Source organism: Lissotriton helveticus, chromosome 3_1 (genome assembly GCF_964261635.1).
Source record: "Lissotriton helveticus chromosome 3_1, aLisHel1.1, whole genome shotgun sequence".
Classification (NCBI taxonomy): domain Eukaryota; kingdom Metazoa; phylum Chordata; class Amphibia; order Caudata; family Salamandridae; genus Lissotriton; species Lissotriton helveticus.
Genome location: NC_136061.1, coordinates 856,276,956 through 856,853,671, shown reverse-complemented (window position 1 = coordinate 856,853,671; position 576,716 = coordinate 856,276,956). Strand labels below are relative to the sequence as shown.

General features: G+C 45.5%; 1 protein-coding gene across 3 annotated transcripts; it reads right to left on the bottom strand.

Annotated features, from left to right (window-relative positions):
- Window positions 1-140,859: 140,859 nt before the first annotated feature.
- SH3D21 (SH3 domain containing 21) lies at window positions 140,860-427,813 on the bottom strand. 3 transcript variants are annotated; one of them, XM_078681198.1, is made up of 20 exons: window positions 427,701-427,813; window positions 340,135-340,295; window positions 293,669-293,735; window positions 246,873-246,976; window positions 244,765-244,855; window positions 243,467-243,549; window positions 242,278-242,320; window positions 240,697-240,797; window positions 237,438-237,536; window positions 236,274-236,319; window positions 219,180-219,260; window positions 215,840-215,920; window positions 210,738-210,818; window positions 202,317-202,434; window positions 199,271-199,332; window positions 189,743-189,858; window positions 186,812-186,889; window positions 183,560-183,804; window positions 153,412-153,475; window positions 140,860-143,617 (listed from the first exon to the last, which is right to left on the bottom strand). In XM_078681198.1, coding segments are annotated over exons 1-20 (1,761 nt in total). In that variant the 5' UTR covers window positions 427,702-427,813; the 3' UTR covers window positions 140,860-143,578. The 3 variants fall into 3 exon arrangements, with proteins under 3 accessions (XP_078537324.1, XP_078537323.1, XP_078537325.1); XM_078681197.1 differs by lacking the exon at window positions 427,701-427,813 and adding an exon at window positions 349,155-349,399; XM_078681199.1 differs by lacking the exon at window positions 427,701-427,813 and adding an exon at window positions 348,456-348,531.
- Window positions 427,814-576,716: the final 148,903 nt, after the last annotated feature.

Genomic DNA, 576,716 nt, shown 5'->3' with positions numbered 1-576,716 from the left:
GAACTCAAAAATTACCGCCCCATCTCGCTCCTTCCTTTCCCGGCCAAAGTCATCGAGAAAGCTGTCAACAACCAGCTCGCCGCCTTCCTCGAAGCCAACAAATCCCTCGACTCCTCACAGTCCGGCTTCCGAGCAAAACACAGCACTGAGACCGCCCTCATCGCAGCAACAGACGACATTCGAACTCTACTGGACAATGGAGACACAGTCGCCCTCATCCTCCTCGACCTCTCAGCAGCCTTCGACACAGTCTGTCATAGCACCCTTCTACAGCGCCTCAGAAACATCGGAATCCAAGGAAAAGCTCTGGAATGGATCACCTCGTTCCTCACCGGAAGAACCCAGAGAGTCCGCCTTCCACCATTCAAGTCAGTGGCCACTGAAGTCATCTGCGGCTTACCACAAGGATCCTCACTCAGCCCCACCCTTTTCAACGTATACATGAGCCCCCTCGCGGCCATCGCCCGCCAACACAACCTCAACATCATCTCCTACGCGGATGACACTCAACTGATCCTATCACTCACCAATGACCCTAGCACCGCCAAAACGAACCTACACGAAGGAATGAAAGAAGTAGCCGAATGGATGAAACACAGCCGTCTGAAACTGAACTCAGATAAAACAGAAGTCCTCATCTTAGGTACCTCCCCCTCCGCATGGGACGACTCTTGGTGGCCAGAAGCCCTTGGAAAAGCACCCATCCCGACAGACCATGCACGGAACCTGGGCGTCATCCTGGATTCCTCACTTTCAATGAACAGACAAGTCAACGCCGTCTCCTCATCCTGCTTCAACATTCTTCGCATGCTCAAAAAAACATTTCGTTGGATCCCCACCGAAACTAGGAAAACGGTCACCCACGCTCTGGTCACGAGCCGACTGGACTATGGAAACACCCTCTACGCCGGGACTACCGCTAAACTCCAGAAAAAACTCCAACGAATCCAAAACGCCTCAGCCAGGCTCATATTAGACATCCCGCGTAAAGAACATATCTCTGGTCACCTGAAAAACCTCCACTGGCTTCCCGTCAATAAGAGAATCACTTTCCGGCTCCTTACCCACGCACACAAAGCACTCTACGAAATCGGACCAGAATGCCTCAACACACGACTGTCCTTCTACGCCCCCTCCCGCCAGCTTCGATCTTCCAACCAAGCCCTTGCCAATGTACCTTGCATCAACAAGACCACCATGGGAGGTAGATCCTTCTCCTACCTGGCAGCTAAAACCTGGAACTCACTTCCCACCTACCTTCGCCTTACCCAGAACCACCTAGCATTCAGAAAGCAACTTAAAACGTGGATATTTGACAAGTGATTCCCTACCCCTCCTTAAGCGCCTTGAGACCCTCTGGGTATGTAGTGCGCTATATAAATTCTCTGACTTGACTTGACTTGACTTGAGTTGCCTATCTGTTTCCTGTACCATGCTATTGATCTCTGAGTTTGTTTCATTAGAATGATGTGTTGAAGATGTCTTCTTGTGTGTGTTCAAGTTTAGCACTGGAAAGTAAATCGGAAAAGAGGTTTTTGCGCTGATTTACGTCACTTACTTAATGCCAACACAATGTAAAATCTTAGTAAATCTGCCACCCCTCCCCCCGATTCATGCAGGAGACTCCTGATTTTCTAAACTAGAAGTAGCTTAATTTTAGCTGCGACCCACCTGATTTTGCCTCTGTTTCAATAGAAGTCAATGAGGAAAATGCATTCTACTGATTTTTTTTAATCTTCCACTTTCCTACTCTAAAATGTTGGTATTTGTGCAAAATCCATGTTAGTTTACAACTAAAAAGCAAAAACTCTTAATTGCAGTTATTTTTCAGCTCTGATAAATACCAGTTGGTGTTTATCACGACTGAAAAAAAATGATGTGTGTTTGGGAGGGGGCGGGTGGGCGGGTCTGGTCTAGTCCAGGGGAGGAGTTGCTTACCCACTGCTGACAGCGTTGACTATTTGGTCGGCCGTCTGGGACTGACCAAACATGTCATGAGCATTCTGCCTTTTCTCAAATGGCCTACCCATAGATGCCTGGCTGGTCGGCGTCCCGACCAATCACAACGCTGCCATTGCAGCATTGTGATTGGCTTAGGGGAGGGAAGGGAGGCAGCCTGCTTCCTGTTCAGGAAAGGAGCAGAGAAGCAGAGACGATGCGAGACCGGGCCGGTGAAGGTAAGTTAGCTTTTTCTTTTTTTTAATTAAACCTACCCCTGCACAACCCCTGCTACGCTCGACCCCCCCAGGAACCCACCTGCGAGTCATGCCAGCTGCGACTGCTCAGAGTCCTTTCTATACAACATCATACTCTATTCACTTTGTAAAGATGTTGGAGGATGGTGCTGACCTTAGTGAATAAATGCTAATCCCTGATTCCTCATGGGTGAGTAGACACTGGGCGGTGTCTACAGAATATGGTGTCAGATCACAGGCTGAGCCAAACTCCACTTACGCTATAGTTCACCTCTAATAACTCCCTCCCTCCCTCCCTCCTGCCCAATGCGTATTTCATAGTAGCCCTTGGGCTTCACTGTGGACTGTTCATAGTCAACTTTGGCACAGCCAATAGGGACAGAAGGCAGGGAGGCCATAGAGGTCAGAAAGCAAAAGCTTCTTTGAGGCAGTAGGGCATTGAGGGTCTTCCTGATTGAAATAAGGTTTGAGTTGCCTCCAGCCTCTTCAGTAGTAGAGAAAAGCCTCCTGGAACTCGATGAAGTGAAACTTTTTTTAAATCAAGATTTGAAAGACACTGACACTTGCAAATTACGAGACAGACTCTAAGGTGTGAGACACACCCATTGAGAGACACCCAACGTGTTGGAAGATGGCACTGGATAACTGCAGCCAAGTTTCATAAACTGGACTTGTCGGATTACGAGACGCTCCCTGCTTCCCTCCTGCTTGTTTACAGAAGATCTACAAGTCATCCGTGATGCACGCCTGGGGAGGATATCTCAGGTGCACAGCACAGAAGGTGCTTCTAGAACGTCTCACTGGCTCCAAGGAATGCTCGGTTTTAATCCAACCACAGATCAGTTAAGAACAGCAACACATTCCCAGCTACATGTTGCCTGCTCTCTGCATGCCAGAGTCAGAACGTGCCTCTGTTTCAGTGCTTAATTTGTTAAAAAATAAGGTCCATGGCTCTCGTCAGGAAGCCACTGCAGCTTGCACCACATCTTGACCCTGCTATGCTGCCAATGATAGTAACAACACAACTACTAACCTTCACACACCTACAAGCAAAACCATTCGTACTATTCCAGGCCCCAAAGCTATAAAAATGGCTTGGGCAGCAACTAATAGTAATTTTTAATGTATATTGAATTAATAATTAAATGTTGTTGTGGTCACCTCTGAATTCGCCAGACAGCACCACCTTGTGGCAGACTGTCAAAAGCGCCACAGATGACAATTGAGTGCCGGTGCAGAGCACCAGAAATCGCTGGCTCAAATTCAGCACTGCTCTGTTTCGATCACTTAGGAAGGCGCTGCAACCACCAGTGTGAAGAGTTGCAACACACAGTGTGAGGAGGAGCTGCAACACACAGTGTGAGGAGTTGCAACTCACAGTTTGAGGCGCTGCAACACACAGTGTGAGGAGCTGCAATACACAGTGTGAGGAGGAGCTGCAACACACAGTGTGAGCAGTTGCAACACACGGTTTGAGGCGCTGCAACACACAGTGTGAGGAGCTGCAACACACAGTGTGCGGAGGAGCTGCAACACACAGTGTGAGGAGTTGCAACCCACAGTTTGAGGCGCTGCAACACACAGTGTGAGGAGCTGCAACACACAGTGTGAGGAGGAGCTGCAACACACATTGTGAGCAGTTGCAACACACAGTTTGAGGCGCTGCAACACACAGTGTGAGGAGCTGCAATACAATGTGAGGGGCAGCAACACATTGAGAGGAGTTGCATTACACAGTTTGAGAAGCTGCAACACACTGTGAGGAGCTGCAGCATACAGTGTGAGGAGCTGTAACACACAGTATGAGGAGCTGCAGCACACCATTGATGAGCTGCAGCACACAGTGTGAGGAGCTGCAACACACAGTGTGTGGAGCTGCAGCACACAGTGTGAGGAACTGCAACGCACAGTGTGAGGAACGGCAACACTCAGTGTGAGCAGCTGCAATTCAGTATGAGAAACGGAAACACATTGTGAGGAGCTGCATTACACAGTGTGAGAAGCTGCAACACACTGTGAGGAGCTGTAGCCCACAGTAGCTGTTGGTGGGGGGAGTAGCTCCCGGGCGGTGACGTGGGGGAGGGGAAGGGTAGGATGGGGGTAGTAAACTATGGATTACGGCCGATTACAGGTAAGTAAATATATAAATAAATAAAACGAATTTCGTTGCACGCACGGCATTGCATTTGGGGATGCAGTGCACGCAACAAAATTCGTTTTATTTATTTATATGTTTACTTACCTGTAATCGCGCATAATCCATAGTTTACTACCCCCCACCCTGTCCCTCCCCCTCCCCACATCACCCCCCGGCAGCTACTCCCACCACCGACCGTTACTGGTAGCACTCAGTGTGAGGAGCTGCAACACACAGTTTGAGGAGCTGCAACACACATTGTGAGGAGCTGCAGCACATAGTCTGAGGAGCTGCAAGACACTGTGTGAGGAGCTGCAGCACACCGTTGGTGAGCTGCAGCACACAGTTGAGGAGCTGCAACACACAGTGTGAGGAGCTGCAACACTCCGTTGATGAACTGCAGCACACCGTTGATGAGCTGCTGCACACAGTTGAGGAGCTGCAACACACAGTGTGAGGAGCTGCAGCACACCGTTTATGAGCTGCAGCACACAGTTGAGGAGCTGCAACACACAGTGTGAGGAGCTGCTACACACAGTGTGAGGAGCTGCTACACACCATTGATGAGCTGCAGCACACAGTATGAGGAGCTGCAACACACAGTGTGAGGAGCTGCAGCACACAGTGTGAGGAGCTGCAGCACACAGTGTGAGGAGCTGCAGCACACCGTTTATGAGCTGCAGCACACAGTTGAGGAGCTGCAACACACAGTGTGAGGAGCTGCTACACACAGTGTGAGGAGCTGCTATACACCGTTGATGAGCTGCAGCACACAGTATGAGGAGCTGCAACACACAGTGTGAGGAGCTGCAGCACACCGTTTATGAGCTGCAGCACACAGTTGAGGAGCTGCAACACATAGTGTGAGGAGTTGCAAACACAGTGTGAGGAGTTGCAAACACAGTGTGAGGAGCTGCAACACACAGTGTGCGGAGCTGAAACACAGTGTGAGGAGCGGCAACACACAATGTGAGGAGATGCAACATACAGTGTGAAGAGCTGCAAAACACAGTGTGTGGAACTGCAACACAGTGTGAGGAGCAGCAACACACAGTTTGTTGAACTGCAACACACTGTGAGAAGCTGCAGCACACAGTGTGAGAAGTTGCAACACAGTGTGAGGAGCAACAACACAGTGTGAGGGGCTGCAACACACAGTGTGAGGAGTTGCAACACCGTGTGAAGAACTGCAACACACAATGTGAGGAGCTGCAACACAGTGTGAGGAGCGGCAACACACAGTGTGAGGAACTGCAACACAGTGCGTGAGAAGCTGTAACACAGTGTGAGGAGCTGCAGAACACAGTGTGAGGAACTGCAACACACAGTGTGAGGAACAGCAATGCACAGTGTGAGGAGCTGCAACACACAGTTTGAGGAGTTGCAACACACAATGTGAGGAACTGCAATACACAGTGTGAGGAGCTGCAATACAGTGTAATGAGCTGCAACACAGTCTGAGGAGCTGCAACACAGTGTGGGGTGCTGCAACACACAGTGTGAGGAGCAGTAACACACAGCATGAGGAGCTGCAACACAGTGCGAGGAGCTGCTGCAACACAGTCTGAGGAGCTGCAACACACAGCATGAGGAGCTACAACACACAGCGTGAGGAGCTGCAACACACAGCGTGAGGAGCAGCAACACACAGTGTGAGGAGTTGAACTATATTGTGTGAGGTGCCTCAACACACAGTGTGAGGAACTGCAACACAGAGTGTGGGGAGCGGCAACACACAGTGTGAGGAGCTGCAACACAGTGCGAGAAGCTGCACCAAGCTCGGATACGGGGGAACATGGTGGCCGCCAGTTAGCTTCGGTCGCGAGCTCTCCTTGCCTGGCGGTATCGGAACAATTCATGAACTTACTTGTGCCCTATTGAAGACTTTTGGAAATGTGAGGTGTGCATAGTAGGGGTGACACGGGGGCTGGGCGCCGAAACTCCTCTTTTGGGGTTTCTAAATCGGCAGTTTCTGCGGTTTCGGTTGCCCGACTTGGAGGATGGCACAGGGGAACACTGGGAGGAGTGTGGGCGGAGGCTGCAGCGTGGCTCAGCTGGAGCCACCGAGCAGCTAAAAGGATCGGTTTCCCGGCGAGCGGTATCAGTAAGTGTCAACTCTCTGGCATTACTGTTGTGGGGAAATTCATTACTGAAACTTCCCTTGTAAAACAGCAGGAGCCAGGAGATGTTTCAAGTACAAGGATATCTCTATAAACGTTGACAGCAATCAGGAAGAGATTAAGAAGCTTAAGAACAGCGAAAATGACCTTAGAGATAAGCTAGAATCCCTTGAAAACAACGCAAGAAGGAACAATGTTAGAATTCTAAATGTTCCAGAGGGCCTTGAAGGGGGGGGCATTAAGGCCTTTGTAATTACCCTTCTAAAGGAATATAGTATGGATGTTGATCAAACTACTTTAGAAGAAGATATACAAAGAGTCCATCGTGATCCTTTTGTGAATCGTACAGGCAGAAAAACGGCAAGAAGGATTCTAGTGTATTTTAAAACATACTCTTTGAAAGAAAGAATCCTTTCTCGAGCTTTAAAAGCTGGATCGTATTAAAAAAATTATTGGTTGTTTCGTATCAGGTCCGATATCTCTCGCACTACTCTGGACAGGCAGGAGGAGCTTTGTAGGTTTATCCAGGAACTAAGAGACTTGGGTGCCACTGCGAATATAAGATTTACGGCATCTCTGAGTGTCATGAGGAACAACAAAATGTATAACTTCAGTGATCTAAATGAGGTGAGGGACTTTATAGAGCAGATCAAGGTACAATCGGTATAATATCTACCTACAATCGACCGCCATGCTGGGGGAGAGTTCATATGAGCTATTCATAATATACCTCTAGATAGTAGGGAGGGTTCCCCTGGGTGGGTGGGGAGGGTCACTTGTAAAAAATGCAATCCTAAAAAAAAATAGCATCACATTGAGTGGGGGAGCATGTGGGAACAAATAATAATCAAGTCCTCTTTTGTCGATATTTTCCTTTTTTTGTGTTTGGCTTGCTATGTCTTCATGACTGCCTCAGTTACCCTGGTCTTTCTTATTACATCAATTCTTTTTATGGGTGGCCCGGATAAACCTAGGCCTCTAAAGATATTAACGTAGAATGTAAACTGACTCAGGGTATCTTTGAGAAGGAGGAGGATCTTAGAATAGTGGAAGCTGAGTGATTTTGAGGTTTTTCTCATTCAGGAATCCCATCTTCTTAAAGAAGAGTGGTCTGAAATTCTAAAAAGTCAACAATTGATTGACCATTGTATATGTACTACGCAATCTGGCACAGTTAAAGGTATGGCTGTTTTATTTTTAAAATCCTCTCAAGCCTTATTAGGAGATATCGTGGTAGACCCCTTAGGCAGATGGGTAATCGTTAAGGCAAAAATTCATGATGTATGACTCGCCTTTGTAGGATACTATGGCCCAAATTTGGATGATCCTACCCCTTTAAGCCCCTTATTCTTGCACTTAGTAGACTTAAATAAACCTATTATTTTGGGAGGTGACTTTAATGTCTTTTTAGATTTAGTACAGGATACAACCTCTAAGAGGGCATCTGTAGCTGCACCCAAAATGAGGAAAGCTTTGAAACACTTAATCCAAGATGTAGGCCTCATTGACATCTGGAAATGTATGGGCCCTGAGAGAGGAACAGAGGGGGTAACATTCACTTCTCATAATAAAAAACATGGACATCGATCCAGGATCGATTTTTTCATGGTAGATCCTGCTATTAGCAACAATATCAAGAAAGTTACTCATATTCCAGAACATTTATCCGATCATTCTGTATCCTCACTTGAGATTCTGTTCAAAGATACGGTGCCAGTACGGCGCTGGACTTTGAATCAAACTTTACTTTCAGATATTTCCCTAGTTGATAATCTGAAAAAAGCAACAAATTCGTTTTTTTCTTTTAACCTCAACTCTGCTCCCTTAAACAAGGTGTGGGATACATACAAAGCATATCTCAGAGGTATTCTTTCCAGTTTAAGTGTATCACAAAACAAAAAGGTTAAGGAGAAAATAAATTCCTTAGAAGTCGCAATCAAAACATTACAAGGCAACATAGTGTCTTCCTCAAACACAACCATTAAATCAAGGATAGAAGGCGAGCTGATAAAGGCAAAGGCGAATCTAGCAGTTTATCTGGAAGCCAAGGTAAAACGTAAGTGAAAAGCCAGCAGACTTGCCAACTATGAATACGGGGAAGGGTGTGGCAAACTATTGACTTGGAAGATTAAAGCTAACCAGACTAGAAATGTTATCAAAGAGTTAAAGTGCCAAGTCACTGGGAATAATATCTCAGAGGATGGGGAGATTGAACATGCATTTGTCCAGTTTTCCAGGACTTATATACAGAAGATATAGCACCTAGTAAGGATCAGATAGAAGTGTTCTTTCGGGATTTAGACCTTCCTTTACTTAATGAAGGAACTAAAAGTGACTTAAATGCCCCTATTACACTAGCAGAAGTCTATAACATAATAAACAGCTTAAAAAAATGGAAGGCTGCAGGGCCAGACGCCCTCCTCAATGAAATCTATACGTTACTAAAAGAAGAATTGGCTTCAATTTTGCTTAAGTTTTTTAACTCAGTTTTTACTCTAAATCATGACCTTCCTCCTTCTTGAGACATTGCCACTGTAATAATTCTTCTTAAACCTAATGAGAACCGGAGGGTCTGCGAATCGTTTGGGCCGAACTCACTCCTTAACAGTGATTATAAGGTATATACGCAGATTCTCCCTAAAAGGTTAGATCAGCTGGTAGGCCCCTTGATACACAGTGACCAAAAGGGCTTCATGAAGGGGAGGCAATTACAGGACCTGACGCATGAGTTACTTGGTACAATAAATTTGGCCACAGAATATGGCAAACCCTTGAAGGTTATGACATGGGATGCTGCTAAAGCCTTTGATAGGGTCAGCTGGTATTTTCTCCAAGAGGTGATTCAGCGTTTTAATCTGGGACAAACTTTTGTATCAGCAATAAGGCTCTCTATAAAAACCCAATGGCTAGAGTGCTGGTCAATGGGAACCTCTCTAAACAACTAAATATTGGTAGGGGTACTAGGCAGGGATGCCCTCTTTCTCCACTGCTTTTCAATCTTTACATTGAATCATTGGCTATAAAATTAAGAGCATGCAGTGACATACTCCCTTTTTCATGTAATGGTTGGGAAAAGAAGGTTGGGCTTTACGCTGATGAGTTTTACGGGCCACCTACACTTGTCGTTACCCGCTATTTGGGAAACTTTAGAGAGCTTTGGCAAAATATCTGGTTACGCTGTTAACCAACAGAAAACCGAGATCATGGAATGGAACACAAATTACCAGATTTTTCTAATTAGACAAAACATCAGATATTTAGGGATTCAAGTTGTCCAAAACCTGGAGACACTAGCAAAAGCCAATTTTGATTTGGTCACTCCTAAAGTAAAGAAACAACTTCAAATCTGGGATTCCTTACCCCTATCCTTTTTAGCTAAATCAAACCTTTTAAAGATGGTTATTCTCCCTAAATATACTTTCTTATTTAATACTATCCCTTTAGAATTTAAGAAGGTGTGGATAAAGAAAGCACAAGGCCTCTTTCCCAGCTTTATATGGGGGAATAAAAGACCCAGAATAGCATGGAAAAAACTTAGGGAGAAAATGGAAAATGGCGGCATAGAAAGCCCAGACCTCCTCCAATATCAAAGAGCGTTTAACTTAAAGATTTTCAGGCATTTGTTGAAGGATACTCCTGACCTTTCTCCACTTTTTCGTACACATACGTTTGGCCCACCAGATCTATCTAGTTTTTTCTTTTCAAGAAAGTGCGACTAAAGATCCTTCAGGGGGCATACAAAATATGGCATCAAATAAGAGTGCTGCTACAGATACCGTACTATAGCCAGTATGCGCCTATATGAAAATCACCTGGTACACCAGTCTGTCTATAAGATGCTCTTGCAGCGCCTATGAATAAAAGAGGAATTCTTAGATGGGGTCAACTTTTTGAAGATGCAGAACTAATTTCTTTGCAAAGAATGCAGGAGATCTCAGAGACATCTGTCTCGGAATTTAAGTATTATCAATTACTAAGTTGGGCCAAAATTCCAAGAAAAAGGGGAATGGGCAATTTGTTCTGGGAATCCAACATTTTAGTGCGCCTCTTACATGAAAAAAGGTATCAGAATGGTACTGGATACTGATACAGTCCATGAAGACACACGTCTTATTAAAAGCGATCTGGATGAAGGCACTGCCGGTGTACGACCTTGACGTATTATGGCAAGTATCTTTATCCTTCCTATGGTCTTGTGTGAAATCTGCCCCACTAAGAAAACAATCATCTTTTCACCATCCACAAGGCCTATTGGACACCTCGGAGATTGGCAAAAATGGGGCCCCAAGATGTGAAGAACTGGTCAAAGTGCGGAGAAGTAAACGCAGATGAAGCACATATGTTCTGGCAGTGTACTACGCTTTCAGGAATTGAGGGCCAAGATTGATTATTTATGCGGTAATACCGGTGGAGGAAGGTAATAGGATATTGTCTAAAGCTTATAAAGCGCTTAGAGAGCTGTGTATTAAATGGATTTTACCTATCCCCCTCTCGAAAGAGAGTGGGTAAGCTCGGGACAAAGAATAGCTAAATTGGATTGACCGACTCAAAACACGAAAAAAAACAAAGGGGCATATTATCAAGGGGGTTTATCTCCACTTTTTTGGCTTTAAAAGCCAAGAAAGCGGAGATAAAATTATCTCCCTATTACCTAGCTGTCGCTAACACCAGTTAGCGACAGCTAGTAGGAGATAGCGACCATCTTGGGCCCCGCTTTGCATGTCAGTGAAATTATCACTAATGACATGCAAAGTGGGCGTGCCAAGATGTTAGCGACTGGGAAACAGTCGCTAACATCGCTATCTCCTATTACCAACTTTTGAAGATATTCGCGCTAAGCGCGAATATCTTCAAAAGCTAACACCTGCCCCTGAGCAGTTCTTAGCCATGTTATCCAATGGTAGGTGGATAACATGGCTAAGAGCATTAGCTCGGTAATGCATGAATATCGCTGACTTTTCAGCGATATTCATGCATTTCGGACGATTTTTATCGCTTAGGAGATAAACCTTGATAATAGCAAGGTTCCTAAGCGATAAAAATCGCCGCAGCTCGGCGATAAAAATATTGCCGCTAAGCCAACATAGCGATAATTGTCGCTAGTTGTTGGTAATATGCCCCAAAATTTTGGAGCTTGTGGGATAATTGGTATAAGATAGCCTACCCCTAACTTAGTTGCCTCTTTATATTCCCTCTTTTTTTATGCGGTTCTCTCGTGTTAAAGGTGTAAAACTTGTATTGTAATTTTTTGTCAATCTGTTTTATTATGGTTTAATGCTTATCAATCAGAAATACAGGTTTTTTGCGATTACAGGCAATTGCTAAAGAATGAAGGCATCCTTCCTGGGGCATAATCTGTAAGTACCTGTATAACTGGAGTAAAATGCTGGGCGACAAGGTATTGGGAATCTGGGATGTGATCCATCCCCTCCTTTTAAGGAGTGACCGGTTACCTCCCTTTATTGAATCGAGACAGTGCGAATCCTTTTTTTTCTATCTTAAATATTGCTTTGACAAATGAGGACAAAACAAGTGAAGCTGCACCGCAGTTTGAGAAGCTGCAACACAGTGTGAGGAGCTGCAGAACACAGTGTTAGGAACTGCAACACCCAGTGTGAGGACCAGCAACACAGTGTGAGGAACTAAACACACAGTGGGAGGAGCTGCAACACACAGTGTAGGGAGTTGCAACACACAGTGTGAGGAGCTGCAACACATAGTGAGAGGAGCTGCTACACATAGTGAGAGGAGCTGCTAAAAATCAGTGAGAGGAGCTGCAACATGCAGTGTGATGAGTTGGCTGCTCTTGGATAAACAGTGCAAGTACCTAAAGTCACCTAAGCAGACAACATGAGGAATGGGGAGCCCAGGAAAAGGCACTTGATGAGCTCTTGACACAAGTTCAGGAGGCACAATGAACTTTAAGAAAACGAACAGGGAGTTTAAGAAGCTTGAAGTACACAACGGTGAGGAGCTTGATGCGCATGAACTGACATTAAGGCGAGCTGAGGCACATAAATAGAGAGAGTGAGGCGCTTAGAGCAAGGGTGATCATCACCCTCCTTTTCATTACAGAGACTGTTTCCAGTCCTTGACATTTATGTCATAGCCAAATGTTTTGTGGGTGATGTAGTCTTGTTTCACTACCATTGCACTTATCACACAAACGTGAAAGCAATGATTTTCGGTGAAAGGCACATGACTGGAGACAATGTCTGTAATGACTTGCAGTGAGGGTGTCACCTGACTGGAAGTACAAGAACTGACAGTGTGAGGAGAATGAGGCCCATGCACAAACAGTGTGAGGAGAATGAGGCCCATACTCAGACAATGTCAGGATGTCTAGGCACATGGAAAGTGGAAGGAGCTTGAGATACACAGTGTGAGGAGGTCTGGAGCACACAAAGAGTGAGGAGACTTGATGTTTATGAGTGGACAGAGGGTACAATATGGCCGTGGAGAGATGTACACTATGTTGTGTAGCGAGGACGTTGGCACTGATGTGGAGGATTCCAGACCCCAGAGCTCATTATCCAACCCTTGAGTGTGGCACCAATTCCGCCCCCTAAATTCAGCATGCAGGTTGGTAAAGGTTAGAGGAGTTAAATGCTGCTGATTCAAGTAAAACACAAATTGTCACATATTGTTTAGTTAATATAGAGGGCCACCTACTGCATTTCGGGTTCAGGTTTAGGGCGACAGGCACGCTGTTTGGAGGGTAGGCCGTAGCCTTCTGCAGGGGTGAAGGGTGGGATGGGTCTTCTATGATGTTTTTTTTTTTGTTTTGTTTTTTTCCTCAGTTCTATGGCCCTTTTGTGTCTCTTTATTGGAGTGCTGCGTCTGTCCTGCCTTCCGGGGCGTGATTGGGGTGGGGTCTGTCCTATCGCTGTTCTTCTTCTTATAATTGCTGCTTTCTGTCGCGACTCCCGTACCTCCCTCGTTACTAATATTCTTGCTCTCTTCTGTCTTCCTCGCTACAGGATGCTTTTTCTGCGCGGCACTCCTTCTTTCGTCTGTGTTTTTCTTTCCCTTTCTTCCTTCCCTTTCCCCCCCTTCCCTCCCCCCCCCCTTCTTTTCTTCCAAGGTTAGTATGATGGGCTAGGTTTGGTGAAGTCGCTCCTCCGGCCCCTCTGTCCTGGTTCCGATGTGCTTCTGAGTGGTGGGCCGACGAAGTTGTTAATAATCGCATTTTGATTGTATTTACTGCACCTGTTTTTCATACCGATGTATACAGTGCAGACACTCCTGTATTATGGCCCTTTCCCCTCTTTGTTGCCAATGGTTTATCTGGGAACTCCGGATTCTTCTATGTTGTCACTAAGCCTGTCATACCCCTTATCCCTATATTATAAAATTAACCTTCTTTGCTCCTGTTTGCTGGCCGTCTGGTTCTTCTTTTCTCCTTCCCCCTTTTTAAGATTGTGTTGCTCATGCTCCTTTATGATTGATTCTGTACTGTTCTCTCTGGAGTTTTCGTCTGCTTTTCGTATTTTGGCCGGCCAGCTTGGTTGTAGGCCCTGATCTGTATATCCTTTTTGTACAAATAAAGGTTTTAAAAAAAAAAAATTTTTTTTAAAATAAAGAGGGCCACATGCCTCTGGGCACTGTGAGCAGAACAGTATCTCCGGGGGAACTGCTGCTCCTCCTTATCACAAGTGGCCCCGTGTTCCAGCAACCAGATTTTCCAGGTGGGGGAGTATCAGGCTCAGTTTTACAGGTCTTAACGTCTGGCTGATAAAATCACACGTGGATAGAACAAGCTCTGCGAGCACTAGCACTGCCTGCAGTGCTTAATTTGAGCCAGGGATTTCCGGTGCTCAGCCCTGGTACTTAATTATCAGCACAGGTGCTTGTGACAGTCTGCCACAAGGTGGCACTGTTTGGCCAATGTAGAGATGACCACAACATCAGTTAAGTATTAATTCAAAATACATAAAAAATTACCATTACCTGCCGCCAAGACATTCTTATAGCTTTGGAAACCTGGAATAGTCTAAATTGTCACACTTGTAGGTGTGATGGTTAGTAGTTGTGTTGTTACCATCCTTGGCAGCGCTGGCAGGGACAATCTGTGGTGAAAGCTAAAGTAGCCTCCTGATGAGAGCCGTGGTGCTTAAAATTTTACACATTAAGCACTGGATGTCTGGTTCCTGCCCCCATCCTCCCCTACGGCAATAAAGACCATGAAACGACCATCTACTGCCAGCCTGCACTGCCCCATATACCTTTCCCACCCCATCCCTGCATTTGGGCACCCTGCTGCCATTTAACACCTGCTCAGGTCTGCAATGTTGGGGCTCAATTGGACATGCAGAGGAAGCAGGCTGGCTTGTGTTTTGTCAGATGCAACTGTGTTCAACTGCATTGGGTTTGGCTTGCCTGTGCTGCGTTTATTGGGAGGTAACAGTATGGGGCTGTGCTGGGCAGATTTTAAGTTGGACTTTGCTCTGCTGGACTGTGTTTTGCTGAGTTGGATAGATCTGTGGTCTACCTAGTGAAGTCATGCCTGGCTGGGTGTTTAGGTTACATTGCTGTGGGACATATTAAGTTGATCTAATCTGGTTACATCTTCCTGTCCTGGATATATTACACTAGGTCTGAATTGAGTTTTTTTGGTTTGGCTAGAATGATGCGGGTTTTGCTGGATTGGGCGGAGTAAGACTTATTTGATCTAAGGCAGGTGGAGTTAAGTGGATTAGGTTTTTGTGGACTGCTAAGAGTTTGATTCTTTCAATTTGTTTGAGTTGGGTTAGATTACGGTTGACTACAACAGTCTGCTTTGAGTTATGCTAAGTGGTGCTGTGTCTGGCAGAACTTACATTGGATTTGGCTGGCTGTGTCTGAAATTTGTTGGGTTTTCCTTGACTGAGTTGTCTTAGGTTATGTTGTGTTAGGCTGCGCTCATTTGAGGTGGTCCGCAATTAACTGAGGTGCTGTGAGTTAAATTGGCTTCGATTGGCATCATTTTTGCTGGATTGGCATGGTTCTTGTTGTTACTTTGTTAGCACGGTCAGTATTATATTAACTATACTAGTTTTAGATGTGCTGTGTGTGTTGGTCTGAACTGGGCTTGGTTTGTGGATTTAGACTAGCTTGCACTGTGCCTTGCTGATTTGTTCAATGTGGTTTGGGTTTCCCTTGATTTGGCTTGAACTGGTTTAGTTTGTGCTGGTTTTGAGAGATTCAGCCTGGTTGTAGTTGGACAATGATGAGTTTGGTCTGACGTCATTCTCGCCATTCTTGCGTTCTAGTAGCCACTTGTGTAAGCACAAAGTCTACCCAAGTATTGGTAAAAAAAAATCAAGTATATGAAAAGCGTATGCAAGCCATAACTCAGCATAAAACCAATAAAAGCAGAACTTGATGGCTTCCTTATATGGATTTTATAACAGCCGCGCATATATTTCTTCCCAGTGCGAGTACAGTTTGGGGGAGCCGCATTCCGCCTTATGATATCCATCTCTGTGAGACACGTCCCCACATCCCATAAAACTGGAATGAGAAACAGCACTCGAGCTAAAATTAGCCCTGTGTTGATTCCTTGCAGCGCACTACCCTTTAACCTCTGCCTTGCTCGAACTTCCGGCCTGCGTGCGTCTGTTTCCAAGCGCGCGGAAAGAAATCCTTTCCTGCGGGGACACGGGGCACGAATAATCCAATTATTCTTATCGAGTCAGATCAGAAAATATTTGCCTCTCTGTTCCCACCACCGCCCCTGCTGCACAAAAGTGTGAACTAATGAACCAAGAGCAGTGGATTTAGTGCCGTTGGCTGATGGCAATCTTAAGGAAAAAGTTTTCCCAGGAGTTTTGGCCTCAGGGCAGAGAAGTGGAGCTCGCTACCCTGCTACGTGCTCCGGTGTCAATTCTAGTTGACCATTTACAAATAATCCTGCTGACTCCATTAATGGCATTTAGGAAACAGAGATTATGGGCCTCATTTATTCGTTTTTGCCATAGGGCAGCAACGCAGGCCGTCCTGCTGCGCTGCCCTACAGCAAAAGAAAAGCAGGAATACGCCTTATTTATCAAATACGGCGCATTCCTGCCCTTTTCCCCTGCGCCGGCACACATTGGGCTGCCATACTTCTGCCATACGCCAACGCAGGCACTTTTGCACCATGGTGGAAGTTTGCCTGCAATGAGGGAATGATTGTCTTTGTGCATGTAGTCCCTTCCTCCACAAAAACAATCACAAGAGGCTTGTTCCTCTTTGTATGGAAAAAGGAAAAAAGAGGAGAAATAAAGATATTTTTCCTCGTAGTGCCTCCCTTCTGCCTCCCTTCCGCCTCCCATGGGAAGGTGTAAGTTTTTTGAGCTGCTTCAGCTTTATGATTTCTCATAAATCTGGGGCAGTGTCAAAAAGCCATGGATGTTGCTGGGAACGCCCCCAGCAACACCCATTGCACGGCCCTTTAATGCAGAAAACTGTGTTAAAGGGAACAATATTTATCAGGCAGCATTAAGTAAAAAATAAAGTGGCTTAGTGCTGCCTGATAAATATTGTGCAGGCTCCTGCTCCATGGAACGTCACAAAAAATGATGTTCAGGAAGCGCAAGGGGCCTCATAAATGAGGCCCTATGTGTCCATATTGTATGTCAGAATATATATGGCCCAGGAGGCGCTGCTGTCCCATAGTTGGCCACCATCGACAACTCGCCATGCCTGCCCGGCAACTGGCTCACAAATACCAGGCCTGCATCCAACATCTTGGATGAGAGACCATACGTTCCCTTGGCCTTATATTTATTTTTAAACACAAAAAAACATTTTTTATCAGACATCAGCATTTGCAAGTAGCCCTTTTATTTACATATTGCATACAAGTGAGAACCTAACCATAACAGAGACTCTAGTACAAGAGAGTCATCCAACCATAGCTAGTTTTGTTCCTGTGCAACCACAGCAACATAACTGTTCCTGAGTGAGATCAGGACTGGTTCCGTGACCCTTCCTGTTAAAATCACCATCCAGAATATTTGACCCTTTTTATGGGAGGTCCCAACCTTCCCTCTCCCCACGGGGAGCTCTTGTGCAAGAGGGCCGGTGCCCTTAGGATACCTACCTCGGGCGCACCCTGCACCCAAAGTCCTTCGCCCTCCAAAGGCCTGTGCTAGTTCGCACCAACTGTGCCTGCGCAGGTGATGGACAGGTAAGACCACGTGTCAGCAATCGCTCCCAACCCCCCGCGCCACTGCAAACTCCTTCCGACTTGCTGCCAGCACCCCTTTGAGGGTCCAGTGATGCTAATGTTGTTTATTGGTATAGGAATGCCGTAGAGACCCTGAAGTGTCCCCAAGAATCACGACCTCACCCACCGACCTACATAAATATGACAATTATAAACCCAAAACATACTTCAAAGCTGCAAAGGAAAAAATTGTTAGCAAAGAAATTCACCAACAATGCAAACTTAGTGACCATCCTGAGTTCCTGCAATCAAAGACATCAAACAGTTGACCACATTTAAAACCTCCTACGGCTTGTGCACTGTCAATGTCCCTTTTCCTGGAGATGGTGCGTGGGTAAACAAGTACACAGCCTGGAGGGGCCTAGGCGGAGGGTCTGTCAGCAGCACTGCAGCCTCCAGGTGACCGGTGCAGCTCCAGGCATCCTCGAGAAATGCGGGCCGGCATCGGACACGCCGAAAGTATGGCGGTCGTGCCGGCCCCTGACGGCTCGCCTCAGCTGTGATTGGTTGTGGGTCCTGAACGTGACCTGGAAGTGATTATAATCACTTCCGGGTCACGCGTTGGGCTAGCGCCAGGCCGATTCGAACCGGCCTGGCTGAAAGGGGCCATAAAAAGCTGGGGAGCATAGGAGTTGGCGTCTTTGCTTCCCCCCTCATCCAAAACTCTTCTCATGTTATTATCTGGGTCTTGACATGGGAGGAGGGGGTGTAGGTAGTACCTGGCCATATACAAAAATAGCCCGGTCGGGGAGCGATCCATCTCGTGCTGCGAGATGGAAACAAAGATACCTGCTCACCACACAATGCTTATTTTAAGGAGTAGGACTCTGTGCCCCCCTCAACCCAGCAGCACCCTCGGTTGTTGCACATGCTGGAGAAGCGGCCACACCGGTACCTGTCCCGCAAAGACTAGGCCTAAAATCAACATCTTGGATTAAAGACCATAGGATCTCTTGGCCGTATTTATTTTTACACACTAAAACAGTTGTTATCAGACATCAAAATTTGCACAGAAACCCCATGTGCATCTGGACCGAAAAATCAACTTGTTTCAGAATTCTTTTGAAAACAGTATGCGCAGCAGTACGATGGAGCTCCAAGGGGAGGGGATTTAGATTCTGGAAGCACAACCAGAAAGGGACTGGGGTAATCTTGCTTGAATCCTGGAGATGATAGACTTAGATTTTCAATACTGCCTGGGAGTCATGACCACCAGAGATTGCCCCCCTTTCAATAAGATATAGAGGAGACAGGATGCTTTGCAGCATGTGTTGGCTTGAAAATACATCTGTCATTGATAGGAAGCATTGTAAACAGGTTAGGGCTATGTAATTTCGCTGAAGCACCTTGCATCAGAGCAGACATCAGAAGTTTTTGCCTGGCCCAGATCAAAAACATCTTGCTGGACCCCACATGTCACAAGCACCTAGTTCTAAGTTAAAAAATCATGGGGCAGATTTACAAGAAAGTGACGCATCTGTGAAGATGCGTCACTTTCCCTGCTCCACTTTGAGAAATCATTGCGCTACTATGGATGCACCGTATTTACAAAACGGCGCACATGGCGCAAGGATTGACAGATGCAACAGAAATTCTGATGCATCTGTTGACGCAAAAGTCATGCATTGCTGGAGTCATGTCGCAAGCACAACGCAACTCTAGCAATGCAGGGGGATGTCTATCCTCAATGTGCTACATCACTCCTTAAGCCTGCTTCAAGCAGGTGTAAGAATTTGACGCAGTGGCGTCCTAGAAATGGCACAGTGGGATCTTGTAGATTTCACTGCGTCACTTCTATGAGGCTTTTTGCATTGGAATGCCCACCCTGCATACAATATACCTGACGCAGGTATAATGTTACGCAGGGCTTTACAACGAGACGCATCTTCCTAGATGCATCACGTTGTAAATGGGACGCATTTTTACGCTGCTGCTGCATCACAAAAAGTAATGCAACTGAAGCGCAAAAATTACGGAAGGGGCTTTTAAATCTACCCCCATGTACCTCGCAAAAAAGAAATGGGGCAGGTGCACCACCTGGCGCCATTTGGGGGCTGATTTTCAACCCCCTTGCGTCATTTTTGCGCCACTTTTTCATCACTTTTTGTGACGCAGCAGCAGTGTAACAATGCGGCCCATATACAACGTGACCATCTAGGGAGATGCGTCACGTTGTAAAGCCCTGCGTGACATTATACTTGCGTCAGGTATAATGTATGCAGGGTGGGCGTTCAACGCAAAAAAGCCTCGTAGAAGTGATGCAGTGAAATCTACAAGATCTCACTGCGCCACTTCTAGGACGCCACTGCGTCAAATTCTTACGCCTGCTTGAAGCAGGCGTAAGAGGTGAAGCAGCGTAATGAGGATAGGCACCCCCCTGCATTGCTGGAGTTGCGTCATGCTTGCGACACGACTCCAGCAATGCGTTACTTGTGTGTCGACAGATGCGTCAGAATTTCTGATGCATCTGTCAATCCTTGCGCCAAGGTGCGCCGTATTGTAAATACGGCGCATCCGTTAGTGGCACAAGGATTTCTCAAAGTGGAGCAGGTGCGCATCTTCACAGATGCGTCACTTTCTTGTAAATCTGCCAGTTTGCGGGGTTTTTTTGGCAATGTTAGATGCCTTACCAATAATAACTAGAGCAGGCTTGCCTCAGGATCTACAGACACATTTTGCAGCTCCAGCCCATGGAAAAGAGCTTGCCTGGAGAATAATACCACCTCTGCCCCCTTGTCCCTCTGACACCTTGTGCCAGAGCTAGGAAGGCTGCTGCGTGGAGGGTTTCCTTTAGGGGGCAGTGAGACTGTGGGTGTTCTAGGGTGCGAACTAAATAGAATGTTCTTGTATCCAATATATAAACATTTATTAAATGAAATGAATGCCACTCATTCTAACGCCCTCGCAAAAATCGAAAACTGAGTCAATATGTTCACCCTCACGCAGCAAGCAGTGTTTAAGAATTCTGGAGCACATACATTAGCCCGCCGAGCTACCTTAAATTATGGCCCTGTCTCTTTACAGTGTTTGCCACTTAGCCACAGGCCTGTTATGGAACCAAGCACTTTTGACAACACATTATCATCTTCCGTGACTTCTTTGCATTATAATACTCCAAGAAACGCGGCTTCTAGGTTGGCTGCTCACCAAGAATCGAATTTGTCCACGACGCATGGCAGGTGGCTGTTGTTCTGGAGGAGACAGCGGTCCTGGCCGTGCGTGTGTGGCGCGTGCTAATTCCAGCGCAGCTGCCTGCTTTTGGCACCGCGCGCAGCCATGATTATGGCTGGTCAGTTGTCGGCTAACCGCAGGTGCGCAGCACATGGGAGAGGACTCCTGGGAAGAGGCATATAATGTGTTTTTGTTTAAAAAAAGAAAATAAACAAACCGTTTAGAATTCCAGGAAATAATCCAGGCACCATGGGAGCAAAAAAACTGACCAGGAAAGAAACGTCCCTTTCATTTAAAAAAGGCACCGTCTATTAGAAGTGGTCTGGATTTTTTGAAAACATGGCAAGAGCGCTGGGCAAGCAGGTTGGGCAGGGCCAGAAGAATCAGGATTTCTCACTAAGCCTCTCAAGGCTTCGCTTTGGTTATCACTTTACAAAGCGATTGGACCACACTTGGAAATTGCACATTTTTCATTAGTACAAGGTATTTTCATGGCTGGTTGAAGCATTCACAGTAAATGCCAAAAGCAGTGAATGGCAGCAGGTTGTGACATCTGTGGCAAAAGCAGGGATGCAACCAGTGCTTGAAATGGAAAAATACCAGAGTACCTACTTGTTTCTGAGAAATCCCGGGACTTCCAATTAAAAGAGTTACGTGTCCCTTGAGAAGTGCTGGTCAGGGGTAGTAATCGGTATGAAAATGCAATTACAACACAATACAATACTCTACCTCTCTAAATGAAAAAGTGCTGGTACTCCATACCAGACAGTCCGGCACATTTAAAGCACGATAACTATAAATGATTAAAGTACCAAACTGCACCATAACGTCTCATATAAGAAGCATTGGCAGGCCAATAGCAAGATGTCTGGCTAAAGGGATCTCCATACCCCAGGTCCGGCACATCCTAAAGGTAGGTGCCCTGGAGTTCACCCAGGGCGCCCAATATGTACTCATTGGGAGCCGTGGGGGGAGCCCTAAGGTCCCCGCTGCCCCAGACAGCTCCCCGCATGCAGAGGGAGCCGGCATTGCTCCCACTTTGGAGGAGCAGCTACTAATGCTGCTCCCTCTGGGCGGGAGCAATATTTTGGCCTGTTTCCCTGCCCTCATCGGTGCCTGCAGGGAAAGAAATCAAGTGTGCTTCCAGATGGAGGGATTATATTTAAAGCTCCTGTCCGCTGGGAGCAGACTCTGGGGTATATTTACAAGCCTCTAGCACCACAGGAATGTCACTTTTATCAATGTTCCTGTGGTGATAGGGGCTTTGCCTTATTTACAAGGCAGCGTTAAGCCACGTAACATGGTTTAATGCCGCCTTGTAAATGAGGCACCCTTTCACACTATACTCGGTGTGAAAGGGGTGGGCAATGGGTGTTGCGGTGGGCGTTGTGCTGGAACACCCATTGATTTTGACACTGGTCATATTTAAAAGGGTGGCGTAAATATGGGGCAGCGCCAAAATTAGGAGCAGGGAAAAGGCGCTAAAATTCACTGCCTAGTGCCGACGCAGGCACCCAGTGTTGTGGGAAATTATCATGTATGTGCAGGAAGGTCTCCCTTTCTGCACATAATCAATAATTGTAAAAATTAGGAGTTGCAACTTCTGTGTGTGCCGCACACACACTTCTAAAGTGACGGAGCGCAATATTAGCCTTCTTGCCTTAATGCTGCGCTCTGCCACTTTAATTGTAAATATACCCTTCTGTGTTTGCTCCCACTCAGTGGGAGATTAAAAATGCAATAACAACAAAACTTCAAAGAAAGGGGTCTGAGGGAAAATTTAGAGACCAGCACGGATTCATTCCCCACATACAGCATTGAAATAAACCACAGAGAATCCGCGGGTCTGACTCAACTTGACAAACTCAGGAGCGCAAACAGTAAAAGTTTTCAAGAACCTCCTAAATCTAGGGGAAGTCCTTTATAAAGGACGGAATCCTATCACCCTCCGAAGAGGCATGCTTCATCATCTGGGACCTACTCTTAGTTGTAAAACCTAGTGCAACCAAGGGCTACAAGCCGCTCCCTGGGAGGGAGGAGCTCAGGGATGTTTTAGGTGATCAAAGCTGGGATTTACTAAATCCACTCGAAGTGAAGTAATATAGATGTTTTAGGTGATGGTTGCAATGCGTGCAGTGATAAAGTTAATACTGATTTTAAATTGGCTACTAGGAAGAAAACACCTTTATTCTGATCTAACCTGGTGTCAAAACTAAAAACAGTACATATGCAGCTTAACTTACACATATATTGTACATATATTTTCTTTTTGCAGTCGTGATATACTATCTAGGTCCTGAGGAATGCCGAGATCACATTTTGATCACTAAGGCTGAAACATGTAGACCTGTTTTTTTCGGACTAATGCAGTTATTTGGTTTAAGCTGCATACGCACTGGTTTTAGTTTTGACACCAGGTTAGATCAGAATAAAGGTGTTTTTCTTCCTGGTAAATCACAATTCACTGCAACCATCACCTAAAACATCTATATTGCTTCACTTCGAGTGGATTTAGTAAATCCCAGCTTTGATCACCTAAAACATCCCTGAGAATCTCCCTCCCAGGAAGGGGGTTGTAGCCCTTTGGGTGCATTAGGTTTTGCAACTAAGAGGAGGTCCCAGATGATGAAGCATGCCTCTTCGGAGGGTGATGGGATTCCGTCCTCTATAAAGGACTCCCCTTAGATTTAGGAGGTTCTTGAAAACTTTTACTGTTGGCGCTCCTGAGCTTGTCAAGCCGAGTCAGACCCACGGATTCTCTGTGGTTATTACAAGATTAGAAAATGCTCCCGCCAACTGGGAGCAAACACAGGTTTCCCTGACCGCACCGGGGCGGGCAGAAAATCCGATTTGTCCTAGGGAGGGCTACAACGGACATAACTAGTGAACCGGCCCTGGGGGATGGGGCCCCAAGGTGATTTATGGCTCTTGGAGGGTAGGCCATACAGCCCCTCTCCCCTTTTTGAATAATTTAGAACCCTGGGGCCAGCTCTGCGGAACTTGTAATGGCTCGGGGAGGGGCAGGGTGACTCCCCTCCTCATTTTATATACTTTCGGTCCCGGGTGGACTCTCTGGGGCCTGTCATGGCTTGGGAAAGAGGGGCATGCAACCCCGCTCCCTTTTATTATTAGTAAAATTGTCCCTGGAGGATGGGGTCCTTGGGGGCTCTGGAGTCTCAGGGATGGGGTGGCTGCAAGTTTCCACCCTTGGTGGGCTACCCAGGGCCTTTTATGGCATGAGGAGGGGGACAACGCAGCCCCCCCTCCCCTCATTGAATACAGCCCCATGGCCTAAACGTAATCATTTTGGGATTTTTTCTGATCTTACAGGAGTTTGCAGATCTTTTTTTGTTTTTGGCCTGGGGGATCCCTCTTGGTCTCATCCATGACACCTAAAGGGTCAGGGTATCCCACCCTGCCCCCCTATATTGCTTTTAATGTTTTGATTCAGGACAGGGGACTAAGTCCCTGAATCCTGCAGTGGCTACCAGAAACACAGTTTTGATGTTGCTGGCAGCCAATCAGAGTGCTCGCTCCAGCGGGAGTTTGACTCCCATGGGAGCTAGCTGGCCCAAGAGAAATAAAGCTCCCTGGGCCAATCGGAATGCGCTATTTTTCAATTGGGGATTCCCTCAAGAGTTTTTTGAGCCTCTTGTGGTCCCAACCGTCCAGATATACAATTATTTTTTAACCTTCATTTCTCAAAAAATACAGAATGAATTTACATTAAATCACAACAAGCACAGTTTGCGGAGCAAGATCTAGCTTCCTGCCAAATTTGGTGTAATTCCGTTCAGCAGTTTTTTGCAGTAGCCCTTCCTAAATAAGTCTATGAAAAGTGCATGGGGATTTTGTGTTTTGGAAGACCGCTCCCCTTTTCTCATGGCCCCCACTTGATGGATCACTTGAAAACTTTCCAGGCACAAACTAATCAAAAAGTAGCATCTTTTTGGAAAGTTTCGTGGAGATTCGTCAAATGGTGCCAGTTATTAGCAATAAAAACCCCATTTCTTACAGAACAGTTGAACTAACTATAACTACCCAGTGACGGCCACATTCATTGGAATGTGAGTTTGTTACATGTGAAAAGTGCAATGAGCCATCATGCTGTTGGCCGCATTCTGATATTTATTTCCTATTTGCATTCTATATAGAAATTAACCCTTTCTGCCACCTTTTCGCCAGCATTGGCAAAGACAGCAGGGCAGGCTTTACTATGATAAACCACTTTTGTGCATGCAACACACGTAAACAGCATATATGAATGGTTGTGTTGCATACATTGTCACTCTAAACCTTACCTATTGGCTTTGCCAAGCGTGTAAATTCATTAATTGTTTTGATAACGAGGCTGGCAAGACAGCTAACACCACCTCTAGGCCAGACCTTAAACAGGCGCTTCATAAGTCCTGTTCATATTCTTTGAGCTGCAGAAGCGGAGTTTCTTCATTGCTTCTCAGTTTTAACTAATTTGTTAGGTTTTGCCTTAATGGCACAATTTATTCACACCACTAACACGTTGTTGTGCTGTGGACTTTGCTGCAGTGCTGCTGGAGTGAGGTACTTCCAGTCCCAGATAGCAGTGCCCTTGGTGAGGGGCCAATACCCGCTCTTAACCCCGCGAGGACTCCTGCGGTGCGGTACGCGTTGCTGTGCTGTGGACTTTGCCGCCTTGCCACTGGAGTGAGGGACTTCCAGTCCCAGATAGCTGTCCCTAGGAGAGGGGCCAATACCCACTCTTAACCCCGTGAACACTCCTGCAGCATGGGCCATGTGCGGGTCTGTCTGCGCCCGTCAGAGCCCCGAAGAGGCTGGGCCAGGCCACCCCTCTTGGCCCCCATTTGAGATCTGAGGTTGGATCTGGTGTGCTGGGAGTGCTTCCGTGTATTGTTCCTGGTGGAGATCTGGCAAGTGGTAGCTGCACGCCTATGACTCCGTGGGACCTCTTTAACACTTCCCAGCGTAAGCAGGTAGGAGGAGGACTCCTGCTTGCGCGGGTGTTTCAGGAGGGTACCAGTCCTGTTAGAACTTTTATGCTATTGAGCTAGCCTGCTAATTCCTCTGCGTCCATTTCTCCGCTGAAATCCCTTTCACCCCATAAAATCTAATGGGAACACGTAAGGGACAGGCCAGAGGTGCACCGGTGCCCCCAGCGTCTACGATGGACTAATTTCTTTTAAGAATGGCAGGGGTCATTGATAAGAAGATTGGTCCAGTGGCCCATTGGCTCTCTCGTTCCCCTGACTCATGCCCCCAACCTAGCTCCTCGAGCATGTCTAGGGTCAGAAAAGACCAGCCTGAAGAGCATGTTAGACCCAACTACACAGACACAGATTTAAACCCAGGTCCCTCAACTCCATGTGCAAGACGTATCTGCCAGGGGGCAGATGTAGGATCTGGCCTTGGCTTGGATGGTGAACCAGTCCCATCCTTGGAACCGGATTTATATGTGTGCTCGATTACTCATGGGAAGGGCATGGAGCCAATCTCTCAGACCAGGAGGACACATGAGGGGTCAGAGACTGGGACAGGAGCAGGCATGGGAGTCAAAAGTAAAGATACGCTGACCGTGAGCAAAGTAAAACGTCCAAGGGCGGAGGGGGCAGGGAGACTTGGCGGTAATGATGGAAGGATGGCTGGAATCACTACTGGCTAGCATGGACCTCAAACTAGACCCCATCAGGCAACGCCTAACCACTATAGAATTGGAGCTCCCGGAGATAGGTCAGCACTTTCAAATGGATGACCGAGAAATACAGAGTAGGTATGAGGGAGCATCTTCCCCCAACTGGGTATAGCCAGTGTACATTATCATGGAACCTATGAGCAGATGTCCTCATCCTCCCCAACTGCTGTGTACGGCTGCAGATCCCTTTCCTCCTGATTACAGGCGGATCTAAACACTCTGACATTAGACTGTCCGGTTGTAACAGCGGTACTGGAAAGCCAGCGCTTCAAAGATCGTACTTGCCCCGGGTCAGCTAACATCAAACCGGGGGAGTCGCTGAGGGGTGGGGGTGGCCGGTTTGGAGAGTCGGTCAGTAGATACCATGGGACAAAGCCAGATGCAGAGGTTACCTGTTCTACACCTCCCCCTGAAGGTCACCCCGTATGTAGTGGTTCTTGGAAATGTCCCGGTGCTTCCTCCTGGTGGCATTGAAATCTTTAACCAATTAAAGAACAAGGGGTGTCATTATGATGGTGGAAGGCCCGCCACTGCCAGCCGTGCGGTGGCGGGACTTCCGCCATCTGACCGCGATTTTCTCCCACCACACTACGATGGCGGGGGGATCCAGACTGCGACAGAGGCGTCAGCGACGGAACCGTCACTGGCAATCGTTCCGATTGCCTGGCGGAGCGCTCTGCATCCATAAAATGGTGGCAGTGCCTACCAGGCACTGTCTGCCAAATTAGGATGCTGGCTTCAGCCAGTCTTTCCGTGGTGGGTAAACAGCCATTGAAAGGCTAGCGGGGATTGTTTTTGGAGGCCCATTGCAGGCCCCCTTGTGTTTGGGGGTGGTGTTTGTGCTCCTACATTTCACTGCACCAAGTGATAGCTACTGTGTTGTGCCTGCCACGGAGTGCAGTGAAATGCACAACATGCATTTTTTAAATTGCGGCGGGTGCTCCAGTCAGTTAAATAATGCGACCACAATGGTGACGGTCGCATCCTAATTGGGTGTGCGGGACCTCCGCATGCATGGTGGGTGGTCCCAATTCCCATCACAATGGCGTGTGGACTCAGGTCCGCCCGCCATCGTAATGACCCCCAAAGTTCTACACAGGCTGAATTGAAACACAACCCTGGGTCTTAGGATGGGGAGGTTTATCAACATGGTACATAGAGTCTCCTGGATTGGAAGGACCAGTCTCCTGTATTGGAAGGACCAGAAAATATGTGGAAGGAGACTGTGTTGCAATTAACTTTAATAGACAACACCTGGCAGACAGGGTCCTGCACTCAGTTAGCCAGATTAAGGGTCCGATTCTGATGCGGGTTGGAAAGCTTCCCGACCAAATCGGTTTGGAAATGGTTTCCAACCCACTCGGATCGGAAGAGTCCGAACGACCGAGTACGATGCATCCAGATGCTTCCAGATACGATTTGGTTGAACTCCCATTGACTTCAATGGGAGCATATGTTCCTAACCACATCATAATTGGGCCCTGGGTCGGGAAGACACCTTCCCGATCCAATTTGGATGGAGCAAATGCCATTAGGAGGCCATCCTAACCGCATCGGAATCAGGCCCTAGGGAGATATGCTTTCCGAACCGCATCAGAATCAGGCCCTTAATCTCGTGGCCCTGTTTCGCCCATAGTAGCCCTCCCTTTGGGACACTTTTTTATATCCCTCCGAGTAGTGTAAAGTTTCAAGGGGAGGTGATCAACTGGAGCTCCCTATTTTTCCGGTGCGCCCCCATCGACCTAGGCAGCTGGTAACTTCTGATACCCCCCTTTCTAACAGATTTGTTCCCCTGGAAACACTGGACTCCTGTAACTGACTCATTGAGAATGAAACCATCATCACCTCATTCAGCTCTGGATAAGGCAAGGCCTGTAAACTTGTGTCGTGCAATATTGCTGGGTTAGCAAGGGTTCACTGATAAAATATCAACTCCCAAAATTTCCCCATACACAAATATCAAGTCATAAATATCGATGTCAAAAATATCGACACACAATACCGTTGCTGTCATATGCGGACGACACAGTTTTAATGGCTTTAACCGCTAATAGCCTACAGAACACATTCACAGATTTTATGCAAGCTCTAGATTTAAAGGTTAATTTTTACTAAATCCAATGTCATGGTCTGTGGACCAAGTCATACCAAATCTAGAAAGTTCATGGTAAAGGGGAAGACAATTGACAAAGTCTCAAATTTTAATTACTTAGGAAATATTTTTAATAATAAATTGACCTGGGAACACCTCATTATATCCAAAGCACAGAACACTAGCCGTGCAGTGGAAGGTCTTTTCCGCTTTGCGTGCAAGTTGGGCCATAAGCCCGTAGCGGAACTATTAACCTTATATACATCGAAATGCTTGTCTACTGCCACATATGGGGCAGGAGTATGGGGACATCAAAAAAGTCTGAAACTCCAAACTCTAGAGAATAATTTTCTAAAGAGATTGTGATGATCCCAAAAAGCGTCCCTACAGCATTCTGCCACTCTGAGGTAGGGTTTGATTTTATTTCTGATCGAATAAATATTGCCCCATTGATACTCTGCGCAAAAGTCTGGCTGTCGGAAGAGTTAAAGCTCACAAAATAAATTATTAAGGATTACATGTCACTAGATAATGCCGAGGCATTGCTTTGCTATGTGAAAGGAAAATGTAATGAAATTGGCCCAGGGCATTTTTTTGATAATCCTAATAGTATAGCACGAACTTGACTATGAAAAATGCATATCGTGTTGAGCTTGACAATGGTCGGCGACTACCTCATACTGATCAGCCTCTTTTATGTCAGCAATTTTATCTGACTTTTACCAGGAACGTACAATTCAGATTTCTGTTGACCAGATTTAGGCTCTGCACATTGCACTTTTTAGGGGCCTTTCCTAAACAGGTCGGATGGTGCAATAATCTTACACCTAGCCCTTGTGACAACCTGTCCCAACAAAGCACCCTGCACTTTACCCTTTTTTGTACCCTCTACAAGGTCCCAAGAGTTCGGTTCGTTATACCAGTCTTAAAAGACATCAGACAATGTCATTTTCAGGAGGGTTTTAACTTTTTATTATCCTTGTCTACTGAAATAACCTGCATGGCAGTTTTAGATTTTATTAGGATGGTGTTATCAATAAGGAAACAATATGAAATATAATTAAAATCTGGCATCCCTTTTTAGAAGCCCGATTTTTAAACCTGTTTGTATCTTTTATGTAATGTTTTATGTGTTTTTTATGAATGTCATACTTTTATGGTTAATTCAAACCAAATAAAGTTATTCTTGACTTGACATCCTATATTTATAATGGAAAGTATAAAAATATCAAAAAAAAAATACATAAAGGGGTCGATTCCGATTCGGTAAAATCCCCTACGAATAGCCGTACGGAGCATTCTTCCCGTACGAATCATACACCTTCAACGTCCCCGTACGTACGATGAAGTACAATCCAAACCCCAAGCAGATCTCCATATGAATCATACGAAAGACCATACGACTCAAAAATACGTACAAATCGCATTCGGAACACGCAGTATGCGACGTCCGTACGGATCGAAGCAGCTTTTTCCTGACCCAGCAAGTACGATTCGTTACGACAACACTTCGTATGACTCTTTTTCTACGGGAGTATAAAACGTCTGTAAAAGCAGATTTGGATTGGAACCGCGTCCGAAACGCCCCCCCCCCGGGTACGCGAGTACACCTCATGATTGCAGGGATACGGTGCTTAGGGGTACGGTGCATCGGGGTACGGTGCATCGGTGTACGGTGCATAGGTGTACGGTGCATCGGTGTACGGTGCATAGGTGTACTGTGCATATGTGTACGGTGCGTAGGGGTACATAGCGTAGGGGTACGGTGCGTACCGCCATGATTGCAGGGGTACGGTGCGTATGTGAATGTGTGGCTCTCCGTACGAATTGCTCATACGACGTTTCCCGTACGAGTCGCATTCTCGGTCCCCGGTCCGGATCGTACTTGTCGGGTCGTACAGCATGTTTACGATTCGTACGGTTCACCGTGAGGGTCCTGTGTCGTACGGATTTTCCCTTGGTTTTTGTACGGTTCGCAAAGATTCGGACGTAAAAAATGCAAAATGTAATTAAAATCGAATTAATAACTTCTAAAAATGTTACACATATATTAAAAAACAAAAGCAATTCTTACACAATAAAAGATCACATACTTTTAAAATACATACTAAAATACATAACATTAATTAAAACATCAATATTTTAAACAACTATATACTTGCAAACTATATTAATAACTTTGATATTTCCAAAAACAATATTTCCTACCTGCAAGTCGATCTTCTTGACCACGATATTCTTGCTGTCCATATTTCTGTATCACAATATTTCCAACTCGATATTTGTGTTTGTCGACATTTAAAACTCGATATTCTGTCTGTGCACCGTTAGCAAGCAAGTTTGCTTACCCTATCTGGGGTACATTCATAAAAGACTTTAATGTGATATGCCTACAGGAGACATGGTACACCACAAACAGCTTTTTTCTTGAGAGTTTTAAGACTTTTTGTTGTGCCTGCCATTCTTCAAGGGTGGGAAGAACTAGCAGCCTGATTCATCAAGCTGATTTGCGCTCGCAAAGGGCCAGATTCTGAGAATCTGGCCCTTTGCGAGTGCGATTTTTGAATTTGGGATTCATCATCCCAAATGCAAAAATCACTATTACCGAAATCGCATATTTGCGAGGAATTGGATTTAAGGAATCTCTAATAGAGATTCCTTAAATGCAATTCATCAACCAATTAGAAATAGCATAATCGCAATATTTGGTCTCAATTTACCACCAAGTCTGACTTGGTGGTAAATTGCGAAAATAGTGTAAAAAGCACTTTAGTGCATTTTTTTCTTTTGCATGTTACACACACACATGTCCTTTGGACATGTGTGTGCGCAACACCTGTTCAAATGTGCATTTAAGGGGTGCTACAGGGTGTCCTTTGGACACCCCTGGCACCCTTAAAATCGCTATCTTATTTGCGAGTAGCAAATTGCTACTCGCAAATAAGGGATACTCCCCATTCATTCCTATGGGCCTTTTGGCCCATAGGAATGAATGGGGAGTTATTCCTTATCTGCGAGTAGCAAATTGTTACTCGCAAATAAGGAATGTGTAGGAATCGCTATTTATTTAGCAATTCCTACATGAATACCGTTTTGCGAGTCCTCAATAGCGATTCGCTATGAATCGCTATTAGGGGCTCGCAAAACGGCCCGTTGATGAATCAGGCTGTAAGGGCCTCATTAGGATGACGGGCAGACTTAGCCCGCCCGTCATCTTCATCGTAAATCGGGACCGCCTGCCATAAGGGCGGGGGTCCCGGGGGTGCTATTACGATGTGCCCGCCGCAGTGGCGGGCACATCCTGTATTTTCAGCATTGTGGCCGGCGGTGCTCTCTGCACCGCCCGCCACAATGCTGAAAATGCACTTTCACATTGTCATTTACAAAGCGGCAGGCACCGCGCGGTGCCTGCGCTTTGTAAATGACAATGAAGGGGGGTACCACAGGTACCCCCCATGTGCACCCCCCACCTGTACTACACTCGGGGGGCCCGCAGGGGGCCCCCAGAGTGAAGACCGCATGCCTTTCCGTGGCGGCATCGTCGCCGCGGAAAGGCCCTGACAACCACACATCATAATATATCTGGCGGTGTCTATTAGACACCGCCACCATATTATTCCTTTTCCGCCCCTGCCGCAAGGCGACTGGGGTGGAAAAGCGGCGGGCGGTCTTTCCGTCCGCCGTGGTCCCCCCACGCCATCCTAATTTGGCGGGGGGGGAAATCTGGTTATGATATCGGGCGGATTGCCTCCGCCAGGCTGGCGGTGGCTACCGCCAGCCTAGCGGAGGCAATCCGCCCGATATCATAATGGACCCCTAAGGGTGGTGGGCTGGTAATCTTTGTCTCCCTAGCAGTTAGTTGTCCTTTGAAGGTGCTGCCAACTGACAACCCTTGTTTGCAGTCTTTGTTATTTAGTCAGGGATCTGTAAACTTGTTGTTACTGAACTTCTATAATGCCATTGCCGGTGCTCCAGATGTGTGTAACATTTCTAGGTTAGGATCTTTTCTTAGAAGCCTGACCCCGAAGATTAATCATAATGGATTTCTCATGATTGTAGTAGACTTTAATTTTCACCTATTTGGGGACCCAACTGTGTCAAACCCCCCTGGTATTGGCTGTCTGCCCTTGACGGGCATGCAAGTAGAGCATAACAAGCAGGAAGAGAAACGCAACTTCTTAGCTTAGGAGATCGATCTGACCATGGCAATGTGCCGGTTGGATGGAAGTGGGAGAATTATTGCGCCCTCTTTCTCAGGGCGGGGGTGTGCCTCCTTTATTGATTTTATTTATGTCTCAAACCCTTTTTATCCCTTCTTGATGAATTTTTCAATTGAGGAGAGCATCTATAGTGACCACAATCATCTATGCACAACAATTAGCTGGTTACAGTTATGGAAATCTAGGACGAAAGGAGCCAGGGGGATATTCAAGGTAACAGATCATGGTAGAAGGTTAAGGTGGGCAAAGATCATACCGGACATTTTCCATGAGTGTCTCATGGCCAGGTGCAAAGGGGAACTAGATATTTGCACAAAATGGCATGCAGCTCCTGGGACCATTCTGGACTCTTTTTCAGTCATCTTGAGTTCCATTGGGGATCTTTTAAGGGCACCATCTAGGTATCCGTCCACGATGATTAGACCAAAATTGCTCTAGAGCAGCTAGGAAATTGAGTGGAACTTTAGGCACTAAACCCAGGGATCCTGCCCTAGTAAAAGCCTGAAGACGTCAATATAATGGGGAACTAGCAAGGCGAAAGGCCGAGTTGAGGGACGTAGGCTCTCTGAGGTCAGTCCCCTAAAAAATAGTGAAACGTTTTGGAGCATTGTTAATAGTCCTTTCCTGGTAGGTGATGGTGATGCTGGGCAGGCCTTAGATGCAAACAATACAGAGGATGAATAGGTCGGAGGTCATGTTTAGCAGCCCAATAGTAGCCAGCTTAGCATGCTGCATGGGGGCAGGAAAGTCAGCTCTTGTCGTCCATGCCGGTGAGGTCAGAGAAGGTATTGAGGGATTGTCCAGAAATAAGGGTCCCTGACCCCATGGCATACCCCTGATCTTTTTATCTCCAATCCTCAGCTCTGAGTGCCTGTTCTTACTGCAATTATCAATGCAGCCATAAGAGGCGTTCCCCCGAGTACCTGGGCCATATCTATTATCGTTCCAATCTTTAAAAAAGACAATAGGGATAGCCCCCTTTGCTATAGGCCCATTTAGTTGTTGGATTCTACAGTAAAGGTGGTGGGAGGTATTCTACTGGATAGGGCTGATGACAATAACATCGTAGCAGATATCCAATTAGTTTTTTTCCCGGAGAGGTCAACAGTGCACCAATGCCTGAATCTTTATTTGATCCTAAATAAATACACAGTTGCGCGTCCATGCACGATTTATCTGGCCTTCATGGACCTGTCCTCAGCATTCGATCGGGTGAATAGAAGAAAGTTATAGGAAACCCTATTGCGCAAGGGAGTAGCCAAAACATTGTCCTTTTCTCACAAGAACTCCAGAGGGATACGAAAGTGGTGGTTCTCTAAACCAACGATTGTGAGATGACCCGTCAGTTCCCAATTCAGAGAGGGGTATGCAGAGATGTATATTGGCCCAGTTTCTATTTAATTTATATATCAATAACCTAGAGAAGGAATTGACAGCCACGCAGGTGGGTTTTCCCCAGGTGGGTCGGCTCGGTCAGCCGGTATTACTGTATGCGGATGACACAGTCCTTATGGCTCGGACTGCAGGCGGGTTGCAAACTTGACCTACCTCCTTCGTGACATTTATGGAAGATAGGGACCTGTCAGTGAATAACTCTTACGTGATGCAGATAGGCCACAGCTCAAAAAAAATAATAGGTTGGGTCCACCCCAGTACCTAAGACTAATGTCTTTTCTTATTTAGGAGTTATGTTGGACGCCAAGTTAAATTGGGGCCCTCTGAAAAAAGATAACGGGGGATTTCTAGGCACTAATGCAGCCATCTTTAACTTTGATTCTCGTTTGGCAAAAAAACAATAGGTGTTCTCCTGCAGATATATAGATCTAAGTGCTTATCTCAGGTGGTGTATGGCAGTGAGATTTGGGGTTATGCCTCTCATGATGAACTTCAAATAGCTGAAAATAGATTTATGGGATGGTTGTTATGTGTACCACAAGGTACTGCTACTTTTCTTGTTCAGGAAGAATTGGGTGCACCCTATTTGTCAGATTTGTTGTCCTTTCGCCCCTTACTTTGCTGTTTTAAAGTATGGCTGAGTAAAGGGCTTGCCTTAAATAACAAGATCCTAAGAGATTGTCTTGCACTAGACTGTGCACATCACATACCCTGGTTTAAATATCTATGGGAAGAATTTAGGAAATTAGGAAGATTGGATATCTTTTGTATCTCAGACACAATTAGAAGGAAAGACATGTCTTGGACAAAGGAGTCCTGTTTTAGACAGCGAGGGACAGGCAGGGATGAATGTGAATCAAGGAAGCCCAGTGTACGTAGATTCATCCCCCTGAAAATTGTTTTATCTACGGAACAATATCTTCTAGGGCTTCCTAGATCACATGATCGTTTTATATTGACTAGATTTCGCCTGGATTTGTTCCATCTTCTTTTTGCTCACCCTCGAGGGAGCAAGAAAGGTGCGGCCTTGCTGCCCTTTGGCTGCAACGGCATGTCTCCACAGGACATGCTTCATTTTTTAATGTTTCGCAGTTATTATGAGGTGCCAAGGAAGACCTTTTTAATCCCAATTTTAAAAAAAAGTAAATTTAAACAAGTGCGTCTTGCTTTTACTTTTTTATTAATGCTATCAGGGAGCACAGTATGGTACGTTCTTAGATTTTTAAAGGCGGCAGTAAAGCCTAGCTCGACCTGTGACTAGCCATTGTGGGTGGGAGTAGACGAGAAATGAAGTCATCTTGTGCCCTTTTAGAATTCATTTTATCTATATTTTTATCATGTGCATTTGTGATGTAATTTTGACTTTTATGTTTTTTTTTACAAAAGCCGTATAAAGTTTTGTTGTTGTTGACACCACTAAGGCTAAACATTATTCTGTATCTTCCCTGAAATGACTGATGGTAAACCCCTCAGCTTTTTAACACATAGGTACAGAGGGGCACATTAGGATAACGGGCGGATTGCCACTGCCCGTATGGCGGTGGCGATTCGCCCGCCAAAAACCTCCGCCGCTACTAATCTCCCCCGCCACATTACCATGGCGGGGGGGACCCTGGCGAACGAGAAGACCGTCCGCCGGTTTTCGCTGGTAGGCAATCCACCCGATTGCCTACCGGGCGGAAAAGCAGTTTATATGGTGGCGGTGTCTGGTAGACAACGCCATCCATATTACTATACAGGCGGGGACGTGCCATTCCGTGGCGTTACTATGCAGGGGTGTTTGACATTGGGGGCCTGTTGCGGTCCCCCAGGGACTCTGGGGGATGGGGGTTGCACATGGGGGGTACCTATGGTACCCCCCAGCAGTTCCATGCACAACATGGCAGGCACCGCGCGGTGCCTGGCATGTTGTGCATGGAAGTGCACGACATGCCTTCCTGGCATTGTGGCAGGCAGTGCTGAGTGCACCGCCCGCCACAATGTTAGGAATGCAGGATGCGCCCGCCACTATTGCAGTCACGTCCTAATACCATGAACGGGACACCCGCACCGATGGCGGGCGGTCCCATTTCCCACTGGTATGGCGGGCGGACTCTACTAATGTGCCCCAGAGTGAGGGAAACATTACTATATTGGATTCTGAGGAGACTGCCAACAAAAAATGTCTCACCACTGACACTTTAATTTAGAAGGAGTGCTGTTGAGGTCAGGAGGTTTCAATTGAAAATAATTTAAATTATTTTTCAGGTTTAAAAGTGAATGTGCTTTTTTCAGAATTAAATGAATTGGTATCAAAAACGTTTTGATCAACGTGTTTCATGGCTAAGAAATCAATTACTGTTTGTCTCTTCTTCAGGGCCAACCCGTAACTCATTTAGACTTAACTAATAAGTGTATACATATGAATACAGTCAACCAAAAGTTACACCACAAAGGGTAGGGTTATAAAGAAGAGCAATAACAGAGCAAACTATTTTAGAACAAGACAAGTAGGAATATACATTTTCTCCCGCAGGGTTTATTTACTGGCTGCAGTAAATAACACCTATCACAAGTTTTTGGGGAATAACATGCAACAAAATCTTACTGCACCAAAATCGAAAATCGAAATGGGACGGGAAGTCCCATATACTTTTCCCCTGTTAATTTCCGGCAGCTTTGAACTGCCGAAATTTCACTAAGTGTAAGATATTTAATACACCCTGTAATTACTGGTTACATTACATAACATCCCGCTCATAATTCCCACCCCTGCGCAAACAGGTGTTTACGCAAGGGTCGAAAATACAGACCCACTCATAATCTCCGCATACGTTTGTAACTCAATATATAGGAAATGTTGCATAAGACAATAAGAAATACAATCTGTAGAAGTCACGTGTCATCCATATTGGTAGGCGCTATATTTTAAGAGTGCTTGGTTTAAAGAAGCACACATTTGTGGTTTAATATGTAACTCATGGTTGTGGTTGGCTTTACTACTAAGAATTTATTTCTACCCAAACATACCCTTTTTAGCAAAAAAAGAATGTGAAAAATCATAAGGTTCTAAACCTATACATTGCAACCTATCATCTATAGGTATACCATTGCTCTGGGTCACGCAACACCAATCTCACCACACTCTCTATGGCAAGGGTCTAGTGCCCCAGCACTGCTGCCTTCACACTAGACATGTCTAAAACCTATCTCACGGGTCACTGGCTGTTCTCCCTCTGGAGGTTACTGAACTCAGTGCTCTCTCTCATCCTGTTCTCTACATCCTAAAGATGCAGACTCTTTTCACCCTCACCCATAGTACTTATAGCTGCCACCACCTTTGGCAGTCTTCCCTAAAAAGCGAAAAGCCCACTCACAACACTTGGTAATCGGCTGACAGAGAAGCACCCCATGGCCCTTCACTGGGACATCAGAATCCAGTCCATGACTCACCACCACACTGGCAATGTCTGGAAGGCTGAGATCACTCCATTGGACAAACTTACAGCACACCTAGGTAGCTTCACACGCAAACCATCTCGAGAACCCAGAACTCCCTCCATCATGAGTACAGGCCCTATTCACCCAATCTGACAAACTCCCAACTCTGCTCATCTAGGGGTCTCAAGCCCTACCTTCCCTAGGAATTTGCCAATTCCTCAGGGTTACTTAGGAGAGCCTATGGGCCTCGGTTCAGCTTCACCCACACCCACTCTCTTTAGGCAACGCCTCGACCTCCCAGAAGTCCAGCTGGAGACCAACTAGGGACCCTAAGAATCCCTTCCGTGGAATTGGGCATGCGTAAGTGTAAGCACATGCTGACGCCTTTAACCTAAAGGCATCTGCCCCATACTTGGTACTTCTACCATACACCCTTCAGAAGTGTGCCGGGTATAGACCTCTGCAGCCAGTCTCACTGGCAGCTCAGAGTAACAGTCCTGGACAGAAGTCACTGCACCAACCCAACCTGAGGCATAGCGTCCCTTCACTCACGATTGGCCCCACCTGACCCCCCCCCCCTGTTGTGCTACTGCAGGCACACCAGCCTCCTTTACCACCCTGCTGAGGGAAGCACCCACCAGCTAAGCCACTTCAAGGGGCCCCACGGACACACCCCAAGACTGGCACACCTGATGTGCACCAGGCAGGAGTCCGCTAAGGCAGAGTCTCTGCAGCCCCCCTCTTTAACAGCTCAAAGCACAATTCCTAATAGACCAGGCTTCCTGCACCCCTGCCCTGGGGCCTGACCACAAACTACCTGGTTGGTTTCTTGGCTGGGCATCGCCCCAGCCGCCACCTCAGGCTGAAAACAAACAACACTCTAGAAAGACATCCTTTACTCTCCTTGGGCAGTCACCTATCCTACCCTGACACCCGATTGTCTACTACTAGCCCCTCGCCAGAATGAAGGGAGTCCACCGCCATCTCCTCTGGGTCAGTCACTTAGCCCACCTAGGGAACCAAAGGGGGACTAATACACCACCTACCTACCTTGGGAACCATCCCCCTCTCAGGCCACCCACCACTATGGGCCACCCTTGGAGAGTTCACCCTTCCCATCAGGTAATCTATGGGACTGTGGGAACTACAACTTTCTCACAAATGCTAGCAACCCCACCGCTGGACACCAATGTAAGGAAGCAGCCTATTATTTGTATGGCCTGCTCACAGTAACATTCACCCCTTCGCTGAGAACCAAACACTGCATTATAGTGCTTGAATCTCTAAGGGTAGCAAAGCAGAGCAGTCCAAGGCCTACTCAAGGGAGGTGGTGTGGGCTAGTAATCACCATTCACTGAAACACAATAATAACACCCAATAAAAGTTTGTCCAGCCTGTAATTTTTCCTTATTACACATACAATAAGTAATATTATGCAGTAAATTACAAATATACATATGTCTGGTGTAAATACCTTTTGCAACATTACATTTGACCTCTAAAAGGTCAACACACCAACAATCACAGTCCCCCCACCCCTATATACAATGCAGCACATAACCATAAAGGGGGTGGCACTTTATGTCAGGTCAGTGTTACCACACTTAAAGACCAGAGGCACATGTCAAAATACCTCATTCCAACACTGATTCCAGTTACCATAATGCGGCTGCAATCATTATAAGTAATAAAGCCTTTCGGGAATAACCATTACTATTAGCAAAATTACACCTTTCAAGAAAGCATTCTGCATAACACCTTTGAATTAAACATTATCAGTAACACATTTAAATAAAGCATTGTTTAAAACTGTGTACAACCCTAAACCATGTGTCTGTATCTTTCTTAACAATGTTCCAGTCACACAAATTGCAGTCACAAAGTCAACTCCTAGAGAGTGCTGCACTCCCAGCTGTAGAACAAAATCTCTAGCCTTAAAAGTACATAAAAACCCATGGAAATCCTAAGGTGGGCATCCTGTCATAGACCTTGTAAACATAGGGTCTGTACTTTTGTAAACTTCTTTTGGTGGAGCTGCTACACTCCTGCAGAACCCCCATGCTCTCTTTTTAGTGTTGGTGTTTCCCCTGCCATCCTGGGGCCACCCACTATGAGATAACTTTAAGATGGGCAAAGACCCACAGGCCATTATGGGGCACTGCCTCCCAGGAGTGTGAATATTTAATTAGAGGCTTGGCTGCATCCCTTTCTGCTGCTGTGCAGCTTTCCATTTCCACTGCTGCTCGTCTTTCCTGTTTTTTGGGGTATATTATCAAGTGGCAGCGATAATTATGGCTGGTCGCTCTTAGCGTGAGTATTGATATCGCCGGCTATTGCTGGAAGTAATCGCCATGCTAGCGCTGTATCAACAACGCATAGCGCAATGGCGATAATTATTCCAGTGATAGCGGTGTTTTCCATGGAACATCGCTGGTTTTCCACCGATGTTCCATGGAAAATGGCGATATCCTTGATGATAGGGCCTGTGGCCTTAGCCACAAAATCCACCCGCCATGTTAGGTATGCCTTAGTCAGGAATTTAACAGATGTTAAATTCCTGCGTTAAGGCATACTTAACGTTATTTCAAATATCGCTACCCCTCGTGGATGATATCGCGAAGCTGGGTTTGCGATATTTTCCCATGGGGTTTTGTCATGCATGCCTCCTTTGCATCTCATTAACGATATGCTGTGAGGCGTGCTGACAACGGGCTCTAAGGCAGGGAAACATGCGCCAGCGTGTCCTTGCTGATAATGCGATATCATCGCCACATTTCGCCCGAAAACGGGCTCTAAAGCGGCTATAATATTATCGACGCCCCTTGATAGTATGTCCCCTGGTTCTGTTCCTTGGGGGTGCCCAGTTTCACCCAGGCACTCCACATGCTTCCATTGTTGGAGGGCAGCCAGGGAGCCCACCCCTGGCTGTCCCAGCTGGCTCCCCGCCTCGCCAGCCGTCTCCTTTGCAGCTGGCGGGGGAGCCAGCAGTTCCTCTCCCTTGCCCGCTCCTGCAGGCAGGGAGGCTTCTTCTGTGGTGGCAGCCCTGCTCCCTCCAGACACTGGCTCAGGAACCAGAAGACAGGCTCTCCACCATCGGGGGAGCACAGCAATGCTCCCCTTGCTTGATCTTGGTGACAGTGCCTGGAGCTGGGATCCAGGGCCCATTTTCTTCCTATCAGGGGAGCACAATGGTGCTGCCTCATTCTCTGCAGCATTGGGAGTCCAGAGTTGAGTTGCCGGGCCCCTTCCTTTGCTTTTTGGGGGGCACATCTGTGCTCCCTGAATCCGCCTTGTAGCAGGGGCCCCGGAGATGGGACCGGGGCCTCCGATGAAAAAGCTGGCCCAGGGGTTGGGATCCCCAGGCCTTGTGAACTTTAGGGAGGGGTTCCCCGCATGCCCCCTCCCAGGGATCTAACTTTGAAATGCTCCCTGCGTCAATCTCCGGGCCCTGACCGACCCCGGGGGGTTTCCAAGGCTCAGCAACAGAGCTCCACATGCTCCGTGTCCCTGCTAGGGGATCAAACCCTTTATCCTCGCATATCTCAGGCCCAGGTGGGCTGTTTTGCTTGATCTTTGGCTAATTTCGCTCCTGGTAGTGAACCATAGCCACCTAAACCATTTTCCTCAAGACTCTAAGGTGGCACACTTTGCAGGAATCTGGTTCCACTGGTTCCACTGGCTCCCTGTGCCAGCCATCCTCTTTTTTCTTCTCAGGTGCTTCTCTCCATCTGTTGACGTCCAGTTCCCTCTTCAACTAATTCTTTGGGGGTGCAAGTGGACAGCTTCTTTGGTCCTGGAGAAAGACTTGCTGGTCCTGGGGTCTACTGTAGGCAGATTCCTTAGTCCAGGGGGGCATCAGGGATGGATGCAGATTTTTCTTCCCACCCATTTCCCATCAGGAACTTAGTGAAGCACTGTTAATGACTCCCTTTGTGCGGGGAGGACTTTGTTCCTGCTGCTGGAGAGCAATGCAGTTAACTTGGCCCAGCAGGGTGACAAAAGGCCTGGGCTCTGATCTCAGCCAGAGAAATCTGACAATTCTGGATGACCCATACCTGAATGAGACATCTTCTTGAAACTCACAGACTTGATCTTGGTGCACATGTTCCACCCCATTTGGATGTATCACTGGATTTTGTAGGGCAAAGGCAAGAGCAAATGCACTCCAGGGCAGATTTCTTTCTATGTGTATAATAAAGTGTCACTGCAGGCAAGACAGTAAACACCACTGACTTTCCCTATGTGTCCACAAATATTATAAGTCCTACCCTAGGTCAATATCTACCCTTGCAGAGTTACCTCTGTGCCAGGCTACCTGTGCGCAGTTACCCGGCTACGCACAACAGTAGTATCACACGCACAACCCTTACTCATGTGCACAGGTGTGTGCACACCTGTTCACATGAACCAGCCAAGTGCTACTTACCCTTGCTGTGTTGCAGCAGCCTTATGTTAAAAGGCGCACACTGGCAGAAAACATGCACAGTCCATTTACCAGGTGTTTACCGTGGGTGGGTTGTCAGTTGTGAGGCTCACCCACAGTAAGGCGGCCAAAAAACAAGCGATAAAAAGGCAAAAAATCTGGGCGGTTTACATGGGTAGAACACATTTATTTACAAGCAGTCGCCAAAAGTTGAGGGGTTGAGATGGGCCCATTAGCTTAGTCTAATGAAACAAATAGATGACTTATAACACTAGGCTTCACTTTATATTTTATTTTTTGGGAGCATCAATGTAACCAAAATTAATATCTTGCCTCGAGTTCTGTACTTATTCCAGTCCCTTCCAATAACCATCACAATACAGGATAGCCTAGCACTGCAAAGCAGGAACCTGTTGGTTGAATGGGAAGGAAAGAAAGCCCATATTTAAAAGAGAATATTTCTATCCCTGATGGGTTGAGAGCTTGACCTGCCCAGATGTGGTGAAGTGTTATAGGGCAGCCCACCTGGATGTATTAGTGGAATGTGAGATTACAGAGTCAGAGGAAAATGGCTATTGATGGATATGGCAGCGACTGGACGCCCCCTGTGGGACCTGAACCGGTTAACAAAAGCGAAATACCTAGGTAACATTAATGAAGCCTTCCAGTTGAAGCAACACTGAATATGTGGGACCCAATTACTGTTAAAGATAGGGTTGATTACTTTCCCCTCTCCTTACCCGCCCATTTTCTACACCATTTTTCATGCCTACGGTGAACCTAAAAACTTTACAAAAATGTTGTAAAGGAAAATGCAGAACAAGCAAAAGTAGGGATTTCCACAACTGTAAAGCACAATATCACCTCACAGTACAGGAATGGTTACAATACTACTAGATTAGACTCCGGGCCCTCCACCCTGTAAATCAAACCACCACCACATGTGAACAAACTCCTTTTGAAAAAGCAATCCATGAACTGGTGTAGGGTATGGATCTCACCTGTTCCTTATACAACATCCTTCAGGAGAGCAAATGTCAACATCATTGGGCCTATCAGGATAGATGAGAAGAAGACACAGGCAGGGAAATATCCGACAGGTAATGGGAGACCCTTAGGAAAGTTAGCTTAAGAATTAAAAAAAAGAAATGATTCCAAGGGAAACACAGTCAAACTCATGTACCAGTGGAACATGTCCTGAGCGAGGTTTCACAAGGTATTCCCAACTTTGTAGAGTGCTCTTGGAAATACGGAAAGCAGGAAGAGTCCTTCATTCACATCTAGTTGGACTGCTCGCAATACTAACCTTTTGGAAGGAGAAACTCCATCATATTAAAGACACAATGACATCCCATACCAGCCGGCCAGTCTATATGCATCCTGGGATGCCCGTCTATATGCAGCCTGGGACTAAGGCTACGAGGGATAGAAGCCATTTAATACTTGAAATGGGCCCTGATTTCCCACATGGTGGGGGCAGCATGTCAGCCCGTAGCCCTCTTTTGGAAAGGGTCTCAATATCCTCACACATCACTCCGTTTCATTGGGCTGTGGCAGGTTCTGGCACTGGAGAAAACAGCAAGCTCTGTCAAAGGCACAGAGAAGCTCGTAAAACAATGGGCTCTGCGGGGGCCTCATTAACAAGCCCATTGCGCCGCCGGTGCATCACTTTTCTAAGACGCAACACAGAGCGCCTTCCCATATTTACAAAGCCACATAAAGTCACTTTTCATGGCCTTGTAAATATGGAGCCCTTTTGCACATTACTCTGTGTGAAAGGAGCATTCCATGGGTGTTGCTGTGGGTGTTCTCGTGCAATATCCATGGAACCTGGCCCATTCCCAGATTTACAAAGTGTTGTAAACCTGGGAATGCGTCAGAATTCTACACCTCCCCAGTGGAGGCGTAGGAGTGGGGCAACGGCTTGGTGTTTTGCTGCTCTTTATATGTGTGCTGCATTCTGCAGCACAGATAGAAGGAGTACATCACCTTTAATGAGTGTTTATGTGCAGGAAGGTGGTCCTTTCTGCATATAAACAATCATCCCTGCAATGCAGGCACATGGCACAAGGGTGTCTGCGTTGGCACACAACTGCTGTTTGTGCACCCACACAGGGGAGAAGGACAGGAATACAAGGTATCTTGTAGTTGTGGTGCATTCCTGCCCTTTTATTTAGCTGCAGAGCAGCATAACAGGAAGGCTTCTTGTGCTGCCTTCCGTCAAAATATAGTAAATGAGGCCCCAGGTGCATCATTTTTTTCAAGAATGGACGTTTGTAGGCTGATGCCCTAAGGCTCAGGGCGTTGCAGTTGTTTGCCTATTATCCTGCATACACAGATCAGAGGGTGGGTGGATTTGCGAGGGGGTGTGGGCGGTGATGCACCCTTAAAGAGGAACTTGAGTGGAAATAAGAACATCCACTGGGCCCAAAAAACTGCTCCAAAGAGTTGAAACTCATACGAAAATGGACAGAAATGGCCATTCAAAGCAGTGCTATGAACATTTTTTGGGGGAAAGGGGTGTAATGTAGGGAGTAATCTAAGTTAAAAAACTGTCACTTCCAATTGTAAGCAAACAAAATGTCCCTGTCATACGTGGGACTGGATTACTAAGAAGCAGACATACAAGCCAAGCAAAATAAGTGATTTATGTGGCACACAAATGCCTAATAAATAGAATTTTGCAAAAATAACCCATACATTACAAAATGAAGAGGGCCGATGCGCCTAGCAGACATTAATAACCAGCCCTGATATTCACTCTTAGCAAAGGTAGTGAGATGGTTTTAAATGATGGACTCTCCCAGATAAGGAACCTGTGTGGCAAGGAATGGAGAGAGCTCATTGATATACTCCACACTCTAGGTCCATTTCTGGAATATTGATTTGATTGAAGTGCACTATCTAGTTGTGACTCGGCAGGAATGGAGGGAGGTTGATGTGATTCAGGTGAATGACATAATGCCAGAGAGTCACCACTTCTATCCTTCTCAATCAGGGTTTCTGCCTTTATATTGCACCAAAACTATTTCAGTGGCTGTCACTGATCACATTAGATGTGCTTTAGACACTAACAAACCCATTATGTTGGTATTGCCTCATTTATCCGCAGCCTATCACACTCTCGCCTGCAGCAGAGGCTTAGGGAGTGTGGCATTTGTGGTTCAGCTCTGGTATGGGTCAAGGACTCCCTTACTAATAGAACTCAGACCATTACCATTTTTTTTTTAGATCAGGCATTGTACCGTTGGGCAAGGGTGTGCCTCAGAGCTCTTGTTTGAGTCCTACGTTTTTTAATATCTATGTGGCAACCCTGGCCAGGATAGTGAAATCATATGGATTGGATTTGCATTCTTATGCGCATGACACACAGTTTTTGATTTCTTTTGACTGTGAGTGCAGCATAGTAAAATAACTTTTTGCAGCTGGTCTGGATGACAGAGAATTGTGTTCGGCTGAATGCGGGTAAAACTGAAATTATGCTATGTGGAAAGGCCCTTAACATATGGGCTACTGATTGGTGGCCAGATGAACAACTTGGTATAGCTTCAGCCCCTAAAACAGCTGTTAAAAATCTTCAAACTTGAAATATACTGAGACCAATCTGTCAATGGAAGATCAGGTCCTTAACACTGTGGGGCTCTGTTTCCATATGTTATACCTGCTAAGAAGGACTTTTCCGATTCTTCCTCCGTCAACAAGGATGATAGTAGTCCAAGCCTTAGTGTTGAGTCGCTTGGATTACGGAAATGCTTTATTTGCCTCCATTAACGAGTCCATGTTGAAGAGACTAAAGGTGGTGCAAAATACGGCAGCTCGCCATATTTATAATGCTCCAGCAAGGCCTCCATCTGCTCCTCTTCTGCACTCTTTATATTAGTTAATAGTCTGAAAGAGGATTGTCTTCAAAAGTCGTTGTATGAATAAAGCCTGAATGGGGAAGAGTCCTCAATATTTAACCTTGAAGCTCATGCTTTACAGTCCTGAAAAGGCTCTACAATCTTGAGACAAAAGTTTGTTCACAATCCCTCAGATTAAAAAGTCTCCTTCAGGGTGTAGAGCGTACTCCTAGCCGGCCCATTTCTACTGGAATGCCCTCCCAATTCACACATGTTACTGCCTGGATCATGTTAAATTTAAGAAATTACTCAAAACTGAACTGTTTTATGGGTTTTTTCTGTGACGGCTGCCTTTTGTCGGAAGGCTTCTGCGCCGAGATACCCCTTTAAGAGTTCTGTGCAATATAAATAACCGAACATAACATAAGGCTTGTCTTTTGTGCAATTACAGTGTAAGACAGGACTATCTAATATTGCATTTTACTCATTTCTGAAACTAAAATGGTAATATCAAGATTGTCACTTTCTCCTTCTGTGTTGGAGAACTGTTTTAAGGTCAATTTCGCCTGGTCTCCCAAATGTACATAGGTTTCGACAGATAAAATATATCACTGGAGTCCCTGATTAGGAAGAAATGGATGATGAAGAAGGGAGGGGGAGTGTGGGGACTTAGAAAGATGTATGGCCTACTATTTGTGAATCTGTGAAGGCAAAAAATACTAGTATGTTCATTCAATCCATGTTCTTTCCTATACATAAATGCCCTTCAACACCCTTTGACCTGTCCAAGTGTTTGTTGACAGATTCCGATGTACTCTGGAATTGTGTCAAGGACCAGGGTACTCAGCTGCATGCGCTCCTTGTCTGAGGTCAATATTATTAGCCTCACGTTACGGAAGATATAAATGGCATATTTGCTATATGATTAATGCTTAATCTGATCTGTTGCTATCTGGGTATTTATTCTAATCCCAAATACATGACTTTATGTAAAGATGACATGCGACTGCTAGATCTGCTCATTTGCACAGATGTGGTGTCAGTGATGTGAAACTGTAAAACACATTCCTTTTTTCTCATCCCACATGGTGGGAGAGGCTATGGGTATTCCACGTTCGTAGATGTGGTGGTCAGGGCAGCAGGTTGTTCAATGAGAACACTGACACAGAAGCAGTCCATGGTATAGACTAGATACCTAAAGATTCAGCCCCTCTGACTGGTCTCAACAAGGACCCAATTAATTTGACATATGTATGTGTAATAACGACATCAGGCGAAGTAAATACTTTTAGGTTTATTTCATATAAGAAGTTCCCACAGGCGAGATTTAGCGTGCGTGCAAGCACCACGGAATCCTGCGTGCCAACGTGCAGCGCGAGTCAGGGCAAACCACACTGTCCCCAGCACTGAGATGCGCGAGGAGAAAACACTACAACTACATATCTCATTTCCTATAAAGAGAAAAGTAGAAAAGAGAAAAGAGGAAAGAGAGACCAAAAGACAACTAGAGATAGAAGAGAGAGATCAATATATATATTATAGAGAGAGAGAGAGAGAGAGAGAGAGAGAGAAAGAAAAAGAAAGACAGAGTAAGAGGAACAAAATATTACCACGAATCAAAACCTTAAATAGGGTTAAAAAAAGGTTCAACAGTATCTGGCTGGTAACCTTGTCACTCGACTACTTCTCCTAGAATCAAACATGGTGCGTTGAGGAGATTCTACATCAAGGTTTTTTGATACACAAGCACGTTTCAAGTCCTTTTCGAAGTTCGCACTATGTTTTAAACCAAATTTCTCATTTACTTTTACAACCTTATTCATGTTTCACCAGCTGCCACCATTGACACGTACAGCACTCCCACATATTTTGTAAATGACAACTGGTTCACTGTATTTAGGCATTCCTTTTTTTTACAGAACTTTGTTTCTTTATTTTCACTACGTCACCTACTGCCAAACTCTGTAAAGAAACATGTTTTCTTTATTCAAAATACATTTTTTGCTTGTTTTGCAACTCATGGACTCTCGTTTCTAACCCTTGTATCCAACTCTTGGAGTGATTCTTTGTTTTTAAACCATTTTGACATCCATGCAGGGGTGAATTCAGTGGAAGGTTTCCTGCCTCTTAGTATTTCAAACGGTGATGACCCAGTGGATGAGTGTTGAGTTGTTCTATAAAACCACAACATGCTTCTCACCGCTGCAGGTATGTCTTTCTTATCTTGTATTGCCCACCTTATACAATCCCCAATGACTCTATTGAGTCTTTCCACCAGACCATTTGTCTGGGGATGTTATAGAGAGCTTTTAAGACGCGAAATAGAAGAATCCCTTAGAAATTCTTCTACGTCAGATGACAGAAATTGTACACCATTGTCAGAAATGATAGTCTTAGGGAAACCCTCTCTCATGAAAATCTCTTTCATGAAATCAATTATCTCTTTAGAGTCAGCTTTGGTCACAAATCTGACCTCAGGCCATTTAGAGTAATATTCTATAAGCACAATAGCGAATTTGGTTTGTTGACCCAAAATGTTAAAAGGTCCAAGAACATCAACACCCAACTTCTCCCAAGGTCTTTCAGGAAAGGAAATGAGAGTGAGAGGGGGATTAGCAGTGCGGAGACCTATGTCGCTGCTGGCACATATTGCACATTCAAGTACAATATCATCTATGTCTCTATCCATTTTTGGCCACCAGAAGTACTCTCTAACTCTTCTTTTAGTGAGAGTGGATCCCAAATGTCCCTCATGGGCCTTGGTCAAAAGTGTTTTTCTGACACTTTTCGTGCGAACAATTTTGTCACACCTGAAAATAAGCCCATCTTCTAAAGATAGTTCATCCCATATCTTTACAAACAGTTGAAGATCATCACTTACGCTGTTTTCTTTCGGCCACCCTTTTGTAATGTGAAACACCATCCATTTTTCTAGTATTTTCCACACCACAGTTTGGTTTTAACTGGTGTGCAAGTCTTTTCCACAGCTACTTTCTATACCTAGCTGCAATAGTCTTCTGTCTCACCTATTCTCTTGTTGTGATTTTTTGTAAATGTTCTTTTTTTCACCGTTCTTTATATTCCTCTTACTTTTTACTTTGTTTATATAAACATGCTTTCTGGTATCATTACTTGGTGTAGCATATCCTGGAAGCATCATAAGTGGACAGTGCTTTACTCAGACGTGTGTATGGTAGTCACAATGGCATTGTATATTGTCTTTTATTTCAATAAAATGTTTGACAAAAAATACTGTATTGTTTAAAACAATTCAGGTTGCACAGGGTCACGATTTAGTTGATGATCGCAGTATTCAGGTCTTTAAACAGATGGCAATTTTTTGATTTGACGTGGTTGGCACTAGCATTCTAGGAGAACAAAATGTATTATTTACGTAGTTTAAGGGGCATTGGGTCAGCCTCCGTCAGTCATTGGCTTCTTCTACCATGGAACCTTCAGCCATTGGCTTGTGACATTGTTCCTCACGTATTCGATCACCCACAGAAGTATTTTGGTTTCACTACAATTCCATTAGTTGTTTTTGTGTGTTCTTCCACTTCTACCGCAATGAATGATGAAGGTTGTTGGTCAATGCGGAAGTAGAATTGGTGGGATGAATTACATTAATCGTAGTGGCTTTGGGTGCTATTTCACAACTAAACAAATGCAGCATCACTTGCCCTTCCTGTGAAGGGCTATATGGGGTAAAATTACATATTCCAGTGGCATGTCTGACGACCTGGAATAAGGCACTTGTCTTTGCCACACATTCAAATCCCGTCTAAGTACACCTCTATTATTTCTGTACCTGCAGTCCATGCTATGACCGTCCCAGCAGCTATTTCATATCAGAGATAAGTATAGAATAGGCAGAATTGTAATTTGTTGAAATAATGTTTATGGTGCATGGTACTATTTTGTATGGAAATATGGATGTTCCTATCTTCCATTCCTTTGGATGCTGAAATGCCATCCAAAGGAATTTACCTCAGAACCAGGAGTTGTTGTTGGGCCACGTCTTTAACTGTTGTTTTGAAAGTTCTATAGTGCATTCAGTGCTGTTGCCTTTGAGGATCTATTGTTTCTAAAAAAAAAAACCACTAAAAAGGGGCTTTTAGCCCATCCATTGATTACCATTGGTTGGCATCATTTTCACTCTTATTTTCTTCTTTTGCATTGGTGAGCATATATCTGCACATTATTTCTTCATTTTGTCTCTGTGTGTTTTTTCCCCTGGAGTATGGACCATGCATTGACTGATTCCTTGATTAGTGTTCTTCCACACTGCTTGCGCTCACATAGTGGTACTTTTTTTGTGAGTGTGCATTGCTGGTTTGAATATTGTTTTTGCACACTCTTATGTCATTCTGTCTCATTTTTTTTGCAGTTTTTTGCCCCTTCATTCTTGTTTTATTACTTTGGACCTTTCTCACCTACTGTTTGCTTTCCAGATTTTTCAGAACTTCACTATCCAGTGAGCGTTTCTCCAACCAGTCTTTCCCGAGCCGCAATTTATAAAATTTAATAATGTTACATGTTGCAGTATTCACTGAAGGTGCATTTGCTTATGACTAGTCCTACTTTTGGTTGCATTCCGTATAATGCTGCCTTTCTACCCAATTTGGAAAGCTAAAGTCAGTTATATGCTTTTAAATTGTACCAACTGGTGATTTTGGCGCCTGCCTAAATACATGTGTATGTGTATTGTTAGCAGTACAAAGACTGAACCTCAATAACATGCCATACAATCCTCATCACATAATAATCTGTACAATAATAGCCCATAACATACCATATCATAAAAAAGCAAATTGTACTATACCATACAATAACAGGTCATAATATACCATACCATACAATACAATACAATGACATTCCATGCAATATCATACCATATTATACCATACTATACAATAACAGCTCATATCATACCATACTATAAAATAACAGAGAGTACCATGCAATGCTGTACAAGGATGGGCTGTTCCCTTATCATACTATCCAATCAAGTCACCCTCACCTCCCTTTTCCTCTGCCCACGCCTGAATCCTCAAGTCACCACCACCTCTTTTTACTCCTACGCAACCCTGCACACGCAAGTCACCCTCACCCTCCCTTTTCCTCTGCCCACGCCTGAATCCTCAAGTCACCACCACCTCTTTTTACTCCTACGCAACCCTGCACACGCAAGTCACCCTCACCCTCCCTTTTCCTCTAGCCACCCCAGATATCACATATTACTCTCCCCTCTCTTTACCTCTACCCACCGAGTCCTCAAGTCACCCTCTTCTCCCTTTACTCTACCCACCCTTCAACCCTCAATTCACCCTACCTCCTTTTACCTCTACCCATCCCATAACCTTCTATTTAGAATAACATAAAAAGGATGTTATTTAAAAGAAATACTTATCTGTGTGGTAAACTACTGCTTGGTAAGTGTCCAAATACTTATCTGCGTGGTAAGGACCTGTGGTAAAGGCTGCGAGGTAAAGGCTGTTCCCCCACCTGCCCCCCCCACCCCCCCCCCCCCCGGTCAGACTCCTCAGAACATCAGCTAATCATATGCCTTGGATAAAACCACTGGAACTCCGACAAATCCCAGGAAGCCGTCCTAAACATTTTGGTATCAATGATCCATAACCTAAGGCGAAGCCTCAGACTTCCTCATGCTGGTAGTCAACTTCTACGCGCAATCTCCACCTAGATGGAAAATAGCCGAAAGTAGTGGAGGGATATCCTCCATCTAACATCTGGAAATGGACAAACGAAAAGGAAGGCGTGGTCATTCAGAAAGATTGGAGAGCCACCTGACACAAGTGAGACATGGGGTTCTAGCAGCTCATGAGCCCCGGGGAGGCTTGTGCCGTAGAGCTCAGAGTAGAGAACAAACAAGAAGTTTCCTTTCCTAAATCGCGGTCACAATTTGCGATTTCTACAGTGTGACAAACATGAAACCAAGGCCCAGATTCACAAAGACATTTAGCATTTCATAAAGGGTTGAATCGCTATTTTGGCCAGTTAAGAAATGCTAAATGGCCTCTATAGATGTACAAAGAGTCAAAACTGGTTACAATTTGTGATTTCTAGAAATCGCAAATTGTGACCGCGATTTAGGAATCACAAATAGGAATTACCTATTTGCAATTCCTAAAGCACATTGGGCATTTAGGAAATGCAATTACAAAACACTTCAATTCGAAGGTAACCATGTGCAAAATAAAAGAATGCATTAAAAATTCATTTTTTATTGTGGCATTTAGCGGACATAAGCTCCTAGGGCATATGTGCACTTACATGTGCACTAGGAAATTTGGGGTGCCTCCAGGGGGACCTTAAGCCAAGAGGCACCCTTGGCTTTTCATTTCTTAAATTGTGATTTCCTATTAGCAAATCACAATTTAGGAAATGCAAACCATTTCCTGTTTCGCTCATAGGCGAGAATTCAATGGCATTTCATATTTGCGATTCCATAAGAGCGATTCCTAATTTGTAGGAATCGCTATTAGGGAATCACAAATTCTGTCCACATACGTTTGCATTTCTTAAATAGTGATTACTATGGAGTCACTATTTAAGAAATGTAAACCTTAGTACAACTGACCCCAAGTGTCGCCTTCACCTTCACTTCTGGTATCTTCAGTCTTATTCAGAATGGTGTGTCAAGCTCAGGTGCAGGAAGCCCAGACATAGGCAGGAAGCAAGCACCTCTTGAGTAGGGAGTGTGTTTTTCATAGTGTGGAAGAGGCTTTGTGGGTAGGTCTTGAAACATTCTTCTAGACTGGGTAAATCTTTCATTTAAAGTCACATGTATTCTCTAACCCACCAACTTTGATTCCATGCTCTCTAGTGTGGTAACGGTAAAAAAAGGGGGTGGTGATGGACGGAGCATCTGAACCAATCAAACACTCACAGCCAGTCAACAGATCTGGGTTTAATCTATCACCGTTCTTTAGCCCACTCTGCCACCCCAGAGGCACAGGGTCAGACTGATTTGCATATGGCCATGTCTGAACTGGGGTGGCAGAGTGGGCTAAAGAACGGTGATGGATTAAACCCAGATCTTTTGACTGGGTGTGAGTGTTTGATTGGTTCAGATGCTCCGTCCATCACCACCCCCTTTTGTACCGCTTTGTTCGCCATAAGTTGGCAGGGTATGCTCAGACGTGAGTCCCTTGCTCACTTTGCCACTGGATTCAAGCAAGCTTGGCTGAAGCTGGCTGAAATGCCAGAAACCGGTCCTAGGAAGCTTGTTTCCGGTCCAGGGAAGGCATGGCTTGGCAGTTCGGGCTTGACTGTTCCCATGAGGCACAGGGTCAGACTGATTTGCATATGGCCATGTCTGAACTGGGGCGGCAGAGTGGGCTAAAGAACGGTGATGCTCCGTCCATCACCACCCACTTTTGTACCGCTCTAGTGTGGTAGGGCTCTCAATTTCCGCTGCTGAGGAAAAAGCAGCAAACTGACTGGATGACAGCCCATGTTTTTGAATAGGAAACATGAGTGGAGGGGTGTCCGGTCTCAGGGACAAAATGTCCATGGTTAACAAAAATAAATGACCTGAGTGATACACCAAGCCTGAGCGAAACAAAATCTTTGCTGATTCACAGAAACTTATAACAAAACGTGACTCATCAGATTAAACTCAACAGCAAAAAAATCAAACTAAAAGTTGAGACACAATGAATTAAATGTTTCCATTTTACAGATAATGTGATATATTTTCATTGGAATCGCTTATTTTGAAATCCAAAATCAGCCATACAATAGTTTTGGGAATTCTGCTTAATGAAAAATGATAACAGATTAATTGATTATATAATTGTATTCAATTAGGTTGTCCATTTTACAGTTAATTTGATATATATTTATGTAATAAGTGACTGTGCCAAGTTCAAAAGTAGGTTCTTGTGAAAAACAAACAAAAGTTATGTATTTTACAGAGAGATCTATACAAGTGGTGAGAGATGGGGTATGTACAAGGATTCACTAATTTTTGGTGCAAGAGACAATTAATTGTTGGGACAGCACTACTCCACTTGTTTTTGTTGATGTTTCAACCTTATAAAATTAATCCTTACGTCTTCATCAGAACTTGGTTAGTCAAAAATAACAATCTGCGGGAGGACAGAAGTGCCCCTAAAAGGAATAAAAAAGACATGATATCCTGAGATTTGATGGATACGTTTAATCCCACAACTATGAATAAGGCTAAGAGCCTGATTTCGAGTTTGGCGGACCCGGTTACTCCACCCCAAACATGACAGATATCCTGTCTGCCGTATTACGAGTCCATTATATCCTATGACACTTATAATACAGTGACGGGATATGGAGTAACCCATCCACCGAACTCTAAATCAGGCCCAAAGTCCACACATATGCCAGAGAATTGCCAAATTGGGCAAAATATGCATTTTCCTTGCATCTATTGCTCTGCTCTGGTGCCAAGGGCCCACAGTTAAGCAGGTCAGTACAGATGGGCGAGTTGAGACTTGGTGCCAACAGACAATAGAACATTTGTGTGTTGCCCCGTCACAGATGTTCCTGGTAGGGGCGGGCCATCAGAGTTCAGGACTAGACTGCCAAATGTTGACATGCACTCTTCTTCCACATCAACCCTCTCTCGGCTGCTTATTTTATTGCATTTCATGGAATAAAACGCTGCAAGGAATCTATTCAAAATTGATTTTATACCTGGCCTAAAGTGTTAATGTTTAAGACTGATTGTACTTAGATATGACACTCAATACTAGCTATCCAGATGATTAGTAACTCTGTCTCAGGACACAGACATCTAACTCTTTATAGGAGAAATAAACATCTTGAAGGAACTTTGCTACCTTATCAGACAAAGAGATGATCACCAAACGATTCCATGCTCCATCTAGAGGACAGTGACTGCTAACACAACTCGCTCTTTACCACTCCACTCTTCCGCCTCAATGCATGACGGTAATAACTGCGGCTCCACCCACTGATGATACTGTTCTGAGGCCAACGCACCTTCAGGTGATAAGATATTGCTTGGGTTTATTTGATCCCTCCAAGGGCAGGATAGGCACAGGTGCAGGGATGGTTTCTGGGAGGCTAACATCAGCCAGATTCATGCATGTCGGGTCTGGTGGCTCAGTGGACTAATGCATCCACTTTAGGGGCCTGTGCTCGACCTCATGGTCACAGGTTCTAATCCTGGCGGGTCCACTCAGCCTTTCATCCATCTGAGATCGATAAAATGAGTACCATTGAGTTGGGTAACAATAAACATCTGTTATTCTGCACCATGATGCCAGTCAGGGGTGAACGTGCGCTTTACAAGTGCACATGTTATGCATTTTGTAAAATCTCAAAGCCCTGCCTTAGATGCATGTATTCCAATATTCTGGGCGCAGTTTGGGAGTGTTGCCTTTTCCAGCACCACTGGACTGTACATGTAGAGAGGAATTTAAGTGAATCTGTGAGACAGTTCTCTCCCACGTCCTCTTCTCATACTAACCCTAGGAAGTAGCTAAAATGGCGACTCTTTTCAATGCATCCATTTTGTGATTTGCTGGCTCTAAGCCGACCCATTTGTAACCATTTTCCTGAGGATGAATAAGGTGACTCATGACCAGCTCTCCTCCCAGGCAGCTGTTTAACTCCAGAAACAGAAGAAGAGGAAGTGGCTCATGGTACTAGTAAAGTGCTTAGATCTGCATTGGAGTGTCACGCCCTTTTTTTGTCTTTATTAAAAAAACAGCGAAAAAAACAACCAGTGCTCTGCTGTGATGTTCCTCCATATTCATCAAGTCCAGTGTATTTGAATGAAAAGTTCAGTCTGAACTATCATTTCAGTGTCTGAATATTCTCATTGCAGCCCTGAAAAACTGAGAGCCATGTAAATTTTACATTCCATCCATACATCCATCCATCCATCCATACATTCATCCATCCATCCACCCTCCCACCCATCCATGTTGAGTGGAGCCACTCTGATAGCACAGTGCAATGGGTCTGGATACAGTGAAGCACCTCAGCACCTAAGGGTATTGGAGGGGGAACAGCGTTTACAACGCAACTTTTACAACGAAGTACCTTTACGACGCAACCATTACAACGCAATTTTTACAACGACTTGCGCTGGGGGGCGCTCTAGGATAGGGAATAGTTTTAATTCACTATCCAACACCTTCCCTACTATCCACGGGGACTGGAGTTGGAATAGTAAATTCAACTATTAACTATCCAGCGACCCCCAACGCAAGTCGTTGTAACGACTTGCGTTGTAAAACTTGCGTCATAAAGGCATGCGTTGTAAAAGCATGCGTTGTAGCGACGTACATCCGTATTGGAGTGGTGTCCTGTGATAGTCAACCCTCAAGAAACAGTTGAATGGGGTTAGAGCCCTAGGTGCCCTGGGAGTGCCAGTTTTTGGTGCTATCACTGGGCTGCACATTGGCACAGAGATTGCTCCTAGAAGGCTGTTCTCTAAATGGGGCTGTGGTGCAGAGTCTTGGCATCCGGTGTGCCAGTGTGCAATCCTCCTAAGTAGGATGCCTGCTCTCAGGAGCCCATTACCCTCCAGGATCCGTGGAGGCTGGAGGGCCGCACCCCTGAAGTCGCTGTGTACTAGGATCTGTGATTTCACTGCCCAGAGTGCCAGGATTGATAGCTAAGTGAAATGTGGACTGTGTGAGGCCCATGCATCTACCCATCGAATTTGGAACAACCCCAGATTAACTGAAATCAGTAAACCTGGGATTGTGCCAAAATGGTCTGTAACCCCGGTAAAATGATGAAATATCTTTAGTTCTCCTTGTTGCTTCGGGCCAGATTTACAAACCTTTTGCACTGGGTTTGCATCACAAAAGTGACGCAAACCAGTGCAAAACGTTTTATTGGCTTTGCTTTCCAGCACAAAACTTGTTTTGCAGTGGAAGGTTGCCTACAAGTAAGGCAAAGCATTCTGTTACTCTGCATCAGAGGGGCATTACATTGGGGGTACATGAGCTTTCCCATGCTACCATCCATGCATTTTAACACAAAACTCTGCCTGCTAACAATAGTAGACAGAGTTTTGAGCCAAACAATGACACCACTTTGCAGCAGGTACTAAAAGAAGAAATACTTTTATTTCTCCTTTCTTTTCCTGTTTCATGTGTGCTGCACTGAACAGTACACATACAAAGAGGAAAGAGTTTGACATTTTTCTAGACATTGGGCCTCATTTATGAAAAGTGATGCATCGCTGCGTGAAAACAGTGATGCGTCACTTTTCATTTGCGCCCTCCTTACGACATGCTGAATGCGTCATGTAAGGAGGTACAGATACGTCAGTATTTCTTATGTATCCGTAGGCGCAAAAAGGACGCATCGCTGGAGTGTGTCACAAAAGTGACGCAACTTCAGCAATGCGTCATTTAACATGGGCAAGTCCTATTTCAATGTGCCTGCATCAGTCTTACGCCTGATGTGAGGCAGGCGTTCGATATTGACGCATTTGCACCCTAGAAGTGGCACAGTGAAATCTCATAGATTTCACTGCGTCACTTCTACGAGGCTTACTTGCGTCAGAACGCCCACCCTGCATACATTATACCAGGCACAGGTGTAATGTGGTGTAGGGGTTTACAAAGAGACACATCTACCTAAATGCGTCACTTTGTAAATATGACGCAACATGGTGCATTTTTTACGCCGCTGGTGCATCACAGAATGTGACTCACCAGCAGCGCAAAAGTGACGCACGGGCTCATAAATTAGCCCCTACACATTTTGTACTGCAAGGACACTCTTCCAGTACAAAACCTATGCTAGACTCATGCAGACACCCTTGTGCTATGGTGCAGAGGGTGTGTGTGGCTCTCAGCAGCCGGATTGTGCCCCAGCTCTAGTGAGAGGGAAGGAAAGTGCCATATCTCTGTAGATATGGTGCTTCCCTCCTCTTACCCTGTCACGCAGTGCAGTACCTTTGGGTGCTGCACTGCATTGTGTACAGGGTGATGAATCTGTCCCTTTCTCTTTCTATGTGGGATGCATTTCGCCTCACACATAGGAAGAGGAAATAGCATTTTAGGATAGTTCTTGTGCAGGAAGCTTTCCTTGCCAAAACAAAACAATCCTGCCTGTAACGCAGGCACTCTTGCACCGCAGTGAAAGGGTGCCTGCATTGGCGCTATGCAACCTCAACTGCGCCAGCGCATGTAGAAAACGGAAGAGCATGGTATCTTTGTAGATAAGGCGCTGTTCAGCTATCTCCCGTTCGCGCAGAGCAGTGTAGAAACTCTGCCTGCTGCCTTGTGTTGCATGAACCTTTGGTGAGTATTCCCTAAGGGGCTTGTTTATGAGAGCCCTGCATCCATTTTGCTCCACATAAAGTGGTACACAGGTGACGCAGGGCTCCCAATCTGATTTATGAAGCCTCACACAGTCATCTCTGCATGGCTTTGAGTGGCTTCATTAATCTTGAGTAAGGAAACTCGGCGCAAATCACTGCGTTGCCTTACTTTGCACCCGGGAGGCGTTCCATGGGTGTTTTGCTGTGGGTTTTCCCACGCAACACGCATGGATTTTGATGCTGCCCCAGATTTGCTAAATCATGTAAACCTGGAAAGGTGCCTAATCTATACGCCTCCCGAGGTGAGGCTTAACGAGGAGAAATATATTTATTTCTCCTTCTTTTTTCCTCTTTTTACGTGTGCTGCAGATTACTGTTAGGATTAGTTTTTTGAAGGAAGGTGCCCCTCCCTGCACAAAAACAATCCTACCTGCAACGGAGGCATCCTTGCACCATGGGCAAGGGTGCCTATGTTGGTGCCAGGCTACCGAAATGGCGCCAGCACAAGGAGAAAGGACAGGATGTATACGGTGCATTCTTGTCCTTTCACTTTCGCATAGGGCAACCCAGTAAAGCACCATGCTGCGCTGCTCAACGCCAAAATCCCATAACTGAGACCCCACGACTTTAACCTCACTCCCACTGTCGGTCTTTCGCCGGAATAACTGAGGGGGGCCTTTTGTGCCTCAACTCCCAGTTACTTTATTGGCCAATGGCAGCATGTCCTGCTTCCCAGACGTGAGTCCCTTGCTCACTTTGCCACTGGATTCAAGCAAGCCGGGCTGAAGACGGCTGTAATGCCAGAAACCGGTCCTCGGAAGCTTGTTTCCGGTCCAGGGAAGGCATGGCTTGGCAGTTCGGGCTGGACTGTTCCCATGAGGGACAGGGTCAGACTGATTTGCATATAGCCATGTCTGAACTGGGGTGGCAGAGTGGGCTAAAGAACGGAGATGGATCAAACCCAGATCTTTTGACTGGGTGTGAGTGTTTGATTGGTTCAGATGCTCTGTCCATCACCACCCCCTTTTGTACTGCTTCCCATAATGGGCATGGTGTCACATGACGGCACTTGACAGAGCACCTAAATATATCAAAAAGTATATTAATAAAATACATACATACATTGAGAACCAACCCAACACCCCTCCATCTCCCCCGCCCCCCGTTCCCAAAGATGAGTGACGTGACAGTCCTGGGAAAAGAACACATATATTGCAAGTATTGGAACCATTAAGCTGGATTCTTAATATCAACAAATCCATCAAGACTCTGGGAAGAATGAAAAACCCAAGCCTTGGTTTCCTCCCACGGCTGCTTTCCTGTGCAGGAAGCAGGAATGCGGAGCGAAAGAACTCCAAAAACCCACACTGCCAGTTTAGCAATAGCTTAGTGTTTTTTCACTTTTCCCTCTTCTGTCCGTTTCCCTCATGGGGAATAAAACTATTTGGGAAATTACTCAAAGTGCATCCACATTGAGAAAGAAACGAGGCCCTGTGGGGTGGCATCGCCAGCTTGGCCTTGGCTGGTGGGATGGTGCTGACTTTATGAGATGCCCACTACAAGCCAGCAACCCCCCACCACGTGTGCCCCCCAGTCTGCTTTTAAAATGATCTGAACTGACCACTGGCTGCCGAGTTCCACTTGGCCGACTGTCACAGGCCTGCTGCATTCTTGGCAAGCAGTCTGGGCTGGGGGCTGCGGGAAAGCATCTGGGCCACAGCTGGTTCCAGTTACTGGCCCTTCAGAAGAAGAAGTGCCCTGGGAAGGAGCTATTTTTGCAAACCGCTGACGGGTCTTAAGATGATGATTCTTAATTTGGGTCACATTTTTTTCTGAAACACTAGATATGAAACCAACAAACAAGGAGTACAAAACTCCCACATGTCATTGGGTTCAGTGGTTTGTCCCAGTTCCAGATGTCAGGCCCGGGTGCTGGAGATCGCCTGCCTGGTTTCAGAATGTATCCCTCTCTTCCTTGGTCACTTTAGAGGTTCGAACCTTAGGGGCACTGGGAGAAACATAGGGGCAGATTCCAAAAGAATTGGCGTAGAGCAGTGCCGCAAGTCATCTTGCTGTGCTCCCCTATGCCAATTCGGAAGGACAGGATTGCACCCAATTTACAAGATACAGTGCATTCCTGTCCTTTCAGCCACCTCTGGCGCATAATTAGCAGCCGTGCACCAATGCAGGCAGGCCCCCTTGCACCATGGTCCAATGGTGTATGTGTTGTTGGCACAATTGTTTTTACGCAGGAAGGGGCACCATCCTGCACAAAAACAACCACAAGAGATATTTTACTCGATCCATGTGTGCTGCAGAATGCAGTACATGTGGAAAGAGGTAAAAACTTGTTACGACTGCTCTGGGGAGGCGCCAGGTTTTGGCGCTGCCCCAGGTTTATGAGATGTTGTAAATCTGGAGCAGTGTCAAATTCCGTGGGTGTTGAGTGGTAACACCCACAGCAACATCCATTCAACGCCTCTTTCACGCAGAGTAAGGCAAGGCAGTGATGTGTGCCGCTTTGCCTCCCTCCAAATCTACAAGGCAATAAAAAGCCATGCATGGTGGCATTACGTAGCCTTGTAGAAATGGGTAACCCCAGTGCGCCATTGGAACATCACAAAAACTGACTTTACAGTGGCGCACAGGGCCTGTAAATATGCCCTGTAATATAGATGTCAAGATTTGGGGGCATATTTATGAGGAACCTGCACAGCCATTGCGCTACTTATTGCAGACCCATATTTACGAACCCTAGCTATGGGTAACTTTATGTGGCTTTTCATGGCCTTGTAGATGTGGAATGAGGCAAAGCAAAGCAAGTTGCTGCGTTACCTTACTCTGCGTCAAAGAGGTGTTCCATGGGCGTTGCAGTAGGTGATCCCAATCAACACCCATGGATTTTTTCCACATTCCCAGATTTACAAGGCTTGCAAACCTGGAAATGTGTCAAAAGCCTATGCCACACTGTGGGGCATATTTACAAGCCACTATCGCCACCACAACATCACTTTCAGTGATGTTGTGATGGCGAAAGCGGCCTTTCCCTATTTACAAGGCAGCGTTAAGCCACTTAACGTGGCTTAACGCTGCCTTGTAAATAAGGCACCCTTTCACAGTGTATTTAGCATGAAAGGGGAGTGCACTGGATGTTGTGGTGGGCGTTCCACTACAACACCTGCTCATTTTGACACTGCCCCCTATTTACAAGGCAAGCATAAATAGGAGGCAGCACCAAAATTAAGAACATGGAAAACCTGGTCTTAAACAGGCAAAACTAGGAGAAATGCTTTATTTCTTCTCATTTTGCTGTTTTCATGTGGGCTGCCTCGTGCAGCACACATAGAAACAGCAAATTGCCTATGATTCTTTATGTGCAGGAAGGCACTCCTTCCTGCACATAAACAATCATTTTAAAAAAAAAATGCCGTTTGCAACTTCTATGTGTGCTGCATTAAGCAGCACACATAGAAGTTATAAAACAGCATTTAAAGATTGTTTATGTGCAGGAAGGGGAACCTTATGCCTCATGGTCGCTGCAAATGATCCTTGATTTTGCAATGCTTTGAAGCAGCCCATGTGCACACCTTTGTTTTCAATGGTGTTAGAAGTGGTACTGTAGACAGTTTGCTTTATTTTTCTGCTGGCATGATATTAATCGATGCACCACTGTATATAATAAAAGTTGTAGGACAGCCATTTACCTTTAGCATAAATTGGGGCACTAGACTCGGGTAGAAGCGCACCCGCTGATACCTACTACATCGACCATTATGCTCTGGGGTCACACGCTGATGGTACGAGCAGTGTGCGACCTCATTTGGAAGCACTGGACAAATGAGTTTGGTTGCTTCACGTGGCGATCTCTCTTTGACTTTTATTCTTTCTTGCAAGCAGTCAATCCTGCATGTGCATGTCTTTCTGTGGTTGACATCACCATTGCAAATCCATCATCTTCACTGTCTCCCTATGATGACGCTGAAGAGCTCTTGGAAGATGAACTTGGTGATGATCGACTTTAGTCTCTACGTGCCTCAGTTGATGTTGCCGTTTATCCTTGTGATCGTGGCTAGACTGCTTCTGGAACTTTCTGGCACCCATTTTCTCTTCTTGTCGTGATGCCTTTGCAAATCTGTCAAATGGTGTTCATGTAGAAAACAGAAGCCACTCCGGAAACACAATTTTTTCTTCTTCATAGACATCGTCTTATAGGTCTCCACTTTGTGTTTCTGCTTACTTTTCATGATTAATGCTGATTCGGTCTGGGTTGTCCAGCTTCCATATCATCAGCCTGTGGATCTGTACGTTCCTCAGCTCTCACAGCCATCAGTACCTTTACTAGACTGAGTTCCTTATTTACAACTAAGTGACTCAGCATAGTGCCACAAGTCGTCACTTACAAAGCACAGGGATGCGTCATATCTTCAATGATATGAAGGATCCCTTTGCTCCCCCCTGTGCTGGCGCACATTTGGCTGCCATGCGCCAACGCAGACTCCTCTGCACCATGGTGCAAGGGTGCCACCTGCATTGCAGGAAAATTATTTTTGTGCAGGAAGGGGCACCTTCCTGCACAAAAACAATCATGAGAGGTGATTTCCTCTTTCTATGCTTTCTGTAGAATGGTTTGTCTGTCATATTTATTTGTTACTGCCTTCAGCTTTGTGCATCATACCTGTTTTTTGTTGTCTTTAGCATTTCTGCTTTGTTTCTAAAATGGGCCTGTGTTACGCTGTGTCATTGTTTGTCTTCTTTTGGACTTACCAGTAAGTTTCTGGCAGGTTTTCTGGCTGTGCTCCTCTGTAGGGCCTTCATCTCCTATGCGGGACTTGTACCAGCTAGACGGCACTTTGACTTCACATTTGCCAACCGTAGCTTGCTTCTTAGGGCGCATCTGGCATGCACGAGCAGTTTGCTGAACCTCGACAAATTCTCACGGAGAACAGTCTTGTTTCTGTGGGGTATGAATACTCTACCCAGCGCCAGTTGTAACATCCACCCCAACTCTGGAGCACGCAAATGACTAAACTATACACAGAGCTCTGGAATACATCTTTATTCTTCAACATGCAGCCGTCAACTGAACTCATTGAGTCATAGACTTTATTGACCAATCCCGGACACCCCCCAAATACCTCCCAACTGATTACTTAACTTTGTAAGACCACAAGTAGGACCACAATGGTCCTTTGTGGTGTTGTGTGATTATGTGCAGTAGGACCACAAGGGTCCTACTGCACATAATCACACAGCACCACAATGCTATATTGTGCTATTTTGTTCCATCAGGGCAGCTGACCTATCGACTTACCACCAGCTGGTGCTTATGGGTTCCATGGAGTTTCCTGGTGACTTCAGCACTAGTTACTACTAGCTGATCTGAAGTCACCGGTGAGCCTGTTTGGCATTTCCTTCTCTACTCAGACTTTCATGTTGTTATTCATATGTGTTAATCATCTTAGTGCTATCTGTTGTTACAAGGTCTTATCGCCCGACCCTAAAGGTACCTTCTATGGCACCATCCACTCAGTATGTGCTGAAATGGTCTCCAGTAGTGTTTCCCAGCAGAAGTAGAGTATTCCAGCTCTCACCTTTCCTGTATCCCAAGCCCTTTTTTCAACTTCGGGGACTTATGCGGTATGTTGTTTCACCTGTATCTCTCGAAACGTCCTTACGGGAAGTTTGATGGATTATCATCTGAATCCAGTGCCCTGCTGTCTTTGGTTGGAATGGGTGTATTCCTGACAGAACCTAAGCCTGAGTGCATGCCTGTACTTCTAGAAGCTCCTGAAGAGAATTTTCCAGCTGCTGTTTAGCCGTAATCCCACTGTAAGGAGGGGAGTGACTGAGTAGTACTGAAAAGAGACCTGCATTTCGCTTCCGGTCAGACTCCTACTGCTCAAGAATCATCCTCTGCTACCATTGTGGTAGTGAAACGAGGGGAGTGGAGGGGATAAGTTACAGAACTGAATGTATGTTCCTGGTCCTGAGAGTGTGGACTCCAAGTTATACATTTGCTGCAAGGATGCCACATTGAAACAGATCTTTAAGAAAATGCTAAGTGAGGAAATTTGTGAAACATGTTTGAAAAGGTCTATTTAAACTAAAAGGGAGATCATCTTTGCAGACATGGCCTGCATTGTCCCAGCCTGACTTAAACGGAGATAACTGGGTTATTGGTGAGTTCCCTAGTTTCAAGAACAGTCCATGAGTAGGATGCTCTGGATAAACCAGACACCCTCATACATGTTAAATGTATCCGGTCCAGTCCATGGAAGGATGAGAGGATCTGTACATTGTCGAAATCAGGCTTGTGCACACTGAGGCATGTTAGGTACTAGTCTTAAGGCTTAGTATTAGGGCCAGGTTTAGAGTAAAGGTTAGAATTAAAGTTACAGGTAGGATTAGAACATGGTACAGAGATAGAGTTATCATTGCTTTATGTTTAAAGGTAGGTTTAGTGTGAGGGTTACACTGTGCAGTGAGAAACATCTATGGGATAAAATGTGCTATAAGGATATTGTAAGTTACTGAGGGGTTCCATGACCGGTCAGAGAAATGATGCTGTATCTTTTTTAATATACAACAGAGGGTATTTCATTCTGTATAATACATGGTCACATCATCAGCCTTCACTCAAACAGCTGAAATCTTAGATGTCTTGCTCTAGTATGGTTGCAGAATTTGCAGTGCAAAATTAAACATACCAAAAACCTATTTTTAATTTGTTGCAAAAAAAAATATTAGAAGCAGTTTAACCAGTGGTGGGCGGTGAATGTCAACAATGGAGGGGCGTAGAGGGGACAAAGATGCAAACCCAGTTGGAGTAAAAAAGATAATTTAAAAAAAAGAAAAATTTACTTTCCAGCGTTTTGCTCTCCTCCGTGTTTTTATCTTTCTTTGTTAGTTATCTTTCTTTGTTAGCGTGACGGCACCTCATGAAACCTCAGGCAATCCCCGTCTGCCAATCCTGACTCTGCTCTAATGCTGCAGATGAGCAGTATGAGAGCAGCGTCAGGATTGACTGGATCTGGCTGCCTCAACGCTCCAGCAGGCACAGGAGGCCTGTGCATGTTCTCCACCCAGCTATCTGCCAGTCAGCAGCAATGCCCCCAAGCACTGCTTGGGCTGGCAGCAGTGAAAAATAAAAAGGAAATTCATTTTATACCTGTTTTATTTTCACTTTTGCTGCACTGGCAGCAGGGTGGGCAACGTTCTGACACCCTAATGGGGGGGGGGGGGCACCGCGGAGTTTAACCTAAGTCATACTAAGCATTGCTGTAACTTAGAATGGGTTGAAAGATGCAGTGACAAACTATTTTTGCTGTAGTCCCCAATAGCGTGCAAAGAATATATATGTTGCCATAAATGTAGCATTTCTTCTGATCACTGTTTGTTTTGGAAAAACACATCTCAAGAGTGGCAACCAGGTTCTCATTTTTGTTCTTTAAACTGCACCTGTACCAATGCTCTTTGACTTGCCTTTTGGTTGCTGGCTCTGCTTCAAGCATTAGGATGCCACAACTAAATGGTAATAAGTATTGCAATGGAGCAACTACTTCATTTTCTTATTACAGGTCACTAGATATGTTGCAACTTGACTATAATGGAATGGATAAAGGAACCCCTGACGTACATTCTAAAGATATTGCAAGTCTCTGAGGAGTTCTGTGACCAAATATAAGGTCATAGAACTCAGAGGCTGGGAGTATTTTAGTCTTTATAATACATGGTCACACTAAATCTTAGATCAGGGAGGATCAGTGGCAGTGATTCTCCTTGACCTTAGTGCGGCCTTCGATACGGTCAGCCATGTCACCCTGCTGGACCGTTTGGCCCAGGTCGGGATTAAGGGTAAAGCGTGGACCTGGTTCCGGTCTTTCCTGGAAGACAGATCTTTCCAGGTGTTTGATGGTGACTCAGTCTCCACCAGCATCTCTCTGAACTGCGGCGTCCCCCAAGGATCCTCTCTGAGCCCGGCACTTTTTAACCTGTACATGAGACCACTAGCTGATGTCGTTCGTCCGTTTGGGATCAAGATCATTTCCTACGCGGACGACACGCAGCTGGTGGTCTCCCTGACACAGGAATCCAATCTTCCTGTGCAGAGCGGACTCAGAGAGTGCCTAGAGGAGGTAAAATCCTGGATGTCCCAATCATCCTTAAAATTAAACGGAGATAAAACCGAGCTCATGGTCCTCGGCAACTCGGTCCCCAGCCTCCCGCCCACCCTTTGGCCACTCAGTTTGGGCCCCCTACCTACCCCCAAAAATAGCATAAAAAGCCTGGGAATATGGATGGACAAATCTCTCTCCTTTGACGTACAAGCCACCAAACTTTCGGCTACCTGCTTCGGCATCATGAAGATGCTTAGGAAAATTCTCCCCCTCCTTCCCATGGAAGCCAAGCAAGCAGCGGTACAAGGCCTGATTCAATCTCGTCTTGATTTTAATAACGTCCTTTATCTTGGCGCCCCGGAATCCACCTTGAGGAGGCTACAGATTGTGCAGAACTGCGCCGCACGTCTGCTACTTGACATCCCTCGCAGACAGTCAGTTAGGTCTGGGCTGGTCTCTCTTCACTGGCTACCAGTACGCCAAAGGGTTTTTTTCAAAGCCATGTGCATAGCCCACCAGTCCTTCTGGAATTCTGGCCTCATGATCACACAGGACCTAATCCATCATTATAGGCCCAATAAGAATCTAAGATCCAACCAATCCTTCTTGGCAGTCACTCCGAGAGTAAGGAGATCCAGATCTGGAGGTAGGTCTTTCGCCTACAACGCGGCGAGGGCCTGGAACTCCCTCCCATTGCACCTAAGATCCAACTCTAATCTCACGACTTTCCGCAAACAATTGAAAACTTTCCTATTCCATCCAGTCTAATTCCTCCTCCCTCTGTTGTTTATCTGGTCGGTCCTGGTATTTTCAGCGCTTGGACGCCCCCGGGCAACAATTCGCGCTTTATAAATCAACATCCTATCCTATCCTATCCTATCAGCTTTACCACAAACTGTTTAAATCCTTGGGCCCTCATTTACAAGAAACTGACGAATCAAATGGAGAGGACGTGAATATACCATTGTTACTTAAAATGGCTCATTTCTGCTCCCCTTCTGCACTGGCACACTTGTAGCTGCCAAGCAACAATGCAGGCACCTTGCACCATGATGCAAGGGTGCCTGCGTTACTGGTAGGATTGCTTTTGTGACGTAAAAATAAACATATTTCTACCTGTTATGACGCCCTGGGGAAAGTGTACCATTTTGACGCATTCCTAGGTTTACTACTGATAGTAAACCTGAGAATGCGTCAAAAACCATGGGTGGATGCATGAGAACAACTATGCTCCACCCATGGATCACCTTCCAAGGGCAGAGAAATGCAAGGCAGTGACTTGCGTTGCTTTGCGTTACTTCATATTTGCTAGGCCACACAGAGCCACGCAAGGTGCCCTTGCATGGATGTATGACGTTACAACGCGTACATTTACATTGCGGTACATTACATCGCGTTTTTACAACGCAAGTCGTTACAACGACTTGCGTTGGAGGGCGCTGGATTTAGGAGTAGTATAATTTACTATTCCAACTCCATTCTACGTACAGTAGGGAAGGTGTTGGATAGTAAATTAAACTATTCCTTGTCCTAGAGCGCCATCTAGCGCAAGTCGTTGTAACGACTTACGTTGTGAAAACCGAGATGTAATAGCATCGCGATGTAATACCTGCGTTGTAAACAATGTTTTCCCCTTGCATTACCTTGTGTGACGCAAGGGCAACACAAGCCCTTGATAAATTTGGCCCCAAGTTTTTCCTGCCCCCATGTACCTCATGGAGAAGGAAAAACAAGCATTGGCATAGCCAATCGGTCTCGCCTTTGTGATCTTATAAGTGTTTAGCTTGAGCTATTGGCTTAGTCAATATGTTAAAGCTATGTTGTAGAGCAGTGTGGCTGCTGACAATTTTTTCAACATCTTGAAATGAGAGACAAATAAAGAAGTTGTGTGTGTTTTTGTTGTTGAAAGTGAGATAATGTAAGCAAGTGCGAGAATTCGTGAAAGTAAAAGAGGGAGACTAGTTAGGGTTTGTTATATGGAAAGTCAATGTAGGAGATATTAAAATAGAGCTATTGAAATAGAGGATGGGTGTGTGGGTAAATATGAGATACAGAAAGAGAGAAGGTCGAAGAGTAGAGACTGAGAGAAAAAAAAGTAGCATACCGGAAAAATAAAAGTTGAAAATATCCCAATTAGAGGCCTATATAAAAAAAACTAGATACAGCTTTTAATTGTTGTGCCTCATTACAGCAGGACTGTCTCCATCCTGTAGCTCAGAGAAAACATGTAAAAGAAGTGTAAACAACTGACATTGAAGTGAGATAAAGAGACAAAATAAATCTTACTGATGTGCAAAGGTTAACTGAAACCTGTGTCTCCACAAATGTAATCCAATAACTTTTTGTTTTAATATACGTAATAATTTTTCTCCCTAAAACAAAAATCCTTTAGACTTTGCTTTTTGGGGGAGTCTTTTTATAACGCAAACTGAAGCCAAAGGAATCAGCACACTTTTCAGGAGCACCAGTTACATTACACACAAAAACATTTATTTTTACGAAGGGGGAGATTAAGTAATTTGCCCAAAAGCACAACATATGGAGCCTCCTGTCACGATTTAAAGATGGGTTCCCAGGTTAAAATTCAGCTGCTCTGTTCGTAATATCCCCCTACAATTATGTCCAAAAGGTAAGAATTTCCACGTTACTGCATTAGATATACTGTAAGGGCTGCAACAGTGTCAATAGCACAGCAAGTTCAGTTTCCTGGCAGTCAAGTGGCCCTTTTTCATTTTGTTGGTAACATTTATTTAAAAACGTAAATTTCCAGATAAAACTTGTTTGCCTGCACGCATAAACTGAATGCTCCTGAACTGTGTGAATCAAAACAGTTAAAATAGGTAAACAAGTTAGGTTTACGCATGTCTAGCCTAAGCAACTACAAGTACCTTCAAGTGCTGTAAAAAACTCTGCCAAAATGAATGTACATAGCTGTCTTGTCTCGCGCCCGCCGTGTATTACTTATGTAATGCCCCAAAAAAAAACGCAATCTGGCGTGTGCTCAAATAGTTGGCAGCAATAGAGATAGAGGTAGAACTATTATATGGTCTATACCCGAGTTACAAAGCAGTCACCATTACAGTCTGGCAATGTTGAGTAGTTGCTCGGGTTAGGGAAAACCACATTAATAGATTATACAAACATTCATTAAAAGAAAATTGGTGATCAGTCACAGCTTGCTGAGCTTTGCAACGTTTTATAACAATTGTAAACAAATTTAAAGTTGCTTCAACCAAGTTAAATGCTGTTCGAAAACTGGAGCAAAGCGACTGAAAATATGTGCGCTGGTGTTAAGGCAGATACATGCCGATCCTAAACAAAGCACAAAATGCCAAATGCGGATACGAAACAAAATAAAAACATGAAACCGATTTAAAAAAGAAAAAAAAAGGTTCTCAGAAGCATAGTGCATAACAATTGTATACCGATTTAAACAATGCTTAAACCAAATTAAATGCCGAACGAACGTCAAAGCATGAAAAAGCTGGTGTTATGTCTAGCAACTAACGCAGACCAGTTCGTGCTCGCGCTGCAAATTAAAACAAGCCCGGGACGGAGGCAGAGGGAAAAGCACGGGAAATAAAAACAAGCAACTTAATGACTCTTGACGGAGGAGACAGATGGCGGCTGCGCGCGTGCATGCGCACGTGCATGCAAGCTTGAGGCCAGCAAAAGCCTCTGGTAGCCCTTTTTTTGACCCCTTTACTAAAAGTCGAGCAAGCAGCGCATGCGCTGCTCTAGGCTCGACCTAAAAAGGAATGAGGGGGGAAATCAACCATGAATTACTCACTGGCATCTGCAAACTAAGGATAAGGGGCACTTATGACAGCTGCCACATGGTGGCGCTGTTTGTGCAATTAAAAGCTGGGCAGAACAATAGTAGTTTATTAAGTCAATGTACATTAACAACAGCTAATACCTGCCACCCAAGCCATTGGGCCTTGAATAGTCTGAAATGTCACACTTGTTGGAGAGTGACGATTGTTAGTTGGTAGGTACTGTCATGGGCAGCGCTGGCAGTGGCAAACAGTGGTGCAAGCTGTGGTGGTCTCCTCACAAGGGCCTTGGCACTTATGTTTTTTACAAATTAAGCACTGCTCAAAAAGTCTGCTGACAAGGTCCCTCAAAATCATATGGGATAGAAAGTTAAAAAAATGAAGAGATAAAAGAAATGTTTGTCAAGTTACTCTGGCCCAGCAGGGTCCACATAGCGGCTTCTATGGAAGAACACACAAAAAATAAGATCATCTTGGGGTCTCTGTTCCCATTATGGCCCTCGTGAGAAGAGTCTAAATGGGAGGGGCCAAAAGAGAGTAGAAGGAGAACAGTTTCTGGTTTGTTAGGTCAGGCTGTGTCTGTGAAGAGAGGGACACCTCAATTAGAGATACTGGGATGAGGAGCTTGTGAATGCCGTATAAGCAAATCTTAGCTACCAGCTCAAATCAGTTCAAACTAGTGCGTTTACATAATTAATTGTCCTCCGTACACACCATTCAAAATTATTAAGATATAATACACTTTTGACTTGTTTACCCTGGTTATTGATATCAGATGCAGCAGGATTGGCTACGTTGCTCACAGATGTTGAGTTAGGATAAAGTGCCTGTTCTATCCAGAAGCACTTACCAAAGCAGCCTACACTACCCTGTCAAGAAAAACAGCAGGCAAAGAAGAAAGGTGACATGATGCAAAGCAACATAAAGCAGTGCAAGGTATTTACTATCCAGGGCAAAAGACGTTTTGAGCTGGAAAGGTGACCTTTTGACAGGGCAAATGCACTTTTGCTCCACTTCGTGCCAAGGGGCACTGCAGGATATGACATCAAAATAGTGTGATCTGGCTTTGCCCCAAATGTTAATGCCAAAAAAGCAGGTGCAATCGAGGGGACACGCAGCACATCGCCTGATATACTTCACGTAATGTCTGCTTTAACCTACAAAGAGAAAGAGAGAGGAAAGAAAGAGACGCAGGAGAGTGAAGGAGGTATTAAGATGCCCTGCAGCCTCATGCAGAGATGTTTCTGGAAATTATGCTTGCATGCAGTGCTTAATTTGAGCCAGTGCTTTCCGGTGCTCAGCACCGGTACTCAGGGTCGGACTGGGATCATAATTTGGCCCGGGCACTGACGAAAAAAGTTGCCCACATTCGTGGGGCGTGGCACACATTCACGGGGCGTGTCCCACATTCGCGGGGCGTGGCCCACATTCACGGGCGTGCCCTTTCATGAAACACACAAGGAATGTAAGTGGGAGGATATTGTTCTTGATAAGGACACAGGGCCAAGATGACAATGTCCTACAAGCAGAGCACCTGCAAAACAGCCAGGCCCCTTTCTATTACCAAATTATTCCCAGCCCTCCAGTGCAGGAGCACCTGAAAAACAGCGAGGCCCATTTCTCTTAAAAAATTATTCCCCAGCCCTCCAGCGCAGGAGCATCTGAAAACAGCGAGGCCCCTTTCTCTTAAAAATGCATTCCTCAGCCCTCCGGCGCAGGAGCACCTGAAAAACAGCGAGGCCCATTTCTCTTAAAAAATTATTCCCCAGCCCTCCAGCGCAGGAGCATCTGTAAACAGTGAGGCCCCTTTCTAATAAAAAATTGTTCCCCAGCCCTCCAGCGCAGGAGCATCTGAAAACAGCGAGGCCTCTTTCTATTAAAAAATTATTCCCCAGCCCTCCAGCGCAGGAGAACCTGAAAACAGCGAGGCTCCTTTCTATTAAAAAATGTTCCCCAGCTAAATAAGATTTTGAGTGAAAGAGCGGGCACATGGATTAACAAATATAAAGCCATTAACTTGTGCTCAGCCAACAAAGCAGGGAAAGCGCTAGCAACCTATCTAAAAGCGAAACAGAGACAACACTATATAGCAGCAATCACAGACAAGACAAACAAGACACATACATCGAACAAACAAATACTCGAGGTGTTCAAAGACTTTTACAAAGAACTCTACACATCCGACAAAGGCCTAGCAACAGACGGGGGAGCGGTTCTACTAGAGAAACTCAACCTCCCTAGACTCACGGACCAACAGAGGGTATCCCTGGAGGGGGACATAACTGTAGCAGAGATAGAGATGGCGGTCACCTCCCTAACACCGAACAAAGCGCCTGGCCCAGAAGGGTACACAGCCGCTTTCTATAAACAATTTCTTCACCAACTGAAACATACCATGGTAGAGCTTTTCTCACACTGCATATAGAAGGGCAGCACGACGAACTCAATGGCCAGGGCAAACATCATAGTTATCCCCAAAGAAGGCAAAGACCCACAACATCCACAAAACTACCGCCCGATATCACTCATCAACGTCGACTGTAAAATGTATGCGAAAATAATGGCAACACGACTAAACTCCTACCTCCCCCTTCTCATCCACAACTCACAGGTGGGGTACCTTAAGAGTAGACTATCCCAAGACAACACTAGACTTCTATGCCACCTCATACATCAAACAGCCAACAGCCAAGAGAAAGCGGTCATGATTGCGCTAGACGCGGAGAAAGCCTTCGACAGGGTCTCATGGCCCTTCCTAGACCAATGTATGGGGAAGTTTGGACTGGGTACAAAATATAGGAACATGGTAATGGCACTGTATAGCAAACCCCGGGCCAAAGTAGCAGTCAATGGGGGATCATCCAAAACTTTCACCTTAGAGAGGGGTACGAGGCAGGGATGTCCACTCTCCCCCGTGCTTTTCCTACTAGCAGTGGAGCCACTCCTAGCGATGATCAGACAAAACCCGAGCATAACAGGGGTTAAGGTCGGAGACAAAACAGTTAAGTTAGCAGCATATGCAGACGACATCCTAATTACAACCAACAACCCAAGCACCTCCATAGCAGCCCTGATGCAGACCATTGAGGAATACGCGTCAGGCTACAAGTTAAATAGAGATAAGTCTGAATGCAAACCCTTGAACTGCCATACAACTAGCACCATCCTGGGCACATCAGGACTAACTTGGCAAAAGAAACCCCTAAAATACCTGGGCCTCCTTTTTGGTAGAGATCTAAGATCCACTCTTGACCATAATGAAGAAGTAATGCTTAAAAAAATCAAAACTAAACTAGAGTCCTGGAGCCCCAAATTCATCAGCTGGTGGGGGAGAGTAGAAACAATCAAGATGATGATAGCCCCCATGCTCAACTATCTGCTAAGAATGCTGCCGCTAATCCTAACTGTGGACTTCCATAAGAAACTAGACAAAGCAATCAACAATTTCCTGTGGAGCGGGAAGAAAGCCAGGATAAGCTTGCGGAAACTAAGATTACGGAAGGAACTGGGTGGTCTAAAATCCCGAATTTCAAAACTTTCCAAACAGCGTGCCTAGCGAAACAGGGAATGCAGTGGCTAACCCCCTCCCCAGACTATGAGCCAGTATGGCTTGAAGTAGAGAAACAGATCCTAGGAGGCGCCAACCCCGTAGCCATCCTCACGGCCAATAAGCACCCCGAGGCAAAAAGCGCAGTGTTCAAAAACACGAAGACAGAACTGCTGCAGGTAGACAAACAGATGGAACACAGCATTAAAGGGTCAAGGTGGGAATCCATATGGTTCAACTCGAGAATAACATATAGAGGCAGAACACTAGCCAACAAAGAGTGGTATAGCAGAGGAATCACCACACCGGCCCAGCTAGAGAAAGACAAGACACCGCTCTCATTCGCTACGCTGGAAGCTACACACAAACTACCCAAAGTCGAACTATACGAATTCCTTAAAATCAAAGTAGCGATAACTAAAGCAAACCTCTCCAAAGATATACCCTCAATCATAGAATACACGCGGAACCTGAATAAGATAGGCCACCAAACAGCCCATATATACAAACTACTATGCCCAAGCACAACATCACTGAACAACAAAACTATCATTCTGGGAAACATATCACAACAGACCCCTATGCGAGGTAGACAAGTCCAAACTCTGGGTATCAGCATCCAGGAACAAAGTCTCTGCACAACTAGCACAGACGAAGTTCTGGCTATTACACAGACTGTTTTGGACGCCAGCGAAGCTAGCGGCAACAGGAGCCACTGAATCTGACAGGTGCTGGAACTGCCACAAAGAGAGAGGAGATCTAGCCCACCTCATTTATGAGTGCCCCAAGGTCAGGAACTTCTGGAACAAAGTACACAACTTCATCAACACGGTTGTGGGAGGGGACGCACAACAGAGCCTAGGGGGGATAACCACCGCATTCATGGACCCAGAGTTAACATGCAAGGGAGACAGAGACCTAATTGACCTCCTTCTCACTGCCGCAGTCAAGACAATCCTAGCAAATTGGAAAACTACAGGCAAGGCAACGTTCAAGAGGTGGTTCAATTGGGTAATCTTCCTGAGAGGCGCAGACAACATCACTGTAAAACACTCAACCATGCATATAGCCAGAGCGGAAATGTGGACCGCCCTAGACTCTCACCTTGAGACACACAGACCCCCGTAAACCCATAACAGGCCGGAAGCCACGCTGCAGATCCTACCTGAAACCCCCCCCTTCTTTCTTCTTCTTCTTCCTTCTCTCTTTCACACTCGCCGTGAGACCGCCGGGTCCAACAGACCCGCCGGCGATGAAGTACAGCAAGCAAACCAAATGTCATTGTATACAACGCGTAACCCTTTCACTGTCTGAAAATGCCCAAATAGTTACTGTACTGTACTGTATTGTATTATACCTTTTTCAATAAAAAAAATTTGAAATAAAAAAAAAAATGATTCCCCAGCCCTCCAGGGCAGGAGCACCTGAAAAACAGCAATGCCCCAGCTATTTGTAAATTACTCAGCCCTCCCCTGCCCTTCAGTGCCTCAGGCCAATGGCGTGGCAGGAGTGGGGCTAAAGCAAAAACACAGCTTCTGGGCCATCCATGGGATGGGGGGGCAAAGGTGAAGATGGTGCGAGTTCCCACATCACCTGGCCCCCATAGTGAGACCCATTCTTCCTCGCCCACTATGCCTTGAAAGAGAAGGGCTGTGGGCGAGGACTAATGCAAACACTGTTTCTGGGCTACGTGGGCCCCAGGGGGACCGATGTGAAAATGGCTCATAGGCCTGAGCAACACCTGGCCCCCAGGGAGGCCGATTCTGGCAAACAATCACCCCTCCACTGCCCACCATCAGCATGATTGCTTGGCAGGGCAGGGGTCAAGGAGAAGCCACAGCTGAACATTATTGAACAGCCGGACAGCAAGCTGCTTTCCTCTCCCTGTCAGTGCTCTCTGTGGACTGGTAAAGGGGGAAAAAACCAGCCCACAAAGTGCACTGGGACACCGGCCCTTCGGCCCATGCCTGAGTGCCCGCAGTGCCAATCCGCCCCTGCCGGTACTTAATTAGTTTCCAGTGCGCACTGGTAATTGGTTTCCAGTGCTCGGCACCTAATTGTCAACACCTTATTTAGAACAGTCTACCACATGGTGGCGCTGCCCATCTAATTTAGAGATGACCAGCACAACAGTTGTTTAGGAATACAAAATACATTCAAATTGCTCATACCTGCCTCCCCAGCCATTCCTTTAGCTTTGGGGAACTGGAAAAATCTGAACTGTCGCATTCACATACGAGAGAAACGGTTACTAGTTGTTTTGGAGCGATAACAACTGCGATGGGTGGTGCAAGCTGCAGTGGCCTCCTGTTCAGAGCCCTGGCCCTTATTATTTTACAAATTAAGCACTGTTTGCACAACATGCGTCTTGTCATGAACAACATGACACATCAACTCCCTCCCGACCTCATTCAGTGGAGCGAGCACCATGTTTTCATCCCCAACCAAAAAAGTAAACCTGGGGGCAGATGTATAAGAAACTAACGCAGTGCAGTGCTGCAAGTCATTTTGCTGTGTCGTGCTGCGTAAGTTTTGAAGCACAGGGATGCAACACATTTACAACAACAGGTTGCATCTCTGTGCTTCCCCATGTGCTTCTCCCTAGGCACAAACTGCTGCCATGCGCCGGCACCCTTGCACTATGGTGCAAGGATGCCTGCGTTATGGGGAGAAAGTAAAAACAATCAATTAAGGTGATTTCCTCTTCTAATGCATGCTGTAGAATGCAGCACACATTGAAATAGGCAAAAAACTAGGAGAAACTAAAACATTTCTCCTTGTTGCACCTCGCTACACCACCCTCAGGGGGCGTAGCATTCTGACGCATTTCCAGATTTACGATTGCTCGTAAATCTGGAAATGCATCAGTGGACATGGGTGTTGCGTGGGAACACCCACAGCAACACCCATGTCACGCCCCTAACACGCAAACGTGAAAAGGGGCGATATTTACAAGCACAGGTAAAGTCACGCAGGGTGGCTTAACTTGTGCTTGTAAATATCACTCAGCAGGTTGCGCCGCCGGTGCGTCTCACATGATATCTTTAATGGATCTCGGCTGGAACCTATGCGAATTCGTAGGTAATGACCTGCACAATTCATGGTATAGTGTACATGGGTAAATCAAATCCTGTGCATGGAGTGCCTAAATATTAATGAGGTAAAATATATGAGGGCAGTTTTATAAGCCCCTTGCTCCACTTTTGCGTCACTTTTAACATGGGAAAAAAGGCGTACGGTAAATAAGTCCCATGGTACACACAGTGGAGCCCTGGTGGCGCCAAATCTGCTGATGTGCGCCACGTCACTCTCCTACTGGAATGAGTGGCTCTTTACCAATGGCGCCATCTTCCATCTGGGAGGGAAAGTCCTGACCTTTCCCACTCGTAAAGCTGTTTTGAACATGTTTACTTTCAGGCTACGAGTTGCGCTCAAAACCTGATCTGCTACCAGCAAAGACATTTTGGAATTTACAGTTTTATGTCTTTTTTCCACAAGCGGAAACGTGGCCCCAGAATACACTGGGATAGTAGTTATAAAGACACAACAGCTCTTCCCAAGCCCACTCCTGAGGCCGAGCATCTGTTTTTCTGACCCGATAATTGCCGGTTGTGTGGATGAGGTTTCTCCCTGTTATCTTTCTGCTTTTGCGAAAGCATTAATCATTGCATTCAATAATTCGTCAGGAAACAGTAACCGAAAACCCAAAATTGACTCTGCTTGAAGAATGACCTGGGAGCCATCTGGTAGGGAGAATGCGGGCTATGCGTCCATGCCGGTGTGTCTGTCAGTCGGCCGTGTGCCTTTCCCAGAGACTGAGCCCGCATGCTTAGAGACGATTTGTAGCGCCTTGTTTATCACCGGCCGCCTGTAATGTTGGCTTTGCAGAGATTTGCAAACCCAGGTCGAATTTAGCACGGGCTTTGACAGGGCTGCATGCAGTGATTGAAGAACCATTCATTTTTTCCTGAGAAGTTTTGCGAAATTAAAAACCTCTGGACCCAGCCTCCACCTGTGAACAAAAATATTTCCCAAAACTTTTTGAGGTACGATTTTCGTGCAAAACTATTTTTCTGCGAGAGATTTCTCTCGCCAAAAGTATTTTTTTTTGCAAATATTCGCTTTCTGAAAACGCTTCTTTTGCAGGTTTGTTTTCTCGCAATTTCTCTATTTAAACATTGAAACCAAGTAGGACATGTGTGCAGTCAATTGCCCCCAACACGTGCAGGAAGCCAGCTAAGGCGTAGAAGTCTTGCTGGGTTTCCAGCTATTGCTGCGCAGTGTGGGGGAAGTGAAGGTGCTGGGTTACCAAGCTGATGATGGCATCCAAGTCAGTTGTGATGAACTTAAGAAAGGGCTGGTTGTGAGACTCCTCTGACTCTGGCGGCTGTTGGTTGGAAGGCACCAGAGGCCAACAGGTGCAGCACAGCCAGCAGCTTTACCTGCGGAGGGATGCTGGCTGTCCGCTGTGTTGGTACCGTCAGCCTGTGGGCAATGTGTGTCAAGATGCAAAGGATGGTTGTCCTTCTAGGCCTGTAGTGGACAATGACTTCCTCTGGCGTTAAGTCTGTGACGCTGGTGCGTTTTCAGAAGGACCGCTGTTTTATTCTGCGCTGCCACAGTGGTAGTTCGGGGGGGGGGTTGATCTGCGGGGGGAGGGTTCCGGGGAGGAGGGGCCTGGGGAGGGTAGCGGTGGGTGTTGTGGGCCTCTTGGGTCTCCGAGCTGCATGATCAGTAGCTCCATGACATGTGTTGGTCTGCCGATGTGGCTCTGGGCTGGGCTCCCTTTTATACTGCAGGTTGTCATTCTGCTTAACACCAGTAAAAGGAAGGTGTTCATTCCCTGCTGCTAACTCGCCTTATCGCCTGTTTTTGGATCGCTTCGCCGATTTTGCTGTTCGTTGAGAATATCGCAAAGTGGCGTTTTCGTGTGTTTTCGCACGGGAACGCCTACTCTGCATACCATTAGCGTTAATTGTCGCTCTCATCCGTGGCAATGTTTTTTGCGGAAGCTATCGCTGGAAATCTGGCAATTTCGGCAGTTTGCACTAGCTTGAGAATGGGACGATGAATATTTCGCCACTTTTGCTGCGCTAAAGTACTGATTACTCGCCAATAAGTCCTTCAGAATATTCCCCTGTAACTTAGAATACTCGTAGGAGCATTTGCATGAGCCCCGTTGTGTCGCTCTTGCACCATGCAACATAGTCCAAGAGTGACGCAGCTCAAAAATTACATTCATGAAGCCAATCGAGGCAACCTTGCATGGCGCTGACTGGCTTCATAAATCTCGAGTAAAGCAATGCAGAGCAAATTGCTGCATTGCCTTACTCTGCACTAGGGAGACATTCCATGGGTGTTGCATGGATGTTCCCACGCAACATCTATGAACTTTGATGCATTCCCAGATTTACCGAAAATGGTAGACCGTGTAATGCAGCAAATACCTACACCTCTCCAGGTGAGGTGTAACAAGGAGAAATATGTTTATTTCTCCTCATGTTTTCCTCTTTCTGAGAGTGCTGCATCATGCAGCACACTTATAAAGAGGAAAATGCCTCAGGGGATTGTTTTCGATCAGGAAGGTGTGCTTTCCTGCACAAAAACAGTCCACCTTACAACGCAGGCATCCTTGTGCCAAAGTACAAGGGTGCCTGCCTTAGCGCTAGGCACCCAAAATGCCACCAGCACTGGGAAAAGGCAAGAATGCGCCATATTCTTTTAAATACAGAGGGGAAATGTGTCTGCTGCAAAGCATGTGTGCCATGCGCATCACAGAATTGTTTATGTAGATAACTCTGCGGTTTACTACTATTGTCGCAGAGATACTTTTGTTACACCCAGTTCAGAACTCACAATCCTAGTATAGCACAGTGTTCTATGAACTAGCATCAAAGAGCTGCATGCAAAATGCAAGACATAGGTTAGAAACCTATGCTTGTTCCCCAGTCTTACATTATCCTACGATGGCTAAAGAGGGTTCATTTGAGTTGGAACACATTCTTATTAGTAAAACAACCTCAACCACTGCGTTATATTTTCAGTCTGTTTTGCTTCTCCAAACTAAGCACTCTTAAAATATAATGCCTACCACTATGGATGACACGACTCCTACATGTTGTAGTCCTCATTGTCTTATGTAGCATTTCCTAAGCACTGATTTACAGATATATGATTAATTGTCTCTGTATAATATTTGTGTGATGTAAAGCGCTCTGACTCTGGTACATTAGTATGAGTAGCATATATGCTGACATGCTAGAACAAGAAAATGGGAGATTTTGGAAAAAATAAGGGAATGTGTATTCCCCATTGACTTCTGCTCAAGCAGAGGCAATTTCAGTTTGGAGGCCATTTTTGGCTGCAAAAATCTGAAGTCTTTTGCCTGAATCAGGTCTATCATCATGTATGTAGTAGCTTTATAAGAGAAATAAAACATGTGAGAGAAGGGCTATGGAAAGATAAGAAGCACCATTGGAGGGTAGTAGCAAGGCAATCCGTGGAGAAAGTCACTGAGTTGGGGCACCGAAAAGATTGTCACACTGGGCACCACTAGCGCAAAAGCCAGCACTGGCCTCAAACTGTTAATACCGTTACACAGAGATTAGATGTTTACCCTGTGAAGTAAATACCTCCATGTCCATACCTTTCACTTGGAAATGAGGCATAGAATGCTGAATCCATTTGGAAAGCACTGAATGAACAGTTTTGCCTTTTACTGGGCCTTTTTCCTGCATGGTAGATTTGACCTGCCAAAATATGTCAAGTGGAACCAGCAGAGGATGTAACAATACAGGGGCCTATTTATAAGCCTCTTGCGCCGCCGGTGCATCACTCTTTGTGACGCTCCGGTGGCACAGGAGCCTGCTCCATATTTATCAGGCAGCACTAAGCCACTTTTTTGGCTTAATGATGCCTTGTGAATATCGTCCCCTTTAACGCAGTTTTCTGCGTTAAAGGGGTGTTCCCAGCAACATCCATGGCTTTTTAGCACTGCCCCAGATTTACAACAAATCGTAACTCTGAGGCAGCTCCATAAACTTACGCCTCCAGGGGAGGCGAAAGGGAGGCACAATGAGGAGAAATGTCTTTATTTCTCCTAGTTTTTCCTTTTTCTATGTGTGCTGCATTTTGCAGCACACATAAAAAGAGGAAAAAGCCTCTTGTGATTGTTTTGGTGCAGGAAGGTTTTCCGTCTGACACAAAAATAATAATCCCTGCAAAGCATGCACCCTTGTACCGTGGTGCAAAGGTGCCTGCACGGGGGCATGGCAGCCCATTGTGCACCAGCACAGAAATGTGCAGAATCTGATAGATATGGCGCATTCCTGCCCTTTTCTCTTGCCGTAGGGCAGTGCAGCAGGAAGGCCTGCAGCGGTGCTCTATGGCAAAAATGTATACATGAGGCCCACAGTATGGAATGCCAATGCTTGGGCAAGCTCCAGTTTGTGCTGGGACCACCGTTTAACCAGCAGCTTGTTGTTACGGTCTAAACCAAGGAAAAAAAGCTTTGTGGGTCAAACTTTTGTGATTTGGATCCTGCAAGTTTGTGATGCCAAGACAAAAAAACATTGGTTGGGAAACCCCTAGACTTCATATTGCTTAAGATTAAGTAGGGCTTAACAGGAACATCTCCAAAGATGGTTTGTCAGAGGGTGAATTGTTGAGTATTCTTCTGTTTACATATTCTTCTATGCCACAATCTTTTATCAAAACCTCATCGAAGATGTCAACATTTCAGTCTTGCAAGAGCCTAATAATGCTGTGGTTCTGGAAAAATGGCCTGAGTGGAGGATGCAGTCAGACCTATTAAGTGAGCTAGTATTCTGAGCGACAAAGCAGACATCCTTCGAACTTGATATATTTGATATATTTCCTTTTTCATCATTGTCGCCTTGTCCAGACTTAACTGTAGAATGGTCTTGTTTGAATCAATCAAAAACCCTAAAATCTCCATGTGATTTTCCGGAGTTCAAAAAGATTTTTCTTGTTTTACCAGAAATCCTAGGGTCCGATTCACAGAACTAACTTAAGACAAAATCGTACACTTACTACCATTTTGGTATTCACAGAAGGCACTTACTCATTTTGTTATTCACAGAAGGCGCTTACTCATTGATGAGTAAGTGCCTTATGTGAATACCAAAATGAGTAAGTGCACTTACTCATTTTGGTATTCACAGAAGGCCCTTACTCATCAATGAGTAAGTGCCTTCTGTGAATACCAAAATGAGTAAATTGTCGTAAGTTTAGGATTTTGTCTTAAATTAGTTCTGTGAATCGGGCCCCTAGACTTGTAAATCGTCCTAGTAGACTATTTGTATAATTCCCCGCGTTCTTAAATGCGCTCCGACAAGTTTCAAAACTTTTGCGAAGCCCACTGGTGCTGACAAAAAGCTGAAAGAAAGAGACTGGACTCAAGAAAATATGACTTTCCATTAATAATGGAGGACTTTTTATGCATGATTTGTGAATGGGAAATTAAGCTATGCATGCTAAAGGTCCAATCTGATAATCTACTTGCAATTACTAAAGTGCCACTTAGATCAAAAATCATTTGCATTTTGAAGTGATGGTATGTTATAAAATTGTTGAACAACTTTAAGTCTTCTTTTTCTTCTTAATTAATAAGATTGTGCTTAAAAAAACAGAGGGTTTGAAAGAGGTGATCTCTTTTGTTCAGAAGTGAGTTTACTTCCTTAGAGACTAAGGAGCAGATTTACTAAGATTTTACACCAGGTTTGCGTCACAAAATGGATGCCACTCAGTGCAAAATCTTCTTTTCCAATTTACTTTCCAGGCTAAACTTGTTTAGCGTTGGAAATAATGTGAAAGTAACATAAAGCAGCACATTGCTCTGCTTTGCATTACTTAGCGCCAAGGGGGGCATACTATGGGTGGTGCATGGACATTCCCATGCAACAACCCAAGCTTTCTGCAGCTAAACATAATTTACTCAAAAAAGTAGACAGGGATTAGCGTCAGAAAATAGCGCACACTTGAATCAGGCATTATGAAGGTGAAGTGCTATTTTTCTCCTTTTATTTTCCGGCTTTGCATATTTGCTGCACTGTACAGCACACATACAAAGTGGGTAAATGTTTAAAATTAGTCTAAGCTTAATATTTTGTAGTGGAAGGGTATCCTTAAAGTACAAAACCTATGCTTGACTCACGGAGACACCCTTACCCAGTGGCGCAAAGGTGTCTTCATGGCGCACGGCACCTGATTTCAGCGCCGGTGCTAGGGAAGGAGGAGGAGAGTGCCATATTTGTGTAAATATGGCACTCTCCTGGTCTCCCCTTCTCACGCAGCGCAGCATTTGTGGCTGCTACACTGCGCTGTGTGAGATACTGGTAAATCTGGCCCTAAATGTTCTTGGTTCTTTGACTTGGTAGAGAATGAGGAAAAAAGTTTAAAATGGCTGATCATACAGAACTATACAGTACCCTTGAACTGTTTTCAGGACATCAGGGTCTGCAGTTATACTTCGCCAAGGGGGAAAGAAAAAAGCCAAGCAACCTCCAACAGGAAGATGATAACAAATTTGCAGACTTACCAACGGTTTGTGCTCCTCTTTTTAAACATATTTGTTGTATAAAACCCCTGTACCTTTGGGGATAGAACTAAGGCCTGTAGTCTTGTTTTTGATTATAGGATCCCCTGAAGTAATTATTTCCACTTGAGGAAAATCAGCAGACGAAGTGGCACCTGCCTTTGTCAGCTCCTGCCTTTGTCGGCTCTGCCAAAAAACATGTGATCCAAAAGATTTTCTCAGTGGAAACCGAGTTTTGTCAATTGAAGAAAACATGGATACATATTTGCTCTTTTTCTTAAGGAATGAGTCACCGTTAGCTTGATGGCTTTCCTCTTTATGTGCCAAACTTCCTAATTTTGGATCAATCTTCAACAATAGACTTTCTGTCTTCCCTGTGCCATAGCTGAATTAGCATTACCACGTTAGCAGATGATTCATTGTGCCCATTTGAATAAAATAGAGGGATCAACTTGGGTGCCTTCTAGTCTAGCCTCCTTTGCTAAATCTATCATTCTAATCAGTGGGCCAGCCAAATCCAAAAGTCTGCCCTGACAATTCGTCCAGTTTGATCTACACTCTTTTTCAGGTCTTAACGAAACTTTGTGAAAAACAGAAACATGTTGGGATCTGTCCTAAAAGTTACTGCAATATTGCTAGTTAAGGCAGGTTGTGGACATTCAGAATGTTGGGGCATATTTACAAGCCCCTATCGCCACCACAACATCACTTTTTAGGACGTTGCGGTGGCGATAAGGGCTTTGCCTTATTTACAAGGCAGCATTAAGCTACTTAACAGGGCTTAACACTGCCTTGTAAATAAGGCACCCATTCATGCTATACTTAGCGTGAAATGGGCGGGCAAAGAGTGTTGTGGTCGGCGTGCCAAAGCAACACCCATTGATTTTGAGGATGCCCCATATTTACAAGGGTGGCATAAATATGGGGCAAAACCAAAGGGGTTGATGGATGGAGTGTTGAACATTGCAAGCAATCACCCGCAGTCAACTGATCTAGGTTTAATCCATCATCATTCTTTAGCTCACTCCGCCACCCCGCCACCCCAGTTCAGACATGGCAATATGCAAATCAGTCTGACCCTGTGCCTCATGGGAACAGTCCAGCCCGAACTGCCAAGCCATGTCTTCCCTGGACCGGAAACAAGCATCCTTGGACTGGTTTCTGGCTAATCAGCCGTCATCAGCCAGGCTAGCTTGAATCCAGTGGCAAAGTGAGCAAGGGACCCACGTCTGGGCATACCCTGCCCAGACGTGGGTCCCGTGCTCTCCATGCCACTGGAGTCAAGCTATCCTGGCTGATGAGGGCTGAAAGCCCGAAACCGGTCCTAGGATGCTTGTTTCCAGTCCAGAAAGGACCTAGCCTGGCAATTCGGGCTGGACTGTTCCCATTGGGCGCAGGGTCAAGACTGATTAGCGTATGGCTGTGTCCAAACTGGAATGGCATGGTGAGCAGAAAAACGACGGATTATGCCCAGATCTCTGTACTGGGGTGAATGTGTGACATTATTCTGCATTCTGTCCATCATTTGTTCTTTTTGCATTTGTCACCCCGAGTGGGACAGGTATGCCCAGACGTGGGTCCCGTGCTCTCCATGCCAACGGAGTCAAGCTATCCTGGTTGATGAGGGCTGAAAGCCCGAAACCGGTCCTACGATGCTTGTTTCCAGTCCAGGGAGGACCTAGCCTGGCAGATCGGGCTGGACTGTTCCCATTGGGTGCAGGGTCAAGACTGATTTGCATATGCATATTTGTAAATAAGGGGCAGCGTCAAAATTAAGACCAGGTAAAACCTGGTTTTTCCCTGGCGCAACAAGGAGAAATTTTTAATTTTGCCTCATTTTTGCTGTTTCCACATAGAAAGAGCAAAACGCCATTCATTGTTTATGTGCAGTAAGGTGTCCCTTCTTGCACATAAACAATCATAAAAAATCATTAAGCAGCACACATTGAAGTTACAAAACACGATTTCAGATGGTTTATGTTCAGGAAGGGACACCTTTCTGACAATAAACAATCTTCCCCTGCAATGCAGGCTCCCCTGGAGGGGGAAAAGCAGGGCTGCACCGTATCCTTGTATATAAGGTGCATCCCTGCGTTTCATAAGTGGCGGAGTGCTGCTTTAAGTCAAAGAGGCTAACGCATCGCTCTGCCACTTCAACGTAAATAAGCCCCATAGTCTATCCATCTCAACCTACCTAGAGGTTGTCTCAATCTTGTAGAAACATATTGAGCTACATGTTCAGCAGGAAACCATTCTGTTAAATTTGGATGATGTATTAAGGAGGGATCGAATATAGATTTCCCAGTAAAATCTAAAACATTCTTGTTTCAAGAGGAACCCCCACCTCTTTAGAAGAATGTGTACACCTCTTCTGCTGAGGCCCAAGCTGGGTATCAACATCTGAATCTGTGCCATCCATATCAATTTGTCATATGAATCTGTTTCAAAGGGTCCATATCATATTCATCATCAGTATCTAAAATATGTGTAACTTGGATTGGGTTTTGAATACCTTGTGGTGAATTTGCATTCTTCCAGTAAGAAGATCCAGCCATTAGATGTCTGATTTTCTATTATCTAAATTGTATAGGAGTTTTTAGTCTTTTTCATACTTTTCATAACCAAAGGTTTCTGTGAAAGACTTTTTTGTACAGATGCCTCTATATTTATTGTAATACCTGACATGGAGTTCACCACTGCCTGAAGGACAGAATCTTTAATAAAGTTTTTTTGGATTGGGTTTCCGCAGAAGTCCATGAGAGAGGGAGAGGTTCTGAGGTACTTTGGGGGGTTGTTCCAGGTTTTGGCTGTGAGGTATGAGAAGGAGCCTCCTCCGCTTCTGGTCTTCTTGATGCAAGGGAGGTGTGCTCCTGCCAGTGACTCAGATCAAAGGTGTCTGGTGGGTTGGTAGAAGTTGAGGCGGTGGTTGAGGTAAGCTGGACCGGTGCTATGGAGAGCATTGCAGGCACAGGTGAGTTGCTTGAACTTACATCTTTCCTGTACTGGGAGCCAGTGGAGATTGTTGAGGTGTGGAGAAATCTGGTTATTTTGTGGGATGTTCAGGATCAGTCTGGTGGCGGCGTTTTGGGTGGTTTGGAGTTGGCATAGGACATAAGCTGGGATTCCAATGTGGAGGGTATTTCTGTAATCAAGTCTACTTGTGATAAGAGTCTGGGTGACTTTTTGTCTGGTATTTAGTGGGATCCAATTGAAAATCTTGCATAGCATTTGAAGGATGTGAAAGCATGATGAGGAGAGGGCATTGATCCATCTGCTTATGTAGAAGTTGGTGTCCAGGACGATTCAGAGGTTCTTGGCATGGTCTGTAAGGATGGGTGGGGGGCCAAGTTCAGGGGGCCACCAAGAGGCATCCCTGGGTAGTGGTTGGTGCCAAAGATTAGGACTTTGGTTTTGTCTCTATTGAGTTAGACGCATTTATTTTCATCCAAGCAGCAACGTTGCTCATGCAGTTGGTGAAGTTTCCTTTAGCGGTGCTGGTTGAGTTAGTTTCGGAGAGGATGAGCTGTGTAGGCATTATGAAAAAAGACAAGTATTTTATTTCTACTGCCACATACACATATTATTATGTTTCTTATATAGCGCCTGAATCGACCCCCGAAGGGGTATCTACGCGCTTGCCTTGGGAACCCGTCCTGGCTTTTCCCTGTGAGATAGACCCTACAGGGCATCCCCAAGGTGAAAGCCAGGCATCCCGCCGCAGGGGGGCCGTTGTGGAGATTAAGCAAGCTTAATGCCCAGAGTTGCAGAGTGTGAACCCATGATTAGGTCAGGCACCGAAGCGAGACTTATCGAGTCCATGGACATTTGAGCTCAAGACCCTGCCGCGTCGGGAATTGAACCCTGGTCCCGGGTCTGACCTCTGCTTCAGGGTCTGCCTGCTCTAACCAGTGAGCCACACTTCTCCACTTTAGGAAAAATATGATATTTTTAAACAATAACACAATTCCCCTTGAGGTTGGGGCTCTAGTGTTTTAATGGCAATTCCATGTCCCACTCCCTCCTCGTGATAGTCGTTGTTCTCCATTCACTGTTTGCAACATCCAGGGAAACAAAGGCCAACAGCAATGGTTGTGAACAACGGCTGTGGACTAGATAATGAGTGTGAATGCAGATGACTTGCTCAAAGATTCATGCTGGTGGAGCCAAGAGAGGCTTCTAGGAAAAAACATAATTTGCAGATTTCATAAAAAACATTGGGGCATATTATCAAGGAGGGGCGATACATTATCGCCGCTTTTAACGGCAGGAAACTGCAGATAAAACGGTGATAATGGGCTTGATAATATGCTCCATAGAATTCTTATCGAAGCCCATGTTAGATGTGAAGACATCTAACATGGGCTTCGATAGGAATTCTATATAGCATATTATCAAGCCCATTATCGCCGTTTTATCGGCAGTTTCCTGCCGATAAAAGCGGCGATAATGTATCGCCCATCCTTGATAATATGCCCCATTGTTTTTTATCTCAAATGATGAAAATATTCATGCCAGAAAATGTGCAGCATAATTTGTGATTTTGCCACATAATTTACATTCGCTTACCACAAATTTTGATCCTCCATAAATCTTAGTAGCCCTCCCAATGTTAAAGCCTGCAAATTGGTTTCAGGGCTGTCATTTGATGCTACAACCCATATTTTCCTGCATTTCAAATATGAATGTTATCATTATAATGGCAGCCCCCAAACCACTCTGCAGAGGTTTACCATTGTCAGAAGTACTAGGATTATTTTACATGAAGGACCTAACTATGCTGCAAGAATTTCTAAAAAACAATGCAAATTATGCAGCACGATTTCACTGCATTACTTTGTCTTCTACCTGTGTTTCTTCTAGCTCAACCAGGGCCTTTTCTGTTCTCATGTCTATTGCAATGTTCAATAAATCCACTATAGGGCTGATGGAAAGTGTCAATGCAGTAATAAAATAAGGCAACCTTCCACCTAGTTATGGATGATATTGGTTCAGCTCAGTGGTGTCATGGGAAACCAACGAGGGTATTTAATGATGTTGACGAGATACTAACCATGCAGTACTTGGACAGTCAGAAACACATTGAACTTGCCTTGGAACCAGTGGCAGCAAAATGTGATGTCTTCCCAATGTCCTACAGTTGATTTACTGCATTTATAAAGGACATCTTTTCCCTACAGGTATTTAAAATGGAACCCTACATGGAAAGTTTTACTCTTAAGAGAAACTGAGGCTCTGAGAAACTGTGTCAATGACACAGAAAGGATAACCCTGAAACATGGTAATCCATAAGCACAGAGTTTATTCTTGTAATATGAAAGGGTCGTAGTACATGACCGTAAGGGTGATTAAGGGATTGAAAGTAAACGTTTGCATCGGGATAATTACAGGATAGAGCTCTTTATTTGACTGATTTGGGCATCTGTGAATACAGGCAATAATCCATTTAAGGCACACATATTGCTGGCCGATTTTGATGCAAACCGTTCCCTACTCAAGGCTTGATTTTGTCAATTCCACGTTGACCATATAGTTTGACCACATGTACCCAGCTCCAGCCAGCCTTTGGAAGAGCAGTGAAAAGAAAACAGACAAAAGATTGTTAAGAAGATCCATGTCACCAACTAAGTCATAAACTGGCAGACAATTTGAACCTGTAAAACGAGGATTAGCAATTACAGAAGAATCAGCTTTCAAACAAGTGTTATGTTATGTTATATTTAATTTGTACAGCGCACGGCTACTCGAAATGTCCTGGCACTTGCTCCAGAAAGTTAATCCACACTCAGATCAAAAGCTAAAACAGCAGCATTTTTAGTTTTTTCTTGAAAAGCAAAGGGTCTTGGATACTCCGAAGAGCCAGCGGTAGCATATTCCAAGCCAAGCCTGTTTTACGAACAAAAGAGCTCCCACCATGCCTTTGGCGATTAAACCGAGGAGTCTGTATTAGTAGCTGATCAGACGATCGAAGTTGTCTAGTGGGTTTATAAAAGGCAAATCTCTTCTGTATATAAATAGGGCCTAGCCCATGTAGGGCCCGATGTGGAATGGACAGCATTTTAAATTTTACTCGAGATTCGACTGGAAGCCAGTGCAAGTTACATAGATGGTTACGGACACTCTGTCGGGATGAGAGTCCCGGTAGCAGTCTGACTGCCGAATTTTGGACTACTTGCAGTTTCCAAACCAGATATTCTGGGCTGCCAACCAAGAGAGTATTGGCGTAGTCTAATCGGGACATGATCAGGGCCCAGACCACAGTCCCTTTGGTGCTAGCTGGCAAGAGAGGAAGAAATGTTCACAAGATTTTCAGGATGCCAAAGCAGGTCCCTGTCTGCTTCTTCACCTGTTTTGAGAAGTTCAGGTTTTCATCGAACCAAACCCCATTATTTTTAGCGGTGCCCTTACCTGCGGTGGGGCGGGGGAAATCAGGAGGCCACATCTCTGAAATCCATTGGGAACGAGCCATACAGGAGCACTTCAGATTTTTCTTCATTGCACTTCAACTGTGCGTTCGCCAACCAGTGGAACACAGAGGACAAACAATGCTGCGCTGCACCGACAGAGTCATCACCCCTCTTCCAGGAAAACAGGAGCTACGTGTCATCCGCATAGGCCATCACCTTAGCCCCCAGTAACTCCGTAAGAAAAACCAGCGGAGTCAAATAGATATTAAAAAGAAGAGGGCTAAGCGATGACCCCGGCGGAACACCAGTTGACAGCTGCGTGACCTATCCTCCAACAAGGACCTAATCCATCTCCTTGCTGAGCCCGAAATACCAATTTCCGCTAGGCGATCAAGGAGTAGAGAATGAGCCACTGTGTCGAATGCCGCTGAGAGATCAAGCATAACTAAAGCTGCTCTCCCGCCGGCATCCAGACATTCCCGGATGGCCTCTGCCATCTCCAATGGAGCTGACTCCGTACTATAAGAGGCATGGAACCCGAATTGCGCTGGATGCAGCAAATCAGACATCTCTACAAAGTTGGCAAGGTGAGACGTCACAACCTTCTCACAAACTTTAGCCAAGCTTGGCAAGGGCGAGATGGGCCAGTAATTGACAGGAAGTAGAGGATCAAGAGACGGCAGGATCAATGCATGCTTCCATGACAGCGGAACACATGCCTCGCGTAGCGACTGATTGACCACTAGATTTTCTTCAGTATTAATCATGTCTGCCACTTCCGCTAGAAGCCTAGCCGCACATGGGTCATTAGGCGAACCAGATTTAAGTGCTTTAAGAATTCTAAGTGAAGTAGGCAGATCCACCGGGCTAAAAGCAGAGAGGGATCAACCCTTTTTTTTTCCCTGTATCCCCAGCGGAGCGGCCATGGCCCTCCTGGATACGTTTGAAAAAGAATCCTGTATACTGACAATTATTTCCCTAAATAATTTTGCCAAGGTGTTACAGCAGGTATCTGAGGTGGGTATCCCCGCAACCTGGGCGCTGTGAGCCACGAAGCTCTGCACAATAGCGAATATTTATTTAGAATTATTATTAGCCCGGTCAATGCGAGCAGAGAAATATCGGCCCTTGGCCATCCAAATGGCTGAGTAATAGAGTTTCTGTTTGGCTCTAAGGGCCTGTTTAGCAATGGAACAGTAACCACTAGAGCGCCAAGCTCTCTCCAGAACCTTACAGGCATGTTTCAGCATCTTCAGCTCCGAAGTAAACCATGGCTTAGAAGGAGACTCTCTCCTAAGCTTAAAGTGACCTGGAGCAGAGAGAGCACTGACAGAATCAGTGATCCAATCAGCGAACCTGGACACATTATCCTCCAGGACCCTGAAAAGGGGAGGATGCGATGCTGCAAGATGACAACTAAGTTGCCTGGCATCCAATTTCCTGGAAGTGGGAGGACGATGGAGACTAGCTGATCGAGGCGGACGCTTAACAGCTCAGGAGAAGAATATGGGAAAGTGGTCCGACCAAGTGACAGGTCGTTGCTTCACCACTAATATAGGGAAATTGGCACAGATGGGGTCAAGAGTGTGTCCACCTTGATGGGTCAAATCCTTGACCCATAGAGAGAGCTGGGCCAGCTGGAGAATGTCCAGAAAAGCAGCTGAATCCGCCGCCTCTATAACATCCAGATGGATATTAAGTTTCCCAAGAAGCAAATAGTTCGAGAACGTAATGATCTGTCTGCCAGAGCGTCCCCACAGGTTTCCAAAAATGCACTAGCTGGCCCCGGTGGTCGATACAATAAAGACCCGCCCAGTGTAAAATGTGCCGATAGTTGTAGACTGAAATCCAGGGTCTCGCAATCCCCCCCAAATAGTGGATGTTTCACTATGCAGGGACCAACAGCCTCTATATAGGATAGCCAGACCCCCACCACTGCCAACTGGGCGGTCCAACCAATGAATTTTGTAGCCAGCAGGGGTGGCCAACGCCACGATAGGGTTGGAAAACGTGTCAAGCCAGGTCTCAGTGATAAACAATAGATCTAACTGATTATCGGAGTCCAAGTCTGCAATATCAACATAATGCTTCCTCATATTCTTGCATTAATGAGGCAGGCGTTAATGCTACCCTGTGTGCATTAGGCAGCAGTCATGGTAGATAACTTTGGAGTGGGAGAAAACCCACAGACCACACAGACAGTGACACTAGCGGCCCCTACCTGGTTAACACTGGGAGATGGACATAGTGGAGTTCTGAAAGACTTTAAGAACGAACTCGAATACTGGATGGTGTTTGCGTTGCTGTTATAAAGGTCAAAACAGACCGAGTGGCTCGCCCTGAGCATTGCCTTAGGGCCGACGGGCGCAGATGGGCTTGCATGTTCTACCAAGGCCCATTTAAATAGGGTTTGGCTAGTGCTGGTATTCTGCATGCAACGAGTGGACCACTGACCGCGGGAGACGCGTGTCACGTCCAAAATGGCCACTACCCGGCCGTGACTGTTACAAAATATACTGCAGTGGCATGGAGTCTAACACACTCCGAGTGCCGTGCAAGAGGATGCCACAGAAAATAACACGATAAACTGTTATTAAAATGCTAAACGTGCCAGCGTTAGACCACGATTAAAAACATTCCCCCCTATTCCCCATTCAAACACAAGCTTTGCTATTTTTGTATTAGCGCTAAGATCGAGTGCAAAAAAGACCTTTCTCAAGCACCGCAGGGCCGGAATGAGCCTACTTAAATACAATTTTTCCCAGTGCCGGTATGCTGCGTGCAACGAGTGGACCACTGACCATGGGAGACGCATGTCATGTCCAAAATGGCCGCTACCCGGCCGTGACTGTTACAAAATATGCTGCAGTGGCGTGGAGTCTAAAAACACTCTGAGTGCCGTGCAAGAGGATGCCACAGAAAATAACACGATAATCAGTTATTAAAATGCTAAATGTGCCAGCGTTAGAACACAATTAAAAACATTCCCCCCAATTCCCCATTCAAACACAAGCTGTGCTATTTTTGTATTCGCGCTAAGATCAAGGGCAAAAAAGACCTTTCTCAAGCACCACACGGCCGGAATGAGCCTTCTTAAATAGTAATTTGCCCAGTGCCGGTATGCTGCGTGCGGGAGACGCGTGTCACATCCAAAATGGCCGCTACCCAGCCGTGACTGTTTCTACCTAGCCTTGAAAAAGTCGCATCTACAACTATACTGAGGCGACGAAACACGTATTGGCTTGGAATCGATTCACAAAGAAAAGCACGAAGAAAGAATAAAAAGGCAAAGAAATAACTTGGATTGATTCATTTGAAATTGTGTGTGACTAACGAATGCTACTGCTGTCATTTATATATTACGTGTGCTGGGGATTAGTAATTACGTTGAGTGTTACCTAGGCCACAGAGTCTGGAGAGGCTGGTGTTTCTCTCCACCCTACAACACCGTAGCAACTCTAATAACAAATATAATATTAAGTGGAATTACCCTTTTAGGCGCCCATTCACAATCAACTATACTGCCATTCCTTCCAGTACCGAATAAATTCAATTGCCAATAAAAAGAATGCAAAAGAGGGCCTAACTCAAGGGAGAACGTTTAGAGGAAGTGAAAGCCTGGGGCACAAGAAGAACTGCAAATTATAAGTCAATGTTCTCAGATGTCTGGCTCGTTGTATGAATAAATACCGCTGTGCTCCCCCGGCCTGATAAGTGGCAGAGGGAGTTTATGTGGAGCTTACAAATTAAAGCATTTCCAGGAAGACTATAATCCACAGTGGAAGAACATGAACAAAATCATCAGTTGCGTCATTTTTTTAAATGGAATTCGTTTTAAGGTGCGTGGCTAATGCTATAGTTAAAAGCAGAAAACCAATGGAGAAAGCAGGGAGCAGCGGCTCCTCCGCTAAGGTGGAGCATTGTCGCCCCACTGCCAAGAGCAGCAAAGAAAGGAAAAAATAAAATGTTATGGGAATGTTATTATCATTTTATTTTTCCCCCTGCTGCAATAGTGTATGAGTGGGTGGGTCGGACCTGCAGGTGAGGAGTAGTAGACACTCTTGTGCGCAGTGACCCTCTGGGCCCCCCAAAATGGTCATGCGCACTCCCCTGTTCTCTATGCAGGCTGCATTACGGCCTGAATGGAGAACATACAAACCCCTACAGCCCTTAGCTGATCGTGATGCCACGGTGCTCAGACCAATCACAATGCTCCAATGGAGCATTGTGATTGGCTATGGGATAGGAGGCTGGCTCCCTGCTTCCTGTTCCGACCTGGAGTCAAACACAGGCGAGCAGGAGAGAAGACGTGGGACCCGGCAACGGTGCCAAGGTAAGTTTTTTTTTTTGCCAACAGTGACACGGGGTTTTGCCGGATCAAATGTCTATATCGTATGTCTTTGGGGTCTTTGACATCTAAATCCGTCTTGGTTTTGGCTATTCCGCTGGTAGAGATGAAGATTGTTTCCTGTGCTTTTGATGTTAGTAGTGTTTTTGCGTGTTTTTTTCTTTCAATTTCGTCCTTGTCTGTTGTTGGTGGTAGTATCTGTAGTGCCATGGGAGAAGGAAGGGCTGGTGAAGCAAGTGACAGTATTCGAGGCTTGTAATGAGAGGGGGCAGAGGATTCTTTGGGGTGCAGGGAATGGATGAATGACACAACTACTTAAGACGAACGTGCATGTGTTAGAATTTTAACAGAACAGGTGCAAATAAATAAGTCCCAATATATGATGAGAAGAGCATGAATATGCAGTGTAATTGGTCTATAACATTTGGACAGACATAGTAGTGTAAAAGTTACACGTGTACTATTCGGCTAGTGAAAAACGGCCTTTTTTTCGGTGTAAAGAGTCCACTCAGACCTGAACTCTAAACAAAAACTCACCTGGCTTTCCTTTCACCCCTGTTCTAACTTGCACAAAACTTCCCGAATTATTCGCGGAATAGTTTTGTGGGTTGGCTTTTTCACCAGGGGCGGCCGGCATGGCTCGTGCCTGCGCCCCCCACACGGGAGCCATGCCGTCCGCCCCTGAATGCAGGTGGGCGATTGTCACCACCACTGTTGTAATAATGTTGAGGCAGTGAGGGACCTGTTCAGAGCAGGTGCTGATCAGCTGAAATCTCAGGAGTTGATCCCTAATTAGTCTTCAGTCAGGGATTACAGCTCTCTCAATGGTAACAGTGCTTCATTGTTTCTAGTGTGAGGGGTTATCTCCAGGCCCCTTGCATGGACATCAATTAGGGGCCACCAGGGGTCGCAGCTGCAACCCCTGGCTTGTCCCTTGCAACCCTTGGCACTGCATTTGCACCCCCTGGCCTAAGAGGCAGAATAATCAGGGGCAGTTTGTCCTTCTGGACATTGGTTCGGGCTCCAATCTCCTTGTTTTTTTCCATTTTTTTATTACACTTAAAGTGAATAATAGTATATTATTCATTATTAGTATAATACAAAATGGTCTACAGATAGCTGGACTATGACCCTCTTTGCCAGTATAGGTAAGTAAAAAATGTGTTTAACCGCATGCGCGCTAGCGGTTTTCCTGCTGCGCGCTGCGTTTTTTAAAAACACGCGTTACATGACGAGCTCAGCTCGTCATCAGCGTACGACAGGCGTCGCTGATGACGAGCTGAGCTCGTCATCAGCGTCGAAGGGGTTAAATGTGTGTCGTGTGCATGCAAGAGTAGGTTTATGTGAGAGCGAAAGAGTGTGTGTCCATGTGTGATTCTGTGTGCATGTGTGTGTGAGAACGTACAGGTCAAATTGCGTATGATGTCACTTCCGCTACCCCTGGTCTTTTGGTGAATTGACGTTCATACCCCCTCATGTCCCTTCCACCCTCAGCAGCACTCATATCCTTCAATGATATCACTCATGTCAACCTGCAGACTTACAGCACTCAGGGAGGAGTTACTGCCTGGTCTTACCATTCTGCAATGATTAGCCTGTTTGGTGGTACCAGCTCAGAGGAAGCCACAAGCTTCTTTTTGGGAATCCAGTGAGCACCTTGGTCCTTCCTCCGTCGGTAGAGTTTCTTCATTTAGCCAATGCTTGATCCGATTAATTTGAGGATATTTGGATCCCAAACTACTCTCAGTTCTGCTTCTGGAATTGGCAGGTATGATGGTGTTAGAAATGGGGGTCTCTAGTTGGCATTGATTTGCACCTTTGTCCAAGTACCCTTCTTCCTAGTCAGAGTAAGGGGGATGCACTTCTAAAATACCCCTGCTCACCCCCTTAGTGGCTTGGCACAAGCAGACAGGCTTATCTCAGAGGCAGTGTGTAAAGCATTTTTGCACACATAGGGGTATATTCTCAATGACTTATCACTGAGTTAATAGCACTTTTTCGCAGCCAAAGTAGCAATAAAGATATTGCCCCATTCTCAAGCTGGTGCTAACAGCCCATATCAGCAGTTTACCTGCGATAGCAGCCACAAAAAACATCGCCACAGATGACCCCCCGCAACTATCGCTAATGAGATGCAGAGTAGGCATTCCCGTGCTAAAAGGCATGACAACACCACTCCAAAACATTCTGAACGACCAGCCAGATAGACGATAAGAACCCGAAAAATGCAATAAGGCGCGTTAGCAGCAGGAAATTAACACCTGCTCTGACCTGGTGTAAAGTCGACAACAGCCTACACCACAAAAGGGAGCCCAGTCCAGAGCCATCCCTGAAGGGCAACAGATGCCATGGAGCCACCGATCATGCAGCACGGAGCCCCAACAGGGCCACAACACCCACAGCCACCCCCCAATCCCCTCCCCCCTGGACCAACACTGAGGCAGCACAGACAAAGACAGGAACCCTCAGAAAATATACCAACCTCACAGACCCAACACCAGAGAATGTCATTGGCCACTACATGCTCAAAGGGACAACCATCCTCCGCATCCTGACCACCATTGTCCACAGGCTGACGGTACCAACACAGCGGACAACCAACATCCCACCTCAGACAAAGCTGCTGGCTGTGCTGCACGTGTTAGCCCCTGATACCCTCCAACCAACAACCGCCTGAGTCGGAGGAGTCACAGAACCAGCCCAATCCAAGTCCCTCACAACGGTCATGGACGTCACCATCAGCTTGCTACCCCACTATCTATACTTCCCCCACACTGCGCAGGAACAGCCGGAGACCAAGCAAGCCATCTTCACCACAGCTGGCTTCCGGCACCTCTCATGTGGCAAATGACTGCACACATGTCCTACTTGTGCACCCTGCTGACACTGCACACAATTACCGCAACAGAAACCACACGCATTCCTTCAATGTCCAGGCAATATTGGACCAATGGGGAATCACCATCAACGTCGTCGCCAACCACCCAGGCAGTGTGCATGATCCCTACATCTTCCGACAGTCCATCATAAACCTGCGCTACCAGGATGGCACTCACGGAAATGCACTGCTCGTTGGAAAATACCAAATGAACACAAAACACACCTCAACTCCACAATCATGCAACTCACAACACTGGAAATGCACACATAACAAGCTTACATACAACATGCCAAACAACATGCAAACCCACCAGACACGACAGCACAACTTACTGTGGGAACCTGGGCCAGCCATGTACATTATCCATCAACGGCATGGCACCTAAGCCACACAATAGCAGAATGTGGGAAGAGGTGGAGATCAGGCATGTGCGAAGAAGGCAAGCGACCCATGAATGAGAATGCACACAATGCCAAGTGTGGCGTGGATGTGTTGGCCAGACAGCAGCATGCAGATCACACACATATCCATGTCAACACATACCGCTGGTGTTTGGAGTGTAGTGGACAGCGGACGCAACCAGGTCACGTGGGGAAGATCACGGAAATGTAGCTTGTTACATCCCCCCGCATAAGCGTGAGTGGAGTGGGCTGGCCTGGCGTATGCCAGGCCAGCGTAGGGGTGTGAATAAAAGGCATGTAACTCTGGGCATGGTCCTCTCTGCCCAACGTCTCTGCCAGGGTGGCACCTCTCACCCCGCCATGAGGCCGTCACCGTGAGCGGTGTTGCCTGCGATTCTGTGCACCTGCTGCACCCCGGGCTGCTGGTCCACAGACCAGTCTTCCTCGCCCCTGCGCACCCAGGCCTCAAGGCCCACCTGCCTATACCAGCGTGTGTCGAATGGGGCCCACCAAGGAAAGGCCGGTGCAATCTCCAAGCCCAGGGCCCGCAACCTTGGCATCCTCCTCTGACCATCACGGGCTCCACCACACAGGCCCGTACTCCCTTCTCGCTGACGTACTCTATCGGCAGAAACAGCGGACTAGTAGGTCACACATTTGGAACTGAGTCTTGACTACACTATGACAGTGAACAATATTTATGGCAGATTTTATGTCACTATACTCCCTTCGATGTGGTGCCACCAAGTCCGTGCATAGCATTACAACCACACGTGTCTGTGGGCCCACGCGGACTACTGCCCTCGGGCCTCACTAAGCTTGAGTAGATCACACATTTGGAACTGAGTATTGATTTTTCAATGGCAGAGTACATATCACTGCACGCAAGGAGAGGTGTACGAGGCAGACGCGTTGCAGTCATGAGGACAAAAGGATCACCGTTACGGAAGTAATCAAACATTACCAACAACTGCCCTGGTTTCACTGACTCTGTGCATCGTGAGCCAATGACACGTGGCTGTGGGCCACTGCTGACCGCTGCCTCGGGCCTACACTGCGGTCGAGTAGGTCACACATTTGGGACTGAGTCTTGATTTAGCAATGGCCGAGTCCATATCAGTGTACCGGCATCATCTCAGACTGCATCCCCTCTCAGCCCCGTGCCACTAGGTCTGTTACCCGACAATCATGGACACTCTCTGGTTGCACTTAGGTGGCGTCTGAGTCTATGGACTGGGGGTTGTCTTCTTCGTCATGCAGCTGATACCGAATTGGTGGTGGAAACGAAGCTGTAGCATTCCACTACTCAATTTGCCGCTTCTGAACGACTTCTGCCCTCTGCATCATGTTGCCCTGGAGGACACCTTCCACTGTTCCCCGCAACCCTCCGCCACATTCTCCTCAGACATCCATGAGGACCCGCTCAGTCCGCGTGGCCCTACCTCAGTTCACAGCAAGTCACCGTCCTGTGGTGGTGTGCCTGTGCTGGTCGCAGTGCATCCGGGGCCACTAACTCTGTGCTGGTAAAGTCAAGGACCCTGTCTTCTGAGATATTGGATGTCCTCTGAGACGATGCCCTTGGGGTCATCGACACCATGTGTCTGTGGCCCTGCGTTGTCCGCTGCCTCCGGCGTCGGTGTCGAAGGTGTGATGGTCCTCTCTGGCATTACTGATGAGTAGTCTGCTCTGCTCTGCTACAGGTGTTGCGTGTCCCTCTGCAATGTGAAGGGGAGATGCATATTGACATTGTGTTGACATGGATGTTGGCGCATGGTTCTTGTTTACATGCAGACTGTATTACAATGTAGATTGTAACTGTTTAAGAGGTGCTGGATTTAGATGCGGGACAGTAGACATTTAGGCTACATGATGGATGTGAGGTTGTACGCGTACATTTCCATCTCAAAGTTTCCAGCTCTGTCACATGTGTTTGGCCTGTTTATGTGCATGTGCGGAGCCAGTTGTGTCCTCTGTTCGGCAGTGTCGGGGATGCACATTGTACCACATTGTCGTCAATGTGGATATGCTGTTATTGCTATGTGTGTGTGCTGCAGTGAGCCACTGGGATCAAGGACATGATCCAGGGTCATTGTGGGTGTGCAGTGTGCTACACATCATTGTGCATGTGTGCTATTGTGCCCAACTCCCCCTGTCCCCTCAGGCCCTGGTCGTTACTCACGCTGTTGATGTTGTGTCAGGTCTTCCCGAGCTGTGCCCGGACTCCTGACTCCTTGCACCGTCTCCACACTGATGACTGTGGCCTCCGTTTCCTCCAGCTCCTCTTGTGGCACAGGACTCTCACCTCTTGTCACCATTGCTGCCTTCCTGTTGGCAGCAACTTTGTGCCTGGTTTAGATTTTCACATCATGCCAGCGCCTCTTGGCTTCCTCAACACTCAGACTGGATTCACGTTAGTCTGATTGTGGGTCATTTGATGGTAGTGTTCTGTCACCTCCGTGACGCTGATCTGGTTTTCCTGCGGACTGCACCCAGTCTTCCTCTTCCTCTTCTCCTTGGCCTTCCCGACCCCGTTGTTCCTTGCTGGTGGTCTGTGGGTCTTGTGGGGTACGCGTTGGCCTCTGTTCTTGGTCAGGGTGCATCCATGTTGCTACGCACTTTGGATTGTTTTGGGTGTGTTGTTTTGTGGCTTTTATAGTGCATTTTCCTGCCAGATGCGTGGGAATTACAGGTCTGTCACTGGTTTTCGCTGCTTTTTGTATCACGATTGGCCTCATTGCAACTTTTTTTGCGTTCATGTTTTGCATTTTTGCGGCGTTGTGTTGATTTTAATGCAGTCATTTGACGAGTTATCTGGAGACTATTGCATGGTACCACCATGTTGTGAATACTTGGTTAACACGGCGCAATTTTCCCGCATAAGACTGCGGTGTTCAAAGTTGTGTTAAGTTGCTTTTGCGATGGTTAGCACACGTTCTTGAGAATATACCCCATACAGTAATACAGGGAAAACACTGCAAATGGACACCACATCAGTTCAGAAAAATAGGTAATCTTTATCTAAACCAAACAAGACCAAAATGACACAAATCCACAATACAGTTATCAACATATGACTTTCGGGTCATTGAGGGTGGGGGCGTATGGTGGGCGTGGTGACGGCTAACTGCATGCAGTGGTGGTCGATCCAGAGTATTCGTTGGTGTGGCTGTAGGAGATTTTCCAGCTGGCGGAGAAGACGGGGTCATGCATTTGTCTGTCTGCATGAGTTGGAGAGGTAACTAGCTGCTTGAGTCTGATGTTGGTGTGGTTCTCCAGAAGAGGTGCAGTGTTCTGGTCACTGGGGTTGTCCAGGTGAAAATTGAAGTCGCCAAGTACGATGTCATCTGTGGATGTGAGAGGCTGGGGTGTGTTAGGGACAACCATGGCGTCGGTGAAGGGCGGGTGAGCCACCAGGCCTGTAGACAAGGGTGCCATGGAGGGTGGTGTTGGGGTTGGTCTGGATCTGGAAGTGGAAGTGGAGGTGTTCCATGATTGTTATTGGGTCACCCGAGTGGGTGGTCAGGCGGAGGGTGATCTTGTGAACTATGGCAATGCCTCCTCCTGGTCAGTCGGCACGGTCATTGTGGGTGATTTTTTTAGCCTTCAAGGGTGGTGATGGCGATGTCCAGGCCAGAGCTGGGGTTAGTCCAGGTTTCAGTGAGGACTGCGATGTCATGGAAGGCGGCATCAAGAAGGTCCCAGGTTTCTGTGGCGCGTGTTGAGGAGGATGCAGCTGAGCCAGTCTGGTACTCTGTTGATCGGCTAGAAGGCGGGAGGAGCTGGCGTGTGGAGGTTGGCAAGGGTGTAGCTGTTGTTTCAGCAGGAGCAGGGTCCCTGGGTGTCCTTCAGTGATGTGAGGTGGCGGGTCGTGTGGTGTCATGTGATGATGGCAAGGAGGTGCTGGATTTGTATCCGTGGGAGGTCAGAGAGCCAGGGTCCATGATACTGGGCGTGGTTCAGGTGCAGACGGGCGCACAGGTTTGCCATTAGCTCACCTGCTGTGCAGCCGCCATTAAGTAGTGTGCAGGGGGCAGGACAGCTGGGAGGCTGGAAAAGCAGGAAGGGTCACTGGAGGGGGCAGGGCCACGGGGGATCACAGCGCCAAGGGCGGCGAAGCATGAGGAAAAGTGCAAAAAGAGACAAGGAAAAGGGCAAAAAGGCTGAAAAAAGGCAGCAGCAAAAGACAGTCAAAAGGGCAGAAAAGCAGAAAAAAGCCTAAGAAAAGAGAGACAGAAGGGCTGTGCAGCAGCAGGGCAGTAACGCTCTACCACTAGACCACCAGGGATGAGATGCAGGTGGGAGCCTGCGGGGGGGGGAGGGCCTCGATCTACTGACCAGAGGGTCAGCAGCAGCAATGGGGACAGCAGCTACCAGGTGTAGCTGTGCCGTGAAGGGAGAAGTCCACTAGTAAAGTCAGTGGACTGCACCTTCACCACTCAGCGGCCAGCATAAGGTAGTGTGTGGGGGCGTGGGGGCTGGACAGCTGGGAGACTGGATGCGCGGGAAGGGTCCCGGAAGGGGGGGGCGGCCATGGCGAATCACAAGGGCGGCGAAGCACGAGGAAAGGTGCGAAAGGGGAAAAAAGCAAAAAGCTGAAAAAAGGCTGCAGTAAAAGAAAGGCAAAAGGGCAGAAAAAGCTGAAAAAAGGACGCAGAAGGGCAGTCCAGCAGCAGAGCAGTGATGCTCTACTAGTAGATCACCAGGGATGAGGCACATGCGGGAGCCTGTGGGTGGAAGAGGGCCTCAAACTCCTGACCGGAGGATCATCAGCAGCAACGGGGGCAGCAGCTACCAAGTGGAGCTGTGCCATGAAGGGAGCAGTTCACTAGTAAGGTCAAATATGTTGCAAAGGTGGAAAGCAGGAACCAGCATGAGTGAGATATGATGGCAAGCAGTGTCTGATAAAGGGCAGGGCGTGTCTGATGGATGGAAGAGCCATGAGATCAGGAAGAGCCATGAGGTCGATATAACACTAGGCAGCCTTGTTATGAGGTGCGTTGACATTTAAAAGCCCCTGCAACGAAAATCCTGGCACTATGTCTTGAAAAAGCTGTGCCCCTATTGATTCACTGAGCCTAGGCTGGTTTTGTGAAAGGTAGACCTTGGTTAGGCTATTCTGTCACGTCACAGAAAAGGCAAAAACACTATCCTCACCCGCCATGGCACTGGATGCAGAGATGGCCTTCTATATTGTTTTGTGTTTTTTCCTACATGCAGTCCTGTACATGGTTTTTGCTCTTTAAACCTGACCTTCTTCCCACGTATGTGGCATCGTTCTAGTTGTTGGGCAGCATTGCCGGATCCGGAAGCTTAGCCTCCGGAACCGGAAGTCGGCCATTTTGTGTGGCGCCGACTGGTAGAGCTAATGTACGCTATCCCGGCGCTCCGGGAATAAAAGCCTTAACTCACACAGCCCGACTCCGTGCTTCATTGGGGGCGAAACATTCACTTTACAATGGCGACGAGGCAGGATGTAATCCAGCATTAGCTACGCTGGTCCCGCGGAAAAAAAACGAAGGAAAAAAAACAAAAACGAAGGCCCCACAATAATTTCAGGAAAGATCCCCGAACCCACGGAGCAACACACAGAGCCTCAGGAGGCATCCTGGAGCGCGGCAGAGGTGACGGTCAGTGCACTAGCCGACGAGCAGTCAGCGTATAACCACCCCACCACGCAGGGCACACACCCTGCCAGTCTTCAACAACGAGGTCTCCGCCATCCAAGAGGTGCCTAGGGGTTACAAGCGCACGTAAAGGTACGACGACACGCAGTGTGGTGACCACGTGGCATCCACCACGAACGCAGCCAAGGAAGGTAGCAACCCCAGAGGCAATCGCCCCGCACCAGGCACGCTGGCGGATCAGCAGGTGAGGGGTGAGGTGGCAGGCAGAACAGACGTGGTAGACCACGCACTGACAACAGCGCAGAAGGAGCAACCGGTGGGGCGGACAGCTGGGAGAACGACAAAGAAGACAGCGAAACCAGACAGGCGCCAGGCAGCCCGCCCAACCACACGGTTCCCGCCCAGGCAATCCCAAGGGGCGGCGGCAGGATGGCGACACCATCCACTTCCCTCACCCACATGGTCCCTTTCCTTCCGAAGAGGGGGGAACCCACTATGCCGTGGGAAGACTGGAAGAGATACTTCCTCAACTACTTGGAAGCCTTGGAGGACGAAAGTGAAACCGCCTACACGAGCCAAAGGAGGAGGAAGATACTATTGCACAATTTGGGCCCGGAGGGGTTAAGAGTCTACGACACCATTGTCAAAGGCACCAGGGACGCGACCGATACAGACGTGTTCCGGCATGCCATAGAAGACCTGGATGCACACTACAGACTGGTGGTATGTGTGGCCATTGACAGACATACCTTCTTCCACAGAAAACAGGAGAGCGGTGAGACGGTAGATGAATATGTGGCGGCTCTGCAGAAATTAGCCCTCACGTGTAAATTTGGAGCCCTACATGACGACTTAGTACGTGATCAAATCATAATGCACACGACGAGCACACACGTGCAGGAAAAACTGTGGGTGAACGGAGATGCTCCCTTGAAGGAGGTGTGGGCCATGGTGAAGAAGGCGGAGATGTCCAAACGGTGTGCACAGGCAGCCAGGAAGGACGGAGGAGGAACACAAACTGTCTGCAGAGTCATGGTACACAACAAGGGAGACAAGCCCAGGCAACGAGAACCAACAAAGGATCCAGACACCAGGAGATACCAACAAACGGGAAGAGAAAACCCGAAGTCAAGCAGAGGCGGAAGACCAAGCTGCTACAGGTGCGGAAGCATGTCTCATCTGGGCAACGACAAGGTGTGCCCAGCGTTCAGGGTGAAGTGTACGTTCTGCAACATATTCGGGCATTATGAGAAAGTGTGTCGTAGGAAATCCAAAAGAACCACCATCAAGTACATAGACCAAGGAAACCAGGAACAGGAAGAAGCGCAAGAAGAGGAAGGAGACCAGGAAGAACTCCTCTACATCGATGTCCAAGTCCTAGAAATGGGAGGCAAGGAGTCGGATAAGCCAAGGCTCAACATGCACATGGGAGGTATACCAATTGAAATGAGCGCAGACTCAGGAGCCCCCATCACAATCGTCCAGAAACGTGTGTGGGAAGAGAAGTTCACGACTAAATTAAAAGCTGAACTGCACCCCATGGATGTGAGGCCTGTCACATACACCGGACAGAGAATACCCATGCTAGGGTATTGCCCGTTACTATTCGAATTCAAAGGGAGGCAAGCCAACTGCAAACTATAGGTAGCAGAAAAAGGTCCATCGGTACTCAGCTGGAAAGATCAAGGCGCCCTGGGCATCCTGTTAAATCCCGGAGGCATAGAGAAAGTGTTACTCATGGACATGGAGAGTTGACAAGAAGAGGAGGCGTGGCACAGAGAATATCCAAAGGTGTTCAGTGGGCAGATTGGTGAGCTGGCCAAGTTTAAGCACTTGATACGGCTGAAAGAAGGAGCGAAACCAGTCATCCACAAGGACAGAAACATTCCATTCCGATGCAGAGAGGCAGTGCAAGACGAACTGGTCAGGTTGGAAAGGAGCGGGGTGATACAGGCCATAGAGAGCGCGGAGTGGTTGTCGCCCCTAGTGGTAGCCCAGAAGCCCAACGGGAAGGTGAGGCTATGTGTAGACCTCAGAGAACTTAACAAAAACATTCTAATAGACAAATTCCCGCTCCCACGCATCAACAAGCTGCTGGCTATGACGAAGGGAGCTAAGTGGTTCTCAACGGTCGACCTGTCGTCAGCTTACCATCAGGTAAAACTCCACCCATCCAGCAACCATCTCAAATCCTTTATAACACCTTTCGGATGTTACAAATTCGTGAGAATGCCGTTTGGGCTGGCATCCGCGGCAGCGGTATTCCGAAAACTGATGCACAGGCTCTTTCAGAAGGTGGAGGGAGTCCAATTCTTCCCAGATGATATCCTCGTAGTGGGAAAACCAAGCAAGAACACAACGAGAAACTCCACATAGTGCTACGCACATTACAAGAAAACGGACTCACGGCGGAATGGTCAAAGTGCAAGTTCGGGGTCCCTTCTGTCACTTATTTGGGTCATGAAATCAGCGAAAAAGGGATTTAGCCCAAGAGAGCCAACTTGGAGGCGATAAAGAACGCACCTGCCCAGGAAAAAAAGAAGACGTCAGGTCGTTTCTGGGCATGGCCGAGTTTTATAGCAAATTCATCCCGAACTTTGCCACCAAGACGCACTGCCTACGCCAATTGCTGAAGGAAAGAAACGGGTTAGTGGACCGAAGAAGAGCAGGAGGAATTCGAGACCTTGAAAAGGGAAATGGGAGAAGCCATACCACTTGAAGGGTTTGACCCGACGGCTGATTCCATACTCACCACTGATGCCAGTGACCGAGGACTGGGAGCGGTATTAATGCAAAGATCCGACAGAGGAGACATATCAACAGTCAGCTTTGCGTCCAGATCCCTGGCCCCAAACGAAGAGAAGTTTAGCGTCATCGAAATAGAGATGCTGGCCGTGGTATGGGCGATGGAACGCTTTAGACAATACCTGTGGGGAGCCAAGTTCGTGGTCCGCACGGATCATAAACCCTTGATAAAGGTTCTAACGGCTAGTGGACATGCGCACGCCACCCCGAGAATAGCCAAAATGACACTAAGGCTATTAGATTTTGTGTATGAAGTGGAGTATATACACCGGGGCCCCAGAACAAGGTAGCAGACTTCCTGAGCAGGGCAGCAGCCATGGAAGGAGAGGAAGAACAGGAGAAGCCTGGATGGGAAGGCTATGTGGTGGCAAACGTGCAGGACATGGAGCAGGTGATCAGTGCGCAAGAATGGGCGGAGGCCTACAGGCTGGACGAGGACTTGGAAGCAATCAAAGGATACGTCACTCATGGGTGGCCCAAGAAGAGGCATCTAAAGGAGGAATTGAGGAGATACTGGGAGGTGAGAGAAGAGCTGTCTTTGGGGGAGGATCCCCTTTTCCTACTCAGAGGAGACAAGGTCATCCCCCCCCCCCAGGCCTAATTGAACACCTGATGGTGTTACTGCACGGATTAAACTCACAAAGAAACAGGCTGTGCACATCCCACTACCTACAGTTACTGCATGAGGGCCATCAGGGGATCACGAAGACCGAGGCCCTGGCCCGACAGGTGTACTGGTGGCCTGCGATGGACGCTCAAGTAGAGAGATACGTGAGACAATGTGACTCCTGCTCCATAGCAGACAAATCCCAAGTGATGCTGAGACCACAGTTGGGAAAGTTCCCCATGCCGGGAGGACCCTGGGAAATGGTGTCCATCGACATAATAGGACCGATACTGGACATTGAAGAAACCAGAAGTATGCCATAGTGTTGATGGATAGATACTCCAAGGGGCCGGAGGTGGAAGTGAAAGACACAGTAGACTCGGATGCGGTGATCGCCTTCTTGAATGCAGTGTTCATAAAGGAAGGAATCCCAAAGATCATAACGTGCGACAATGGGCCCCAGTTCGTCTCGGCTAAATGGGAGGCATACATGTCCAGAAACGGGATCGAAGTAAAACACACCCCCATATATCATCCAGCGGGGAATGGCCTGGTGGAACGTTTCAATCGGGTAATCATGGGAACCATCCAAGCAGCGATAAATGATGGACTCAATTGGGAGAAGGAACTGCCCAAGATGCTATGGGCCTACCGCATCACGCCGGGCAGCACAGGTGTTAAGAGGAAGAGAGCCTTTCACCAAGGACAACATCGCGTGGAGGCAAATGGTGGTGCAAAGTAAATGGTCACCTGCAATAGTAAGGAGAAATCTGGAGAAGGCGCAAGAGACATACACAGAACAGTTCAACAAGAGACGGAATGTGCAAGGAGTGGCTCTTGAGAAATGTGACTGGGTGAGAGTGAAAGTAGCGACCTTGAAGAGGAAAGGAGAGAGTAAATTCACACCGCCCCTACAGGTGATTGAGCCATTTACCAGATCGGCACTACTCAGTGACGGCAAGGTTTGGTGGCAGGACAGAATGGCCAAATGTAGCAAAATACTGAAGTGGACAACGGGAGTGGACGAGGAAGTAGAAGGAGACGCAGAGAGAAGAGAAGTGGAAGGTTGCGAAGGGGGACAAGTGCAAGTGGATGGAAGGACACCGCAAGTGGAGAAAAAGGAAACCATGTACGGCGGGAGCAATAGAGAGAGCGAGGAAGGTGGTAGTGCGAATAAGAAGGGGGAAGGTGAAGAGAAAAAAGTTGGAGAAGGGATGAGAACAGAAGCCCGAGGAAGGACCACAATGAAGGACAGACAAGGAGATGAGAAAGTAGAGGGAGCAGTGAGGACGAGAGCAGGAAGAATTGTGAGAACTCTCAAGAGGTTTGAGGACTATGATATGGACATTAAGTAAGAGATTGTTTTCCTTAATTATATTGTTGATTGTGTAAAGGGGGGAGATATGTGGCATCGTTCTAGTTGTTGGGCAGCATTGCCGTATCCGGCAGCTTAGACTCCGGAACCGGAAGTCGGCCATTTTGTGTGGCGCCGACTGGTAGAGCTAATGTACGCTATCCCGGCGCTCCGGGAATAAAAGCCTTAACTCGCACAGCCCGACTCTGTGCTTCATTGGGGGCGAAACATTCACTTTACAGCGTATTGGTGAATAGATACCTTTCTAATTAAATACACCTGTCCCAAAGGACACAACAAGGATATCCACGATCCCCACTACTATTCTGGTTAGCAGTACAACCTTTGCTCTCGGCAATCGGGATGAACACACACCTCAAGGGAATCCTGTTTGCAAATGATTCAGATAAAGTAGCAGCATATGCAGGTAATGTGTTACTAGCAATAGAGGAACGAGCTAACAATGACCGAGAGTGGGGTGGGTGAGAGACAACCTGCAAACACATGCACTCATAGAGGAGGGCAACAAGGGAGAAAAAAAGCACCTCTGCGCACGGCCAGTAGAAGGACGCTGGTCACAGACGGGAAGCTGTACTTGGTCCATTGTTCACAGAGCTGACAAACACAAGGGGAGAAAGTGAAACCAAGATGCTCGGGCCAATGAGAAGCAAGGAAATGAGAGTGACATTTAAGTCAACCAACCTCAAGTAATGGGCGGCTCCAAGTCCAATTTAAGTTTTTGTGTGTTTTTTTGTTTACAGGGGATCTTGGAAGCGAAAGTCCGTGTGTTGTCTCAGGCGAGACCTTAGAAAAAGGCCTACTGCTACTGTCATCCCCTGTATTGGTGCTCAAAAAGGGCTGCTTTCCGCCACACAACAATTTTTGCAAAATGGTGTAGAGAAGTGTGCCTGATATCTAGCACACAGGATTTGTATAAGAAAGATACCCTTGCAGTACAAAATCCCATGGATAGACAAATTCCATACATTGGATTGGCAGTGCACTGTTTTTTTAAAATGTATTTGTTATTGTAAACTTTTGTCTGTTTCAGTTAGAAAATAACACGTTTCTTGTTTTCTTCTTTTTATTTTTCATATATTTACATTAAAAAATTAAAAAGTAAACGCCCCAATTTGCCAAGGTCATACCTAAAGGCCAGGCGCGGTGCGTCCATTGGGGCGTAGGGGCGTAGCCCCACTAAGCCCCATGGACCTACCGCGTCGTCACTAAAAGCCAAATAGAAATATTTTTTTAAATCGCGCTATCTGCCGGCCGGGAAACCGGGATACACCCGACTTTCCCGGAGTGCGCAGAGGGGGGAGGGGGGGGGGGGAGGATGGGCCTGCTGCAGCTGCGCAACTGTATTTTTGGGCACAAACATGCCCGCGCATGCGCAGATCGTTTTCCTGTGAATTCTCCATTAGAGAGAGGACCAGGGGGCGGGCCGCAGCCCCCGGGGTTACACAGGGCGACTGGGCGAGGAGTCATGGTGCCCCCCCAGCCAATCCTGGCGCTGCATACAGCGCCAGGATTGGCTGGTCAGTCAACTCCTGTCACTTCAACCACTCTGCTGCCAATGGCGTAGGGCACACGTGCCGTGTTTCATGTGGAAATGTGTTTGTGGCAAATATACTGAAAAGGTGGTTCAAAAAATGCATTGAGTTATTACCACGGCGAGGTGGGGTGAGAGGGGAACACAAGTCCGGGAGCTCCAGACGCGCTCCTGAGCACTTATATTACTGTGTAGAAAACCCGCCCGCACTTCCCAGAACACAGAGATAAGAAGCCCCAGGCAGATGACAAAAAGATTTCACTTAGAACAGAGGAAGACAGTCTGTAAAAGTATGAAAACCGAAATAAACATACATTTTCCTGTGCAGAAAACGTTTTTCACTAAACTCTTAAACACGCTGAATGAAGTAACTATGCAGTCATTTGACAGGTGTAATGATAACATAAGATCCCCTCTACTAATTCTAATTCCAATATTGTCGTTTATTAAGCAATTTAATACCCACAACATATCGGTATGGATGGGTGGATGCATGAATGAATGATGGATGCAGGATGGATGCAGGATGGATGGGTGGGTGAATGCATGAATGAATGATGGATGCAGGATGGATGCAGGATTGATGGATGGGTGGATGCATGAATGAATGATGGATGCAGGATGGATGGGTGGATGCATGAATGAATGATGGATGCAGGATGGATGGGTGGATGGATGGATGGGTGGATGCATGAATGAATGATAGATGCAGGATGGATGGGTGGATGGGTGCATGAATGAATGATGGATGCAGGGTGGATGGGTGGATGCATGAATGATGGATGCAGGATGGATGCAGGATGGGTGGGTGGATGCATGGATGCAGGATGGATGCAGGGTGGATGGGTGGGTGGATGGATGGGTGCATGAATGAATGATGGATGCAGGATGGGTGGATGGATGGATGGGTGGATGCATGAATGAATGATGGATGCAGGATGGATGGGTGGATGCATAAATGAATGATGGATGCAGGATGGATGGGTGGATGCATGAATGAATGATGGAGGCAGGATGGATGGGTGGATGGATGGGTCGATGCATGAATGGTGGATGAATGATGTATGGATGCAGGATGGATGGGTGGATGGATGGATGCATGAATGAATGATGGATGCAGGATGGATGGGTGGATGGATGGGTGGATGCATGAATGAATGATGGATGCAGGATGGATGCAGAATTGGTGGATGGATGGGTGGATGAATGAATGATGGATGCAGGATGGGTGGATGGATGGGTGGATGCATGAATGAATGATGGATGCAGGATGGATGCAGGATGGGTGGATGCATGAATGAATGATGGATGCAGGATGGATGGGTGGATGCATGAATGAATGATGGATGCAGGATGGATGGGTGGATGGATGGGTGGATGCATGAATAAATGATGGATGCAGGATGGATGCAGAATTGGTGGCTGGGTGGATGGATGGGTGGGTGGATGCATGAATGAATGATGGATGCAGGATGGGTGGATGGGTGGATGCATGAATGGATGCAGGATGGATGATGGATGGGTGGATGGATGGGTGGATGGGTGGATGCATGAATGAATGATGTATGGATGCAGGATGGGTGGGAGGGTGGATGGATGGGTGGATGCATGAATGATGTATGGATGGATGCAAGGTGGTTCGGGCTCGCTCGCTGCGCTCGCTCGCTGCGGTGCAATATGCAAATTAGTTTACGCCACACCACTTTCAAATGTCACCAGCCGCCCCTGCTAAAGGCTTTGTCTATGCTGGTTTGAAATGTTCTCAGTAAAACCCCTGTTCGAGTATTAGATCGCGTTAAACTCACTATTTGCCATAGAATTATATGTTAATTTACATACAAAATAACCACTGCATTTGCAGCTTCCCAAGACGTATTTCTTAGCTGGGCCAATGGTTAGTTAAACGTGGTTTTGCTAGAGTTATATTTTCGAGAGGAAAATGGGAAGCAACTCAGTTTTGTGCTGCCATCTACCGTTGAAGTGATGTTTTGCTGGCTCACGGATCTGGTAGTAAATATTAAATAGAAAGTACACAATAAAGAGAATTCAGTCCTAATCGAAAAAAAAACGAATCTTCTACTGAGGGCGGGGGTACAGAAGTCCGTAGATTTAGGGGCTCCGAGGACAAGGAAGGATGTGCTGTGCAGATTGTATACTGGGCTGTTTTAAATTCTATTTCACCCAGCTTCATATTATATCTTAATCAAATATCATTGCAGCAAACCCTGCCAATGTGCAGTTACGAGTCTACGACTAATCTTACAGAAAGAGCACAGCATCCTGAATGGTATGAAATATTAAAACAGGACCCCATCACGCTGCACAGGTTTTATACACTACTGCAGCAATAACACATCCAGTGGTCAAAGGGGGAAACAACCTTTACAACGCAACTTTTACAACGCACTACCATTGCAACAAAACTTTTACAACGCAACATCCATTACATCGCATGCCATTACAACGCAACCATTACAACGCATGACACTACAACGCATACCACTACAACGCATGTCATTACAACGCATACCAATACAACGCATACCATTACAACGCATAGTACCCTTACACTATCCAACACTTACCCTACTGTTGCACCCCCTGGAGTTAGAATAGTAATTTTACCCCTACACTATCCAACACTTACCCTACTGTTGCACCGCCCTGGAGTTAGAATAGTAATTTTTACCCCTACACTATCCAATACTTACCATACATGCAAAGTAATGTTATGCGTTGTACTGGTATGCGTTGTAATGGAATGCGTTGTAAAGGTAGTTTTTAAAAATTCGTTGTAATGGCATGAGTTGTATTGGAATGTGTTGTAAAAAATGTGTTGTAAAGGTATGCATTGTAAAATTATGCGTTGTAACGTCATACATCCGGTCAAAGGCATTAGCAAAAGTATGGCTGTGAAGCAGCAAGCAATGGGTTCCACAGCTTGGTGGAGAAACGGCACAGACTCCCTGTGCCTGAGTGAGCATCAAACCAGCCTGCGCAAGCCAATCCCCGCTCTGCTCTCATGCTTGGTAATGGCATGTGAGCAGTGTCTTGATTGGACGGGGAGTCTGGGATGGTGTCCCAGGGACTGCCGGGAGCAAGAGAGCAGAAGAGCACTGATGCGTAAGGTAGCCTGAAGCATCAGGTAAGTCTTTTTTTTTTATTTCTTATTAATCCCCCCTGATGCCATGCCACTGTATATTGGCAGCAGCCGAGACTGATAGGTGAGTGAGTACATGTGTTAGTATCTGTATCAGTAAGTCAGTGGGTGTGTGAGTAACTGTATGGGTAAGTGAGTGACTGTATGAGTAAGCAGGTATGTGAGTAGCTGTATCGGTGACTTATTCAGTATGTGAGTGTCTGTATGGGTGTATGAGTTGGTGTGTTTGTGTCTGTATGTCTAAATGACTGGATAAGTGAGTGGCTGTATTGGTGTGTGAGTGGGTGCATGAATAGCTGCATGGGTGAGTTAGCGGTTGTGTGAGTGGCTGTATGAATGAGTGGATGTGTGAGTGGCTCTATGGATCAGTGAGTGGGTGTGTGAGTCCTTGTATGCGTCTGTGAATGGGTATGTGAGTGGTTGAGTGGGAGTGGGTGTATGAGCGGTGGTCTGGGGGTGTAAGAGTCGTTCTGTGGATGATGTCATCAGTGATTTCATCAATGATGTCATTTGAGATGTCATCAGTGATGTTATCAGTGATGTCACTGACCATATAATCAGTGATAAATGAGGTCATCAGCAGAGCATTGCGGGGGTGTAAGTTATAGTTAGCTCAGGTAACTCTAACTACTGAATTTCTGTTGTTTTATATGAGGGAAATCTGAGCCTAACTTTAAAGTCCCTGTGACCTTTGGTTTTTTCAGTGAATTATTAAGGTTTTTAAATTTATATTTCCTAACTATAACGTCCCAGTAACCTTTTAACCTTTGTTTTTTTAGTAAACTTGTAATGCTTTTTAAATTCCTAACTATAATGTCACTGAAACATATTTTATTTCAGTGAAGTTCTACGATTACTTACATTTTATTTCCTAACTATAACTTGTAAATGTTGAGAATGGGTGTGTGAATGTCTGTACAGGTCGGTGAGTGGGTGTATGAGTGGCTGTATGGGTCTGTGAGTGGGTATGTGAGTGGCTGTATGGGTCCTTGTGTGTATGTGTGAGTGGCTTTATGGGTGTGTGAGTGGCTGTATGGGTCTGTGAATGCATGTGTGGATCTGTGAGCGGGTGTGTGAGTACCTTAGTGGGTCTGTGACTGGGTCTATAAGTGGCACTATAGGTCTGTGTGTGGTTGTGTGAATTGCTGTGTGGGACTGTGAGTGGGTGTACAAGTGCCTGTGTGGGTCTGTGAGTGGCTGTGTGAGTGCCTGTGTGGGCCTGTGACTGGGTCTGTGAGTGGTGATATGGGTCTGTGAGTGGCTGTGTGGGTCTGTGAGTGGGTGTGTGAGTGCCTGTGTGTGTCTTTGAGTGGGTGTGTGAGTGAGTGGTGCTATGGGTCTGTTAGTACATGTGTGAGTGCCTGTCTGGGTCTGTGAGTGTGTGTGCTTATGTGGGTCTGTGAGCATGTTCACCAGCAGCCCCACAGTGGTTTTGCAGTCCTTTTCTGATATCACACACCGTCGATGATGAAGGGTTTTAAACAGTGGGTTATTCAGGGTTTTAACTATCATTTCATAAACATGATTTACAAACATTTCAGAAAATGGTTTTCACTGGTGCCTGTTCCTTCTTTGCATAAATTATCTTGTTTCCACCAGCACCACTATTTACTCTCCCTCCGTTTCCCTACACCTCGTTCCTTCTCCCTCTCCATTGCCTCTCACTTCCAATTTAGCACCTCAATAGGGGATTCACTGGAGTGGATCGAGGGGACGTTATGTGTGAACACAAAAAGCCCTCTAGCACACCACTGCAAGTAGCATCACCAGCAGCAGAAAGAAGGAAGAGGAGGGTACTGTCAGTCTCAGACTTTCTATAACTAATACTCTCTCTCCCAAACAAGCATTTGCAATGCAATAGGTCTCGCAGTTGTGAGAGTTTGAGCTATTGGCATTTTAAATGCCAGTGCCTTTTATTTATGTATTGGTTTTTAAAACATAAATAAAAGGCATTGTCATTTACAATGCCAATATCTTAAACTCTCGCAAATGCGAGACCTATTGCATTGCAAATGCTTGTTATTTTAATATTGCATTTATATAATTTTGTTAATTATCAACAAACCAGACTCTCTAGGGTTTTATGAATCTGTCATGCTATTGCAAATGGATTAAAAAAAATATGTCATATGTTGGAAAGTGAAATATGTACATCGGAGATACCATAGTAAAAACTATCCATAAGAAATGTGATCTTCATAAATATTTAATATTTTAAGATGATCATAACCTTGGAACGGAAAGGGATGTCTCATCCATTAGAGCAGAGGTGCCTCATCCCTCCAATAAAATGCCACCAGAAAAGAAAATGGAAAATAAAGTACATTTATTACCATTTTATTTTTCATCAACCCGTCCCGAACAAGTGCCAGAACAGGGTCTGCGGTGTGGCAGGGTCATGGAGTGGTGGTGGGCTGCCTGTGCACTTAAGTTTAAAATGTGCATGTCCCTTTGGCCGGCTGTCTTGTGACGGCCAGACATGCACACTTTTAACCTCTCTAACCCTGCTGTCTTAAGACAGTTGGGTTGAGAGCAAGCATAGGCATCCAGTGCCCTTGGGAGTGCTGAGCGAGGCCGCTCCCTCTAATCTTGGTGCTTCTCTCATGCTGGTTAACAGCATGAGAGCAGCGCCAGGATAGGTTAAGGGAGTTTGCTGGGGCCTGTGCTGAACACCGGACTGGAGCAAAGAGGACGTGTCGTGCAGCACGTAAGGTACGTGAATTTTTATTTTAATTAATTTTATTTGCACCTTACATGTAGCGTGTGATGTTGCATGCACCCAACCACCACCCATTTGCCTACCCCACTACTCGCCGTAGATGCCAGCTGCTACCCAGAACAAATTCCAAGACTTTGAGGTGTGGCAGCCTTATTAGATATTTTTCGGACATAGTTTATTTTGGTCCCGGGAGAAAACGAGTTTGAGACATTACCATTGTAAATGACAATGCCTTTTATTTATGTTTTGTGTTCTAAAACAAACAAAAGGCATTGTTATTTACAATACCTAAACTTTTGCAAATGCAAGACTTATTGCATTGCAATAAAGGGCCTTCTAGACAGCTTGTTAGATTGTAAATATCAGAGGACGAGTCCGGCCTGCGACATCTTCAAAGTAGTGATAAATTGTGCAGTGAATAAGATGTGTAAGTGTTGTAAATTACACGGACACAAAGTGTGAAGTGAGAGTTACATATAATCTAGAGGTGGTGGTACTTGTGGTAATGGTAGTACTGGTGGTGGTGGTGTTATTGGTGGTGGTGATACTGGTAGTACTGGTGGTGGTGGTACTGGTGGTGGTGGTGGTACTGGTGGTGGTGGTACTGGTGGTGGTTATACTGGTGGTGGTTGTACTGGTGGTGGTGGTACTGGTGATAGTACTGGTGGTGGTTGTACTGGTGGTGGTACTGGTGGTACTGGTGGTGGTGGTAGTACTGGTGGTGGTAGTACTGGTAGTGGTAGTATATGTGGTGGTGGTACTGATAGTAGTGGTAGTGGTTGTTCTGGTGGTGGTGGTACTGGTAGAATTGGTGGTGGTGGTACTGGTAGTGGTGGTAGTGGTAGTATTGGGGTGGTGGTACTGGTAGTGGTGGTACTGGTGGTGGTGTTACTGGTAGTGGTAGTATTGGTGGTGGTACTGGTAGCAGTAGTATTGGTGGTGGTGGTAGTACTGGTGTTGGTGGTGGTACTTGTTGTACTGGTGGTTTTAGTGGTGGTACTGGTGGTGGTAGTAGTACTGGTGGTACTGGTGGTGGTAGTACTGGTGGTGGTGGTATTGGTACTGGTGGTGGACCTGGTACTGGTGGTACTGTCAGTACTTGTGCTACTGGTATTGGTAGTATTGGTGGTGGTGGTAGTACTCGTAGTGGTAGTATATGTGGTGGTGGTACTGGTGGTGGTGGTACTGGTAGTGGTAGAATTGGTGGTGGTGGTACTGGCAGTGGTAGTATAGGTGGTGGTGGTACTGGTAGTGGCTGTACTTGTGATGGTGGTACTGGTAGTGGTAGTATTGGTGGTGGTGGTACTGGAAGCGGTAGTATTGGTGCTGGTGATAGTACTGGTGTTGGTACTTGTAGTTGTACTGGTGGTTTTAGTGGTGGTACTGGTGGTGGTATTAGTACTGGTGGTGGTGGTACTGGTGGTGGACCTGGTACTGGTGGTACTGTTGGTACTTGTGCTACTGGTAGTGTTAGTATTGGCGGTGGTGGTACTGGTGGTGGTGGTACTGGTGGTGGTGGTAGTGGTAGTACTGGTGGCTGTAGTGCTGGTGGTGGTGGTGGTACTGGTAGTGGTAGTACTGGTGGTGGTACTGGTAGTACTGGTGGTGGTGGTAGTACTGGTGGCTCTAGTAGTGGTAGTACTGGTGGCTGTAGTAGTGATAGTACTGGTGGTGGTAGTACTGGTAGTACTGGTGGTGGTGGTGGTGGTGGTAGTACTGGTAGTGGTAGTACTGGTGGTGGTGGTACTGGTAGTGGTAGTACTGGTGGTGGTGGTACTGGTAGTACTGGTGGTGGTGGTACTGGTAGTGGTAGTAGTGGTAGTACTGGAGGTGGTGGTACTGGTGGTGGTAGTACTGGTGGTGGTAGTACTGGTAGTGGTAGTAATGGTGGTTGTGGTACTGGTAGTGGTAGTACTGGTGGTGGTACCGGTAGTGGTAGTACTGGTGGTGGTGGTACTGGTAGTACTGGTGGTGGTGGTGGTGGTGGTGGTACTGGTAGTACTGGTAGTGGTAGTTCTGGTGGTGGTAGTTCTGGTGGTGGTGGTACTGGTAGTACTGGTGTGGTGGTAGTACTGGTGGTGGTGGTAGTGGTAGTACTGGTGGTGGTAGTACTGGTGGTGGTGGTGGTGGTACTGGTAGTACTGGTGGTGGTGGTACTGGTAGTGGTAGTACTGGTGGTGGTGGTACTGGTAGTACTGGTGGTGCTGGTGGTACTGGTAGTGGTAGTAGTGGTAGTACTGGAGGTGGTGGTACTGGTGGTGGTAGTACTGGTGGTGGTAGTACTGGTGGTGGTAGTACTGGTAGTGGTGGTACTGGTGGTTGTGGTACTGGTAGTGGTAGTACTGGTGGTGGTGGTACTGGTAGTGGTAGTGGTAGTGGTACCGGTAGTGGTAGTACTGGTGGTGGTGGTACTGGTAGTACTGGTGGTGGTGGTGGTGGTGGTACTGGTAGTGGTAGTACTGGTAGTGGTAGTACTGGTAGTGGTGGTACTGGTAGTACTGGTGGTGGTGGTAGTACTAGTGGTAGTGGTAGTACTGGTGGCTGTAGTAGTGGTAGTACTCGTGGTGGTAGTACTGGTAGTACTGGTGGTGGTAGTACTGGTAGTACTGGTGGTGGTGGTACTGGTAGTGGTAGTACTGGTGGGGGTGGTACTGGTAGTGGTAGTACTGGTGGTGGTAGTAGTGGTGGTACTGCTGGTGGTAGTACTGGTAGTGGTGGTACTGGTGGTTGTGGTAGTACTGGTGGTGGTGACCCGCTCTCCCTGCTGGCTCCTCCCCCGCCTCAGCGCGGCTAAATTCAGCTCGTCAGTTTCTCTGGCTGTTTCCTCACCTGTGTTTCGTTTGGTCAGCAGTGGGAGCTTCGAACTGTGAGCACGCTGGAGCTGCTCTTCCCGCAATCTTCTTTGTTAACTACTCGCGGTACCCGCTCCGCGGGTCCCGCTTCGCCTTGGTGCTTTGCCAGCGCTGCTGGAAGTGCGCTGTGACTGTGTGGACTTCCTACAACTGAGCCTCTGTGGTGTGGTGTGTGCAGGGCTGCGAGCGTGGTCAGGCGTGGACTTCAAGTCCCAGGAGCGCCTGACACTCGGCATCACCAGCAGCTGACCCGCTCTCCCTGCTGGCTCCTCCCCCGCCTCAGCGCGGCTATAATTCTCCTTAGTAACCCCGCAACGCGGGAGCGCGCGGGAGCGCGCCGGGAGAAGCCCGGGACAAGGGCGGGACCGTCTGAGGCCAAAGGAGGCTGGGCTGGGCCCCCTCCCTTGGTTTTCTAGCATCAATTTGAGCTGTTCTTATCATTCATAGGCTTGTATTGTATTTTAATGAGTTTGTTTATTTGGTTTTATACCTTACAATCGTTATTATTTTAATTTTTCACCCTTTCTTAATTTAGCCTCATGACGGCCAAAAAACTACGCTCTGGACGAGTGATTGTGGGGAGATCTGGATCTAAAACTAAATCAAACCCCCTACGAAACAAAATAGCGTCTACTATGCAATTGAAGGGTCAATGCCAGCTTTTTAATTTATGGGACAAAGGGAAAGACAAACCTACTGAGCTACAGTCTATGAATGAAATTCCAGGTTCCAATGACGTGGTCCCTGTTAACGGGGTTATTGATGTCTCCTCTAGTTTAAGCTTGGCGGTCAGTCATTCTCTGCCAATTCTAGTTAGTCCTGATGAACTAAGGGGCTCACCGTCGACATTAAATAATGTACATCTGAATCAGAATACTCATCTTAATTCTTCGGGCAATATGCCCTCAAAATCTGATGACATTGCTCCTTCCCAAGTTACATTAAGGGATGTCCCTAAAGTTTCAATGAATACAGATTTTTTACCACCTACGTTAGTTACATCCCCTGTATTAGGGAATGAATTCACTCTGCCTGATATTGATTTAACAGCTCATAGGGCGCGGATGGGATTGTTGCAGGGGAACTCTAAAGGTGTGCCTTTAGAGGAAGTAATATCGATTTCAAGTACTGGTCCCCTAAGTAGCACACCCTCTAATAAATTAGATTTCTCCCTTCCACAATTAAATCTTACATCCTGTTCAGGTCCAATGTTGAACAATTTAGCTGAGGGCTCTCCAAATATTAACGGGAGGCTAATTTCTAACTCTTTGTCCTCTTTGGAATCAATTTTGTCTTCGATTCTAAGATTACTTGAAAAGTTTGTGGGAGGTTCGGAATGTATTTTTGATACTGTAACGCAGATTTTGCAAGTTCTCTTGTTAAGCAAAAATGAGTTAGTGTCAGATCCTCCTATTTCAGTGGCTTCTCTGTTGATGCCCCAGAAAATAAGCGCTCCTTTCACTTCTGCAGTTTTGGATTTAGCGCCTTCTTCTCCCTCGATAGAAGGTCAAAAGGAAAGTCAGCCCATAGTACTTTCAGCTATTCTCAAACCCTCCAAAGTGGTTTCGGCTGGTGCTAATTGTATAGCCCCACTTAGTGATAAGATAGAGATAATAGCAACTTCCCCTCTTATTTCTAAATCCGAATTGCCTTCCCTCTTTCCGATATTTTCCTTGCCATCAAATAAGGAAGAGGAGATCCCTAAAGTAAAAACGGGATTGATGGGAAATATGAGTCCCCAGAAACATAAAAAGAATAGAATGAAGAAGAGGAAACCTATCCGTAGGTTTGCCAAAAAAAGACAGAGGAAACTTCTCTTTGATAAAAATGTGGATTTAAGTGTAGATGATTCTCCGCAGGTGGAGCAGTCTCTCACCCCTAAGGTAGAAATTAGGGTTGTATCGCCCAAAGAAGACGACCCCCCCTTTGGTCTAGGTCCTATAAATTTAACTAACCCTTTCCTTCCCAAGGTTTTCCTCCCTCCCGCTAATCCTTTTTCTTATTGTAAGGTTAATTCAGGTTCTTGCCAGGTTATCTCTAAGGTTACCTCTCCATTTGTTGTTCCGCCCCCGTCTTCTTTAAATCCTACGGCAACACCCTTTCAGGCTCCACCCTTAACGACAGTTGTCCTCCCAAAAGAAAAAACATATGTGGATACGTTATATCTTGATTTTTCTCCCCTTTTTGAACCAGATTTAATTTTTAATAGATCTGCCCTTTTGACCTGTTTTAAAGAGATCGAAAGCTTGAAATTAATCCAAACCTCCGATTTAGATCTTGTACTTCTCCTCAATCCTTACGTGGGGAAACCTTTAAGATCAACAAGGGTGAAATTCTATTCTAAGGTTGTGGTAAATCTTGTTCTTCAATGGGCTGAGGATCTACAAATTAGAGGGATAGATGTGATGCCACATTTTGGGGAAAAATGTATTTTAAATACTGCCGCCAATGCTTCATTATCGCTTTCCTCCAATTCGGGTGTGCGATTGTCGGATTGGTCTAATCTTAGATCGGAGAACCTAAAAGTTTGTGTGGCTAGGAATGAAAGGCTAGTTTCCTACAAAAACCCTCCTCTTAAGCAGACAGTGAAGGATGATCAATCTAAATGGAGTTGGCTACCTGGAGTCCTTGCGAGTAAATCTGCTCCCCGTTCCATTCAGGATTCTAATTTTTAACAGGGAGCTGAAATTTATCTCATGGAACACTGCCGGATTCAAAGATTATAAGGAGAAATTGGGTTTCCTTCATTCTCAAAAGGCAGATATAATCTGTTTGCAAGAAACCTGGGTGGATGGAAGTTTTGTTTTGGATAAAGACTATTTTGTTTTGGATTTCAACGCAACCAGCACTAGAAGAGGCCATGCTAAGGGAGGGTTAGCATGCTTATTATCTAATAGATTGCAATGGAACTATTCACACTATCTGGATCCAGGAAAACTGTTTCAAGCAATAACTCTAAAAGATGTATTTGAGGATTGCCCTAATAGATTGCTGATTGTGGTAAACATTTATATTCCCCCCAATTGTTGTTTTAATACTGGTTTAAAAACTCTATTTTCTTTTTTAACTAAAGTCTTGGAGTTCTCACCAACTCCGCATGTGTTAATGTTTGGGGACCTAAATTGTAATATATCTAACTGCGGGTTGGAGTTGTTTAGAAATGTCGCATTGGAAGAATCTCTGAATATACCTTCAGCCCAGTTCCCCCCCAAAATTAAAACCAACAAAAGAGGTAAACTTATTTTAGATGGTTTACTTAAAGCGGATTGTTTAATTGTAAATGGGAGGCTTCCATCTGATATCCCGGCAGCTTTTACTCGTAAATCTAATAAGGGAAAATCTATTATTGATTTTATCATGATAGATTATGCCGGTTTTCACCTATTGAAGGATATGAAGGTCATTGAATCGAATCTTAGTGACCATAATGCATTGACGCTTTCTGTCTCCATTAGTCTTCAGAAAGTGGTTCCGTGGAGTCTGGATATAGATTCTGTGAATTTTGATTCCAGCTCAGGGAAATGTTTTTGGAACCCTTGTATTGTTGAAAACCTAGCGCCTCTTTTGTATTTTACCGTTGAGAATCTACCTCTCTGGGAAGGGAGAGTGCTGTTATGTTTTATTAATTTTTTAGATTCCGTAACTGCTTGTGCAAAAAAGAAATCAGGTGTGAAACAGTCCCTTGTAGCCCCTCACCCTCTACGGGCTATAAACAGAGAAATAAATAAAGTTGTAAGGGGACAATTTTTATGTTTTACCCAAGAAGCTAAATGTAAGTTGTCTATTTTAAAAAGAAGGAGAGTCAGGCTTAAGGCCCGTTTAAAACGTTCTAAGGAAGATGCCCTCTGGATTCAACTGAGGGAAGCTTCTTATAATCGCCAAACCAAGACCTTTTGGTCCTTAATTGGCAAAGGCTGTGGTACTAGAGCCAGTCCTACGCCCATTGCCATTGAGGAACAGGTGTGGGTTCACTATATCGAGAAGTTGTACAGTAATAATAATTCTTATGAGTTTAATGTTGAATCTGATAATGTTTCATTTAAATTGGACTGTCCAACAGTAAAGGAAATTGAATGTGCCATTAAGAATATGCGTTCCTCTGGTGCGATGGGTCCTGACAAAATCCCAATTTCAGTATTAAAAAACCAGAGGGAACTTTGGAGTAAAATACTCTTTCCAGTGTTTAAATTCTGCTTTTTTAGCGGAACAGTCCCCCCCTCCTGGAAAGGAAGCATCATTGTCCCTTTATATAAAAAAGGGGCAAGAGATCAACCACAAAATTATCGTCAAATTGCCTTGCTTGACGCCATTGGTAAGGTGTTTGCAAAATGTGTGCTTTCTTTAATTAACGATTGGGTATCTGAACATAAAATCCTTCCCTTGGAGCAAACTGGTTTCAGACAAAATCATGGAACTTTAGATAACCTGACTGCATTACAAGTTATCAATGAAAAATATGTGAAAGTTCGGGGTGGTCAGGTATATGGCGCTTTTATTGATTTCTCCACCGCTTTTGATAAAGTTGACAGAAATTTGCTGTGGAGAAAGTTATTTAACCTAGGTATGCCTGCATCACTTATTAAGTTAATTCGCGCCCTGTACTCTGACACTTGGTGCAGAGTATTACTTGGAGGTGATCGCGGCGTATCGAGATTAATTCCAACATCTAATGGGTTGAAGCAAGGTTGCCTTTTGGCTCCGTTGCTATTTTCCTTATATACTGTTGATTTACCCATCGCTCTTTCGGCTTCCGCCGGTATTGCCCCGTCCTTGGGGGGTGTTCCAATTGCATGCCTTATGTATGCAGACGACATCCTAATTTTGGATCTCACCCCAAAGGGCCTAAATAATCGGTTGCATGCACTTTCTGAATATGCTGAAAGTCATTTTTTATCTATAAATACGGCAAAAAGCAAGGTGATTTGTTTCTCTGGTAGAAAGAAGCCTAAATGTTTTAACTTTTCATGGGTTGTGGGGGGGGAAAAACTAGAATGTGTGAATTCTTATACCTTTTTAGGTAAAATTGTCACTCATAATTTAAGTGACAAACCACACATAGACAATAACTCTCGGAAGGCTATTTCTCAGGGAAAGAGCTTAGTTTCCCTGTATAAAGCCACAGGTAGAAGGCATTTTTCTATTCTTTTAGATGTTTTCAGAGCGAAAGTTCCAGCCTCCCTGTTATATGGAATTGAGTTAGTTGATCCAAAAAAATGGAGTTTTTTAAACTCTGCGGAAGGAAAAACTCTACGGAGTTTAATGTCTGTAGGCACAGCAAATTCGACTGCTTCCTTGAGACAGGAATTGGGATTACGTAGCAGCAGGGTACAAGGTCTGGCTAGTATCATACGCTGGGTAGTAGCGTTATCTAAAGGTGAACCCAATACCTTAAGAAACCTCATAAAAAATGAATTATTAGGATCTTTTAATGACTTCTCATCGATTGTAAAAAACTTCAGATTTGCTGTGTTACAATTGAAATTAGATGAGGAGACTCTATTTCTATTGTCCCCTCATCAATTAAAAACTGTTTTGAAGTCAGCTTCTTGGGAATTGGGGTTTTGCCTTGATAGAGACTTTTGTCTAGCGAAAAAAGGTTGTACGCCTGTTATTGAATCTTATACCTTGCGGAAAGCTCAACCGTATATGTACTGGAACATCTCCCATGGCGTGAGACGCCTGGTGTACTTATTAAGACACAATTTGCTTCCGCTAAAAGTTCTACATGCCAGCTGGTTTGGTTGTTCGGCACGCTGTGATCTTTGCCAATTGTATGATCAGGATCTAGATCACGTCATGTTCGTTTGCCCTACACTGATGCCCTGCAGGCGTAGATGGTTAAGACCAATTTGCTTACAACTTAACATATTTTCAGCATCTTTGTTTAAGGCAGCCTTGATTAACCCACCTAATGAAATGTTTGCTTTTAAACTGTACAACTTTTTTAAATGTTTTTTGGACCTGTATTAAGTTATCTCATGTGTTTGTGATGGAAACCTTTTTTACACATTTGTTGCTTTGTATGTATATGCTGTTTTATGTGGACCTCATAAAGAGTTCCTTATCATAATAAATAAACTTTGAAACTTTGGTAGTGTTGGTGGTGGTGGTGGTACTGGTAGTACTGGTGGTGGTGGTACTGGTAGTATTGGTGGTGGTGGTACTGGTAGTGGTAGTATTGGTGGTGGTGGTGGTACTGGTAGTGGTAGTATTGGTGGTGGTGGTACTGATAGTGTTAGTATTGGTGGTGGTACTGGTAGTGGTAGTATTAGTGGTAGTGGTGGTACTGGTGGTGGTGGTACTGGTGGTGGTAGTACTGGTAGTGGTAGTATTGGTAGTGGTAGTACTGGTGGTGGTAGTACTGGTGGTGGTGGTACTCTGGTGGTGGTGGTGGTACTGGTTGTAGTAGTACTGGTGGTAGTACTGGTAGTGGTGGTATTGGTGGTAGTGGTGGTGGTAGTACTGATAGTGGTGGTACTGGTGGTAGTAGTACTGGTAGTGGTGGTATTGATGGTGGTGGTAGTAGTGGTATTGGTGGTGGTGGTACTGGTGGTGGTGGTAGTACTGGTAGTGGTGGTATTGGTGGTGGTGGTACTGGTGGTGGTGGTGTTAGTGGAAGTACTGGTGGTGTTGGTGTGTGTGTTACTGGTGGTGGTAGTACTGGTACTGGTGGTATTGGTGGGGGTGGTACTGGTGATGGTGGTACTGATAGTGGTAGTACTGGTGGTGGTGGTGGTGGTACTGGTTGTAGTAGTACTGGTGGTGGTGGTGTTAGTGGTGGTACAAGGTAGGAGCTCGAGGCATATATACAGGGTGAGGAGCTTCAGGAAGCTACAGCTGGTTTATACAATAAGGATCAGTTTGAGGAATATATATACACAGGGTGAGCTGGAACTCGAGGCATGTACACAGGGTGATGAAGCGCTTGAGGTATATGCCGAGAGGATGAGGAGGGATGCAGAATATATACATAGGGTTAGGAGCCTCAGTCATATAGACCGGTGAGTTAGAAGCTTGAGGTGTGTACAGAAAGGGTGAGGCGCGTGAGGCACAGACGGATAGGGTGAGGCGCCTCAGGTATACTGAAAAAGAGAAGCGAGCACGAGGCATGTTTAGATGTGTGAGGAGTTATAAGCATATACACCGGGTGAAGTACGTGACCCACTTTTAGAGACACTGGACTGTTAAAACGTGGATGATGACTTTTGGCACAAAGACAGGCAGTGCGGGGACCCCGCAGCGTAGACAGTTTATATCACCTTCAAGTGCTATAAATAAATTGTTCACATGGACTAAACAAGGCAGCGCTGGGAGAAATGCGAGTCAAATGCAGTGCTCGTGAAACTGAAAGCACGGCCGGCCGGCCGTGAAAGCCTTTGATGCCGCAGGGGGTGGAGCGGCACCAAGCTGGGCAACAGATGGCTGACGATTTGATGCTGTGCACACGCATTTTAGGTCAATGCGCTTGCGCATTGACCTAAAAGCGCACAGGCACAGCATCAAATCGCCAGTTAGTTAAAGTCTGTTTAAGCCCCTTTAGTCTCGCTCCGCTCAATGTGCATGCGCATTGACAGGTCGCGAGACCTAAAAAGGGCCCCAAGGTTAGCTAGGTCCAGGGGGCATTTTTCTAAAAAATAAGGGTGGCGCACGGGGTGACCCTCCTGGGGCTCTTTGAGCCCCGGGGACCACCAACTCCCCAGTGTTTATTAATAATTTAGGAGGGGTTTTGCAGCAGTTTGATGATGATTTTAGAACTTTTTATTACTCGAAAGGTGTAATGTTTGATATTTATTCCTTTCAATCCACTTCATTGTTTGGCTTTACTGGCAAGAAAGTGTCACTTTAGGTGTTATAGATTTGGCAGTCGAATGTCACTCATAAGCACACTGAAAGCATGGAAATGTTTCACAAACAATTTGGAAACATGGCGTCTATGCTTCTTAGAGTTTCTTGTTGCTCAAATGGGTGTTATTTCTGAAATGTATATGTTTCCTCATCTTCATTGGTTGATTTTGCTAGTGAGAAAGTGTCACTCATAGTCGTTGACTGTCACTCATAATTACTCTGAAAAAATGAAACTTTCACACATAAGCAATGTGAAACCTTGGCATCTATGGGGGGGGGTGACACGGCCCCCTTCCCCAGCTCAATTTGGCACCAGGGACCCCAACCCCCAGGGCAGGGCTGAAATTTAATGGGTGAGGGGGGGTCCGTGGCCCCTGTCCCTGGGCCGATTTTGGCCCAGGGACCCCATACCCTGGGGCCCAGCCATGTGACCCTTTGTGCCCTGGTCCCACCGAGGGCACACAGTGTGCTATGGAACAGTGGGGGGAGCCTCAAGGCCCCGCGGTCCCAGCCTGCTCCTCATCTTTTGTGGGACCCAGCATTGCAGCTGCATACAGGGAGCTGCTGGAAATGCAGCTCCTTGCAGGCACAGGGCCCACAGGGCCTGTCCCTGGGGACCCATCCCCCAGGGTCTTTAAACTTTTTTAAACGTGAGGGCAGTCGCACGGCCCCCCTACCCAAGCCTCTTTAGGCTCTAGTTACCCCATTCCCCATGGCTTGGTGTTATTTTCAGGGGGTCGGGAGCATGTGACTCCCACCACGGGCCGATCTAGACCCCAGAGACCCTACCACCCAGGGCCCGGTGTTCTGCATAGGGTGATTGGCCGATTTATTTTAGCCCTAGGGACCCCATCTCCTGGGGTCTGGTGCTGTCTAGGGGCAGAGGGCACACAGTCCCCACTCCCTGGACTGATTACAGCCCCGGGGACACCAGCCCCCGAAGCCCAGTATTAAGTTTAGGGGGAGGGGGACACGCGGCATACCACCCCAGACCGATTTCAGCCCTGGGGACCCCTTCCTCTGGGGCCCACAATGTGAAAGGTGGGTGCCTGTTAGAAAGGCGGTCCCGGGGGAGGCAGAAGATGTCTGACTGACCACCCCTAGGCCCACTCCTCCGTCTAGAAGTAGCCAAACGTTATCGAGAGGCCTCCTGGGTGAGGGTACTCTCCTAGGATCGTACAGCCGAGTAACCACAACACTACAAATGGACACCACACAAGAGGATAAGTTCTTAGGCTTTATCAAGAATAAAGGTTGCTTGTCTTCAGCGATATGTACAGGCAGATGGAGGGATCTGAAAAGTCTCGTAAATAAGGGACAGGGTAGCGGGACAGTCTCAGTACTGGTGAAGGAAGGGATACCCTGTGCACAGCTCTCAATCCTCGAGCCGGGGGGTTCCGAGAGGTCGAGCCGCGGCAGCGCCAGCAGGACTCGTCAGGTGGTCTTTAACGGCGAGGGGGCCGCGGCAGCGCCAGCAGGCCTCGAGGTGGTTTCGGCGAGGATGGGCCGCGGCAGCGCCAGCAGGCTCCAAAGGTGGTTCGGCTAATGATGGGCCGCGGCAGCGCCAGCAGGCTCCCAAGATGGTTCAGCTAAGATGGACCGCGGCAGCGCCAGAAGGCTCCAAGATGGTTCAGGCTAAGATGGACCGCGGCAGCGCCAGCAGGCTCCAAGATGGTTCAGGCTAAGATGGTTCAGCTAAGATGGACCGCGGCAGCGCCAGCAGGCTCCAAGATGGTTCAGGCTTCAGGGTAATGAGTTCTTCTCGGGGTCAGCCGCAACAGCGTCAGCAGGGCTCTCGACTCCAGGATACAACTCGCGTCCTCTTCCGGGGCTGGCCCAGATATAGGACGGGAGTCCTATGATGTCCGGACCCCCGCGCCTGGGGGTCAGAGGGGCCGGGATGAAGGTGTCCAGACACCCAGCAGGGGGGTGGAGCCAGCGCCCAGGGAGGCCGGAGGGCGATCGATACCAGGCGTCCGGGGACGGCTGGAGGGCCATCGAAACTCCCCTCCTCTTGGATCCGTTGAGTGGCCACTCTACCCGCTGGGTGGATCTTGGTGCCTCGATGTCGGGGCTTCGCTGGGGCCTTGGCCGGGGTCGGGCTGAGGCCACGTGCTTGGGACGTGATGGGCCCAAGATGGAGTCGGGCCTGTAGGGGTGGTCCGGAATGGCAGCCGGACCGGCAGCGTTGGGGCGTGTAGGGTACGCCGTGTTCCAGGGGGGAGAGCCGTGGTTTGTCAGGGTGGATGCTCTCGTTGGTAGTTCATGTAGGGTCGTGCCAAGGGGGCGACCGAGGCTCGCTGGAGGCCTGATGTCGTCCTGGGCCCACCATGCGGGAGGGGTAGGACCACGCCACGAGGCCGGGTCCAACACGTGTCCCCCCCAGCTGAAGGCAGGGGAGAGTCACCCATCTTCTTGGGGGTTCTCCTCGCCGAGGCGGAAGAAGCGGGACAGGCCATCAGCGTTGGCGTGGTCGTTGCCAGGGCGATGCTCCACAGTGAAGTCCATCCCTTGGAGGGAGATGGACCATCGCAGCAGCTTCGGGTTCTCGCCAGGCATCTGCATCAGCCACCGCAGGGGCCGGTGGTCGGTCTGTACCCGGAAGTGGGTGCCGAAGAGGTAGGGCCGGAGTTTCTTTAGGGCCCACACGACGGCGAAGGCTTCCCTCTCGATGGTGCTCCACCGTTGTTCTCGAGCCAGTAGGCGCCGACTGATGAAGGCCACGGGAAGGTCGACTCCCTCAGGGTTTACTTGTGACAGGACCGCCCCAATGCCATGCTCCGAGGCGTCGGTTTGGACCACAAACTCTCGGCTGTAGTCGGGGGCCTGGAGCACAGGGGCGGTGCACATGGCAGTCTTTAGAGTCTCGAAGGCTGCTTGGCACTCGGGGGTCCATTGCACCTTCTGGGGTAATCTTTTGAAGGTCAGTTCTGTGAGGGGACCCACAATGCTCCCATAGTCCTTTATGAATCGACGATAATATCCAGTGAGCCCCAGGAAGGCTCGGACTGCGGTCTGGGTGACCGGGGGCTCCCAGGCCATGATGGCGTCAATCTTTGGTTGGAGGGGAGCCACCTGGCCGCTCCCTACCTGGTGCCCCAGATAGGTCAGAGACCCTTGGCCTTTCTGGCACTTGCTGGCTTTTATTGTCAGTCCGGCCCGTCGGAGGGCCGTCAGGACCTCCCAGAGGTGGGTTAGGTGCTCGTCCCAGCGGAGGCTGTATACCGCAATATCGTCCAGATAGGCGGCACTGAACCCTTCTAGCCCCGCCAGCACTCGATTCACTAGTCTCTGGAAGGTGGCCGGGGCGTTCTTCATGCCAAAGGGCATCACTTTGAAGTGGAAGTGGCCGTCGGGGGTCGAGAAGGCAGATCGCTCTTGGGCACCAGGGGTGAGGCCGATCTGCCAATACCCGGCCGTGAGGTCGAAGGTGCTGAGGTACCTGGCGGCCCCCAGGCGATCGATCAGTTCATCCGCCCGGGGGATGGGATGGGCGTCGGTCCTGGTGACGGCATTCAGCCCCCGGTAGTCGACACAGAACCGGAGCTCCGGGGGTGCGCCGGGGGCGGCAGCTTTAGGGACCAGGACAACGGGACTGGCCCAGGGACTGTCTGAGGGCTCGACTACCCCCAGGGCTAGCATCTTGGTAACTTCGGACTGAATGCAGGCCCGAACTCGGTCGGGAACTCGGAAAGCTCGGTGCCGCACAGGCGGGCTGTCCCCGGTGTCGACATCGTGGACACACCACCGGGTGACCCCGGGAGTGAGTGAAAACAGGTCCGCAAATTGCCCCAGCAGCTTCCGGCAGTCCTGGTGCTGTTCGGGGGTCAGGGTAGAAGAGAGCGTGACCCCTTCGACGGAGCCGTCCTTCTCAGTGGTGCTCAGGAGGTCTGGTAGGGGCTCGGAGTCATCTTCAGCTCCGTCATCGGTAGCTAGCAGCAGGCTCAGTTCAGTGCGGGCAAAGTGAGGCTTGAGCCGGTTGGCGTGTAGAACCCGGAGGGGGTTCCGGGGGGACTCCATGTCCACCAAGTAAGTGACGGGGCTCTTGCATTCCACCACTTTGAAGGGCCCCGTCCATTTGTCCTGGAGGGCACAAGGTTCGACCGGGGACATGACCCAGACCTGCTGGCCCGGCTCGAACTCGATGGACGAGGCGTTCTGGTCATACCAGCGTTTCATCTCCTCCTGACTGGCCTCAAGGTTGGCCTCGCAAGTTCCCGGAACTTCCGAGTCTGGTTGCGGAGGGTCAGGAGGTACCGGTATACATCCGGTGGAGCGTCCCGGACAGCCGTCTCCCAGCCTTCTTTGACCAGGCTGAGGGGGCCTCGGACAGGATGCCCATACAACAGTTCGAAGGGGCTGAACCCCAGGGACTTCTGGGGCACCTCCCGATAGGCAAACAGGAGGCAGGGCAGCAGGACGTCCCATCTTTGTCGTAGGGGCTCTTCTAAGCCCTTGATCATCCCCTTCAGTGTTCGGTTAAACCGCTCTACAAGTCCATTTCCTTGGGGGTGATACGGGGTGGTGAATTTATATGTGACCCCGCACTGTTGCCACAGGGACCGCATATATTTAGATATAAAGTTTGTGCCCCGATCACTCACGACCTCTCGGGGGAAGCCGACCCTGGAGAAGATCCCTATTAGCGCTCGGCCCACCACGGGGGCCGTTATGGTTCGGAGGGGGATGGCTTCTGGATAGCGGGTGGCATGGTCCACCAGGATGAGGATGAAGCGGTGTCCCTGAGAGGTGCGGGGGTCCAAGGGCCCCACTATGTCGATCCCCACTCGCTTGAAGGGGGTGGTTACCACGGGAAAAGGTTGGAGCGGGGCCTTGACTTTCCCCCCACTCTTCCCGCTGGCTTGACAGGTCGGACAGGTTCTGCAGTGGTTGCTTACATCGTTGCGCATTTTCGGCCAGTAAAAATGGGTCACCAGGCGGCTGTAGGTTTTGTCCTTCCCCAGGTGCCCGGCGAGGGGCACGTCGTGTGCCAGGTTCAAGAGGAAGTCTCGGAATCGGAGGGGGACTAGCAGTACCCGACCGGCTCCCAGTTCGGCAATCTTCTGCTCGCTGTAGAGGAGATCGTGGTCCCAATAGACCCAGTGAGACCCCGAGGGGTCTCCAGCGGCTTGAGTGGTGGCTTGTTGTCGGATTCCCTCGAGGGAGGGACAGGTTTTCTGTTCCTGCCGGAACTGTTCGCGGGTGGGGCCACCTTCTTGGCGCCATTGAGCTAGTTCTGGAAGGTGGCCGAGCTCGGTGAGGTCTTCAGGGTTGGGCCCCTGGGGCCCTGGTTCAGGGTCGGCGTCCTCGGGGACGGCGGGCAGCGGACGTGCGGGCCACTCCGGTTCTTCAGGCGGGCTATCTTCGTTCGGGGCGGATGCCCGGGCGGTCATGGATCGAGTGGTCGCACAGACCCACTCGGGAAGGCCGAGCATTCCCAGATGCTCTCTCAGCTCGACGTGGGCCCAGGGGGAACTTTCCAGGTCGTTCCCGAGGAGGCAGTCCACAGGGGCATCATCCCGGACAGTCACTTTCAGCATGCCCGACACCCCTCCCCATTCGAAGGGGATCCTGGCCATCTGGCACAAGCTCTCGGAGTTGTCCGCCGACCGTACTGGGCACAGGACGTTGGGTAGGATTTGTTCAGGGGTTACCAAATGGCAGCGGACCGCCGTTACGCTGGCTCCAGTGTCACGGAGGGCTTCGGCCCGGTGTCCATTAATGGTGACCCACTGGCGGTACTTCTGTGTGTTGCCCGGGATCGGGGCTTGGGGGATCATGTCTCTTTCGCCCAGGCACACCAAGGACATAGCGGCGGGCTCCCACTCGGCCTGCTCAGGGTCGTCCTCTTCTTCCTCGCCTCTTTCTTCACCCAGGGCGGCGGCCGCGATCTGGCGCGTTGGAGGTCCGGTGGTGCCGGGTCGTTGGTTCATCGGGCAGAGGGGGTCATTAGCATAGTGACCCTGCCGCTGGCATCTGTGGCAGGTAACGTTCGGGCGGGGTCCCGGTCGGGCTGGAGGGGCCCCCCTTCGGCCCAGGGCTGGCGAAGTGGAGGTAGGGGAGGACCCCGTGGGGGCGTCTCGGCCCGTGCTCGGGTCTCCTCCGCCGCCTCGGGGTCGGTGGGTCCCCGGGGATCCCCGGCTGTAGTCTCCCCTCGGGCTCCTGGGGACTCGGGTGCTCGCCCATCTATCAGCCTCGACAGCGAGTTTTCGTGGCTCTGTCAGTTTGCTGTCGAGGAGATGCTGTCGGAGTTCGATGAAGCAGTTGTTGGACAGATGTTCCCATATGATGAGGGCGACCAACTGCTGGTAGGTGGTGACCTGACTGCCTTTGATCCACCCCTCGAAGGCTCTGCTATAAAAGTTCACGTATTCCACCCATGTGGTACCGGGGATTTTTTTTGTCTCGGAATCGCTGCCGGTACATTTCGGGGGTGAGTCCGTATCGAGTGAGGAGGGCGGTTTTCATGTGTTCGTATGAGGTCATCTCGGCATCGGGAAGCTCTAGTAGGGCGTCCCTACCTTCGTTGACGAATTTCCCCCACAGGCCGGCGCCCCAGTCCCTGAGGGGTACTCGATGGGCGGTCATGGCTACTTCATAGGCTTTGAACCACTGTTGGATGTCGTCGTTCTTATAGTACTCTTTGACGACATCTTTGGGGATGTGTACCTTCGTGTCCACAGGAGGTGGCGAGGTCTTGCCCCCGGAGGCGCTGGCTTCGCTCGCTTTGGCCTTGATTTCTAGTTCCTTTAAGCCCCGCTCATGCTCGAGCGTGAGTTTCTTTTCTTCAAGGTCTCTTTGTCTTCGTTTCTCCTCCAGGTCTCCTTCCAGCCGTAGTTGCTCGAGGGCTATTTTTCTTTCCGCCAGCTGTAGTTCTCCGTCTAGCCGGAGTCGGGCGAGCTCCAATTCGTGGAGCCGGTTCCTCTCTCGTTCTCGGGCGTCTTCGTGGGAGAGGTCCGTGTCCATGTTTGCGGGTCTTTCCCCCGCTGGGGTCGTGTCGGTCTCCGGGCGTCCGTTCGGGCCCGGGTTATCTTCATTCTGGGGTGGCGTGTCTCCGGCTTCCACCCATGTTTGCAGGGCCGATTTAAAGTCTTCCTTGGTGCTTAGGCCAGTGGTAGCGATGCCCAAGTCTTTGCAGAATTGTTTCAATTCCTTATGACTGTATTCTTCCATTTTCTCTCTTCGGAATTCTGCCGTCGGTCTGGTTTCTTGAGTAGTCATGGTCGCGGTGTGTTTTTATCAGTAGCGGGTGAATCACTCTCTGTACGATTTGCGTTGGCTCGGATCGCACCGCCTGCCACCAATGTTAGAAAGGCGGTCCCGGGGGAGGCAGAAGATGTCTGACTGACCACCCCTAGGCCCACCCCTCCGTCTAGAAGTAGCCGAGCGTTATCGAGAGGCCTCCTGGGTGAGGGTACTCTCCTAGGATCGTACAGCCGAGTAACCACAACACTACAAATGGACACCACACAAGAGGATAAGTTCTTAGGCTTTATCAAGAATAAAGGTTGCTTGTCTTCAGCGATATGTACAGGCAGATCCAGGGATCTGAAAAATCTCGTAAATAAGGGACAGGGTAGCGGAACAGTCTCAGTACTGGTGAAGGAAGGGATACCCTGCGCACAGCTCTCAATCCTCGAGCCGGGGGGTTCCGAGAGGTCGAGCCGCGGCAGCGCCAGCAGGACTCGTCAGGTGGTCTTTAACGGCGAGGGGGCCGCGGCAACGCCAGCAGGCCTCGAGGTGGTTTCGGCGAGGATGGGCCGCGGCAGCGCCAGCAGGCTCCAAAGGTGGTTCGGCTAATGATGGGCCGCGGCTGCGCCAGCAGGCTCCCAAGATGGTTCAGCTAAGATGGACCGCGGCAGCGCCAGCAGGCTCCCAGATGGTTCAGGCTAAGATGGTTCAGCTAAGATGGACCGCGGCAGCGCCAGCAGGCTCCAAGATGGTTCAGGCTTCTGGGTAATGAGTTCTTCTCGGGGTCAGCCGCGACAGCGTCAGCAGGGCTCTCGACTCCAGGATACAACTCGCGTCCTACTCCGGGGCTGGCCCAGATATAGAACGGGAGTCCTTTGATGTCCGGACCCCCGCGCCTGGGGGTCAGAGGGGCCAGGATGAAGGTGTCCAGACACCCAGCAAGGGGGTGGAGCCAGCGCCCAGGGAGGCCGGAGGGCGATCGATACCAGGCGTCCGGGGACGGCTGGAGGGCCATCAAAACTCCCCTCCTCTTGGATCCGTTGAGTGGCCACTCTACCCCCTGGGTGGATCTTGGTGCCTCGATGTCGGGGCTTCGCTGGGGCCTTGGCCGGGGTCGGGCTGAGGCCACGTGCTCGGGACGTGATGGGCCCAAGATGGAGTCGGGCCTGTAGGGGTGGTCCGGAATGGCAGCCGGACCGGCAGCGTTGGGGCGTGTAGGGTACGCCGTGTTCCAGGGGGGAGAGCCGTGGTTTGTCAGGGTGGATGCTCTCGTTGGTAGTTCGTGTAGGGTCGTGCCAAGGGGGCAACCGAGGCTCGCTGGAGGCCTGATGTCGTCCTGGGCCCGCCATGCGGGAGGGGTAGGACCACGCCACGAGGCCGGGTCCAACAGTGCCCTGCTATCCACCTCTGGCACCCATCACAGTCGGGGCCCCAGCCAGCTCCCCACGTACAGCAGGAACTGACATTGCTCCCACCCACAGGGAGTAGCTCCTAATGCTGCACCTTGCGGACAAAGGCAATATTTTCATCTGCTTCCTTACCTGCTTCAGTGTGGCCACGGTAACAGATGAAAAGTCCGTTTCCAGCGGGCGGTAGAATTTTTGAAGCTCCCGCTTTTTGGCAGTGGACTTGTTGTTCGCTCCCGCTTGGTGGGAGATTACATTTATTTCCCATATAAGCAAATTTGGGCTCCGCGGTTGGGCGCCTGGGGCCTCTGGCAGCTCAGGGTGTGTTGCCTGGGTCCTGTCCAAAAAAAAAAAAAACATTTTGGGCCTAGGGATAGGGTCCCTTGGGCCTTTTGATGCTCGGAGAAGGGGCTGCGATGCCCCCTCCCCCAGCAGTGGGATCCTGCTGTATTTTGGGTCTAACTTTACTATATATGGACACAGCTTCCTGAGAAAGCATCATGAGGAAAGTGTTATGGATTATCACCTCTAGAGATTGAAGCATCAACAAGTGTTCCACATTGTCCTATCAAAGCCACAGCTTATGCTTCATATACAGCAACACAGAGACTTTACTTTTGGGCTGAGTGGTTGAGACACCATAAGGCCCCTCAATGGACTTCTGGGCTTTTTATTGATGTGGCCTTTTGTGGTGTGTGCTACTTGTGTGACCCTCCATGTATTGAAAGAACATTTAACTCTGTGTGATTTAGTATTGAAAAACTGTGTTGTAATAATGTTTGCTTTCTTTTTTAGATACACCTGACAGATTACGTCTTCATATATTTCAAAGGCGCTTCTCTTATAAATTAATTTGTTTGTGGATTGGATTCAGCTGACACCAGTCTTTTGAATTACGGATATCACCATTGTAAAATCATTCCTTCAGGTGCCCTCTTTGTATATTTTTTGCTTATAAATTTCCTGAGGGAATATTGGGTTGCCCTAGTATCCACCTATTCAGAAAACTATATGCTGATATTTGGAGGCAAAATTCTTTATTAAAAGTGGAAATGTGTGATATTTTGGGATAAAGAAATTGCATTTTCTGAATAAATTGATATTATATTAAAGGCATAAACTGTTTTCTGCTACATATGTTGGTATCTGGGGTCAAAAGTAGATTATATTCTAACAATAGCACACTACTGTAAGGGTGCAAACAATGCATTTCTTGAATATGTATGACACATTTCTCATGTTTTGACAACATTTCTTTGTTGCCATATTATTTACCTGTTGCTTCAGCTATGTCCTGTTCTTCCTTGTATGAAACACGCAGGACACAGTGGTGGTGCTTCAGGTACCTTTATTCTTTATATATCTACAGCATTGCAGTGCGGCGATCCCGCGACCTCCTACCTCGAGGTCCTGTCCCTGAATGTCCCCTCGTTTCCTCCCCTGACCGGATGTGGTGTCCGCTCTCCCCCACCCTGTGCCCAGGGTCCTAGTGCCATTGTCGTCAGCACGACATCTCCCCCTTTGTTGTGAACAAAACAAAAAGAGAGAGAGAGATAGATATCTCTACCCCTCAGACTTATGTGTGTCCACTGCTTCTGTCTCTTTACATCTCCTCAATCAGTCTTTTCGTCTTCTTGCACTCCCTTCTTTGTCGTTGGTCTCTGACGTCAGTTGGTGATTCTGTTTGTGAAGTGTCTTCTTTCGGTTCTTGCTTTGGTGTCTCTTTTTCTTCTGTTTTCAGTTCCCTGAAATGGGAGCTGTTCCGCGTGATGTGATATTGACCAGCGGATGCCGTGATCATTGGCCCCTTGACTTCTGTCACCTTCAAAGGATCTTTTGAGAAGGCGCTGTCCGATTTTCTTACTCGTCTGTTTCACTAGCACGGTGTCACCTTCTTTTATTGTTGTACCGGCCGCATGTCTTCTCTGGTCTGCGTATGTTTTCATTTTCGCTTTCTGTTCCTTGTCTCTTGCCGCGATGTCCTTTTGCTCTGTGTTCTCCACTTCTTTTATTTGTGGCAATCTCGTTCTGCTTGAGCGCCCTAGTACCAATTCTGCAGGGCATCTCCCAGTGGAGCTGTGGGGGGTGTTGCGATAGTCTCTTAGTACTTGACATAGGGCCTGCCCTGTTGATATTTGTATCAGTTTTGCCCTCTGTATCGCCATTGTTCCCATGAACCGTTCTGCCATGCCGTTCGCCTGTGGCCACAGCGGTGTTATTCTTCTGTGATGTACTCCCAGATACGTCATGAACCTCTTGAATTCTTCGCCTGAGAATGGCGGGCCATTGTCCGTTTTTAGTGTCTGGGGTGAGCCCCATGCTGCGAACACGTCATCGAGCACTGGCAGTGTTGCATTTGCTGACGTTGATGCGACAGGTCTCACTATTGGGAACCTTGAGTATTCATCGATGATTACCAGCAGGTAACTTCCTGTCTCCAGGGGCCCATAGAAATCTGCTGCCAGCTCTGTCCATACCGCCTTCGGTAGTGGGGACATTTGCAGCGGTTCTGGTTTTGATGACGGTCCTGTTATTTGACAAATGTGACAACGCGTCACCATTTCTTCCACCATGTTGTCTAGTCCCGGAAACCACACTTTTTCCCGTAGCATTTTTTTTGTTGCTACAATTCCTCTGTGCGATTCATGAGCCAGTTCCACTGTCCTTTTTCTCAGTGTCCGGGGCATCACTATCCTCGTGCCTTTCATTATTATTCAATTTCCGCACTCCGATAGTTCTTGACTTATCTTTTTGAAGGCGAGCAGTTCCTCTTTCTCTACCCCTCTTTCCACATTACTGTTGCTGTTCACGTGCCTCCATCTTTGTTGTTTGGTGATCTTCATTGATTCCTGCATGGTGTAATCTTGTTTTGTCTCGTACTCCAGCTCTTCCAGTGTTATTGTTGTCGGTGTATTGAGCTTCAATGCAAAATTGAGGTATTCTTCTGCCATCGTTGTTGCTTGTGATGCTTGTGGCAGAGGGTGCCGCGACACATAATCAGCTGGGTTGTGCTCTTTTCCTGGCTTGTGAATGATCTTGAAGTTGTAGTCCATGAGCCTTATTCCCCATCTCTCTATCCTGGGTGGTATCTTCGCGTTCGGATTACCATAAATTGTTGTGAGTGCCTGGTGGTCTGTTATGATTGTAAATGGTTTCCCATAGATGAACATGTGGTAATGTTCGCAGGCCCAAACCACTGCCAAACTCTCTTTTTCTGGTTGAGAGTATCCTTTTTCGACCTCCGACAAGCTCTTGCTTCCATATGCCACTATGTGTCTTGGGGAGTCCCTCCCTGGTTGATGCTGTGCCAGTATAGCTCCTAGTCCCACTGGGCTTGCATCTACTGTTAACTCGGTGCATAGTCTTGGGTCGAAGTAGGCCAGGTGATCCACTGCTGTTACGGCCTCTCTTATTTCTTCAAACGCCTTGCTGCATTCGTCGGTCCACAAGAAACTTTGTCCTTGCTTTTTCAGCTCTCTTAGCGGTGCACTTACAGTGGCAAAGTCTTTGATGTACCTTGCGCAGTAACTTGCTAGACCAAGGAATGACCTTATTTCTGCTACGTCTGTTGGCTTCTTTGCTTTTTCCAATGTTTCCACCTTCCTATGATCCAGCCGCATTCCTTTTCTGGAGAAGATGTGACCGAAGAAAACCAGTTCATTTCGCCCTAGCTCGCACTTGTCTTCATTCAGTGTCAAGCCGGACTGCTCCAGGTGTGAGCACACTTCTCTTAGAGCTTTGTCATGCTCTTCGTCTGACTTGCCAAATACTAGAATGTCATCGCTATAATTCAAACTGTTCTTTATTGGCCTTATTATTTGTCTTATTGTTCCTTGAAATATTTCTGCAGCCGATGAGATCCCAAAGCTCAGACGTTTGTATCTAAACAGACCTAGGTGGGTGGATAATGTTGTGATATACCGAGATTGAGGATCCAGTTCTAATTGGTGATACCCTTTACACAGGTCCAGTTTGGAAAAACGCATTGTGCCTGTGAGACAGCTAATCATGTCATCCAAATGGGGTCCAGGATGTCGTTCACGTTCAATGGCCTTGTTCGGTATTCTCATGTCCACACATATTCGTATTTTGGATGTGTCTTTCTTTGGGACAGCCACAATGAGCGACACCCAGGGTGTCGGTCCTTCCGCTGGCTCTATTATATCCTGTTTTAGTAGTGCTTCAAGCTCTTCATCTACCTGTGGCTGCAGATGTATTGGCACTCTTCTGTGGTGTTGTGCGACTGGCCTCACCGTTTCGTCAATGTGCAGCGTAATTTGTCTGCCTTTCAGCTTTCCTAGCCCTTGTAGTAACTTGGGGTATTCTCTCAGAATGTTTTTCTTTTCTGACATGGTGTGTGTCATTGCCATGAGACCCATTACTTGAGCCGTGACATTGCTCAGTAAGCATGGCGCCTTTCAGTATGTGCATTTCTTCGGTTGTCCTTTGATCTTTGTATGTCAATTCTTTTTTGAATTTTCCCAGGTTTATCACTGGTCTTTTGGCCCCCCACGTGAATACTCTCACTCGAGATGGTTTTAGAATCGGCTTTACTTTCATCTTTTCATATTCAGAGACGCACATGATGTTGCACCCACCTTCGTCGCCAGTTGTCGTGTTCTTCCTTGTATGAAACACGCAGGATACAGTGATGGTGCTTCAGGTACCTTTATTCTTTATATATCTACAGCATTGCAGTGTGGCGATCCCGCGACCTCCTACCTCGAGGTCCTGTCCCTGAATGACCCCTCGTTCCCTCCCCTGATCGGATGTGGTGTCCGGTGTCTGCTGTCCCCCACCCTGTGCCCAGGGTCCTAGTGCCATTGTCTACGGCACGACAGGCTATTATTTTGTGACTGAGACATTTTTTAACTGTATCGACAAAAGCTTTGTGACATTGTTATCATTGTAGGTAGGTCTGCTGTTTGAGGCTTTGACATGCAAGATTGGCGTAATCCAAAGCATATATCTCCTGTCTGAATCTATGAAATCCCCCTTAAATTAGCCAAGAGCTTTTCTGTCATAGCCATAAAGATCAGTTACCCTAAGAAATGGCTCTGCAGTCCAGACCTTCAGAGTGTGGTCTTTGTTTAGCTTTCCGCTTTTTTCACTCGGCAACTTCCAACTACATTCTCAGTCATTTTTAGGACTAACTACATTATCAGTCATTTTATCACTGTGAATCTGCTGAAAAGGGATTTGGTGAAATCAAAGGAAGAAGAAGGTATATGGGAACTCGCATTGGAGCCGCATACTTGATATTAGAAGCTACCTTCAGAGGTCTACGTACACTATTGGAACCAAGTATTCACAAAACTGCATTTTAATAGTAAGTTTACGACTGCAAAGACTCCGTAGTTGGGGCGGAAAACTCTACGCATACAAAGATAGGTCTGTCCTATCTTTTATGTGCGGAGTTCTCCACGAGTTCTCCACCCCAACTACGGACTCTTTGCAGTCATAAACGTAATAATAAAATGCAGTTTTGTGAAAACTTGAAAAAGCGTAAACTTACACAAACGTGCACATTTACCTTTGTTAATCAGGCCGAGTCTTGTGATGTAGTGATTTATCCAATGCTCATTAGCTCCAATAAAGAAAGACCACGAATCACCCAAATTTAATAGGCATATTGGTGTTCTTTTCTAAGTCGCTTGCAGTTGCCATCATTTAAAGAACATATCACACCTCATATGTATTGTTTTGTATTGTATTGTAATTGCATTTATATAGCGCTTACTACCCCTGACGATGCATCAAAGCGCTTTTTCGGTGAGTAGCACGCTACTCCGGAAGCCATATGTGATCTAAGACTCAACAAAGACTAAGAGCCTAATTTAGATCCTTGACAGACGGGTAACTCCATCCCATCGGTGACAGACATCCCGCCGGCCGACGGACAGGATATCCGTCACCGTTGTGACGGAGTAACCCATCCGCCAAGACCTAAATCAGGCCCTAAATAGAACTGAAACAAGCATCAGATATTTTAATATTTGCTGATCCTTGTAGAAGGTAAACCAGGCAATTGAAACGGTCATGCGCCCTCTGGCGTTTGTTAATTAATCCTGGAGTAAGGGAAATGTCTTTAGTGTGTTGATCCAACCTTATTTGTAAAGCAGTCTTATGGGGGAATCTGGAGATGTCTTAACTGAGCATTAGAAAGAGTAACATGGGGTTGTTGCTGTGAGGATATGGCACCAACTCTCTCAATGATGGCTTGCTGTTGAATTGTGTACTTGATTCTGACCGAATTAACGAGTCCTGCTTTTATATAATGAATAAGATTGCATTTTAATCTTTCTATGACTGTAATGCTTTATTTGAAATCTCAATAAAAATTGAAGGTGAAAAAAGTAAGAGTCTCATGGTTGGAAGTGAGTCAGTAAAATGTCAGCTTACCTTGAAATGTAACCACCTCTGGAATGTGCCCCATCAGTGAATTCAAAGTATCATTAGTATATAGTAGATCTTCACTGTTACACTTGCATTCAGAAGAGAAACAAACAGACTCTTTGTAAATAAACTTTATATAATCTATTACATAAACATATATTTTGAGCTGAGTCCCACATACAATATTTGTTAACGGTCTGCTTTTCATGGCTCCATCTTCTGTGGCTCTCAGCGCTGTTCTACTTAGTTAGAGCAAAACCTGCACAGAAGCAATGAGCAGTTCATAGCTTTACTTTATTTTCACAGTGCTACTTCCACTCAGTATCTTTGGGTCCGAGGAAATAGCTCCTGGAAAAGAACATTCAGAGTATATCCCACAGGTACCATGTACCTAATGAAAGGTAGGAAAAATCAACATGGAGTGGTCAAGGTTGTTGAGGCTTTGCAAAGCAAATAGGCGTATTACATATCTGCTAGCAAATAGTTTGAGAGTCTGACTCCAAATCTGTCTCCCAAAATAATCTTCTCTTATTTTTTTCTGTAGAAGAGGCGTTTACATGGGTCGCGGGGAAGAGATTTACCAATTACAAATAGGATACTGGGCAACTATTTTTCAGGGACGTACAAAGAAAAATCCAGCTATATATGTATTGGTCTCTCCCAGTTTGAATGTGTTGGCGTTGAGCTAAGCCACGTTGCGGGTTTACAAGCTCTTCTGAGCCCAGGTCAATGCTTGGGGTGCATGTGAAGCTCACATGGACGGCTGTGGGCCTACTACTATTACAACCAAGTTTTGGCTCATGCTAAATGCCAATGCTCTGGATGATCCTAATCCCTCGACAAATGTTGTGGGTGGACAAATGTTCCAATGAATGCTGAAGGCAGTGCGGACATCTGGACGCACATCTGCAGAGGGGTCCGATCAGTGTGCCCGTGGGTACTAATTAATGCTCTTCAACTCTGCAAATAAAAGAAATTCTGAAAGTGTCGCATTTTCACTGTTGATAATTAGTAAGTCGCATTGGGAACTGCAGAAAATGGAAGGTGGCAGGTCTGATCAAGTCTTTACTCGTGATTGGGCGTTAGTTGAACATAACCATCAATTATTCTTCATCTAATTGAAAACCACTACCAGCCATCTGTCCCTTCTATGATACCACCAGGAAAAGGTGTGACATTGCTCGGCTTCCTCGCCTTGCATATCCTGGCCCTCCAACAGTAGTCACCACGCTCAGACCATCTCCCCGCAGCCAGCAATGGTTCCGGGACTGCCAATGCAGTAGACAAACAGTGTCCTGGGCTGTGGGGATCCCAGAATCAGTTGACGTTACATAACATTACCCAGTTTACAAAAAATACCATTTAATTGGGGCACTCTAATGAGGCAATTGGTGCATTTCCAATTATGACCAGTACCCACTGTTTAGACATTTTGAGCTATATTCACTTAAGTTACACAGGTTCACGTGGTGTAACACAACACACATTCAGCAACCACTTACTGTGATTTTTTTTAAAGTGCAGCGAACATTATGGAGTGCCAAGGGAGAGCTGGTGCAATCCTTAGTAAACATACCCCTCTGTGTCAAGCATTGTGCCCTGGATTATGGTGGTCTTGGCCATGTATAGCTTACACACTGGAATGGGCTCCAAGTGCTCTGAAAAGCATGGCCCTTAATGATTACTATTTCTGCAGTACAACGTCCCATCATTTTTTTCAATAATGGATGCTTTACTCTATTTGTGTAGGATATAAACAGCACAGGATTGAATTGCTCTGAATCTTGCATTTGCTGTGATTAACTGGTGTGATGAGAATAGCCGACAGCGACTAGATGAGACTTGTGGGAACACCTTTACCAGAGAACCTTGCAACGTAACTAGTGGTCATGTAAAGCGCTGATACCTTTCGGTCAAGTTCGCGTTATATAAAAGTCCACAAAAAAAAATAACTTTGAATCTTACACTCTCTTGAATGTCCGCTCCATCATGGAACCAAATGGATATTATAATTGTACCAACTTTATTTCTATCAGGGCAATTCCTATCTTATTAATTAAAACCAAACATACCACCCTGTCTCCCCAGGAAACACATGTAAAAAAGCTGAAATATCCGACGTGGTTCCAATATTCCAGGGTGCAGCATGTGTTTGAGACACCGTGCCACACAGACCTAACAAATCGAGTGTTCTTCTACAGTGCTAAGTGCATTAAATACAGGATAATACAGTGTTTTATGATATTACAAATAAACAATTGCTTTGTACATAAGGATAATACAACAAAATGTGTGTCTTCTCTCAGCACTGGCACAAGGCTATAAAGAGTAGGAAGCGCTGTTCCCAGAATCAACAGTTATCTAGAAGGCTGGTCACTCCTCAAAACATGTACCATCGTGTTTGATGTCTCTTGAGGGTATATTTCACTGGAAATTCATGGTTTCAGGTTATTCACGTGTTGTGTCCTCCAGCGAGTCAAAATACAGAAGTGGATTCCACTTAAAAGACATCCTACAAAAGCCTTCTTCGGCCGAATGGAATAACATCAGTCTGTGTTTTTGCTTTCTCCCCGACATTGTTCTGGGTCTAAAAATCCTTATTTACCAGTCCCATGGACTGTTCTGAAGTCAAGGAGAGATTGGCTACTCTTAGAAGAAAGACTGGTGAGACCTGGGTGCACCGGTTGTGGATTTGTAATATACCCACAGGCTAAGGTCTTGTAAATCCAGGATGTCAGTCTGCGGATACAGTAACAAGAAGTAAGGTCCAATCCACGTCTTGGAGGACACTTGCCTACATTGCTTGAGTGATGTTGGAGTGGACCACAGTGGGCCCTACAAGGGCACGACTTTCTTCACTCTCTCCATGTCAACCTGTAAAGTAAGGAAAGAAAGGATCAGAGGATGGAAAGAGATAAGCCAAATAGTTTTGTGAAAAAAGTCCTAAAACATAATTTACTATACAAGACATACTATCCAAGGCCCATGCAAACACTGCCTCCTCTCCATACTGACATACAGGCCGCTGCAAAATCTCCTAACAGGTAGGTGCTTCTTAACCCGTTGCGTGCTAATGACGTGCTGAGCTCGTCATGGCCGTTGCGCCTCGCCCACGCAGGGATAATTCCCCTGCTGTGCATGGCGTTCCATTGGAATGGGCGTGGTCATGACAAGCTCAGCTCGCCATGAGCACAGCGCCACCGTGCTGCATGACAAGCCGAGCTCGTCATGAGCACCGCGGCGCTGCGCGCGCCACCCTCCCCCAGTACAGATGGGGAATTAGCCCCGAAGTGGAGGGGTTAAAAGCTGGTATGACTGCGGCAGACTTGGTCCCTGTCCGATATTGGACTGATTCTGCATTAGTCCTACAGGCCTTTCAAATGGAAAGGCAATACAGGGGCAAACCCAGGCCTGTGGTGAGAGAGACCTGTCTTTCAGACTAAACACTTTTAAGAACTCCCATCTTTCTTTGTAAGACTTACATTTACTTTGCTGTTTTTACCAGTTCTTCTGAGCTTGTACAATTCAAGGGAAATTAGGCACGCCTTCTGACATGATTTGCCGCTACCCCTGGAAATGCACATGCTAACTACTAATGTAGTCGTGGGTTCTTTACAAAACCACCTAACAATTTCATTGTATGAGCATATTCACTGGAATGCTGAAAAGGTTGCAGTTCAGAATATCGAGTATAGAATAGCAAGTGGGCACAATGTTGTGACCAAAATATCAAGGAAGTAAGTGCATATAGGTAGGTACTGATTTACTATTCTTAATTCTATGTACCTTGAAAAAAAATATATATATATTCCATCGAGGGGTGGAGCGGAACTGAAACCATTCAAAAGTAGGCGGGACGCTAATACACTTGGTGGCTAATTATCCTGGACAATGTTGGGCGCTGAGGAAGGCTGAATGAGCAGCCGAAATGCATTCGCCAGAACAACTTGATCAATAAAGGGTCTCCAGAAGAAATTCCCGTGTGGCCTCTGCACTTTTCTTCGGAAGGTGAATATATATATATATATGGCTGGGTCAGCTTTCGTTTGTTCAGGATCGGTGGTGCCCCTGGACATTGGGGAGTGCTGGTTCGAGTTGGACGAGTGCAGATATATATATATATATATATATATATATATATATATATATATATATATATATATATACACCATTGCACTCATCCAACTCGAACCAGCACTCCCCAATGTCCCGGGGCACCACCGATCCTGAACAAATGAAAGCTGACCCAGCCACTAGGTGAAAATTATGTTTATTTTAATTTCGTTGCATCACCACCAGCATAACGTTTCGGCCTGCTCAGAGGCCTTGGTCACATGGCGCTAGGGGTGGAACAGACTATTTTTAAAGTGCTAGTGTATAATTGCAGAGACACATTATTGGTTAGGCACAAGCACCTGGTCATAGACATAGAAAACCTGTTTGTATTGTACGTTAGACAAGCCAATAAAGTTGCAATTTAAAAAAACAATTTTGCATATATACAACAGGCAAGACTGGATTTTCAATAAAAAAGATCCAACCAACGTACACAGACATCATCATATTGTCTGGACACTGAGGGTGTAGGGGAGGAAAAAACTAAAGTTTTGGTTTTTCACTGTAACGACATATTGCAAAAAGATAGGGGTAGACACAATGTTCAATTCCCCTATCATCCATGTTTTCACCATTACAAATCTACACACTCCTGTCTATGATGAGTATAATTCTAATATTACCCAAGTGGGTGAATATCACATGTCATGTTCAATCATTGTATTTTCCAAATCACTTGTGACATACATTTGATAAATATAATCGCAATTACGTAAGTATAAATGTGTCAATGCAAAAAACAACATAAAATAAAGGGTGCCGTGAGCAGTGATGAGAAAAAAATGAATTATAAATGTTAAAACCCCTCCCTGTATGGATTATGGGAGTATATTAAATTGATCATCATGAATCATTTTGTCATAGTAGGGGAAACATCCAGTGGCAGCTCTGTTTCCGAACACAATCTTTTCTTAAAAATGTCAACGTCTAAGTATTAGCAATACTGATAAAGAGATATCAGAGTACTATGTTGACTGGAGAAAAATATGAAGGATGGGACTGACTGGAATTTACAGATGGGTATAGAAATCAACACTGGTGTTCATACCGAGTGGTGTCTTGGTGTCGAGATCAAGGATGTACTGTGTTTCCAGGGCTCTCAAAATAGCTTCACGGTTTCCACCTCTACGAAGAGGCGGGACCGAATCGATCGCAAAATATTTGAGTAAATGACTTTGTTTATCGTGATGTTCCTTAAAGTGACGAGCCACCGGATAGGTGGGGTCCTCAGTGTTGATGGCCCTAATGTGCTGGAGTATCCTCTTGTGCACCTGCAACTTCGTGCTACCGACATATCGCAGGGCACAGGGACACTCCAGCACATACACTGTGAACTCAGTTTTACATGTCAATTGCTTGGTAATCAAGCGGAGAACATCCGAAAAAGGTGTTAAATACTTAGTCATGTTAACACCATGTTTGCAAGCCTTGCAAACTGAGCATTTCTTCAATCCATTAATTGCCTTGTACCAGGGTGTAGATGTAACAACCTCAGGACTAGACTTAACTAACGCTTCACCAAGCGAATATGCCTTTTTACAGGAAATGTCCGGTCTCCCTGGCATGAGGTGACCGATCACTGGATCAGAACTAATGAGATTCCAGTTTTTAGAAACAATTTTCCTCAGGGCTTGAAACTGGCGATTGAAAGTCAATACCAATCTCACCGGTTGGTTGGCGCGGTCTTCTTTGTTGGTTAATTTCCTGGGTTGCAAAGCTACCTCTCTAGACATGGCGTTCACTTTGCGAATTGCTGAATCAATTAAGATAGGAGAGTAACCCCTGGCCAGAAATCGGGGCTTGCTATCTCGTTGCACCAGTGTGCACTGATCTTCTGTGCTGCAGATACGTCTGATGGGCAGCATTTCCCCATAGGGGATGCTGCGGATCAGATGTGCCGGATGATTGCTCTTGGCATGGAGCACAGTGTTGCCGGAAGTTGGCTTGCGGAACAATGTAGTGTGTAGTTTGTTGTTAGTAACCAAAATTTTAACATCCAAGAAATCAATACAAGTTTGGCTCATGCTGTGGGTAAACTGCAAGTTGTATACATTATTGTTGAGCTGTGCAATGAAGTTAATTGCCTCCTGTTTAGTGCCCCGCCATATCAAGAGTATATCGTCAATGTAACAATACCAATGGGCCACAAATTCAGCCATGATCAGACCATGCATACCCATGAGGACCTGACTCTCCCAGTAGCCCATATGCAAACAGGCGTAACTGGGAGAAAAGCAGGCCCCCATGGCCACACCCCTGATCTTGAAATAATCAAGATATACAGACGTGGCGATAGGGGCATTAAAATCTATACATATTACCAGTCACGTCAATATTTTGGTCACAATACTGTGATCGCTTTCGATATTCCACACTCGAAATTCCGTATCTACACCCTGAAAGTGCGTCAGCAACCAGAATTCTTAGTATGCGGGACACTGCCAGCAAATGCACTGCTCTGGAATAATATGTATTTGTCATGTCCCGCCATATTGGAAATGTACCAACTAGTGGCTGGCTACAGACTGTTGGCAGCACAAATAGCACCCATACTACAAGATACAAAACAATGGCATATCGCAGAAGTTTACATGGTTTCATTGTGCCACAGGTGGACTGGCTACAGCTTCACACTTTCACATGCATGGAATACTCGTGCCATCCTGTACCTACTGTGTGTATTAAAGGTAAGCCAGAATCATTGGCTTTGCCAATGCTTGTTGTAAGTACTATCGTTTAGAAAAAAACTAGCAGGATAAGCATCTGTGTTACCATCAAGAACATGGAGCTGCAGTGGCAGTAAAACGGTGGGAGAAACGGGTGCCACGGACATGACAACATGCTGGAACAGCATTATACCGGTAGTAGAAAATCTTGCAGTAAGAGATTTCTGTAATAGATCAAGTTTATAGATTTCAATGTGTCCACACTCTATTTGCCTCATGGCACAACCCAGTGACCACGTGGTTGTCCATGGTTTGTGGGATGCAGCAACTAAGCATTGGTTCATCACTGAGCCAGTAACAATGCTTTCTAATCTGTCCTTTATCCAGAATGGTAGAATACTCCAAAATCTCCTTGTGGGCCATTGCTAAAGGAAAGGAAACCATTTATTCTTGTGTAACAAGTTTTTTTTTGTTTTTTTTTATTCTTTTATAGCGCATGGCTACCTGGAGGCATCCCAGCGCTTAAAGCTGCGACACAGAGGTCTGAGAGTGAAGGATGGAATTCAGTTATTAGTTAGTTTCCGGGGAAAAGCCAAGTTTTTAATTTCTTACGGAATGAAAGATGATTGGGTTCCTGACGAAGGGAGAGGGGCATAGAGTTCTATAACTTTGAGGTGTTATGGGAGAAGAGGCGCCCACCAGAGCGAGCCTTATTGATTCTGTTGACTTCTGCTAGATTGAGATCATTGGAGCGGAGGTTTCTGGACATTTTATATGGTTTGATCAGGTTACTAAGGATCGGGGGGCCTTTGCCTTGCAGATTTTTATGGGCAATACAGAGGGCCTTAAAGTGTACCCGTTCTTTTATCGGTAGCCAGTGAAGTGATCTTAACGCTGGCTTGGCTGAGGAGCGATGGTTGGTGCTCGTCAGCAGTCTGGCTGCTGAATTTTGGACTACTTGGAGTTTGTAGATCACAGAGGCCGGGGCTCCCAGATAGAGCGCATTACCATAGTCCAGCCTAGATAAAATCATGGCTTGGACTAGGATCTTTTTAGCTCTATCAGGCAGTTGAGGCAGGATTTTGCGTATAGATTTTAACAAGCCGAAGCAGGTGGCCGCAGTTTTCCTGGCTTGTACTTTGAATGAAAGATCATCGTCTAACCAGAATCCTAGACTCTTGATCACACTTCTTGGGGTTGGGCCAACGCCCATAGAAGGGGGCCATAACGTGGGGGAATTGAATGGTGCCTTCTTGCCCAGTAACATCAGTTCAGTCTTCTCGTTGTTGAGTTTGAGCTGAGACTGGCCCATCCACTTTGATACCTCCTCAAGACAGTCACTCAAACTCGTGTGGGACAGATCTGCCTGGTTCAGAGTTGATTCATTTGAGGTCCTTCGTCTGGGAATTCATCAAATGCCAGTGATAGTGAAATCGGCATCGGACACCATTTGATGCCCACTTCCCCGCCCCACAGCAGGTTCACAGAGCATTTTGGTAGTGCTGAGGACCACACATTCATAATAATAGACTAGTAAATAACTCCTCCGCTATGCAGTTGGAACTCAGCTGCATCACTACATAGAGGAACCAGTTTGAGAAACTCTTGGGGCTGTGTTATGGATACAGTGCACTGTTTCCTCTGCATCACAGCGAACACTTAAGGCTGTGCACCAGGCACAAACTGTGATACTGCACAATATCACAACAAATGCACTGTTTCTCCAGCAGGACCAGGCAGCCACTCTGTTTTTCACTGTGCAGGTGGCAACTGCCCTGACTTTAAAAGTGGGGAAGGCAAACCCCCCGCTGAAGGCAGGTGCAGTTAGCGACTGCATCCACCTGCAGGCGATTGTATGGGGGCCCAGGGGACCTCTGTAACCTCCATACAAGGGTTATAATAAAGGTGGGTGCACACTGACTCTGTGCCACCTCTTAGTGGTGCATAGTTACTGTTCCTCCCGACGGCTTCTTTTCCTCTGTGCCTGTATCTGTAATATGGTGGGGGCATAAAGGCAAAGGATTTCCCCATTTGAACGGGGGCCAGCTCCTCCATGCAAATGAGGTATTTTTCTTTTGAGATCGCGTCAAGCACAATGTACAGCCAGCTTGATTTGTATTAACGAAGGGGTCTGCAGCACCTCCTCTCATACCAAAGGGCCTCCGGGGAGTACAATGTAATAAGGCCTGTGGTCTGAAGTGCTCCACACCTGAATTTGACTCTCCTATTGAAATCATATTTCACCATATGGTGTGCTCACATAAGGAAGATCAAAGCAACCTAATATCAACTTTGCATTTAATACATTAGTTCCATTGGCAAAGTCAAGTATTTTTAAATTCAGAACTTTGCATCTTCCAGATTAAACGTTCTATATTTGGACCTTTTTTCAATTAATTAAATTTTCTATAAGGATCCCTGTTTTCCGTTTTTACAGAGTTTTACATATAAATACAGACAGAAAACAATGTGTTTTCTCTCTGAATTTATTTTTCAGAGTGGATATATACAGAAAATTCTGCTTTTTTTAAGTGACTCTTCGTGCAGTCTTTCATGAATTATAGGCCAGCAGCTGAGCAGATGGACAGCGTGAGAAATGAAAAAACAGGATGAAACTTCTTTAAACAACTGCAAATGTCAACATACATTTATGGTATAATGCTAGCATTTACCAGTGAATATATTGGTGTGTAATATTTGGCAGCTCAAATAGCTAAAGTGTGACAGGCATCAAAGTATGAGTGCACATCAGTTAAATAGATATGGAAATGTACAGTTTTGCAACTTCATTTATACGTAAACACAAAATAAATATGGATAAATACAGATAAAATGGACAAAAAAATAAATATGGATAAATACAGACGGAAATGGCCCAAAAATAAAACCGGGAACTCTAATCCTATATGATTACTACTAGTTTCCTAGCAGGCGAGACACCTACCGTTCTGCTGCTTAATGCATACCAGAGCTCACACAGCTGACATAAGGCATTCAACTATAAGTACTGCATCACAAACAAGAGCGCAAAGGCAAGCCAAAGAACATTGTTATTGGCGAGGACTGGTACATCACCCAATGAGTGGAGAACATTACAATATAATAGAGGCAACATCGATAATGAAGATTTCACCACGCCCCAACAGAATACCGCAGTAGGTAAAATACGTTTCGTTTTTTTGGGGAGGATTGTGAATGTGTTTCATTCTCCAAAGGGGGGGCGTGGAAACACTTTTACTGATTCAGCCGGTAAGAAAGTTTCTGCGGCTGAGGTACTGAAGGCTTCCCAACATACCATACTGCGGTACCTACGTGTGCATCTGCTTCACTCCTGACCCAGACAGACTCTAGACACTAATTACAAAACCTATCAATGAATGCATAGGCCGATTCTGTAAGAGGGTTTTAAGGTATAGATTATTTTATGTTGCAGGTTTGTAGTGTGCCCCAGATGACGACAGAGCTGGCACTACCATGCCATCCCTTTACCACCCCACTCCTTTAGGTATTTTTTTTTAACTGCAGGACGATATTGCTGCAGATCCAGAAATGCTTTTTGCGATTTTCCCCAATGCTACCCCCCCTCCATGCACCTAGGGGTGGAAGAATAGTCTCCCGGTAAAGGGTTTGCTTCCAAGCTGTGAGATGGCTCTGTTTATGCAGCTGCATGTGGCTTGCTTTGGTTTACAGTGCTGGTGGTAGTAGCTATAGCGGTTCTGGTGCTGCAGAGATACTGTGGAGTTTCAAGCAAGGAGGGGTTTAGAGCGCTAACAGATGGGTTTACCTTATGGAACCCAAATGATGCATGGATCAGAAGAGGTCGAGTATATGTCCTGTAACAGAGGGACTTCCTGGCTGGATGGAGCATCTGGTCCAGGGGCGTTAAAACAAGCACCTGCAGCACCTCCGGTGGGGGGATACCAAGCCTGCAGAAGCCCGCAGGCCCTTCAGTCGGGCCCCCATTCGGCCCAAGTCTAATGCATATTTGTGAGGCTAAAGATCCTTCTTCATTTTGCAGGGGGACCCCATCATTTTGCGTTACGCCACTGAATTCTGGTCCAATGGGAAATGGCGGTCTAGAGGTTCAAGCTGGCCATTCTGCTGGGCCAAATAGTATGCTCGGAGGTGGCAATCCACGCATTAATATAGTCAATCAGTCAGCGTATCCGCATACGGCTGTCTTGATGACCCTGCTCTTGTACCCAGTTTCAGAGCCTTTCCCCATCCATCTGGGCTCTCCTTGAAAAACGTTGGGCACAGCCTACTTTAAATCAAAGTTAAGCTGTTGTGTCCTCCTTTAGGTCATTTTCGTCTCTAGCCTTCCGTGTCAATTACGTCGGTATTATGGGGCCAACCAAGATGGCGGCAGACACGCAAGTGAGTGTGGCCGTGTTTGATTCGGCAGAGCTGCAGTACATGTTGTTGGCCTCCGAGGAGGCTAAGGAAGTACATGAGCATAGTCTTAAAAACTTCGGGTGGGGTCTCTACAGCACTGTTTGTGACACTTTCTTTGGGTAGGCGGGGTGATGTCTAGTTGGGATTATGCGATAGACTGCCACCTGACATGCCAGGTCACTCACCAAATAAGAGGTAGGGCAGTAAACACGGATGCATTTATACAGAAAAAGTGGACAGAGTTGATGTGTTTAACCCCTTCCGTGCGGGGCACGTTCAGCGGGTGTCGCGTGCACTACCTCGGTAGTGCTGCACACGTCCGCTGACCGTTCCGGCCCCGCCCACGCAATAGAACGTTCCGCACCAGCGCGGAACGTTCGGCGCAGCGGAGGGGTTAATGCTAAAAGACGAGGTGGCTTGTGAACCTGGCTATAGTGAGGTGGAAATGGTGACAGAGAAGGGGACAAGGGAATGAATGCCGGGCACCTTACAAATGCGATCTTCATGGGAGGGCAGAGCCGATAGGCACGAGGGGTTTTCAGGGCACATATGTGGACAGTAAGGAGCAAAAGGTGATGGGGCATGCCAATGTTTGCTTCAGATACGACGAATACGTGCAGCGTTCTATCTCGGACCTGGGGGGGGGGGGGGGGGGTCAAAGGAATCTTGCTAACGAGTCTGTGGCATAGTGCCATGCTGTGAATTCACTAGGGGGTTGCGATCGAGAAAGAAGTGGCCCATGCTACGTTGTTAGTATTGGGGATATATTAATATGGGTTCAAATAATTGTGTTAATTTACTTAACATTACAAAGGTCTGCTGTCTCAGAGAAAAATGGAAGAGCACCCACACAGTCTTTAGTACATCTGACCGTGGAGTTTGGGTGCAAACAGAGGGCTGTACCAAATTGCTTGCACGTCTTCTGTTTCCACAAGCAAGATGTGTGCAAGTGTTGTGGAATGTCATAATAGTTAGTTATGTTATATCCACCACTCAAATTACTTTCATATTTCACTATACTAATTCACCACTAATCCTTTATGGGTTCCAGAGTAGCGTACTACTTGCCAAAAAGGTGCTTCAGGGGTAACAAGCGCATATATAAATGCAAACCTTTTTTCCCTCTTCTATCCTTCCGCTATCCTTCTGAATCCAAATAACTGACTAACCTATCCACCACTCAAATTACTTCCATATTTCACTATACTAATTCAACACTAATCCTTTAGTCCGAAGTAGCGTGCTACTCTTCAAAAAAGCGCTTTGACGCCTCGTGAGGGGTAGAAAGCACTATATAAATGCAGTTACAATACAATTACAATGTGCGGGTGCATGCGTCACAGCACAGCATGAAGTGAAGTGATAGTGAGTTTAAGATGGTGGCAGTGGTGTCAGTGTCCTTGTGAATAGAGCAAGCACCCGTTATAAGGATGTGTGCACAACAAGAAAGTCACATCTTTCAGATTACAACAGCTGAAGAGAAGCTTTTACCTGCAGCGCAATTCTTTTAGCTTTCTCTTCCTTTAGTTCTTCCTTAATGCTCAGCATGTCCCTCCTGGAATGAGAAAACAATATTAGCAACAAGTTAGGTTATGCAATTTCCTTACCAGGTTTTCGTCAATGATTGGCCAGGTCCCTTTCCATTGTGAAATGCGATTAGTCTCTTCCAGGAGATTGTGCATGCTGGTTCCATGGCACATAGCAGAGGTCCCTTTTTACCAGCGATTGTTAAAATATATACGGCTAACATGTCACTGACTCTCCCTCAGCTCAACTGGCTTTTCAAAGGCACCACTCTGTCTGAAAACCTCCCAACTCCAGACTAGTTTCATTTGTTAGAGAGGTAATGAATAAAACAAAAAAGCTATAATGTCTCAGACTGCAAACAAACATCTTTCCTTCTCAGGGATTGATTGCTAATCTGTTTTTAGCTATCTATCCATCCATCCATCCATCCATCCATCCATCCATCATCCATCTATCAATCTATCGCCCTCACTCTATCTATCACCCTCACTCTATCTATCGCCCTCACTCTATCTATCGCCCTCACTCTATCTATCGCCCTCACTCTATCTATCGCCCTCACTCTATCTGTCGCCCTCACTCTATCTGTCGCCCTCACTCTATCTGTCGCCCTCACTCTATCTGTCGCCCTCACTCTATCTGTCGCCCTCACTCTATCTGTCTATCGCCCTCACTCTATCTATCTATCTGTCGCCCTCACTCTATCTATCTGTCGCCCTCACTCTATCTATCTGTCTATCGCCCTCACTCTATCTATCTATCTATGGCCCTCACTCTATCTATCTATCTATCTTTCTATCAGCATTTTAGTGACTTTCAGCTCCGGAAAGCCCCAAAGTGGGCAAAATGTGTCTGTAATTACAGGCCTAAAAAGCCGCCTTTAAGAGGCACAGTATTTTTCTAGATTTTGGTAAACCCAGGTTCCAGTGACTAGGCAGACTAGGATTTAGTCCTGTTTTCTATGCGTTTTGGAGTGTTGCATTAGTATAAGCGCATGCTTAGACTCAACAAAACTGTTAGTGTCCCCGAGTCCATAGTTGCATAGTACTACCTCAGGGTATGGGGGAGGTGAGGGTGGTTCAGATTCACCTGTGTAATTAAACTATAATAAAGAACTGTGTTCTATGATCAGGGCTGCTTGAATTATCTGATAATGTTGCCACCGCTTTTATCCCTGCATAATTATGGTTGTGTCGTATTAACCACATTATCCGTTATCTGCTGCATAATCTGAAGTTTTTAATTAAAAAAATGTTTCTAGCTCAAACGGATCAAAAGTTACTACAAATGTAGCAACATGTTTGTGCGCAGTGGAAGGCCCTCTGCAAAGTTTAACAGGTCACCTTTCAGTTGCTTATTTCTGAATTTAGTAGCTAAACTAGTACCAATGAGATGAAATCTTTCCCCAGACATTATTATCATGTGTAAAAATTATATAAAATAATGAAGTAATACTATAAAAAAAAGTGGTGCAGCTTTATGGAGCATAATTTATTTTTGCTTGGTGCATAATTTAGTCAACACTTATACATAATTTGCTGCTTCTCTGCAGCATATTTCCAGTGTCGTGGACTACGATTAAAACTCAAATTCCGACCCTTCATTTTTAATCTGCTTGGTTTTATAGTGCACTTAGCGCCACCTAATGGATGTTCCACTATCGAGCGGTTTCACACAAACTGGATATTAAGAATGCATATTAATATAGGCACACTACCCGCACACTGTAAGGACAGGGACATTAATAAACCAGGTACATCTGTGAATTATGGTGTGTGTTTAGTGTGTGTGAAATAATCTTACCACCTGACTCCAGGTCTTTACGGACACTTTCTCTAGTCCTAAATGTTTCACATACAAATGACTGATTTCAAGTGTGTTAGTCTAATTACTTCAATGAAAACAAAAATACTAGAACTCCCAAAATGCATTAAGCTATAAGACCAAAGTCCAGGACAGGAAACTGGGTCCTTAGTGTCCTGGAGGGAGCTGTCACCCTCGTGTGAGGTGTGCTGGCTTTAGAGCACTGGTGTGTTAATAGCAGTGGTATAACAAGAGTGTTATGGCCATAATGCATGCAAGGGTTTTGCCCCCATCCATTTATTGGTCTGGTAGTAAAAGACAGCCATAGTTGGGGTGCACAAGGCTTCTCACACTCCTGCTCCCCACTCTCCCACCACTCCACCTGACCTGCTGCCCTTTCGGTATATATATGCCAGAAAAGCATTTTACAAGAATTCACACTAGATTTGCTCCAACGCATAGAGGGCAGCTCAAACTTCAAACCCACCCCAATCTTTGAACCCTCTGTTAATCATTCCAAATCCAAATAACTGACTAACCTATCCACCACTTAAAATGTACTTGCATGTTTCACTATACTAATTCAACACTAATCTTCTGTGGGTCCCGAAGTAGCGTGCTGCCCGACGAAAAAGTGCTTCGACGCCTCGTCAGGGGTAGTAAGCGCTATATAAATACAATTACAATTACAATATACAAAGCGTTTTTGTGTTCACAAACTGGCGATTCGCAGAATCGACCAGTTTGGAAATGCAAAAAGGCTTTTTCACATGTACAAAGCCCTATGTGTGATTCAATGACCTATTACTGAATCGCGGAGGTCAGTGCGGGCGCAGGCTTTGAGGCTCGGCACCAGAATTTGCTCTGGAATTCCAAATCTTCAGGCAAGAGCAGCGGTTACAACAAGATGTTCGAAATTGATTCCTCTGACCCATAATAACATTCCACATGGTGTTCGCTTTGCTTCTGGATTTCCCCCTCTTCTATACAAACCTGGCATGTTCTCAACTATTCGGACAGCTACACTTCTGAACCAAGTGACAGGAAATGTGCGGGTTTTAAATAGTGGGACTTTTCTGCCCAACAGCATTATCCAGAAGCCAGTAAGAACGTTAACATATTTTGGTTTCCGTAAAGGAAAAAGAAAAACTGTGAAAGTTGTTGTCAAACGGTTTCTCCGATTGCACTGCAGTCTTTGGATAAGGAGAAAGCTGCTGCCGCCAATCACCGCCTACCCGATTTCCTGCCAGGGTCCAATGCAAGCGGAGCGGGACTTCGTCTCCCAGGCTGCTTTGCGGCGTGCTTGCCCCCCCCCCCCCCCCCCCCCCCGTCATTCTAAGCATCAGAAGGTGCCCAAATAGCAGCCAGGGCTCCCGCATTGAGGGACGTGCACGGGCGTGCCCGGGTAGCGCCCAGGTGAAGCCTGGGCCGAGGGCGGGCCTGTCTGCGCCCATTAGAGCCTGGAAGAGGCTGGGCTGGGCCACCCCCTTAGGAGTACTCGCAGAAAAATTACTGGCCCACGGAACCAACCATTTCCCAGGCAGGAACTTAAAGTGAGTCCCAATATATCGAAATCGCCTTATTATCTTGAGTAAGGCCTGGCAGTTGCTTCTGTTCCCCCCCCCCCACCCCACTTGTGTGGGTGTCTCCTGCAGTGTGTAGCTCTTGAGCTGTCTTGGTTATGTTCTGGCTCTTTTTCTTCTAATTGGAGCTATTGATAAGGCATGATGCGGAGTTTGCTCACGATAGCGTTAAACATGAATAATGGGGAAATGTGCCTGTGCCGGGAAAAAACAAACTTTAATCATGCAATCACCAACAACTCATCAGCCTAACTCTACTGATCAGATGCTTCAGAGGACTATAGGGGTGGTGTCAACTGAAATTGAACTGACTGAAAGTAGCTTATCGATAACACCAGATCAAGCCTTCACCCTAACCCCGATATGCAACCTACTCCGTCAATTGCAGACTCTGTCTGACTCCTCCAAGACTCAGTCCAGGATACGTGTTCTGGTACATGACACACCCACCACGGACGTACTTATAGAGGATACTCCTCCAAGCCCAGGAAAAAAAGGGAAAGCCAAACCTGCCATGAAGGCTGGGATTAAACAGAAGAAGGGTGCCACGGAACCTACAGTGAATGGTGACTTGGGGAAGGGAGGGACAGGTGGCCGCTCAATTGGAGGTATAGAAAAGCCAACTTGTGTGTCAAACTTGGTGATGGATTTGCAGTTACAAATAAGAGAAATTATTAAGCACGAACTGAACTTTTTAATTACCCGGGTAGATAAGCTTACAACTCTGGTAGAGACCCATGTAGGCAAGGTAGAAGCAATCCAAAGGATGGGGGAATCCCCTCAGCAGCGAGTGTCACAAACCCGGTCTCTCCATCCCAGGGTTGATCACCCCCTGAAATTAACGTGAGCCCACCCCGCAAATCCAAAACAATAAGGGGGGATGCAAACAGACATGTGATTATTCCTAATAAGTCAACAGAAAAGGATAGTGTCCAATGCCAGTGGCCCAGACAGGGGAGGGAGGTTTGTAAGAAGCATAGACATTGCCCAGAAATGCCAGCAGCTGGAAACAATGTGCAGCGATCGGGCCAAATCAAAAGAGTTAATGAGGAGCGAGATGTACGAACAGAAGTATCAGAGGGGAGATCAGCCCTACCATGCATTAACCTCCTCTCGGACTCCACACCATAAGTCATAATTTTAACTGGAGTACCGGAACTCAACAGGGGGCAAAGGGAATCCCACTTTGAACTAAAAAATAAATGTATTTTCTGGCTGGCCAAGCAGCTTCAATTCTCATACAAAGATGCAGGTGAAATTCTGTATCCACGAAGGGTGGGATGGGTGGGCCAGAGGCCGAAAGATATATCCGGTGATCGTATTGAGATCAATTTTAGAAATCCTCGGGCTGCAAGGGCCATTCTAGACTGTAATCAACAAAGGCAGGTCGGGGCATAAGGCCACTCTCACTGGGTTACTTCTACCCTCTGGGATTGGTGTCTGAAAATAGATTGTGGACTATGCAAGAGCCAGGTACCAGACAGCAGACCAAGCAAAGTACTATCTGGGCACAGGACCAACCAAGCCCATTATTTTTTTTAACTTTTCCACTTACAAATAGATTTGCATCACTAGAATCAGTAGATTGACTAAAACCAGCACAGCCAATGATAATGGAACTAAATTCACAGAGGGAGTCCCAGTGGGATCTCATAGAATGGATGGCACCGTCCCAGAGTCCTGTTCCTCCTAGACAGGAAATAGGACATGACACCAAGCGGGGAGAGGGAAGTGCCCAAAGTAAGGGAGCACAAGGGGCTTCTAGTACTCTTATCATGGCAGGTTCACCCCCGAGGCCCCCGCAGGCCTTTAAAGGCCATTGGCGGACGATTTTAGAACCTTTAATCCCCATAGTCGATCACTCCATTGTTGGGATTGGCTCAAGGCCCCTGGTGAAGGAGCCCAATCGCCCCACCCCCCCACAGCAAATTAATGGCGCACCCAAGTTCCATGTATTATCCTGGAATATTGCTGGCCTCACTTCCAAATTGGACAATCCGGAGTTGGGAGCATTTATTAAACAAAACAAAATTTGTATGTTCCAGGAAACCTGGGCTAGGGTGGATAAACACAGACTAGGCTATGCGACCTTTAGCCTAGCAGCCACATGTGGGGGAAGGGGAAGACCGGCAGGGGAACTCCGAACAGATTGCCGTACACCTGGGTGCTCAGCAAAACAGGTTGAGACACGTTCCCGAGATATACTCTGTGTTTTATTTGAGCTTTCCTGCTAAGCTCAGAATCGCTCTGATCAATGTTTATTCCTGTCCAGTAGGATACGGCCAGGAGTCTTCAACTCTGGATCAACTGACAACCTTCTTGCTCACTATCCCCAATAATATCTTGGTGATCCTTGGCGGTGATTTTAATTGTCAGTATGACCCCTTGAATGACCTAATTCGGGTTACCCCATTGAGGAGGACCTGCACTGGGCCATTCCAGAGCCCAATCCTCTGGCAACCCGGGCTTGGACCCCACTGGTACTTTAAATGAATACTCTCACACTGAACCACTCTATCAGGGCGTGTAAGGGGCGCACACAATCTGATTCCCCAGCAAATTATACTTACAACAGACTGGGATGTGCCTCCATTCTAGACTATATCTTGGTGGACACTAAATACTGGCACCGGGTAATAGACTTTAAGATCGTGCCTCAATAAGATAGTGACCATAACGCCCTGATTCTTGAGATGGTTCCGCCATGTCCTAAGAATGCACTTAAAGGCCAATCACTAACTGTTTTGTGGTAAATAAATAAATAATACCCTATTTTTGAATGTATAAATGAATAACAGATAGCTCAATAAATAAGAGTCAAGATTCGAGGTAGTAGGAGTTTCGCAGGTTTATTACAGCATAAAGGACAGGAACAGGACAACCTGCATAGGAATAGGATGGCAGGGCCCAGCAGCTGCCGGGGCTGGATCTGGGATGAGCGCGCTAGCATTTAATAACAATACACAAGCATATATAGTAAAACAGTTGCATTACAGTACATATGATAGGCGGAGCAGTGGGTGGAGCAAAAGGCGTGACGCGTAGCAGTCGCGAAAGATAAGGGTGAAAGTGGGTGTAACAGGGCGTATACATAGACATGTGATGCAAACGTAACAGAATATGTCATGAATGGGGCGGAAACATGGAGGGGGCTACCTAAGGAGCCGGGACCTCTAACCTGGTGGTGCGCGCAAACTGGCAATGACGTATCACTAGGAGAAGCTGGGGGCTATGAACTCTGTGCTAGGAGCAGAGACTGAAGTCTGGAGAGTCAGGGCGACATGTACCTAAGCAGTATCTAGTATCTGATGTTTAGAGAACATGTTGATATAAACTAGAAGTCAGGAGGGGAAAGGCTAACTTGATTCTAAGACTGGACCATGCATTATTCTACATGTAGTGCGTGATGAAGAATATTAAATGACCATTAAATGCAGTATTCCTCTTACATGGAGCCGGAAAGGCTAGACAATGACGGAAACTATTGATGCAGTTCAGTAGCTTAGGAATGCAGAGAAGGAGGACTGAACTGATAACTGGAATCATAACATTTTCTTGGCAGACTCAGAGGCAGAGCCAGGCTGAACCGGGCACTGCGAGGCAGGAAGTAAGTGAAGGGTCGAGGATACAGGTGGGGGCTGTATCGCTCCTCAGCGAGGGCTCAGGAGACAGGAGCTGAATCTGGTGTCCAGGCCCTTTTGAGGCCTAGAAACGGGGACTTTATAATGGAATAACGTGCACACTGAGAAACGTGGCAACGTAGCTTTACATAGACCTGATATTCGTAGTATTCACGAGAACTGGAAACTGGCATACTAGAGGTGGACACAACTATAATTGCGTCTTGAATCGAACATAGGGAATACATATGCATATTAATCATGCACACATAACATATGATGGATGACACGTAGGGACACAGAACATGGCAAAATTTACTTTTCCACATTCCCTCCTTGTCACTACGTTTCCATCAGGAAACATCAATATTCATGATACCATCTATCATTTCATACAGTATCATTTGCTCGTCTCGAATTATCCTGGAACGGGATTTAGAACGGGGCTTGGGATTAGGAATACAAGAGGTAGCACAAATGCCGCAAATCGCAGGGCCACATTGTATACAGAGACAGCAGCTGAATATGATCGCTACTGCAATACCTAGGAAGGACAATATTTTCCATCCCCATGCGGAAATTATATTCCAGAACCAACCGGACCATGTCCAGGTGCCTGGATCTTGGTGTATCAGATGGGCAATTTTATGGAGTCTGGTTATAGCTGAATAAACAGACGGCGCGTTATTTGGAATGAAAATGCAGCAACTAGATCCGATGACTCTACAGGCCCCGCCCCTATCGGCCAGTATGACGTCAAGGACGAGACGATTCTGTAAAACGACAAATCTCATAGCAGATTGCTCTTCGGTTAAGTTACCTAGAGCAGAGGCAGTCTCATTTACTACAGCTTCGAGGGTTCTGGTTAACCTACGGATCAGTTTACTATTCTGGATAGGTCCTATAAAGAAAAAGAAACCTCTATTGAAATCTGTATACTGTTCTAGAGCAGTTTCAGTATAATCGACAATTGGGGACTCCCTTCTATGTCTAATGTGTACTAGATGTGTGTTTCTGTGATAATCAGGTGGGGCTAGGAAAACTGGTGGCAGTAGGAAGGCAATGTAGCAGGTTCCCTCCCAATCGAGGGGCAGACGAACATATGCAGTTTGACCACAAATAAAATAAGAATGACGTGAAGCTTTGAAAATAGATTTCCCACTGTCACTATACTTGACAATAATAGTACAATCACTATGTCCTACATGTACAGAACCATAATTTCGGACACATAATTCGCCTTTGACTGGTAACACTGAAATAGCAGGTAAGTCGGGAGTAGTATCAGACTGAACATTCAGGACCATGAAATTCGAAGAATAGTTACCTAAATTATACACTTCATTTTCTAGATCTAAACCTGTTCTGTGGGGGAGACCTTGCTTGTCTGGGAAACATGTACTGTTAAGAAAAGACATATCTGTTGAGGATGACGTTAACGTGGACCATGCTCCACACGAACCATTATGTGAAAATGGATAAGGAAAAAGTGGCAGAACTCCCTTCGGTGTCTGGAAAGGGGGGAGTCGACCACACACCCAACAATTAGTGGCATTGCTGGTCTGGTGTGAGTAATGTAACATGCGGATAAAGGAATTATTTCGCATAGCGAGGCGGTAAGAGAGTTCATGGGGAGGTAGGTCACTAAACATGTGCTCTACAGTAGCATTAGAAGACATATTTACATGAAGAACTGGAAGATACAGGTAAAATGCATAACTGGTGCAGGAAATCATAATGCTGAGAAACAATATGAAACATAGAAAAACGATACATCGGATTGAGTTTTGACTGACTCTCTCACTATGGGGGTCTATTTTATACATGTCAGAAACAGTCTAACCGTTTCACCTAGGGGAGGACTTAGACAATCAAACTGACTGACTTATTTTACTAGACCGGAGTTTTAACTTATACTCCTGTTGCGGAGTTTTCTCTAACAGGGGGGGTGTAGTAACATTGTCTTTTGCGGGACAGTCCTTAAAAATGGTGCTTTGGCAATCCTTCAAATCCTGGGAAATGTTCTTTAAGACGGGTTTCAGTCCATAAAACTTTTTTATATGAGAAAGGTGCACCCAGCCTTTGCGACCTTCCAACTTCACGGCTGTACGGGTGGTGAGGAGGACCTGTCGGGGCTCCTTCCAGCGAGGCTCCAGCGGACTTGATCTGTCAAAATTCCTCACCAACACCATGGATCCTGGAACGATTTCATGCGGTGCCACCTCGGTATTGTCTGGAAATGCGGCGGCAACCTGTGAACGACATGAGTTGAGGGCAGACATCAAGGAAGCTAGGTAATCTGTCAGCATATTACTTGAAACATCGGTAATACTTCGGGGTCTAGGAGTACCCCACATATTTGGGGGGCGGCCGAATACGACCTCATACGGGGACAGACCTGATCTGGAATGTGCGACCATGCGCATATAAAATAAAGCAACTGGTAGAGCTACCAGCCAGTCCACACCTTTTTCTTTGCATACTTTTGCAATTCGGATTTTCAGAGTCTGATTATGTCTCTCTACGAGACCGGCTGCTTCAGGATGGCGTACACAATGAAACTTCCACTGGTACCCCAACAAAAGGGAAACATGCTTCATCAACTCAGATGAGAATGGATGGCCGTTGTCAGAATATACGACTCTAGGGAGTCCATAACGGGGGAAGAACTCACGAACCAACTGCTTGGCAGTGGTCGCGGCTGTGTAATCTGGGACTGGATATGCTTCTGTCCACCTGGACAAAGCGCATACAACTACAAGGACATACTTGAAACCTCGACATCGCTCCATCTGAATGTAATCCATCTGGAGGACTTCAAAAGGGTGGTCAGGGGGCTGGAATCCACCTTGTTCCACCGGGACACTTTTACCTGGATTAAACTGACAACATATCATACAGGTACGGACTTTCTGCTTGGCTGCAGCTCGTAAATGCTTGTTGAACCAAATATTCTGGATACTGTCTAACATAGCTTTTTCTCCTAAATGTGCTGGACTATGTGCGGTATTAATAATGACTTGAACCATAGAGTCGGGGAGAAACCATGTGGCTCTACCCTTCGTTAACCATCCTTGATCTGTCTGGACCCCTCCTTGTTCGGACCATTTCATGATTTCTTCGGAAGTAGCATGTAACTGTATATCTATGACATCTTGAGTAGGGTCCTTAACTGTCATACATGTAGTCGGATCTGGAGTATGTGTCTGATTAACTGGAATGTCTGGAGTCTGTGCTGTAAGCTTGGCGGTGCGATCTGCTAGATCATTACCTTGGGAAACAATGTCAGTAACTTTCGTATGTGCTTTGCATTTCATGATAGCGATAGATGTCGGTAAGTGTATGGCATCTAACAGAGCTTGAATAAGGAGACCATGCTGAATCTTGGTTCCATGAGAAGTCATGAAACCTCTCTCCTGCCAGAGCACTCCGAAGTCGTGTACGACTCCAAATGCGTAACGTGAATCCGTGTAGACATTAACTTTCAAGTTCTTGGCGTGTATGCAGGCTTGTGTCAGAGCAACTAGCTCTGCTGCTTGAGCGGACAGGGTGTCAATACGGTGTGTTTCAATAACTTCGGTGTCAGTAGTCACTGCATACGCGGCGACTAGTTCTCCTGTACTAGTTCTCATGCATGAACCATCCACATAAAGTGTCAGGTCGGGATCTGGTAACGGAGTATCTGTCAGATCTTGTCTTGGCTTTGTCGTAATGTTAACTACTTCCACGCAATCATGTGTGACTGGATTTGAATTAACTGATGGTAACAGTGTAGCAGGATTAAGGATGTTGCAGCGTCTGATTTCTATGTGTGGCTGGAACAGTGTCAATTCATAACCTGTTAAACGTGCAATTGTCAAGTGCTGAGTTTGTGTTCGGTTTAAAAGAACTTCCACGGAATGTGGAACCTGTACTGTCAGGAAATGTCCTAATACTATGGAATCACTTTGTCTGATAGCTAGTGCTGTGGCTGCAACTGACTTGAGGCACGCAGGCAGAGCCTGGGCTACAGGATCTAATGTGCTCGAAAAATAAGCACATGGCTTGTATTGTCCTGCTTGATCTTGTGCGAGAACAGATAATGCTGTACCTTCGCGTTCAGTGACGAAAAGTGTAAAAGGCTTACTGTAGTTCGGTGTCGCTAGAACTGGAGCTTGGCATAGGGCTTTCTTTAACTCATTGAAACTAAGTGTATGTTCAGATGTCCAAGGGAGAACAGTCGATACGGCTGCCTCCTGTGTCGTTAACTGTATCAGTGGTTTAGCTAGGAATGCATACTGAGGAATCCATTGTCTGCAATAAGAAGTAAGGCCAATAAAAGCACGTACCTCCTTCTGGGTCTTGGGCTGAGGAAGACTCGCTATTAACTGGATACGGTCTGGTGTCAACTGCCTACCCCTCTTGGACAGTAAGTGTCCTAAGTATACCACTTGCTGGACACAGAATTGAAGCTTAGAAGGGGACACCTTGTGCCCCATCTCGGCTAGGAAATACAAGACTGTAAGGGATGCTTGCTCGCAAGCACATTCAGAACGGGCTGTGATCAGGAGATCATCGACATACTGGAGCAGGGCAGTGTCAGTTGGCATGTGAATGTTGTCTAGTTGTCTCTTAAGTGCTTGACTGTAAATACTAGGACTTTCTGTGAAACCTTGAGGAGCTCGTGTGAATTTATAGCTCCTTCCATTTAAACAAAATCCGAAAAGGAACTGGCTGTCTGGATGAATGGGAACACTAAAAAACGCGTTCTTGAGGTCGATTACAGTAAAGAACGTGGCTTCGGAATCAATGGCTGTTAATAGGGAAGAGATGTCTGGGACAACTGGGTACTGAGGAATAATACACTTATTAAGCTCTCGTAGGTCAATCACTAATCGATATACTGGGGGTGCATTTGGATCAGTACGTTTCATGACTGGAATGATCGGAGAATTACATACATTGGAGTCAGTTTCTACAACCACTCCTTGAGCAATAAGCTCGTCAATAATTTTGGATAAGGCTGCTACAGCCTCAGGTGGCAATCTGTACTGTCTGATTCGTGGTAACACTACACCTGGCTTGAGAGTCACACGATAGGGTGTGATTTGCATGTAACCTACATCAGTTGGACCTTGCGCCCATAAGTGCTGTGGAACATTACACAGTCTTGAATCAAAATCTCGTAATACATAGTGACCCTTAAAGTCACGTAGGAACAATCGTATTCCCTCTGGGGAACAGCATATAACTGCACCTAACTCTTTCAGTGTCTTAATGCCTAATAGATTTTCTGGACATGACTTAGTAAGTAACAGATCAGTAGTGCGGGACAATGGACCTACTTCTAGAGAAACTGGCTTTGAGATCTCATTTACGATAGGCTTTCCTGAAAATCCAAGGGAAACATTTCTTGAGCCTGAGAGCGGAGCCCCTGGAACTTCGGCGTGACTAATTGTGGTCCTACTTGCCCCTGTATCAATCAAAAACTTTCTGTCTTTCCCTAATACTTGACTGTGAACATAGGGACCTTCTTGATCTACAGGTATCTCGATGAGAGGCAAGCCTACCTCCCTCTCTAGGCTGTTTCATGAATACTGTTGGTACTCTGGATACTCAGACTGTGCATACTGGTACATCTGCTGTGTGACATGCTGTGTTGCAGCGATAGGCTGCGGTGCTGTAACTGTCTGTGGTGCATTCTGTAACTGAGGAGTCTGTGAAACTTGTTCTTGTCTAGGCGGACGTGGTCTTTCTTTAGTCTTACCAGTAGCTATGTTGTGTTTCAGAACTGCACACTCGTTTATAAAATGACCTGGCTGTTTACAATAATTGCAATTCCCTTTAACGGGAGCTGCAGGATGACTGGCTTGATTTGGACCCCTCTTCTGACTGTCTTGAGGAACAGATTGTGCAACTAGTACTTTCATTTTCGTGTCTTTCATACGTTTTCTTTCATGTTCTTGCTCTTCTCTGATTCTATTCTGGTGGTATTGGAGCATCTGCAACATCTGGGACGGGGTATTAGCTTGCCAGGTACTCTCGACTTTCAGAACTCGATTTTTAATTGGTGAACTTGAATTCTCGACTAATTTAGTAACAAAAAGGTGAGGGTATGACTCACTACTTGTCTTGAGGCCACTGTTGATGCTAAAACATTTCTCGAATCTAGAATAAAAATCACTAATATCTTCGTCTTGTTTCTGTTTACAGGCTGAGATTGCATCCCAGTCTTCTTTTCTAGTTGTCAATAATCTGGGTAAAACTTGAATCAATAATTCAGGTAATTCTTTACATTTATCTCCGAGACCGGTACCTGGTACTCGTATCTTATCTTCAGCTTCTAGGACTGCCCAATCGATCTTTTTCTCTCCCACCTCCCATTCTTTTTCCTTGAGCTTTTCATACACCCCTGCGGGCAACAGAACCTTTAACATTTTAATTATATCTGGATACGTGTATTCTCCCATACGGAGCATGTCTTTTAATTCTCTATGGAACCCTGCTGGATCTTTATCATGACAGGGAATTAATTTCTTCATCTCCAGAAGTTCCATCTTTGTGATCGGAGTGTATACAAACACTCGCTGCATTTCGCCACCCGTTCCTCTAACTGGGTGGACTTCTCGTAACGGGTTCTGTCTGTCTATGTAAAATGGTTTACTTTCTGGGGGTGAGACATGAACAAAATGCGGGTTCAGAAACGTTCTATATTTGTGGCGCTGTTCTAGAATGACACTAATTAAATCGGTACCTAGACCTCTCCATCTATACTGGAGTAACTCGTTCAGGATATCATGTAACGGACCTGGATCAGAATGTTGACCCTCATACAGAGTAATGAGGTGCTGAATCATATACATACCCACCAGTCGTTGCTCGGCTGGGGGCATTTTCAGAAACATTTGTGCCACTATTTCGTCTGGAAAAGTGGTAGAATCAGTAATCCATCGGACTGCTGATCGGGCTAGTTCTTGTTCATGCATAGTACTTAACTCACTGTAACCGATTCGTGATTTCAGAATGTGATCGGTAGCTTGAAATACTTGTTCTAGAGAACCTTGGTCTGGTACTGGATGATGGAACGTAGACTTGGGTTCTAGACGTAAATGGCGATCTGGAAATCTAGGTTGTCCTACATACGCTATTCTGGCGGAATTCTCGTCGTCTAACTCTTCAGTATCAGAGTTACTTTCTTTCTCGTTTACTTGTGCTGCTTTACGTTGTTCGTGTAACTTTATTATTTCTTTACGGATTTTCTTGTACATACTCTCCATAGCACCGATAGTCTTGTGCTTACCCTCGGCTATACTATTACTCCACTTCATCAGGGCTTTCATTTCGGCCTGATTTTTGGATGGGTAATCTTGTTCTCTTATTAGACAATTAATCAGAAACTTTAATATCATGAGCTGGGTCTCAGCTTTCCTTTGGGACATGACATCACTAATACTTTCTGGATCTTCCCCTGTACGGATGAAACGATATATTCTGTCTAGATCTTCCTTCATATCTGGTAGGGTGACTAGATACTCGGCCACATTTCTTACGCGTAATGAATATAAAACCATATCATCTTCGCCTGGGACTGGGTCATAGCAGCATTCGGCAAGGGATTTTCTTACTTCTGCAACAGACAGTCTGGGCGTACGTTGTGACGCTTGCATATGTAATTCGGCTGCCGTTAAACGCTTATGTGGCGGCGGGGTTCGAGGAGGACCTCCTCCTGCGGCCCCTAGACTAGAATCATCAACTGATGCTTTTCGTCCTGGCAGGGTGGGAAATTGGAATGCGGGCTGGACTTGTATGGCGGGCTGGACCGGGGGGGCCGTAGCAGGTGCTGCAAAGGGTGCCCCGGTGTCTGGAGGAACGGGAAGTGCCTGATTTACAGGGACTGGTGGAGCGGGAACAGGATTTGCATATTCTGGGACTGTGTCGTCCAAATAGGAAGAGATGAAAATATCAGCTGCGGTTGGTTTGTGACGTAACTTGATCGGAACTAGTGGTGGCGGAAAATTACTGGATGCCTCCGGGGTCGCTTTTGGCAAGCCCTCGGCAAGAAGAGGATACATACCCTTAATGAGGGCATGCCTCTGTCTGTCTGACTGTTCGGCTTTGACTTGTTCACCTATCTCGATTAGTTCTTTTTCTTGTGCTCGTTCCGAGGATTCTCTACTTAATTCTGACTTTCTGATTTCTTTTTCGGTTCTTTTATGAGCTTCTTTACGCCATAGCTCGATGGCATCTTTCTGTGATTGTCTGGCTTTCTTTTTCCATAATGCCTCTTCTACTCGCATGATGCACTCGGCATCCCATGTACCCGATACGGGCCATCTATACTTTTCCTCTAACTGTTTTGTATACTCTACCCATAAATCTAGATATAATATGGCACTTATGCCATGCTTCTGATACATAAAATGACCTGGACTGTCCCTAGGCGGGACTGGAACTGCTTCCTCTAACAAACCCTTTCTAGTTTTTAACTGACGTAATTTTGAAAACAGCGGCATGACTGAACTATAATCTAGACACAATACAATACACAATGAACACGATACTTATTCCCCATTCATACCACGACATTAAAATACATGAAAAACATTTAGAAATAACAGTTCGAACAGAATACTACCTGGAATACGGAACACAGAATATATGACTTTATATGAATTTTCTCGAGAACAGAACTGACTGGAACAGAAACTAGATGCACTGCTGAAACAGTACGAAACTTACCGGTCTCATAAAGAGACACGTCAGGACCCGCATCCACCGAAGTGGACACTTCGTTTGTGTATCTGGGTACCACCAACCCACGGACCAGAGTCAATTAGATTGACCCTGTCTAGATACTACCCCAGTAATGGTACTCACCGGGCAGCAAGAACGGGAGGCCTCGGACTGGACTGGACTGCTTCGACGACGGACAACGAACTTCGGACTTAAGTTACGGGTGGACCTCCGGATACCTCGGACCTTGGACTCTTGGCTTGGGCTCTGGTCGGGACTCGCCGCATTCCTCCACCGCCTCGTCTGGATGCTGGACCGCCTCCTCCGTCTCCTCCGTGGGCCTGAGGGATACTTGAAGCAGAAATATCTGCACGTGCACGGTATGGTTCCGTCACGGCTGCAGAGGGTCAGGGGGCCGGCGTGGCTTCACCGGCGCGTGGGGAAAGGGCAAGTCCCTATTCGGGCGCCATTATGTGGTAAATAAATAAATAATACCCTATTTTTGAATGTATAAATGAATAACAGATAGCTCAATAAATAAGAGTCAAGATTCGAGGTAGTAGGAGTTTCGCAGGTTTATTACAGCATAAAGGACAGGAACAGGACAACCTGCATAGGAATAGGTTGGCAGGGCCCAGCAGCTGCCGGGGCTGGATCTGGGATGAGCGCGCTAGCATTTAATAACAATACACAAGCATATATAGTAAAACAGTTGCATTACAGTACATATGATAGGCGGAGCAGTGGGTGGAGCAAAAGGCGTGACGCGTAGCAGTCGCGAAAGATAAGGGTGAAAGTGGGTGTAACAGGGCGTATACATAGACATGTGATGCAAACGTAACAGAATATGTCATGAATGGGGCGGAAACATGGAGGGGGCTACCTAAGGAGCCGGGACCTCTAACCTGGTGGTGCGCGCAAACTGGCAATGACGTATCACTAGGAGAAGCTGGGGGCTATGAACTCTGTGCTAGGAGCAGAGACTGAAGTCTGGAGAGTCAGGGCGACATGTACCTAAGCAGTATCTAGTATCTGATGTTTAGAGAACATGTTGATATAAACTAGAAGTCAGGAGGGGAAAGGCTAACTTGATTCTAAGACTGGACCATGCATTATTCTACATGTAGTGCGTGATGAAGAATATTAAATGACCATTAAATGCAGTATTCCTCTTACATGGAGCCGGAAAGGCTAGACAATGACGGAAACTATTGATGCAGTTCAGTAGCTTAGGAATGCAGAGAAGGAGGACTGAACTGATAACTGGAATCATAACATTTTCTTGGCAGACTCAGAGGCAGAGCCAGGCTGAACCGGGCACTGCGAGGCAGGAAGTAAGTGAAGGGTCGAGGATACAGGTGGGGGCTGTATCGCTCCTCAGCGAGGGCTCAGGAGACAGGAGCTGAATCTGGTGTCCAGGCCCTTTTGAGGCCTAGAAACGGGGACTTTATAATGGAATAACGTGCACACTGAGAAACGTGGCAACGTAGCTTTACATAGACCTGATATTCGTAGTATTCACGAGAACTGGAAACTGGCATACTAGAGGTGGACACAACTATAATTGCGTCTTGAATCGAACATAGGGAATACATATGCATATTAATCATGCACACATAACATATGATGGATGACACGTAGGGACACAGAACATGGCAAAATTTACTTTTCCACAGTTTCTAGGATCTTTCTGACTAGCTGTAGGAGGAGAGTCAGATTGGGGGAAATCTGTCAATCTCAGGAAAAGTTAGCCTCCCTTTACCAAATTGTCATCCCATTTCTCAAGGCTGTTAACCAACCCAGCAGAACTGTTGACTCTGCTAGTGCCTTCCACAAAATTGCTGACAACCATCAAGGTTTAATAACTGCCATGGCAAATATTGTTTTCCCTGACAAAAGATCAAGGGAAAAGGGGTCTTCTGGGCACCCCTGGTATAATGACGATTGCCGTAAGGCTAAGCAAGCACTTGTAGGAAGGTGGATATCTGACTATGGTTGCCCCCAACTTTTTGCCTGGTGTTTTGCTGGTTTTTGACTTAGTTGGCCTGGGATCCTGCTATTCAGGACCCCAGGCTTCCTGCTCTCTCTGTTAAAATGGATTCCATGTACCTTAGGTACATATCTAATTGGTACTGGGCCACCTTATCAGTCCATGTACAGTGTACCTTAGGTGCCCAGGGCATAGGAGTACCCATGGCCTACCAGGGGCTGATTATGAAGAGAAAGGGGTCCCAGACTGTCAGACAATTATTTAGAAATTGGTGAAACAACACAAATTAGAAAAAAAAAATTCTTACAGCATATGAATTAAGGGTTACGGTGTTTTTATTTCACAGAGTAACCAAGCAAACCGATAAATGGTTCAAGCAATTTGTAAAGGTTCCTTGGCAGTTCATAAGCATATTAGTGCCCACATGGAGAGGGGGTGGGAAGTGAAGTGAGGGATTTTGTGTGAAAAAAGTGACAAAATACATAAATAATCAATTGCACATCATTGATCAAAGATTCTTTGTTATATATATATATACTGGTCTCCTGAATTCGGAGCCCATTCAAACGGAATGATTCACAATCAAAAATCAAAAAGAAACAATATCTCCTATCAATGGCTGTACAAATCCTGTGTAACCATAGGAGTACATATCAGGGAAAACGTCTACGTTTCGACCCTATGCGGTAGGGTAAATGGCCCTTACAAGGCGGGTCTTCATCAGGACATTGGGGCAGTGGGCAGACCTCCTTAAGAGTGGAGGGGCGATGCAGTAGCCTTTCATTTGGGTCGTTACCGCAAACAGGTATTCTTCGGTCCCATTCAAATCGTCAGGAAAATGTCAACAGATCTAATCTTGTCAAACAAAGCGCTGGCGTGGTCTCGAGGCAGTCAATGCAAAGCGGCTCGCGTAACCAGGTTAGACCTGTTGACATTTTTCTGACGATTTGAATGGGACCGAAGAATACCTGTTTGCGGTAACGACCCAAATGAAAGGCTACTGCATCGCCCCTCCACTCTTAAGGAGGTCTGCCCACTGCCCCAATGTCCTGATGAAGACCCGCCTTGTAAGGGCCATTTACCCTACCGCATAGGGTCGAAACGTAGACGTTTTCCCTGATATGTACTCCTATGGTTACACAGGATTTGTACAGCCATAGATAGGAGATATTGTTTCTTTTTGATTTTTGATTGTGAATCATTCCGTTTGAATGTGGCTCCGAATTTAGGAGACCAGTATATATATATAACAAAGAATCTTTGATCAATGATGTGCAATTGATTATTTATGTATTTTGTCACTTTTTTCACGCAAAATCCCTCACTTCACTTCCCACCCCCTCTCCATGTGGGCACTAATATGCTTATGAACTGCCAAGGAACCTTTACAAATTGCTTGAACCATTTATCGGTTTGCTTGGTTACTCTGTGAAATAAAAACACCGTAACCCTTAATTCATATGCTGTAAGAATTTTTTTTTTCTAATTTGTGTTGTTTCACCAATTTCTTAATAATTGTCTGACAGTCTGGGACCCCTTTCTCTTCATAATAACCTATCACCCAGGTCCCATTGACTATCTGGGTCTGACCCTGTTACTTACTAACCTACCAGGGGCTGAAGCATGTATTATGCCACCCCTGGCTGGCCATCTAAATCTGACACAACTGGCTGCATGACAGCTGGGGCAAGGTGGTGTAAACACCCTTTGCTGTAGATATAGTATACCTATATCTAACCCTAAAATGGACACATATATTCCTATCAGTCACTCCTATGGAAGGCCTTATCAATCCTGAAGGCAGAGTGCTTGGAATTATGTGAGATGGTGCTCTGGCATGAGCTGAGCCCATTTGCAGCTTGTGGAACCAAGTCCTAATAGCTGTTCCATGATAACGCTATACCATATACTCATAAGTGCATTATCTATCTCGCGGTAAAATGCTAACTCTGGTATAACATTATCAAAACATGTCGAGTAAGGTGTCATACGATTTGGAATTCTACCCCCTCGCCAATTCTGGCGACGGGGGTAGCATTCCACCCTTCTAGAGGGACACGACATGTATGTAACTGTGAACCCCGGTTAAAGTTAACTCGAGCCTCAGCATTACAAAATGGATGCTGCCACCACAGACACAAGTCTGACCTCCTGCTGTTGGGAGTCCTTCCAGCGAGGATGGCTTGGACAAAGGGTTTCCTGCCTTGGGAGGTGCTAGCACCACCCCAGACAGGATTTTGTGTATTGAGGTAGGGAACCCTGAAAGGAATGAGACATGCCTGGGGCACACAAGGTGCCCTGTGCATACACCGGTTCAAACCAGTTGCTGGGGCATCCCAGCCCCAGCTCTGGCGGGAAACCGGACAAAGGATAGGGGGTGTAACCACCCCTCTTCCTGGTCCCACCCAGGGGAGGGACCTAGTCAGTAGTGCAGCCCCCTTTAGGAGAATAAATGTAGGAGCTGGTCCCATTCCAAATTAGATTATCCTGAACTGTTCAAGAAGAAGAAACTGTGGCCTTCGACGTTCTGCTCCACAGAAGACTGAAGAATCTCCCTTGTGGACAAGGAGTGTCCACCCTGCACAAGCAGGCACCATCAAGCGTCCAGCGGCTTCACTTTGTCGTCTTCCCTCGAGGATCCAGACTTCAGAGCCCAACGAGACCCGGATTCCCAGACCTCTCTGACCTCAACTCACATCTGCAGCAAAGCTGAGACCCGTGGGTGCGACGAGACACGTGGGACCGGTCATCTTGGAAGAAACTGCACTTCGCTTCCAGCACGACTCCCGAGGTAAACTCGACAAAGTGCTTTGGGGACTGAGAAGCCCCAACCCCGAGCAGCTCCTGCACCGAAGATCAGCCCTCCTGCATCCACGAGATCTGCGTGGGGCCCTTCTGCTTTGTTGCTGCTCGACGTGTTGTCTGGTCACTTGCCGGCTGGCTAGTGACCTCCCAGACCATGACCCTTTGAATTTTCCCTGCTGATCTGGTTGCTCCAGATTGGCCCTTGCTCCCTTCCAAAAGAGGGGCACCCCGGACTCTCCTAGTCCGCACCAGACGCTTTCTTCACTCACCGCGTGGGTTGCCTTTGCCAAGGCCTGTTGCCTCCAATCCCGGATCCAACACCGCAGACAGCGAAAGCCTGCTTGGGACAGCTCGTGCCTCGATCCTGGTCGTCGAAGACACCTCCTGGTCCACGTGGCTGCAGAGTCAAGCGTCCACTCTTCACCTGATCGCGACGACGACATCTGGTTCCTGTCTGGTTCCACTTCAGTCACTGGCTAGTGACTATGAACATTGTCCCCTCTGCTTTCAGGTCTCCTTCAACAATCCACCCTTGGATTGCACCGGACATCTTCCTCCTGGTCGCCTACAGCATCTTTTCTTTCAGGCTCCATAGACTTCAACGCGAGAACCCGACGCACTTTGACACCTATGCATCCGCAGCCCGTGGGTGAGGTAACGAGAGCATTTTGGTGCTCAAGGGTAGTTTAACTGTCCTAGTGTCCAGTTCCACAGTCGTTTTAGTCCTATCTAGTCAGGATTGTCCGTACTCACCTTTTCTTTGAACTGCACTGTCCATAGACGTTGTTACGCATCTCGCGTGTGAGTTCACACTCTGCACACGCGTTCCGTGGGCCCCCTATTACTTACCTGAAGTTAGTATAGCATGGTCCCATCGATCCTACAGCCTCTGGAGAGCTCCATTCCGATTATCGACTTTCACATTCCACTTACTTAGTATATGGTTTGTCGTGCCCCTAGGGCACCATTGTAATTTTGTGCAACTTGTAGTATTTTTCGTAAGAGATTGTCATGTGCTTAGCCCTCTGACCTCATAAAGAGTTCAGAGGTGTTGTTATTAATAAATAGACTGTTTATTTTCATAACAACCTTTGTGGTGTCCTTTCACTTGGTATTCAAGGGGTTATATTGTGGTAAAACAGCTGGCTTCACATGCCAAAAGAGTTTAGCCTAAGACTGCTTTGTCCATGCTACCATTAGGATAGCTGGTCTATACGGTTGACTTACAACCAATCACCATAAGGGTTGTTTGGACTGATACAAGGTGATCACTAGAACTAGTGAGCATCATATATCAGGCCAACTTCTCACAGCACTCATTCAAGCTATTAAACCTAATGACAGGCTGCTAATAAAAGATAAGAGGATCGTTTATAAAAACATTATTAAAATGGCAAAAAGATGTTGGGAAGGTAACAAGTGGGAGAGCCTGAGAAGTGCGTTAAGCATTCGGGACATGAGGACTTTCTGGAACTTAGTAAACATTGGCTGTCCAGAGGGCAATATGACAATCGAAGGGTCAAAAGTCTGGAAGGCCCATTTTGAGTCCTTGTATGAAAGGGCAGAGGGTGAAGCAGGGCTATCCACAAATGAGTGCCCCCGTTTCCAGTTAATTTGCCCTGATGCTCCTGCAATTTTTTTAAAAGAGATAACGGATGCCTTAGGTAGGGTAACTCCATCTAAGGCTCCAGGCTTAGATAAGATCCCTGGTGACCTTTTTCGTAATGAGCCTAATATCTGGGCCCTGTACCTATGGACCCTGTTTAATGCTATCTTGCAGGGAATGCCGATTCATTCCAAATTACACAGGCTTTTGGGGATCAAAGCACAGATGCCCGCACAAGTCCTAACATCCCTATTTATCAAATTTCGGAAAACAAGTTTTTCCAGCTTATCACAGGCCTCCCTAAGAGTACTCCCTTGCTGCCACTCAGGTATGATCTGGGCAGGAAGACTGTTGTAGACTTGGCCAGGCTTCGTCCAATTTTATATTGGTCGGCGGCTCTGGACTACACCTGAACTCTCACACTACGCTGAGGGTTTTTTAGATATCATTAAAATAGATGTGTTCCATAAAATTGGATGGTTGAATGAACTTAGAACAATGCTGGGTGAACTCGGCCTTCGAATGTTATGGGAAAACCCAGTGGCAGCCTCATTCCCATCTAAAAAAGTCTTAAAAGAAATCTATTGGGAGAAGGTTGCCACTCGGAACTGGAGTGGTACTAGCACTGCGACCATGGCTGGAGGATTTCTAGAAGCAAAGCCCAATCACAGCCTAGAACTTTATTGGGACGCTATAACTACACCGAGGGATAGGAAGCTCCTCTTCCAAATTAGAGCAGGTGCCCTTCCCTTTAGATCTCTGACAGGTAGGTGGGGAGGTCCATCTATCAGCAACTGTCCTGCTTGTGGAGCACACAAGGAAACAATTGGACATTTTCTATTTTCCTGCACGATCTATGCAGAACCAAGACGCATCTGGCTAACACCAATGTGCAAGAACTTAGGCACCACTAGCAGTGTTGTAGCTCTAAGAATTATATGCACTAGCACTTTTCTGCCTATAGTAATAGCCGCTGCCAAATATCTTGGATGGGCATGGACTATTAGACAGAGGGTTCTAGGCAGTTGACGGTCTTTTTTATGTAAGTTATTTTTAACCTGGCAAATATTGTATTAAAAGAGTGCCTGCATTTTATCTGTAAATCTTATCTTGTAATGATATTTATGTTTTTAACCTAACTGTTTGTAAACCAAATCTTATTTTTAACAGAATTGCTTATTAATTATTCTATAATGGAGATTGTATATGCTTTTATGAGTGAACCTCGAATAAAGCAATTTTGACTTGACTTGAAATACAAAAGGTGCGAAAGGGGCTTGAGGCACAATCCCCTATACCTCCAAAAGTTGGGGAGCCAGTCGTTACCCAACCGGCTTTCCAAACCCACAATAGACAAAGTTAGCCCAGCACACTTTAAAGGTCAAATAATGAAAATTAAACAGTTTTCAAGATGCAAATGTATTCCAAATGAAACGTCAATGTTATGTGGTCGCGTATGCGCTGCCTTTTCACGTTGAAGATTGTGCTGCCCGGACTACGCTTTTCTTGATACAAATTCAACATGGAATATTACTTGAAGTGAAATAGACCGTAGTTTCAAGGAGTTAACTGTTTTTAAAAGTTTATTGGTCTTAAATACGTTTGCAAAATCCTATGACAGCGCTACAAATACATGCTGCAAGCCCTGAAGAAGTCTGTGTAAAGGACGAAACGCGTTAGCGGTAGCAAAACGTTTTTAAAATAAAGGATGAAATTTAACACGACCACATAACATCGACTCTTCATTTGGAATACATTTGCATCTTGAAAACTGTTTAATTTTCATTATTTGACCTTTAAAGTGTGCTGGGCTAACTTTGTCTAATGCCGATTCATTCCACCTGGTATAAAAAGGTCTCACAACTCCTTCCTGCCAACTATCGCCCCATCAGCCTCATAGATATCAGCCAGAAGATATATGCACGAGTGCTGCTTGGCCGACTACAGATGTGAATGGAGGAGTATACTATTCCTAGCCCCTTTCAGGCTGGCTTTAGAACAAGAATGTCCATAATAGATCACATTTTTAGGTTACAACTATTGCATTGGAAGACTGTGTTTTTGGAGGGTGGCAGCCTCTATTTGATCTTTGTGGACCTAAAATCGGCATTTGATCTGGTCCCCAGGGACAAATTGTGGGCCATTTTATTAAACTTGGGGGCCCTCCGTATCTCCGCTACCAGCTGAAACATCTCCACAAATGTAATTTTGCCCAAATCAGGCATGGCAAAAATGGTGAGCTTATTGATCCCATTTCTTTAGACAGAGGTGTAAGACAAGGTTGCGTGCTGGCCCCGACCCTCTTCTGCCTTTTTATTAATGGCCTAATGGAGGCCTTGATTGCAGTGAGGGATATAGATGCTCCCAGGTTGGCGAACTGCAAGGTACCAGCCTTGATGTTCGCCGATGATACCCTCCTGCTATCAAGTGCTTCTTTACTTTCGACACCTCAGCAGGACCCCAGAATTAGCTGCTTAAAGAGAAGAGTTGAAGGAAGTGTTATGCCTACAGAGAGCGAGCAAAATCTCATGGCTGGTCTACATTAAAAATTCTTTAGCAGCTAAGGAAATGGGCGACCTTTGGTATAGTGCTGAAGAAAGCTGTCAGACAACATATAGGAAGGCCCTGTCAATGAGCTTTAGAGAATACAAACTCACCCAGTTACAGGGGAGCTCTGCGACTGGTGCATTGACCGCAGTATTCTTAGAGACAAAACAGCAATATAGGTTAGAACCTGCCCTTGATGATATTCAGCCAGCCCTTGCTAAAAAGCTAGATTTACAGTTTAGGTATGGAGTACTGCCATTACGCACCTTCATAAACAACTGAGGGGTTACTCCAACACAGGGATGTCCAGTATTTACCAAACATACCGGAGACGGATTATCACATTTTTTTTGTCCAGCATACAAGAAGGCGAGACACCGATGGTGACTACAGTTATGCAGAAACCTCGGAACAAATCATTGCGAACAGACTTTTAGGATACTTAAATACGATACTAGTATTCCCATTGCGTATTCTGTTTCTCGTATTCTATTTTCCATGTGGTGCGCACGACGAGCTATTTTAAAGTGAGGGCTTGCCCAATTTGATCATTTTATTCCAACACTCTGATTGGTCTTTTTAATTTCATTTTGTAATATTTTAAATGTCATAAGCGTGTACTTTTTAATTATTTATTACATTGAATTTTGTACATAATATTGTAATGCACATGCAATTTATTAATTTATTTATACTCAGAATCATGAAAGCCCTACTGGGAAATCCAAACGAATGAATTGTGCTGTATTTTGTTTTAATCTGTGCTTTTATGGCCTTACTGGCCGAAATAAAGAATTTTTGACTTGAATCGCAAACTGGGTTTGAGATTCGGTATCAGGAAGGGATTGTTTAGGGCATGTTTCGGGTCTCGCTTCCTAATACCGAATCGCAGTGGTATGTGTGAATGTTTTGTGACTGAAATTTGGTTGCAAAACATTCGCATTTTACCACATACTTCAAGAAAGTGGTAACGCATTTGGCATTTTTTTTCTTTCAGATTTTTATAAAGTGCAAACTAGTCCCGAAGATATCGGGTATCAGAGCGCTTTACATAGCACCACTTTCGTTAAACAAGGGCACAATCATTTTTGTTAGGCAGAGGGAGATCAAGTGATTTGCCCAGAATCACAGGATGTTGAGCATCGCTGCCAAGACTCGAACCCGGTTTCCCAGCTTCAATGTCGACCGCTGTAGCCATAAGGCTACATCCTCTCCTCTTTGTGAATGTTTGTGAAAACATTTTTTAAGAGGAGGAAGAGGTTCCACAGACCAGTGCCTACTCTAAACTAGCAGAAGTGAATTTACTTTACACTGATGTGTAAACGTTGCATTGAATTCCCCTAAGTGCCTCATTGTCTGTGTTTTCTGTGTTGGTGAGCGGTGCTACTAATTCCCTCACTCAATGCAAATTGTTGTCCTACTTCTATGTTTGCAAAATGTCCCAGTTGTTGGTTTTCGAAATATGGTCACTCTTGTGCAAGTGAATGTTTCCTAAAATGCATGTACTGGGTGATGTACTCCCCTCCCCCCACCCCCCATCTCTTTGGGATCCAGGAAGCATCTTGGATTTGGGCACACGCCCTATCCATTTGTCTGGTTGCGAATTGATTCAAGGCTGCATGTGCTGAGTACAAATGTTTGAGGTAAATCAGCGCCATGTTTGTGACTGTTACATAATCAGGCCTCTTTTTACCACACAGCACACACTTCGCATCCAAGCATTGTTACCTCGTCTTTCGTCTACAGTTGAACTGGCGCAAATTATGCCATCATTGTATGCTCAATTTATATTTAATGGGCATACAAGATACATTTGTACTAAACAAAGTATACCAAAGCGCGCAGTATTGTACCTGCGCTGGTAACACACTGCACTCAATGCGCCACAAAGCCGTGTCCCTTGCTGAAGTCAACAAAACCACACGGCCAGCCTTTTATCGGACCTCGAGTGTTTGTTTGGGCTGTTTTACGATGGGTCCACATTGTTGTCTGCCAGGCACTCAGTCTGCCAGGCATTCAGTCCGTCAGGCAGTCAGTCTCCCTGGCCTAGGCACCTCTTCGGCCTGCAGGGTGGGATAGGGGCCCACACTATTGCCAGGCGAGCTGCAGGACCCCTAGTGTAAACACAACCTCCAGCAAGCTGTACACTGGGGGCAAAGATAAGGCAGGGCGCATTGTTCTCGGTTATTCAGCCTCTAATTTTGGCTGAAGCGAGATTAGTTCAATTTGAATCATAGGTTGTTGCTCATGGACTGAACCACTCCATGCTTTATCCACGAAAGGCCACGCATTTGTATACAAAAATGTATCCCTTGAGTACACGTACAGGACAAGCGCGATTAGGTAACACCAAGCGGGGAGGTGGAAACAATTAAGTCTGAAAATAAACAATGCAAATGAGACGCACATCTTGCAAATGTTTTTATTTGAACAATCAGAAGGATCGACACAGAGAATCCGAAAACGTTAGGATGTACGATTCAATATTCGTCAAAGCACCTCTAAAACGACCCGTGTATTGAGGTTACCTCACGAAGACATCCTCCGTGCGATGGGTGTGGCGCAGTCTCAGAGGCCCGAGAGGCGCCCGCTCCGAAGTTTACGAGGTGTAAAATAGGAACACTTTGGCTCAATACCTTGATTTCTCGGTCGCAAAAAGCAAATGTGGATTTGCATGCACGACAGAGGTGCAATGCAGTGTGTGCCCTCTTGCTGGTGGCAGTGTGGCACACTAGGCAATCGCCTGGGTTTGCCTTGCTGTACAGCGGGCTCTGAAAAGACAACGGGAATACAACTGTGACTCACGCGAGTCCGGCTGCCAAGAGAACTACTGCAGCATGAACATCAAGTTCAACCTGAGACCGTCCTCAAAGCGGGGTCAGGGGCTTTAACTTTGAATGTTAGTTTTCTGCGGAAGGCGCTCCTCGCCGTCACCCTAGAGGGAGAGGGGGCTACGAACACTTCAGTACAGCAGCTGTACTGGCAGCAGAGCCGACCCAGCAGCGACTGCAACAGCCGCAACAGATGGACGCACACAAAGAGGACAACAGACCCCTCTTTTAAACAAAACAAAGTTTGGCTGGAAGGTCTGTGGTCCATTCAGCTTTCACCGCCCATTCCCTGGCCACAAGTCTTGAACTCTGATCGGGGTGCAGAATGTGTTCACGCAGCCCCCTCCCACGATGCAGCCTTTAGAAGGCGGGGTCAAAGGGCGCCAGCTGGGACTGGCGGCAGAAATTGCGAGCAATGCCAGTGCTAGCCACAGAGGAGGATGCCCCTACCTATCGGCGTGCCATTACATCTCGCAGCGCTAGCCTGCACAATAAATCAGAAATACAAAAAAAAACAGGTGGCCCCAGCTTAAAATGTGAAGAACCGCAGCAAAAACGTCATATTCAGAAGTGTGCCGTAACCAGAAAGATTATTTTTACTACATCACGAGTCAAGAGGCAGGGAACAGATGGGAAGTCACCATCTAATGCAGACAAGCATTGGCCGCGCAGCAGTAAAGCCGCACGGCAGTGAAAGTGGCAGCAGGGGGAGGGGGTATGGGCGATTTCCTTTCGGGAGCGTGCAACCATATGACGCCACCATATGGCGCTGCGCGCTCCTGAAAGGAAATCGCCACGATGTGCACGCGTTGCATTGCAAGCAATGCAACGCGTGCACTTCTTTGCTGAAAAAGCTCTGCCGATGGCATTAGGTCCGCTCCTATGCAACGCATGCGCGTTGCGTAGGACGAGACCTAAAAAATTAAAAGAAGACCTATCATTTTTGGGGGGGAAACACAGACTGTTTTCCTTTAAGGAAAACGGGCTGCATTGACACAAAAAAAGATTGCTTTATTAAAAAGCTATCACAGATATAGTGGTCTGCTGACCACAGCAGGCCACCATCCCTGTGATTTTTGCGATTCCCAGTGGGTCACAATCCGACACCTCCCTGATTAATATTCATGAAGTAGGTCTATTTGTGACCCACTGGGAATGCAAAATGTGTAAAACACACATTTGTACATTGCTGTTCGAGATTACCAAATAGCACATTGCAAAAATGTACTATATGGTAATCACAAACAGAATTGTTTGTACATGTGGCCCCTAGTCCATTGTAAAGGAGGTTTAGGTGAGAAGTGCGCCCTTGTTCACTGGGACCTGGATAGAGACCTGCAAACGTATCACTTATATACATATATAATACAGAAACAAATGGGAATAACGCTTAATCACAAGTATTATTTTCAAAATGAGCTCAAGCTCAGGTAGTGGTTTTTTGAGCAGCCAGTAAATACCACAGGTTATGGCATTTACCAGGTGCCCCATTTCAGAATCTTTGAACGTTTTTAAACTCAGAATGGGAGATAATGTACTAAATATATGTTTTACCCGTTGTGAGGTAACAAAATGATTTCATACATTTTGCACAAATGATTTTCACCAATTTGTACTTGGCAAAAATCGTGCAGGCTAATGGCAAAAGAGTGCGTTCTAGGTTCTTAAATGAGAGTTAGTGTCTGTACCAAGATTTATGCTCAAGTTGGAATGAGCCTCATGCAAGACTGCTCAGTGGGATGAACACCTAATCTTGAGATCTGTGTGCGTTCTGCTGGTCACGGGTTTGATTACCAGCAAAGTGGGACAGCCTTTCATTCTTCTGAAGGCAAACAAAATGAAAATTATTAAACTTGACAAGAAAAAAATATAAATATGATAAAATGGTTCAAAGCAATTTTTAAAAATATAACTCATTTGCTTTGTTGGCATTTCAAAGTTTGAAATATCATTAACCGGAAAGACTACATCACATTGACAAACCTATTCCTGGTGATGACAACACCAGCAGTGAAGAGGTGCATGGAAAACTGTTACAATAAATCAGATATATGGTTGATCTGAAAGTTCTTCCTGGGTCCGTCCTTAGTTCTTAAGGGGTTGGGAAAAAAATATTCCTAACAATAGTCTTTCAATGCTGAGCCTACGTCTCTGTAACAGACTTTGGCTAAAAAAAAAAATGAAGGGGAGGGGTAATGACATCAGGTAACCTTTGACACCCTCTTGGATTGGAGGTTGCCATTTGTTCCACCATCACTCCCTCTCAAGCATCTTATTTTCTGCTGAGGGCTTAAGGGAAAAAGATAAGAGTAGAAACTATAACAATTATATATGGACCCTAGATCAATGTTTACTTTCTGTTCCTGCCACTACCTTCATGACGCCTGGGACCACGGCTGCAAGGGCAGAGCAGCACCAAACGGCAGACCGGGTGTCAGCCACTACTCAAAGTTAACCCTTATTAGAACATTGGAATGTTGAGCGCTCCATGATTTCTAGTAAGAGAAGAACCTCTGATCTTGCAGAAACGTTCATGATTTCACGATACACACACTTCCGGATTACCAATGGCAGGATTTAACCTCCGAGCATGCTCACAGCGCACCACGACTTACTCATACTGTGTCTTCATTGCCTCCATCAGGACTCTTAGAGACTGAATTTCTGATTTCAGGTCCAGTAAAGTGACTGTGTCTCCCAGCTCCAATCCTGCCTTCTGCTTGATCTTTGACACTCCTGAGCTTGTCTTGGCAGGCTGTGTCTTCTTGTTCTGAGGCGGGCTGGGGCTCGCTTGTGGTGAGTCTATGGGGGCACTTTCCTTTACTGGTGTTGTCGACCGAGAAGAGGCCAGATCTGGCTCCTGTAGAGAAACAGAGAAGGAGGAATGCTTGTGTTAGGCATTCATAGAAACAACCTGCTTAAAATACATTCTTGTTATTGTGCAGGGTCTTCTTTTGGTGTTTAGAAGAATTTGGCACATCACTTTTCTGTAGGGCGATTACTTTTCTGCAGGGCAAGAATATGGCTTGTTGTCAGTATAGCAAACTGGCATTTGGTCAGCAACCTCCTTAAGAATATATATTTTACATATGGAGTAATCGTTGTGGGCGCATGTTGGCACACCACCTCCGTAACATAGTACATTTGGGAACAGTGAAGATGATTCATACAGGTTCCTCGACTGAGGTCTGGTCAGAGAAGTAACTAAGAACAGCCTTTCATGCCATTGACGGTTCTCCCTTGCAGCATCCAATGGCCCCGGTTGAGATTCCTTGGGATATCTCCAAAATGTTGCCCTCGCTTTTCTGCCTGACGTCAAACCCTTGACCTTGGAAAAGCCAATCCACCTCGAGGTGATCTTGGCCATCGCAAGCCTAAAACCTATAAAGTCTCCAGGGCCGAAGGGCGTCAGCCCACAGTTTTACAAAACCTTCTGTCAGGATTTAGCACCTTTGCTTTCTCTGCTTTATAACTCCTTTGCTGAGTTGACCTCCCTCTCTGACTCCACGCTGGAGGCAGCTATTTTGGTAATTCCGAAACAGGGTAAGGATCCAGCCCTCTGTGAGTCGTACAGACCTATCTCCCTCTTGAGTGTAAATGCAAAGTTATTCACTTGCATTTTGGTGCACCGCCCTAACCCACTAATGCCAGGCCTGATCGAGCCAAGCCAAGTGGGATTTATGCCACCACCCCGCCAGTGTGGCAACAACACCAAGCGCCTTCTGCACCTTCACGATAAGACTCATAGGGTGTGTAGAGAGGCATTGCTTCTCTCTATTGATGCATGGAATGTGTTTGACCGTGTCCACTGACCTTACCTCTCTGTAACACTACGGAAATTAGGTATTGGCGAGAGGTTTTGCAAATGGGTCAGAAGCATTTACTTGTATATGGAGCCTCTGTCGCAGCGGCGGAGGCACAACCTGGATATCACTGGGATTCCCTTTGGTGGTGACCATCACCTGATAAGCCTGTATGCTGACAATGTCATTTTGCCCATCACAGAGCTGATGTTCTCACTCCTCACATTGGTAACCAAACTTTACACTTTTGGGGATATCTTGGGATTTAAAGTGAATATGCAATAGTCTCAGATTCGGAACATCTCAGTCACTCCCCCTCACGAACATGCCTTGTGGTCCCTTTTTCCCTTTGGATGGGTGACGGACTCCATACCCAACATGGGCATCTTGCTAGCCCGGACTATCCCTAAAACAGTGTCTGCCAACTATGGAACCCTTACCTCTCTAACACATGGAGAACTGGTGATTTGGAGCCGCCTTCGCCTCTCCTGGATTGGCAGAATAGCGGTAGTCAAAATAACCATCCTCTTGCGCAGAATATATTTATTTCAGAGCTTGCCTCTATCCCCACCCCAAACGCCATCCGACATGGATCAAATGGTTGCAGGTACCAACATCTGGAAGGAAGTCTGGCTTCCCTGTGAGAATAGGGCCAGGGGCCTTTACTCTTCCCTGGTGACAAGCGCCACACTTATGGTATGGGATTCCATAGTGGCTAAGGCGGGCCTAAAGACGTTTCTTTCCCCTTTGGCCCCAATTCTAGCAAACCTTGACTTCTTTCCCGGGATGCGACCAGAACAGTTTGACGCTAGCGGGATGGGGGCTGTAAGCGCGTGTGTTGCCTCTCAGGGGCTTATTCTCATCGACCACCTAAAAGCTAACTATTCATTAGCAGACTCAGACTGCGTACAATACTTATAACTATGACATTGGGTGACGGGATCCAGGGACAGACAATGGTGGGACAGCGTTTGCCCCGCTTGAGAAATAGGTTATCCTCAAATCCAACGACAAATTCCTCATTAATTAACTTTATGCCTTGCTAGGAAGGGAATTGTCCATGAATTAATCAAAGGGTCACATGCGAAGGGATGCAGAACGCTCTCTGTTAAGGAATGGGGACATTTTTTATAGAGCACACCACACAGCGTATAACATGTCCAGTTTAGAGACTGCATTTAAAATTGTCTCTTACTGGTATCTTACCCCGGTGAGACTTCAAAAATGGAATGCAGGGAATTTGAAAGGAATGCTGGCGGGAGTGTTGGGACACAGGAATGCTGCTCCACCTTTTATGGCATTGCCCAAAACGTACCTGATACTGGGAACAAGTTCTGAAGGATATTGATTCTGCCTTCAGTACTTCCATCCTGAGGTTCCCAGTTTACACTATCCTGGGACTACAGAACCCCTAGACTTACCCGTTACGGTCTAATAGAGGGAGGCTAATTGGCTTTGGCCCTGGGGGCAGCCCGCCAGGTCATACTCCATTTGTGGGTCACTGATAGGATTTCAGACCATACCTCATGGCTGCACAAGCAGTGTTTTACCATGAGGATGAAGAAACTGTCCTTGTCCACGGACTCGGGACGCTCCTCCTATCCTGACATTGTCGCCACCCTTTATCCGAATTCTTCCCCCTGAGTTCTGAGGATTGACATGCCCGGCCTATATGTGCCTATTCCTTTTGATTCCTAATACGACCCCCACTGAGTCCTAGGCAACGTTTGCATTTCTGTCATCTTAAATATCCACACTATGACCTTTCATGCAGCCAACATTATGGACTGTTAAGCTACTGTACTAAAAGCGTTTTTTTTTTGTTTTGTTTTTAATAATTGTTTATGTTTAACCATAATCTGCCTAATCTATGCAGCCGGCCTCAGGGTTGTAAGCGGAAAGCTGTGCTCATTAACGTATTTGATTTTCTGACCACGGCCGGCCTTCTGGGTTGTAGGCGACTTGCAGTGTGCTTTCTATATTTGGTTCTAATAAACAGAATTGTTCCAACAATTATAAAAGAGTTGTAATATTTATACACAGAACCTAATCTACAAACTTTACCTTGACTTTACTTGGAGCCTTGGATTTTGGCTTCTCTTCCACTTTGGGATCTTTCTGTGTTACTTTTTCTTCGTTGTTCTGGAATATGAAAGAATGCTGGGTGGTTAGAGTAAGTGAGTAAGTGTTCTAGTGTGCTGTTGACAACCTAGTATTTCTTCAGACTGCAAGGAGCCCCTCTTTAGCGTCTAATCCCCCGGATTTGTACATGAAGAGGATAACTAGTTTCTAAGCCCCTTAAAAGCTGGTATATATGTTCCCAACAGCAGCCTGAAATCAGCAGCGCTAGTGCTTGCAAGCAGCTGCTGTACAGTGGGCTCTGACTAGGCCTACTGGGACAGGATGGAAGGACCACACACTGAGGATCAGAAGTGGCTTCCCGGAAGCATCATGAAGGAGAAGGGGACACAGTCCAAGTAACATGTAAATCCCTTTTCTCTCTACCAGTGCCATTAAGAGCAGTGAAGGCCCTCGCTCAGACTCACTCTGCCTAATGCACTCCACACAGTACACTTCTATTTCAACACTATCTATACCAGTGGTCTTCAATTTGTTTTGATGTTGTGCCCCTATAGTGGGAAAAAAATCACGGGGGTCCCCCATCAGAATTATTCACAATTATTCTATTAAATTGGGAATGTTTAAATATGTCTTGAATTATTTAAACATTGCATTTTAAAACAGTAACAGAACTTAACTGCAATCAGATTCATGATTACCAAACATACTATTCTGGTCAGGCAGAGCTTATTAAAGTGTAAACGTATCTACAGTGTTATTAATAGAAAAATGGGTTGGAGTTCTGAAGAATACTTGGTGTACCTTCTCTTTTGACACATAATCCCAGCTAGGATATAAATCACAAAATGTGTTAGTGATGACCCATTACAGAGCGCTTACTGCTGATCACTCTTGTCTGCTTAAAACAAAGCACTGATATGAGCATAAATCTTCTTTTGGCCAGAGCCTTGCACCCACCCCCAGATTTATTTGAGCCCCCCCTGGGATGGGACAGGGGGGACGCCTCCCTGTTAACAGAACACTGCTCTACCCAGAGGTGAAGTTGCAGCAGATATAGGAAGACACACATAATATACACATGAACACACATCAGCATCCTCCACAGAAAACAGCGAACAGATAGGATAACATGCGAGTCACAACACCAGCCCAAAACAAATAAGCACAGTGTGTGCTCAGATGCCCTCTAGCACGGTCCAACTCAAAGAGAGGCAAGCATGAGTCACATATGAATGCACACAATATGAATTTCACAATTCTCCATCATTACAGAACAACAACAAAGAGCCTACCCAACAAGCAAGCAAACATAAATAAGCACACACTCCCACACCAGACACAAAAACAAAACATGGAAGTCACTCTCCTTTTGGGTGGACCACAACCCACGGAGTGAAAATAATACTTATCAGAGAAGAATGGAGAGAACCAACCAGGGAAAGTATGCAGATGTAGGCTAGGTACAACAACATCTACCCAGAGAAGCGGCCAAAGAATCCAGCAAAGTACTCCTGCCTCATGCAGAAGATGGCTCATTGCAATCGGAGTTGTAAAATGTGTGGCATACATGCTTGTCACCAGTAAATGTGTTATTCTTTGGTTGTAATCCCCCTATACTTGACCGTAGGAAACTGTTCCTAATATTGGACGGCATGAGGTCCTTCAGTGAACCACTTTATAATTTGCTTCTGGTTTCTTTTGTATATTTGCAGTACTTTGTATATTCTTCATTAGTATTGCCTTGCATTCGGTTTGTTTCCTTCTCATGAGTGAATTTATAGAGGGTCATCGGACTCTGCACATGCTGTCCGTACACTATGGCCCCCATTAGAATGGCGGGCGGGCAAAGTTCGTCCGCCATCCTCAGGGTACCAGGACTGCCCGCCATAAGGGCGGGGGTCCCGTGCCTGGCATTAGGATGCGCCCGCCACAGTGGTGGGCGCATCCTGCATTCCTACCATTGTGGCGGGCGGTGCACTCAGCACCGCCTGCCACAATCGCAGGAAGGCATGCAGTGCACTTCCATGCACAGCATGGCAGGCACCGCGCGGAGCCTGCCATGCTGTGCATGGAACTGCTGGGGGGTACCATAGGTACCCACCATGTGCACCCCCCACCACCCGGGGGCCCGCATCAGGCCCCCAATGCAGACTTTGCATGCCTTTCGGAAAGGCATTTAAAAAGTCCCAACCTAATATGGCTGGCGGTGTCTGATAGACACCGCCACCATAGAAACCCTTATCCTGTCTTTCCGTCCGCCGTGGACCCCCCAGCCATGTTAATATGGCGGGGGTCTTTGCAGCAAGGATGGCGGGCAGATCGCCCCCGCCAGGCCGGCGGTGGCTACTGCCAGCCTGGCGGGGGCGATCCGCCCGCCATCCTAATGGGCCCCTAGGTTTCTGGCTACAATTCTGTATGGCAATTGTTTTCCCTTCCTTTGTTTTGCCTTGTTTTGTTTTGTTTTGTTAAAACCTAATAAAAACAATTGGAACAAAAAAAATATGTGGTACCTGGTAAATTGTGTGTACTTTGTTGTGGTTGTTGTGTGGCCCATCTTGAAAAGTATGTGGTGCATGTATGTTTTATGAGGATGAAGCGTAACATATGCACTTGGAAACAGAGGGTGAACTAATAACATCCAAAAAGCATTAGCAAAAATAAAAAAGAAGCAGGTAAGGACTGAACACTAAATAAACAGATTTAGCAAAACTGTTCGAACCTGCCCACATTACATGTGACCTTTACTAGAATGTGGTCATGGGAACCCGGCTGGGGCATGGCAACCCATCCTACTCTCAAGGCACCCGCAAGACCACTGGGAAATGCCAGAGTGGCAGAATGGGCAGTGTGGCCCTGAAAAGAAGGCAGGAAAGAAGCTTTGGCAACCTGTCAAAAAGAAAAGACAGAACTTACCTGCGGGGAGTGATTGTGGATTTTGGGCGGCCGCTTCCCTGCCATTTTGGCTCTGTCAGAAGTGGGATGGCTCAGTTTAGGCGTTGAGACAATCAGTGTGTCAAACTCACTGGCGTCTGAAAAACAGAGAACAGCAATATCCGTTTATGTTACCAGAGTAATTTACTTAATTTTCGCATGCCTCATCCCCTCACCCTAAATGCACTGTATGCTTGCAGGAGTCTCGTGGTTGTCTCAGGAGGTTCGTGGCTCAGGAATTGATTGTAAACTTCATTAAAGCGTTTAAAGCCACTGCACAGGTAACGACAATTCATAAACATGCTTTCAAACGTCGCTGAGACAGAGAATAGTGCACAGTAGTTTTACCAAAGCTATCAGAGCCTTCTAGCATCCATACATTATGGGAGATATTCACAAGGAAGTGGCGGAGAGAGGCGTTAGCCTTCTTGGCTTAACGCCTCTCTCCACCACTTCAGAAAAGCAAGGCTGCACCATATTCACAAGGACATGGAGCAACCTTGCTTTTCCCCCTACGATGGTGCTAAGTTTCACAACTGAGCGCCAATGCAGGCACCCTTGCACTCTGGTGCAAGCAGGGAGGTTTGTTTATGTACAGGAAGGTGTCCCTTCCTGCACAAACAAACCTACAGGCCCGGACTGGCCGTTGCGGGCAACGGGCAATCCCCCGGTCGGCCGCATGGGTGGGGGCCGGTTTTGGGCCCCAGAGGGCCGATTTTGTTACAGGGCCGTTTTTGCAGCATAGCTGCAAAAACGGCCCTGTAACAAAATCGGCTGAAAACCGGCCCTCGCAAAGAGTGCGGTCGCACCCCCAGGGGAGAGGGGGGGCCGGCTGACTTTGCCAGGGCCGATTTCGGTCCCCAGTCCGGCCCTGCAAACCTAAAATGCCAGATTGTAACTTACATATGTGCTGCTTCATGCAGCTCACATGTAAGTTACAAAACGGAATTTTTTTTTAAAAAAGGTTTGTTTATGTACAGGAAGGCACACCTTCCTGTACATAAACAAACCATGGCATTTTGCATTTTCCATGTGTCCTGCACAAGGCAGCACACATAGAAAATGCAAAAACGAGGAGAAATAAAGCATTTCTCCTCATATCGCCAACTTAAGACCAGGGTTTTTCCTGATATTAAGTTTGGCGTTAGCTCCTATTTACGCTGCCCTTGTGAATAGGGGGCAGTGTAAATAACAATGGGTGTTGCAGTGGAACGCCCACCACAACACCCATTGCACACCCCTTTCATGCTATTCACAAGGCAGCATTAAGCCACGTTACGTGGCTTAACGCTGACTTGTGAATAAGGCGAGACCCCTATTGTCACCACAATGTCACTGAAAGTGACGTTGTGGTGGAGATAGGGGCGTGTGAATATGCCCCTATGTGATTAGAAGGTAATATGAGGAAAGGAAAGAGGTCAACAATTTTATGCCCTTTTCCAGACCAAATATTTTCCATAATTAACACATTTTGCCCTGTTCATACCTCTCACTCTTATTTTCTGAGTCTTTGTACGCCTCAGCTCCAGCCCCCCCCTCTCAGTTCCACTCCGTTTACCCTCCGTCTGCTCTCATACCATTCTCTGTGTTCACCTTGCTTCTCACCTTCCATTCTCACTTTAACTTTCTCCCTAATTTTTTGTCTACCTTTCCTTTCATTATATCTAGCATTTCACTGTCTGTCTCGTTCTCTGACTGGTTATATTTTTCTCTTTCAATCCTTTTTTCTTTCTCTATCTCGCTCACTCACTTTCCGTCTGTCACGGTCTTGTTGAGACTCCCTTTCCCTTAAAAGGCACACATCAGGACCAAACACTTTGGGGTAGATTTTCAAACATTTTGCGCTGGGTTCACATCACGAAAGTGGCATGAACCAGTACAAAGTGTTTGTGGGGTAATTTTATTTCCAGCGCAAAACAACTGTAGACAGGGTTTTGTGCCAAAAGTAATGTCACTTCAAAGGAGGCGTTAACAGGAGGAATGTATTAATTTCTCCATTTATTTCCGACTTTGCATATGTGCTGTACTTTAGCACACATACAAAGAGGGAAAAGCTTCAAAACTTGCCTTGGCATGGTATTTTGTGCAGAAAGGGTACCCTTACTTTACAAAACCTATGCTAGACTCACGCACAAACCCTAGTGTTATGGCACTAAGGTGTGTGCGTGGCACTCGGCAGCTGAAATCAGCGCCAGCGCCAAAGAGAGGGAGGAGAGAGCCATATCTCTGAGGATATCGCGCTCTCCTGCTCCCCCTGTGATGCAACGCAGCGCAGCCTCTTTGGGTGCTGCGCTGAGTGACTTTTTAGGTCGAGGTAATATCCGGTCTGCCGAAGGCAGAACCGGAAGTACCGAGATTTAATGTTGCTTAGATGGACTATTTGTCCAGCCTCTGTTTTTGCCTCCCCCCCATTGGCTGGCTTCCTAAACAGAGGCCAGCCATTGGAGGAGAAAGATGTCCCTCCGAATAGGCTCGGTCTTTTTCGGATTTGGGGGCGTACATTTTGCTGTTCTTTCGCCAGTGACGTCACCCGTCACTCAGAACAACAAAACACACGCCCCCGAATGCGAAAATTACCATGCTTTCTCCGAGGCATTTCTACTTTGCCTCGGAGAAAGACGGTGGTGGTTTCCAGAGCTGCTCTGCTTGTCCCCCCTCCCTCCGCCCGCAGCTCTCCTTCGTCCCGCCCCCCCTCCCTCCGCAGCTCTTCTCTGTCCCGCTCCCCCCCCCCTCCGCCCGCAGCTCTCCTCCGTCCCGCTCCCGCCCCCTCCTTCCGCCCGCAGCTCTCCTCTGTCCCGCTCCCCCCTCCCTCTGCCCACAGCTCTCCTCTGTCCCGCTCCCCCCCTCCCTCCACCCACGGTGCGTCAAGCCGTGCGAATGGACTCCAAACCGCAGTGCCAAAGAACCAGAGACGGCGTGACCAGAAGGCAGAAATGAATCTTTATGCTGGTTAATCAGACCTTCTGACAAAATGTGCTCACCTGTAACACTTGTAAAAAGAGATTTGACGCATGCCTAAAATAGCCGGCTGAGCTTCAACATTAAAATAAAATCTAAGTAGATTTGATTATCATGGTGCTGGTGCGAGTTGCACACAGCATATCATGTTACATGTGATTCTCTAGGGTATAGAGAGTTTTTATCATCAAACTACAAGATGCACAATCCTGCGCTTCTCGCGGTGGGCTATCAACCATTGAATCCCGCGAGAATTAGCGATACGGTCTGGCAAACAAAACAACAGAACAAACAAGAAGCCCTCATTTGTCCAATGAAGGTGAGCGTTTAGTTAGGCAAATGGCTTCTTACTGCCTGCTTTGGTTAAGAGATATCTGATAACCGCAACTAAAAGGCATTGTAGAGCGCATACTACATATTACGCTACAAGTGACTCTTAAAAGTTTTTCTGCTATATTTTTGAACCAACTACATGATCCATAAATCCCCGCTCCTCGCAGCGTGCTATCAAGTATTTAATCTCGCGAAAAGTAGTGACGCGTTCTGGCAAACAAAATAATAGAGCAAACGCGAGGTCACGAGAAGCCCCCGTTCGTTTCACGAAGGTGAGCATCTAGCTAGATAAATGGCCTTCTCTGCCTGTTTTGGATAAAATTGGAGAGTTGCAACTAAAAGACATATTAGAGCGTCGTGCCTCTTTTCAACGTCGCGCTCATGCCACCTCGTTGTAAATGTGATACTGTTGTCGCATTTCTTGCTTTCATCCAGTGCTGAAAAGCCCAGGACGAGCCTCAAGGCGCTAAAAAAGTCGTACCGTGAGTTTGAAATACAAATAATAACAAAGTTATTATGAGAGCATAGCTCCCTGAAGCAATCTGGAGTATGATTTTGCGTTTCTTTGTTACCTGGCGTGTCCCGCCCATGCGCCCTGGGCGCCGGCCGGATATGTTCACCTGTAATGAGGTGTGAAGCCTGTAAGCCCTATTACTGGCAGTGAGCAGGTATCGTGTTACCTTGTTGATGTCCTCGTGTTTGTGCACGGGGGCGTGCACACTCACCTGGGAGGGAGGGGCGTGGCAGGGCGTCAGGTGGGTATTTTTGTTTACATTGATAACTTTAGGGCTGGCCCCTGTCATGGAATGTTTTCTGCGATGTGTGAAGTACACCACTGCGGGGGCGGGGGGAGGGGGGATGGGGCATTGGGGGAGGGGGTCCTTAAACTAAGAAGGTCGTCGGGGTGGTCTGTCTCATCCGGGGCGCAGCCCCACTGCTGACCGTGGGCTCCTCTGGGGGTTCGAGTGAAGTCGGGGTTCACTGAAGAGGGCAGGGGAGGGTTTGAGATGGATTGTTGCCATGGGGACAGATTCTAGCTTCTAAACATCTGGTATGAATAAGTCGCTTACTGAAGGGGGGAGGCGCTGCAGCCTCTGAGGGATCCCTCTAACCCAAGGCCTGCTCCCAAGTGACAGCAGGCTCTCTCGATACAGACAGGCCAAAGCGGGCCCTTCAACTCCCAGGGGTACTCCCCTCCCACTCTCCGTGTCTTTTTCCCGCCCCCTCCCGCTGATGAGGTCGCCGCTCTCGTTTCTCTTGTGCCTGGAGAGTTTGGTGGTGTGTCAGGAAACTGTTGCCTTTTATGCCAGGTCCATGATGGGCAGTGGAACGAGCGCTAATGAGCCTGGGATAGATTGTTCTGGTTTCTCCTGACAGCTTATGTGTGCTGATCAGCGGCATGAGAGGTAAGTGCCGGTCTTGGGGTGGGAGGTATTTGTAGCATGTTTGTTTGTTGCTTATTGTTAGCATGCAGTCCACATCACTCTCAAACACACTACCTCACAACTTTACTCTCTCTCTCTATCTCACTACCTCACTCTCTCTCTTTCTATCTCACTAAGTCACTTTCACTCCCTCTTTCACTACCTCACTCTCTCTCTCTATCTCACTACCTCACAAACTCACTCACTGTTTCTATCTCACTACCTCAGAACATCTCTCTCCCTCACTACCTCACTCTTTCACTACCTCACTCTCTGTCTCTCACTACCTCACTCTCTATCTACCTCTCTCTCACTACATAACTCTCTCTACCTCACTACTCCACTCTATCTCACTACCTCACTACTTCTCTCTCTCAAAACATCACTACCTCACTCTCTCACTCTCTAGCTCACAACTTCTCTCCCTCTAACTCACTACCTCAATCACTCTCTAACTCACTACCTCACTCTTTCTATCGCACTAACTCACTTTCACGCTCTTTCGCTACCTCTCTCTCTATCTCACTACCTCACAACATCCCTCTCCCTCACTCTTTCACTACCTCACTCTCTATCTCACTACCTCACTCTCTATCTACCTCACTCTCTCTCACTACCTCACTCTCTCTCTATTTCAATACCTCACTCTCTCTCTCTATCTCACTACCTCACTCACTCTCTGCTAATGCAATAGGTATCACATATGCAAAAAAAAAGCTAATGCCAATAGAAATGACAATGCCATTTATTTAGGGATACAAAAAAGATATTTTTTAAAAATGAGCAATACTAATAGCTCTACCTATAATATTGCCGAGACCATTGCATTGTAAATGCTTGTTTTTAAATCTGTCCCTTTGTTCTAGTGAAGAAAGGCAGAGAAGTTTTGGGTGGTTGAGTGACTGTAGTGAGGGCGGAATTGGAAACCAAAAGCAGCACTAGTAAAGAACTGGGGTATGGCAGTCCATCCAGTTCCCAATGCCATCCACTAGCCAGAAGCCCACTGGGTAGAAGCCAGAGTGCCAGCGTGGCCAGTCCGGCTCTGGTACTGAAGACCAATGACCTCACTACCCGTGGCCCTAGAAATAGGTAGTTATTTCCCCACTTTCTGAATTACTATTCCTGGGGTGGCCAGTAAATATGGGCATGGGCAAAATAAATGGGATGGACAGTGAACCCTCAAGGTTCATTAAAAATCTTGAATTACTGTGCGAATCAATAATTCAAGGTCAGATTTTCCTGATAATTTCACATTTTCCAACAGACTTTAACCCTGAGAAATCGGCGGTTTCCACCCTCTTGCATCGCCTGGTAAAATCAGTGTTTTAAATGGAAATATAGAAGGGCAGGTACTCACTTTTTGGAGTACATCTTTGCTCCTGAGAAATGGCAGTATGTACATATTAAATGTATTGCAGCAGTGCAGAGAAGAGCGTTGAAGGGTTAAAAAGTTAAAGAAGTGCAGGTACTCAGTACTGGACAGTACCTGCCCATTTAAAGTACCAGGGAAAAGTGAAAAGATGTAATTAAGGTGTTTCAGCAGATTACATACTTGCAGTGGGCCAGCAACAGCCAATAATGACCGCAATGATGGTTGTCCAGCATCCATGCTCTTGTAGCCTGAAGGTGGTGTCGAATGCCTTGCAATGGCTGGTCTGACGATTTCTACGGGAAACTATTTTTCATAGAATCTTGTAATAAAGATAGTAGTCCGACACTGCCACCTACTGAAGGTCTCTAGAAAGGCACCAATTTCTGTTTTTCGTGTTACTTCCTGGGCACATTCTAATTTATATTAACAAGAGCCATATCTTAGTCAATTAAATTGAGGCGGTGCGAGTCTATTTCACAATGATCCCACCCCCCTTAGGACCATAGGTACAAAGAAGTGGCAGAGTGAGGCGTTAGCCGTTATGGCTCAACCCCTCACTCGACCACTTAAGAAACGCAAGGCTGCACCATATTTACAAGAATATGGTGCAGCCTTGTGTTCCCCCCTGCGCTGGCGCTAAGTTTGGCAGCTTAGCGCCAACGCAGATGCCCTTGCACCATAGTGCAAGTATCTGACTGCAGGGCAAGATTGTTTATGTGTAGGAAGGTGTCCCTTCCTGCACGTAAATAATCTTTAAATGCCGTTTTGTCACTTCTATGTGTGCTGCTTAATACAGCACATATGGAAGTTACAAACTGTCATTTTTTTAAAGATTGTTTATGTGAAGGAAGGGAAACCTTCCTACACATAAACATTCAATGGTGTTTTGCTTTTTTCCATGTGTGCTAAACAAGGCAGCACACATGGGAAAAACAAAAAAACGAGGAGAAATAAAGCATTTCCCCTTGTTTCGCCAAGTTTAAGACCAGGTTTTCCCTGGTCTTAATTTTGGAGCTGCTCCTGTTTAAGCCACCCTTGTAAATAAGGGGCGGCGTCAAAATCAATAGGTGTTGAGTTGGAACGCCCACCGCAACACCCACTGCCCACCCCTTTTACGGATAGCGTAAAGGAGGCCGTATTTAGAAGGCACCATTAACCACATCAAGTGGCTTAATGATGCCTTGTAAATAAGGTGAACCCCTATCGGCACAGGAACGTCGGAAAAAGTGACGTTCCAGTGGCGATAGGGGCTTGTACATATGCCCCTAAGAGTGCGAGACAAGGGAGTTGGAGAACGTAGGAAGAGGGATGGTGCAGCATGGTCTTCAATGTGTAATGTGGGGTAGAGAGTGGGACTCTTAGGGGTGCCATGGGAGCGATGGCTAAATTGTAAGATAGAAACAACATTCTTGAAGCTCTTCTCCAGCATGTAGGTGTTTTGTTTTTTTTAAACAGCTTGAGAAATGCTGGCAGCAGATCTATGATGGGCACACCCGGGGTCACGGCTTCGATCATACTTATGAAGTTTAAGGTATGCTGTAGTTACGGGTAATATGTTGCAGTACCAGTAAGATAGCTTGGTGTGTTAAATACTTCACAGAGGTAGACCTAACCACAAGGTGTTTTTCCTCCGTGTTTTAATAATATATAGTTTGAACATCACTCCAATAAGTTAGGGCACTTTACAGAAACCTTTTAATTTGAGTAGAAGAAGGTCGAACGTGTAGTGCTGCACAAATAATGGTATTTTGTGTGTGGGGTCCAGTTAAAAACATTAAAAAATCCACAAGTTATGCGTTTGGGGGAAGAAACACGTTATTGGCAATTTTCTTGAACTGGGAGCCTGTGAGGTAGGCTAAATGTTCCAGAACCCCACTCTTCAACAATAGAAAAAGCTGTATTCTGGCACTTAACCTAATGGATTTTTAGTACAAAAATAAGTTAAATTTACAAACAGTTCCGACAGTCAGAATCATATTTCTACACAATAAGAACTGTGAAGCATGATCAACCGTACATTATGAAGGACATTTCCTACTTCTCCCTATAAAATGGAAGGTGTTTTGTACTTGGGTCCTACTATCCCACTTCTGCTATTAATTTTCCTTTTCAAAAACAAGCATTGGATAACTCAATAGTTCTGGCATTAGGCGCCAGAATTCTGACTTCGTCATTGCTTGTTTTTTGCGTCATGGTTTTTGCAAAACTTTATTGTTGGGAAAACTGCTGGTCCCCTCAACAATCTAAACAACACACACTGATTAAAAACAAAGAATATTTTTGTCCCAAAAAGTACACACTAAGTGGAACTACTTTGTGTACCGATCTGCTCCTTGTGAAAGGGCAGAGTACCAGCCCTCACAGTGAAGTTAGCCAATGCCTGAAGTGGACTGACCCCTTGCGTATTCTGTGCGGAAGAGGAAAGTGAATGACAGAACAGACCAATGGATGAGCAGAGTATCTGGAAGCCATATACGTAAGCGCTTTTGACATTTAATTTGAGTTCAATCAAAAGGTATGAGCTAATTCGAGACCTAACAACCAGAAGAGCTGTTGAAGAGGGGAGCATTGGTATTTATTCTGTTCCCCTTCTTCCTTTCACAGTGAAAATCTTATGGCACTACCTGTTATGAGCCACAAATTCCTAAACAAAAATAGGGCAAAGAGGGCAGAAGCGTTTTGTATATGAGTGAGCCCTTGGAGATACTGCCAGGTTTCAGCGGCTGTGACACCTTATCATTCCTCCCCCTCCTGCCCCCCTCCCCCCTCCCGAAGATACACCCCTGACGGCAACTACCATGAAGTTTCCTACCTTTTCGTGGGTGAGAAGTGAGAAACCTCCATGCCCTGCTCAGAGGGCCATACATATAGACCATTCTGCTACTAAGCCTTTTCCCAATAGGTTGAAGGTCAGGGGCATCACTTTTCTATTGTTGCCTCCTGTACTGTGTGACTGGTTTGAACAATCATTTTTTGCCAGGGCTGGTTGTGGTTTCCATGCGGCTGTGAATGCCCACTGGCTATTTTGTTGCTGTAGCACTGAACTATGGAGTATTTACAAGATTTACCACTGTATCAATGAGGAAACGGATTACAATCCATGTTCACCAGCTGTAAAGGTGGTAACTTGAGTATGCAACCGACTCCTTTTTATGTGGTGATGTTATGCCTGACCTGTATCTAGCTACCCCTCAATACCTAGTTTTGGAGACAAGAGTTCTAGTATTGCGTCTGTCGAGGCAGCAGATCATGACTGAGGTCAGAGGAAAGGAGTGTAATTCCTGATGTATAAAAGGGTTTTATCCATTTTGGGTCTATGGGAAAATGGGTTGATACAAAAGTGCCATAGTCCTGAACCCTTCCCTGTAGAAACGTTAGATCTGGAAAAATCTTCAAATGCTAACACAGGTATTTTAAAATTACCTATTTCCAACGTATTCTCCTTTACCGGCTCCACTGGTTTTGGAATAACATTTTCATCTGGTCTGAAAAAAAGCAAAAAATGAAATGTTTAAAAAAACGAATTAGCAATATATAAGGGCTCAGGTGTCAATATCAGTAGTCGGGGCGATCATGTAGTCGACAGTGACTGCACATTTCTAGAGTGCGCTGCCGGATCAAAGCCTTTCATTGGTGTCATCACAGATGTTGATTGTAATGGTAACTGGGGGTAATAATAAATAATAATCATTCCTATTTGTAAAGCCCGAACATATGACCCATTAAGGGTTTCAAGGCGCTGGGGGCCGTCGGGGAGATTACGTGAGCTGTTGCCCAGAGTCACATGATGCTGAGATGAGCTGCGTTCTGGAGTCAGCCGCTCTGGCCCCTGCGCCACACCTCTCCTGTACATTTATGGGTATGTGTTAGGATGGACCACTACAAATATAGGCCTACAAGTCCCAGCATGCAAAATGCTGTTGGCTAAAAACAAGGGCACCTATGTCCTGCGACCAGATTTTCCCTGTGGATGGCAACATTACAGACATTTTGTGTTTTGCAATTGTATTGTTAACATCGCTTCAATTAATTGTTTTCATGCTGATTCTCAGTTTATGTACACACCGCGCAACTCTGTCACACCGTACACTTCCGTTTTACAGTGAATGTTGTGTGTTTTTTGTAATGATACACACTATTCAAATCACAATTGCATATGTCTATCAAATATAGAGCTCAGCCTTTGGATTTGAACCACGTCCCATGCATGGGTGCAGGCACACCTGCACTGTGTATTTAGTTAGAATGGGTGTAACCTTTGGTCACTGGTCACATTTCACCCTTGTGTGGTATAAGAATCACAGCCCACAACCTTTAGATTCAGACTGTATTTTGTGGACTGAAAAAAAGAAGGAGTAACGTGCTTGGCGGACCCGTTTCCAACTCTTCCGCCAGGATCACCTCGGTGGAGACCCAGACTGACGCAGGGCATGTGAGAGGAGCTTCCCTTGCACCGTTGACATGGCCATGGGCAGGCGCGCAACACCCATTGGACTCACAGGGCTTCAGCCCCCCCCCCGTCATGTGTGGCAGCCCGGGATGAGATGCTTCCCGGGACACACACAGCCGCACCCGAGCACTTCACAGGTCTTTAAAAGACCATTTGTATGTTATAGAGGCTTTGTTGATGTTTCATCCCTTCTAAGAGCCCCTGCAGCTCCACTCTGCCCACTGCTTAAAGTTTCAGCCCCCCCACCCCGACATTTTTGCTTAGCCCCCCAAGCCCCCGAGCCCCCCCCCCCCCCCTCCCGAAATGTGGCTCTAGTTGCGCCTCTGGCCATGGGCAAGTGTGTTTTGAAGGGACTTTAAAGTTGTTTTCTCCTCGTGGCACATTGGGCATGGTAGGGTGTTTGGGGCAAGGAGGATCTTTTGTTGTTGATTGCGCCCAGCTAATAAATAGTAATTAACATAAAGGAAGGACAGTTGACAAGGAACTACTACTATGGAAGCCACGGTTGTACATAGAAGAACATCTTCCCCATTGTTATGGTCCTTGGTTGAGGGGCATTAGGAATACCTTGACAGGGTTTACACTCAGGAAAGGACGACTTTCCAGTGTGAGGAGTGATGGGAGGAACAGCTAAGAGAGGAAGCAGCAGCCAGAAGAGATCTCTACCCTACATTAGGCCGAAAGAAAGGTGAGCTCCTGGGAGACTGGTGCCAATGCCTGCAGAGTTCTCATGGCACTTGGGAGAATCCATTATGGAGTTTTTTAAATGTGTGTTTATCCCCTCTCTGTCAAGGAAAAGGACTGGGAAATAGAGAAGTAGCATAATTTAGGGGTCACTAGGGGTTGACTTGCTCCCACTATGCTGGCGCCTTCAATGACTGTGGACTGCTCGCCAGACACTATGGTTCAACCAATCTACTTGTTGATCTTTCACAAGTTAGTACGCCTTCCGCTTTCTCTAGCTTTAGTAGCTGACTATGTCTGTTATCAATTGCTGATAAATTAAATTACGTAGATTTATAACCTAAATATAGACTTCTAAAAAACATTAGCAAATTGGGATGTTGGGAGTCCGTTTTGACAATGTAGTGACTCGAACCAGTATTGGCTGGTATTGACCTTCTGCTCCAACATTGCAATCTTTGTTTGACTTTCTGTTTTTCCCTTTTTAATTTGGAACATTCTTCCCTCAGTGTGGGGAGTGTTCTAGCAGCATTATTGAAATTCTGCCTCGGTTTATAGCATTTGTAGAAAAAACTCGCCCCTCCTTACAGATTCTTAATCTGTTCAGGGCCTTTAACAACCGTACTATAATTCTATAATAAACAGCTTCTTGTTGTGTGTAATTGTGTCAATTTCTTTGATACAGCGTTGATTTCTGAGCAGTCTATGCTGATTTTGCTGGTACTCAGTTGAACAGAAGTGCATAATGCAAACAAGATAAGAGACCACCAGCTGTTATGGTCATTCGAGGACAGTAACCATGGAGATGTTCCAAGAGTTTCTGGAAAATTAACAATGCAATTTACACTTATGCAGAATTATAATACAACCCATACCACGAGGAAATCATAAGCTATTTAGCCTCATCGCTGCGGCGGCTATTCCGCCGCAGCGCTAAGGGGGCGGGGTGGACGCGCGGCGCGCCCATGCTGGTGACGGAACCGCTCCGTCACCAGCCGCGGTTGAGCAGTGCTCATGACAGAGTGGTTCCGTCGTGGCCCCGCCCGCTTAATAGAACGCGCCGCGCTGAAATCAGCGCCGCGCAGGCACGTCGAGCGGGCCATGACGGAACCGCTCCGTCATCAGCACAGCGCCACCACGGCTGATGACGGAGCGGTTCCGTCCTCACCACGGAAAGGGTTAGTCAATACACCTGATGATGATTTCTGTAAAAGGAAAATCCAGGAGTGGGCCCGAGTGGTCTCAGTGATGTGAACATATCTGGTCACCCTACCAGTGATGGCTCCAGGCCTGAGACATTCATTCACATATGCGCATGGCTGGAACACACCTTACCTGTCTGAGTTTTTGAAGGAGGTCCTGAGTTTCAGAGGTACCGGAGGTACAGGAGCTACTTTTTTCAGCGGTGGGTAGGCAAACTTGTTTGCTGGATCATTCTTGGTTTCTTTTGTTTCTTTGACAAGGAGAAAGATGAACATCAGACACTCTGTACGTCACATCAGCAGAAGAAAACCATACAAGGCCACCAAACTGAGTTTTGTCACTTGAAATCTCGTATTAATACAAACCTGAGATGGAGAGTAGTTCAAGTTACGAAGCTTTCACAGGCACCGAAATCTGCTGGAAGGAATCAGTTCCCTGCAGGGATTTACGGTACCCCAGGCAAAAATACACTGCAGTGTTTTAGCACTTATCCTGGTCTAGTACCAGCCATGTTCTAGGCTTATGGGTGCAATCTGGCGCGGCAGTGCTTAACTTGAAAAAATGGAAGTGCCAGGGCCCTTCTTAGGAGGTCACTACAGCTTGCACGCTCATTACCCAGATCAGTGCTGCCAATGTCCGTATCAATACAACTACTATCACACTCCTACAAGATTGCAAGTTTGACGATTTGGATTATTCCTGGTTACCCAACATTATAAGAACGGCATGGGTGGCAGGTATTTTCTAATGATTAATGTATCTGGCATTAAACTATCAGTTGGTTTTCTCATGTCATAATGAGTCCTTAACTCCAAATAGTCTATGCAAGATCGGCATCCACTATTATTGTCAGCATTTATCTTCCGGTGTAACTTGGCAAGTGCAAAATGGGCTTCAGGGCATGTCTTTAGCAAGTAGCAATTTATTAACTCCACCATGTGGTGGATTGTCATAAGTACCAGTGTTGAACACCGGCAAAAACCACAGCTGGCACCCCCTTGTGGACAGTATTGCTTAAATATAGAAACCACTGGAAGGAAATGACTTTCTGGGCCAATCTAATCCCTTCCTGAATTAGCCTCCCCTGGAAGGTAGTCTACCATTAGTTAGGTTATATCATGTTATTTTAGAATTATTTATTATAGGGCACGACTCACACTCTAAGATGTATCTCTGCGCTTGACAACCCAAAGGCAAGTGATAAAAATGTTTAAAACAACCATGTTTTTAGGAGTTTTTTTAAATGTACAGAAATCGTGACACATCCTGATTTGCAGGGACAGCACATTCCAATAGAGAGGAGCAAGATGAGAAAATGATCTGCCACCCTATCTTGAGGTGCGGATATAATGGGGCTTTAATAGGGCCTAATTTGAGGATTGAAGTAGACGCAAGGGCTTGTAATGCCTGAGTCTCACATACAGATAGGAGGGAATATCCATAGTTAGTGCCCTATGGGTCAGGCAGCATAGTTTAAAAATAACACACTTCCTAATATGAAGTCAGTGCAGGGGTTGCAGTGCTGTTGTCTTTGTCAGGGAGAAGGTCAGAGGCTGTGTGACCACTCCGTTTATTGGAGGTATGCTTTGCTGCTCTGAGACGCAGACTAGGCCTACCCTTCTGTACCAATAACTGCCATAATATTAATACTAATAATAATCATAATAGTAATTCTAACTTCCATAGGGCAGTCAGTGGTGTGGCCTGAGTCAGGAGAATTGTATCTGTTTAGGTTGAGCCTAGGCGGCACGCATGTGTTGCCTTAAAGACATGCTGTTGTTAGTTTGTGGGCTTAGAGGCTGCCCATTTGTTTTCATTTGTTTATTTCTGAGTCATTTAAAATGCCTTGCTTCCATATGGTTAATCTGTACTTTTTGTCCCACCTTTTCGTAGGTTTTCCACTCTCCTTGAGCAGCGACCTAGTGCCTGTATTCTTCCGCATGTTCTATTTTATTATCTGGCTCTGGAACTTTTTTTTAATAATCCGGAGGAGCATTTTCCACTTCGCGCAGCATTTGGCTCACGGCCACTGGGCTTCATTTTAACCGATCACTTCTCTCAAGTGTGTGTGTTTTTTGGGTTTGATTAGCGCTGCACCCATTTCACGGCTGCCGTGCTTCCGGAGCCTTTCTTTTGTTAAATATTTTATGCTTTTTTTTGTTGAAATTTTAAACAAGCATAAGTTGGAAAGTGAGTCCGATTTGGCAAACATTAAAAATCTTTCTTTTCCAGCGTTAAGGAAGTGTGTGCGTTTTTCAAGAGCGTCTTTAGTTATTTTTTTCGAAAGGTAGAAGCGCGAAACATTTTAATCTAATGCAGCGTGTTTTCACCATTTTTAGCAAATTCAAATTCCGAAGTGGTTTTCTTTGCTTTTGTTGCTGTTGGTTTTGTGGTTCCTTAAAGGCATTGTGATTCTCGTTTTGTATAACTGAATTTTAATTATAGTCGGAAAGTGAGTCCTGTTGGCAAAGGTAAACAATCGTAGTTATTTATTGTTATGGGAGTGTGTGTTATGTTATGTTATGTAGCTTTTATATAGCGTACGGCTACTCGATTTGAGTGTCCCGACGCTTTCCACCAGCAGCTCAGAGTAAAAATAACACAACACAGCTAAAATAAAACAAAAGACATCAAAGATGTGCTTTGAAATGAGCCTTTGTTTTTTAATGTGAAAGGTAGAAGCGCAATGCCTTTTGAGCATATGCTGCGCAATTCTACCTTCTGAGTAAATAAAGAAATACGTTTTTAAAGCGTACACACTCTCCCTTCACAATATATCATAACGCGTGTTTACATTTTAGCAACAGCCATTCGTCACATTTGCCAAATATTTGGCATCAGTATGAGCGCTTTTTGAACAGGTCGCTATATTAGTTATGTTGTGCCCCAGTTGTTCAGTAAAGGTATGCTCTCCATTAATACAGATGGCCTTTACATCTTTTATTTTGCTTTTGGTAACTAGCAGAACAGCACTTACAACTGCTTTCTATTTAGCTGCTGCTGCGCCACTGTTTTCCATTTTATGAAACTATGTAAAGCAGCCCACTTGTTGTCAACAGCAAAATGACCATGTTGCTCGGTCTTACATTTTTCATTGTTTGTCAGTGAAAGGGGCCTCCGTCTCAATCTTTTCAGGAAATGAGTTGCACCATGTGAACGGGCGAGGCTGGCTTTCTGAGATGCATTACAGATTATTTCTCAACCGTACAGAAATGTTGTGGAACTATCCACTGTCGCGCTCACCAAACCTTTGGACATTGAAGGAATATTAAGCACAATAGTGTCTTTTGCAATTACATTTTCATGGAACGCTTTAACGTGCCACTGAGGATTTACAGCTTGGCAAGTGACAGATCAATATTCGGTTTGGAGTTAGGGGCTGGAAAATCCAAATTAATATTATTATTATTATTTTTCTTTTGAGGAAACAGACAAGCGCTTCCTGTGGTTTCAGGAGATCAAACCAAACTCCTGCCGGCGTTTATGGCCGTCATATCCGGTTCTTGCAGGAAGGGCGGTCTGCCATAAAACTGCAGCCAGCCTTCATCTCTGGCGAGTGAGGTGAAGGGAGTGTGAAGCTATCAGCTGCTTCGTCTGACAGTAACTAGAGACAAGGGCAGAAGTCAATATTTTCATGTATGGCCCTGGCGCTGCCTGACCCCAATCAAAAACAAATGCCAGAAATATTTCCCAGCAGTCGATCAGCATTCCTATGCGACAGCTTTATGTCGCACAAACCAAAACACACCTGGGGTTAGTACCACAAAAATGAGAAAAATATCATCTTCTCAAAATCAAGTGCCACTTATATTTCTTAGCTTGTGGATTTGGCACTTTATTTTGAAAAAATAAGTAGAGTTGAGATTAAGAGCAAATGTAATAAAAGCATGAGTGCAAAGTCAAATTCGTTTGTCCGATTTTTTTTATTTTTAATGTCTCAAACGCCTGTATTTAAGCTTTTTCTGCTGAGTGAAGAGAAAATAAAATGTGAATCAAACTGCCAGCATCGACACACTCTTTCAGCCATGTACTCCTGCTTCAAGGACCGAGCTCGGAGCAAGATGCCTTACTTATGTACAATCATGTTTACGCAGCGGAGAGCTGACAATTCACAAATAACACAGGCAGTATGTTGTTGTTTTTGAACTGCAGTTGTGCTGTCTACTCAGATTATAGTTGCGCCTTTCAGAGCCCCTGGCCATTTTAGTCATCCACAGTAATGCAGTTAAGACACATTGATACCCAGATTTTGGGTGATTTGTACAAACTAAAACCAGAAAACCTGGACATATTGCGGCATTCCTCGCTATAAATTGTATGATCAGGTAAATTACCTATTTCAATAAAACTCTTTTTTTTCTTCACTATTGTGTATGAAAGCACTTCCAGATATGCGAGTTCAGACTACCACTTGTACAAAAATAACACTTTAAATAAGTACTTCTCAATGCAGAGCTATAATGTACCTATTAACTACCAAAGCTTCCACGTTAAAGAACAGTAGATGTTGTAGCATCCAGGATAATGTGCTGCATAGCTAAGTAGTTATAAGGTCCTGTGTTAAGGTTAATGGTTATAAGGTCCTATGCCAATACTTGTTTTTTGCTTGTTTTAGATCTAGTTAGGATGTTTGCAACTGTTTCTTGACAAGGCAGCACCTCATACTCATGGGAGTATCTGAGTTATAAGGTCCTATGTTGAGGTTAATAGTTATTAGGTCCTATGCCTATGCCAATGCTTGTTTTAGATTTAGAATGGATGTTTGCAACTCTTCCTTGACACGGCAGCACCTCATACTCATGGGAGTATCTGAGTTATAAGGTCCTATGTTGAGGTTAATAGTTATTAGGTCCTATGCCTATGCCAATGCTTGTTTTAGATTTAGAATGGATGTTTGCAACTCTTCCTTGACACGGCAGCACCTCATACTCATGGGAGTATCTGAGTTATAAGGTCCTATGTTAAGGTTAATAGTTATTAGGTCCTATGCCAATGCTTGTTTTAGATCTAGTTAGGATGTTTGCAACTGTTTCTTGACAAGGCAGCACCTCATGGGAGTATCCGAGTATTTGAGTTATAAGGTCCTATGTTGAGGTTAATAGTTATAAGGTCCTATGCCTATGCCAATGCTTCTTTTAGATTTAGAATGGTTGTTTGCAACTTTTCCTTGACAAGGCAGCACCACATACTCATGGGAGTATCTGAGTTATAAGGTCCTATGTTGAGGTTAATAGTTATTAGGTCCTATGCCTATGCCAATGCTTGTTTTAGATTTAGAATGGATGTTTGCAACTTTTCCTTGACAAGGCAGCACCACATACTCATGGGAGTATCTGAGTTATAAGGTCCTATGTTGAGGTTAATAGTTATAAGGTCCTATGCCTATGCCAATGCTTCTTTTAGATTTAGAATGGTTGTTTGCAACTTTTCCTTGACAAGGCAGCACCACATACTCATGGGAGTATCTGAGTTATAAGGTCCTATGTTGAGGTTAATAGTTATTAGGTCCTATGCCTATGCCAATGCTTCTTTTAGATTTAGAATGGTTGTTTGCAACTTTTCCTTGACAAGGCAGCACCACATACTCATGGGAGTATCTGAGTTATAAGGTCCTATGTTGAGGTTAATAGTTATTAGGTCCTATGCCTATGCCAATGCTTGTTTTAGATTTAGAATGGATGTTTGCAACTCTTCCTTGACACGGCAGCACCTCATACTCATGGGAGTATCTGAGTTATAAGGTCCTATGTTAAGGTTAATAGTTATTAGGTCCTATGCCAATGCTTGTTTTAGATCTAGTTAGGATGTTTGCAACTGTTTCTTGACAAGGCAGCACCTCATGGGAGTATACGAGTATTTGAGTTATAAGGTCCTATGTTAAGGTTAATAGTTATAAGGTCCTATGCCTATGCCAATGCTTGTTTTAGATTTAGAATGGTTGTTTGCAACTTTTCCTTGACACGGCAGCACCTCATACTCATGGGAGTATCTGAGTTATAAGGTCCTATGTTGAGGTTAATAGTTATAAGGTCCTATGCCTATGCCAATGCTTGTTTTAGATTTAGAATGGATGTTTGCAACTCTTCCTTGACACGGCAGCACCTCATACTCATGGGAGTATCTGAGTTATAAGGTCCTATGTTAAGGTTAATAGTTATAAGGTCCTATGCCTATGCCAATGCTTGTTTTAGATTTAGAATGGATGTTTGCAACTCTTTCTTGACCAAGCAGCACCTCATACTCATGGGAGTATTTGAGGTGCCTGAGATGGCCTAATTCTCTGGTGCTCTTTTCTCCAGACGTGTGCAGCTCACTACTGTGTAAAACACAAGCTCGCCCTCAAGATAGACAAATGAGACTGACCCAGACCTTTCAGTCCCACCTTCTGTGCTCTGGTACTCAAGTCAAGGGTGTGTGTCCTGCCGAAGTTGTCCTGCCAAGCCAACCAACACCCAGGTGTCTGTGAGAGATTTTATCGTAATGCACACCACGGATTTAACCGGCTGGGACGCAGAGTGAGCTAGCCTACTGTGAAATCAAGATAGACCAGTCCATCTGAAGGGTGGGTGATGCGGGGCAGCGCCGGACAGGCTACTATCTCTTCAGCCTTTCAGCCACCGGTCAGTGAGGACTCGCATGGATCTCTTGTAGGCTATTCCCTCTCTAGTACCAGCATGCAGAGCGACAGGAGAGATACACAAGAAATAAAAGCATGCAAACATGAATACCCAAAAATATAAAACTGTAAATCTTTCCAGAACAACTGCTGCAGTAACAGGGTATTTTTGCTGCAGTTTCGAAAAATTCTCAATGAAACAGACAGACCTGCCTTCGCACCCTTATGATGCTATGGAAACCGTTGTTACAGTTTTGTAATTGTTTCTAGCGTGCTAGAAACTGAATTGAGGTCACACTTGAACAATGTCATAACACCCACTGCGCATTATTTGAAAATACCTACCCACAGCAGGAAGACACCGTTTCCTCCCGTGCACACAGCTGCCGGTGCACTGATGGGGGCCAAGCTGCTGAGATCAGCAGGAGGACATGAGTGACCCTTTTGTTGCAAATGAGTGACACTGCTTTTCTAAACGAGCATCAACATATGTTACAAGTGGCATTGTTGGTCCAAATGGGCGTATTATTGGCCCTGACGAAACATCATGTGGTTCGAAGGAGTGATACTAATGGTCTAAGTATGTGTCACTGTTGTGTGAAATGAGTGACAATGTCACTCAAAATGAATGACATTGTTGGTCTAAATGAGTGACAATGAGGACCTGATTCACAAACGTAAACGTACATGTTTGTGTAAGTTTACTCTTTTTACGTTTTCATAAAACTGCATTTCTTAATAAATGTACTACTGCAGAGACTCTGCTGTCGGGTGGAGAACTCCGCACATAAAAAGATAGGTCAGGCCTATCTGGTTGGGTGCGGAGTTCTCCGCCCCGACAACTGAGTCCCACAGTCACAAACTTATATGTTTACCTTTGTGAATCAGGCGCTGACTGTTCAAAGCAGTATGTAGCGTTAATAGTCAAGGTGTCTGGTATGAGCAAATTTGGACTGGAATGAAATGGGTACAGTGTATTACTAAGCATGATAAAACATAACTTATAAAATCTCAATAGTTTTAAATCCCTAATATGTTTGTGTATGCCTGTAGATGAGCGACACTATATTTACCATTCACCTCACGAAACATTACAGCTTGCACCTCCACTAACAAGCCACATGTGTCACGTTACCTAATCTGAGTCTCACGCATTGCCTAGTGCACCCTCTGCACCAAAATACACAAGTAGAAACACAGACATGTGTCAATGGGATGTATGACATTACAACGCATGCTTTTACATCGCAGGCCTTTACAACGCGGTTTTTACAACGCAAACCTTAACAACGCATAGCGCTTTGGGGTGCTGGATAGTGAATAGTTTAATTTACTATTCCAACTCCAGTCCCCGTGGACACTAGGGAAGGTGTTGGACAGTAAATTAAACTTTTTCCCTATCCTTGAGCGCCCCTCAGCGCAATGCGTTGTAATGGTTTGCGTTGTAAAAGTTGCGTCGTAAATGCACTGCGTGGTAAAAGTTGCGTTGTAAAGGATGTTTCCCGTGTCAATGATTTCGGCTAATGTTACAAAGCAACCCCATTTTTAGACCTCTTTAAATCCATTTGGTATCTGTGTACCTGCGGTGTCGCAAATATAATCTGTAACAGGAGTGAGAAGACCCATTCCTGTCGCTTCATTACGCCACGCAGACCACATCTACAGGCATACTATACACCAATATGGCTTTAGCACCGTAATATACACTGTTGCCCACATCTATGTGTTTCATTTTAAAAAGATACACAGCTCTCTGCATATGGTACTCCATGGAGCTACCTTGGGGCCAACTTTTATTTTCTGACCCCCAGCTGTCCCTTGTTTCAACCTTCAAGTGTTAAGTGGTGTGGAAAAATGAAGACCACCGCTAAAACTACTACTATTACTACTACTACTACTACTAATAATAATAATAATACTCTTAATTCTCAGCTTACCTTTCTGATTGGTCACACCTGGAGACTGAGGTCTGTTCCCATTAGCCATCTTTTTCTCAGTCACCGTGTCCGGTTTCGTTCCTAAAACATGAGAAGAAAGAGGTCATCTACTCTGTTTGAGGGTGTGTGATTTATGGATTGTACTGAAGCCACGCGTCCTTCTGTCAGCTCCTCAGAGCATCGTACCAGGCGGCAACTGCACTTTCAACTTTCTACTGATGACCATAGAAAGATGTCTGCATTCTTACTATTGCAATGGGAAGGATGAAGAGCAGGCGAGTACTGCTCACACTCTACGAAAACCGGGGACTCATTATTACTCTTTTTAAGGTAAGCAGACATTCTCTGTCACCTCTATATATTCTTACTCAATGGCGGCTGGCATGTACCGAGGGTGGGGGTGGGTGGGGGGGCGCACAACAACAAAAAGAATAAACTAAATGTATCTTTTTTCTTCGCTGCGAGAAGTCCTCCTCCCTCTGGCGTCTTTTGGAAGCCCCGGAAGCAGGAAACTGCACTACCCAATCCTACCGCTGCTTTCAAAGCATGAATTATTTACAACAAGGGGTGGTGATGGACAGAGTCTCTGAATTAAGCAGAGTACTCTCACCCAGTCAACAGATCAGGGCTAGATCCAACACCGTTTTTTAGCTCATTGCACCATCCCAGTTTCAGAACCTGGCTGTATGCAAATTAGTCTGTCCCTGGCCCAGTGCATCATGGGAACAGGGCAGACCAGACTACAAAAGCCAATTCTTACACTGGGAAGGAAACAAGCTTCCGGGGACCGGTTTCTGCCATTTCAGGCGTCTTCGGCCCGGCTTGCTTGAATCCTGATGGTGCAATGAGCAAGGGACTCACATCTGAGTATGCCCTTCTACGCTTAGGGTGGACAAAATTATTTACAACAAGGGGTGGTGATGGACAGAGTCTCTGAATTAAGCAGAGTACTCTCACCCAGTCAAGAGATCAGGGCTAGATCCAACACCGTTTTTTAGCTCATTGCACCATCCCAGTTTCAGAACCTGGCTGTATGCAAATTAGTCTGTCCTTGGCCCAGTGCATCATGGGAACAGGGCAGACCAGACTACAAAAGCCAATTCTTACACTGGGAAGGAAACAAGCTTCCGGGGACCGGTTTCTGCCATTTCAGGCGTCTTCGGCCCGGCTTGCTTGAATCCTGATGGTGCAATGAGCAAGGGACTCACATCTGAGTATGCCCTTCTACGCTTAGGGTGGACAAAATTATTTACAACAAGGGGTGGTGATGGACAGAGTCTCTGAATTAAGCAGAGTACTCTCACCCAGTCAAGAGATCAGGGCTAGATCCAACACCGTTTTTTAGCTCATTGCACCATCCCAGTTTCAGAACCTGGCTGTATGCAAATTAGTCTGTCCCTGGCCCAGTGCATCATGGGAACAGGGCAGACCAGACTACAAAAGCCAATTCTTACACTGGGAAGGAAACAAGCTTCCGGGGACCGGTTTCTGCCATTTCAGGCGTCTTCGGCCCGGCTTGCTTGAATCCTGATGGTGCAATGAGCAAGGGACTCACATCTGAGTATGCCCTTCCACGCTTAGGGTGGACAAAATTATTTACAACAAGGGGTGGTAATGCCAGAAACCGGTCCCCGGAAGCTTGTTTCCTTCCCAGTGTAAGAATTGGCTTTTGTAGTTTGGTTTGCCCTGTTCCCATCATGCACTGGGACAGGAACAGACTAATTTGCATACAGCCAGGTTCTGAAACTGGGATGGTGCAATGAGCTAAAAAACGGTGTTGGATCTAGCCCTGATCTTTTGACTGGGTGAGAGTATTCTGCTTAATTCAGAGACTCTGTCCCTCACCACCCCTTGTTGTAAATATTTTTGTCCACCCTAAGCGTGGAAGGGTATACTCAGACATGAGTCACTTGCTCATTGCACCATCAGGATTCAAGCAAGCCGGGCCGAAGACGGCTGTAATGCCAGAAACCGGTCCCCGGAAGCTTGTTTCCTTCCCAGTGTAAGAATTGGCTTTTGTAGTTTGGTTTGCCCTGTTCCCATCATGCACTGGGACAGGAACAGACTAATTTGCATACAGCCAGGTTCTGAAACTGGGATGGTGCAATGAGCTAAAAACGGTGTTGGATCTAGCCCTGATCTTTTGACTGGGTGAGAGTATTCTGCTTAATTCAGAGACTCTGTCCCTCACCACCCCTTGTTAAAAATATTTTTGTCCACCCTAAGCGTGGAAGGGTATACTCAGACATGAGTCCCTTGCTCATTGCACCATCAGGATTCAAGCAAGCCGGGCCGAAGACGGCTGTAATGCCAGAAACCGGTCCCCGGAAGCTTGTTTCCTTCCCAGTGTAAGAATTGGCTTTTGTAGTTTGGTTTGCCCTGTTCCCATCATGCACTGGGACAGGAACAGACTAATTTGCATACAGCCAGGTTCTGAAACTGGGATGGTGCAATGAGCTAAAAAACGGTGTTGGATCTAGCCCTGATCTTTTGACTGGGTGAGAGTATTCTGCTTAATTCAGAGACTCTGTCCCTCACCACCCCTTGTTGTAAATATTTTTGTCCACCCTAAGCGTGGATGGGTATACTCAGACATGAGTCCCTTGCTCATTGCACCATCAGGATTCAAGCAAGCCGGGCCGAAGACGGCTGTAATGCCAGAAACCGGTCCCCGGAAGCTTGTTTCCTTCCCAGTGTAAGAATTGGCTTTTGTAGTTTGGTTTGCCCTGTTCCCATCATGCACTGGGACAGGAACAGACTAATTTGCATACAGCCAGGTTCTGAAACTGGGATGGTGCAATGAGCTAAAAAACGGTGTTGGATCTAGCCCTGATCTTTTGACTGGGTGAGAGTATTCTGCTTAATTCAGAGACTCTGTCCCTCACCACCCCTTGTTGTAAATATTCAAAGCATGAAAGCAGTCCCAGAACTGGATAGAGCAGACTCTCTCAGCGCTCCTAAGAGCACTGGAGGCCGGCGATTTCTCTAACCTAGTTGTCAAAGACAGCTAGGTTAGAGAACATTAAAATGCACATGTGTGGCTGGCCGTCCCAAGACAGCCGACCAAAGAGACATGCGCATTTCAAAGCGCACGGCTCTCTGCTGCTGCCACTCTGCAGTGCTGGCCCCGCCACTTCCTGTGACACCTAATTCAGTATGGGGTGCTGAAAAATAAAATGGAAATAAATTAACTTTATTACCGTTTTATTTTTCAGGTCTGGGGCTTGTGGGGGGACGCTCCTCAGCTAACGTGGAGGAGCCGCCCCTGTTTTCTTACTTTTAGAATCAATCCCAAAGAGGCATGCTATGGAGAATGGTAGGTTATTATAGAAAAAGATAAATATTTTTCAATTACAAAGCTCTGTAGGACTGATCTCCCAAAGCTGCCCTAGACCTGGTGCCAGAGTTCACATAGTACTACTTGCCAGAGGCATGCACATAGACTTGCCAAGCGCCACCTGCAGAATCAGGCTGATAATAAGGGATGGCGATGTCACATAGACCACTAGGTGTTGAGGTCTTCAGTCATAGTTTAGTCTGCCACCTCCTACTAAGCAGTAAAGTTACAGCCCATCTGGAAACTCTCTATTCAGTGATAGCTAATCCTTGATTCACGCCCAAACACCACACACCCTTGATTTGTGGAATGGCATTCTGCTTTCAAGGTAAGCCAACAGAGCTGGTTTGTTAAAATACCTCTATTCCTCCCACATAAACAAGAGGGGTCAGCCCTTACTACACATCTAGTACTGAATCTGGTCCATTCACCTCCTGAAGTCCAATCAAGCCTCTGGATTCATCCACTGATTGGAAGCACACTGGATTCCCTAACTCCCTTCATGTACCCTAATAGTGTGAGGGTCACCGATAGCACTGGATTGCAACACGATACAACAGTCTTATATAATAAGAGTGATTACATATATGTACACACTCTGTGTCCTTATCTCACATTCTATGAATACCACACAAAAAATTCCTTTCCAGTATTATAGGGAAATTGTGTTAATTTATGAATGATCCTCGGCACTGAAGCCAGCCGTTGACCCTGGTTAAGGCTGTTAACACAATAACATTTGTTGACAACATAGGATATGTGGGTTGCGTGCATACCCTCGTTATCACACTGATTTTTTTTAATCTGATCATAGGGAAACTCTAATAATCTCCAGTTGTCTACCACTAGGTACTTTTAATATATAGGGGTCACTTTTCCCCCGAAGCTTAAGATAGTAGGGACAGTACTTTTTTCCCCTAGCAGCAGGCTGGCAAGGGGGGTTTGTCTCACAGATCTCCTAAATGAGAGCCCACCCTCACTTTACAAAGGAACCATGTTAGAGTGAAGTAGAGACCCTATGATAAAGCATGCCAACATGGTCGGTTAGGGTCCCACATCCTATTAACTAATAGTCTGCTTGGTACAGAGCATACCATTCCTTCTACTCCAATGTAGCAGGTAAATCATACCTGTGGGTGTAGTATACATTCTAATGAAGGAGGTGTGATAGACCTTCATCATTTTACTTCTGGCTCCTCTTCTGTTTGCACAAACATCTGGAAAGGTTATTTGGAATTTACAGTGGGAAACTATTCCAGCTGTGTGGAGTTCTCTATTGTAGATAATTCCACACCAGGGGAACAGGATCCCCTCTAGAAACACACTGTTATTCTTTGATGGGAAAATATTTGTTCTCACGGAAAAAGCCCTCCCCTGCATACCCACCTAATCTGTAGGTGATCCATTCCCTTTTCCATCCTGGACATTTTTTTACACCAGCCCTTATCAGGAGTAAAAATGTGTCCCTTTCCGGGATGGAAAGTGGAAAGCGAAGAGTTTCTGAATGCCAACAAACCTTCATGTTCACAAAGGACGCTCACTTTTGCAACCCCCTGAGAGGGATTTAAAGGTGCAGAGAACACTTCACTTATGAGAGAGATCTCTGCACAGGTAAATTGAGATATATACATATATACAAATTTTCATTTGTAAATAGACCCCAATGTGTTTATTAGGATGACTGTCATCTATTGGCCTATCAGATCAACCCCCCCCGCCCCCAGGACAAGGAGCCATGGCTTGTTCTCAGGTCACACATTCTCACCTTTCTGGTCTTTTGTGGCTTGGATTGGAGACTTGACCACGTCCACTGGCTTCTTCTCAGGCACAGCGAAGTCATGTTTCACTATGAAAAAAAAGTTGAAAAAAGTTTTTGGGTCATCCGAAATAACCTGGTACGATTCCTAATCCTAAATTTGAAGATACCCGCCTATTAAAGTTGCATGTTTCTAGTATTTTTTAGCAACATGGTAGGCCACCTTAAATTGGCCATAATCTTTTGTTCAAAGTTAGCTGGCGGTATAGTAAGTGATTTTTTACAAATTGATGCAAACTGTCACATTATGAGTTCGCGGTTTCTCTGCGGGCTGAATTTAAGGATACCGGGTGGCATCTCCCCATGCGATTGCATAGATTACAAGTAATTTCCCCCAGAATGGAGAATAACACACAGAATCTGAAATATTGGACCCAATTCTACATGTTTTTCCCAGATCAGTCCTGCATGTTTTTGCCATTTCCAGGAGAAATAACAAGACCAGACTTAGAACACCCCAACTGTACAACGACTCTTTCCTGTGTGGGATTGTGCAGGCATTCATTGTGTTGCCATCCTCTGCTATCACTCAGTTATCACAAGCAGAAACCCGACAGACTGTTCCATGATGGATCCAGTAGGAAAAGGAAATACAAAGTTAGGGATCCTGAGCTGGAGGTCCTGACCAAGGAGATGGTAGGCCATGACTGTAAGTTGCCACTTCATGCTGAGGATGTCACTAAGAACAAACAAAAATATGCTTGTAGAAGGAGATAATGGATAAAATAAATCATTACTGAATCAACATATTGACATGATGTTGAGAACATGAAAAAAACTGGTTCTAGACCTTGAAATTCCAGGTACTCAAGTGACTTGCCAAGCACCAAAGCATGGCAACTGGTGGGAGTGCTCCACCTCAGCTCTACTTCAAGCTGTGGGAAGAAAAGCTTAGGGCCATCCTTAATATTTCTTCAGTGGAAGACATGGAAGAAGGTCTTGAGCTAGGAGTAATCCGAGGTAAGAGACATGGGAGTTGTAATGGAAGTAAATGTGTTTGTTAAAAAGTTGACTTGTCTAAGAATCATCATCATGGTGAAGAGTGACTGGTGTACTTTGTTACACATATTCACATTGGCTCAAGTATGTGATGCCATAGGGGCTAACAACTCTCTAATGGAACTAAAGTATTGAGAATTGACTACAATTATAATGAATTGTAATCTTGCTGTTGAAGGATTTGTCTGCCCAGCACCTTAAGGGTGATGTTTTACCACAGTATCACTATGCTTCTCCTCAGGATAATTGCCTTGTGGTTTTGTCCAGAGCTCTTAACACCGCAGCTCAATCTACAAAGTTCCAAATTGAGTAGCATTTGCACATAAATAGTGTGTTTCATGTCAGTATTTCTGCACACTTGCTCTGTGTACTTGGGGCCACCAGTAATACATGATTGTTATTTGACCCTAGGATGCCAGGAAATCAAGTTGTAGCATAGATGTCTGCTTTTCTGGCATTAATTGTGTGGGTGCCCAAGGGGGACTGCATATGCTGCTCACTCACTCTAAAGATTCGATCACTTAGCAGAGAAATTTGCTAAAGGTTTACTGAGAAATGCTGTGCACCAATCCTGCGTTCTGCTGTGTGATGCATATTGTAACAGATTCTAGCTCCACAAGCATTTTCGGGAAGAGAGTATAGCAGTGGTCCCTATGTTGGCGCTCCAGAGTATCCGTAATGAATAGCATAGGTTTTGGATGGTGTCCATATTCAGCCTGCGTATCCTCTGGATCTCAATCCGATTCATGTTTATGAGTTCAGACCTCAGTCTGTCAATCCTGAGACTATTCTTGCATTGCTGTGCTATTTGAGGTCATTGATTGGTGTCATGGTTTCCATCCTCACCCTGCATGGCTTGTGGTAGCAGCACATATATCTAGCATAGCATGCCATAGTAACCGATCAGTGCTGCTTCCGTGGTTGTGTACTACAGAATAGAAACATGACCAGCTGCACTCAACCTGTGAGAGCTTTACATGTCCATTTCTGTTTATGTAGCACTGGCCCTGAGATTTAATATTTTTCAGCTCAAACAGTGCATGTAGGCGTTTTTGGCATCATTGTGTTGTTTTAGGTTTTTTGTATTGTTTCTTTCATTCCCTTTACCTTCGGGAACTTTTACCACTTGAGGAACTCTTTTGCTGATGCCAAGGCAGGACCACATTGCCCAGAATCCTGCCTTCCTACACTGGCATGCGCTAATTATCACTACACCTCACTCATAATCAGGGCCTTGGAGGGGTTCAATCAATCAGGGTTTTGAAAAGCGCAAGCTACTCACCCGGAGTGGGTCTCAAGGCACTCGGGGAAAGGGGGCGGGGGGTGGAGGGAGATGCGCAGATCCTGGAGGTTCACTGAGTTCCATCAAAGAGCCTTGTCTTGAGGTCCTTTAGGAACTTAGGGAGCGATGCAGTCTGTCGGAGGTGTAGAGGGAGGAAGTTCCATGTTTAGGCTGCAAGGAGGGAGAAGGAGCGCCCTCCTGTTCTGTTTTTCTTGATCCCAGTTTCCGTTGCAAGGAAGAGCTGGCCGAGTGGAGAGAATGCTGGGGAGCGTGGAACGCGAGGCGGTGGTTCAGGTTGGCGGGTCCGGTGTTGTGGAGGACCTTGTGTGCGTGGGTGAGAAGCTTGAAAGTGATTCTCTTCTCGACAGAGAGCCAGTGTAGGGTCCATAGGTGTTGGCGGATGGGGCTGTGGTGCAGTAAGTTGAGGACTATTCCGGCAGCAGCGTTCTGGAGTTTTAGGGTGATGTTTTTATTAATCCCCGCGTAGAGTGTGTTGTCGTAGTTGCTGCGGATGAGGGCTTGTGTGACAGTTTTCCAGTATTCGGGGTGATCAGCTACTTTCAAGTTCAAGCAGCTTCTGCTTTGGCTAATCTGGGCTGAAACTTGCTAATGTGGTACTCCTGTGCTGGGCACTTGTGACTGCATGGATACCACCACTATGCAGTGTTTAGTATTTAGAATTTGGATTTCTAATCAATTAGAATTCAGGTCAGGGACATCTGAAAGGGCAGATAAAAATGTCAGGAAAGCTACTCTCCCTTTTATACGAGTTTGAATGACCACGGTGCACCATAATTAGCCTAAGTACAACAATGGTAAGAAATGTATCCTGGAGGCAGTGGGCAACCTCAATCAGTACCAGAAGCTGTATTTTTGGTTATCACCCAGAATTTCAAGTGCTCTGGGCCTTCCATACTTGTGACAGCCCCTAGTCCTTCCTGCACATTTCAGAATCTTTCAACAACAAAAAAATGCTCTTCCACATCTCATATTCAGTCCATGTCTTACCTTTCTGGTCTTTGAGCATATGATTCTGCGGCTTGCTCACTTCAGCTGGCTTCTTCTCTGGCACAGCCGAGTCAGGTTTCACTATAGAAATAGTATAACAATGGATTAACGGCTGATGAATCATATTCAGGAACACTGACACTATGCAATACTGGTTGCAGCACTTTCCACCTTATTATGTAAGGGATAAAGTACCCCCTGCTGTACATTATAAGGATATTGCAAATCACCAAGGAGTTCCATAACCATATAGAGGAATGAGGCCGAAGGCCAAGTTCCTTTATAAGGTTATGGAACTCCGAGTTGACTTGAAATATCCTTATCATGTATGCCAAGGGGTACTTTATCCCATATAATACATGGTCACACCATCACCTTTCCCACAAACCACTTAAAACCTTGGCGTGTAGCTCTTCCATATGAAAGAGCAAGCATGTTTTCAAACCAGAAGAATAAAAATATAAATTCAATACAAGTCCATTCATTTTTTTTAAGCTGTAGTAACTCGAAAAATTTAGAAAGATGCAGATTCTAGCTCTTCTCTGCCTAAGGAATGCAAATAAAACATTTTATTGTGACGTCAGAACTCAACTGTAATAACTTATGATAGTCGAGTTCTGATGTCTTGCCTTTATATTCGGAGTCTGGGTGCATCACATGTCGCTGATTATAAAGAAATTAGACACTGCCATTTATACAGGGATTACAGAATCCCATGTATTTATTATATATTTAATGCACATGCCCAATACTCCACGTGGTGCTGCCCAGTGGCTGGTTCATTCCAAAGCTTAACTGGCTACTTTTTGTTGTTGATTGCTGTATTTAGCTGTTGCCTGGTACCAATGAAGGGGAACTTTGGGCCAGACAGTACTAATGTATTTTAATATGTCAAAAGAGTGAAATAATACTGTCACAGAATGTGCTGCATTATGCCACATGCAAGTCTTTTTCTTTGCTTGGTCATTCATTGCACATAATTCCTGTGGCACTGATTATATTTAAGGGGTGGCTAAAGGGCAAGCTTAAATCCACAAACTGAAAATATACAATATTGTTGTAAAGAATATTAGGGCCACCTAGATTTTGGCACAAATTAGGGTTCAGTGAGAGCTACTGTGATGGCCGCGAGATGGTCAAGCGATCTTTGTGTGTAGTGGGAACTTGCCAATCGTACAAGTTACTTACCTTTGGTAATGATGTATCTGGTAGAGACGATTCTAGCAACAGATTCCTTAACATAGAATTATTCCCAGGCGTGAGACTGGATCTGGAAAATGTTCTGCCACAGCATCTCCGCGTGCCGGGGGACAGCACCACGTGACTCCGCCCTGACGTCGTCCGCGTACATGACGTCAGGGAGGTCACATAAGTCCCACCCCAGCGTGCTGACATCAGTTTTATTCAGAGAACTTTTCCGCGCCACAAAGCAGAGCCATCACAAACAAAACTGTGAGAATATGGGAAGAAGCGAATGGTGAGGAACAGCACCATTAGGGACAGTGCCAGGCACTGTGTCACTGAAGGTCATAGAAGTGAAAAGAGCAGAAAAACATATGAGAAATGTCATGGCAGATGACAGAAAGTCTGTAACCACAATCTATAACAATGAAGGAGCCACAAGCCCGGAACAGATGTGCTACGACAAGTTACTCCAAGACAACACCATAAAGGAGTGTCGTATCCCCAGCAAGGAGCTAAGGGGCTGAGGCACAGCCAAGAGACCCCCAACCCAGAGGATCGCAGAGGAGCCAAAAAAAAACAAGCAATGAAAAACAGATAAGAATATGAAATAACCAAGGTGGAGGGATGCAGAAGTACACATGAACCTACCGTCCAATTACTTAGAAGGGAAAGAGAGGAACAAATAAACAGAACCAAGTACCCTGCCAGGGAGGGAGTGAAAGAGGGCACTTGCAGAGGACAAGCCACCCGGAGGGAGGCGAGTGCAGAAGACCAAGCTGAAGGTCCTCGCAGAACCAGGAGGAAGGGCTGGCCGTGAAGGAATCTGCGGCTAGAATCATCTCTACCAGATACATCGTTACCCAAGGTGAGAAACTTATACATCTGATAGAGACTACTAGCCGCAGATTGCTTAATGTGGAATAGATACCCTAGCCATACCCAGAGGGGAGGAGGGTCTGCGAGAGAACCTCACCAGCTTGGAAGAACACAGGGCCCCAATAGGGAATGTGTCATGGGAACAGGGAGGATGGCCCAGTCCCCACCAAGCAAAAGTAAGCAAGAACAAGGAGAAGGGAAGGCCAGGGTACCACAAGCCTACCCAGGGGGAAAGGGGCGTATGCCAGAAACCCCGGAGGGACAGACGGCACCAAGAGAGGACCAAAGGAAGAAAAGAACCACCTGCAAAATCCAAGAAGAAGAGGTGGAAACGGAGGCAGAGCCCGCCACAGGAGAAGACACACACAGTGAAGGGGACAGCCGAACTGGCATCAGCCAGAGACAGCGGACAAGGCAGGAACAGCCCCCCAGCCGAGAAGCACAGACATGAGAAGGAAGACACAGTTGCGCAAAGCCCCAGCAGAGCAAGGGGCAGGAGCACACAGGTACATGCCGAGGCCCACGGAGGTGGACCATAATGACCAGGCGTGGGCAGTCGGCAGCTGGTAAATATTATGAAGTAGTGTGCCCAGAGCAAACCAAGCGCAAGACGAAGGCAAAGGCAAGGGAACCCCAGAACAAGCCCCAGAGAAGGACCGTCACAGCGGCACAACATGACCCACGAAAAGAAGTGAGACCGGCCAGAAGATAAAGAGGAGAAATATGTAGGACAGACCTAGAGCCCTCAACCAGAACACAGGAGAGCACCAGGAGTATCCTAACCCCCCTGGAACACACAGGATAACTAGGTGGAAACACCACGACACAACGCCGTAGACGGCATGACGAAAGTCGGTCTGGCGATCCAGAGGTTGAAGAGGGACAAAAGCCACGACGGGCAAGCCCTGTAGATGAAGGATAGGAACACCATCGGATACTGAGCAGGACAGAGCCTGGAGCAGTGCAAGCTGCGCTAAGACGGATGAAAAAAGACCACCCCAAGCGGTATACAGTGAGGTCAGGAAAGGCGAGGAAACCAAGAAGGTGTCCACACCCGTCCAGCTTAGGACAGAGGTATACAATAGCTACAAGTACCCCACCTAGAGTATGACACGTCCCAAAACAAAACATAGGAACCCCTCTTAGGGAAAAACTCTGCAGCAGAGGTGAAGAACATAAAGGACCTGTGGGTAGCTGCACAGGCTGCTTACCAATCAGCCAAAATATTAGACAGATGGTCCAACCTGAGGACCTATACGGCTTCACTAACAGCCAAAAAACACACACAAGCTACAGGGTACCAGCATAGGGGAGCCAACTTAAGGACCCTGAATGCATTCCAAGTCACACAGATGGGCCAACCGAAACACTAGGCCCAAAGAGAAAGGGGGGATAAACGCCTCCCATAAGGCACTTGAGGACCGACAAGCCGAAGCTAATGGAGGGGGAGGAGGACGGAGCCCCGCAAGGAGTCGTTGAATGGCGGAGTACGCGTGGGTGTTAAATAAAAGAATTCCATCAAAAGGCAATTCAACAAGATGCTCCCTAATATTCTCCGGAAAGACGCCATCCCGCAACCAAGCATGGCGGCGGAGAGCCACATAACTCGCCATAGCACGGCCGAGTGAATCAGAAACATCCACGGCCGAACGGAGAATAAATGCAGTTAACTCCCAACCATCCAGCACATGGTGCCGCAGATCAGCACAGACACCTTTATGGGAGGAGCGAGACAGCATCCCTGCCTCGCCCCAAAACCCAGCGGGGTTCCCTGTGGTGTTGCAGGAGGTCGCCGGGACTCGCAGTTTGTCCCTGAGACCCCTTCAGTCCTCTGGGCAGGTGGCTGTCTTACCGGAGGCTACGCCAATGCCTTTCTTGTGCCATCGGCTTTCCTCCCCCGCCCTGGCGTCACCACGGACGGAGGACTCCCCGAGTCCCTCTCGGTCCTCTGCGCAGGCATCTGCCTTGTCGGAGGTCGACGTTCATTGGCAGCTCCAGATCCGACCCGCCTCTTTCTCCTGACAAGCACGTGGTGGTGAAGGTCGCCTCGGCACCCCTGGGGGCCACTTCGGCGCCGATCGAGGACTCACAGGTGTCCATGACGAACTCCACGGCACCATCCCGGCGTCGGATCCTCGACTCTTCTCCGGATCTCCCTTCTTCTCCGGAGGTAGTCATCTCCTTGTCTCCTCTTCACCAGAGACTGGACGCCACGTCGTTGCCTTTTCCATGGCGTCTTCCAGGGCGGGCTCTATGCCGTCTCCGTGGTCACAGCCCCCGGACCCTCTCTTCCGCACCTCGCGGTTGGTTGCCCCACAGGCTTCTTCGGCAACCCCTCAGGATCCTCACTCGTCCATGGGTCTTCCATCCTACAGGGGCTGGCTGTTTGTTCCCCCAGCTGGGCTCAGGGACAGGTGGCTTAGTTTGCAGTTTTCACCCATGGAAGAGTTGTTCTCTCCCCCGCAACGCCCTACGGAGGCGAGTGTAGCCTTTGTCCGGGCCATTTCCACGGCCGCTGGTATTTTGCAAATGGGCGCCACAGTCAATCCACTCCCTCCGGACCATTTGTTGGAGGTTCTCCACCAAGGCTCTGGTGGAAGGGAGCTGCTCCTTCCATTTGAAGCTTCGCTCCACAACTCTTTCCTGAGAGTCTGGGGGTGTCCTGCTATGGGAGATACGGTGCCTCAGCCGCTCCCCCACCGCCATCGTCCTGCACGATCCAGTCTGCCTTTTTCCCCACCCTTGGCCCAGTGCCCTGCTCTACAGTCTGATTTTCCTTCCTTGCCTTCAGTGCGTTGCCTGTTGCTCCCTCTGTCACGGGAGGCCCAGTGGTTGGACTCCTGGGGCGTAACATCTTCGCTTCCAGTAGTGCTGCTTTGCACGTGCTCAACACACTTTGTGTGTTGGCCAGGGCTACCTTCGGCCTTTGGAGTCCAGGGATGGGTCAAAGAGGGTAACCCCGTAGGGCTTCACCTCGACAACACCACACCTCCAAAACCTGAAGCCGAACTCGTCGGCTCTGGGGTCGGAGCTGCCGGCGAGTCCGCGGAAGGCCCTGCGCGTGGCGAGCGATCCGTGGACATCTCAGGAAGAGGAGGGGGGCCCAAAGAAGCCTGCAAGCCGTAGCGTGGATGTATGATGTTACCACGCGATCAAAATGATCGCGGTACATCACAACGCAGCTTTTTACCACGACTTGCGCTGTAGGGTGCTGGTAGTAGGAATAGTATGATTTACTATTCCAACTCCAGCCTACGTACAGTAGGGAAGGTGTTGGAATAGTAAATCTACTATTCCTTAGTCTAGAGCGCCCTCCAGTGCAAGTCGTGGTAACTACTTGCGTTGTGATGGCACTGTGGCGTTTTGACAGCGTTGTAAAGGTTGTTTACCCGTAGCGTAGGCCTCCATTTGGGCCCTAGTCGCCCCAATGCCAGGAAAAGGCAGATGTGGTGGCGACGGCCGAAGGCTCATGTCCCGAGAGGAGTCTGCGCCCTCTGCAGAACGAGGACAAGGTCTCGGTGACAAGCTGTAGGACTTACCAGCGAGCGACGCCCCTGGGGCCTCGGTGAAGGACGATGCAGCAGTCGGAATCGGCGGTTTCTGGACCCTTCCGAGGTAGTTGACGGACGCGGTGATGAGACCGATCTGGAGAAGCGAGCCGAAAGCAACTTCATCCGGCACTCCCACCGGGACTTCAGCTTGAGATGCTGACAGCGTTGCAGTCCGTAGAATCATGATGCTCGCCCAAACACCACCTACAAATAGGATGAGGGTCCGTCACCGACATCTGACGTGTACAAGAAGCACACGTCTTGAAGCCCGGAGGCATTTGCACACTGTTCCCAATGCAAAGTCTTCAGAAGAAGGCCTGAAAACAGGTCAAGGGAGCTCAATCCGGATCCCCACTGCACGCGGAAAAGAAGGAAACTGATGTCAGCACGCTGGGGTGGGACTTATGTGACCTCGCTGACGTCACGTACATGGACGATGTCAGGGCGGAGTCACGTGGTGCCGTCCCCAGGCGCGCAGAAATGCTGTGGCAGAAAATTTTCCGGATCCAGTCTCACGCCTGGGGATAACTCTACGTTAAGGAATCTGCGGCTAGTAGTCTCTATCAGATAGGACTTTATTCTCAAAGTTTTGCCTGGGAGTAGTTGTGTCTCACTCTGGACCTATCTATCACTTAAGCCAGCATTTAAACTTTGGAGGCAAATTCAAAGATGCCCATAGCTGTGGAAGGCATTTTCTGTCTTAAATGGGGAGACAAACTTTAAGGAAAGAAGAAACATAGTGGTTGGACCACCATCTCTTGTTGCATATATGACTCCTCGAGATAACATCAAAAGTGAGGGTCCATTTTCAGGAAATACATAACAAATACCCCTGTGTACTGTGAGTTTTTTTTCCTGGCTTATGGGCGGCCTGTAAAAGATCTTCTGCAAAACGTTACAAAATAAATGTGCTCATTAGTCTGATGAGAGGGGCGTAGCAAGGATGCCTTGTACCCTAACACAAGGATGGAACAAGCATTTGCAATGCAATAATTCTCGCTTCATGAGAGTTTGAGCTATTGGCATTGTAAACAACAATGCCTTTAATTTTGATGTAACCTGTAACTATGATCTGATGCTCATGTAAAGCGCTCTGATACCTCCGGGTCTAGCCAGCGCTATATAAAACCTTTAAAATAAATAAATAAATGTGTTGTTTTATAAAAAAGATAAATAAAAGGCATTGTCATTTACAATGCCAAATAGCTTAAACTCTCGCAAATTCGAGATCTATTTCATTGCAAATGCATGCTATAAAAATAAAAATAACGTTAGGAGAGGGCGTGTTCTGCCTGCAACAGCAGACAGGACAAAGTTATTTGAGAAAACTGTGCTCGGAGGCTGTAATTAAAGCATACCAAGCAACTACACACACAAAACAGGGGGTGTCGCCATGGGAGGTTACAAAATGAGACAAGGCAGTACTAAGGAGGGACTACTAAGCCTTTTTACCAATGAACAGCCACAGTTTACAGTGGACAATGATACAAGCTAATGAAAAATGTGGGTGGAGAGTGGGCGGAGCTTAAAAGTCCCTACCTCGATTCAGCATGCCTCACAGAGCAGCACATGCGCTGCCCAGGCTCGACTTAAAAAGGGCCCACCGCACCTGGGGCTTGGTGCCACTGCGCTGCTGCCATACCGATAGCTCTAATATCATACAACAATGACTCAATGAGAGTCAATGAGAAAGAATTTAAACTGCAAATTAATTACACAAAACACGTAGTCTCACTTTTTAAGGTTCAAGTATTTGTATAAACAAAAGAACATGGACTGTATACTTTTCAAAGAATGAGAAGCAGCATGAACCACAATTTAAATGGCGTACTAGGTGCAAAGAGAGCACATGAATAAGTATAATAAAATGGCACAAGTAAAAAACCTAAAAAGTGAAAATGTGCGTTTTCGTTGGGAGCTATTTGGTACACATATTATGCATGAACATTTATTTTATGATACAAGTAGTGAAAGAATCATGCCATAATTAGCGATCCCAATTAGGCTGCTACAAGTCGACGGTGTTTCGACATTCATGACTTCAGGTCATTTTCAGGATAAGAGAACACAAGCAAGATGACTGCTGCCTAATCAGGGAACAAAGAATGAGTTACCCCCCCCCCCCAATAACAAATTAATTAAAACAGTACGAACAAATCTAGGATACGTGTATAAAGGCACCTGAAGGTAATCCAAGGCACCTGGGGAAGGGCGAAATAAGCCGCCGCTAGCAGTGCTCAGGGAAAACAACCACCCCCTGTGTGGCCAGGAGATTGAAAGTCAGTACAATCACGTTGGAGAAACTTATGGAGCGGATTTATCAAGCGCTGCTTGTCACCAGAAAAGGGGCAAGGGATCCAAAAGTAGTCCTTTGAGATATGGCATAGAAAACAGGGAAACTTTGTTCAAGAGGCTGTAGGAAATAAATATGAACACCCAAGTCAGAACTAGGTGGAATGAAAAGCTAAATTATACCAGAATGCACAAATGGTGGCTTACCCAATGGTGCGAGCTATTTGAATAAATCAAAAGTCATCTCAGCGGTTAAGCGGTGAAGTGCCCTCTCTGGACTGGAAATAAAGCTTTCTATCCAGGATAACGGTCACCATGTCCCAAAATAACTCATACCCACAAAGAAGTTTAAAGTCAAGAGATTCACTGGACAAATTGAGGGAAACAGCCTTCCTAGAGTCATTGGGCATTGTGATTGGCCAATAACACTGCTTCAGTGAGACCTTAGACTGGGAACAGGTGACAGCGGGAGACTCCCATAGTTCAGACAGCCCAAGAGAGTTAAGTGACTCCTTAATATTCAAAAGCCAAGGGACCTTAAAGAGAATTGATCAGCTTTCATTACATCCAGAAGGGCAGTGGAATAGTGGTCACGTTCTGGAGTAGTCCATAAATGCCTCCTGTAGAGAAGAGGACGCAGCCTGGCTTTGCCTGCAAGCCTTCATACTCCCAGATCAATAAGAAGTGGGTACAAAGGGGTACTCAGTGGGAGAAATACAAGGTTTTGCAGGAATTTAGTACCTCAATGTTGGTAAATCCCCACAACTCTGCCTCAAAGGGCCGCTCCGAATGCCTTGGACTCAAAGACAGAGCACAGGGGAAATGGTTTTAGTATAGGAGGCACACTATTGCCCCAGAGATATTTTTAAGCTTTAGGGCTGCTTTATTGACGTTGGATTTTTAAGGGCATAAAACCACTAAATGTGACTCTCAAGGAGGTAAATGAGTACATCTGAGATGTAAACTTGTCACTCAAGCTTTGCAATAAAACCATTCCATAGGAGGTGGACTGATACACCAAACTGGTAATAGCATAAGGTGAGAGAGAAAGGGTCATTTGGGCGAAGCCAAAACCCTCTTTACGAAGCCAAAACCCTCTTTATGTATACATTAAAGAATATCCACAGACATTCTTGTTTGTTAACTAATTGTTAATTGCACTGAGGTGCAATTCCTGCCATTTAGAGGAGAGGGAGGTAGGTGCAAAACACAGGTCCTTCTCGAGCAAGTTTTTCCTTCATCACACGACACTGTATTTTTTACTTTATTTTAGGAATGAGGGTGGAGTGAAGATTATTTTTAGGCTTTTTTTTAGAATTAGAATTGTTCTTCAGCGTCCTTGTGTAGAGTGTGAATTTGTGCAAGGAGAGTAGACAGGAAAGGTCGTGAAGGACTTGTTAATTTTTTAAAAATATTTTTAGGACGGTTTTCTATTGAAGTAAGGGAACATATCAATGCAAATAAAAGCTCTATCACTTAAGTATTATAAGGGAACTACAATGCTTTCATAAAAATATAATAAGTATGGCAATCCAACAACAGATGAGCCAATCAGTTTGGAGGGCCATGAGGGTTAAACAAACATTCCTTTAACGACAGCAAAGGTTGAGATAGCAATTAACAAAATTAGGAGATTTTCAGAGAGGCTGCTACCTCGTAACAGGCCGTTATGGCTCAGTTACGTGTTTTGTGTTTCTAAATCGACTACATCCCTGCATTTCAGAAGGAATGTCGAGTCGATAAATCTACCAATTTCTTCTTGCAGTCTAGGTCGTTCCTGTTCATTATTTTTCAAAAGCCCAGTGCACACGCCTTAGACGGAGTAAGAAACAAGTGAGGGTAAGGGGAGGCGGGAATGAAAGGTACCTCTTGATGGCGGCCCACTCCAGTGAGCGTAACTGCGCATGTTGTACAGGTCACGCCACGCAGAGGTCGAAACAAAATGGAAGCGTGGGGGGAAGAGTCCTCTGGCCAGCAACGATGTCTCACTGTAAATAATGCAAGTCGGGTAAGTTCTACCTGCCTGCAAGCAGACTGATCGGAGGGCCCAGGGCGACATTAAGCAGCAGTCTCTAAGAGATGCCACACAGCCCACGGTCACGTGACCTGCCTTCCGCTCGGCAGGAAACCAAAGCACAAGACATGCGAGGTGAAGAGATAGAAGGTGACGCACTTTGCAGAGACCCTGCCTGCAGCAAACGAGTCTGTTGTCACGGAAAATTCCAATCGAACGTGGAGTTCGCCAGGGATGCGTTCTGGCCCCCACTCTATTTTCTATTTTCGTGAATGATATTCCCTCTTACTTAGACAAATGTAAAAATGACGCACCTAAATTGAATGGCGAAAGGGTAGCATCTCTATTGTTTGCTGATGATACTATTCTGATATCCCAAACAAAAAACGGCTTGCAGATTTTATTGAATACTTTTAACGATTATTGTTGTCAAAAGGGGCTAGAGATTAACGTAAAAAAAACGAAATACATGGCCCTTAATCCAATCAAACCAGATAAGGGTTGCCTAACTTTAAAAGGGATAAAGTTGGAATCTGTGCCTCACTTTTCTTATTTAGGGGTCACGCTTGATTGCAACTTCACCTGGAAAGCACAATTGGAAAAAAGCAAATTGTTATTTGCTCAGAATGTTAAACCAATACTCAGAGAGCAAAGCTTAAGCACCAGTAAAGCGGTGCGTCCCGTTATGGAACTTTTTAAATTTAAGGTTCAATCATCAGTGCTATATGGTGCTGAATTGTGGGGGCCAGGCTCTAAGGAGACTTTTAGTATCCACGACAACAACTTTATGCGAAGCTTGGTTAGGGTTCCGAGAGGAACCCCATTAGTACCTCTGCAATTGGACCTTGATCTTAAAAGAACTGACCGTCATGTTCTTATTAGACCGCTTATGCTCTGGGTAAGATTGTGGCACGTCTCTGAGCTTCAAGCATACAGAGAAGGGCTGATAGAGATCTTGGGGTTGGATAGTAACAAAAAAATCCCCTGGTTCACACATGTTAGGACTTGGCTTAACCTTATAGGCCTGAAACACTTTTGGGAGTATCCCGAGCGGTTACCACCTAATCCCAAATTAGTCCTGAAAAAAGCTTTTTGGTCCTATGTAGCAAATATGACTGTAAATATCAGTACTAGTGGTTCATTAGTATCAAAATTTTTAAGTTTTAAGGACGAATCCTTTTACGAGTCCTTTATGGACGAAATAGAGCCCCCACTTGCCAAGACACTATTTCTAAAGTTTAGATATGGAAATCTTTTATTAAAATCAACTTTGGCACGTTGGGCAAGGAACCGTGACCCATCGGCTGAGGTATTGGACAAAGTTTGCTCACTTTGTGAAAACAACCAAATTGAGAATGTGCAGCACATTCTCTTTTTTTGTCCTATCTATGCCCATGAAAGGAAAAGATGGATTAAACCGATATGCCTTCTATTAGGCTTGAGGTCCTGCGATCAGGCTCTGAGAATTTTGACTACTAACACTTCACAACAGATTATATTTAGTGTTAGCAGATTTCTACTTTCTATTTGCTACCGTAGGAAAAAAATGGGCCTTCAGCTGTGAATCTAATTTCTATTATTTTGGTCTTAATCTATGGAATTGATTTTGTTTATATTAGCACTAATTGCACTATATAATTGAATTTGCTTATAGAACTATTGAGGTGTCCTCCCGTCTCATATGATTTTTATTGTCATGCTCCATGTATTTTCCAACATGTGTTGCACAGTTATATAGAATGCATTTTAATTTTTTTTTAGTGATTGTCTCTATTTTTATTGAAATGTAATTTTTTATTGAAATGCAATGTTTAAATTGTTCTTTTATGGCGTAATGCCGAAATAAAGATTTGAATTGAGTCTGTTGTCCTCTTTGTTCGGGACGAGGTTCTCCGCCTGCACATCTTTTCTGTCACCCACATCTGCTGCCCGAGGAGGAGCTGAATGAGTCACACTTATGACACAGGCACCTGACCGAAGGTAACACAACTATGTGACCTGACACTATTTTAGAACAGTTCTATCTGGATTAATTGCCCTAGCAGCACTCTAAAGAGAGGGTGCCACAATAGGTATTGAAATCCAGATAAAACTGTTCTAAAATAGTGTCAGGTCACATAGTTGTGTTGATTTAATGAGGGGGGGCTTGACCTGACTGCTAATACCCCTGTAGCTCCTTGTTGAAGATAACCTAACCAAAGCTACCCTGCAGAAGGGGGAAGGACTCAGTATGTATTAAAGTTGCTTATGTTGCTATCCTGAATGCATGACAGGCACAGTTCCGGCGCCCCTATGCCTACAGTGAGCATCTCTGCTGTACACTCTACCATTGCACTGAGGTAGTGGCTAAAATAGTTTAACCCCTTCCATGCTGATGACGGCCCCCGTCCGTCATGCAACACGGTGGGCGTGTGCTGATGACGGCTGGGGCAGTCATGAACCCGCCCACTCTTCAGAAGTGCCGCACAGGCGCAGAATCGTGGCCGCGCCCAAGGGGTTAATGGCAAGAAACTCTTCTGAATCCCTGCCCCCCAGATTACACTGGCTACCACTGCGTGCTTGTGTGTGCACACATACAAGTAAAAGCATAAACACATGCATGCTCACAAATCCACTATTAATAATGTAGCAGGAGAAGTGGCATTGGGGCCCAAGAGTGTAATGGGGCGGAGTCCAAAAAGGGAGTCCAAAAAGTTTCAAGGAGGTTAGAGCTCTGTGGCTCCTTTTTACTGCCATCGCCTCTATCTGCACTCATCCTCAATTCTCTGCCATGTCTGGCAGGACTTCAAGACAAAGTAGCTAACTGCACAACTCTTAGAAGGATTATTATTGGTCCTGGAGCAACCCTAGTGGATGTCACAGACAGTGGCACTAGTGGGCTCAATTAAACTGCGCTATACTCTGAAGTGCTTAGTTTTACTTTGGGGTAGTGGGTTTGGGAAGGTGGAAGTGGGCAAGCCTTTAGGGTATGGAACTCTTCACAAGTCTCCACACTAGAAACAGAACTCCCTTCTTCTAGTCGTCCTTTAAGGCCTTCTCTATGTTCCAGATTTCGCCTTCTGCCCTACAACCACAGTTTAATGTGCCAAAGCACCCCAATGCATTGTGTCTGTCTGCCTGTTTGATCCACAACTGGATCGCGGAAGCTTAGCGCCTCCTCCTGACAGGGCGAGTGTCCTCATCCTCTAAATGCCATTTGTCACAGACCTGCTGTAATCCCACCTGCGGCCCACCAGCTTGCACCAGCAAGGTGTGAAAAGGACCAAACCAGAAGTGGTAAGAAAAAAACGGGACTCGGGCTGACTGGAAGCAAGTGCTGGATGGTGCACTGCAAAGCCCGCTTTTGCCTGGAGTAGAATGGAGGAATAATCAGAAACAGAATGATGCCAAGACAAGCCATCCTTACACATGCTCGGCAGGTATACCAAGGTAGGTTAGTTACTTATGCCGTGACCCCTCAAGACTTATGTTCACTAGAAATAAGTGAGAAGTGAACAAAACAGACAGTAGCTAACTCATCATTTGAATGTGATTTCATAAAAATGTATTTCATAGAATACCACTACTTGAGAAACCATGTCATCTAAACTGTTTAATGGGCATTTCCCAAATAAATGGCATTCGCCATTTCGGAGAAACCAATTCATAGAGTGTCTTTTAACTTGAAACTGGCTTTTGCATGCCTATTTTTTAAGGTGTAAATACCATGGTTGCACTCATTCCGGAACACTAAAAGCCCTTTCTGTTACTGCACTCCACCCATCCCTGAACCCCTCACTACTTCTAAACTCCACCCATTCCTGAACCCTAAAGCCTCCTTTTTAGGTCTAATCCCCAACCATCTCAGACTGCTTAAAAGCCCTTCCAACAGCCAAGCTCCACTAATTCCTAACTCCTAAAAAAAAGCCCTCACCGCCCTTAAACACCACCCATCCATAACTCCTAAAACCCCTCACTACCCCTAAACTCTACCCATCCTTGAACCCTAAAAACCCCTTTCTGCAACCAAACTCCACAGATCCCTGAAACCTTGAAACCCCTCACCACCATGAACTCCACCCAATCCTACCCTAAAAACTCTTGACGATCCCTAACCTCTATGTGTAACTGAACCATAAAAACCCTCGCCAGTCCTAAACTCTACCCATCCATGAACCCTAAAAAGACCCAACACCCCTAAACTCCACCTATCCCAAAGCGATAAAGACACCTCACTACTCTAAACTCCACTCATCCGTGAACCCTAAAATGAACCCTAAAATCCTCTCACCACCCCTAAACTCCACCCCTTCCTGATACCCTGATCTTCACCCATTCTGGACACCTAAAAAACCCTGACCTCCCCTAAACATTAGCCATTCCTGAACCCTAAAAACCCTCATTCATCCTAAACTCCATCCAAGTTTAAAGCAATTTTGGAACTTTACTTAAAATTATCTTTTCTTTAAAATGTTTCCTTTAATTTTCCATGTATTAGTATTTCCTTAAAATGGTCTTTCCTTAAAATTATTTTTCCATGATTTGGTTTCCTCCAATATGGGTTCTCAGTTTTAGTTTTTCCATTAATTCACACACATAAAACTCATCTTCTGGGTACACACATGGTCCATTGTGAAGATTCACTAACGACAACAATGAGCCCTGTACAGGCAGTGACAGGTTGATTCACATAATTGACTTGTTTAAAGAAATGTGTATACTGTGCGGTGCGCCATGTAGGTAGTACTGTCATACTGCACAGTAGCACGCGGTCGGTGAGCGTGAAGGCTGCTGGCAATTCAAGTGGAGTTGGTGATGCTCTCAAGTGGAGTTGGAGGTTGAATGGAATACAGTAATAAAGGAATACGATAGATGGTCTGGGAAGGTGCGTGTTTGATTGATGGTACTCACAACTATCACTAATAACCTTTGGTCAGCACAAAGTGAGGAGTGCAGGGCACTGGATAAAGAAGAGGTAGTAGCTCACTAAACCTGGTTTGTTGTTTTAGAAGTTGAAGACCTGTGCTACTAAGGTTCTGCTTTACAGCTAGTCCATGGGACTGAAGGCTCACGAAAAGAAGAGAGTTTAACTAGCTTCCTAAATGAAAGATGGATGATAGTTACTAGGGCTTGAAGGGGTTAATCTGTTCCAAGGAATGAGGGAGACTGTGTTGAACAGCTGGCTTTCAGAGCTGAGGAAATTGTGCAACGGGATTGTCAAACTTGAGGTTGTTTTGGTCCTGTTGCAATAGTTCCTACGTAGTGTTCTTATGAATAAGTACTTTTTCCTCTGTAGATGACATTGTATGGCTTTGGAGTCGGAGGTAAACTCGTTATAAATAAAGCGTGTGTAAATATAATATTTTGGACAGTAACTTATAGCATCCTCCTAAATCGAGACATAACATTACGTGCATTTGTAAAGTGCACGTTCACTCAAGGGTATCTTGGCACTAAATAACAGATGTTTATTATAACCCAACTTAATGGTACTCATTTTATCGACCTCAGAAGGATGAAAGGCTGAGTGGATCCGCCAGGATTTAAACCTGTGACCATGAGGTCGAACACAGGCTTCTACAGTGGACTCATTAGTCCACTAAGCCACCAAACTTTGCCTAACCAATGCCAGGCTTTTCCGGAAGAACCCTCACAAACTTACAGGTCCAGATACTAACGATAAATCCAAACCAGATAAAGGAGAATTAATTTATCGTTTCCTTGAAAAGTCAAACAATAAATTTAGAGCCACTCAAACACCAGAGTGAGCAACAATGCACAAACTGAAAGTCATTATTTAAATACCCATGAACACCAGATTGAAGAACAATGCACTATTTAAAAGAGGTACTTTAGCCTTATCTCACTAACATCCGTTTCCCAGCCCTAGCCAGCCTGTGAACCTCAAAGTGATCTAACAACACACACCTGACTCAGGTATGTGGAGGGGTTGTGGCCTCTATCTTCTTCCTCACTTAATAAGTAACCCAACTTTTCAGATAAGGCAGGGCCTCTCCCAGCCACAGACATAAACTAAGGTCAACGTAGCCATACATTTGAAAACGTAGAAGCAGACAAGCAATAATCACACTGAATAAATATGAATAGGTTTGTTATACACTAGAATATACTGCTTTTCATCAGACGGCTCTTTCAATTGTTGATCTACAGAGTGTTGTGTAGCATGACCTGGAGTTTCCGTCAACCAGTACTGGGAAAGACTTACTCACAGAACAACTTTCTTGAAAGACCATGTTGATCTGGCTCTTTCTGCAATGCATAAACCATGGCACGGACGGAGACCGTACACAAAGCATCCCTGTTTGCCACAGGGCAAGGGAGGAGGGAATGATTGCGAGCCCACAGTCAGTGTAACCTTGTGTCCCACCACCACAGATTTTAGCATGTGCAATCACATATACATTCAAAGTGAACTTACCGGATGATGTTTAATCTCAGTCCCAAAGTATGTCTTGACCATGCTGAGGCCTGAACAAATCACCTGAAGATCACACACAGATCTCAGCAGTGAGCGCTTAGCCCACTAAGCTTTACTAGAAGTGTGCATGGTGTCCATTTTGAGACCTCATAAGGACTAGACATCAGGGAAAAACCAGTGCCTAGGGCTGTATAAACACTCTCCCAACGAGGTCGCCAGGCAGAATGTCCCAAAGGTGAAGGCTTATTATATTAGACTGTCTTCCTAAAGAATAACTCATTCCTCTAAAAGGTAGGTGTATGAAAAAGTTGTGACATCGCTTCGTATGACACTTGTCTGTGACACGACTGTTGCGTTTGCAAATTATTGCCCCACTTATTTTTACCCGAGCCATGATCTAAACTATGGAGTAACTGGCAAAGCTCTTTAACCACCAAGGTGGCAAATGGTATTTGGTCTAAATCTATGAATTGGATGCCAAGGCGAAATTCAAGAGAGACTGGCTTCTCTTTTTAAATTCACTACCATGAAACCAAATTAAATAACGAAATATAACTTCAAGGTGGATTGTACTATTAAGAGAAAAAACAGTCATTTGAACAAGTGAATAGGCCCTGGGAGCCGTATGGTTGCACTAAATCACTTGGCCATTTCTAAAGGCCTTAAGATGTCCATCAAGTTTTGGTCAATTTCCAAACAACCATTAGATTTTCATTACATAGAAGTTCATGTAGTGTGGTATTTGAACTGTCCCTTACCTGCCACTTTCACAGTTGCTTTTCGAACGGGGGGCTTATCAGATTGCTGCAAAGACAGAAAAAACAGACAATATTCTAATAAAGAAGACCTCATCTTGACATGCAGCATCTGTCACAACTATAGAAACTTGCTGTTTGTGCGAGGCCATGCAGGAGTGTGTGTTGTTGTTATTTAACCGAAAGATTCATGCCAGAGAGACAGGGGTGGGGCATTATGTTTCTATCATGGGTTCTATGTAGTGGACGCTTAAAGGTTGGGTGTCTTGACTGGAAATAGAAACTGTAACTGACTGTGTGGTGCGCCTAAAAGACAGTCAAGATTCCACCCGGTCAGTCGCTTGAAAGTGCCAGATATCAATCAGATCTTGTCCAAGTCCTACAGCTGTTTCAGAGGCATCTGCCCCACTGTAAATCTCTTTATCCCGGACATGTAAGAGGCTATTTCCTCATGACTACAGGATCAGCAAGCAATGCATTCTTCTAATTTCCATATACATGGACTGCTGTCATAGGTAGCGGCCAGGCATACATATTATGTTAAATACAAATTCTGATCAAAGATTTATGGAGTAAGGTGTAATGAATGGAGTCTTGCTGCTTAAATAATTGTACGGTTATGGTCCTCAACTTAACATTTGACTGGTGAAAAGTAGATCCGGTGAAACTAGAATTCAAGCGTACCGTGGGCGGGTTACATATGGATCTCGGTAGCTGCCACTAGACACACTGGACTGTTGTTCTCATTTGAGAACAGTAGGCCCATTTTGGGAGAACATTATATTAAAGTGTTAACAGTTGTTAACCTAGTAAGCAAATTCCAAACTATTGGTATCAAGGATCCACTTTTTGAGACAGAGCATAAGACAGGGGCATGGCCTGCTCCTAAGGACTTACAATGGTGGCGGAAAAGAAAACTGAGGCACAGGGACATTAAGGGATTTTTTCAGGATCACACAATTGACTCACATGTAAAGATTAGTACTCCTGGTTAAAATCTTAGTGATTTTATTCACTAGACCAGACCCCTTTCCTTAAACTCATCATGCATGATCTGTTGGGTAGTGATAGGAAGGGGAGGGACATTTCGACCCAGCAAAAGGTGGCCCCATTTTGGAGCAGTTGAGTCACTGTCACTGCACACACTTTCCTATGAGTGGAGCTTACCACATTAGCCACAGGGGACAGAAGCATCACAAAGTTGTCAGGGAAAAGACCTGTTTTGCCATTTAACTCTCCTTCCCACCAGCCGTCGTCTTCCAATTCCTGTGAAGAAAATATAAATTTTCACTCCGTCCTGGATAAAGCACAGATAATTGTATCTCCTAGTGCAAGCATCAAATTCGCAAAGCCCACTCCCATGACAGTAGAAACAGTATGCGGACTATGGATAGATTATTTATTGATGGACAGCTTATCTTCTCCCAAGAGCTTGTTACAACGTGTGCATATTGAACGGCTCAATCTTGATCTAGCATCGTGAAAAGGCACTTCAACCCTGGTGCCTTAGCGCTTGAAACTGTCACATGCGACCTAGGTTCACGGAGTGAAAAACTTCAAAGTTGTGGGCAGATTTCTGTCGGCAACATGGCACCAATCTGTGGACTTGTACAGAAGTCGACTGGCCAGTTCCAGTGGGCCCGCCATCTAAAGGACTAGAAGCATTGTGTAAGAGCCTGAAACTTTACAAACAGTCACAGCAAGTTCTCTGCCAGGTTATAGGAAACAGTTCCTAGATCCCATGTAGGGTACGAGCAGCGCCAATGGGCCCCATTTTTATTCTGTTCCTCATTTACACACACTCATATTAGGCGAAGCAAACCTACAAGTACCAAATGAAGCAGAAGGAAATTCAGGTCTGGAAGACCTACTAACACATGACATGAGATTACTTGAGACCTCTGATGATCTCCTAGCAATGGTAACCGAAGACTCTGGTAAAAGAATCCCATTATGTCTGTTCCAAGGCTTGCAGACACCTCACATCAGTTTCCCCTTCTCATAAAAATAATAACAGAGCAAATATCTCTTCCATATATGTTCACTTATTTGACAGGTGTTACATGCATCGACAGCTGGAAGGACAGATTAAGGGTGTGCAAGAAATAGGGAGGAGATTCGGGAACTGGGTGTAACAAAGGGGCATTTCTGGGAAAGTTGTTTGAAACAAATCAAATGTATAAAGTGATGAATCACAAGATGTATGTCATGACAACGCAGGCTTTACCCCGCGCTGCCATTAGGATGCATCCATTACAACGACTTGCGCTGTAGGCGCTGGATTGTGGAATAGTTTAATTTTCTATTCCAACAGTAGGGAAGGTGTTGGAATAGAAAATAAAACTATTCCTTTACCAAGAGCAACCCCAGCGCAAGTCGTTGTAACGACTTGCGTTGTGATGGCAGCATCGTAATGGCAGCGCGGTGTAAAGCCCGCATTGTCATGGCTGTCTCCCAAAAAAAGGGCAGTTTTTTTCATTTTTCTTTTTCATAAGTGAAGAACATTCTACCCTCTTGTTTGTGTTGGGAGCAGTTAGTGCCACTGGATCCGGCCATGAGGGCAGGTCTGTGGCGTTCCAGTCATTGCTGGTGAAATCTATCCATACAGAGAAATGGGCAAGTACGGGTCCTTGGCTCTTGAAGGCCTTTGGCAAAGGGACTGCACTATAACTTTAATAACACAACATTCCCCCATGGAGTGTCTACGTGTAATTGGAGCATGGTTTGCATGAGCACCAAAAAAGGGTTCAGGGAAACAAAGAAAATTCAGGGTTTCTCTTATATCAAAATTCAATCCACAGCAGAAATGACTTCCCTAAACGAGAGCCCACAAATTACGTCTATCCCCCTACACATAACGCTGGAACATGGAGCGCAAAGCAGATGACACTTCCCATGATACCAGGGGCTGGATCCTGACATTTCGAAGATATTACACAGGAAGAGAAACTTAAAGCAATAACTGGAAGTCAGAGCTGACGGACTCCCAACTGACTGGTTTATGGCTGGATATATGTTTATTTGTTTTTTCTACATCTATTGATATGTTGATCCGATTGGTATCCTGGAACTGGTATTTGTTTCTCACAGTGTATGCTAGATTGGCTCAGTGTTTTAATGTCAGAATTGTCTAATGTCCCATTATCCCATAACTATCTGTAACTGGTCAGTGGGAAATCATTGTAGGTAGTGATAACATCTGAAAGAAAATGGTATATGTTTGTTCTTTCAAAAACCAGCTTTATGGTCATATTGTACACAATATCTAGCCCCTCTGTTGGTTGACAAGGAGTTCAAACAGTATACAATTGGTGAACAACCATATAGAGTTTTTTATCTTGAATTTCATTTTGCTCTCCGTTTGGGAGCCAGTGCAGATTTTAAAGACAAGCTTGGTGTAATTATATGGCACCAGATTGTTGATAGACCTGACAGTTTTTTGCATTGGAAGGTTTAGGGAATACCTTTGTTGAGCCCGCTTATGCAGTCCAACCTGTATCAGATGTCTCTAATCTCATAAACTTTCAGTTTTGGAGCAAGGTATGTCGAGAGATTTTTGGAAAACATTTAGATCACATTTATAGCAGTTATTACGCAGATCTGTTTCTTGAATAACACCCTCAAGCGAAGCAACCATTTTAAAATACAGGCATATCTTAAAGGACAAGACGTCCATATTATTAGGCGAGGCAAAAAGACAAAGTTGCAGGCTGCTGAACTTGCAAGTAAGAGCGGTCAGTTTTGCCACAGTCGAGGGTAGGGCTGTTGTAGGACATCCATCCTTGATTGTCAAAGATGCAGACAGATGGATTTTGATTGGAAATCTGGCAAATCTTTTCTGTGGATCCCTAAGTGGATGTGATTAGTCTACACTTAGAACTGGAGTTCAAAGTGGCATCGTCCTATGCAGATGATCCTGAGTGGAAACCGAATGATAATCTACAATCAAGTGCCAGAAATGGGCAGATGAATGGCCATAATTCCTCTTTGCAGTTTAATCAGTCACGAAAGATGGCAATAAAGCAGGTGTAGAGTCTGAAATGAGTAGCTAATCCATCAATCAATGCAGGGTGTTCTCGAGCTCGACAGGGTCGGCAGTACACCCAAATGGATTTCGATCATGGACTAGGATATGTCTCTTGCCGCTTAAGAACAAACTGTTACCACTGCTACTTCTATTTTTGATCACTCATAGAAATAGTAGAGTAGAATGTGCAGGTTCACATACATTTTCTGCTATCAGCAACATAAAGTCAACTTCCATGAGAGATGTGAAGTAGTAATGACCCTGTAACATCTGGCACTTAAGAGTCCTGAATCATATTGAATACACACAAACAGGCTAATGGTTTTTCTTTTTGAGAAACATATAGTGTGCCACGTAATCCTACTCTTCTGCCACAGAATTAACTTGTCAGCTTCTTACCTTCCTGAGGACCAGAATAATGTCTCCAGTTTTGAGCGACAGCTCATCATTGTTGGAGGCGAGGTAGTCGAACATCACTTTGCAGTACTCCTTCCTAGCGCCTGGAGCACACACAAGGGGAAACAAGAGGACATGCATGGGAATTAGTCCTACAGAACATACTTTACAAGGAACAAGTACAGGGAAGATGAGAGTATTGATCATCCTTCAACTATCTCGCCTTCTCCTTGAAGAAGAAAAGATATACAACTATCTCAACACCTCAGCTACAATACTGATGCAATGTGCAATCCTGAGGCATATGTGTGAGTGCTTTCCAGTTGCAGGGATTGCATTCAACACTTCCATGACCTTTTTCCCCTCATCTGTCTCTTCAATGCCCCTTCCCTTTCATTCAACACTCTTATTTCCTTTTAGCCATCATTTAAGTCTTCAATACCATCGTCCTTTTGATTCTGTATCCCCTTCTTTTTCAATTAACTGTTCTATGCCAACCTTCCCATCCACTGAAATTTGATATGCTTTCCCAGTCTTTTGAAAAAATCTGTCATTCTCCAAATCATCCAACACTTGCGTGCTCCCTCTCCATTTCTTCATCCTTTCCTCTGCATTTCCCATTGATTGAACCATTCCATTTCATATTACCACTCATTTAAATCTCCTATGGATCCTCTCTATTACGAAAACTCTTCTACCCCCTTTTGTAATCATGTGTGTCTTTAACGTTCACTTCCGATTCGATCAATTGGTCTATGTCCCCTTTTCAATCACATAACACTCCGATTTGCTTTTTCCATTCAGAAAACTCTTCTGTGTCGCTTCCTTGTTTACTAGATCTTTCATTCTTCTTCAGGCTTACAATGTTCCTTGCTCTTGTTCCATTTGTTAAACATATCTATGCCCTGTCCCACTCTTTCACATTCTTCATGTCCCTTCCCATTCATTTATCTTTTCTACATTCACTCACCATTTACTGGACTCTCATATCCACTTCACCCATAACTCTCTGCCATTTTCCAACTTACTAATTCTTCTATGCATCCTTTCATAAAAATAACTCTCCAATACTGCCATCATTCAGTCTTATCGAACAAAATTAAGTAGGCATTGGTGTTGTTACCCATCTATTCAATTCTCCTGTACCCCGTTACCATTCACTGTCTATGCTGTGCGTCCTTACCCTTCATTCAACTCTTTTATGGTTCCAATCCATTCATTTACTAATTCCTAGTTCCCTTTCAGTGTGCTCTTTTGTCTCCCTTTCATATTCATAAAACTCCCTGTTTACCTTTACATTTCTTTGGTCTTGTCGAATTCATTCAACTCTTCTATGTCTCGTATCCATCCATTCAACTTCCACTTTATTCAGCTCTTCTCTGCTAAATTACCATTTATTCAACTCTTTCATGCCCACAACCAATTTCTTCAAATTCACTATGCCATTTCCATTTATTAGATATTATATAGCTAATTTCTAATAACTATACCATACCTCCATCTTTCTTTTAGATCTTCTATCAAATTCTGAGATTCCTTGAATTTTGCTATGCCCAATTATCACCGGTGTTGCTCCCAACTTACCTTTACTGTTATTCTTGGCACTTGTGGTCTCTTGAGCTGTTGACTGTAGAAATGGGTGACAATAAACAATAATTATAACAAAATACAAGAACATTTGACCCAACCTGGACCTTGGCCCACTTTACATTAAATAATGCCCTTCCATTTAGTAAATAATTATTTTGAGAGTATTGTCTGTTAAAGTATTAATTCATGGAAAAAAAAACACTGCCCGTAGACGTTTTTACTTAAGATTGGTGCTACCAAGGCTTTAATTATAGATTAATCTTTCTCAGTGCAATTATGAGAATTCCATCAGTATAATCAGTTTTCACAATTGCATTTTACCAACCATTTCTACACATATTTCAGAGGAAATACAGTGTATCTGTTTATAAGAAAGTGCCCAATTTTATTCTTGGAAGATCCTTCTTCCCTATGTTTTTTTTGTTATGGACTTCAGAACAATTCTGTCCAGACAGTCTCTAAATTCATTTTTTTTAAAGATTCCAGAAGTTTGCACAACTTATTTTACTTTTTTCACAACACACCAAATCCATGCAAACTTCCATCATACATGACGAACAAACCTGTCAAACCTGTCTACATCTTATAACAATTCTACCCATCATTCATGATTCGCAGACTAACATTTTTAACTGAGACCGGGATTCAACTTGGAAATTTCAAAGCAAGTAGCTCCATGAAAGATTCAACAGTGCAGAACCCCACTAGGCCACTTTCATCATCCCTTTGCTATCTGGCCACAGCCTGACATTAGCTGCCATTTCCCACATATTCATCTTGTACATAAGATGTATATTTTATGTTTAAATCTGTTTATTAGAAGTTTCCATATTGAAGGCAATACATTATCATCGACAGTGGCTCATAAATGCTTCACAAACAACATCCGTTTGTGTACTCAATCGCTAACATTAAAATGTACAGTCAATGAAGGAGGTCTTGACATCAAATGTATATTTTAAAGAAATTGGGGAACCTTCAGGAAAATGAAGTAAACATATATTAAGGTTTTGAACACTGATCCATCAATGGCTGTTGTGATGGAAAAACAGGAGGCACACCTTCTTTCTATTTTTTTCCTGGCACATCAGGTATACCTAGGTCAGTAATAGCAGTGGGAAGCACAGAATCTAGCCCATCTCACCATTAAGCGTGCACATACTCTGCTACAAATACGACTTACCTTGTCCTGGCCATTGGGGAGAAAGGTAATCTCGTCCATCTTCTGGCGCTGTTTGTTGTTCTTGACCACCTCCAGTACCTTGACTGCATAAGAAGGGACAACAGATGTTATAAGAAGGTCTGCAGATCATGTCCTTGTAAGAAGAAGAGACACGGGGAGCACCATTTGTCGGCTATCTCGCCCACTGAGTTGAAAAGGGGGCTTGTTAATTCTAGGGGTGGCCGAAGAATTCCGCTCCGCTGGCAGAGTTTTGCCTACTCCGTCCAGAGTTCCAAAAAACTCTGCAAAGTGATGCCAAGCAGAGTTTTTTCTCGTGCAGTTCGCCAACATTAATTTGGCGAGCGCTCACAAGAAAAACATTGTGCAATAGACCTCCTCCCGACGAGATTTCTCAGCGTGGGCGATGAAGGTGGGTCACATTGAGGAAGCTGCCGCTCGAGTAGAATGTCTACTCGAGCAGAAGAAAGAAGCAGCGCCCTCTGGCGTGACACGCAGTCAGCCGCGGCCGGCAGTGGGAGTAAATGCAGTGCGGTGACGTGGGGCGGGGCAGGGTGGGGGGTAGTAATGTATGGATTACGGAGTTTTACAGGTAAGTAAACATTTAAATAAATAAAACGAATTTCGTTAAGTACACTGCATCCCAAAATGCGATGCAGTGCGCGCAACAAAATTCGTTTTATTTATTTAAATGTTTACTTACCTGTAATACTCCGCAATCCATACATTACTAACCCCCACCCTGCTCCTCCCCCTCCCCACGTCACCGCCCTGCATTTACTCCCACTGCCAGCCGCGGATGCATGTAGTGCTGTTCGCACTGATTATACTGCGTGGTTCAAAATCCCGGCACTAAAAATCAGTGCGAGCAGAGAAACTTACCAGACTATGCTTCTGGTGGAACTCCGCGGAGCGCTGCATAATTTTTCTGACACTTTGCAGCGTTCCGCAGAGTAGAACTCCGCAAACTCTGCCCAGGACTAGTATATATCTGCCTCTAGCCTATAATCAATGAGAGGGCTATGGAAGAGCCCTGAATGAGGTGGTACAAAGTCATTATATACTTGTGACTGCTTTATTAATTTACACAGTATAGATTCACCACCAAAATTCCATTGTAAACTGCTCTGGTCGCTTCTCTCTCCCCCATACTAATATGATAATGTGTTTATTTACCGTATACTAAAGGAACCCATACCATTTTGCATTTATTTATGCAGTTTTAATCGGCACTAAGCAAGATCCACTATGGCAGCAGAGCACTTTACAAAGTCAATCAATAAGCATCAAGTTGGCCTCACCTGCAGGTGGAGCTTTGCATTCCTGCACAAAATTGGACGGGAATGCGCCAATTTTATCGCCTTTCTTGCCCAACCACCAGCCATCTTCAATCTATGGGAGAAAGAACATGGTGTCACTGAATAATAGAGCACTCCCACGGTCCATGGAAAAGGGTCCTACAGCGACTCTAAGTCTAGATGCTGTTTGTGGATGCACACTACAGACAGATGGGTGCTTGTATGGTGGTGTTAATATGACAACTCATTGTACACACAACAACAACTTGCAGTATCGCGAGGTGCTTATATTGAATCTGTCAATTTAACACAACTCTTTGAATCAAGTTCTGACAGATTAAAGTATGAGTTGGCCATGCAGGACTTTGTCCAAAAAGCCTGCAGCAGGTTACACAAAATCTGTGCAGTCGATGCAATAATCTACTGAATCCCTTTGCCAGATCACACCCAGATCTAAGTGGGCAGGGAAACGGTGGAATGGCGTTCCCAGGCTTATTAATTTGATCAAAACAGTTCCCATACTTTTTAACTGAAAACAACAAGGTAAGAATGGTCTCCTCTAGCATGAAGTGAAGGGAGAGGCAGCAAAAGAAGAACCAAGCCTTTTCTCAAAGGTGCCTGCTACCTAAAAGAAATGTAAACATGTGCAACTGGTTAATCTGCAAATCTACAGACTGCCTAGGAGCCAGCATAGGCTCTAACTGATATAATCAGGAACTTGCCCTTTTAATAGAAACCAATAAAAAGGGTATGCACTGGGTATAATCAGCGTTTTACAAAAAGATCAACTTTTATAAGCACTGTAAACATTTAAACAAAACACAGTCTGCGACAGCCTATTTACACTATGTGTAACTTACCTTATATTGTATGTAATACATTGTTTAAACTAATGGCTTACTTATTCAAAGTGCTTTCTGGCAAAGGCTTGGACCTATTAGCACTATATATACATACGTCACTATTTCCCCAGTTCATCAACTGGGATTCAAATCAGTGACCATCCGGTTACACCCAGAGATATGATGAAGTGTTCGAGGTAAACAACAGACCTGTTCTGCCGGAAAAATGAACTGACAACAGTTACTTTAAGCTGCATTTATTTTTCAGTTAATGTTCATTTTATTTTATATGCATTTAACTGTAGGTGAAAGGCCAACAAAAAAGTTACAGAACAGTTTGTGTTTTTATAGCCAGGTCTTCGACCCCTCATCCACACCCACTGTCCACGTCGCCATTGTACACAAGATCACAGTTCCCATACTTTTTTCTTTATGCACTTCAACCACTGGATCACACACTTACAGCAACATACTGTGGACATGTCTTCACCTCTGGATCAGGGTTTCCCTGAAAAACGTTTTGGAAGCTGTCTTTTTGATTACCCAACTTCTAGAGCTCATGCAGTATCTACCTAGGTTAAAGAGCTTACTACACAGAACTGTGGATTCCCAATCTTGTGAACTTTGATTCCTGCAAGGGCCGAATTAACTAATCATCCTTCTAATGTAGACACAAGTGACAGCATGGCTAATACTAACAGCTGTAAGCAGCATATTGAAACACCAGAGATTTAACATTGCGTAGACGATCAGTTAGTATTATTTGTAATGGTATGATGTTTGATGGCGATATTTAAAAGCTAAAATTGATGGTTTCAAGCTTAAACAAGAAGATATGCAGTTTGAACGTTTGAATAACGGCATATTGATCACGGATCAGATGCCTTATTTATCTGTAAATACATGAGCAAGGCAATATTTCCTTTTAGATTATAAACGGTTTTATTTTTTAGAATGTGAATGGCAAATTAGATAGCAGAAATTACTATAGTCCAGAGCATCAGCCCTTGTAGTTGCAGCCCAACTGGATGTCTAGATAAAATGCGCTAGGGAAGTGAGTGCACCAGCCTTTCAATTAATGCTTCTTTCTGCCTTAACCCAGCAGGATCTTATCTTGTCATTCCACAGTGTGAAGGTTTGTGTCCTAAATACATCATTCAAATGTATCATTTATACCATTATGCTTCATTAATTTCAATTTTGTAATCCACGCGTGCCGATCTCTCCAAACTAGCCTTCTAACAGCCCAATAAAAGAGCATCAACCTACCTCTTGAATAACTTCCACAATTTCCCCAGCCATTAGCTCCAACTCATCTGGTTTCTCTGGTGTGTAGGAAAATTCCGCTTTGCACCATCGCTGTGGAAGCTTCGCTGTCAGTGGAGGTAACAAATAATGAATGAGGAAAATAGGGAATTACAAATAGCACAGAGAAGAAACACGCAGAATCTCCACATAGGTAGGCAATTGTTGGCAATATTCACATTCTGATGACTGTCATTGATTGGTTTGCACCCTGACAACCTTTCAGTTCTACAATGGCCCATTGTGTTTCTGCCCACCTCAGTTCTGAAATGGTGACATATAAAAATAAAAATGGCTCATTTGGGTTCTACGGCCTTTCACCTGGTTATTTAACCTCATTCTGTGAGACATGGGAGGTGGAACTATCGCTGCCAGTGTTGTAGGTGTAAAAGTGACTTACTGGCTGAAAAATAAAGTCACAAGTAAGTAACTCTGAAAGGTCGTTTTTAAAAAAAAAAAAATGTGTCACACATCAGGCGAGCTGTGCTACTGAAAGTCCTAGAGAGCTGGGAAGAGTCACTCGCGTGTTTAGCAAGCCTGATATGCAAGTTACTCTTTCCTCACCCAATGAGACTTTACAAGGTACCAGAACTTTCAGCTTTTTTTCAATAACCTAGTTGGGCACTGCCTTCCTTGTTACAAAAGTGTCATTATCTTATTTTGCCCGGATACATCCTTGTAGCATGATCACCAACCCTCATTCACAAGGGAATTTGTTAGTTCCACCTCCAAAAGTCATGAAAGAGACTGCAATTCTGCCCACTCTCCCTCTACTTTGTGCCAAATCAATTTTATTCTGCACTCATACCCTAATATTATCCAATGTTCAAGTGTTCAGCACATACTTATTAGCACTTTAATTGCGCAGTCTGGTGCACACTCGCAGTTTGTTTTTTTAGCTAACAATGGTGGATCTGGTGTTCATTGTTAATAGAATGGACGTAAATTGGGGTAGCCATGGATTGCAGCTGCTACCATTGCCTTGTCCTTCTGTACCCTAGGCACTCCCTTTGCCACCCCTGGTCACAAGGGTCAAGAAGGCAGCAAGAACAGAAAGTTAGCAGACCTCTGAGTCCTGCATACTTTACAAAGTTTCCACTCTACTTATCCACTTACTTCCTGTACCCCTAGCATTTTGGTGAATCTACGTTAGTGGCTAATGTCAACCCTACTTCAAGATGTCCTCATTTGAAAGGTCCAAACTGTTCTGTGCTGGGGTTGGGGTGCACACGGGTATACCTAGATGTCATCAGAACATAATTCTGCATAGAGTGCCTGCCAAAACAAGGGACCAATCCTTCACTGCTTGCTCAAGTGTCCCAGTGGCACCGATGCGTAAAAGTTGGTGTGCATTTTGCCCATTTCAAGGGCGCTGCATTTCTTTACACGAGCCATGTACATTACGTTCCTTTCAAAAACCATAAAACCGGGCAGTAGGTCCCACCCACCGCTCAACTCACCATGGGCAGGTGAGGCTGTGGCAGTGCTGCAAGTCTGACACACAGAGCCTTTTTGCGTCTTTCCCCAGTTTGATTTACTTGTCGAATGCTCTTTTGCCCTGGGGTAGTGCTTCACAAAATATTTAGAACCAGGATCCAACTTTAATAACAAACTTTCGTGGATCACTTACCTTTAATGGACATGAGGCAAGTAATAAAGCGTCATGTGATAGTGCACTGTGATTTCTAGAACCCTTCAGAATTTACAAAAAATGTGCTTTATTTTTACTTTCGTAACTGCTGAATGCAAACAGTTCATTTACAGGTATTTTTAATTTTGTTGTGGGTTGCTTAAAAACGACATCCAACAGCTTTTCCTTTCATAAGCCCTGTACTCAGCAAGATTGACACATAATTCACTTTACTTTTCTTTGTGACTGCAAAGAGAGAGAAGTTTGTAAACACAAAGCCCCACTAATAAGGAGCAATTTGTCAGAAGACATAGCCTGACATATTATCCCTGTCTTGGAAGCCAGCAAATGTGAGAAGTGAAATACGGAATTTAAAGGCATCTTTATTGATTGCTTGGACTTTCCTGACTTACCAGCAATAGGCTGGCGACCAGCCAGCAGGTCGGTATCCACAGTTTAGGAAACTCTGCCCAAGGGTGATCACCGCTCTCAAGGTCATTGTAGACACTGCTCAAGTCCTGGAGTTTGGTGTGATAGCCTAATGCACTTTGAGAGTTGTAGTCTTGTTTTGCTTCCATTGAACTTATTGGACTAACATACCAGAAATCAACGATTCATAGGTACATCACTTATAGGAAATGATCTGCAGTGAGCTGGTCGTCCTATCTTTCCCACAACCACCCTCATGTCCTTCATTTGCGGGTTTTGGCTGCCCACTGACCTTTGTAAATGTTTCTCATTATGGTCAGATGGTTGTGATGAAAAGTCCTGTTCTTCGTCATCGCGTGCCTTCTCTTCACCTGAATGTTTTGAACATAGCTATGTTCAGAGTGGCGGTACTATTGTCACTTGCGTCAGACGTCATGTTCCCTCTGCGTTCTGTCAGTGTCAGTAGCCAGGGGAGAATGGCATGTGAAATTTGTTTCCTGGACATCCATCCATGACCCGCAACCCGCAACACATTGGATTTCAGAGCTTCTTGCTCCTGCTAACTTTCTCACTCAGTCTTTTTTCTGTTTCTCTTCCCTCCAATTATTGGAGTCCACATTTCATGGCAGGGTATGGTCCCTGCTATAGGTGGGCCCAGTAACGGTCATAGTGGCACATCTAGTCAAGGAATGTGTGCCGTGCCTCCCAATGCTTCATTTGTAAAAATAATGTGAAAGGAGCCAGTTTTAATTCAGGGTCCCCCAGCTGATGCTGCCAATTGGTGGGGTTGGCGATAACCAAGGCTGTCTAGTCATGATTCCATCTCAAGAATCTTTCTTCCGCCACCCTACACTTCCTCTCCGTCTCATTCTTACATGTTCTTTTTCCAGCTGTTTTCTCCATTTATCACTATTTTCATCCTCATTCGTTCTCCTTTTTCTGCCTTTTCCCGACTATCTCTGGGGCAAAGTCTGCTAATGAAAATACATCTTGGTTGCTAAAATGACTTCTGGTGACCACCACATACAACCACTGGCAGCAAGGGTTCCTCCAAAGCCATAACAATGGCCACATAACACAGCACTATTAAAATATCTGTTACGTAACACTACCATATTCTCTCAGCAACTAATCCACGGCCCGTTCCAGATCTATTATTAATTCTTCCCCTAGTTTGGAGAGTTTCATTGAGGTGAGTATGTATGTGTTCTTCTTTCCTATTAGTTTAAAGCCAGTGGGGCGGGTTCATTTCATGCTGAATGTCATCATTTTCTAGATACCCCTGGAATTCTTTTTCCTGGAAGAATGATTTTTTGTGCTTTCCAATCTCATAAATAAAACCATTTGGGGCCAGCATCTTTTTTTATCTTCAGAAGGAAGGAGTACCTCTGCCAATGGAGACCATACCACATTGGTTTGAAAACAATTGTCCACCAAGACCAGTAGCCGTCACCCAATGGATGTTCTACAGAAATCCATGCTAACTTTCTCTCACTTTTTCATGCTTCCTTACTACCTGGTCATATGTGTTTATCTCCTTGGTAAACTGTATGATCAGCAAGATCATCAGTGGCATTGTCTTCTGTGAACCAGACTTTCCCTTTAATTTGCACTAATTGGTGTGTACCCCTCTCCATACCTTACTGATATTTGGATGTAACAATGTCTACACAGAAGAACATCAGCAGAGGAAGGCTTCTCTTCTACATGATGGGCTTATGGGTCATTCTTAGTCTCTATCATGCAAGGCTGGCTTTAGGGCAGTGTGACCGGTGCCGTCCCACTGGGCGCTGAGGGGGGTACTGACTAGAGGAGGGGGTGCTGTGTTTAGCAATAAACATATGATTGGAGAGATAAGGGGCACTTTTGCCCGGTGGTAGTGAGAGAATACCAGGGGACAGTCATGAGGAGTGGAGGCACCAAAAATGATTGCCGCACTGGGAGCTACAAGCACTAAAGCCAGCCCTGCTATCATGTGATTGAGGCTGCACCCCCCCCCCCCCAACCCACCGGGACGCTGCTTTCCGTGTCCTTCTATCCCTATTTGCAGGCCCTCTGTCTTATTGAACTTAAGTGGTTTCAGCAAGGCGCCTTAATCATTTGCCGACCAGTATTCTGCATACAGCTGATTTTCCTCCATCTGAAGAATCGCCCTTCTGTTGTTGGGCATGATGATGAGCAGTTCACTCGAACAGGTATACAAGCCACATATGGTCCAAAATGACTCGTAAGTGATGCTCATCAACATACACGTGGGCCTTTGGCATCCCCAGTAGGTGTTTCTCCTCGGTGCCAAAGAACTTTCACCTATGTGGAATTGGCGAACATGTTTTGCTTTATCTTCTTGAAGCAAAACGTATCCCGGATTGCAGGGAATGGCATCTCCCACACGGTTTGGTGCCCTCTACTGGAAGAAATATGCCATTGTGGTGTTAGAACTAAAGTCTTGATTTCTTGGAAAGTTTCTTTGTGCCTCTCAGTTGAACAGTATCCTGCAAGAGCTGTTAACGTGGCCAGGTTGGTAATTAACTTCTCAGATCATCTAACCAACCCATTTCGGGACATTCTGAGGTGAGGTGCACTCAAAAGTGGCCTAACAATTTGGATGGGCAGGGTAATAGGAGTTTTCACATGAGCTTTCAGCTGTTCTAAACAATAAAAATCTCCAGGTGAAAGTATAGGAGGAATGGGGAATCGCCGCGTGAATTGGACCCAAAAGTAAGGACCCACCCAGTAATTCCGCATTTCTCTGTGAAACCTGCGAGGGTTCAGTCACAATACCCGCTACCTCCGTAACCCCAGAGTTAACTCTGGGGTGAGCACTTACCATATGATGGCCCGGGTAACTCGTAATAAGGCATGAAGCGTTTTGAGGGCTAATGTCTCTCTTGCCTTGTTTACTCATAATCCCAAATATTTGGCATACATCAAGGCATAAACTCTTGATGTTGCCCTTGCGTCACCTTGAGTGGCTCTGCGGGGCTTAGTAAATCCAGAGTACCGCAAGGCAGTGAAAATTGCAACTTTGCATTACTCTGCATTGGTAAGGCATTCCACGAGTGGAGCGTTCCCATGCATCCACCCAATGGATTCTGATGCAATCTCACATTTACAAAAATCAGTAAACTTGGGATTGCTTCAAAATGGTACGCCTCTCCAACAGAGGTGTAATGAGGAGCAATATCTTTATTTCTCCTTGTCATTTCCTCATTCTTGAGACCCCTACGGGTGAGTAGTCGCGCTTTACAAACCATTGATTGATTTATAGATTTGTTTCGACTTGTGCTGCATTGTGCAGCACATGTAGAAAGAGGAACATGCCTTTTTGGATGGTTTTTGTGCAGGAAGGTCTTCCTTCCTGTACAAAAGCAATTCCACCTGTAATGCAGGCATCCGTGCACAATGGCACGAATGCATCATATCTTAGTAGATATGGTACATTCGTGCCCTCTCCCTACCACGCAGCACAGCAACAGTGTCTTGCTGTGTTGTGTTGTGTGACAATTTGATAAATCTGGCCCTCTATCTCTAGCCATCTCTATCAACTTCCTAATTCTGATTGAGTCCTACACAACCTGTTGACTTCGAATAATTCTCTATTTAAACATCCTTGTAATGAGCAGAGACTACAAAGGAAATAAGACCCTAAACACAACACTCCTTACATATTTACCTAAGCATACCACCGTAGGGATTTACTGGCACCAACCCCAACCCCCAAATCTGCCATTTCCTCCAAATACATGTTGTGATTCCTCTGGATTGTTCAATCATCGCTTCAGCATCTGGACACCACTTACATCCCAGCCATGTCTCAAGCCACATGTTCGAACGTCACTAACGACCCAACATGTGAGGCCTCTACCTCTGGAGCCCAGCTGCCCTCGCCGGAGGCAGCCCCGTAGTCACTGTTACTGCAAGTCCACTCTGAGGCTGCCCTGTGAGTTCTAGATCCTCCACATCCTGATGTGAAGGCACGTGCTCCTCAGTGTAAGCCGCAAACACTTTGCATTTACCCCTGTCTTTTACAGACTGTCATCTCCTTGGGCTTCTGAAATGGAATCTTGGAAAATGGCTGCCACGCTTCAGCACGCGTGCAGCCCCGGCCACAGAAATGGACCAAAGGAACTTCATCAGACTTTCACTATTTAGTATTATTTCAGTATTTATAAGGCAGGCATTCAGTGTTGCAGATCAAGGTCCCCGGTGAAAAAAAGTTGGTTGGGGGGGTGGAGGTGTGACAAGGGACAATGAGTGGAACTTGAGTGCCACCTGTAGGTGTGAGGATGACAGTCTCACTGAGTTATAAAATGAAGTAAGTTGGCAGTTTCTACATCCTTCTCAGCCCTGGCTGTGTGTTTAGGAATAGATTTAGGCATATTTACAAGGGGATATCACCACCAGAACATCAGTTTTAGTGACATTCTGGTGATGATAACCCTTCTCCTTATTTACAAAGCGGCGTTAAAACACTTAACATGGCTAAACACCACCTTGTAAATAAGGCCCGTTTTCACACTGAACTTGGTATTAAAGGGGCGTGCAAAGGGTGCAGCAGTGGCTGCTCCTCCGCAACACCCATTGCTTTTTGATGCTGCCCCACATTTACAAGGATGGGACAGCCCCAAAAACTAAGGCCAGGAAAAACCTGGTCTTAGGATGGCGATACGAGGAGAAATTATTAATTTGTCCTCGTACTGTACTTGTTCCATGCGTGCTGCAGAAAGCACACACGGAAACAGCAACTAGCCTTTAAAGATTATTTATGTGCAGGAAGGTGTCTCTTCCTGCACATAAACAATCACCCCTGCAGCACAAGCACCCTTGCAACATGGCGCAAGGGTGCCTGCCCTGGCACTAGGCAGCTTTTTTTAGCACCAGCACAAGGGGAAACGCAGGGGTGCATTGCACTTTTGTATATACGGCGCATCCCTGAATTTAAAAAATCTCAGAGCTCAGCATTACCAATTTTGGAATAACATCGCGCTCCAACATTTTATTGTAAATATCCCCCTTAGCATCTTTTCACTCGCGGACAGAGTTCTGGCGGTAGAGGAAATAAATTCGCCATCCCTGGTTAGAAATTATTACTGGCCGAGAACGAGATACACTTTACATGTTTTTTCTAGGCTCAGCTTCACAGGTTAAAACAACTTCCTTGCAAGACAGGAAACGCGGGGTCAGGAGAGGCAGAGCCACTGACAGTCGCCCGCGTGTACTTAACACGTATGCAGTAATAACACACCGAAAGGAACACAAACCACCGAGCAGCACAGCCTACAACAGAGGGCCATATGAGTCTGAACATGTGTCGTTCGAAAGTTGGATTGGTTTAGCGTGGTAATTAGACTAATAACCCGGAAAATCCAATGGTAAGGAAGCTTTAATTACGTTTTTGACTACACCAGGAACAGCTATGGGAAATCCCCTCCTCGTTCTAGGAACATCCAAGTATAAACAAGGAACTGGTGGAACCGTTGTAGTCTTGCGTATGCCCAACTGCATAGACACCCAGTGGTGTCTTCCAGTGTGGTTCTGCCCATAAAATAGCGCACTGTTAAATAAAAGGCTTCGCGGCACTTGCCTCGTATAGATTAATCTGAAAGCACAGCTCCTTGTACGTTCTTTTATGCACCGCAGCACACGCTGACAACCAAGAACAGGACGTTAGGCAAGCAAGACTTGGGTCACATGATAGCATAAGAAAGAGAGTGAAGGAGAGCAGCAGGCTAGGCTTGGGGCCGCGAGAAGCACGCCCAATCAACAGATGAAGAACACCACGGGTGGGTTTGGAGCGACAAGTAGAGGAGGGAATACCTCACATACCAGTGAAGAGCTGGGGTGCGTAGTCTTGGAGGAAGCACGGGTAAGCCATATACACTGGCAGGGAGGAGACAGGGCGAAGGCAGTGAGTAGCTGGACTCAGCAAGGGAAGAGAACACCAAATAGATAGAAGAGAGCCAGCAGAGTGAAAGGGACGAGAGATGAGGCACAAAAGAGTGAATTATACATGAAAGCAAGGGCTAGCAGGCAGATCTCAACTGGACGGGGGTGATGAGGGGCATGCTGCTGTGACCTGAGGTGAGCAGACAGAATGTACTAGATGAGCTGCAGTACTGGCTTGAGTGACTAGGTGGAACCAATATGGGACATTAATGCAGAAGAGGTAGATTGCATTGTATTTGAGACAGCATGGCATAGAGACTCATATATTCCCAAGCGTTCTCCTACCCTCCATGCCCATTCCTCTATTTGTTTCTAGAATTGTGCACAACATCCAACCTACATCTAATTGCCAACCCGCCCAGAGCTTTGCACAAAAGTCAACTGGCCTGCGCCCTTCAAGGAGTCCATGAAGGCCTGTGAAGGCGAGAAGCTTAATTGCTATTTTTCAATGGGGCAAATGTTTTCTTGTTCTATGTTTGCCAAACAAGCAGTAGGAAGAAAATTAAAATACCACCCACTTTGAGCCAAACCTGATCTGACACTGAGTGAATCAATCAAGTTAGCCCCACCTTATAGTTGCCTTCACCATCAAATCCACTTTTCTGTCAGTTCATCCTTCAAAACTTCAATCCATCATTTCACTTTTCCAACCTTTACCCTTACATCTCTCCTTTAACCATCCTTCCATCCAATGACCACTTCCCCATCCATCCTTGGTTTCTGCCATCGAGGCACACTTTCGCCCATCCATCCATCCTTTCAATATTCCATATATCCAGTGACCATTTCATGCACCCATGAATCCATCCATCAACCCACCAATTCATCCCTTCACCCTTCTAGTCACTCATCCATCAATTCATGCCTGCTTTCATCTATTCTTTCACCCTTCCATCCATCCACTCATTAATCATTTCACTTTTTCATCCATCTTTTATCGTTTCATCCTTTCCTTGTACAGCCTATCATTTCACCTTTCCTTGCTTCCTGGCTATTATGTTTCCTTCCTTTCACCTTTCCATTCTTTCATGCTTTAATCATATGTTCCTTCCCTTCTTCATCGTTCCATGTTCTACCATCTTTCTTTCTCGCCTTACTTTTTCTTTATCACCTCTCTCTCGCTCTCTCTACTTACTACTCTCTCATCTTTTCATCACCTCTTCCTCTCTCCTTCATTTACCTTGGCTCACTTAAAAGCCCTTGAACTCCAACCCTGATCCCTGTCCTGGCATGCTCATTTGTCTGCTGTAGGAGAGTAGGGTCTGCAATCCTATGATCACCCAGATTTTTGCTTTTTGCTGCACTGGTTTACGACTTTCCCTGGCTGTGGGCCTGCTAATCAGACCCACAGCCTAGCTGTTCTCTCTATCCAAATTGTACTCAGGTACTGAATTGGCACTGGGCCCTCTCCAAGTCCCTGTACCCAGGGCTGAGGTGTACCCAGAAGTCTCCCAGGGGCTGAAGCATGTATTATGCCACCCCTGGGCTGACTAACTAAACTGACACAACTGGCTGCACGACAGCTGGGGCAAGGTGGTGTACTCACCCTTTGCTTTAGATATAGTATACCTATATCTAACCCTAAAATGGACACACAGATCTCCTATCAGTCACTCCTATGGCAGGCCTTAACAATCCTGAAGGCAGAGTGCTTGGAATCGTGTGAGATGGTGCTCTGGCATGAGCTGAGCCTGTCTGCGGCTTTCGGGATCCATCCCTTAGCCGTTTCCATGATATCGCATACCATATACTCTTAAGTGCATTATAATCCTCGCGGTTATATGCCAACTCTGGTATCGCTTTATCAAAACATGTCGAGTAAGGTGTCATACGAATTGGAATACTAACCCCTCGCCAATTCTGGCGACGGGGTTAGCATTCCACCCTTCTAGAGGGACACGACATGTATGTAACCCCTAACCCCGGTTAAAGTCAGACAGAGCCTTAGCATCCACAAAATGGATGCTGCCACCGAGACACAAGTCTGCCCTCCTGCTGCTGGGAGTCCTCCCAGAGCAGGAGATAAGGACAAAGGGTTTCCTGCCAGGGGCGGTGCCAGCACCATCCCAGACAGGATTTTGTGTATTGTAGGTAGGCAGGGCTTCAGAGGAAGGTGACTGCACGTGGCACCCCGGTGCTCACTGTGCATAGTCTGGCTTGAACCAGTTCCAGGGACACTCCAGACCCTGTGCTGGGGAAAAGCCCGCCAAGGAAGTGGGTGTAACCACCCCCCTCCTGGTCCCACCCCTAGGGCAGGACTTAGTCGCGTGCCAGCCCCCTTTTCCCAGATAAAGGTAGGGACTGGCCCCCTTCCAAAACAGATCATCTTTGGAATCAAGATACCACTTTCCACGAAAGGACTTCACGATTTCTTCCTCAAGATTCTCCCTTGTGACTAAGGAGTAGTCACCCTGCATCCGCAGGCACCATCTAAGAACACTGCGGTCTGCTGCACGTCCTTCCTCCGGAATCCGACTGCCCAGCTCGACGAGACCCGGCTTCCCTGGCACCTCTGACCTCTACCCACCTCTACAGCACAGCTGAGAACCGTGGGTGCGACGAGACCTCGAGGGACCGGCCATCGCCAAGACTGCACGACTTCTGCACAGCAAGCCCACCGAGTAATTTCCTGGTGAGTGCTTTGGGGTCCGAGAAGCCCCCACCCTGAGCAGCTCCAACACCGAAGAGCAGCCCCCCAGCATCTCCACGATTGGCGTGGGGCCCTTCTGCTTTTTGCTGCTCACCGCGTTGTTTGGCTACTAGCCCGCTGGCTTGTGGCCTTCCGAACGACGCCCGACGACAACACTGCTGCTGGTCTGGTTGCTCCAGACTGGCCCTTGCTTCCCTCCATCGGAGAAGTACCCTGGACCCTCCTGGTCCGGCTAAGACGCCATTTTAGGTCCACCGCGTGGGCCTTGCATTTGCCAAGACTTGTTGCCCAATCCTGGGTCCAGCGACGTCGACAGCAAGAACCTTCGTGGGACAGCTCGCACCTCCATCCTGGTCGCCGACAACGCCTCCTGGTCCGAGAGACTGCAGAGCCCAGCAGCGCCCACTCACCTGACTGCGGTGACTTCGCCCGGTGCCATCCTGGTGCCCACTTAATCACTGGCTAGTGATTCAAGAACTTGGTCCCCTCTGCTTTCAGGTTTCCTTCTTCCTTGATCCAGGCTTGGATCCATCGAACTTTCCTTCACTGGTCGCCTGCCAGCAACTTCCTTCTTCCAGGCTCCTGGTCCGGCAACGAGATTCCCGACGTCTTTTCAGACCTATGTAGCTGCAGCCCCTGGGCTAGGTAACTTCGGCACTTCGGTGTCCCAGCATAGCCTCACTATCCAAGGGTCAGGATCCACTGTCGTTTTCTCCCTACCAGGTCGGGTTCGCCCGTGAACACTAACTTTGCCTTTACTAGCTTCCATAGACTTTGTCCCGCATCCCGCGTGAGAGTGCACACTCTGCACCCGAGTCCCCTAGGTCTCCTAGAAGTAATCTAACGATTCCCTAGTCAAGTCCTAGCGATTCCAAAGCCTATTAGTACTGTACTTACCTGCTAGTAATCTCGCATTCCACTTTTAGAGTATATGGTTTTTCGTGCCCCTCGGGCATTTGTGTATAACGTGCTAACTTAAGTATTTTCATAAGAGTTTTGTTGTGTGCTTAGCACCCTGTCCTCATAAAGAGTACAGGGTTGTTGTGATTCTAATAAATACATTGTTTATTTTCATAACACTTGTGTGGTGTCCTTTCACTGGGTGTTCAAGGGGTAATGTGATGGTAAAACAGCTGGCTTAACACGCCCTCTAGAGTCTTAGCCTTAGACTGCTCGTATCCATGCTACTAGGATAGCTGGTCTATAAGGTTGACTTACAACCAATCATCAATAAGGGTTGTTTGGACTGATATATAGTGATCACTAGAATAGTGAACACTGCACATCAGGCCAACTTCTCACATCTGCAGACAGAAGAGGCTAATGTAAAACTAATAAACGTTTAGTGGTGCCCACATAACCAGACAATGGGATCTAGTGGCAACCCCCACTTTAGATGGTAAAGTGGTAGATTTGCGAGGCCACTGATGCTCAACTAGTTTTTACGTGGGTTGGGTCTCCCATCTCTCATATTTGATCAATTTTTGCATCCCTGAGTTCCATCCTCTACTTCTTCCAGATCCCACTGTTGGCAGACTCTGATCTTCCTGACTGTAAGCCTCGACTTTTCTCTGATCCTTTTGTTGACAGATCTTTGCCTCCCTGAGTTGTAGAGCCTGATGTACAAAGGCATTCGGCGGTTGCAAAGCCTAAACATTCAATAGGTTAGTGACCACTAAATGTCTATCTACTCATTTCTAAAGTCCTTTCACAAGTTGGAAAAGTCTTTCCAACTCATAAAAAGGCTTTTCAGACCCTGTCTAAATCGCAAGTAGGAAAGGGGTGTGAAAAGAGCTTCCCCTTCCTGTTTGCAATTTAAAGAGAAATATCGTAATGGTTTGTGGCTGCAATTTCGGTCACAAACCTTATAAGATATCAAAACCTCAAGGCTAGACTAATCAGATACCGACACCCAGAGCTTCCCCTTTGGGCAACATGGATTGTAGACTTGGAGAGTACACAGACAGTGGTGCACAGGACCAACGCATGGCCTGTGCTTTTCTAAACAGAAAACTTTTTTTAAAAGCAGGACCACTCTTTAATGGACATGGACTGCTTTAAAACAGATTCCCCTTTGGGAATGCAAACACAGGTTTGGAGTCCTGTAGTCCCATGCAGGGCACCATTCCTACATTTGCAACCAATCACAGGGGGTCACAAACTGCTATCAGCATGACTGACATTCATTAAGAAGGCTGTATTGAGACCCCCACTTCCCTGCGAATGTATAATTTGCCATGGAATAAGTACAATATTTTATTGTACAGTTAATAAAAACTTTTACAAAGAATAACAGAAAACAAGCATTAGAAATGGAACAGGTCTCATTTTTTTTTGAGTTTGAACTATTGGTGTTGTAAATGGCAAAGTCTTTGATCCTTGTGTTATGGAGTGGATGTATGTAGTTTGAGTGGAATTATGTGGGTTGGATTGGAATTGTTAGTTGTGTGATTGTGTGATGTGTACTCGTGCGGTGTGTAGTGTAAATAAGTGGCACGGTGTGCAGTGGAATTATGTGTATAGTAATTATGTGATGTAGAGAACAGCGGTGTAAAGTTGTGTAGAGTATCGTGGCATAGAGTGGCACTGCGTATATTGCAGTGGAATATAGTGCAGTGGAGTGGACAGAGACTGAGGGCAAATGGAACATTTCCTTTTACTACCAGCAGTAATGGATGCCAGCTGGTAGGTGTTAGAACTGATTGTGGCGGCTGCATTGCATGAAGCACTCAGCAGTGAAAGCAGGGGTGTTTAGGCACACATGTGTGTTTGTTCCAGCCCTGTGCACACTTCTTGTGTTTGTTCCAGCCCTGTGCACACTTCTTGTGTTTGTTCCAGCCCTGTGCACACTTCTTGTGTTTGTTCCAGCCCTGTGCACACTTCTTGTGCTAGGGAGTGAAGCAGCCATGGTGCTGCAGTTTTATGACATCAGACGGGGGTAAACAAAGACAGCCACTCATGTGCTTGCAAAGTATTTTAGCAATGGGTCTGTACACACAACAATGTACCACAGGAATCACGCCTTGATTACGTAATTTTACTTGTGTGAAACCCGTGTTGGCTGGGCTGTGAAAATACTATTTGTGGAAGATGTAAGTTGCTGACTAAATGAGATGAATTGATAAAGAAAACAAGCATTGGAAATGCAATAGGTCTCGCATTAGAAAAGTTGGAGCGATTGGTTTTGTAAATGACAATTTCTTTTTTAATGTGTTGGTCTTGAAAATAGCCAAATTAATAGCTTTGTCATTTACAATGCCAATACTTTAAACTTTTTCAACTGTGACACCTATAGCATTTGTAATGCAACATGTTTTGTATGTACGTGACTTAGATGTATTCATCTAATAAATACAAATGGCTTTTAATTTTTTTAAATTAATATTGAAATAAAAGTTCTTGTAATTTATAATAGCAATAGCTTAAACTATTGTAAATAACTTTTGTGCCTAAAATATGTGCCAGTCACACAGGTGCCCTTACATATCTATGCCCACTCTATGCAAAGGGCTAGGTGTCCTATGAAAAATACAGTGTTAGGTCGTGTGTTAGACACACAACTGGACATCTGCGCCGAGGATTTGCACGCAGATATTAGAAAAAAATGATATAACCTCTGCTTCTCTCAAACCCAATGCGCACAATGTTGTAGGGGGTGGACGTTTTAAAACAGCCTTGGAGCAAAGACGAGCACACCGACATCACTGAGGTTTCTGTGTGTCCTCGGTATTAGGTGAAGTGTGAAAGCCTCTATTCTTCCGTTCAGGAAGGAGGAGGAGGCAACAGCTGTAGCCAAATAGAGGGAGCAAGTATTAGCAAATGTAACAAACATTTGCAATGCAATACGTCTTGTATTTGTTTGACTTAACTATTGAAAATCGCGTAACATGCTGTAAAATAAAGCGGGCGCCCAGCTCTTTAAATAGAGTCCATGGTGAAAAGTGATGTGGGGAAACTGGGGAGATTAAGTAAAATGTAAGCAGTGCCATGCGCTGCGGCGATAAGACGGAAAGGGCGGCCGTGGAAGGTGGAAGGGGGAGTAGGAGAGTGGTGCAGGCGGGGGGCGGGGAGCGGAGCCTTTGAAGAGGCAAATGGTCGCTGAGCAGGCATTGAAGAAAAAAATAATCCGCATAACAAACATGCTGTTGTTACACTCCATGGTCCATGCGTGGAGCTGCACAGCGTTTGCAGGCATGGTGCAACAGGCGGGGGCGAGGGAGGGGAGACGAGGGTGCTCTGCAGGGGTGATGGGACCTGGTGTAGAAAAGGCGAGCAGACGACTGTGGGGGGCGGAGGGAAGAGAGGGCAGTGGAGACTGGGGTGGCGACAGGGAGATGCATGCACGTGCATTGGGTGATAAGTTGCTTTCACGCAAGTGTTTATTGTCTAACGTTTTTATGTACATTAACACACAGTCCATAAACGGCAAGTGACTGCAGCTGGCTGGGCACATATGATGAGGCTTCTATGCGGGTAAAAAAGGCCTTTATGGCCTGGAAAGGACACGCACGGATTCCAAAGGCCGCCTGAGAAACTCTTTTCGGCCAGAAATGGTGAAAGCGTCTGTATCTCCCATCAAAGTGAAATAAACACGAGTGCTAAAAGTCTCAGCTTTTTCCCTCTAAACAACATGTCCTCCTGAATAATATGATTTCTGTGCTGTTTCTTAGGCAGGCTAAAAGAAACATATTTCAATAAAAGCTTCCACATAATCTGAGCCCCGGCACCCATCCCGCCACAAATTAAGCTTCATAAAAGCAGATGCAACCCACACTGTAAAAGCGGCACTAGCTCAGCCAACAAAAAACAAGTCTACTCCAGCTTCACCAAAGGGGAATTTTCTACATGACAAAGTTGAGAAACGTTTACATTATTCCCTGTATTTTGCCCCTGTGCACTTACCTATCCTTGCACGTTCTTCTTGTTTACAAATACAAGCACATTTGTTTGCTGTAATGCTTTCTCTTGGGGTGCTGGGATGTAGTTGAACGTGGAAAACATACAAATAAAATACCTTTTATCCGAATGTGGGCTGGTGGGGGAAGCAAACCGGAATGACAAGCGTGGAGGCCGAATGTAGTGGGCTATTTCGTAGCCGGTTTTTATTAATGTACAAGGGTGCAATGGTATGGCACAGGACAACAGAGAGTTCCAAAGGATTGAGGGTTCCGGCACCGAGGTAGGGAGCCCTCCGGGGTTGGTCTTCCAGGGACAGCTGTCGGTCTTGGCTGTAGGCAGGCTGGTCCTTGGGGTTCAACAGCCTCGTCTCCCGGACGGTGGATCTTGGCCCGCCGCAACTCCGTCCATGAGTTGCGGCCGCTCTCCAGCGTCCTCCTCTGGACTCCACCAGTCCTCCGTCCAGACCTCGTCTCCTGGTTCCGGTTCGTCTCTCTTCTCCGGGGTTCTTCGCACGCCGTCTCCTGCCACGAGTCTTCCTGCTTGAACGCTGTGTTGTGGGTTCTTTCGGCTTTTCTTTGGTCCGCCTCCGGAAAGGGGGAGGGACATCCGGGGTCGCGGGGTTGTACTTCCGCTGCGTCCCGCGTTGGTACTGGTTCCTGTAGGGAAAGAGAAAGGGGTGGAGTCCGGGTTGTTTTGGTAGTCCGGGCGACCGGGGATTGTGGTGGTGATCGGGAGGGGAGACGGGATATCCGTGTTGACGGGGCCGTGTCCCTATCACATCCCCTTCCCCTAGCTGTCTTTCTTGATCGGGTAAGCTGGCATGGATATCGAGAAAGATAGTCAGCGTTGGCTTGGTCCGCGCCCTTCCTGTGGAGAGTCTTGAACCTGAAGGGTTGTAGGGAAAGGAACCAACGAAGGACTCTTTCGTTGTGTCCTTTGTTACGGGCCATCCATTCCAGTGGGGCATGGTCAGTGTACAAAATGAATTCTCTGCCTTCAAGATAGTAGCGGAGGCTGTCTACAGCCCATTTGATGGCGAGGGCCTCCTTCTCCACTACAGCGTAGTTACTCTCCCGGGGAAACAGTTTTCTACTTAGGAAAAGGATGGGCCGTTCGTCCCCATTGCAATCTTTCTGAGAGAGAACTGCTCCCAGCCCCTGCTCGGAAGCGTCCGTCTGGAGTATAAATGGCTTTGAATAGTCTGGGCTGATGAGAACGGGACTGGAAAGTAGGATGTCTTTCAACTGGTGGAAGGCATCCAACAGGGAGGGGTGTGGTTGTCTCAGGGCCTCTTCGGTTTTTATAGTTTTCTTTAACAGATCTGTGAGAGGAGCCGCTATCTGGGAAAACCGGGGAATGAAGCGTCTATAATACCCTAAGAGGCCTAGGAAGGCTCTTAGCTCTTTTTGGGTCTGGGGAAAAGGAATTGAGTGGATAGCGGCGATTTTGTTGTTTTGTGGGCGGATCAGTCCTTCTCCCAACAGGTATCCTAAATATTTCACGGTCTGAGCCGCCAAGGTGGTTTTCAAGGGGTTGATCGTGAACCCATAGGACCCCAGGGAGTGTATTACTTCTCTCAGGTGACATAAGTGCTGCTCCCAATCATCACTATAGATGATTATGTCATCCAGATAGGCCCCGGCGTAAGAAACATGGGGCCGTAATATCAAATTCATAGCCCGCTGAAAGGTGGCTGGGGCCCCGTGAAGCCCAAAGGGCATCACCGTGAATTGGTATAGGCCTTCGGGGGTGGAAAAGGCAGTTTTCTTCTTATCTTCGGGTCGTAAGGGAATCTGCCAATACCCTTTACAAAGGTCTAGCGTACTGATGAATTTGGCCCTACCAATACGCTCAATCATTTCATCAACCCGAGGTAAGGGGTATGTATCGAAGGAGGAGATTTTGTTGATTTCTCTGAAATCGATACAAAAACGGACCGATCCGTCTGGTTTTGGGACTAAAACAATCGGCGAGTTCCAATCGCTACTGGAAGGCTCGATGATCCCCATGTGGAGCATCTGGGCTACCTCATCTCTGATAACAGGTCTACGAGCCTCAGGGAGCCGATAAGGCCGCTGACGGACCGTTTTCCCGGGTTCCGTGATGATGGCATGTTCGACTACTGATGTGAGGCCCGGAGAGGAGGAGAACACCTGTTGTAAGGAGCGAAGGGTGGACCGTAGTTCCTGTTTCCTTTGTTCCCCGAGTTCTGGGTCTACACAGACCTCATAGGGGAGTTCTTGTTCTGTACTGTTATTCAGGAGGACCGGACGGGGTCCCACCCACTCCTTCAGTAGATTTACATGGAAGATTTGTGTGGTTCGACGGACAGGGTCGAGCTCGATTTCATAGGTCACGGGAGTGACCTGTCGTAGGACGGGAAAGGGGCCTTGCCATTGCCCTAACAGTTTGTGATCGGAGGAGGGCATTAAGAGGAGAACCAACTGACCAGGACGAAAGGAACGAGCTTTCGTACCCTTATCGTATTGTTGCTTTTGTTTGGCTTGGGCTGCTACCAGATTCTGGCGTACGATGTCCCTTATTTGCCCCAGGTGGGTTCTGAGGTTTTGTACGTACTCCGGCAAAGGACGGGTACGGTCGGGTTCCGCCTCCCAAGCCTCTTTGGCCATATCCAGGAGGGTCCGAGGGGGCCTGCCATAGAGTAGTTCATAAGGGGAAAAACCCGTGCTGCTTTGGACCTTGCAGCGGATGGCAAAGAGGGCCAGCGGTAGCATTTCCTCCCATCTCTTACTCTCCAAGGCCAGGAGTTTTTTAAGGGTTGTCTTCAGGGTGGCGTTATAGCGCTCCACGAGGCCATCAGTTTGGGGGTGGTAAGCGGACGTTCTGATTTGTTTCACACCTAGTTGGGAGCACACCTGCTTCATGAGGGAGGAGACGAAGGGGGTTCCCTGGTCGGTCAGGATTTCTCTAGGGAAGCCGACCCGAGAAAAGATAGATATTAAAGCTTTAGCTATGTTCTGGCTGGTAGGCTGGCGGAGAGGTATGGCTTCAGGGAAACGGGTGGCGTAGTCCACCAGCACTAACGCATACCTACAACCGCTTCGGGATGGGAGCATGGGGCCTATAATATCCATCCCTACCCTACTGAAGGGGATGTCTATCAGAGGAAGAGGTTGTAGAGGGACTCTGGGAGGGCGATACCGGCTGTTCTTTTGACACACGGGGCAGGCCCTACAGTACAGTTTGACTTGCTGGTGGATGCCAGGCCAATAGAATTTTTCTAGGATGGCCTGACTCGTCTTTTCGTCGCTGAAGTGACCCCCGAGCAGATGGCTATGAGCAAGAAACAATACTTTGTCCCGGAAGGGTCCTGGAATAATCAACTGGGACGGTTGTTGGGGTCCCCCTTTTCTGTATAAGAGGCCGTTCTTTTTGTAAAAGTGGGGACCTACATGCAGGGGATCTTCTTGGTCCAGGGCCCTTCCCCAGGCGTCTTGCAGAACAGGGTCTTCTTGCTGAGCAGCCCGAAATTCCTGGTCGATTTCCCAGGGATGTTCTTCCACTCGTACTGGGAAAGCCGTGGAGTAGTTCCTTTTTTCCTTCTTCTTTTGGGTTTTGGTCTTGGTCATCCGAGTGGGGTGTGTTCCTACTACTGGGGAGCTGTCGGAAAAAGGAGCTTCAGACCACCACTTCTCTAGGCTGGTGGTGGTGTCCTGGAGAAGGCGAGGAAGACCAGGGTAATCGCTGCCCAAGATAACCTGTTCAGGCAGTGAAGGAACAAGCCCGACATTCAGGGTACTTCCAGGGTCCAGGGAGTGTTGTACTCGGACATCAGCCGTTGGGTAAACCTTTGTGTCTCCATGCACACACTGAATGGCCACTGTACCTGTTATTGGCCCTATCGGGTGGGGTATCTCTTGAGGTCTGAGCACACTTTGTCTACATCCCGTGTCTGCAAGGGCCGACACCCGATGACCTTCTATCAGTACTGGGCGATGGAAAGCGGGAGGAGACGGTCCAGAGGATAGACACACATAGTTTCGAGCCATTCCCACCTCCATCGGCTCTTCCTTTTGTGGACAAACCCGAGCAATGTGCCCATAACCACCACAATGGTAGCACTGGGGACCAGGCGGTGGGGGTCTGGACATCACTGGATAAGGGAACAACGGGGGAGGATCAGGTTTCTTGGCCAGAAACGGCCGAGGGCCTCGGGGTTGTCCAGGGGGCTGTGGTCGGTGACCGTGTTCTTCCTTAGGTTTCTGTAAGTCCTGGGCTCGGCTGTACGCGCTGGCAATTTCGATAGCATTGTCTAAGGTCAGACGTGCATGCTGACGGACCCATTTTTGGGTGGCAGGATGGAGGGAAGCCAGAAACTGCTCCAAATATATTTTCGCTAGTATATCTTCTTTAGTAGCGGTCGCGGACTTCAGCCACCGGTCAGCCAAATCTTTAATCCTGAAGGAGAGGGCTCTGGGTGTCTCCTGGGGTCCCTCTTTTGCTTGGCGGAGCCGCACCCGATAGGTCTCATCATCAATGCCTAATCTTTCGAGGATACAGGTCTTGATGTCTGCATAGGGGGTCAGTCCCTGTACGTTAGCCTGTTGGAAGGCTGCCTGTAGTTCGCCAGTCAGTAAAGGACCCAGATAATGACCCCATCGGTCGAGTGGCCAGGCTGCGGCTTGGGCCAGCCGTTCAAAATTGGTAAAAAAGAAATCCGGGTCTTCACCCGGCACATATTTCTGGAGAACCACTGAAGGAAGAGACGTGGTGGGTCGCTGTTGGCCTAATACGTCTGTGAGCTTCCCCAAAGCATGGTCCTGGGCGGTTCCCTGCCCCTTCAAGACGTCATGCAGTTGCCCACGGTCTTCTTCGGCCGTCTTCAAGAACAGCTCCATCATCTTCCCGAGTTGTTCTTGGGAATCCGCTAACTTTTGCACCGCGGCCTCCATGCTTCCGGTAGATCCCACTTCTGACACCACTTGTGGGCTGGTGGGGGAAGCAAACCGGAATGACAAGCGTGGAGGCCGAATGTAGTGGGCTATTTCGTAGCCGGTTTTTATTAATGTACAAGGGTGCAATGGTATGGCACAGGACAACAGAGAGTTCCAAAGGATTGAGGGTTCCGGCACCGAGGTAGGGAGCCCTCCGGGGTTGGTCTTCCAGGGACAGCTGTCGGTCTTGGCTGTAGGCAGGCTGGTCCTTGGGGTTCAACAGCCTCGTCTCCCGGACGGTGGATCTTGGCCCGCCGCAACTCCGTCCATGAGTTGCGGCCGCTCTCCAGCGTCCTCCTCTGGACTCCACCAGTCCTCCGTCCAGACCTCGTCTCCTGGTTCCGGTTCGTCTCTCTTCTCCGGGGTTCTTCGCACGCCGTCTCCTGCCACGAGTCTTCCTGCTTGAACGCTGTGTTGTGGGTTCTTCCGGCTTTTCTTTGGTCCGCCTCCGGAAAGGGGGAGGGACATCCGGGGTCGCGGGGTTGTACTTCCGCTGCGTCCCGCGTTGGTACTGGTTCCTGTAGGGAAAGAGAAAGGGGTGGAGTCCGGGTTGTTTTGGTAGTCCGGGCGACCGGGGATTGTGGTGGTGATCGGGAGGGGAGACGGGATATCCGTGTTGACGGGGCTGTGTCCCTATCACACCGAATCATAAAACGCGACTTTTTCTTCATTTATCACCCTTCTCCCCCAGTCAGATGCAATAGCTCAAGCTCGGGCAAATGCAAAACATGTTGCATTTGTGAGACTTAAAGCTATTGTTTTTTTAAAACATAAAAGCAGGGGGCGTGACCATATCTAAAGCGATCCGCCCGTGTTGTAAATATAAAAAAACGGGTGACATGCTAACACAAAGCGGTGCGCCTGTGCACAATAATTCAAAAATAATGCTTAAAGTGGGCTCGAATAAGTGATTGATTGTGGAAATGAAAATGGAAAACCTGGGGAGAAGTGATAATGATTGATAGTGAACTTGAAAACCTTTGTGAGATGTGGTGATGACTGATTGTGAACTGGAAAGCTTGGCGAGTTGGGATGGTGAGTGATAATGAGGACACGGGAGGGTGGTGGAGGCAAAGAGGGAGCGTCATTAAGGATTAAGGTGCGATCTGTAGAGAGTGAAGGAGAGGAGAGAACAGGATAGCAGTGGGGGAGGGGGGCGGATACAATGGCATCAGTGAGGAAGAGGAGGCAGGCAGGGGAAGAGGGTAATCAGAGAGGCATGCAGGTAATTAAAGAGGCAGGTCGTAATAAGAGGCTAGAAAAGGAAATAGGCTGACTAAGCATCAGCGGGTAGAAAGTAACTACTGAGTTGGAAGGAAAAAGCAAAGTGGCAAAAGGACGCGAGAGGCAGGAAAGATTTACAAAAAAAAAAGGAAACTGTGCACAGTGCTAGCTAGGCAGCGTGGAGCAGGAGCAAATTAATGAAAATAAAACCCATGATAGCGGGCATCGCGGTAGGCAGCGTGAAGCCCGAGCACAATCATTTAAATAAAAAAAAAAAAGACATGAAACCAGGCGCCATGCTAGGGAGCGGGGCGCCCTAGCACATTCTTTGAAAGAATACCATAAAACCGGGCACCGTGCTAGGGGAGAAGCTTTTGACGCATTATTTAAGATCCATAACTGGATTTAGTGAGGTGATGGTGAAAAGGAAAACAGTGGTGAAACCTGGGGATTTACAGCCTTTAAAGGCAGCAATGCACTTAATATGCACAGCTGTGTCTAAAACTCACGCTGCGCTGCGGGAGCCAAAGGGCTCTGCTGAGCGTGAAAAGTATTGAGGACACAGTATTATTTAAGATGGTTTCGAGCTCAAAGGATGCGGCAAGAGTTAAACAAGCAGCTGGATACTGAGACCGAAAAAAATAACAAGGAAGAGGGAAAGAAAGGATGGAGGCTGACGGGCCATAAGAAGGAAAGGAAAGAACGAAGGAAGAAAGGGAGCAGGGTGAACAGGGCACGCTGAAGGGCGAGGGAGGAGAAATGCGAGAAACGTGTGAAGCAGGGGCGGGGGTAGCGGATACCTTTGAAGTGAAGCTAAGCTTCACTTCAAAGGCTTGTTGGCACAGCGCACGCTGGGGGATGACTGTGGGAGGGGGGCTGGTGTCTGTGCACGCGCTTTTTATGGGAATGCGCATGCGTATTGAGCAAGCTTTCATGGGCACTGCAAGAAATCGCCTGGGAATCGCCTGATCTCGGTAAGCTCTGGTTAAGTCCCTATATATCGAGCTCCCGCTCAATGCGCATGCGCATTGAGATAGGTCGCTCGACCTAAACAAAGAAGACAATTGTTTTGGCAGGTTTCATTGTGAAACTGGAAATGATTTCTACTTTAATGTTGCATGTGCAGCTCCATTGCTTGAATTGTATTTTAAGGCCCCTATGAGATCCTGTGAAAATCCCCATGTGCCGCAGGGTGTTGGGATTGGCACTGATATTCTATATTCCGGGGATAATATTTAAGAAGGGGACTTTTTAAATGGTGAGCGTTGAATATACACCACTGCTGCTCTTTCTTCTCAGCTTCCTTCAAAGTTTGCCGCCGTTTTGCAGAGTTAGCTCTAGAGGAACCAAACCATGTCATTTGCCAACAGGGGATCAAATAAACAGAGCAACAAATTACCACCTGAACGAGGCCCGGCACAATGGGTCTGTAAAGTATGGTTTGATAATACCTTCTCTTGTTCAGAAGATATCAGCTCTGGTCGGTACTTGCTTTGGTCTCTTAAATATGCTATGGAAAATCTTAGATCTTCTACCTCTAGACGCTAAAAAGACCATTATTCAGGCTCTGATTACATCTCAATTGGATTACTGCAACATTCTCTTCCTAGGGGTCACTAAAAGTAATATGAGATTGCTGCAGAAAGTCCAGAATGCTGAAGCCCGGATGTTATTGAACATCTTATGGCGAACCCCTATGGGAGCGGCCCTGAGGGAACTACACTGGCTATCGGTCCAGAACAGAGTAACTTTCAAAGCTCTGTATTTCTGCCATAGGATTCTGAATGAGAAAGGTCCTAGCTATCTTCAGTCCTTACTCACCCTCTACAGACCTATCCGGAATCTCAGGTCTGCGGGCATTGCAAAGCTGGCAGTGCCTAAAATTCAAAAGGCAAGTTTAGGAGGCAGCTCCTTTAGCTTTTTAGCAGGTAAAGCCTGGAATCAAATGCCATTGGAACAGAGGATGCAGCCCTCAGAAGTGCTGTTCCGTAGAAAACTCGAAACATGGTTCTTTCGGTCACCTCCAGTGGACTGATGCTAATTTTCTGGTTTTGGATAGGGCCCCACTACACTGACAGGAGGAATTTTTGGTGCGGGGACACTCCGTTGGAGTAACCAAGTGCTTTACAAGCACTTAATCTAATCATCTAATTAAAAAAACACAGGTCTGGTGGGTGCAAATGTACAATTTGCAGCATGGTTTGCATATTAGACAACTCAACAACAGCCCATCTGCAAATAAGCTACATCAAGCTTTTCAAAATGTCTAAGGAAATACAACCTGGCCTCCTGAGTAGGGTTAAAGCCTAAACAGCTCATTCTAGAAGAACCTAAAACATTCAGAAACAGAGTTTAAAGTCGCCCCCAGCTGCTGGTTTTCGCTTGCAGCTCTTCATGCCGACAACTCCCTGGAACAAGTACAGTATTATCTGTAATCTAGAGTAGTCGGACGGAAAAAGAGCAGCGCTCGGTGAGAAACAGTGCCTTCTGACCCGGGGAGCCAGGCATAGAGGTAGTGACCATGGCTCGTGCAAGCAGCCTGGGGGAGCCTGACAGACAAGTCAATGGAAGACAAAAAGGGTTATCATCACCACTAAGCCACAGTTCCACGCCACAGTATGCATATCTCTAACATCTCCAAATAAAAGAACACAGCTTTCACTCAGGCTTGTGGGAGCCAAGGTGGATATGTGTGGTGTGGAGTACAGTGCGCTCCGTGATTAGAACAAGGAGTGCTATATGTCATATACGAACTGTAGCTGCTGCTCAGTGACACGGAACAAAGGCACAGTATGGAAAACTGACCGCACGATGATTTCATACATTTAAATAAAGGTGGAGCAGTTGCTAATCAGCACAGAAGCACACGAAGAGACATTCTCAAGCATACAAGGACATGCACAAAGACATACATTTGTAGTTTATTACTTTGCAAAACTCAAGACTGAACTAAGGTAACATCCTCTATCTGGCGGCTAACAAGGAAGTGATACGGAAACTACAGGTGGTGCAGAATTCTGCTGGCAGATTAATTTGCCAGATCCCCAAAACTGCTTCCATCTCTGGCTCCTTGCAAGATCTTCATTGGCTCAAGGTCGCAAATCACGTTAAATTTATAGCCTTGAGCTACATTTTTCAAGATCAAGTCTGGCACTGCCCCACAATATTTGCAAGATCTGGTGCACCCTTACCAACCTCCACGTTTGTTACGCTCTACTACTCAGGGGGAATTCTTGGTTCCCAGGGTTAAACGCACTTAAGGCTGCGTGGCTCTCGACGATGGTTACAGTAATGTTGTGGAAGAATCTTCTTACCGGAACTGTCTCTTCCCATCACAAAGGCCGTGCAGCTGCCTTAGGCCCACGTGTTGCATGGCCCCAACCACCTCCAATTCAAATAATAAAAAGAAAAGCAGGACTCCCTTCAAAAGATGCCAGAAAAGTCATATCCTACTGAAAGAAGCCTAACAATGAAAATGAAACAAACCCTAACAAGGACTGGGTAGGTGGTGGTGTGAGGGGGACAGCACATAGAAACGGTGGGAGTGGAAAACTGTAACATTGCAAAAATCATCTGCCACGTTTGCCGAGAACACGAGCAGAGGAAATCTAAAACAAGGAGGGTGTACAAAGGGGGCAGAACACGGTGAGTGGGAGGGGGAAAGCAGTAACGTTGCAAATATCAGCTACCTGCATTTGCAGAGAACACAGGTGAAGCAATTTAAACAAGCAGGAGGGGGAAGATGGCAGATGCAGCTTAGGAGAGGGAGGAAAGGGCAGCTGCTCAGAATAAAAACAAGCTGCAAGGAGTGTGAGGTGTTGTTGTGGAAAAACACAGGAGAATAAGTGAATTGGGGGCTGCAGCTAGGAAAGAGCAGAAAGACAAAGTAGAACACTATAGCAAAACATGTGGCCTATAGTGAAAGGATCCATGTAGCAGGCGCAGTCTCCAAGGCAGAACAAAACATCCCAAAGGTAGGACAAATGTCTGCTACTGAACAATGAAGACAAAGAAATTTGCAACAGCAGAGGAAAGACCAGTGGAAAGTGCTGGGTGTGTTTAAAGCCCATAGACTGAATACCACGTCTCAAGGACAGCACATGTGCTGCCTAGGCGAGACCTAAAAATAAAATAAAATGTGTTTAAAACATTTAAACATTCTGAATCATTTCTCTATTTGATTCTCTAAAAGTTCAGTTTCATTTACACTTGCACAGGTAGCTAGCAGTTAATTCGGTTAGGGCAGCTTTAATACATTTTAAAAAGCCACTTGCTAGCTCTGCATGTCCACATGTTTAAAACATTGCTTGATCGCTAATGATCAGGACCCAATTCCTCGGCTGAAAACTTGGAAGTAGAAAAATAGCTTGAGCTTTTGAAAGCCCTTTACAACAGCAGATTACAGGTGCCAGGGATTCCAACGTATAGAGGTAAAATCTACAGCTTTCAAATGACGAATATATTTACCTTTTTGTTTTATGTTGTCTATATCGAACAGGCCAATCATAGTCTGCCATTCTCGTTTTTAGGTCTCGCCTCCGCAGCGTGCATGAGCTGCATAGGAGGACCTTTAGCCGCCACTCTGCTCTTTTTGGAAGCACATACTCGTGCTTCCACCTTGTGAGAGCGAGCAGGGGCGCGCCACGAGCACGAGTATGTACTTCCAAAAAGAGCAGACTGCACGCGCACGCAGGCACCACTGCCGGGTTTGTTGTTCCTGTGACTAATTAGCGCGTTCGCCGGCCGATAGATGGCAGATGCTGCATGTAGAAGACACCTCGCGCTCACTGCCACAACATATCCCTCACACTGGTATACAGACTTGAAGAATGTTCCTTTCCAATGGCCCTCTGAATGTGAGAGAAGTTTCAAGAATATCAAACATGCCATCGACAATGCAAATGAAATGGCCTATTTTGATCCAAAGTGACACACTGAGATTGTTGTAGATGCAAACCCGGTGGGGTTGAGTGCGATTCTTGCTCAACACAAATGACATCCAAACGCTCAGTCACATTGTGACCTTTCTAAGGAAAAGTCTGTCTCAGACTTTACATGCCTATTCTCAGCCAGAAAAAGTGAGCCTGGCTGTAGTATGGGCTTATGAACATTTTCACATGTTTCTGTATGGAAACTACTTCTCCCTTGTCACTGACCACCAAGCGCTGCTCACCATTTTCGGAAACCCAAAAGCCAAAATGCCCCCTCGCATTAAGAGGTGGGTGTTGCGATTGCAAGAGTATGATTACACTATTGTGCATAAGCCTAGGAAAGATCAAAACCCTGCAGATTACTTTTCACAACTGCTGTTACAACGCCACAGTGCAACATCCAAAGCAGCTGAAGAGTATATCACTTTCATAGTGAAGTCTAATATCCCTGCAGCTCTATCAATTGTGCGAATTCTTGCTGCTACCAAAACTGACAGAGGCATACTCACACTCAAGGATATCATTACAGCGCAATCCTGGCGAAGACATATTCGACCTCTCACATTTGATGTTGATCAAAAATGTGCAGGACGAACCTTCTTTCACTCGAGAAGGTGCTGTACTAAGAGGTTCGAGGATTGTAATACCGGAGAGCTTGAGGCAACAAGTAATTGAATTGACACACAAAGGACATTGCGGCATTTTAGCCACCAAGAGAGCCCTCAGAGACGAAGTGTAGTTTCCTATCCTTGATGAAATGGTTGAGAAGCAACTAAAAGTATGTCACCAGTGTAACTGCTTATCTCCCAAGACAACACAGCATCCGCTGAACATGTCTGATCTTCCTAAACAAGAGTGGGAGAAAATTGCAGTTGATTTCTTTGGACCCTTAAACAATGGACATCATCTTATGGTCGTTATTGATGAGTAGTCACTTTGTCTCTTAGCGGAAGATTTGTCATCGACCACCCATGACAAAGTTATTGAGAGGCTGGGTGACATTTTTGCAACATGGGGTGGTCCCTCCATTCTTAAGTCCGACAACGGTCCACCCTTCAATAGCAGGGAGTTTAAGGACTTTCTTAATTGCTTGAATGTCAAACATCAGAAAATCACACCTCTTTGGCCACAGGCAAATGGTGTTGTTAAACGATTTATGGGCACGCTGAAGAAAGTAGTTCAGTGCGTTGCCCTAGAAGGAATCAATTTAAAGTCAGCCCTACATCCAGCACTTTGTGTCCGTCAAGTCAACTCTCCGTTCTACAACTGGTGAAACCCCTGACACCCTACTGTTTGGTAGAGCCATTAGGCCAAAGTTACTGCAATGGACCATGACCCGAGTAATAGACACTAATGAGATTCATGTCACGGACACTTCTCGCAAAAGCAAGATGAAGGCCTATGCAGCTAAGTGCAAAAGATGTCGGGACACGGTTTTTGAAGGAGATCAGGTCTTAATGAAACAAAAACAGAAATGCAAAACTGACGCTTCCCTTGATGATGATCTATTAATAACCGAGTCAAACATATGAGTCTATTTCTACAATGTCAGATGATAGTGCAACTTCTTCACCTCGTACGACTCGATCTGGAAGACTGGTGCGAGCACCTCGATGACTCATGGGGAGGTCTAATGCATATATAGTGTCTGTACATTTTATTTAACAAAGGGGGAGATTAGTGTCATGTGATCATGTGCAGTAGGACCCTTGTTGTCCTCGACATACTCCTTGCCAGTTACGTTATCATTTGAGATGTGTCTGGGTGTTGTCAAAAAGTTTATGATGCAATGCGTTCAGATAATGGTTGAATGTTGAAGATTGAAGTGTCCTACCGAGCTCTGTTTGTGGCAAAGTCATTTATGTGCTCCAGAGCTGGAGTTGATGCAAAAACAGCATCAATAGCCATCAAGAAGATGAACCATGATGGCTACTTAGATCTCTTTACTTTTTCCTGGTGAAGTCTGATTTCATACCACCACCCCACCATACCCACCCACACAGTGCTTAACTTGTAGAAAAAGGTAAGTGCCAGGGCCCAAGTACTTCTCCAGAGGCCTCTGTACATTTCAACATCCATTTCCGCTGCCAAGTGCCATTGCCAACACTAGTTCTAATCATCACATGTCTACAAGTGCAACAATTTGGACTATTCCAGGCCACTGACAGCTGTAGGAATGGGCTGGATGCAATACTATTATTCATTTCTAATATATATTTAATTGTTAAAACACTCTGCTCATGTGTGCATTTCAAAAATAGACAAATAGAGCATATGCAGCCTTCCCTCCCAGTGTGTCTTCAGTGCAGCAACTACTGTTACACAGAGGCACAGAGGCACACACACACACACACACTGGGCCAGTACCTGTACTTTCACAGTAGCAAATGTTAACTTAAGAAAGGCTGTCCGCCCCTTTATCTGTGTTCTCAGCGCAGTAAATATTGTTCTAATGTGCTGAAGATGCGCTGGAGAGTAGTACATGCTCCGGCCCCTGTACCTTTTTTCCTTGGTGCAGTACATCATGTATGTAAGTGTGTAGGACCGGTTACTCATGTTTTTGGTACAGTACGTGTTGTTATAACATGCTGCACTTACCATGGTATCTTTAGCTTTATCTGGTATCAGTAAAGTGACACACGAATATAGGTGTAATACCAGTGTTTGCAACTTATCTAGGACATATCTCTCTCAACTATACTCACTACACGAAAATTCCTCAAAAAATGTTTTTCCGGAAAATAAGCCATGTTTGTATTGCGGCAGGTTTACTAGGAGGAAGTGCATAAACAAGCCACGTCACTTGCATCTTAAATGAAAAGTCGAGGGATACATCACTGGCTTTACTTTAGCCCTGAATGTCTATCAGTCCCCCCAAGTAAATACATTTTCTAATAAATAGTAGGGTACAGGTGCTTTCAGTCAGCAGTGACATAGCTAGACCTTTTGCTGCCCGTGGCGGTCCCTGCGTTTGCCGCCCACGATGGCCGCAGGTAAGAGCGGTGGGGGACTCTGCCACCCACAAAACTTGTGCCGCAATGGGGAGAACCGCCCCGCCACCCTTGCTACGCCAGTGTCAGTAGGGTATGGTGAGCTGTCTGTCAGATTTCACCAATAATTTTTACATACACAGACAAAAAATCTCACACAGAATCTTTCTCCCACTGTTTTGAAAATCCTCAAACCGGTTGGTTATTTTATAAAATATTGAGTTATCTCTCACTTAGTACTCCTATCAATCCGCATTCCTCTCCATTTCCACTGCCTCTAAAGCCACCTTCACGCAACCCTGTTTATCGTATAATGTCTTTTAGCATCATATGCCAGCAGGATTGTTGAAAAATCTGACGCTCACCCACAACCCCCAATCTTACTGACCAAGGTGCGCCTCTTGTCACTGGAATTATTCAATTCAGCACATGTGGCGCTTTTTGACTAATTATGGATTTGACATACTTGCCACATAATCCAACCACTGTTGAATAACTTTCAGAGTTGAACAAAATGACTTCTAGCTCACAAAGGTCAAACGTTACTAAGGAGCACCACACGTATGCCGCACAATGGTATACCCTACACAAAAGTTGACTGAGTGGGGTACCAAAATATCACTTTTCAAAAAACTTCACCAACTGTTCTAACCTTGCCACGTTGGCGAACTTTTATATACCTTTGTAGATGAAGAAAGTACTGTGAAAAACAGAAATCATAAGAGCTCAAATGAGGGTAAGACTATGTTTTGTACCAGTGCTCTCAAGTAAAACAAAATGTTTTGTAAATTTTGCTCAATGTTGAGCGAAGATGGCACACATCACAAAAACTACAAAAGAATCAAATTTTGCAAAATGTCACTGTCACAATATTTCACACGCCTCTAATCTATACAATCTGTAGGCCAGGTGACACTGGTAACAATCCACTACAATCCAAAACATGCAAAGGTTCTCTCTTTGGGTATTCTTGTCCAAGACTCACACTGGGCCTAGACTCACTGGGTGGGGTGTATCACAACTAGAGTTAGGCGAGCCACTGAAACCTCAGCTCGAGGTCCTCTTAAACCCTCGAGCCCAAAACGAGCCGAGCTTTCATGTGGCTGCTGCCTGTCACTCATGCTCTAAACTCAAGGCTAAGAATGAAATACAACACAGTAATATTTTATGTGAAACAAGAGAACGGTAGGCATCTATTGGCTGAAATACACAATGTGAAACGAGGAAGCCCGGCATCAATCCCGGCTTCCCTGCTCGTTTGTGTGATCCTAGGCAACTATTCCGAGCCCCTTGTTTATTAGAGAGTATCTTGAAATACGAGAGTTTAAGATGTTCGCTGTATAAAAATGCTTTGTGTTTCATTTACTAGACCATAATGTTGTTCCAGCTATAATAAGAAACTATGACACATATCGGTTACGCATGACAATATACTTTCCTTTTAATTCAGCAATAGTATTGACCTCACACTGGGGGCGGGGCATGAATGTTTCTGAGTTCACGTTTAAAAACTATCAATGACTTTTAATGCAGTGGCAATCTGATGTACTAAGGTGAAACAATCCTGCATGTTAAACAAGTATACTTTTTTGATTTTGAAGAGACAGCTTTTATCATAGAGTTAAATGATGGTTGTTCGATTTATAAGAAAAAGATTTTCAGGGCTCGGCTTGTGCACATGGGGCCCGATTCACAGAAGTAACTTAAGACAAAATCCTAAACTTACTACCATTTTGGTATTCACAGAAGGCACTTACTCATTTTGGTATTCACAGAAGGCACTTGCTCATTTTGGTATTCACAGAAGTTAGGAGTCCTAACTTTCAGGACTCCTAAATGCCTTCTGTGAATACCGAAAGTCAAAGTTAGGATTTTTCTCTGTTTAGGAGTCCTAAAGTTAGGAGTTCTAACTTTACTACTCCCAAACTGAGAAAAATCCTAACTTTAAGATTTCGGTATTCACAGAAGGCATTTAGGAGTCCTAAAGTTAGGAGCCCTAACTTTACTACTCCTAAACTGAGAAAAATCCTAACTTTAAGACTTTCGGTATTCACAGAAGGCATTTAGGAGTCCTAAAGTGGAATCGGGCACGGGATCGCCAAGCCAACCCCTTGGCTTGGCTCGGCTTTCCCTGTTAAATTCTTGTCTCGCCAACCTCTAATCACACCCAGTACTGACTTCCCTTTTCGGAACATTTACCTGGCCCCTCCAGGCTCGGAAGAGTTCTTGCCCTGTGGTCTGCCAGCATATGCTATTGCCCCCATGTGTCAGGTTCAGTGCTTGAAATGGAAAAATAGAAGTGCAGGTACTCTGTAGCAGAGTACCTGCTTGTTTCTGAGAGGTGCCAGAACTCTCCAATTAAAAGTATAGCATTTCTCTTGAGAAGTGCTGGTACTCTCCCTCCCAAAGAGAAAAAAATCCATGTAAGCGGAGGACCCCTTGAGAAAGAAAACGAGTTTTGTTACTCGGAAATCTTTGAAGTGGGAGTGAGCTCATTCACCAAGGTCGGCGGGTGACTAACGAAGTGCAAGGGCAGTCAGTCGTCAGACAGGAAGCTGTATAAATAAACCTGTGCGCAGTGCATTCTATGAGAATGTAAATAAAAACTGCCCGGGGTTTAGTTTGGAAAGCTTCCTGATCTGACAGCCGCGTGTGATTATACTCCCAAGAGAACATATTTTATAATACATACATTTCGGATTTGTGAACAGATTATCACATTTATTGGAAAATTGTACAGCAAGTGAAGACATCTAAGGTGTTGTTAATTTTCTGATGCACACTTGTACATGTTGCGTGGGGCAATTACAGGTATGTTAAGCGTGACAGTAAAACACCTTTGTCATGCTCCAGTTTCATAATCCCAGAGTGCTGTGTATCCTTTGACCCAGTGAGTTCACTGCCTTGTATATATAGCACATGCATTCAGCAACGGGGCACTTGCGTGTCATTTTAAAGCCACTCACACTTTCACTTTCACGGCCGTGAAAGTGAAAGTGTGCTGACGAGAGGAAAACCAGATGGCGAGAGGAAAGCCAGATGACGCCTGTGCTCGTAACTGTGCGTGTAACAGCACGCTTTAGGCCACACTAAACGCGTGTGTTGGGATTTTTGAAGCCCACTTACTAAATGTCTCACCAGAGCAGCGCATGTGCGGGCTCAGGCGAGACCGAAAAAGTGCTGGTACTCTGTACCGGACAGTACCAGTCCATTTAAAGCACTGGTCAGGATGCAGACATGATTTCACTCCCACGCCCCCAGTCTAGGATCTCTAGGCAGTGCTCTATCTGTAGGTCGATTACAACGGCAACCAGTAATAATTAGGAATTCTGGTGTATTTGAGATTGTGATTATAGCCTTATAGACCACTGCCTAGACGAAACCAGTTGGTAAAGGCCCTGAACCCGAGCTATTGGCCTGAGCTGCAAGTTTACTGGAGGCATGCCATTATTCATTCATTCAAAATTCCGATTTGGCTAATCAATTAAGGTATTATAAATCCAACTTCAGCTGTCTGAAAACAAAATTTGTAATTCAGAATAATACAGGCCATCCGGTCCCTCTTTTTGGAATAGTAGCCAAAATAATTTCACATTATTTTTCACCTTTTTCTGCAACACTACCTCTCACATAACATTAAAAATGGATATTCAATTATAACTTCTCAAAGACAGTCTCAGACTTGATCCTCTGGAGTTGGCCTGGCTTCAATGCCGGATTCGAAGTCTCAGCACTTTCCTCACACATTAACTAATAGTAAAATAATCCAATCAGAATCCAAATGAGATGGGGAGGTGGTATATTTAATTCATTATATGGCAAAAGTATAGCTACACGTGTTTTGCTTGGACCAACTATATGCCTTAGAGCTTTCTCAAGGCGTTGACCAGTTGCTTTGAGGCACTTAACACAGTAATCTATCACATACAATAAAGGTGTGTAGGAGTGACCAGCAGACAGTAACCCATGAAGTCTAGAGTTTGCCTCCACCAGTTAGTAGTCCCCCAGTCTCAATATCGTCATATAGTTTCACTCTCTTGCTTGATTCACAGTCACCGTTCTTTGCTTTTATGCACCCGTCTCACATACTAGGATCTACTCTTTCTGCGCATTGTGCTTTACTTTTATTCGATTCCTGCACTGGCCTGCCCATCCCCCTCTTGTCCTTTTCTCAACCTTTCTCTTCACTTTTCTCCCTAGACCCTAACCATGGTCTCTGGTTGGCTTCTCCCTTATATCCACCCTGGCTTCCTCTTTATCCGGTGTAGGTTATTTTCCATGATTACTCTTTTGTTTTTCCTATGACTTTAATCATTATTTCCTCAACTTTTTATTTCTAATCTCTCTTTAATGACTAACTCCCTATTTATATGTAACCTTTGCACTTTATATGTCACTATTCAAGATGATTTATCTGGGTACTCGTTCTGTCTTTCTCCTTCACTGTCATATATTCCCTTCTACATTGATTTTAGGTCTCGTGACCTACAATGCGCGCAAGCACATTGAGGGATCGAGAATTCAAGTAGCCAAAAACATCGTCAAACCAAGGGCTTCGTTCCTGCGGTTTTCTTGAAGTTCACGTGAATCACGTGAGCAAACAAGCACGCGCATTCACGGCCAGCCCAGCACATCAAAGGGCTTCTCCTCCCTTAATTATTCATGGCCGGCCGCAGGCTGGACGTACTTTCAGTTTCTTAAAGGGCTTCGCTTGCATTCCCCCCCCCCACCCCACCAGGCTCTCCCGCCCCCATCCGGCTTCCCTCCGGCCATTTGGCACAACATTTGTAGCATTCGGTTTACCTCTCCCCGCCCCCCGCCGTCACTTAAGTGTGCAGAGAGTTGATCGTTAGACAATTTCCTCAGACAGGATTGTGCCGGCCCCAGAGCTACTTTAATATTTCAGCCATTCCTTTCGAATTCCTGGTGCAGTTTATTTATTTTACTTTCGGGCGCACGGCAGGCACATCACTTCTACAGAGCAACCCGGTCTATTACTACGCAGCAGACACGTACTTCGAGGGACGGCATTCTTTAGGGAAGGGCGGGAATGCATTATTTCCAGAAGCACACATTTGAGGAACTTCCCCCAGCAATTTTTAGGCGTCCTCTTCCTTCCCCTCTCTCATCTTCATTTATTGATTAATTACGGCCAATTAATGATGTCGCCATACGATTACTCTGTGCACTCATTCCCCATGCATACACTCCAAGAATGCATTTTCCGGTTCCCGGTGAACTTCAGTGCTGCTCTTAAGTTTCTTCTGCCGAGTTTTTATATATTCGATGTTTCTGTGAACATGGGAGGAAAGCCTGTCATTAGTTGCCTGTTTTCCTGGCTCTGTGTTTCGCTCGTTATAGTGCTTCCTCGTAAAATGCTTGTGTGCGTGAACAAGGCGCTTAACTAGACGATAAAGCAGATTTCTTATAAGCCCAGCCCTAATGAATGTTCTCAGGAACAGACAGTTATATCAGCTATGTCCATAGTGCCCTCCCAAAGAGAGCTCACCAGGATTGACAACCGCGGCCTGTACTGTGCAAACAGATCTCCGCAGCACAACCCCAACCTACTCAGCCACCTTAACAACTTCACACCGACAGCTTGTGACTGCCAGCGACAAGAACGCAGTCCCCGCCTCCAGCCCGCAGCCGCCTCCCAAAAACATGCAGGAATTCATGCTGAACACACACTGAGGGCTGTTCACAGCCAGTCACTTCTTATAGGATAACAGCAACTTGTGTAACTGCAAATTAAACAAGGCCGGCTTCAGGGGTCAGACAGAGACCCGCGCCTTCCTCAGCAACTTCTGCGGTGTCTGTGGTGGCTGCCTGCGCTGAGAGCGGCCCCCGGCCCAGGCACTGCTGCCTGCTGCTACAATCCAGCGTCGCACTCTGATACTGCAGAACTGCACAACACAACGCCAATGGGGTTCAAGTGCTTGAATGATGGGTGCTATGCATGCCCACTTCCAAAGCCACTCATCGCAGTGACATCAGAATGATGAACGGCTGAGAGTGGCACTGCAGCTTGCTACAATCCAGCGTCGCACTCTGATACTGCACAGCACAACGCCAATGGGGTTCAAGTGCTTGAATGATTGGTGCTATGCATGCCCACTTCCAAAGCCACTCATCGCAGTGACATCAGAATGATGAACGGCTGAGAGCGGCACTGCAGCTTGCTACAATCCAGCGTCGCACTCTGATACTGCACAGCACAACGCCAATGGGGCTCAAGTGCTTGAATGATGGGTGCTATGCATTCCCACTTCCAAAGCCACTCATCGCAGTGAAACCAAATAAAATACCAGTATTTGTAAAGCACACAGCTACCTCCTAAGTGGTGTCCCGGCGCTGGGGGCCCTCGTGAATATTAAGTGAGCTATTGCCCAGAGTCACATAGTGCTGGGCGAACCTACTGCCGGCACCGGAGATTGAACCATGAACCCCATAGTCAGGCACACTGGCCGCTGCGCCACACCTCTTCTACTCAGTGACTTCAGAATGATGAAAGGCCGAGTCATGCACTGCTGTTTTTAGCTGCTTAAACAGAGATGTCCACTTCAGACACATCAAGCATAAAGATGATTAAAAACTCCATCCAGCTATATTGTGTAGTGCTTATATGGGGCCACCGTGCAACAAAACACTAAGCAGAGAACATTTGTAGCAGAGCTTTCTATCTCAGTAACCCCGTGGACGACGACAAATCAAAAGCAAACAGTACAAATCTTATACCAAACCAATTAATACAAAAAAATGAATCAATGGAAAAACAAGCACTGGTGTTGCCAATAGGTCTCGCAGTAGGAAAGTTGGAGCTATTACAATTGCAAATAACAATGCCTTTTATTTTTGTTTTAATTTTAACAACATAAAGGGCTTTGTCATTTACAAAACCAATAGCTCCAACTTTCCTACTGCGAGACCTATTGGCAATGCCAGTGCTTGTTGTTTTTCTTTCGGTATTTTTATATTATGTTGCATTTGTAAAGCACTCATTTACATTTGTGTTTTTGCTGTTTTGCTATTCCATTTTTCTCTATATATACTTGCAACTATGATTTATTCTAAACTGCTGTAACACTCTATGGCAATGTTCACACTGTACAACAGCAAGAATTGTTTTAAAACAATGAATGCACCATAAGGACAACAGCTCTTCACAGTTCTCCACCCTACATCAAAGCAGCAACCACAGAAGTCTTCAACACCTGGCTTCACACAGGAGGCAAGGTGTCAGGGCCTTGGAGACAGCCTAATGAGGGGCAGGAAACCCATCGATGCTCTCTGTCATGAGGCGGCAGCCTTCTTCTATAGAACCTTTTGGACTTTTCTACCACTGACATGACTTACTCTCGGACTCGGCCTTGCCTACATGCTCGGTCTCACGTTTATGCATTTTTCATGCACCTTGGCTGCTCTAGTTTCTTTAAACAATGCTACAAACAGCTCAAGAATGCAGTCAAACTGCCCTGTCTAGGTGAGAAGCCAGCTCACGAACTTCCTGGTGGTTCAACCAGTTAGTTCATTAGAAATTCAGTCATAAAATGACGCATGTGCGCTATTACACAATCCAGTCATATATCAGTCTTACAGGAAAGATCATTCCATTAACTAGTTTATTTCTTTTTCCCCTCTGTGTTGGTCCCTCCTTTCCTCTCTGTGGCTCACTTTTGCAGTTCTCCTGTCCTTGCCTCAGTACTATGAGGCAACACTAGGGTAGCACACAAGACGCCCAACCCTTGGGTGGCACACCGAAGCCGAACATAGCAATACATAACATGCAATGGACCCGGTACATTTGTCTTTAGTGTAGTAAATAATCATTTATAAAGTGCAGCTTAGGCGCTGGCCGTGTACCGGTCTTTTCAGTGCAACAAGCATTTATTAATTGTGTCTGTTAAAGAGTATGTGCATGTATGTGTATGCAGTGCTTCATTTGTAAAAATAATAATAATAAGTGCTAGTTCCCAATTTGTTTTAGGAAGCTGAAGGTGGAGGGGTGGTGGTGGACAAGGGAGGCATGCCTTACCTTCCTCACTTTTTGGTCACATCCCTGCAGCAGCTGTAGCATCACTGCTGGCCAGAGCCCTCTACCACTCCAGGTAGCTGTCTGTCCAAAGTCTCTTAAATCGGCCCGGCCAGGATGCAACATGCTCCCCATCCAGGAGTGTGAGCAACAGTCCTTCCTTTATTTCTACTGTGGCTTGTGGAATTAGAAGAGCTGATAGTGTACTGAAGGGTGAAGTGTCACAGTGTCAGACCCTTGTTCAGAGGACTACTGGGCAAGCAGGAATTACCCGGTCCCAACCATGGTGGTTGAGGCCTTTTGCTCCTAATGTCCTAAGGCCATGCCTACACTGGGCTCTGGGCAACTGGGCCAAGTACCCCTTCAACACTTGACTCTCAGTGGTAGCACAGGTCGAGCAGTCCAAGGCTCCTACGGGAGGAGGTAGGTCTATGGTGAGCATAGACTCAACACAAAATACATCCAGCAACCCCAGTAAATGATTGCCCAGTCAAATACTTGTTTTATGTGAAAAGTATTTATCTACTAACACAAAGTACAATATAAACACTACATTGCAAACAGTATGCACAGTCTTCTTGAGGCAAGTCCACAAGTGTTACCCAGATCAGCTTTCCAGTTTATGGCTGATGGTTATTCCCCATTTCACGTGTTTGACATCCAAGCTATACATCACTGATGCATTCGTGTCTCAGACGTTCTATGGGGATCTTTGGCAAGATCCAAGAGTCACTGTGCTGGAAGGTGTTAATGCAGTGCAGGTTCCCACTGGCCACTGCAGACTGGTGGCCCGTTCGACCATCTTACCCGCTCTTGTGAAGGTGTGGTTCAGAGTCCCAGGGTACCCTTCAGCCACCTGATGGTGCCCTGACAGCGAGAAGCTGTGGTCATGGTCGCTGCTTTCCGTGGCACTGCTCGGATGCGGTAAATCTCTCCTGGAATCTGAGGGCAGATCTCTGATGCTCCTGGACGGGACATGGAAGTCATTGCACTCTCTCCGTCGGGCATGGCACGTAGTGTTTTCTCCGCTAAACATGGGGGCAGGGTGATAGCCCTATTCCTCATTCACTACCCAGGCTTGCAGACAGCACAAACAAGGTGACGGCCTCCTGCGAGTCACAGCGCTGTATCAGGCAACAGCCCTTCGTCTCTCACAGCGCAGCACTAAGGGTAGTAGCCCTTATTCTTTGCCTCAGTCCCCACCTAGCAAGGGGTTTGCAGACTTTGGCACACAGGCCAACAGCCCAATCAGTGTGACGGTACTAACGGACCGCAATCTCACACTCTGCTTCCGGGATCCATGCAACAGGATCCGTGCAGGAACTAGCTCCCTCCAAGCGATCTCCTTCACCTCACAGAGCCCACTGGTCTGTGGTCAGGAAGAAGCTGGTACTCCAGGAGGGTGTTCTTGGTCCTTCAAGCTGATGTCCCCTCACCCCACATAGGACACTGGCAGACTAGTAGTTCCCAGTCCTGGTCGCAACAAACAGAGCCCCTGCTGAGCTTCTCCATGTTGAAGCACTGTTTCATATTAACGACCTGGGAGCCACATACTTCCTTTTCATAATCCACTTCAGGACACACATGTGATTTAGTGTCTCTGCATGTGATGTTCGTGTTCTTGGGATTGCTCACTTTGAAGTACCATCTCTCACGGTTGTATGGCATTACAACGCGGGCTTTTACCATGCGTGCCATTACAACGCTGTTTTTACAACGCAAGTCGTTACAACGACTTGCGCTGGATAGTGGAATAGTTTAATTTTCTATTCCAACTCCAGCCCACGTTACAGTAGGGAAGGTGTTGGAATAGAAAATTAAACTATTCCCTATCCAACAGCGCCCTCCAGCGCAAGTCGTTGTAACGACTTGCGTTGTAATAGCAGCGTTGTAATGGTAGCGCATGGTAATACCCGCGTTGTAAAGGCTGTTCCCCATCTTTCACAGTATGACAGTTTCCAAACCTGATAGCCCCTAACGCACGCCACTGGAGTGACTAGAGGTTCCTAGGTGGATGTCAGCCTCAGAGATATGTCCTTCAAAAGTTACCCTAGCTCCATTCTTTATGATTCTCTTATAACCCCCATCTCCTTTCTCAGTAGTGTCCGGACCCCTTTGATGAGTGACCTCATTTCAGAAACAAAGAGCTCCCATTGAAGGGCACCAAAGAGCCTAGCTTATCTCCCCCCGTGTGTTTCCCACCTGGCTCTCAGAAAAGCAGAAATCCACTAATCCGGGAGAAACCTCCACCTCTCCCACCTTCTCCAGAAGGTCTGGTTCTCCCAAAATGTAAACAAGTGTCTCCCATGTATGGTGCCCTTCACAACACACACATACATACTGGTGCACAGGCACGCATTCAGTCACGCGCAGTCTCCAATTTATTGTACCTGTTCCCAGACATACACACATCAGAGCGCGCTAATGCAACATCATGCAGTGTCTCCTATGTGACGTACCTTCAGGGAGGCACATGCACACCCCGTCACACACACGCTATTTCTCCTGCACTGTACCACCTCTCAGGCACACATATTTCTTCATACGCACACACACACAATCGCTTGCGATATTTGTCCTGTATGCACCATCTCTCAGGCACACCTTACTTCCTCGTGGTGCACACAATCTAATGCAGGCTGAATGTTGTGATAAGGACAAAGCAGTGGAACTTTACTGAACTGAGCCATGAGGCACCACTTTAGTGACACAGGCACATGGACTTGTACACTCTACTCATTACTAAAAACACAGTGAAATAAGGACCAGAGGTACAAGCCAGCAACCTCTGGCACAAATTAAGTACTGATGTTTGTGAGCGTGTATGTGCATGTGTGTGTCTGTGCCTGTGTGTTTGGCACAATTTAGAGATGTCAGCTGAACAGTATCATCTCCTGGGACAGCCACTTCTCAAAGTCAAACTGAGTCAGGGCCAAATCAGCACATGCAACACAACAGTTCAGTGAAAGTATCTGTGAAAGAGATACTGAGTAAGACAAAAAATACAATTTAAGGAATAGATTGTTTCTTTTGTGGCAGAAACAGAAATACTGTCTTGTCCGGTCTTTGCTGTGGCTGTTGTGTCTAAGCGAAATTTGCACTGCCTGTTCTGTGTTCTTAAGGGTGGCTTGCATTTGTGTAGCTATTTGGCCAACAGCTAATATGACTGTAGCAGAGTTGTACCTACTGTATGTGAGATAGTGTGAGAAATTGGGTTACTGGTTGATGGGGGTAAAGCCCACTCAAGCAGGAACCACACTACTAGTCAGGGTGAGGCACAAACACACCACAAATTAAACTGTGCTCAACCCTCTATTAACTTAGGACAGAGCAGGCAAGCTTAACTGAGAGTCAAAATGTAAAGTACTTGTGCAGTACTTCAAATAGTAATACAGTGAAGATACAGTAAAACAGAGTACATTTAATAAATAAAAGAAGACCAAAATGACAAAAATCCAATGAGTAGAACCGGAGATATGCAATTTTAAATATGTACATGACAATACCGCAAAAATGGCCAAAGCGCCAACAGTGGATACCTGGTCGAGCTGGATATTGGCAAAGTTACAAGTTCAGGCCAACCGCGATGGATCGTAAGTCAGCTCCAGGAGCCCAATTAGGCCCGCGGAACAAGAGTGCCTTAAGTTACTGGTTGAAGAGCGTTGTGAGGTCCCGTGTCGCGTAGCCGAGACAATCCCTCGGTTGCAAGGAGCTGTGTCATAGTCGGGGATCCCGTCAACAGGGGCTTGTGATGCAAAGTCCGGTGTTGCGGATTAGCTGTGTTGTCGAGGTGATGTGTTGGTTCCAAAGAGCTTTGAGGCTGCAATTTGAGAACCTGCTTTGTCATCAAGGCTGCCATCAACAAGGGATTTGTGATGCGGAGGCTACGTCGGTGAAGCTTCGCACAGCTGCAGTTCCAATGCGGGCTGTAAGGTCGATGCGGAGTCTTTGCACTGAGAAAATCCTTGCAGCCGAGGCAATGCATTGGTTCTGCTCTGGTTTGCACTGCACAGCAGAGGAGATGCATCTGTTCTGCTGTATCCACAGCTGGATGGTTGAGCACCTTCAGTCCCACTCCCAAGGGGCCAGGACAATGGTGGCACAACTTGGCAGGCTTGGACTCTTGGACAGATGGCAGAGTACAAGTGCTGGATCCAAAATTGTGTGCTGAAGAGTTGGTATTTGTGGTCCAATATTTATACCAGGTGCCTCATTTGACATGGGAGAAGCATCTAGAAGTTTCCCTTCAAAGTGCACAGGTTTCCTTCCTCGTCTGCCCTGCCTCCAGACTAACTAATGGGGGTATGCAGCCATTGGTGGAGGCTGGACATAATCTATTCAAGTGTAAGTAGGGCTGGGCCCTGCTCCATGCTCCTATCCTGCCAGCATGGCCTATCCAGGCACTCCTTAGCCCTCTATAGTGTGTGGCTGGCTAGTGTGAATACTCAAAACCCAACGGTCAGCTACAGCCAGTAATGTAACCCACTGACAGGCTGCAGGCACTAAATGGCTAATGCCAAAACATTCCAACTTTCTAAAAGTGGCATTTCAAAATTGTAATTAAACTTCACCATTCGAGAGGATTTTTCATAACAATTTTTAAGACACCAAACATGAACTGGTTACCTGTTCCCAAGTTACAGCTTATTACATGTAATTAGGTAACTCCAATGTTTTCCTCTGGGAGAGGCAGGCCTTGCAGTAGTGAAAAATGAATTTCTAAGTTTTTCACTACCAGGACTTGTAAAAAGTAAAAGTATATGTCCCGCTTTTTAAAAACACTGCACCCTGCCCTCTGAGCTGTTCAGGGCCTACATTAGGGGTGACTCATATGTATTAAGAAGCAAGGTTTGGGCCTGGCAAAAGGTTTATTGGAGGTCAGCCAATTTCACTGGAGCCCAGAAACCAGTTAAGGATGCAACTAGTTTTGATTTGTCATTAGGGGTATCAAAATCATAGAGGCTGGACTTAAATTGTCTAAATAGGAGAACCATTTGAGCAAGGTAGATGATTCAAATGGTTCTAGAATTACACTTGTCTACACCAGAATCATGTCCTGCCCTACGTGCATGAACAAGGACTACCTCTTTAGCCTTCTAAGACTGGGGAGGGTGGTGATACAGGTACCATATTGTTATGGGGTGAATTGAGGACTGTGCAGGCTCCCCAGCTTGTTTGAAAACAGGCAACATTGCAGCTCTCGGACTCACATGTTGGAGTTCTTGATTCTTTCCTCTGGCAATCTGTGGGATTTTCTGGTTGATGGGTGACCTCATTAATCGAAGCATACTCCTCTCAGATTGTCCAGTCAGCTGGGCCTTGTGCAGGCTTTCGTGAGATCAGGCTGGCTTCTCAGAGTCACAGTTCTAGTTCTTGAAGCGGGTAGGTAAGCTCTGTGTCACTCCTCACATCACATCAACAAGGATTTAAGCAGGAGTCTCAGATTGATATCCTGTCCTCAGATATTAGTAACAACCCAGCAGAGATTTCAATTCTGGTGAAAAATCTTCCTTTGCAATAGTGCATGCCTTAACAGTGTCAATACAATCTATGAAATGCTGATTCAGTAGGCCCGTGTTCAACGTCCTCTGGTGGCCAATTTGTATATGTGCCATAGGCATTGGGTTGTTTGAAAATGCACTTGGCATTCATTAGGTCAAACAGATTTATTGCTAACAATACACATTGAGCGGGCTTTTGGTCCTCCCTGTCAATCACTGACTTTCGTCGACCATTCTCTTTCATCCATTGACTTGATAATGTGCCTATGCTCAGCACAGTGGAATAAATCTCTGTCACCTAAGGCTACTGACTGTTTCAGTTTATGCTTTCTCATCCATGTGAGTCTTTGCACTGAACTGCCTGAGAAACTACTTTACAACTTACTTTAGAACTATGGCGCACTCTGTCCGCACCTACTGGCTCCCTCCCATGTGCTTCACTCCAATGTGATAAAGCAGCAGGAGTTAGCTGATCTAACCCAGACATATTGGCTTTGTCATGCTTGTTTTTTCTAAAGCGATCAAGGGTGAAGAACCAAAGTAGGGGCTCCATCTGCGGTTTTACACCCAGACCCCTCAAAAGCTTCGGACCGGTCTGCAGGTGACTGGGTAGATTAATAATCCTGCAACAGAGATCAGAGTATAGCTTGCAGGTCCCAAGTTTGAAACCCAGTAATGCCAAACACCTGTGAGCGGAAAATATTATTAGTTTTGACATTGGTGGCATCTTCCAGGCACTGAAGGTCCACACGCCTGACTGGGCCCACCCAGCACAAGTCTATGCACTTGAACCCCCAGGCCCAGTCAGACACAAGGAAGGCAAACGCTAGATCAAAGGGAGCAAAGAGCCGGCGAGAGACAATATCCACCCAGGGTGAGACAGCAAACACACACCATTAAATCAAATATACATTAGAGCGGCCCACACCCCTAGGGTAGATAAGACATGAAGCCGGCTGCACACATGCACTCCTGCAGAGATGGCCGCTTCCGCGTGAGACCTGGTACAGCAGGCCCAGCCTGCTCTCGCGCCCCAGGCTTCCCCAGAGACGTGCTGGCACCAGACCAGGCTCTCAAGGAGTCACAAGTGTGTGAGAAGGCAGGGTGCTGCGCACACCGTGGCACGCGGCCTCGGGCAATTCTGCATTCCAACTGCACACCGTGTCAACGGACGGCGGGCATGTAACCAGAGCTAGGCGCCTCCAAACACTGCAATTATGAACAAAGGGCGGACTGGTAGCACAATGCCACACATGAGGCATTCCTGGTGTGCAGGTCTAGTGTTTCCCCGCGTGTCAGGCCTGCATCTCGTGGCGGCAATGTACAAATTATGGGTGCCCTTTTTCCACCTCTATCGCCCTGCCCGCCCTCCCTTATCTGAAGCCCCCTGATTGGCCAAGATGTAACAGACTGCCATCATTATCGCATCTAGCAATTACCGTGTGTGATAAACATCGCACCACTTGTAATTGAGATTCCTGTGCATGCAGGTTTTTATGCAGGGGTTGTAATCAGGATCAAGGTGTGCCATTCACATATTTCACCCACGTAATCTAGCCTATACATATAACCAGCGAGAAAGGCAAAGTAAGGAACAGGAGAGCGGCATGCTGCTCATTACATATTCAAATTAGATAACTAAGCACGCGCTGACCGTCATCAAGTGACAGTTGGGCACGCGGAGGATGCCACTGCATGGCTGGCACTGGAGTCTTTCACAGAATCATCAAGGAGGCAAAGTGGGGAGGAATTGGCTCCTCAAAAAGCAACTATGGATTTAATATTTTAAATCTCAGGAGGGTGTTTAGTGAGATGCTGGAGGTCCCAAAGCGTGCTTATCAGTTTAAGCTGAGGCTGATCTACTGTGTGACTAACTATTATAAAATATCTGACTGATAGCAGGAAAAATAATGTAATCCTTCTGCAAAGAATAACTTTTTCACCAAAGGAGTGTTACCTACAACAGCCCCGCACATGGACATTCTCTTAATATAATGAGTCTTATTAATTAATATGGAGTATGTAAATCCATCAGAAAGCAAAATAGTAGAAACTAATTTCAGATAAAATGTATGGTATTGATTGTGATACCTCACTCACCTCTTACATACCAGTCAACATATCTCTGCCCTTCCCAACATGTCATACATCTTCGGTGATGGATTTGTCAGCTATGCCATATTATCTGGGAAAAGCGGAAACTCGGAGGGTAAAACTAGGTGCAAGTGGCAGGAGAGACCCAAGGAACACAGACAATCTACCACTTAGCATGGGGTAGGCAGGGGTCTCCATTATCCAGTCACCTGTAGATCGAGGTTACTAAAGTTTAGGATAATTTCCAGAAAATAGGACAGATCTGTCAGACAGCTCACCCTGTTTCTGGTCCTGCACCACTTAGATTAATTTATAAGCTAGATCATTAATTAGGGCAGGGACACATATGTCCTGAGGAATACCCAGTGATGTATCATATGCTGGGAAGCGCTGAAACATGTGGCGCTCAGTAGTGGCTCAACCTGGTGCACTTATTAACATGTACCTTTGTATAGTGCAACGTTCACCCAGAAGGCGGTCTCTATGCACTTTTGATAGATATTTATTATTACCAAAATAAATTCTACTCATGTTATTGACCTTGGAAGGATGGAAGGCTGAGTAGGCCCACTGCAGTTACAACCATTACCCGCAGTGTTAAACACAGATCCCTGGAGAGCATTCACTAGTCCAGTGGCCCATCAGACCGGGCTTTTGATAGTCAAAGAATCTTTTAAACAGGTGAGTGCTACAGACTCAATCTTACACCAGAAAGACAGGCCCAACCACAGTCAATGGAGAAACCATAAGCTACTCTCAACAAAGATAAAAACGAAAACAGTAGTGTGTCAGGTAGGTCCACGAGGGCCGGATCCCTGTCACATTTTGACTATGTAAAGGAATCCAATACATACGGATTGTATGTAATGTTATCTTTTTGTGACTATCATGAAAATCTTACATGGATCCATGCATTCTGGACATATATTGGCAAACCCGGCTGATAAAATGAAGATTGGTCACACTTTATAAGCTGGTCACACTTTATAAGCTGAATAGGAAAGAACCATTATCACAAGCGAGGCTTAGGGGGAGTAAATGTTTAACCGCTACCGCGTTTTCCCGCTGTGCGCTGATTTTTGAAAAACACGCGGTTTGTGACAAAGCCAGCTCGTCATCCGAGTAGCGCAGGTAACACCCATGACGAGCTGGCTTTGTCATCAGCGCGGAAGGGGTTAAGTAAAGACTACTGTAGGTGAGCACACAAGGCAAAGGCCACATTCAATACTATGGAACTATTGTGAAATCAAGATGCACCTGTACAATCTGGGATCTTGCCCAAAAATGATGTCAGCATGCTCGATTGGAGGCATATGAGGCGGAAGTTCTAGGCACAATAAGCAAGATTCACTAACTATGTAAAGGACTTTTGGGATACAACCCCAAAGTAGCACTTTCTTCAGCTTGCCACCGGCTGGACATTTAATAACTTCTCGCTCCTCCGAGCATTGTAATTAGCCATTATTGCCATAGACTTACCTTTCCCCTTCCGCATTGACCGTGGGTACCTGTTATTGCCGTCACCCATTAAGGAAGCAGGGATTTCCTACAAGAAAATAATAAAACGGTTGTACTTTTAGAACCGTTGGTTGAAGGGTAAGAAGTCAAACAAGAGAAATACCAAAAATGTTTAAAAAAACAAAAACAATGCAGTTATGTAGATATGTATATATAGATAGATAAATAGATAGATAGGATAGATAGATAGATAGATAGATAGATAGATAGATAGATAGAGATAGATAGATAGATAGACACTGAAACAAATCAAGATTACAGGAATGTTATAGTTCGGCTCAGATTGTACATGCACAAATCCATGGAAGTTCAGCAGTTATAGTTACCTGAGCTAACTATAACTTTTGGCACCGCAATGCACTGCTTATGGCCTCACATATTACATCACTCATGACATGGTCAGTGATATCACTCATGACATCTCAAATGACACCACTGAGGACATCATCCAGTATTGTAAGTGTTTTATAAATATTCATGACCCTTAAAGATATATATGAAATTACTGCCCTCTTTAAATGAGAATTTGTTCTCTTCTACTAATAAGTTAAACTATTTCTAACATATGTCATCTGAGTGGCTGTGTCACTGTCTGTATCAGTGTGTGAGTGGGTGTCTTAGTGTGATGTATGGGTCTGTGACTGAGTATGCAAGTGGATTATGTGTGTCTGAGTGGGTTTGAGAGTCGCTGTTTAGGTCCGTCTGTGTGTGAGTGGCTGTATATGCCTGTGAATGGGTGACTGAGTGCTTTTTGGGTGTGTGAGTGGCTGTGTCAGTTGTTGCATGGGTGTATTAGTGGATATGTGAGTTGCTGTATGGGGTGTGAGTGGTTGTATGGATTTGTGAAAGGGAGTGAGAGTTGTAGATTGGGGTGTTATTGGGTATGTAAGTAGTTGTATCAATGTGTGACTGGGTGTTTGGGTAAATTTGAGGGTGTGTGAGTGGGTGTGTAAGTGTCTGTGTGAGTGGGTTTCTCAGTGGTTGTATGGGTATGGCAGTGGTTGTGTGAGTGTTGCATGAGTGGTTGTATGAGTGAGGGGGTAGGTGTGTGAGAAGTTGTATGGATCTATAAGAGGGTGTGAGAGTCATTGTGTGGGTGTGTGAGGGTGTGTGTTAGTGCTTGTTTGTGTCTGAGTGTATGTGTGAGTGGTTCTGTGGATGATGTAATCAGTGATGTCATTTGAGATGGCATCAGTGATGTCACTGACCATGTCATGAGTGATGGAATATGTGAAGTCATAAGCAGTACATTACGGGGGCGTAAGTTATAGTTAGCTCAGGTACCTATACATGCTGAATTTCTATGGTTTTGTGAGTGTACAATCTGAGCCTAACTAAAACGTCCTCGTAACCTTTGTTTCTTTTTCAGTGAATTTCTACATTTAAAAAAATTCTATTTCCTAATGATAACTTCCCTGTAACCTTTGTTTATTTCAGTGAATGTCAAGGTTTTTAAAAAAAAAAATTCTTAACTATAACGTCAATGTAACCTTTGTTTATTTTTGTAAATACTGCACATTTTTAAATGTTATTTACTAACTATAACCTGTAACCTTTGAGAGTGGACGTGTGAGTGGCTGTATAGGTTGTGAGTGGTTGTGTGAGTGGCTGTATGGGTCTTTGAGTGGATGTGTGAGTGGCTGTATGGGTCTGCAAGTGGATTTATGAGTATCTTAGTGGTTGTGTGAGTGTCTGTGTGGGTCGGTGACTGGGTGTGTGAGTGTCTATGTGTGTATGAGTGGGGGTGTGAGTGATTTTGAGGATCTGAGAGTGGGTGTGTGTGGATTTGTGAGTCAGTAAGTGGGTGTGTGAGTGTCTGTGTGGGTCTATGAGTGGGTGTGTGAGTAGCTGTGTGATTGGGTTTGAGAGTGGCTGTATGGGTCTGTGAGTGGCTTTGTGAGTGGGTATGTGAGTGGCTGTATGGGTGTGTGAGTGGGCGTGTGGGTCTGTGAGTGGGTGTGTGAGTGGGTTTCTGTGTGGGTGTGTTAATAGCTGCGAGAGTGATTGTGCCAAAACAGATTCGTACCTGCCCCTTTATCCAACAAGAATCCACAGTTTTGCACAAAATGCCTACCCAACTGACGTTCTTTCTACTGGTTAATCAGTAAGTGCTAACTCATTGGGTAAATGTCTAGTGCATATTCTACACTACAGCTGCGTAATGGACCAGGAGGAAATGTCCCCGGTGAACTTCTGTACGTATAATTTTGGCAATGGGATTGTTCCTCATATGTCTTCTTCCAGAATACTGTCATAACATGAATTCTTCTATAGAGATGGCAAGACTACAAAGAGGGGAATATCCACCAAACAAGCGCATTTCATATAAAAGAAGCACCTCTTTGTTTGATGGATATGTCCTCAATTTATCGTATCAAGAAGGTGTCACCAAATAGTTAGGAAACGTGCTGGGGGACCTTTTTATAAACAGTCCATCATCCTGGCCAAAGGCGTAAAGACCTCTGCATACTACTAAGATGGACAGGCCGAGGTCAAACGGGTGAGGTTTCCAGGTGATTCTGCACTTTTGCATACTCATAATAATTTAAAGGGAGAACCATGGACTCTGCTCTCTCGAGGAGGGGCCAAGAAAGAACACACTTGTCACAGTCACTACAGATTGTGCTCCGACAGATCAGCGATGCATTCACCTCCACCAAGGATTTCAAATTGCTGAAGAAACACACTTGCTTCGTCTTCGCCTAGTCCATGATGGGTTTTTTACAGAAGAGGGGGGACACATGGCCACCTTTCCCGGGTCGATTTTGGCCCCAGGGACCCCATCCCAGGGAGCCTAGCTACTTAATGATGCATGCCCTGGAGCCCAACCAGGGCACCCAGTGTGTATTGTTAGGCACCGTAGGAGGAGCACCAATGCCCCCGCAGTCCCTGCCGGCGTCCCACCTCCATTCGGAGCCGGCATTGCTCCCGCATGCAGGGAGCAGTTAAAAAGTCTGCTCCCTACATGTGGGAGCAATTTTTTCATCTGTTTTCCAGATGAAAAGTCTGCTACCATTGGCAGGCGTTTTCCTGCACCCGTCGTTGGGAGCAGACTTACTGTTTGCTCTCGCTTGGCGGGAGCTATCAAAATTCCCACCAAGCAAAAGCAAACAACTAAGTCTCAACGGTGGGTACCTCAGGACATAGGAAGCTGGACCTAGGGGGAAGGGCATTAATGACTCCAGGAGGGGGGCCGCCCTCCTTTGTTTACGTAGGGCAAACCCAGGGGAATTGGTGGTCCACGGACCAAAAATGGGGCAATTTAGTAGTAAGGCCCCCTCCTATTTTAAGACCAATCCCTGGGGAGGTGGCGGTACCCGGGGCTATAAAAAGGCCTACGAAAGGGGCCACGTGGCCCCCTCCTCATAATAGCACATTTGTCTGGCCACGGGGAGGTGATGGTACCCAGGGCTGAAATCAGCCATGGGGAGGGGAGCCATGCCCCCCCCAAATATATTAATTTAGCCCCCAGGACATGGTCCAACCAGGGGCTGAAGTAAAAATAAGCACGGGAGCCGGGAGTGTGTGGGTATGTGTGTATATATATATATATATATATATATATATATATATATATATATATATATATACACACACACACACATATATATATATATTTATATATATATAACGAACTTGACCCGGTATTGGGTATCAGAGCGCTTTACATAGTACCAGTTGCGCTACTTGAGGACACATTCATTTTTGTTAGGCACCGTGAGATTGAGTGATTTGCCCAGAATCACAGGATGTTCAGCGTCATTGCCGAGACTCGAACCCGGTTCGCCAGATTCGAGGTCGACTGCCCTAGCCGTTAGGCCAACTCCTCTCCCCAAGAGATAGATAGATAGATAGATAGATAGATCTAGGTAGATACACACATTAAATATATATTTATATATAAAGAGAGAGGATGCAAATGAAGCACCTGTATAATAGTACGCTATACATTGTCAGCAGAGATCCTGATTATGTCATAAATGACAAGTTTGTGGGTCGAGTGGTCTGTAAATGTCGCCAGAATACTAAAATGGAAATACAGAACCATATTACACATTACCCGCTTTGTATATTTTATATTACAAGCTTATTTTTATGGTAGTTAGCTTGAAAAGGTTGTATTTTTAAACAGGGAAATGTTTGTCAGTGAAATATTGTACTATGCTGTTTGGTAGCCTGCAGTAGAAAAAATAAGAACACTTACAGCCAAATTACGAGTCTGGCGGAACGAGGACCGCCAGACTCGTGGTGGCGCAGCGGTGGCAGTCCAGCCACCGCCACACTAGCGGTCTGACTGCCCTGTTACGACTTGGGCAGTCGAACCACTCTGGGACTGCCAACACTGATAGGGAACCACTGTTCCCTGGTGGTGGCGCAGTGGTCAGAGGCCGCAATATACTTGACGGGACCGCTGTGATCCCACCAAGCATATTACGAGTTTCCTCTCTGCCAGGTTTTTCATGGCAGTTGCACTGCCATGAAAACCCTAGTTGAGAGGAAACAAAGGGTGTCTCTGCACCTTGTGTATGCACACAGGGGAGCACAACATGTTGCCCTCTGTGTGCACACACTCAAGTTCCTGCACTGCATAGACGGTACAATCCATGCCGTGCAGGAACCTTGTGAGACGTTCCCATTGCTGTGCCTTTTGCAAAGGCCCCGCGCCTTTGAAAGTGGTAACGCAGCGGGAATCGCTACACCGCCCACCTGCCAGACTACAAAAAACATGTCATTTGGTGGGCGGGCAGCAACGACTCTTGGCGGCGCAGGGATGGGGAGGTGGCAGGCAGCCCGCCCCCGCACCAGCTAAAGTTATAATTGTGCCCTAAATTATGTAGTTGAAAATGTAGAATTTTGAGAAAAAAACACCTTTGCATTGTTAAAAATCATATTCTATCTGTAGAAGGGAAATTACATTAAGGATGTTCTCCTAAGTGTGCAGCTAACAAAGGCATTAGAATGTTTAGTGTTGGTTTACATTTCATGGATAGATTGTTGATGAACCAATGTGCAGAGCCATTAAAAAATGTGATGTTGTGACTGCTGTGTTTACCACATAATTAAAGATTTACTGTACTTGCCACCTTGTCACATAATCTGCCAATTTCGACAAAAAATATGTTTCTAGCTCAAATTGATAAACAACAATGCTGCCAGAGATTGCATCAAAATGCTGTACAGTTTGCCTTTTTACTCTGCATAATTTAGATAACTGTGTCATATAAGTTAGTGTCGCATTACCACATAATTCTAGTGGTTCTGATAATTTCAAAGCTCTGCAAAATAGTTTCTGAGCTCCTACTGTGATGATGAAACTCATTTTCACAGAGAATCGTAACATATTTTCCATATTTCACAGTTGACTGTAAAATATTGCTTTTGTAGTACTATTTGTTTGCAGTAAATGCACCCAAACATTTAATGTATACATACATACATAGTCTATATCCAGATGCGCAGAATATAATATACCAACTATTACCATTGATGAATGTGGGAAGAGGCCATGATCTACAAAAAACGAAGAGTTGAGGGGTAATGATGGCCATCCCCTCTCTCAACGGTCGTAATAAATAGCATATTGCAGTAAGCATATCTGTACAAAAGGTTTGTGAAAAACTCTTCTGTGTGCTCTAGTTATAAACAAAGCTTTTAAACCTGAGCCAGAACACAACACAGGGGATTTAATTAAAATCCACAAATTGAGATAGGCTCGAACTAACAAAAAGTCTTGGGAGTATGGCCACAATTTTTATTTCTGTAATGTATTCTGCAAGAAAATCTGTATTCAGTATCACAGACAGCCTTTTTCAAGTCAGTTACACTCTACTATGGTAATGACACCTTTACTCTGTAATACTAAATGTTTTGTTCTGTGTTTATTACTACACTTGATAAAAGCATCAGTGGTTACATTCATTTTGACCGGCATAGCATAAATATATCGAAGTGAATTCAGATTATATTTTTTTTTGTTGAAACTTTTTATTATATAAAACAAAAGGAAACAACACATCAAACATACAATCAAGGCAATACAGCAATAATACAGCCATTACATTTAGATTAGATTATATTTGAAGCAGTTTGACAATTTAACCAAACATAATCTATGATGTTGAGATGCAGTGTCTGCAACACAAAACATAAAAAAAGTTTCAAATTCCAGAGTTAATCAACTACGTCAGGCACAGAAGCACTGCTTATGACCGCTCACATGACATCAGAGATGACATTATTACAGACATCACTAGTGGCACTGCGATCACATCACAATTGAAATACTGATCACTGATGCCACTGAAGTTCATTGCAACACTATCCATCTGGTAGAACCTAGGGCCATATCCTACAGGTTGTGGGAACAGGGTCTAGCAATCAGCTAATGCTTGAGTAGAAGTGCCTATAGACGACAACACCTCTGTAGGTTTCCTGTAGAGTCTGTGCACAGGAACCCGTCTTCGGTTCAACCCTGCACAAACTGTAAAGAGGAGAAGAGATCAGAGCCTATTTTGTCCAATGAGAGCATTGCTTGCCACCGGGCAATACCCTGACTGAGGCATGTGTTCTGCACCTCTACTCCCACATCTCACTGGATATTTTCTTTAGCCATGATCAGCGGCCACCCTTTTCCAGGGCCAGAATAGCATCTTCGTAAGAAACTTGGCACTGGCATTGAAAATGCCTAGAGTACTCTGGGTCTGGGCAGACCATCAGCAAGGCCTTGTGTTTTGCACCTCCTCCCCTACTTCCCACTCAGTTGGTCTTTCGCTATACCCAGCAGGCACTGAACGAAGGAGCCGCCATCAGCAACTCTGCTCCTAAAGCAGCTTAAGTGATGACAGTGATGAAGTCAATGGTGATGTGATATCATCTGTGATCTAATTTGTGATGCTATATGTGAAATATTGAGCAGTGAATGGGTGAGATGGAATTTAATGATGCCAAGCTTCCCTTTACTTGGGAATTTGAATTGTTGTTTTTAAGATTAGTGTTAAGTGGGCCTATTCACATTTGTTTAGGTGCTCTTACGTGCCGTTGTGATTTTGACCCAAAACATCTAAAATGAGAATAAAATGGGACTATTCAGGGGATATTCATATCCATTTCGTAGAAATGGAAAGGACTGTGCAATCTTTGCAGTATTACTAATAGGAAGTTGAACGTTTCAGAGACAATTCACAAAGGAATGTAAGAGTACATTAAACAGTACTCCGGTGCTATTTCCTATACTCATTAATGCTTTTGTGAGTTGGATACATATATTTTTTTGTCAGCACAATGAAGTTATTTTTTTGGTTGCATCTTCAAATCCCTTCTGTATAATCGGTGGGGCAGGTATAAGATAGCTTCGAAAGAGAATTCCAAAATCATGTTTTGTTCATAACGTTGATCTTTGGCTAATGCCCAACAAAGTAAGGATTTCATAACTTGGAACATTTTTAAGGCTTTTTTTTAGAACGTATTTACCATGAATTTCTTTATTCCATTAAAAAAATGAAATAGCTCAAAATGTTACCAGACAATTTCCCATAACTTGGCAACCATTTAAAACCAAAAAGGTATAATAGATGGAGTTCAAACATGATGAAAGTAACCACGCAAGCATTAAAAAAAATAATTTAGATGACACCTGGCTTTAATTCCAATTCCGATATGCAAAGGTGTGAGGAAGTCATATTTGGGGACTGTTTGATCCTTTGAAGAGTGGCGGCTGGAAGAGCTCATTGCACTCTACATGCATGGGAGGCAGCAGTCAGCCCCTAAGAGGACTCCACCTTCTGCCGAAAAACTCAAGCTAAGATGTAGCAGAGTACAAATATTCTGAACATTTTTGTTCATTCTTTAGTTCCACAACCCTTGTTTATCCAGAGCATTCCACAGATGCCTTGATGCTCAGCGTATTAGCCAATGAACTGCAACCACAATCTACTCGCAGTATGACCCACCCTGCTCCAAAACAACAGAAGAAAATGTGATATATTGTGGACTGAATACTAGAAACACACTCCTTAGCAGCATGTTTTAACAGCCCCAATCCATCAAAGCTAGATGAGCAGCAGCAAATCCCCCGGAAGGGATGCCTGAAATGTGACCAACCCTGCCTCAACCCAACCAATCTGAGAAATCTGCCATTCTCTGTGTCCATCAGCTGCATAGGCCAGTTTACTTCTGGCCACTAAGCTTTCCTTCAATGGTGTCTGTCACATGGCTCTGGTTAAAGTTCAAGAACTGCCTCAGAAATATTTCTGAGTTTTGCCTTCTATCCCAGAGTACCAGTCTGGCCATGGTGCGTTCTTAGTTCAGGAAACAGCAACTAGGATTGCAGAGGTAGGTGTATCAGCCATGCAGCAAACAAATGTGATGCATGCCCACAATTGCTCTAATTTCCAACTCGCTGGCAGACTGAAGGGTTGATCAACAGTGTAGCACGCGTCTTTAGCAAATGGCCACAAGTATCCACTTGTGGAATAATGAGACAACTGTGTGCTAAATAACTTTAAACAGCCTCGTCAGGGGCGATAAGCGCTATATAAATGTATATCTGCAATGTTTTAGATCACAATCCACCAGTGGAAACGCAGATCATCCATGTTGGAAAGGTCACTGACACATGGCCATGTTGTCCTGGGTGATATTTCCCTAGAGGGACAAAGAGCAAAAGGCCTTGACACACCCAACCCCAACATAGACCTGCTTGATACATGACAAGTTGACCATTAGCTCAAACATGCAACAAAGGCCTTCAACACAACACAACACAAGTTGACAGAACACTGGTGGGACAATAAATCGGCCTATTGCAAAAGTATTCGACACATGACCAGATGGCCACAGCTTACAAATGACAAGTGGGTCAATGGCTCAACCATGTAAAAGGTTTCGACACACGGTGACACAGGCCTAGCAGATAATTCACTAGTGGACTGGTGCGTCAAACATCGGCAAGCATCTTTAAGTCATGGTCATATTGCTCAGATTAACATACACAGTAACGCAGCCTTGGTGACAATCCACGAGCAGACTGAAGCATCAATTCTACACTAGGGCGTCATGGACATACTACCACGCTCCATTGTTTCAGGGTACACTTGTGGAATGCAGCATTAAATGTAGCAAAAGTCTTCAACAAATGCTGGCAGATCCCTCGATGACAGTCCACGAGCAGACTCAGTGGTCAACTGTGCACATTTCAACACATGACCTTGGAGGTCAATCATCCACCCATAGACGGTTGCATCTACTTGAGACAATGCCACTGCTGTTAACAATCCACCAGTGCAGTGACACGGTGACTGCATGAAAACATTCTCGACACACATGGCCACACAGCAAGAGCCACCTGTCTGCTTAACACCATTTTCAAAGAACATTATATGAAAAAGACAGCACACGAGGCTCTCCATTTTGCCCATATAAGTGCCCTCTGGTCTGACTGCAAGTCTTATCAGTAGCCCTGGTGGTGAAAGGCCACTTCCTGTGCTGTGTCACGGGCTGGCTTTAGAGCTGAGACTCAGTGCAGCTTTCAGCCCAGCGTTCTGCGTGCATCAATAAAGACCGAATCAAGCGCTAAGTTTGGACTTTTACAAATAAAGAGCATGTTCCTACCTGCGCCAGCGGGAGGCAAAGCTTAGAGCCCTTCGAGCCCCAGGAGCCATGTCTCGAAGATGCCTGCGGCCTCAATGAACCACGCATGATTGCGCAGCTGTGGCATCGCCACCGAACAGTCTCACAGAAATGAGCTAAGCTCCAATTGGTTCCGCGGGGTGGTTAGTGGAGTGCCACGCCTCTTTCCTAAGACAGCGGTTTCCTTTCTCTCTTCCTATCCTAGCTTTGCGCTTTAAGCGCATGTTGATGGTGCAATTCAGGCGCTGTGTGTAAAAACAGACACCAGTGCTTCCTGTTTTTCAGAGAGAAATATTGAGAATTGCAGGCCGCTGTTTTTTTCATAAAGAACCAGGAATTTAAATAAAAAGCAGCGGCAGGGCCTACAGTCCAGATTGTGAATAAGGAAGAGGTTTGGATGAAGGGATTGAAAACATGTGCAAGATTTTCTGCAAATAATTCTTCCTGGTTTTGTGCGTTTTTTTAATTTGCAATCAGTTCGAGAAACAGAAATCAGGAAATGTTGGCAAATCTAGGGGTCCAAAGAGCTGGAGCATTACCCATTCGAAGCCCACCAAACTGTTTCTGTAACACTTATTGCTCACCAGGCGTTGGCAATGCCAATGTGTCTGGATCATAAATAACAGTGCCCCTTCAGTCACTGATGTCCTCTGTCCTTAGCGACACAATAAGTCATCATACATGCACTCCGTCACTCGTGGTTCACTCATGTATCCTTTCGTCCACCCGCTGATTCATTCGTGGATTCATTCACTTACGGACCACAATAAAACACACACTAACTTAACAAAACATGCAGATTATTAAAATAATAAAAGACAAAAAGAAAACATTCTGACGCCTAAATGTGGCAGGCACATGCTTGCAGTAACAAATGAAATTAAACATGGCACCAGAAGGCCGTCTTTCAATGGTGCTGTACGCAGGCGCGGCCCGTCCTAATAGGCGGAGGAGCCACGCCCCTCACCTCTTGGCCACTATAAAGAATGTCTGTCAGGCTGAGCAAAGGTCAGCATGAGAGACATTCTTTGCTTTCAGGTCAGCCAGCCAGGAGCTACACCTGCACTAAATGTGCAGGGTCCTGGAACCCTCAGCTGAACTTTGCCGGCTTGAGGAAGTCACAGCTCCTGTGAGGTTGACTTCTTCAGCCTTTTTCCTATGACACTTTCCTTGGATTTTCACTTTCTAGACCCACCCCCCCATAACTTTTCCCATTTCTAGACCAACCAGCACAAAAACATTGAATGTAATGTTGAGTGCCCCACTTACTCTGCTTTCTTAAATATAGGGTGGAAGTGGCCAGGGGGCTAAAGTGCATCATTTGAAGCACAATTATAAATCTATTCAATAAAAAATATTTTACTTCCTACCAGCCAGCGAAGATAATGGGACAAAAGCAGGGGGGTGAGGGGGGCTTCAGGAAAATTGGTTTGCACAGAGACACGGTAGCACTCTGGATCTCATCTAAACACAAATAAATATGTAATGTTCCGCTGCTCACATTCAAACCCCATTCCAATTTCAGACTTTTCGACTCCCACGGTGTCATCAACGGGTCACGCTGTATTGGTTCCTTTTTATAGGGTCTCGCAGTGAGGAACCGATACCACAGGGTGTACATACAACTAGCTGGGCAGCCTGCAAAGAGAAAGTTTCCAGCTAATTCTTTGGAGGATCTGTGCAGCAAATATCAATTTAGGGTGTGAAACCTGCACAGGGCTTTGGCGCCAACCTTAGGAAGCTGGAGGTCTTCATGGTGTGGGAGGCGGTCAGTTCGAGTGCCTCAGGCTGTGCTTTGCATAAAGCCCCTGCCCCTCCAAAGACCCCCCTTCCATCCTCACACAGTGAAAAAGTTTTACAAGTTGGCAGGTCTGTGATTTTTTTACATTCTTTTTATGAAACATAAGTTTGGCAAAACAAGTGTTCCATCTTAGGGAGAGCATCATCATTATACAAATATCCATAACATTGTACATTTTCAGTTTTCGTTACAGTAAAAACTTGTCTTACCAGGTTGTCAATCCTGGTTACAACTGAACATTCCCTTGAGCCCTTTACTTAGTCTCGTTTAAGCTTATTAATTTGTCTAACTCGGTTGGCATTCCTCCTTCTATGGTTCCATAACCACCTAAGTCTCAGTGACCTCTATAGGCCAACCATCTGCCCCAGATCTTGTCCCACTTCTTTTGGCATCCACTAGGCCTCAGCACCACCTCATCTGAGCTGGAAGAGGGCGCTCAGAATATCCTGTACCCTCTTATTTTCTTTCCAGTTTCTGCGGCATACGAAGGGGCTTGTCTCATGACACAATACTTGCTTTATAGGTTTAGCACACCATGTCCCTGAGTTTCAGGCCCACTTCATGACAATGACACCCACACAGAATACACCATGCCTCTCCAAAGAGGCAGTCAGGACAAGCAGTGCCCAGGCAGGGCTGACTGGTGGTTTTCATACCTATGGCACGGCCTCATATAATAATCTTGCGCACATGACGTGGGAGTATCAACTCAAAATCTTGTGTTTTCCAATGTGCTCTCGTATGTTTTAATTGGAAGCAGTCCATCGCTCAAAACGGTGTGCTTGTTTGTTTAACTATAGGGTGTGATTACACAGTTTTCAGAGACTTTTTTTATGACTATGTTGTCTTTCCTATCCAGTGGCCATGCCTGTGTCTGTATGACGTTTAAATACTAAGGGACAGACTTCCTAAAATGTCGAAGCAGCTTTGCATAACAAAAGGGATGCAAATCAGCATAAAATGTTTATGTTGGACTTTCTTTCCAGCGTAAACCTTTATTTCCACTGGAAAGTAGATTTGAAGTAATGCAAAGAAGCTCTTTGTGCTCATGTGCGTTACTTTATGTCAAGGGGGCGTACTATGGTTGGTACATGTGCATTTGTATGCTACCACCAATGATTTTTGACGCAAAGCCCTATCTAATCAGATTTGTAGACCGTGCTTGCTACCAATAAATAATGCCTCTGAGGCTGGCATTAAAAAGGGGAAATATTTTTATTTTTCCAAAAGGTTTTGATTTTACATGTATGTTGCACTGTACAGGACACATCCAAAGTGGGAAAAGTTTTCCTAAGCACAGTACTTTGTACTGGAAGTGTATCTTTCCAGTACAAAACCTATGCAAGATATCCAGAAGACACTTTTGCAAAGGTTTGTACATGGCGCTAGGCACGATGATTGTACGCAGGGACTAGTGAAGACAGGAGGAGTGCCATATCTTGGTAGCTACAACGCTAGCCTCCTATCTCCCATTCACACAACATGAGCTTTGGTTGCTGCGCTGTATTGCGTGACAACTTTGTAATATGTCCCTCAGTCGGTGCTTAGTGTCAGCCGATGGTTGCTGGTGTGGCCCACCGGCACTCATTTTTGGAGACGGGCTCTTACTTTACCTCTTCAGACATTTTCTGACAGTAATAGAGGGAAAAACACACATAGGGGAAAGTTGTAGGAAAATAAAAAGGGCAAAAATGTCATAAAGGCAGGACCCCGCACAAGTGAAATAAAGGATCAGGGGGTGTCTGGCAGTGGATTAAAGAGACCTGAGGTAAACAGGTGCGTTGACATTTAATAGCGCCAGCTTGGGGCTTCTCAGCACAGTTTCAGGCACCGGCACTCATTCCTTTACAAATTAAGCACTGCCATCAGTGTTTCTGTTACACATCACAATGATGCACATTGTATCGACCTACGCTGGATGAAATGCTGAATAATCTCGATTAATTCTAGCCTGGATTTGCATGAGCCACACTGATAGTAGCTGCGACAGATGAGTCATGGAGAGCCACCACCCACTGCCTGTGGTGCTACACTTACTCCGCGCGCTTCCTGAGCTTACTAGCCTAGAGTGCCTATCATGCTAATGAGCGAATTAAGCAGGCCTGGGTGAGTTGAGTAATCAAGGAGACATTCAGCGTTGCTCCCTTCCATGCATGTGAGCTGGAAGGAGGGTTGGTGGCTGGGGTTGCTCCAGCAGGGCTAGCACCCTGAGTTTCAGAGGACTTGACGGTCATGAATGATTGTCAATTGCTTTGTTGTTGTTAAAAAAGAAACACAAGGGCACCCCATCTAAATATGGTTCAGGTGCCACTGCACCACCAAGCACTGAAAAGTAACGAAGCAGTTACAATAGCACAGGAATATAGTTATGAATTGATTTATATAAACTGGTCCCCGAAGTTTGGGCGCCTTTGTTAACTAATATTTTCAAATGCAGCAGTCTGTAATGAGGTGCCCCCTACCTGGGAAGAGTCAATCTTAATTCCAATCCATAAGAAAGGAAACAGAGGGGATATCAAGAACTATCGTCCAATCTCCTTGTTGGACTCCTCCGTAAAAGTAATGAGTAGAGTGCTCTTAGTTAGGTTAGAAGAATGGGTGGAGGAAAACGGCATTCTAGCAGAGAGCCAGTTTGGGTTCAGGAAGGGCCGTGGCACGATTGAGCAGTGTCTAAATTTGGACCTGCTCATCGGTAAATATACCCAGGCAAAGACTGGCACTATCTATCTCTGCTTTGCGGATTTGAGTAGTGCCTTTGATCTGGTGGACCACTGCATACTCTGGGCAAAGCTTATTGAAATTGGGGCACCTGAGGGTATTGTGCACTTTCTAGCATGTCTTTATGCTAAATTACATGCTTGTGTCCGCTATGGCCCTAACGGGGAATGCACTACTAACTTTAAAATCGGGCGGGGAATTAGACAGGGATGTGTGTTGGCTCCACTGCTTTTTACTCTTTTTATCAACGAGATTGATTCCTTTCTTAACTCCTTCGACGCACATGACGAGCTCAGCTCGTCATGGAGTTTCCATTGATTTCAATGGAAAGTACATGAACATCCTTCAGATGCCTTAGCGTCCAAGTGGTTAAATCCTTGGCAGTGGATGCTCCCAAAATTAACGAAGATAGCGTCCCTGTGTTACTTTACGCGGACGACGCAGTCCTAATCTCACGCACCCCTAGCGGCCTTCAACGGCTGATGGATGGCTTTTCGCAATTTATCAATAGAAAATAAGTGTTAAATAAATCCAAAACCTTTGCTATGGAATGCAGGCGAAAGAACAGAAAGAAGCACTTCTCATTCTTTATAGAGGGTCAAAAGGTCAAAGCTGTTGATAATTGTTCCTATCTGGGGGTCACCTTCTCTAGTAACAATAATTGGGCCAATGAGCACAAGAATGTACGGGCAAAGATGGCGAGGAGTTCTCACGGAATATTCACCATGGCTACAAAACTGGGAGATAGGCGGGTCCACGACATGTTAAAAATCTTCCAGCCTCGTTGTGTCTCGATTGCCCTGTATGGAGCAGGCATTTGGGGCCATGCCACGGCAGGGTCTCTCCAGGTAGAAAGTCTTCTTGAAGAGACTTCTGTGCCTGCCAAGCTCTGTCTCAAATGTCTTAGTGCATAATGAACTGGGTATTCATCATCTTGCCGACCTGATTCTCCTCAGGCCTCGGATGCTATGGCCCTCTATTTGGATAAAAGAAGAGACCTCATTGTGTAGAGCTATTATTTCTGATTGCCTTTCTTTGGATCACTATGAAAACATTCCATGGTTAAAGTATATTGTGGACAACTTCCGTGAGATCTTTGATATTAATATCATTGTGGACCGATGCGGGGCCAATGAGCTGTCCAAAACTGAACTTAAGGACTGCTTTTTACAACAGCTATCTATAAGGCGACATCAAAATAGTGCTGAACTTTCTACCTGTGTTTTTTATTATGACAAATGAATTTGTAGGTTTTCAACCGTATTTATCACAAGTGACCTGGAAAGCACATCGGTTTGTGTTGGCCAGACTGAGAACTGGAGTAGCCCATCACCTTGTGGCCTTCCCCTCTCTGCATTCACACCCTGTTGGCCCTTGTTTGTGTGATAATACTACCCCACAAAGCACTGTGCACTTTCTTCTGCTTTGCCAGCTGTATAAATATCTGCGGATCGCCTATTTGAAACCTTTGTTTGTAAAGTTTGGTGTAAGGACAATACGAGACTCCATGAGCCTGCTTTTTAATTTACATCACCCGGATGTTTGTTTTTATACGGCTACTTTGATTCTCAAATCAATTAATGCTAGGAAAAGTATGCTTTTTTAACCTTTTAAACTGTTGTATCCTTTGCTTTTTATGGCTGTTGTTTTATATTGTAATCCCTTTTTATGCAGGGATTTTATGGACCTGTTTTTTGTTCCGAATACAGCCTTATGAAATGAAATGAAATGAATAAGTTGTGGATGGAATTCACTTGCAAAATATTCCTATTTTTTTACCCTCGATTTTTGGTGATTTTTAAACAATCTCCCCACTACCCAACCAATCAGTTTTGTTTTCGTATAATGAAAAGTAAGAATAGGTCCCATATGACAAACAGCAATACAAATGTTCCCACTTACAGAGCTGGTGCATCACAGCTTCGGAGGCAGCAGTGCAAGTTTCAATCACAGAAAAGGAAGGAACACTACAGCATGGCAAGCAGTTCATATTTTTGACTCACATGGAATAGATACGATACAGCACGGGAGGCAGAGGGCCAAGGATGACGCGCACACAGCACAGGAATCTGCAGTGCAAGTTTATTTACAAACAGGACGGGTACAGATCAGCATGGGAAGCAGCAGTGCAAGCCTCCCTCCAACACACAGGGCTAGTACGGTGGTATATCAGGGGAAGCAGCAGCGCATGCTTCCTTCACACTCAGGACGAAGGCGGTGGTATATCAGGGGAAGCAGCAGTGCATGCTTCCTTCACAAACAGGACGAATGCGGTGGTATATCAGGGGAAGCAGCAGCGCATGCTTCCTTCACACACAGGCCTAGTACGGTGGTATATCAGGGGAAGCAGCAGTGCATGCTTCCTTCACACTCAGGACGAAGGCGGTGGTATATCAGGGGAAGCAGCAGCGCATGCTTCCTTCACACACAGGACGAATGCGGTGGTATATCAGGGAAAGCAGCAGCGCATGCTTCCTTCACACACAGGACGAATGCGGTGGTATATCAGGGGAAGCAGCAGTGCATGCTTCCTTCACACACAGAACGAATGCGGTGGTGTATCAGGGGAAGTAGCAGTGCATGCTTCCTGAAATGAAATGAAAATAATATTTATAAAGCGCAACAGGTGCCCTGAGGCGTCCAGGCGCTAACACTGAACAGAAGGTGCCCTCAAAGGTTACTATTTGCTAAAGAGGAAGGTTTTAAGTTGTTTCCGGAAGCTGGTTAAATTGGGGTTTTCTCGCATCTGTAGAGGGAGGGTGTTCCAAAGTTTAGACACATTCGACGAGAATGAGCGTCCTCCTGCTCTGGCTCTAAAGATTCTGGGAATTTTGGCTAGTGAAGCAGTTGAGGAACGGAGTACCTTGTTGGGCACATAAGGAGAGATCAGGGCACGGTTGATTTCTGGGCCCATTTTCCAGAGAGTCTGGTGGGCGATGCATAGAGCCTTAAACTTTACTCTATCCCTGACAGGTAGCCAGTGTAGAGTTCTTAGGCCATTTTTTATAGAAGTCCTCCGAGGGATTCCCAATAGCACACGGGCTGCACAATTTTGGGTACGCTGAAGTTTTTGTAGAGTGTAGTCTGGTGCTCCAAGATATAATGCATTATTAAAATCCAAACGAGATTGGACAAGGCCCTGTATAATTATTTGTCTGGCCTCGTGTGGAAGGAGGGGGAGAATTTTTTTAGTTACCCTAAGGAGGCCAAAACAGGTGGCCGACACCTTGGTGGCCTGTGTGTTAAGGCTCAGCGATTTATCGAGCCATACTCCCAGACTTTTGATGTTGTCTCTCGGGGGTGGGGCAGCACCCATGCTTGTGGGCCATATCAGCTCCAAAGCGGAGGGGGCCGTCGGGCCCAGGAGCATGAGCTCAGTTTTGTCGTTGTTAAGCTTCAGACATGAGCTCGTCATCCAGCTTTTTACATCCTCCAGGCATGCCGCTAGATTGGGTGGTGAGAGGAGGCCACTCTTCGGCGCAAGGGAAACCACCAGCTGGGTGTCGTCCGCATAGGAGATGATATTAACACCATGCGGACGAACAATCCCAGCCAGCGGCCTCATATATGCGTTGAAGAGCGTGGGGCTCAAGGATGAGCCCTGCGGGACTCCACACCCCAGAGGCCTACTAGATGATACGGAGGTGCCGTCGAAGACCCGGAAGGTCCTGTCCGAAAGAAAAGATTCGAACCAGACCAGGGCCTCTCCGGCCACTCCTAGGTCGGCGAGACGGTTCAACAGAATTTTATGATGTACCGTGTCAAATGCGGCACTTAGATCGAGGAGGATCACTGCCACTGACCCCCCTCGATCCAAGATCCGTCTCGCCTCCTCAGTTACGGCCAGTAGGGCGGTCTCCGTCCCATGTTTTGGGCGAAAGCCCGTCTGAGAAGCATCGAGGAGATGGTTTCCCTCGAGAAACGTCGTCAGAACAGTATTGACGTGCTTCTCCAAGATCTTTGCTGTCCACGGGAGCAGGGAGATCGGGCGGTAGTTGCCTGGGTTAGCTGGGTCAAGGGAGGTTTTTTTTAGAAGGGCCCGCACCATAGCGTGTTTCGAGGTCGCTGGTACTGTCCCACTTAATATGGACGAGTTCAGTAGTTCCAGAAGAGTGGGGAAAATGATTTTGCTGACCAGCCCCAGTGAACCCGGGGGAGCAGGGTCACACGGAGAGCCGGTTTTTATTAGTTGAGCAAGGCTCTCCAACATTTCTACTTTCAGCAAAGGAAGGGACTCCAACCTGTTGTCGCTATCCCGAGCTGAGTCCAGGTGTTGGGAGGGTGGATCAGTAGGGGGGTTCGGAAAGGAATGGTAGATTTTATTCACTTTCTGAAAGAAGTAGTCTCCCAACTCGTCACATTTGGATGTTGAGCTACTGTTGTCTGTGAGAGGCAGGGCGGGTTTTATCAGGGAATTTACAATACGATAAATCTCTTTCGGCTTTGACTTAGTCGCTGTTATTTTATCATTGTAATAGGCTGTTTGGGAGGTTTTTATGGCCAGTTTATAATTCCTGATCGTTTCCCTGTAGCTGGATTTTTCAGCAGGGTTATAGGTCATGCACCATTTCCTCTCCTGTCTCTAACACAGACGCTTTTGAGTTCTGAGTTCTTCTGTATACCACGGGGCTGATTTGTTTTGCCTTTTTGACTTAGATGGGTGTAGGGGGATGACCGAGTCAAGAGAGGTGGTTATCCATTCATCATATTTAATATTGTTAGCCGATGGATCGTGAGAAAGAGTGGGGCTAATAGTACCAAGAGCCTTCATCCAGTTGTCGATCGGAAGTTTGGACCAATTTCGAATTTTTCGGGTTATAAAGGAGGATAGGGGGGGTTTAACCAAAGTCCAGGAAAATGATATTAAGAAATGGTCCGACCAGGGAAGGCTACTGATAGTGCCCACCTTGAGCTGGTCGTTATTACTGAAGATGGGATCGAGCAGATGCCCCTTTTCATGTGTAGCAGAGGGGACTAATTGCTCCAATTGGATGGCAGCCAAGCTTGACATCATCTCTAATGCCGTGGAATCCAACCGGTCGTCAAAATGGATGTTAAGATCTCCAAGTATGGTAAAATTGGAGGGAGAGACGACCAGTTGGGAGGCCACAGAGAGCAGAGAGGTGTTGAATTGTCCAATGGCTCCAGGGGGGCGGTAGATGAGGATCCCAGTGAAGCTGGTATTAGGGGAAAACTCGACTGCAAAGGAGAGATTTTCGCAGTCCTCAATCTCTTCCACTAGGCAGCGGCAGACATAGCTCTCTTTATAAACGATCGCCAGGCCGCCACCTCTGCCCATCGGTCGATCAGCCCGCACTATCTGATAACCTGGAATGATAGCCTGGGCCAGGTCTGGTTGAGAGTCTTGATTTAACCACGTTTCGGTCAAGAAGATTGCATCTGGTGAGTATTCATCTAATATCAGAGAGATTTCTAAACAGTGTTTTACTAGGGACCTGCAATTAAGCAGAAACATGGGGTATTCTTTTACTTCCGGTTTGATAGTAGTGGTTTTGATACTCAACTGAGAATTACAGTATGCACAGCAACGAGGGATCTCCAGAGGGTGTCTGGGGAAGCCGCAACTAAGTGAAGTCGGCGGACGCAGCCCATGTAGGAAGCTGGAACTGTATACATGTCTGTCGCTACCAGAAGAGCCGGGGGACGTGGACCCTGGACCCTGCCGGGCGCGGACGAGCTTGCCTTAAGCGCGCCTTCGGCGCACAATCGTCGCGCCCGCTGCGCTCGTCCGCTGCGTGGCCGGTGAATGAGCATGATTTATGGAGTGGAGTCAGGTGAGGGCAAGGGGCGTGGCCTGCACGAGTGGGCGTGTCCACTAGGCCAGGGATGGCGTCAGAAAATGTAATCAACACTCGCCTGCGGCAGCTTGCAGTCAGCCGAGCAGGGTGTTGAGCAGTGAAATGAAGAATGCCCAGAGGGTAAGTGGAGTTAAAAACACATAGAATTGGGACAATCAATTTTTAAAAGCGAGTAAGTGGCTCCCGGCTTTTCGCCTCAGGAGGGGTTCTGACAAGTGCAGCGCTCTCGTTCAGCGCGCGCTTTTGTAGGCAAGAAGGGGGCGTGGCCTGCGCGAGTGGGCGTGTCCACTAGGCCAGGGATGGCGTCAGAAAATGTAATCAACACTCGCCCGCGGCAGCTTGCAGTCAGCCGAGCGGGGTGTTGAGCAGTGAAAATGAAGAATGCCCAGAGGGTAAGTGGAGTTAAAAACACATAGAATTGTGACAATCAATTTTTAAAAGCGAGTTAGTGGCTCCCGGCTTTTCGCCTCAGGAGGGGTTCACACACAGAGCTAGTACGGTGGTATATCAGGGGAAGCAGCAGTGCAAGCCTCCCTCCAACACACAGGGCTAGTACGGTGGTATATCAGGGGAAGCAGCAGTGCATGCTTCCTTCACACTCAGGGCGAATGCGGTGGTATATCAGGGGAAGCAGCAGCGCATGCTTCCTTCACACTTAGGACGAATGCAGTGGTATATCAGGGGAAGCAGCAGCGCATGCTTCCTTCACACACAGGACAAATGCGGTGGTATATCAGGGGAAGCAGCAGCGCATGCTTCCTTCACACACAGGACAAATGCGGTGGTATATGGGGGAAGAAGCAGTGCATGCCTCCCTCCCCCACACAGGGCTAGTACGGTGGTATATCAGGGGAAGCAGCAGCGCATGCTTCCTTCACACACAGGACGAATGCGGTGGTATATCAGGGGAAGCAGCAGCGCATGCTTCCTTCACACACAGGACGAATGCGGTAGTATATCAGGGGAAGCAGCAGTGCACGCTTCCTTCACACACAGGATGAATGCGGTGGTATATCAGGGGAAGCAGCAGTGCATGCTTCCTTCACACACAGGACGAATGCGATGGTATATCAGGGGAAGCAGCAGTGCATGCTTCCTTCACACACAGGAAGAATGCGGTGGTATATCAGGGGAAGCAGCAGTGCATGCTTCCTTCACACACAGGACACATGCGGTGGTATATCAGGGTAAGCCGCAGCGCATGCTTCCTTCACACACAGGACGAATGCGGTGGTATATCAGGGGAAGCAGCAGCGCATGCTTCCTTCACACACAGGACGAATGTGGTGGTATATCAGGGGAAGCAGCAGTGCATGCTTCCTTCACACACAGGGCTAGTACGGTGGTATATCAGGGGAAGCAGCAGCGCATGCTTCCTTCACACACAGGACGAATGCGGTGGTATATCAGGGGAAGCAGCAGTGCATGCTTCCTTCACACACAGGACTAGTACATTGGTATATCAGGGGAAGCAGCCGCGCATGCTTCCCACTCAGGACGAGTACAGTGGTATATCAGGGGAAGCAGCAGCGCATGCTTCCTTCACACACTCGACCAGTACGGTGATATATCAGGGGAAGCAGCAGCTAATGCTTCCTTCACACACAGGACGAGTGCGGTGGTATATGGGGGAAGCAGCAGTGCATGCTTCCTTCACACACAGGACGAATGCGGTGGTATATCAGGGGAAGCAGCAGCGCATGCCTTCCTCCCACACACAGGGCTAGTACGGTGGTATATCAGGGGAAGCAGCAGTGCATGCTTCCTTCACACTCAGGGCGAATGCGGTGGTATATCAGGGGAAGCAGCAGCGCATGCTTCCTTCACACTTAGGACGAATGCAGTGGTATATCAGGGGAAGCAGCAGCGCATGCTTCCTTCACACACAGGACAAATGCGGTGGTATATCAGGGGAAGCAGCAGCGCATGCTTCCTTCACACACAGGACAAATGCGGTGGTATATGGGGGAAGAAGCAGTGCATGCCTCCCTCCCCCACACAGGGCTAGTACGGTGGTATATCAGGGGAAGCAGCAGCGCATGCTTCCTTCACACACAGGACGAATGCGGTGGTATATCAGGGGAAGCAGCAGCGCATGCTTCCTTCACACACAGGACGAATGCGGTAGTATATCAGGGGAAGCAGCAGTGCACGCTTCCTTCACACACAGGATGAATGCGGTGGTATATCAGGGGAAGCAGCAGTGCATGCTTCCTTCACACACAGGACGAATGCGATGGTATATCAGGGGAAGCAGCAGTGCATGCTTCCTTCACACACAGGAAGAATGCGGTGGTATATCAGGGGAAGCAGCAGTGCATGCTTCCTTCACACACAGGACACATGCGGTGGTATATCAGGGTAAGCCGCAGCGCATGCTTCCTTCACACACAGGACGAATGCGGTGGTATATCAGGGGAAGCAGCAGCGCATGCTTCCTTCACACACAGGACGAATGCGGTGGTATATCAGGGGAAGCAGCAGCGCATGCTTCCTTCACACACAGGACGAATGTGGTGGTATATCAGGGGAAGCAGCAGTGCATGCTTCCTTCACACACAGGGCTAGTACGGTGGTATATCAGGGGAAGCAGCAGCGCATGCTTCCTTCACACACAGGACGAATGCGGTGGTATATCAGGGGAAGCAGCAGTGCATGCTTCCTTCACACACAGGACTAGTACATTGGTATATCAGGGGAAGCAGCCGCGCATGCTTCCCACTCAGGACGAGTACAGTGGTATATCAGGGGAAGCAGCAGCTAATGCTTCCTTCACACACAGGACGAGTGCGGTGGTATATGGGGGAAGCAGCAGTGCATGCTTCCTTCACACACAAGACGAATGCGGTGGTATATCAGGGGAAGCAGCAGCGCATGCCTTCCTCCCACACACAGGGCTAGTACGGTGGTATATCAGGGGAAGCAGCAGTGCATGCTTCCTTCACACATAGGACAAATGCAGTGTTAGATCAGGGGAAGCAGCGGTGCATGCTTCCTTCACACTCAGGACGAATGCAGTGGTATATCAGGGGAAGCAGCAGTGCATGCTTCCTTCACACACAGGACTAGTACGGTGGTATATCAGGGGAAGTGGGAAGCATGCGCTGCTGCTTCCCCTGTTATATCACCATACTGGTCCAGTGTGTGAAGGAAGCATGCGCTGCTGCTTCCCTTTATATACCACTGTACTCATCCTGAGTGGGAAGCTTGCGCTGCTGCGGCCACTTATCTTTGGAGCGTTAACAGACAAGCATATTAGATATTAGTTGCTTCTGAATTGCAACTGTGAGAAAGTGTGGAAGGAATTATAGATGAAGGATAAACTTTCATTAAGTAAAATTTTGCTGGTTCAAAAAGGGTGGAAAATGTAAAATGCATGGAGTACTTTAAATAGTAGTGTAAAAGATGGCAGTGTAAATACAGTGACACTAAATAAAAGATAAAGGTGCCAAAGAGAAGCGTATTTTGGGGGAAATGGAAACACACGTCTAATAACTGAGCAATGCAAGGCAATATTGTTTTTAAAAAATGGCTGAAAATGTTTTGACATGGCCAGCAAAGAAGTGAGCACTGATGCAATGGGTCTTCTATTTGGGTAAGGTTTTGTTAAAAGTGTCTGATTGCATTCGTCTACATGTTCAGCACTTGAAAAGTCTCAAAGGTCTACGGTGTGTATATTTGGAGGAAGTGTTTTTGGAATGGTCTGAAGGAGGGGGCAAATTATTCGTCCCAATATCAGAGTCAAGGCAGAAGATGATATAGGTGGCTTTCAAGCAGCATCTGGCTTCTTTCCACAAAGGGCTGGAAGCAGCAGGACAAGAGGAAGTAGAGGAAGACAACACTTGAGGAGTGGAACACAACGTGAGTAGGGATATGACTACGGGTTCTTCCCAGAGAAAGGTAGCAGGCAGGGTAAATAATTGCTATTTTACAGAATGGAGACTGGCTTGTGAAGTTGGACCTAAAAGATGCATACTTCACAATCCCATTGGCAAAGGAAAATAAGTTGCATCTCCAGTTCAAGTGGAGAGGTTGGTTCCACCAGTTTGTTTATTTTTTTTGTTGGGAGTTTCATCTGCATCTTGGTGCTTTACAAAGATGTTGCATCTAGTCATCGTGGGTGAGAGAGTGAGGTGCGAGGGTAATTTATGTAGGCAACATTTTAATTAGATCTCAGAATTAGAAGGAGCGGAGCTTTTAATTATGTTGAGGACGTTGTTAGAGGACCTGGAATTGAAAATAAATTTAGAGAAATCCCTGATGGTTCCAGCAAAGTAGGTGGTGGTTTTGGATTTTCAATTGTATATTCTCGTGGCTTGCCTCGAGTTGCCAATAAGATTAGAGATTTGCCAGGCTCTGAAAATAGGAGTAGTATTTTTAACAGCTTTGGAGAGGATAATTGTTTTGTTAACTTGAGCTATTCAGGTGATTTTCCCAGGCCCTTTACATTACAGGGCAATGCAGAAGCTGAAATCAGATGGTTTCAGGAAAGGTGTTGTAGAGCAATCAGCTGCAAAAATGAAGGGGGAAAAACAAGATTTGTGATGTTGGCTGGAGAATCTAGACCTGGAATGGTCAATCAACTTTTGGAAATACGCCATTTGTGTTAGAGGCAGAAGCAAGCAACAAGGGATGGGGCACTTATCTGGATCAACAAGAAACAAGAGTGAGAAGGTTGGAAGAAGAGAAGAGCCTACATATAAATTGCCTGGAGATGAAGGCTGGATTGTTAGCACAGAAGAATTTCAGAGAGATGTCACGAGGTTGGTTGGGGCTTTTAAGGATGGACAACATGAAAGTGGTGAGATATATAAACGTCATAGGAAGGAGCATGTCAAATCAGTTAACAGAGCTGGTGAAGGAAATATGGTATTCTTGTTTTGATTTCTTTAGCAGCAGAGTATTTACCAGACTAAGAGAATGTTGTGGTGGATTAGAACTCACGCTATTTGAGGGGTTACAGCAGCTAGGAGCTGAATCCAGCATACTTAAACAGAAATCAGAGGATCTTGGTCCTCTGCAAATAGATTTATTCAAAAACAGCTTAACAATCCAAATAGAAAGGTATTACCGTTGGAGACTGGCTACCTAAGCTTTGGCACTGGATGGTGAGAGGTTATGAGGTTATTATGATGTTTCAGAGAGCCCTGTTGAAGGTGAGAAGAACGAGATGTTGGGTAGTGCTTGTAACTCCGTTCTGGGTGTTTCAGGTTTATTTTCCAGGAGTAGTGGAGTTAGCCACGGACAAGCCGATGCTTTTACAAGCATCGGAGGGCTGGGGAGTAGTATTGCATCCTTTAGTCATTTCAGGAGATCTCAATCTTCTTGTATGGATTATATCAGGACATCCAAAGGATCGGAAGGACTTTCACATAAGGTAGCAAAGTAACTCAGTAAATCCTGGGTTCCATGGACCAAAAGAGGACACAGAGAAATTTGGAATGTCTGAGTATGATGGTGGATGGAGAAGGATGTGGATCCCCTGAGGCTGGAGATCAATCAATACAGGATGTAGGATTGTTTTTTTAATTGTTTGACAAGAGGCCAGGGAACTGATTTTAGGAATAAAATAACCGAGATGGAAGCTGGAAACCTTGCTATGTTTAATTCCGTGAGAAGGGTAATTGGTTTAAAGGGCTTGGTGTTGATATGTCCATGTTCAAGGTGAACCCCACAAGAAGTTGAATGGACAATAAAGTAAATGTTTCAGGAGGACTAAGGAGATTTTGAATGCAGATGACTGGTTGAATACAGGAATCTTTGCAAAATGTTACTTGCGACTCATGAAGCATCTTGCACTTGCTGCTTTGAGAAGCTTTGAACATGCATAATGTTAGTCTTGCATCTTGCCATAAAATGACGATTCTCTAAACAATATGAAGGGAGAAAGTAGATATTGTCAAACGTACGGAGGCTAGCATGATCCCTCATACCACACCCTTCAGTTTGTGAAACGAAAAGCTAAAGAAAGATAAATAAATACAGAGAAAAAGGGAGATGGTTTTTAAACGTAGTGTTACGCATGCCTAGATATTGTAAGGATTTTTATTGAAGGCTTTTTTTTTTTTTGAGTAGTGTCAATTGAGATACGTGTTTTTCATTCTTTTTCCAGAAAGTCAGTAATGAAGAACCTTGGCAGAGATGCCAGTATGGATGACAGAAAGGAGTAGTTTGTGACTATGTTTTGGACTCAAAGTGAAAAAGAAGCTAAAAACACTATCAGCATCCAAAGAGGAAAAACATTGAAACACTGGGGTTTAAATGGACTACTGCGTACATTCTTTATCTAAATTGTTATATGTGATATCAGGTTCTTTAAAGGGCTGAGGAAGGAGTGGCCTAATAAAGAGATTATGCATAATCTCTCTGAGTTATTAAGAAAATCTATTTCCTCCTTTTAAAGTATTCGGAGAATCTATTATAGCAAAATCATAGAGAGACTATCGGGAAAAAATAGTGCCATAAAAGACTTAGTAAAGAGAAATGCGGAATTCAAATAAGAGATTTGGGAGCCAGGTATATTAGTTCCTGGACTGTAATTCAGTGTTTGGAGATTGTCATTAGTAGAGGTGGAGTTCTGACTGATATCGGTGCACTGTTCTTCTCAAAGATCTTGAGTTTCTCCTATTAACGAACGTGAAATCAAATATCCGAAAAGCTCTCTGTACCACCCACACATCAATGTTATTTGCGAAAGATTTAAGACCTTCAAGGAGGGTATGGAGTTTGTGAAGGTGAATGATTTGAGATGGGCGGATGGAAGTAGAAAGCAGACCATAAGCACAAATAATGACTCCTCACAAGTCACCTGGAAGATTGCCTTTTGGCCTTGCAAGAAACTCTTTTGTGTATGTGGTGGCCTTAGGGGTGTATTGAAGTCTGTCCAGAGTGAATAGAGGCTAAAGGAGTTGAAAAGTCAAGGGAAAAGGAAGGAGTGGCATGATAAGAATGTGACAAAAGAAGTTATAGGCTGTTTGGGAGATAAAGTGAGAATTCAAGGTTCTGGTGGTAATGGCGATTGGTCCAAGTTTACAAGACCATCAAGGGTTATCAAGATATTGAAAATGCTGTGAAAACTGAGGATGGAAATATTTTGAACTTAAGTGGAGTTTAAGTGAGGTGGGTTGCGGCTGTAGCGGACGATGAGGGAAGCAGTGCTGTGGTTCTGGGTTAACTCAGGATAAGGATTGTGGGTGAGTCTTTGAAATATGATAGTGAGAGAAAGAGGTGAATGACCAGGAGCCTGTATATTTTTGTGAGTATGTGTTATTTTGAAAAGTCATTTCACTTACTTTTTCTCATCAGGGCCAGACTGGCCGCAGCGGTTTTTTCCACGCAAACCGGTTCCCCTTCAAACCCCCCCTCCTTACCACCCATACCAACCCCACCCTTCCGCGGTCGGCCCGACTCAATTGTCGAGGCCGGTTTGTGTTCCCAGTCTGGCCTTCTTCTCATGTCTATAAATAGGTATGTACCATCATGTTTTGGTTCTTTCTGTAATCTTTAACTTTAGTCACATTCATGTTATGTCTATACACTGTAGTTCTGCTTTATTTGTGTTCCATTGTTTTGTTGTGGAAAGGAGATATGTGGTATGTTTGGAATCTCACTGGGTAGGGTTCTAGTCTAGAGATTTACTGTGAAGCAGCTGAGGGACGTTCTAAATACGAGAATCCTGCTGATATCTGTGGCTGAGATGCTTCATGTTAAAGACCCTTCTTTTACTCAAGATGTGATGCACATTATTTATTAGGTTTGCAAAGAAATAGAGCAAAATAGGTCCAGTAAAAATCTGATAAAATCTCTTCAAAAAAGTGTATTCTTTTAATTTGTGTACGTTTTACTTCAGTATATTAGATTACATGTTATTACATTGAATGACATTTATTAGAAGTGATGGTTTCTAAACATGAACATTCATGATCTCCCCCATTCCATGATAAAGGTGCCAAAAGTGAACCAAGAGATAAGTCATTCATCATGTGCCCTCTCTGCATGGCCTTTATTATTCTAGGTGGAACAATATTATGGCCTATTAAAGCACATAAAGAGTGTTTTTGTACAGTGTACATCCTGAACTGAATTTGCAGGTGCTCTCAAATGTCATGATGGAGGAAAAGGTTGCACCGATAAGTAAAGTAATTGACTTTGATTACACAACCTTATCAAGCAGGAAGCTGAGATTGACCTCAGCTTTTCGAATTACACAATCTGCAATTCATTCCACTGGATAAATATCCCGCACCCACTCTGCCTCCTTCCTTTAGCGCAGTGTGTTTTATTTTTGAGACACTAAATCAGTACACTACTGGCACCTTACATTGAGCTGACAGAAGAAGTCTTTCTTAAATAAAGAAAATGTTAAGTGAAGGGAAGGAACTCTATGTTATGCTGTTATCAAGCTTTCCAGCCTACACTTCAGCAGAGGCTCTACACCTCAATTATTACAATTACTTAACATAGAAAAACAATGGGACCCTGGAGAGACCTGTAAAAGGGAAGTGTAGAGCTCTGCAGCCCTGCCAGGCTGGTCTTGTTAACAAGTCAGATTGGAAAATTAAAAGGTTGCATTCAGTGGTGTAATAAAAGCTTAGGACAGTGAAGGGGCCTCTTCATACAATCACTCTGCCACCCCCTTTGTTCAATTACAACCCATACCAGAGCTATCCCCAGAAGTGCACATGGTCATGGTGACAGCTGGGCACACCAAAATGAAAATGACAAAATATGGGTTATGGGGATAACTTTGTGTATCCCTAGCCTAACCTAAATATAAATCAATGCTGCCCTTAAAAAAGGGTCTCTATGTGGTTATTGTGTGAGGTATGTACAGATAAGAGAAATCCATTAAAAAATAAATGAAGCGAAAGTGTTGCCCTCACTACCATCACCCCTAGATTAAACGTGATTTTCCTCCTCTCTCAGTTACAGTGTTGCTCTGTACTTTTTCATAGAAAAACAGTCCATTTGGTGTGGTGGACACCATGAAGTACTGATAAAGAAATACTGTCCTATGCATGTGGTGTTGCATGGTAGCTATAGGGCCCAGAAGACCTCTCTTTGATCCCTGCTCTCACATTCGCCACATTATGTAGCCTTCTGCATCTCTGTACCTTGGCTCCCCTATCTGACAAAACTGAGAGAACGAAGAGGTGATTCCGTTTGCATTTGAGAGAGCTCACGTTGCCGTACAAACTACCACGTTGCCATTGTGTGCACAGCAAGGAAACAATGGCAGAGGAATACAGTTGAATAACTTAAATCTCTGACCAGAGGACTTTGTGTTACTAATAGGAACATTACAACTGTCTGAGGCTGTATTTTAGGAAGTGTCCATGTTTAAAGGAAAACACTGGCCAAGCCTAATTTACTTTCCACAAGACTCAAAACTGGAACAAATTCTTAGGTCTACTGGTGCTATGTAGCAGCCCGGGGATCTGATTTATGAGTCTATGGAAGAAGATGGAGTGCAACAGCCTGCCCTTCCCCTGGTGCAATAAATGCTATTTGTATGTGAAGGCCTGTGCTTTAATGCAGCATGTTGAGAAGACAAGAGATTAAACTAAATCAGTTTCATAAAGTCTTCTTTTTTGTCAAATACTGGTGCAAATATACCTGTTGTGATTTTATGGAGGAACTGGATGAGGGGTGAGGGAATAACATGAAGTGCAAGGGGGAAGAAATGTGAGGCAAAACAGCATGAGAGGGACAGCATGCATGAGAGGGACAGCATACATGAGAGGGGCAGCATAAAAACACAGGCACTCCAATGAAGTGCTCCAAGAAAAGATAAAAAGTAGTTCCCTAATGAGGGACTGTGGAAGGTACAAGTCAGCCAAATAAAAGAGTGGGAGAGAAACTATGCTTCAGGAGAGGGACAAAAACAGAAAAGGTAGGAAAGCCATTGAACAACAAGCAAGCAAATTATATTGACAAGAAAGTTGAACATTGATATGCAATGGGCTGTCCCAAAGTGCTAGCCATAATTTAAAAAGCGGAACTCTCCAAGAGGTATGGGAAAGTAGCCCTAGTCAACTAAGGACACTATTTGCAAGGTTTCTCAAGGCAAATCGTCAATGATGCAACTGGAAAACAAAAGGACTGATGATAGGAATGTTCTCAAGAGATATCTTCAGCGGAAACCTAATGCTGATGCTTTTAAAGTTACCATTGTGGGAAAATAGATAATTTTGCTCAGGAGAAAGTTTGCCCAGCATCAAGGCTTTAATGTTCACATTTGTGTGTTATAGGCCATTTTACTAAAGTTTGAAGGAATAAAAGAGCATGCAAGCCTTGGGGTGAAATGTGTAGCTGGGAAATCAGATTCTGAATCTTCTTGCACAGAACAAACACAGTGGAGTAGATTGTGAATGTAATGTATTGAGTCTGGATTAGAAGTCTAGGAGAAATCGACATGTTAAATGGCGACAGGAGGTATTTACATAATAATTGTTGTTGATTCTGATTTTCTCTTCACCAGTGTTGACAAGTCTAATTGGTCAACTAAATTTGCGAAGGACTTGGAAAAAGTTGATACCACAAGATGTATATCCTGAGTGTTTTACAGGCGAAAGCATTCCCAATGTTATGATATAGAACTTTGACTTTTGAGGTTAATTGAAGAAAGGCTTTAGGCAAGTTATATGTCACCGAAAAGGGCCTTCTGTCCTAGGGTGGCTTGATCAAAGAGCCTTAGGGATTACATTAGATCTCAACAGTAGGGAACAGATGTTGCTGAGGAGCAATGGTGTAAAGAATATAGGAGATTTAAAGTTGAAGGAATTACTCGTTTTTTTCATGGAACAATGGGAAACTGAAAAGATGCCACACCACTATATCAAAGTGAGGGACATGCCCATAAGCATCAAAGAAGAAGTAGTGTCTGAACTTGATAAGTTCGAAAAGGCTAGTATAATTGAGAGTATGGAATCCACAGACTTGTTGGCCCCTTTGCTAGTGGCACAGAAGACCAATGGCCAGGTGAGATTATGCACTGACTTGAGAGATTTCAGTAAGAATATCTTAGTGGATACATTTACCCTACCCGTGATTAATGCTAGCCAAGACAAAGGGTTTAAATTGGTTTTCTACAATGGTTTAACATCAGCGTACCACCAAGTGTTGCTTCCCCTGACAGCTGGAGTTTCACTGCTTTGGTTACTCTATAGCTTAGTTTGCATGCTATTTGGACTAGCATCAGCGGCTGCTATTTTTCAGAGGCTGATGAATAGATCATTCAAAGAATTTAAAGGGGTCACATTGTTCAAGTTGACATACTGATAAAGGGCAAAGACAAAACAGAACATGATCAACTGTTGAGAAATGTTTTGAAGGATGATGGGTTGACAGCTGATTCAGTATGTGCAAGTTTGCTGTGAAATCAATAACATAATTAGTTCATGAAGTTAGTGAGAGTGGTATGTTACAGAACGGATAATTGAATCAATGAAGGATGCACCCCTGCGCCTACCTGTAAAGTTGAGGTCAGGTCCTTATTAGGATTATCAGAGTTTTATTTAAAGTTTGTTCATGATTTTGCCAGCAAAACATGGAATTACACTGTTGTTCAAAGACGTGGCTAGATGTAACAAAACAACAATTTTAGAGATAGAGAGCAAGTACCAATGGTGTCTTCAGAGATAATAGGTGGCTGTGGAGGAATGATGTCAGAGATTATGCAAATGTGGAAGAAATGAAGAATAGCCGTGCTTTTTTAATGAGGGAGGATAAAGAGCAAGGGTAAGAGTTGATCCGCGGCACAGTGCGGATGTGTTAATTGTGATGATGCCATTGTATGCTTTGAATGTGCTCGGACAGGGATGTAATAAGTTTGAAAAATCATTAGCATAATGTTCCTTTCTGAGGACTTTCACACCTCTGCATCTATATCATGAGCCTATTCTTGCAGGTGAGAGTGCCAGGCAGATGCCATATTAACACTGTGCTCATTTTCCGCTCAAGGGTCCAAGAGTCCTCTGAGCCAAGCCAAGGACAGGCTTCTGTCTCGAGCCTTCAGTGACTCCTATGACTCTACACAGGACAGGAGCAGTACAGCAGGGGAAGCAGCAGTGGATGCTTTTGTCATACAAATATCAGTTACTCTTCAGCATTTAAAGTAGCGGGCATGGTTCTATCACGCCCAGAACCGGTACCATACACCAAGAGAAGCAGCAGTGCAAGCTTTGACTGCACAAAGGAACTAAATAGAGTAAATGATTTTGCATGTGATGGGGAGCACATGTGGTTCTAGTCCAGCAATGCTGAAGGCGGCACGTGAGCACAGTGGTAAGAAGGGTATTAATAATTGGTCGTTTATGCCTCCTGACAGCTTTTTCCGATAAGAGACACATCACGCTACGACAGAAAACGGCATGTAAGTGCAAGGCTTGTCACAACAGAGTACACCTCACGGTTTATAAGGTTAATTAGGTGACGCATTAAAATGTTCACGATCACATCACTATATGAGTCACACTGAATCCCCGCAATACCTGTTATTATAAATAGGAAGAGGAAGGGTCACCCTAGTCACATAAGATATGACAGACAAGCATACCAACACTTTCCAAATATCATTTGTTTATCGTGTGTTTATGGTTTGTTACTTTTTAGTGTTGTTCCCTGGTGAAGGGGTGGTTAACATGCCCGAAATGCTTTGGACATGATACTAACAATGCCGCATGTACAGAAACAGTGAAAATGAAATTATGAAATATGCAATGAACAGTAATCAACTAAAACTGTGTGAAATAAAACACGATAGAAGTTGAATAACAAAAATTGTGTTGGAACCCTCATTTCGCGCTGAGGAGGAATTGAGTGCCCATAGGGATGCTTCCAGTGTTCCATTAGAAGCACGAGCGATTTCAGAATTGACCTCATGGGACGTCGGACGTCTCCTGTGGAGCACCTAAAAATTACAAATAATTCTACCAAAGGATCTGAACAAACCAGCTGTGCACCTGCCTCTACACTTTAATTTCACAGTGGTAAGAAGACACACAACACACCTGGGCAAGAAGGAGAAGCGTGGGAGTAAAATACCCTCAGAGTCACACCATGAGGCAGGCAGAGGCCAGGGCGGGCTGGAACAGGCTACCTTCCCTGCTCAGGAAATGCACCAGAGAAGGACAGTGTCCGATGCATGCGGGGGTAGCACCTAGCTGTCCTGGCCTCTGCCAGCCTCATGGGCATTCAAAAGCCCCCCACATGACCGACCCCCGGATTCTGCCTCCCAATTTTAAGGCCTTTGGAACCAATCCTTGCTCCACAGATATCTGCTGGAGAGTCACTCCACTTGTCGGTGCCTCTAGTAAGGTCCCGGGCTCCTGATGATGGGGCTCACAATGCTGTGGAGTGGTTATACCGGAGACTCACTTGAATATAGGATTTGTTTCATATGGGGCGGTGCTGTGCTTGCTATGTTGACACACGAGATATTCAAGTTTATCACGTGTGGGTCACTTATGAAAGAGCACTTTGTTATGCGCTGGCACTCACTGCGTTGTTTTTGTACTTTTTTTGTTTATCTGATTAAAAATTGCCAGTTGATTGCACATCAATTCTGTACGTTCCTTTACCTAGGGACCTCTGTTCCTTGTTTTACCCACTGTCCCAGGTGGTCAGTGGGTTTCCCTTGTATTAAAAAACTATACATGAAAGCAGGGGCACAGACAGAGGAAGTTGGCGCAGGTAGTATATGGAAGCAAAGGAAGACAAGAAGCAAAGGGACAAAGAAATTCAAGAGCTGAAGGAGGCAGGACGGCCTCTGGAGGCCGCAGACCAATCAGCCAGAGGCAAAGAACGGCCAATGTGCAGAGGGAGGCGAAAGGAGACATGGGACCCTGCAGCAAGTGGCGGCGCAAGCTCTCACCCCACACACCGAGCCGGTGTAGCTTGTACAAGAGCAGGGCAAGTCTCCTTACACAAACACACACACACACGGGAGGAGGGGTGTTTGTGTGTCTGTGTGTCTGTGTATGTGTGTGTGTGTGTCTGTCTGTGTGTGTGTGTGTGTCTGTCTATCTGCGTGTGTCTGTGTGTGTGTGCTGTATCTGTGGGAGGAGGGTGTGTCGGTGTGTGTGTGTGTGTGTGTGTGTGTGTGTGTCGGTGTGTGTGTGTCGGTGTGTGTGTGTGTGTGTCGGTGTGTGTGTGTGTGTGTGTGTGTGTCTGTGTCTGTGTCTGTGTGCTGTATCTGTGGGAGGAGGGTGTGTGTGTGTGTGTCGGTGTGTCTGTGTGTGTGTGTGTGTGTGTGTCTGTGTGTGTGTGTGTGTCTGTGTGTGTGTGTCTGTGTGTGTGTGTCTGTGTGTGTGTCTGTGTGTCTGCGTGTGTGTGCTGTACCTGAGGGGAGGAGGGGTGTGTGTGTCTGTTTGTGTCTGTGTGTGTGTGTCTGTCTATCTGCGTGTGTCTGTGTGTGTGTGCTGTATCTGTGGGAGGAGGGTGTGTCGGTGTGTGTGTGTGTGTGTGTCGGTGTGTGTGTGTGTGTCTGTGTCTGTGTCTGTGTCTGTGTGTGTGTGTGTGTCTGTGTGTGTGTGTGTGTGCTGTATCTGTGGGAGGAGGGTGTGTGTGTGTGTCGGTGTGTGTGTGTGTGTCTGTGTGTGTGTGTCTGTGTGTGTGTGTCTGTGTGTGTGTGTCTGTGTGTGTGTGTCTGTGTGTGTGTGTCTGTGTGTGTGTGTCTGTGTGTGTGTGTGTGTGTGTGTGTGTGTGTGTGTCTGTGTGTGTGTCTGTGTGTGTGTCTGTGTGTGTGTCTGTGTGTGTGTCTGTGTGTGTGTCTGTGTGTGTGTCTGTGTGTGTGTCTGTGTGTGTGTCTGTGTGTGTGTCTGTGTGTGTGTCTGTGTGTGTGTCTGTGTGTGTGTCTGTGTGTGTGTCTGTGTGTGTGTCTGTGTGTGTGTCTGTGTGTGTGTCTGTGTGTGTGTCTGTGTGTGTGTCTGTGTGTGTGTGTGGGGGGTGCTGTATCGGGGGACGATGGGTGTGTGTGTGTATGTGGGTGGGTGGAGGGGGTAGGAGGAGAGTGAGATTCAGCCCCACGCACAGGACATGGAAATCCCAGCCAGCACTGGAGCAGGTTTCCCTCACATTTACAGGAAAATCAAAGATTGGCAGCAGTGGAGAGCTAGCACTCCGTTTTTCAAGTGTATCTCTAGTTTCTCAAAAAGAATGCCCTTCAAGTGGGTAAACTGTATGTCGGAGGTGCAGGAAGAGTCACAGTACAATTGCTTTGCATCTGGTGAGAACATAAAACAACCAAAATAGGTAGTAATTGTTACCACTGTGCAGTATACACATGCCCCAGAGCATCTGTGGGCCACTGAGAAGCGCCGGCACTCTCCCAATAAAAGCATTAAGCGACCGCTCACAAAGGGAGGTACTCACCCTTTCAAAGTACTGAAGTCCAGGTACTCAGTAACTTCACTTTTAAAGCACTTCTCGCGGCCATTCCCCCACTGTGCAGGGTCCAGCCATGCTCACTATTCAAATAAAAGGACTACACGGGGACAACTGGTTAATGTATTGTTGCAGATTTACTACGTGGGATTACTTTTTCCTAATTATTTATGACATGTCTTTTGTATTACTTTTCAAATGCTTAATAAAAATTTCCTAAAAAAATTTATTGTTGCAGGCATCACGTGTCTTCTTTTCTAAGTCAGAAAACTTTCAGTATGTGTATAAAAATAACACCACACGTGTGGACTAGTGTGCACTGCAGACTGCAATACAAGCCTTGTGAGCATTCTTTAGCAGAGCAAGGGTATGTAAAGCATTCTGTAAGCTTCTGATAAACGACCTGTTGTATGTGTTGCACCTAAACACAAACTTGAGAAGCAGGCATTACTTTGAGCAAGGAGAAATGGCACGTGACAGAGATGGACAACGCTGACAAATCGTGTAGAGTGACATGAACTCTTCAGATTTCAACATCAATGACAAATGGTAAACATCATGTCAGTATATTAATTCTTTAGACATTAGCATAGCACAAAAAGATGACACCATGATGCCCAATTATAGGGAGAGCTACCGGTGATCAAACAAGGTCAGAACACTCACAGCAAGTTACTAGGACTAAGGGTGAATCCTCCCCAACATAAACAAACAAACTACAAAGAAGAATGTAGTCCTTTAAATAGGCCGTTTTTCAATCTTTACTATTCAAGCACACATCGGATGTGGACAATTTCCACTGAATGATGCATCTCTAGGACACAGAGTTTTCTTTTTAAGGATAAGGGTCTCACTCACAGAATGCGGCACATTTCACCATTGAGCCCGCTGGTAGCTGTCCCATCCTATCCACAGCGAGTTCACAAAGAAGCGACCTAATGTATTCACTGGGTCCTACAGTTGCGAGTTAGTTGAAGGGTCAATAGCGACTGCTCCATCCAAAAGATGAAATTGTGTAATGGAAAGCATTCACAACACAATTTATTATAATCTCCCTACAACATAATTAAAGTCAAAGCGACTAAAGATATGGATATTTAAGGAATGTTTTTATATTTAAAAAAAGATCAAGCTGTTTGTGCCCATCAAAAAGTGGCCACTGAAAATCTTGGTCACTTCTATGGACAGAGCAACAACTGTAAGTTGTAAAGACTATGGGGTCTATTTAGAGTTCAGCAGACAGGATACTACTATCGGTCAAACCAAATGCCTGCCTGCCCGCTCTATTTAGAGTTAAGCAATCCGCCATGTTTCCGCTTGTTGAGACCCCGCTAGCTCCATCTCTGGGTGCCTTAAACCGATGGCCGACAGATATTGAGCTGTCAGTGAAAGCGTCTCCAAACATCCACCCTATTCAGATAATGGGTCTGATGCTGGCCCCCCCAAACATGAGGGGGAAAATGACTGCCTCACCCTGAGAAAAACTCTCCAGTTGTCAGGGTCCTTTTTAGATTATAAAAAAAATTGGAACAGTGTCAGCTATGACTTCCAGCTGACTCAAAAGTGAATACCTTCCAGGGATGTATGACGTTACAACGCATACTTTTACAATGCATACCTTTACAATGCATTTTTTACAACGCAACATCCATTACAACGCCCTCCATTACAACAACTGTTTAAAAACTACCTTTACAAAGCATTCCATTACAACGCATAACATTACATTGCATGTATGGTAAGTATTGGATAGTGTAGGGGTAAAAATTACTATTCTAACTCCAGGGGGGTGCAACAGTAGGGTAAGTGTTGGATAGTGTAAGGGTACTATGCGTTGTAATGGTATGCGTTGTAATGACATGCGTTGTAGTAGTATGCGTTGTAGTGTCATGCGTTGTAATGGTTGCGTTGTAATGGCATGCGATGTAATGGATGTTGCGTTGTAAAAGTTTCGTTGTAATGGTAGTGCGTTGTAAAGGTTGTTTCCCCCTTCCAGTACATCATATCATTCTTTTATCCCTCAGATGGAGAATATGGTGCACAACTCTGCGCCCTGAGGAGATATCATTGAACAAAAATTTCCATGTACGATGCAAGTGTGATTGAACAACCCAGGCCTTAATTCGCCTTTTTTAAAGGACTAGGATGTTTGTTTTCTGTCCACTGATGAATGTAAATTGGGACACTTGAGAATACTGCAGGATGTAAATAATCCCAGGGAAGTGCTGGAAGGCAGAGAATGGTGACAGGCCGCCCTTCACCTGCCAGCCCCAAACCCACATCAGTCATTTATTGAACAGCGTTAAATCAATACAAGGCGCCATTTGCTTGTCGTCTCTACTATAGAACCTGTTTTCCCTATGGAATTCAAAGTGGAAAAGGTAACCTTTGAGATATGTTTCTCAGAATAAGGCCTATGCAAACTCGTTTTTAGGTCTCGCCTGTCGATGCGCATGCGCATCGAGCAAGCGAGACTATAGGGGCTCATCCAGACTTTATCTAACTTGCAAGGAATCGTGGCGATTCCTTGCAGTGCCCGTGACTTTTAAGCTCAATGCGCATGTGCATTGAGCTTAAAAGCGCGTGCACATGCCCCCAGCCGCCTGCCTTGCCTACTCTCTCTCACAGCCTCCCCCAGCTCCGCCCCCTCACTACTTGATTGCACGGCCGCTAGGCCGTGCCTCCCCTACTCTCCTCCCCCCTCCTCCTCTCCTCCCCTGCCTGCCTGCCGCTAGGCCGTGCCTCCCCTACTCTCCTCCCCCCTCCTCCTCCTACTGCCGTGTCGCACCTCTCCCCTCTCCGCCCCCTCCCCTGCCAGCCGTGTTACGGTGAAAGGCTTGTTTTTTTACTTAGCAAAGAGAAAGAATTCATGCACTGGGATTTTTGGGGGCGCACTTGTACAACTACCTGAAAAGCGAGCAGTGAAAACACGTTAACTCCGCGTGCTTTTGGAGCAGTATGAAAACTTAACTCGAAATACATTCTAAATGCCAGCAGTAGCCTTGCAACCCTAACCCCTCCCGCAAACATAGAGCTAGCAAGGAATCTACAATGGCAGAGTAAAAAGGGCCCGACCCGACTCAGCCGCTAGAAATAATAAAGAGCGAACATGAGATACATTGTGGAGCTGTAATACTGCAAGGACGTGAATGACCGCACGTAAACCCGGCGGCCATTTTGAATCTACAGCTACGTCAATTTCCTAGGGAAGCCGCCCGCAAGCCCCTCCCCTGCCCCAGTCACAAGCCCTGCACGCCTACTCCTCGTGTATCGGTTGCTGTTGTCGGCGATCTTCATGAGCCTTTCAGCCAATCGCACAGCAGTTCACGCCTGCTTCTCGTGAGCCAGCAGGGCCTTTTTGGCTTCCCATTGGCTGCGATACTCACACCGTCTCCCAGTGCACGGACCTAGTCGTCTCTCATTGGTTGTCTTCACTCTCACTGCTGTAGCATTTACGAATCACGCATGCCCCTCGTGCACAGTTTACCAGCTCCCCGACTTCACCATGTATTGTAAACAGCAAAACTTGGCACAGACTGTACATCCTTTGACTCCAAAAAATATTAATACGCAACCCAGCCTGTTAAAACTGGTTTGTTGAAATAAATGTGTTGATGATACTTAAGAGGCAACTCTGTTTTCGACCCATTTCTTAAGGTATTTTCCAGGACATACATAAACTACTCACCCAAATAAAATGTCAAGCTGTGTTTACATGGGAAGCTTTTTATTTTGCTCTAGGCTAACTTCAAAGTGTCAGCGTTTATAGGAAAGAGGAATGCAGTATACTTGCTCCAAAGAGCCTGCTTGTGCCTTTAAAAAAAAAAAAAAAAAAACTCACTCACCCTCAACCCCTCACCCTCACTCACCCTCACTCACCCTCACCCACCCTCAACCCCTCACCCTCAACCCCTCACCCTCACCCTCACTCACCCTCACTCACTCACCCTCACTCACTCACCCTCACTCACCCTCACTCACCCTCACTCACCCTCACCCACTCTCACCCACTCTCACCCTCACTCACACTCACCCTCACTCACACTCACCCTCACTCACCCTCACTCACCCTCACTCACCCTCAACCCCTCACCCTCACACAGTGCAATAGGTCTCGGAGCATTTGAGTTAGAGCTTTTAGAAATGTTTATGGCTTTTTTTTTTTTTATTCTTTAGCATTGGCTACAGGAAACAAAAATGCTTAAGATTTACAAAAAAACCCATAAACAATTCTAAAAGCACTAACTCTAATGCTGCGAGACCTATTGCATTTCCAATGCTTGTTAGGAAGTTATCTTCAAGTTATTTTAATGGGGCCAAAGTAGTTTGTGAAACAAGTAAACTCTTTCATTAAAAAAAACATCTTTCGGCAACAATTAATGCTGATTTAAGGAGAAATAAGATGTCACTGAAATCAAGAATGAAAGGAGCGGTTCACATTAAGATACTGCACATGAAACTCTTACTCACATATTCTGGTGTCATTCTTTTAAGTAATGACGAATAAACAAAAGCCACCTGAGTTCCCGAGGGATTATCCTCAGACCAGAAACGCGTGGCATTGTTTTGTGTAGGTTTAAATCAGCCCTCCCGTGTGTGCGTTTCGTGATCCTTCTGTTATTGTTTTCCCGCCTTCGGCTCGCGCGCCATGCATCACGGCCTGCCTCACTGCCCTGGTATGCGGCAGCAGGAGACGAGGCTGGCATTAGCTCACAAGGAGGGGCACGCTATTTCCTCACTCGAAGGCAGGGATAGTTTATGATTCGATGACTAACCCACCTATCACATACGTCACACGCGAAAAACACTCGTGAGCCTGACGTGTCGTATGAGAAACGCATTCTCCACACACAATGCCACAGCGCCACGTGTGGGCGCCCTCCCACAGCGTGGCACGCTCCAGTTTCTTTCCAACCTCCTGGCCGGAGTCCTAATTTCCACGAGCATATGAAAGCCCGGATTTCAGAACGACCTTGTGTGACCGGCTATTTTTCTGGGGCAATTTTTTTTTGGGGGGGGGGGCGTCTTAAGTAATAAGCATGCCATTCTGAGATTCCATGGCAGATTAGAGGCTGAGCCAGGCCCAGGTCAAGCGGAGCCCTGCATGTGACTTATTCTACCGGCCGCACTACCCCACCGGACTTGCAAAGCTTCTTGTCTTGATGTACATCGATCTTACTGCTGACCCTTGGCAGCCCGGCTGACCTTTCAGAGGGACTGGCTTGTCTGGAAATCCCCCGCTTTGTTTACCTGCACGTGACAGGCGACCTCGCATAACCTCTACGGGGAACTAATCCTGAAACTGACTGCTCTGCAAATACACTGCATATTTTGAATACACACCCTGGCTGCAAAATATGTATCGTCCAATGGAATCTATCATTGCGATCTTCGTTTGCTTCTTTTTAATTGGTATTTTTAATGCATCAACGATACATGTTCAAATAAACCACTCCCAAGTAGATTCAAGTTCAAATCTACGATTGTCAACAATTGGAAACTTATCTGAGTCTAACATCCACTAACAGATTAGTATGAAAATGTATTTTTTTTGTTCATCCTTAGCAATGTGTTCCTCCTTTCTCTGTCTTTAATAAGTCCGCCCCTTCTCTGGATATGTAATATTAATGATCGGCAGGAGATTTTTGTAATAATTGGCCGGGTATTATAAAATCACAATACCAATAAAAAAAAAACTGTTCTTTTCCTCAGGGATGTCTCCCCCTGTCTTGCACCTTTGTGGATCTGTGACTAGCTGGTGATCTCAGGATGGTGTTCCATTCACACCCCCACAGTTACACTGGCGTGTGTTTGCCTAGTTACACTACTTTCGCACCTACGTTTACATTTCCAACATACACATTGCCAATAAACATTGAGGGTTAGGGCTATGAAGTAGAGTTTAGATTAAGGTTAGTAGTAGGGATATTACATTTAGGGCCTGCTTACAAGTTTGGCCGTGCCAGAGCGGACCGCCATGCCGGCGACCTGCTGCCGCACTGTCAAACCTGTGGTCGGGCCACCTGCCAGATTATGGGCGTTTCTCATTTCAGGCTGGCTTTTTTGGGCGCTCCCACAGCAGTGCCTCTGAAAATGGGCACAGCAGTGGAAACTACCAAAAAAGTAATAGAGTGGCTTGACCGCCACCACTGCGCCTCCGCACGATTGGCGCGCGTCGGACCGCCAGACTCGTAATCAGGCCCCTAGTGTTGTTGGATGTGATTGACGGTCAGGGTTCAATTTAGAGCTGGGGGTTAGATGTTGAATTTAGGGCCTGAGGCTAGAGTTGGCTTTGGGGGTCGGCACTGGGGCTTGGGATTGTGCTTAGGGTTGGGTAATAGCTGCGGATCTGGTTAGGATTAGGGAGTGAGTATAGTGTTAGTGGTATGGTTAGTGGTTATGGTTAGCGTTAGCATAATAGTTTTGGGTTATGGTTAACTTTAGTGACTGTGAATAGGTTTAGAGTCAGGGTTAGGACGGGTTATGTTTAGGGTTGGATTGGACTAATCATCTAGCGGCTGTGGTCAGAATTAAGCCTGATTTATGACTGCAATTGTTGTTACAGTAATTTACAGACTGAATATAGGGATTCAGGCAAGGGATAGGTTTATGGCTGAGTTATGAATAACGTAAAGATTAGGAATAAGGATTGGATTTGGGGATTAGAAAAAGGGTAGAGATTGGAATTTGGGGTTGGAGTAAGAATTAGAGATGAGGTTAGGGTTAGCATTACTTGAGCAGCCAATGTAATAGAATTGACAATAGAAGAGTATTGCTGTGGGGGTAAATGAAACGTAAAGTATATTCTAACGATGAAAAGGTGCAAACACAGAGTAAAAACAGATTATGACGCGGATGTAGGTGTAGATGTAGTAAAAATATTTCGAAGAAGTGAAAAAAGGCTTAATTGTCTCCATCATGGTTCAAACTTCAGACCTGCCCAGCACACGCAAACCTTCATAACAGATGCATCAACCCACTGAGCTGTCTTATCTGCCTTTACAAACTGACCACAAAAGGGCCCAGTTTGCTCTTGAATATAATTTCCATGGCAATAGCGAGCCAATATAAATTGCACAAATCTTTCACTTTCGGCACTGAACAAAAACATTAATGTTAGAAATTCTGCAGTACTCCTTAGCCCTCCCACCCCGGAAGTGACGCAGTAACATCTCTTCCTGATCCCTGGCACTGCCAGTGTCATCGTGCACCCTCTCAAAAATGTAAATGTGTCTAGAAATAAGCACTATGTAAATACAGGGAAATTGAACGCAACAGGGACTCTGCAAACTCGCCCAGGACTCCAGTTACATGTGTGAAGGATCCCAAAGAGAACAACAAGTCACAAGTAGCTCCTGTCGTCTGACGAAGCAGAAGAACCAGTGTATAAAACAGGTTTTTTCTTGGAAAGGTTTGAACGCGACGTACAACATTGTGGGAGCCATTTTTACCACACGTGGCAGCTGGCTAGAGTCTCGGCTTCTGGCCTGGCCTCTAAACTTCGATCTTGTGGGCGCAGCAGAAGGCAGGCTCGCCCTTTACCAGTATTGAATCGCGTAAATGTAGTAATCTACTTACACAGAGGTATTTTAATGTTGGTGTCAAGTAAGGATGCGTACTGGTAACGCTGTAAACGCCAATGACAACAGGGATTGAGAGTGAATGGGCGGGCCACGTGCCACCTGTGGAAACGTTGACTTGATGAGACTCAGAACGACTGAGGGTAGAGTGAAATTGGCCACTTCAAGATCTCACAGTGGCAGTTCCTCCACTATGGCGGAGGAGCATTGCCCCACCTGCCGGCAGCCACAAAATCCGAAAAATAAAACGATAATAACACAGGTTTATTATTGTTTTATTTTTAGCACAAACGAGTCTTGTGGGGCGAGGCAAACAATGCCAACCTGGAGAGGAAGTGGTGGACAGCACTGCTGTCAGTGCGCATGTCGGTTTGGCCGGTTGTCTCAGGACAGCCAGGCCAACATGAACACCGAGCTGTCTCCAACTCAAGCTGCATTGCCGAGTTGGAGGCAGCAAGTACGAGCTCCCAGTTTCCCTGGGAGTGCAAATCGAGAGGACCCAGGCCAATCCTGATGCTGCTTTCATGCATGAGAACAGCGTCCGGATTGGTCTTAGAGGAGTCTGGGAGTCTGTGCAGTGCATCAGCAGTTGAGCACCGAGTCGGCAATGAAAAGGTTGTCTTCAGACTATTGGGTGAACTCAATGAATTCATTTAGGAGTTCTGTTACAAGTTACAGGGTGCCTTGAGGTCAGAGGGCTGCTTGCCTGCCAGGCAGACATTGAAAGATGTAAGTTCCGATCTCTGATGAGCAGCCATGAGGAAGGTTTGATTGGCTGGCGGTCATATCAACAGGAAGCTGCAGGAGGAGTGGCTACCAGTGTCATTCGATTGTTGTGATGGCTCTTCAGTGGGGCAGGGGTGGTGCCAGCCTGTGTGACCAGAAAGTGCATGCTTCTCTGAAGTGAGACAACCTCAGCCTCTTCTTACAGAAGGGTCTGGAGTTTTATTGGTTGGGATCCCAGGAGGATAGGATTTAGAGGCATTCAAAGGTACAGGACCAGTACACTGGTAACTTTGCCTCATTGCTTTGTGCACTGAATGTAGACAGCAAGATTAGGTGACTCAATTGAACCAGACATTGGGATTAGGGGAGTGCCGACATTAGGGATGCTATCTAGTGGCTGGCAACCTGTGGAATTAGGGGTAGCGTCTGGTAGGCAGTACGGTTTTGAGATTACAGGTAGGGACTAGTGAAGGATAACGTCTAACCTTATTGGCACTCTCTAGATGGGCACAGCTTTTTAAATGATGGGTTGTGTCTAGTGAGGGCCACCTTTTGACATGATGGACGTAGGTGTGGAAGGAGAAGAGATCTTTTAAAGTGGTGAATAGTCGTGTTGTATTATATGTGATGGTGAAATGTGGACAAGGTCAGCTTCTGCGGAACCCGCGGTCATGCCCCCAAAAGTGCCTTGAAGATGATCAGAGGGCTTTTTCGTGCTATATTCTACTCCTTGGGGATAACGCTGCCATTGATACTAGTACAATGTGGTCGACTCGGATTCTCCGGTGGTATCTGCGCTCCTTGTTTGCAGTTACAGCTGTCCAAACAGGACAATAGTGATGCTCTTGTGAGTCTTCCCTATGTCCAGACTCAAGAAGCACTTCCGGAGCGTGACTTGAAAGTTCATACATTTACACTTTGGCCTCAGCTAAAGGAGAGGTCAAACTCTGACATTTACTCGGCTAAATAAAGGGACAGGGTCAATAAAACCCTCTAACTTCCTGTTATACCAAGGCCCCCATTAGCTTCATCTTAAAACACAAGTGTGTAACCCCTCTGTCTAAACATATAGTGGATAATCAAATTTCATGTCAATCAATCAATCAATCAATCAATCAATCATTGCATTTGTAAAGTGCACTACATACCCATGAGGGTGTCAAGGTGCTGGGGGGAGGGGAATGGGCGCTGGGGGGAGGGGAATGTCAGACGCCTTCCCTCTAAGCACATCCTCTCCCTATATTTCAAATGTTACTAGTTCACCAGTCCTGGGTTTCCAACACAATAAAGTGGCTAAATGTGACACGCTATCCTCATGGTTATTTTTTTAATCATTAATACATTTTAAATCTGGACTAGGACATATGCATCCATGTTCTTTGCAAAAAAACAAACGCGTTTTAGCAAAGAGAACCCAAGATCCGTACAGGACAAAGTCAAACGGAATAAAATGCAAAAAAAAATAAACATTTCAATAAAAAAGCAACCAAATCGGCTTTATCAAAGTAGGCTGGCCTAAAGGGAAACTGGGAGTATTTAAAACAATTCGGTGCATGTGAAAGACCAGCAAGGCTGTGGCAGAGTTAGACACAAGTTAAGTGAGGGAATTCCCAACTCACCAACAATCAAGGCCTGCCTCTCACTCTGCCGCTGTCTGGCACTCTTCCACTTAAAGTCTCAGATGAGAAGCCTAGCATGGTATGGGAGTACTCTCTTCACAATCTGTATTGATTCCAGGCATTTAAGTTGAAGTGTGGTAAGGAGACTGGCTAAATTGCAAATGACTGCCCATACTGACCGTGCTCCGTGTCTTTAAACATATACATTATGCTTACACTGCAGGCTGTCAAAAGACGTTAACGAGGTGTTTCTATAAAACTTGCTCTTAAAGTTTTGTCTTTTTGCAGCATTGTATTAATATTTGATATCAATACTCTCGCACAAAGGTACTCTTTTCACGTTTGGAAGTATAGATGGCTGAAAGGGCCCTAGTGGGATTCAGACTTGTGATAAGCAAGTTGCACATACCGCTCAACAGGGTCACCATAACTCCCTGGGCTATTTTACCAACCACTGGCAGTTTGTGACTTTCTGTGTCTATCTACAGATATGCAATTGCTTATTTAGCAATGTCTGAAACGTAGTAATTAACAAAGATGACATAGCCCCCTCCCACTGAAATAACCTACTTCAAAAAACACATTCGATATATTAAAAATAAATCATAACAGTGATGTGTCCTATAATGTTATCTTGTGAATCTAGTGACATGTTCAAACCATTCAGCTTTCAGCCTCGCGATTCATCAACATGCCACCAGCACCCCAGGATGGCAGCATGTGACCATTATACAAGGCCATTGGATATATATATCTATATATATATATATATATAGATATATATATATCTATATATATATATATATAGATATATATATATATATATCAAGTATATATATTACCATGCCTCTGGGATTCTAAAATGACATTATGGACCCACGATAGATCGATTATGCTTATGTATATAAAGACGTGTAAGTCTGTATTATATATTTATTTACAGCTCGAATTTACATATGGTAAGGGCAGGTCAGAGGTCAATAACAGTATGAGAAAGTTAAAAGAGGGTAGTACATCTGCAGGCCACATGAGGCCCTCATTTGTCAGCCACGTGCCAGGCAGAAGGCCTGTCTGGTGACTGACCCTATCCCAACACTTCTTGCTGTTTAGAGGCACCCATCTTGTCCTATCTCCCATCCTCCCTTTCACATACCTTCACAAACAGGCTGGGGAAGACCCCCCTCTTGCCGTTGAGTTCCCCCTCCATCCAGCCATCCTCGGCCACCTTCTTCACGTTCTTGATGACGTCGCCGGCTTTGAGGTGCAGTTCATCCTCCTGCAGCCCCTCGTACTCGATCACTACCAGGACATCCACTGCAAAGAGAGAGGAGAGCGCCGAATGAATGGACCAATCGGAACCAGAGCCTTCACTCAAAGTGAGAAGAGAACAGTGGATGAGCCAATCAGAACCAAGGCCTTCATTTGAAGCAGGGAGAGCAGAGTGAGCCACTCTAATCCATCCAGGCTCCCATCTAAAGGAGCAGCGAACAAGCCAGCCCCAAGAAGCTCTGTATTTGCTGCTCTCCTTGCCGCTGCCCCATCTATATTTCTGTCTGTGAGCGGGATTCCCCCTCTAGGACAACCCTGGGCGATCACTTGAATGTATTCCAAGAGGAGTCTGCGCAGGCGCACACACCTGCATTTTCAAGAAACACGGATTCCCAGGGGAGGATCTGGCCCGGGTGTCTAAAAATACCATACAGAGCGGCGCAGCAGCTGAGAAACACCTCATTAATGCCCAAAATGAATCTTGATTAAGACCCAGAAAAGAGAGTTGGAGGGAAAACCCAGGAGCGCTGCCTTGTGCCCAATCCGCAGAATCCAAGGGGGTGGGAGTGCACAACACCAGAGGGCAAGCCCATGACTGAAACACCGTGAATCACAAACCGAATGTGTCTCCAGGCGCTCGGAAAGGAAGCTCTTGCTAGCAGCCAAGTGGCATGTATTTTTTAACACGCGAGAGGGTGAAAAGCATGTGCGTCACGCAGGGATAGCGAAAGGCGGTGCGTGCCACCTCTCGCTTGCTCTGTTAAACCCTGGCATGGTCCGTGCTCGCCCTGGCCTCAGAGGTCATGAAGGCAGAGACCGAACAGGAAGTAAACACGGCTCTTGACCCTCGTTACGAGCTTTTCCTTCACTGCGAGGAGTTGTGAGCGGCACCTCACCTGCTCCAAACATTTGCAGATTTGGGGCCGTCATTTCCCACTGAAGGAGGAAAAGCTTGAGGGGTTGGACTCCGTATTACTAGGGCTAGTACATGTTATTCCCCATTCCGGCGGGCAAACGTGCAATCCTCGGATCCGGATACAAATATCTGTTGCGCACCACCTTTTTCTATCCCACTGGAGACTTCCCCTGTGGTAATAACTGCTGAACAGGGTTTGGTTCTTCGTTCAGACACACAGGACTTGATTACAAGTCAGTGCCCGGGCGTCATATAAGCTAAATATAGCAACTGATAAAACACAGAGAGATCTTAGATATTATTTGGGAGCGCTAATTATGGCCTATTCTGAGTGTTGTTGTGAAAATGGGGCATACCGTGCAGATTTTGCCGCTTATGGCACCAACTGCACCATGTTCTGTTATTTGTTTAATATTTTTACCTAATGCAGTCCGGCAGGTTTGACCTACTGATATTTAACGACTAGCAGGGTTGCAAACTTTACTGCGCCTGGTCATTGGCTGGTGCGATAATCATCGTTCCTATTCTAATTACAACCCCTGTGCAAATAGGTGCTTGCCGAGTGATCTCAATTTAAAGGTGCACTTAAACCCAGACCGGTAGCGCCTTGTTAGTACAGATGTAGCATTAAGGCGCTTGTTGAAAACACCATCCCTTGGACAGCTGTTACAAGATGGCACACATTCCGCATGATATGCACAGCCTGACACAGCGCATCATGTCCAGGTACACATACTTTATCAACACATTTTGTGGCTGTGAACTTTACGGCAAATGTGTCTCTTTGAATTCTGAATGGAGATGTAAGCCATGCTTGTGAATGCATTTTATGCTACACTTTCTCTTACATCAAAACTTCTGAGTAGCACCTTATGTTGATGACGTGGCCTGCTACAGAACGCTGCTTGGAGAGCAAATGATAGCGCAACCTTCCTTTTTGGCAGAAAAAATACAACAAAAGCTTAATTTAGCAATCTATTCAATCAGCTAGTTTACATAGCACAGATAAACACCCCATGATCCCCAGTAAAAACTCCATTGTCACAAACATGCAAAAAGCATTAACAGCGTCAAATAAAACACATAAATGGCCCTATTCACAAAGGCTTCTGTACAAATGTGTGACCTGCAGTGATTAAAAAAAACAATGGTTTTAGTTTTCAGCGAAACAACTTCCGAATCATAACATATACATTGACTAAATGGAACTACTATACTGCCATGGGCACCTGTCACTCTACCATAAAAACATAGCTGAGATGACCCATCCAAGGTAGCAAATTATTTCTCACGCCTGAACGTTCTACCTTATTTGTTCAGCAGCATCGAGAAAAAAAAATGCAACTGGGGATCAACCAATTAATACAAAAGAGTGTTTTTTCAAGGGCCCGAATCCATTTCAAATTTAAGACGTTAACTCGTTGAAATGACATCCCCTCAGACAGCTGGATGGAAGTCAAGCACAGGCCACCAGGGCCTGAAGGAGCATCCACCCAGCCAGCTCCATCCAATGCTGGTGCTTCTCTCATGCTGTATAACAGCATGAGAGATGTGCCAGGATTGGTTGAGGGAGTTGGCAGGGCCCATGCTGGAGGACTGGGAGAGAAGAAGATCTGGACCGGAGAGAGGACGTGCAGCCTGGTAAGTAATTTATTTTCTTCTTTTAATGTATTTTTTTGTGTATGTATTCCCTAAATCGCCGTAATGAATTACATTACCTTTTTAAAGTTAAACATTTTAACTTTAAAACAATAATGTAATGCATGTAGGCATGAACTTTGTTTTAACTGAGCATGCACCCATTCGCCCGCCCTACCACTCCCCATAGACGGCAGCCATCACTGGGTGTGGGTACTTTCCAGTAGTACACCTGCCCTGCTAAGAAGTATCAGTACTGTCCAAGGTGCAAATACTTTCCAGTATAGCTATACTAGTCATGCTGACAAGTGTCAGTACTGTCTGAGGTGCAGGTACTTTTCAGTACTGGTATGTCAGCCCTGCTGACAAATTTCAGTACTGTCCCACATGCAAGTGCATTCCAGTATATGTTAACTTACCCTGCTGGGAAGCGTTAGAACAGTCTGAGGAGTGAGTAATGTCCAGCGTAGGTATGCAAGCCCTGATGAGAAGCGTTAGTACCGTATAAGGTGTGGGTAATGTCCATGGAAGGTATACTCGCCCTGCTGAGTAGTGTTAGTACCTTCTGAGGGGTGGTTAATGTCCAGCGTAGATATACTTGCCCTTCTGAGAGTCGTTGGTGCTGTCTGAGGGGTGGGTAATGTACAGCATAGATATATTTGCCCTTCTGAGAAGTGTTAGTACCATCTGAGTGTTGGGCAATGTCGAGTGTACCGGTGTAGGTATACTAGCCCTGCTGAGAAGCGTTAGTACTGTTTGAGGGATGGGTAATGTGCAGCGCAAGTATACTCGCCCTGCTGACAAGCGTTAGGACGGTCTAAGGGGTGGTTAATGCCCAGTGTAGGTATTCTTGCCCTTCTGAGAAGTGTTAGTACCATCTGAAGGGGTAGGTAATGTCCAGTGTAGGTATACTTGCCCTTCTGAGAAGTGTTAGTACCATCTGAAGGGGTGAGTAATGTCCAGCGTAGGTATACTAGCCCTGCTGAGAAGCATTGATACCCCCTGAGGGGTGGGTAATCTCCAGCGTAGGTATACTCACCCTGCTGAGAAGTGTTAGGACGGTCTAAGGGGTGTATAATGCAGAGTGTAGGTATACACGCCCAGCTGAGAAGCATTATTACCTTCTGAGGGGTGGATAAGGTCCACCGTAGGTATACTAGCCCTGCTGAGAAGCATTAGTACCTTCTGAGGGGAGGGTTAATGTCCAGCGTAGGTATACTCGCCCTGCTGAGAAGCGTTAGTACCATCTGAAGGGGTGAGTAATGTCCAGCGTAGGTATACTCGCCCTGCTGACAAGTGTTAGATTGGTCTAAGGGGTGCTTAATGCCCAGTGTAGGTATACTAGCCCTGCTGAGAAGCGTTAGTACCACCTGAGGGGTGAGTAATGTCCAGCATAGGTATACTCACCCTGCTGAGAAGCGTTAGTACAGTCTGAGGGTTGGGTAATGTCCAGTGTACCAGTGTAGGCATACTAGCCCTACAGAGAAGCGTTAGTACTGTTGGAGGGATGGGGAATATGCAGCATAGGTATACTCACCCTGCTGAGAAGCATTAGTACCCCCTGAGCGGTGGGTAATCTCCAGCGTAGGTATACTCACCCTGCTGAGAAGTGTTGGTGCTGTCTGAGGGGTGGGTAATGTGCAGCGCAAGTATACTCGCTCTGCCGACAAGTGTTAGGATGGTCTACGGGGTAGATAATGCCCAGTGTTGGTATACACAACCTGCTGAGAAGCATTATTACCTTCTGAAGGGTGGATAATGTCCAGCGTAGGTATACTAGCCCTGCTGAGAAGCGTTAGTACCTTCTGAGGGAAAGGTAATGTCCAGCGTAGGTATACTCGCCCTGCTGAGAAGTGTTAGTACCATCTGAGGGGTGGGTAATGTCTAGTGTAGGTATTCTAGCTGTGCTGAGAGGCATTAGTACTGTCTGAGGGATGGGTAATGTCCAGAGTAGGTATACTTGAGCTGCTGAGAAGCTTTAGTACTCTCAGAGGGGTGGGTAATGTCCAGTATAGGTATACTACCCCTGCTGACAACTGAGGCTCTTCCACTAGGGTGGAAGAGCGTCGCCCCACTACTTTGCAGCAGTAAAATTAAGGAAACATAAAATGATAATTACTTGAGGTTATTATCATTTTGTGTTTTCCTGCTGCAGTAGGTTTGCGGGCGTAGCGGGGCAGCTCCGATGACAGAGGAGCAGGGGGAGGAGTGGTTTGCCCACTCCAAGTGCACATGAATGTTTGGCCGGTCTAAACCATCATGCCCAGTCTACCATTCCCTGGCTGAGCCCCGACCAATCACAACTCTGCAACGTTGTGATTGGCCCACGGGGAGCCTGGGTGCTTCCTGTTCTGGCCCCAGTGGAGAGACGGTGGAGGAGGCACCAGTGGAGAGACGGTGGAGGAGAGACGGAGGAGAGAAACGGCAAGCAGTTATGGTTTTTTATTTTTTAAACCCTTCCTGCCCCCCCCCCCCCCACCCAGCCCCCGTTCTGTGCCGGCTGCCACTGTCTGCTGATAAGTGTTAGTACTGTCTGAAGAGTGAGTAACGTCCATCGCAGGCATAATAGCCCTGCTGAGAAGCGTTAGTACTCTCTGAGGTATGTGTAATGTTCAACGTAGGTATACTTGCCCTGCTGAGAAGCTTTAGCACTGTCTGAGGGGTGAGTAATGTTCAGTGTAGTTACATTAGCGATGCTGAAAGAGGCATTAGTACTGTCTGAGGGATGTGTAATGTCCAGTATAGGTATACTAGCACTGTTGAGAAGTTTTAGTACTGTCTGAAGAGTGAGTAATGTCCAATGTAGGCATACTAGCCCTGCTGAGAAGCATTAGTACTGTCTGAGGGATGGGTAATGATAAACTCCTCACCCACTCATACAAGGCCCTTCACAACACCAGACCCCCATACCTGAGCAGCCGCTTCTCCTTCCACACACCCAAAAGACACCTCCGATCAGCCTAGCTCTCTCTGGCCACTGTCAGGAGGAAAGTCTTTCTCCTACTTCGCAGCCAAAGCCTGAAACACGCTCTCCCTCCACATGCAGTAATTTCCCACATTGCCCCAGTTCAAGAAGGACCTCAAGACCTGGCTCTTCGGATGACCCCAGCACTTAATGGAGCCGCCCCCCAGCGCCTTGAGACCCTCACGGACGAGTAGTTGCATATTACCAACCCTGATTAACTGATTGAAGTTCAGTATAAGTATACTAGCCCTGCTGAGAAGTGCTGGGACTGTCTGAGGGAAAGGTAATGTCCAGTACAGGTATACTCGCCCTGCAGGGTTCAAATGTTACTAAAAAGGCAGCAACATGTGTTGCCGTGCAGTGGAACACCCTTTGCAAAGTTGGACTGGTCACCATTCTGTTGCTTATTGCTATACTTGGGTGTTAAACAGACACTATTGAGGTGCAACCAATGCCCAGACAGTGTTACTAAATTTAAAATGTGCTAAATATTTAAGTAATACTATTACAAAATGTGCCACATTATGCTGGATAATTAGCCTTTTCTTGCCACATAATTTACTCAACACTGTTACATAATTTGGCCCTCTCCTGCTGCATAACCCAAGTAGCTTTACCTACAGGATACAGACACAGTACAACTGGTTTAGGTTTAAGTGATGTTTCTGGAGATCACTACAAGGCGCAAAGATCCTCTGGAGTCATGGTAAAAATGTTGAACCAGATGGGAATATTAAAGGGGTGCATGAAATAGCAGCACCCTGACAAAAGCAGTGTAATCCCAACCCATGCATGACAAAACATACAACAGCATTTCTACTGAGAAAACAAGGCAACATTTGGAGACCATGTACTGCTGTCTCTGCGTGTCACAGGATGGGTAGGTGGAGGAAATTGAAATTGTAATTGCATTTATATCGCGCTTACTACCCCTGACGAGGCGTTGAATCGCTTTTTTCGGCAAGTAGCATGCTACCCCAGAACCCAAAAAGGATTAGTAGTGAATTAGTATAGGGAAATATGAAATTAATTTGAGCTGTGGACAGTTATTTGGATTGAAAAGGATGGTGGAGGGATAGAAGAGGGAAGGGTTTGCACGTTATATACCACTTGCTACCCAAGATGAGGTGTTGAAGCGCTTTTCAGTGAGTAGCACGCTAATCCGGAACCAAAAAAGGATTAGTGGTGAATTCGTATAGGGAAAAATAAAATTAATTTGAGCGGTGGACATGTTAGTCTGTTACTTAGATCGAAAAGGATAGTGGAGGGATAGACTAGGGAAGGGTTATGAAGCATGGGTCGAGCTGGAGACCATGCATCATCTGCCCTCAGTAGATGGTGCACAAGCTGGCTGCAGGAAGAAGCAATCCTCCCCAGCAGCTTTGTTTTATCTGCTGGTCTTGGCAGGGATCGGGGGTGCGGTGTCATAAGCGAGAGGAAAGTCCTTTGCTGTTGACACATCCTGTGATGGGTGAATTACTTACTGGCTCTGCTCCCACCCCCGCCCCTTTCAGGCAAGATGGCACGCTGTGCTGTGTGTTTGCAATATACCGTGTCACTAGCTTTACCCGGAATGACGGTGTTTATCAAGTGTAGAGGACATGCGCCGGTTGTACTGGGGGCGTGGCTATTGAACCGGCAGCTGTGGAATACAACTTGCAGGAGTAAATAATACATGAGTTCAGGGGCGGCGAGGCATCGTGTGTGCAGCAGGTGCAGTGGGCACCGGGGCCAATGGGCATAAGGGGCCTATTGACACCTGATTATTGAGGCACTTCCTTGCTCTCAGGGGGATTGTGACGTTTCAGTCACAAATAGCGGAAAATGCAAGTGTGATGGGGTAAAACCAGTCACAGGCCCCGCAATGGTTAGCCATGGGCTCAGGGCTACAGCCAACACAGGCTGAAGACACATCAGGTGTAGTGGCCAGCAGCAGACAGGGCACGGAGCAGACCCGGCGTGTCTGGCCACCGGCAGGTTGTATCTGTGATTAAAGAAGTCAACCCATTACCGACTCAAAACTCGTTTTTTACCCGTGACACCAATACACACAATCAAAGCTTGCCATGGTTGTATATGTCATTTCTAAAAGACTTTACTTCGGTCAGAATGACCTAAAAAGTACGAGGCAGTACAATCAATCATTTCTAAAATTACATCATACAGTCGAGATTAAAAAAAAAACGATGGAATTAGTTATACACATGTTATTCATATTAGGATACATACAATTTTTGTGTGTTTTTTCTAGGCGAGGGTTACACAATTCATTTCGGAAAGTGCTTAGTGCAATAATAAATACATAAATTAGCTAAAAAGGTACTTATTGTACATATGAAATAGCTTGTTCGATACCATCACCTTCTCTTCCAAATTTAAAAAACACATATCCTCGTCGCCAATATGTAGTGATAACGAAAAATCAGGGTTCTTTGGATCAAGGTGAGTTTATTTTTTCTTATCCACGGGAGCAATCAACGATCACAACCGACCCACGGGGATATCTTTGTAATAACGGCTCCCCCCAGGACCCCCACAACCTTTTAACCACAACATTCCAGCCCTGCGTTGCCATCACAGCCCCTCCCCCCGCCCCCTTCTCTCCGAAGTCAGTGAAAAAGCGCCCCCTCCGTGCTGTTCGCTTGCTTCGGTCTACATATATACAACGGAGCTCACCCCAGCTTACTTCCACGCCTCAGTTTCCGAAATATAAAGGAAAATCCCAGAACGCAACCGGATTTAGCCCCTCCTTTCCCGTTGCAAAGTGTAGCTAAGGTCACGTGAGCTGCTAATAGGGTAGCTCGGCGGGCAGGGGCGTAGCTTAGTCAGTAACATTAATTGAGGGGTGAGTTTCGGATTTTTTCCAAGCAATCAAACAAGAGAAGCGGGGCCGTGGAAAGAGAGAGCAGTGCGGATTGTTAGGGATACTAACGTATAGCCCAATATGTTGTAAAGTAAACACTTTATTAGGAACTTCAAAGCAGAGCGTAGACAAAGTGTGCGTATGTTTTTGTCTGTGTGCGACCGTAAAAATCCCAGGTGAGATTCGACAGACACCTCACCATCGTAAACTGAAAGCACCTGTGCCTACCTATTTGATCTAAAATACATTTATGGGGGGCGGGAGGAGGTAGGGGGGAGACCCCAATCCCCCGGCTACGTCCTGGTGGGTTATGTATGCGCCTGTAGCAAGTCCTGAGGTGTAGTGTTTAAGAGGCAGGTTTCGTTCGGACACTTGCAGGGCCAGCTCGGTTCTTTAACCTTCGCAGGTGGATGTGATGGGAAACTATATCACCTAATATTGAAGCAATATGACATGGTTTGCGAGGTACGCTGCATAATAGTTCGATATTCCCATTAATAGTGACAAATTGACAGTCCTTACCCATGGTGCCGAAAGCCACAACGCCGTGAGCTCCACACACTCCTCCTCAAAGTTTACGACCGACCGCGAAAGCAGCTCCGGTAGCGCCAAGAAGTATCTCCCTTCTGCAGGCCGCTTCCTGGTTGCGCGCCTTATGCTACAAAGTTTGCAAAACCCGAGGCTTTAAGCGGAGGGAGGGAGGGTGAGGGGCGGGCGGGCAGCGCCAGTCATGACATGCCGATGGGACGGGCCGGCCCGGGGAGAACAGGTGAGGCGGGATTCCTGGAGCGCAGGTATGCCAGGGGCGCCCGGAGCGGCGAGAGCGAAGTGCCAGTCACGGGCCAGAACGTCACCGGGCTTTGATCCGGCTCAGCATCTGGACTGGCACGAGACTGACAGCTGGGAGTGAAACCAAGATCCGGGTGACAGGGCAGTGAGGTAAGAGCGGCTGCCAGTGCCGATGCCAACCGGGAGCCTGACACACGACTGCAGGAGCCGCCCTGCCTACCCAAAGCATAGTGTCAAAAGAGGGGCGGGCACCGCCTGGCATCCACGTGGAGTTACCGGTCTAGGCAAGAAAATGACTCCACGGTGCCAACCCGATCCTCAGAGAGGTACTTGGTCCATGCTCCAGCAAAGAGAAGAAGAAATGAAGTCACCACACATGGCCAATTAGAAGTCAGAAAATAAAAGTGACAATGCAACCAACGAATGTTAAGCAATGGGATGGGCTGGCATTGCTTCTTATGTTGCCAGCCCATTACACCGGTGGAGAGCTACGTGAGACTTCCTGCCCACTCAAGCTTTGGCCTCTCTGCTGCAACTGTATTTAATGTATTTCTTATTGTATTTATAAAGAGTAATAGCATTGCTTCAATAAACACTGTACATAATAAACCAACAGCACATAATGACATTTCCAGCTGACTGGTCACAAAAAGATGTGCCCACAGTCTTGCCACTTTCATGCCGAATATATTAGCCTGAAGTTTCTGACATGAATGTAAAAGTAAGAATAGAACAATAATGGATGTAAGCAGAGTCATTGAGTGGGAAGCGAATCAGTGATGAACTCCGTACCCTTTGTTTATAAACTTTCTACTGGTGTGTATGTGTTTACATTTTTTTATGTAAGGGGGTACTTCATACCGTATTGGTGTGATACCACAGGATGTGGTATTTAGCAGGTGCACCTATTGTGCGTTAATTGAGTTTCGGACCTCGGAATTAGGGGATGGCACGCTTATTTCAGATATTTGTTTAGAGTATTGCAATCTCAGACCTTGCCCTATTTGCCCATGTGGTTTGTGACATAATTTACCTAGAGGTGGGCAAGCCACTGAAAGCTCCAGCTAGGCTCTAGCCTAAAGACTTCTCTGGCTCAGCTCAAGTTCGAGTTGGAATCTTGAGCCCAAAAAGAGCCGAGATTTCATGTGGCTTTTGCCTCCATCCCACTATCTGAGATGTGGTGTTATGGCCAGAGCTGCAAACAGTGGAACTCGAGAACCAGGTTCGAGTTTCAGTGTCGGCTCAACATCCAGTGATTCTGTGCAAATCACTTAATCTCCCCATGCCTGTAAACAATGCATGTGTACTGTAACTGGTGCTCATGTAAAGCGCTCCAATGCCTTCTGGCCGAGTTTGCACTGTATTTTAAAAACTGCAGAAGAATTAACTAAAAGGTAAAAAAGGTTTTACATAAAGAAAGACACATTGATACCCATTTACTGGCTGATTTGCGCAGAGTGAAACCAGAAAACCTGGATAAATTGTGGTTTCCCCACTTAAATTGTGTGATTTTTGGCAAATATTTTATTTTACCCACACTCTTTTTCTCCCTAATTGTGTATGAGAGCACTTTCAAATATGTGAGTTCACACTACCAGTTGTACAAAACTATCACTTTTAATAAGTACTTCTCAGTGCAGGTCTATAATGTGCCCTATTAATGTCAAAGCTTCCACATATTAGAGAATGTTTTTTTTCAACTTTATTTATTTATTTATAAAGTTTTATATAGCACAAACTTGATCCCGAAGGATATCAGAGCGTTTACAATTTGAGGCAAAGGTAACAAATCAGAACATTAGTCTAACATGGGGAATCTAATGGGCACTGAATCAACTAGTACAAACATAACCGCTCAATATAACCTGAGTGCACGAGTAGGAATGGGCTATGCGTTGAAGAGACTTTAGCATATTTTACTTAATTTGTTTTATGATTTACTTAACACAGTTTCAGGGCTCGGCTTAATCACACGCTCTAAGATCTGAGTCATACCCAAGCTCAGATCTCCCTGTTAATTTAGTTGGCTCTCCCACGCAGGGCTTTAAGTAGAATGAAAGAACTGGGGGGTCTTTCAAAGGGGCGTGACAAATGTAAATAAAGGGGTGTCTTTAAAACACATAAGCTAAAAATCGGTGCTTAGCATAGTGTGCTGCCCGACTTGTATTTTGCGGTTTCTGTCATTGCACCCAGATATATCATACGACAAGTAACACCATTCCTACAACAAGTCAGCACTATTGTTTTTGTCAATGGTTGTTAGTTGCATAAGAATAATAAGCAGCAACTATGGCTTGTATATAATATTGAAAAAGCTTCCACTTAAAGCCCAGGTGACACCACAACAAAGTTGCTGCTACTGAGTTTAAAAGAGAAAATAAGGGAAATCCAGAGAGAAAATGACTCTAAAGGATTTCCCTTCCCCTACAACGCTCACCTGGCATGACGTCATGCGTAACTTTTCCACTAGTGAGAAGTGAGCAGTGTGAGCACACGCACATGGATGTGCCTGCTGTCAATGCAGTCCGGAAAAAAATGAACCGCCTGTGCCAGGGCACAAAACAGAGCCTGATAGAGATCCGTTTCGAGACCCCCTTTAAAAAACTGCCGGTGCTCAGCGCAAGCGAGACCCGGCCCACTTAAAGCCCTGCTCCCACCTCTAAATTTATCTGGTGCAAACATCCAAAGGAGCTCGGTTAGTCCCAGACTCATCATCCTGGTTTGGGCTCGACTGGAGAATGAGGCCGTTTTCTGGACAGGCGGGTACAGTGTCATGAGGGTGTTTAGGAAGGAAGGTGGTGGGTGGGTGGTACATTAACCACAGCACAGTGCTGCACATTGAAGCTTGGGAGATTTTAGTACTGGAGGACTGGCTATTGAAAGACAGGTTGAATATTGTATTGGAATGTGTGAGTAGAGAAGTACAAGATAGCAACCCTTGTGCTCGTAGTCACTAGTCCCACTTTCACCAAGTGAAATGGATTCACCTCCCAGTATGAGGGGACAGACCAGAGCTAACCCTTTAAAATTCCACCATAAACTCGGCCCCCCAACCCCCAAAATGGCTGCACGCTAGGCCTACGAAAATAAAGAGGGAGGGGGATTGTTGGGGTACAGTAGGTGTTTTTAATATGTACTACGGTGACCTGTACTCACTGGCGTGCCCCACCCCTTTGTGACATCATCAGGATCCTGTTGGACCTTTCTCTAGTCCTGGGGCAGTCAGTCGGTCGTTACTAGGCAGCTCTCTGCTAAGTACCACTTTACTGAAGGCATTTCAGGGCTTTGTTTACTATTAACTGCCTCTGCATGGCAAGTGTTCCTACTGGGGTTTTGCTTTTCATAGGGGGGAGGGGCTAAGCAACCAAAGCCACCTATTGGTAGTGATTACTGCTTGGGACGCAGATACAGCATGGCATAGTTACAATGCTCTAGTAAGGCCACTGTTCATTGAGAACACTTTCTTTTAAAAGATATGTGTCTTTACCTAGAACACCCAACAGTCAAATCTCGGATGCGCACCAAAAGCAGAAGTACCTAGCACTTTCTGGTGAAGACATTTGGCCCTACACATTATTCCAACAAGTTCTACATTGCATTTTGCATCTATTTAACATGGAGGCCTGCTAGAATCTTGCTCAAGTAAGGCGGCTCAGTGGGCTTCAGCTAAGGCTGTGGCACCCATGTCAAACCCGACAGTCCCACCACCTAATAGGAACCTCGGGATCCCCACCCATCTTGGACAGAAAGTGCCACATTGAAAAGGAGGCAACAGGGATGAAGATATTGTCACTGGAGTCTCTAGGGATGAGGGGACCTCGGTCTCCCATGATGTACCAGGCACGTCTAGGAGACCCTAATGGTTCCAAACTGTTCGCCATCAAAGTCCAGAGTGCCAATAGGTCCTGGTAAATCAGATGGCACTTCGTGGCTGGCATTCAATGGTGTCAAAGGCTTTGTGGTCTGCATCTCCTGAACAGCTAGTCATGGCCATGATTTTCTAGTGGCTGGGGCACCCAAGGGCCCTGATGCACCCATTGTTTTAGCGGACAACTGTGATAACTGAGAAACGTTATGTCATGGAAGGGTGTTTCGAATAGCTTACATTTATCGTGAGCTTGCGAGCAGGACACCGTACAGGAGTTGAGGGTGGAAGGGGGCATGGGGGGCAGGGCAAAGCATCTCTTGGGCTCTGTAAATTAATACAGGAGAAATCCATAAAACCATGGAGGAGTGTAATTTTTCATTTACATAATTAACCCATTTATTAGCAAAGTGTAGTTTACATTGTTAAATAATGTGAGAATATTAAACATCATTTTTAGTAGATGACTGCATTTAGCCATTATAAGCAGCACCCAAGTTAACATGCTATGCAACTAAAGTTAACCACATTTTAATGTCATTTTGAATGTCACATTTATACGTTTAAAGCTAAGAGGCCTGCACAGTTCATTTTGTTTGGTTTGCATGTTATGTTTTTATCCACTGCAGATGCTGTGTTTTTCTCAGAAGCCCTTCTCTAGCTGGTGAATAGTTTATTGTGAAGTATTAGACGACTGATCGAAAGGTTCTCATCGGAAGAAGCACAAGAAGATGCAAAGAAGGGTGAGCGACTCGTGGGAAGAGCTGACAGTACCCAACAGTCTATCCAGTGTAACATTTCAAGGATATAGTCGTGCACATGGTCGTGCATGGACCATTGATTGGGTTTTCCTGAGGAAGAGGAGCTTACCTGCTCCTAGAATGAGGACAAGCTGTAATGTTGCAAACTCGTGTTTTGCTGAATTTTTAATAGTTTGTTCCTTAGACTCGGCACAAGGAGATGCTTGATGACTTCGAACGGAGAGGACCTCTCTTACCTCTGCTAATCTCCACTGCATGAGTGCAGATACTTAATGCCTAAGCATTCATATTTACTCATCAGTTACCTTTATTTGTTTTTCTGAAGCTTATACCTTACTTTAATTGCCTAACCAAATGCCTTTTCCTGACCTATACTTGCTTCATTTAGAATAGGGGATTGCTTTATGGAACACTCTCTGGATATTCTGTATTCGTTATGTATCCATCGGATCTTGGACCATTTAAACTTGTAATGAGGGTGCTTAAATTCAGAATACTTAGGGTCTTATTACAACTAAGGGTGGTCAATGGGCCGCTGTGCTCGCAGTTGTAGTACAACCACCGCTGCACTGCGGGTCCTCACGCAGTATATTATAAGTGTGGTGGACGGACCACCAGTGAACCACTGCTACCGCAGCGGTCTGGCAGCGGTTCAAGGCCGAAATATGCTGGCGGTGCTGCATCAGCACCGCCAAGCACATTTTGAGTTGCCTCACCACCACCCTCAGGGCAGTCGCATTGCTATGAAAAGAGTAGCGATGAGGCAGCAAAGGGCACCCTACAGCCTGCCTCTGTGCACGGGGTGCATGCAAGAGGGCTAGTTTTGCACCCCCAGTTCCTGCATAGGAGAAGTGCACAACATGGTGCATTCCCTCCCGTGCAGGAACATGCACTGGCGGTCCCGAGGCGGTGCTGTTTAAAACTCACAATGAGACTTTAAACAGCACTGCCGCAGGACTGCCATGCCACCCGCCTGAGAGACCACACAATTACTTGTAATGTGGCAGGCGGTGGTGAGTTTCGGTGGTCCTGGAGCAGAGCGGTGGCGTGCCACCCACTCTAGGACCACCAAAACTCATAATAAGGCCCATAATGAATTAATGACCTTAATTTAACTACATTTGTCAATAAATCCTTTCAAAACATACTCCAAATCTTTTTATACTTTCCTGTGGATGCCCCTTGGTCTTCACTGTTATGTAAATGGTTGTAAATTATTGCGCCTAAGTCGCTTTTAAAGTTGACATAAAAAGGCCAAGACGACAAGTGGCGGGGTTTGTATGATGATTACACCCAACTTTTGAGATTTCAGAATCCCCGCTCCATCAGCCATCTTCATGCTCTCTGATACCACTGCATGAGGAGCCCACCTATGGACCATGGGACTGTAGAGTAGGATCTCCAGAGGGGAGGCTGAGGTGGTAGTAGTGACTGCTCACTAGAAGGCACATTTCTTCACTCTCTTTCCCTAACCTCTTGTGATGCAGATACAATTTAGCTCCATGTTCGTCCGAGCTAGCTTGGCTGCAGATCCTCCTGGTTTCTTGGGCAGGTTTTCTGCAAAGTATGTTTTTGCTCCATGGAGAACATCTTTCCCTATACAGAAACCCCTTCCTAAGCACCCCTACAAAGATTAGGAATGCATGTTACACTTCCCATCCCTATCTCTCAGTAGGAGTAAATCTGCATCCATTTCCAGAGTAGGAAAGAGTTTGAGATGAGTTTGTGGGTGATTAATAATTCCTGTATTTCTGGACATTCACAAACTTTCAAAGGTTCATGCTTTCAAATGCTCACTCCTTACCCAGTGCAGGGCATTTACTCCTGCATAGCACCACATGATTTTGGGGCAAAATCATGTGGAAGTTAAAGGGCTTACAACAGAAGGGTCACCGTTTGGAATTGCTTGCAGTTGTAAATCCAGCCATTAGCACCTGTAAATCCAGTCATTAGCACCTGTAAGTCCAGCCATTAGCACCTGTAAGTCGGATTTACATACACAAGGAAGTTTGTGAATGGTATCCACAAAGTTTTCATTATTCATTTTAAGATCTGTCTTTAAAAGGACCCACAATATTGTATGTTAAGTTAGAATTCCAGTGGTTATTTCTACTGAATTTTCAACTTCAAAAGTATGTCATTTAATAGTGAATGTGCTCTTTATAAAGAGCATTCCTTACCACATTATAGTAACATTTTTGGGAAAATGTGCCTTAGAATGCACAAAAGCACCCAATGCCTTCATAAGGCACATGCCAAGATACGCCCAAAGCCGTGTACTACGGTCCAATGACCGTGTCCAACTGATCGTTCCGCGGGCAAAAAAGGCACGACTATGTGGAAAAGTAAATTTTGCCATGTTCTGTGTCCCTACGCGTCCTCCATCATATGTTATGTGTGCATGATTAATATGCATATGTATCCCCCATGTTCGATTAATGACGCAATTACAGTTGTGTCCATCTCTAGTATGTCTATTTCCAGTTCTCGTGAATACTACGAATATCAGGCCTATGTAAAGTTACGTTGCCACGTTTCTCAGTGTGCACGTTATTTCATTATAAAGTCCCCGTTTCTAGGCCTCAAAAGGGCCCGGACACCAGATTCAGCTTCTGTCTCCTGAAGCCCTCGTTGAGGAGCGATACAGCCCCCACCTGTATCCCTGACCCTTCACTTACTTCCTGCCTTACAGTGCCCGGTTCAGCCTGGCTCTGTCTCTGAGTCTGCCAAGAATATGTTATGATTCTAGTTATCAGTCCAGTCCTCCTTCTCTGCATTCCTAAGCTACTGAACCGCATCAATAGTTTCCGTCATTGTCTAGCCTTTACGTCTCCATGTAAGAGAAATACTGTATTAATGGTCATTTAATATTCCTCATCACGCACTACATGTAGAATAATGCATGCTCCAGTCTTAGAGTCTGTTAGCCTTTACCCCGATAACTTTTGGATTCTATCAACATGTTCTCTAAACATCAGATACTAGATACTGTTTAGGTACATGTCGCCCTGACTCTCCAGACTTCAGTCTCTGCTCCTAGCACAGAGTTCGTAGCCCCCAGCTTCTCCTAGTAACACGTCATTGCCAGTTTGCGCGCACCATCAGGTTAAGAGGTCCCAGCTCCTTAGGTAGCCCCCTCCATGTTTCCGCCCTATTCATGACATATTCTGTTACGTTTGCATCACATGTCTATGTATACGCCCTGTTACACCTACTTTCACCCTTATCTTTTGCGACTGTTACGCGTCACACCCTTTGCTCCACCCACTGCTCCGCCTATCGTATGTATTGTAATGCAACTGTTTTAGTATATATGATCGTGTATTGTTATTAAATGTTAGCGCGCTCATCCCAGATCCAGCCCCGGCAGCTGCCGGGCCACGCTAGTCCAATCCGGCCCCCCTGTCGGGCCCTGCCATCCTATTCCTATGCAGGTTGTCCTGTTCCTGTCCTTTATGCTGTAATAAACCTGCAAAACTCCTACTACCTCGAATCTTGACTCTTATTTATTGAGCTATCTGTTATTCATTTATCCATTCAAAAATAGAGGTATTATTTATTTATTTACCACATAATGGCGCCCGAATAGGGACTTGCCCTTTCCCCACGCGTCGGTGAAGCCACGCCGGCCCCCTGACCCTCTGCAGCCGTGACGGAACCATACCGGCCACGTGCAGATATTTCTGCTTCAAGTATCTCTCAGGCCCACGGAGGAGACGGAGGAGGCGGTCCAGCATCCAGACGAGACGGTGGAGGAACGCGGCGAGTCCCGACCAGAGCCCAAGCCGAGAGTCCAAGGTCCGAGGTATCCGGAGACCCACCCGTAACAGAAGTCCGAAGTACGTCCGTCCGGCGTCTAAGCAGTCCCGTCCAGTCTGAGGCCTTCCGTTCTTGCTGCCCGGTGAGTACCGTTGCTGGGGTAGTATCTAGACAGGGTCAATCTAATTGACTCTGGTCTGTGGGTTGGTGGTACACAGACCCACAAAACGAAGTGTCCACTTCGGTGGATGCAGGTCCTGACGTGTCTCTTTATGAGACCGGTGAGTTTCGTACTGTTTCAGCAGTGCATCTAGTTTCTGTTCTAGCCAGTTCTGTTCTCGAGAAAATTCATGTATTCTGTGTTCCGTATTCCAGGTAGTATTCTGTTCGAACTGTTATTTTAAATGTTCTTCATGTATTTTAATGTCGTGGTATGAGTGTGAAGTAATTATCGTGTTTATTGTGTATTGTATTGTATTGTGTCCAGATTATAGTTCAGTCATGCCGCTCTTTTCGAGATTACGTCAGTTAAAAACTAGAAAGGGTTTGCTAGAAGAAGCAGTTCCTGTTCCGCCTAGGGACAGTCCAGGTCATTTCATGTATCAGAAGCATGGCATAAGCGCCATATTGTATCTAGATTTATGGGTAGAGTATACCAAACAGTTAGAGGAAAAGTATAGATGGCCCGTATCAGGCACATGGGATGCCGAGTGCATCATGCGAGTAGAAGAAGCATTATGGAAAAAGAAAGCCAGACAGTCACAGAAAGATGCCATCGAGTTATGGCGCAAAGAATCTCATAAAAGAACCGAAAAAGAAATCAGAAAGTCTGAATTAAGTAGAGAATCCTTAGAGCGAGCCCAAGAAAGGGAATTAATCGAGATAGGTGAACGAGTTAAAACAGAACAGTCAGACAGACAGAGGCATGCCCTTATTAAGGGTATGTATCCTCTTCTTGCCGAGGGCTTGCCAAAAGCGACCCCGGAGGCATTCAGTAATCTTCCGCCACCATTAGTTCCGACCAAGCTACGTCACAAACCGACCGCAGCTGATATATTCATTTCGTCCTATTTGGACGACACAGTCCCGGAATATGCAAATCCCGCTCCGCCAGTCCCTGTAAATCAGGCACTTCCCGCTCCTCCAGACACAGGAGTACCTGTTACGGTACCCCCGATCCAGCCCGCCATACAAGTCCAGCCTGCACTTCCATTTCCCACTCTGCCAGGACGAAGAGCATCAGTAGACGACTCTAGTTTAGGGGCCGCAGGAGGAGGTCCTCTAGGAACCCCGCCGCCACACAAACGTTTAACGTTAGCCGAATTACATGCACAAGCGTCACAGCGTACGCCCAGATATCAGTCTGTTGCAGAAATAAGAAAAGCCCTTAACGAATGTGGCTATGATCCAGTCCCAGGCGAGGATAATATGGTTTTATATTCATTACGCGTGAGAAAGGTGACCGAGTATCTAGTCACCCTACCAGATATGAAAGAAGATCTAGACAGAATATATCGTTTCATCCGTACAGGGAATGATCCAGAAAGTATTAGTGACGTCATGTGCCAAAGAAAAGTTGAAGTCCAGCTTATGCTATTAAAGTTTCTGATTAATTGTCTAATAAGAGAACAAGATTATCCGACCAAAGATCGAGCCGAAATGAAAGTCCTGACAAAGTGGAGTGATAATATAGCCGAGGGTAAGCATAAGACCATCGGTAGTATAGAGAGTATGTACAAGAAAATTCGTAAGGAAATAATAAGGTTACACGAACAACGCAAAGAAACACGAGTAAGCGAGAAAGAAAATGACTCTTCTACAGAAGAGGTAGAGGACGAGAATCCCACTAGAATAGCGTATGTAGGAAAATCTAGATTTCCAGATCGCCATTTACGCCTAGAACACAAGTCAACTTTCCATCATCCAGCATCAGAACAAGGTTCTCTAGAACAAGTATTTCAAGCTACCGATCACATTCTGAAATCACGAATTGGTTATAGCAAGCTAAGTACCATGCATGAACAAGAACTAGCCCGATCAGCAGTCCGATGGATTACTGATTCTACCACTTTTCCAGACGAAATAGTGGCACAAATGTTTCTGAAATTGCCCCCAGCCGAGCAACGACTGGCGGGTATGTACATGATTCAGCACCTCATTACTTTGTATGAGGGTCAACATTCTGATCCAGGTCCGTTACACGATGTCCTGAACGAGTTACTCCAGTATAAATGGAAAGGTTTAGGTACCGATTTAATTAGTGTCATTCTAGAACAGCGCCACAAATATAGTATGTTTTTGAACCCGCATTTTGTTCATGTCTCACCCCCAGAAAGTAAACCCTTTTACATAGACAGACAGAATCCGTTACGAGAAGTGCATCCAGTTAAGACAGAGGGTGGTGAAATGCAACGAGTGTTTGTTTACACCCCGATTACAAAGATGGAACTCTTAGAGATGAAAAAGTTAATTCCCTGTCATGATAAAGATCCAGCAGGGTTCCACCGAGAATTAAAAGACATGCTCCGTATGGGAGAATACACGTATCCAGATATTATTAAAATGCTAAAGGTCCTGTTGCCCGCAGGGGTATATGAGAAACTCAAGGAAAAAGAATGGGAGGTGGGAGAGAAAAAGATCGATTGGGCAGTTCTCGAAGCTGAAGATAAGATACGAGTACCAGGTACCGGTCTTGGAGATAAATGTAAAGAATTACCTGAATTGTTAATACAAGTTTTGCCCAGACTATTACCAACTAAAAAGGAAGACTGGGATGCAATCTCAGCCTGTAAACAGAAACAAGACGAAGACACTAGTGATTTTTACTCTAGATTTGAGAAATGTTTTATTATAAACAGTGGCCTCAAGACAAGTAGCGAGTCATACCCTCATCTTTTTGTTACTAAACTAGTCGAGAATTCAAGTCCACAAGTTAAGAACCGAGTTTTGAAAGTCGAAAGTACCTGGCAAGCTAATACCCCGTCCCAGATGTTACAGATGCTTCAATACCACCAGAATAGAATCAGAGAAGAGCAAGACCATGAGAGAAAACGTATGAAAGACACGAAAATGAAAGTACTAGTTGCACAATCTGTTCCTCAAGACAGTCAGAAGAGGGGTCCGAATCAAGCCAGTCATCCTGCAGCTCCCGTTAAAGGGAACTGCAATTATTGTAAACAGCCAGGTCATTTTATAAATGAGTGTGCAGTTCTGAAACACAACATAGCTACCGGTAAGACTAAAGAAAGACCACGTCCGCCTAGACAAGAACAAGTTACACAGACTCCGCAGTCACAGAATGCACCACAGACAGTTACAGCACCGCAGCCCATCGCTGCAACACAGCATGTTACACAGCAGATGTACCAGTATGCACAGTCCGAGTATCCAGAGTATCAGCCATATTCATGAAACAGCCTAGAGAGGGAGATAGGCTTGCCTCTCATCGAGATACCTGTAGATCAAGAGGGTCCCTATGTTCACAGTCAAGTATTAGGGAAAGACAGAAAGTTTCTGATTGATACAGGGGCAAGTAGGACCACTATAAGTCACGCCGAAGTTCCAGGGGCTCCGCTCTCAGGCTCTAGAAATGTTTCCCTTGGATTTTCAGGAAAACCTATCGTAAATGAAATTTCAAAGCCAGTTGCTCTAGAAGTAGGTCCATTGTCCCGCACTACTGATCTGTTACTTACTAAGTCATGTCCAGAAAATCTATTAGGCATTAAGACACTGAAAGAGTTAGGTGCAGTTATATGCTGTTCCCCAGAGGGAATACGATTGTTCCTACGTGACTTCAAGGGTCACTATGTATTACGAGATTTTGATCCGAGATTGTCCAATGTTCCGCAGCATCTATGGGCGCAAGGTCCAACTGATGTTGGCTTTATGCAAATCACACCCCATCGTGTGACTCTCAAGCCAGGTGTAGTCCTGCCACGAATCAGACAGTACAGATTGCCACCTGAGGCTGTAGCAGCCTTATCCAAAATTATTGACGAGCTCATCGCTCAAGGAGTAGTTGTAGAAACTGACTCCAATGTATGCAATTCTCCGATCATTCCTGTCATGAAACGTACTGATCCAAATGCACCCCCAGTATATCGATTAGTGATTGACCTTCGCGAACTTAATAAATGTATTATTCCCCAGTACCCAGTTGTCCCAGATATCTCTTCCCTATTGACAGCCATTGATTCCGAAGCCTCATTTTTCACTGTCATAGACCTCAAGAACGCATTTTTCAGTGTCCCCATTCATCCAGACAGCCAGTTTCTTTTCGGATTTTGTTTAAATGGAAGGAGCTATATGTTCGCACGAGCTCCTCAAGGTTTCACAGAAAGTCCTAGTATTTACAGTCAAGCACTCAAGAGACAACTAGACAACATTCACATGCCAACTGACACTGCCCTGCTCCAGTATGTCGATGATCTACTGATCACAGCCCGTTCTGAACGTGCTTGCGAGCGAGCCTCACTTACAGTATTGTATTTCCTAGCCGAGATGGGGCACAAGGTGTCCCCTTCTAAGCTTCAATTCTGTGTCCAGCAAGTGGTCTACTTAGGACACTTACTGTCCAAGAGGGGTAGGCAGTTGACACCAGATCGTATTCAGTTAATAGCGAGTCTTCCTCAACCCAAGACCCAGAAGGAGGTACGTGCTTTTATCGGCCTTACTTCTTATTGCAGACAATGGATTCCTCAGTATGCATTTCTAGCCAAACCACTGATACAGTTAACGACACAGGAGGCAGCCGTATCGACTGTCCTTCCTTGGACATCTGAACATACACTTAGTTTTAATGAATTAAAGAAAGCCCTATGCCAAGCTCCAGTTCTAGCTACACCGAACTACAGTAAGCCTTTTACACTTTTCGTTACTGAACGTGAAGGTACAGCATTATCTGTTCTCACACAAGATCAAGCAGGACAATACAAGCCCTGTGCTTATTTTTCGAGCACACTAGATCCAGTAGCCCAGGCTCTGCCTGCGTGCCTCAAGTCAGTTGCAGCCACAGCACTAGCTATCAGACAAAGTGATTCCATAGTATTAGGACACTCCCTGACAGTACAAGTTCCACACTCCGTGGAAGTTCTTTTAAACCGAACACAAACTCAGCACTTGACAATTGCACGTTTAACAGGTTATGAATTGACACTGTTTCAGCCACACATAGAAATCAGACGCTGCAACGTCCTAAACCCTGCTACATTGTTACCATCAGTTACTTTGAATCCTGCCACACACGACTGTGTGGAAGTAGTTAACATCATGACCAAGCCAAGACAAGATCTGACAGACATTCCATTACCAGATCCCGACCTGACGCTTTATGTGGATGGTTCATGCATGAGAACGAGTACAGGAGAACTAGTCGCCGCGTATGCAGTGACTACTGACACTGAAGTTATTGAAACACACCGTATTGACACCCTGTCTGCTCAAGCAGCAGAGCTAGTTGCTCTGACTCAAGCCTGCATACACGCCAAGAACCTGAAAGTTAATGTTTACACAGATTCACGTTACGCATTTGGAGTTGTACACGACTTCGGAGTGCTCTGGCAGGAGAGAGGTTTCATGACTTCTCATGGAACCAAGATTCAGCATGGTCTCCTTATTCAAGCTCTGTTAGATGCCATACACTTACCGACATCCATTGCTATCATGAAGTGCAAAGCACATACGAAAGTTACTGACACTATTTCCCAGGGTAATGATCTAGCAGATCGCACAGCCAAGCTTACAGCACAGACTCCAGACATTCCAGTTAATCCGATACAGACACACACTCCAGATCCGACTACATGTATGACAGTTAAGGACCCTACTCAAGATGTCATAGATATCCAGTTACATGCTACCCCCGATGAAATCAAGAAATGGTCCGAACAAGGAGGGGTCCAGACAGATCAGGGATGGTTAACGAAGGGTAGAGCCACATGGTTTCTCCCCGACTCTATGGTTCAAGTCATTATTAATACCGCACATAGTCCAGCACATCTAGGAGAAAAAGCAATGTTAGACAGTATCCAGAACATTTGGTTCAACAAACATTTACGAGCTGCAGCCAAGCAGAAAGTCCGTACCTGTATGATATGTTGTCAGTTCAATCCAGGTAAAAGTGTCCCGGTGGAACAAGGTGGATTCCAGCCCCCTGACCACCCTTTTGAAGTCCTCCAGATGGATTACATTCAGATGGAGCGATGTCGAGGTTTCAAGTATGTCCTTGTAGTTGTATGCGCTTTGTCCAGGTGGACAGAAGCATATCCAGTCCCAGATTACACAGCCGCGACCACTGCCAAGCAGTTGGTTCGTGAGTTCTTCCCCCGTTATGGACTCCCTAGAGTCGTATATTCTGACAACGGCCAGCCATTCTCATCTGAGTTGATGAAACATGTTTCCCTGTTAGGGTACCAGTGGAAGTTCCATTGTGTGCGCCATCCTGAAGCAGCCGGTCTCGTAGAGAGACATAACCAGACTTTGAAAATCCGCATTGCAAAAGTTTGTCAAGAGAAAGGTGTGGACTGGCTAATAGCTCTGCCAGTTGCCCTGTTCTATATGCGCATGGTCGCACATTCCAGATCAGGTCTGTCCCCGTATGAGGTCGTTTTCGGCCGCCCCCCTAACATGTGGGGTACTCCTAGACCCCGAAGTATTACCGATGTTTCAAGTAATATGCTGACAGATTACCTAGCTTCCTTGATGTCTGCCCTCAACTCTTGTCGTTCACAGGTTGCCGCCGCATTTCCAGACAATACCGAGGTGGCACCGCATGAAATCGTTCCCGGATCCATGGTCCTAGTGCGAAATTTCGACCGTTCAAGTCCGCTGGAGCCTCGCTGGAAGGAGCCCCGACAGGTCCTCCTGGCCACCCGTACAGCCGTGAAGTTGGAGGGACGCAAAGGCTGGGTGCATCTATCGCACATCAAGAAGTTTTATGGATTGAAACCAGTCTCAAAGAACATTTCCGAGGATTTAAAGGACTGCCAAAGTACTATTCTTAAGGACTGTCCCGCAAAAGACAATGTTACTGCACTCTCCCTGTTAGAGACAACTCCGCAACAGGAGTATAAGAAAAAGCTAAGGTCTAGTAAAATAAGTCAGCCAGTTTGATTGTCTAAGTCCTCCCCTAGGTGAAACGGTTAGACCGGTTTCTGACATGTATAAAATAGACCCCCATAGTGAGAGAGTTAGTCAAAACTCAATCCGATGTATCGTTTTTCTAAGTTTCATATTATTTCTCAGCATTATGATTCCCTGCACCAGTTATGCATTTTATCTGTATTTTCCAGTTTCTCATGTAAATAAGTCTTCTAATGTTACAGTAGAGCACACGTTTAGTGATCTGCCTCCTCATGAACTCTCTTACCGCCTCGCTATGCGTAACAACTCATTTATCCGCATGTTACATTATTCACACCAGACCAGCAATGCCACTAATTGTTGGGTGTGTGGTCGACTCCCCCCTTTCCAGACACCGAAGGGAGTTCTGCCACTCTTTCCTTATCCGTTTTCACATAATGGTTCGTGTGGAGCATGGTCCACGTTAACGTCATCCTCAACAGATATGTCTTTTCTTAACAGTACATGTTTCCCAGACAAGCAAGGTCTTCCCCACAGAACAGGGTTATATTTAGAGAATGAAGTTTACAATTTAGGTAATTATTCTTCGAATTTTATGGTCCTGAATGTTCAGTCTGATTCTACTCCAGACTTACCTGCTATATCAGTACTACCAGTCAAAGGTGAATTATGTGTCCGAAATAATGGTTCCGTACATGTAGGACACAGCGATTGTACTACTATTGTCAAGTATAGTGACAGTGGGAAATCTATTTTTAAAGCTTCACGTCATTCTTATTTTATTTGTGGCCAAACCGCATATGTTCGTCTGCCCCTCGATTGGGAGGGAACCTGTTACATTGCCTTCCTACTGCCACCAGTTTTTGTAGCCCCACCTGATCATCATAGAAACACACATCTAGTACACATTAGACATAGAAGGGAGATCGAGTCCCCAATTGTCGATTATACTGAAACTGCTCTAGAACAGTATACAGATTTCAATAGAGGTTTCTTCTTCTTTATAGGACCTATCCAGAATAGTAAGCTAATCCGTAGGCTAACCAGAACCCTTGAAGCTGTAGTAAATGAGACTGCCTCTGCTCTAGGTAACTTAACTGAAGAGCAATCTGCTATGAGATTTGTCGTTTTGCAAAATCGTCTCGTCCTTGACGTCATACTGGCCGATAGGGGCGGGGCCTGTAGAGTCATCGGATCTAGTTGCTGCATTTTCATTCCTAATAACGCGCCGTCTGTTTATTCAGCTATAACCAGACTCCATAAAATTGCCCATCTGTTACACCAAGATCCAGGCACCTGGACATGGTCCGGTTGGTTCTGGAATATAATTTCCGCCTGGGGATGGAAAGTCTTGTCCTTTCTAGGTATTGCAGTAGCGATCATATTCAGTTGCTGCCTCTGTATACAATGTGGCCCTGCGATTTGCGGCATTTGTGCTACCTCTTGTATTCCTAGTCCCAAGCCCCGTTCTAAATCCCGTTCCAAGAAAATTCGAGACGAGCAAATGATACTGTATGAAATGATAGATGGTATCATGAATATTGATGTTTCCTGATGGAAACGTAGTGACAAGGAGGGAATGTGGAAAAGTAAATTTTGCCATGTTCTGTGTCCCTACGCGTCCTCCATCATATGTTATGTGTGCATGATTAATATGCATATGTATCCCCCATGTTCGATTAATGACGCAATTACAGTTGTGTCCATCTCTAGTATGTCTATTTCCAGTTCTCGTGAATACTACGAATATCAGGCCTATGTAAAGTTACGTTGCCACGTTTCTCAGTGTGCACGTTATTTCATTATAAAGTCCCCGTTTCTAGGCCTCAAAAGGGCCCGGACACCAGATTCAGCTTCTGTCTCCTGAAGCCCTCGTTGAGGAGCGATACAGCCCCCACCTGTATCCCTGACCCTTCACTTACTTCCTGCCTTACAGTGCCCGGTTCAGCCTGGCTCTGTCTCTGAGTCTGCCAAGAATATGTTATGATTCTAGTTATCAGTCCAGTCCTCCTTCTCTGCATTCCTAAGCTACTGAACCGCATCAATAGTTTCCGTCCTTGTCTAGCCTTTACGTCTCCATGTAAGAGAAATACTGTATTAATGGTCATTTAATATTCCTCATCACGCACTACATGTAGAATAATGCATGCTCCAGTCTTAGAGTCTGTTAGCCTTTACCCCGATAACTTTTGGATTCTATCAACATGTTCTCTAAACATCAGATACTAGATACTGTTTAGGTACATGTCGCCCTGACTCTCCAGACTTCAGTCTCTGCTCCTAGCACAGAGTTCGTAGCCCCCAGCTTCTCCTAGTAACACGTCATTGCCAGTTTGCGCGCACCATCAGGTTAAGAGGTCCCAGCTCCTTAGGTAGCCCCCTCCATGTTTCCGCCCTATTCATGACATATTCTGTTACGTTTGCATCACATGTCTATGTATACGCCCTGTTACACCTACTTTCACCCTTATCTTTTGCGACTGTTACGCGTCACACCCTTTGCTCCACCCACTGCTCCGCCTATCGTATGTATTGTAATGCAACTGTTTTAGTATATATGATCGTGTATTGTTATTAAATGTTAGCGCGCTCATCCCAGATCCAGCCCCGGCAGCTGCCGGGCCACGCTAGTCCAATCCGGCCCCCCTGTCGGGCCCTGCCATCCTATTCCTATGCAGGTTGTCCTGTTCCTGTCCTTTATGCTGTAATAAACCTGCAAAACTCCTACTACCTCGAATCTTGACTCTTATTTATTGAGCTATCTGTTATTCATTTATCCATTCAAAAATAGAGGTATTATTTATTTATTTACCACAACTAGGAGGTCGGACCTTCTCAGCTAACGTCGCTGCTCTGTGGAACTCCCTGCCACAAGCAATACAACAGGCCCCCTCCGAACCCTGCTTTAAGAAACTGCTAAAGACGTGGCTTTTCACCCAGCCACGTTAACTTTCCTATTTCTTGCCTCAGGTTACTTGTGGTCTACTAGCGCCGGGACACCTCCTCGTGAGGTAGCTGTTCGCGCTGTATAAAATCCAGTATTATTATTATTATTATAAATGTTTGAGTGTGTTGAAACGGGAGCGGGCACCATTCTCAGAAAGAAAGGAATGGCTAGTTATAGAACTACTCATTCAGAATTGCATTTTTTTAAATATCGGTTTGAAGTTGAGAATGCAGAGGCTGATGGACAGTGAAGTTGCTCACTGGCTCTGAAAATCATTGCAGCACCACTGCAAACCTTCAGCTCAAGATATACGTATCCCCAATTTTTAAATTGAGATCTCCGCACATGTAGGCATACAATTTAGTAGTAAAAGTGAGAGGGGCAAGGGGTAGTAGATAAAAAATGTGTGACACTTACTAGGGTTAATGGATTTAAGGGGTGGTTAGGGAGGGATATGTTAAAACAGAACACATGCAGACGTATGAGTAAAACTGTAATTAGCAAAATACACATTTGAATCTACTACAATCGGTGCTTTAAAAGGGGCGGTGCCCACCGGCAGGGGTGGCTCCTCCAGAGGAGCGTCACCCCACTTAAAAAAAAACAGAAAATTCCCAGACAAAAAAAAATTAAGTTAATTTATTACCATTATATTGTTCGTCAAAGCGCCTTGACTGAGGAAGGGGCGGGCCTGCTGAGTGGCAGCACTGGTGGGCTGCGGCTGCACTACTTTATAGTGCGCATGTCCGTTTGGCCGGCCAGCTTGCGACGGCCTGCCTGACATGCGCACTATAAAACTTCTCAATCCAGCTGTTTTAGACAGATGGGTTGAGAGCCTGCACAGGCCTCTACTGTCCTCAGGAGCACCAAGAGATGCCGCTCCCTCCAAACCTGGCGCTTCTCTCAAGCTGGTTAACAGGATTGGTTAAGTAGGTTAGCTGAAGCCCTGGACGTGATGTCGGAAAAGAAGAGGACCAGAGCAAGGAGGACATGTCCACGCAAGCAGGTAAGTGACTTTTTATTTATTTCATGTATATATTTCTTTTATTTATGTTGTGTGTTTATTTTATGACCCCACCCATTTGGCCGCTTCTCCAATCGCCGTACTTGCCAGCCGCCACTGCTCACTGGTACGGAGTAGGCGCACTTATATATTTGTCCCTTCGGAGTACCGGCACTTGTCATTAGTACGGCTACTCTCCTTGACAAAGAGGTGACAGGCAGGCAGGATCAGTAGTGCAGAAAGGACAGGGCTGTCAGAGTGGAGCATACCTGTGTGCCACATTAACAGCTAGCGTCCGCCTAGCCCCACTGCGCTACCTGAGAGAAGCTGGCACAATGCAAATGAGCTGTGATTGGCAGCAAAGAGTTCAACCAGGCCCTGTCCTGTCAATCACAGCTGTGTCTGCCATCTTATGTGCTCTGTGGAAAATCAGGCTGTGCTGAAGTAGCCAGCTTATAGTAAGAATCAGGAAAGGAGGGTAGGCATTAAAGAAAGAATGTCTGCAATGCTGTATGTGCGTGACCGTCTACTTGACGGTGCATGTTTTTCATTCCAGTGCCTGCTCTTGCTAAAATTCTGGCTCTCAAAAAATGTGTGCCGAAATATTTTATCTGGATGTTATGTTGATATTCATTTGTTTATCTTGCAGCTGGTATAAAGATAGAATTGTATTGTTTTAGTTTGCTGCTTTCAGAAGTGATGAGGAAGTACGTGATTTGTGTAAGGCACTGATGTGTCTTATACAGCGATCTATGGGGCATATAGCAAGGGCCAGAGCGCCGCTTCATCGGCAAAAAGTGCCGATAAAGCGGCGATTTTTTTATCGCCCAATTACCAAGCTGGTGCTAATAGCATTTAACAACAGCTTCCAGGCGATAGCAACCGGTTTGGGGCCCGCTTTGCATGTCAGCGATATTTATCGCTAATTACATGCAAAGTGGGTGTTCCCAAACTGGTAGCGACTGAAAGCTAACACAGCTATCGCCTATTAGCAATACCCGCGATGCGATAAAAATATGTGCGCTAACCGCGATTAGGGCCAGGATTTAACACCTGGTAAAAACCTGACTTAGTCATAATAGTCAATGGGAGGTGGATTCTACGGCTAAGTCCCCACCTGCCTATTAGCGAAATTTTCCTTAGTGATAGGATTTTTATCGCTGGAAATCTCACGTTAAAGATGGGATGCGCCGCTATCGCTGGATTTTTTATCACCATGGAAATAAACGTTGGTAATACTGCGTTATCTCCGCGATAAAATCCAGCCATAGGAGGCGATAAAAAAAAATGGGCTAGGCGCGGTTTGCGATATTATCGCAAGTTGTTGCTAATATGCCACTAAGTACATTAAAAAAAGTATGGGAACTGTGATGCTGCATGCAATGGGGCGGGTCAGTGGGCATAGGAGTGGGGTCAAAGGTGTGTCTAAAAAACCAAAATATTCTGTAAGTTTGTTTGGTCTTTCACCATCATGTAGCTACTTATAAAATAACGCACAGCTTAAATGAAAAATACATTTAAGAAAAGGTTTTACCTAGTGGAAAATGCACTATAGTACATTATGAAACCTCTATTCGTCAATGAACTGCAGATGTCTGTGTGTAACCAGAGAGCCACACAATTAAATCTTGGTTGGTGCAGTGGAGAAAAGGGATTTGTGTATTTTTAGTGCTACCAGGTAACAGCCTGTCAGAGAAAGCACTGTGAATATGTACGTTGTTATTTTAAACTTGCAGTACACACAGTATAAGATAGACAACTACAAAATGCGCTAAAAGGTTTAAGAAAAAATGGTGCATCCAAAATATAGATTATGGTAATTCCCAGACTTTGTCAAGGGTGGTAAGTGCTTTGTAAATACAATTACAATTAAAATCACATACTTCACAGCTCAGTTGTTAAATCTTTGCACTACCACTCAAAATGAATAAAGCCCCAAAGTGTTCTACTATAATCAATAAACGTCTGTAAACTCCTTCGTTTTGCTAGTCCAAATGGGTTCTGAATAGTGGCTTTGTTTAAACATTGTGACAAGGCTTGACCAAGATAAGACTTTGAAAGACATAGCTGATGCCGTTCACACCATTTTTGCGAGGTGATGGACCAAGGTCACACTATGCTAGCACAAGATCACATAGTGGTGACAAAAGAAAACAAACACAGTCCAGAGCAAAGGTCATATAGCACTGGCTCAAGTTCATACAGAATCAAATCAGGAACACGCATTTCTGGCCAAATATAACATGGTGCTGGCCTATAATTACTCAGCAAATGCTCAAGATCACACAACATTGTATCAAAGCTGCACAGGAATGATGGGCCATTGTCAAGCAGCACTGACCCGAGACCAAACAGTAATGTGATAGAGAGCTTCCCTTTATGCATAGCTTTAAATCTGGCTAATTTGTACTGAGGACCTTGTGAGGACGATTGACCATTGTCACCAGTTTCTTTAAATGTAATGGACTGTGTAAATATCTCAAAGTGTGACAGTAGCTGTTGGACATGGCCCTTCTTAGGGGGATTTCCCTGAAACTTTTTGCTTTTTTGTACTCCTGGTTTTTGTCAAATCTCTTTTCCTGACCTCAGGACTTTGGGAACTTTCCCATTGTAGCGTAGTGAGAAAGTGCGCATGCCCTTCCAGCACATGTCAGGATAGGGTACCTACTTGATTAGGCTAGGTGTCGTACCTGTGAGTGCCCTGTAAAAAGGTATACCATTTACCCAGGGCTGGTGCGCCATTGGCTACTAGGGGGAAGCAGCACTGATTGTGTCACCTACCTCGTCTCATACTCATGGTAGCAGGTCTCACTCAGTAGCCAACCCCGGGGGGGCCATTCACTGCCACCAAACCGGGTTAGGTGAGTGGCCGGATTGGTACATCTGTGTTCACTACCCAGGTAGGGATGAACCCCCATGTGGTTTTTCCATACCTAGGGGGTCAACTCTCCCGATGGGACACTTCCTGGATGTGGCTGATTCTCTTGTTAAGGCCTTAGTAAGTAAGTACAGTGTGAAAGTGTGCGCCCCCTTCCTACACACGTTAGGAAGTGTTGCTTACATGAAGTTTCTAAAACGTCAGCCAGATCTTCCATGGCCAGCCGGTGGGTGAACACTTGCACCTATTATGTTTTAAGACCTGGGTCCAGCCATTGCAGGCTGATATGTGCTTTGCACCAATTGGGGTCTTAAAGACGTGTCCAGCTTACCATTGCACGCTGTTATGCGCTATGTACCAATGGTGCTCTTAAAGATGTGTCCAGCGTGCCATTGCACAATCGTGTGCCCTTTACAGCGATGATGCTCCCAAATACATGTCCAGCTTGCCATTGTGGGCTAATATGCATTGCACTGACGGGGGTCTTAAAGGCGTGTTCAGCCTGCCATTGCAGGCTGGTATGCGCTTTGCATGGATGGTGCTCCTAAATACGTGTCTGGTCTGCCATTGCAGGCTGGTGCGTGCTTTCTCCTGAAGGTGTTCGTAAAGAAGTGTCCTGCCTGCCATTGGAGGCTGATGCGCACAGCTGCACTTTCACTCAGGCTGGCCGGTTTCTTTGTCGCTAGCAATCCTGAGAGGACCTTTCACTTTGACCAAAGTACCTCAAGGGTACATCTTAAGAGGTGAAGCGAGTGGAAGGTGAAAGGCATAGAAGGTACACATGTGTGCCCTGCCCACGTAGTGAGGAATACCCATGCGTGTTTTCACTGCCTATGAGGTTTCCGCTCCCCGTAGGCTAACAGGGGGAAATGGTTGAAATCACTTCAGGCTGCAATAGTGGATTGCAGTGTAGCAGCCACATGATGTTTCACATTATTGAATTTGCAGCTGCAACCCCCTGCCAGAGGTAACGGTGGCTTTGTAATAATTCATGCAGAAATGCCACTACTAGAATGTGCAAAAAAAAAAAAAAACAACCATGGATGCCAAATACTGATGGACAATTCAAAGCTTAATTAGCTCGGCGTAAAAGCTACAAGTCAGTACGCACCGTTACTAATCAATAGTATTTAATATTTGAATCAGATTTAAGAAAAAGTCTTTTAAACTTTTTTCAAAAAAAGACATCTTAATCTGTAAAGTAAAATACCACATCTGACAATTCGTAAGAGAAAAACAATTGAAAAGGGAGAAGAGTTGAAAGAGTTTAACCCTACTCACACAATGACCTACCCACGCTAAAATATGTTACACCATTTCCATTCATACTTTTGCAGTCATACCACGTCTCAGTCACTCTTAACACTTCACTGCTCTAATGCGCATTAGAGCACATTGAAGTTTTGGAAGGTACTGCCCCTTTAATACAGAACGAGAGAAGCCACTTTTTGAACGCGAGGAGATGCCGCGCTGGCCTGTTGGCCGACACGCCTGCTCACCGTTACAACGGAAGCAACGGGAAAGGACCCCTCGGACCTGTGCCCAAAGGGTGGAATTATTGCGAACGCCGAGCAGCCATTAAAAAGAAACGTGCTGCGGAATTACGCTACTTTCAAAGATACAAAGACGTGCATGTGACGGTTTATATACCTAGCGGTCACTTGTGCCACGCATCTGGATTGTTTGCAAAATAGGATCTCGGAATCTGAAACCTGCAGATATCAAGGGAATCTTAGGATACAACACCACGGGACCTGCCGCTGTGTTATTCGATATCTTACTTTTGTTGAAAACTTTATCGATCAATTTTCAAATCTATTTAAAATAGTCTTTATTCTTCTTTTTTCTTCCTACGGTTGTTTTTGGTCCGGAGACGAACCCCGGGAAATCGGGGGGGTTCGAAACGCATAGACCTTGTTGTTGGACACCAAACAATTGCATCATTGAAATAGACTAGTCCGGTTGTGTATTCTTAAAAATTAGTGTGAATTGTGAAATGGTTTCTGTGAATTTGGTTTAATGCACAACCAAGTGAGACAAAAAAGTCTTCTTTTGTTGTTTGGTGATTACCCCTTGGTCAAGTAGGACAAAGGACAGGAATCCCTTTGAACACCAAGGAGCTGGAAGAAGTGTGTATGTGTGATGTTAAGTATGAATGAGACATGTGGTATGACTGCAAAAGTATGAATTGAAATGTTGTAACATATTTTAGCGTGGGTAGGTCATTGTGTGAGTAGGGTTAAACTCTTTCAACTCTTCTCCCTTTACAATTTGTTTTGTCTTACGAATTGTCAGATGTGGTGTTTTACTTTACAGATTCAGATACGTCTTTTTTTGAAAAAAGTTAAAAAGACTTTTTGTTAAATCGGATTCAAATAATAAATACTATTGATTAGTAACGGTGCGTACTGACTTGTAGCTTTTGCGCCGAGCTAATTAAGCTTTGAATTGTCCATCAGTATTGGCATCCATGGTTGTTTTTTTGCTAAAGGGGTTCAGCCTTACCGATTAGAGCCATACCCATTGTTGTTCTCCTAACTACTAGAATGTGAGCATTTCTGTTCTCTAAACTCGGAGTATGCTTTGGTGCTTGGTTCCAGTCCACACTGGAGGTTGGGAGAGCACATCTGAGTATTCCCCAGTGACAGCTATAAAACACTGGGCCCCTTGCTCAGTTTGCCACTGGATTTAAGCTACCTGGTGGATGAGGGGTGTTACCCCAAAACCATTCCCAGGATGCTTGTTTCCGGTCCAGTGAATACCTGGCTTGGCAGTTTGGGCTGGGCTGTTCCCATGAGGCACAGGTTCCAGACTGATTTGTATATGGCTGGGTCTGAACTGGGGTGGCAAAGTGAGCTAAAGAACGATGATGGATTCAACACAGATCTGTGACTGGAGGTGAGTGTCTGAAAAGTTTCAGTGCTCAGTCCATCATCACTTTGTGTTTGCTTTGTCCGCCCTAAGTTGGCAGGGTATGCCCAGACGTGGGTCCCTTGCTCACTTTGCCACTGGAATCAAGCTGGCCTGGCTGATGAGGTGTTACGCAGAAACTGGTCCCAGGATGCTGGTTTCTGGTCCAGTGAAGACCTGGCTTGGCAGTTTGGGCTGGATTGTTCCCAAGAGGCACAGGTTCAAGACTGATTTGCATATGGCTGAGTCTGAACTGGGGTGGCGAATTGAGCTAAAGAATGATGATGGATTCAACTCAGATCTGTGACTGGGGGTGAGTGTCTGAAAAGTTTCCGTGCTCTGTCCATCATCTTGTGTTTGCCTCATTTCCAGGGAGGAACGGAATTTTCAACTCTTTTTAGGTCGCGCCTAGCATCGCGCATGTACTGCTTTGCAAGGCTTCTTGTGTTTACTCTGTGTGGTTGTGACTCCTCCCACACATTCGATTGGCTTTTGCGTGTGTCTTTCAATAATGAAAGCACGCAAATGGCTAAAGGCGGGTGCATGTCCCACCTCTTTTTTAATGTTTACTCCCACAGTGTTTTGCTCTCGGGAGCGAGCAGAGGCGCACAGGGCGGCATTCCTCGTGGGTCAGGTTACCATGCTTTCTCTTTCGCTTGTTTAGGACTTGTGCCCTGCGTACGATGCTTGTGTGATGATTATAAGGAAGCATTGGAGACTTTTTAACCCCCTCAGCCCAGCACACACTGCAACTTCTTCCCTATCTATAGCTTTTTTTTCACAAATGTTAACTTTATCAATTGTTTTATTTATTTTCAGCACGTGCAGACTACTGGTTTTACCTGCGTTCAGTTCATGGGCCACTCGCATATGTTTTATGTACACCATGCTGTGCTTGTTGTACATTTACTGATCCCATAGACGCATTTGCGCTTTAGCTCTAAACATCGTAAGCTGAAGTGCGAGTGCCACGGTTGCTTAAAAAGTAAAGAAACAGAAAAAATATGTTTTTCTATTTTTTACAATTTGTCATTGCGGCACCCGTGCTTTAGCTTTTGATGTTTACATCTAAAGCGCAAGTGCCAGAGAGGTCTCGCATTTGCGAGAGTTTGAGGTATTAGCACTGTAAATGACAATGCGTTTTATTTATGTGTTTTGAAAACCTGCAAGCGGTGCGCACCCCTTGCAGGTTTTCAAAACACAAACAAAAGGTATTGTCATTTACGATGCTAATACCTCAAACTCTCGCAAATGCGATAACTATTCAATTACAAATACTTGTTTGTGTGTGTGACCGTAATTGTCTGGTGCGACCAATATCTACGTGCACCGGATGCTGTGTCTCATTTCCAGGGAGGCACAGAATTTGCAACTCTTCATTGTGTGTGTGAAACCGGTGCTGCAGGGGCGTAACAAACACCCCCACAGCTCCAGCAGTGCGCGGGGGGCCCCAGTCTTCAGTATGTGAAGGAGGGCCCCCTCAACTGATCGGTGGAGAGCTGTGTGTCTCTTGCTCTAAAGAAGCTGCAGTGTGCAGCCTGCTCTGAGCTCCTTGAGCTGACCCAGGACTGAAGAGAAACAAAGTAGCAACTTACATTGTTTCTCTTCAGTCAGAGCCAGGCTGAGACAAGGTTGAGGTGGGGGCCCTGGTGCCAATGTGCAGCCCAAGTTTTGTCCGTTCGTTTGAGAGGAAATATGCACGAGACCAGTCATTCTGACTACATCACACAAGGCATTCGCCGCAGAAAGCATGTCTAATTTTAGGCACTTGCTTCCAATTCAGTAAGTTCTGAGGTGAATGTCAAGGAGAATTGGGTCAGAGGATGGAGCTGGGAGAGTTCGAACCATCTGTGATAGTTTATTGAGAGTTGAACAGCAGGCATTATTCAGTATCCGCAGAGGTAGAAAGACGACTTTCACCACTCCTCTTTCAAAAACGAGGTTGTGTGAGTAGAAAATCAGAGGAAAAAAATGCAGTTACTTTATTCAGCTTACTCTTGAAAATTTCAGCAAGTTTATTCGACTCTTGATTGGTGGAGGCGTGACAGCGGAAAAAAATTAGGCATTTTCATTTGCTGTTTGAAAAGATTTAAGGATCCATTTATTGGCTTTAGTTTGCAGTAAGAAAATCACTTGGAGAAGTAACTCAGCAGCAGTGATTAGTGCACACTAGTAAAGGATCGACGCACACTGGGGGATATTCTCAAGAACGTGTGATAAGTATCGCAAAATTAGCTTAAGACAACTTTCAGCATTGCAGTCTATAGCAGGAAAATGTTGCCGTGTTAACTAAGTATTCACAATACGGCGATACCATGCGATAGTCTCATGATAATGCGTCAAATGACCGCATTAAAACCAAAGCGACGCCGCAAAAATGCGAAACACGAACGCAAAAATAGGTGCAATGAGGCCAATCTTGATACAAAAATCAGCAAAACCCAGCCACAGGCCTGCAATTCACACGCGTCAGGCGGGAATAATCACCATAAAAGTAGAAAAAAAACAGACAAACAAATGCCAAACTACAGTGAAGCACAATGGATGTTACCGGAGCAAATACGGAGGAGAACTAGAACCCCACAAGTCCCCGAGAGGACCTGCCTGGGACTTCGGACTCAGGGAAGGCCAAGGAGAAGAAGGGTAGGAAGAAGCGCTTCGGTCTGCAGGAAAACAGGATCCTGATAACGGAGGTGGTAGAACACCATCAACAACTGTTTGGCACCTCCACTGTGTCATCGGCAACAAAAAATGGACTATGGCAGTCCATCGTGGACAAGGTGAATGCAGTCAGAGTACTGAAGAGGACATTGAAAGAAGTCAAGAGGCGCTGGAATGATGTCAAGCGCAAAACCAATCTGAAACTCGCCAACAACCGGAAGGCAGCAATGCAGACTGGAGGTGGGAGTCCAGCGCCACAGGAGGAGCTGAACGATATGGAGGAAATGGTGTCCACAGTCATCAGTGGGGAGACGGTGGCAGGACTTGGGGGACCGGACACTGCTCAACATGAAAGGACGCAACAGCACCAGGGTGAGTAACGACCCAGGACTGGGGGGACATGGGGGGGAGATGGTCACAATGGCACACATGTACAATTAAGTTGAACACATCTGTGGACAAACCATGCACCAGCCCCCAACTCCCACCAAGAGACCAATGTACCCAAGTATGCAACATCTCAGCACTGTATAACCAGAGAAGTCAAAGGCACACTGCATGAAAGGGATAAGAAGCAGCAAAGAAAGAGCTGCAGGGGTGACTAGCCCGAAATGCAGCACACACACATAACATGCAGAGCACATCAACACTGACAACAATGTGGTACAATCCGCAACTAGTCCACAACAGAACACAGGACACACCTGGTGCCGACAGGGTGTAGACACTGGCCTGTCACATTTGGCATTGCTGGAAAATGTGAGTTGACAATGTACAAGTACAAACACACACAAATCATGTTGTCGAAATGTCCACTGTCCCCCATCAAACAGGCAGCTCCTCCCAAACAGCTACAATGTACACAGTCATGAAGACTGTATGAAAACATGTACAATGCAACAACATACGTTAACACATTGTTAAACTGCATCTCCCCTTCACATTGCCGCGGGACAATCAACACCTCCTGCAGAGCAGGCTGAACCTCTCTTCTCTGATGACGAAGAGGACCACAGCAGCTTCGACTCCGACACTCTCCAACAGCACGTGGACAGCCTCCAAAGCCCACCTCCAGGAGCAGGGCAGCCCAGCTGCCACAAGGAGACCCCACCCCCTGCACAGACCACACAGCCTGCAACACCCACCACTATGGCTATCTCCCAGGACCCCCACGAACAACATATGGTATTCCAATGCCGTCTGTTGGGGTGCCAGTAGAATCCGGCTGAACAGGTGCAGATGGGCTTCGCCCGCATGGCAGACAAACTAGATGCCATAAGAGGATGTCCAAGTCCCATCAGGGACCACTCACAGTCCCTGCCGGACACCCACAGTCCGCTCCATGCTCTCCAACGGACCATGGCTGAGTTGGGAAACATGCGGAGGTTAATGGAGACCATGGAGCGGGCGAATGCGGAACAAGCGGCTGCCATGGCTGCACACCAGCGAGTGGTAGCTGGGTTTCCCATGACCTCAAGACCATCCTCATGGCATTGCTGCCACAAGGCCTGGCGCTGATGCATGCTGCTGCTACCACTACATCATCCACTTTTCCGCCCCCTGAACTGTCATTGCCACACAGGGCGGCAGACATTCCACCTCCGGCCCCTGAGGTGTCACTGCCACACAGTGCAGGAGACAGAACACCACCACCCACACGTGAGGCACATGCAACAGCAGAGGACGAAGATGCGGATGAATCTGCCACTGTGGTAAGAAGTACGTAGTAGCATTCATCTCCGCCATATGGCCTGTTTCTACTTGGTTCTGCCCTCTGCATCATCACCTTCCACTGTCCCCGATGTACTCTGCAACACTCACTTTTGGCCACGACATGGACTGCCATATGCCGTTTGATCACCACTGACACAGCAAACAGACTGCGGACTGAACTCTTCCTCTTTCTTTGGACTTGTAATTCCCTGAAGGACTCTGGCTGGCCCTCCATGGGCCAACATTGTCATGTGGGGTTTGCATGGCCCTGTACTGCTTCAGATGCAACACTCCACTGAATGTGCATTAAACATTCTTAATCACACAGGTGTGTCATGCCCATGGTCTTTCAAGTGTGGGAGTATGGATGAATGTAGGCTCAGTGGATTCCTCTTACGTCCATGTGGCTCACGTCGTAGAACTGGGATCACAGGGTGACACATTGCCGAATGCGGTCTGGGTGGTGCTGACACAACAACAGGGACACACGCATTAGTTACTTCCTAGTCCAGCCCAGTACGGAACTACGCTCAGAGCCCCGGGTCATTGTGCACTCCCTTCGCTGGACTGGCATACACCATGCCAGCCCACTCCGCTTACGCTCACAGGGGGGGGGGACGGCAACGCTGCATGTCCCAGGTCTTCCCTGTAGTGATCGGCTGGTCACAGGTCTAGTTGTCAGCATGCCACAGCCACTCCCTCACGGCTGGTGTACACCTACACCACACCCATCCAGCACACACGTCACAGGACATGTGACCCTGCCAATAAAAAATGCCGGGCGCACGTGCTCGACGCCATTTCCACTCTCTATCTTGATGTATCGGTGTGGTGTTCATGTAGGCATCACATTCCCCCGGCCTGGAGGAGACATGATCGCGGACGCACCACAATACCCAATAATACAGGGTCCATGACTTGGGGACACAGACTTGGCGGCACAGGATACATTGCTGCCGGCACAGGCACACCGCCACGGGACGGTGACTTTCAGTGCCCTAAGGTAGGGGCACCTTAAGTGCTGAGCGGGTGTGCAGCCTGTAATGATGCCCCATCCCGGCGGGCAGGACTGCTCAGGGTTTGTGTGCCCTGCTGGACCACAGTATAGGCCAGAGCCAGCGGGCAGTGCTGGCCTACTGCCATGTGGCATCACCTCCCAGATCACAGAGTGAGTGGCACCTCAAGGGCTGAGCGGGTGTGCAGACTGCGATGATGCCGGGTGCACTGGTATGTCCTTTGCCATGGCGAAATCAAGACCCAGAATTAAATGTGAGACCTGGTGGCCTACGGAGCGGGGCTGCATGATGTGGAGGGTGCCATGTGCACGGGCCGCGGGCCTGGACCGGCATGTGGTGGGCCCTCATTGCGACACGCCGGTGGCGGAAGGTGAGCAGTGAGGCCTGGATGCACAGGGTTGGCATGCACTTCTGGGTGGCAGGAGGGTCTGGGGTGGAGCTGCCTGAGTGTGCAGGGGCGGACAGGTGATGATGGAGTGTGCAATTTTGTACTCTGCCATTAATATATCTCAACTCTGTTTTAAATGGCGGATCTGTTTCAGATGTGGGACCTGGTGAACAGCACTACATACCGGCATGTGGTTGGAGACACACCGGTGTCAGCAGGTGAGCAGTGAGGCCTGGGTGCGCAGTGTCAGCACTCGCTCTCCCTGTCCCTCCCTTCTTTTCTCTGTGTCTCTTTTCCCCTCTCTTTCCATCTTTCTCTCTCTCCCCCTCTCTTTCCGTCTTTTTTTCTCTCCCCCTCTCTTTCTGTCTTTCACTCTCTCCCCCTCTTTCCGTCTTTCTCTCTCTCCCTCCCTTTCTGTCTTTCTCTCTCTCCCTCTCTTTCTCTCTCTTTGTATCTCTCTCTCTCTCTCTCCTCCGCTCTCTCTCTGTCCTTTGATGTGCGCAAGACACACCTTCTCATCTGGATTTTTGTCTTGCAGGCTGTGACCTACAGATTGTCCCGAGGAGAGCCATGTGTCTTCATTTCTGTTCTGTGTTTATTTGAATACATTTTAATTTGTTAATTCGAAGGTGAATGTGTGATGCTCATTTTTGTGATGACACGTATGTCACCAAATGTGATTGTGCGACATCATGCGGATTTTTATGGTACATGATTCTGTCTCATTGATGTGGCATGTCTTTGATGACAGGGGGGGGGGGGCAAACTGTCAAGCTTCAAAAGAAACTAAAGAGAGATTTTTCCTTATAGTACATAGAAGCAGAACACATGTGCCAGCTACTGTATTTGTCTGAGCAGAAGAAAATCGTGGTATCAAGAAAATGACAAGATTTCTTACTGAGTTAACTGGGGTGAAAAGCGAACCTAGTTTGATTGTGCCATAAGTCAGAGGTCCACTGCTAATGGGGGCTTCTAAGGATCAAGACTTCGGTTTTTGCTAAAATTAAGCTTGAGGGTTTCATTGGCCATCCCACTGAAGAAAATGGGAAGTTGCTAGAATCAGTACTTTGGGCTTTGCCAAAGCAAAGAAGAATCTGTTTTGCTATCGACATGAGCACAGAAGTGGAATCCACAGGATCTAATGACAGCCTAAATATGGGCCACAATGGCACTGAAAAGAGAGGGCCTTTTTGGATCTCATAACATAACATTCAAAATTCAGACCTAATCTGGGATAGAGATATATCCTGAACCATGCCAGTCAAAAAAGATGTAATCAATTTTCGAGTGTTGTGAATCATACCCATCATGCTAAAACAGGAGAGGAATGCTGAAAGTGTAACAATGTCAGAAGTTCAGGGGAGAGTTAGTAAAATAAGGACAGTGACAACACCATCATCCAGCATCATTCCAATGATATCCAGAGCTGCTGTAAGCACCGTCTCAGTCCTGTGGGTGGTGAAGAACAGAGTTCTAAAGTATGCGAGGACTCGAAAAAACAGGAGCGTTGAAAATTGATTGCTTTCTCCAAGTTTTTAGCTGAGAAGAGGGGCAGAGGATTTAGGATTGATTTATATGGCATCAAGAGGATCAACAGAGGGTTTTTGAGCAGCGATACTACAATGGGCCCTCGTTAAAGAAGGAACAATGCTTTAGGTAGTGAAGGGTTAAGATTGCTGCACGGTGAAGAAATCCGAATTTTGGCAGCCATATAAAGATTTTTGGGTGGACAAGGATCTAAGGGGTACCCAAAGAACTAGAAAGTAATCTGTTTGTGACATTATTAAGGGAAATTGAGACGAAGGAATCTAGATGAATAAGACCAATTGCAAGGAAGCATTTTCCGGCAATATTGAGTAAATCACTTAACTATGGAACAGTGGATAGAGAGTTAGGAACGAATTCTATTTTAGAATTGAAAAAGTCCAAAGATGGAATAACAATAGCTTTGGTGCTGGTAGGATTACTGAGCTCTTTACCAAATCAAAAAATTATCTTAGTAGAATTTGTGGTAGGTAAGTTTGAAAACAATGAATACTGCAAACTTTAAAGACCTCTAGCTAGTAATCAACATAAAAGTCATATATATATTAGTTATAGTTATGTCAGCTGTTCCACAGGAAAACAATTTTTTTGGAGTTGCTAATAACTTTGGCCCCGTTTGACGGATCTCCATAAAACTTTCCAAAAAGGTGCTACTTTTTGCCCAGTTTGTGCATGGTGGGTTTTGGGGTGACTTCAAGTGGTTGGACACGAAAAAAGGGGGGTCCCAAAACACAAAATCCCCATGCATTTTCCATAGACTTCTTTAAGAAGGGCTACAGGAAAAACTGCTGAACTCAATATAACCAAATTTGGCAAAAAATCTAGATCTTGGCGCGCAGATTGTTCTTTTTAAGATGGTGTAATTGCATTCAGGGATTTTTAGAAATTAAAGGTAAAACATATTTGGATATCTAGATGGTTGGGTCCACAAGAGGCTTGAGAGACCCTCTCAGGAGAGCCAAATCAAAAAATAGACCATTCTGATTAAACTACCACAGTGGCATTGGGGTGGGCAGCAGGTGATAGGCTCTCTTTACTGGTAGGCAGTGGTTATATGGGGACTGGCCATCCGTCTTTCTGTCGGGGGTGGACAGGGAAGCAGTGGGCGGCAGTCACGCGTTCGCAGTGACATCCGAGGGGTGGTTTATAATGCTTACTGTCAATTGATTCAGTCTTATGTATCCTCATGTTCTAGACCAATCTACTATAAAACGTTGACATCTATACCAATGCCATGGTATGTATGCAGTGTATTGCCCCGGACCCTCCTGGGCTCTTTTCTGCCTGTCAACAATAAAATGTGCTCTGGAAAAAAAATGAATGTTTGTTTTAAAATTAAATAAATGTTTAAAACTAGTATGTTTTGAATGTTAGTTTTAAAAATGTACGTAAAATTTTTTATACAATATATTGAAAACGTATTTATTTTTTCTACAAAATGAATCACAAATAAAATAATTCATAACATGCATACAGGAGTGTGACACATAACACAATGATACTGTAGGCAGTGGTGGAGGGAACATTAACATTTTAATTCATTTAATGTAAATAAAAAATAACTACAAATTAAAAAATTAAATACATGTAAAACGCATTAATATATTACGTTTTATTGTGAGTGTGCTGATCCTTGTTAATTCGGCTGTCCTAGGCAAATAGGAGGTAGGGATTCAGTGTTTTTTTTATTTTTGTTTTTTTAAAACAATTATTGTTTCTTAATTTTCCTAAAGTTCCTATTATTTTCTATAGAGAGGTTTCTGCCATGGTGGAGGAAATCTTCACAGACAAGCAAAATATTACTAATAGGAAGTTTGAATTGTACATTCAGTCATAGGAGTCACTACCCCTCCTTTGTGGGGGTAGAGGACAACCGTAGGCCTACAACTAGAAGTAGATCTCCACTTTGATATGGTGAATTCCATCTCTGAGGAGAATTCCACCTAGGTGTATGTAGATTAATAAATGAGGAGATATCTATGTTTAAAATTACCGTTGTGAATCTTCCCCCGAGTTCATTGTGAAGTGGGATGTGAAATTCTTTGATGGTCACTTGAAAACGGCCAGAGTGCACGCTCTGTAGTACTGTATGCCTGCAGCCCCTTGAAGAAGTTCCCATGGAAAGAGATTTCATAATTGTGAGAAGGTCCTTGGAGGCCTACAGATGCTCATCATTTAAGATGGCCAGACACGGGCCTTGTGCTAGGCTGGCTTCCAGCTGTGGCACGTCCCATGCTGCAGCTGCCACTGAGCTAAAGCAGAGACAGGTTTACCACTGAACGGCGGAAAGAGCAAACGTTACCGACTGTTAAAGGTCAAATCCTTTAAAAATTCTTTAAAAAGAAACCCAGAAAGAAGCAGGCCTATACACGGACTCAGCTGGTCTGGAAAAGTGTACAAGAGGCCTAAAATAGTTCGAGCAGATTCAACCTACACAAGATTAAAAATCATTAATAACGAACCTATAAATAAGGGAAGTTACGAATCTGATGCTAAGAATTCCAATAGTAACTGGTTTTGCTCTCGAGACAAAGGCTGTGTTTATGGGGAAAGGGTTGGGGAACCAGGAGTGGCCATAAATAGTGCAACCAACATCCCCTCGCTTTCCAACATGGCGGAGAGTATATGCATTACACGAATCAGAGCGCCATGATGTAATGCATTGGAATGACACAGATATTTTGCAGGAGGCGGATATGTTTCACAGGAGGACACGAAGCCAGGGCGGTAGAATATAATGGTTTGCCTCACGGCCCTGCCTTTCATAAAGGAATGACAGAGACGTTTGTAATCTGGTGTGAAATATCGGAATAGAAACAGCTTTTCCATCAGAGATGGAGGGCCCCTTCTTTAGGTAATAAAAACGCGTAAGGGTTAGGTCTGTAGGACCAGCAGTGCCACGCCTGTACATCTCGTTCTACAATGTATTTTCATAGAAAAACATGCATTGGCAAAGTCAAGAGGTATAGCATTGGCAAAGTCAAGAGGTATAGCATTGGCTGGCAACCTTTGGCATTGCCAGTGCTTGTTTTGTTGTGGCTTTGACGGAAGCTCCTGGGCCCTCACCAATCTGAAAAAAATACAGGGACTAAAAGCAAAAATATTTCTGGGATTTAGAAAAACAGATTGTTATAGTAGTCACTGGCTCTGAAGGGAACCACTTTGAATGTGGATGTGCTCTTCTGAAAGGGCAGAATGCGGTCACTCAAAGTGAAGCTAGGCAATGACTGAAGTGGGCCGACCCACTGCCACATGCTGTATACTGTAGTCCTTCGAATAACATTCTGAATGAAGCAACAACAGACCAGTGGGTGAAGTGGGTTGGCTGAAAACTCCGATAAGGTATTATATTACACATATAATTTTTGTCAAATCAAACCATCAGGCCGAAAGATACTCAATATTACAACATGACTTTTTGCAATGATGCCAATGGAGGAATATTTTTTAGGAGGTTTGTCAAGAAAATACCGAGCAAGGGAGCATGTTTAGAGAGCTCTCTCTCACTTTCAAGTCAAATGCCCCCTTAACTCACTGACTGCCCTACTGAAGCAAGTATATATCATAAAAAGATATACCTGGCACAGCCTTGTGTCATAGACATATATTACGAGCTCAAGGTAAGAATGTTAAGACAGGTGACCCACCAATGTTTGTACAAGGTCTTGCAATATTTGGAGAAAATGCTTGGCAGAGGAATAAGCAGACACTGCAGAAGCTCAAAGAGTTAATATTAGTGCAACATATTGTGGGATTGATGGCTCAGTGGACTAATGCATCCACTGCAGGGGCCTGTGTTCGACCTCATGGTCACAGCTTCAAATCCCAGTGGATCTACTCAGCCTTTCATCCATCTGAGGTCAATAAAATGAGTACCATTGAGTTGGGTAACAATAAGCATCTGTTATTCAGCGCCAAGATGCCTGTGGGTGAACATGCGCTTTACAAATACACATGTTATGTTACGTTGTGCATTTAAGGTGACTACCTTGCTCCAGGTCATTACAGACACTGCCTCATGGCCTGAGCTTTTCACCTACAAATGACTGTTTTCTGGTATGTTAGTCTAATTAGTTCAATAGAAGCAAAACAAAAGTGCAACACCCAATATGCATTAGGCTATCACATAAATGACTAAGGGGCCCATTACGATGTCAGGCGGAAAGCCTCCACCCGACACCAACTCGGAATCGGGACCTACCAACTTGCGGTCGGCGGTTCCGTCTGCCGGATTACGATGCGACCGAACACTGTTTGGTCGGAGTCCCATTGTGCCCTTCGGGAGCTCGTGTTCCGCCCAACAACCAGCCGTAACACAGGCTCCTGTGGGGAAATGAGATGTTTGCCACACACTGCCGGGTTTAGGTACCCCCTCGGCCATCAACAGTAGGCCGTGGGGCCTAAAGGGCCCTGCCAGGAGCCTGCAAAGTCACTCTCCGACAGCCTTTCTGTGTCGGACAGGCCGACGTGGAGAGGCTGTTGGAAATCGACATCGTAATGCCGAAGGCGGAAACACTGTCCATAAGGGTTTGCGATGTGGTTCCAACCAACACGAATACTCCGCGAGTCGCTCGGATGACCGCATGGTTTACATCCAGATCGCCAACATCGTACTCGGACGGTCAGAAGGGCTCCGACACGGTCGAGGAGATTCCGGCTGTTGGGAGTAGGCTTTCCTTCCGACATTGTAACCGGCCCCTAAGAGTAGAAACAGTATCTTTAATGTCCAGGAGGGTGGTGGTCTCTGTAAGTCACTAGATAACAAAGTATACAAGCAAAGGAGGTGGAGGAAGAGAGAGGCAGGGAGGGGAAGAGAGAGATACTGAACAGGAGCAAGGATGAGAGAGCGAAACTTAGGCAGTGTGTGAGGGCACAGACCAAGGATGGCTGGTGAGATGAGAGAGAAACAGGGGATAGAGACGGAAGGACCAGAATATGCATTTGTATCAAGTCCTAAAGCTGAAATGCCAGAGAAACATGACAGCAGCAGTGGAAGGAAACAGACAACCATTCAAAAAACAGCATGAAAACTAAATGTTCAAGGGGTGGGTCAAACACAAGGACAGGGCTGAAAAAGGCACTGATTCAGGAGCAGGGACTTCAAATAGACATGAAAGCCATCCAATCACGAGGAAGGAGAAGACCGCCCACACACTAAGCATATAATAAAGTATAGGTTACAATACTGTCTGTGACGACATGTAAAGCTCTCCATGGTGAACCCACAAAAATGGAAGTACATGTAGTCTGCCTTGTACCCCGACTATTAATTCCCATTATTTCAGATAGCAGCTAGATGATTTCTGATTTCCTTATTTGTCGATGATGCCATTATATTGGCACCAACCCAGGGAGACTTCGAAACACTAGTGTCAGCATTTGAAGAATTTTGTGGAGAGACATTCTTACAAACAAATCTAGAAAATTCTAACATTTTATGTTATGGGCAGGAAACATCTAAAAAGAGGTTGATGCACATCGAAAATATGATCTTACAGAAGCTGGGGGGGCCACGCAAACAAATACTTCAATTCTGTGTTGCATAAAACCTTTAGAGGGCCCTCAATTTCAGCTACTTTAAACACAAATCAGTTACAATTTTGAAATGTGTGAATCTGGGTGAAGCTGGATGAACCCTGGAAAATGTGCAACGTGCTGGCTCTGCTGCAAAGGATTTTAAATTATATTGTTTATAGCACTTTTGGGATAAGCCCTTTAACTGACAATCTTGAAATTCTTCCAGCCTTATAAAAAATTTGGAAGAAGGACTCCTCTTGCTTTGCCCAACATATATTTCAAGAATTGATAGTAGCTATTTGCGCAAAATTCCATGGTTTAATTCGCTAAAACAATTATTGTTCAACTTAAATGCTAGCATCCAAAATATGCTACAAATACTTTAAAAGAAGCAGCATGTGATTATTACAATAGTGTGAGTTCAAAAACAAATCAAGAGAAGAACTGACTGAATCTGAAAATTCTTTTTCTGGCAGCAAACAGTATAGAAGATTATATCCACGACGGACTGAGCACTTCTTACTCATGCATGGGTAGGAAATGTGCTGTTCCTCTTTTATAACCGCAATTGGGCAGATGATGATGGTGTGGGTTTGGCTAAGTGCAGATCATGATGATGAATTAATTTATAAAGTGCGAGAAATACCCTGGAGTGTCTAGGCGCTGTCCTTAACACGAACAGATCAGACCGGACTGAGCACGAAAATTAAGCCTTAAAAATCCAGGTTTTTAGGCCCCTTCTAAATTTTAGCAGACTCGTCTCTTTTTAGGTCTCGGCTAGCGTAGGCTGCGCATGCACAGTCTCGCTTGTGAGATCTTATGTTTTAGGGTAGATTTCACTAGCGAGGTTAAGCCCCGCCCCTCTTTTCCATTGGCTGGCGTCCCCGTTTAGGGTAAACGGTGGCCAGCCATTGGAAAAGAGCGTCCTCTGATGTACACTTCTCTCTTTGTAGTCCGTCCCATTCGGATGGACTTCCCCGACTTATTGCTGGCGTAAAAGGTTTCTTATCTTCTTTATGGGGCGAAACAGATGGCCCCATAAAAAAGATAATAAACCTTTTACGCCAGCAGGAAGTAAAGAGAGAAAAGTGTACGTCATGACGTCTGCGAGGTAAATACTTGTGTTGTTCTCTGTTCTTGTTAAACACTCACTGCTTGTTATTAAGATAATGTCAGTGAATCATCATGTTTAAGTGCTCCTGATGTTGGCAGGTACGTAAGAGACCGTCTCCACTAACCCATTGCTTTTGCAGTGGAAAAATCTGATTTCCCCTAGTGCATCAACCGCTTTCCAGCTCGAAGCCCTGCCCCCTGCGCACGGCTCAAGGTCACTTCCAAACAGGAAGTGTTTGGAAGGGAAGGGCTGCAGTTGATGGCGGCCAATGGCACCAGGGCTCGGTTCGCGTGCACCAATGAGTGGGTCACGGGGGCGGTGCCGGGCGACAGGCTAGGTTGCTGGCCTTGGGCTGTTAAAGTGGAAGCAGGCTGCAGGGCTCCTCTCTTTGCACTTACTGAGTCCTGCATGCTTGACTCACTCCACGGCACCGAATAGGGGTCAACTGAAAGACAAAGGTAGATGGCGAAGAGTTGGCGGAAAAAACGTCTGCAGGGGACTCTTTCTAGTCGCCGCCTTCGCCTCTTTTCTCTATTGCCTGTGACTCTTCGGGAGGCGGGCGAAGAGAATCAAATGCGGACAGCTTGGGGCGTGTGCATGGACCCCTCGCGCCCCCAATAGCTTGAATGCCTGCGATCGATTTTAAGGAGAAATGGTAAGCTATTGCGGTAATCTGGTTTCTTCGAAGATTCGATTCTCCCTGAGCGGCCTCTGTCTGAGATCCGCGAAGGTTAGAGTCCCTCTGGAAAGAAAATGGCCCCTGCATTCCTCGCCGCTTTACCTCCTGTGTTTAGGTGTTGTGTGCAGGACCTAATGTGGGGCTTCACCAAAGCTTTGACCTTCAAGTGCTCCTAGAAGTTCATTGACGTTGGTTCTGTGGCAAAGAGCGAATGAGGACATTTTAAGGATTTGCGCCCAAGGATAAATGTATTATAGGTAAATTCGTTTATTTGTTTTTATGTACCGTCCAGAATCCAAACTAAAGCCATGTAACCACTGATCTTACTGCATCTTCAGTTCATCTACCTATTTTTTTTCTTGCACCAAAATGACTGACCACGTAGATCCTTCATGGAATGGCATTTGTTATTGTCAGTTCACTAATTTGTTTCTGGGTGGAAGCATAATGCCGCTGGACTTATCAGTTTTTTTAGAATACTGCACAACATGAGCATATGCACATTCCTTAGTGCTACGCGTTCTTCTGTGTTGTGCTTTTAGTATTGTTTAAAAAGTGCTCCACATTGTGGCAAAGCATAGGAGACGAACAATGAAGTTTTTTTGAAAACTTCTATGCTGCAGTGGCCATGGTTCTTTTTATTGATTTGTAACACACCCACTCATCAGCCGAATAATACGTAGGCAATTGCCCTTGCAATGTCACTAGACGGCAGATGTCCGTGTAGCACTAAGGGAGTTAGTGTATAAATCCGCAAGATCGAGGATCCGCACACTTCAACTGTGATCACCCTCTGCTTTAAGTCTGTTTAAAGGTAGCTCTTTTAATAGAGCTTTAGTTGCTTAGCCAGTTCCTCTTCTCTATTGCTGGGCCTCCTTTGAAATGCATAAAAATCTGTTTGTGCATCTGAAAAAGGTACTATAAACGCACATTTAATTATTTCTCATCCATATGTTATATGTGTGAATAACCAATTTTTTTTAAACAATATTATTCACTGCAGTGGACTTATTTTATTGCTTTGGTCACCACTATAGTGATTACGCAAGCCTTTTGACCTAGCCAATGCTTGTTGATGATTTAAATACTTCAGGAAAGCAGAAGTGCTATTTAGGGGGCCCCATTGCGCTTGTGCTGCCATGGCAAACCAATTATTTACCTTTCATCGAAACGTTTGGAATCCGATTGACATTCATGCTTAATTAAGGTAAGATTTTTCAAGCTTACAGTGGAGATGAGTTGGGTATCTGGGCAGTTAAGGATAACCGTGAGATGTGTTAACCAAAAGAAGGTTATTGAAAACTGTAAAGCTGGGTAGATTCTCGGTCCCTTAAGCAGACCTCAGTTGTCGAACCTCTGCATCCGTGTTTACCCATCCCGCATGACTGCAGAGTGACTTAGCGTTGTGAAGGTTGTGGCTAAGGCCCGTTTAGCTATGCCATCATCTTGATGGAGGAAGATTAAAGTGCCAGGTTGTCTTAATGCCCGCACCCCTACTGCACTGGTCGAGAATGTCGCCAAAGTAATAAGAAGACGCAAACTTCTCGTTGTTGGGTAGTACTGGTGCCCTTTTCGACAAGAGTACATTTGAACTATTCAGATCATTTTACTATATTTTGCACACAAGTTGCTATCTCATTACGGCTTCTCCCACTATATTCTTAACCCCTTCGATGCTGATGACGGAGCGGTTCCGTCATCAGCATCGGTTGGGCTGTGCTGATGACGGAACGGCTCCGTCATCAGTACAGCCCTGGGGGGGGGAGCGCCCCTTGTGCATCGATCCTGGGTATTTTTGCAGGGGTGGCAGTGGAAGACTTTCCGCTGCCACCCCCTGGCCCCCCCATGCTTCCTGGTGACGTCAGCGCGCACCGACGCCATCAGGAAGCGCTGGACGCGCTGGAAGCCATTTGTTTCCAGCGCGTCCAGCAGACGGTCGGTGTTTGGTGCTCCGGTGGGGCGGGAGAGCCGTTTTTCGGTGCCTTGAGGCTGTGTTTCCTCTCCCCTGATGTCCCAATGCAGGGCATTTCTGGTGCACGATCGCGCACAGCGTCGCGATCGTGCACCAGGAATGCCCCACTAGACACCAGGGATTGTGTTTGGGCATATGTATTTGTGCAGGAAGCGACCCCTTGGGCAAGGGTCGCTTCCTTTTGGGGCCATATAATTGATCAGACTTTTCTGCCCCCCCCGGGGCAGATCGGCCGTTTTTTTGGCCGATCTGCACCCAAGGGGGGGGGGGGGGCAGAAAAGCCCACTAGTCACCAGAGATTTGTTTACATTTGAAAAGGAAGCGACCCCTTGGGGAAGGGTCGCTTACTAGTGGCCCTAATTTTTTTTAGACTTTTCTGCCCCCCCTGGGGGCAGATCGGCCGTTTTTTGGGCCGCATCTGGACCCAGGGGGGGGGCAGAAAAGCCCACTAGACACCAGGGATTGAATTATATTTATAAAGGAAGCGACCCCTTGGGCAAGGGTCACTTCCTTAGGGGGATAAAATATTTTTCAGACTTTTCTGCCCCCCCTGGGGCAGATATGCTGTTTGTTTGGCCGATCTGCACCCAGGGGGGGCAGAAAAGCCCACTAGTCACCAGGGATTTGTTTACAATTGAAAAGGAAGCGACCCCTTGGGGAAGGGTCGCTTCCTAGTGGCCCTTATTTTTTTTTTAGACTTGTCTGCCCCCCCCCCCGGGGGCAGATCAGCCGTTTTTTGGGCCGCATCTGGACCCAGGGGGGGGTAGAAAAGCCCATTAGACACCAGGGATTTTATTATATTTATAAAGGAAGCGACCCCTTGGGCAAGGGTAGCTTCCAAGGGGCATTATAAATATTGTAGACTGTTCTGCCCCCCCCTGGGGGCAGATCGGCTGTTTTTTTTACCGTTTCTGGACCCAGGGGGGGATAGAAAAGCTACTAGACTCCAGGGGTTTTTTTTTTTATAGGGAGCGACCCCTTGGCCAAGGGTTGCTTCCTTGGGCCCATTTGTTTTCAAAAGTATGTTCTGCCGTGTCTTTATTTGGCCTCTCTGCCCTCCGTAGGGTTGCTTCCAGGGGGCCCACGTTTATAATGATTTATAATCTTCCCCCCTTGGGGACAGGCACCCCATTTGTGACATACCCTGTGACATAGCATGTTGTAATGTGTGTTGTTTTTGTTTCTTCTAATGTGTATTGTTGTTTTTTCTCTTTAGATTGTTGCAGTGTGCGGTTCCGTTACTGGTGGTTCTGTTGTTCTGCTGTTTCTGTAGTTGCATGTGTTTGGTAAGAGACCTCTTTTTTGTTCAATTGTAATGTAATTGTTTATTTTGCAAAGTGTGTAGTTATACGAGTATGTTTGGTTTCTGTTTTTTGTGATTGTAAAACATGTTTTGCATTTGTTTTTGATGTGTCCTTCTGTAGATGTAAGTTTTTTTTTCTTCTTTCTAGTGGGATATCGTTGCCTATTTGCTGTGTCTTTACAGAGTAGGTGCTGGTGAGTGTAGTTGTGTCTTGTAAGTGAATTGTATATTTTTTCTAAATATAGATTTTTGTGAAAAAGGCTTACATTTTTTATCTTACTTTGCACAGTGTTGGGGTTGTTGAGTTGTTTGTGCAGACTCCTATATTTGTAACGATAATGGCTAGCTGCCGGATTACTGCTCAGCAAGTTGTTGGAATGCTTTTTGATTCTTCCTCTGACCATGGTCCAGAGACTGACTCTGATTCTGAGCCAGAGGTGGGAGGTGAAGATTCTGGTAGTGAGTTTTCTCTACACATGGCTTCATCTGATGATGAAGACACTGTGAGTGCTGATGAAGCTACTTTTGGTGTGGATGATGTGCCTGTGGTTGCGGAGGACATTGCTGTGCCTGTGGTTGCGCAGGACATTGCTGTGCCAATAGTGCGGCAAGAGACATCTGGGCTGCAGCCTGGGGCTGCTAGACTTCCAGTTGGTGTAGTGAGACAAGAGGCAGCTGGGCAGCAGCCTGCGGCTGCAAGACTTGACGTTGAAAGTTCTGACCTCTCGGTTGCACCAGGCATGGTGCAGCCGGCATTGCCTGAATTTACTGGTGTTCCAGGGTGTAGGGTGAACACTGAAAACTTTTTGCCTATTGATTTTTTCAAGTTGTTTATGGATGATGTGTTTTTGGCAGAGACTGTAGAGCAGACTAATTTGTATGCTGCCATTTTTTTGAGGGTGAACAGTGCCATCCTTAAGCCCCTCGCTAGAGCTACCCGGTGGACTCCCACAAATTTGGAGGAGATGAAAAAGTTTTTGGGTTTAACTTTTTTGATGGGCTTGCTTAGGAAACCATCAATGGCTTCATTTTGGTCTACTAGTCCCTTGATGGCAACAGCTATATTTCCGGCAGTCATGAGTCGTGATAGGTATTTGCTTCTGCTTCGGATGATGCATTTTGTTGACAATAGTCTTGCTTTGCCACGAGATCACCCTGATTGTGACCATCTTTTCAAGATTCGGCCTGTCATTGATCATTTTGTTGATCGATTTCCTGAGATCTTTTATCCTGGGAAAGAAATTGCAGTGGATGAGTCTTTGCTGTTGTTCAATGGCCGCTTGGTATTTCGGCAATACATTCCTAGTAAGAGGGCACGCTATGGAATCAAATTGTATATGCTGTGTGACAGTGAGACTGGATATGTCTCTAATTTTAGGGTGTACACTGGTACGGAATCCAGGATTAAACCCCCTGGTTGTCCGTCGACTTTTGGAGTGACTGAGAAAATTGTGTGGGAACTTGGTCGTGGATTTTTTAACAAAGGCCATCATTTGTATGTCGATAACTTCTACACTGGTGTGCGGTTGTTCAGGGAATTGGCCAAAGTGGACACTGTTGCTTGTGGCACAATCCGCTCAAACCGTAAAGGTTTCCCAAAAGAACTTGTTTGTCGAAAGCTTGCTCGGGGACAGTGCAGTGCATTGCGTTGTGAGGAGCTTCTAGCTGTGAAGTTTTCAGACAGGAGAGATGTCTACATGTTGACTACAATACATGATGAAAGCACTGAACCGGTGACTGTTTGGGGTCAGGTTGCAGAAGTGCGCAAACCTGTGTGCATAATGGACTACAATAGGCATATGGGTGGTGTTGACAGAGTAGATCAGAGGTGGGAACCGTATGCTGCTCTTCGTAAGGCTTACATTTGGTACAAGAAGTTGGCTATCCATCTTTTCCACTTGGCAACCTTTAATGCTTTTGTTGTGTTCCAGAAATCTTGTCCCCAGTCAAAGATGACTTTTGTAAAGTTTCAGGAGTCTGTAATAGGCAGCCTTGTTTTAGTGGAACGGGCAAGTGTACCTAGAGTTGGAGTGGTGGAGGATGTTGCCAGATTGAAAGATCACCATTTTCCTGATACAATTCATCCTACAACCTCAAAAGACTTTCCCAGTCGGAGATGTAGAGTCTGTTGGCGAAGAGGTTTGCGGAAGGAGGTTCGTATGTACTGCCCTGACTGCCCTTCAAACCCCGGGCTGTGTGTACCTGCTTGTTTTAGATTGTACCAAAACTTATTGTTCAGTTTCAAAGTTTGCATTTGTGTAGTCTTTTTAGATGTAGTTGTTGAGTTAGTAGATTTGTATCAATTTGCAATTTGTTTTTGTTTTTCTTTTATTTAAAAAAAAACTAAAGTATGATGTTGGTTTGCGTGTAGTGTCCATTGTCTGACGGTGTGCATGGTTTGGCGCTTGGCTGCCGGTGTCTGTGGACTGGTGCTTGTCTGGCAGTGTCTGTGGACTGGTGCTTGGCTGGCGGTGTGCGTGGTCTGGTGTTTGGTTGGCGGTGTGCGTGCTCTTGCGCTTGCCTGGTGTTGTGTTTGGATTTGTCCTTGGCTGATGGTATGCGTGGTGTGGCGCTTGGCTGGTGGTGTGTGTGAAGTGGCGCTTGGCTGGTGGTGTGTGTGCAGTGGCGCTTGGCTGGTGGTGTGCGTGGAGTGGTACTTGGTTGTCTGTGCACGGAGTGGTGTTTGGCTGGCGGTGTGTGTGGAGTGGCGCTTGGCTTGCAGTGTGCGTGGAGTGATGCTTGGCTGGTGGTGTGTGTGGAGTGGTACTTGACTGTCGGTGTGCACTGAGTGGTGTTTGGCTGGCGGTGTGCATGGTCTGGTGCTTGGATGGTGGTGTGCGTGGAGTGGCGCTTGGCTGACGGTGTGTGTGGAGTGGTGCTTGGCTGGTGGTGTGCGTGGAGTGGTACTTGACTGTCGGTGTGCGCTGAGTGGTGTTTGGCTGGCGGTGTGCATGGTCTGGTGCTTGGATGGTGGTGTGCGTGGAGTGGCGCTTGGCTGGCAGTGTGTGTGGAGTGGCGCTTGGCTGGCAGTGTGCGTGGAGTGGTACTTGGCTGGCAGTGTGCGTGGAGTGGTACTTGGCTGTCTGTGCACAGAGTGGTGTTTGGCTTGCAGTGTGCGTGGAGTGGTGCTTGGCTGGTGGTGTGTGTGGAGTGGTACTTGGCTGTCGGTGTGCACGGAGTGGTGTTTGGCTGGCAGTGTGCATGGTCTGGTGCTTGGATGGTGGTGTGGGTGGACTGGCGCTCGGCTGGCGGTGTGTGAGTAGTTACTTTCTGTTGGTCACTACACACACTGCTAGTTGAGTGACACTCCACGCAGTCCATCATTTTGTGTAGTTGCAATGTCAGAAATGTGGGCGTGTGAAAGTGATGGGCCCTTGAATGGCGCTGTCTGCTGGTGTGAGTGTTGAAATGTGATGGGTCCGCGGCTGGCGGTGTGAATGTTTTGTATGTGTCACACGTACGAAAGGTGTATGAATGGCCTGTAAAGAGGTTGGTGCCTTGACGTGGCTTTACAGCTCACAAGCTGTGAGTCAGTGGTTCAGTTTATCATACTTTCAATTATACGCAGTGTATTTCATTTTTGTGAAATTACTTGCGAATACAATTGTATGTACTGAATCATCACTCACCCTGGTGCCAAATCCAACCAGTATGTGTGTGTGCTTGCGGATTAGATGGCTGTGCAGTAAAATTTGTCTTTTATCTCTTTCTGAAGTAGGGTGTACCTTGTCCCTTATTGTGATTGTTGTAATGTGTTGCTGTTCCTTCCGGATGCTGTCAATGGTCTGGTTTGTATCAGGTACGAAAGGTGCGTGAATGGCCTGTAAAACGGTTGGTGCCTTGTCGTGGCTTTACAGCTCACGAGTTGCGAGTCACTGGTTCAGTTTTTATGCATTTATTTATTGACAGAGCATTTCATTTTTTGAAATATCTTGTTAATAAAATTTTAGGTACTGAACCATCACTCGCCCTCGTGCCAAATCCAACCTGTATGTGTGTGTCTTTGAGGAATAGATAGCCGTGCTTGAATGTTTGACTTTTGAGTAACTCTGTTAAGGTGTACATTATAGCTATAAATAACTTACTAAATTTAGATATTGTTAAAGCATGGAAGTATATGGTCATGTCTTTCTGGTAAATTCTATTGTTGATTTTTATCCATAATCTCCTGCAAACTTGAAATTGTCTGTCACAATTTCCATGTAATATTGTCCCAAGAATCGCACGCTCTCAAATTGAAAACTTAATTCTCCACCGTACGATTTGGACCTTTTCCTGTTGCAGCCACTATGCCTACCCACGCAAGTGAGGTACCATTTTTATTGGGAGACCTTGGGGAACGCTGGGTGGGATAAAATTTGTGTGACCCCAGTGATGCCATGCTTTCCCACACAAAAATGTGTGTAAAATCTGATTTTTTTCAGCTATAATCGAGATTTGCAAGGGATTCTGGGTAAAGGAACGTTGGAGGATCCACGCAAGCCATACCTCCTTGGAAGCCCCCGGGTGTCTACTTTTCAGAAATGTGTAGGTTTGGTAGGTTTCCCTAGATGCCCGTCTAGCACGGGGCCAAAAACCCAGGTAACCCCTCTTGCAAAAGCTGGAGGTTTTGAGAATGGTGACAATGTTCAGTTTTTTTTTTTTCAGACAATTAGCGATCATAATCCCCGCAGTCACGATGTAGTTTCCTTTGTTTGCGGTATTTGACGTCTTCCTCATGTTTCTTTAATCTACCTTTTAATTCTTCTTTTGCGACCATTCTTCCAACATTTTGGTATTCAGTGATTCATGAGTCATTACGGATATTTAAGATAACAACAGTTTTGGAGTCCATACACTAATATGGACGAAGAAGGAGAGAGAGAAGACGCGAGGCTCCGTCACTATTTGCCAGAGCTCCAGGTAAAGGAGGATCTAATGTGACAACACAGGGAAAATCTATGAGTGATCCCCTAAATGATCAATTACGAAAATATGAAACACTTAAAAAACAAGAAAGTGCTAAATGGTGGGAGGCAACGTCGCTCCAGGACTATGTGGACAAAGAAATGGTACCAAGAGACCTAAGAATCTATATCACACCATCTCATGAATCACTGAATACCAAAATGTTGGAAGAATGGTCGCAAAATTCTGTGAATAGCTCCAAAAATATGCTGTGCATATTAATTAAATATGCCTGGGAGGATTCGGATGTAATCCTACAGCAACTGAAAGAATTAGAGGATGAATTTTTGAAAAGTACAGAACAAGAGACAATAAAAAAATTCAAAGAAGAATTAAAAGGTAGATTAAAGAAACATGAGGAAGACATCAAATACCGCAAACAAAGGAAACTACATCGTGACTGCGGGGATTATGATAGCGGGCGCATCCTGACATATAGTCCCAAGTATGATTATTTATATAACCAACAGGATACTAAGGGAAAAGCACAGAATCCGACTAATATAGAAAGTGACCAAACAGGAGTGAATATAACAAGTGATTCTGATACTGACACATCAAGACTAACTACAAGTACAGTGTCTGAAGTCGATATCACTAAGAAACCGGCGAATTTTTTACAGGAATTCCGGGTCCTAAGAACACGTCGCAAAAAGGAAATAGAAATGCAACATCAATCAGGATTCAAACGGAATCCAGCACGAGGACGACCAAGGGGAAGAGCAAGAGGCAGGGAAGATCGCGACGGAGACGACTCAAGCTCCAGCAGAGGAGAAGAAAAGAACAACAGAAAACCAATGGGAACCAAACGTGGGGGTTACAAAAAAAGAAAATAAAGATGGATGAATTGACGGTAAATAAAACAATAATAAATCTTTCAGCTAGAACATTAACGTTTAAAGAAAAATAAACCGTCTGTTTGGGACTCACCTTCTGCCCTACTGAACTCTTTGATTATGCAGACACAAGGGTTGACATTTTTAAATTCATTAGGAAATTAAAATTGACAAAATGGCACTCATTAGCGAAAAGGAAACCAGGGACAAACCCAGAAGAAGCTGAGAATGCACCAGAACTTACAGTGGGGGATGTAGACATGTTACAAACTGTTTACTCCTTAGGTGGTTTGTCATCTGACAATGAACTGGACCAACAGATCGTAGGAGTAAGAGAGACAAGGACAGACAGGGCTGCTAATACACCCTTTAAGCCCAAATCAGTGTTCTATCCTACTCTTCCCCACGACTCGATTGATACCTTCCATGAGGTGGTAACGAGAGAACTTACTAAACTGAAACATACCCGTCCCAAATTGAGAAAAGGAGACACTAACCTGACTAAAGAACAGATGGAATTTATTTTCTCTTTAGCAGAGGATAAAAATGTTATCTTGAGACCCTCAGACAATGGAGGAAACATTGTGTTGTGGGGTAGAGATCTGTATATGAAAGAAGCTTTGTATCAATTAGATGGTGGGATGTTCTATTGCAAAAGCAATATGAATGACTATAAGATGAGTATTACAGAAACATGGGAACAACTCAGTGTATGGTTCAATGAGGGGTTACTTTCATGGCATGTATTTCGTTTCCTTAAAAGGGATTACCCTAAAATACCCATTTTTTACCTTCTACCGAAGGTTCACAAGAACCCAAGAGAACCTCCAGGGAGACCCATAATCTATTCCATTGGCAGAATCAATGAGAATTTCTCGAAATACATTGATCATTTTCTTAGAGAATTTGTCTGCCAGTTACCCTCCTATACAAAGGACACTACAGACTTTTTAAATAAACTTGAAAGCATCCATTGGACAGAGGGCTCTCTGTTAATTACCATGGATGTGAGTGCCCTATACACAATCATTGACCACATCCAAGGGATGGAAGCTAGCTACTACTTCCTTAAAAAGAGGGAAATAGGCTTTCGCGAACATACCAACATGTTAATACAAATGATGAAATTGTGCTTGAAAAACAACATTTTCATGTTTGATGGAGCAATCTATAAACAAACCCGTGGCGCGGCTATGGGCTCTGCCTTTGCACCTAGTTTCGCGAACCTTTTTGTGGGCAAATGGGAAGAGGAGCTTAGAAATGAGGATAGTTTGACAGAAGATTTTGCCAAAGTACAAACCTGGATCAGATACATTGATGATCTGTTTATAGTGTGGAGTGGTACAGAAGAGGAAGCGGTAAGCTTCATTGATAAACTTAACAGGAATGTATATAACATACATCTCACCCACACAATAAGCAAAGAGCACGTTGAATTCCTTGACACAGAGATTAATGTGGCCAATGGTAACCTTATCTCGAGTTTACATAGAAAAGAGATGGCTGGGAATAGTCTCCTGCACGCTCAGTGCCACCCAGACCCCCTGAAATGGAGCATCCCCTACGGGGAATTACTCAGGGCCAAAAGGAATTGTAGCGACAAAGATGGGTTTGCATTAGAACAAGAACGCATGCTGTCTAGGTTTCGGGAAAGAGGTTACCCCGAAAGGGTGTTGACTTAAGCCACGAGAAAAGCAGCAGAAGTAGAGAGATCAGAAACCTTAAAACCCAAATCCAATATTGACAGTGAGAAGACCACAACCAGAATTATAACTACCTTCCACCAGAGATCAGACAAAGTCCACAAAATCCTAGTAGATAATTGGAATATTCTGAAGTCAGACAATACAATAGGACCAGAGCTTAAGGAAAGACCCCAAATCACTTATAGAAGGGGAAAAATCTCAGAGATATCCTAGTGAAAGGGGACATATCTGACAATAAAAAACAACATGTACAAGGCCTTAAAGGGTTTTACCCTTGCGGACACTGCCGGGCCTGTAAATCAAGTTACATGGTGAAAGAAGTTAGTATTCCTGGACATACAGAAAAACGCAAAATCAAACAATTTCTTACATGCAATACGAATTTTGTTATCTACGTACTTGAATGTCCCTGTAAAATGAGATGCGTAGGTAGCACAACCTGTATGTCCAAAAAGCGAATACAAGAACACCTGAGAGCAATAACCAACATAGATGCCCATTACCCAGTTGCTAGACATTTTCAAGAGTTCCACCAATCAAATACCTCTCTGCTTAGGTATTTCGCAGTAGAACAAGTAAATGTAGGCAAAAGAGGGGGCAATCGGGTTTTAGCATTAAGAAAGAAAGAATCCAAATGGATCATGGAATTAGAAAGCAGATTCCCTGGGGGCCATAATTTAGATGAAGAGCTAGCAACCCATTTATATGAAGAATAGTTTAAAATACATGATTAAATATGCAATGCCCCAGGAGGAATACCATCTAGAGGGGAAAATAGAAGTTTAATTTGTTCTGCTGCTATCTATCTGTTCTGAACTGTGTATAAATAGAACGTAATTTTAATGACAATTTTAATTGTATCTATATGTTTCTTCTAGGAGGAAAGGAAGGGAGACATCACTTTTGTAATTGCACTGCACATCTTCCCTACCCTTTTCTTCGGCGAATGATGAGGTCTCTTCACTCTATTAAGATAAGGAACGTACTTTTCACTGTTTCTGTTGGACATTAATTAGGAACCTAATTGGCTAATTCTTTTAGGCCCTTCTGCTTGTATAACAGCTACACAGATGGTTGGACTTGTTAGAGGTATATTCGAACTCTAAGGACAATTGTGGACAAGTAAAAAGATATCTATCTGTTATTTTTTAATGAAAACATGGCTTACACGGGCACTAGACCGCAGATTACGTTGTTGCAACTGGATATAATTTAAGGCTCACATTGTGAAAGCACTTGTTATTATCAGAGGCACTAGACCTTAACGCACGTTGCTTTCACGCAAAGTTATAGACCCAATATGGTTGATAATAATTTTTTATTATACCTACTTTAATATACTAGCCATGGAATGTTTATGTGTCACTATGATTAAGCATGGTTAGGTTGCCTACAAACAATATGCATTTTTTTATTCAGTAAAAATGATATGGAGCCTGTATACGAATAATACATTTGATATCTTGGGCACTAGACCGTCAATTCAGTATGGCTCATATCCTAAGACCAGAAATTGTTGGTTTTTTCATGTGGTTTTCATGTGTTTTTTAGCCTATCACCTTTTGAAATATGACATGAAATGTTTTATTTCCAATTACGTTTGATAAACAATGTACTACTAACATTTATATCTACAAATTGGTGCTGTAAACGTTTATAAACGTACCACTCCAAAATGGCTGATCCATTAACCTTAAGTTCTAACAAGCCTGAACATGTGTACTTTTTCACTTTGTTACACTTTTTCCTTTGTTTATGTTTATTTAAACAAGCAAAATGTCAAGTTGGTTAACGTGTGAACAAGACACACTTGGTGTCGAAACGCGTAACGTTTTCTGAGAAATAAAATCTGAATCATCCATACCTCTGAGTGTGCGTTATGCTTCTAAGCAAACTGAGGATTAAAAATTAATCGTTCGGCATTTGGGTTCGCCGAAAAACGCACCACCTGACTAAGGGAGCAGGATCCCGGAAGGACCCTTCTTCGGAGCAGATATATATATATATATATATATATATATATATATACACACACTTGCCCACTGGAGGGCGTTAACAAATTGGTTCGATATTATGATTCTTGTATCAATAAAGTGATTGACAATATGTTCACTTTATTGCCCACCGGAGGGCTTGATTAGGTTTGTAAATAAGAGTCATATAACAAACAGCGATCGTGAAAAAATGACAATATAATAGTTGATTTAGAAATGTGAGGAACTCACAGTAACAATGATGAAATGCACCTAATGTAAGGCAAAGATTGAAAGGTATATATATAATGAAAATTAGAAAACGTTTTTATAAAATGCTTGACTTTACTACTACCAGAATGCTTAGCGGCAGATCTGAGGAAATGATGTCATTTAAGGTGAATACATAATGGTATTGCCGCTAATGGCGTTTGGTTGTTATCCCCGTGAGCAAGAGGCATGCTTGCCTTGAAACGCGTAGGGGTGCCGGTTTGCTGAATATGCTTCAATAAACACGGAGTGAAAAGCGATTTGGACGGAGCGTCATCTATGTTGCGAGTGCGAAGAATTTACTGCTTACAAAGGAGTGTTTTTGAAAATATATATATACATATGTACACTTAATACTTTCATTCTCAGGCCCCTCTTGGAAGATCGCTCTTCATTGTAAATGTGTATTTTTTCCTGCACATTCCTCACCCCTGGATTTTGTGTACCCTTCATTTTTAGTCTCCTGTTTTTCTTTGTAATGTTCTACTTTGTAACACTTCTCTCTTGTAACATAACTGGCTCTATTGTACAGTGCTCTGACCAGAGGCGCACCTAGAGTCAAATTTCAAGGAGTGGGAGGGGGCTAAGAAAAAAATTCAGGGGGGGGGGGCTGATTCTCCAAGCAAAAGGCAGAGTGGAGCTGCAGGGGCCCTAAGAAGGGGTGACAACCATCAAAGCCTCATTAACAAGCAAAAGGCCTTTAAAAGACATGTGAAGTGCTCGGCTGAAGCCCTGTGAGTCCAATGGGCGTTTTATTTATTTATTTATTTATGCGTTTTTATATAGCGCGGACTTTACCTGAAGGCGTCAGAGCGCTTCACACAAGGAAAAGAACTGTTACATGAGGAGAACATTACACGTGAACAAATTACAAAAGCAGACGTTAAGATACATGAGGTAAAAGTGACAATTGTGAGCAAACAAAATACATGAGGTAGCAAAGGTGCCATGAGGAAAAAGTGATAAGTGTGCAGGTTATAAGAGAAAAAAAAGTACAAATAGAGGTATAATACTGCAAAATAAGCTAGACACTCAGGCACAAGAATAAACGTAACGTAGGCAATGGAGGCACTTGTGCAAGTATCAAAGGTAAACAAAATGTGAGAGGTAGCCTTGCGCGCCTGGCTATGACACCTTCGGGTAATGTCTGTGCTTTATAAAAAGGCACTAAATAAATAAATCAAAATAAATAATATATATACGCTACATAACAATAGTTTAGTAGCTAGGGAAGGGTCTCTGCCCAGAGGCAACCCATCCCCTCTCCCCCTCCCCTCCCCTCCCCTCCACCCCCCTCCACCCCTCTCCCCCCCTCCCCTCCCCTCACCCCTCTCCCCCCCTCCCCTCCCCTCCACCCCTCTCCCCACCCTCTTCTCCCCACTCTATCATGCATGCCTCCGACCTTCTAGTGGGCTGCCTGAAAGAAGCTGATAAATTACTGAACAAGATCATACCTTTCGATTCTCCTTTCGGGATGACTTGACCTTTGTCCAACAACGGGGTCATGTATCTACAGTTAATAAGAGCATCGAGACACCGGGCAATCCTGAGAAGTCAGTGACCTCTGCTCGCGGTGTTGCCCATGTGACCTAGAGGTTCATGTTGTGAGCAGTGCTGATAAAGCGGCCACAAGGCGACCCATAGCGCTTTACAAAATAATCAAATTAACCCAAGCAGACCAGAAGTGAAGAGAAGACCAGAAGCGATGGTAGGATGATGTCAATAAATTCACACATTTATTTAAAGACGCAAAGAGAAGGTTTCAAAGCAGAAAGGTGTGAGTAGGGTTGGGGAGGAGGCCTCGCACACATGAGCTTAGTATCAATGAGCAAACAGAGCGAAACACAGGTTGAAAGCAGAGGCAGGTGTGAAACGGGACAGCAGGCATACCTCAGGGTTATAGCCCCGCCCTGTCCACGAGAACGTGAGCTAATTGCAGTACAAAAATAGAGCTTTACAACATTCCACATGGCAGCTATGCCTGGCACACGCTGGCATGCGAACTGTTAATGAACCACTGACTCACTTCCTCTTACAAGCACCTCCGTGTTTTTTATGAGGTGTGAGTGACGCTGCCTTGCAATCTAGCAGCTTCGGCTATTCATTAATGATGAGCAAAGAAAAGTCAGGCACGCTTGTGAGAAGGATTAAAACAGGGTAGATACTTACTGGTAGATATTCCAAGAGCAGGTTCCTCAACTTGTGAATCTCGGCAGCCTCCAGACTGGATTTGGCAAACTTCCTGCAATCGCGCCTGCATGCTGACCGGTTGCGGCACTGGCCTCGTCGCCACTTCGTCACACCTGCGGACATTACAACACGCAGCTGCATATAGACTCTACACCTGCGCGCTAACCTCAGTTTACATCAGGGCAATTTCCTCTCCCTCAGGTGCTAGTGTTACTGACAATTTGAGAATATCTAAAAAAAACAATAAGAAACTACTGGTCTATGAACAGTGAGGCAGAGAAACTAGAGTGTCTGGGTCAAAGAAAAACCATATTCACAAAATGAGAAAGCATCCCATCAGCCCACCTTGGTGGCAGAACTTCATCATCTGGGAGCCAACAATAGTTGATGAAAAACTATGCTTATTTCATAACCCAGTGATTGGTACAGCCACCACTTACTTTCCGTCAGTGGTGCTGAAGATTTGCAGTGCAAAAAAGTGAAAAATGAAATTGTGCAAATGTTAAAATTGACTACTAAGATACTACAAGAACTTTAATAAACGCTATCCTAGTGTCAAATCTAAAAAAACAGTGCGCTGACAGTTTGAAAAAATAACTATCATAGGCGATGAAATGGCAGGTCTACATGTTTCAGCCACATGGATTTCTTAAATCCAGGTTTCGTCAGGACCAATATAACAACACTACTGCAAAATATGATATGAAAACTGTGCAAAAGCAAATATAACAACTTAAATGGTTGGTGCAATACACCCTACCATGCCCTGTGAGTCCCAAATGGTGGTCGAATATCACAGGAAGCTTGAGTTCATTCACATCTTTATGTGGGAGTACTCCTCACCTCACCTGGCATCTGCTCAGGGGAATGAGGGCCCGCTCTATCCGTCGGTACCGGGCTTTCCTTAACCAAAAAATTTTATATTTGCTTTTGCACAGTTTTCATATCATATTTTGCAGTAGCGTGGGTGCACATCACAATTTCAGGGGTGCCTACAGGGTGTCCTTTTGACACCTTTGCACCCTTGAAATTGCATGCGCAATTTGCGAGTACATATTGGTACTCTCAAATTGCACATGCAATTTCCCATTCAATCCTATGGGCCTGAAGACCCATAGGAATGAATGGGAAGCCATTCCTTAATTGCGACTCGCAATTTGCGAGTCGCAATTAAGGAAAGTTTAGAAATCGTTATTTTAATAGCGATTTCTACATGCATAGGCTTTCGAGAGTCCCTAATTGTGATTCCTTAATAATCGCAATTAAGGACTGGCAAAAGCATTTCTTTATGCATGTACCCCTTAGACCCTTACTACTAATGAAAAATCCACTCAGTCAGCCAGTCAAAAAGTCCTTTATTTGGTTTTTCACAACCGTAAAGCACACCATAACACATATTAAATCTGTCAATTACAAAAGTTTGAAAACGATGATTTCCAAGAGAGTAATTCCTTATTAAATTTGACATTGTTTGTACAATTTACAGTCCTGTTTATGACCTTATTCCCTTATTTAGTGTCCGCTTTTTGAAGGAGGTTGCCAATCAATGTGAGGAGCCTTACCCCATGGCAGATTAGAATGTTTGATGAGACCCCCATCCGGCAGGTTACAGCCTGCCTGCAGGTACGGATATTTAATACATTTAAGATCGATTTTAAGAGTTTTATTCTTTTGTCTTTAACTATAGGGCACACATACATCAAGTGCCATATTGATTCTTTGTGGTATCCACATAAGCAACAGTGTGCGTCTTGATGTTTGCCTCTCCAAGTTGGTAGCAAGTCCTTGGTGTCATGTTCTCCCAGACGGTACAGCATAAACCTCTTTTTTAGTGCAAGTCAAAAGTGTGCTGCTAAATAAGCTTGCGTTTTGAGTTGTGAGTAAGAACTTATTATCGACCAGGCGTGTCGACGTTTTACTAATGTTTTTTTATCTTCCAAAAAAGGACAGTGTCTTTGCGGTGGCACTACACACTCTATTGAATGCTATCCTTTCCACCTTGCTGTCCCATACCTCTTGAATTTCTAATACTGCCAGAGCTGATCTCAAGTATTCGCCCCATGTGTTCGATGATTTCTGATCAAACTGGGCCTTTATTTCTGCCCAGCATAAATTGTTCAGTGATCCGGGTTCAGAGGAGCGAATTTAACAACACAGTTTCACAAAAATGGTTTTTCTTTGGTATTTCTGGTTCTGAAGACCAAATTCCAAACGGATCTGTGCTAGTGATGCGGCTTCAGGAAGATTAAAAACTGCTTTGTGTACCTTAGTCTGGAGCTCATTTAAAATTTCAATTTCCTGACCATGCCATATTTCTAGGCCATATGCCAGTGTAGGGAGTAATTGTGCTGCCATTACTTTCAGGAGGTGACTATAGGAGGGGCAGCTCAGTTTATTTTGCAACTGTTTGTATGCAAATATTAGTGATAGGGTGTTTGCTTATATTTCTCTCTTCTGAACAGTGAAAGACATACATCGACCCAACTTGATGCCCAGATATTTATGAGTAAGTTTCCTCTATTTGTTCGCCCTTTGCGTACTATTTATATATAACAGGCCTGGAGCCAGCTAGATGCACCACCTTTGTATTCTTCTTATTTATCTCCAGCCCTTGCTGGTCAAAGTAATTTATCAGATTATTAAGAACTCTTTGCCACCCAATTGGAGTTTGGCTCATGACCACTATATCGACTGCATATTGCAGGAACTGTATTGGCTCAATTGCCAATTTGGGTGGATGGTCATTTGCTTTAGAAAGATGGATGTTTAGATCGGCGAGGTTCAGATTAAATAGGCTTGGTGCCAAAACACAACCCTGTTTCAATACGTTGTTTGTGTTTATCTACGATGATACTCTACTGTCATCTCCGAGCTTCACCCTAGCCCAGGTTTCACTATGTAGGGCTACTATGGCGTCGATTTGTTTTGTGGTAATCCCCATGCTTTCAATTTTACACAGAGATAATCTCGTGGCACTCTGTCAAAAGCAGATTTTAGGTCGATGTAACATGCAAATAGTCCAGATTTTTTATTTATGGCTTTTTCTGTTAGAATTGTCAGTGCTGCCAGGTTCGTGCTTCTGCCCATTCCATGCCTAAAACCTGTTTTATATTTCAGAATTATACTCTTTTCCTCCATCCATGCTTGTAGTTGTAGTAAAATACAGGATGCGAAACATTTTACCTCAACGTAAATCAGGGCAATGAGCCTGTAATTTCAAGGCTCAGTATGACTTCCGTTTTTATAGATTGGGTGAAATAAGTTCCCTCTCCAGGAATTTGGGGTCTTGTTTTGGCGATACAGGTGGTTAAAAAGCGGCGTAAGGTAGTTGGGCAAGAAATCGGGTTCTTGCTTAAAAAGTGCATGTGCGAGACCATTTGGCCCTGTTGCTCCTTCCCTTTGTTTATTACTTCTTTTAGTTGTTTAATGTTAATTAAGGTCTTTGAGCCGTGGGTATTAAATTCTTGTAGGTCTCCTTCCGATTGCGCATTTTTCTGGTTGAGGTGGCAGATGGTAATAACAATTTGCTTTTCCTCCTCCGGTGCTGCCAAGCCAATTTCCACCCTCGTGTTTTTATCGTTTTGTGTGTTATTGTACAATTTGTGGATATGTTGTGTCCATGTTGCCTCGCTTATTCCCGTGTTTTGGTGTGTTCCTATTCCCTTTGTTAGATTGTTATTATTCCCCAGAATTCACTGCTATTTGGCGATTTGCTAGCCCAGAGTAATTTCTCTCAGAGGTTTTCAATGTGCACCTATTTTGCCTCCCTACACTTATTTTTTTGGGTTAAATCTGTTTTTATTGTTTTAAGATCACACTTGACAGCACAAACATCACATGTAGTAGCTCACAGTCATGCACAGGTTATTCATCAATGCGTTAGCACATGGCCATGGTGTTTTACAAGCATACAAACATTACTGTGAATGGAACAAAGGATGCTCACTCAGGAGCTAACTATGCTACTTTTCGCCAGTCCTGATGCAGTCTTTGAGGCTACTAGTGAGGACTGATGCGTCAACCTCTCAACAGTATGTATGGTCCAGTATTGACCCTGCATCTTGGGCATGCAAACAGATGGTCAATATATGAAACAAGAAACAATAATGATGGCAGCAGAAACCATATGCACATTTTTACTCCCTCTCCTTTCTCCTGTATCCCCACCCCCCACCCCTCCAGGTCACAAGGGCACACCCCATCTATGGCTGCACTGCTGTGATTGCCTCCATGCCCTGGTAGAGCAGAGGCAGAGTGTCACCAGATTATCCTGTCAGCAGAACAGCCTGTGGCGTGCATCCACCCGTGTGATCGCCTCCCGCACCCTCCATATGGCTCGTGTGCCCCTCATTGTCCGACCGCTGTAACGCATCGAGCATCCGCTATCAATTGGCCGCTATAGGTTCCTTCCGCAGCCTCAGTATTTCCTCCCTGCGGATGGCAGTCCACTCTGCCCTAGCCCATGCCGGGAACGAGGAACTCCATGCTTGCGTACACGGCGAGGTCATGCGCCTTCCAACCCCTTGTAAGGAGGCGTTTCGCCACCACTAGCCCCAGATCCAAGAACCAGGACATCACCTTATCTTTTGGGGGACCTCTTGAAATGATGCAGGATGTACTCGGGCCAGTCAAAGGTATGGTTCAGCCTGTGCAGCTCTGCAGCAGCCCACTAATTGCACGCCAGTAAGTGCCCAACCCCGGACAGACCCACAGCATGTGCAGAAACCCCGCCCCCAGTTCGCTGCACCTAGGACAGAGCGCGTCATTACGATGAAAGTACTTGTTAATTAACTCGGGCGTGAGGTAAGCTCTGTGAACAATGAAGAGCTGGATTTGGCGGAATCGCATGTTTCTGGGGATGCGCACGGGGCCTTTAAGGACCCTATCCCATTCCTTGTCTACTAGTGGCCGCCCCAGATCCAGTTCCCATTTGCACCTAAGTGGGCCCAAACTAACAGCTGTGTGTTCCCTCAGCGATGCTGCAAACCAGCGGACCAGATGCCTACCTTCTCCCCATTACGTGCAGATACTGCATAGTTAAATGCTGACTAGGCTCCATGGTCACATCTCCCCACCGGGCGGTCAATTTCGCTATCAGGGAGTGGTGTACTAAAAACCCCCCTGGTGGAAGCCCCCCTCTGTTACTAAGGACTCATATGTCGAGAGCTCCCCATCCCGATATAAGTCTCCGAGCGTATGAATGTCAGCCTCCCACCATTCAGTGACCATAGAAGCCGTGAGCACCCCTTCGACACCAGGCGAGGCCTCCAGGGGTATAACCGGCGCGTAAGGGATAGTGTTGCGTGTGAGATATAGAGCCCTTCGGAAGCACTTGTATGCCACTGCTAAGAGGAGTGGTGTTGGGCGTGCAATCGCAGCAATGGGGTGGAAGAGTCTGGTTATGTGCTCGAGTGAGTATAGCAAAAAACACAGTTGATGGACGGAATGTAGAACAATGTCATACATTCACCCCAGTACAAGGATCTGGGCCTAAATCCATCGTTTTTTTGCACTCCACACCACCCTGGGTTAGACACTGGCTATATGCAAATCAGCTCTGACCCTGTGCCTCATGGGAACAGTCCAGTCCGAACTACCAAGCCATGTCTTTCCCAGACCGGAATCAAGCATCCAAGGACCGGTTTCTGGCTATCAGCCTTCATCAGCCTGGATAGCTTGACTCCAGTGGTGTGGAGAGCCTGGGACTCACGTCTGAGCATACCCAGCCCCCTCGGGGTGAAAATTGCAAAAAACACAGTTGATGGACAGCTTGGTAGTTCGGACTGGACTGTTCCCATGAGGCTGGGTATGCTCAGACGTGAGTCCCAGGCTCTCCACACCACTGGAGTCAAGCTATCCAGGCTGAATGAAGGCTGATAGCCAGAAACCGGTCCTTGGATGCTTGATTCCGGTCTGGGAAAGACATGGCTTGGTAGTTCGGACTGGACTGTTCCCATGAGGCACAGGGTCAGAGCTGATTTGCATATAGCCAGTGTCTAACCCAGGGTGGTGTGGAGTGCAAAAAAACGATGGATGTAGGCCCAGATCCTTGTACTGGGGTGAATGTATGACATTGTTCTACATTCTGTCCATCAACTGTGTTTTTTGCTAGTGAGTATAGCGGCAGTGCTGTGGCTGTATCGTCCCTACCTCTATCTGCCAACCAGCACGCAACCCATTGCAGCTGAGCGGCCAGGTAGTAGTGTTCAAAGCAAGGAGCAGCCAGGCCTCCCGGATCTGTCGGCAGATATAGCTTCGCCAGCCTATGTCTAGAGGTACCCCAGATAAAGTCCCGCAACATCTTATTAAACATGTTAAAAAATGGGGCCGGAATAAATACTGCCAAATTGGCAAAGCAGTACAGGAGGCGGGGAAGCATGACCATTTTGGCAAGCACCATTCTAACCGTGGTCGTCAGTGGGGGTGTGTTCCAGAAGCGTACCTGTGACCTAACGCCACCACTGCCCTCCCAGGTTCCCATCAAATAGGTCAGTCGGGTGGCAGTAGATCTGTATCCCCAGGTATCAGAAGGTATCTTCTTTCCACTGGACCCGTGTACCCCCGAGACAGTATCCCGGGTCCGCATTCCCTGCACTGAAAGCGTAAAGGCAGGATTTACTCGGAGTCCTGAGGTATTGGCAAAGGCATGTAGCAGCTGGGCCAGTTGCTCAGGTATGTGCTCCACATCCCTCACAAACACCTGCAGGTCATCAGCGTAGAGTGACACCTGATGGACTGCGTCTCTCAATGGTATACCGTCACAGAGAGTCGCCCGTATAGCTACGGCTAGGGGCTCAATTGCCAGCGCGAACAGCCCCCGGCCCACCTCCACTGCTTCGGAAATGTAGGGGCCTAGCCGCACCCGGACTGTTGGATTTTTGTATAGCAGGTCGACCATATGGAGGAACCTCATGTCCAGCCCATAGTGCAGCAGCACCGCCAATAGGTAGCCCTATTCCATGCAATCAAACGCCAGGTCCAGGATGAGGCACCCCGCCCTGGGCCACTCCCCTGCAGCCTCAGCTGCCACCCTGAAATACCTCTTGAGGTTCAACGAAGTGGACCTCGCAGGGACAAACCCATTCTGATCAGCATGGACTAAGTGGGGGATCACCGGCGCCAACCGTTCCGCCAGCACCTTTGCGAAGATCTTATAATCCACGTTGAGCATTGCCAGGGGTATCTATATGAACCTAGGGCCATGGGGTCCCTGTCGGGCTTGGGCAGGGAGACCAGGAACACCTCCAACATGGAAGGGGGCAATGATCCTTCTTCCACCGCTGCATTGTATAACCTATGAAGTAGTGGCGCCAGGGATTCACAGTAAGCTTTATAGTACTCGGCGGGCAAGCCATCCGGCCCCGGAGTTTTCCCAAAGGTCATTGACTGGATCGCCTCCCCAAATTCCTCTAATGAAAGAGGCGTGTTAAGCAACTCCTTCTGCTCCTCGGAGGCCGTGGGCAAATGGATAGAGTCCAGGAACTCTTCTAGGAGGTATCTGGGGCCAATTCCCTAGGCCCTATATAGCTGTTTGTAGTGGTCTGTTAGGGCACAATGGATTTCGCGTTGCGTATACACCAGCATTCCGTTCTCTGTGCGGAGTGCTCCTTTCAGGGCACAGCGCCCCTCCTGTTATATCAACCAAGCCAGGAGGCGGCCCGCTCTGTCTGCTTTGGCCTGCGTTTTGGCCGCGTGTGCCGCGTAGTTGTGGCATCTCAACTGCTCCAAAAGCTCTGCGTGTTGGGTGCGAAGGTCCCCTAGCTTGTGTGAATGCCCGCCCACTCCTTCCCGCTCATAGCACAGTTCAGCTTCTAGGTGCGCAAGGGAGGTTGAGAGCATCCTGCGTATGTTCCACATGGCCCCCAAGCAATGCCCTCGGGCGGTCACTTTGTGGGCATCCCACGCTACCATTGCATTGCTCGCTATCCCCTCATTGATATCGAAAAATGCAAGAACGGCCGTGCCCAGGGACGAGAGAAACTCCGAGTCCTCTAGCGCACTAGGCTGGAGGTACCACGTGGGGCCGCCCCGCCGCCCCACTGATCTGCAACCACAGGGGGTTATGATGGGAGCACGTCCTCCCCAGGTATTCTGATTGTGCAAGAAGCGGAATCAAAGACTGGAAAGCCACTATCCTGTCCAACCAGGCATGCAAGTCATGAAGCGTGGAATAGTAGGAATAAATTCTATCAATTGGGTGTAGTATGCGCCACAGGTCCTGTAGCGCCCAATGTGAGAGCCAGTCCTTAAGCGCCTGCACGTTGGATGCCACCGATGCAGTGCGCAGGGGAGGAAAAGACCTGTCTAGCTGAACATATAGTACCATATTAAAATCCCCCCGAGTAACCAAGGGAGCCCGACATAGGGGTGGAGGGCCTGAGTCAGCTGAGCTAAAAAGGGTGGTTGGTCTACGTTGGGGGCATACAAGGATGCCAGCAGCATTTCCTGACCATTCAATTTCCCCCCGCACCAGTGTGTACCTGCCCTCACGATCCACCTTCACTTCTTCACAGATAAAGGGAGTGCCCGCCCGCACCCAGATCGGCGTGCCCCGCGCATGCGCCAAGAAGACAGTACCATAAACTTGCCCCCTCCAACGCCTGCGAAGCTTGTGAAGCTCCGTCTGGGTCATGTGAGTTTCCTGTAGCAGGGCAACCCCAACAGAGTGCCGTTGCAGGTAGGAGTAAATGGAATAACGCTTCGACGGCGTATGCATACCACGTATGTTCCAGGTCACTATGTTAGTGCGTGCCATCATGCATCTGGGTGATTCATCACATCACAAGACAAAGGGACCACACCAGAGGGGGCGCTTGGGTCTTGGTCAGAGGGAAACATATCGGTGTGCTGCCTTTCAAACAAGATAACAACTGTGAACAGTGTAACTAATAGGGCGGATCCCCAAAGGGGCATTTGTCAATCCTCAAAAAGAATAAAAAAGGTAGTGGTGAGCTATTCCAGTGTAGTGCCTGGTTAGGGTGTGTGTGGTGACAGTGACTTGTCTGCGCTGTACCCCTTTCTCATGCCTCCTGTATATAGGGAGGTGCGCAATATGTCACGGTCTGGCTTAACGTGCACGCCCAGTGCGAGCCACAGTGGTATGGAGCCTGCGAATATAATACCCGCGCCGCGTGTCCCGCCTCCACGCAGCAAGCCATCCCCCGACGTGTGCATGCGCCACGCTATCCTGCAAGGACACCCCCAATATAGTGCACGATATAACAACATGAGCACAGGCACAGGAAAGACAAAATAGTTCTCAGCGCATATATGTTAGGAAGTCATGCATAGATGTAACATAAAATCATGGTATCACATAAGCTGGTCAGCAGTCTGGGGCGTCACCACAGGCAAATTCATGTCTTCGGAGATCACGGTGGACGGGGATGACGAGCCACTGGCTCCCGGGTCACTGCTTATGTAGGCCTCCATTCGGCCGTTGTTGTGCACTGTTCTAAAAGTTGCCACCGCCTCGAGGGCGTCCTGGCGTTCCATCCTGATTTTCTCTGGGCTGGGCGCAACTGGGCTTAACCTCGCAGTGTGGTGTGCCCCCGCCTTCTATGCCTTCTTGACCTCCTCTCCGGCCGGCCACCATCCTCCGAGCCTGGAGGCCTTGTTCCTGTCCACTGCCTGACTCCTCCAGCCAGTTCCACACCTCCAACGGGGAGTCGAAGAAACAAGCTCCCTCCTTCGTGACCACCCGTAGCCGGGACGGGAACAGCAGGGAGTAAGGCAACTCCAGCTCCCTGAGTTGTCGCTTCAGTACCATATGGGTGCTCCTCCGTCTCTGCACCGCTGCTGTATAATCTGAGGAGAACATTACCCGACTGTTTCCCACAGTCAGGTCGCCTGATTTCCTGGTATCACGCAACACCACGTCCCTGTCCTGATAATTGAGAAGCTTAAAGAGGAACGGGCGGGGTCTGGCTCACAGCCTGGGCTTCTGCGCGGGCACTCTGTGCGCCCTTTCCACGACAAACTACTGTGACAGCGCCCCTTGGGGTAGGAGATCTCGTAGCCAGCGCTCTACGTACTGCTCTGGATTTCTGCCCTTCTCACCCTCCAGAAGGCCCACCACGGGAACATTGTTGCGCCGGGAACGCCCTTCTGCATCTTCTATTTGGTCTTCAAGTGCATGGACCCGGTCGATCATGTCCTGTAGCGCTATAGTGTGGTTTTGAACAACAGGCTATATCTCCTGGAACGTTTGGCTATGCGTTGCAACCCTCTCGGCTAACTTATGGTGATCCGCGTGGAGGAGGGTGAAATCCGACGTGACTTTGTCGATCCGTGTCTCTAGGGACTCCTTGGTTTGCTCCAGGGTGGTGCCGATCCTTTCCACCGCTGTGAGCACAGTGTCCATTTTGGCAGTGAGGGCCGCCGCCTGCGGTTCCATACTTCCACTCCGACGCCCCTGTGAAGGGTCAAGACTTTCCTCCTCTATTTTCCATGCTGCGACTTGTCCCGCAGCCGGCCTATCGCTAGCTATTGTGCCGTTGGCATCCGCAGACAGTCCTCAATGTGGGCAGACACGATTAGGTGCAGGCCACCAAAGCCCGGGCCTCTACCCGCTGCCAGACGAGGAGTCAGCCATGTCAGTCCGTTATCAGAGTTTTCAGCAGGGTGGCCCCCTCCCCAAGCGCCAACCCAAAGAGCGCAGTCCGATCCGACGTAGACCGACTCCCTGTCCCCGTTGTCGGGGAGGCCAGTCTCTCCACGCCTGCTACTGGCACCGGGCGTTGTTCCCGTGCAGTCCGTCTTTCCTTTGCAATGCGGGGATGCCCGGGCTCCTCCTCGCTCACCCAGGGTGCAGCACCACTGCCCGCACCCCTCTGGCAGGCTCCGCGGAGCCCCTCCAGGCACTCCTGTCAGGCGTTCACTTGGAGGGCACAGGGGCCGTGGGCACAGCCTCCCTGTGGTACCTCCTATCGTCTGAGGCCTTCCCTATGGCATACATTACTTTCGCGCCTGGGGTCCACCGCTCTTGTCTCACACAAAATGGCGATGCCCCCAAAATGGCGCTCGCACCCAAAGTCATCAGCTCGTGACGTCTTAGGCCCTAGCGACGGACAATCCTGGCCATGTTCGCGGCAGTTTCCCACTCCACTGGGCACTCCAGGCACAGCTGCTCTCAGTGTCCCTTGCACTAGGTGGCCGCTCCCGGGGTGTCCTGCCCGGCGCTAGGAAACTCCCCACTTACTTGCTGGCAGGGTGTTGCGACTACCCGCTCCCCCGTTAGTGTCCCGCTTCCTGCGTGCACCAGTCTGCTCTTCACAAGGCTGTGATCACAGCGGTATTTTCCCCCGCGGGGCATGGCAGGCACTTTACTGCTGTCTCAGGCCCGTGGTGCATTAAGGCCCCATCTTCGCTATACAACCCACAGGCTGTGCCAACCCCTCGGACCTTCATATCATCGCAGGCCTCAGGAGCCTGCCAGCCGCGCAGCCATTCCAGCGCTCTGATGCAGCACAGGGCCGACTCAAGGCCCAATCCCCAACTCCTTTCCTGCAGGCTCACTCCACAGCTTCAGGCCGCAGGAGCAGTCAGTACTGTCCAAGGCCCAGGGCACACTTTCCCTTCCTGGGCCTCGTTACTCACCCTGCCCGCAGCTGCCCTTTGGTGTTCGGCCGACAGCGGTGTCCCAGGCCGCAGACGCTTGCCTCCCTACACTTATCCTTGTATTCCTTCCTCATTTCTATGACCTTTCTGTTATCCGTAGTTATTCCCGTTCTTGCTGCTACGGCCTTGGTTCTCACCTCCTTTGCAATTTTCCTTTTCAGGTCGTGCAGCTTTGTATTATACCATGGTTTGTTCCTTGTTCCTTGTGTCATTTGGCGTACTGGGATTACAGGAAATTTGTTTAGCAAGATCTTTCCTAGATTCTCCCAATCTTGTTCTAATAGGTGGATGCTCAGCAGCCCAGTGTTATTTACATATTTGTGCACAGCGTCCATGATTTTGTTTGATATTTGTTCCGCGCCACTTTAATCTCCTTAGATTGTATATTAACGGCATTTTGGTTAAAGCTGTTGTGTTCCTTTTCTGAAACAGGTTTACACGTAGTGCCAAATCTTGAGGGAGGTGGTCGCTTTCCGGATTGGTATTGGTAAAAGGAGTCGACTGAGTAGAAAAGTTCCTTACTGACAATAGTATAATCTATGGTTGAATGTTTTTTACCACACAAAAATATGATGCCAGCTTGATCCCCTTTGTGTTTCCTTTCAGAATGGTTAAGCCCAGGGTTTCCAGTTCTTGTTTTAGGTCGGTGGCCTCGGACTCATTTTGACGCTTTCTCTTGTTCGGATTGCCCCTTTTAAATTGGTGTTGGAATTCTCTGAGATTATCATCTCATAGTTGTGATGAGTGGTTTGCAATGCCTTTATCAGATTTATCAGGCAAGACAATCTATCCTTCTTCTGCTTTTTATCGGGATGGATATATATATTTAAAATCAATAACTGCCAGGGCAATATATGTGTAGGTCTTTTGCTCTCCAGTTTCAAAGCTTGCAGCGAATTGTTTCCCGTGTCAAGCTCTTCGATTTCAAGAATTCAAATCCAATTTTACTGTGGCATATATTGACAGCCCCCCCCCCCCCCCCGGATGCCCATAATTTTACGTTTTTTCCACCAAGACGTGATGTTCTTCGTAGCCAATAATGGATTTTGATGTCAGATTCCATGTTTCTTGTAGTAAAATTATATCAAGTCTTTATAAGAAGGATAAAGTCTCCTGATATTGACCCATTTCTCTGAATCCATGGGTGTTCCATGAACAGATTCTTATTTTATCTTCCTTGTGTGAGATTGAATGTGCCTCTATAAACTGTTCCCTTTGAAAACTTTTGCTTTCATCAGAGTCATTGGTGACTCAGGAATAGTGAAACCCAGGACCAATCTTGATTTTCTTCTGTCTGTTGTTTTGGTCGTGGAGGGCTTGGGCTGGGTTTTTTCCAACTTTTTACCTGGTTTAGCTGTAATTTGGGAGTAGTATTTCTGGCCCCCCTCAAGAATGATATTGGTCCTGTGTCATACCCTATTGTTTGTTGGGCCTTTATTTTTTGTAAATAGTGGGTATGGATATTTTGAGCGTTTTGGATACGTTAATGATATGCCCCATACTTCAAGATCCCTTTTTGTTGAATATGTCAGGGCCGCCATTTTATTTGAAGACCAGGTTGTATGGGTTACCTCTGTTTCAGTTCTTTTTACCATTTGCAGAAACTCTGCCGCCAGAAGATCTGCTGATGTGACGTTATTTAATTTTGGGATCTCTTTGAACAGTCTCCTTAAGTTTCCCCTATTTAGGGTATCCTGTCTGCTCTTTGTTGGATATCCTGGCACGAAGATCAGTTTTTGGGAAATCTCTGCTGGGTCGCTTTGTCGGTTTTCATTTTGATTTGTGCAATTTTTTTCTGATAAGAATTCACGATCCGTATTGCCATTTTGGTCTATGTTGTCATCAAAGACCCTTTCTTGTGTGAAAGTATTTGATTTGCCCTCACTAATAGTTTCACCTTCTGGGTTTACTACTTTTTGGCTTGTTCCTATGCGTGCAAACTCTTGCGTAGTACGTGTTTCAATTGGTAGTGTACAGACCCGATCCTGTTTATCAAAGATAATTTTTATTTGGTTTCTATTTCTTTTGTCAGTTTTTATTTGGTTTCCTGGCGTTTTTGCTATTGGTCTTGATACCCTGATTTCCTGGTTTGTTGTCTGATAATTTTGTGTTATTATTTGCGAACTTGTGGCTTCTTGCTCTTTGTTTTTTGTTTCTAACATTGGAAATGAGACTCGTAATTCCATTAAATTTCCGTTTTCACCCACTTGATTTGTGGTTACGATTTTAAGTTCAGACCTCGATTTCGCGGTTTCGGTGCTCGCTTTAACATGTTTTGTTAGTTTTAGTCCGTCACTTGGATGTCTCAGTGCTTTGCTTTTTTCTTGTTCGAATAAAATAGATGTGCTTTGAAGAGATGTATTGGGGCTGACCGTTAGGTCTTGCAAATGTAACCCAGGGCTACACGAATCGGCTTTTGATATGTTATTACTGTGGATGTTAGTATCATGGTTTGACTGTTGAATGAATATTGGGTACATTTTTAGTTTTTCTTGGGAGGCTTGTTTGGTAACATTGTGCCTAGCTTTCCGAGCTAGTTTTCATTGTCTTTTTGTTTGTGCACTTGGTAAACTGTGTATGGATGTTGATTTGTAGACATTTTGCTTATTTCCTGTTCAATTTATATCCACGACTTCCTTGTTTTTTATGTTACCATCATGCAAAAGGTTGCATGTCTTCATTAGTGGTCTTGCTAGACCTTGTTTGTCGTCCTTTTGTTCTGTTGTGGTGATACGTTCCGTATTTTCAGATGGTTTGACGACACGCAAGACTGTTGTGAGTATTTCAGGGAGAGACGCCAGTTTATCTATTATCTGACCACATCCGCACTTTAGATTTGACAAATGTCCACTGCCATGAACATCATTTTTCTTTTCTTTTGTGATTTGTGCTGTTTTCAAATCCAGTTTTGTATTTATTCCTGCGATATGTACCGCAACCAGGTTCATTAAATCGATCTGAACCTCTAATTTGTCAGATTGGAAGTTTAATACCTCTATGACTTGCTGTAGTGTTCTTAGCAGCGTTTCGCTCCATGTGGCTGTATGAATAGATTGCGTCAAAATACCCGAAAGTGGGGCGTGGCCAAGCACGGGCTGAAGATGGCCGTGCTGTAAAGGGGCTCCACTGACCGTTTAAGCCCCCAGCTATCCTGTCTATCGATCCATTTTACCCTTCGACAGTTTGAAGGACCGGAACACTAACGGAGCCTATCCCGCCGGTTCCAGTGTTTGCAGCTCGCATCACCGCAGAGAAATCGTTCCCGGAAGCTTCGGCCTGCGCCAGGGCCTGAAGCCGGGAAACACAGTGAAGAGCCCTGTCGGGCAAGGAGCTCCGTCTTGCCGGTCGCCACCTGGCGGTCATGCCGCGACTTGGGAGCCAACGTGAGGATCCCTGCCCTGAGAGACCTGGGGGGTATCCAGGTGGATATATTGAAACTGTGGCGTTTCCGACTGGGGAGCCGCGATCGATACAGGGCGTGGCAATACAGGGTGCGCCCGCCATGAGGAAGATGGCGTTGGCGCGTCCCTAACAAAGGGAGCCTCCTGTTGTCCCTGCAATATCGGTACCTCAATCTACCCCTGGGTCTGTTTGTATCTGCCTTGGGGCCCGCGGCTCGCACCCCCCACAGACTGTGGCCCCCGGCGAGACACTCTTGACCGTCTTCCCTCTTTTGTACAGTGGTGGCGCATTAGTCTAGCGTGCCGCTGTGATCTACGGCCATAGTGGTTTTGGCCACGAGAGACCTGCCTGAAGACCCGGCGCTAGAGCTATCGACCTGTTGGAGGTACCTACCCCGGCCTATGTACTTTTGAGCAAGTGGTGCAGCAAGACTCAGCAGGTCAGTTTGGTTCAGTGTGGCCAGCAGTGCTCGCCCACCTATCAGTTCCCTGGACTGCTGTGCTGCCTGCGATGCTAATTTGGACAGGGGGCCCACTCCTTTGTTGGGGGAATCACCCGGGGTGTGGAGCCTATGCTGGGGCCCCCCTCTGTTTAGGGGTGTCTGATGGTGCCCGGAAAGAGCTGGACATATACTTGAGTCTGCCCCCTGCCTGCCTTGAGCCTTGGTGATATTGTAACCCTACATTGATCCTGGGGCATAACTTCACAGCCCCTTCTGCATTAACCGCTGGGAAGCCAGTGTCTAACACACTCAGGAGGGGTCTGTGGCAGGCCCTGACTGGCCTTTGCAGGCACCGGGCAATCCCCCGGTCGGCCGCGAGGGTGGGGGCCGGTTTTGGGCCCCAGGGGGCCGGTTTTGTTACAGGGTCGTTTTTTGCAGCATAGCTGCAAAAACGGCACTGTAACAAAATCGGCCGAAAACCGGCCCTAGCAAAGAGCGCGGTCGCACCCCCCCAACCCCCCGGGGGGAGGGGGGGGGCCGGCCGAGCACTTTGCCAGGGCCGGCTTCGGTTCCCAGTCCGGCCCTGTCTGTGGGTCTGGTGGCAGCGACAAAGTCAGGATCCTGCTGAGACGCGCAGGAGAAGCAGCAGGGTGCATGGTGGTATACCTGGTGGATCCAGCTTCCGTGTGGTGGTCACCGGGGTACGCGTGTCCCTGAAGGTGGAGAGCATCCTCCGTCTGCTTAGTCCCTGCCGTCCTCGCCTAGCCGCAGAGAGGACCTTAATATCCTACCCAGAGACGCTTCGCCACTTTCTGTGACTTACCTGCGTGAAACAGTCTATGGTGGAGCGCAGTCTACGGAGCCCCTGGCACCAAGAACACGCAATTAAACAAACTGGACAGCTATACTGTCCCTAAGGATTTACAACAGACCCAGCCACCCAGAGACTCTGGATCCGGGGGACCGGGCGAGGAGGATCAAGAAATTTCGCTTAAAGATGTTGTGACCGCCATCACTGGAGTCAAGACTTCTTTGGACACTGTTGCAATCAAAGTCAACCTCAGTAGGACATTAGGGCTGATATGCGCAAACTGAACGAAAAGGTCAAGCAGGTGTAACTCACAACAGCTAGCCTTGTTGAGGTCTCACAGCTCCAGGGGGCGGTTAGGGAACTCCAGGACTTCCGCAAATTTACCAACCTCAAGCTGGATGACTACGAAGGTCATCTGCGTTGAAATAACCTACAAATCCTTGGGGTTCCGGAGAAATCAGAGGGGCAAACTCCGGAACTTTTTGTTGAAGATCTCATCCTCAAACATCTGCAACCTAAAGGCCTCAGTAAGTTCTTTGCCTTCGAGCGCACCCACAAAGTCCCGGGCGGCCATCCCAACCCGGGCGCTCCCTCGCGGCCCATGTTGGCGCGGGTCTTGAACTTCCGAGACAGAGACGTTATCCTCCAAAACTCCAGGGCCGGTGTCCCCCTGCGCTATGAGAACTCTGACATTTCTTTTTTTCCGGACTTTACCCAATGAGTACAGCGACAAAGACAATCGTTTATGTCAACCAAGCGCCTCCTTAGAGACCAGGAAATGAAGCACTCCATGCTGTTCCCTGCCCGTCTCCGGATTGAAGCGGATGGATGAGTTTGGTTTTTCGATCATCCCGAGGCGGTAGTGGACTGGATCGAGAGCAGGGGAGCGAGAATTTCAGCCGACCAGGGAGAGGGTGGCACTGACAATAGCCAACCGGCCTGAGAGGCTACCAGTCCCGTGGTTGGGCTGGTACTTTTAGCACTGTGCGGTGGGTGTAGGGAATGGGTGTCGGGCTTCTAGTTTCTTTGTCGTTTGATAAATGAACTCACTTGAATTTGTTTTCTTTGTTTAGTGTGGGTATACTGTAGACTTGTTGGGCTGAGACGTGGCGGACTCTGTCTCCCCCCCTCAGGTTATCTTTTTTCTTTCTTGAACCATTTTCTAGGGCGACAGGCACTCTGCAAGTTTTTTCATGGGCAGTTCAAAGACCAGAGGGCAGGGCAGTGGGGTGGGGGGGGTCGTTGGGTGGGGTTGCTTAATTTCTTGTTTGAAGTTTTGATTACATCAGCAACTGCAATTGACATATTGATTGGGGGAGTGACATGGCACTTAGTGAATTTCATAATATTTGGATATGGCACCAGTTGGGGAGAGTCGGGTTAAACTTTTGAGTTGGAACGTCAATGGGCTGGGGGACAAGATTAAGCGTAGTGTGGTTCTCCAGTGTATTAAACGCCAGGCCCAGGACATTGTCCTACTGCAAGAAACCCATCTAGTCGGAAATACATGTAGAGCGTTGCATAGAAGGGGCTATGTCTTACTGGCTCATGCAGTGTTCACCACGGGTTCCCGGGGGATTGGCATATTGATGAAAAAATCCTTTCCCCTTGTGGTGCAGGACACCCGGTTGTATGCTAGAGGGTGGTATGTTGGAGTCTCTGGCACATGGAAGGGTTACCCTGCCAGCCTTCCTTTTGATTTATGTGCCCCCGGCCATTCAGGGACATGGGTGTACTGCTGCTAGGGGTCCCGGAGGGTCTTTTGGTGGTGGGATGGGACTTAAATTAGGTGGTTTCTGGAGATCTAGATTGATACCCTCCACGTGACCTCCCTCACTCGCAAAATTGGCTGCCCGACTTCCTGGATTCCATGGGACTGGTGGAGGGGTGAAGAATTTTTCACCCTGACACATTTCAGTATACCTTTCACTCTCCTGGGCTCACAGGAGTCTATCCAGAATGGACTTTTCTCTTACCCGCATCCCCAGTTCCTCATGTCCGGGAGGTTAAACACCTAGCTAGGGGTATCTCAGATCACTCACCGATGTGGCTTCAGTTGACGTTCGGTCACCAACAGGTGGGACGGGTGGCCCCTATTAATCCATGGTATCTGCGTGATCCCCATATTCGGCGAGAACTCCTTAAGGCCATTGACAGTTATTTCAGTGAAAATGATGGCTCGGTGGAATCCCCCCAAGTGCTATGGGAAATGTTTAAGACAGTGATACGGGGCCAGGCCCTTTCCTTAATTTCTGGGGGAAAAGAAGGAACAACACAAAGAGTTGGTGGCACTGGAGGCAGAGTTAGGGAAACTGGAAGCAGATTTAGAAATGATGTCACGCCCGATAAGCTCCACCTTCTCAAGCTCAAACAGGATTACAGGGCACTAGCGACAGACCAAGCAAAGGCCATGGGTAGAGCGGTTCAGGGACGACTGTAAGACGTGGGCGACAATGCCGGGAAACTCCTGGCCTGGTTGGATAAGAAAGAGTGGGCAAGCAGACTAGTACCTGCACTCCGAGGGCAAGAGGGCAACTCCCTGTCAGATCCGCAAGCTATTGTGGACTGTTTTGCGGGCCACTTTAGGGCTGTCTACACCTCGGTATCCCTATACCCTATAGACTATTTCCGCCAGATGCTTACCGACATTGCTCTACCCAAACTGTCGGAGGTCGACCACGACCTCATGGACAGCGTCATGTCCAAAGATGAAATAGCGTTCGCAATACGGTCACTCAAGCCGGGTAAAGCCGCTGGCCCAACCGGGCTACCAATTGAATTGTGCAAGCTGAAACCATACAAATTGGCCCCATACCCGAGAGCCATGTACGAATGTGGTTCTTACCGACCGATATCCCTGTTAAATGCGGAGCCCAAGATCCTGGCTAAGCTCCTCGCTACTCGCCTCTTGAAAGTGATCGGGACTTTGAACCACCCGGACCAATACGGTTTCATACCGCACTGTAACTCATCACTGAACCTACACAGGGTCCATGGGGTCTTGGGCAGGGCATCTTCTATATCGGTTATAATTTCTTTGGACACAGCCATGGCCTTTGACACCATCGAATGGCCGTACCTATGGGCGGTTTTGGAGAAGCTGGGGTTTGGTCCCAAGTTCATTCAATGGGTGCAGTTACTATATTCCCAACCTATGGCCCAAGTGGTGGTTCATGGCCGCATTCAGGCTGCTCAGAGGGACCCGCCAAGGCTGCCCACTGTCCCCATTGCTGTTTGCCCTGGCGTTGGACCCGCTGACAGCTTGGATACGTCAAGATCTACTGATCAGGGGTATGTGCTGGTCTTCAGACTGGGAAGACCGGATTTCCCTTTACGCGGACGATATCCTTCTGTATTTGTCCTCTCCTAGGAGATCCTTGATAGTGGTTTTGGATATCTTCACAATCTTTGGACGATACTCCGGTTATTCCATAAACTGGAGCAAATCCCTCCTGTTCGTAGTGCGGGCGAGCCTCCGATCCCGCTGCGCGGGCGCCCACTACAAACCTGTGCCGAAGGGTTTACATATTTGGGAATCTCCCTTTCTTTGGATCCTTCTCTTCACTATTCCCGTAACCTCCAGCCCCCGCTAATCCACCTGCCCAAGGATATCGCCAGGTGGAAGTCACTTCCCCTTTCCCTGCTAGGTAAGGTTGCCCTTTTTAAAATGATGTCCCTACCCCGGTTCCTGTACGCCCTTCAGAATTCTATGGATCCGATGCCCACGTCATATTTCCGAGAGGTCGAAAGTCTCCAACAGGACCTACTATGGAACAGTAAGCCTCGCATTGCTCTCGGCAAACTTTCTCTGAATTGGTATGACGGAGGCATCAGCCTCCCGGATATCAAATTGTATTACTGGGCATCCCACCTGTCCCCCATTAACCACTGCACCTATGCCCAGCCTTCCGACCCGGGATATAACATGGATAGGTGGTTCGTCCCCGGAAGAACCTTAACCTTCAGCATTGCCATTTATTCTAGGCCCCGGCGCTATCCCCTTATGGGCCCCACTAAGCACGCAGTACACATCTGGCATGCAGCTACCACTCGCCTGGGCTTGAGACAAAAACTAACGCTCGCAACGCCATTATGGGATTCCGAGCAACTAGGTGACCTGTGGAGGAGTAAGGGATTCGACAAATGGGATCTCATAGGTATTGCATGTATAAGGGATTTGTGGGACAAATGTGATATTAAGTCATTTGCAGCACTGCAGCAACAATATAACATGGCTGAATCAGAGCGCTTACGATACACACAGGTTCGACACGCACTTCACACACACTTACAGCCCGGGACCGCACTGCCGGAATCATCCCCACTGGAGGATAGAGTGTTGGATGGTCATCTCCCTGACAGCACTATTTCCCTGGTATATAAAAAAGTGGTTAACAATCTCTTGGATCCTCTCGTGGCCCTCTGAGAGAAGTGGACTAGGGATGGCATAGAAATGGATGATGAGGAATGGCAGGAAGCAGTCTCCTCTCCCAGAGTCATAGCAATACCAGCCCACCTTCACCTGGTCCTACTAAAACTTCTCCACCGTATCTATGTAACGGGCCCCAACTGGTACTAATGGGAAGGATTGAGGAGGCTGCCTGCAGGCTGGGATGTGGCCAGCTCGGGACCTTCTTTCACATAGTTTGGGAATGTGCACAGATTCAGCCCTACTGGCGCTACATCCACGACATCATCAATACTGTCTTGTTGGTGCAGCTACGTGTGGAGGCCCTTCGGTGTCTCCTCAACATCTGGGAACCGACTGATTTGAATGTTTGCCTGAAGCAGTGGGTAACACTGGGGCTGATGCTGGCCAAGAGGAATATCGCCCAGCGGAGGGGCCTCAGGTCCCGCCTACGGTACATGATTGGGAAAAAGACTTGGACTGGGCAATGTTTAGAGAAAAGACTGTATGTAGCATGTGGATGTCCCAAAAAATGGTCTATTGTGTGGGGCCCATTGAACTCCTATTGTGGGGAAATATGTCAGCCTCCCTTGGCCCCTACACTGCATGCCCCCCCCGTCACCCTAGACCTTCCATCATGTATGATTGTATTTTGTGATATCACCTATTGTACCACTGATGCCTATCATATTGCTTTCTCGATACTGCCATGCTAATGCTGATGTTTGTTTTTCTTAATAAAAAATGTTTTCCACAAAAATTTTTTTTTTTTTTTAAATCACTGAATGTGCTTCTATTCCACTAACTGACGAGATCCTAATTGGGGGTGATGGTGGCTTTCGACTTTCTGGAGGTTGAACGTTTCTGTCGTAATTTGTCCCTCCTGCGGATCCAGGCTGGCAGAGTGTTTTATAGGTGTGGAGGCAGCACCCCTTCTTCCCCGACCTTCCATTCCGGGGGCGAGCCGACAGCTGGGATTTTCCCTTGTTTGTTTGTATAAGTATCCTCTACTGTTTGTGTATTTATTTCCAAAGCTTGGATGAGGTCTGCGTCATTTGATATGGAGAAAGAACTGATCCATTCATCTATTTATATTATGTCTTGGGTACCAGTTTTACCAGAGCCTCCTTTTTTATCTTGATTCTTTCTACTTTCCCTGTCCTCACTTAATTCTGACGAAGCCTTGGGCAAGTGAACATGTGCTGTTGTTTTTATCAACCCTCTTTTAATAGGTTCCTCTTCATGATCAGTCACCCATACGCTTGTTTCCTGGCCGGATTTTCTATTTTGTGGGGAGCTTCCACTTAATTGAGATGGTTTTAATTGCGGTTTTGAGGATAGAGGCCTTGCTTCTCCCAATTTTTGGGGGATTATAGGACTTGGCAGGCCAGAAACTTCATCTGGGGAGGTGTAAATTGCAGCCATTGGATCCTTTAGAAAGTAAAATTTCTGTTTTCCGTTTTTCCCCCCCAAATTTGAAAAGAGCTGGTTCTGGTGACCAGCCTCTCTTTTTGCCAAATGGATTCCTCTTTCTTTTTATTTGTGATGAGAGTTGAATCTTTTGTGGGTGCGCTCTTCCTAGATTTGCTCGGGGGTGCCTGATGGATTTTTCCTGATTTCATACTGTTGCTACTAGGCTTGACTTCCTGATAAGCTGCTCACTGTTCCTCTTTATAGTCTGGGCTCTCTGCAAAATTTCAGCAGAGGTGAAAGTTGGTGGGACACTTGGCGTATTTTGACTGCCCACTATTTTTCCTTTTACATAGGCACTTTCTCAGGGTATTCGTGGGTTTTCCGCTGTGGAATTTAGGCGAATTGCTGATCGTGTTTCCTCATAAAACCCCTAGTTTTTGGTGAGCCTGTTCTTAATATTAACTGCCATGGGAGCGCCCCTTCTGTCCTCCTGCCTCTGCCCCGTTTCTACTTCCAGGCTGGGCAGGTTTGGTGCCAAGGGCAATTGTAACTGTACCGGTGGCCTCAGCGGTTTGCTGCTTTTGGCCTTTCGCTGTGGTCTCAAAGTACTTCACCTTCCTCCATCTTCCGTGCTTTGATAACCTATAATTCTGTACTTGCTCAAAGCCTCACTACCACCGTCGCCACCGACCTGCCAGGCTGGAAGTAGAAGGAAGGAAGGAAGTGGAAGGAAATGATGGGGTGATGAGCGAGGACCGTGTCGGGGCTGCAGGCTATACACCCGAACCTAGTCGGGCCGCCTCTGCCGTCTCCCGGGGTCACTTCGCGGCCACCAACTACCGTGGCTGCACTCGTTAATAAGCTGCCCCCACTCACTGACGACCGTTAATGCCAATTGGTGCTGTTTGGTACTGTATTCTAATTTTTTTAGACTGGCAATGGTGGCGGGCAAACCCCTCTTGCCAGGCTAGCGCAAATCCACCCAGGTGAGTGTGGGGGGCGGGGGGAGCAGAAGCATCTCACCGATTCCAACTCACTTTACCCGCTCGACACGACAACCAGGCTCGGACTCCGGCACCTCTCGCAACGCAACTCCGCTCCGCTCCTTCTACTGGTAAAACATTATGTTTGCCACAGCTCACTTTACTCACTTTTCTCGCTCAACCCGGCTCCGGTCACAACTTCACGCCGCTTCGCTCCGCTCGGACTGCAGACCGCGGGCTGCGAGCAGACTCCTCCTCCTTCTCTCAGGTGAACGCGATCAACAATGGTAACTCTTTTTGACAGTCATTTCAATTGGAGTTCTTGTTTCCCTTGGTATGTTGTCCTGATTACAGGAAAGAGTCATCGCATGGTGTTGCCCTGCAGACCTGGGTGGATTAGACACTTCCTTAGCAGGGGCGGCTGGTGACATTTAAAAGTGGTGACGCGTAAACTAATTTACATATTGCACCGCAGCGAGCGAGCCCGAACCACCTTGCATCCATCCATACATCATTCATGCATCCACCCATCCATCCATCCACCCACCCACCCATCCTACATCCATACATCATTCATTCATGCATCCACCCATCCATCCATCCACCCATCCATTCTGCATCCATCCTGCATCCATCATTCATTCATGCATCCACCCACCCATCCATCCTGCATCCATCATTCATTCATGCATCCACCCATCCATCCACCAATTCTGCATCCATCCTGCATCCATCATTCATTCATGCATCCACCCATCCATCCATCCTGCATCCATCATCCATCATTCATTCATGCATCCACCCATCCATCCATCCATCCACCCATCCATCCATCCACCCATCCATCCTGCATCCATCATTCATTCATGCATCCACCCATCCATCCACCCATCCATCCACCCATCCATCCTGCATCCATCATTCATTCATGCATCCACCCATCCATCCATCCACCCATCATCCATCCTGCATCCATTCATGCATCCACCCATCCATCCATCCTGCATCCATCCTGCATCCATCATTCATTCATGCATCCACCCACCCATCCATCCTGCATCCATCATTCATTCATGCATCCACCCATCCATCCACCAATTCTGCATCCATCCTGCATCCATCATTCATTCATTCATGCATCCACCCATCCATCCTGCATCCATCATCCATCATTCATTCATGCATCCACCCATCCATCCTGCATCCATCATTCATCCACCCATCCATCCTGCATCCATCATTCATTCATGCATCCATCCTGCATCCATCATTCATCCATGCATCCACCCATCCATCCACCCATCCATTCACCCATCATCCATCCTGCATCCATTCATGCATCCACCCATCCATCCATCCATCCATCCTGCATCCATCCTGCATCCATCATTCATGCATCCACCCATCCATCCACCCATCCTGCATCCATCATTCATTCATGCATCCACCCATCCACTGCACAAATACAAATGGACATCACTTCTGCAGGTGCCACACCGCCCACGGGGTCCCCCACTTCTTGCCACTGCACTTGCCAAGCAGAGAACGCAAGAAGCTCGGCCACGCAGGGTAGACCAGACATCAATACATTTTCTGGGCACCACATCCACAGGTGCACCGTCGCCCAGGGGACGCCACAATCTTGCTCTGCAACCTGCCGTACCGCACACAGAAACAGAAAGGCACTGCAGTTCAACATCTCCAGGCCCCTCGGCGAGGAGCTGACAGGCAGTGCTCAGTCCGGAAGCATCCCCCTGGTGCCAACCTCCGTGATAAGGGGTAGTGTCGCATGCGCAATGAAGAGAGGGAGAACCAGCATCAGCAGCGCAAAAGCACACCACTGGGGGAAAGACTCTCCAAACTTGTGTAACCTGCAACAATCATACACCTAGGGTCCACCACTCATGGGCCACAATAACAAAGCACCAAGCAAGAGTCGTACAGAAACGAAGAAATGTGATACCAAAGAACACTGCTGCAAAACACAATACAAAGCAGCAGAACATTAGATGGTTTTACTTAGCCACATAGAAAAGGTTAAAGTGTGAAATAAAGCATATGCGTGACGGTCTGTGCACTTCCAAAAGTGTGCACACGCAACATCTTGTTATTTTGATAACAGGAGTCTGCACATAGGCGGGTGACGGGTGAGTCTGGTTTGTGACAAAGATTGTTGGAATACTTACTTACACGGTATTTGGTGGTTTGCTCGAGAGTGACCCCAATGCTGGTGCTGTTGTATCATAACAATTCTCTGCAATCCCCTTGGCAACCGCAAAAAAGCGGTCTCCGTTGCTTATCAGCGCAGGATTGGCTGTGGAGCAGCGTAACTCCCTGCCCCATTCGGAGACCGGAGGCTGCGGCATGAGGCAACCCTCGGTCTCCCAAGGGGGAGGCTACTGCGCATGTTCGGGCTGGTCAGAAAAATGACCAGCCCAAAGCAAACATGCGCGCACGCTCACAACAACCTGATCAAGTACAGCCCCAGCCCCTTTCTCCCCTATAAGCTACATCTGGTGCGGTCGGTGACGTTTTAGATGGCGGTGCGCATTGGTTGGCGGGGCAACGCCCGAACGCCCCAATGGACGCACCGCCGCTAGTCGTTATTCCTTAATCCTTGGACAGACCATTGAGCCAGCTAGAGACTTTTCGCCAAAGCCAACACAGGAATCCCCACCACAAAAGTGCTGGCTGCTTAATGTTAATGTTAATGTTGCTGCAGGTGAGGGATTCCTGGAATGAGGCTGGTTTGTTTAGCCTGCCGCCCCCCGCTCCTGGCACCAGTCCACCATGAGCCCCAGCCGGTGCAATTAACACAACCGGAACAGGCTACAGGAAGTAGATCCACAGGAGTACGGCGGCTACGATGGTCGGGGGGCTACTGCAGCCTTTCTCCCGCTCCCGCTGCTCTACCGCCTGCGGTGTATGCGGAGGCATGGGCATCCGCAGAAATTTTTCCAGGGGCGGGGGCTAACCTGGCAAATGGAGGGGCATGGCTAATGTTAATCAATAGGGGCGGGGCTAAAATGCCAGACAATCAGGATCGGGTAATGCTCAGGCCAAGCTAAGAAAAAAAAAGTGGTGACTTCTGCATTTGAAACTGTACAACAATTAGGGCACACATATGAACACTAATATTACCCCCTTGGCCCTTTAAAACTTATGCATTCCCTAATCCCTAAAATTAGCCCCCTGGCACCCCAAAACCCATAACCCATACCCACCCTGACCCCTAAAATTATCCCCCTGGTACTCCAAAACCCATACCCACCCTGAACACTAAAATGTCCCCCCCTTGCAACCAAAACCCATACCCACCCTGAACCCTAAAATTATCCGCCTGGTACCCCAAAACCCATAGCCACCCTGAACCCTAAAATTACCCTTGGCACCCCAAAACCCATATCCACCCTGAACCCTAACATTTCCCATAGCACCTCAAAACCCATACCCGCCCTGAACCCTAAAATTACCCCTGGCACCACAAAACTCATACCCACCTTGAACCCTAAAATTATCCCTGCCACCCAAAAACCCATACCCACCCTAAACCCTAAAATTACCCCACTGGCATGCCAAAAGCTGATCGCTATGGGGCAGATTTACAAGCCCCTGCGCCACTTTTGCATCACTTTTAACATGGGAAAAGTGACGCAAAAGTGTCCCAAGGGGCTTGTAAATCTACCCCTACAAGCTTACACTACATTTGCAAATTCGGAGGGGACTGTCCTCCTTGAGGTTTCCATGCATGTAAGTCTAAAACACTGTAAAATAGATATGCAGCCAGTAGGTAATTCTGGTGATGCTGTAGAATGCTTTAAAGTTACGGGAACCTACTTAAAAATTGCTGCCTGCTCTTCTGATACTATTCGATGGAGTCGGGCTGATCAGCAGCACTGTCGTCCTGGCATCCAGCCTCTCCCGAAGGTCTCACTTTCTAGATAGGTGTGGGTCAAATGTCTTCTGGATTCTCCTTGCCTGGGCCTCCTCTGCTTCTTCGTCTGTGCCCTTGGATGCAAAAAGAGACAGATCCATGGCTCTGTTCACCATTTATCTGGTGAGCAGCGCCATGGATGTGTATTCCATACAAGTGCACAGACAGCAGGGTGGAAGGGATGGCAGTGCAGGTGACGCTTTTCCTTTGTAAAGTCATTCCTGCTGGCGTCATAGCCCAGGGTTTGCTGTCTGTGCACTTGTATGGATACACATCTATAAAAGTGCACAGACAGCAAACCCTGGGCTATGATGCCAGCAGAAATTCCTATACAAAAGAAAAACGTCACCTGCAATGGCCATCCCTTTCCCCCTGCTGTGCACATCTTCCCACTCCCACCCAATGACCAGGCAGCTAGAAGTGGTGATTTGTCATTCTGAGGGGTGTGAATGTTATAAGAATGTGGTTGCCCGGCTGAGACAGCTTCCCGGCACACCACACACACACAGCCGCACCCGAGTACTTCACACAGGTCTTTAAAAGACCATTTACTTGGTAATGAGACTTTGTTGTGTTTTCACCCCTTCTTAGAGCCCCTGCATCTCCACTCTGCACATGGCTTTGGCTGGATGAATTAGCCCCCCCCCCTCCCGAAATTTGAGGGAAACGAGTTGACGTGAGGTTTAAAAGAGGGGTGAACAAGGGATTGAAGACACTGAGTGGTGACCGTGATGGGGCAGACATTTAAGGCAGTTTTCTTTACAAATGGGTTTATTGTACAAATCTAATTTGACAGACTCGCAGACAGCAAATGCTGCTGCCTTTCCATGGCGCCTGAAAGTTTTTTTCAGGAAGTTGGGTCGACGAGCTGATCGGGTTCTTTTCTTCCTTCATGTGATGGTGATGAGTGGGTTGCAGGGCGCCTGCACTTGTCGCCTCTTCCATTGGTAGCCCCGTGCTTCCATCTGAACGCCAACGATCACCGCCCCCCCCCCAACCACCGGCACCTGGAGGGGTTGCCGTGATGTCTAGGGTGACCAACTGGCATGGGTGCAAATTCAGGAGAGTGAGTGTAAAAATTCAAGACAAAGGGTCAAAATTCAGGACAAAAATTCAAGACAAGAGGTCAAAATTCAGGACAAGAGGTCCTGAATTTTGACACATCAGAGAAGGTTGCACAATAGTATATAAGTAAGTAAATAGACAACCACTAATGTACAAGTGAAAATAAGTTTATATTAGGTTGAGACAATTGTGCACTTCATGGTTTGTCAGTATACGTGCAGCTTTAAGCAAATGTGCAGGTCTTTTTATGGTAACAAAACCGCCCCCACCTTTCCAGCTCCCAGAGAAAACACCTAATGCCTGTTCCGGCCAGTCTGGCCTTGATACCACCCTCCAATGGCGCCCCTCATCTTCACATAGACCCTCTCTCATGTGTATTTAATTTCTTCTATAGTGCTACTCATCCCAAATATGTGGGGCAGAGTTTTGGAGTGTGTTATAACACACACATATTATATAGAGACAATCACTCATATAAATGGGAAAGTCAATATATAGAAAATGGTGCTTAAGATAATGGGGCTTACAATGTGTAATCATACTTTCATCCATCATTCAGTCTTTCACGATTCATTCTGTCCTTCCATCTGTGTGCCCATCCATGTCAATATTCATCCATTTACAAACCTATCCATCATGTTTATTTCCATCCATCTGTACACTCATCCATCCACTCTTCCACACATCCATCCATTAACTCATTCATCCAGCCATTCACCCGTTCAGTCATCCATTTACCCATCCCCCTTCCTCTTTAAATTCCCTTTTCACTTAGCCATCCCTCCTTCCATCCACCCACCCATCCATCTACTCATCCACTCATGAATCCATCCATTGTACCTATCATTCATCCATCCTTTCACTCATCCATCCACCCTTTCACTCCTTCACTCAGTTCAGTTCATACGTCTTTATTTCGATATATTTCATCATAAAAGACAACGTTAAAACCATACTCGACCTATTATACATAAATTACTTTAAATACTAGACATAAAAATAAATTAAATTCCATAATACAATTTATATCCATACAACCTACAACAGTGACAATACAATGATTGGTTGATAAGCCAAACGTCGTAGCTAAATTTAAAGACGTTTTACTAATATCATAAGACAAATAACCACAGTTAGCCATTGCTGCTAAGGTGCTTTGCCCTAACAGACCACGCCCAGCCTAAAAACTTTGCTACCGCTATAACTGTCGGTTCTGTGATATCTGACTTCAGGTTACGTCAAATGTCACCTGACCAACTTTGTCGGAACTAGAACGGCCATTGACAGCTCTTAGGCCCCACTCAAGACACAGACCCAACCACTGGAGGGCCTCCTCTGTCCACTTTTTTATGGGGTTTAGTTTGAGTTTGGGTATGTTTTTGGAGTCCCACGAGATTCTGCATGACTCCCAGTCAGGCTTTCGCTCTAATCGTAGCACCGAGACCGCGCTCCTTGAGGTTTCTGAAACCATCAAAGGGGTGTTGGATACCGGGGGCAAGGTCATGCTGGTGTTGTTGGATCTGTCGGCGGCTTTTGACACCATCCCCCATGATGGCCTTCTCGCAAGACTCTTTGAGATTGGTCTCCGGGGGACGGTGCTCAGATGGTTTTCGTCTTTCTTAGCCGGCCGCCGGCAGACGGTCTGGACATCACCTGACTCCGCCGTGATGCCGCCATTGGGAGTCGGGGTCCCTCAGGGCTCTATATTGAGCCCGACCCTTTTTAACATCTTTATGACCCCTTTGGCGGCGGTGGCGGAGTCATTTGGTGCCCGGATCGTGTCGTATGCCGACGACACCCAGCTCCTTTTCTCTTGCGAGAAGGGGGCTGACTTTGACGGGGAGAGTATCCGGAATTGCCTTGGGGCGGTGTTCACATGGTTCCAACTGAACAGCCTCAAGTGCAATTCCGATAAATCTGAGGTACTCTTTTTCGGGTGCGATTCAGAGCCCAGCTGGCAGGCCTGGTGGCCCGTCGACATGTTCCCACCATCCGGCTCTTCCCCTATGGCTAAAAACTTGGGGGTTAAGATGGATAAGGGGTTGACGATGAAAGCCCAGATTCTTGGGGTGACCGGCACCTGCTTCGGCCTATTAAAAATGTTGCGGAGGTTTCTGCCTCTTCTGTCAGAGGAGCATAGGAGGCTGACTGTGCAGGCTCTGATAGGCTCCAGGTTGGATTATGCCAACATTCTTTACCTGGGCCTTCCAGAGTACCTGCTACAGCGGCTTCAAGTTGCGCAGAATGCGGCGGCCAGGGCCATTTTTGGTCTTAATAGACGTACCAGCGTCTCTGGGCTACTGCTGACGCTGCATTGGCTACCCATCCGCAAACGGATTGCCTTCAAGGCTATGACTTTGGCCTATAAGGCGCTCCACGCGGTGGGGGCAAAGTATCTCCAAAAGAGACTGGCCTTTTACCATCCGGCTCGGTCGCTGAGGTCTGAATCTCTACTCTTGGCGGCGGTCCCTCGTGTTAAGAGGGCCCGCCTGGGTGGCCGCTCCTTTAGTCTATTGGCCCCACAGATGTGGAATTCGTTGCCGCTCCCACTTCGGGGGGCTACTACTCTTCTTGAGTTTAGGAAAGGGCTCAAAACCTGGCTGTTCTCTCAGTAGTCCTCCAGGTAGTTTTTTTTTATTGTCTGTGTGTTGCGCACTTCTTTTAAACTGTGTTATGTTTTTCTGCATTACTCCCCCTTACCTAAAGCGCCGGGATACTCTTTTTGAGTAACCGTTGCGCTATACAAAACAATAAATAACATAACATAACATAACATAACATAACATATGTCCCATTGGGCGTCTTCTACTGCAAAAATGTCATCCCCCTCAAGACCTATGGGTTTGAAAGTGCAGTTCAGATCGCCTGCCACAATCACCATACCATCCGCCCCGGCAGAGTTGAAAATGAGATCCAGCTCATTAGTTATGCCTGAGCTCCTCCCAACTACCTGACCCCTGGCATAGATATTAATAATCATAGTCACCAGTTGATTTGGACTGATCAGCTTAATCACGAGTATATCTGGATTAACCACTATTACTTCGGACACCCTGTAACCGAGTGACTGCCTGACCCAGATGGTTAAACCACCGATGATCGACCTCTTATATTTCTCGTGGCAGGTTTATAAAAGTTCAGGTATCCAAGGCGATGAATACGGTCAACGGCCCAACTTTCCTGAAAGATCAGAATATCCTGTTCCTCCACGAAAATGGACCATTCAGCTATATCGAGTTTATTCCTTAGCCCTGCGATATTCCACAAGACTATTTTCAGCAGGTTACCCCGATTACTGAGGTTGCGCTGTTCTAATGCCAACTCATTAGGCCCAAGTGGGCTCCCATCCTCTATCAGCAACCTTCTATCTGCAATATCTACTGCAGATGACCCAGCCATTCCAAAGTCTACAACCCGGCCACCCTTAGCAATCCCTGGGTCAATCCCCCCCATACGATGTTGAATCCATTCTAGGGGGAGCACAACCAGCTAAACCGCACCCATTATCCCCCACTATATTTTCAACTGCTTGGCTAGGGGGGCTTACCTTAATCTCCCCACCTATACCCTGCAACCCAGTGCTATCATGAGAGATGCTCGCGAGTCAGTCAACCCCTTCCAGACCCATTAGTGGCTCGTACCTATTGAACAGGGGGCAATGGTACTCATCCCTGAGAAACACACTAGGGCCCGGAGGTCTCCTCCTAAACGTATGTTTGGGGCGATGGATTGGGCCAAGATTCATATTACTATAAAAGTAATTAAGACACAGGGGTTGGATAGCGCCCTCTCCACTAGTCCTGGGCTCATTACAGATGTATTCTACCACCCACGGGTCTCTAAAATTAATGATAACACAGTCACCCACTATGTCTTTTGCTCTATGACCCACCCAACTCACCCTTCTCACATTCAAAATTTCCGCTTTGGAAGAGGGGGGAAGAGATCTATTTGTATTCAACCAATGCATAACTTTATTTTTTAACTCCATGTACGATTCTGGTTTCTCCATACCAATCCCAGGAACTCCCGCCAGAACAACCGTATATGGAACAGATTCACAGGGGAGATTAATACAAGGCAATCTTTGGAATCTGTTAGCACCACCCTGTGATAAGGACCCATTGGGCTGACTCCACTCTGGCTGAACAGGTTGTGCCAGCTGTTGCCTTGACACCTCAGTTGTTCCCGATCCCTGTACCCTAGGAGGGCATAGAGGATTTCTTCCTGCTGGGTACTTAGGAGCACAGGGCATAAGCTTCTGACTGGCGGTCTTGGCATTAACCACTTTCTGAGCTACCCTATCACTGTTGGCAACCCCAGTATTAATGGAAACAGAAGCATCAGCACATGGGCGCTTCAAACCCTTCACTAAAGTTTCTAGCGCATTGGTATTCGCTAGCACTAGCTTTTCGAGTTGGTCAAGTTTACTATTCATCAATCTCGATCTCTCCAAGAGGGGTAGCATCAATGATTTAACTAGTATTTCGATTTTATCTAGCAACCCCTCATTACTACTGTCTCGGTCCAACTGTTGGTTAATAACCAAGGGAACTATAGACTCTCCAGGAGACGGTGGGGGATCAGGTGGGGCCTGCTTAGACCCAATTAATTTTGAATTTTTTGCTAAGCCGCCCTTCTGCAGACCACCCCCTCTTTTCCTCTTACCTAAAACGATGTTATCCTTAATATTTTTTCTCCTCGCAGGTTCTGAATTATTAGGTTTGGGAGTGGTATTCGGGGTCAGTAGTGGATTGGGAACCCTAAGCTGCGGGCTACTTGAAATCGAGGACCCTCCTGATAGGCTCGTAGGTGAACAATCCACGGAGTTACCAGACCCCAGCAACAGAATGCTAGAGTTCGGGCTCTGTGCGGCTAGTTGCACACTTGGTACCAGGGGTTCAGGGGTCAATACAGACCCAATCGGGCCTAACGATGAGCGTTTCCCTGTAATAAGATCCAGGGACAAACGCTTCTCGGTAAATGCGATTTCTTTTTCTAAGACCGCTGTTGCTCTAGTAATAAATTGGTCAAGAGTGCCAGTGGCCGCCCCCCCGGTGGTGGAGAGGGTCATCTTTCTACCCCTCCCTGAATGAAGAGCCATAGAATAAAGCGTTTGGAACACAGCCCCAGTGGAAAAACAGACTCCAAGAGCACAGGACAAAAAAATAAGTTAAAATAACCTGCCGTACTCTGGCCGGCAACAACAAACTTCCACACGTCCCCAGAACCAAGGGGGGTAGCCCGGCCCGTCCTCAATCGACCTCGGACGGCCTCAGACGGGCCCACGCGCGTCCCGCAAGACGCGTGTCTGGGCGTAACTAAATAGAGGGAGGGGAGGCGATGGTAGGCGGGAAGAGGACCAGCTGCGCCCAATGTCGCGCACTGCATACTGGTCCTCGCAGTCCCGCGGTCTCCCGGTGGTGTAGACTAATTAGCCCCGGTCCGTGAGTCAAGCAATGGGGAGACAGAGTCACTTTCTCATGAAGCCCAGGTCAGCAGGTAAATGAAAAGCGGCCAAAGATGTTCCAAGCATGCAAAAAAGACACTCGGCACTTCCAGAAACGGCTACGAGCGGCTCCCGAGGAGCGGGGGCCGCGAGCCGTATTAGTACTGCAGGGGGTCGATGGTAGGCGGGAAGAGGACCAGCTGCGCCCAATGTCGCGCACTGCCTACTGGTCCTTGCAGTCCCGCGGCCTCCCGGTGGTGTAGACTAATTAGCCCTGGTTCGTGAGTCAAGCAATGGGGAGACAGAGTCACTTTCTCATGAAGCCCAGGTCAGCAGGTAAATCAAACGCGGCCAAAGATGTTCCAAGCACGCAAAAAAGACACTCGGCACTTCCAGAAACGGCTACGAGCGGCTCCCGAGGAGCGGGGGCCGCGAGCCGTATTAGTACTGCAAGGGGTCGATGGTAGGCGGGAAGAGGACCAGCTGCGCCCAATGTCGCGCACTGCCTACTGGTTCTCGCAGTCCCGCGGCCTCCTGGTGGTGTAGACTAATTAGCCCCGGTCCGTGAGTCAAGCAATGGGGAGACAGAGTCACTTTCTCATGAAGCCCAGGTCAGCAGGTAAATGAAAAGCGGCCAAAGATGTTCCAAGCATGCAAAAAAGACACTCAGCACTTCCAGAAACGGCTACGTGCGGCTCCCATGAAGCGGGGGCCGCGAGCCGTATTAGTACTGCAGGGGGTCCTTCACTCATCTATCAATTCTTTTGTCCATCTACCCGCCCTTTCACTCACTCATCCAGCCTTACATCCACCCTTTCACTCATCCGTCCATCCATTCACCTTTTCACTTATCAATTCATCAATCCATCCATCATTTCACTCATCCATCCACCCATTCACTCGCCCGTCATCCACTCTTTCACTCATCCATCCATCCATCCATCCATCCATCATTTCACTCATCTATCCAGCCATCCATCCATCCACACATCCTTTCACTTACTTACTCACTCACCCTTTCACATTAATTATGAGACCCATCAAGAACTCCACCCTCGCTGTAGTTCCTACAGCAAGGGGTGGGGTGGAGCAGGGTTCACTATGCCCCTGCACATAGGCAATCTGAAAAAGTGGAAGGCATGAGTCATGCATGATGCGCAGGGCCTTGACGTGGGGCGACTGTGACATGGTGTTGTTTCCAGAGCTTTAAGTGGGATGAGAAAACTAGGCGGCCGCTTCAAAAGGGTGTTTGATGTAACTAAATGCGTGCCTTAAAACACATAAGCTAAAATTCTGTGCTTAATATAATGTGCCGCACGACTGGTATTTTTGTTGCTTCTGTCATTGCATCCAGATATATAATACAAGTAACGTTACATCTACAACAAGCCAGAACTATTGGCTTTGTCAATGGTTGTTAGTTCAATAAAATAAAAAAGCAGCAACCATGGTTGCTATACTAAAACTATTCTTTCCTTTCAACTTCTTTCACCGCCTTCCTTTGGCTAACTGGATTCTCACCTAGCAGCAGCATGGGCGTTTTTGCACTTTCATGTGACAGAATGCCCTGCCCTGGACCGAGGTTGGATGAGGCCACCACATGCTGTACCAGCCCAGACTGACCCATTGTCATTCTGTATGTGGCAATCAGCCCCACACAGAATGACAATGGGCGGGATGGGGCTGCTCTTGTGCTCAGAGGAGTGCGAGGCGCCCCATCAGGGAGCTAAGGCCTTTTGCAGGGGAACAGCTCTGTTCCCTGCAATGCCTAAAAGCCCCGGCGTCAGGCCTCACTCCTGGATGCATTTGTACAGATGGGCTTGCGCAGGGAGGGGCAAGGAGAGGCGCTCCAGGGGGGGCAAGCGCCCCTCCTTGCCCCCCCTGCGGACGCCAATGGTGCCATGGGAGCAGGTGCGGAGGTACTGCGGCAGCAGGTGTAGGTGCCGACTCTGCCTCTCCCCAAATTTCCGACACTCGCTCGCACGCTCAGTTCAGGCTTGAGCAATAGAGTGTTGATAGAACACTCAGAAAAATCCACTCGACCAAACATGGTATAAATCTGCGGTTACAGTATCTACCAGAAAGAGCATAACTGCAGCTTATAATCAGCGGCGGCTCCTACGCAATGGAGGCCAAGCGTTGCCCTACTAGCTCAGAGCCAGCAGCTGTAAAATAAAATTATATTTTATTATCGTTTTATTTTTCAGCTGCTGACTGAGCGAGCCAGCATGTGCAGGGAGAGACAGGGCTGGGCCGGGGCATGGGAGTAGGGAGGAAAAGTAGTAAGTGCACTTTTAAGTGCACGTCAGTTTGGCCGGCCGGCCGTCTTAATTCAGCTAAACTGACATGAGCATTTAGGTTTCTCCAACCCAGCTGTATTGCACACTCGGGTTGGAGAAACAGTACCGACTCCCTGTGCCCAAGCGAGCGTTAATCCAGCCCGCTCAGGCAAATCCTCACACGGCTTTCATGATTGAGAGCAGGCTGTGATTGGATGGGGGGATCCGTGATACTGTCCCAGGGATGGCTGGGGCCAGGAACTGGAAGCAGAGGAGCACGAGGAGGCCAGCAGCACCAGGTCGGTCATTTTTTTTATTATCAACCCACGCTGTGCACCCGACCCGCAACCTCTCCACCCGCCCACCATTCTTTATCTATGTTGCCCGCCACTGGACTCAATAGCAAGGCATATCACCTCAAGAAGGAGGCTTAAAGAAATGTACTTTGCATCAGGAAGTCCAGCAAAACCTAACAGACTAAACAACCCTCCACAAGGACCAGAGAGTAAATCCAGTAGAGCCTGGATGAAGTATGGATGCATGCCAATGCGGGGGCTTGGCAAATGTCTAAAACTGGAAAATTCCGGGCCAGAGTCTTAGCAGCTGCCTTTGCCCAGGTGGAATGAGCCGAAATGCCCCAGGAGGATACTTTTTGGCAAGGGTGTGAACACATTTTGATGCAAAGGAAGATCCACCTTGATTGCTCTCTCAATTCTCCTTAATACGATTAATATAGAAAGCAAGAGCTCACTTACGATCCAAAAAGTGTAGCAGTTGGATCTTCAGTGGGCTTCGAAGGAGAAAAGTGGGAGTATGATGGCTATGTCCAAAGCACCAGTTTGTTAGGAAAAAAGGTCACACATTCAGGCTTAAATGATAATGCATGTAGCTAACTGATGCAATAAGTATTTTGTGGATAGGCAGGGTGAAGATAAAATCATTTCCTTGACCTCCGACAGAAGATCAACACCTCTCAGTTGATTTCACTCAATTTCCATGCATGGAGGTGTATATCGAAGATGTTCAGATGCAGGTCTCTGTCCTGTTGGTGGAACAGCAGCTCCTCCTGAAGAGGCAATCGAAGCAGAGGGTATATGATGACATTCAGGAGAATTGAGTACCAGATCCTCCAAACACCATCTGGGGCTATTAGGATACGTTGGACCTGGTCCCACCTGACTTTCTTCAGGACCAAAGTGATCAATGGCAGAGGAGGAAAGGCATAAATGAGGCCCGAGCCTCACTGAACATGGGCTGTGTCTACTAGGAGGAATTCTCAATGTGGAAACTCCAGCATGCAAATGGCTGGGTTTTCAGTTTCTCAGAGGGAGCAAACAGATCCACAGAGGCCGCACCTTGCTTGGTGAAGATGGCTTGTGCCACCTTCGGATGAAGATATCACTCATGATCAGCAAGATGATGTCAACTTCGTTTGTCCACCCTGATGTTGCGAGAACCTGCCAGGTGATTGACCATCAGGAAAATCAGGTGGGATTACAGTAACTGCCATAGCTTCAGAGTCTCTAAACAAAGAACACTGGCTCCCGCTCCACCCTGCCAGCTGTAGTACCATGTCAGTCACACCGTCCATCAGGACATGGGCTGGCCTGCACTGGATGGAAGGAACAAAAGCCTTGAGGGACAGTTAGATTCAGTTGATTTGATGGCTCCACGTCATTGGTAAACAGGTACCCTTGGCCTCCACATAGTCCAGTAGTCCCCCCTCAGTCCTTAGGTGGCACATCTATCACCACTGTTAGCTCTGGCTGCATAAAAGAGAATGGTACACACCTGTTGGGTGTCTGCCACCAATCATAACAAATCAAAGAATGCCTTTTCCAAAATGCAGATGTTGTCACCCCGTACTGGCAAAAGCTTCTCTGCTGGGCCTACATGCGGCACCAGCAGGCTGCACATGACCAAGAGCCAAAGATGCCTCAGGACCAGCAAGGCCAGAACTATGCTCACTCCCATAAAATCTGGATCATAGCTTGAATGTCCTGGACTTATTGCAAAGGTTGGAAGGCCTTCAAAGCCACCATACCCAGGATCTCCCCTATAAATCCTAGGCTCAAGCCAGAACTTTGGCTTATTGATCGGGAACTGCAGGGTGGACAGCAACAACACTTTGCTTGCAGGTAGCCTGAGACTAGATGAGACGAGTTTGACTTCAGGAGCCAATCATCAATGGAACACATGTATCCCTGGTCTAGGCTGTGAGCACCAACATGATCTTTGTGAACTTCTGAGAAGCTGAGGTGAGGTCGATGGGCAGTAGTGGGGCCCATAGGCCGGTGACTACATTGCCTATTTGGTAATCCGAAACTGAGTAGGAAATGCCTACTCACATAAGCACGTTATAAATAATTGGGTTTGACCCATATAGTCAATGGGACCTGGGTGAGTAATCGTCATAAGCATAGGGGTCCCAGACTGGACACACGATTATTTATGAAATTTACCAATATTTAGACAAAATGGATAGAAACATTAATAAGTAGGTACAGTGTTTTTATTTTCACTGCACTTTCGTTACCCTTCAATGGTTAAATGATATGTATCAAAACATCTGTATTACAAAATTCAATACGCCCACAGAGGGAGGGGGAAGGGGGTGCATGAAAAAGGTTTGCGATAGTTGTAAATCACTAATTACTAATCATACATATAAATTCATGAATACAGTAAATAAGTGCTAAATGGTCCCCTGGGAGCCACACAAAAAATAAGCACAAATCACAACATTTTCATAGCAAACAAATTCCTAAAACGCTGTATCAATCATGCTTTTGTTAGGAATTGATAATGTAGATAGCAGTCTACGTTTCGACCCAGAAGTTGTAGGATAGTAGATCCTTACTGCGCGGGTCTTCGTCAGGACGTGTGGGAAGGGGTAGGACGGGGGCTGATTCCTAAATTGAAAATAGAAACTAATTATTCAAAACGGTCTCAATAGAGTCCCGTAAAAACATAGCGGAAAACCGCTTGTTGCATTAAATTATATTACTAGTAATACTAAATAGGAGAACTGAGGAATATATACTGAGGGTGAGCCACATACTGTGCTCAGAAAAACTGCATTCATCTAATTACCTGTTGTATCGGCGGGGCAGAAGGTATCAAGTGCGGCCAAACGTGGTCCGTAGACAATCTATATGATTAAGAGAGTCTTATGAAATTCATTCCCATAGGTTTGAGGAAACACCACGAATAATATTCAATAAGTAAAAATAGTGACCGGTAAACAGATTTACCTGTAAAATTGGAGGATTGATTGAAATTGATCAATCAGCTGTCCGTATCTGTAAAATGGAAAAATGGGGGCCAGTCATTTATTTGGACACAATAGGTAAATAACGCTCCTAAACATGTTGAACATACAGCGTTTCGGAGGCTTACCCGATCATTCAAGATAACAGGATTATTCTGAAGAATCAGGGCGTTCGTCCATCCTGGACTCGGTCAATGGGAAGGGGGCGTGAGCATTCAAGGCTCCAAACGGAAAGAGCCGCTGTCAATATCTGTAAGATTAAGAATCAAAGGCCGGTCACTACTATTGATACATATGCGGTATTCAGTCTCAGGAGAGTCCGCACCCAGCGTCTAATACAACTTACCCGATTGTATCAGGATTGGTGTTTCTCGGTGGGTTCAGGGCGGCGTCTGTGCGCGTCTCCTGTAACCAGGAAGTGCTGCCGAGAGTGAGGGGGAGAGCATTCAAACCTCGGTGGCTAAAAGTGAAAAAGGACTACGTGACGGTGGTTGCTAGGAAACCCATAGCCTTACAAGATAAAGTGTTCGATTGCAATATTCAGCGGCTTAATTTCTCAAAAAAGGGTTGCATAGGGCCTCTGCATGATGTTGGGTTGGAAACGTACCAAATAACAAAATTATGATTAATGATGAAAAAGACAGAACATTCAAAGCTCAGTGGCTTAAAGCGAAGAAAGACTACTTGACGGTGGTTGCTAGGTGACCCATAGCATTACAGGATAGAGTGTTCAATTGAAATATCCAGCGGCTCAATTTCTCAAAATGGATTCATTTGTCCTTTTACATCATGTGAGGTTGGATAAGTACATAAATAATAATGAAAATTCCACACCAGGTGATCAGAGGTAGTTTGTCGACCCCGGGCCTTCATCACATAAATATGGTCATTTTATGCGCGAACCTACCGAACAAGGCGGTCAAGGCGCATGTCAAATTAGCAATAACTGATTTTTAAAAAAATGAAACCAGGAGATTCATTTCTCACATACTTGAAAATACACCACAGTGGTTATACCGCATAACAATGGCAAAAAATGATTTTCTGTTCAGACATGTCGCCATGAATTGCGTGAACCTACCACATGGTGGTTAAACGCACACCATCATGAGGGACTGAAATCCAACATATAGAGTATCGGAAACTCAGAGAATTGACAGCTGAGCAAAACTGTTCTCAGATTCATTTAAGCCGTTGTGTACAGAATCAAACAATTGAATCCATTTGATCTCCCTGACATTCAGGATAGGTTCTATGTTCCCACCCCTAGGACCCAGTTTGACCTGTTCTAATACAATCCACTCAAGGCTTTCAGGGGAATGATTCTTTTTGTTACAATGATCTACAAGGGGCGCTCCTTGGACCTTACACCTTATGCGGCTACAGTGTTGTAGGAATCGCACTTTTGCACGTTGTTGTGTCTGTCCGACGTAGATTAAATCACAGGGACACGTTATACAGTACACCACATTGTTGGAATTACAATTTGTGTGTGATTTAAGTGGAACACGATGTTGCTTATGGACAAACTCATTGGTTTGAATCGTCGATGGACAGGCCTTGCAAGAACCACATCGGTAGTGGCCCACAATGGGTGGGAGATTCCACATCGAGGTGATAGACGGTTCATTTTTCGTTTTAAGAAATGAGCACACCACATGGTCCCGGATGTTCTTTGCCTTTTTAAAGGAATAAAGAGGTAAGCAGTTGGTTTCCAGGTCATCGGATATCAAATTCCAATATTTGTTAATAGTTTTTTTTATCACATTACTTTGAGTTGAAAAAGTGGTTACGCAGATGAGGCGTTGTTCGTTACTGCTAGATTGCTCATTGGGTTGCAGTAAAACTTCTCGGGGATTAAACCAAGCCCTCTTTCTGGCTTTCTTGGTCAGACGTTTTGGGTAGCCACGTTCTATTAGTCGGTCCATAAGTATTTCAGACTGCTCCATATAGTCCTCTTTTTTGCTACAATTGCGGCGGATTCGTAGAAATTGGCCGAAAGGCAGATTGTCCCTAAGGCCTCTCGGGTGGTGACTAGAATATAAGAGTAGGGAGTTCCTCTCTGCCGGCTTCCTGAACAGAGTTGTGTGAAGGATCGCATCCTCTTCAAAAATTGTAAGGTCCAAAAAATCGATAGATTTTTTATCAAATTGAATAGTGAATTGAATATCTGGTGACCTACCATTGAGCCATGTAAAAAAATCGGTGATTTCATTTTCAGTTCCTGGCCAGATTAAAAGGATATCATCGATATACCTCATCCACATGTGTATGTTTGATCTAAATGGATTGACATCATTGAGTACGAACGTATCTTCATACATGGACATAAAGATTATGGCCAGGTCTGGGGCAAATGCCGCCCCCATCACCACACCCTTGATCTGAAGGTAGAAACAATTCTGGAAAATGAAAAAATTCTGCATCATAGCAATTTTAAGCAGTAAGATGATGAAAGATGTGGGGACCCGAAAGGGTGCCTCACACTTGTCCAGTGCACGTGTCACCACCACCAAAGCTTCTTCTTGGGGTATGCTTGTGTAAAGTGACACAATGTCACATGTCGCCAATAATTCTTGTTGTGAGTCATATGGACGTCCGTCTATCATATTAATGGTGTGTGTTGTATCTCGAAGGTATGTTGCAGTCTCTTCAGCCAAGGGTTTCAGAAAAAAATCTATGTACCTACATAAGGGTTCCAATATTGAACCACAGCCAGATACTATTGGTCGTCCTGGGGGCTTGTGAAGATCCTTATGTACTTTCGGTAAGGTGTAAATCGTTGGAATCCGTGTTTTTTTTTGGTTTAAGTACTGAAACTCCTGTTCAGACAGAAAGCCTTGTTCCATGCCCTCCTTTGTGACTTTAAGAATCTCAGCTGCTAAGTCTCTAGAGGGGTCACCGCCCAACTTTTTGTAGCTGATCCCATCACCCAGCTGCCTCATAATCTCTTTCGTGTAGTTGTCCAAATCCTGGACGACAATGGCACCGCCCTTGTCCGCGGGTTTCATAACCACTTCCGTGTTTTTTCTTAATGATGTTAGGGCAAGTTTTTCCGCTCTACTGGTATTATATTTGACAAATTTCTTTTCATCCAAGATTTTCTTCACGTCACGTAGGACTAGACTTTCATAGGCCAGGATGCGCTGGGTCATGGCATAAGTAGGGGGTACAAAGGTCGATGGTACCCTCAAATTTGTGGTTGACAAAGGCTGTTGGAAAGGTTTATCCTTAAAGAAATACCTGAGTCGTGTTTTTCTGAAAAACTTATGGAGTTCGACTACAGTGTTAAAGGCATTAGGAGTTGCTGTGGGGACAAAAGATAAGCCACGGCTAAGTACTTTGATTTCATCTTCCTTCAAGGTGTATTTGGAGATATTTATCACAGGGGAGGTGGTTCCTACCATCTGTAGTTCTTTCTGCGGGTTGATCTTTCTCCATGCTCCTCCTGTGGGAAGTTCACCTGTTTCGTGCCTCTCCCTCTCCCGGAGTCCCACTCTTCCCTCACATTCGGCTGGCCCGTGCCAGTGCCCCTGTGCCAGTTGTTGCCTCTGCCACGAGGGGGTCTCCATCCTCCCTGTCCTAAAAAAGGATTAGGTTGATATGGTAGTCCGTAGGAGTCTTGATATCCGTATGCCCCGCTGGGGCCCGCTTGTTCTGAATCCTCGCCGGAGCTGTATGAGGAATCAGAGAAAGTCGTGAAATTTCGTCTCCCAGGGATTCGTCATACAGCTCCGGCGAGGATTCAGAACAAGCGGGCCCCAGCGGGGCCTTTTTTAGGACAGGGAGGATGGAGACCCCCTTGTGGCAGAGGCAACAACTGGAACAGGGGCACTGGCAGGGGCCAACCGAATGTGAGGGAAGAGTGGGACTCCGGGAGAGGGAGAGGCACGAAACAGGTGAACTTCCCACAGGAGGAGCACGGAGAAAGATCAACACGCAGAAAGAACTACAGATGGTAGGAACCACCTCCCCTGTGATAAATATCTCCAAATACACCTTGAAGGAAGATGAAATCAAAGTACTTAGCCGTGGCTTATCTTTTGTCCCCACAGCCACTCCTAATGCCTTTAACACTGTAGTCGAAGTCCATAAGTTTTTCAGAAAAATACGACTCAGGTATTTCTTTAAGGATAAACCTTTCCAACAGCCTTTGTCAACCACAAATTTGAGGGTACCATCGACCTTTGTACCCCCTACTTATGCCATGACCCAGCGCATCCTGGCCTATGAAAGTCTAGTCCTACGTGACGTGAAGAAAATCTTGGATGAAAAGAAATTTGTCAAATATAATACCAGTAGAGCGGAAAAACTTGCCATAACATCATTAAGAAAAAACACGGAAGTGGTTGTGAAACCCGCAGACAAGGGCGGTGCCATTGTCGTCCAGGATTTGGACAACTACACAAAAGAGATTATGAGGCAGCTGGGTGATGGGATCAGCTACGAAAAGTTGGGCGGTGACCCCTCTAGAGACTTAGCAGCTGAGATTCTTAAAGTCACAAAGGAGGGCATGGAACAAGGCTTTCTGTCTGAACAGGAGTTTCAGTACTTAAACCAAAAAAAACCACGGATTCCAACGATTTAAACCTTACCGAAAGTACATAAGGATCTTCAGAAGCCCCCAGGACGACCAATAGTATCTGGCTGTGGCTCAATATTGGAACCCTTATGTAGGTACATAGATTTTTTTCTGAAACCCTTGGCCGAAGAGACTGCAACATACCTTCGAGATACAACACACACCATTAATATGATAGACGGACGTCCATATGACTCACAAAAAGAATTATTGGCGACATGTGACATTGTGTCACTTTACACAAGCATACCCCAAGAAGAAGCTTTGGTGGTGGTGACACGTGCACTGGACAAGCGTGAGGCACCCTTTCGGGTCCCCACATCTTTCATCATCTTACTGCTTAAAATTGCTATGATGCGGAATTTTTTCATTTTCCAGAATTGTTTCTACCTTCAGATCAAGGGTGTGGCAATGGGGGCGGCATTTGCCCCAGACCTGGCCATAATCTTTATGTCCATGTATGAAGATACGTTCGTACTCAATGATGTCAATCCATTTAGATCAAACATACACATGTGGATGAGGTATATCGATGATATCCTTTTAATCTGGGCAGGAACTGAAAATGAAATCACCGATTTTTTTGCATGGCTCAATGGTAGGTCACCAGATATTCAATTCACTATTCAATTTGATAAAAAAATCTATCGATTTTTTGGACCTTACAATTTTTGAAGAGGATGCGATCCATCACACAACTCTGTTCAGGAAGCCCGCAGAGAGGAACTCCCTACTCTTATATTCTAGTCACCACCCGAGAGGCCTTAGGGACAATCTGCCTTTCGGCCAATTTCTACGAATCCGCCGCAATTGTAGCAAAAAAGAGGACTATATGGAGCAGTCTGAAATACTTATGGACCGACTAATAGAACGTGGCTACCCAAAACGTCCGACCAAGAGAGCCAGAAAGAGGGCTTGGTTTAATCCCCAAGAAGTTTTACTGCAACCCAATGAGCAATCTAGCAGTAACGAACAACGCCTCATCTGCGTAACCACTTTTTCAACTCAAAGTAATGTGATAAAAAAAACTATTAACAAATATTGGAATTTGATCTCCGATGACCTGGAAACCAACTGCTTACCTCTTCATTCCTTTAAAAAGGCAAAGAACATCTGGGACCACGTGGTGTGCTCATTTCTTAAAACGAAAAATGAACCGTCTATCACCTCGATGTGGAATCTCCCACCTATTGTGGGCCACTACCGATGTGGTTCTTGCAAGGCCTGTCCATCGACGATTCAAACCAATGAGTTTGTCCATAAGCAACATCGTGTTCCACTTAAATCACACACGAATTGTAATTCCAACAATGTGGTGTACTGTATAACGTGTCCCTGTGATTTAATCTACGTCGGACAGACACAACAACGTGCAAAAGTGCGATTCCTACAACACTGTAGCCGCATAAGGTGTAAGGTCCAAGGAGCGCCCCTTGTAGATCATTGTAACAAAAAAAATCATTCCCCTGAAAGCCTTGAGTGGATTGTATTAGAACAGGTCAAACTGGGTCCTAGGGGTGGGAACATAGAACCTATCCTGAATGTCAGGGAGATCAAATGGATTCAATTTTTTGATTCTGTACACAACGGCTTAAATGAATCTGAGAACAGTTTTGCTCAGCTGTCAATTCTCTGAGTTTCCGATACTCTATATGTTGGATTTCAGTCCCTCATGATGGTGTGCGTTTAACCACCATGTGGTAGGTTCACGCAATTCATGGCGACATGTCTGAACAGAAAATCATTTTTTGCCATTGTTATGCGGTATAACCACTGTGGTGTATTTTCAAGTATGTGAGAAATGAATCTCCTGGTTTCATTTTTTTAAAAATCAGTTATTGCTAATTTGACATGCGCCTTGACCGCCTTGTTCGGTAGGTTCGCGCATAAAATGACCATATTTATGTGATGAAGGCCCGGGGTCGACAAACTACCTCTGATCACCTGGTGTGGAATTTTCATTATTATTTATGTACTTATCCAACCTCACATGATGTAAAAGGACAAATGAATCCGTTTTGAGAAATTGAGCCGCTGGATATTTCAATTGAACACTCTATCCTGTAATGCTATGGGTCACCTAGCAACCACCGTCAAGTAGTCTTTCTTCGCTTTTAGCCACTGAGCTTTGAATGTTCTGTCTTTTTCATCATTAATCATAATTTTGTTATTTGGTACGTTTCCAACCCAACATCATGCAGAGGCCCTATGCAACCCTTTTTTGAGAAATTAAGCCGCTGAATATTGCAATCGAACACTTTATCTTGTAAGGCTATGGGTTTCCTAGCAACCACCGTCACGTAGTCCTTTTTCACTTTTAGCCACCGAGGTTTGAATGCTCTCCCCCTCACTCTCGGCAGCACTTCCTGGTTACAGGAGACGAGCACAGACACCGCCCTGAACCCACCGAGAAACACCAATCCTGATACAATCGGGTAAGTTGTATTAGACGCTGGGTGCGGACTCTCCTGAGACTGAATACCGCATATGTGTCAATAGTAGTGACCGGCCTTTGATTCTTAATCTTACCGATATTGACGGCGGCTCTTTCCGTTTGGAGCCTTGAATGCTCACGCCCCTTTCCCATTGACCGAGTCCAGGATGGACGAACGCCCTGATTCTTCAGAATAACCCCGTTATCTTGAATGATCGGGTAAGCCTCCGAAACGCTGTATGTTCAACATGTTTAGGAGCGTTATTTACCTATTGTGTCCAAATAAATGACTGGCCCCCATTTTTCCATTTTACAGATACGGACAGCTGATTGATCAATTTCAATCAATTCTCCAATTTTACAGGTAAATCTGTTTACCGGTCACTATTTTTACTTATTGAATATTATTCGTGGTGTTTCCTCAAACCTATGGGAATGAATTTCATAAGACTCTCTTAATCATATAGATTGTCTACTGACCACGTTTGGCCGCACTTCTAATTGCTAATTTAAAACATTTGTAGAGCGCAGCATATACCGTACGGTTTCTTGGCGCTAGTAGTTCGTTTGACTCCTGAAGAAGATGAGACCGGTCTTGGGTGGGGAGGGGCATTATACAGGAAAGGCTTGTTTGAAGAGAAAGGTTTTTAAGTCCTTGCGGAACGAAAGATAATGGGTAGAATAACGGAGGTGATCAGGGAGGGAATTCCAAAATGTGGGGGCAAGGGTGGCAAAATTGGTTCCGCCCCATTTTTTACGTTTGAAACGTGGGGTTAGGAGGAGGGATTTAGAGGAAGAACGAAGCTCTCTAGAAGGAACATATTCCTTTAGTAATGAGGCAATAAAGGCTGGAGCAGTGCCTTGTCGGGCCTGAAAGACCATGCACCCGATCTTGAACAGGGAACGTTCTTTGACCGGGAGCCAGTGGAGCTCTTTGAGGAGGGGTGTGGAATGGTGGTACCGTGGGAGACCATAGACCAGACGGGCCGCCTGGTTCTGGACCAACTGGAGTCTCCGCAGGCTGTATAATGGGATGCCGCTGTAAATGGCATTAGCGTAATCTAGCCTAGAGATGACCAGTGCAGCCATGATCATCTTAAGTGCCTGTGGGGAAAAAAAACGGGAGACGGAGCGGATAGTGCGAAGGGTGAGGAAGCAGGAAGATACAACGGTGCTAATTTGTGAGTGGAGGGTGAGCTGGTTGTTGATTTTGACCCCCAGTGTTTTGACTGTGGGTGACGGAGAGGGGGGGGGACCAAGAGAGGGTGGCCAGAAATGAGAGTTCCAGGGACTGGACGAACCACCGGTGAGAACCAGCTCGGTTTTGTCTGGGTTCAATTTCAGCTGGTTGTGGTTCATCCAGTCCCGGATGAAGGTCAAAGTCGACTGAAAGTTAGAAACAGAAGAAGGGGAAGTAGACAGATCGAAGATGAGCTGGAGGTCATCCGCGTAGTTGTACACGGTGACCTCTAGCTGCTGAAGAGCAAAGATAAGAGGAGAAATGTAAAGATTAAACAATAAGGGGGAAAGAGAGGATCCCTGGGGGACACCACAAGTGACAGGGATGGGAGTGGACGTGAAGTCACCCGACCGAACCGCCTGGGTGCGGTCCCTCAGGAATGAGGACAGCCAGAGCAGGGCTGAGCCCTCGATTCCCGCCGCCCTGACACGGGACAACAAGATGGTATGGTCAACCGTGTCAAAGGCGGCGGAGAGATCGAGAAGCACCAGCGCCTGGTGTTTGTTGTTGTCCAAGCCCATCCTGAGGGTGTCCAGTACTGATACCACGACTGATTCGGTCGAGTGTCTGGGACGGAAGCCGGCCTGGCGGGAAGCCAACCCACCGTTGGCCTCTACGTGGGCGCTGAGGACCGCGGTGGCATGGCGTTCCAGCACCTTGCTCAGGTAGGGCAGCAGGGAGATGGGGCGGTAGTTGGCTGAGATGGTAGGGTCAGAGCCGGGCTTTTTCAGAATGGGCACTTGATACCTTCTGCCCCGCCGATACAACAGGTAATTAGATGAATGCAGTTTTTCTGAGCACAGTATGTGGCTCACCCTCAGTATATATTCCTCAGTTCTCCTATTTAGTATTACTAGTAATATAATTTAATGCAACAAGCGGTTTTCCGCTATGTTTTTACGGGACTCTATTGAGACCGTTTTGAATAATTAGTTTCCCTTTTCAATTTAGGAATCAGCCCCCGTCCTACCCCTTCCCACACGTCCTGACAAAGACCCGCGCAGTAAGGATCTACTATCCTACAACTTCTGGGTCGAAACGTAGACTGCTATCTACATTATCAATTCCTAACAAAAGCATGATTGATACAGCGTTTTAGGAATTTGTTTGCTATGAAAATGTTGTGATTTGTGCTTATTTTTTGTGTGGCTCCCAGGAGACCATTTAGCACTTATTTACTGTATTCATGAATTTATATGTATGATTAGTAATTAATGATTAGTGATTTACAACTATCGCAAATCTTTTTCATGCACCCCCTTCCCCCTCCCTCTGTGGGCGTATTGAATTTTGTAATACAGATGTTTTGATACATATCATTTAACCATTGAAGGGTAACGAAAGTGCAGTGAAAATAAAAACACTGTACCTACTTATTAATGTTTCTATCCATTTTGTCTAAATATTGGTAAATTTCATAAATAATCGTGTGTCCAGTCTGGGACCCCTATACTCACATAAGCAAGCTGTTATCCTTTCAACAAGACCATTACAACACTGCTCAGCAAGGCTGCCTCTCTTCGAATGGGATGGATCCATGACTTCTCAGCATTGCAGGAACACCTTAAATCAGAATGTTGTAGCACTTCTTAGCAGGGCTACTGTATTTGCAATGGAACAGTGTGAACACTTCCCAGCAGTGCAGTCATACTCTAAATCTAACAGTACTAGAACCTCTTAGCAGAGCTGCTAGATGTTTCATTGGCACTTGTTTGCCTTCTAAGCAAGGTTCTCATATTTTAATGGAACAGTAGAAGCACTTCTGAGAAGGACTATTGTATTTTAAGTGGAACTACATTGGCACTGTGAAGAAGGGCTACAGTAACTGCCAGGTTTAGCGTGGTGATGCCAGGGCGACCTTCATAGTCAGTGTCCCTGTCCATTACCTACTTCTTCATGGATTCCCTCACTACCATCTTCCAATGGTGCTTTTAATCTCTCCTTAGTGCCTCTCTCATATTTATTAATTTTAGAGTGCTACTCATCCCAATGTAGGCTGTCAGAGTACTTTACATCACAAGCATATTATAGAGAAAATGAGTCCTAAGAGTGTGTAAATCAATATATACGAAATTACGACAATGAGAATTACAAGATGTAGGAGGCACTTTATTCTTCTGGTAGGCATCATCTGTTAAGAGTGCTTGATCTGGCAAAACGAGGTCACAGAATAAATAAGTTTTATTGCGCGCAGTAACCAAAGTTGATGTGCTGCATTGTGTGAAAAGGAGAGAGCACAACATAGGGGGTCATTAGGCTGGCGGGCGGACTTTGTCCCCCTGCCACCCTATCGGGAAACAGGACCGCCTGCCATAAGGGCGGGGGTCCCGTGGGGGCAATTAGGATGCGCCTGCCACAGTGGCTGGCACATCCTACATTCCTGTCATTGTGGCGGGCGGTGCACTCAGCACCGCCCGCCACAATGTCAGGAAGGCACGTTGTGCACTTCCATGCACAACATGGCAGGCACCGCGCGGTGCCTGCCATGTTGTGCATGGAACTGCAGGGGGTACCATAGGTACCCCCCATGTGCACCCCCACCCCCTGGAGTACCTGGGGGCCCGCAACGGGCCCCAGCAGTCTATTCCCACATGCCTTTCCGTGGGGCATCTATCCGCACCCATGTTAATATGGCTGGCGGTGTCTAACAGACACCGCCACCATATTAAACCCTTTTCTGCCCGGTCAACTCGTTGACCGGGTGGAAAAGCGGCGGACGGTCTTTCTGTCCACCGCGGTCCCCTCGCCATAGTAATATGGCTGGGGGAAATGGGTGGCCATGCGGGCGGTGCCGATCCACCCATGATCCTAATGGGCCCCATAGTGTTTAGTGCAACTTTGAGTTAGTTTAGGCCTACTGTCCAACGCAATGTAGGATTTGCACTGAAAAGTAAGCCCTAAAACAAGACTTTGCACCAGGTTTGCATCACTTTTGTAATGCAAACCTGGTGCAAAGGGTTCATTAATCTTCCCCAGGAACGAACCATAATGACTGGGATGTCATACCAATAAAATTGTTCTACTACCGCAAAGGAACCCTTTTTAGCAACCTTAGAATGAATAAAGATTGCAAGTGAAAACGGTTAAGCTCTTAACCAATGCCACCTCCATGCCAGTTCATACCTCAGTGTGCTCTGTTAGAAGGTTGTTACTTATGAACTCCAAGTAACAAAAGGATATCTGTGACAAAAGCAATAAAACCCACTACGATTTCTCCATAAAAAAACTAATCTGTGATTTGCAGGTCGCACGCCGTGCTTTGCAGCAGGAACATTTACCTTCTATGCTACTACATTATGAGTCAAAACTGTGACTAGACACATCTCAGATGTTTCCCTCAAGTGCATTAACCACCAGAGTTATTATGCAGTTGTAATATCTCCTGAAAAATGCACTTCACATAAAGATCTCTGTTAGCTGCTCTTATTTCAGTTCAGCCTTTCATCCAGAGGGTGCCCCCTTGACCTTGGCGATGGCACCACTTGCACCACCCTGGGCAATACTAACTTCCCAGCAGTACTGCTATCCCTTTAGTGGAATGTGGAATAGTTCTACCTCTCTCTAGCATGAATCTCACTTTTTAATGGCACAGTTACAGACCGTCTACGCAGAACAGCAATACATTTAGCAGTGCTACTATCATTTGAATGGGACATTAGTGGCACTTCATTTCGAACAAGGACCAGAACTCCTCAGCACAGATAACATATTCATAATGGCAAAGTGTGTGTACTTAGGAGCGAGGCTGCTAAACGTTTCTAAGCTTAGTCCTAATAGCTTCTTGCAGTCGTTATGGGGCATATTTCTAAGGGCATATCACCCTGGAACGACACTTTTAGCGATGTTCTGGTGGTGAAATCCCCTTCTCCTTATTTACAAAGTGGTGTTAAGCCACTTAACGTGGCTTAAAGCTGCCTTGTAACTAAGGCCCCTTTTCACACTTCACTTAGCGTGAGAGGGGCATGCAATGGGTATTGCAGTGGGCGTTCCACCGCAACACCCATTACTTTTTGATGCTGTCACATAGTTACAAGGCTGGGGCAGCACCAAAAACGAAGACGTGGGAAATTATAAATTTCTCCTCATTGATTGCTCCTTCCATTTGTGCTGCATAATCCGGCACACATAGCAAGACCAAATTGCCTTTCAAGATTGCTTATGTGCAGGAAGGTGTTCCTTCCTGCACATAAACAATCGCCCCAGCAACACAGGCACCCTTGTTACATGGTGCAAGGGTGCCTATTCTGACGCTAGGTGCCAGCACTAGGGAAAACAGAGGGGTGTGCTGTATTTTTGTAAATACGGTGCATCCCTGTGTTTTTAAAATTTCAGAGGGTGGTGTTACCAATTTTGGCGTAACACTGCGCTCCGACATTTTGTTGTAAATATCCCCCCATATTTTTTATGTATATAACAAAAATATTATGACAAGCCCTGAGGGGCTTTTGGCCTAACAGCCTTGGTCAAGTGTCTTTGTAGGAATGAAGAAGATTCATCCACATATATATTTAAGAATAAAACAACAATAACTAAACAATTTTTAAATACGTTTAAATTAAAATATTAACTGTAAAGTAATGTTAAATTAGCAAATATATAAACAAACAAAAATATCTAACCTAATTTAAATATGAAAGTAAACATAGAATTTTTTTTAATTAACACTTTAAACTAAATATACAGATAATATTCATATATATACATATTATATATATAATTATTTCACTAAAATAACAATATTTTAACAATTTAAAAAAATACAAGAATAGTATGAACAGTAACACAAATACTTTTATAAGTAGATATAAAAATAACATTTAATTACAATAATATAATAAAAATAAAATTACTTTCAAATAATACATTTTTTCTAACAATAATATAAACATTTCAAACAACAAAATGTTAATTAAAACAAACACAATTAAACAACAATATAAAAAATAATTAATATAAATCCAGCCTAACCAACATTAGAAAAAGTGTTTGACTTTTAAGCAGTTAGAGTTACGATTCCTGCAACAAAGCAAGAGTAGGAAAGGCCTTAGACTAAGGAGAGGTTAGGTTTACTATTCCCACTCCAGTCTAAGCAACAGTAGGGAAAGTGTTGGGACTTTGGAGGGCTAAAAATGTACTATTCGCACTCCAGTCACAGGACCAGTGTGGAAAGTGTTGTACTTCAGAGGACTTAGATTTACTATTCCCATTCCAGTCTAAGCACCAGTAGGGAAAGTGTTGGACTTCAGAGAGGGTAGATTTACTATTCCCTCTCCAGTCTTAACAACAGTAGGGAAAGTGTTTTTCTTCAAAGGGGTTTGATTTACTTTTCCTCACTAATCTATACGAGAGTAGGGAAAGTGTTGGACTTCAGAGGGGTTAGATTAACTATTTCCACACCAATCTCTTCAAATTTTAGGGAAAGTGCTGGACTTGGGAGGGATTACATGTAACTTTACAATTCAGTATTTTAATTTTTTTAGAAAACATTTAAATAGCTAACAACAGAAATGTATTAAAATATATTTTATACCAAAAAGACATACTATATAAAATGAAAAAGTTAAAAAAAATTATTTATATAAAAAAAACGTAAACATAATTAAAATTAAGTTCGCATCCATCCCTACAACCTAAAAAAATAAACATTTAAAAAAATTAAATGATAAATAAAACAATATTGGAATGTATATTTTACTTACATAAAGCAAATACAAAGAAATATATATTTTTTTACAAATATTAAAAGTACGTTGCTCTATATTAATAACTGAAATAAAACAAATAATTTACAAATAATGTACTCAATAAGCAATTAATAATGCAAGAATTGATTAACTAAAATTAACAATGAATTAGAAAATAATATATTATATTTTCAATAACTTCCTCCGATATTCCCCTTCAAAGCCAACAGAGCACTTCAAAAATATAAATGAATAACAAAAGCATAAAAATTAAAATATACATTAAAATTTAAACTTAACTGAATATGATAAACATTTAGCAATTTAAATAATTATTAATCAATTAAATATTTAATTTATTCATGATGGCAGGTTAAGATGCTGCTGCTGAGCATCCCCTGATGCACAGTTTAAATATTTTGGAGCCTGAGCTGGAATGATAACGGTCATGGTTATGCCGCCCGGAGTGAACAGAAGCCATTTGGAAAGTTGTCGATGTCCTCCTCTCTTTTATTGCTGAGCTTGCAGTGCTGCACAGGAGCTTCCCAGCTCTCTGATCTTCATGGGAGGTCTGCTCACTTTTGAGACGCGCTGTGTCACTGGAACTTGGGACCAAACTGCAGCAGCAATTGCGTGGGAGAGAAAAGATGTGTTGAGAGGGTTTCTCTAGAGCAAGAGGTGAATCCACAGCACCACCAGCGTAGGTGCAGGCTTCAGCAGATCATTAGCCCAGTATTTAGAGGGGAGGACACCAGATCGGATGTCGGGGAGATCATTGACCGGAGGGTGTGACTCAGCAGTGGGTCCTGGTCATAGATTGGCACCCCCGGAGATTGACAATCAGCAGAAGCTGGCCACATTGATCCATGTACTTTGCTGTCTTTCAAGGCTGAGAGAAAGATGCCATTGAAAAAACAGCACAAACAAAGACTATCAAGGCGATACGAACTAAGGTCGATAAAGGCAGACTTTAATTTACAAGGGGAGCATTAAGCCTTCTCTTGCCCTTTCCATACTTGGAAACCCGAGTAAACTTAAGGATAGTAGCAATAGATCAGGTAGATTAGGTAAGAAGGTAAATGTTAATAACTCTTTAACAGATACATTTCAAATTGCACATACTAGAGTTCCCTCGAGACCTACACCATCACTTAGGTCCTTTAGAATTTAGAAGAGACCTTACGGAGGGTCGTACATTGAAGAGTTCTTTAATGACAAAAATACACCCCTCAGTTTCATCTCCCTATGCCACGCGCATTGCCACAAGCTGTCCCATCAAATCAAGATAGTATGCAGGGGCAGAGAAAACAGTGTTGGGGGCTTCTCATCTTTGGCTCCCCTGTCCAGCACATTAACTGAAGTACACCTGTAAAATACATGAACAGGAAATCATATAGCTCCTATTGCTACTGACAGTAGGGAATCACTCCAAAGTGTTAGTCCTCCCCTCGAGTTTTCCTAGTTTTACACCCGACCATAATACATCATGACATAGACCCCCCAGGATATAGCGGCATGGAATAGCAAATTTAGCGGCACAAAAATGGAAATTTAGTGGCACAAATATGGAAATTTAGCGACAAATTTCCGGCATTTTATTTGGCCATTTTTCCTACAACAAACACAGATATCTTAGCTTTTTTAGTTATTTAACAACATGAAGCTATGTACATTTGGTTTATTTACAATGTAGACACTTTGTTTCCCTCGAAAAGCAAAAGACTGCCCATCAGCAGCCCATGGCAGCAAAACAGTGTTACAGGTGTCCTGCGTTGCATGGGGCAAGGCGGCGCTTTATAGCGCGGTGTCAGCGCCTCCCCAATGCAGCAGCTGTGCCCAAAACCTTCAATCATTCTGTATCTAGTTTGCAGGTGTGTGACACACTTATGTGATAAATGTGTAAGATATGTACTGCCTGCATGGCTTCTTCTTGTTAGAGCGTGGTGCTTTCAAATGCAGAATACACAAGAGTTTGAGTCTCCTTTTGTTACTAGTTTCATATTTCCCCCTGTCACACCTCATACTTTGGTTGCCTGCCCAGTCTCTCCAAACTCTGATTTCTAGTGGAAGTGGATTTTGTCACAGAATCCAATTACCTACAATTTATGCAGCTTGGGTGTAATCTTTAGCTAATTTTACAAGTGGAATTCGATTTTACAAATTGCTGTCAGGTACTACTTTTTCTAGAAGCAACAAACACTTAAAGGTTTAGAAACGTCATGATCTGCCATAGTAGGAAAGCACTCTAAGAATAATGTATTGGTTATTTAAATAAGCAAACCATATTCTCTGACATAAACAGCTAGCGCTATATAAAACTTTTAAAATAAAATAAATAAGAATAAAAGTCTTGCAGGGAGAGCTCCTACAGGCCAGAGAGGCTCCCTCTGGGAAGCAATGCCACAAACTAAAATAGTATATGCTGGATTTTGTGTACGTTGAGGCAGAAAAACAAATTCATCGAGGGTAGCTCAAAACAGGGATGCATGCTTGCAAATTATGCAAGGGGCCTTCCTATTACAACACAACGTCTTTCTCTACGTGCATTTTGCTTGTTTTTGCATGTTTCATTACAAATTCCAGCTTTTCCTGCATTTTTTTCTGTTTACCTTTCGATCCCAGTTGTTGTTCCCACCATATTCCGGTTGCAGGTCCTCTCTATCTACATTCTTCGTTACCTGTGTAGGTCCCGCTCTCCTTTTCATATTTTAGCAACCTGTCTCCTAAGCAGATTCGTTTTTTTGGTGGAGTGATATTTTACATCTTTACATCTCAACGCAGCAATTGGGGCTTCCAATGGTTTCCCTGTATACAGAACATCCTCTTTAGTTTCTTCATCCTGGTTTTCCTCTGCAGTATAAAAAGCAGCCAACTTGTACAAAATCAATTATGTTTTATTCTTCTAATATTTCTTTTCAACAACGCGTCCTTACATTTTGGTGTTGCTATTTTTAAATGCTGTTTGAATTTATTTTAAAAAATGCACAATTGAATGATAGAACCAGTCATCCCCATTTTTGTTGTAGTTTTGCAATTTTGATATTTTGTGAAAGAATAATCCAGCAGAGCTCCCTCTTCCTTAAACGGGAAAGCAAAAGGAGGCGCTGGCTTGGTACACTTTTCATGGGTTTTAATAGCCAATCAGCACTTATTCGGTTATGGGGAAGTTATAAGCAATGGACCATTTTAAAGACAAACGATTGCGAAGCTCCAACAGCCCTACATGTATGGTTTTCATTGAAAGCAAACTTTGGACAGAAGGAATGTTTTGTTTACATAGAAAAAAAGTCGCATTTACTTCAAAATGTTATTCCTGCACACGTAGAACTTTGCTTTTTAATGGTTGAGCGCGAAAAATAGCTCTGAGCTGGAGGTTTTGATGAAACAGCGCCTCTGTCCTATTCTTTCTGCTTTCAAGGTCAGGCACACACTGTGCCAGCAGTCCTGTCGATCTAGTTTACGAAGGTGGATTTAGTTGCCCTTCCCCCAGTCTAGAAGTCTTCACCGTCTCCAGTAGTCTCCTGCATACCAGTGTATTGACATGCTAATGGAGCTGTTGTTATGGATGATTAACACCTCTCTTGCTGCTTGTCCTAAACAGCTGATTTGAGTCTCTCCTTGAACAGGAGGCCACTGCAGCTTGCACCACCCACTGCTAGCAAATAACACATTATGGTCCCGGAAAGATTAAGTCAGGCCCGGCCCAAGGCGGTTTCCCCTATTAAAACCCCCCAGGATATAGCGGCATGGATTAGCTTTTGTAAAAATACAGCGATTTCTACAAAAGTGCCGATTTCACGGGCACTTTTGTAAAAATCGCGGCATTTTTACAAAAGTGCCGATTTCACGGCAAACCGCAAAATCGCGAAATAGCGAAATCCTGGAGGGTCTGTTTGAGGGTCTAACTGTATTGGGTGATTCTAATGAAAATGAGTTACCTGCAAGCATGAGTTTATTCGTATGCAACTTAGGTCATATAGGAAGTGTTAAATCCTCAAATTCATACCCTGTTACTGATATCAAAGACCTGAAGGTGAGAGGTTCCATTTGTGGAAAAAGTGATGTGGGTCTGGTGAAAGCATTGGAAGCAATAGCAGAAGTATTAAGAATAGGGTTTGCAAAAACTGAAAAGAATCACGAGGCTATTCGAGAGTAGTATCAAGCATTGAAAGACAAATCATCTGATTTGTCTGATTGAAGTTCTTCCCTAGAAGTGACTATGGAGAAAGCTGTACAAGGTATAGAAAAGAACTCTAGAGATATAGCAAAGCTACAAGCATATGTGATAAGGCTAGTTCTGAAAAATTAGAAAGGCTTGAGAATCAAGATTGGAGAAAAAACATGATGATATTGAATGTGCCAGAGGGTGCGTAAGGTTCAGACATTAAAGGCATTACTAATTAACTTAATTCAAGAGGAAGTATTAGAGGATAAAATTTGGAGATAAAAAGGGGACCTGAGCATGGAAATACAGAGAATTCACAGAGACCAATATAGGTAGAACCTGAATAAAAAACACCCTCGGAAAGTTTTGGTCAACCTCCGCACCTTCGCAGTGGTAGAAACCATCTCGTGCAAGGTTTTAGGGTGAAATCAATAGATTATAGAGATTTCACTTGTACTATCAGATCCGGCCTCTGTCATGCAACACAAGAGAGGCAGTTAGTGGGTAGGAAAATGATGCAGCTTCAATATTTGGGAGTGAAAGTGCAAATAAAATTTACGGCACTCGTGAAAGCAACGTGGAATAATAAAATGTAAATGCTGAAGGTGGAGGTAGAAGCATATTAATTGATCTAAAACACTCTAGAACTTCTTGGACTTTTCTTGGTCTCTGGCCTGGATAATTCTAACGGGCAGATTCAGGACTTAAGAATAAGTCTCTAGACATTGACTCAGGGCGCTCACCACTCTTTGTATGAATTTTTACAGGGTTTAAGTGCAGAGGGAGCCTCGCGAATGGCTGGGAAAACAGCAGTTAACTAATGGAGGGAAGATTTTGGGGAGGGGAGCAGAGATGGAGGATCAATGGGTGGGGAGCAAGGTGGGTAAAAAAGCCAAAAAATCATATCCTCATAATCCGATCTATTTCGTATATACTGTCTGTATCTGGGAGAGGTAGGAGAGATAGAGATCTAGCTATGATGTCTTTTATCTCTAATCTAATGATGGAACAGACCTCTTGGAATGTCAATGGTTTAAGAACTAGAAAAAGAAAAGCTGTATCTTAGAGTTTTTAATGTTGAGGGGTTCATAAATAGTGCTCCTGCAGTAAGTACAACGTATGCAAAATGAGCTGAACAGTATTTTAAAGGGTGATAGGTGGATTCAAGAGGAGGTATCTACTAAGAAAGCTGGCTGTAACGAAGGTGTGGCATCGATAGGAAGCATTCTAACATCCAAGTAATCCGCTCAGAAATAGACACTAGTGGCAGATGGATCATCACATTATTGCAGTATTTCAACTGCAATTCTCTTGTATTTTGTATTATGACCTAATGGTGATGATCCGGCTTCTGTGAGGCAACTCGTCAACTTCTAATTTATAATGCTCCAACATTGTGGGATGGGGAGAGACTTTAATACTTTGCAGAATTTCAAATTTGATCGTTCAACAGCAAGGCTGCTCTGTAACTCTCCCAAAGTAACAAAGAGTTTAAAAAGCATTTTAGATGATTCAGGTTTGGTGGATCTTTGGATAGTAAAGAAATGAAATCAAAAGATCTTCTTATTCCACAATGAAAAGTATGGACATATTTCAGGGATATATTAATGGTTTTATGGTTTGTGGACAGGAAGATTATAGATCAAGTGGAGAAGATAGATTATCTGATCATGTTATCCTTGTCCTGACACTACACATAGGAAAGATCTCTCAGTGCTGCATATGAACTATGGATAGAAGGTTTAATGTTAGTTCCTCACTACCTCAATAATTAGGCCCTCATGACGATGTCGGACAGACTGCCAAACAACTAGGCCATCGGACTGACCTCCGCATTACAATGGCGGCAGTCGGAGTGCAGAGGTCGGGGGAAAGACCACCACCTCTGAAAAGCTCAAGGAGTCCATCAGAGTTGCAGCCAGAATCCTATCCCAACAATGGAGGCGGTGCCTGTACAGGCACCGTCGTAGGGATTAGGATGTCCCTTTCCAACTGCCTTTTCATGGCGCCCCCCCCCTAAAAAGGCAGACAGAAACAGACTTTGGAGGCCCCAAGCAGGGCCCCTGTCTCCTGTGAGCCACTAGTGGCCGAGGGGCATATGTGGTGCTCCCCATACATTCTTGCACTGTGTGCCAGGCACCACATAGTGCCTGGAACACATGCATGGATGTACGCAAAGTAATTTTGTGTCCTGCAGCTTGTGGTACGCCCCAATTCCTGGGCTGCAGCGTACAAAACAGCACTTTCCGACTGCTGTGCTGGTGGTCTTATGATAATAGGGCAGGTGGGACTGCTGACTCATGTTGGATGGTTACCTACCTGATACGATGGCGGTCTCGCCAACCGCCATTGTAATCAGGTCCTTAGTTTGGATCCCTATAAAGCATTTTAAGAGGCATTACAACTAAATGGGTTATAATCTATACAAACGTAAAGAGAGAGAAGGAAGAAACATCCCTAAAAGATATTCAGAATTTAGAATTACAATTAATCAATCCAGGGCGGGGGCATTCTCTAGATACAATTAAGACTGAATAAGAGTCTCTTCAAGATAGGTATTGAGTAAAGTTGGAACAAAACATTTGTGGGAAATGGAAAGTCAAAAACTTGCAGATGCACTAGTATGAGGAAACTTTGGGTAAAACTCTGGTGTGAATGTTAAAATGCAAGCAAACCGTATTTATATTCATGCTATTCAGGAGGTCTCATAAGATCCTCTGCTGATCCATAATGAGAAGATAGGGGTAGCCTAGCAGACGTTTTAGCAATATATATATATAAGAACCACACAGTTCCAACAGATAAGGATATTGATGTATGGTTCCCTCTCCTCCATCTACCCACCCTTGATAGATCAGGATCTTCTGACCCAGATGTTCTGACTCAGGAGATCCCTGAAACTGAGTTAAAAACGGTAATTGATACCATAAAAAAGGAGAAAGCAGGGGGACCAGATGGTATTCCTGAAAAGTTTTATAAGATTTAGGTCCTCAATTAATCCTGGCCTGGAAGGAGTTTTTTAACACCATTTTTGATCAAGGGACCTGGGCAAAGGTTACAATTATGGTGCAAATCGAACAGGGCAATTTTCTTAATTAAGCACAGACTATAAAATATTTACAGGAATTCTAGCAAAAAAATGTGCCATTCGGTCAAACATTCTTTTGGCCATGATAGCAATAGATGTGTTAAGGTTTTTGACCAGGTTTGTTGGCAATATCTTTGGTCATGCTTAAAGAAGTTTGGAATGGCAGAGTTTGTCATAAACTCTATTGAATCATTATATTCTAGCCATTTGTCCAGAGTATGGGTAAACAACTTATCACAAAAATTTCAAATTAAAAAAGTACTCATCAAGGCTGCCATATCCCCCCAATTTTCTTTTATTTATATAAGGAAATACTTGCTGAAAAGGTGTGCCTGGACAACATAATAACCCCATTTGAAGGTCAAGGGTTTAATAAAAAGGTGACTCTACATGTGGATGATTACATTATATTTTTTATTTTTAAATATTTATATAGCGCAACATATACCCAAAGGCGTCAAGGCGTTATATACTCCAATGGCCTGAGCAATCAATAAGGAGGTTTGAACAGATAACTGATGAATTTGGGAAACTGAAAGGATATTCAAACAGCCATGATAAAACAGAATTTATGTCTTGGAATGTGGCAGGTGCTGTGAACACTAACATGGAAAAGATGAGATACTTGGGGATTTACAATTTTTATTCGCTAGAGCAAATACCAGAAAATAATTTTGATTAGGGATTAAAACTCTGCTTAAAAAATGGCAAACTATTCCTTATTAGGTAGAATGAAATTAATAAAAATGTGCATCTTACCAAAGTTAACTTTTTTAATTAGCAATATTGCATTGACATCTGACCCCCAAAAATATTCAGAGGATTCAGAGTGATATTGATATCTTTATTTGGGCCTCTAAAGCTGCTCAAGCTGTAAAAAATTAGAGGTAAATCGAGGATGTGGGTAGCAACTTCACGAAATTCAACTATATTTCTTGGCTTTCCAACTTCAACTATTCAGATGCCTGCTGTGGGTACCAGGAGATTCGGACAGAGTCAGAATGTTTCAGGCTGTGTTATAGCATCTAGGGTTTAGAGAGAGGCTCATGCAAAAATTTGGTTCACCTTGTACTTTAAGAAGGTAAGACTGAATGTCCTGGAGTAAGTTGCAAATTTATGGAGTAAGTTAAGTCATAGGGGCCGATTCCAATCTCGGTCGGTCAGCCCTCCGAGATGTGTCAGTAGCCTTACCTTTTGGCCGAACTGTACCAGGAGCAGGACCGTCCGGACGAGGAAGTACGATGCGGACAAGTGCCAAATTCCCGACCGACACGCACGCTGCGACTCCATCCACAATATCTGTCCGAGCCTGACCCGGAAACACTCAATTTGTGCCGCACGGCACCATAAACACTGCTACTTCCGGCCGGTGAGGTACGATGCGCAGTTCCTACGTTCTGGTCGGGTCACCACGTACAGCAGGTCACAGCACCCGGAAGAGCTGCATATCAACTCCGATTCGCAACATTAACCCCTTCCACGGATTCGGAATGGAGCAGCTAGTAACGGATCGAGACGGAGCATGAATCCAATCGCGCAGGTCATACCAGTCCTGTACATATATGACCGGATCAAGAACAGACGCGGACGGAATGTCTGACACCCACCCTACAAACAAACCCAGGTGGTCCACACCCTGTCCACCAGTACCACGCCTCCTCAGGGAACCCATGGCACCACTACTGCCACCCTACACATAGGGGCATGTTACCTATCACTGATGCCACCCCACCCATAGGGGCATGTGCACTATCACTGATGCCACCCCACCCATAGGGGAATGTTACCTATCACTGTTGCCACCCGACCCATAGGGGCATGCACAATATCACTGATGCCACCCCACCCATAGGGGCATGTTACCTATCACTGATGCCACGCCACCCATATGTGTCACTTGCTCTATCACTGATGCCACCCCACCCATATGTGTCATGTGCTCTATCACTGATGCATCCCCACCCAATGGGCATGTTACCTATCACTGATGCCACCCCACTCATAGGGGCATGTTGCCCATCACTACTTCATCACCCACCCATAGGGGCTTGTTACCTATCACTGATGCCACCCTACCCATAGGGGCATGCACAATATCACTGATGCCACCCCACCCATAGGGGCATGTTACCTATCACTGATGCCACCCCACCCATAGGGGCATGTGCTCTATCACTGATGCCACCCCACCCATAGGGGCATGTTACCTATCACTGATGCCACCCTACCCATATGTGTCATGTGCTCTATCACTGATGCCACCCCACCCATATGTGTCATGTGCTCTATCACTGATGCCACATCACCCATAGGGGCATGTTACCTATCACTGATGCCACCCCACACATAGGGGCATGTTACCTATCACTGATGCCACCCCACCCATATTTGTCAAGTGCTCAATCACTGATGCCACCCCACAGATCGAGTATGTTACCTATCACTGATGCCACCCCACCCATAGGGGCATGTGCACTATCACTGATGCCACCCCACCCATAGGGGCATGTTGCCCATCACTACTGCCTCACCCCCCCAGAGGGGCATGTTACCTATCACTGATGCCAACCCACCCATAGGGGCATGTGTTCTATCACTGATGCCACCCACCCATAGGGGCATGTTATCTATCACTGATGCCACCCCACTAATAGGGGCATGTGCACTATCAGTGATGCCACCCACCCATAGGGGCATGTTGCCCATCACTATTGCCTCACCCACCCATAGCGGTCACTGTGGCAGACAATATTGACACCCCCACCCATAGGGAGGATGATGCGCCACACATCCATCAAACATCAACCACAGGTATGTCAGCCAACTACATTTCACCACAACATCATGCCAACAGTGTGTAGTGACTGACAAATAGCCCCAACAGTGAAATTTAATTATGACACACAATGTAACTACCATCACATGTGTGATCAACACCTGAGTGTGGGCTACACAAGTCAAGCTTTGAAATAGCACTGGGCCAATGATTTAAAAACCCCCATCAGTGTGTACATCCAATGTAAAATGTGTGGACACAAACTACAGCTAAAGTTGACCATTGTGACAAAGGGTGAAAATCCCCCATCATCACAGTGACCTCAAGGTAAGTGTCATCATGGAAATAGCAGCACATGCCAAACAGTATGTATGATTCCTGGATATGTCAGCACAGCACTTGTTCAGTCAACCATCATTTACCAGACAATGTAGGCCCTGGTAACATACGCCTGCGTACGGTACTGCCCCTCAAGTCACCTGCACATAGACAATACATATGTCTACCAAGTTGCACAGAGGACACCAATGATGACCGCACCTGCATGTACAGTGGAGATGGGACAACAGTCAGGGAAAGTGTCAAATTGTACATTGTGAAGCACATCATATGTGCATGGGTGCAAGCCACAGATGTGGCCATGCCAATGAAATGTTACCATCCTTGTGCTAAATTAGTTAATCATGACACACCCAGTCATCTGCAAAGGATGACATGGATACCAACCTGAACAGGAAACATATCTCATGGTCCACATGGAGTACACCACATCAACACCTCAGTAACAGACATTTGTAAATCCTGCATCACCACAGCAAGGTCAGGGTAAACATCATCAACAATATGTACAGCTAAATCAATTGCACAAGGATAACAACAAATGCTTTAATCAGCAATTTGAAGAAGGCTCTGGATTACCAGAGTCTGAACACGGTGCACAGCTTGAAGGACAACTATCTGTTGTCTCTCAAATTATCTACTAATTTTGGACAATAAACCAAATTGAATTCAATATTCATTCAAAGCTTTGTTCATTGTTTATGTGAAAATTTCAACAAGGCAACATAATTGGTGCATATTTATGAAAAAGTACTAATGAGCATGAAAAATAATAAACAATTACAACACAACAATGTCTGATGTGTTTCATTGAATTTCAAAATGCCATTCAACAACAGTACAATGAGGTAAATACTGATTAGAATAAAAGAAAATCCCAATGCATTTCGGGTTCCAACATATGAACCCTTCGTCAGGGGAAAAACAATAGATGAACAAACAATAGGCCAGATTCAAAAATCAGCAAAATCCTCCAATTATATCATCCGCAGGAAATCCATTCTCTTGCCAATAAGCAAAAGAGTTGCTCTGCCCAAAGTCAAACACTGAAAGTCTGAGTAATGTTGAGACTGCGTCACTGGAAAGTGTATATACTATCGCTGGCCTGTGCTTTCAATGGAATCTCAGTCTCCGTGATTGCTAGATTACATGTCCACCGATAAACATCAAAAACGTATTCAATTTTATCTGCGGCCTCAAGTCCTTCGTGGATCAAATCCGTGCTCGTATTCCTCGCCAGTACTTCCGCGTTTTTCAAACAAAGCTTTGAATGAATATTGAATTCAATTTGGTTTATTGTCCAAAATTAGTAGATAATTTGAGAGACAACAGATAGTTGTCCTTCAAGCTGTGCACCGTGTTCAGACTCTGGTAATCCAGAGCCTTCTTCACATTGTATATATTTAGAGTGATAGGGGTCTACTCACTCCACATATCGGTAGCACGCACATACAATTAACCACGGAGTACTGATATCCACTGAGGTTAAAAATTAAGGTGTGCAGCAACACTCACTTCTTTTGTATTAATCAGCAATTTGACATCTGAAAGGAAAAATCAAAAATGAAATTTAGTCCACTGTTTTTCTAAAAATACAAAGTCCAATGAAGGTGTGAGTGACACCTGTCACCCGTTGCTTGCCTGCACCGATAAGGACTGGGGAAATCCACTCTGAGGGGCATACATGGGGCAGGCCAGGCACCGCAGGGACAGGATCAGGGCTCATCAGAAGGAGGCTGTGAAGGGGTGGGGTGTGCAGGAGAGTCAGTGGCAACTGCAGTGGAGGTGTCTGGCATGGTTTGGGCCAGCACAACTGTGGGGCACAACTCTGATGGGGTGGGTGCTGGAACCACTGCAGTGGGCAGGTCAAGTGTAGTGGACATGGTCCCCACTGCAGTGCCCATGTCAGATTGGGTGGTTGTGGACTCCACTGCAGTGCCTAACCCCATGGGAGTGGAATGGGGTGCAGGTGAGGTTGGCAGGATAGCTGGGGGCACCACGGTCCCCACAGTAGTTGCAGTAACAGACAGACTGGTGGTGGTGTCAGTGGAAGAGCAAGTGGGAGTTGGGGAGGGCCTGAGCATTTTGAGGATGATGTATCTGTGGGTGGGGGAACCTGGACAGGGAGTGGCGGGGGAACCTGTGTTGTGCTGACCTGGGGATGGAGGAAGGAGACTGTGCTGTGGAGCTGGGGGGTAGGAGTGGGGTCATGCTCTTCCCGAGTATGGGGTGACTTGCGGGTGAAGGGCCTCAGTCTGCCTGCACCTGGGGGAGGGTGTCTGGGTGTGAGGGGCACTCTTCTCTGTATGTGGGGACTTCCTCTTCCCCCTGTAGTCTGGATCTGAGGGGAAGAGGCCTAGGTCACACAGGAAGAGCTTCTTAGGAGATGGGGTTGCAGGTGAGGCAAGGGAAGGGCTCTTGGAGGGAGAGGGATCTGAGGATCGTGGAGTGCTTGTGGATGCCTGTGTGTGTGTTTGCGACCCATCCCCTTTGTGTGTGGTATCAGTGCCCTGACTTTGCTTGCGTGCATGTTTTGACTTTTGTTTGGGTGAATGTGTGCTGTCTGTATGTTTGAGTGACCGTGCTGGTGTGTGTGTGTGCTGGGGACAGGTAGGGTGATAGGAGTTGTTGTTTGGGTAGAGGCTGCAGGGGTCAGGGACTGCTGGAGGAGGGATACTGCTGCTGTCAGGGAGGAGACCATGGACTGATTGTTCCTCTGTAGGGCAGACATGCCCGATGAGAAGCCCTCCATGAACGACACCAGTTGTGTCAACAGACTGGTGTGCGCATGGAGGACACGCAGCATTGATGTCTGCCCTACATTGATCTGTTTAAGCAGGTCCACAGACTCCACACTCAGGGCAGCAGGGGACACAGGGGCAGGGGGTGCGGTGCCTGGCAGGAAGGAGCCGAACACAGGAGCTGCCACGGACCGCTGGGATGGGAGCCGAGGGGAGGGTGGTGGTGGTGGCGGGAACAGCCTCACTATCCGTGCTTTGCTGGCTGCTGACACCCGCCCCACAAGGGAGTCATCCTCCGAGCTGCTGTGGTCCTCAGCTGAGGTGGATGGTGCTGAGGACTCCTCGGTGTGGCTCCCCTCACCCTCCGTGCCGTTGGGTCCCTCTGACTCCTCAGTTGCTGGCCCAGCCTGGCTCTGCGGCTCCTCCTGTTTCGTGGCGTTGTCTCCTGTGCTCCTGGGTGTATCTGCATATAAGTAGGAAAAGAAGGACCACATTAGTCGCCTGCACTGACTGCACGCAACACTGTCAATACACCACATTACAGGTCATGCAGTGGCATCCTCAGCTGATATTTGCTCAAAATGCACACACAGGTCTACATAGGGCAATAGCCAGTCTGAACATCAACCATGGCACCCATATCCGTCCTGGACCTGTACCCATATGTCTGTTGCATGCTGGCTGATAATACCCCAAAGTGCACACATGCACCACATGCACACTTGTTGTACATAAAAATGACCATGTAGAAGTACATTACTATTGACATACATCACATCCCATGCCAATCACTCAGTACAGGTGTCTGGATGAATGTATGCCCAGACTCACATTTCCTAATGTTGTGATGCCTAGCTTCACAACACACAATGATGTCCTTACGTCCAGACAGTTAATGACACAATGGGGTGCATGGAGCACCTCTGACTCCAATGCAGGATCCCTCTTCTCAAGTCAATGCCCTGGCACAGACATGCATGGTAAATCAGTCTTCACTGTCACATGTCATGGGGGAATGCATCCGGACAACATCAGTCTGCACTGCGTCACATTCATAGGTCATGCCCATTCCAAACTCTGCAGCTGACAAGTGCACCAGGCTGGCCCCTGCCACACACTGTTAGTGGACTATCTTGAACCTACATCACTCAAATGTTACATATGAGTGACTGCAAACACAACTATCTGAACATGAGCACCTCACAGTCTGCTGCTAATGACACACAGCTGCGTGAAGGTCACTGTTGCATACACCATTGTGCACATTCAACACACCACACCCCTATATGTTGCACAGGTATCATCCCCATTGTCACAACTCAGATGTTCTGCTGACACTAAAATCCTCAACACACCAGTTGTCACAAAACAGGCAGCCACACTACAACCTGATGACACATTTCAGGAAGCACAATCAGTAGGTCCATACACGTGAGTGTGAGTACAGAGTCTCCCAATGCCATGGAGTGACTGACCAGGTAAACCTAAAACAGTGTATTGGCCTGGACAGTAGACAGGTGTCTGGGATAGTGTGACATACTTCCTATACATAGTCCTGAGGACACTAGTGGGACTCACCTGCTGCATGGGTATGTTTTAAGAAACCCACACACATGTTGTAACCCAGACCAGCAATTAGAACACGTATGAAAGGCACACACGGAACACATGTCAGAGACCAGGCATAGTGCAAAGAATAGACCCACCCACGATGCACACATCAGAGTCCCAGTATCATATGCTGTGCAGGACCCTCAGCATAGCTGATTGAAGGGACACAGTGCCCAAGTGAAAAAGTCACAGACTGTAGAGGCCACAACTGTGGATCAGATGAGGAGTGTGACTTACAGAATTGAGGGACATGAGTCCTGGAATCCAAGACCAACGTGATGTGGGAGTATGACCAGGCCAAAAGACTGCAAATAGCATGCCAGACATAGTTCACAGATTCAGCATGGACTTACCCCCTCCTTGCTGCTGTCTGGCCTTCAGTTGCCCATCCAGGTCCGGGAAGACCACCGCCAGAATCCTGTGCATGTGGCGGGTCAGGGTCCGGTGTCTGCCCCTATAGCGAGGAGGCAAAAGCTTCAGCTGGACCCTCTCGATCCTCCGAGTCCAGCCACGTAGGTCCTGCCACCTCTTCTGGCAGTTGCGGATTCAGCACTTGTAGACCCCACTGATCTCACTGCCCGGGCGATGGTCAGCCAGATTTCTTGCTTCTGGTGGGCATCAACCTGTGAGTATGACAAAGTGAAGAGGACATTACCACACATGCCACATAATTGTGCTGCATACAGTTGAAAATACATGTACTCATCACAAAGGTAAAAGAGGTACAGAGGTAGTGCACTCATATAAATGTAAATTTGTGCTGCAGCTCTAACATGGTAACATTGGCTAGGAATTTAAGGCTAGCACTACTGCACTACTGCAGCAGGACACCTGTTCCTCACATGTACCCACATAAATAGGTAGCTGACAGTACTCAGTGCATATGCCTCACACTGCTGTGCACACTTCTATTACTTTTACAAAGACAACTTGCAGAAAATGATAGGCAGTGGACTGCACACTCACCTGCTCTCCTGGTTTCCCATACAGCTTGCTGTACTGTGGGAGGACCCCATCCAGCAGGGCCTGGTTCTCCTCCTCTGTGAATGCTAGGGCCCTCTCCAGAGTACGTGCCATTGCAGGATCCAGAGAAAGCATAGACAGCAGCAGGAGTGGATTTAAAAAAGTGGTCCAGTAGCATGTAGTGCAGGCAAGTGAGCTCCCTGGGGGCCTGCCAGCCTTAAATCAGTGCTGCAGAGGCAGATTCTGTGACAGTGCCCCTTACTGATAGGACAGACACGGTTGCATTCTATGAATCTGTCCAATACATGGAAATGTAAGACTCCTACACGTCTTCCGCATCGTTCAAAACGCTCACCTTCAGGACACCCTAGGATTGCAATATTGTTGCAGGCATCCAACTGAATTTCCTGTGCACGACTCAAACGAATTTTGAATTTGTGTCCGTCACCATGACAGCCCATTGCCAATGAGTGCGCACGGCTTGGTAAACTGAATATACGCAGCTTATTTTTTTAACCAAACGCATCCGTCTGGATACGATTCTATAGGCTATGCGTGCGCACCTCTCGGTCCATGCCTCTACGACGCGTCTGCTCACAAGTCAACCGCGTCAGTTCAGATTGCAATCAATGGCTAAGCCATGCGCATGGCTTGGTCTAGAACTGCACAACGCGTCACTGTAGAAGTCACCAGCGTCGGGTCACATTGCACATGCGTCCAACATGCATGGACCGAGCCGTGCACATGCATTGCCCATTGGCATCAATGTGATCCGATGCAGGTGACTGTAATTCATACCCATCGTGCAGTCAATGGACAAGGTGTGAGCACTACTCGGTCCATGCATGTACAGTGCATCTGCATACAAGTCACCCACGTCGGATCACAATGGCATGACTTGCAGACGGTTTAAACACAGATTTCCTTCCCATTGCCACACCTTCAACACCACAGCACGTCCCACACTGCATCACATGGCATGTAAGGCTGCATCACCTGTGTGTGTAGGGGGGGCCAACATTTCTATTCTTGAGTGGCACTTAGGTCAAGCCACTCCCAGGCTGGGCAGGGGTTGATGGGGACAGATTAGGTTTGGTGTGGTGCACCTCACAAATGTAATGTCCAAGTGTTGGCTTATGGGCATGAGTCATGGACACAGTCCCAGTTTGGAGATGTGTATGACCTGTCACATAAACCACGAGTACAGGGTTGCATATCATGTACGTCATAGCCAGACCCATGGTCACAATCATGATGTACCCACACAGTCTGTGTGCATGTTGTGTCTCTGATGTTTGTGGTTCCATGTGCCCAATGAGAGACAGGGTCCACCATGTGCCTTGTGCATCCACATTCATGCTGTGTGTGTGTCTCAGAGACCTCCATGTATAGCCTGCAGGGATCACATGGGCCATTAACTGTGGGACTCATGATTGGTTGTGGAATGTCCATGATACAACATGTCATTCCAGTGCACATGTGGCAATACAGGGACCATGGCTATCTCCCTGACATAGACTTGTGATGCCTGTGAAACATCAGTACTCACTTGTCACTGTGTTGTGTGTTTTGAACGTGACAGCAGTCCATATGTACTGTGCCACAGCCCAATGATTTGCCATTGCACCCCAAGGAACTTATGTACACACGTGTCATTGAAATGTGAGATAATGGACATGAAGGTGACATATGTGTCCATAACCAACAGCACACACCTCAGTTACTTGTGTATTGCTATGATGTATCATGTGATGTTTTGCAAGGTGAGTGCCACATGGGTAGCTGAAATTATAATGTTACTTTACCCTCTCTGTACTGCAGGGTGCCAGCAGTCCATAGACCGTTCCCTGACTTCGAGACCATGGTGGAACGCGACAGCATTCAACGTTACCGCTTCACCAGGAGTCTGATCGATGAAGTGGCGGAGCAGTTGGCGCAACATCTGGAACCTGGCCGCACTGACACCAAAGGTAAAGGTGATGGAAGCCCTGCACTTCTATGCCACCGGTACCTTTCAACACACTGTGGCTAGTGTTGGTGGTATGTCACAAACTATGTTCAGCCGTGTGCTTGAGATGTCTTGGAGTGGACGTTGATTCACCTAGACTCCTACATCAAGTTTCCTAGACCGGGTGAAATCTCTCAGAGATAAAGGATGCCTTTTATGGACTGGGAAGAATGCCACACGTGATAGGCTCAATCGATTGCACACACATGGCCCTGATACCCCCACGGGCACAGGAACAGCCATACCGCAACCGGAAACATTTCCACTCTATCAATGCTCTGGTGGTATGTCTGGCGGACATGGTGATTACACATGTGTGTGTACATTTCCCTGGTTCGGCGCACGATGCGTACATCTTGAGGAGGAGTCGCATACCGTTGATGATGTCACAGATGCCAAACCAGCGTGCCTAGCTTGTTGGTGTGTACTGGTCACCATTGTGTGTGTCTTGCAATTTTGTCTCCCACCACCTTACAATACTCAACTAATGTGTGATTCTTTGTATGTAGGTGACTCTGGATACCCCAGCATGCCGTGGTTGCTGACACCCACGTGGAACCCTGTGACAGCATCCGAGATGTGCTACAATGAGGCACATGGCAGAACCAGGCGAGTTAATGAGCGTACCTTTGGTCTCCTGAAAATCCGCTTCCGCTGCCTGGACAAGACCGGAGGTGCCCTCCCATATGAGCCTGCTAAGGTGTGCAAGATCATCATCATCTGCTGCATGCTCCACAACATGGCTGTGCGGAAGAAGGTGCCTCTCATCCTGGACGACGACGACCAACATCTACTAACTGTAGAAGATCCTGGCCTGAGCCACAAGGCCAGTGATGATGATGAGGAGGGTGACGTCCGCACACACCTCATCACAACTTCTTCAGCTGATTGCGAATTCACAGGGTTGTCATGTCAATGTCCTGAGTTAGCCTGTGATGGCTTTGTGCAGCTCAGTTGCTGTTTGAGTTTGTCCGTGTGGTACATGACTGGATGTGTGCAATGATGTGTCCTGTCAGATGGTCTGTAGTTCACAATGGTGTTGAAATGCTGATTTGTTACTGTCTACGTTTCTCGTGACATGTTTATTGCAGTTCCATCCTGTTCTGGTGTGCTCCTGACTGTGTCTCATTTCTGTCCCTCCCAAGGTACGTTGGCAGTCACTTGCTCAAGTCTGACACCGACAACCAGAATCTAATGCCAGGGTGGGACTTCTAGTATGCCATCATGTGATGTGCCTGACACCCCTGAAGCGCCATTAGATGACACTTGGTGACTGTGTGCCCACTGTTATGTGGATTCAGCTTGATACCGTTGTGTAATAAACTTGTTTCTGATTTGTAATGAATCTGTGCTTCACTTAGTTATGTGTGTCACCTGTCTTCACACATCTGACTGACATTTGGTTACCTCACTTGTAGGCTTGTTAGCAGTGACTGTGGAAAGGTTTGGTGTCTGTGCATTCCACCGTATATCTTGCAAACATCTTTGTAGTCAATGTGTCACATGTCCATGGTTAGTATGTGTTGTGGTGCCCTATTGGTGTGTCTCCCTCATAGGTGTCTCATCAACATGAGTCACATTACGGTAATGACATTGCTGTAGTAGTCGGCATGCACTGTGTACTTCGGCATTTCATCATCTCCATGACACATACCAAGTTTTAATCACAACATAGGCAAGTACAGTGTAATAGTGAGTTTATTTACATGAATGTGTGGAGATGGTGCTGTACATGAGGGTTAGAATCCAAAGTTCACAGATGAGTTTGAAGTATTGGTAGATGAAATGTCCAGAGTGAAGTCCTCATTCATCTTCTACATTAGTACAACATGGGCCCTCCATGTCATGTTGGGAAGTTGTGTCATGTGCAACAAGGTGTACACTTAGCACACAAAGACCAATATCCAAAACAGGTGCTGGGTTCCTGGGGGATGTGCTGGGACAACTGCGGCTCACTTGTCCTTCTTCGGACGACCCCTCTTCTTCTTCTGGGGGGATCCTCAGGTGCAAGCGGCAACGTTGCATCGGACTCTCCACTAGATTCAGCCTCCCTCCCTGTGGCATTTGCTGATGTTGTTGCAAGAGATGTTGTGGGCACACAGGGAGGTGTGGACATAATGCTGCTGTTCTGGCGGAGACAAGTCAATATGTCGCTTAGCACACCAGTAAATTTGTCCCACTTGGCCTCCATGCGTGAATGAAGGGCAGCCTGCTCCTATTGCATGTCCTTGAGGACCCCTACTACCTGGCAGAATCCTCCGGTGCTATCCTGGTATGCATCTATGATGTGTACCAGTTGGGGGTCATCAGGCAGTCCAGGCCCCTCTGTAGACCGTGGCCTCTGCCTAACACCACTCCTACCACCCCTAGACACACGGGCTAGACCTGGGGTGGCAGACACAGTCGACCTGGGGCCCCCTTAGGTGTTGCTGCTCGTGTCATTGTTTCTAGCTTCCTGGGTGGCCGGTGGCCCTGTGCTGTTAGAACTTGGTGTCCTAGGTCTGTCGGTGTTGGCGGTGGGGTTAGGTCGGTAGCCAGATGTTGTTGGCATGGCTGCAGGGGGTTCAGGTGTTTGTGATGGTGGGGCTGCCTGATGACTCACACCGGAGGTGCCAGGTTGATCTTCATCATCTGAAGAGGACAGAGCCAGATCCACACCAGAGAGCTCATCTTCCACCAGAGTCTAGGCCAGGAACTCCTCTTCACTTACTTATGTATCCCCAGTAGCACCTGTGTTTGGATGAGAGAGACATTGCCAGTTATGTTACTACAGGCATCAATGGTTAACCTACGTATATTGCAACAGGGAGGAAGGGAGAGATACTGATACATTAATCTTGCAATGGGTAGTACTAACATTGAAGGAGGGGGCAAGGAATCACTCATCCTGTGCAGCCATGGTATGTACATGATTTCATTCCTTAGTAAATTCCCTCCTATACGTCTACAGGAATGGGGCGGTGCTTCATGGATTGCCGCCTAAGTGCACTATAGCAGCATTTCATTTGGATCACCATTACTGCAAATATGACGTGCCTCCACCTGGAGGTAGACTGCCTGCTTTCCCAGTAGTGTCCAGAGGAGATATTAGCTCTAGGATCACATGGGGCTGAAACATGTTCACCAACAGTGACCGACCCTGGTGTGGTAGATGAGTAGCTGGATCCACACACGAAACACCTTTGTTTGTAACTTCATACATCACAATGTTCAACATTTTTCCTTTGCCTTTTTGTGTTGTGTGTGATTTTGACTCACAGCCCTTGAGCACAGACACACACTCTCAGTTTGCATCTCTGGGCACTGCTGGGGAACCAGCCAGGTTACCTCCAGGGGGAAGCACAGCATATTTGCAACAATGGGGAGCCAATGATGCTGCTGCTACAGTACAATGATGTGGAAAAGCATGATATCACACACTACGCATATGTACATATGTGAGGCTTTCAATGGGGGCAACATAATAAGTAATGGACCAGGTTGCACAGGAAGAGTGGACCATTCACCCCTCCTTGATCTTTGTAACAATGTTTGATATACATGACATTTGCAACGGGACGTCAGGATGCATGCCTGAACACTGCATTGTCTTCAGTCGTCACAGACAGCGATTGATATTGTGGTAGCACATTGTCCTGCCAACATGAGGCCTTTCAGTGTGCATGTTGATGTGTGCGCATACCCAGCTCATGTATGGATGTCTATGTACATGGTCATTAGGCCATCAGGTGGCTGACACGGGAGTGTGATCCCTGTTGACATTTAGCTCTGCTTCCCTGTGAGGGGGTGTGTCTGTGCTGACAAGATGGCTGACAGTGGAGTCCTGGTGTTTGGTGGTGGCCAATTCCCAGTTGGGCTTTGTGCTCCCCACAACAGTGCCCAGTCACAGAGATCTTGTCAGTCCTTCTCCCCCCCCCCCCCCTGTGAGGTGAGCATGGTTCAGTGTGAACTTGCTGGGCCATGTGGGTGGGTGGGTATTGTGAGTGACTGCAACTCCCAGCATGCTCTGGGCTACACCCCCCTTCCTAGCATGCCCTCACTTCCCTTCTTCTGACTCTGCTTCCCTATAAGGGGGTGTGCCTGTGCTGACAAGATGGCTGACAGTGGAGTCCTGGTGTTTGGTGGTGGTCAATTCCCAATAGAGCTTTGTGCTCCCCACAACAGAGCACAGTCCCAGAGTACTTGCCAGCTCATTTCAGGCCCCTCGGAGGTGAGCATTCTTCAGAGAGGTATTGATGGTGCAATGGTGAGGGGGGCATTATCTGTGACAACAACCCTATCATACTTTTGTATACACTCACTTCACCAGCACACCCACTATTCCTTCCTGTCAGTCAGCTTCACTGTGAGATAGTGGTTGTGCAGGCAGGGACGTCTGACAGTGTTTACTCAGATTAGTGCCACTGCCGTGCTCTATTTGTTGGTAGGCTTGTACATGTCATGACACACTTACAAATCACCATCAGGTGGTCATTATTGTGTTTGTGTGACTAGCATACACTTTTTGTGCTAATTGACTTTGGTTTACTATGCCTTTGCTATCAGTGCATGGTTTCACTGTCCACTTAATGGTGATGTGTGTGTATTGTGACACAATATTCAGTATATTTGTTGTGTACTCACCAGGCTCTGATATGTCTGGTAGGCCATGGATGCCCTCTGGTGGTAGGATGTCCCGCACCTTCTCCTCCCAGGACCTGAAGTAGACTGGTTTGGCAGGAGGGCCACTGCCAGTGACCTGGCTCAAGGCGTGTTCCTTCTGGAGGAGCTTCTTGACCCTCTTGAGCACTTCATACCACCTGTTCTGGATGTCGGTCTTTGTGGAATACGCTGGTGCTTGTGCGTTCACCTTGTCCACGATCCTGTCCCACATCTTGGTTTTCTGTGACATGGGGGTCCTTTGTACCAATGTGCCAAACAAATGTGGCTCCACTCTGAGGATCTCATCTACCAATATTTCTAACTCAGTGTCTGTGAACTGAGGATTCTTCTTAGGGGGCATGGTGATGGGTGGTGGTGAGGAGTGATGTGGGTAGGTGGGTGTGTGGGTGCAAGTGAGGGTGGGTGGGTGGGTGTCTGTTTTGGTAGGTGTATGTGTGAGAGCTTTTGAAGGGGTGCTGATGGTGTGTGGGTTGTGTGATGGGTGAGTTGTGTGTGTATCTGTGGTTGGTGTCTCAAGTTGTTCTGTGCTGGCTGCTCTGTTGTATTTGCAAAGGGTCATGGTAGTTTTTTTTGCCTTTTTATAGGTGGAGTTGTGGGTGCGTATTTGTGTTTTTTTTTAAACAAATGTATTTATTGACTTTGTCATTGCTTGACTGGTCCTTTTTTTGTGTTTTTGCCATTGTTTTTTGTGGGCATGTAGGAGATGTTCTTCTGACCAAGTCGGACGCTGATGTTGGCTTGTGCGGGCTGCTCCGTGCCTTTCACGCTGATTGTGTTCTGTGTTGCATGCGAATCGATCGCGGTGGTCTCTCTCGCTTTAGATACATTTTCGGGCCGTGTCGGTCGTGCGGCTTGGGCTCCATGCGAATCAGTAGGGTTTCATGCAATTTGCATCTTACTATGCGTGTCGGACGTCGCGGGTACGTATTGGTCGGGTTCATTACGGGTTTGTGTCGGTCGGTGCGGCTCGTGTCCATTTTCCGGCCGGATAGCTGAATTTTGTACGGCTGGTCATATGGCTTGTTTTCCATACGGCTCGGTTGTAGGTCACGGGGTTTACATCGTACTGCACGGGTCGGACGGTGCCTGTAGGTGTCGGTCGTACTCCGTTCCCGGTACGAGTCGGTCAGGCCGATTTCCGAACGGAATCGGAATCGGCCCCATTGTGTGCGATTCCTATTATTGCGTTCAATCTTATAATGAATACTTGCAGAACTGGATTGAAAACGGTTTCAAAGATGCAAAAGGTGGCACAATCAAGCATAAGTTGCTTTGGGAACAAGTAGTTCAGTTACGAAAAGAACTACAAAAAGTTCACATGATCCATACACTGAGTCATCAACGTGATGGCGTTCATGTTGCAGGGAATTCATTGGCTGATGAAGCCGCGAAGGCACCTGTGCAAATGGCTTCCATAGCTGCAATCACTCGTTCAAAAACGAAAATGGACGGCAAAATAATTCTTGCTGTCAATGCGACAAGCAAAGGCAGCGGTGCAGCGTTACCTCAGAACTATCCACACGAATAGTCATACATAACTGATGCCAACTCCGTTCCTTTTGCTCGATTCCCTGGAGTGGGGGATAGAGTAATTCCAAACAGGAAATGTAGAGTAGCTTTGATACACGAAGCTCATTTGGGAGAGGCTCTGATGCACCAGGGGATCTCTAAATCTATACCAGAATTAAAAAAGACGTAATTAACAGAGACTGCAGACCCGATACGAGAAATTGATCGTATTAATTTAGAGAAATCTCTCTCTGTAGTTGACAATGGGTTAACGACTCTGTCATCCAGAATATATTCTTTGGACAGCATAGTATCCTTTGCCATTGACATAATGGAAAAAGACTTGGTCATGTTACAGCATGGTCAGTGACAATTACGTTCTATAATGCTTTTGGCCGGACGTTGCAAAACCTTCATTCTGGCTATGTGCCATGGCGTCTAATCAACACCACGTCATTGTTTTCTGAGTTAAACCTAACAAATCACTTTGGCACAGAGAAGGGCAGACTATATGGTGCTGAGCATTAAAAAACTGGAAAGATTACCATTAACTGTTTCTGAGAAGCCAATGACAGAATGGATAATACATGGTACAATCACTCTGCCTGTGACGATTTTCCATTTTCAGTATTGTTTAAAACATATACCAACGGGTGTATAGGAAAGGTTGGGTAGAGAATGCATCAAGACATCCTGGGATTTACCTTATACACACATATGTTGGAGCGGGGGAAAAGAATTGTTTCTTAGTGGTATGAATTGTGAAAACACACTAAGTGGTTCACTCTTATGTCAGGGTATTAACTTACACGGGGCCTGCGATGGTTCTTTGAACAACTTATCCTGCAACCTGCAAGGTTCTCCAGCTGCAGTGATAGTGTAGTGTAGTTCCTATATTCCCAATAGGCTCTGCGCATTGGAATAATATAAACAGCAGTGTAGGCGTAGGACTGAGGTCGACTATGTCTCTACTGATTATATTAGACTTAAGGTTTGCCAGCTAGCTCAGAGGTCACTAGAAACTTTCTCGAGTAAACAAGGAGGAGTTTAACTTCCCTGGATAGACAAGAAGGGATTAGCTTCTGACAACCATAAAACATGACAACTTTGCTCCCTCAGAATAAGAGTGTATCTCTAGAGTCGTGTGAAAACAATAGACAGCTATTTTACTCAGTCAATCGTGCATACTTAGTTTCACCAGAGTGCAGAGAATAGAGAGACGGGCGTTTTCAATAAAAGGTGTTATTTATTGAGCAGGCTTCTTTCTCATACAAGAGAAATGAATTGCCACAATTGCAATACTTAGCATAAAGTAAAGTGCGCACAGTAAAAGGAGTATTATAAAATAATACTGTAAAAGCATTGATATGGTTTCTTAGCCATATGATACTTTAAAATAGATAAAATATATACATACAAATATACATTGACTAAGGTACTCAACTGGTGCTTCTAAATACGCCTACCCCGGTGTACCTGACCTAAGCCTAATACGTGGGAAGGAGTAAGTGAGTAGCAGTTTAAGTTAAGTTGGTTTTGCCAAGGAATCTGAATCAAGAATTCTCTTTAAGGGTTTAGTCAGCTACGTACCTGGGTAATAGAAAGCAGGAGGTCTGGTATCTCTCTCTCAGGACTCGATATCCCAGTAACCCGCGAGGGTATCTGGAAACACCAGAGCTGGATTTCTCGGCAGGAGAAAAGACAGCGTCTCTCTCAGTGTGTCAAAGGGGAGGGGCGGCGTCCGTGGGCTCTCGCATCAGCTGGGCTCTCGGGCAAGTAGATAGCCACTCTGCTTCAAAACCACTGTGTGTTTGCTTAAGGCAACGTTGGTATATTTATACCTGAAAGGTGCCGGGTTTGACGTTAGGTTGGACATAAGACGTCAATAAAGATGTCACTAAGAACTGGCCGTTCTTAGAGTGCTCACAGGAGTTCTAGGATGAAATCAAAACAAAAGCAATGGGGAATTCCCAGGTTGCTGGAGGTTTGGTTTGTTTACAGAACTCGTTGTACTTTCTAGGAGCCCGGGGAAGTAGCCTTGCTTAATTTGGACGGCATGGGCTATCACTAAATATGGATATGAATCTTATGCCTTTATAAGGATATTATTTATTATATTTACAACAAGGGGTGGTGAGGGACAGAGTCTCTGAATTAAGCAGAATACTCTCACCCTGTCAAGAGATCAGGGCTAGATCCAACACCGTTTTTTAGCTCATTGCACCATCCCAGTTTCAGAACCTGGCTGTATGCAAATTAGTCTGTTCCTGTCCCAGTGCATGATGGGAACAGGGCAAACCAAACTACAAAAGCCAATTCTTACACTGGGAAGGAAACAAGCTTCCGGGGACCGGTTTCTGGCATTACAGCCGTCTTCGGCCCGGCTTGCTTGAATCCTGATGGTGCAATGAGCAAGGGACTCATGTCTGAGTATACCCTTCCACGCTTAGGGTGGACAAAAATATTTACAACAAGGGGTGGTGAGGGACAGAGTCTCTGAATTAAGCAGAATACTCTCACCCTGTCAAGAGATCAGGGCTAGATCCAACACCGTTTTTTAGCTCATTGCACCATCCCAGTTTCAGAACCTGGCTGTATGCAAATTAGTCTGTTCCTGTCCCAGTGCATGATGGGAACAGGGCAAACCAAACTACAAAAGCCAATTCTTACACTGGGAAGGAAACAAGCTTCCGGGGACCGGTTTCTGGCATTACAGCCGTTTTCGGCCCGGCTTGCATGAATCCTGATGGTGCAATGAGCAAGGGACTCACATCTGAGTATACCCTTCCACGCTTAGGGTGGACAAAAATATTTACAACAAGGGGTGGTGATGGACAGAGTCTCTGAATTAAGCAGAATACTCTCACCCAGTCAAGAGATCAGGGCTAGATCCAACACCGTTTTTTAGCTCATTGCACCATCCCAGTTTCAGAACCTGGTGTATGCAAATTAGTCTGTTCCTGTCCCAGTGCATGATGGGAACAGGGCAAACCAAACTACAAAAGCCAATGCTTACACTGGGAAGGAAACAAGCTTCCGGGGACCGGTTTCTGGCATTACAGCCGTCTTCGGCCCGGCTTGCTTGAATCCTGATGGTGCAATGAGCAAGGGACTCATGTCTGAGTATACCCTTCCACGCTTAGGGTGGACAAAAATATTTACAACAAGGGGTGGTGAGGGACAGAGTCTCTGAATTAAGCAGAATACTCTCACCCTGTCAAGAGATCAGGGCTAGATTCAACACTGCCGGGCCGAAGACGGCTGTAATGCCAGAAACCGGTCCCCGGAAGCTTGTTTATGTCCCGGTTTTTTCTTTCCACTACCGCATTTCCCTCAGGATGGAAGGAACAAGAGTACCGCAATGCAATGCCCATGCTGGTCATGGCCTCCTTATAAGCCCGAGAGCTAAAAGCAGGACCCTGGTCAGAATGTAGCATGCCAATTGCGTATGTGCCGATATGGACTCGCAAATCTTTGTATAACAGTTCTGGCATCAGCCGAGTGCTGGTGTCTGCATTTTAAGTGAATCTAGTCTTAAACATAAATGGGACGCATTTCTCCTATTGGATTTCTGCGTATAGATAGCCTTATGCTTTCTAAAAGAAGGGTCCTGGCAATACTCCGGTCGGTTCGCGACTGCAATCTCTGGTGCAGTTTGGACAGCTCATTGCAAATTTGTAAAATTGCAGGCTCATCCCCGGCCACCAGTATTCTGATTGTAATTCTTTCAGAGATTCCTTGATCTCTTGGTGCCTTAGACCTTCACCCATGTGTGCGTCTGCTATTAATAAGACTCTCCTGTTCGTGTTTGGAATTACTCTATCCCCCACTCCAGGGATTCGAGCAAAAGGAACAGAGTTTGCATCAATTATGTATGTATAATTGAGTGGATAGTTCAAGGGCAGTGCTGCACAGTCGCCTTTTGAAGACGTTTTTACCGCCAGCATGGTTTCCCCGTCTATGTATTTTTCTGAACGCTTTTTTGTGGCTACGGAAGCCGGTTGAGCTGCTTCCGCTGTGGCTCTGTGAGCCAATGAATTCCCTGCAACGTGAACGCCATCACGTTGATGACTCAGTGTATGGATCACGTGAGTCTTTTGTAGTTCTTTCTGTAAAAGAACTACTTGTTCCCAGAGCTTTTTATGCTTTATTGTGGCACCTGTGTCATCTTTGTAATCGTTTTGAACCCAGTTCTGCAAGTCATTGTTGTAAGATTTGACGCAGTAATCCGAATCGCACACTATTAGTGTCGGGAATTTGCGATCGGCAATATCGAGCGCCATCTTTAAAGCTAGTAGTTCAGTTTGTTGAGCCAAACTATCTTTTACAGATTGAGTCATAGTTACCAATGGTCTCAATTTTCCTTCGTGCCACCGGCATTTAACAACCGCGCACGCAGCACTGTAAGCTTGCTTACCCCCAACTGCGGGTTGTGCTGATCCATCTGTATATATTATACAGGCGTAATGTTGTAGAGGCAGAATTTCGATTGGCAGAGGATATTCTTTTTCATATGTTAGATCTTCTTGCGTTTTCAAATTAGGATCAAATTCGTATACTACGTCTATTGCAGCAAGAGAATTAACCGATTGTATCCATCTCGGATGTAGTGCCTTAGCATTTGGAATGCTTGCTTTTGTTACCGCTTCTAGGGCTGAATCCCTGTGGAAGTCGACAGAAGTGTTTTTGAGACCCCATTATTGAGAACGCGGTCAAATACCTGCTCTCAGGTGCAATGTTTTGACAAAAGAATCCATTAGAGATGTCTAATGTCGTTTTGTATTTTTTGCGCACGATGTTATTCAGTAGTGCCGCACTGTGTGAATTTTGTACTGCAAATGTTTTGCAACATGAGTTAAGGTGTCTGTAGTCCAAAACTAGACGATATGAATCGTCTGGCTTGGAGACAGGAAACAAAGGAGTGTTCATTTGTGAGGTGCATGTTTCAATCACCCCCTGGTATTCAAGTTGATCTAAAATCTCCCTGACTTGTTTTTTAGCTTCTTGTTTAACTGGGTACTGCCTTTGTGCAGTGGGTTGACATTTTAACTGGATTTTGTGAGGAGGAGAGTCCTCATCCCATCCTACATGATTTTTATATAATGCAGGAGCTTGGGCTACTGTCCATTTTCTTGCATATGTATATTTTCTATGAATTGGAATATGATTTGAGAAGGCAGGCATAATCATTTCTTCGCCATGAGGGCACTCCCTGACAAACTCTGGTGGCCAGTCTTTCTCAGCTAAAAGGATGTCATAGCCTTTTGAAAGATTATCCCAGCAGAGACCTCTTACTTTCCTGGTCTTATCTCCCTCTATACGTAAAGGTATCTCGTATATTTTATGAGGTTGGCTAACCCTGGTATCCGCAGTTTCCACCTGAATGTATTCATTCGTGTCCACTGTCTCCAGAAGATTCATCAAGATCTTGCGAGCTATTGTCACTTCTGCTGTGCTGTCTAGCATTGTCTGGGCCCACTCTCCGTTTTTCAGTTGTGTCCTCAGTATCCTCGGCATGTTTAATTATTTTAATACTGGCTACCTTCTTTATTGGAAATTGTAACTTTTTACTTTGATGAGCAGGTTCCTTGTCTTTGGACTTGACGTGCTCTTCCCTGTGTTCTGACCGTCCTCTTCTTTCCGATTTCTGCGAGGAAGTCTGAAAAGATCGAGAGGGACGTGTATCAATATCTTGATATCTATCAGGTATTTTCAAGTTATCCCTATTTCTAAGGTTGTATCTTTTCTCAGAGGGCTCCCTCTGGGGAGACTTGTTTCCTTGGTCAGGAGATCTTTCTGTTCGTTGAGGAGACCTTCCTCTGGACTGGAATCTTTTTTCTTTGGGAGTGGATTTTTTATTTCCATCCCAACTCTTTTTTGGAGTATTTAGATTATTTTTAATAAAGATTTTTTCAGGATTTTCAGTTAGTTGGGGTTTTACTGGTTTCCCACCCAAACGATCTCTGACTAGTTCTTCGTAGGACTTTTCTATGATTCTGGCAAGTTCAAATGGCTGTTCTGCTATATCTGTTTCTTTCAATTTCTGGCGGATCGCCACAGATGCTGCTTCTCCTTTTATGTTGGCTAATAATATAGCCGAGACCTGCTTGAAGTCTTTCAGTAATTTCATACCCAGAGTTAAAGCAGGTTCTGGACCGTATTCATTTTGAATCTGTCTTAGCACATCTGGTATTACTGCCATGGACGGTACACCATGTGTTTTTGTGTAAATGGAAGCAAAGACTGTGCCCCAAGTGTCACAGTCCTCCACGTGTGGTGCGATCCCCATTGAAGACAGATAGTCAGAATTCTGTGTTTCTCAGTAGGTGTAGTATCAGGAAATACTTCCTCTATTTGGATGATTTTTTGTGCTAACCAGAATGGAATTTGTTCCCGTTTTGAGGGTGTTTTACCAAGACAGGATTGTATGTTCTGTGGTGTTATTTTGTTTGTGTTCCCCTGATGAGGGGTCAGCTGTGGAATGTTAATTGCTGGTTGGACTGTTGACGTCCGCATTACATATTGGACTAATTGTCTATGTATTTTAATTAGCTGTTTTAGCTGAGCTAAAAGTTCCCGGTCTGTCATTGTATCAATGTTGGGGTGTGGTGTGTAGCTGGCTAGAACCGGCCACGTTGCTCCTGGTCTACCTAGTGGATCGAGCCTGGTGATGTGATTTTTTGTGTTTTAGGGCGCCTTTAAACCAGAGCAGGTGCTCTTGGTAATTTAGTGGGATTTCAATCTCCTCGAAAGGAGTGTATACATCCGGAGGTTCCTCTATTTTGTAATAGTGGAATTCGTATGTTACAGCGTTTGCTGCTGGAAAGTTTATCCATGAATAGAGTACCTCTGTCTGCCGATATTCATGGGCCTCTACCACGAATATGACTTTACCACCTCTTGATGTCAATCAATTTTCTATAAGTTTAATAGTTATAGTTTTTCTTACATTTACCGGAATGATTATAACATTCGGGTCGTTTTCTTGGAGACTTGTGTCATCCGCTAGGAGTTGAGCTGCTATTCTAGCTGTCTCCCTTTTGTCTTCACTTTCCGTCATTTTTACTAACAGAAAGGTTTTTGTTGCAGAGCAAGTTTCAAGGTAACAAAGATTAGGTGCACAATATTTTGGAACACTATATCCTTCAACGTTGTCTAAACCAAAAACTATACACAGGAATCTCTTCCTACTAAGTTCCAGCGGATTTTTAACCTTTTACCCACTCCAGACGTCTTTTGGAGTATTTACGGGAAAAAGGGTTCTGTGTGAAAAAGCACGACTGAGTTACTCTAGTGTCTTGCGTTAGATTATCGCCTTACCAACGTTGGGCGCCATGTAGTGTAGTTCCTATATTCCCAATAGGCTCTGCGCATTGGAATAATATAAACAGCAGTGTAGGCGTAGGACTGAGGTCGACTAGGTGTCTACTGATTATATTAGACTTAAGGTTTGCCAGCTAGCTCAGAGGTCACTAGACACTTTCTCGAGTAAACAAGGAGGAGTTTAACTGCCCTGGATAGACAAGAAGGGATTAGCTTCTGACAACCATAAAACATGACAACTTTGCTCCCTCAGAATAAGAGTGTATCTCCAGAGTCGCGTGAAAACAATAGACAGCTTATTTACTCAGTCAATCGTGCATACTTAGTTTCACCAGAGTGCAGAGAATAGAGAGACGGGCGTTTTCAATAAAAGGTGTTATTTATTGAGCAGTCTTCTTTCTCATACAAGAGAAATGAATTGCCACAATTGCAATACTTAGCATAAAGTAAAGTGCGTACAGTAAAAGGAGTATTATAAAATAATACTGTAAAAGCATTGATATGGTTTCTTAGCCATATGATACTTTAAAATAGATAAAATATATACATTCAAATATACATTGACTAACGTACTCAACTGGTGCTTCTAAATACGCCTACCCCGGTGTACCTGACCTAAGCCTAATACGTGGGAAGGAGTAAGTGAGTAGCAGTTTAAGTCAAGTTGGTTTTGCCAAGGAATCTGAATCAAGAATTCTCTTTAAGGGTTTAGTCAGCTCCGTACCTGGGTAATAGAAAGCAGGAGGTCTGGTATCTCTCTCTCAGGACTCGATATCCCGGTAACCCGCGAGGGTATCTGGAAACACCAGAGCTGGATTTCTCGGCAGGAGAAAAGACAGCGTCTCTCTCAGTGCGTCAAAGGGGAGGGGCGGCGTCCGTGGGCTCTCGCATCAGCTGGGCTCTCGGGCAAGTAGATAGCCGCTCTGCTCCAAAACCACTGTGTGTTTGCTTAAGGCAACGTTGGTATATTTATACCTGAAAGGTGCCGGGTTTGACGTAAGGTTGGACATAAGACGTCAATAAAGATGTCACGAAGAACTGGCCATTCTTAGAGTGCTCACAGGAGTTCTAGGACGAAATCAAAACAAAAGCAATGGGGAATTCCCAGGTTGCTGGAGGTTTGGTTTGTTTACAGAACTCGTTGTACTTTCTAGGAGCCTGGGGAAGTAGCCTTGCTTAATTTGGACAGCATGGGCTATGACTAAATATGGATATGAATCTTATGCCTTTATAAGGATATTATTTATTATAACCACATAAGGGCATAAATCAGGAATATCGAATTAGGGTCCTAGATAGAACTACAACAATAGATTCCATTCTTAGGAAGCTTTCTAATGGGAGTTACATTATATGAATGATCACTGCTGTTGTGGCATGTAGCCAGGAACCCCCTATCTCGTAAGCGTGTCAGCCAGGTTGACTTGCTGTATTCAAGTATTGTTTCCTAAAACTAAGACAGACAGGGAGTCGCCATTATGGTCTTCACTGAACATCTCTTCTATTCGAATTGATATTAAGCAGACTGAAAGTCATTCTTTTACAAAAAAACTGCGCCACTGACCTCGGCCAAAGAGACGTATGAGCTGCAAGTTGCAAGGACGTCTGCAGAGATGCATGAGCTTTTATATACAAACTGCCCCATACATTTCTCAGAAATGTTAGATCGAATCTTAAACATTTCTGATACGAGTGGTATTGTACATGTATTTAAGACAATTTTTTCGGGACTGTTAGCACCCTTTGAAGCAGTCCTGGGCATATTTACAAACTTCGTACACTCTGTCTTTGGCGGCCTCTCTCTCTCGTTTTGAGTCTCGTAGCAGGAATACTATTTTTACTCATTCTGCTCCGATATGGCAAGTCAAGTCATCATCGACACCCAGACCACCTTGGAGAACACCCTCCTGGCAATGAAGTGTTGTGAGCGCAAGATACAAATTTAGGGCTTAAGAGATCTAAATACCACGTGGTTTCTATCATTCCGACCAATCTGGCAAGATTGCATCTTACCTGTTCTACAAAGCCTGCTATGTGGAGAAGAATGCGTGCTAAACATTTGTCTGACACTCCCATCAGTCCTGTCAACGGGCGTTGATGCTTTGCTTGAACTGTTAACGGCTCATGCACTGTGTTGTCCCCCAGCGGCTACCAATCCTGATGACGGCATTCATTGAGATCTCACAGACGCAAACTGCTGACGGTGAGATACGTGGAGCAACAGGCACACAGGTACCATCTACTTCAAACATTGCTAATGCGGCTGACGCTGATGGCGATGATTCTCATCTATGTGCAATTGATCTGCTTAACGAGGTAGTCCAACTTTCACCTACAGTAGTAGGTGAATTCTTTACCAGCTTAGAAGATTTGATGTTTTCTCCAAACAATGACACTGACTTTTGAAGTTAGCCCACAGTGTTTTGTGAGACTCTGAATTCGACCTTCACTTTCCAAAACAAACTCCTAACTTTGGAACTCTATTTTTCTACGAATTGATTTTTTTCCAAAATTGAGCATTTTTTATATTTTTTATTTTGGCACAAAGTAATCTGCTTCAAGTAGAACTATTCCTAGAGAACAAGACTTCTTTGAATACTTCCAAGGGACAATATTTGCCCTTGTGCACAACCAAACAATTTATATATTATGTCATGGAATGGTCTCGACTTTTTTCTTCGGTACTTAAGAGCCATTTCATAAATGTATTTTCATGATTCATTTGGATAACGTTTTCAAAATGTCATCTATATCCTTTAAATGAAACATTGCTTTTAAATGTGTACAGCACAAATGCTCTTTTTGTGTACAACCATTTATCGAATGCATTTTTTTTTTTTATTTAGGATGGGGGTTTTAACACATCATGTTTTAGATATGTTTTATGTGTTTAGAACTTAGTAATATCGTACATAATAAAGTGGAGTGGGTGTTGTATGGAGTTTTAGGATCGGAGTGAATTTTCCCGATTCATGCCCTTATATAGGTACAATTCACATTGCCCTAATATAGTCATAGAAATCATTACCTTATTTAGACATAGCCCATGCAGACCAAATCCAGGCATGGCTACTTCCACCCGTACCAAAATCGTCACAACGATTTCTTGGGAAATCGGCTTAAGCAATCAGGGACCTTCCCTTGCTTGAATATTGATTTGTCCAAGAACTTATGTACTTTACAAAGAACTACTATTCCCTTAGGGTTCTTTCCTGACGTTATTATGTCCGACTTTACGTCAAACTAGACACCTTCATGGTATAACTATGCCTTCACTTGCTCTAGCAAGACACGGTGGTTCGGAGCAGTTCGACTATCTACTTGCCCAACGCAGCTCGCTACAGCAAGTACCGAAGGAAGCCGACCCTCCAGCTGATGCACTGATCAAGAGGCTGCATTTCTCTCGGCGAGAATCCAGCTCCAGTGTTTCCAAGCTCCCCTTGCGGGGTGTTGGGAAATCGAGTTCCGAGACTGAGATACCAGACCTCCTTCATTCTAAACTAAAGGTATGGAGCTGATTAGAACCTAGAGAAACCTTGGATAGATTCTTGGCAAAGAAAAACTAAACCTATGCTACACCACACTTACTCCTTCCCGCGTACTAGACTTAGGTTAGGTACATTGGGGTAGGCGTATTTTAGAAGCACCAGTTGAGTACTTTTAGCCATTGTTATTTACGTATGTATTTATATATGGTTTAGAAACCATACAATGCTCTTACAGTATTATTTTATAATATTGTTCTCGCTGTATGCATTATACTTTGCAATCTGCATTACGTTTATAGCAGTTCACTTTACTTGCATGAGAAAGAAGACTGTTCAATAAAACCTTTTATTGAAAATGCCCGTCTCTCTATTTCTCTGCACCTCTGTAGAAACGAAGCATGCACGAGTGACTGAGTGAAATACTTGTAAATTGTTTCCGCGACTCTAGAGATACATTTCTTATTCTTGGGAAATAACATTGTCATGGTTATGCGGTTGTCAGAAACTAATCCCTTCTTGTGAATTTGAGGACGTTTCTAGTGACTTCTGAGCTAACTGGCATTCACTATTAACTTTAATATTTTTGATAGAGACCTAGTCGACCTCAGTCCTAGGTCTAATCTATAGGATATATTATTCCAATGTGCAGAGCCTATTGGGAATATAGGAACTACACTACAGTGGTACTGGTGGTACTGGTGGTGGGAATGGTGGTGGGTGGTACTGGTGGTGGTACTGATGGTTGTACTGGTGGTGGTGGCACTGGTGGTCCTGATGGTGGTCCTAGTGGTGGTACTGGTGGTGATACTGGTGGTGGTGGAACTGGTGGTGGTGGTGGTGGTGGAACTGGTGGTGGTGGTGATAGTGGTACTGGTGGTACTGGTACTGGTGGTGGTGTTACTGTTAGGAGTGGTACTGGTAGTAGTGGTGGTACTGGTGGCGGTGGTACAAATGCTTGTTACACTAGTGACTAGAAAAGCCCATGTGTCAAATTAATTAAATAAACAAGCACAGCCGCTAAAGTGAAAGTAGCCAGTGCATCAAATTAATTAAATAAACAAGCTTGGCCCCTAAAGTAAAAGAGGACAGAGTGGCAAATAACAAATAATAGTGCCTACCGACTTATGAAGGAGACCGTGTAATGCCACAAGTAAAAGATCCAGTCCTGATGGGCAGTCACAAAAGGAGACAGGGCAGTAACAAGGAGGGACTAAGAAGCCTCATATTGAATCGGAAGCTAGCGTTTACAATGCCACCAGCCAATGAAAAGTATGGGCAGAGAGAAGGCGAGGCTTCCACAGCACTTCCACATCTAACCCTACTACAGCATGCCTCGCAGAGCGAGCAACGCATGTGCTGCAACTCTAGGCTCGACCTAAAAAGCAACACATTCAAATAAACCATTTTGTGAAAAGCCAGGTCAACATTTTCCACCTGCGGCCACCTTGTGGCAGCTCTGAATCTCAGAGCATAATGGAGGTATGGCTGGGGTGATGGGGGTCTTGTGCACAAAAAAAGACAAAATCTTGATCCCAGCGACTTTGAAAGTCTTTGCTCTAGAGTTAGCAGTGCACCATATCCTAAACATATAAACGTTTTCAACGGTTTTGAATACAGTTAAAAGCACCACCAAGATGCTCACGTTGATATCCCTCATTAAAGTGACCGTGCAGCATACATTCATATATGAAACATTACTGATTTACAATATAAACATGTGTTACGTCAAAAAAGTGGCAGTGTTCAACCTTCTTTAAAGTGCTTTTAAATCAATAAAATGACAGTGCTAGTCCAAGCTTCATAGTTGCTACCGGACCCAAGCCCGAGATTTCCGTTTCCTACAAAATTGAGCCATGCGATTAACTCTAGCCTAATACTCGCCCTAACGAACCTTCCACATTTTTCCTGCTCACCCATCCACCCTTTGGGCGACTGAGGATTTCCAGTGGGAGGTGATCAGAGAGTAAGCTACTAGAATTGCTGTAAAGTGCTAAGTGCCATAATAGTATTGTCTCTCTACCTCCACTAATCTCGTAAGAGCCGTCTTTGGGGAAAGAGAGATATCCAACCAAATTGTCTTTCCTACTAACTGAAACACCCCTATCCAAAATGTCTATAGACGATAACAGGACCAGAAAATACGTAACAATCCCCCTTCCTGATCACATTTTTGGCAATTTCAAGATACTGTGGGAAAACCTTGGTTAAGAATCGGTTTGTAAGCTAGACATCTTGCTATTGAACAAGGCCAATCGGTGAAAGTTGGCCCTCAAAGACCAGAATAGCTGAAATCTAAATATTCTTCCTATTGTTTTTCATTTAACTTTATCCCCATATACCTTTCCCATGTCGTGCTTATATTTCCAATAATCTCTTGTGATCCTAAATTAAGGTATTTATACCAATAGTTCAAAGTTGTATTTACTTTTTCTACTCTAAACATTTGTCTAACTTGTTTCTGAGAAGAATCAATATTCACACCGACAAATTATGGAAAATGACCCTTATTTCGGTGTACATAAAATAGTGCAAGTGCTCATAAAGTTTTGCTCCCAAAAAGAGGGCGTGGAGGGATTTCAATCTAGCGTCATGCAAGTCTCCTACCTTAAAAACTGGTAAATCTGCCCATTTACTTATTGATGCTTTGGTCAAACCAGGAGAAAAAGCTTACAGTATCTCAGTGGAGTCTCCGCATTTACTCTGGGATACCATATTTGAGAAACAATTTATCTTTCAAAAACCAAATGAAGTTTAGGGAGCAAGTAAGAAGGCCATCTCTCTACCTGGGGCTGAGACTTCACGCCCTTGGCATGGACTTCCATTCTCAAGGCGGAGATCACCGCCTGCCTACCGCTACAAACCGGAAAATACATCCAGGAACAGGAATGCGGCCATTTTCAGGTCAATTTCCGAGCCATCCTCTCACCACACCATTCTCCTCCTTCCTGCTGCTCCTTCGAGAATCAAAGCCCTCAAAATGTCTGAAGGACAAGCGTGGGCCACCAGTTTAACAAATCATCATATGGGATCCCGAGACCCAGCTGAGCATTGCAGTGCAGGCCTAGATTATGTGTGACATTAGTGCAAACTGCTGCACAGTGGGTGTCCACACTCAAAGAGGAAAATGGTGTTGCAACTGCTGGGAGGAGAGTCAGCGCCATTCCTGGATTTCGCAGGATGTGCTCGGCTTGGTTTCCCACCCAACTTCATGACACTCAGACTGACACCACTGCACAGGAGGGTCCTGGGAAGAGTCTGGCTCAGCCTCCATGCTCAGGTGGAAGCTTTGAGTAGCAGAATAAGTAGTAAGTGCAATATGTACCTAATAATATACTGGCAGATGCATCAACGTAGCCTTTTGCTACTCCTAAATAGCGATTTTTAAGGAATCGCTATTTAGGAATAGCAAAAGCCTATGCATGTAGGAATCGCTATTAAAATACCGATTCCTTAACATTCTTTAATTGCTACTCGCAAATTGCTAGTCGCGATTAAGGAATGCTGTCCCATTCATTCCTATGGGCCTGCAGGCCCATAGGAATGTATTGGAGATTGCATGAGCAATTAGCGAGTACCAGTAGGTACTCGCAAATTGCTCATGCAATTTCAAGGGTGCAAGGGTGTCAAAATGACACCCTGTTGCACTTCTGAAATTGATCTATGCACATATGTTGCACACACACATGCCCTAAGGGCATGTGTGTGCGCAACATGACGCTTTGAAAAATGCACAAAAGTGCTTTTATCAAAGTTTTAGCAAATTACCATGAAGTCCAACTTCATGGTAATTTGCTCCCCCTATTAGCGAATTCGCTATTTTTTTTACTTTCATGCATTGCATTTAAGAAATCTCAATCTGAGATTCCTTAAATGCAATCGCGATTTAAGGAATCTCAATTTAGAGATTCCTTAAATTGCGATTTTTGCATTTGGGATGATGCATCCCAAATGCAAAAATACCGGGAGCAAAGGTGCAGATTCTGAGAATCTGCCCATTTGCTCCCGGTATTTACTTTGATGCATCTGCCTGATAGTGTGTATGTGTGTTGAAAGTGCTGGCCAGTCATATCTCCACTCTATCAATTTCTGATCATATCCATTGTGTCTGCGCCCAGGATTAACTGATTTTTCATTGTTTACATGGTTTATTATTATTTATAAAATTAATTATGTTTTTAAAGTAATATTATGTCAGCACAATGTAAAACAATTGGGACCATAATATATTGGGTGCAGATACCATTAGTTATCACACTTTAAACTTTGAATCTTGCATTTCAAATTTTCCAACATAATGGGCCAGGGATGTATGGAGTCGGACGTATAATTCTGAGCTCTGGCACCAGCAGCCTGTTGCAGAGATTATCCTGCTGATCCCGGGATGTACCGTCTGTCCGACAGGAGGACTGAACTTGCCTGGGCCTCTCGCCATGGAGGTGCTTGAAGAAGGGGAGACCTTGAATCCTGCATGAGGGGATTTGAGCCTGGCCGTGTGCTCCCAAGAAGGCAACGGCTACTGGGCCTGTAAATGACACAGTTCCTAGCCACGGCTAATCGATTGCCCAAGGGGTGCCTACAGGGCCCATTGGCCCCGATTAGAGGGGTGCCAGAGTCACCCACTGTAGACTTCCTGATGGATGGGTGATACTGAGAGAGCACAAGTTTGGAAAAAAATGTATAAGTACGCCATATTTACAAGCACGTAGTTAGTTTAAACATGTTTTGCACACGAGTGTTTATATTCAATAGCGAAATGTATAGAATGTTAAGTAGAGTAACCATAAGTATAACGGTGTGAGATTAAATGTAGAAATGTTGGAGTATATGTGAAAACCTCATGTTCTCATGTTAAAAAGAGTCATGTCCGAATTAAATGTAACTTTGGATTCCAGTATTTTGTGTAGGCCTTAGGGCAATTCACAGCAAACCTGAACGTGCTGCTAAAATAATGTGAGATAAAGTTGACATGGTTCTTTCAAAATGTACTATTGAATTTAGGGTTAAAAGTATATGCTTTATAGATGTGTTATTTTAGAAACGTATGCTAGTTAAGAATGTTTGCTGTTTAAATCAAGTTAACGTTTTAAGAGTGCAGGAACCTGCTGCATGTAAATCAAGTAGGCCAGAACAGATAATGTCATGTAGTTTAAATCGTCATGTGCTCATTAGAGGAGAGGTCGTGAGGTGTCCAGTATGGAGCTCTGAGAGTGTTTTATGGCCTAAGATATGGTGAAGTCTGGAATTTGAGGCCCACTGCAGGACGAGCTGTATGCAGGTGCGAGGGTCCTAATCAGCTCGAATGAAAGGGACTTTGTTCAGTGGCGCCTTGCGCAGGCCTGTAGGAGTTTCCAGGAATTTCAGGGGGTATCAGCGCACGGAAGAAGGAGCCTGGGAACCAAGGTCAACTATAACGAGGGTCTTCAAGAGTACCATCATGGAGTTTGCCGCGCAAAGATGTACCACGTGAGGGGCGTCTCAAGGGGCGTTTCTATTGGAAATGTGATTTGGTATTAGGGAAAGTGACCCGGGAGGAGAGCAGAGCAGATGATTTTGGGAGCCTAAGGAAGCGGATGGGTAGGCAGATAGGCTGATCAGGAGAGACCCATTATCAGAGAAGAGACAAAGAGAAGTGCGTGATCTTCTTAGGAAGTCACCACGGCTGACACCTAGAGGGTTAAGATCTTGCTAAGTAGGGATGTCATTTAGTATAGTGTAGGGACAGACTAACCTTAATTTTCTTTTCTGTAATGACTTTGAGGTTGCAACTTGTATTCATTTTGGCAACGCTCATGTTATTAGAAGTTGTACTCATTATTTTGTTCTTCAGACTCAGACTATTCAAAAAGTTCATGTTCATAGTGATACCGATTTATCTTCTTAATCTCATTTTGAGAAGTTTGTATCTTCAGTTATCTTTGACTTTATATTAAATCTTTAAAACTTAATTTTGGTCAGTGGTCATTTAGAGTGGTGTAAGTTCTTAAATTGATTGCTTTATTGCGAGATTACCTTTTACTCAAGACAGGTACCAACGATTCAGTCGACAGGAAATGGGATTTGGTAAGATAATTAGTAACCAGTAATCCCGCGTTAGCAGTTGGTAGCAGAGGATGGTTATCTTCTTGAGGAAGGTAATCTAGAGAGGTTAGTTTACCCCAAGGCCCGAGACGCCGAGAGACGAGCAGCGGAAGAATCGTGTGCCGAAAGGTGCAGACGGTGCGAGAAAAGCAGCAGTATCGGAGAGTGAGTATAAAAAGGGTCATGCGTGAACAGATTGCGGTGTTTTGTGTTGTATTTGTATTGTAATGTCTTGCGGAGTTGAATGCCTGTAGTGTGAATGAGAGAAGGTTGTGAGCGCGCGCAACCTGGTAAACTGGTAACCTGGTAAACGGGTTAACTGGTGAAATCTTAAGTTCAGGCCAGAGCTTAAGTGGTTTTGGGTGTATCGAACATCCAGGGTAGTTGTCGACCATAGTACGGAGGTCACGAGGTACCATTGACCGCCGTGGATCCAAGATAGGGGGAGTGTAAGAGTGAGTGTATGAGTAACGGACGCTGGTCGAAAGTTACTGTGTGTGAATAACCTATCGGAGAAGGCGATTGTCTGGAAGTAATCGGAAAGACATTTCGCCAAGTTAAGGTGACAACTACAGAAAGACTGTGGGCGTACAGTCAAAGAAAGGTGATCGCTTGGACGGAAGTAATCATTTTTCAGAGTATGAATGGGATGCGTGCATGACCGAGGAGACGAGCTGAGAAAGGAGGGGAACTGCTGCGAAGGGGGACGGGTGACGTCGGCTAGAGCCGCGCTGTGATTGAGCGGTTGGTGTGACGTTAGCTAGAGCCGCGCTCTGGTTGGGCGGCTAGCGTGACGTCGGAGGAAAGCCGCGTACGGATAGGCCAGTTAGTGAGAACGGCGCTGAGATTGGTGGAGAGTCATCAGGAAGTAAACAAACGCGGAGAAAAGAGAAATCATGAAGTGTTTTAAGTGTTTGAAAGGGATTTTCAAACGTAAACGAAGTGAACATTATTACGGGGAAGAGGCTCCCCCGGAGGGTACGCCAGCTCATTATATGGCAACGAATGTTGGGCTGCATACGATATTGTGGATTGGGGCTTGGAATAAGCTTACAGAAGGGAATGGGGAAATGCAGTTCCCAAAGTACGGGACGTTTAAGTTAGAGGTGTTACATCGGCTGAAGGCAACCATGTCCTCATTGAAACCCTCACCTAGACCAACACAGTTTGAGGCTCTTAATGCATGGATTAAGGCTGCACACGACCGAAATTTGAACAGGCGTCAACAAAGGCTGACGCGATCGGTAAGGGCAGTGCGAGATTCCAAATGGGATGAGGAGGAAAAGCGTTGGAGGGTACAGACTATTGAGGTGGAGAAAATGTATCCGATGAGGGAGGTGTCAGGAGGGGGAAACCTCATGGAAGAAGACGAGGAAAGCGAGTCGGAGGACAATCTGATAAACAGATTGTTAATGGATAGACCACCTCCGAGAGTGGAGTTGATAGAAGATAGAGGGCTCGCAAGGGAAGATGGGAATGAGATAGAGGGATATACACCACTCCCTATATCGGAATGGACACCTAGCAAAGGCGGAGAAACACCTCCAAACAACACTGTACAGAGTGTAGTGGGAAGGTTTGTGGTGCAGAAAACGCCAACCACAGAAAGGGTTGAGTCTGTGGGATTGCCAGACGCTCTTCAAGTGCCTGTTACCATAGGACCCATAGTTTCGATCTATAATTCTGAGAGAGATAGAGGGGAACAACAAAGGCAATTGGATAGGGAAAGGATTGAGATGGAAAGGAGGAATAATGTGACAAATGCATGGAAACAATTACCAGGTTCGGTGACGTGGAACACCCCATTAGACACAACTGTCGGTCCCAATTCAGAACAGGGAGGTCCGAGAGGACCAATGGATCTAAGGGGACCGCGGCCAAGATCTTTTTCAGAGTTAAGAGCTGATTTGAGGGAATGGGACGGGTCCATAGTATCTCCGAGTAACAGGACAAGAACGGAACCAGAGTGGGAAAGCAGGGGTAACGGGACAGTATCTCATTGTGGGGCCAGCGAGAGTAGTCAGGGCCGGGAAGGCCAAAGTCAAGAGAATAGAGGGGATGCATGTCCTACAAATCAGAGAGAACGGCCGGAACAAAATACTAGGATTGTAGAATGTGAGGAAATGTCCCGTCTCTGGGGGAACGGAGGAGATGAGGCGGTACGGGCTTTTCAGAATAGGTTTAGGTGCCTTCATCATACACTTGGGGAAGACGTTCAACATTGGAGAAAGGAGAACAGCGATAGGTCCCGCCACGCCTCGAATAATCAGGAATCACAGGGAAGTAGGGAAGAAAGAGGGAGTAATGGAACATCTTACCCTGCAGCCCGTGAAACTAGCCCGGAGGGGGAGAGAGGGGCTATGAGGCATGAAGGAGTGTTTCACCACCCACCCCGAGAAGACGGAAAGGCATGGGATCTAGAGAGATGGGAACAGGGGAGGACTCCTTATAATTCACCCATACCTAAACGTAGATCTCGGAGCTGGGATGGGAGAGATGCGGATGGAGGAGCTAAATTGAGTGTCTTGAAAGCTGAAATTAAGGCAAAAAGGCTTGATGTTACCAGTTTAAAATCAGATGTTGATGAGATAATAGATGGAACATTGCCTTTGGAAAGGATAGAATTGTACGAACAGGATGAGTTATTGTTCATGGCAAAGGATATTACTAGGAAAGCTAGAGCGTTTCATGAAAAACTGACTGATTTGGCAGACAAGTATGCCGTGGATTTGTCTAGGACAAGGGCATTGCAGAGCAACCACAGATTACAGTACGCAGACCAAGATCTAGATGAGAAGAGAACTACTGGATTAAAAACACACATAAGAGAGTTGGTAACAGGGATAAGAGTGTGGAGAGAACTGGATAAATGGGAAGAAAGGTGGTCGAAAAAGGGCACGGTTAGGCGAAGTACAAATGTGATGACCCCTGAGGGAAGGGTAATGCAGATGGAGGCATTCCCTTTGCGAGAAATATCAAATGGAAATTATGTACATGTGCCCTGGAGTAGAGGAGACTTAGCCGCATTTACCAACTCATTTCCGAAGTTGCGGGACAATCCAGTCGAATGGTATAAGCAGGTAGAGAGGTTCGTTAAAATCTCGAAAGTACTGTGGATAGATTTGAACACGTTGTTTGACATCGTGGTCCCATCTGATTTGTGGACCCCGTGTAAGACTAGTGTCGAATGGCCAAATGCTGAACCATCGAGGGATGCTCGAACAAATGGACCATCTGAGATTGTCATGCGAAAGTATGAAAGGGTAATAGCATGGCTGAAAGATAAGGTACCACCACAGGATATAGATTGGGTAAAAATAGACCGAACAAGGCAGGAACCCAAGGAGACAGTTCACGAGTTTTATGAAAGATTGTTGAAAACATTCAAGCAATACAGTGGACTAGATGTAATGGATCCCAAAGACATAGGGCAGTTCGTGTCAAAGTTTGTCTTGGGGTTGAGACCTGATATTTGTTTGATGATACAGCAACATTTAATCTGTTGGCAGAACAAACCACTAGATGAGATTTTACGATATGCGAGGTACTGCAGTGACGAGATAGATTCTAAAGCCAAGAATCTAAAGGAGAAATTGATGGTGGTGCAAATGCAGTCCGCTGGGAAGGGTGGCCAGCAGAAGCAGGGGATGGGACGAAAACCAAATGGTCAGAACAAAGATAATGAAGAAGGGCAGAGACCTAGGATAGACTTTGCCACTTTAAAGAAAACGACAAAGTGTCATCTGTGTCACCAGGTGGGGCATTGGCGACGCGAGTGTCCCTTTAACCCTGAAAATGGAGAGCTAGAAGTAGAAGAACAGGTCCAAGAAGACCCAGTGCAAAAAGTGACAGTCCCAAGTAATAAGGTGGCCAAAGGGGGGACTTCGGCTCCACGGGCCCAATTCCCACAGCCACCGAAGATAACAGCTGGAGGAAAGGTCTTTAAACAAATGCCTCTGTTTATTGAGGAAGAAAAATGTTATTACATTGATCCATTGACAGGACAACGGGTGAGCAGTGAAGAGGATTGTACCCTCGGGGCAGTCCTAGAAGTGGATCAAAGAGGGCCATTTGTTGAGGCAGAAGTGGCAGGGTGTCCCACTACGTTCTTAGTGGATACTGGGGCTACTCGTTCGACTCTGAGATCAGCGGTGGTTCCAGACTTGCCGATGTCAGGGGAAACAATTCAGGTGGTAGGAGTCGCAAATAAGAGAATGACTAGTCCGTTGACAGAACCAGTATCTGTGAAAATAGGCAATCATATGAACGAACATCAGTTTGTGGTTTGTGACTCGAGTCCGGTATGTCTGTTAGGAAGGGATTTGTTGTGCAAATTGAACTGCACCATATACTGCACCCCGCAAGGAGTGGAGGTACAGACTACCGACGATGATGCTACCTTTAAGGTGGCCAATTCAAAATTCTGTGTAGAACTATATCCTACTCTGACTGTAGAAGATCTTCCACAAGACTTAAGAGATGCAGTGGCGTCAGAGGTGTGGGATTTCACAGGAGAAGATATAGGATTGATTAAAGGGGTAGAACCGGTAAAAATTCTGGTAAAACCAAATGTCGAGTTTCCAAGAACGCCTCAATACAAACTGTCCCAGGAAACGATTGCGGGAATAAAGCCTGTGATCGAGTCAATGATTCAACAGGGAATACTGAAAGAAATCGTGGGCAGTCCCTGTAACTCCCCGATTATGGGTTTGCAGAAACCTAGTGGGAAGTTTAGGATAGTTCAGGATTTACGAAAGATTAACAACATAGTCGTTTCATGTTGTCCCGTGGTACCGAATCCATCAGTGATATTGTTTCAAATACCATGTCAAGCAGAATGGTTCACAGTGATAGATCTTTGTCAGGCTTTCTTTTCAATCCCATTGGATGAAGAGAGCAGGTACCTTTTTGCGTTTAAAATGGAAGATCGCGTTTTAACATGGTGTCGAATCCCACAAGGATTCACAGACAGTCCATCCATCTTCAACCAGTTGTTGAAGAAGAATCTTGAAAATCTAGTACTGCCGCAGAACTCGGTTCTGGTACAGTACATAGATGACCTACTTGTTGCGTCAGAGACAGAGGAAGCTTGTAAAGCAGATTCAATTGCCTTACTGAACCATTTAGCTGAAAATGGACATAAGGTATCTCCGTGCAAGTTACAGTATTGTCTGACAGAAGTACAGTATCTAGGGCACAGGTTAGAAAAAGGGAAACGTAAGGTGTCCCCAGAGAGGATTGAGGCAATAATGAAAATGAATGCGCCTACAACACAGAGAGAAGTTAGAATGTTCCTAGGAATGGTGGGTTACTGCCGACAGTGGATAGTTAACTTTTCACTGAAAGCAAAGCCCTTACAGAAACTGACGCACAAGGAGGTGAGTGATCCGGTACCATGGGATGAAGAATGTCTGGTGGCGTTTTTACAGCTGAGAGACGACTTATGTCGTGCTCCGGCTCTGGGAATGCCAGATTATGAAAAGTCGTTTTCACTCTATTGCTGTGAGAGAGAGGGATGTGCTTTGTCAGTCTTGGCACAGACCCACGGTAATGCCCGTAGACCAGTTGCATACTTTTCGGCTACATTAGATCCAGTAGCCGCAGCGTTGCCCGGATGTCTCAAATCCGTTGCTGCAACGGGTGTCAGCATTGAAAGGAGCGAAAGTATTGTAATGGGACATCCAGTGGTGGTGTATGTACCGCATTCAGTTGAATTGTTAATGACCAGGACGAAGACGCAGCATCTGACCAATAGTAGGCTCACGCGCTACGAGCAAGTTATACTTGCCGCAGAAAACGTGACTCTCAGGAGATGCTCTGTCTTGAATCCTGCTACTTTGATGCCATTACCTACCGTAATAGAAGGCGAAGGATGTGAAGACCACGATTGCCTTGATGTGACTGAACTATGCACGAAACCCAGACCAGATATTGTGGATGAGCCATTGTCTGACCCCGATGAAATTTATTTTGTTGATGGCTCATGTTTAAGAGACGATACTGGTCGGTTGAGAGCAGATTATGCTGTTTGTACCATTACTGGAGTTGTGGAAGCCGCTTGCCTGGAAGGAGTACATTCCGCACAGGTAGCAGAGATTATTGCCCTAACTCGTGCCTGCATAGCAGGAAACGGAAAGAGAGTCACCATCTACACGGACAGCCAATATGGTTTCGGTGTGGTTCATGATTTCGGGCAGTTGTGGTCTCAGAGGGGTTACATGACTTCCTCTGGTTCGCCCATTCGAAATGGAGAATTTGTGCGATTGCTGATAGAAGCATTACAAGGTCCTGTTGACATCGCAGTAGTGAAGTGTGTAGCTCATACTAAGAATACAGATTTTGTGTCACAAGGTAATAGATATGCTGATGAAGTCGCACGCTATTGTGCGGAACAAAGTTATTCTTTCTCAAAGGTGGAAATAGAAGGTGCAGAAGAAAAGACTGAATTAAGTATGATGTTAGAAACTGTAGACACTTGGGAGGATTTAAGAATAATGCAGGAGAACGCACCTGAAACAGAGAAAAAGGCATGGGAAATAGCAGGTTGTGTGCGAAGTGAAATGGATTTTTGGGTTTCAGCAGATGGGAGAGCTGTGTTACCTGAAGAATTAGCTAATCCCATGGCGAGAGAAATACATGGTCCAGTACATCTGGGAAGGGATGCTATGATGAGAGTTTTTAGGCAGACTTGGTATTGCCCGAAATTCAGAATAGCAGCAGAATCAGTATGTAAGCGATGTGTTACCTGCCAACAACTGAACGTAGGCAAACGAACACCAGTCACACTGAGTCACATTGGGAGGTCGGGGGGGCCTTTCAATAGAATGCAACTAGATTTCATCGAAATGCCAAGAGTCAATCGCCTTCGGTATGTGTTGGTGATTGTATGCGTATTTTCCAGATGGGTTGAAGCGTACCCTACACGTAGGTGCGATACACTCACAGTGGCTAAATTGTTGCTCAGGGAGTTGATACCGCGCTTCGGGGTGCCTGCCTCTTTGGAATCGGACAGAGGAAAACATTTTAACAGCGAAATAGTGAAGATGTTGTGCTCCACACTGAATATCGATCAAAAGCTGCATTGTAGTTATCGACCCGAAGCTTCAGGAATTGTGGAACAAGTGAATGGCACTTTGAAGAATAGGTTGGCTAAAGTAGTGGCATCCACATCTTTGAGTTGGCCAGATGCTCTTCCATTAGTGCTCATGAGCATGCGCAGCACACCTGATAGGAGGACAGGTCTCTCTCCCCACGAGATCCTGATGGGGAGGGCCATGAGACTTCCTACAGTTCCAACTACTGCTCTATTGAATATTACAGATGATCTGATCTTGGATTATTGTAAAGGACTGTCTGACGCCATCCATTCTGTGTCCCTTCAGGTGCATGCGGCTGAAGTTCCAGCAGCGAGGAACCTGTGTCATGACCTGAACCCAGGGGACTGGGTCTTGGTTAAAAAGCACGTCCGGAAGAACTGCCTAGATGTTCGCTGGCGTGGGCCCTTTCAGGTAATCCTGATAACGAACACCGCGGTGAAGTGCGGGGGGCTGCCAAATTGGATTCATGCATCCCATACTCGAAGAGTTCCAGCACCTCTAGAAGGAACAGCTCCCATCCCAGACGAAAGCCCGGAAGTGGAAGAAGAGTCGCAAGAAGGGATTGAGGCAGTTGAGGAGGTGTCGGAAGAAGTTGGGAACGCATCGGATTCAGAAGAAGAGCGAAGGCAGGACGGCAGTGAGACAGAAGACGCAACTGAAGGAGAGAGCAGAAGTGAATACGACTCAGACTCAGATCCGTATCGGAGCGACCAAGAACCAAGTGAGAGGACAAGGAATAGGAGAATAAGGCTTGGAGCTGCCACTTGGCCAACAAGGAGGAGAAGGCTAAGTTTGAGGTCGGCCCAGGAAGAAACGCTTACTCCTATATCCGAAGACTCAGATCCAGAAGAAGATATCCAGGATCAAGCCGAGGAGGGTCTTAGAAGATCAAGTAGGGTGCGAGTGCCTAGCAGAAGATACTCTACTCCCGATTGGACCTACCTCGTTGCAGATGTCTGGGAGACACAGAACAGGGAGGATCAGGGAAGTGGAACTGATCAGAACTGACCCGATCATCACAGTGCAAATAAAGTTTCTACTGCCAGGAGCGGAGACCGAAAGGTTGCTGACACTCAACATCGTTCATCCTGCTCTCCTGAGTGGAATAAGAAAGTTGATTTTAGAAACAGTTGAGTTTCCAGTTTGCTGTTCACGATATCCAATATTGGAGGGAACTCTTCTTCGTTTGGAAATGCTTGAGCGAGTAGTAGAAATGCTAGGAGCACTTATTGTTGTGGACTAATATCATATTGCGAATGGCTTCAAGGGGGTGCAGATCTGGAAAAGTGAAGAAAGTGATCTTGATTAGAACGGACCCCTTTGTAATTGTGGATATAGAACTGATAGTACCAGGATTGGAAATTGAAAAAACGCTAACTCTCAATTTTGTCCGTCCACTTGTCTTGAGCGAGGTAAGGAGAATAATCCTAGAAAAAGTTGACTTTCCATGGTGTGGTACGAACTGTCCAGAACCTGAGGGAATGATACTTTGGATGGACATTTATGAAGAAGTAGTGTCACTCCTTGAGTCATACATAACTTCAGACGAAAATAAGACTTTTGAAAAGAAATTGTAAATTGTTGCAAGATAACCTAGCGCCGAGTGGAAGAAGAAAAAATGGTAGGGGTTTCCTTTTAGCGGGTGGAGAAGGGCTAGGGTTGTCTATTTTTACTGGACTTTGAATTGTTTTGCGGAAATAAATTGTCAAGCTTCCAAGTGTTCCAAGAAAGACATTGCAAGAGAGAAAGACTTTGTTTGAAAAGAAGAGGAAGTGAATGCTGGAAAAAAAGTCGAAAACTACACTGTTTGAGAACATGGAGGCTGGCAACCCGAACCGCAGGGCAAAATGTATAGCTGTTACATTTTTAGGAGTAGTGGTTTCTCTTATAATTTTAGTGGTAACTGTTTCATTCCTAGCGGGACACGAAGGGGATGGAACCACAGTTAAGGAGGATAAGGGAGTGTCAACACCGAGAACTACCATTATTAAGGAGAAGGGAAACATCAATGAGAAAGACAAAGCGTTGTTAGATGCAGAAGTAAAAAGGTTACACATGGATGAGTCACAGGGAAATTACAAGTCAAATGCTTATGCTAAATTGCTTTATGAATATGTTGATGCCATGGAAGTAAAGGATTGCTATGTCTGTATGCAATTACCAATTTCGGTGGAGGAGGGTATCAAATACCATCATCTCCCGTTGACATATGGAATAACGTGCAGTTTATTGTTAAGTATGTTTTATGGACGAGACGGATTTGAGTATTACTTCTCGAATTTCGACTCGACATTGCCAGAGGTTCCGAATTTCAAGCATTTGAACAAATGGGACTACTACAAAAGCGAAGACAGATTACACAAATGGTTTATTCCATGGAGAACGTTAGATACTTCACATGCTCGAATAAACAATCTGACTTGTCAAATATCAGAAGTTGAGAAAAAGTTTATAGCACAGGTAGATACTAGATACAGGAAGCAGAAGGTATTGAAGGCATCAGGACAAGGAGAAACAGATTGGACCAAGGAGGAAAGGGCACAACAACGAAAAGGTAGTATTGGTCCAATTGCTTTGGATAAGGAGAAACGGGGGAAACTGTGCATTCACAGGAGTTACTCCTATTATGAAAACGTTTATGTAGGACAAGTAAATTGTGAACATGCCTTTCAATTGGAGTACTACTCTAAGAACTTCATGAAAGGGATGCAAGCAATACCAAATGTATATTTTGTATGTGGAAGATATGCCTATGTGAAGTTACCAGATAATTGGTACGGATCATGCTATCTGGCTGTTGTCTTTCCTAAAATATATCATGTTGAGAATTTAGACACGCCTAAGAAAGAAATATCAACTAGATGGAAGCGAGGGCTGGGTGCAGCAGAAGTAGTTGGAGATGTAATAGGTGCTGCATTCCCTTTCTTAGGATTGATAATGAATGACATTAAGATCAGGAGGTTAGCTACAGTCGTAGATAGACTGTCTGCCAGTACTGCAAGATCCTTGATGCTGATAGAAGGGGAGATGCAATCGATTAGGGCAATGGTTCTTCAGAACCGACTTGCTTTAGATGTTCTGTTAGCAAAAGAGGGAGGAGTCTGTAGGGCCTTGAAGGTCCAGGAATGCTGTACTTACATTCCAGACAATTCAAAGCCTCTAGAGAAGTATATACAAAACATCACTGCCATACACTACGAAATTGAGGACCTGGCAAAGGTAAATGTGTGGGAAAAAGTAGGTCATGGAATGGGTAAAGTTGGAAGTTGGTTTGCCAACTTAGGAAAGGGTATCGTTTGGTACATATTGAAGCCCATCATCATAGTAGTGATTTGTGTAATCACTTTGTGGGGATTGGTGCGTTTGTATCAATGGTATAGAGCAAATAGGTTACAGAGAGCTATGAAGAAACAGGAAGAAGAGTTGACAGCGATGCAGGACACTCAATATAAGAGTCTGAAAGCATTAGAGAGTATGAAAAGAAGTGGTACTGTCCTGACTTCACTTTAAAAGGTTCTACATTTTTAGTGTCTTGGTGATGATGACCCCTGAAGGTCATCAAAGGGGGGACTGAGAGAGCACAAGTTTGGAAAAAAATGTATAAGTACGCCATATTTACAAGCACGTAGTTAGTTTAAACATGTTTTGCACACGAGTGTTTATATTCAATAGCGAAATGTATAGAATGTTAAGTAGAGTAACCATAAGTATAACGGTGTGAGATTAAATGTAGAAATGTTGGAGTATATGTGAAAACCTCATGTTCTCATGTTAAAAAGAGTCATGTCCGAATTAAATGTAACTTTGGATTCCAGTATTTTGTGTAGGCCTTAGGGCAATTCACAGCAAACCTGAACGTGCTGCTAAAATAATGTGAGATAAAGTTGACATGGTTCTTTCAAAATGTACTATTGAATTTAGGGTTAAAAGTATATGCTTTATAGATGTGTTATTTTAGAAACGTATGCTAGTTAAGAATGTTTGCTGTTTAAATCAAGTTAACGTTTTAAGAGTGCAGGAACCTGCTGCATGTAAATCAAGTAGGCCAGAACAGATAATGTCATGTAGTTTAAATCGTCATGTGCTCGTTAGAGGAGAGGTCGTGAGGTGTCCAGTATGGAGCTCTGAGAGTGTTTTATGGCCTAAGATATGGTGAAGTCTGGAATTTGAGGCCCACTGCAGGACGAGCTGTATGCAGGTGCGAGGGTCCTAATCAGCTCGAATGAAAGGGACTTTGTTCAGTGGCGCCTTGCGCAGGCCTGTAGGAGTTTCCAGGAATTTCAGGGGGTATCAGCGCACGGAAGAAGGAGCCTGGGAACCAAGGTCAACTATAACGAGGGTCTTCAAGAGTACCATCATGGAGTTTGCCGCGCAAAGATGTACCACGTGAGGGGCGTCTCAAGGGGCGTTTCTATTGGAAATGTGATTTGGTATTAGGGAAAGTGACCCGGGAGGAGAGCAGAGCAGATGATTTTGGGAGCCTAAGGAAGCGGATGGGTAGGCAGATAGGCTGATCAGGAGAGACCCATTATCAGAGAAGAGACAAAGAGAAGTGCGTGATCTTCTTAGGAAGTCACCACGGCTGACACCTAGAGGGTTAAGATCTTGCTAAGTAGGGATGTCATTTAGTATAGTGTAGGGACAGACTAACCTTAATTTTCTTTTCTGTAATGACTTTGAGGTTGCAACTTGTATTCATTTTGGCAACGCTCATGTTATTAGAAGTTGTACTCATTATTTTGTTCTTCAGACTCAGACTATTCAAAAAGTTCATGTTCATAGTGATACCGATTTATCTTCTTAATCTCATTTTGAGAAGTTTGTATCTTCAGTTATCTTTGACTTTATATTAAATCTTTAAAACTTAATTTTGGTCAGTGGTCATTTAGAGTGGTGTAAGTTCTTAAATTGATTGCTTTATTGCGAGATTACCTTTTACTCAAGACAGGTACCAACGATTCAGTCGACAGGAAATGGGATTTGGTAAGATAATTAGTAACCAGTAATCCCGCGTTAGCAATGCTGCAGGGAATGATTGCTGGTGGGACGTTGCCAGTCGGCTTGGCAGGTCCCAGAGACAGGAGACCGAACTCCATTGGATGCCTTGCCATGAGTGACCCTGGCGAAATGCGGAAGAAACTGGAAGATCGAGCCAAGGGCCCCCCACTGCCGTAAGGGACGCAACATAGGTCTCTGGATGAAGGCTCAGATTGGAGCTCTGAAGTCCCCCACCCTACAAAGGAGGGGTGGTCGGGTTGCTAGTGCCTCTCTCAGGCTCTCTCCAGGCTGTAGTGGCCTGCCTGGACCCTCCTTTTCTCAGTGCCTGGCCTTCCAGGTAGGCTGGGCAGCTGGCTCCCCTGGGTTGAGGACCAGCTAGATGGGATGCCCAGTTCATGAGCGGGGGACTGGGTTCGATCCCATGGGGGCTGCCCACGGAGGATTGGAGGGCCCCGGCAACACTTAGGTCTGATGGCAAAGAAGTTGAGGAAACAACTGTTGTAGGCCTGACCTCAGGGCTGTCACCGGTAAGAGCTCTGTTGTGACCCATCCTGACTGAGATGGGGTGTTGCTTGCCATTCAAGCAGGTGGTCCTGCCTATGTAGACCGAGCCTAGGTTCAAGAGGACGAAACAGACAAAATAAGGAGGCAACTCCACCCAAATGGAGGAAAAGGGAAAGCAAATACAGGACAAAATCAACCAGAGCCTGGAGACCCACACAGCAGTGATCCTGGCCGCCTAGGTTGTCAGCTGCAATGTGCTTAAATAGGTTGCTACACTGGTCCTCTGCAGGAACCATACCTCACCACTGACAGCAACAAGTTAATTCAAGTTCTCATTTCCACATACATGTTTTACATGGAAGGGCGACACACCTATGGGGCCATTGGGGGGTGCCGCAGTTTTAGACTCGCAGCATGAGGTTGTAGGGAGAGGGTTTGGTTGGGGCAGGGAATTTCAAGTTAATGGTTCTAGACATTGGCTACAGCTGAGGTGGAGGGAGGGTGAAGAAACTTACTTGACATTCATATGGCGGGCACTAACACACATCAGAGGGCGGATTACTTTACCCTCCACATATGTTCATTGAATGTTAATGGCCTAGACAACAGTTTAATGGGGGATTGTGCTGAAAGTTTTGACTAGACATGACCCAGACACTATCATGTTACAGGACACTCACCTGTTGGGCAACAAATGTGGGTTTCTCAGTCGAGGGAGATATTGGATATTAGCCCATGCTGGGTTTGGATGTTAGAACAGGATAAATCTGGGGATAGCCTCAAACTCATCACCAGCAGACTTGACTATGGCAACGCACTCTACACCGGCGCCACCCAGAAACAGCTCAATAAACTACAGTACATCCAAAATGCTTCAGTAAGACTGGTCCTTGACATCCCCTGCTGCAGCTACATCACGCAACACCTCCGACAACTCTACTGGCTTCCAGTCAACAAAACAGTCACTTTCAAGCTCCTCACCGCTAGTTGTGAGTAATGATAAAACTAACCATGCTCACCTGACATGTGGTACAAAATGTATTATATGACTGGACAACGCAGTAATGTGTGTCCCTTTTCTCTCTTCCTTTTGTATGTGTTATTCTTTGTGTTTCCTGTCTGTGGTGTGGTACTCTGGCTCAGCATATTGGAGAAAACCAAGTATGACGTGAAGCATACAGGTGATATCTTTCCTATATTTATTGCAGTAGCTGTAACTTTCTGGTCCTGATGAAAGCAGTGGCTTAAATTCACGCCACCGATGCTGAAACATGTTGACCCATTCTGCTAACAGATATTTTGTTAAATCTGTTGTTACTCTATCTTGTTTTTAATATTTGGAGGATTGAGAGTACCTATTAAAATTCGCTTTTCTCTACTCAGTTCTACCCATTTTTATATTTTCACTAAAATCTTTTTGCACTGCAAGTAAGTTACCCCTATCTACCATCAATTTGGCTGGGACTAACCACCCTCTCTTTTTTTCTACATCAATACCAATTCATCTTGTCCGTCATACAAACATCTGGTGACGGACCTTACTCTCCCGAGTTACGGAGAGCCCAAATGATGACTAGGACGGTACAGAGTAGAAATCTGATGGGTACTTTTTTCTTAACTCAAGGAATGTAGTGATTTTCTATCGACACATTTACACTACCACCTCTCTACTTACCACTCTGTGTCACATTTCATGCTTGTAAATACGTAAGAATCACTGTACTTTGTTTGACCCCTAGACACTCTTTGTTGTTGTGATGTACGATTGGGGCTTGTGTCTTTGTGTAGGTCGTTAAACTTTGCCCTCGGACCCTTTCCTTAACCCCTTTTTTTTCATGTACACTATTGTTCATATTCATAAGAAAGAAAAGGCAACAGAGGACTCGGTGTAGAAACGAAAATACTGGTGAAGGTAATACTGAATCACATATTGCAGATCATTGAGTCTCTTGTGGCCCCATACCAATCTGGCTTAATGCCCTATAGAGCGCTGAGACACAATCTTCATCGCTTATTCGGTTGCATTGCAGGCAGAGACTACATAACAGAGACAGCAGTGTTGCTGGCCATGGATGCTGAAATAGCGTTTGCCCGTTACCTTGGCCTTACTTATGGGCAGACTTGAGCAAAATGGAGTTTGGGCCATCATTTCTGAAATGTCAAGTTGCTCTATGAAGACCCCATTGCCTGGGTTCACATAAATGGAAGAATCTCGGACTCATTCACCCTGGATAGAGATATGAGACAGGGTGTCATTTATCGCCCTGCTATTTGCAGTGGCAATTGAACCACTGGAAAGGTGGATTCAGGGACACGCACTGATTTGAGGGTTGTAATGGGATCCGGACTGGGATTGCGTCATCTCATTGTACGCTGATGACATTCTCCTATATCTGGGAGACCAGGCCAACATGATCCTGAGGATACTAGAAATGTATTCAGTTCCTATGCAGGGATCAGCATCAACTGGAACAAATCAGTAATGTATCCATTGACGGAGCCCACAGCTGAGTGGACCTGTCCCATACAGTGGGACAGTACTGGGTTTACATAGTTGGGGATCTACCAAACGCTAATGAGGAGCTGTTTTTCATTAAAAAGCTTGACAGGGCGTGGCCAAGATGGCGACCTGAGCGTCAGCAAGACCTCGAGGCTCCCCGCTTAAGGTCCCCTAATCCTGCCTTTTCATCGCAACAATACCCCAGCTTGATGAGGTTTGAAGCCTGGAACAATAAAGAGAACAGGTGCCCGGCTGGGGAGCTGCCTGGTACTGGTAGGGGAGGTCTGTGGTCTGCACCCGCGACATGGCGGCCGATTGAGACACGAGCGGTGTAGCGTGCACCCGGGCCCTACAAGAGCCACCTGACCCGGTATCACCCTGTCGCCGCCATCCTACTTCCATCCTGGAGGAGCTGCAGGCGTGAGACCGGTGCACCAGTGAGAGCGGCGGCGGGTGCCGGGAGTGATTGGCGGCAGCTGCGGGACCCCCTAGGGGTGTCGCAAAACTCGAGACCTGGGCGCCCAGGCCTGCCGACCTGAGGCGAGCCGCTGATTCCACTGCAGGTGCCCGGACAACGCTAAGCATCTGCCGCCACTGCACACTCTCGAGAACGGAGGTGAGGAGCTGCCCCCGCCGCGGGGCGGGGGGGGGTGATAAGAGTCAGGCAGCGCTAAGGGCCGAGACCCCCGACCCCGGCTGGCGTGAAAATTTAAGCCGAGGCTTGGAGGTCTAAGCGACAGGCCCAACCGCGGCCCAGCCTGGCCCTAGCGAACACCCGCAGTGGCGGAGAAGAGGGGCAAGGAGCACCGGCCACCTCAAAACTCAGCGATTTCGGTTGAAGGGTGGGAGCAGGGCCCCCACGACACCATGCGACGGAGCGGCGCATCCAAGAGAGCGCCATAACACTAGAAGCGACCTGTAGCAGTCCAGCGGGGGCGCCGAACCACCAAGACAGAATAATACCAGCACTGCCTGCTGGTAACGGCGTGGGACCAGGGCACCAGTGAGAGAGGTGGCGAGAGTCGGGAGTGTCTGGCGGCGGTTGCGGGACCCCTGGAGGGTGTCGCGAAACTAGAGAACCGGGCGCCCGGGCCTGCCAACTTGGAACGGGCCGCCAATTCCATAGCGAACGCCCGGACAAAGTCAAACACCAGATGCCATTGAACACTATCGAGATCGGAGGTGAGGGTCCGTCCCACGCGGAGTGGGCGAGGGGGACAGCAAGCAGCAGACAGCGCAGGGGGCCAGGACCGCCGACCACGGAGGGTGCGAAACTTCAGGCCGATGCTTTGAGGCCTACTTGACTGGCCCGACTGCGGCCTAGCCTGGACCTGGCGAGCACCCGCAGTGGTGGAGGAGGGGGGCAAGGTGCACCAATCACCAAAATCCGGCGATAGTAGACGACGGGTGAGGAGCGGGGACCCCGAGACAACTGGCGATAGAGGGGCACATCTGAGAGAGTACCACAACACAGGAGGCGGCCCGTGACGGCCCAGCGGGGGCGGCGAACTGCCACAAAGTAGGAGAGCCGACATTGCCTGCTGGTCGTGAGACAGGCCTACAAGAGACGCGGGGAGACTTACCCCCAGGCGACACAGTAGAGTACACCCAAACCGGGGCTCGTGCTCCCCCAAAGCCCATGTCCTAGCTGCCTCTGGGACTCTCCCCCATATTGGTGCCCTCCTTTCTATCCTCGCATCACCATAGCATATGAGAGACAGGGCCGATGAGATCTCTCTGAAGAGCCGGCAGTTGCTCGCCATACCCCTGGCGAGACAGTGGACCCTTTGAGCTGCACCTCTGGTAGTTGAAAACCAGCCCGGATTCGCGTGGAGAGCTAAGACAGCGACTGGGTCTGCTCTCACTTGACGTCACCGCCTGCGGTGCACTGGTCCCCAGTCGGGGGCGGATCCTCTCCCGCATAAGCGTGGTACGAGAACTACCAACGACCCCAGGATCTTGAAAAGGGACACTGAGAGTTCGGCGACGAACATGGCCAACGAAGGGAGAAGAGGTGGGCGCACTCTTACCAACATGCTCATCAAGAGCCCTCCCAAGGGCGACAAGAACCCCCCTTCTCCGTCAGCCAAGCCACCCGCAGACCAGGGGGACGGGGAGGTACCCATAACCAAATCCTTTCTTGAAGCTCTATTCAACTCTTTGAGAGAGGACTTCCAAACGCTGAAGCAGAATATGGCCGGTGAGCATTAAGTACTTCGCAGAGATGTAGATGGCTTGGGCGAACGGGTCGCGGCCGTCGAGGAGGCGGAACAATCTAGGAGCGAGGAGGTGGAATAACTCCAGCAGGAACTCATCCACCTCCGTGACCAACAGGTGGATCTGGAGGCTCATCCATCACCCTACACAAACGGAAAGCTTTTAAAATAGTCACAATGTTCCAACGTGATAAGGGAGTCCCCTACTCCTGGGGTCACCCCTTCAGACTGATCTTTAAATGGAATGGATCCCTGCACCAGATGAGATCCTTACAGGATACCTGCTCCCTGCTAGGTATTGAGCTTCATGAAGATACATCCTCGCTAGATGCCTCGCAACGACCGTCACAAGATCTATCACAGCGCCCACCCCGGAATGGGTGGCAAAGAGTTGGTCGCAGACATTCGCCCAGAGCTTCCATGAAACCGGATCCCGCTACTGTGGCCCAGGAACAGGCCTTGGCCATTTAAGAGGTGTCCAGAGATGCACTGGCGGTGGATTGACCTTGCTAGGCGAGGGTCTCTTTCGCATCATATCCATGCAGGCCGGGGAAGGGGGCGGGCGGGGGGCCGGAAAGGTCGCCAGAGCCACACGTTCCTTCACGTAACTTCACCACGGGCCTGTGTTGTGGGTTTTCTGGCCTGGGACTATGATACGACATTGGGGTCTCCACATTGGGGTTAGGGTGCGGGGAGGGGGGACAGGGGGTATTGGGGTTAGGGTGGGGGTGGGCGAGGGCAGTTATCTTGTTGGAGAGGGGCAGGCGGGATCAGGTTTGTTAGGGCGGGGGGCGGGATGGGGAGCGAGAGTTGGGTGAGTTGCGGGGCTGAGAGGGGAGGGTGGGAACCAATGTGCCAGCAGGTGCTGAAGCATGCGTGCAAGGTGCAGCGCGACAGTGGAGGGCGAACCGCACAGCAATTATTCCCTTAGGCCCAGATGGCTGACACCACTTTGAAAATCCTTACATTGAACGTGAAGGGCCTCAACAACCCCATTAAGCGGCGAGCGGTCCTGTCATATCTAGAGAACTCAGACGCCGGGATCTGCTTACTTAAAGAAACACATTTACTCTCCAAAGATTGGCATAGGATGAGGTCCCAGGTGTTCCCTCAACAGTTCTTCTCCTCCACTCCTAACAAAAAGGCGGGAGTCGCGATTTTGGTCGCTAGACACTTTTATGGTCAGGTTGGGGTCAAAATGGGGGAGATCAAGGGCAGACTTCTTACCCATACTGTCACAGTGGGAAGCATGACAATGACAGTGGGATCCCTTTATGCCCCTAACACAGGTCAGGAGCCCTTTCTGAAATCTGCCTTGTCGGAGGTCCTGTGCTCCCCGATCCCTTCCTACTTCTAGGGGGGACCTCAACTTGGTGATGGATAAAGAGAAGGACAGATCGGGCCACTGCTATGGCAGCGCAGGTGCTATCTCGGTGGCAGGGAAGGAGTGGTTGACGCAAAGATGGCTGGGGGACATGTGGCGAGCTAATCACCCTGAGACATCACATTACACTTTCTATTCCCATGTGCACCACACATATGCCAGACTGGACCACTTCATAGGTTCCTCTGAGCTAGAGACCCGGGTGGTGGATGTGGATATCACTCCAGCAGCCATTTCTGACCACGAAGCCGTGGAAATAACGTTCAGAGTCCCTTGCATCAAGAGACCACCTGGTCGATGGAGGTTGAGGGAACCCCTTCTGCAGCATAGAGAGATAGTCCAGCAACTCCGTAAACGCATCACTGATTACATTGAGGTTAATGAACAGCCAGATACACCTATGACGGCAGTGTGGGGGGCGTTAAAGGCAGTGGTGAGGGGCGAATTAATCGCCATAACAGCGACAGAGGTCAAGGACCGCAAAACCAAACGAGAATCCCTAACGGCCAAGGTAGTGGAGTTGGAACGAGTGCATAGTCGCACGGGGGCCCCAAGAATCTGGAAACAATTAAAGGTCGCCAGAGCTCAACTGGCGAGTCTGGACACAGATCGGGCTGAATACGCGGCTCTCAGACTACGACACACATACTATTTGGGGGGAACAGAACGGGATGCCTCTTAGCGAGTGTGCTGCGGGCCAAGGTCCAGCGCTCCAAAATCTTAACACTCAGCAACAAGGAAGGGGAAGAGATCCACGATGAGGCACAAATAGCGGGGGCGTTTAGGGACTATTACGCATCCCTCTACAAAGCTGATCCCACTCCCGTAGATGATGCCGACACTTACCTGCGAGGTGCGGCCACTACTGCACTGAACTCAGCGAACATAAACTCTCTAGCCGTTATCACAGAGGGTGCGCGATAACCCTGATATTCGCGGCATAACTTTCGGAGGGGAGCCACACCCAATCGGCCTGTGTGCGATGATATTTTAGCGGCACTTGATGACCCCGAACGCTCGGTACCAGCCTTCCTGGAAGAGATGGAGGCTTTCGGTAGGGTGTCAGGCCTCAAGATGAACAAAGGGAAGTCGCTGATATTACCTCTGGGTAAAAACACTCACACACAGCACGGAGCACCCGCGTATGGAGGGGGACTGTTAACTGAGATGCAACTCCCCTACCTAATCATTACCCTCACGCCGTCGACGGAACGGACGGTAGCTTTGAATTACGCTAACATAACATCGCAGATCCATAATGACCTTGGGCGCTGGAAGAAGCAACCATTGTCCTTGCTGGGGAGGATTGCGGCTGTGAAAATGTCAGCACTCCCCAAGATACTATACATCTTTCAGACCATTCCTGTGTTCCCTCCAGCTGGGACTATTAAAACACTGCAAGTAGCGATACAGCACTTTATCTGGGGGGGGAAGAGACCGCGAATGAACAAAAAGCTAGCTTTTTTCTTTTTCCCCGGTCCTATGATTATGCCTTGAAACTCCAAGAACTAGGCCCCCCCCAGACGGCTCAGAATGGCTAGTTCAACTGAATAAAACTTCAAGTTTGGAGTCTTTTCCCACGATACTCTTCGGGCCATCTATTGCCGAATTCCACCTAATAGAGCATAGGATGCAGAGGAAACTCTGCACCTGGATAGAGTGGTTGGCAGTTGGAGGCTAAATAAGAGGTGGCCAGGCAAATGAGGATAAAAAAAAAAAAAAAAAAAAAAAAAGCTAGCTTTTCGAGAGATAGACGAGGGGGGTCTAGGGATTCCCAATCTACATAAATATTTTCAAGAGGCACAGCTGAGATATCTAGTGGGGTGGAACAGGCCTGAATCAGAGAAGAGGTGGCTCTTCCAAGACAGGGCTATGGCCCAAACATCCTTGTGGAAAATACCATTCATTCGCCGCATACACAGACCGCGCTACCTTCAGAAATCACCTATCACCCGTACCATACTGGGAGTATGGGATTCGGTGGCTACAAAGCGGGAGCTCACATCTTTCCCATCCCCGCTAACTCCTTTGTTGGACAATCCTGACTTCCCCCCAGGCACTGACGCCCGCTCGTACCCACAATGGCGTGGCTCCAGCTGTAGATCAGCGGGGCATTTTTTCGATTTAGAAATCACCCATCACCCGTACCATACTGGGAGTGTGGGATTCGGTGGCTACCAAACGGGAGCTCACATCTTTCCCATCCACGCTAACTCCTTTGTTGGAAAATCCTGACTTCCCCCCAGGTACTGATGCCCGCTTGTTCCCACAGTGGCGTGGCTCCAGCTGTGGATCAGCGGAGCATCTTTTCGATTTAGAGGGATTTATAACACTCTCTACAGTGTCACAGATCTACGATGTCAACTCACCACAGTTTTTTCAATATTTTCAAATCCGGCATTGGCTCACGCAACCCAAGATTAGTTCCTTAGTTGGTAGGCACATGATGGGGTTTGAGAAGTGGCTAGTTACAAAAGACTCAGACCGTGGCCTGATTACAGATCTTTATAAGATGCTCTTTCCTCCCTCTGAGACACATCGCTCGGCCGGGCAGAGGGGCTGGGAAGGGGAGTTAGGGAGAACATTGACACTTCGGGAATGGCAGTCAATACACTACAGGGCCAACCACACAGCTAGGAATACAGCGGGTAGGGAGTCAGCCATGAAGCTGGCCATGTATTGGTACCTAACCCCTGCCAGGCTGCATAGGGGCAATCCATCCCGGAGCTCGTGCTGCTGGAGAGGGTGTGGTGAAGTAGGCACTCTGACACACCTTCTATGGGACTGCACAGAAGTCAAAGCGTATTGGACAACTGTCCTCAATGACATAGACAGCTTCCTAGATACCGAAATTCCTTGGTTTCCGGCCTACACCATTCTAGGACTCCCGAATTCGCTCACTTTCCCTCTGAAATCCATTAGGGGGCGACAAATGGGTCTAGCATTACAGGCAGCCTCCCAACACATCCTATCTCTCTGGGGGACTAACACACGGCCCACTCACACGGGCTGGTTGCACAAACTTTGGTATACACTGGGGATGGAACGCATCCAAGCCACACTCACACAATCCACAGCCACATTCCACACAGTCTGGCAGCTTTTATCCCAGGAATTTAACGAAATAACGTGCCCAAGATACCTTCGCCTACTACGCCTAACAGATACAAACCAAGCCACCACAGAATCTGAGACAGAGGCGCCGTGAGCGCGCCACACTCACAACACATCCAAAACACACTCATCGGCACACTGGTTGGGGAGGGGGTGGGTTTTGCAGGCGTGAGGGGGGATTGTTAATTTTGTTATCCATATCTTGGACTCATGGAAGATCTTTGTCTAGATCCACAAATTACCATGGTGGCACAACGCAAGGACACTGGTGGGACACGACGACCCTTGCAGGTTACGTGCAGCACTATACAAGGAGGTCATTCCAGCCTGTCATTTGCATATCCTTGTGGATTCGTTATTGCATTGTACTGTATTTGTTTTCTCTGAAACCAATAAAAATAAATGTAAACCATAAAGCTTGACAGGTTGCTGGATGAATACGAAGCGATGTGGATCACTAACGGAAATTGCCTCTGTGTGGTAAATCAATTGCAGAGACGGAATGATATTCAATAATAGGATTTAATCCAAGGATTGAACTCCACCCGGCAGCGGAGCATCTGACCCAGCGGTAAGCCCAGTGTACAAAGCTAACCGTAGATCGCCAACGTCCCTGTGCGGGTGTACATAAATTCATATCTAAACATGTTGTTTGGCAATAACTGAAACCATCGTTATACGTCGCGTGGTACTCTCTATGCGCGAGATGTTCCACGCGGCGTATAATGCTGTTCTATTTATACATTACATTATAACATTATATTACATCACCTTCCCCCTTATAACAATAAACAATTTAAATACATTGGTACCTAAAATTTTACAAATTCATTATATCTCTCTGGTACTTTGATACATCTACCAAAAGAAGAAAATTTTTGACTTTCAGCAGTGTTTTGATTCTCTATACTTTGTTCTCTAGTAAGAGGTTCATCAAAATGACGTGGAACTATTAATTCATGTCTGGTAGAACATGTTTCACTTGGTTGTTTAGAATTTTTTAATAATTGTGGTTCTTTAATCCAAAAAGACCAGTCTAAGTTTTCAGATATGTCGGTGTTCATTTTACTTTTTATAATTCCAGCTTGACGTTCTGTGATTTTTACTAATTGTCGTTTATTCCACCAACCTCTTTTATTGAGGAAGGCAGACCCTTTACTAATTTTCAATACTTGGACAGGTGTACCAAACTTTGAACGTCCTTTCGTTATTTTTCCAGGACTTTTAATCAATACCCAATCTCCCACATTAACATCAATAAATTTACTGTTTAAACCTTTGTCAAAATTCATTTTCATTTGATCTTGTTTTGTGTGGACCATATTTTTGATTGTATGAAACTCAACTGGTTTCTTTACTGAATCTTTGTGTAACCATGATGGAAATAAAACAGAGTGATTTTCTCTTCCTCTTAATAGGGAAAATGGTGATACACCTGTTATACAGTGAGGGGAAGTATTATAATGCCACACTTTTTGAGTAATAAATTCTTCCACTTTATAACCACAAGAAACTGCGGTCTGTACACCTTCTTTAATTATTCTATTTCCCCTCTCCACAAGACCATTTGAGGATGGTGAGTATAAAGCAACTTTGAGCTGTTTGATATCCAAACCTTCTAAAAATGTATGTATCTTATCAGATACAAAATGGGTACCATTATCTGTAACTATGTACTTTGGAGTTCCTTCTAATTCAAAAACTTTCTTTAGAAAAATGATGGTGGAATTTGAATCTGGAGTTTTAACAAAATCAAAGTATAACCACTTGGAAAAATAATCAATTAAAAGGATTACATATTTATTCTCTTGTTGGAGAATAGAATATGGTCCCGAAAAATCTACGGCAATTTTTTCCCAAGGTTTATTTGGAAATTCTGTGGGGTGTAATGGCATTTTTATTGTACGCCAATGCTTATCAGATAATAAGCACTCAGGACAGGAATCAATTGAATTCTTGACTTGAGTATCTAGAGATGGCCACCAATAGTTTTGTTTAATTCGCATAGCTGTTTTTGTTACTCCTAGATGTCCCTGGTGTGCTAAATTAATGATTGATTCTCTTAATTTAAAAGGAGGAATACATTTTTCACCTTTGCGAACAATATCATTCTCCACAACCAGTTGGTCTGCTACTTGAGCGAAATTTCGTAATTCTCCACTCAAATTTCTTGGTTCAGGCCATTGTTGAGTTGAATATTCTATAACTTTCAACAAAACATTATCTTCTTTAGTACTATTTTTCCAGTCTTCTTCTGAAATGATAGTACTAATTTCATTTACAGCATCTATCAATGTGACACACTCTACATCTTCTTCAACAGAGTCTTCTATATCATTATTGGGTATAGCCATTCTGGATAAGCAATCAGCTCTGAAATTTTTTTCACCCACTATGTGTTTAATTGTAAAGTTGAACTCTTGTAATTTCGATACTATTCTCATAAGTCTAGCCGATAAAGAGGGGCTAGGTTTGGTAAAAATGTAGATCAATGGTTTGTGATCGGTTACTAGCTCAAATTTTCTTCCCCAAATATACATTTTAAATTTATGAACGGCCCAAGAACAAGCTAATGCTTCCCTTTCTATCGTACTGTATCTTTGTTCAAACTCTTTTAATGCTCTTGAAGCAAATGCGACCGTTTGTTCTTGACCGTTCACTTTCTGTGTGAGGATTGCCCCTAAGCCAGATATACTAGCATCCACTGTAATAGTAGATACTGCATCTTCTCTAAATGCATGGATGGCTTTTGCAGATATAATCATTTTCTTAACCTCACTAAAGACTTTATTTAATTCTTCAGTCCAAACAAAAGTCACTCCTTTTCTTAAAAGTTGTCTCAGTGGTTCTACTAATTGTGAATAAGATTGTACGAATCTGGCGTAATATTCCGCTAGTCCCAGAAACGATCTTAGAGCGTCCTTGTCTGGGGGTGGTTTTGCTTCTTCAATAGCTTTAACCACGGAAACTTTGGGAGTGATACCTTTATCTGATACAGTATGTCCCAAGTATTCGATCTCATTTACTGCGATTTTACATTTTTCTTTATTAACTGTCATATTTCTAGACATTAGGATTGACAAAACTTTTTTAATTATATTGTTATGTTCATGTAAGGTTTCTGCAAAAATTAAAATGTCATCTAAGTAAGCTTGTACTCCTTCAATTCCTTTGAACAACTCATCCATTAACTTTTGGAACACACTACCTGCTGACGCTAACCCAAAAGGAAGGCGCAGAAATTTGTACGCTCCGAAAGGTGTAATAAAAGAAGTAAGCTCTTGTGACTCTTTTGACAAAGCTACTTGATGGTATGCTGACCTCAAATCTATCAATGAAAACCATTTTGCTCGACCAATGTTAGCTAGTAATTCGTGAATTCTTGGTAAAGGATGGCAGTCAATAATAATATTCTTATTTAAAGAACGTAAATCCGCACACATCCTAATTTTATTTGTCTTTTTTCGTATGACTACAATTGGAGCGACCCATTGTGAAGAATTAATAGGAGAAATAATACCTTGTTTACATAGATCTTCTAACATTGTTTTTAATTCAGTCCTGACACTTAATGGGACCGCCCTGACTTTGTGTGTGACTGGCTGAGCTCCTGGGATTAATCTGATTTTATGTTCGAATCCCTTCACGCTCCCAATTTTTTCTTCAAACACAGGTCTAAATTCTGAAATAATGTCCTGAATACATACATTAGGGTTCTCTATGTTTGCTATAATTGTTTTATCAGTATTTGTTTTAAAATTAGGTAAATCTCCCACTTTGATGGGATTTTCGTCACCAGGAACTAAATAAAGACCCATCAATGCTAAATCTTTCCAACCTACTATGTTTTTACCTTTTTCTGCTACGTAAATTTTTGTAACTGTTTCTCTTCCCAAACATTGAACTAAACCTTCGAAATAACCTAGCATATTAATATCTTTTTCTCCGAATGCTCTTGGATTAACATCAGATTCTATTAGTACAACTCTTTTGTCCCATTTTTCATAAAATGTTGAATCTCTGAGAATGGTGTAAGGTGATCCTGAATCCGCCATCACCTGTAATTGTACATTATCAATAATGGCTGAACATAATGGGCCCTTAATAGATTCTACATCGCCATTAGCATCAAGGGTTACAATAATATTTTTAAAAGAATCAGCACAATCATCCACCTCAATGTAATTAATATTAGTATTTTTCTTTGCAAATCTACAAACACCTTGAAAGTGTCCTATTTTTTTGCAAATAGAACAACGTTTTTTAATGGCCGGACAATTTTTTGCATTTGCTAAATGTTCTTTTGAACCACACCTGTAACATGTAGAACTCTTTTTCATTTGAAAATTTTTGTTAAAAGTCTTGTTTTTAGGGTTGATGGCACAAACAGCGCCTTCTTGGTCTGAGTCTGAATAGTCCAAAGCATTTATTCCTTGTTTAGATGTATCCATTACTACTTTACTGGTTAATGTAGAACGTTCAATGCTGAGAGCCAGGTCGATGACTTCATTTAAAGATGGATTTTTACAACCCAGGATCCTTTGTTTGATTTTTCTAGAATTACAATTGAATACAAACTGATCCCTGATAAATTTATCTGGAGAAGGTTCAAAGTCGCAAGTAATAGCTAGGACTCTGAGTGCAGCAATATATTCCTCCACTTTTTCTCCCTCTTTCTGTTTCCTGGAATAAAAATTGTGTCTTTCAAGCATAACGTTAGGTTCATCGCAAAATTGTTTTTTAAGTCTGGTAATGGCTTCTATATATACATTCCATATATTATCTCCACTTTCATCTTGAGTAACAGGAGGAGCAATGGGAACCACACTTTTAAAAATTCGTTGACCAGCCTGGCCTAAGCAGCCGAATAGTAATGCAAATTTTCGTTGTGCAGAATAACTATTTGCATCAATGGCTACTAAATGGTTTTCAAATAAGTCGAACCACTCTGACCAGATAATGTTAGGTGTGCCTGGTTTGCTTAGGAAAGGAGGTGGTTGTGTGATTTGATGCCATTGATTTTCAGACATGTTGTAAAGTGATTATTTGTATATATACAATGATTTTAAATTTTTAGTAATAATCATATATTAAAAACTTTGTAAATATCAAGACTGAATAACCTGTAATAAATATTATTATTAGTCTTGGTTTTAAATTGTAGAATATATGTTGTCTTGTCACGTTGTATTTTAGTACTGTCACGCTGTATGTGAGTTTCAGCGTTGTTCTGTAGACTTTACATAGTATAAGCGTGCGTATCGCTGTATAAATACGCTGATTGAAATGTTCCTTTGTGCGCGATGTTAGAGATTGTTTATGCGCGCGTTGGAAAGGTATACTGATCAAATGAATTCGGGGCACAGTAGCGTATTAAATGTATTTGAAGTGCGTTATAGCGTGCGTATCGCTGAAAGAATACGCTTGTCAAACTTGATGATACGTTGTATACTGATCAAATGAAGTCGGGGCACAGTAGCGTATTAAATGTATTTGAAGTGTTTTATAGCGTGCGTATCGCTGAAAGAATACGCTTGTCAAGCTTTATGACACGTTGTTTTAAAAACAATGCCCCCGTAATTAAATTATAAACAGTACCTTGTTTTGGTGAAAGGATTACCGCTTATTTTGTTCCGAAGGGTGCTTGTCCAATTAAATGTCGCTTTTGCCTTTATCCAATGGGTGCGATTCTTTTTTAAATAAAACGACGGTGTAGCGAATCCATGCTGTCGTTTGAATCTTAATCACCTTATTGGACAATCGTGCTTGTTTATGGCTTATCGTGCTGGAGGTCTCCGTCTTGTAGCCAATGGGGATCCAGTATTTTGAATAATCAATTAAATTTTCTCTTTGCGTGGGTAATGGGGTGGAGTCGAGTTCCCAGCGTCGCCAAAATGTGGTAAATCAATTGCAGAGACGGAATGATATTCAATAATAGGATTTAATCCAAGGATTGAACTCCACCCGGCAGCGGAGCATCTGACCCAGCGGTAAGCCCAGTGTACAAAGCTAACCGTAGATCGCCAACGTCCCTGTGCGGGTGTACATAAATTCATATCTAAACATGTTGTTTGGCAATAACTGAAACCATCGTTATACGTCGCGTGGTACTCTCTATGCGCGAGATGTTCCACGCGGCGTATAATGCTGTTCTATTTATACATTACATTATAACATTATATTACACTCTGTCTTTGTTAGGTAGGGCAGCCCTCTATTAAATGATTTCTCTTCTTACATTCCTCTATGTTTTTCAAAATACCCTCTTTGCGGTTCCCAATAGTTTTTTTTGTGTGGTTGACAAGGTTACCTGATTGTTGAGATGCAATGAGGGGGATACCCAGGATTGCTCTTTCCGCGCTGACCAGGAAGCTGTGGGAAGGTGGTATAGCTTTATCGCATTTTCGGCTCTATTACTGGGTGCCCGGCTTCTGGGCATTAACAACTAGGTCTTTGTGACCCAGCTTGAGCCCTTACTGCTAGCAGACAGGCAGGCCATTAATCCTGCAGGCCATGTTCGTCAGCTAAGCAGAGTAGGGAGGGAGACCCCTCTCCTGCTACGACAGCTATGATCACTAGGACAAGGAATAGGGCAAAGCATTCAATGGGTTGGAAAGCTAAATTAACACTGGAGACCCCTCTGTGGGAAGTAGAGATCATCAGAGGTCTGTGGGTGGTGGAGAGACACAAGATATGGGACCTCCTGGGCATTTCCAAGGTGGGGGATATCTGTCGGGAAAACAAAATTATACTGTTCCCCGAATTACAAACACAATATGCATTAACTGTGAATCAGCATCTCAGATACCTACAGATACAACACATCCTGCGAGGATGCAAGGGCCCGTTGCAAGAAGCAGTCGAGGAAACACCCCTGAAATACAGGGTCTTTGCAGCTCCCTTGACCAAACATGCAGTCTCACAAATCTACACTACACTGCCTACCAACAGTCTTCCACAGCTGAATGTGTTAAAGAACAGACAAGTGGTATCAAAGCCTGGCCAAGCTGGAAGCTGATGCATGGAGTTCGGCTTGCAGGTACTCAAGCGAGGTAGCCATACAGGTGGGCTCCATGTGGCCCAACTTAAAATACTCTAAAGAGCCTATTTCACGGAAACCAGGTAGTTCAGAATTTGTCAACCTGCCACAGATTTGTGCCTGCAAGGATGCAGATGAAGGGGTACATGCTACCTACCATTCGGGGATGCCCATGGGCCCACGTCTATTGGGGTAAGCTATGCTGTAGGATATCCTCTGTGATTGAGGCTTCTATGGAACTCACCCTGCATCAGGGGATAACAGACTTGGAATGAGGGGGGTCGGTCAACGAGCCCTGGATGAAGGGCAAGGGTGATATATTGGTTGAATACCTACCACTGAAGGCACTGTATTGTACTTGTGAGAACTGTCTGTCCACCTTGATTCTTGCTGCCCGTTTCAATTACTGTACGTGAAGCATTTGCCAGAACTATCAACTCTCTATTCTTAGTTCGACAAAATTGTGTTTTACCAGCATCCTGTTTCTAATATGCGGAAAACCCAATAACAATATATTTTTTTAATTGCGGGCATAAATATATGTAAGGAAGACATTATGTAACTTTAATTCATTAACCCATATGCAAAGCTTTTTACTCTAAATGTCAGTTAATTTCCGATGCATTTTGCATTGTTCTATTTTTAATATTATATTTAATATTATATCTATCAATCTATATATATATATATATCTATATATATTATATATATATAGATATATATATATATATATATATTGCACGGTTTGGCTCAAAGTTGTAATCCAATGGCGCTCCATTCACCGGTGCCGAACTACTAAGCAGAGCCCTGCTTCAAGTTATATTCTCCAACTCCCTTAAGAAAGGGAAAAAGTTCGCACTCACAAAAGGATTTTTCTCCCAGTCTTCTGTTTTATTCGTCAAATTTCGACGAATAAAACAGAAGACTGGGAGAAAAATCCTTTTGTGAGTGCGAACTTTTTCCCTTTCTTAAGGGAGTTGGAGAATATATATATATATATATATATATATATATATATATATATATATATATATATCCCGTTTTCTTTTTGAAGAACCGCACTCGTAGACCCAAGTTCGTGCTCACACCATCGTTATTTTATTTATCAGAGACAACAGACGCGTTTCAGCCTAAAGCTTTCGTCAGTGTTGATAGCACTGCGCATGCTAGCCAGAGTTTTCATACATTCACTGGTTGTACTAAACATTAATGATGGACTGGTCTACGAGTGCGGTTCTTCAAAAAGAAAACTGTTTTTGGGGCCGAGCGTGGTGTTATTGCGGGAACCCTCTACCGCAAGCCGCACCCGCCCGCGAGTGCCCGGGATCTTTTAGCGGGACTTGGAGCATATATATAATCTACTGGCAGTCGCCAGTAGAATAGTTATAGTTAGGACCTATTTTCCATAGGAAAATTGCAACATTCTGTTCCCAATAACTTTGGCGCTAATTGATGAATATTCGCGAAATTTCCAAAACTCGTGGGGCGCTCCGGTCCGCTCCTATCTTGAAAGTTTCGGGGTGATTCGTCAAGCGGGGGCCGTGAAAAAAAAGGGAGTCCCAAAACATGTTTTCCCCTTGCAATTTTCCATAGGAAACTTTAGACACAGCTACAGCCCGAAGTGCTGAACGGAATTACCCCAAATTTGGCAAAGAGGTAGTTCTTGGTTCAGAAAGGACCCTTTTTGTTAAATGGTGTAAATCCATTCAGTAGTTGCTCAGAAAATCAAAATTAAAAAAGTTTCAATATCTATGGCCGCGCAGGATCCGCGCACCCTCCCGATCCCAAGCTTCATGCTAATTGGCTATCGACACTCCAAATCAGGAAGTGTTGGCGGCCATATTGTGCCTCGGTAGAACCGAGGCACAAGAAAACAGAAAAAAAAACTGTGCAAGGTCCGTTAAGGACCCCCAAGCCCCGGGAACCACCACCGGGGCTTTGTAGATGTTGGGAGGGGGCCACGCGGCCCCCCTCCTGAAGCCTTTGATGGCCCTGGGAACCGCCACTCCCCAGGGCCGGCTCCTGCTGTGTCCCGGGGTGCCCACCCTGGTACACTGTAGTTTGCTATGGCAGGGCACCTAGCCAACTAGCCCAACAGGAACCTCCAGTAAGCACCACGGAGCTGCGTTGCAGAGTGTTGTAAAAAAGGGCATGACCTCTGAACACCTCTCTGCAACGCAGCTCTCTGGCGCATACTGGAGGTACCTGGTGGACTAGTTGTCCCCTAGGGACCCTCAGGATTGAAAAGGAATTAATTCCCCAACTTAAAACGCGCCACAGGGCATGTTTGCAGACATGTCATCTCAGGCCCCGTCCCCTTCCTTCACCATTGTGCAAACTTGCCCCCTGGCGATTTGTAAGTTGGGGAATTAATTCCCCTTCAATACTGAGGGTCCCTGAGGGCCAACTAGCCCACTAGGTGCTTCCAGTAAGCGCCACTGCGCTGCGTTGCAGAGAGGTGGTGCAGGACGTGCTCCTTTTTACGCCTCTCTGCAATGGCGCTTACTGGAGGTACCTAGTGGGCTTATTTGACCCTAGGGACCCTCAGGATTCAAGGGGTCTTAATCTCCCAACTTAAAACGGCCGCACGGCGCGTTTACACAGTGGTGAAGGGAGGCGACTGGCCTGAGGTGACGTATGCAAACACGCCCTATGGTGCGTTGTAAGTTGGAGAAATAATTCCTCTTCAATCCTGAAGGCCCCTGGGGGCTAACTAGCCCACCAGGCGCTTCCAGTAAGCGCCACTGCGCTGCGTTGCAGAGAGGTGGTCCAGGCTGTGCCACTTTTTACACCTGTCTGCAACGCAGGTCTGTGGCGCTTACTTGAGGTACCTAGTGAGCTAGTTGGACCCTAGGGACCCTCAGGATTCAAATGGACTTAATCTCCCAACTTAAAACGGCTACAGGGCGTGTTTACACAGTGGTGAAGGGAGGGTACGGAGCCTGAGGTGTTGTGTGCAAACACGCCCTGTGGCGCATTTTAAGTTGGGGAAATAATTCCCCTTCAATCCTGAGGGCTCCTGGAGGCCAACTAGCCCACCAGGTGATTCCAGTAAGCGCCACTGCGCTGCGTTGCAGAGAGGTAGTCTAGGCCGTGCACCCTTTTACACCTCTCTGCAACGCAGTTCTATCACAAGGATGATGTCATCAGTGATGTAATTTGAGATGTCATCAGTGATGTCATGAGTGATGTCATGAGTGATGTCACTGAGCATGTAATGAGTGATGTAATATGTGACATCATCTGCAGAGCATTGTGGGCTCGCGAGTTATAGTTAGCTGAACTAACTATCACGGGGGAATTGGTTTTGTGCGAATAAAATGTCCAGCTAACTATAACGCCCCTGAAACCTATGGTTTTTTAAGTAGATAGATAGATAGATAGATAGATAGATAGATAGATAGAAAGATATAACACACACACATATATATATATATATATATATATGTATATATATATATATATATAATATAAATATATACAAACATAACTAAAGAGGCATCCTGCAACTTAATCATTTCAGTGGTATGGAGCATGCTAGGAAGAATCTTGCCTCGTAGGTTTATTTTGTGATGACCCAATCCAACATACTGTCGTGTATTTCTATAGGTTCTGAATCGATCCCCCTATTCCTGACCCTATTCTGGTTAAACTACCTAGCTAGTTAACTAACAGTCAGCCCATGAGGCAAGAAATCCCCCATGATGCAGATACCGTTATCTGACGCAGTCACACTACGGCACAGGAACGTGTTATCTGATTAGGTCATAACGCTTGAGATCTAATTAGACAAGCGAAATTCCTCCAGCCCCTGATAAGGCATACGACGTTCTCATAACAAATCAAACCTATGACAACCTGGATAATCCGTGCGGCCATTGTTTTGATTTCACAGAGAACTTTAGTAAAGAATGTGCTAACGAGCAAGTCGTATGACATCTTTATTGACGTACCTATGTCCATCCTTATGTCAATCCCGGCACCTTTAAGGTATAAATATTGCCGACCTTGCCCTATGCAAACACACGCGTGGTGACAAGACGGAGCAGCCATACTTGCCGAAGCCGAGAGCAGAAGCAGACCCCGCTGGCAGCAGCCCCGCCTTCCTGACGTGCTGAGAGACGCGCTGCTATCTCAAGCCGAGAGACCCAGCACCGGCGCTTCCGGGTAGCCCTCGCAGGCAGCCTGGAATATCGAGAGCAGAGAAAGAGATACCATTCCTCATTCATCCTAAATTCCAGGTACAGAACTGAATAACCCCTCCTAGAGAATTCTTTAGTTATTCACTTGGCAAAAACAAACTTAACTTAAACTGTAACTTTCTATTCCCGCCCACGCATTAGACTTAGGTCAGGTACACGGGGTAGGCGTATTTAGAAACACCAGTTGAGTACGTTTAGTCAAATGTATATGTGTATGTAAATATATCTTAATCATTTTAAACATCATATGGCTCAGAAACCATATCAATGTTTTTACAGTATTATTTTATACTATTGCTTTTAATGTATGCACTTTACTTAACTATAAGTATTGCAATAATATCGATCCATTTCTCTTGTACGAGAAAAGAGACTGATCAATAAATAACATCTTTTATTGAACACGCCCGTCTCTTCCTTTTCTCTACATTCTGATGAGACTAAGAATGCACGTACTGACTGAGTAAAATAATTGCCTTGTGCTCACACGACTCTTGAGATTGACTCTTGATTAGGGGAGAGCAAAGTTGTCATGTTCTATGGTTGTCAGAAACTAAATCCCTTCTTGTCTAATCAGGGGAGTTAATCCTTCCTTGAACATTCGAGAAAGTTTCTAGCGAACTCTGAGCTTAGCTGGCAAACCCAAAAATTAAGTCTAGTATCGACAGTAGTAGACCTAGTTAACGTCTGGTCTAGGCCTTTACTATTGTAGGTACTATTCCAATGCGCAGAGCCTATTGGGAAAATAGGAGCTACACTACATGGCGCCCAACGCGTTTGGAAAGGGCGATAAAACTAACGTAAGACATTTAGAGTAACTCAGTCGTGCTTTCTCACTCAGACCCCTTTTCCCGAATACTCCAAAGACGTCTGGAGTGGGTGAAAGGTTATTATATCCTCCAAAACCTCGCAGGAGGGAACTCCTATGTATGGTTCTTGGTCAAGTCAACGTTGAAGGATAAACAGTTCCAAAATATTGTGCATCTAATCTCTGTTTCCATAAAGAAACCTGATCTGCAAACAAAAATAATACCATCCTGTCTGTAAAATGGCAGAGAGTGATGATGAAAGAGAGGCAATTAGATTAGCTACTGAAATAGCAGATGCTGATGCTACCATGCAAACAGCAGACCCGGATATAATACTCATCCAGGTCGCCAAAAGGAGATCTATAACCTTAAAACTTATAGAAAATGGACTGACACCTAGAGGTGGCACAGTCATATTCGTAATTGAGGCACACGAATATCGGCAGACAGAGGTATACTATACATGGATACATTTTCCAGCAGCAAATGCTGTAACAAAGTACTTCCACTATTACAAAGTAGAGGAACCTCCTGACATTTACACTCCTTTCGAGGAGGTGGAAGTACCACTCAAATTCCAAGAGCATTTGCTCTTATTTGATGGCGCCCTAATACATAACAATCACATTACAAGGCTCGGTCCTTTAGGAAGACCAGGAGCAACGTGGCCGGTCTTAGCCGGATACACACCACATCCAGACATCGAAAGAATGCCTGCAGCAGAGCTGTTAATACAGCTAAAACAACTACTAAAAATTCACAGACAATTAGTTCAGTATGTAATGCGGACTTCAACAATTCAGCCAGCGATTAAACTTCCACAGCTGACCCCTCACCAGGGGAACACAAATAAAATTACACCACAGAACATCCAATCCTGCCTAGGTAAAGTTCCAGCTAAACGGGAACAAATACCATTCTGGTTGGCACAGAAAATCACCCAAATAGAGGCGGTGTTTCCTGACACCACCCCGCTGGAAAAACACAGGATTCTGACTATATGTCTCCCAATGGGAATCGCACCACACATTGAGGACTGTGACACTTGGGGTACAGTCTTTGCTTCCATCTACACAAAAACACACGGTGTCCCATCCATTTCGGTGATACCAGATGTGCTAAAACAAATTCAAGATGAATACGGTCCAGAACCTGCTTTAACTCTTGGTATGAAACTACTAAAAGACTTCAAGCAGGTTTCGGCTATATTACTAGCCAACATAAAAGGTGAAGCAGCAAACGTGGCGATCCGCCAGAGGTTAAAAGAGACAGATATAGCAGACCAACCAGCTGAAATTGCCAGAATCATAGAAAAATCCTATGAAGAACTAGGCAGAGATAGTCTAGGTGGAATACCAGTAAAACCGCAACTGACTACAAGTCCAGAAAAAATATTTTTTAATAATAATAATTCACCAAAAAAGAACTGGGATGGGAACAAACAATCCAATCCTAAAGAAAAGAAATTCCAGTCCAGAGGAAGGTCTCCTAGGCGAAGAGAGAAATCTCCAAACCCGAGACAAAGGTCACCCCAGAGTGACCCCTCTGGGAATAGATATAACCTTAGAAATAGGGATAATATTAAAAAACCTGATAGATATCAAGACATTGATACACGTCCCTCTCAATCTTTTCAGAATTCCTCGCAGAAATCGGAAAGAAGAGGACGATCAGAAGAGCACGCCAAGTCCAAAGACAAGGAACCTGCTCAACTGAAAAAGAAATTACAATTTCCAAAAAAGAAGGTAGCCAGTATCAAGGTAGTTAACAATGCCGAGAATACTGAGGACACAACTGAAAAACGGAGAATGGGCTCAGACAATGCTAGACAGCGCAGCAGAGGTGAGCATAGCTCGCAAAGTCCTTATGAATCATCTGGAGACAGTGGACACGAATGAATACCTTCAAGTGGAAACTGCAGACACCAGAGTTAGCAAGCCCAACAAGATATACGAGATAACATTACGTATAGAGGGAGATAAGACTAGGAAAATAAGGGGACTATTATGGGATAACCTCTCAAAGGGTTATGACATCCTTCTAGCTGAAAAAGACTGGCCACCAGAGTTTGTCAGGGAGTGCCCTCATGGCGAAGAAGTAATAATGCCTGCCTTCTCGAATCAAATCCCGATTCATAAAAAATATACACTTGCTAGAAAGTGGGCAGTGGCCTTAGCACCTGCTTTATATAAAAATGATGTAGGATGGGATGAGGATTCTCCTCCTCACAAAATCCAGTTAAAATCACAACCAACTGCACAAAGGCAGTACCCAATTAAGCAAGAAGCTAAAAAACAAGTAAATGAAATATTAGATCAGCTAGAATACCAGGGGGTGATTGAAACTTGCACCTCACAAATGAACAATCCTTTGTTTCCGGTCTCCAAACCAGACAATTCGTACCGTCTAGTTTTGGATTACCGACACCTTAACACATGTTGCAAAACTTTTGCAGTGCAAAACTCACACAGTGCTGCACTAATGAATAACATAGTGCGCAAAAAATACAAAACAACCTTGGACATCTCCAATGGATTCTTTTGTCAAAACATAGCACCAGAGAGCAGATATTTAACTGCATTCTCAGTAAATGGCACTCAAAAACAATTCTGTCAGTTAGCCCAGGGGTACAAGAACAGCCCGGGGGTATTCTCAGCGAGAGTAACAGAATTACTACAACTATATGATGATGAAGCATTATCTTATGTCGATGACATTTACTTAACAGATGATGACTTGGAGACTCACTTGAAAAGAGTGAACACCATAATACTTGGTTTCGCTGCAGAGGGTTACAAATTCAACTTCAAAAAATCCAGAATTGCCCATCTGAAAATCCAGTACGGAGGATATGAATTATCAAGTATTGCCTGGTTGACAGTCTTTTAAGAAGTAGAAGAATTAAAAAATCTAAAATATGAAAAGACGTATCCTCTGCCAATCGACATTCTGCCTCTACGACATTACGCCTGTGTAATCTATACAGACGGACATGCTCAACCCTCCGTTTGGGGAGAACATGCATACAATCCCACATGTGAGATCACAAAAGAAGTGTGGCGCGGAGGTATATTAAAACCTCTATTAACAAAATCACACTCAGTAGTAACTAATTCAGAACTACAAACTGAAATAATAGCTTTGAAAATGGCGCTAGATAATGCGGATCGCGAATTCCCGACGCTTATAGTGTCAGATTCATATTTCTGCGTCAAAGCATATAACAAGGATTTGCAGACATGGATTCAGAACGGTTACAAAGATGACACAGATGCACCAATAAAGCAGAGACTTCTCTGGGAACAAGTAGCTCTTTTGAAGAAAGAACTACCAAAGACTCACGTGACTCACTCACTGAGTCATCAGCGTGATGGCGTTCACGTTGTAGGGAATTCATTGGCTGAAGCAGCCGCAGCGGCAGCCACTAAACCGGCTCCCGTAGATCGAAAAAAGCGTACATTAAAATACATTGACGGTGAAACATTGCTGGCGGTGAAAACGTCATTAAAAGGCGACTGCTCAGCGTTACCGATCAACTATCCACTCAATTATACATACATAATCGATGCAAACTCCGTCCCTTTTGCTCGAATCCCTGGAGTGGGGGATAGAGTGATTCCAAACATGGACAGGAGAAACTTGTTAATCGCAGACGCACACATGGGCGAGGGTCAGAGACACCTTAAATTAAAAGATTCTCTGGAAGAATTACAATCACGGTACTGGTGGCCAGGCATGAGCCTGCACTACACCATGTTTGTAAAAAACTGCCCAAACTGCAACAGAGATCGCAGTGGGGAGAGAAGCAGTTTAATACCTCGTCGTATCAAGGCAGATAATATTACCAGCAAAAAGAATGGCTTGGGATTAACATATGCAGGCTAGTTTCCACTTATAATGTAGATCCACAGCACTCGGCTGACGTCCGGACTGTTATACAAGATTTGCGAGTCTAAATGGCATATACGCTAAGAGCATGCTACGTTCGACCATTTCTTTCACTCAGGCAAACCAGCCTGGGGGGGAAACATGGCCAAATGAGCACAGCCCAGCGGGAATCTTCTCACTTCCTTCCTGAGGGTATGGGATGGTGTAAAGAAAAAACCAAGGCAGAAAGCAATCTATAATGGAAAGGACATTAGGTTCGGGAGCTGGGTGGGTCAAACATCTAATAAGTGTCCAACGTAGTCTAAATAACTTGCCAAGAAATTCTCTGAAGGGATTCAGTCCGTACGAATTATTATTCGGAACTAGGATGTTGATCTCTGACCTTGATAGTCAGACTTCAGTGGTAATAGAAAAAACCTTTGATGTCAAAGACCGTTTGGCTATTTTGCAGGACTTAAACAAAACAAGAAAAGACCTGAGCAACATACAGTTGAAACAACAGCCAACAACCACTGAAGAATCACCACCTGTCCCAGCAAGACCTGTCTGGATTCCAAAAGTCGGGGATCTAGTCAGGGAGAAGATCGCGGTAAAGAAGGAATTTGGGCCTTCTTACAGAAAAGCAGTTCCTGTCTTGTCTGTCAACGGGACAAGATCAGTTGTACTACCGCCACTTGCTGGAAAAAAGGAGAACCGAGTTGTATCCATCGACCTGGTAAAACCACAACATGTGGCCAATAACAAACAGTAGGCCAAGTGGACTCCCAATAAGTAGCAGAACACCAAGGTTTGCTACCAGTACAGAGGTCCTAACAAAGAGGCTCATCACATTCGAAACGCCTACAGAAGAACAACAAGGACTATGCAACAATGCAATAGAACTAAGACCTCTGAAAACCCAAATAAAAACATTTAGCAGAGACACACCAATCTACAATGAAGTTCCAAGTGAAAATGCAAGAAACAAAAACTCCTGAACCAATTGGAACAATTGACAGAACTGCATCTGGTTACTTCATCAACTTCGATGATTCCTCTGAAGGTTTCAGCGAACAAAAAACACAGCCATCATCAAAATCCTTTAAAGACAAAGCTAAGGAACTTTTGAAACAACTGAAAGAAACATATCTGGTTTCTCCATGGATTGAATTTTGGGTGGGTTTTGGTGCATTTATCCTCATACTTTGGCTCATCATGGTATTTACTTTGGGACGCTTCATTGAGGGAAAATATGCTAAAATGGACACAGCAAGTCAGAACATCAACTTGGTCCTCAAACCACACACATCTTCACACGTCGAGAAACGAGAACTTTCTTCAGAACTTTCTTCAGCCAACTTCACAGCAATTCCAATACCTGGTGGGGTAGCCTGGGACAACACTGACTATGAAATTTATGGTCCGGTCGAGATCCTGAAATATCCACGCCAAATCAAGATCTCTTTGAGTGATTTTGCAAAACCAAACTCATTTGCTGATGATTGGGACTTTGAAAGTATAAACAATATGATGTCTGACTTAGTAATGTCTGCTAAATTTACAAAACATGATTATTTGCAAGGTTCTACAAATTATGATAGTATGTATTGCTATAACCATTATGGTAACCATTTCTTGCATAAATCTGCACAACCTAGAAATGTTTTAAATTATAATCAATGGGAACATTGTGCTACACCTCCAAAAGGGAGCTCTAGAACCGTTTATGACAAATATTCATATTTTTCAGGTTTTAACATAACTAATGCTGAAACATTTTATTACAAATTGTCAAACAAGACAGGGATGAAAACCATGATAACCAACACAAAATTGATATATTCAGATTCATTCTTTGAAAAAATGAATACTTTTGGATTTGATTATTGGGACAAAAATGTTGATTTGAAAAGTGTTTGGGGTACAAAAGAATGGCAAGTACAGGGTTTAGAAGCTTTGTTTAGAGCCTGCATGATCCCAGAACAAATGATATTTTTAAATGACACTGTTCAACAAACCACCTGTCTTGGCTTAGCCAAAATCAAAGATTTAAATAACCTGTCTATTCCAAAGCCAACAATGTTTAGCAATAACTCTGATACAGATGAAGAAATAGACATAAACCATATACTTAACCAAAACAGAACACATCCTGATTGGAAACAATGGTTGATCTGGCCCACAGATACAAATAACTGTCAAGATAGATTCCTGAATAAAACACAGGGTTTCAAAATGAACAGGCCAGACCCTAGATATCCCCAAAGACATCACCCAGGGATAATAACAACCTACAGTGTGGGCAAATTATGCCTTCAATGGCTACAGACTTCCACACTGCCTGAAATTAAGCAACACCTAACTTTACTTACTGATGGTGCTGACTTGCGTGATTTCATACTGGGACCACGCAAACAGCGTCAAAAGCGTTTCATAGCAGCCTCTGTATATGCAGCATACAATGAGGCCTGGAAGGTTACTCAAATTGAAACAGCAGAAAGAATACGGGAAATTGACCGTATCAATTTGGAAAAATCACTTTCTGTAGTGGACAATGGGTTAATGACTCTGTCCTCCAGAATATTTTCATTGGACAGCATTGTGTCTTCAGCAATCGATATATTATCGCAAGACTTACTGTTATTACAACATGGTCAGTCACAATTGCGCTCTATTGTACAGCTTGGCTGGACGTTACAAAATCTGCGTTCAGGCTATGTGCCTTGGCGTTTAATCAACACAACGTCACTATTCCAAATCTTTAACCTTACTGATAGACAAATCGGTATGGCGCAGAAGGGTGCTGATTATACAATCTTGAGCATTGAAAAACTAGAAAGATTACCAATGACAATGTCAGAACGACCTGTCAGTGAATGGATAATCCACGGAATCATAAACATTCCAATCTCAACCTTCAGGTTTCAATACTGCCAAAAATATATACAGGCTGGCATGTACGAGAAATTGGGGAAGGGGTACCTTAAAACAACTTGGAACCTGCCCTATTCACATGCATGTGTCAGTAACAAAGGACAGAAAGTGTTTCTTAGTGGCAACAATTGTGCTATGTCACTAAGCGGCACGCTTCTGTGTAACGGTATTAGTTTGCACGGAGCCTGTGAAGGGAATTCATACAACCTTTCATGTCACCAGCAAGGCGCACCTGCAACTGAAATAGAACCATTCTTTCAAAGACTCTATAATGGGAGTTACATTCTTATTGTAGACCGCAGATGTTGTAGTCTTATGCCCAGGACTCCTTATCTCGTCACCACGACGGCGAAGGTCAAGTGCTGTGGACGTTCTTTGTTCCCCAGCTCCTTTCCAGACAGGGAGGCAAGGGCATGGCCCGGTTTGAAAATTACTTCTATTCGAATAGACACTTTAAGCAGAATGAAAACAGTGCTTCTTCAGACGCCTACAAGGCTCACGTCATCTAAAGAAACGTATGATCTACAAGTCGCAAGGACGACTGCAGAGATACATACATTATTATCAACTAATTCCCCCGTACATTTCGCGGAAATCCTAAGCGAAATCTTAAATATTTCTGATACCACAGGGGTCTCAAAGGTATTTAAGACAGTATTTTCGATGGCATTAACACCATTCAAAGCCATACTGGGTATTTTTCCAGATTTCGTCCATTCGATTTTTGGCGGACTTCCCCTGATCCTAGGACTAATTGCAGGAATCCTATTCCTAGTCCTTATTTTTCGTTATGGCAACCCATGTCACAGATCAAACTCTCGCGACAATGGAAGATACGATCCTAGCCATTGGATACCGGGACCGGATATCAAAAATCCTGGGACTCTCCCGGCTTAGAGACCTAAACATGACTTGGTTTCTATCATTTCGACCAATGTGGCAAAGGTGTGTTTTACCTGTACTAAGGTGTCTGCTATGCGGAGAAGAATGCGTGTTAGACACCTGTCTGACGCTACAATCGGATGCGCCGGTGGATGCAGATACACTGTTGGTTCCTACCAAGGTTCACGCTTTGTGCTGCCCTCAAAGGCTGCCAATTCTGATGACGGCATTCCTGGAATCTTCACCACTACGATTGAGGAGTAGTGAAGTTCAAGATGAAAGCAGCATCGAACAGGTACGACCTTCTGTCAGCAATGCAAATCAGAATGTCAATGGAGACAATCATGCGCATGAATGCATGGTTACCCCTATTTCCGACTTAGTGGAACTTTCCCATGAAGCTGTTGACAGTTTTTTCGAAAGCCTGAATGATATGATGTTCTCTCCGGAACAGAAATAGAGACTTTTGAGTAAACTCGCACACGGCGTTCCCTGAATTCGGCCTTCAACATTAAAAATAAAGTCACATGAACAATTACAATCCAGTTCACGGACAGCAACTTTTTTCAGCAAGCCCTTAAAATATTTTTCGATATATTTTTTCCCCGGGACACTGATCTTCTGCTTAAAGTAAGAAACTATTCCTGGAGAAATAAGATTTCTATTTTTAGATACTTTATATAGACTTTAGCTGCCCGCTGGTAGGCTCACAAATATTTTATTATGTGATGAAATGGTCTCGAACTTCCTTTCTGTATAGCTATATTAAGAGCCATTTCATGTGTATTTCTCATATACCAAAAAGCAATAATGCATAACAATGCGTGTTTACTTTTGCATTTAATTCATAGCTTAAGTGCATACAATATATATGACTGAAATTTTTCAGTATATTTGAAAATTTCGAAATGCATTTATGTATTTTGGGGTGGTAAGGTATACACTATACTCTATAGTATGTTGTACTATGTTATACTATGCATAGATTAGTAGATATGACCATAGTTAGCGTGGAGTGGGTGTCGTGTATTTCTATAGGTTCTGAATCGATCCCCCTATTCCTGACCCTATTCTGGTTAAACTACCTAGCTAGTTAACTAACAGTCAGCCCATGAGGCAAGAAATCCCCCATGATGCAGATACCGTTATCTGACGCAGTCACACTACGGCACAGGAACGTGTTATCTGATTAGGTCATAACGCTTGAGATCTAATTAGACAAGCGACATTCCTCCAGCCCCTGATAAGGCATACGACGTTCTCATAACAAATCAAACCTATGACAACCTGGATAATCCGTGCGGCCATTGTTTTGATTTCACAGAGAACTTTAGTAAAGAATGTGCTAACGAGCAAGTCGTATGACATCTTTATTGACGTACCTATGTCCATCCTTACGTCAATCCCGGCACCTTTAAGGTATAAATATTGCCGACCTTGCCCTATGCAAACACACGCGTGGTGACAAGACGGAGCAGCCATACTTGCCGAAGCCGAGAGCAGAAGCAGACCCCGCTGGCAGCAGCCCCGCCTTCCTGACGCGCTGAGAGACGCGCTGCTATCTCAAGCCGAGAGACCCAGCACCGGCGCTTCCGGGTAGCCCTCGCAGGCAGCCTGGAATATCGAGAGCAGAGAAAGAGATACCATTCCTCATTCATCCTAAATTCCAGGTACAGAACTGAATAACCCCTCCTAGAGAATTCTTTAGTTATTCACTTGGCAAAAACAAACTTAACTTAAACTGTAACTTTCTATTCCCGCCCACGCATTAGACTTAGGTCAGGTACACGGGGTAGGCGTATTTAGAAACACCAGTTGAGTACGTTTAGTCAAATGTATATGTGTATGTAAATATATCTTAATCATTTTAAACATCATATGGCTCAGAAACCATATCAATGTTTTTACAGTATTATTTTATACTATTGCTTTTAATGTATGCACTTTACTTAACTATAAGTATTGCAATAATATCGATCCATTTCTCTTGTACGAGAAAAGAGACTGATCAATAAATAACATCTTTTATTGAACACGCCCGTCTCTTCCTTTTCTCTACATTCTGATGAGACTAAGAATGCACGTACTGACTGAGTAAAATAATTGCCTTGTGCTCACACGACTCTTGAGATTGACTCTTGATTAGGGGAGAGCAAAGTTGTCATGTTCTATGGTTGTCAGAAACTAAATCCCTTCTTGTCTAATCAGGGGAGTTAATCCTTCCTTGAACATTCGAGAAAGTTTCTAGCGAACTCTGAGCTTAGCTGGCAAACCCAAAAATTAAGTCTAGTATCGACAGTAGTAGACCTAGTTAACGTCTGGTCTAGGCCTTTACTATTGTAGGTACTATTCCAATGCGCAGAGCCTATTGGGAAAATAGGAGCTACACTACAATACATGTCCCTTTTCCAACAAAGATGTCTTGCACAGATAACCTGTTTTGACCGTTTTTTTTAAACTCATGGTCCAATGTTTAAAGAAATAATGCACATAACATCAATAAAGTGAAAAAATGAAAGAATTACTTTAGAGATTACCATGGCAAAGGGATATGTTTTAATATTAGCTATGTATGTGAAGTAGTAGGCATGCACTCATTATTTTTTTGTCTTCGCTCTTTTTCAGTGTACAGATCCTCAGCTACAAATGGGACCCAGAGCACTTCACCACCAGTAAGGAGAAGGAACCTACTGAGAGAAGGGACAGTGCACCCGCCCAAAGACAAACCCGCTCTAGCTTCAAAAGACTCCAGACAGCGGCTGTGGAGCTCACTGTGGAGACAGTGAAATTGGACACCACCAGCCAGGAGAAAATGGACAATGGGGCTCATCCTCACCTAAAACTAGACATCTCTGTGGTGTTCAAAGAGCGTGCCCCCCGTCATCTAGGCCTGCATGAGGTACTGGGTTTTTCAGAACCGGTACCGAACCGGTAACCCAGCGGTGTCAGGGAACACACCCAAAGACCTCGAGTCCTTTTCCTGATTCAGACCACAGAAACTCAGAGTCTTCTAGGTGAAGTCAAGGATCGATTTTATTGGCTGCAACCAATGTAACAGGCGTCCTAGAAGTACAACACCACGGGATGTATATTCTCAGGAGACTGCTCAACTTACAAAGTCAGGCTTCTCTTTTTATACGAAATATTGTGCTTCAGGCAAACATTCTTGGATTTACAGTATACCATTCAAATATTTTTTACTACAAAGGAAAAGCAGAGTCATGATGACAGCCCATATTTCTTTTTGTCCAGCCCATAACAAATTACCCGGCAAGGCCCAGCATTTCCATCAGATACCGGTGGACCCCCAATAAAAACGGGCACCTCCCCATCATAAAGCAAGTGAGAGAGAAAAGAGCAGGGACAGGTGTGAGCAAGATTCGGCAGGGTGTGTGTGCGATGAAAAGGGTTTATGGCCTGTTGAGTCTTGATGCTATCTTGTTCGGCCACTGGGAAGGGAACTGACCAAACAGGTTCGGCCTGGGGCAATGGTTCCAACTTGCACAGGTCGTAGGGAAGTCAATTAAGGTGTACGTGTCCTTTGGAATCGAATTTAGCTGTATTATAAGCCTATGTAAAGGGCAACTCACAAAATGGCTGCTGTCCACAAAATGGTAGCCAAGGGTTCAGAACGAAAATGACGATTTCGAGGTGAAATCGTCACTCGAATATGCCGAAAATGCTTGTACATAGTGTACTCGTCATTCTCGGTCTTTTGATACTAAATTCGTCATGTTATGGAGAAGTTTTATTCTCGAGTCCAAAAGTTTCAGAACCACAAACCCTCCTTTTGCCCTTACATAGGCAATTTAACCTAATCTCATGCTAATCTGAGTCCAGGTCTATATTCCTAAAGTCATTGAGATGTTGCTGTAACATCATTCTAGTACTTAGCTCGTCTCTTGATACAGGTGTCCTTACACATGATGTAACACAGAGGCCACATATTGCAGGAGCACACTGCACGCACAGACAAAACAGGAAAAGAATGGCTAAAACCATCCCAATGACCATCAGAATTTTCCATCCCCAGGCGGATATCAGTTCCCAGAACCATCCCATTAACGACCAATCTCCTTTATCCACATGAATAGATTCGGAAATCTTATGCAGTTTGGAGATGGCCTGGTACACTGTTGGAGCGTTATCTGGAATGAAAACACAGCAACTAGATTGGATCAATCTACATACCCCACCTCGGTCTGCAAGTATGACATCTAAAGCGACCCTATTCTGAAGGGTCATAAGATGATCCGACTGGAGCTCAGCAGTCAAGTTACTAAGGGCACCGGCAGTTTCAACTACTGTGGACTCAACTACCCTTGTCAATTACCTTATGTTCCTGCTGTTAGCCATCGGTCCCCAGAAGGGCAGAAAACCCTTTACGAAGTCCCCAAATTCTTGTCCTGCAGTGTCTTCTTCGCTCAAGACACCTCTAACTATCCTTGTCTTGTGGTAATCTGCCGCTGCTGTGTAGGTGGGAGGCAACAGGAACGAAACAAAACATGAGCCCGAAAAGTCAGGGGGCAACCATGTATAGGCTCTATCATGGCAGATGAAATAGGTGCCCTTAGCTGCTAGAAACGAAGGGGAAGTCTGGGCTGCAAAAACGTATGTTTTAGTGCAGGTACTCTTCCCTAACTGAGCTCTGGGATTCTTGTCATTACCTTGCAGACACAGGTGACCCTGATGGGGTACAATCCAAATCGGGGAAGATCTCTAAGCTTGCTGTTTCTCACTCAGAGTAGCTCCATATCCGGTTACGTTCCATCCTATGTATACTAGTGTCTCATCTCTCGGGATAGTTTCATAAGAAATGTCTTCCTTTATCATATCTACTATACCCTTAACTAGAGCACTATTCTTAGGATTGTCTGTTACAGAACGTAGGGGGTAGATTTCATGTGCATATATGAACATTGTTCTGTATGCCCACACAGAACCATTGTGGCTGAAAGGCAGGACCAGATAAGGGATACCTTTATCCGTTGTGTGAGGCATAAGGCCACACACCCAACAGTTAGTTGTGTTCATCACTAGTTGGTGTTGGTGCAAAAGCTGGACAAAGGAGTTATTAATAAACTCTAATCTCCTAGCGGATTCGTGTTCAGGAAGGGGTTGAAAAGAGTGTGGGGAAACAGTAGAAGGAGGAGGTATAGGCGATGTGGTGGGTGCAAATGTTACTCGAAAAGAGAATAAAACATAACTTATTAAAAATATCATCACACTGAATAACATGAAAATGCACAATATCAAAAAGCTTTTCTTTGTCATTATTTTACATATCTTGGTTTTAAAGTTCGTAGTTTTGGCAGGTCTCTCCATCCCGAAAAACTCCATCCTCTCTAAAGTGCTGCCCGCGATGGGAGGTTGTTTCTGCTAAGGAATGCTTCTGTCAGTCCAGGGCAACTCCCTTAGACCAACCAGAACTGCCGACCTAACGTTGTCAGCTGCACCCCAAAGACTTTGGGCAATCGCGGCCCTAGCAGCGGAACCCGGATGGCGGTTCGAAAAACAAAAATAAGCGAGTTTCTCAGATGGGAGAGCTGCACTTTTAAAAATAGCACTTGAAGGGGAAGGAAAAAAAACACTTTTATTAGTTCGTATTTCTTGGCCTCAGATTATACCGTTGTTTTCCTGGTATGGTATTATCTTGGAACAGGAGTTCAGGTTCTGTAGTGTCCAATCGAACTGATGGTGATACAACTGGTTGCAAAATGTTATCGCTTTCTTGTTCAGTATGTGTTCCTTTTACTCGTGCATCACTGAAAGACAGAAAACGTGGCACAGTTTCAGTTTCTGAGTCGGTGACACCCTTCTGGACCCACTGGTCATACGGCAGGGGTAGAGGGACCCTTTTACAATGGACCCCGTGGATCCAGTTCTTCTTCCCCTCCACTCAAACAGCTGATCTTGTGGAAAGAAGAACGAGGTGCGGTCCGGTCCACCTGGGCTGGTCGTTTTTGGTTCGCTGGAAGTTCTTGACCAGCACCCAGGATCCAGGGTCAATCTGGTGTCCTGGAGCTTCAGAGACCTGAGGCAGTGAATCATGCACCTATTGGTGTAAAACACGCAATGTAGCCGTCAATTCGTACAGGTAATCAAGCAAAACAGGGTTTTCAATTTCGCTGAACTTGGTGGGTCCTGGCACTCCCCAAATGTTGGCCGGGCGGCCAAAAACTATTTCATAGGGACTAAGTTTAACTCGCGAATGCACAGTCATTCTGGTGGATAGGAGTGCTAAGGGTAGAGCGTCAGGCCATTTAAGACCTGTGCTCGCTTGAATTTTGGCCAGTTTTAACTTAAGCGTGCCATTGTAACATTCTACTAATCCAGCTGATTGGGGGTGATTTGCAGCGTGGAACTTTTGCTGAATGCCTAGCCCTTCACATACTCTCTTCATCACACGACCCACAAATTCACTCCCATTGTCACTCCAGACCATTCTAGGCATTCCGAATCTGGGGAAGTACTCTTTCACAAGGGCTTTAGCTGTGGATAAGGCAGTGTTGTCTTTTAGGGGATATGCTTCTACCCATCTTGAGAAGGCACAAACAACAACGAGTACGTATTTTAAGTTGTAGCACCTCTCCATGTGGATGAAATCTAGCTGCAAAACCTCAAACGGATACGTAGGAGGTGCAAAATGACCAGCTGGAGTTGGGGTTCCCCTACCAGGATTGTTTCAGACACACCATGCAATTCTTGACGACATTCTCTGCACACTTGGGAATCCCTGAATTTTGCCATACTGGAGCCAAAAACTTGCAAATCCCTTTCACGCTGATATGAGACATTCCATGAGCCATTGTAACCACTGCAAGCACATATGCATCGGGTAACAACCATCTCTGATGTTCTGACAATTCAACCCAACAACCATTTGCATCCATTCTACCCGTACTTTCTCTCCACATGCTCAACTCTTTCTCTGTAGCCTCAGCTTGAATAGACTTCACACTCTCTATCGTGTCTTCACACATTCCAACATCACCAACCCATCTTGCAGGGCCTGCAACATACATTCGGCTCATCACATTCCTTGCAGTTTCTTTCGCGATTTCGTCAGCAAATGCATTTCCACGACCAACATCATCAGTCACCTTCTTGTGAGCACTACATTTCACAATCGCCACTTGCAGAGGCAAGGTCAGTGATTCAAGAAGCTCATTCACCAACTGACCATGCTGAATCATGGGCCCACATGCATCATTGTGTCTTTTTGCATTTCTTAATTTGCGAAAAATAAGGAATCGCAAATTAAGAAATGCAAAATGATATGCATCAATATTTTCGGTATTCTTGTGGGATTCGGTAAAAATCGCATTTTTTACCGAATCCCAAAGAAATACCGATTTCTTAACTTAATTTTCGCAATTCCCATTGATTCCTATGGGCCAAAAGGCCCATAGGAGTCAATGGAAATTGCGAGTGGCACTTAGAAAATTTCATGGGTGCGGGGGGGGGGTCCAAAGGACCCCCCCATGCACCCCTGAAATGTACTTTTCAGCATAAGTTACATACACACATGTCCTAAGGACATGTGTGTGTGTAACTTTACAGTTTAAAAAATGCATTTTTGTGCATTTTTAATCAATTTCGCAATTTACCACGAAGTTGAACTTCGTGGTAATTTGCACTACCAATTTTAAAAACGCATATTTTTCTATAATGATGCATAGCATTTAAGAAATCGCACAATTGCGATTTCTTAAATGCTAACGCAATTTTAGAAATCGTAAAAAAGATGCGACTTCTAAAATGGCATGATGCATCCCAACAAGCACTTTTGCATTCGCAAACGGCCGATTTTAAGGAATCGCACCGTCTGCGACTGCAAAAATGCTTGATGCATGTGGGCCTTAGCTCCATGCGAAGTCAGGAACCCACGTTCTTTCCACAGTCGTCCAAAACTATGAGCCACACCAAATGCATACTGACTGTCGGTATAGACAGTCACTTTCATTACTTTTGACAACACACATGCTCTCGTAAGTGCAATCAATTCTGCTGCTTGAGCTGAATTATGTGGAATACGTGCAGCTTCAACAATTGTATGCAAAGTCGTGACAGCATATGCTGCAGTCGTGTCACCATTCGGGAGCTTGAAGCATGAACCATCCACCCACAATGTACCATCACATTCAGCAAGAGGAGTATCTAGGAGATCTACTCTCCCTTTCGTTTCTTCTTCTGTTCTAAGTAAACAATCATGCTGTTCTGAATCATCTAACTCCTCTACAATTGGCAACAACGTAGCTGGGTTTAGAGTGTTGCATCTTTTTATATGTACATGACTCGCTAACAATGTCAATTCGTAACCTGACAATCGAGCACTAGTTAAGTGCTGTGTCTTGGTTCTGTTTAGCAACGTCTCTACTGCATGTGGGACCATTACGACTAGCATGTTATTCATCACTAGACCAGCAGACTGTCGAATAGAAACAGCTGCTGCTGCTGTAGCTCTTAAACAACTTGGTAATGCTTTAGCTACCGGATCCAAAGTCGATGAAAAATATGCACATGGACGCTGCTTGCCTCCAAACAACTGAGTCAACACTGATAATGCACAACCCTCTTTCTCATGGACATACAATGTAAAGGGCTTACTGTAGTTGGGTGTACCTAACACAGGAGCCGAACATAATGCTGTGCGTAATTCAGAAAAACTTTTCTGACACTCTTCAGACCAAGGAACGGGATTGGGTGTATCTTTACACGTTAATGCCACCAAAGGTTTGGCTAATAACGAAAAATTTGGTATCCATTGTCGCAATATGATGTAATGCCCAAGAAAGCACGCACTTCTCTCTGTGTTCTTGGCACACTCAATTTCGCTATTGCCTGAATTCTTTCTGGGGTCAGTTTCCTTCCCTCCTTCGATAAGAGATGACCTACGTAGGTCACTTCTTGTCGACAATATTGCAATTTGGAAAGTGATACCTTGTGATGTAAATCACATAGATGACGCAACAAAGACAACGTGGCTTCTTTACATATTTCCTCAGTGTCTGCAGCGACAAGCAAATCATCAACGTACTGTACGAGCGTAGCACCTTCAGGTAAAACAATCGTATGAAGCTGTGTTTTTAGAGCTTGACTATATATTGATGGACTTTCACAGTAGCCCTGAGGAGCGCGTTTAAAGCGGAAGCTTCGTCCTCCTAAACTGAAGGAAAAAATATCCCTGCTCTCCTCAGCAATCGGGATGCTGAAGAAAGCATTCTTCAAGTCAATCACCGAAAACCAAGTGGCAGAAGCTGGAATCATAGTCAATAATGCAGTAATGTCGGGGACAACTGGAAATTGTGGCACGACTATTTTATTCACCTCTCTGAGATCAATCACAAATCTGTAAACAGGTGGCTGGGAAGGATCAGTTCGTTTCAACACAGGCAGAACAGGACTATTGCAAACGTTGCCTCTTGTCTCTTCAATCACATCTTTTCCAATTAGCTCATAAACGATCGCTAGCAAAGCTTTTTCACCTTCACTAGAAATTCTATATTGTGGAATACGTGGCATTTTAACATTGGCTTTCAATGTTACAACATAAGGCGGTATTTCCAAAAGACCTACATCATTAGGACCAGTAGCCCAAAGAATATTAGGGAGAGATGACAATTCTGTTGGAAGTTTATCCCTCGACAAATACATTGGAGAAACCACTTTCTTACCCAGTGTAAGTCGTACTCCAGAAGGAGAACAGTACAAAGTCGCATACAATCTTTTCAGCAAATCTAATCCTAGCAAGTTTTCACCACAACCTGTTGTCAGAATAAGGGGTGCTTCGAATTCACAAGGTCCAACAGAAAGGGACAAAGGGTCAGAAATCGGATTTCTAACTGGGGCGCCAGAAAAACCTACAGAAACATTCATTTCGCCAGACAAAGGTGCACCAGGGAGTTTGGAGTGCATAATAGAACTCTTCGTAGCACCAGTATCCAACAGAAAAGGTTCTGACACACCTGATGTAATCACCTCAACGTATGGTCCATTCTGATCTACTGGAACTGAAACAACTCCCTCTCTTTGTCTATGGCTGTCCTAGCAATCATTACCTTCCCAATGCTCATCTCCTGTATAGTAATCATCCGCATAATACTGAGCTGTCCTACCAGGTGCGTTATTCTGCTGATCGAACCTATTCATAGAACTTTGAGGTGGAAGGGGACGTGCGTTCTGGGGGACGTTTCCACGTCCTCTACCTCTAGGCGCTTGCTGAGCACCTCTACCTCTTGTGTTTGAACCACCGTTTGCGCGCCGTAACAGAATAGGGCAACTATACTTAAAATGACCCTCTTCCTTGCAATATGAACACTGGTTGGGACCTACAGGAACACGGGGCTGAGTATACTCGACTCTTGGCGAGTTCCTCTGATACTGTTGAGGCTGCTGAAAATTACTCTGATAGTTACTCTGACCACCATTATTCTGGCCACCACCACCACCACGTGGCGGGTATGCTTGCTGTAACAAAACCTTCGTTTTCAACTCTTTAGTTTTCTTTTCTGCTCTATCTTTCTCGTCTTTGTCTCGATTTTCGTAATATTGTGCAGTAGCCAATATCTGTGCTGAAGAGGAAACTGCCCAAGAACTCTCTGAGTCTTTTAACTTTTTACACAACTCTGGAAGCATATTGTGCACAAATTTATCGACGAATAGTCGCTGACCACCTTCTGTGCTCATATCTTGACCACTGTGGTCGACAAAAGTCTCTTCAAACCTGGTGAAGAAATCTGACACCGTTTCATCTTTCTTCTGCTTACATGCAGACAATTTATCCCAATTTACACGCATCGCAGGCATTATCGTTTTCATATAATCAGTTATTTTACCAGGAAGTTCAGCTACTAAAGGCTCAGGCTTAGCACCACCAACTTGTCGGCCATCGGCAGCAGTAATATTAGCCCATGAGTCACCTAACTCCTGATCATGATCTGCATGACGAATCTTTCCCCATAGAGGCTGTGGAACAACGTTCCCAAACAACATGTCTATGTCTGCTAAATTCATGATACATGACCCAGCAGTTTGTGACAACTCTTTGTAATACCTTGCGGGATTTTTACGGGGATCAGGCAATGTCTGTTTAAGGGCCAAAACTGCAGCTCGCTTCCAAGGAACATGTACCCACACACGCTGAAAATGTGCTGGCACAAGTGGTGGAACATTACCAGGACCAGCTGCTACTTCTTCCTTCCATACTGGAGGAACTTCTCTCATGGGGTACTGTCGCGCCTTTTTCCTACCAGGTGTGTCAGGATGTATGACGTTACAACGCATACTTTTACTCCGCATACCATTACAACGCGGTATTTACAACGAATACCGTTACAACGCATAGCGCTTTGGGGTGCTGGATAGTGGTAAGTATAATTTACTATTCTAACTCCAGTCCCCGTGGACCCTAGGGAAGGTGTTGGATAGTAAATTAAACTTACCTCTTATCCTAGAGCGCCCCCCAGCGCAATGCGTTGTAATGTCATGCGTTGTAATGCCCGCGTTGTAATGGTAGTGCGGAGTAAAAGTTGCGTCGTAACGGGTGTATACCGGTGTGTCATGCTCAAATAGTGATCGAGAAGTGCCCCCCTTACTCCGATACGACAACAATGTCTCAACCGCACTCTCAACATCGGGACCTACGATCATGCCCTCTGCGAACTCGAACCGCACACGACACAACTCGGGCGGGTTGTATTCCAGATCATTATCTTCCAAATCTTCACAGAGAAAAACACACATTTGTTCAAAAACATATCTCTGCTTTGGTGCTTCCCATTGACGGAAGACTTCCATGACAGACTCTACATCATACCTTACAGCGTCGATAACCCATTTATGCGCTAAACGATTCAGTAAATCTCTCTCTCGATAGTCAGGCAGTTGACTCCGCAACTGTCTTCGTTCCGTGTTAGGGGTCGTAGTAGGCGACCCGAGGAAGGGTGAGAGAAGATTAGTAACAGTGTTGGCCATTCTCTGTCGAACGGAAGGAGAAACTGACGGAAGAACGGGCAGAAAAACAGGGTGAGACAAGGCAGGAGCAGAGGCAATGGCAGAGGGAGCATTAGGAGAAATAGAAGGTGCACTAGGCAAAGTCGTAGAAAGCACAGGTGAAGCAGATGTGATCGGTGGGCCTTGAGGAGGCTGCACCGAAGGAATAGGAGCCAGCTGAAGAACAGCTGGTGGGTGCTGTAAAGGAGCAGGAGGCAATGCAATCACAGGTTGCGCAACTAAAGGTTGCGGAGGTGCCGTGGCATTTTGCGCATAGGGGGGTGGCGAATTTAATAAATGTGCCATTAACGGATCTTTTTCAAGCTCTTTTGCTGCATCTTGCTGAAGAGACGGCAAAACTGGATAGCATTTATCTATTACCATTTTACGTTGCCTGTGCAACTGCTCACTCATCTGTTCTTCTTCATTGTCTTTAAACTGCATAGCAGCTTGCATTATCGAAACACCCCTTTCTCTCTTATTTTTCTTCTCTAATTTAATTTCCTTCTGTTTGGCTTCCTTACGCCACAGGCGGAAAGAGTCAAACATCGCCGGCCGGGCTTTCTTCTTGAAAAGTTTAACTTCGAGATTGTCTAAGATTTCTGCATCAAAGCTACCGTATTGGGGCCATTTTAAAACACCATCTTTTCTGGTGTATTTGATCCACACTTCATTGTATGTGATGGGGCCTACTCCATGTTTCACATACAGTTCATAAGTTGGAGTTCCAACCGGAGGAACCGGACATGAGTCCTCCAATCGGGAGTCCCTATTATTACAACCAAGACAAAACAAATTTCCAAGTCTGCTAAGACCAGGCATCTTCGCTCACTAGTCTAGCTTCAAACTTCAAAGGATTATCGATTACGATATTCCTCGTGAATACACGAGTCCTTTGGCTTTGGCACTTGCAAGTTCCAAAAAGTGATCCCAAAAGGGGATACCTAACTAAGACCAACTAAGGACTGGGAGACGCTCCACTTATACTTAACTGAGATATCGATGACGTCACCAGAAGACTCGTCTTATCATTTCGCTCTACCAAACTTCAAGGGTGCAAATCAGGGCGATAGCCAGGGCAGCAGTCCTTTGTAGCCGTCGGGAAGCGGGGAACCTCGCAGCAAAGACTTTCGGACCACGTCGACATGCAGGGGTCGATGAAGTGGTTGGCCTTCCTCCAGAATTTTCACACAAAGCTCCTCACGAACCTCTGGCTGGACCAGTACCGCTGGTATCGCCTCCGCGTTGGGCGCCAAACTGAGGTACTGGGTTTTTCAGAACCGGTACCGAACCGGCAACCCAGCGGTGTCAGGGAACACACCCAAAGACCTCGAGTCCTTTTCCTGATTCAGACCACAGAAACTCAGAGTCTTCTAGGTGAAGTCAAGGATCGATTTTATTGGCTGCAACCAATGTAACAGGCGTCCTAGAAGTACAACACCACGGGATGTATATTCTCAGGAGACTGCTCAACTTACAAAGTCAGGCTTCTATTTTTATACGAAATATTGTGCTTCAGGCAAACATTCTTGGATTTACAGTATACCATTCAAATATTTTTTACTACAAAGGAAAAGCAGAGTCATGATGACAGCCCATATTTCTTTTTGTCCAGCCCATAACAAATTACCCGGCAAGGCCCAGCATTTCCATCAGATACCGGTGGACCCCAATAAAAACGGGCACCTCCCCATCATAAAGCAAGTGAGAGAGAAAAGAGCAGGGACAGGTGTGAGCAAGATTCGGCAGGGTGTGTGTGCGATGAAAAGGGTTTATGGCCTGTTGAGCCTTGATGCTATCTTGTTCGGCCACTGGGAAGGGAACTGACCAAACAGGTTCGGCCTGGGGCAATGGTTCCAACTTTCCCAGGTCGTAGGGAAGTCAATTAAGGTGTACGTGTCCTTTGGAATCGAATTTAGCTGTATTATAAGCCTATGTAAAGGGCAACTCACAAAATGGCTGCTGTCCACAAAATGGAAGCCAAGGGTTCAGAACGAAAATGACGATTTTGAGGTGAAATCGTCACTCGAATATGCCGAAAATGCTTGTACATAGTGTACTCGTCATTCTCGGTCTTTTGATACTAAATTCGTCATGTTATGGCGAAGTTTTATTCTCGAGTCCAAAAGTTTCAGAACCACATGCACCCACCTCTTCCTTAACTACAGAGGTCCATTTACCAACGGGGGTTCCAGCTGTACCCACTGCTCTTCTCCTCTGTGTAAAAGTAGTAGTCATCAAGGGACATTTTCACCCAACACCGTTGAGCCCTCTTGTGTTGCGACAATTTCTCTTAGTTTTTTTTGCAGTTTTATACAACATAAATACAACCCAAAGGCATTTGTGCGCTTTACATGAGCACCAGTTAGATTACACAAGGACAGATTCATTTTTTGAAGGCACGGGGATATTAAGTGATTTGCCCAGAATCACAGGATGTTGGGCCAATGCCAAAACTCAAACCTGGTTCCCCAGTTCCAAAGTTGGCAGCTATAGCTGCTACGCCACACCCTCTCACTTATGCCTCAATGACTGCTTTTAATAGGATCATGAGACCCATAGCAAATAGTTAGATAGCGGTCTCACAGGATATAAGGGTGATAAGTGAAGGCACTTCGAGAGACACTATCTGACCATCATAGAAATCTCTGTAGCCTCCTGACCTCCCTGACTGTAGGCATTACACGTAATCTGCTCCACAACCCACCCCACCCCCTGTTATCATGTCTTCCGGTGCTTGTGTGGTAATTATTTCTCCCTTGACCCTTTAATTTAGCATTTTTCCGGGGGTGTCCAGTCCTGCCATCTGCATCTGAAGAGGATATAAATGTTCTGCTAGTAAAAACCAAACTTTTGGATTGTCAGGACTTTTTTCCCAAGCCCGGAACAGGTATATAAAAAAAAACTCGGGTTTGGGGGAGTGATTGTTTTTAAAATATGATTTGGACTACTGGTTTCATTTGAACATTTGAAATTCTTTCACAAGTTTTTCCCAAAGTGTTTGTACTGCATAAGTTGCTAAACATTATATATAGTTTTGATTCTTATACCCCCATTGTAAATAGACTTTGCCCCTAATGTTACAGATATTATCCGTAAAGTGCTCCCTCTTCTCCATTTTCGGGCAAGAAGGCTTATGGCACAGGCTCTTATTCCTTCCCGCCTGGACTATGGAAATTCCCTTTACCTCGGAGCTCCGGTTGCGACCCTCACAAAACTCCAAACGATGCAAAATTGAGCTGCAGTGATCCTGACGGGGACTCCGAGCTGGCAATCCACAAAGCCCGCCTTGAAGTTGCTCCACTGGCTTCCTGTTCGGGAGAGAGTCAGCTTTAAAGCCATGTGCATTGCCCTTAAGATGCTAACCGGGAATGGCCACACGATTAACCTCTCCATGGTTCAGTCTCCTGTAGCAAATAGATGACTGCGCTCTGACGACTTACATTTGGCGGCTGTTACCCAGGGCCGGACTGAGAAGCACAACCGGCCCTGGCAAAGTGCTCGGCCGCCCCCCCCCCTCCCAACTCAGGAGGTTGGAGGTGCCGCCTAGCTCTTTGCCGGGGCCGGTTTTCGGCCGATTTTGCAGCTATGCTGCAAAAACGGCCCTGTAACAAAAACGGCCCCAGGGGCCCAAAACCGGCCGCCACCCATGCGGCACACCGGGGGATTGCCCGGTGCCCTCTATGGCACCGGCACTGCTGTTACCGAGATTAAGAGGGCCAGGAGTGGCGGACGCCTATTTGCTTACAACGCTGCAAAGATGTAGAATACTCTTCCCCTTTGCCTGCGGAGGGAAACTAGCCATTTAGCCTTTCTGAAATCATTAAAGACCTGGGTCTTCCCTTGAGTGTGCTGTGTTGTCCCTCCCTGCTTCTGTCGTAGCGCTGGGATGCCCCAGGGTAGCCATGCGCGAAATAAATGTTGCTTCATTCATGCCCAACTTCCTCCGAGTTTACTTTTACCTTTGATTGAAAACACTATTTTTTCACTTTGACCAATTCCAAACACTGTATGCATTATTTTTGATACAGATTATAAAATAATTATTTTGACCTATTAATATATAAAACTCGAAATAAAAGTCTTTATGTCTCGCTGTTTTTGGAGTAAGTGGTTGTTGGTAAAATAATAGTCAACTGTCTAGCCTAATTGCGAAGTAAAAAGGCACATAGATGCTTTTATAAAATCACTTCACACATTTTAATATCATAAACACAGGATGCCAACAAGCATGTGACAGTTAAATGACTTTAGGTTAGATTTAATAATGTTTACTTTTAAAGCTCACAGATGAGTTTTTTTAATGTATATTTGTGAATGGTACATACAAAAGTTAGTTTATGTGAGTGAGTTAGATGTTAAGAGAATATTGAAGTGAATTGGTGAATGTTTTCATTTTTCCAGGGGGCCCATCCATGTCTCTGTCTATGCAACACTGGTTGTGATCCTGGTGTGAGGCTGCATCTGGTGCTGCTTGTGATGGTGGTGGTGCTTGTGTTTGTAGTGGTTGAGATGAAGGTGGTTGTTTTGTGGATGTAACATGGGGATTAACAAGAGGGTTGGAAGGTGGTGTGGGCCTTATACGTTATGCTGCCCAAGTTGAATTCTGTGTATAAAAAGAGGGAGCGACCCCACTGGCTAAGAGACAGGGTACCACAAATAAGTGTAGAAAGAAAACTCTCTTGGACATGCACACTAGTCAGTCAGGAGTCAAGTAAACACAACAATATTGTACAGGCATACATAAGCATCAGATTTTTTTTTTTTATAAAAAACCTTAAAGGTGAACCTAAAATGAAGCAGCTGTATATCACATAAAGATAAGAAAAACAAAATTATAAAACACAAGATAGCGTTTATTACAATATACAATACACAAAAAATGACAAAAAAGCATTAAAAACAATCCAATACATATATTCAAATATAAAAACTTCATGAGAGACAAAACAAGTGTGAGGAAATAAATTCATCAAAGAGCAGTTCGTTCCCACAGGAATCCAATCATAAACACCATCAGTCCTTTAGAACATAATCATTAATAGATATGAGGTGGTTTCTGGAAGTAACCAAATATGAAAACTGGCGTCAACGCGTTTCGGTGGAGAAGGAAACGCTTCTAAGCCAGTTTTCATATTTGGTTACTTCCAGGAACCATCTCATGTCTATTAATGGTGTTTATGATTGGATTACTGTGAGAACGAATCGCTCTTTGATGAATTTATTTCCTCACACTTGTTGTCTCTCATGAAGTTTTTATATTTGAATATATGTATTGGATTGTTTTTAATGCTTTTTCGTCATTTTTTGTGTATTGTGTATTGTAATAAACCCTATCTTGTGTTTTATAATTTTGTTTTTTCTTATCTTTATGTGATATACAGCGCTTCTTTTTGGGCTCACCTTTAAGATTTTTTATAACAATAAAAAAATTCTGATGTGTATGCATATGTATGCCTGTACACTATAGTTGTGTTTACTTGACTCGTGGCTGACTAGTGTGCATGTCCAAGAGAGTTTTCTTTCTACACTTACAAGTTGAATTCTGTGCGTGTATTGGTCATGCAGATTAACAATGGTACTTTTTTGCTATTACCACTAATAATTCTTAGTGGAGCCACGTTGCCTTAGTCTCTCTTCCCACAAACTACGAAGATGTTCATTGTGCATCTTTGCCATGTCTTGGTAATATTTCACAGCATTATCCTAAACACAGGTCGGCTCATCAAAATTAGTAAATCCACCTTTCCTGAGCAGTCATCCCAGATTTGTAATCATTTTCTGGGCCCTATTTTTGCTGACTTTAGGAATTTGTGCACTTAACCCTTGCTGAACAGTAGAACACTGTCTGTGCTACTCCTCTAAAACATGTGCTATACTTGAAACTCTCTATTTGGTCTATTTAACTTACCTATAAGTTGTATTGAAGTGGTGCAGAAAGTGAGCCTAAGACATGGAAAGTTAAATGTAGGATGTGGGCTGGAGCGTATATTTACACCACCCACATTTGTGACAAAAATAGATTTCTGCCAGGAGCTCTACTGTGCTCTGACTAGTCTTTAGATCAAACGCACTGTGGTGACAACTGGCAGGGAAAATGTTTTTGAGATGTTGTAAAAGTTTGCTTTTATTTATTCAAAAGTGGCCCTGAAGTGCTACTTGTAAGCCCACAGAAAAGGATGCTAAAATATAAAAAATAGTACACATTACACATTGGGGGATGTGTGCCCTCACAGTGAAATAAAACTCAAAAGCAGTTCATGCACGACTTTTACTCAATAAGACTAAGTTTGATTATAATCTTTATTCTGCACCTACGCTTAGAAAAGGACTATGAAAATGCTACAAAGTTATTTCCTCATTAATCTTTTTAATCTGACTTAATGCTTACATCAGAATTTTGTAAAAATGTACTTTAGGCTGCCTAATCCAAAACTGAATTGAAATCACCTCTGGCCCTTAGCACACTTCCAGAAGTGGAATACACATTCTTGGCTTGGAGACTTAACGACCCGGGCTCAAAGAACATTGGCCAGTCCTCTGAGTTCAGGAAAGGCCAATGGGTGTTAACTGTTGACCAGACCACTTACCATGGAGTGCCTATCTGGCAGTGGATAGGAACAGTTGGCAGAACAAAGGGCAGCTTTAGCACTTTTGACTTGGAGATGCGAGAGGTGGAGTTCCTTATTCATTCCCAAGACCCTCCCAGACAGCCGGGCTCCAACCACAATGGTAGGGTATATCAGTTCTGACTCTATCAGGTAGGAGATGGTCCAAGAAACTGAAGACAGGTATGGATGGTGGCAGCTGGGTCCTGCCATGTTGAAACAGGGGTTCCTGGTGAATCGTACAGTAAGGCAATAGTTAGGATGTCATGGTAGATTATCTCCTGTCGCTAGATCAGAGGTCTTCAAACTTTTGTAGGTTGAGCCCCCCCCAGCTGATTTTTTTTTACATGCCGGCCCCCCCCACCACCTGACAAATTTCTGGAATCTCGTACACCAAGTAATCGACCGCCACCCTCATATCCCGGGCCATATCTGGCAAATAATGTCCAACGCAATAAGTGTGTCTAGTTAACTGCAGGTTTGTGAGTGGGTGTGGTTAAATGAGAAAGGCTTATTACACAGCTCAAAACTCAATCTTCCAGCAGGTACATTAGTCACCAGACCCTGGGGAACCACACCCGAATATAAGTGATGCAGCTTTTATTATTGCCTAAAAAGTGCTGGGTATACAAGGAACTTTGCAGTGTCAGCCCCCATTTAACTGTTGCCTTCAAGAACACACTTCTGTTTCTCAAAAACGACCGCCATGCTAGCACAAGCATTTTGTAGAACTTCTGTTAGCGTATTGGATGGCAGAGTGGTAGTCTGCAGGACTGGGCCAGCTGTTCGTATGCCACAACGAGGTTCCAGCCCCACTGGAACATCGCTCATGTGCCCAGGTGCAGTGTGCAGGCACTAATAGATGTGGGCAGGTGGCGTCATGTGTGCTGTTCCATGGTAGAGAGCCCATCGGAAATTGGAATGTAGCTGCTGCCACAGGTAATAGCAGGTGAGGCAATGGCAGGGTGACAGTAGACAGATGACAGGATAAGTAATATCAAATATATAAATAAATAAAACCACTTACTTTGCGCTCGCCGCATCACCGATGCAGCAAGTGCAAAGCAAGTGGTTTTAATTCTTTTTTATTTGATATTACTTATCCCGTTGTCTGTCAACTTCCACCATCCCCGCCCTACTGCTCTTACCTGTGCGAGCCGCCACTGAAATTGGAAGGTTATTTACCCCACGACTGTGCAGAGCTTCAAATACCGTCCTCACTACAGGGGCAGTCAGCAATTTATTTAGTAAGAACGTCCTTGCTAAGAGCAAGTAACAGAGGTAAAAGGGACCGTAGCAGAACACAGGGGCATATTACCAACCAATAGAGATAATTTTTGTCTCTAACTTGTTTAGAGACAAATATTATCGCCGCAAATCGGCGATTTTTATCGCAGATAAACCTTGCTATTAGCAAGGTTTATCGCAAATGCGATAAAAAACGGCCGCAATGCATGAATATCGCTGAAAAGTCAGCGATATTCATGCATTATCGAGCAAATGCTCTTAGCCATGTTATCCACCTCCCATTGGATAACATGGCTAAGAACTGCTCAGGGCAGGTGTTAGCTTTTGGAGATATTCGCGCTTAGCGCGAATATCTCCAAAAGTTGGTAATAGGAGATAGCGATGTTAGCGACTGTTTCCAGTCGCTAACATCTTGGCACGCCCACTTTGCATGTCATTAGTGATAAATATCACTGACATGCAAAGCGGGGCCCAAGATGGTCTCTATCTCCTATTAGCTGTCGCTAACTGGTGTTAGCAACAGCTTGGTGATAGGGAGATCATTTTATCTCCGCTTTCTTGGCTTTTAAAGCCAAAAAAGCGGAGATAAACCCCCTTGATAATATGCCCCACAGTTTCCAGACTCTACAGCCAGTCAGGAAAAGCAAAGATACGCTCGGCCTGCCTCCACAGAATATGGCCAAGACACGAACCGGGCAATGCACTGTAAGTGTGCATATGAAGTTATACTAACACTGACCCTTCAAATAACACATGATACAAATTTACTTCAGAGCACTTATTAATAAATAAGTGTTATTTATCTAATTAGTACTCCTTTAAAAAAAGAAATAAAAGAAATACTGGTTTAACACCTTTAACAAGTAAAGATTGTGCCTTGAAGATTATATTTAAATGTTTGCCACAGGTGCGTATCCCAGTGACCTGCCTTATAAGGATGGAACTTGTTACGCCAGGATCTCTGCAACAGCATCATTAACGACTGAACCTGCAGATTAACTGAAGGTACCAAAACCTTACAAGTTATGTTGTGATCATTCATACTGGTAAACCAGCAGACTACACACGGCTCTCTGCAGCAAGCACATTAACCCACTAAGCTACCCTACCACATGGTCTGTCTCAGCAAACACGTATACCAAAGCAACATTACTAGCGCATTCCCCTTCTCGACAATTTCTTTGGGCGGTAGCATTTGAAAAAATAATGATGCTTCCTGCTATTAGAATATTGGATTACTGTCGTGCTTTCACCCCTCAGGACTCTGCCTTTTCTCATTTCTGCGGTCATCACTAATCTGTGTGTTTCTGGAGCACGTGTTTACTATTTTCAGTTTCATTCAATGTGCTAGATTCTCAAAAATAAGCATTCAAAAACGTGAGGACTTAAGGCCCTGCGGAAGTAACATCCTGACTCCTTCTCAAAGGAGAGGACTCACCCAAGGACTCTAGGACTACTGGTATCCAGGGAGTGGAAATGAACCCCAAGGGTCGAGTGGGGCACAAAAAGCAGAAGGACCTGACTCCAAGAAGGCCCAGCTGGCTAAAGAGGACTAGACCCTGCAGGACACCTGACCTTTTGCCCATAAACAGGCCCTGAACTGCAGAACTGAAGAGAAGATGTTTTCCCAGCAATACAGATTAAGGGCCTGGTTTGGGGTTTTGAGGCCAGAGACCTCCCTCACACATGACCAAGAAGGGGCCAAGGGAGGAAGGGCATTACACCACTCACACAATTTTGTCTGGGTAGTGTGATGTGTTTATTTGTCTTTTTAACAGAAAAAAAAACAAATATTGACCCCGGGGAAAATGCCCCTGGACAAGGTGGTCATTGGTTGTTTTCCAGTAAGAAGCTCCCATTCTGACAGTTTGTTTTGAATTAAAAAAAGGTTGATAAAATTTGGTCAATAGCTGTCAAAATTGACGGCAGCTGCTCACCAAACTTTTTGTACCTTGACAGGATTCCCCATAACAGTGGTTCCTCTCGAGGTTCAGATATCACCGCTGGAACAACTGTGATCTCTAAATTTGGCAGATGATAGTCCATCATGTTGGAGGATGTAATATCCTCTGCTACCCTGGTGGACTGTACTCCATCTGCCACCCTCTAGATCACAAAAGGACAAAAGAAATGTTCACAAGGAACTCATTTATCACGAACCATAAACAATCTGCAACTCGAATACATGCTCTGATTCAATCTTAGTCAATTATTCATTTATGACCCTCAATTGAGTCACAGTGTAATTTAATGTCACAGTTTGTATACACCAAGCGTATTCAATTTACGCGCAAAAAGCCCAACAGACCTTGAATTATTGATACACCTTACTTCAGCGGAAGAAGGTAAGTTTATTCTGCAGTTTTAGTTAGTATTTCCTTAGACAAGTCATTAAAATATTTGCATTTAGTTGCACATTTGAAGTGGTATTGTGAACCCCAGTGACGTGACCATAACCTATTTTGGTGAATACTATTTGACAAAAAGGTGAAAAACTGGAAACAGGGTCTTGGTGAAAATCAAAAAGGCGAGCTATATACAATAAATAATGATATTTCAGGCTCTTTTTTTTGTAATGGTGTCGATGGCGTTTCGACCCTCTCTAGATACGGGGTCTCCTCAGGATTGTGTTTTCTGGGGACAGTACAACACTGACAGTATTTCTTAAATGGTCCAGGCGGTGGAAATTCTGTTGGATGCAGCACAGGATCATGGGATATTCAGACTTTTTATCTGATTCTCCATTGATGGATGGAAGTTCAAGGGTAGGTAACCCCCAATGTGACTTCAAGTGTCTCTATTTACACAATAAGGATGATAACCCACCTTCGGTATCACCGCAACCTGCACTCGAGCGTGATGTCTCTTCTAGATCACGCCCTAAGTCTGAAGGTAAAACCATTGACCAGGACAACCTGTTTGGTATATCTGAACTCTGCTCTACTGTGGTCAGCCTGAAATCGCACCTTTGTCCCTGTCGACCACAAACTGTTGTTTTTCCCCAGTGTTCGACTTATTCTAGGCATTATTACCTTAACCTACTTTATTGATCTTGGTGTATTTTAACTCTTTAGCTCATTTAATTACTCTCTATTCTTCTAAACTTGTTTGGGAATTTCAGTGTGTTTGTGTTCTTTACTTTGAAATTGTTGGTACTGCTTGGACTTAGCACACACTTCTCTGGGAGTTGCCTGCTGTTCTTGCCATGATATTGAGTAGAGATTCTCTTAGAACTCTGTTTTGACTTTACCGGAGTGTCTTAATGGAATTGGTACCCCTTACCAAATTAATTACCCCATTTCTGACATCAGCTCTCTGAGGAAATCCTTTGAGGTGGTCAACCATCTCATGCAGTCACCCCATGTCACGAACATCTCCCGCACAGTGAACTACTGCTTGAAAAATTGATCCTTTCAGAGAGCAAGATTTGGCCACACCTATCCCATCCCCATACTGAATGCATGGCCATCTGACATGGACAGCAGGTTTTCCATTACTGAGAGTATAGCCGTCTCGGAGATTGTGAGGTAACTGATAAGGAGGAAGAGGTCTGCTCTCCAGGGGTATCCTCTTCTCTAGATGATTGAGAGAAGGCCGATATGTGCCTGCAAAGGAGTAGTGTGTAGGGGAGTTACTCTATGTACTTGTATGTTGGAGACTGGCTGGAGGGAAATACTGCATAGCTAAAAAAAAAAACAGGCATGGCTGCTTAGCTGGTGGCTGTGGATTAGTAGTCCTCAGGACAGACCCAGGAGGACAATGACTGCCAGCCGGGAGTTTGTCTTGGCCGATGGGTTCTGTGCTGGGTCAACAGTGTTCTCCTCCTCATCCTCACCCACCTCCTGCACCTGCTGCTCTTCTCTTTTTACCGTGGTGGTTGCAAAGATAGCCGGTTGGAGGAGGATTGGGTTTTCACCTAGGATTATGCACAGTACTTTGCTTGTGGATGATGCAGCTTCATTATCATTCTTACTGTCCCCAGTACCTGCAAGAGGAGGAGGAAACAAGTCGAAATACATAAAATAAAGTTTCTGCTCAATACTTCATCAGATTTGCTTCACAACGGGTTTCTGAAAGAAGTCACACTTTAACTTCGCATCATGGAAGCATACTTACACATGTTAATATATGGGTTGATCCTTGCATGAAATTACTGCATATATACAATGGCAGCTCACCTGCTCCAGTCACATCAACTTGATTTATGGATGGACCAAATGGCATCAGCTACTGAACCAGTGTCCTTGAAGCAAGTGATCTAGCAGCTAGAGAGAAGATTAATGTGAAACGTGAGATAAAGATTTATAAAAGTTATAATTCAATGGATAGCAATGATATTTGACACAAATGATGTTAATGCAGAGAGATATACATGAAAAATAAGCAACGACCTATAAGAAATAAATAATCAAAATCATATATTTGAAACAAGATGCAGAGAAAGTAAAAATAATGAAAATGATTAATAGATATTAGATATTCACAGACTTCCCTGATTGACAGATGGTGGTGCCGAATCGCTGCTGATAAACAGTCCTCTGATGTCATCTGTAGTTGTGGTTGCAATGTGCACAGTTTAGCTGGCAAGACAGGCATACAGAAAGTACATCGACATCAAAATACATACATTCTAATGGTATGGTGACCTGTTGGATAAGCATGCAGGGACCCCTGCTGGATATTATCAAGTGGGCTAATGGGAAGATAATTGTGTGCACATTACAGTACAATGATATAGAGTTAAGAAACGTGATAAAGGATATCACAGTTATTAACTGTATAAAATAGGAACATCGATGGATGTCGGGATGTGGGGCAGTAGTCATATACTTATCCTTTCACTAAAGAAGAGATGTTTGACCAAACCCCGTACAAACAGACAGTGTACTTACTAGTCTTTACCATCTGCCTGTTCTGTGTAAGCAGTCTTAGATGTGTTGTCGCACTAGGAGCAGAAGCAGAGATGGTGACAGGTAGATTGGATACCACAGGCCCTTAAAAGATGAATAAGACAAATGTACCAGCATATTAGTGTTAAAACATGACAATATGTTATAGTTGAGTAAAATAGTTCATCAAAATGAAACATTAAAATAAAACTTTTAGGGTGCAAAAATTGAAGATATACAAATCCCCACTATTTTCTTCCTGTGTGTCCTGTAAGGTTTAATTTGGTGAAAGGCCTGGTGTGGTGCCCGTGCACTCTGGGGTGAATTCCTGCCCACCTGCAGCAGCTAAAATAATTGTAATGGTGACTGTAAGAGAGGAAGGAAGAGTAAAAGAAAATGGATATAATTAGTATCATATGTAAAGGGTATGTGAGGGATATGTGTGTGTGTGATGTCAGCATAACAGTGAGGGTGTGGTGTTGTGTGAGTAGTTGTAGGATCATGTTTTAAGAGAGAGGGTGTACAGTAGGCGATGGGGCATTTCCGAAAGCACAGACTCCTCCAGGGGGGCTGAGATGGAGGTGGGATCCCGGTGCATGCCAGGAGTAGCCTCTGCCACTTGAATCTTGGAGAGCTTATCCTTCATCCACCTCCTCTCATCCTGCCATTTCCTCTTAATGCTCCCCACGGTGCATGCAGAGTCCCCCAATGCATTGATTGAGTCTTGACCGCCTGACACAAGACTGCGAAATTGCTTATATTGTTTGATCACAAATCTCACGACCAGGGCCGCGCTCTCGTCAGTGAAGTTCCTCTTCCTCTTGAGTGTTGTGATCAGCATCTTGAAGGTTGGATGTGGTTCCTGTTGACTGCATGTATGTGCGCCATATGCCCCCAAATGTATTTTTCAGGGGTGCAGCAGGGTGTTCTTGAGACACCCCTGCACCCTTGAAGAAATTCCTAATTTGCGATTAGCTAATTGCTAATCGCAAATTGCACCTTCATTCCTATGGGCCTCCTGGCCCATAGAAATGAATGGGTAATTTGCGATTAGCAATTTGCTAATCGCAAATTAGGAATGGTAAAGAATCGCTATTTAATAGCGATTTTGTACATACATACCGTTTTGCGAATTCCAAATAGCGATTCCTTAAAATTCGCTATTTGGAATTCGCAAAATGGTAGTATGATACATATGGCCCCAAGTTCTTTATCCTGATGGTGGCAATATTCACCAACCAGGCAAAACATCACATACTGTTGTAAAGCTTCTTGTAGTATGTTGGCAGTATGTAAATGCAGTCGTAGGAGGGAAAATTCTATTACTGGAAGGGGTAGAGACATATATATCAACACGTAGGTGTAAAACTTCACTCAGAAATGGTAAACAGCAAAAAAAAAATGGAAACTTACAACCAGGTCTAGGAGTAGATCTACAACTGAGTAGCTCTACACATGTAAATTTACATTTGTGAATCAGCCGTAAAGTGTTCTTGCTGTTTGTATTCAAAGAGATTGCCATCTGGCAACAAGACCGAGCACTGCACCCTCTGTTCCAGCCTAGCACGGTATTCTAAATCTGGCCATGTAATTTTTAATTTTATCAAGATATTGTGGGGCTATTCTGATAAATGTACTGAATATTACAATACTTTCCTGTACCTGCAGGTATAAAGATGCTGTATTTCTCTGGTGCAGTATGACTTTCCTACGCCGTTTTCCAGTCTCACAATTGGCATCAGTTTCACGTCATACACAGTGATTGCAGGTAACAAGTCCTTGGTTTCCTCACAGCTGCTTATCATTCTTATAAGGTTTGTTTGAGTGACTCGGAAGTTGTCACTCAAACAAATCATTACATTTTCTGTGGGTATAGGGGACTTACCTGCTCAGTGCTGGTGCCCAGACTCTGCTTAGAAGCCACAGCCGGCGCAATTAAATGTCAGAGTGCTGATTACCAATCCACCTCAGACCTCTCTATCCGACTTTCAGACACTCCCTGCCCCTTTATCTCACTCTTACAGGTTCCTGGTTTCCTCTTTAAACGTTGAGTATTTTCCTTTTTTTTCTCTCGGAAAGCGTCGGATAAGGAAAAATAAGTGTCGGCCATCAAAAATTAGTGCCAGTGGCCCCCACCGGCAACCACCGACTTGAATTAAGCACTGGAGTAAGGAAAATAAATAGCAGAACACAGCTCACTTAATTCAGGTTTTGTCGAAGATGAGTAGGCTTCCGGGGCAGGCGGGAGACCCTACGTCTTTCAAGCCGTGCATCAGCATTCTTATATGTAATGCATTTGCCTGCACTTTTGAGCTGGCAATTTTATATACGCTGTTCAATCTCAGCATTATTTATAAAGAGAATAGAGCTCCGTTTACGCAGATGTTCCTGGTGAAAAATAGGCTGCAATAAAAGACACATATGTTTTGCGGTGGAATGCATTACCTTTGACCTGTAGAAAGTGTGCTTATTTTCCCGTTCCACCACATTTTGACGGTTTGGGATTTCTGCAGCAAAACAAAAGAATCATTTTCACTTAACTTTTTAATTTGCTAACTACAACAGCTGTCCTAAAAAAAAGAATTCTGAAGAAGCTAATATGATAACGCTCAATTCAATAAAGCTGCTATCTTAATATGTCTGTTTAACTGTAAACTGAATGTGTCGGCTAGGATTTAATTACGACAAAGGCAACAGTGACAAATAGCGTCCTCAAACGGAGGTAACATAATAAGAATGGTTACTAAACTTTTTAGTGGCTGCTTTTAAGTTATTAATTGTAACTTGCAGTTCACTCTTCATCTTTGGATGAGATTCTTTTTTCAAAATTATAATGTGAGGTGCCCAAACATCTAACTTTACTGTATTTATTATAACATGTTTATGGTAGAGTGAATACTTTTACTGCGTACGATTCCTTATCAGCCTCTGAAGTATTTTTGAAGCTCTTATGCTGGAGGCACACATTTTAAACCAGTGCGACAGGGGTATGGATGTATTTTTCCAATGACTGTGAGGTCTGCAAGCATGAGATGCTGTTTCAGCAATAACGAATTCTTTTCGAGAAGACTAATTGAATCCATTCTGTTTAAACATATATTCCGAAGCCTACCTACTCAGAACTCATTCAGCAGGAATTTAAGATGAGGTTTCATCTTTCATTTACCTGGAACTCTACTATGATATATTTCCTATTATACGAATAATTAGTTCCATCAAACTAGATTTTGTCAGCCCCAAATATCTTATTGGCATTGCTGCAGGGATTTTGCGGAGTCACAGACCTATGCTTGGGATCATGGAACCTTGGTGGGCAGGGACTGAGTCATCCGACCACCTGAGTACCCATGAGCCCGGGGACCGACTAGCTATAGTGTCTCACTTTCCCTCCTACTCACTCAGAGAGGAACAAGTGATTAGACACCCCAGGTACAACACTCCCGACACTCTCAAGAATCACGGCTGCAGGACACACCCTTTCACTCTCACTCTCATACCAATCCACAATAAGATTCGACAGAGACACAAGGAAAGTTTAAAATGCTTATTTAAACTAACGTGCTCTAGTATGCAGTATACATGCCACAATTAGTAGAAAAATGCCTAACACAAATGCGGTTAGCATAGCAATTAGTCCGTAAATCATAAAAGGTGCTGTCATTGTATACGACGGTGGGGCATAACCCCCCCGCCCCCTCATTTTATATTTGAAGATCTCTGGGTGTTTACCAGCAGATCCCTTACTTCAGTCTATAGATGGAGGATCTACATCACAGGTGCTGTCACGCTCCCTTCTCTGGAAAGATCCCTTTGCAACTGTGTGTGTTACCCACCCATGTTTAGTCATTGTAAAATTTGTCATATTTATTCTTACTTTTGCTTATACAGTCTGTTCATGCTATTTTTGTTTGCTCTATTCCTGCAACAGTTCTCTCATGTAACGTAACAGGTTCTATTGTACAGTGCTCTGACACCTTCGGGTAAAGTCCGCGCTTTATAAAAATGCATTAAATAAATAAAATAAAAATAAATAAATAGATGACTAAAGTACTTGTTCCCAAGCATCAGCTACATCTGCATGTTTTGTCTAGGTGCTAGGGCCTGACCAGAACAAAATAACAAGGGGCAAGGAAAGAACAGAACATAAAGACAACAGCATGCTGTGTGTGGAAGTTGTAGTGTGGCACAAAGCAAAATATGTTCATATAGTAATGTGCACAAAGCAGAAGAGAAGCTGCCACGGGCTCATGCTAACATAGGGAAAACGACAATGGCCATCTGGACTACTGACAGCATAATTTTTGTGCGAAAATTGCAGTTACCCCTTAATGCTTCATTATTTCAGAAAGGCACTTGCTTTTCCTTTCTATCTAAAGTGGTATGTTTTAACTGCCGCACCACCAGGCTGGTTATATGCCCTGGAAAACTGCTGAAAGTTTGCTCTAAAAATATTGTCTCATTAGTATTAATATAAACATTTGTAGAGTGCACAGCTACCCCTCTGGGTTTCCCAGTGCTATACGTCAGACAAGGGAACGTCAGAGCAAGCAACTCAGAGCTGCCATGTTTTCAGCTGCTTCCAGAAGATCGTTAGTGAGGGACATTGTCTCAGCTGTTCGGAGAGGGAATTCCATAGCTTGATAGGATTTGTCTGCCCCCAAATAGAGCACGTTGCTATAGTCCAATCTTGACATAAGGGCCTGCACTACTGTCCGTTGTGCTGAAACGGGAAATAGACAGATGATATTCTTCAACAATTTCAAAATGGCCAACCAACTGGCAACCGCCTTTGTCACCTGAGGCTTCATTGTCAACTTATCGTCGAGCAGAAAGCCCAGGTTCTTAACCTTGTGTGCTGGATCAGGGAGGGGGCCCATATATTTTGGCGGGGGCCCCACAGGGACGGATTCCTTTCCCAGCAGCAACACCTCTTTCTTCTCCCCATTCATTTTTAGTGAGTAGTGGTTCCTCCCTTCTGCCACCTTGCACAAACAGGAGTTCAAGGCTTCCAAGTTGTGTTCTTGTGCAGATGGCAAGGAGATGATTTGTGTGTCAGCATAAGAAAATAACATAAGAACTGCCATGTAAAACATGCCTTGTTAATGGGTAGATATCAGCAAATATTTTTTATTCATGAACACATCTAGATATTTTCATAAGTTACATGAATGCAAGTTTTGAATTTCAATAAGAAATATGGCTCCTCCAGAATATATACCAAGCACAAGTAGGGTAAAGATTAAAAGAGTCAAGACTGATCCTCCGCCCCATTTAGCCTTCATTGATTAGTTTTTTAATGAAATACTGGTCTTGCAACCTTTTAAGAATGCTAGAAACAAAAAGCAAATTGATGACATATATGTGGGTATGGAAAAATGTAGTGGTTGTGCAATAGAGAACAATTAGTGGCCTTTTCTTTTAGCTTCTTTTAAGCTATGGAATTACCTCCCAGCATGCACGCTTGCTGCAGTTTATATGTAATCTTTACTGTGGTACTGGGGAGGTAAAGGGAAGCCAGTTGATTAGACTCTTAAAACACCAACCTTTCTATTCAGTAACAAAGCCTCACTGCACTTTTCCAAGATTTCATTTAGACCTTCTAGAACGTGATAAAATGCTCATTCAACATTTATTTCTGTTGACTTTAAAATCATCCATAATAATTTCAGTGAAAAATCCTATTGCTTAGTTTAAAGCTGCATACCGACATGCTATGTTGCGGGTAGACACTCTCCCCCACATCAGGGCTTCCCTGGAGAGAGATTTTAGGGATTTCAGTCCTTGTATTGATCTTTCAGGACTTCTTTATTCCTATATGGCGTTACGCTTCTCCTCGGTAGCACCAAAATCTTATTCTCTTATTGACTTTTTATAGAGATTTTATATATCCCTTTAAAATATGGGTGTCTGTCAAAGCTGGTACTGTTTTCCAGTCTGGCCCACAAGCGTTTGGTGGTATTACTTTGCCACATACATTTGATAATGTTACTGCGCCTGGCAAATTATTACTCAATGCTTACACTCTGGCTCTTTCTTTCTTGCACCCTCTCCGATGAATCGAAAGCAGCCAAAGCAGGAAGCGGTCGCAAGCAATTTTCTCGGTGCCGGCAATGAGAAGGTAAAAGAACAGACCAAAGTAAGATTATCGCTCCAAACAAAAAGTCAAGGCGCACTCTGGACCAATGCCAAACCCGTCAACTAAACAAGGTTGGCAGACACCACTGGAGAGGGTGCAAGAAAGAAAGAGCCAGAGTGTAAGCATTGAGTAATAATTTGCCAGGCGCAGTAACATTATCAAATGTATGTGGCAAAGTAATACCACCAAACGCTTGTGGGCCAGACTGGAAAACAGTACCAGCTTTGACAGACACCCATATTTTAAAGGGATATATAAAATCTCTATAAAAAGTCAATAAGAGAATAAGATTTTGGTGCTACCGAGGAGAAGCGTAACGCCATATAGGAATAAAGAAGTCCTGAAAGATCAATACAAGGACTGAAATCCCTAAAATTTCAAAAAGAAGCTATCACGTTTGTTTTAATTATTTCGTCTGTCCTGAGGAAGGTGCCACAAATGCAATCTACGCACCGAAACGCGTCGACAAATAGGACTTATTAATTATTAATGAATTGTATTGTTTTGATTCACTTAACGTGAATACACAAATATTGTTTGAACCAGGTGTGACTCTGAACTAGAAACCGTAACCCGGAATTGTTAGATAGCAGTTATAAGTGTAACAGAGCACACTTTTTAAATGATTTAAAGTGTGATATAAAGTTTGTGAATATACATGTTCTTCTTTTTAAAAAAAAGTTTTTACGAAAAAAAACATTTTAAATAAAAAACTTTGAGAGTAACCAAAATGATATTCTAGTGTGGCGTACTAATGTTGAAAAACTGCTTAAGACCTAAAAGTAACACCAAATGAGTTAAATGTGTAGGCCTGTTGGTCACTTATAGAAAGACTAATACACAGAAAGGATTTCTTTTTTGTTAAAATTGTTGATACCCAGTCCTTTCTGGTCCCTGGGAAACTCTCTACCTTTTGAGATTCCCTGGAGAGAGATTATAAACCGAAAATTCTGCATGAAACCTACAAAAGAGCATCCATCCAAATAGGGGTGATATTTACAAGGAATTGGCATAGGGCAGCGTCGCAGATCATTTTGCTGTGCTGCCCTACGCTAACTCGAAAGGACAGGAATACACAGTATTTACAAGGTACGGTGCATTCCTGTCCTTTCAGCTAGCGCTGTTGCACATTTTGCAGCGGTGCGCTATAGCAGGCACCCTTGCACCATTTGTTGTTGGCACAATTGTTTTTGTACAGTAAGGGGCACCCTCTGGCAGCTGCTTGTGCTGCCTCGCCCTACTCCATATCTACAAGGCCATGAAAAGCCAAGCAGGGTAGCTTTTTGTGGCCTTGTCGACATGGCTAAGCCCTGTGCGCCACCAGAACATCACAAAAAGTGGCAGACAGGGATTGTAAATATGCCCCAGGTTTTCTGTCCTCTTTGAAAACATTCTATCAAGAATGACCTCAGGATAGCTGTTCCACAGTGAGTGCATATTGGGGTAATTGTTACTGAAATTGAGGCAGTGCTGAGTGTGGCCATACCCAGGACACCACAACTGATCATATTCGGTATACATACTGATGCAGATATTTCACGTACACAATTGCTGTTTTGCTCATTGAACTTTGCTATGGCGAAAAGGGATTTGGCAAAAACATGCGGGAGGGCGTAGGTACCTACAAGGATTATGTGTAGGGAAGCAATGAGCAGGTGTATGGAGGCAGAGAGAATGGTGTAATATTAATTATTATAAAAATAAAAAACTGACTGGGATAGTTCGTTAATTTATGGGTACTTAAAATCTACGGGTCCGATTCACAAAGGTAAACTTAGGCGTTTCGTCTAAGCTTATACCAAACGTCTAAATTTACGACTTTGGGAATTCACACAGGGCATTTATGAGTATCATCTTTATGTCCACACTCGGGCGGAGCTCTGCCTGAGTGCTGACATAAAGATAGTAGTCGTAAATGCCCTTTGTGAATTCCTAAAGTCTTGGACTTAGACATTTGGTCTAAGTTTAGGCCAACGTTTATCTTTGTTAATCGGGCCTACCATTCTGACTCCAACCTCACTTTCATTGTAATAATAGTAATAACTTTACTAGCTTGGTTAATTAAAACCATTGCAGTAATGCACATGGTCCGATCCGAAGCCACCACGATCGCCTGCAGAGTACCCCAAGCATCATCCCTCAGCCCGACCCTTTTTAACATTTACATGGCACCGCTCTCCAACATCATTTAAGCACACCAACTCAACATAGTCTCGTTCGCCGATGACACCCAGCTGATCCTCTCCCTCACCAAGGACCCAGCCACCACCAAATCCAACCTCCACGAGGGAATGAAGGCGGTAGCAGATTGGATGAAGACCAGCCGACTGAAACTGAACTCAGACAAGACAGAGGTCCTCATTCTCGGCTCCACATGGGACGACACCTGGTGGCCGACCATGCTGGGAACTGCCCCGACACCCACTAACCACGCACGCAACATAGGGTTAATCCTGGACTGGACACTCTCTATGACCCAGCAAGTCAACACTGTCTCCTCCTCCTGCTTCAACACCCTGCGCATGCTCGGCAAGATCTACAGATGGAACTACACCGAAACCAGGAGAACTGTCACCCGAGCACTCGTCAGCAGCAGGCTGGACTACGGCAACGCCCTCTAAGCAGTAACCATCGCCACACTCCAAAAGAGACTGCAACACATACAAAACGCCTCATCCTTGGATTCCCCCGCCACAGCTACATCACCACCCACCTAAGAGATCTGCCCTGGCTCCCAATCAACAAGAGGATTATCTTCAAACTCCTCACCAACGCTCACAAAGCACTCCACAACGCCGGACCAGCATATCTCAACGAACGACTATCCTTCTACACCCCGAACCACCAGCTTCACTCCACCGACCTCGCCACCGTCCCACGCATCTGCTGAGCGACCACCGGTGGCAGATCTTTCTCCCACCTCGCCGTAAAGACATGGAACACCCTCTCTGCCCACCTGCGCCGGACCCAGGACCTGCTGACCTTCAGGAGACTCCTCAAGACTTGGCTGTTCGACCAGTAGCAGCCACCCTCCCACTGCAGCGCCTTGAGACCCTCATGGGTGAGTAGTGCGCTCTACAAATGCCTAATTGATTGACGCAAATTAAATAACACTGATTAAAACTCGTACATTCAACAATAGTTCCAAAAATTCATATTATTCTGTGTACATTACATATTAAAAATTACTGCTAAGAAGAGGCGTTTTGGTTAGTTTACAAAGAATGTTTTCTTCCCACTTGTGTAAAAGACAGCCACGACCTAGTGTGCTATAATGTGGGAAAATAGAATAACAGTACCTCATCCATCCAGCTGGCCTGGTGAATTTAGGAATATTCAGACTGTGCAAGATCAGCTCTTGTGTGCAAAACTGCAGCAGGAAAAAATGGTAAATTCCCTTGTTGATGCCAGTCTAAACACTTCAAATGTGGGACAATAGAGTAACAATAACCCAACCAACCACGTCACCTAGTTTATTAAGAATGCTAAGGCAATGCAAGATCCACTTTTATGTGCAAATTACATGGTCCATGTTTTAACCATCCCAGTCTAACTACCTATTACTATCACTCTCATTGGGGAAAATATTTTAATCTGAGGAGTTCAGATTTACTATTCTAACTCCAACCTCTTGCCCATTAGTGAATGTCTTAATTTTGTGGAGGCAAGATCTACTATTCTAACTTCTACCCTATTCTCATTGGATGAAGAGTTTCTTTTTGCGGAGTTTAGATTTACTATTCTAACTCCAACTCAACACCCACTGGGGGTAATGTTTAAAGTTTAGGAAGTTAAGACTTACTACTCTAACTCCAATCCTTCATTCATTAGGGGAAGTGTTTAACTTTCGGAAGAGCAAATCAACTATCATAAAGCCAATCCCAAACTCATTCAGGAAATTGTTTATTTACTATTCTAATTCCAACATTACACCCATTGAGGACAGTGTGCTATTTGTAGGACTCCAGATTGCCTATTCTAACTCAAAGTTTGAAATAATTACTTCAAGATATCTTTAATTATTACAAATGTGTATTTATGTAATATAAAAATTGTATCCCCGTACAACCATTTTCATATTTTTTTAATTAATTTATACATTTTCCATATATCATCATAATTGAATTTCCTTTTAAAATGTTAGTAATGGAACGTTATAACAAATTTAAACTAAATATATTAATTATTTTGTAATTCCAATTTTTCTAAATGTTTTTATTTTCTTTTTGGAAACTTCATGCCCTATTTTCCTGAACACCCAGCAACACATTTTTTGAGAATAATACTAATAACAACATGTTAGTTGTTTTTTGATGTTTGGGGCAGTCTGAGCCTCAGTTTTAATAACTTTTTTTCTACAAAAGGTACCCAAGCTGAATTTGTATCCTTTTCCCCACGTCTTGTGGCTTCTCAAGGTTCCCAGGATTTGTGGACAAAATGTAGGATTGGGCGGAATTAGAGTTTAATTCTGTGGAATTCTGCCAAATGACTTTAAAATACTGTGGAATTCCGCAGCTGGCGGAGTGGACATTTAGCGCTATTTTCTTAGCGCAAAATGCAGCCTTGCATCCTAAAATGGATGCAAGGATGCATTTTGCTTTAAGAAAATAGCGCAGCCAAACACCACTCACTGTCCTTACCTACTCTGCAGTGACTGCTGTAGAGTATGCAAGGGGGCTGCTGTCAATTAGTATGTAGTGGTTTCTAAACTTGAAAGACCACTGCTTATTACTCTGCAGTACATATCCCTTGGCGCCCTTACAGACTCTGCAGTAACATGCAGAGTATGTAAGGGCGCCAAGTGGTATGCACAGCCATGAATACTCCTCCAAGTCCAAACGTGCTCTGTAATGATTACTGAAGAGTATGTAAGAGCACCAAAGAGTATGGTTTGGTCTAAACATGGCCACAAGAGGGAGCAATACCTTTATTATTAAAAAAAGACTGCAGATTAAACTTTATTCTGCTGAGACTTTTAAATTCAGAGGGATGCTCATTCCTCCAGCCCAGTTTTAGAGACACAACCACTGCTGATTAATTCCACAGGTGGAGCGGCAGAATTTAACAGTAATTCTGCGTTACAAGAGTAATGCAGAATTACCAAATTCCTCCGAATCCGCCAGTGGAATTAAAAATTCTGCTCAGGCCTAGAAAAAAGCTGTGCAAGAAAATGTATGTTTTTTTCTAAGAATGGCTTTAACAAAAAGTTTGGCATGCTAGGATTGCCATCTTCCCTGTTATCAGGAACAAGCAGAGTTGTAAAGGCAAAACATTTTTACCACAGTTTTTGCCAATTGGCCAATTCCAAAGACTTTATTTCGGTTATTACAGACCATAAAAAGTAAACAATACAGGTAGTGAAAAAGACAATTTAAATTTTTTTGGGGAATTATATCAATTAACTGTTTAAACCACCAATGAAAAAGGAGTAATACAAAAATACATTATTGTCGATTTAAAAAAGTAAAAATAGCCTTAATAAGAACTTTAAAAAAAAAAGATAATGGTAAAATACGAATCAATGCTCAGTGGTGGAGATTACTGCCTTCAATGATAAACTTAAGAATCCCCTTTGACTCTGCCACATTGAATAAAAAAAGTGGGACACTGTAAACACAATGGGTGGGTGTGTGTCAGTTCGTAAAATTCTGAATGCCTCTAAACATTGGTTACACCCTAGATTTCTACAAAGAGGTACGAGCCAACACTGTCTAGCCTTAGTATAACCTGGCCAAAAAAAGCTGTGCAAGAAAATGTATGTATCTCATCTAGACAGGTACAAGCAGAGCATCCAAGAGGAGGCACTTTCTGCCATATATATATATTTTTTTGGCAATCATCGTTTTTTATTAAACAGTCTTTATTGATGTTTTACATTAATCCAGCAACCCATCCCCCCACTACCACCCCTCCCAAGCACAGGCATGAAAATTAAATAAATATATAAACATAAACATAATTATAAGCATAGGCCAGAATGAGAACACAATTTAAACAAACTATGGTTTGTACAGATCTAAGAAGAAAGTTACATCCTATACATACTTATTTAACCCGTATGTTCAATCCATTGT

Coding starts and splice junctions, on each gene's coding strand:
- SH3D21 (XM_078681197.1), bottom strand. Junction 293,736..340,134: donor TCCCCAGCCTGTTTGTGAAG/GTATGTGAAAGG, acceptor ATTTTCTTGTAG/GAAATCCCTGCTTCCTTAAT. Junction 236,320..237,437: donor TGTCCCCTGTGGCTAATGTG/GTAAGCTCCACT, acceptor CTGTCTTTGCAG/CAATCTGATAAGCCCCCCGT.